The 484,847-nt window shown below is 37.1% G+C and overlaps 3 protein-coding genes across 22 annotated transcripts; all 3 read left to right on the plus strand.

Moving 5' to 3' along the window:
- The first annotated feature begins 138,077 nt into the window (after positions 1-138,077).
- Positions 138,078-382,197, plus strand: ptprfa (protein tyrosine phosphatase receptor type Fa). Of its 14 annotated transcripts, XM_051896608.1 has the most exons (37): positions 138,078-138,426; positions 176,182-176,254; positions 177,660-177,759; positions 223,762-223,933; positions 246,406-246,551; positions 251,098-251,239; positions 280,447-280,635; positions 287,852-287,869; positions 292,487-292,597; positions 297,947-297,958; positions 303,692-303,961; positions 306,790-307,371; positions 310,209-310,345; positions 311,232-311,376; positions 315,696-316,001; positions 322,568-322,761; positions 338,350-338,467; positions 339,910-340,491; positions 344,078-344,175; positions 344,268-344,524; positions 346,828-346,909; positions 348,406-348,621; positions 353,092-353,249; positions 354,209-354,321; positions 358,510-358,542; positions 359,115-359,212; positions 363,707-363,830; positions 364,560-364,735; positions 367,135-367,254; positions 368,678-368,832; positions 368,926-369,211; positions 372,286-372,464; positions 376,478-376,604; positions 377,927-378,052; positions 378,183-378,337; positions 379,720-379,855; positions 380,683-382,197. In XM_051896608.1, the coding sequence occupies exons 4-37, from the start codon at positions 223,843-223,845 to the stop codon at positions 380,749-380,751; spliced, it is 5,751 nt and encodes a 1,916-aa protein (XP_051752568.1). In that variant the 5' UTR covers positions 138,078-138,426; positions 176,182-176,254; positions 177,660-177,759; positions 223,762-223,842; the 3' UTR covers positions 380,752-382,197. The 14 variants fall into 14 exon arrangements, with proteins under 14 accessions (XP_051752568.1, XP_051752566.1, XP_051752569.1 ...); XM_051896606.1 differs by lacking the exons at positions 176,182-176,254; positions 177,660-177,759; XM_051896607.1 differs by lacking the exons at positions 138,078-138,426; positions 176,182-176,254; positions 177,660-177,759 and adding an exon at positions 193,412-193,634.
- A 1,346-nt stretch (positions 382,198-383,543) lies between these two features.
- On the plus strand, positions 383,544-407,394 carry kdm4aa (lysine (K)-specific demethylase 4A, genome duplicate a). 2 transcript variants are annotated; one of them, XM_051896888.1, is made up of 22 exons: positions 383,544-383,703; positions 385,441-385,600; positions 385,715-385,890; positions 386,704-386,818; positions 386,943-387,136; positions 387,755-387,804; positions 387,895-387,998; positions 388,083-388,220; positions 388,652-389,076; positions 391,529-391,701; positions 391,781-393,597; positions 397,610-397,700; positions 400,728-400,909; positions 401,028-401,223; positions 401,956-402,032; positions 402,551-402,606; positions 402,969-403,077; positions 403,339-403,527; positions 404,024-404,194; positions 404,917-405,036; positions 405,117-405,209; positions 405,990-407,394. In XM_051896888.1, the coding sequence occupies exons 2-22, from the start codon at positions 385,454-385,456 to the stop codon at positions 406,125-406,127; spliced, it is 4,761 nt and encodes a 1,586-aa protein (XP_051752848.1). In that variant the 5' UTR covers positions 383,544-383,703; positions 385,441-385,453; the 3' UTR covers positions 406,128-407,394. The 2 variants fall into 2 exon arrangements, with proteins under 2 accessions (XP_051752848.1, XP_051752846.1); XM_051896886.1 differs by having other exon boundaries at positions 383,545-383,703; positions 391,526-391,701.
- A 19,841-nt stretch (positions 407,395-427,235) lies between these two features.
- On the plus strand, positions 427,236-477,445 carry st3gal3a (ST3 beta-galactoside alpha-2,3-sialyltransferase 3a). 6 transcript variants are annotated; one of them, XM_051896966.1, is made up of 13 exons: positions 427,236-427,459; positions 435,088-435,236; positions 438,251-438,298; positions 441,733-441,798; positions 442,344-442,386; positions 446,490-446,582; positions 457,266-457,360; positions 460,635-460,698; positions 460,921-461,016; positions 461,295-461,481; positions 470,898-471,044; positions 473,538-473,684; positions 476,026-477,445. In XM_051896966.1, the coding sequence occupies exons 2-13, from the start codon at positions 435,119-435,121 to the stop codon at positions 476,113-476,115; spliced, it is 1,194 nt and encodes a 397-aa protein (XP_051752926.1). In that variant the 5' UTR covers positions 427,236-427,459; positions 435,088-435,118; the 3' UTR covers positions 476,116-477,445. The 6 variants fall into 6 exon arrangements, with proteins under 6 accessions (XP_051752926.1, XP_051752931.1, XP_051752932.1 ...); XM_051896969.1 differs by lacking the exon at positions 427,236-427,459 and adding an exon at positions 431,682-431,704; XM_051896970.1 differs by lacking the exon at positions 427,236-427,459 and adding an exon at positions 433,809-433,965.
- Positions 477,446-484,847: the final 7,402 nt, after the last annotated feature.

Genomic DNA, 484,847 nt, shown 5'->3' on the forward strand with positions numbered 1-484,847 from the left:
GCTGAATTTTCAGCATTATATTATATTATATTGTATTATATTATATTATTGGTCAGTAGCTGTGTTTTATTCATGATAAAACACGGCTATGACCGCTTCACCCAACGGTTCTGTGTATCACTACACAACACCCTTAGCAACTACTCTTAGCAGCTGTTTGTTATCAATTGATATTGTTCATTGACGTTTACTGTATTATGTAGAAGAGTATTTTGAGAAGGAGATCGATTGAGCGAGTTTATTACCTGAATTCAGATTTAGCATTTTCCTTCAGGTCCTATGTTCATAATAAAAAATCTGTTTAAATGTCCGCTGCAATATCTTGTCCTTTTAACAGTTAAGGGGTTTTCCTGTAACTGACAGCGCTAGTCAAAGAACTTGTCAGTTGCGTCTTGTTCCGTGTTCACAACAATTCAGTCTTCTCAATATAAAAGTCTTTGCTACTGACTGACACACTCATAAAGACAGTTTTTTGCCACAATCTAATGGCGTAATAATGTAACTTCTGTTGCTGTTCATGGTCAGGGACTATTTTTTCCAGCGGAAGGAATGCTTTTAGTGATTTTACTTCATGAAAGTTGCATTGATACATATTTTTTGGCTTTAACATTTGTATTGTGTGGTAACCGTTTTATAAAAGGCTAGTGCTGTATAAGTCACGGCTGAAGGGGTTGCAACGCCAATACAGCACAGCCTCTCGTACCTTATTGCTTACATATTATATTTATTATATATATAATAAATTATCATCATAATATTATCATCAATTATCATCATAAATTATCATCATAAATTATAATAAATTATTATCATCTTGGAAGTAATATTGTTATTTAGCATTTGTTAATCTGATTTTCTGTGAAAATGTCAACTTTTGGCAGTCTGATCAAATAATGAATGAAAATAATTAACTCCAGTCCAGTTATTATTATCTATGTTGAAAACAGGTGTGCTGCTTCATATTTTTGTAGAAAACTTTTTTCAAGATTCTTTGATGAATAGAACGTTCAAAACATTTATTTGAAGTAGAAATTTTAACATTTTAAATGTCTTTACTGTCACTTTTGATTCATTTAATGTCCTTGCTAAATAAAAGTATTGCTTTCTTAAAAAAAAAAAAAAGCTATATTTACTTTTTGCTCATTGTTAGTTCATGTTAGCTAATGTTAACAAATAATGAGACCTTATTAATCATTTAAACAGTAACACCTTACTGTAAGTAAATTAACATAAGTAGAGATGCTTGAATTAATAAACATTACTGATGTTTGTCAGTGTTCTTAATGAAAGTTCAAGCATTATCCAGATAAGTATAAGCAGAGCAAATTAGCTCCAGAAATAAGTGAATAAGTGTTTATACTGTGTGTGGCCAGGCTCGAGCTGGAGTTGATGTCAGATCGGCTGACTCATCCGTTCTGTTTTTGGACAGATGGAGGAGTAAACATAGCATGAAGGTATGGAGAACCTTCAAGCCCATGACCACAAGCCTCCGTTTCCTAAACTGCATCCTGCTATAGACCTGCTGATAAAACCAGCACATCCTTGGCGCTGTCACAGGTGGGCTGTTTACCGTGACACCAGTCCCTTTCTGGAAACCCTGTTTCCTCATTAGGAATTCTGAAACTGTCACTTTAGCTGCACTATGGTCCATATGGAATGACTGTAAAGTGTCATACTCCACTTTTAACTATCTGCTGCATTGGCAGTTCTTAAAGGTACAGTTGTTTTTATCTCTCTATAAGCAGGGCCACAGGTGGTGAAAATTGCTCCTCATAAGGAAAGTCTGTTCAAAATTGCTCCTCGTAAGGAAAGTCTGTTCTGTGAGTGGCAGATGGTACGAGTTTGCCTAGTTAAGCCTGCAAATCAGGAGAATCAGTAGAGGAGCCATTAATAAGACATAAATTGAGCATCATTTTGGGCAGACTGCATTTTCGATCCATTTCCTCTTGTTATAATGAAGCCATCATTTCTGCAGGTTTCAAAAGTCAACAAACTTGTTCTCTGCTTTGAGTATCTGTTAGCATATGGTGTGTGATAAAACATTTACGCACATATCATGATTTAAATATCATGGTGTTGCCTTAACTGTAGTATCACACTCTGTGCAGTCGGCTTTGAAGTGTCATAAGATACAAGTCGTGTTACATGCAGAAAGCTTTGGGAAACCGGCTGACTGACAACTTGAATGAATGATAAGACAGTTGTGGGCTACATTTCCTCATTAGGAATCACTCATCTGGCGGGCGGCCTGTGCAGATTTTTTTCTACTGTTCATGACCCCTGATGTGTCAGGCCTCATCTTTGTTATTTGCCTAGCAGGGTGAACTGAATTCCATCATGGGCAATGCTCAGCATGATAGTTAAAAGATCTTGATGAGCTGTTTAGGTGATTTGAAGATACTGTTTGATTGTGGTACAAAAGCAAGATGAGGACAGACAGACATTGATGCATCAGTCATCATCCTGAAATGTCATTTCAGCATATTTGGTATTTATCAGGTATTTGTTGGAAACTGGACCAGGATTGTTGTTTGGAGAAGAATGGTAACACTTTATAATAACTGCACACTATGAAGCATTAGTTAAGCATTAGTAAACAGTCAATTCATCATTTATAAAGCATTAATAGACATTAATAAGCAGTTTATAAATACACCTATAAATGCTTTGTTCTTGATTTATAAGCATATCTATAATGTGTTTAATAATTGTATTTTCATACTTTATTAATGATCAATTTATCATTTCTAAATAAAGTATTACATTATTTACAAACCAGTTATTTAGGAGTTGTCAGTGGTTCATAAGACCATTTATAAAGTGTAAGTAAATGATTAATAAACTATTTAAACATACATTTATACATCTTATTATTTAGACATATAGTAATAGTTACTCAGTGTGTTAATACATGCTTTATTAATACATATTCCTACTGTAATTCATGATTAATTCAGGTAGTTATAAAACATTTAGTAGTTGTCAAGTTAACTATTTTTGTGAGCTCATCTAAAGTGAGCACTATTCATGCCTCGTAAAGCTTTACAAAGAAGATTTACAAACTGGTTTGTAAATAATGTAATACTTAATTTAGAAATGATAAATTAATAAATAAATCATTAATAAAGTATGAAAATACATCTATTAAACACATTATAGACATGCTTATAAATCAAGAACAAAGCATTTATAGGTGTATTTATAAACTGCTTACTAATGTCTATTAATGTTTTATAAATGATGAACTAACTATTTACTAATGCTTAACTAATGCTTCATAGCGTGAGTTATTCTAAAGTGTTACCAAATATTCTAATAATAATATAAATCTAGGTCCAGTTCAAATATGAAAGTGTAGTGATGATGTGAAAGACCTGTATCATATTTCAAGTTACAAAGTTTACTACAAGACTCCAAAATGTCCTGTCCAGAGTTTGGAATATCTACGCCAAGGGGAGTGTCCTGTTGTTTGTCAGGGATTTTATAATGAATATAAAAAATATTTTGATATAAATATTGGATATGAAAATAGAGCATTGTTCAATCAATTATACTGTATGTAGTTTGATAAAGGTTTGCAAATACATAAGACTCACATCACTGAAATGTGTGTTGAATACTCAAGGTAGGGCTGCTCAATTATGGTAAAAATCAAGATTATTTTGGTCAATATTGAAATCACAATTATTTAACACGATTATTGGTGGGAGATATGATCAAAGTCTTATTTTTAATGATATGAGTAATTTTAAATATCAGTGAAATCTCAAAATCATTAATACATTGATAGTCAGCAATACAATAAGAACAAAGAAACAAATTACAAACAAAACGGGCAAATAAATGGAACAGAACAAAAATACAAATTAAATAAACAGTTCTTTAGGTTTTTCACAAATCTAACAGTGGTATTCAGATTAGTATGCTAATTACAAAAGTTATTCATCAAGAACAGAGTGATTTTATCTTTGTTTTTTGTTGTTTGATTAACATTAAAGGTACAATAGGTGATTCTCTACAGAAACATTTTTTTTTTTTGTTATACTGGTTGAAAGTCTCCTCATATCCTGATAGCAATCACTGTGCTAAACAGTCTAAATGTATTTTTATAAATATATATCATCTGTGGAAGATATAAACATAAAATGTTCATCCAATCATTATATTCGGTCCGAATGAAATAAGATGTCCTACCTGCCTGTCAGTGTATGTTTTTACATACCCTCGCGCACCCTGATCGCGCAGACATCATACGTCATCAGCGTGTTTCATGCTATGAAGAGTTTATACAGACAGACCGGAGCACCACAAACAAAAAGCAGCCATCTTTTACAGTTCCTCCAAAACAACGAGCTTATGTTGCGTTCACGCCATAACTCCCGTAATTAAGAGATGGCAACCCGCGATGTTCTAACCAGAGCTGTTCACGTCCTCAGACTCGGAATTATGCGTTTTCATGTCAACAGTATCAACACTGAAATTAATCTTTAGCAGTCAGGTACAAAGTTGTTTACGTGCATTATTATTTGTAATGTCATGTGCTTTGAGACATGAGGTACACTACCGTTCAAAAGTTTGGGATCGGTAAGATTTTTAATGTTTTTAAAAGAAGTTTTGTCTGCTCACCAAGGCTGCATTTATTTAATTAAAAATACAGTAAAAACAGTAATATCGTGAAATATTATTACAATTTAAAATCAGCATATTAGAATGATTTCTGAAGGATCATGTAACACTGAAGACTGGAGTAATGATGCTGAAAATTCAGCTTTGCCATCACAGGAATAAATTACTTTGTAAAATATAATTCAAATAGAAAACAGTTATTTTAAATTGTAATAATATTTCACAATATTACTGTTTTTACTGTATTTTTAATTAAATAAATGCAGCCTTGGTGAGCAGATGAAACTTCTTTTAAAAAAATTAAAAATCTTACCGATCCCAAACTTTTTTTGCCGTCTCTTGTGACGCTTTGCCGAGAGTAGCTGTGTGTGTGTGTACCTTAATGTGTTTTGGAGGAGGTGTGGCTTTGGAGACGCTCTGAAGGGAGGGTGGGATCTTATGATTCGAAAACTAGCTCGCTATTTGCTAGCCTCTCCGAAAATGTCCTGTTGCACCTTTAATTACTGCAGTATGTTTATTAGGCTGCTGTCACTTTTAAGAGATGCACGGATCCAATATACTGTTACACATGCGTTTTTTTCTCAACTCAACTGTTTACATTAATTTAAGACATACCCGACTGTGTTTATGTGGATACTCACCAAAACGGCATTTCAACATTTTTACATTTTTGTGTGTAGGCTATTTGACCGTTTAGGCGTGTATCCGAAGCCCACAGTATACTTCGCTTATCCGCGTTCTGCTCCGTCTCCGAGTGAGTACACAGAAAGCCGCCTTGGGAACAGTATGTCTTTTGCGGCATAACGTGCTTTTAATAACTGTTGGCTTAGGGAGGAACGAAAGTGCACCGCTGGGAAGCAAAGGAAGGTGCGCTGGATGGAATGCGGCAGCGGCACAATAATCGTTTTACCTCGATTATCTTCTTTTTATAATCGTTGGAAACCAAAATTGAAATCGAAAAATCAATTATGATTAATCGCACAGCCCTAACTCAAGGTGTATACTTTATACATTTAATGAGATGCTGTTAAATATTAGGTACTGTCTTAAAATGGATGCTCTTCAATCTTGGATACACTAGGGTTTAGAGTTATGATGGATCTAAATTGTTTTCTGGACCTTCTCAATTACCCTTCCATGACCCATCAACCAATCGATTCTTCGCTGAATTAATTGACCATTGGGGTGAAGTGTGTTATTTATGTCACAACCTCAATAGATGACACAGTAGGATATTCAGGGGCATCATGACTCTGACAATCTGAATGTGGATCTGGACTTCAGGTCATTCTAGCTATGCAGCACCTTCTGAATTAATTTTGTAACTTTTAAAACGGTTACATATATGTGTGTTGTAATTTTAAGTAAGTATTTCGGTAACACTTCACAGTAAGGTTCATTTGTTAACATTAGTTAATGTATTAAGTAACATGAACTAACCATCAGCAATACATTTGTTACTGTATTTACTAATCTTCGTTAATGTTAGTTAATGAAAATACAGTTCCCTTTCAGTCGGTCACGTTTGACGTTCGTCAGTAGTGACCGGCGAATTGATATCCCTATTCGTCGGTCACTACTGACGTACGTCTCCGTTCCCTCCTTCAGGGAACGAGGGTTACATACATAACCGAGACGTTGTTCATTGTTTGTTCATGTTAGTTCACAGTGCATTAACTAATGTTAACAAGATTTTAATAATGTATTAGTAAATTTTAAAATTAACATTAACAAAGATTAATAAATGCTGTATAAGTGCAGTTCATTATTAGTTCATGTTAACTAATGTAGTTAACTAATGAACCTTATTGTAAAGTGTTACCAGTATTTCTATGGAGGATTTCAGAAATCTGCTCTGGTGAAGCTCAGGCATTTCAGCTTTACTAATTATTATGTGATTATTTACACAGTGGTGGGAAATAGAAAAAACTTTGCTGTTTTTATAGACCATGAAGTAAATGAGCATTATGTTTTATTTGTTGTATGAAATAGCATAATATTTGGTTTGCCTTAATTTTTTTCTGGTGGTTTTGGATATGATATGTACCCATAATTAGACAGATATTAATATAAAAGCTAACATTTTGTTGTATTCAAAATAAATTAACAATAGTGTCCATTACACTACACTCACTACACTTAGTATAAATATTACTATGATTAAGGGGAAAATATTACACAGCATAAGTTGTGTAAATTATTATTTTGCATTACATGTAATTTTGCAGGATGAAATCTAAATCTTAATTTAGCTACAAAATATAATGTACTAGACATGTATTTCTTCATTTCCACATATAGATCCACACAAAACAGTGAAGAAATGATTTACAATTCAGTCCTATACTGTAAAAAAATATTTTTAAATATAAAATTATTTTTTTACATATGTAAATAAACATTACTGGACTACGTTTTACAAAAAAATACTGTCCCACTCACTGGGACATAACAATGTTCTTAGTTTTTTTTTTTTATTATTGTGATGAAAGAAAACAAACTACTTGATTTCCATCTTTAAATACAGTGAGTTTAATAAAATATTCTGCACAGAAGAAATTACCCTTAACCATTCTGTTCATTATGGTGGCATCCATTGATTCTGTTTGCCTGTAAAGTCCAGTTTATCATATTGTCTCTCATAACCTCTGCGTTCCTGATTGCTCTGCTGCATGTCAACAATGAGACCCAGTCAATGTTCCGTCCCTCTTCTGAGGTTACTCTCAAATCCTCATACAATTCATCACATGATTCCGTATTGAGACAACAGATCGATTCCTTTTTAAATGGAGGCAGGGCTGAACTTTAGATTTATCCACTGCTTCCCTGTGAAACGGGGAGTTTATTGTTATAGAAATGGATTAGCAGCCATAGCAATCTCGAATCAGGAGATAGGCTAACAGATTTGCTCCCTCATAAAGTATAGATGAGAATGTTTAGAAAATGCACATTGTTAATCCATAACTTCACTTTGCTGATTAGCTCCTTTGCTGATTATTATGGATCCAGGCTGACCCAGTATAACCTGTGCAGCCTGTATAAACAGATAAACTAGTGTAGTATAACTAGCTTTTGCTTACATGAATATTAGGCTTTTTTTTTTTTTTTTAATATATATATATATATATATATATATAAAAAAATACTAAAGTGAACTTTTTGACTTTTTAAAGGGTTAGTTCAACTAAAATTTAAAATGTCATTTGTTACTCACCCTCATGTCGTTCTACACCCATTTTTTTTTTTTTTTTTTTTTTGGCACACAAATAGTATTCTTATCGCTTTATAATATTAAGGTAGAACCACTGTACTCACATGAACTGTTTTAAATATGTCTTTAGTACTTTTCTGGATCTTGAGAGGTTCAGTGACATTGCTGGCAATAGAAGCCTCACTGAGCTATTTGATTTCATCAAAAATATCTTAATTTGTGTTCCGAAGATGAACGATTACATATTACATATATTGGATCCGTGCATCTCTTACAGTGGAACAACATGAGGGTGAGTAATTAATGACAGAATTTTCATTTTTGGGTAAACTAACCCTTTAATGCTATATGAGAATATTGAGATTGACCAATCAGAATCAAGTATTCCTGTTTAATTCCTGCGAGTGGAGTTTGCAGGACATCAGTCAAGATATGTTATGATTGTACTTTCAAAACCGTTGCATATTATAAATGTTTACTCACCAGCTGAGCTTCTTTTGTAAGCGTATATTGTAAATGCTTTCATTTATACACACTTAGAGGCTCGTTGAATTTACTGACTGTATAAGCAGCAGTATGCCACAGATGCTGTAACCAGATATTAAGATGAAAATAACTCAGAATATTCTGTTAAAGCTGAATGAGGTAAAATAAGCCTATGGCGCTATTTCGCCCTCATCATTTACATGGCTGTACAGATTTCTCTTTCAAGCAGCTCATTGCTGGTGAATTATGAGTCTGGTTATTCACGGTCAGAAAAGGCTGAAAGAGAAGTCCTTTTCTGTAATTTACCTGAGAAAATGTAATTGTCAGAAAATGTCACATGTAATGCCAGTGAATACTCTATCAGCGCTGTGAGTGCCACGTCTGTCCGCCACTATTTAAATGCAAATCAAACTCTAAGATGAAGGAATAACTGGAAATGTTCAAGCACTTAGCAACTTCAGAAACAGGTTAATTCTTTGATTGGTCACAGAACTCAAGTTAAAGCAATGTCAAAGTTGTGGCCAAGTGGTGTCTGTTCACATTTCCCAGAGGAGATGCTGTTAGTTTGATTGATAGATGTATGAATCATGTTGCTTTTTTTCTCTGGGTCTAGCTGATGATATAAAATGTAGTAATACTGTAAATATGAATTTTATTTGGCATTTAAGACTTCTAAAAATTGTCAATAGTCTCAATAGTTAAAGCTCATAAGGGATAGATTACTAGTGTCTGATTTAAAGTCAATATGAAACTCAGTTGGCATCTAATTTTTCAAAGTATTGATTTTTTTTATTTTTTATTTATTTATTTTTATTTGCAAACCACAAACAAATGTGAAGTAAGAAAACTGGGTCAGTTTTTGAAAACAGATTATTTTCTGTAAATCAGTTCAAATGGTCTGTTACAGTGAATCAGATCTTGAATGATTTGTTTTTATTATCACTCAAACGTTCACTTAATTGCTCACGTGGCATTTTCCATGTTTTAGTAAACATAGATGTAGATAACTATTGTTTATTTTTTATATCATTTTAATAGTGCATATACATAGAAAATATTTAGTGTAAAAGTATGTTGAAAATACTAGATTTTAAACATTTAAATCTACTTTAATACAATAGCTACAGTATGTTTCCATCCATCTATTTTTATGTGCATTTTGGGATATTGCATAGAAAAAAGCACTGGATAGAAATGGCAAGATGCGCATAAATTCTTAAAATGCACATAAAGAACTTCTGCTCTCAATTGAGGCTGATACATTTTTTATCCGATAAGAAGACATGCACTAAACTACGATGGAAACACATTAACCAAATTAAAGAGGTGGTATAATGCCATTTTTACAAGATGTAAAATAAGTATCTGATGTCCCCAGAGTGTGGTTGTGAAGTTTTAGCTCAAAATACCCCACAGATAATTTTTTATAGCATGTTAAATGTGTTACTTTTGTGTGTCCCTTTAAATGCAAATGAGTTGCTGCTGCTAAGCAGAGGGCGGAGTTTCAAGAGCTCCTGTTAGCCATATACTGTAAAAAAAAAAAAAAAAAAAAAAGGTGTTATCACATAGTACTGTTAGCAGCGCCGATTACCTCACAAAGACTCACTGAAAATGTCAGAAACTTTTCAGCCTTTTATGTTCAAACCAAAGTCGGACAATGATGGAGAGACACAAGAAGAAATGACAACATGTAGAATGCAACAGGACGTTTCTGAATGGTTAGTTGCTTAATTTATGTAGCTGATGTGGGACATCTTAAAGTCATTGATTAGCATAATCTGTCATGATAATCTTTAAATCGTTCATGTGGGAACTGTCTACAGAGCCAGAGAATATATGCTGCATGAAGATAGAACAGGTATAGTTTAGTTTAATTACGGTTATAACTTATGTTGGCATCTTGCTTTTATGACATGCTATTGCATTTTTGTTACGTACTGTATTGCAATAACATGACCTCGCCCCTTTGTTGTGTGTTCTCGGGGGCAGGGTTTATGTAAATCTTGGGGTTTGTGATGTCACCAACCCGGGAAGAAGCTCGTTGTAGTCCCTACCAGATGTTTGTTGTAGTCCTTAAACAGAGAATTCTTTAAAAGAAAATATCTCCCTTTGCTTTGAACTTTGAGCATCGTAACTTTGCAGATGTTGTTTGTGCTCTAACCGCAACATTACACACTAACTAAAGTTAAATAAGTGAAATCATAATGAACCACCCCTTTAACAAAAGCTCACATTACTTTGCCTCTACAGAGGATGTGATTGGATAACTGAATTAACCAGTGGACCAATTGTATCGCACAGCATCTCAAATGTTCGTTTAATCATTCTGAAATGCCTGAGCCAAAGTCTGTCATCAGAATTATTTTGGTTTAATTCCCTCCCAGAAGAATCGCACATGATTGCATTCCTAAACACCAGAGTTTAGAGTTTATTACGTTTCATCATATGCACTCTGAGATGCAAGTCGTTTATGATGGAGGAAAAAAGAGACACAGTTTCTTCCCCAATTACAGCAACTTCCATTTTTATTAGATAATTTGCACCAATTTCCTAGGAAGTGACGATGGAAACGCTGCTTTAGATTTGGCATTTATCAAAAGGCTTAAAATATCAAGCTATATTTATTTTAGTTAAATTAACCCAACTGACCACATGTCCCTGATGTAGAGAAATCTATTAACTACAGAGTTAAACTATTTGCTTTTAAATCAAGGACTGCTGTGAGATGTGCCAATGAATTCCCTTGTTGATATGTGTGTCGACATGGGAACCTCTTATTAAAGCTCTCTTCCTTTACAATGTCGCCCATTATTTCACTGTCTACATCTGACAGCTCTACTGCTGCCCGCACAATAACCGGCAACCCAACCAATCACTGTTCAATTAAATGTTCTCGCTTCTCTTTGTGTTCCATAGTACTTGGAAAATTGAACACCACAAACAAATAGTTATTGTTCAGGACAAGCTGACCAAATTTAATTATACCTCACGGTGTCTTTGGCCAAATAAAGACAGTTTAATAAATATAAAGCTAAGTGTCTGTATTGCCTTTGTGTATGGCTTGATAATGGAACACCACCAGATGGAATTAAACATCCCTTTGTTGTTCGTGTTTAACTGGAATACTATCCTTTGTTTTAGCACTTCAGTTTGAGACATCTGTGTGTGTAGAGAAAAGAATGGGGACAACAAAGAAATGCACGGCAATAGAGGAATTTCCACTGGGGCCGCAGATCAAACGCTAGTGGGATCAAACTGCTGCACTGTGTGTTGAAATGGAGTCAAATCATTTCATCTTTCAGGCTTTCCTGATTCCCTCGTTTGTTTTACGATGCCTCACTATGAATGAGGGAGAATAGGGGACATATTTGGCGTTTACACATGGGCCTCCACATAACAGAGGATGCTTGTCCTCCTCATTGTGTTCAGTTTAGGGAATTGTGCTCATTCTTTAGGACTATTTCCCATGACTGAAAGATGTCAGTCGCTTAGTTGACGTGTATTAATTAATTAAAGGTACACTCTATAACTTTTGGCCCTCTAAAATAAACGAAACTGTATGCATTTTGCGGAAGAACATTGGTTTGGTTGTGCTTCAGCTCTGTGTGACTGCACAGATGAATATGGTTCTTTTTCATAACTAAATAGAGAGAGATATTATCCTACTGCTCATAAAACACTCACTACTAGACTTAAGAGATATAACCAGTTTAGATTGAAAGGATCTCAAGTTGACTAGCTGAAGACATTACTGTAGTTTTACCCATTAATAGACATGGTACTTCCTTGAAAATAAATTCCAGCACAGCACAACAACATCCACAATGAAATGACCCTTCACAATAGATAATGCTTTACAATGTTAGAGAGCTACATATAGCAATTTATCTGTTCAATAAAATACCATACTCAACTGTTGAGTAATAAAAACGGCATCTCTGCATCGCTTTTACACTATTTCAAATCCCTTCTTGTTTTATTACGACCTCTGTTTCGTTCTCTTTTTGCCAGCAGACTCTCCTCTGTTTGGCATTTGTTTAAAATGGGTGGTTCCCCCTTAGATTGGAGATTTAGCTGAGATTTAGCTGCTCCTCGGTGTGACAACTAACATAAGCTACTTAGCATATAGGCATCAAAGTAGCCGGGGCAAATTTTCTCTATTTACGGATATGACGAGACACGCACGTAAGGTGACCAGACGTCCCCGATTCAGTTCTCTTTGTGCCTGCATGGTCAAATACAGACACTGTTGTCAAAATGCCCATCATGTGGAGTATCTCACGTAAATACATTCGATTATGGCTTAAGTGAACGTATACAGCTCGGTGAAAACCGGATATGTGTCAGTAAATTCTAGCATTAGATTTTAAAGGGACATCAGCCTAAAATACCTGTCTGTGTCATTAATGTTAATCAAACAACAAAAGATGTTAAATAAATGTATACATGTTAAATAAACCTACTGTAGCCTACCTGAAAAACGTAGTTTATTTAATAGGTTGTCTGCACATGATGTCATTGCTGTGGCTTGAAATGCGGCTGGATTTTTCTATATAAGAATCGCTTTCACAAACTCAAAATTCCTATGTTTTGCGTTGTTTATGGTTGCTCAAATCGATCAAACCGAAAAACCACAAGGAGCTTTTATCATTTATGTAACTTATATTGTTTTTTAACTTTAAAAGTTATCGCCTTTTAATAGCATTTTGCGTCTGCTGATACTGAAATTAACATGCCTGCTTACCTTTTTTGTTTTTGACTTGGTTAAATATTCACATTCTTCATGATATCGTTTGCAGGGAAGAGAAGCTATTTTATTCCATTGCATGATCATTTGGTGTTTTCACTGAAGTTTTTTAGAATTTCGTTCACAATGTTGATCTGGTTACCATGAAAACAGTATCACGCACTGCTGCTTCAGCCATCATATGGTAGAAAATGTCCAAATAAAAAAAATGTGTTCAACAAGCTGACAGAAGTCGATCCATTTCTTTGTTGGAAGGGTGTAAATGTAACTATACATTAAAATATGTTTTAATGTTGTCTTTGTAAATATTCTTTTCCATATGGACACGGAGGAGAATTGGCAGGTCACATTCAGCAGACAGACACCGACACACTGTATTTTTTTGTATTTATTTCAACAAATGACAACCAAAATCAAACCCATAGAAGCTTGTGAACAGTATTGAAGTGGTTGTGTGTTATACTCATTCACAAGCCGAGTGAGAGTCATACTCGCAAATGTAATGTTAATTATTAAACCAAACAAAATACAAAACTTTCAAAAACACTCAGCAATGTGATTATTTTATTGAGTGATAGGCAGTGGGTTCAATCAGTGACAGTTTGTACCTGATGTCACCTGTTGGAGTTTGGGTTCCTTGCCGCTGTCGCCTTTGGCTTGCTTAGTTGGGGACACTTGACAATTGATATTCAACAGTGCTTTGCATCTGCCTGCATTGACACCATTGTTTAAGAGCTGCTGTGCAGACAAAATTATATACCAGTTATCACTGTAAAGCTGCTTTGACACAATCTGCATTGTAAAAAGCGCTATGTAAATAAAGGTGACTTGACTTGACATTATTAGATTTGCTATACGTCGTATTCCTGTCACCTCCTCAACCTGCTTCCCTTAGTGTTTTTACACGTAGACAAGGTGAAAATTGTATTACACCGTCCAGTTTTTTCTCTGAACGATGATGTGAGTTCCTATTGCAATTCTCGACTCAGCATGAATGACCTACAATGGCGACATTTTTCACAATCATGACAAAATCAAAAATACTGCTCTAAACTCACTAGCAGAAAGGCAGCACGATATAAACAAACCAGACTAGAACTCAACACCGCGTGACGGCAGCTTCACATTCTCTATATCTACCGCCTCGATGGCAGGCAAGTCTTTCAATTCAGTATACCATGAATACCATCAGCTCTGAGAAGCATACTATGTGGACAACTTGTGCAACTGGACTGATGACTTTATGAGAACTTTTTAGATGATCGATATGCTTAAGGATAGATGTAACAGCAATGTTCTGTTAAAGTTAAATGTCACTGTATTTTGCTGTAGTACATGCATTAGCTCAGGGTTAACAGCAGTTTGCAGGGGTATTTTGGGAAAATGGAATTTTTACTCCCTTTTCAGAGTGTCACACAAATTCAGTATTCAAACTGCTCTCTGAGGAGGAGGAAGAAGAAACACTTAGATTCAGTTGGCGACACATGAATTCAAGACGGCAGGACGCCTCCAGCTTTGCAGTTTTACATGCACATTGAAAGATTCACCGGATGCCAGGCAAAGAAAATTCACCATTTGGTGGGAAACATTAAAGAGAAGATCTGTTAGTGTAGTTGGGGGATAATGGTAAGAGAGCTGAAGTCAGCCGTGGCAGAGCTCCATGACTGCTTGAACGTCAGGTTGGCGCTGGGTTTCATCAGTACTGCTTTGTGACTTGGCCTGAAGAGTGTTTAACATTTTAGCTCATTAGCTCTGAGATACATGATTGAAACTGATAGCCTAGTGAGCTAAACACAGATAGCAAGATGCTGAGTTGAAGTGCTGAGTTTTATTCCAAGCTAAAATAAAAAATACTTGAACTCCTCAGTTACCGCCACCCACAGCGTGTTAAATTTACAAACACTTTCCTCATCTGTTCATGTTTAATGTGCTGTGATGACTATTATTGTGCTTGCAAATATAACACAAATCAATCATAGTCAGGGGAGATCTGATTGTAAAGTGCCTGAGCTTAGTAAAAACTCTAAAATATTATTATTATTATGTATTGGGGCTGTCAAGCGATTAAAATTTTTAATCGAATTAATCGCACATCAGATTTGTCTGAGAAATTACCCCCAAAAGATAATTTAATGTCATTATTGTGTTAAATGAGAAAAGCATCAAATAGAAATTACAAAAAGTAGCTTTAGAATGAAATATTACATTTGATTCAACATAGAATTTATTACACATAACCGTTTAGACTTTTAGGCTACCTTAATGACCATGAGGCTGAGTAAATGATGAAAGAATCTTCATTTTTGAACTGTACCATTAATGGGTTTTTTATTAATATGAAAATTATTATTATCATTATTATTTTATGAAATAATACTCTAAATAAGAAACGAAAATTGCCAGTAGGTGGTGGCGGTAAATGTCTAAATGAATAAGTCATAGACCCTTTTCACATTTCCACAATAGTGTTTTCACAACTTTTATAAATAGGAAAAAAATAGAGAGCGATTGATAACGGCAGTCAGCAGAGAGAAAGATGTCATTTTAACTGTCACTCCCATAGCTGCTGTTTTAGAAACACCCTCACAACAGCGTTAACTAAGTTTTTGTAATTTGATGCAAAGGTAATATAATACTAAGGATATTGTTATAAATGTACATATGTTTTTAAAAAAAAATGAAAATATAAAAAACTTTGCAGAATTTACGATATTGATGACCGTTAAAACGCGTCATCACAGTCCGTGAAAAGGGTCTATTAAGTCATTCATTCGTTCAAACGGCTGATACATACAGTAATGAAGTAAATGGCTCTCTTTATGAATGAGCCATTGAATCATTGATTCCCCTGATTCGTTTAAAACGCGTTTAAAACGCTGTTAAAACACGAAACAGTGCTGTGTTGCTCGGAGATACGCAACATTTCTGCTGTGGTTTTATAGGTAACGAAAACAGACAAGGCCTACTGTGTCTAAAATATACTAGGCCTACAATATTAACTTAACTGTTGTATAAAATCAATGTCACATTTGCACTCGTGCTATTCTGAACAAAAATAGCACTCGTGTGATATTGCGCTTATTACTCGTGTCGTGTGATTTGCTTAACTATATCGTATGATATAAATATGAGACAAAAACTCATACAGGGGCATTTTTGCCCTGATATCTTGAATTTTAGGGGCATATAACTGCATTCTATAGGCTCCATCATGCAGTGAGTTGTTGCCCTGCTTCATGTTCGTCACCATCAACAGTATGAAATGTCAGATGACGTACGTAGGTCTGGGCGGGTGTGTTAATAATTTTAACGCGTTATTTTTTCCGTGACTAATTACTTAAATTAACGTGTTAAATCGACAGCCCTATTATAAAATAAAATAAAATAAAATAAATAAAAATCCAGTGGACAAACAACTCAAGACATGACCAATATCCTTAAGACAGTACAGCTTCTTAAAGGATATGGCTAGGAACTATACTCTCATTCCGGCATAATATTCAAGGTACTTTGCTGCCGTACCATGGGTGCAGCAGGCGCAATGATATTACGCAGCGCCTGTGACCCCCTGATTGCACAGGGAGCGTGCCTTGCCACCATGGAGACATTTGTGAGAGACGCTGCGTAAAATATCATTCTGCCTGCTGCACCCATGGTACGGCAGCAAAGTTCCTTGATTATTACACTGAAATGAGAGTATAGTTCCTAGCCATATCGGCCTAGAAAATCGCAACTTTTCATTTTCTGTCGGTCTTAGTACACGATGTAACTACAGAAGGGTCAAGTTTTAAATAGGAAAAATATTTAAACTCTTTGGCCATTTTTGAGCGAGATGCTAATGGTCTAATCAGATTCAATGAACTATGCTAAGCTATGCTAAAAGTGATACCGCCAGACCCGGAGATCGGCTGAATGGATTCGAAAACGGTAAAACTCAACTGTTTAACTCTAGGGGAGTTGGAAAATAAGCCTATTTTCAAAAAAGTGGAGCGTTCCTTTAAAGGACAGCATGTCTATCCCTTACAGCGTTGTTTTCATTTGTGCAAATTAATTATGCTGTCTATCCAGACGAAGGTCCACTGCTGCTGTTTAAGCAACGCTGTCTAAAGTTCAACACATTCAGCATATCAGCACCTATTCTGTGTTCAGCTACTTGTAACTGATGAATGCAAGTGTGAACTATGATTGATTATGCAATAATATAGTGACACATATAGAAGTCTTAAAGGTACAGTAGCTTCCTGCTTAATTCTAAACTAAAATGGTCAAGAAAAACATTTTTACCTTTTTTGTGCAAGAAACATAAGTAGACTTCAGGCAAAAACTGTTATGAATGTGTATAAAATGACCCCTTTAATACTCTTTTCCTTGGGTTTTAGAAGCGCTACATTCTTCAGTGTACTTACAAATGACATATGAACCTCTTGTTTGAGTTCCTCTCTATATAATGGCGTTTTTGACACAGCACATAAATCTAGTCCGCCTCCTCTAACATTTGCACTGCTGCAGATATCTGATATGCGGATTAGTCTTATAAGAGATCCGCAGATGGAGACCTCTGCTGCCTTTTCTATCTGTGCTTATTTTTCTCAGTATTCAGAAAGCAATCTTCTACGTCTCGGCTTTAAATAACATCGCCGCTCCGAGCTTGTAGAGATGGCCCACGTTTTCTGATTTTTTTTTTTCCCCCTTAAAACTGATTTTCAGTGGTATCTTGGAGCACAGCCATGAAAGATTCATGAGTTTACATTTCCACGGATGAATTATGGATGACTTCTAATTATTTTTTACAGCATTTAATTAATTCATCTGCTCCACAGTGAACGGTCCAAATCAGATGCTAGTGCTGTAATAGAGAGCATTTGTTCTTGGGGGATTGGGTTTTAATGCAGACCCGCCATTGGTTCAGATGTTCTTATCTGGGACTCATGAGAGTGTCAATCCTTGGCGTCTTGTCCATGGTTATGAGTGTAAGTGAAGAACTTCTGCTTGCTCTTCTCATAGATGAGAGGTATCAGTGCTGGATGTGACTTTAGCGGTCAGCTCATATGGGTTGTTTTAATAGCCGCTCCACAGACTGTTTAAGGCAGTATTCAGACCGCAAGCTTTAGTGCTCAATTCTGATTTATTGCTCAAATACAATTTTTTTTTTTTTTGGCTGTTCACTTTATTTTTTAAATGTGGCTATCTGATTAGATTATGAACAGGTCACCTGAACTGACCCGCATGCACAAAAGAACAATAACAAAGACGGCACGCAGAACAGTCATTCGGCAGTAAACACGGAGGTCACCGAAGTCAGTGTTTACATCTTCATTTATAAGGTCATGTGCCGCGAAAGCCAGTGAATTTGTGTGCAGACGATTAGAAGAGTGCGGATGAGGATGAGGAGAAAGAGAGCAAAGTTTTTCTCGTGCAGTTTTTCCTCAAGTTTTGCTTGTATAGTGCTGTCACCATAATACTTCTAAGTATAACAGCTCACCGTCCCTCCACTGATTAACTTCGCTGCCATTTTCCATATTCTCCGAGTGACCAAAGTACTAACCGGTATGTAAAATCTTTGGAGTGACTCCTATCATCGCAGAATTTGATGAATGTCGATCTAGAGTGCATAAATGCAACGTAAATGCCACATTGCAAAACATCTGACTTGTATCGGATTTAGGACATCATATGGAAGTGGCTCAAATCAGAATAGAAAAGATCAGATTCCATGTGGTTTGTGCTGTTCACACTGTTATGAGGGGAAAAAAATAACAGATCCGAGTTGCATATGAGCAAAAAAAAAATTTGGGCCACTTTTGACTGCAATTTGAATGTTTTCACATTGATAATAATCAGAAATGATTCTTGAGCAGCAACTCAGCATATTAGAATGATTTCTGAAGGATCATGTGACATTGAAGACTGGAGTAATGATGCTGAAAATTCAGCTTTGATCACAGGGGTAAATTAATATAGAAAACACTTATTTTAAATTGTAATAATTAACAATATTGCTGCTTTTACTTTTATTTGATCAAATAAACACATCCTTAGTGTGTGCATAAGAACATTAAAAAAATCTTACTTTTGAGTAGTGTTGTGTTATTGTAATTGTTTATTTGTGTTTATTTGTACAGATCACATGCACACATGTGTTGAAGACAGTAAAATAAGAGACAAAGAGATCAGTTATCTGTATACTGGTTCCAACCTGAAAACAATGAAATGAGGAGAAATAGAGGATTATTACAAAAATGACAATAAACACCTTGTGCATTTTTCCCTTTAAAGTGTGCAGGTATATTGTGCTGCATGATTTCTGTTTGCTCATTTTGTGTGCGTGTGCCTAGGACATACAGTATGGTAATCTGTCATGTCCAGTTTATGCAGTCTATGGTCTATTTCTGTCTTCTGTATGTAGATAAATTGCACTAAACTCTCTGTAGTAGCTCTATATTACATTTTTGTCCTCTGGTTAAAATCGCAGGCGGTCCATGAACAGTTTGGGGTTCTGACAGGAGTTTACGGTTTGAAAAACAGAGCTGGGTGGACGAATTTAATTAGAACAAATAAAATGTTCACAAAATTGCTAAAGACACATTGACAAGGTTTGCGGTAGATTTGACACTAGTAGGAAGAATGACAATTTCTCTAGACATATGGCAATTAGTGCATGTGCTGTTGTATGGTGACAAATTGCATATAACTCTTTCACCACCATTGATGGAATTTTCCGTCATTTATTACACAACACTTCCTTGACATTGACAGAATTTTGTCTTCACTGTTATACGGCAGGGGGCTCTATTATGCATCTTCTGAAAGAGTACAGAGTCTCTGGATCAAAACACAGGCGAAGAAGCAGAAACAAGCGATACGCTCATGTAAGTGAATGCGATCATCAAACATTAAATGGCATATAAATCAAAACTGCCTAATGTTACCGGTAACACTTTACAATACGGGTGCACTAATATGCTTTAATTGATGCTTAACTAATGCACAGATAATCATGTTTTAATGTATGACTCATGAAGAACTAAACCATTAATTAGTGATTACTGCATCAGCAACTAATAAAGTTTCTATATGATTAATAGATCAAGTAATGTATGAATTGTTATTAATTAAATGTGTCATAATGTATTACTTCCTTACAGTTTTTTTCAATTGCTAACATACTTTTGTCCAATCTGTAGTTACATTTTCAAAACTCTAAACACATTTAGCAGAACATCCGTCTGTTGTTTTCACACAAAATGCAGTCTATTAACACGTTTCTAAAATGCTTACATTTCCTTTTCATATAAGCTTACCCCATACCAAAATAATGGATCTTTCTCATTTTATTTGCAAATGCTTAAACACAGCAAGTCAGAAATGAAGACCTAATGTTCCAATCTTTAAATATAGGATAAAACCTTTACTTTTGCAACAACAGCAGTACTGGAAAAGAACTGGAAAAAAATATAAAACAAATACTAAAACAATTGATAAGCATTTTTAATTCCAATCTCAGTTGGAGGCATAGTCAGGTGTTTCATTACATGGACACACAGTAAAATAGGACTCTTTGAATCAGATTTGTTCAGTGTGTATGAAGAACAAAGAGGAGCAGAGAGAAAATATTATCTGGGTAAGGGAGATGAATAGATGAAGGAGGAGAGGAGAAGTTGGATCAGGACAAGGGAGAAGAAGAGGTATGGGAGAGGAGTAAGAATGTGTGCTGGATTGTGCATCTCTATGGTTTTCCCCCTTACACATGTGGAACCTATGAAAGCTTATCTCTGCCATGAATAGAAAATAAAAAAAGGTAATTGTGGCTTTTTATCTCACAATTCTGACTTTTTTCCTCTCAATTCCTAGTTTATATCTCACAATTCTGAGAAAAAAAAGTGAGATGTAAACTCACAATTGCAAAATAAAAAATAATTTTAATAAAAAGTCACATTTACCTTTTATGCTTTATTCTGTGGTGGAAAAAAAGCTTCCATAATAACAAAAGACCATGTATATGGATTTGTTGTTGATCAATGGCAGCAATTTCATGTTTTCATTTCATTAAAAGCTTTATACTACAAAGATTTTACTACAACGATTCCACTACCACTGTTCCATATTTACAAAATATGTGGTCTGCACAGGGCACTAGCTACCCAGGGGACACCATCCCACCCTCTATGGGGGCAACATCAACACCACAAACCCACCCCCAGAAAGAGATTTCAACCAAGGGGGCAACTGAAGTTCTGCATAGGGGACTCATTTGACCAGTAGCTGCCCTGAGCAATTCTGTTACTTTCTTCTTCTCTTTTTCTACTGTACATTCTATAAAATAATGACTCACTTCTGTTGCCAAGAATGCACACATTCAACACTCAACCAAAAATGTAGAATGGCTTACATGCATTATACTTTTACTGCAATAAAAGGAAACTGAATTTTAAAAGCTATGGATTTCATATTTTCTGCAGGTAGAACTGAAACATGACAAGTAATGCAGTTTTCGTAACGCCATCAACTGTTAGTATTTTGACAGTCATTGCACTTTGATTGACTATATGTTCATGGTGGATAGAAAACTAGTGCTATGTTTTGACAGAACGACTCTATTTTGAATCAGGTTTGCTGTGTTTTGATAGAGTTAGTATGTGTTGAAAAAGGTTTTTAGCATTTTGAAATGTAGAGTTTGTGTTTATCTAACAAAATATGGTTTTGGGCAGAAAATTAACTATTTGGCTAATTGTGTGATGTAGGTGTGTTGCTGTGTTAAGAGTGTAGAAAAAGTACTTTAAGTATTGGTAAACGCTTGTTAGCAATTGAAAAAAAACTGTAATAACATATTTTATTAACTAATAGTGTAAGTTAATGTGCTAATTACCACAATGGTTTGAAGCCATGTACTTCAACTTCCAGTTGTCTGCTTTAATTAATCATTAACTAATGACTTGCAAATGTATCATTATGTTATGACTTTACTTGTTTAGGCACATGACTATTAACTAATTGTTAAAGGGATAGTTCACGCAAAAATGAAAATTTGATGTTTATCTGCTTACCCCCAGGGCATCCAAGATGTAGGTGACTTTGTTTCTTCAGTAGGACATCAATGTGTCATCACGAGCCGCAGGGTTTAATTTGGATTTGTCTGTCGTGTTTATTTGACTCTTATAGATGGAGTTCCCATTTACACGCATTATTTGACTGACAGACCGCGACGGTTGGAGTTAAAAATCATCATTTGTGTTCTACTGAAGAAACAAAGTCACCTACATCTTGGATGCCCTGGGGGTAAGCAGATAAACATCAAATTTTCATTTTTGGGTGAACTATCCCTTTAAGTAATATGTCATTATGGTTTTGACATCTACACTAAGCCATGGATTTCAATTTCCAACTATCTACAACCATGATTCCACTGTACCAGATGAACTACTGCATCCAGAACCTTGTTGTTCAGGGCACAGGAATGTGTCAGGTTAAGCTTGAGGTCTAGGATTCAAAGGTGGAACACTGAGAACATGTGGCCAGGCACTGCTATTTCGTAACACTGTGTCAAGACCGGACAAAGAGAATAGAACCCATTATAATCAGTGATAGTGATACTACACTGGATGCAGCACAACACAACGCAACACAACAAAACCTCACTTCTGTTATGAAGGACAAATGGACTTGCAATGGTCTGTCATGTCCAGTGTAAACAGCTGTTGCGGCATGAGTCGATAAGTGGTCGCATCCAGTTTAAACACAGTGCAACATCAATCTGTAGTTCAGATTCTGGTGTGCTGATATTCGTGTGCAGCCCAACTTACCCATCCTTCAAACACATTCTCTGTCACTACACTCACTGCATGTGCAACTGTCAAAATCCATTAATTACATATTACTTAACAATTAGTTAATAGTCATGTGCCTCAACAAGTAAAGTCATAACATGATATTTTCAAATCATTAGTTAATGATTAATTAAAGCAGACAACTGGAAGTTGAAGTACATGGCTTCAACCCATTGTGGTAGTTAACACATTAACTTACACTTTTAGTTAATAAAATATGTTATTAAGGAATTAATACATTATGACACATTTAATTAATAACAATTCATATATTACTATATATCTATTAATCATATAGAAACTTTATTAGTTGCTGATGCAGTAATCATTAATTAATGGTTTAGTTCTTCATGAGTCATACATTAAAACATGATTATCTGTGCATTAGTTAAGCATGAATTAATACATATTAGTGCACCCGTATTGTAAAATGTTACCAAATGAAATGTTGACCCATGAAGGGTTATAGGTTTGTGAAGCTTTAGGGGTCTTGATTGACTCGATCACCTCCATCTATGTTTTGATCATTGATCATCTCAATCCGATCCTGATGAAGTCTTTTTCTCAGCCTTTTGTTCAAAATGTTGCCCTTTTTTTAAAGAAACATACCCACATTCAAAAAATGCATGAAGCTAGAATAAAATTATTTTCGTACAACAAAATATTCTGGGGACCATGAAAGTTTTGTGAAAATGATTAAAAATGCTAATATGTTAACCTAATGATAGACTAGGCTGATTAACTGGCTGGTATTTGGCCATTTTAAGATATCAACTTGTACGTAACTGTGCCAGATAATTTCAAAAGGGACAAAAAACAGCCAATTATTCTGTACTGAATCTCATTGCATTTACTGATCTGTCATTAATTGATCAAAGTGACTGCAGTCCCATTTACTTCTTGTAGTAATTTCCCTTTTTGATTGATAAATTTCTCCTTAAAATGCTTCAGACATGATGTATATTCAGGGTGAAGTGGCATTGACTGCAGCATAACTGATGCAGAAATGAATAACATGATTTCACTCGAGCCACCGCATGTTTCATCTGTGTGGTTGCACTAATCAAATTAAGATCCAGGCCAGTATACTGAATGACATTGTAGCTGAGGTTATTACACCAGCAAGACTAGAGTCAATTACTCTGACAACAAATCATTGACATTCATGGGACCTGTGGCCGTTGTTATGCAGTGTGATAAATATTGATTGTGTAGTTTCACATCAGCAGAATATGAAATGAACTGAGAGATAAACGTCAGGTGAGCTTTACCAGATGCTACTGGATTCAATCCATATGGACGTCACAATACTGTTGTTCTGCGTTCACAGATACTACCCACACGTTTGACTGAAGTAATGATTAACAGCAGTGCCAAAATATCTATTTTTTTCAGTGAGAGAATATTTAGTTGGTGAGGGAGATTTTATTGCTCACAGGTTTTTCTTTCATATCTCAAGTAACTGAGGGATCTTTTGGTGCAGACCTGTTTCGTCTGGTTTTCTAAAGCGCTTGATAAGTTGGTCTGGGATTCATTCAGCTCAGATACAAGTGGAATAAAGTTGAGTCTCTTTTGTGTCTTTTATAGAAAAGAGGACTTGTTATTCAGTTCAGTAATTACACTGGAACAAAATTAAATGCAATACTCTCATGTTATTATCACTTTATTTATGACCTGTGGCAAACCAACCCATAGGTGTAGAACAGGGTGATTTTCATTCATTCATTCATTTATTCATTCATTCATTCATTCATTCATCTTGCTGTGGAATAGTGTTGATGAGAATTCAACTAAAAAGTTCAATTGACTAAATATGATTAGTAATTATAATAATTAATAATAGCAATAACAAATAACAGTATTTATTCACTTACTGTCACTCACTCAGTCACTCACTCACTGTGTCACTCAGTCACTCACTGAGTAAGTCACTCACACACACTCACTCACTGAGTAACTAGGGTTGCAAAATTCCGTGAATTTTCAAAGCTGTAAACTTTCCATGGGAATTAATGGGAATATATGGGAATTAACGGGAATTAATGGGAATAAACAGGAAATTTGCAAAATTGCAGGTTAGCCTATAACAGGGTACTTAAATGTAGTTGAAAAAAAAAACATCTTGCAGCATAATTTTGGTTAAAACAACCAGATTTAATGCAATTTCAGTTGAATTTTTCATTCATTGTTTTTTCATTCACACAGCACACTGCTTACTTCAGGGCTATTGAGGCCACACCCCCTGCATGCACTGTGCATTCCCCCAGTCCATAACATACACATTTGATCAAAAATACAGAAAAAAACAGTAATATTGTGAAATATAACCACAATTTAAAATAATGGTTTTCTTTTTTAAATTACATTAAAATATAATTTATTTCTGTGATGCAAAGCTGAATTTTCAGCATCATTACTCCAGTCTTCAGTGCCACATCCTTCAGAAGTTATTCTAATATGCTAATTTGATACTCAATTATCAATGTTGGAAACAGTTGTGCTGCTTAATATTTTTTATAACCTGTGATACTTTTTTCAGGATTCTTTGATGAATAAAAATTTAAAGAACAGCATTTATTTAAAATAGAAATCTTTTGTAACAATATACACTACCGGTCAAAATTTTGGGGTCATTTTTTCCTTTTTTTTTTTTTTTTTTTGAAAGAAATTAATACTTTTATTCAGCAAGGATGTGTAAAATTGATAAAAAGTGATATTAAAGTGATACTGTTAGAAAGGATTTCTATTTTGAATAAATGCTGTTCTTTTTAACTTTTTATTCATCAATGAATCTTGAAAAAAATATTACAGGTTCCAAAAAAATATTAAGCAACACAACTGTTTCCAACATTGACAATAACAGAGTATCAAATCAGCATATTAGAATGATTTCTGAAGGATCATGTGACACTGAAATAAATAACACATAATTGCTGCAATAAAAATATTTATTTTACATATTTACTAAATTAGAATTAATTGAATGCGAAAAGAATGTCATGTTATGACCAAACAAAATGTTTATATTTATGTTTGTTTATGATATATTTTATATAAATATTATACATTTATATAAATTTCCCAAAATTTCCAATTAATTCCCATAAATTCTCATAAATTCCTATAAATTCCACTAAATTCCCGTAAAAATTCCTGTTAAGTTTCCAAATTGGAATATTTCCAAAATTCCCCAGGTTAAGTTCCCGTGGAAAGTTTCCAGAGAGTTTCTGGAAATGTATCGGAAACTTTCCGCCCCTTTGCAACCCTATGAGTAACACACTCAGTCACTCACACACTCACTTAGTCTCTCACTCACACATTCATTCACTCACACACACACACACACACACACACACACACACACACACACACACACACACACACACACACACACACACACACACACTCACTCACTCACTCACTCACTCACTCAGTAATCTTCAACTTTGACCAAAATCTTTTTCACCCATCACACAGTTTATATTGTGAGTTTTGCTTCCATGAAATGTCATCTATTAGGAATATGTAAGCACAAAGAGTTCCTGTAATTAACGTCCTTAATGCATCCTCATATTCACACACTCCATAATTACTCTTTATTATTTCTCAGCAATTAAAGGTATTGTCATAGAGTGCACGCGAAGTGAGTGAGAGGATGTTTCATCAAACTGCATCACTGGCCTGTTAAATCACACTCAGCTTCTCCCACTTGTGTCACAGGGAGTAATGGGAGCAGCGTTTCAAAATCACATTGTATTATCTCTTCATTGGAAAAGAGTCATTACAGCGCACCACTGCCATTACCGCAAGCTCATTTAAACCACTTAGAGAAGCTCTGAAAGAACAAGATGTTTTAAGGGTCACCGGTGCTTTGTTCTGTTTGGTCATTGTGTCATATTGTCTGGCATGCCTGAGAGAGACAGGGATGATAAAAGTTTGATGATGGATGCCCTGTTTTTTTCCCGATCTAACCAATTCTAATCTGATTGGCTTGCTTTATGTCAATAAAGACACAGAGATTTTTAATCAATCTGCCTGAAAACCAAGATGTGTTTACAAGGTTGCATTACATGTTCTCAGGCACAATACAGACTGGATTAAAAGTCTAGGTACATGAGAGGTGGAAAATGGTGATGGAAAACCAATTTCTGTTTGTGATGCAATAAACCTTGGGTAACATTTTATTAATTTAATTTTGTATTTATTTAAAATTTTTTTTTCTTTTTTTTTTAAAATGTATTTTATCTTATTTCATGGTATTTTATATTATTTTATTTCATTTGTTTATAATATTATCAATAATACAGTAGTCAACATTTGAAGTGGATCAAAACCTTTCATCAAAATTGTCCTAAAACCTTCTTCTTTGGACAACTTAGTTCTTAGGACAACTTTGATGAACTTTTTTGACCACTTCAAATGTTGACTACTGTACATTATTATTATTATTAGTATTATTATTATTTTGTATTTTTTACTTTATTATACTATAATACTTTAATAATAATACTAATTATAATATCATAAATGAAGTAAATATAATACAATAAAGTAAATACAAACCCGATTCCAAAAAAGTTGGGACACTGTACAAATTGTGAATAAAAAGGAATGCAATGATGTGGAAGTTTCAAATTTCAATATTTTATTCAGAATACAACATAGATGACATAGATAAGGAAATGTATAATTTTAAGGGAAAAACAAGTTGATTTTAAATTTCCTGGCATCTACACATCTCAAAAAAGTTGGGACAAGGCCATGTTTACCACTGTGTGGCATCCCCTCTTCTTTTTATAACAGTCTGCAAACGTCTGGGGACTGAGGAGACAAGTTGCTCAAGTTTAGGAATAGGAATGTTGTCCCATTCTTGTGTAATACAGGCTTCTAGTTGCTCAACTGTCTTAGGTCTTCTTTGTCGCATCTTCCTCTTTATGATGCGCCAAATGTTTTCTATGGGTGAAAGATCTGGACTGCAGGCTGGCCATTTCAGTACCCGGATCCTTCTTCTAAGCAGCCATGATGTTGTAATTGATGTAGTATGTGGTCTGGCATTGTCATGTTGGAAAATGCAAGGTCTTCCCTGAAAGAGACGATGTCTGGATGGGAGCATATGATGTTCTAGAACTTGGATATACCTTTCAGCATTGATGGTGCCTTTCCAGATGTGTAAGCTGCCCATGCCACACGCACTTATGCAACCCCATACCATCAGAGATGCAGGCTTCTGAACTGAGCGCTGATAACAACTTGGGTTGTCCTTGTCCTCTTTAGTCCGGATGACATGGCGTCCCAGTTTTCCAAAAAGAACTTCAAATTTTGGTTCGTCTGACCACAGAACAGTTTTCCACTTTGCCACAGTCCATTTTAAATGAGCCTTGGCCCAGAGAAAATGCCTGCGCTTCTGGATCATGTTTAGACATGGCTTCTTTTTTGACCTATAGAGTTTTAGCCGGCAACGGCGAATGGCACGGTGGATTGTGTTCACCGACAATGTTTTCTGGAAGTATTCCTGAGCCCATGTTGTGATTTCCATTACAGTAGCATTCCTGTATGTGATGCAGTGCCGTCTAAGAGCCCGAAGATCACGGGCATCCAGTATGGTTTTCCGGCCTTGACCCTTACGCACAGAGATTGTTCCAGATTCTCTGAATCTTTGGATGATATTATGCACTGCAGATGATGATAACTTCAAACTCTTTGCATTTTTTCTCTGAGAAACTCCTTTCTGATATTGCTCCACTATTTTTCGCCGCAGCATTGGGGGAATTGGTGATCCTCTGCCCATCTTGACTTCTGAGAGACACTGCCACTCTGAGAGGCTTTTTTTATACCCAATCATGTTGCCAATTGACCTAATAAGTTGCAAATTGGTCCTCCAGCTGTTCCTTATATGTACATTTAACTTTTCCGGCCTCTTATTGCTACCTGTCCCAACTTTTTTGGAGTGTGTAGCTCTTATGAAATCCAAAATGAGCCAATATTTGGCATGACATTTCAAAATGTCTCACTTTCAACATTTGATATGTTATCTATATTCTATTGTGAATAAAATATAAGTTTATGAGATTTGTAAATTATTGCATTCCTTTTTTATTCACAGTTTGTACAGTGTCCCAACTTTTTTGGAATCGGGTTTGTACTTCATTACTTGATTTAGTTTTTTATATTTACATTATTGTTGTTATTATTATTATTATTATTATTATTAATTGCTTAATTTAATTGACTATTTTTATTTTTATTATTGTTGTTTATTTAATATAATAATCATAATCTGACACTGCAGATGAGTGGTTTAGGTATTGCTGGCTGGTTTTTGGTTGGCTAACGCTGTTGTTCTGTTGTTTGTGGTGTTAGTTTTGGTCAGTAGCAGACAGTGCCGTGTGAGCGGTTCACTCTGTTGTTTCCAGGTGTGAAGCCATCTTTGACCTCTCAGAACAGTCCATTAATCCTGATCTCTCTGTGTCTCTCTCTCTTTCTTTACCTTTCACTCTCCCTCTGAATCTCAAATGTTCTTTCTTTGTATCTCAGTGCTTCCATTTCATTCGGTGTTCAGTAGTCCGTCGTGGGTCACCGCTCCTTCCTAATGGCTGTTGCCTTGTGGGTCACACAAACAGTTCTGGTCCAACACCCCCAAAAATGCAACAAAACTCTATTCTTTCTCTCCACGTCTCACTCCAGTGTCTCTTTTAACCCATGGTCCTTGTGCTTGTATTTGAAGCTAAACTGGTCCACATTTTCAATATGCTATTTCTGAAACCACTCACTCGTTCATTTATTTACCATTCGATACATTTTGAATGACATATGTGTATATGAAGAAGTCAATTCAGACAGCTGTAAACACTTTTCGTGGTTCGTTTCCAGGTGTGAAGCGTTAATTTAATAAAAAAAATTTGATGCTTAAAACAGGATAAATTTACTTTGCATGCAATTTTAAGACTATATATACATCAGAACAGATCTTGCATTTAGTTGTTGTGAGCATAAATATTACTAAATTCATTGATTTTTTTTATTTATTTTTTTTTATGCTTAAAACAAGAAAATAAAATGCCAGTATTCCTAGTTTGTTTCAACAATATTTAGATTTTTTTCAGGTGAAAATGATTTTTTTCCAGATTTGCTAAGGACATTATCGGGGTTCTCTTTAAACAAGCTGAACAGTTCCAAATTGGGCAAGAGCAGTGTTGGCAGAAAAGACATTTATAAACCCAGAAACTCCCATCCCACAGCTTGATCTTGTGTGATTTCTTCTCATGTTTCTACTGAGCGCATGTTGGCTGAAACTGATCGATCGAGAGAGACGGATGTGAAATGTTTGTCAATATAATTTTTACACAGTGTCTGCGTCCATCATGTGGTTATAAACAGATTTCTGTTTGTGTCACACGTGTTATCCAAATGCATTTGATTATAAGGAATACTGCTTCCACAAACAGACAGACAGAGCTGGTGGGTTTAATTGATCCCAGAGGGAGGGTTCAGGTGCAAAATAGCAGCAACATCAAGTGCAAAGTGCACAAATACACAAGTTTACACAAACATAGTGCAAACACAACAAGTCGTGCAGATTTAATGCCTACATTTGAATTCCTGAACTGCTGTTGCCATGGGGTCCATGAGGAAATGATGTCAATGTGCCATTATTATCGCGGTTCTGTGAATGCATAGACTTGAGCAAGAGGTGTTTTACTGGGAAACATAGTCCCATTAGTGCTTCAGAGAACATCCCGCTGGAGTAAATGCATGATATTAAATGAATACTTTACTGAGAAATGAATGTTGTCATTATTTTCTTAACCTTATATGACTTTCTTCTGTGGTAAGAGCACCATTTTGGAGTAACATTCTTTTGAATGTGTGTGTTTTGGTTTTTTTTGGATCCGAAAGAAAGAACGTCATACAGGTTTGGAACAACATGGCAGTAAGTAAATGATGACAGAATTTTTTGAAGGGTGAATTATTTCTTTAAAGGGATAGTTTGCCCAAAAATCTAAAACTTTGCTGTTAATTTACTCATCCTCAGGCCATCCAAGATGTAGATGACTTTTTTTTTCTTCAGTAGACTAGTAAATAAGACTTTAGCTGAAACCGTAGACCTTGGTGATTGGTAAAATGCAAGTCAGTGGGTCCTGAGACCGTTCACGTCAGTCTGAAGTGTGAGCTTCCTGTCGCATAATGCGCGGGAGCTCAAACATCAAGAATCTGTGAAAAGTCAATCTTCCCGGTTGAGATCGCATGAGCGAACATAATCTTTATCTTTTAAATAGGTTGCAAGGGTTAGTTCGTTTCTAATTATTTACTGGTCATTCTGTGTCAGTTTAACCAGAGGTCCCCGGCTCAAATTTTTGATTTTGTTAATATTTTTTTTTGTAGGAAGACAAACATAAATAGTGATGAAAGCCAAAATATTAAATGTTAATATTAAAATATTAAATATTAGATGTATATTTACTGAGTAATCAACTATTTTGTAGAGGAGAGTCAAAATGACAATTTTCACCTGAGATTTGGAGCCAAATTACAGGGGGGTAAAAATGACTTGAGAAAGATGGCAGCATATTTATTTTATTCTTACACAGAGATTGGTTGGCCTATTAGTAAAATCTGTTGACTTTAGCAATCTTTGCTTCATTATATGCCAACAGTGACAGTTCAAAAATGGCAAAAAGCACTTATTGTGTTTTTTTTTGCCTTAAGTTTGCATTATACATAATGCATTATACAAGAAGTATTAAAGATATCTTAATATCCTTTTAGATTCTGGTTACAAACTTTCCTTTTGGGATCTTCATTTTAAATGCCCTCTGTGGTTCAATCTCAGAGATATGGGGATCTCAATGCAGCTCTATGAGTAAACTGGTAAATTGTATACATTTTCAGTGGTCAAAAACCAAATGTGGGTCACTTTGCATACAGCTGATACTTTTTTCTTTTAAAGCGGAATATCTGAAGTACAAATAATGTTAAAACTGGAAATGTATCTCCTTTTTTTCTATCAACCTGTCTGAGTGCCATAAATATTATTTTTCTAAAGTTGTCATGTCTATAACTCTAAAAGTATTCAAGATATCTTAATCCTATCTTCATTTTTAAGGCCCTATATAGTTCAGTCCCATAGATATTGGGAACCCAATGTGACTCCATGTCCAAATTGTTGAATTTTACCCATTTTCAATAGTCAAGAACCAAATGTACATAACTTTTTAAACAGCTGATAGTTATTGTGTTTAAAGAAGAATGTCTGAAGAACAAATAATACTGAAACTAGAAATGTATCTTGTTTCCCTCTATCAAAACAATTGAATACAACACACCTCTCTGAGTGCCAAAAACAAACATTTTTCCGAAGTTTACATGTCTTTAATTCAAGAAGTGTTAAAGATATCTTAATGTTATTTTAGATTCTTGTTCTTATGAAACATTTCTTTTGGAATCTTTAAATTTTAAGGCCCTATATGGTTAAATCCTGGAGATATTGGAATGTCAATGTGGTAACGTGTAGATACGATACTGTGTATTTGGACTCTTGGTAGCTTCAGAAGCTGTTAAAATTAACAAAATCCCATCTTCCAAATATCCCTAAAACTGACTCAAATATGGATTCTTATAAATACATTTTTGAGAGCAAGTTAATGTGCCTCAACTTGACCATTTTAGTGGATTTTGGTACTCAGAGAGTTATGTTCTTTTGATAGAGGGAAACTAGATACATTTCTACTTTAAATATTATTTATTCTTCAGACATTCCTCTTTAAATGCAATAAGTATCAGCTGTGTGCAAAGTGAACCACATTTGGTTTTTGATCACTGAAATTGGGTAAAATTCAACAATTTGAACATGGTGCTGCTTTGAGATCCCCATATCTATGGGACTGAACTATATAGGGCCATGAAAATGAAGATTTCAAAAGGAAAGTTTATTAAGAATGAGAATCTAGAAGGATATTAAGATATCTTGAATACTTTTAGAGTTACAGGCATGCAAACTTTTAAAAAATTAAAAAAATTTAACCCATCTCACAGAGTTAAAAAACATTGTTGATAGAAAACCATGATACATTTCTAGTTTCAGCATTATTTGTACTTCAGATATTCCTCTTTAAAAGAAAAAAGTATCAGCTGTATGCAAAGTGACCCACATTTGGTTTTTGACCACTGAAAATGTGTACAATTTACCAATTTATTCATGGAGCCACATTAACATGTCCATATCTCTGAGATTGAATCATTGAGGGCCTTTAAAATGAATCTAAAAGGATATTAAAATATCTTTAATACTTCTTGAGTTACAGACATGCAAACTTGAGGCAAAAAACACAAAAAGTGCTTTTTGTCATTTTTGAACTGTCATCGTTGGCATATAATGAAACAAAAATTGCTAAAGTCAACAGGTTTTACTAATAGACCAACCAATCTCTGTGTAAAAATCAAATAATGATGCTACCATCTTTCTTTTTACACCCCTGTAAATTGGCTCCAAATCTCAGGTGAAAATAGACATTTTGACCTCCTCTACAAAATAGTGGATTACTCAGTAAATATAGGCCGGTTTCACAGACAGGGCTTAGCCTAAGCCAGGATTAGGCCTTAGTTTAATTAGGATATTTAAGTAACTTTTATAAACATACACTTGAAAAAAACATTACTGTTGTGCATCTTGAGACAGAACAATGGCACTGACATATCTTAAAATATGAAAGTTGCTTTCAGTTAAAACAGCTCAAACATGCATTTTATTCTAGGACTAGCTTAAGCCTTGTCTGTGAAACCGGGGGATACACTAATGACATTTAATATTTTGGCTTTCATCACTATTTGTGTTTGAAAAAATATTAACAAAATCAAAAATTACAGCTGGGGAATTTTCCGAAATTTGGTCGATTTGACATGGAATGACCCTACTGTGTTTCCTTGGTTGTTTTGGTTACTGCTGTAAGTATTTTTTCATTGGTTTTCGTGGTTATTCATGGTTTCATTGATTTCACACAGCGGTTTCTTATTTTGATCATTAGTTTGCTCTGTATACACAGGTATCTGTTTTTTTTTTTTTTGTCTGGCGTTGTTTGTGTTTTGCGCATGCTGTTATGAGTGTATCAGATAATCTCTGTGTTATACCTTTGTTTTGTTTTATACATATTAAATTTAAAAGTGCTGCATTTAGATCTGCTTTACCTCATCTCATCTTCCTTGCCTAACCTGACCATGACAGGTATACATGGACAAGCTTTATTGAAATATCTTGGAGCTTATTATGCATGAACTCTTCTGCATATTTCCTTATGCGTATTACTGTTCAGACATGTGATACCACCACACAGCATTAGAAACTAGAGAATAGAATTATATAATGATTATCAATAGCACATTGAATGCACATTTCATCCACGTTCAGTTTCCTTATGCAGTGATTTGTGAGCAGTCTTTCTTTCAAGTGCAAACTCATCAAAGTGTCACGTTGAGTTCGAGCTGCTTCATGCTCGTCTGTCTGTTTTGCTGCTGCTCTACATGCAGCTATATTTAAAATGAGAAACTCTGTTTCCAGCTATTTTATTCTTATCTTTCAGCACAGATCATTCACTTTGAATTGTTAATTTGTTTTTTTTTTTCACTGCAGCGGAAGATTAAAATTGCCACAATAATCCTGTATAATTATGCATTTACATAAACCCACTTTAAGCTGTAAAAATAGAAGCCATCAGGCCCACTGCGCTGACACGCTGACAATGAGAGCGCAACCTGCAGCCAACACAGTTTACAGCTTCAGCGCTGCAATGCCAGTAAACACACAACCGCTGTGTGTGGGTGTTTATTATGATTCGGAGTCGCAGCTGAAGATGACACAGAGCGGCTTCGCTGTCTCTTTTTGGTGACATGCACAAGCGTACGCTCAGACAAAGTGCTTTGAGCTGCCATCTACTTCTCTGAAGCACATGTGCAGTGGCAGCTGAGTCACTCAACAGAGTCACAAATAGCCTTCACTGCCAATCTCTCACCCAAAGATCGCTCTGCACTGCTGTAAACAAAAGGTCAGAGGTCACACTGGCCAAGTACACGCTGCAGTTTATGAAAGTGACGTTTAAATGCATGTCCAAACGTCAGTCACTCTAACTTACGATGACTGAAGCAAGTAAAGATTAAGTTTATGTCATTTAACAATTATAAATACAAATAACTTGAAACTTTATATACAAAGCTAAATTATGTTTATGCTTATTAGCATCAACAGTTCATCTCAGTACTTTCCTCTGAACAAACCGTAATAAGCGTTACGGACGTGACCGTTACTGACGCTTCATATCAAATCCTTTGCTTCTTTATATTGCTGTGATCTGTTTCAGGCTTACCGCGTATCAGAACATATCCAATAATCGCAATAATCTTTGTGCTTTGTTAGTTTTAATATGAAAAAAAAAGGTCTCAACTTTCAAATTCGGTTGATTTTATAACAAAATTTAAACAATAGATGTCTCTCTTTAATAGGCTTAATATTAACGTCGTGTGACAGATTACGGCAGCACCTCAGTGTAAGCGGCAAATCAAGCGGATCAAGCACACATGAACTGATCTTCTCTTCCTCTTTGCCAGTTACAGAACGAAATATGAACATCAGAAGGTAGGCCTATAGGATACAATACAATTTACAGAAGAGCATTGTGTCTCATAGGACACTTCCCTTGGGATGTCGCGTTTTTTTACCTGTTGGTTAAAAATGAATAGCCTATTGATCATAATCCTGCGATCAAGCTTACAAAATAAAAATAATAAGATTGCAATTTTGACTTTGCTTTAATCTGCGCAAACTAGCCGAAAACTGTCAATCGGTTCACCTGACTGTGGGAGAAATCTGCGATTTTAAACTGCTATATGATAAACTTTAATATTTGTTATGTATTTTAGCAAACAGTTCTGTAAGAAGGAAAATCATGGTCTCTAAATTGACACGCTTGTCAACATGAGAAATAGGTCTAATCCATAACCTTTTGCAATACAGAGTATAAAGTTGTATAAAGTTTAGTATAAAGCTGATTATTTGTGCAGTCTTACCATACTGGTATCCCAGATATCAATATATGGTGGTTTAAATGTTTGCTTGAGGTCTCTGTGAAAGTTTTAAAGCAGTCTTTTGTGCCGCTTTCAGACCGGTCACGTTCGTAACGGAGAACTGTCACGTCTGTAACGTTGTTTTTTCCTCATAAATGCGAACACGAAAAATGAAATAAAATAATTATTTTATGTTCTGTGAAGAGCCAACCCTTCTTCATTCGGTGGGCAGTATTACTTTTGGTTTGCGCAGTTTAATTCACAGAATTCCTAAAAAATATGTTGTCACTCAAAACTTTGTGACTTTTTTTTGTCACATCCGTAACGCATGTATATTTCCCTCATCTAAAATATAAAACGATTGTATAGACTGACATTTTTCTAATATTCTTATGAATATGTAAACGTGTGGGTTGGATTCACACATCGATCTCCAGATACCAGAGGGAAATTCTAACATCACCCTATCACGCTATTTGGACCTGGTGCTGTGGATATGTGGTTCCACTTTCACGGTTGGGGAGGTCAGTGTCGATGAGATCCCACAGTGGCAATCCTCCCAATCTATTCCTCTCATGTACTTGATTCTCTCCATAAAACCAAGCCCCCTGCCAGAATTCAGCCAAGAGCCCGCTCCAGTGTTCACAGCAGTATGAACCTGTTCCATCTGTGCCAGTGAAACCCGCTCCAGTGTCAGCACCAGATTCCAGTCACAATCCCACACCAGCCTCAGGGTCCAGTCAAAAGCCTGTCCCAGCCCTGAAGTTCAGTTTTAAGTCCAGAATCTGCTTCCACCCATGAGCCTGCTCCAGAGTCTGGGCCAAAATCTCAGCTTCTTATTACCTCAGCCCAAAGGAGGAGGCATAGGAAGAAGAAATGGTCCTCTGCAGGTCCAACCTCTGACCATAGCCCAGTGTCTGTTCCATCCCCTGTCAACAGCCCAGTGTCTGTTCCAGCCCCTGACCTTAGCCCCCGAGCACAATGCAGACATGGCTTCAGTCCCTGAGTTTAATCCCATCCCAGAGTTCAGTCACAAGTACACTCTAGCCTTAGAATTCAGTAATGAGTCTGACCCCTGACCCAAGCCCAGTGATGGCTCCAGCCCCTAACCAGAGTCCAGTGCCCACTCTCATCCCAGAGCTCAGCCCAGTGCCCGCTCTCATCCTCGAGCTCAGCCCAGTGCTCGCTCTCTTCCCTAAGCTCAGTCCAGTGCTCGCTCTCTTCCCTAAGCTCAGCCCAGTGCTTGCTCTCTTCCCTGAGCTCAGCCCAGTGCCCGCTCTACTGTCAGAATCCTCAGCAAACATGGCCATCATGCCAGAACCCAGCCAGATTCTTCCAAGCCCAGAGGATTCAGAGACCCCTCTACCAATGATTGCTCTCCCTGTTATGGCGTTGGCCATAATGTGTGTTTGGGCTGCACACTGCTCTCCTACTCATATCGAAGTGGAGGTATTTGTCCCAGAATTTTTTTTGTTTGCCGACCAGGAAGGTCCAGGAAGGTCTTCCCTGAGTCTTCAGTCCTGTCTAGATGCGACCACAGAGTTTGATTGTAAGTCTCCTGTTTGTACAGAGGCGACCATGGAGGTCATTCCAAAGTTTCCAGTCTGTTCAGATGCGACGATGGAGATCATTGCCAAACCTTCTGTCTGTCTAGATGCACCCACGGAGGTCATTCTTGAGTTCCCTGTTTTCCCAGATACGACCAAAAGAGTCGTCCCAAAATTTGTTGTCTGACCTAATATGACTAAGAAGGTCACTCCCGAACAGTGTTGGGAGTAACACGTTACAAAAGTAATGCATTACAGTAACATATTACTTTTTGCTGTAATGCAGTAGTGTAAGGCATTACTAATGAATTTTCAGTAATATTTTACTCGGTACATGTTCAGTAACGCTTGCGTTACAACACACTTTTAGCCCAAAATTTAATTGTTCAAAAAACAAAACGAAACAAAAGAAAACAAAAAAACAGCAAGACCGTGAGACATTAAAGGATTAGTCCACTTTCTAATAAAAATGTCCTAATAATTTACTCACCCCCATGTCATTCAAGATGTCCATGTCCTTCTTTCTTCAGTCGAAAAGAAATTAAGGTTTTTGATGGAAACTTTCCAGGATTATTCTCCTTATAGTGGATTTCAATTGGCCCCAAACAGTTGAAGGTTAAAATTACAGTTTCAGTGCAGCTTCAAAGGGCTTTACATGATCCGAGACAAGGAATAAGGGTCTTATCTAGTGAAACGATCTGTCATTTTCTTTAAAAAATGAAAATGTATATGCTTTATAGACAATTGATCGCATCACAAGTGCTTCCACCAGACCGCGATTCCATATTCTTCAAAAAGCTTACGCTGAATGTCCTACACCTTCCCTTTTAAACTTACGGAAAAAACAGAACTAGCGCCACGTTCGTTCCGTAAGTTGAATAGGGAAGGTGTAGGACATTCAGCGTAAGCTTTTTGAAGAATACGACCGATCATTTCGCTAGATAAAGCCCCTTGAAGCTGCACTGAAACTGTAGTTTTGACCTTCAACCATTTGGGGCCAATTGAAGTCCACTATAAGGACATGGACATCTTGGATGACATGGGGGTGAGTAAATTATCAGGAAATTTTTATTAGAAAGTGGACTTTAACGAATGAAAAATGCTGCAAGTAAGTTCTATTACCTGTTCGTGGTCAGTCCATAGCCGCGTGTGGTGTCCAAGTTTGTAAATAAAGACTAAATGACAGCTTCTGATATATTTGTTTAGCGATTTATTTCATTCATCTCCCTCTCGCTGGTGTGTAACTTTGTATTGTGTGACATAGTCCAGTGAAGGCGTGTTTAGGGCGGGTTTTACAGGAGTGCCGCAAGGCTACTTGCCCGACAGTGGAAACGCTGCATGATTTCGGCCTATGTGCTCGCGCTGGCCAGTGGAAGAGCGGCTAATGGGTGAAGATGGCAGAAGTAGACTGTACATTCGCGAGATGGACGTATACGTATTACTTAGAGTTTGTCAGATAATGGCTTTATACCTCTACCATACTTTTAACAGACTTGGATAGTTTGTGATTCTCTCTGTCATCCTTTCTTGCATTGTCTTGAGCCTTCACTTTGCCAATTATAAACTATATTGTTAGTAGCCTGGATAGCCCACAGTCATTATGCTACATCATATCGCTCTCTACTGGATGTAAAATACTCTGCAGTACCTTTTGTCATTTTAGAATGTTAAGTTCTACTTCTGTAGTTATTTTGGTGCAAGTAACTCAAAAGTAATACAGGAGTAATGTAACGCTTTACAATTCTGAGACAGTAATATTGTAAGGTAAAGAATTACTTTTAAATAACAGTAACAAGTAATCTATAATGTATTACAGTTTGGAAGTAACTTGCACAACACTGCTCCCAAATTTACTGTTTGCCCTGATGTAGCCACGGAGGCTAATCTATATTCCTTCATCGCAGCCACAGAGGTCGTTTCCGAGTTTATTGTCAGCCTTAATTCAACCACGGAGATGGTCCTTAAATTTCCTGTCTGTCCTGATGTGACCATGAAGGTTAACCCCAAGTTTTCTGTCGTCCCCAACACGACAGCAGAGGTCGCGCCTACACTGCCTGTTTGCCTCGACATGACCACAGATGTCATTTATGAACTGCTTGTCAGTTCTGAGATGACTACAGAGATCAACCAGAGACACCTTGCCGGTCTCATTATGACCATTGCTAATCGCTCTGAGTTCTGTGTTCCAGTTCCTCCAGATCTGCTGCGGTGGTCTTCTGCTCCATTGTGGGGACCTTCAGGTACATCTGCGCTGTTATGGTGGTTTTCTGCTCCACCGTGGGGGTCTTCATTACCATCTGCACTGCTGTGGTGGTCATATGCTCTGCCATAGAGGTCTTCAGTATCATCAGAACTGCTGTGGAGGTCTTCTGCTCTGCCATCGTTGTCTTCAGTACTGTCTGCACTGCTGTGGTGGTCATCTGCTCCGCCATGGAGGTCTTCAGTATCGTCAGCACTGCTGTGGAGGTCTTCTGCTCTGCCATCGGGGTCTTCCCTCCTTCTCATGGACTCGGATGTGCATCATTGCTTACGTTGCATGAGTGCCCACTACTGGCAGAACTCATGCATAAGGTTTAAATGGAATGCACTAAGCTCTTGATCACTTGGAATTCACTATGGCTGATTTTTTTTATTTAAACCCCTTTTTTACTTATGAATTTGTTTAATGCACCATTTTTAGAGAAAATATATAAAATCCTATAGGTATATGAGCTGTTGGAGAAAAATAAAATTACACACACACACACACACAAAATATCAATAGTATAAACTTTAACTGTGAACATAAGGTAGCTACAAGTATTATGTCAATGTATTATGTATTATGTACAATTTAATCTCAACATAATTAATATATTATACACTATTATGCAATTTAATTCTTATGCAATTTAATTAATATACCATACGCTTCAGTTAAGCACGATCTGCTGTGACGTCACAATCAATTTGAATTGTGGAATATAGAATTGCTTGAAGTGTACATCAGAGTAGACTCGCTCCCTCGGTCAAAATCAAGGGGACGAGTGTCTGTCCAGATAAACTTCCCTTGTCCACTTCAACAAAGTGGAACCCATTTCAAAATGGCGGCGAGAATTCCCTCGAGGGGAAGTGTTTAAGGAAGTGCATGTCTAAAAGTGGAGTGGAATGCAGCCTTTGTCTTTTGCATTATCATCGTGTCATCCTCTTCTGTTATTGTGACAATAAGGTGCATTACAAAGCATAATTAATCATGTCAAGTCAAGTCACCTTTATTTATATAGCGCTTTTTACAGTGCAGATTGTGTCAAAGCAGCTTTACAGTGATAACTGGTATATAATTTTGGCTGCACAGCAGCTCTTAAAGAAAATGGTGTCAGTGTCCATCTTAAATAAATTCAGTACTGGAGTAAACAGTGATGTCATCATCCAGCTCAGTTCAGTTCGCATACAATGGTGTCAATGCAGGCAGATCAAAACACTGTTGAATATCTAATGTCAAGTGTCCCCAACTAAGCAAGCCAAAGGCGACAGCGGCAAGGAACCCAAACTCCAACAGGTGACATCAGGTGGCAAACAGGTGTTAAAAATGGAGAAAAAAAACCTTGGGAGAAACCAGGCTTAGTCGGGGGGCCAGTTCTAATCTGGCGAACAGTGCTTTGTTATGATTCAGGCAGCTATCATAACTTCGATGGGATCGCAACAGTCAAAGTATTTATTCCAGTTCCATCCAGTTGAAGATTGTATTTATCACGGTGGTACAGACGGTTTGTTGAGGAACTGTGCCACTGGCTGTCGTGTCGATGAAGCCTTCACAGTGGATGATCTAGTTGACTCAATCTCTGATGACACTTCAGGGCTGCGTTGTGGTCATGTCAAGGCGCAGGTCCTCGATCTCACCTGAATACGGTCTGGATCCGGCTGACTACGGTAAACCTCGGGATAAACAGAGAGACTAATATTAGCGTAGATGCCATTCTTCTTCTGACGAGTACTTCTGGTGTTATAGGAAGTGTTCCCAGGTTCCGGCTGACCTAATGTATGCAGCCTAACAATCCTTTAACGGATTTGAGAATATAAATTGATAATGTGTTATGTGTATGCCAGGTTAAAGAGATGCGTTTTTAGTCTAGATTTAAACTGACAGAGTGTGTCTGCTTCCCGAACAATGCTAGGAAGATTGTTCCAGAGTTTAGGTGCCAAATAGGAGAAGGATCTACCGCCTGCTGTTGATTTCGATATTCTAGGTATTATCAACTGGCCTGAATTCTGAGATCGCAATAGACGTGAAGGATTATAATGCATTAAGAGTTCAGGTACTGGGGAGCTAAACCATTTAATGCTTTGTAAGTAATTAGCAAGATTTTAAAATCTATATGATGTTTAACAGGAAGCCAATGCAGTGTTGACAGAACTGGGCTAAAATAGTCATACTTCCTAGTTCTAGTAAGAACTCTAGCTGCTGCATTTTGTACGAGCTGCAGTTTATTTATCAAGCAAGCGGAACAACCACCCAGTAGAGCGTTACAGTAATCTAGCCTTGAGGTCATGAACGCATGAACTAACTGTTCTGCATTTTTCATTGAGAGCATATGTCGTAGTTTAGATATATTTTTAAGATGGAAGAATGCGGTTTTACAGATGCTAGAAACATGGCCTTCAAATGAAAGATTGGTATCAAAGAGCACACCCAGGTTCCTAACTGACGACGAAGACTTAACAGAGCAGCCATCAAGTGTTAGACAGTATTCTAGGTTATTACGTGAAGAAGTTTTTGGTCCAAAAATTAGAATTTCTGTTTTTTCTGAATTTAGTAGTAGGAAATTACTGGTCATCCAATTTTTTATATCAGCCATGCATTCCGTTAATTTTGTGATTAATGCATTAATAATACTTTTATAATGCATTATAAAGGCTTTAAGTGTTACCACTTAAAACCATATTATGAGATATCATTACAATTTACACATCCTTCAGAAATAATTCTAATATGCTGATTTGGTGGTCAAGAAACATTTATATTATTGAGCTTTGCTTCACAATATTTTTGTAGAAACTGTGATACATTTTTTTCCAGCTTTCTGTGATGAAATGAAATAGCATTTATTTGACAATGGATTTTATTTGGTATTCAAATCATATAAATATATTTTCTGTCTGTTTGGATCAATTTAATGCATCCTAGCTGGATGATAGTAACAAATTTATTTAAAAACAAATTACTGACCCCAAACTTTTGAATGGTATTTTATATAAAATTATCAAAATAAAAATACAATCCATTAACATATTTGTAAATGGATTGTAATTGGTTTGCTTTGGGCTCCAAAGTGGATCATTCTGTTCTGGACACTCAATTTAATGTCAATTTGGTTGTTACTGCTGTTTTTCTGGAGTGTATTTGTTTTTTTTACAGAATGGGAACCATGGGCAAAATAGCTGCTGCAGTTTCTGTAGGTCAGAAGGAATATTTACATCCGCCATGGATTATACGTTCAAAATGATGGAACATATTTTCTTGATATATTCTTACTTTGGTATCATATATGACATTCTAATAAAGAAGTGAATGCTTAGGCCTGTATATTAAATTCTACCTACTCATGTTTAGAGTTTCTGGTCCGGATGAACTTGTCCGGTGTCATTTCATCCCAACTTAATGAGTCTGTTTGCGTTTTCATCATCTGGCTGCAGTGATAAGCTGAAAATCCCTGTCGTTCCACACACCCTCTCTCATCTCTGAACTCTCAGATTTCTGCCTCTTATCACGGCTCCACTGAGGCATACGGATTCGCCCCACAGGTAAAGATTTCACACGCAGGTTAGGACTCATCTCAAAATCCACAGAGATGGAGCTGCAGATATGGCCGCCATGTCGTACAGCCGCTTTTGGCGGTGGAAATGGGACACTGTGGAGAGGAATGTTAATTTCAGTTCAGCCCAAACATCTGCATTAGGCATCAAATTTTCTTTGCATTTTTTGTTTGTTTTTTTGTTTAGGATATGATAAAAAAATATGTTGTACATGGATTCTCTCAGTATTAGATCTGTTACCATGTCAATAGCTCTTAAAGTTTGTGTACTTAAATGCAGTTGAGAGGTGTGGTTTTTTTTTTTTTTTTTTAAGAATAAATTGTATTTTTCTGTAATATTCATATCTCTAAGTGTTATTGATTCAAGGTAATGCAACATCAAATGCTATAAATTCAAGGTAACATTAAAAATCAGATACTTTAAAGAGCAAATACATTACATTAAGTCATTTAGCAGAAGCTTTTATTCAAAGTGAATTACAAATGAGGAGCATCAGAAGCAGTTTATTATAAAAGACAACAACATTTGCCATTTGCATTCTTTTTGGGTGTGTTCACACTAGTTCGGTTCCCTTGGTTCTTTTGGTCTGGACCAAAAAAAGAAAATGATACATTTAGTCCCGGTTCGATTAGCATTCACATTGGCTGTATACGAAATTGCATACTCTCTTGAGTAGGTACTTATATTGATGCAGCCACTGCCATTTTTAAGAACAAACCTAAAGATACAAAACAGAAAAGCGTCTTTTATGATGAATAATTTGCGACTGAACTTAAGCATAAAACAGCATAAGACAATGCTGTGAGCTGGCCTAAATGAGCTCGTTGTATTTCTGCTTACAGATATGATGGTATTTTTACCAGCAGAGAAATCACAAAGAGCTTATAAAATGTACAAAGGAGTCAAAATGGCGGTAGGAATTCCTTCATAACACAGGAACAAAGATCTGCAGCAAGAAGACGCGTTTCTGACACCTGTACCAAGCTGTAATGGGCAATGTAACTCTGATAACGAGAAAAATCTGGTATGCTTGAGCATTTGTTCCTTTTTAGGATCGCATCTTGTGACATCACATCCTGTTTTTGGTTTGTTTAGGTGTCTTTGGTCTGTGTTGCGTTCATATTTCAGTCAAACTGCACCAGAGTTTGTTTGGAAGTGGTCTGAGACCCACCTTTTCAGGGGTTTCTGTTGGCTTGTTTTGTGCGCACCAGGGTAGCGTTCACATTCGGATGAACCACACTATTTCTTTTTAATCCAACCAAACCTGCCAAGTGTAAACACACCTTTTGTCTACTTTTCTTATCTGCTCCAGTGGAAGCTAGAGAAGCGGAAGATATAGTTGCTCCATATGCTTTGTAAGTGTGTAACTGTCAGTGTGCTTTGTGTATATTTGTTTTTTGGTTGTATTTAACTTAGAACTTTCCTATTATAGTAATAGACAAATACATCAGCCAGGCTGCTGCCCTACGTTCTTTTCATTCAGTATTCTGTTTAACTTTGAAGTACTTTAGAAATCCATCAGGATTGTAGAAAGTGAGTTGTGAATGGTGTTTAATTTTGAATTTAAAGGGTTAGTTCACCCAAAAATGAAAATTCTGTCATTATTTACTCACCCTCATGTCGTTCCAAACCTGCAAGACTTTCGTTCATCTTCGGGACACAAATGAAGATCTTTTTTATGAAATCTGAGAGCTTTCTGTCCCTCCATAGACAGCTACGCAACTGACACTTTGACACTTCAAAAAGTTCATAAAAAGATCATAAAACTAATCCATATGAATTGAGCGGTTTAATCAAATTTCTGAAGAGACACAATCGCTTTATACACTATATTGTCAAATATATTGGGATGCCTGCCTTTACATGCACATGAACTTTAATGACATCTAATTCTTATTCCGTAGGGTTTAATATGGTGTTGGCCCACCCTTTGCAGCTATAACAGCTTCAACTCTTCTGGGAAGGCTTTCCACAAGGTTTAGTAGTGTGTTTATGGGAATTTTTGACCATTCTTCTAGAAGCACATTTGTGAGGTCAGGCACTGATGTTGGATGAGAAGGCCTGGCTCGCAGTCTCCTCTCTAATTCATCCCAAAGGTGTTCTATTGGGTTGAGGTTGCAGGCCAGTCAAGTTCCTCCACACCAAACTCGCTCATCCATGTCTTTGTGGACCTTGCTTTGTGCACTGGTGTGCAGTCATGTTGGAACAGGAAGGGGCCATCCCCAACTGTTCCCACAAAGTTGGGAGCATGAAATTGTCCAAAATGTCTTGGTATGCTGAAGCATTAAGAGTTCCTTTCGCTGAAACTAAGGGGCCAAGCCTAACCCCTGAAAAACAACCCCACACCATAATCCCCCCTCCACCAAACTTTACACTTGGCACAATGCAGTCAGGCAAGTACCGTTCTCCTGACAACCATCAAACCCAGACTCGTCCATTGGATTGCCAGACAGAGAAGCGTGGTTCGTCACTCCAGAGAACACGTCTCCACTGCTCTAGAGTCCAGTGGCGGTGTTCTTTACACCACTGCATCCAACGCTTTGCATTGCACTTGATGATGTAAGGCTTGGATGCAGCTGCTCGGCCATGGAAACCCATTCCATGAAGCTCTCTATGCACTGTTCTTGAGCTAATCTGAAGGCTACACAAAGTTTGGAGGTCTGTAGCTGTTGACTCTGCAGAAAGTTGGTGACTTCTGCGCACTTTTCGCCTCAGCATGCACTGACCCCGCTCTGTGATTTTACGTGGCCTACCACTTTGTGGCTGAGTTGCTGTTGTTCCCAATTGCTTCCACTTTGTTATAATACCACTAACAGTTGACCGTGGAATATTTAGTAGTGATGAAATTTCACGAATGGACTTCTTTCTCAGGTGGCAACCTATCACGGTACCACGCTTGAGTTCACTGAGCTCCTGAGAGCGACCCATTCTTTCACAAATGTTTGTAGAAGCAGTCTGCATGCCTAGGTGCTTGATTTTATACACCTGTGGCCATGGAAGTGAATGGAACACCTGAATTCAATGATTTGGAGGGGTGTCCCGATACGTTTTTCTCCAAAGCGACTTACAAATGAGAATAGTAGAAGCAATCAAATCAGCATGAGTACAACAGTATGTAAGTGCCGTGTAAAGTCACAGTTTCATCGGTAAAGTGCTTGTAGCAAGGTTTTTTTTTTTTTTTTTTTTTTAAATATATACGCACATAGATGGAGAAAGAGAATAGAAAATCAAAAAAAAAAAGTAAAATAAAAAGTGCTAATATTGCTGGGTCAAGTGTTGACGAAAAAGATATGTCTTTAGCAGTTTTTTGAAAATGGCTAAAGACTCAGCTGCTCGGATAGAGCGTGGTAGGTCATTCCACCAACCAGGAACAGACCAGGAGAAGGTCCGTGAGAGTGATTTTGTGCCCCTTTTGGATGGCACCACAAGGCACTGTTCACTTGCAGAACGCAAGCTTCTCGAGGGCGCGTAAGTCTGAAGTAGTGAGTTTAGGTATAGTGGTGCAGAGCCAGTGGTTGTTCTGTAGGCAAACATTAGAGTCTTGAACTGGATGCGAGCAGCTATTGGCAGCCAGTGCAAACTGATGAAGAGAGGTGTGACATGCGCTCTCTTCGGTTCATTAAAGACCAGTCTTGCTGCAGCATTCTGGATCAGTTGTAGAGTCTTGACAGTGCATGCTGGAAGGCCTGCCAAGAGAGCATTACAATAGTCCAGTCTGGATAGAACAAGAGCTTGGACAAGAATTTGTGTGAAATTCTCCGATAGGAAGGGTCTGATCTTCCTAATGTTGTACAGGGCAAATCTGCAGGACCGGGCCGTTGTAGCAATATGATCTGTGAAGCTTAAACAATCATCCATCACCACTCCAAGGTTCCTGGCCGTCCTGGAAGGAGTTATGGTTGACGACCCAAGTTGAATGGAAAGGTTGTGATGAAGTTATGGGTTGGCACCAACCACAAGCAGTTCCGTTTTTGCAAGGTTGAGTTGAAGGTGGTGGTCCTTCATCCAGGCAGAAATGGCTGTCAGGCAGGCTGCGATGCGACCAGCAACCGTCGGATCATCTGGTTGGAATGAGAGGTAGAGTTGTGTGTCATCAGCATAACAGTGATAGGAAAAACCATGTTCCTGAATGACAGATCCTAGAAATGACATGTAGATGGAGAAGAGAAGTGGTCCAAGCACTGAGCCCTGAGGTACCCCAGTAGCAAGATGCGACTTGGACACCTCACCTCTCCAAAATACCCTGAAGGACCTACCTGAGAGGTAAGACTCGAACCACTGGAGTGCGGCTTCAGTAACTGAGAGCAGGGCAGTCTCAGTTGAGTGGCCACTCTTGAAGCCAGACTGGTTGTTGTCAAGGAGGTTGTTCTGTGTGAGATAAGTAGACAGTTGGTTGAACACAACTCTCTCAAGTGTCTTCGCAATGAATGGAAGAAGGGATACCGGTCTATAGTTTTCTCAAAATGTGCTGGATTCAGAGTGGGTTTTTTAAGCAGTGGTGTAATCCTAGCCTGCTTAAAAGCTGTGCTAAGTGTACCAGTGTGAAGAGTTGAATTGATCATGTGAGTGAGTGCAGGTACAATTGAGGAGGAGATGGCCTGAAGAAGATGAGTGGGGATAGGGTCAAGCAGACAGGTAGTAGGGTGATTGGAAAGGATGAGTTTGGAAACATCTGCCTCAGAGAGCATAGAGAAGGAGGGGAGAATTTGTGTGTTTTCCATTAAGATGTTATTGTCAGTATGTGGTGTGGAGAATTGGCTGCTGATGGTTGTTATTTTATGTGTGAAGAATGTGGCAAAGTCATCAGCTGTAGGAGCTGATGTGGGAGGGAGGGGAGGAGGGCAAAGAAGAGAAGAGAAAGTTTTGAAAAGTGTGCGGGAATCAGTAGAATTGTTAATTTTATTGTGATAGTATGTGACATTTGTAGAAAAAGAAGAAAGGAGTGACTGATAGAAGCTAAGATCAGTAGGATCTTTAGATTTGCGCCACTTCCTCTCTGCAGCCCTGAGTCTAGACCGATGCTCACAGAGAACATCGGATAGCCAGGGGGAAAAGGGGTCTAAGGAGGCTGGTCTGGATGAGAGGGGGCAGAAGTCATCTAAGCAAGATGTTAGCATGGTGCAAAGAGTGTCAGTAGCATTGTTAGTGTCCAATGATGAGAACTGTTTAGGGGGAGGAAGTGTGAATGAGACCAAAGAGGATAGGTGGGAGGGTGAGAGCGAGCATAGGTTTCACCGAAAAGTAACGTGGTGGAGTGTGTGTTGAGTTAGGGGTCAGGTTGAGATTAAAAGTGATGAGGAAATGGTCTGAGGTGTGTAGTGGAGTAACCAGTGTATTATCAGTGGAGCAGCATGTGTGTATATGAGGTCCAATTGGTTACCTGATTTGTGGGTAGCTGTAGTAGACACTCTCTTGAGATCAAACGAGGCAAGCAGAGTGTGGAAGTCAGTAGCCTGAGGTTTGTCTAGATGGATGTTGAAATCTCCAAGTACTAGCAGAGGAGTACCATCCTCAGGGAAGGATGAGAGTAACACATCTAACTCCTCCAAGAAGTTACCTAGCTGACCTGGGGGATGATAAAGCACTACAACATGGATTTTAGCAGGGTAGGTGATAGTAATTGCATGTGATTCAAATGAGCTGTAGTCACAGAGAGCTGGTAAAGGATTGAACTTCCATTCATTGCACATAAGCAGACCAGCTGGTAAAGGATTGCACTTCCATTCATTGGACATAAGCAGACCAGTACCACCACCCCTCCCAATCTGGCGTGGGGTGTGAGAAAAAGTGAAATTAGAGGAGAGGGCTGCCGGTGTGGCAGTGTCCTCTGGTTTGATCCATGTCTCAGTCAGAGCCATGAGATGGAGACCTGAATGAGTAGCAATAGATGTAATGAAGTCTGCTTTGTTTACAGCAGACTGACAATTCCAGAGACCAATAGAAATTGAAAGTAATGTACTAGATGACATGGGTAAAATACGCAGGTTGTTATGATTGCACTGCCTCCAACGTGTGGCACGTGATTTACGAGTGATAGTAAGAGTGGGAATTTGGAAGCACATATCTAAAACAGGTCGCAAGATAGACAGACAAGAACAGAAAAGAGCAATACTCAAGTGCCTGGTCGGTGTCCTTGCTCGGTGGAGTCGCGCAAGTAGAGTCGCTGGTCTTTACACTCTTCAGTCTTCACACGATGAGGGCTTCACGCGAGAGCTGCCGCGGTATATTACACAGTTTTATACCCACTTGATAAAACGTTAATTAGTTCAGCAGGCCACGCCTTACAGACTCGAAACGAGAACAAACGCGACTTGCCACATGAATACAGTAAACAAACTTCCTAGCAACCACACAGCACTAAAATCAAACTAGAAATAACACAAAAACACTTACAGTATGTAGATCCTCCTGTTGCTTGACTGCTTCTCTCTAATAAATGCTAAATTATAGCTGTTTAAGTACTATAAGCTGGCTTTGGCCACGCCTTACTGACTCAGAGCGAAACGAGAACAAACAGGCTTTTATTCACATAAACATTTTTCAACACACATTAGTTGTGGTAAACTGAAGCTCAAACATGTTTGCTTGATGTGTGCGAGAACCAATGAGCCAATGAACCAATTCATTCTCGTGTGTTATGCAGCACATTTGAGCTTCCTCAAGAGGTTTGTTCTCGCATGTCAAGCAGGTTCGGTTGAGCTTCTGTTCATGTTCGCTGATTAATGTTTATATGTGAGTGACATGAGGGTGAGTAATTAATGACAAAATTATCATTTTTGGGTGAACTAACCCTTTAAGAAGGCACAGAAATGCATTTTCTGTAGTTAAACAAGAATCTGGAACAAAAAATACATTCACCCCAGACCGCCACTGAGCAAATGTTGACAGTTTGCATTACAATTGAAGTGGACGCATGGGAAAGAAATTAAGCAATGTAAATGACATTATGGCAAACACTGTAACCACAGAAGCCTTACTTTATGTGTAAAGTTAGTGTGTGTGTGCGTGCACATTTTTGTGATTTATGAGGATACAAATTTGTATAATGACATGGGTTTTACACTGGTATTATGACGTAAACATGAAATATGAGGACATTTCATGAGTCGTGTAGGGGGATAGAATGTACAGTTTGTACAGTATAAAAACCTTTACGCCTATGGAATGTCCTCACTAAGACAGCAAAACAAACCTGTGTGTGTGTGTGTGTGTGTCTGTGTGTGCGTTTGCTCTTTTTTGTTGAGCGTCTATGCTATAGTGTATAATATGCTGTTTAGTGTATGTGTGATGTGGCTTTTCATTTGTGGTCAGTTAATTTATGTTTCCATCATTTTGCAGATGATTTCAATAATTTATTGACAGACACATCTGTTTGAGGGTGATCTGTGCATGCGTGGATATATGCACACTCACGTACACATTTTTTTCTTTTTTCTTTTTTTGAGTATTACAGGCTTTCTTTTTCACAGAGATGAACTTTATCCTCAGATCAGTGAAGCTGAGATCAATCAATATTGGATTCAATCTTTTTGTCAACTTGTTTTCTTTCAATTAGGACAGGTTTTGTATTTATTTTTGAAACTGATTGATCGTAGGCCTCACTGATCTGAGGATAAAGTTCATCTCTGAAAAAGAATGTACATGAACGTGTGTGTGTGTGTGTGTGTGTGTGTGTGTGTGTGTGTGTGTGTGTGTGTGTGTGTGTGTGTGTGGTTGCACTGCCTAAAATCAGTGTACAGAAATTTTTGTGGTGTGGCTGTTCATTTTCATTTTGACATTTTGTAATAATTTTGTAGTTTAGAGAATTGGAGAACATGTAGTCTGTACATATCAGAGAATGAAACATAATTTTGAACTCTACTGCTTGGCACTGTTAAATTTGTTTGCATTTTAATTCAATAAATTTAGCTACCTGTCATTAAAATTCCAATTCAAGCCCCTGTGGAATGTGTCCAATTCAATTCAAACTCCACTCATGAATTGAAATTCTGAAGGGAAAATACAAGTCTTCTCTTTTCCATGATCATCTCTCACATGGAGGTCTTCGGGCTTCCTAATCTGACTCTGTGAGTAGATAAACAGCTTTCAATATGTCTCTCTGTAGCCTACAGGAAGCCTGATGTGACCTGATGTGGTGTGAGTGAGTGCCGTGCCTGTAGGATGTCAAGTCTCTTTGGAGAGGGGCAGAGAGCCACAGGCGTCCTCTATTCTCTGTGAGTGTGTGTGTCTGTACGTGTGATGGCCACATTGTTAAAAATGTCCTCACAAATATAGTGAAACCAAACATTTACAGTGGTCTACCATGCATAAAAGAATCAGCCAAATCCTAGTGTTGCTTTCAATCTAATCGTGTCATCAGGTTTGTGTGTGGGTTTAGGGATGGGGTTATAGTAAATATTGTCTTAGCATGAAAGCTGTTGCATCTATGAGAGGTCCTCGCTATTATAGCATCAGCAAAGGTGACATTTGGAATAATCTCTTCCATATAATGGGTGCAGGGACTGTCAAGCTCCAGAAAGGACAAAAAAGTACAATGAGAGTATATAACAGTAGTTAGTGTGACTCATGCTCTATATTCACTGAAAATATTGCTCCGTTTTAGCTCTCAAATCAAATAGGGCACCTTTGGACATGTCAGATCAGGTTTGATGTCATTGTAATTTCTAACTCTTCCTTTATACATTTTTTTTTTTTTTTGTTGCCATTTCATGTAGTTCCTAAGAACATCCCATTAACCATGGTAAAATCACCATAACACAGCCTCTTGTGGCTTGATTTTATCCATGGGGAATTGATTGGATGTTTGGATGGTTGTGGTTTGCTATTGGTGGACCTCGTGTGAGTGACAGGTTGCCCCGCCCTTGTCATCAGAGAAGAGAAGAGATGTCACTGCAAGATGGAGGGGAAGTTATTTTGATTCAAGATTACGAGGCACATGAATTTTATAAAAAAATAATGATGTGCACGGAGGAATCATGTATAATAAATACTACAATATTTGTACAATTTTGATGGTAACACTTTACAATAAGGTCTCATTTGTTAACATTAGTTAATGTATTAACTAACATGAACTAATGAGCAATACATTTGTTACAGTATTTAATTATTTTTTTTAATTATAATAAAAATATTGTTCATTGTTTGCTCAACATTAATTAATGTTAACAAATACAACTTTTGATTTTAACAATATATTAGTAAATGTTGAAATGAGCATTAACTATTAAATTAGATTAATAAATGCTGTAAAACACTTGTTCATTCTTAGTTCATGTTAACTAAAGTAGTTAACTAATGAAATCTTATTGTAAAGTGTTAAAATTTTGATTTCATGGTGACTAAGTATTTGACTTTTTATACAAAGCTAAACAGGCAATATTTGTGAAAAAAACCCAAACAAAAGACATTTAAAAAAAAAAAAAAAAAAACTATTCTAATGATATGATGTAGAATTAATCTATGTGCATTGATTGTAACACATTTAAAAAAATCCTAAAACATGACATTAGTGTAAAGGTGATGATACACAGGGTAACTTTTTGAGCAGTGTTGCCGGGTGATGTTGCTTGGGCACTTTCCCATTGAGAATGGGCAACAAATTTTGATCTAAAGTATCCAGTTAAAAATGTGTTGCCCATTCTCAATGGGAAAGTGCCCAAGCAACATCGCTCAGCAACATTGCTTAAAAAGTTGCCTCATATATCATCACCTTTACATCAATTTAACAGGTAACTAACGCTGAGTTTATAGTCTTGTGATCCAATCGACTGCACATTCTTACAGCATATTGCTGCTGTTGATAAAATGGAGTGAAATGAAAGAGATTTTCATTGAGATGACTGCTCACTGAGGACCAATTTATGGCCATCTGTTCAGGGTGTTTGTTTAATTGGTTCAGGGATTACTTCATTGTTTAACTGGCTGATTATTTCTAAAGGATTTCACATACTACCCCATGTAAGTAATGTTAATAATTAATACATTTAATCTATTCAAAAGTACTGTATTCATATTCCTCAGACGGTCAAAATTTTTTGTTCTCCACACATTTCTGCAATTAATTACGGTTTAACTTTAGGTGCGTTCATGCCACGTCTTAATTACCATAGATACGAGATTACGACTTGTACCAAGCGTTCAAATCCTTGTAGAACTCGTAATTACAACTTGTAAACTGGGAATTCTCTGAGAGCCACTTGACCGCTGCAGATTTATTTTGGCATTGATAGTGTTGCCATAGAAATGCCTGATTCTGAGTCCAAGTACTTGAACAGCTTCGAGTAGAAAGTCACATGGCGTGAACACAGCATTTATACTAAGAAACCCAACAGAAAAAAAATCCAAATTTAAATGTATTGATCCAAATTTATAGAACTCAGAATTCAAAATGTAACTAACAGTGTAACTAACTTGGAATTATAGGTGAAAGTCAAAGGTCAGATCACTCATGACTGATGGAGTTTGACATCATATACCCCAAAAGGTTGAACGGTAGCTTTTAAAGATCTGTCCACTGTAGTCGTCATGCTTCAGATGGTCGCCTCTCCCTTTTTACATCATGATGATCAGATCTGAAGAGATGTTTTTGTTATCCACCCTCCACCTGTTCATAGAAGAGCTGGTTGTAGTTTGGTAACTGCGTGACCTGATTATCTTGCAGAAAGAGTGCAAGGAACATATGGGTGTGTGAGAGAACAGCTGTGAAGAGCAAACATTCACTCACAATGACCTCTATAAGAACCTCTAGTGGACAATTTCCAATCCACAGACACTGTGCATGTGCACAAAATTATTTTCAGTAGTAAATGATACATGTGTAGTTTCCTATGTGTTCAGTATTGCATGGTGAAAGTGTAGAGAAAAGTCTTCTCTCTGTCTTCTGTCCATCATGAGTGGTTTGGCCAAATAAATGAATATTTAGCATACACTTCCTTTAGATTGCCGCTGCCATAGTGATGAAATAGACCACAGTTCATCCTCCAATGAGAACTCTTTTATCTGACTGACACTTGTCGAAACAAATGACATCAGCACCGATTCTGCGTGTGCGTTTATCTATGGACACGTGCTTCAAATCTCTGTTGGCATTTGCCTGTTATTTCTGACCTTCTGTTAAAAGATTAATTAGCTCTGTCATATCCTGTCTATATGTGAAAGGTAAATGTCAGCATGTTCCTTTCAAACTTAAATGTTCTAAACAAATGTCAGTGTCACGATATCTGCATCCCAAATGATAAACTGCTCTGCTCATTAATTTTATTTCGATAGAACTTCAAATGTTTTTTCATTCATTTTCAGAAATGTACATAACATCTACTTGGCTTTGCATATAGCATCTTCAGAGGAGCATGGTGATTTTTTTTTTTATTGTTACATTACTGTTTAAAAGTTTGGGTTTAATGTTTTTGAAATAAGTCTCTTCTGCTCATCAAGGCTGGATTTATTGGATCCAAAATTCAGTAAAAACAGAAATATTGTCAAATCTTATTACAGTTTAAAATAACTGTTTTCTATTGTAATATATTGTAAAATGTAATTTGTTCCTGTGATCAAGGCTGAATTTTCAGCATCCTTACTCCAGTTTTCAGTGCCACATGATCCTTCAGAAATCATTCTAATATGCTGATTTGCTGCTTAAGAAATATTTATTTTTATTATCAATGTTGAAAATAGTTGTGCTTCTTAATGTTTTTGTGGAAACTGCTACATTTTTTTCATGATTCTTTGATGAATAGAAAGTTAAAAGAAAAGCATTTAAAAGTGACTAGTTCTTTCTTAAAACTAGCCTGGAAACTATGCATGTCATGTTTGTCTCTTCAGTAAGAAAGCATATGCCAGAAATTGAGTACAGTTATACTCTCCATTTAGCATTCAAACAAACCTCTTCAGCACTCACCTTTCGTCAAGAGTCACTCTTTACCTTCACACCTGCATGACAGATGCTCTACACTCGATATCTCTATGGGTCTCTTGTATAAAAGCTGCTATAATATCTGTTTCTGCATTAGTTTTATGGTAGCTTAAAGGATTAGTTCACTTTAAAATGAAAATTACCCCATGATTTACTCACCCTCAAGCCATCCTAGATCCACTTTCTTCTTTCAGACAAATACGATCAGAGTTATATTAATAATCACCCTGATGCTCCAAAGCTTTATAATGGCAGTGCTCTGAAACCACCTTGTTACTCTCTTAAAGATGTAAAACGGATGATAGCGCAACATTTAAGTGAGATATAACTGTTGCGGTGTGTGAAGATGGCAGAGACAACCAAAAACAATGTGCTGCTAACATTAAGGTCGTTTTTATTAGGAGGACTGTAATGAGGTTACAACAAAAGAAAATTATTAGGAATATAACAAGAAACAAAACAAGAGTGTCACCAAATTAATAAAATAATCTAAACAAAATCCCCATAACTACAACCCGAATTCCAGAAATGTTGGAACGTTTTTTTAAATTTGAATAGAATGAAAACTGAAAGACTTTCAAATCACATGAGCCAATATTTTATTCACAATAGAACATAGATACCATAACAAATGCTTAAAATTTTACTATTTTATGCACAAAATGAGCTCATTTCAAATTTGATGCCTGCTACAGGTCTCAAAATAGTTGGGACGGGGGCATGTTTACCATGTTTTCAAAACAGTGTGAAGACATCTGGGCATCGAGGTTATGAGTTTCTGGAGTTTTGGTGTTGAAATTTGGTCCCATTCTTGCCTGATACAGATTTCCAGCTGCTGAAGAGTTCGTGGTTGTCTTTGACATATTTTTCTCTATAGGTGAAAGATCTGCACTGCAGGCAGGCTAATTCAGCACCCGGACTCTTCTATGACAAAACCATGCTGTTGTAATAGCTGCAGTATGTGGTTTTGCATTGTCCTGCTGAAATACACAAGGCCTTCCCTGAAATAGACGTTGTCTGGAGGGGAGCATATGTTGCTCTAAAACCTTTATATACCTTTCAGCATTCATAGTGCCTTCCAAAACATGCAAGCTGCCCATACCGTATGCACTTAATGCACCCCCATACCATCAGAGATGCTGGCTTTTGAACCGAACACTGATAACACGCTGGAAGGTCTCCCTCCTCTTTAGCCCAGAGGACATGGTGTCTGTGATTTCCAACAAGAATGTCAAATTTGGACTCGTCTGACCATAGAACACTTTTCCATTTTGAAACAGTCCATTTTAAATGAGCCTTGGCCCACAGGATACGATGGCACTTCTGGACCATGTTCACATATGGCTTCCTTTTTGCATGATAGAGCTTTAGTTGGCATCTGCAGATGGTACGGCGGATTGTGTTTACCGACAGTGGTTTCTGGAAGTATTCCTGGGCCCATTTAGTAATGTCATTGACACAATCATGCCAATGAGTGATGCAGTGTCGTCTGAGGACCCGAAGGAGGAACATTGTTTTTAAAGTATTCCACAATCTTTGTACACACTCTTTCACAGATTGGAGAGCCTCTGCCTATCTTTACTTCTGAGAGACTCTGCCTTTCTAAGACATCCCTTTTATAGCTAATCATGTTATAGACCTGATATCAATTAACTTAATTAGTTGCTAGATGTTCTCCCAGCTGAATCTTTTCAAAATTTCTTGCTTTTTCAGTCATTTGATGCCCCCGTGCCAACTTTTTTGAGACCTGTAGCAGGCATCAAATTTGAAATGAGCTCATTTAGTGGATAAAAGTGTAAAATATCTCCCTTTAAACATTTGTAATGTTATCTATGTTCTATTGTGAATAAAATATTGGCTCATGTGATTTGAAAGTCTTTTAGTTTTCATTTTATTCAAATAAAAAAAAAAACACCCCAACATTTCCTGAATTCTGGTTGAATTAACCCAACCTCTAAAATTGCCTACCAGAAAGAAAAATGCAGAAACAAAACAGAAATCTTCAGCGTATACAATGCCCTAAATAAACTACGCTGACTAAAAATGAAAATACAATTAGTGGCGATCACCCTTCACCTAACTAACACAAAAGAATACTACTTATTGTTACAAAGGTACTTAGGTCAACAACCAGAAAAGTTATAAACTGTTGACTTATAAGCTCAGCAACCAGTAGGATTGTACAAAACAATGAGACAACTACTATTAACCAAAGAATTTAAATTCCTACAGAGTGGTTAGTTACGACACACCGTGTTTGTCTCTGATTATCAGCGTGTAGCAAGAACATCACACACACACACCTGCACTTAATACGGGACTTGAATACTAGTGCTGAAACAGTGCATTCTCTTAACAAGAACTAATAGTGCAGTAATACATCAGCACAACAACAAATAAACCCAAAGATGTGTTGACTCGGAAACCATCGAACAAACATTATAATGCAATCATAGCTAGCTATGGACTTTTCGGCTCGATTTTGGAATTGGTCTGCTCACTGCTCATTGTCAGCGGATTGGTCAAACATTGGCCATGACGTCGAGCGTCGTGACCTCACAGATATGATTGACAGTCGTATAGTCCAATGATCACAACCTAAGAGGAATTTAAAGAAACAAAGCACAAAAAAGAAAGAGAGAAAAAAAAAACACAAAATACAAAACACACGTGGAAAGTAAACACACCTGTTTGAAGCTCGAAAAAAAGTGCATCCATCCATCATAAACGTACTCCACACGGCTCCGGGGGGTTAATAAAGGCCTTCTAAAGTGAAGCGATGCGTTTATGTAAGAAAAATATCCATATTTAACATGTTAAGTAAAATAACTAGCTTCCACCAGATCACCAAAAGTATAACGCCTGTTTAAGTCCACGTCATGCAAACAAGAAACTATGCTTCTAACCACAGGTTGAGAGCTGTCATTCCAACCACACAACTTTGCGATGCTGTTTGCGAACATTTATTGAAACTATAGTTTCAATAACCGACTTGTTGAACTATGGTGACGATGAAGGAACTTGCGACCATAGTAGGCTAACAATACTTTTGGGAAACGCACCCAAGATTTAAGCTGTGGAATTCAGCCCAGACAAATTAAGGCAGCAACAAATGAAAACAAGAACACATTTGTAATAAAAGGTGTGAGCAACAGCTTATTGGTTACCTGTGCAGATGAAAAGCACAGTATCACCCAAGCACCAGATGAAAAGGCCTGAGCGGAATGATTGGATTTCCTTCAAACCAAGAAAATGTTTTCCGAAGCTCCAGTGGCTCTGTCAGACTCCAGATGCCGACCACAGCCCAGAGATTAGTGAGCTACAAAGGGAAAGCTGGCTGAGGGAGGACCTAAAACCATGTGAGGAGCAGAGCCTGGCCTGGAGAGGGATGAGGGAGCTCCATTTTGGATAAGAGTGAAGAGAGAGAGTAAAGCTGAGTGATCTTCCACCCCGCAGCGCTCAGAGATACGGCCACACTCGCGCGCTCACACTAAGCTCTACAACCTGTAGTGTGTCCTGAGATATCCGTACACCCGCTAAACAACCTGATTCCAGCCACTGATCAGTAGATGGGACATGTGGACTATCCGATTGCCATCTGATTATGCTTCAAACATATATACTGTATAGTCTTTACATTGTTCATAATGTTCTCAATAACAAGGTTAAATCAGTTACCATTCATTAGTGTATTAGGTATCATGAACTAAAAATGAATAAGTTTTTATTAATCTGGGTTAATGTTAAGTTCTACATAAACACATTTTTAGCATTTTAAGTTGAATACATTTCAATAAAATAACAGTTGATGTATTTTGACAGAACATTAATTAACAAAAAACAATAGTATATTTGTAAATTAAAGGGTTAGTTCACCCAAAAAATGAAAATTCTGTCATTAATTACTCACCCTCATGTCGTTCCACACCCGTAAGACCTTCGTTCATCTTTGGAACACAAATTAAGATATTTTTGATAAAATCCGATGGTTCAGTGAGGCCTGCATTGCCAGCAAGATAATTAACACTTTCAATGCCCAGAAAGCTACTAAAGACATGTTTAAAACAGTGCATGTGACTACAGTGGTTCAACTTTAATGTTATGAAGCGACAAGAATACTTTTTTTGCTCCAGAAAAACAAAATAATGATTTTTTTCAACAATATCTAGTGATGGGCAATTTCAAAACACTGCTTCATGAAGCTTCGAAGCTTTATGAATCTTTTGTTTTGAATCAGTGGTTCGGAGCGTGTATCAAACTGCCAAAGTCACGCCCCCCAGTGGTGAACCATTGAAATTTTGAAACACTCATTTACTGAAATCACATGACTTTGGCAGTTTCGTACACGCTCCGAACCACTGATTCAAAACAAAAGATTCGTAAAGCTTCAAATCTGTGGTCTGTCCATTCTTGGCCGTCCTGCAATGTGAACCAGATTTTATGCTGATTCTCAAAAGTCTGTACAACACTAGACACTGCTGCAATAGTGGTTTGTTTCTGCCAGGCTTCAAATGTGGTATGAAAATTTGGAATATGTAGGACATGGTCAGGATGAAGACCACACACACACACACACACACACACACACACACACACACACACACACACACACACACACTTTTGAGTAGCAGACAGTCATCTGTTTATCTTTGTAGGTGTTGTAGAGCTAATATGATGCATTAGTCCAGCAGCGAAAACTCTGCCGTGTGGCATGTCAGAGAGAGACACATCAATATATGATTTATGGTCTCATTACTGGCAGCAAATGGGACTTGGAGATGACACACTCTGGAAAGCTGCTGCTCAGATAAACACACGTTAGGAAGGAGATGGTGAAGACAGGTGGCTCTGTTCTCCACTGCTCTGTAGGAGGAAGGAAGGTCATTCTTAATAGATCCTTTGATTTCGGGTTACTTTGAAAACTTGGATACTTTGAGGGAAACTTAGGATGAAATTAGGTGGGGAAATTGTTATTTTTGTGGACACAGCCTGAGTAAATGATCTGAATAATTTAACATTTAAGCTTGATTTCAGAGCCCGAAAGGTCAGAAATTACTGCTTGATTCTTGATTCTGACATCATATTCTATAACTAGGGTCCAAAATTTAAGGGTTAGTTCAACCAAAAATGAAAATTCTTTAATTACTAATTAAATTAATTAACTTTAATTAATTAGTCATTAATTACTCATCCTCATGTTGTTTCACACCCGTAAGACCTTTGTTCATCTTCAGAACACAAATTAAGATATTTTTGATCAAATCTGATGGCTCAGTGAGGCCTCCATTGACATAAAGATAATTAACACTTTCAAATGCCCAGAAATGTACTAAAGACATATTTAAAACAAATACTATTTGTGCACCAAAAAAAACAAAATAATGACTTTATTCAACAATATCTAGTGATGGGCAATTTCAAAACACTGCTTCATGAAGTTCCGAAGCTTTACGAATCTTTTGTTTTGAATCAGTGGTTCAAAGCGTGTATCAAACTGCCAAAGTCACGTGATTTCAGTAAACAAGGCTTCGTTACGTCATAAGTGTTGCGAAACATTTAGAAATTTCAATGGTTCACCACTGAGGGTGATGATCTCTGTGAACTGGTGATGGGCAGAGCAAGGCTTCATGAAACACTGAAACAGTTGAAGCAAATGAGCCGAATTGTGTCAAGGCTTCGAAACAATCCGACACCCGTCTCCACGGTGACACTGGTCACTTGCACGTGTTGATCTGAAATAACCTTGACAATGATTCAGACAAGTGTTGACAAATTATAACGTACATGTGGTTTAGCCAAACAAGGAAGTGTGTGAGGGAGTGGATAGTGTTCTCGACTGGGTTGAATCCTGATCAGAACAGTGTTTTACTATAAAAACTGCAAAAAAACACCTTTTACAAACCCATTACAAATGTTTTATTGAAAGTAAAATCTATAAATCATATAATAAGATTGAATATCAAGTGTATGTATAAAATGCCTTCTTTTATCAATTTTCAGGGGTTGTTTTATTTGTTCTATGGATGGCTCAGCTAAACAGGAAAATAAGAGACTATTAACTACTATTATTCTTTTTAATTATAGGCCTACTAATGTCTAATTAAAACATCTACAAATGTATAAAACTGATCAGAGATCAGGTAAAACCTATAGACTTGATTCATGGGTTCAAAGAAATCATCGCCCCACAGTGGTGAACCATTGAAATTTTGAAACGTCTTTCGAAATTTTCAAAACACTTATGACGTAACAAAGCCTTGTTTACTTAAATCACATGACTTTGTCAGTTTGATTCACGCTCCGAACCACTAATTCAAAACAAAAGCTTCGAAGCTTCATGAAGCAGTGTTTTGAAATCACCTATCACTAGAAATTGTTGAACAAAGTCGTTATTTTGGGGGGGTTTTTGGCGCACAAAAAATATTCTCGTCGCTTCATAACATTAAGGTTGAACCACTGCATTCACATGAACTGTTTTAAATATGTCTTTTGTAGCTTTCTAGGCATCTGAAAGTGTAAATTATCTTGCTGTCAATGGAGGCCTCACTGAGCCATCAGATTTGATCAAAAATATCTTAATTTATGTTCCGAAAATGAACGAAGGTCTTACGGGTTTGGAACGACATGAGGGTGAGTAATTAATGACAGAATTTTCATTTTTGGGTGAACTGACCCTTTAACACTCAACAGGCACCAAATGCACCAAAATTGGAAAGATTGTAGTTGGAGTAATGTATGTATTCTATCAAATATCTGTATATATCTTTGGAGTTCAATAATAGCTGACGTGTTACTCTCTGACTGTGTCAGTCCTGCTATGAAGCGCCGTCAGCCATGATTACTTTCTTGACGGTTAAATCAGTCTTGGTTTGTTAAAGTGAAATGTGCCTCGGGAATCATCAAATTGAATGTAATTAGCTGAACAGCACATTAATTGCTCAACACTTTTGGACAGTACCCTTCCCATTATTTTCAGTTTATGATGGTCACAGTTACTGCAGAGGTGCTGTAAACTTTTTTCTCTGATTACACAATACATTTTACATTTTGAAGGCATTTACTTCTGTTCTGACATAGGAGGCTATATAAATATAGATAGCTGCCTGTAGATGTCCGAACAGAAGTACACGTCATTAAAATGTAATGATTTTTATTCAAGTTGTTTAAAATTCAAAACACTGAATCAATGAACAATGAAATCAGTATGGGGAATCATTTATTTAATAGTCTTATTATAAGCACTAGTCTTATTATAAACTCCAAAACTCCATGTCTTGTATGGATAGTTCACCCAAAATACAGTCTGTCATCATTTACTGACCATCATGTCATTCCAAACCTGTATGAATTTGTATCTTCTGTGGATCACAAAAGCAGAAGCTAATTAAATGGGGCAGATGTTAAATTTGGAAAGCACCAGTATCAGTAAAAGTATCTGTACCACTATTTAAAAGTTGTTCATACAACAGTCTACTGAAGTCTTGTGAGAGAAACAGAGAGAACTGTTGATGCATGAGAAAGAAGTGTGTGAACTTTCTGCTAAACATCTTTTGTGATCCATAGAAGAAAGTCAAACTTGTTTGGAATGACACAAGTGTGAGTAAATGATGAAAGAATTAAAATTTTGTGGTGAATCATTCTTTTAAATATGAGAGGGAGAAAGATGTACAAACTCTCGCATGAGACAGAGAGGCATTTAAACAGTAATCTGAGGAAAGACAAGAGACTTTTATGTACGCTGGCACATCGAAACACAGTGCCCTGTTTGTCTCTCTTCGCTGCCATAGCAACCATGTCAAAAACACACCGTCTCTGTAGAAGCTGAATGAACCACAGAGAGTCCAGAGTGTGAAGGAGGTTTTGAAGGGTTTCTCGTGCAACCTTCTTGCCAAACTGTGTATTGTGGTTATTGTTCTGGCACTACAAGATTTAACCTCATGGGGCTCATATCATTTTTTTTCTTGAACTCTTTATTTCCAAAAGATCGTGTTTGAAGCAATGAAAGGGACTGAAAGAGAGTTTATATTAAAAACAGCTCATTTTTACGGTTGCATTAACATATGGCCACCCATATTTAAATCACCCACACCTATTGGGTGATCAGAAATTTGACCCACCCACTCACAATGAGGTAATAAAAAGGAAGTGTGATAGATACTATATATACTATATACAGTGGGTACGGAAAGTATTCAGACCCCCTTAAATTTTTCACTCTTTGTTATATTGCAGTCATTTGCTAAAATCATTTAAGTTCTTTTTTTTTTCCTCATTAATGTACACACAGCACCCCATATTGACAGAAAAACACAGAATTGTTGACATTTTTGCAGATTTATTAAAAAAGAAAAACTGAAATATCACATGGTCCTAAGTATTCAGACCCTTTGCTCAGTATTTAGTAGAAGCACCCTTTTGATCTAATACAGCCATGAGTCTTTTTGGGAAAGATGCAACAAGTTTTTCACACCTGGATTTGGGGATCCTCTGCCATTCCTCCTTGCAGATCATCTCCAGTTCTGTCAGGTTGGATGGTAAACATTGGTGGACAGCCATTTTTAGGTCTCTCCAGAGATGCTCAATTGGGTTTAAGTCAGGGCTCTGGCTGGGCCATTCAAGAACAGTCACAGAGTTGTTGTGAAGCCACTCCTTCGTTATTTTAGCTGTGTGCTTAGGGTCATTGTCTTGTTGGAAGGTAAACCTTCGGCCCAGTCTGAGGTCCTGAGCACTCTGGAGAAGGTTTTCGTCCAGGATATCCCTGTACTTGGCCGCATTCATCTTTCCCTCGATTGCAACCAGTCGTCCTGTCCCTGCAGCTGAAAAACACCCCCACAGCATGATGCTGCCACCACCATGCTTCACTGTTGGGACTGTATTGGACAGGTGATGAGCAGTGCCTGGTTTTCTCCACACATACCGCTTAGAATTAAGGCCAAAAAGTTCTATCTTGGTCTCATCAGACCAGAGAATCTTATTTCTCACCATCTTGGAGTCCTCCATGCGGGCTTTCATGTGTCTTGCACTGAGGAGAGGCTTCCGTCGGGCCACTCTGCCATAAAGCCCCGACTGGTGGAGGGCTGCAGTGATGGTTGACTTTCTACAACTTTCTCCCATCTCCCGACTGCATCTCTGGAGCTCAGCCACAGTGATCTTTGGGTTCTTCTTTACCTCTCTCACCAAGGCTCTTCTCCCCTGATAGCTCAGTTTGGCCGGACGGCCAGCTCTAGGAAGGGTTCTGGTCGTCCCAAACGTCTTCCATTTAAGGATTATGGAGGCCACTGTGCTCTTAGGAACCTTAAGTGCAGCAGAAATGTTTTGTAACCTTGGCCAGATCTGTGCCTTGCCACAATTCTGTCTCTGAGCTCTTCAGGCAGTTCCTTTGACCTCATGATTCTCATTTGCTCTGACATGCACTGTGAGCTGTAAGGTCTTATATAGACAGGTGTGTGGCTTTCCTAATCAAGTCCAATCAGTATAATCAAACACAGCTGGACTCAAATGAAGGTGTAGAACCATCTCAAGGATGATCAGAAGAAATGGACAGCACCTGAGTTAAATATATGAGTGTCACAGCAAAGGGTCTGAATACTTAGGACCATGTGATATTTCAGTTTTTCTTTTTTAATAAATCTGCAAAAATGTCAACAATTCTGTGTTTTTCTGTCAATATGGGGTGATGTGTGTACATTAATGAGGAAAAAAAATGAACTTAAATGATTTTAGCAAATGACTGCAATATAACAAAGAGTGAAAAATTTAAGGGGGTCTGAATACTTTCCGTACCCACTGTATATACTAGACATGAATGAGAATTAATGAGTTAATTCAACTGTGCAGAATTTAAAAGAAAAAAACTTTAATTGGAATAAATTGTAAAAGACATCCAGTATTTCCACTGAAAAGATGTATAGGAATATTTCCAACCCAGGCTAACTGGAAAAATATAACACTGTACTACCTACACTACACCCTACCTAAACAGATTGTGTTAAAGGATTAGTTCATTTTACCCAAGCCATCCTAGATGTATACCCAGATAGCATGTAATCATTGAAACAATGTTGATTCAGTGTTGATGTGTCAACGCTAATTGCATTGAATTAACATTACAAAATGATGTTGCTTCAGTATCACTCTTGCACCCTCAGTTAATGTTGAAGCAATGTTGAGATTTCAACCACAAATCAATGGTAATATTATTGATTCAACATTATAAAGTGATATTTTTTTCAACATCACTTTTGCACCCTCAGTTAATGTTGAGATTTCAACCAAAAATCAATGGTAATATTATTGATTCAACATTATAAAGTGATATTTTTTTCAACATCACTTTTGCACCCTCAGTTAATGTTGAAACAATGTTGAGATTTCAACAATAAATCAATGATAATATCATTGAATCAACATTATGAGGTGATGTTGGTTCAATATCATGGTTGCACCCGCATTTAATGTTGAAACAATGGTGAACAAAAAATCTACGGTAATGCTATTGAATCAACATTACACTATGATTGATTCTACATCAGTGATATTGAAATGAACATAAATAATCAATGGTACTATTGTTGAATCAATGTTACACTATGGTGTTGATTCTACATCACTGCAGTTGAATCGATATTGAAATTAACAAAAATAATCAATGGTAATGTCAGTGAATCAACATTACACTGTGGTGTTGATTCTACATCACTGCTGTTGAATCAATATTGAAATTAACAAAAATAATCATTAGTAATATTGTATGATCAATGTTAACGTGATGTTGATTGAACTGAAATGTCAACATAAAATAATGTTCTGAACAACATTAATATTTCAGCTACACTTCAATGGTACGTCAACAAATTTCTGACCATTTCAAAGTTTTGGGAAAACCTTTTAAAACATAAATGACACCTTTTCAGCAATTGAGTCATTTTATTTTATTTGACAGTTTAACGCAATTATTGACAAAGAGATAGAAAATTGAATTCTTTAAGAGTGGGGTAAAAAGGACAAAATCATTTTAACCTTTAAAAATAACATTACTTTCAAAAGTCTTATGTCATCAAGTGGTCCAATGGCTCAAGTTTTCAAAATCTGGCTTGCATCAGACTACTGCCTCTTTCCTTTGGGTTCTCTGAAATCTGAAAAAGAAAGCATGATGTTACTTAAGAGCAAGTCAAATCAGTTGTCATACATAGTCACATTCAACAATATTAATATGCTAAACACTATATAATTCACTTTTTATGAATTGCTAAACACTGAATATTCTAACTATATTTATAATACTGTTAAATTATGTATATTTAATCTATTTATCAACACTTCAATTACACTATGGGAATGTGTCCAATCTTTCCACCCAGGTTTATCTCTAGCCCTAATTAAACACACCTGATGCAGCTAATTAAGGTCATTAGGATCAATGAAAACTTCCAGGCAGGTGTGTTGGAGCTAAATTTCTCATGAAAAGGAATAAACACCTCTGAACAATGGCCATTACATAAATCTCAGTTCATTTTCTGTGAAACTACATAGCATTCAAGTAACAAGTTTATCTTGTATAATAAAAGAGCTTAGGTTTTCTTTTAATGAAAATTTCTTTAAAGCTGCAGATTCGCCTTATGTAGACCTTAATCTGTTAAAATATCACAAAATAGACATGTCATCCACTTTCTCAAACACAAGGTGTAGTTTTTCTTTTATTTGTTTTATTTATTTTTTATTGTGTTTCAGTGGAAACAGGCTAAACAGAATGGAGATTAGTTGCATTCCTCAAATTTAATACAGATTCAGGAATATGAATGAACCTGATTAAGCAGTAATGAGGGAACAGGAGATAAGCTACAGGATAGCATCAAGTCCCAGCTCAGGTGATAATCCTATAGACTACAACTCAATGTATTATCAATGTCACACTTATCAAGAGGGTGCTCTTTTTTTAACTGTCCATCCTCATCTGCCTTCATTCCTATTAAAGGAAAGAAGTGAAGGTGCTCTGCAAGCATTGAGTAATATATGTAATGCATGGGCTCTGTGTAAAGTATGATGTTTTTGCTCACGTTCATGTCACTTGCACTAATAAATAAATATATCCTAATAAATATTACTAAAGCAAGAGGCATGCACTATTTAAGAATTTAGAAAATGGATGGTTTATTCAAACACTTTAATAACTTTTTAAAATAAATATATCTTATTAGATTCAGAAACAATAAATGAAATGCAAATAGCAAGCACAAAAAACAAACAAACAAAAGAACATAGAAATAATAAGATACACCATTGTTTGAAACCCAGAGAAATCAGGTGGTTCAACAAACACTAGTATATAGGACACACCTGTGTTTTCTCTCGAATGAAGAGGAATTGATTAGACTATAGTAGTGCACATGCAAAACCAAAATGGGTGTAATGGGTGTACCAATCAGTGGCCAATTTCAAACTACAATGGATCTTTTTCAACCATTTTTCAACAGACTTGCTAAAATTATGAAGGCCCACCCCAAACCAAGCCCCCAGTGGATTAGAGCAAATTGGGTAAAAGCCCATTGTGGTTTAAAAACGCCCCACTGATTGAGAAACACCCATTAGTGTTCTGAAGAGACACACAACTGCATGATCTTGTGGACATCAACTACAAATCACTGTTAGTTCAATGTCACTGTCTCCACCCATGTGTGCTGTCGGCTTTCAGCAAAATTTCAATGCTGATCCAACATATATTTAACAGTGAAATGTCAATCTCAACCAAAATGATGGTTTGGATTAAAACTCAACATTGTATCAATGTCACCATGCTATCTGGGTATGCATTTCTTCTTTCAGATTAACACAATCTGAGTTATATTAATAAATATTCTGACGCATCTAAGCTTTATAATGGCAGTGAACGGGACCAACGAGTATAAAGCTCAAGAAAGTACATCCATCCAAAGCAAAACGTACTCCACACAGCTCCTTCTGAAGCGAAGTGATGCATTTGTGTAAGAAAAATATCCATATTTAACAAGTTATAAAGTAAAATATCTAGCTTCCACCACACTGCCTTCTGTATTCAACTTAGGAAGAAAGTGTAATGCCTCTCACAGTTCAAAATGCTTACGCTACGTCCTACGCCTTCCATAAACAACTGCTTTCCAGGCGGTCTGGTAGAAGCTAGATATTTTACTTTATAACTTGTTAAATATGGATATTTTTCCTACACAAAGGCATTGCTTCCCTTCAGAAGGCCTTTATTACCAGGCTTGAAGAAAAAAAGATGACTAAGGGTGATTTCACACCTGCCTCATTTAGTTCAGTTGAATCGCACTAGAGTTCGTTTGGGCAAATGTGAATACAGCAATTGCACTCGGGTGCGCACCAAAAGTGGACCAAACAAGTGTACTGAGACCTCCATACAGAGGTGGTCTTGGGACACTTTCAAATGAACTCTGGAGTGGTACCAACAAACCAAACGATATCATAATTCATAACGGGAAATGTGTTATATAAAAAGCAGTAGTGTCTGATTCTGTGAGTGTGCACACTAGTTGCCGTAGTTGAAAACCAAAGAGTGCCTCTTCATCTTAAAATGTTGTGTAATTGCGCTTCTCCGTGCAAGAATGCTGTCCCGACGAAGCCTTGATTCCTGCTTTATCTGCATTATAACATTTATATATGGTCTCGACAGTGCTGGGAGATCCAGAGAGAGTGCATTTGAATTTGCTGCAGTATTAATACGAATGTAGTATATAATTTAACAGCGGAAATGACAGCTACATTCGTATAGTGTTTGCGTGTGTTTTGACAGTTACCAAGTTATCAATCATTTTGATGGATGATGCTGAGAAAACTCTGACCAATAAGAGGACAGTTGTACTGGCATGTGACTTGCATAAACATATTTTGGTATGCTTTGAAAGGTTGCCTTGTGAAAGCGAACCGAGCCAAGAAGAAAATGCAACATTGTAACAAATTTAGTCCCTGTTTCGGAACAAAACAAATGATCCATAGGTGTGAAAACACCTTAACTTTTAAGAGTAGTCTAAGAAGTTTTTGCAACAAACTTGTAAGAAGCGCTTTTCAAAATGGTCTCCTTTAAAGTTTTAGAAGAGATCTCAATAACATCAAACACTGTGCTCAGACTTTTCTCCTCAGCTAGAGACTCCAGTGGTCTAACATTTGTCTTCTCTGAAGTTTTAAAAGAGACCTCAGTAACATCTCACGCTGTGCTCAGATTTTTCTCCTTAGCTAGAGACTCTAAAGCTCTCACATTTGTCTCCTTTTAAAGTTTAGATGAGATCTTAACAACTTTACAAAGTGTGCACCAATAAAGTAAAAAAAAAAAAAAAAAAAAACAGTCCATAATTTCAGCGTTTAAGCCTATATTAAGAGTGAAAATATGCAGAAATAAGGTTAATGTTACTCTTAATTGTTGATACAATAAGAAAGCAGTAGAGTTTATGTGCATAGGGCACATCATTTCTTAATGGAAATAGTAATGTACCAGATGCTGTTATCAGGAAAATTGTTACAGGAAAGGTAACCCTGGAGCTTTCTTTGCTGAAAGGCACATTAAATGGCTTATGACCGAATCCTTGACTAATTTGATTATTAATATATCTTATATGATAGAAATGCTTGAGTTCACATTGAGACATTTGACTTGGTATTCACAGGTATTTGGAGACAAATGTGAGAGCGGCAAAGTCTTTATAGCTAAGGAGAAAAGTCTGAGCACAGTCTGTGAAGTTATTGAGATCTCTCATGAAACTTCAGAAAAGACAAATGTGAGAGATCCCATCTCTCTAAGGAGAAAAATCTGAGCACAGTGTGTGATGTTGTTGAGTTCTCTTCTGAATCTTTAGAGACCAGAGTGAGATCACCAGTGTCTCTACCTAAGGAGAAAAATATGAGCACAGTGTGTGATGTTATTGAGACCTCTTTTAGACTTTAGAGGAGACAAATGTGAGAGCTCCAGAGTCTCTAGGTAAGGAGAAAAATCTGAGCACAGTGTGTGATGTTGTTGAGATCTCTTGTGAATATTTAGAGGAAACAAATGTGAGAATCTCTCAGGAGACAAGTGTGAGAAGCAGGAGACTCAAGCAAAAGTCTCCATTTGATGTTTAAGTAACCTCATTTGTCTAGGAGAAACATTTGAGATGTTAAAGAGATATCACTTTTGATTTTTCATTCATATGGGACTTTCCAAAACAAAGCCAGAATATGGCCTTTAAATGAATATTCTGGCATTTGTAGCATAATGTTGATTAATACAAAATAATAATTTTGACAATGGCTTTGTTTTCTTTAAAAAAAAACAATGATCAAGGTTATGGTGAGGCACTCACCATAGCAATAGGAAGATAGTTTTTGGAAGATAAAAGAAAAGCAATGTGAAGCGTATTATTTTATCAAACGCTTACAATAATGTTTCTGTTAAAACCTGTGTATTTAAGATGAAATGCTGTTTAAAACATTTTTTATGGTTTTAGGGTTTTAGATGTTACAACCCGAATTCCGGAAATGTTGGGACGTTTTTTAAATTTGAATAAAAATGAAAACTAAAAGACTTTCAAATCACATGAGCCAATATTTTATTCACAATAGTACATAGATAACATAACAAATGTTTAAACTGAGAAATTTTACAATTTTATGCACAAAATGAGCTCATTTCAAATTTGATGCCTGCATAGTTGGGACGGGGACATGTTTACCATAGTGTAACATCTCCTCTTCTTTTCAAAACAGTTTGAAGACATCTGGGCATCGAGGTTATGAGTTTCTGGAGTTTTGGTGTTGGAATTTGGTCCCATTCTTGCCTGATATGGGTTTCAAGCTGCTGAAGAGTTTGTGGTCGTCTTTGACTTATTTTTCTGTATAGGTGAAAGATCTGCACTGCAGGCAGGCCAATTTAGCACCCGGACTCTTCTATGACGAAGCCATGCTGTTGTAATAGCTGCAGTATGTGGTTTTGCATTGTCCTGCTGAAATACACAAGGCCTTCCCTGAAATAGACGTCGTCTGGAGGGGAGCATATGTTGCTCTAAAATCTTTATATACCTTTCAGCATTCATAGTGCCTTCCAAAACATGCAAGCTGCCCATACCGTATGCACTTATGCACCCCCATACCATCAGAGATGCAGGCTTTTGAACTGAACGCTGATAACATGCTGGAAGGTCTCCCTCCTCTTTAGCCCGGAAGACACAGCGTCCATGATTTCCAACAAGAATGTCAAATTTGGACTCGTCTGACCATAGAACACTTTTCCACTTTGAAACAGTCCATTTTAAATGAGCCTTGGCCCACAGGACACGACGGCGCTTCTGGACCATGTTCACATATGGCTTCCTTTTTGCATGATAGAGCTTTAGTTGGCATCTGCAGATGGCATGGCGGATTGTGTTTACCGACACAATCATGCCGATGAGTGATGCAGTGTCGCCTGAGGGCCTGAAGACAATGGGCATTCAACAAAGTCTTCGGCCTTGTCCCTTATGCACAGAGATTTCTCCAGTTTCTCTGAATCTTTTGATGATGTTATGCACTGTAGATGATGAGATTTGCAAAGCCTTTGCAGTTTGGCGTAGAGGAAAATTGTTTTGTTCTGATATCAATTATCTTAATTAGTTGCTAGATGTTCTCCCATCTGAATCTTTTCAAAATGTCTTGCTTTGTCAGCCATTTGTTGCCACCGTGCCAACTTTTTTGAGACCTGTAGCAGGCATCAAATTTGAAATGAGCTCATTTAGTGGATAAAAGTGTATAATTTCTCTGTTTAAACATTTGTTATGTTATCTATGTTCTATTTTGAATAAAATATTGGCTCATGTGATTTAAATGTCTTTTAGTTTTCGTTTTATTCAAATTTAAAAACACATATTAACAATACCAGACTGCCAATAACAGATTGCCCTCATTCACTTCCATTGTAAGTGTATCACTGTAACCCATCAGTTTTTTTTTTTTTTTGTGATAATCAACATTAAGTGCTTTCAGTTGGGCTTTGCATGTATTGAAGCCAAAAATATTCATGTAATCTGAATAATGTGCATGCAAACGTGATCAGTGTGTATGAAATGGGTTGTGCTGTTCTGTTTCTTCACCAAGCACAGATAGTGACGGAAGGCATTCCCATGACTTAGATAACAGGGTAAAAACAATCTTTCAAAGAGTCTGGGATCCAGAGCTAGTGTGAACTTGGCTCTCCAGTAGTCAGATTGTGGCAGCTCCCTGATTCAAAGTGACTGGCGATGGAGACGGCCCAGAATCCTATTGGGCAGAGCAGCCTACACATTAATTAACTGGGCTGGCCAGTCTAATGCAGTCGGTCGCACATACCCTGCCAATCTGGCTCATTTTTGCTTTATTCGATTCCAAAAAATGAATCCCTGCTCTTGTTCTCATCAAAATAAGCCATTTTGCATTAATTACTGCAGAGTTGATTTCGCTCTGTGAGAACACAGGTTGTTCACGGGTGGCTTTTGTTCATTTTCAGACTTGTTGATAGATGTTGAGCCATTAGATCAGCCATTGGACTAGAAGTAGTTTAGTGTCACGCTAAAGGTCATATTCCCCTTCAGCTCTTCTGGCCGATCATTCTCAACATCCAACCTCTACCAACATGTGAGAAAACGAACAACACTGTGAAAAACCTTGTGCTTTCACACAAAGCACAGTCAGCTCATGTTGTTCCAAACTGGTATGACTTTTCTTCAGTGGAATATAGAAGATGAATTGCCTGTTCATTTCTATATAATGAAAGTGAATGAAGACTGGAGCTGTCAATCAAACACCAACAAGCATGACATGATTAGCTAGTCTGTATTTGAAAAAAAAAAAAAACTATGGTAGCTGACTCTAGAAACTGTCATCTTTAAGTAATTCATCTGAAAACATAATCTCACTATGAAGATTTCATGGGCTGTATCTCTGCGCAAGTTAAGGCAATCTTTGCTTTTTGGTTACAGTTACAGTAAGGGTGCATATGTCAGACAGCACATCTTACCTTTCTTTATAGTCAGTGGCTATTTGCACTAAGCGCAAAAAATGATAGATGCTATTTACACTGTGTAAATAGCAATTAGAAGTGAAAATAACATATTTTCTTAGTGATAGATGCTATTTACACTAAGTGAAAATAGCAATATATTCTATTTATACCAAGTGACAATAGCAGCATTTTCTTAGTGACATGCTATTTAAACTAGGTGAAAATAGCGATAGATTCTATCATGTAAAAGAATCAGTTCTTTGCAATAAGAGTAAATAGTAATTAGATGCTATCTATACTTTATATTGGCAGATGCTATTTGCACCTCAGTATTTTTGTACATTAAAAGGATGCAATAATATCATAGAGTGTAATTGATTATATGTATTAAAATGATTAAATGGATGCTGCCTTATTGGGAGAATAAAAACCCTCCCTACACCTTCCCCTACCTAATAAACACTTTTAATTTTATTAAACACTCGTTCACAGTTTATTTCCACTTTTAGAACATTATTTTCATTTTTATTGAAAATACATGCGAGCTCGGCAGAAGGCGAATTTAAACCCGCGTCGATCGCGTTAAAAGCCAAGTTTACGAGCCTTACTCGCTACTGCTGCTGCACCACTGAAGACGTTGAATTTTATGCCTCTTTTTTTTTAAAACTTGAGTGACAGACATTGGTGGGCGGAGCTAGTGTAAATAGCATTTAGCCAACAAGGGACGCTATTTGCACTTAGTATAAATAGACACTCCGTTATTTTTATATAGCACTTTATACAATACAGATTGTTTCAAAGCAGCTCTACAGTGATAAACAGTGAAGTAATGATCAATGATTCAAACAGAATTCAATTCTTCTGTTGTTCAGTTGAAATCAGTTCAGTGTTGATTCTGTTTGGTTCAGTAACTGTGTAAAGTTCATCAATTATGAAATGAGTTCAATTCAGCTATAACACAGCTCTGGAGAAAACAGTGATGTCATCGTCCAGCTCAGTTCAGCTCTCATCTGATAGCGTCAGTAGTACATTCAAGTCAATAATATTGCTGAATATTAAGTGTCCCCAACTAAGCAAGCCAAAAGACAACAGTGGCAAGGAACCCAAATTACATCAGGTGACAGAAACTAAGAAAAAAACCACATGAACATTTGTACATCTCTTAAAGTGCACATATCATGAGATATGTCAAAATTTCCCTGATCTTTGTTGCATCACTTCCAATATGTTTTCCGGGGGTCTTTCTTTAACTTAAAACATCGAGTATAAGAGTGTTCAGCGTTGTTTTGAAGTAAAATTGAGACTATAGTTTAGCAGCTCGGATTTCCACGTCTGTTCAGCTTCTTAGCATCACGTGACCCCCATTTCCTTGATCTTTGAGTGTATGAAAACATACCAAAACTTTTAGAACTCAAAACTTTCTGCAGATTCCTTTTGAAGAATCCCAATGTTAGAAACCAGGGACTCAAGTTTATTTTTAATAATTTACATAATAATTTCTGTCTGAACAGTTTGAGCAGCATATTTCAAAGCAAAACCACTGGAATAACTCTTCTTCTTAAGTATGGTAAACATAGTCATTGTAAGTCTTAAATGTAAAGCACGTCAAGGTGAAAAATGGCCATATGAAATATTGACACTAATAACTTTGCTAACATTGTAAGAGGACCCTCAGGGAAAAAAATAACTAAAAATGCATGAGATTACCCTTTTAAAATGCTCTGTAATTATGATATTACTGATAGATTATTGCTAGAGAGGAGAAGCGAAGCACTGAAATAAGTATAACTGGTCATTTCTTATGCATAAATGTGTGTCCCATCAAATATAGTCACTCTCACATGCAAGTGATTTTTTGAATGGTGGAAGTGCTGAGGTTTCCTCTAAAGGAAATTGCATAGTTTAAGATTCTTAAATGTAGTGTGTTGTGAATGAAATAATTCAGATCATTTTTGGTTTGAATTAATGTGAGTTAATAGAAGACTGTGATGATTTTTGCTCTCCTACAGTGGCAATTTTAGGTGGAAGGGGGCATCAAATTACAGCCCTCTGAAATGCATGTATTATGTATGAGGAAATGTACAAAAATCAAACTATTTCTGTTTGATTAGATGAATGAGAGGTTTGGAAACCTGATTGACATGCTGTGTTCTGTCTGTTAATCGTGTCGACAAAAACACAGCTGTTATCATAATTTCTGATTATGAAATCATTTTTATCATTTTATTTATTTTTATTATTTATTTATATTTATATTCTCTAATACACGTTGGCAACAAGTATTGGCACCCCTAGACATTCTTACGATTAAAATATATAACATGATTAGTTTTCTGTCGATGAATGTATCCAAAAAGTTGCTCACCTGTCTAATAAAAACACATAACATATTAAAGCATCTTTGGTGTTTCCATGGTTTCTACAAAATAAAACCAGAAATAGAGGGTAACGCGGGTATGATGTCATTGATCACGCATGATCACGATCTGTGTCCTGGTTAAAATTTCTTATTTCTCCGAAATTAAAAATTCTTGAAAACATTTAGGATAATATAAGTACACAAGTCAACAAAATATATAACATTGTTCTAGTGATTTTTGGATATATTAATCCAAAAATCTTACATATTGTGCCTTTAATCATCCATCACTATGAGTAAAACCAAAGAATATTTGGTTTAAAGATTGTTGAGCTTCACAAAATAGAAAGTGGCTGTAAGAAAATATCTAAAGTATTGAATTTCAACCATCATGGCAATAATTAAGAAGTTCCAATCAACAGAAAATGTTACGAATCTGCATGGAAGAGGACTTCTGTCTATATTGTCTTTAAGCCTGAGTAAATGACCACAAATTATCTCTTTTTTTTGGTCAACTCTTCCTTTAAGATGCACCTTCAGTTGATTTTATGCTCAGGCACATCTTGACACTGGTGGCTTGTAGCATGTCTCAAGTACCTGCTCAAAGAGTAAACGTTCTCTTTTGTCTCGGAGCTTTAGATTGTGTTCAGTGTTTTTCTGTCCAGATATGCGCTGTGCTGGCAGGCAGTGATGAGAGAGGCCACTCGACAGACAGAGGCTTCAAAGAACTATGCCATGCTGCATAGGGCACTATGGGAATGTCTGTCTGAGAGAGGACATTGTAAACATGAGAGGCCTTTAGAAAGATGAAATGCATTGTTTTGCCTTGAAATGAAAGTGCTGCTTTAGACAGTAAGGACACATAATGCTTTGAGACCACGATTTGGCAGACAGAACAAAATAAAGTAACTTTGCCCTTTAGTTTTGTGTGTTAATCGTAAGCGTGAGGCAGTCACTTTGGGCTGTGAATTGCATTGCTTTATTATGTTTATAAGAAATTGTGTAGATTTGATACTTTTGTTTCTGATTTTGGAGAAGAGCCAGGATACAGTGAATCATGCAGTCCAGTTTTATTTAACTAAATATTGTCCCAGAACACATTTTGTCACGTTCATAGTGGAAGTTTCAATGCTTTTATATTCTTGTTTCATTTCCCTTCTGCAAAAGAATAGTGTCATTAATGTTAAAGTCTATAAATATTCAACTGCTTTATGTCAATGTATGCATCTTGACAATTTAGTTATCGAATATAGAATAGAATAATCACAGAGAGATCAAATAACAGAATCCCAGTGAAAAAGATACATCTAAATTAAGTAAGGAATAACTGACGACAGGGGTGTTGAATTATTATAAAATAATGCATACCGAGATGGTAATGCGTCGTGGCTGGTACACCTCAGGTGTGCATTATTTTCTAATAATTCAATGGCCCGGAGTCAATTATTCCGCTTATACTACGGTTACCACACCTCAAGACAGTGATCAGATGTTGTATTTCAAGATATTTGTCAGGTTTTTGTCCTTAAAACAATCTTGTGTGCGGGACTAATTTCTTACGCATCTCATCCTAAGTCTCCGTTACTAATTCCAAAACATCATTTTAGAGCTAGTAACAGATGCTTGAGCCATTGATAGCAGACTAATACAGTTAACACAGTTGAGAGAGAGAGAGAGAGAGAGAATAAGCATATGTAAATTAGCCTACCTGAATCTGTGTGTCTCTCAACAGTGTTCGGCAGCAGTGTCTCTATAAATAGCGAAACTGTAAGTTTATCTACCTCAAGAACTGCACCATTATTACCTCGCTGGTGAGAAATGTCAAGTAGCTTTTAAGTTGCTAAACTATTTTACTGATTAATTCATCAGAGCAGTGCGGACATTACGTTTTTGTGCCAGTGTGTGTCCGTGCTGTATGTGTGTACGTGTTCGTCAACCAATCAGATCTGAGCATTCAACCCCGTAGTATAAACTATATTATTCTATGAATTATTAACAGATATAAACATTCAGAAGTTTGGAGTAAGTAAGAAGTCTCTTCTGCTCACCAAGAATGTGTTTAATTGACCAAAAATGCAGTAATATTGTGAAATATTATTACAATTTAAAATGACTGTTTGCTTTATGAATATATTTTAAAATGTAATTTATTCCTGTGATCAAAGCTGAATTGTCAGCATCATTACTCCAGTCTTCAGTGTCACATGATCCTTCAGAAATCATTCTAATATGCTGATTTGCTGCTCAAGAAACATTTCTGATTATTATCAATGTTGAAAACAGTTGTGCTGCTTCATTTTATTGTAGAAACCATGGTACATTTTTTTTTTTCAGGATTCTTTATTGTTCAGAAGAACAGCATTTCAAAAGAACAAGTTAAAAAGAACAAAGAACATTTATTTGAAATAAAAATATTTTGTAACATAAATCTTTACTGTCACTTTTGATCAATTTAAAGAACCCCTGCTGAATAAAAATATTACTTTCTTTTAAAAAAAAATCTTAAAATCGTTATATCAATAGACAATTAATTCAGACTGAATGATTCCACTCAATCCATCATACAGTAGATTATGACAAATAACAGATGTTTGAAATGTACATCTAATTCATGGAATTTTTACATCATAACTCCATGAATTACAATATTTAAATAATAAAAACACTAGCAACAACAATGAATACAAATGGCATCATTTGATGAATTACTGCTGCCATGATTGCAAGAACATGTAAACAAACATCTATTTTAAATAAAAGCATTTACTGACTCTGTCCTGAGGGGAAACAAAAGCACTGTGTTAATTGAACCTAGCAAATAGTGCTAGTTTTCTGAATATGGCACATTCTGTAAGACTGATTTATATAAAAAGTGGTGTACATTTCAGTGCATGTAGTGGGATTGCTGGTGTAGTTTGTTGCACAAAAGGGGAGAGTTTGCGCTAAAGTCACAGAAAACTATTTTTTGAACATGTTTTTTGAACATAATCTGTTACAGAGGCTACATACTGTAATTAACCTTATTCTACATGGCATAGACAACAAAGTACTGCAAAGCAAAGGATGTATGACATATGAACTAATATTGAATTAAGCTGAACGATTGCTTTTTTTTTCATCAAATCATCATTCCATCTCCTGTAGTCTGAGCTGAGAGCTCAAAGTCGTCGTTAAGCACTGACCGCAACCCCAATTATCCTCCGTCACCAGGCTGTTGCCATCTTTAATTTTCTGTTCCCAGCATTGTTTCCATAACATCTATGGGCCGCAAGGCTGAGATATTGATGGCGGATTATAAAGACTGTGGCACTCAATTAATTTCTTGAAATGCCACAGTTTCTTCTGCCAGTCACTGATTGAGTCCAGCGTCTGGCTTCAGTGGATGCTGATTGGTCAACGGTGGAGTTGTTACAGAAACTTGTCAGGGTTGCACTGTCCGGTCTGCACATAAAGTGTGTTTGGAGGGGAATAACAGCTTACTGAACAATGCACATTATACATGGTATACTGCCTGCTGTTTATAATAAAGCAAGTGAGCATGTGAGTGGTGTCTATTTAACATCTAGGAAAAAACAATTGTTGATTTGCATTTTCAATGTCATTATTTGCTTAGACTGCCAAAAGCATTTTTGCACAAAATGGATAAAGAAAAATGCTAAAAATCATGTCAGTGTAATCACATTCATAATGCTGGAAATGGAAGGTCAAATCATTGTATTACTGAGAAATACTGTATTTCATGCAGTGTGCTCTGTTGTATATACACATTTTGCCAAATATAGCAGGTCACCTGGGTGTTGAATACATACACAAAGTTTGCATATTGTGCAAAGCATAAATATTGTGTGTTTTCTGTGAAAAAGAAGTGGTAAAAATAGTACTGAACGTTGAGACTAGTTGAGACTGAGACAACTCATACTCAATTTAAAATGACAGTTTATTCCTCAAACAAAGTAGCTAAATTTCAGTCAGTCTCACCTTTTTGAAAAACTAGTTGACTCTACACTACTAACAAATGCTAATTAAATGCATAGAAGTGATTGATATTTTTTAGACATTTTTATTTTCAATAAGGAGTAATTATTTTGCAAAAAAAATGGCATCAAACAATACAACTAATAAATAACTCTGAAAACACCATAATTTTAAGCAGTAAACAAAATGCAAAATCAAATGTTAGTGATTAAATTGCATGAAATGTCCAAATGAGCCTAAATTCAAAAGTATATTCAATGAGATTCGGGAGCTCCAGTGTTTCCAACAACAACCTAAATTACAGCTTATTCCTCAAACAAAGCTTCAGATTTCAGAAGACTTGGAACCTAGCAAACAAATCATGGACTACTTTTATAATGCTTTATTTCTTTTCTTTATTTTACAGCTTGACAGCTTGAGTTCACTGGTTCACTTTCATTGGGTGGAGATCTGCTCATCTGCTCCATTTTTCCTCTTTTGTGTTTCATAGGGGAAAATGTCAGAGAGGTTTGGAATGACATGAGAATGAGAAAATAATCACAGGTTCTTCTTTTTTAGGTGAGCTATTCTATAATAATTACATTGGGATTGTAATTATTAACCCTGGATTATGTTAACCCATGTGTGAAAAGCCTATTAGAGTAAATGGTGAGTGATTATTGGTGTATAGTCTACATTCTGATTGAATGAGCTGTGTTCACAGCTTTTGTAAAATACAGATGAACACACATATGGACTGCAAAAAAAATATTTTAATTCATAAGTTATTGTGTTGCTTGCCAATTGCAAAAAAAAAAAAAAATCAGTATACAGTTAAACTAATGATCTATAGGCCTACAGTACACTAGTGATCAAAAGTGACAGTAAAACATTACATTTTTTTTTACAAAACCAATGAATGCTGTTCTTTTGAATTTTCTATTTATCAAAGATTTTTGAATAAATGTAGCAGTTTCTACAAAAATCTGAAGCATCACAATTGTTTACAACTGATGATAAGCAGAAATGTTTCCTGATCAGCAAATCAGCATATTAGAATGATTTCTGAAGGATCATGTGACACTGAAGACTGGAGTAATGATGCTGAAAATTCAACTTTGGATCACAGAAATAAATTACATTTTAAAATATATTCAGAAAACATTTATTTTTGAGTGTTGCAGGTATGACGGTGTCTTCGCAGATTCGTTCTTCTCTCATGAAAATCGTAGTGAATCTCATTTCTCTCAGGTAAGTGTGCAAATATTACATCAGGACTGAGCAGATAGCAAGTGTATTTTTTTTTGTTTTTTGGACTAAATTTGAGCTTTTGTCCTAAATGTGTATCAGATGCAGATAAGGCTTGGGAATCTGTTTTGCTGTACACTTAGCGTTAACAACACTGTCATTTTTTGGGCCAGTGCACTCAATTACTCAATTTCTATGTCTTACCATGAAGAATTTTCATGGTTCTCGTGTAATGGCTCTCGTTTAGGGATGATCAGTTAGTCATGGTCGCGTCGCTTCCCTGGAGCACTGGGTCTAATGATCACTGTGTGTGTATTCATGGGCAACATCATCTATTAAACAGCCAATAGCGCTGCGCTTATGGTGCTGCTACTGTAATGTGATGATTTCAATTTAAAGGCATCTGAGTATAAAGTCAATCATTGCAGTAGGGCCTATTTGATTGAGACTGGCTAATGTAAATATACGTTGCTCCAGATTATCCGTTTTATATATTATCAGTCACAGTGTCTATACTACAAAACCATGATCAGTGGAGTCGTTTACATTGATAATATTTTAGCAGTCGTTTTGTGTGTCCTGTATTTTGTGCCGGCTGTTTAGCAACATAGTAATGTCCAAATTATTCTCTATTTTCATTAAGACATTAGTTAGTTTTTTGTTGTTGTTGTTTTTCTCGTGGGTGCTAGGTGAATTTAGGTTTTATTTGTGCAGTAAAATATATGGAAGCTTGTTTCCACCATGGAATAAAAAGGTTACACTGTATTTTGATTGTCCCCTTAAGACATTCTGTTGACTATAAGTAATGTTGCACCTATTTGTCAACTAACTCTCATTAGAGTATTAGTAAAGTATTAGTAGACTGTTAGGGGTAGGGTTAGTGTTAGTAGAATAAGGGGTTTGGGATAGTAGAATAAGTTGACATGTACTTGCAAAGTTATTTATAGTTAGTAGAATGTCTGTTGGAAGATCATTACAATAAAGTGTTTACAGATATTAAGCAGACAGTCTACTAATACTCTAATGAGAGTTAGTTGCCATGTACGTGCAACGTTAATTATTGTCAGCAGAATGTCTAAAGGGGACCATCAAAATACAGTTATCGTGTGTGGAGGAGGAGATCTAGCCCGGGCTGAATGGCACTGGTTTACACATACATACTCATTCCATACTCATTCCCTTTTCCCCCTCCATGGCTTCTGTACCGGCAGGTGCCACTTGATGCTGCCTCAAGGCTCTACACTGCTTTCCGCACACCCTCTGGACTATTCCAGTTCACTGTCCTCCCTTTTGGCCTGCATGGGGCACCTGCCACATTCCAGCATCTAATGGACCAAGTCCTGCAAGGCTGTGAGAAGTGAGTAGCCACTTACCTGGACAACATGATCATCTATAGTTACACCTATTCAGATCTCCTCAAACACCTGGAAGAGACACTGGAAAGGATACAGAGTGCAGGATTAACCTTAAACACAGGGAAATGTCGATGGTCACAGCAAGAAACTTCTTATCTAAGATACGTATATTCTGGGCAATGGTCAGCTCAAACCACAAGTCAGCAAGGTAGAGGCAATCCAGCACATTTGAAGGAGGAGGTGAGGTCATTCCTGGGGCTGATTGGCTGGTATCGGAGGTTCATCCATGAGTTTGCTACACTGGCTACTCCACTGACAGAACTGCTGACTAAGGCCGTGAAGAATCCATTGCCATGGACAGAGGAATGTAAAGCAGCCTTCCAAAACCTCAAGAACCGACTGTGTTCACGCTCCGTCCTGCAGAGTCCGAATTTCTCCAGGTGATTCTTGGTTCAGGTAGACGCTTCAGCCACGGGAGTAGGAGCTGTCCTGGCCCAGGGTCGTCCAGGGAGAAAAGGCTTGTGGTATTCCTGAGCCGAAAGTTACTACCAAGAGAACAAAGATAATCAACAATTGAAAAATACCTGGAAATCAAGTGGGCCCTAGAGAGCCTCGTTACTATTTGTTTGGAAGAGAGTTTGACTTGGAAACGGACCACCGGGCCCTCAGCTGAATCAACACCATGAAGGACCACAATGCAAGGGTCACCCGGTGGTACCTGTCCCTACAACCCTTCCAATTCCAAGTGCGGCACAACCCTGGGAAGAGGAATATTGTGGCAGACTACCTGTCTCATGTAACGCCAGGAAAAAGAGGAGTTGATGTGGAGGAGGAGATCTAGCCCTGGCTGAACGGCATTGGTTTACACATACATACACGCTGCTTATTCCCTTTTCCCCCCTCTGTGGCTGCTGTAGTGGTGGGTGCACACGCTACTTTACAGCACATAGACATTAATCACGCCATTAAAAACTCCTTTCCCTCCCACTCCTAAAAACTCATAGACATTAAAAACTCCTTTCCCTCCCGTATATCTAACACATTATTCACACTTGCATACATACCTTACACTTACATTATACCTAAATTACATTGAAATGTAATTTAGGTATAATGTATAAATGTATGTTTTACCTGTGTTATGTGTGATTTTTGTCTTGGGTCGGAGGAAGCGGTGGCGAACCAGAGCACTGCCGGAGACGGTCTTTTATGTTAAAAGCCGCACTCTTCCGGTCTCACGAGTCACCTGCAAGGGGACCGTGTGAGGTCATGTGACCATTATAAAAGGAGCTTTTGCTACAATGTTATTTGTCTCTAGGTAGGCCGGACAAGTAAGCGTGCAACTGTAGTGCTGTGAAAAACCCTTTATTGCTGGAGTGTATATGTTGGATACGTAAATATATTTATAAATAGATATCTATATCTATATCTATATCTATACATATATATATATATATATATATATAAATATATGAATATATATATCTTTTTTTTTTATTTTGTAAATATTGCACACCTGTGGATTACCAAAGCCACACTGTAAATAAACATCTTGCACCAGAGTGCATTTTTGAGTTGCGCCATTTTTTCCCCCTACATCACGGACACTTGCCACGTCCTAGAAGTCTGCTGAAAAGCGACTTCTTCACACCATGACTTTTCTCAGAATTGTAAGTTATAAACTTGTACTTGTGAGATATTAAGTCAGAATTGCAAGACAATTTCAGAATTGAGATAAAAAGTGTGTTTTACTCTAACAAAGTACTGTTAAAACTGATAAAACTGGCAAATTTTACAGTGCAACAGTGACATCTTTTTTGTCTTTCCATACTTTGCTCTTCTAATTTACTTTTTAAAGACTTATTCTTAATTTTCATTGTTTTGTGAAGATGTTGCTGTCATTGTTCGCTTAGTGAACACATGGATTTAACTTAAGACTGCTCACAGTTCATAAAAAGACATTGTTATAACAGGTGTTTAATTACTCTGTTCAGTCAAATTCAATTATAGTCTATTCAATTTCTTTCTGCCTAAAATGTCATCAGGAATATTATTTGTACTTTGTAGTGTGATTGTGTTGTGCCCCTCTTGCACCAAGCATTTTTTTCTTCTTAAAATGTTACACCAAAAGACAGGAATAGTACAAATATGTTAAAAATAGTGTACACTTGCATGAGGAGAAGACTTCTAAACCTTGCTTTGCTTCCAAAATCTTTGGTGAGGCTATGCTTGTAGAGCCTGAGGTCTTGTTCGGCATAAAAGGATACAGTAATATGAACAATAAAATGTAGAAATTCATTTTTCTTCACTGTTTGGCTCTTTTGCATCACTTGCCATTGAATGAGAAATGGCATATACTTCTGGTTAGTTAAATAACATGTAATAGTGAGCCATTTGAGACTACTCTTCTAAAATTCATATACTAGACAGTAGAGTATGTACTTCAAGTGCATAGTGCATAGTACATCATTTGTGACTAATGTGTTACATTTTTTGTATTGGGGAGAAATCATGCAGTAACCACAAAATGCTGAAGGTACACAGCTAAATATTAGTTTTTTGGTCTTTAAAGTTTGTGAATTGTTTAGTTAAATGAGTATAGTTGCACACAGCCAGAAAGGTCAAGACAAAATGGTTTGATGCTAACTTTTTCAGATAATAGTCAAGCGTATCTGGTAGTTTTAAATTGTGTCCCTGATGCTTTAGTAATAGGACAACCAAGTATACAGTGTTCGTGGGAAGTGCCAGTAATTTGTCAAGCAATAAAGTGAAGTTCTGCCCAACTCTGCTCTTACCTCTCCAGTGAAGCAGTGCAGATTCTGACGCTCTGTAATGTAAGGCAATTACCTGTCGCTTTCGCTCTGCTTCACTGTTCGGAGGCGGCACTCTGATGATGAAGTGGGAGGATATCACAGCAAAGGCTTTTGATGTCTCATTCATTTAGATCACTTATCCTGGATAGTCGTACAATCCTAAAGATTCAAGTCAGCATAAAATGCCGTTCGAAACCCATTTACTTCTGTAATCTGATCTGATATATTTCAAAGTTAAACGGGATACTCAATGAGAAAAATTTAGGAAAAGAATTGATTGGAATATTGCCTTCCAACCTGGGCTGCGTTTCCCAAAAGCATTGTGAGCTAAGTTGATCGCAGAGGGTGGCAGTGGTTCTACCATTACTTAGGCTTATGATGCTTTTGGGAAACGCAGCCCTGGTTAGTTTTGGCATAGTTTGCCTTCATCCACATTTATGAAGGCAAAAACAACTGAAGACTTAATGCTGCAAGGCCATGTTTGATCCAGCATGTTCAGTGACAGTATAATGCAAGTTTTGATAACTGTCAGAAAAGATCGAATAGAATCTGTCCTTGACCATGGAAACAATGTAGAGTTTGATCCCTCAATGCCTGTGCATTTCAGAGATGAGTTATTAGCTTTAATTATTCATGTATTCGTATACTCTAATCTTCATTTCACTTGGTGGCCCATATTAGCCTCTTACAAATAAAAACATCTTCTACCTGCCCACTCAGATATGACTTTTATGAATGTATTAAAAAATGTAGTCTAAAGCCTGTTTTAAACTGCATGTATAACAGCTGCGGCTCATCTGTAATGAATGAATTGTAAATGTGCTTAGCATTCAGCAACAAATATTTTTCTGATTTTCCAGACTATTTTAAGTCGTAAAGTGAGCGGGATATATTAAAATTTAACATATGGCTTCAGCAGGCATGATTTATGATACTAAGTGGGGCAGCGGGTGCCTGAGCCCTCCCCAGCTCTACAGCACCCCACAGTTTTTCAATGTAAATCTGTGGTGAAAAATGGAACTGCAGTGCTCTCAAATTGAGAGCCATTGGACCCTATTTTAATGATCTAAGCGCATGGTCTTAAGCACATGGCACAGGTGCACTTAGGGCATGTCCGAATCCACTTTTGCTAGTTTAACGGCGGAAAAAAGTGGTAGGCGCACCAGGCGCATGGTCCAAAAGGGTTGTACCTAGTCTCTTAATGAGTAATGGGTGTGTTTTGGGCATAATGTGCAATAAACCAATCAGCCAATTAGCCAATTTCATTCATCATTACTGCAAATAGGTAATTCTGATACATGCAATGACTATCCATTATGACATGTAGGCATTTTTATCTTTATGTACACAATAATAATCTTTTACATTGTAACGACTGAGACAAATCAGACACAATTATTTGTTATATTTAACAAATAATTGTTTAAAACTCACTCTGGGGTCTGTCCCCATCCCCCGAGAAGACCAGTCTGTGCAAGTACCTCATGGGCACCATCAGATAAGACTTTTATGATCCGAAACTATGCAGAACTCTGCATCCAAAAGTCTTTGTGAGTCAAGTTACAGGGAAGGCACAAAACCTGTAGAAACAGACTCTCCTGCATTCATTTATAGATGAACTGATCTATAAGTGAACATGCACCCCAGCCATTGTGTGTATTATTATTACTGTTTTGTGCAGCATCTTTTGTATGGTATTTTGTGATAAGAACCAATGGTTAACGTAAACTAACCTATACCAAGTTTGGTGCCTATGAGTTTGTATTTTGAAGATTTAAATGCTCGTTTATATGATATGTCGATACCTGTGCAACATTATTACAAGAGTCTTTAACAGTTTCTTCTCCATCTGTAACCAATCCAGTTACATGCACACAATCTGCTCAAGACAAAGATCGTAAACTTTCCTGTTGGAAGCTCAAGTATGATTGGTCCACTGACCCAGAGGAGGAATGGCCAGCAGCATAGGTCAACCCTCAGGGGTGTAACTTCTCCCGGAGCTTAAAAGCCAGCGCACAATGCTCCTCCCTCTCTCTTGCTTCTTGGATGGACTGAAGAGACCCCCTGCTGGGCAGCCTCTTCAGGCCAAGGCCTGTGGGCCTGCAAGGCCCGTAGTCCTAAACCTGCACCCCAGCCATGTGCTCATCTAGAAGAGTAAAAGAACTCTTTCCTACTAAGTCAAACTAACCGCGAGTTAGTTCAGCACCATCAGAGTTCAGCACCATCAGACTGAACTCTTAGGACTTCCTACGGCAACAGTATATCTGGATGATCTTCAAAAGGCTGAGGCCTAATGCAAGTATCATACAATATACTAAATTGCTGCTAGTTAGTTAAGTTGTGAACCTCCTTTGTTACCAAAGGAGCTTTGTAATGAATACTGATGATTCTTTCCTGGTTTTTTGGCTTCTCCATAGCTCCATTTCCTGTCCCACTTCTGGTTCAACTCTATCATTGCTCATTTTACCTATGTATGTGTGACTTGTGTATGTATATGTTCGTTAGTTTAGTTATGTGTTCGTGATTTAGTTAATAAAACTTGTGCACAATACATATTTGGTCCTCTGCTAATAAATTGCCTCTTAAATGATTTAGATTTTGCTACCAGCTCTAAGTGCTGTAAATGCTAAACAAGAATTATTTTTATATGGCCATGAAAAATACCCTTCTCTTAGAATTAATTAATAATCAATACTGAGTGTTCACAGAATGAAACTGATCGATTAATTGTAATTTTAATGTAGCTACATCAAGTTAATCTGATTAACTGATTCAAATATTCATAATTAATCATAATTAATAATCATAATAAGTTATGAATAATTATTAATATTTCCCCTTTGAGCTAATATTGCTACAACATTGTAATCCTTTTTTTAATATTTGGCATGTTTGTGTGCTGCTGCGCGTCCCTGTGTGTAACAAGCAGAGTGCATATTACTAACGCGCTCTTTAAATAACAAAAAAAATACTGCGCCATTGACTTTAGACCAGGTTTTTGTTGGTCAATGGCGCAGTCGTTTTCAGTTGCTTCAAAATAGCAACACGCCAACAATGCACCTGAACACACCTCGTTTTCAGACCAGCACGACCATGGGCGAACAGATGGACATGAGTGCATTTGCTATATAAATATCGTGGGCGCTGGACGTGAAAATGATAACTCCGTCAGGCTGAAATTAGCAAAAAAACACTTGAGTCGCGCCTGGCGTCGCATTGCGCCGGGTGTATGATAGGGCCCATTGAGGCAGATTTCAGACTGCCCCGCTTATTTTCACGTTACCTTGCGTAAACCTCACTCCAGACCAAGACGATATCAGTCTGCTTCAGCTATGTGTTTATTAGCAAAAAAACACTTGAGTTGTGTTTGATTTATGTTTGTTCTGAGAATAGACATGACTTTCTTTTCCTCACCAGAATTCCCCCACATCTTGTAATATTATAAAACATCATTCGAAGACAATAAATACTAAGGAAATTCTAAGATAGCGTTCTATGCGTGTGTTGTGTGTAGCTACTTAAAGCCTGTCAATCAACATTAGAGTGCCACCCTCAGGCTGAATAATGCAAGGACACTAGACCCCTGCCAGAAGTGTGTCTGCATGTGTTAAGTGGTTTGAATATAAATCTGCCCTACCAAAATTTACGGTCAAGCTCTACTCTACTTTTGGAAAAGAACTAGAACAGGTGATGTTGAGTGCCATATTTGTTCACTTTATTGTAATTAAAACAGATAAAAAAATAAAATTATGAAGAGTCAAATTTTAGCTGGTTAGCAGATGTAATAAGTACACCATCTGAACACAAAGCATACGACCTTTCAAAAGTAACTGTCTTTTTCTGATTAATAATTTCTGTTTGTCTGCAGATCTAGTGTGATCGGTCACATGACATTTACAGTTATGTGCATTTTTCATAGGTACTGTGTAATTTCATTACTAATCCAAGGTGAAGTATGACCAGTGTAAAAGCTGTAAGAAGATTACATTCACCTCAGTTTAAAGTGTTTTGAGTGGGTTAATTCAGGTAGTACTGCTGAATCTAAAGCTCTTCGATACAGATTCTGTAATATTAGATTTGCACAGAGTGAGAACATGATCAGTGTATTTTCATGCTGTTCTCTTTCACATTCTCTCTGCCTGCATGTGTTTGTCTGTGTGGGAATTGAGAGGTTTAAAGGGGACAGGGATCAAAGCATTGAATCAGAGTGGGTTTGTTCATGATAAGAAATTATTTGAAGTATGCAGAAATGCATTATGGGAATTGTATTAGTAATATATGCAAATGCACCACCAAACGCCCACCATCAGTTAATGCTTTCACTACTTCAGACTCTGTCTTTCTTTTCTTTTCTTTTCTTTTCTTTTCTTTTCTTTTCTTTTCCTTTGTTCCTTTATTTTAAATGAGGAAAGTATTACATATGAGTCATTTATAATAAAATAATATTTTTGCAGTTATACAAATTATAAAATATATTTATATTTTACCAACTTGATTATGTCAGTCGGTTTATGGCAGTGGGTGGTCCATGCTGGGGCTTTTTTGGTGCAGTTTTTGTTTTTGCAGCTTCTCTGATTGGTGGATCCTGCTTCAGGATTATGGATAGTGTAGTTCTTCACTGAAAACCTCCTAATTACACACAGTTTTTACTCTGTTTTTACTTATGACTTCTTTCTTTCTTTCTTTCTTTCTTTCTTTATGCCATTCATTTGTTCATTCTAACTATCTATCATCTGTTCTGTCCATCCATCCATCCATCCATCCATCCATCCTCTGTCTGTCTGTCTGTCTCATCCATCCATCCATCCATCCATCCATCCGTCTGTCTGTCCATTGTTTGTTCTGTCTCCATCCACCCATCCATCCATCCATCCATCCATCTGTCTGTCCATAGTTTGTTCTGTCTCCATCCATCCATCCATCCATCCGTCTGTCTGTCCATAGTTTGTTCTGTCTCCATCCATCCATTCATCCATCCATCATCCATTGTTTGTTCTGTCTGTCTCCATCCATCCATCCTCTCTCTGTCTCCATCCATCCATTCATCCATCCACCATCCATTGTTTGTTCTGTCTGTCTCCATCCATCCATCCATCCATCCATCCATCCATCCGTCTGTCTGTCCATAGTTTGTTCTGTCTCCATCCATCCATCCATTCATTGTTTGTTCTGTCTGTCTGTCTCCATCCATCCTTCTATCTGCCTGTCTGTCCATAGTTTGTTCTGTCTCCATCCATCCATCCATCCATCCATTGTTTGTTCTGTCTGTCTCCATCCATCCATCCATCCTTCCATCCGTCCGTCTGTCCATAGTTTGTTCTGTCTCCATCCATCCATCCATCCATCCATCCATCCTTTGTTTGTTCTGTCTGTCTGTCTGTCTGTCTCCATCCATCCATCCATCCATCCATCCATCCATCCATCCTCTCTCTGTCTCCATCCATCCATCCATCCATCCATCCATCCTTCCATCCATCCATCCATCCTTCCATCCGTCTGTCTGTCCATAGTTTGTTCTGTCTCCATCCATCCATCCATCCATCTTCCATCTGTCTGTCTGTCCATTGTTTGTTCTGTCTGTCTCCATCCATCCATCCTTCCATCCGTCCGTCTGTCCATAGTTTGTTCTGTCTCCATCCATCCATTCATCCATCCATCATCCATTGTTTGTTCTGTCTGTCTCCATCCATCCATCCTCTCTCTGTCTCCATCCATCCATTCATCCATCCACCATCCATTGTTTGTTCTGTCTGTCTCCATCCATCCATCCATCCATCCATCCATCCATCCATCCGTCTGTCTGTCCATAGTTTGTTCTGTCTCCATCCATCCATCCATTCATTGTTTGTTCTGTCTGTCTGTCTCCATCCATCCTTCTATCTGCCTGTCTGTCCATAGTTTGTTCTGTCTCCATCCATCCATCCATCCATCCATCCATCCATTGTTTGTTCTGTCTGTCTCCATCCATCCATCCATCCTTCCATCCGTCCGTCTGTCCATAGTTTGTTCTGTCTCCATCCATCCATCCATCCATCCTTTGTTTGTTCTGTCTGTCTGTCTGTCTGTCTCCATCCATCCATCCATCCATCCATCCTCTCTCTGTCTCCATCCATCCATCCATCCATCCTTCCATCCATCCATCCATCCATCCTTCCATCCGTCTGTCTGTCCATAGTTTGTTCTGTCTCCATCCATCCATCCATCCATCTTCCATCTGTCTGTCTGTCCATTGTTTGTTCTGTCTGTCTCCATCCATCCATCCTTCCATCCGTCCGTCTGTCCATAGTTTGTTCTGTCTCCATCCATCCATCCATCCATCCATCCACTGTTTGTTCTGTCTGTCTCCATCCATCCATCCATCCATCCATCCTCTCTCTGTCTCCATCCATCCTTCCATCCGTCTGTCTGTCCATAGTTTGTTCTGTCTCCATCCATCCATCCATTCATCCATCCATCATCCATTGTTTGTTCTGTCTCTATCCATCCGTCCGTCCGTCTCTGTCTATAGTTTGTTCTGTCTCCATCCATCCATCCATCCTTTGTTTGTTCTGTCTGTCTCCATCCATCCTCCATCCATCCATCCATCCATCCATCCATCCTCTCTCTGTCTCCATCCATCCTTCCATCCGTCTGTCTGTCCATAGTTTGTTCTGTCTCCATCCATCCATCCATCCATCCGTCTGTCTGTCCATAGTTTGTTCTGTCTCCATCCATCCATCCATCGACCTGTCTATAGTTTATTCTGTCTCCATCCATCCATCCATTCATCCATCCATTGTTTGTTCTGTCTGTCTCCATCCATCCATCCGTCTGTCTGTCCATAGTTTGCTCTGTCTCCATCCATCCATCCATCCATTCATTGTTTGTTCTGTCTGTCTCCATCCATCCATCCATCCATCCATCCTTCCATCCGTCTGTCCAAAGTTTGTTGTCTCCATCCATCCATCCATCCATCCTGTCTGTCTGTCTCTATCCATCCATCCATCCATCCATCCATCCATCCATCCATCCATCCATCCGTCTATCTGTCTGTCCATTGTTTGTTCTGTCTCCATCCATCCATCTATCCATCCATCTGTCCATAGTTTGTTCTGTCTCCATCCATTCATCCATCCATCCATCATCCATTGTTTGTTCTGTTTGTCGCCATCCATCCATCCATCCAACCATCTGTCTGTCCATAGTTTGTTCTGTCTCCATCCATCCATCCATCCATCCACCATCCATTGTTTGTTATGTCTGTCTCCATCCATCCATCCATCCATCCATCTGTCTGTCCATAGTTTGTTCTGTCTCCATCCATCCATCCATCCATCCATCCATCCATCCATCCATCCACTGTTTGTTCTGTCTGTCTCCATCCATCCATCCATCCATCCATCCTCTCTCTGTCTCCATCCATCCATCCATCCATCCTTCCATCCGTCTGTCTGTCCATAGTTTGTTCTGTCTCCATCCATCCATCCATCCATCCATTCATCCATCCATCATCCATTGTTTGTTCTGTCTCTATCCATCCGTCCGTCCGTCTCTGTCCATAGTTTGTTCTGTCTCCATCCATCCATCCATCCATCCATTCATCCATCCATCATCCATTGTTTGCCATCTGTAATTGCCAAAAATGCATGATTGTGTATATGTAATTCAACGGGACACTGTATCTTGTGTGTAAAGACATATGAATTTAAGCAGCAGATTTTCTCCTGCTCTGAATCACGCCCTCCGTGACCTCAGGGCACCATGAGTGGCCAATGAAAGCGTTTCAGGGGACAGAGTTTATGTGTGAAATGCCACCCTTAGTTGTATCACTGGCAGAATACATTCCCTCACCTGTCTGTTTCTTGGCACACCAGGTAGTGACCCTCAGTTCTGCCTTGAACACTCAATAACAGCCCTACTGCAAACAGCCTTAACAATATTTTGGGATCACTCAGGGCTGATTGGCCCACAATTTCTTCCAATCTTGTGTGATTGGAGCCATTTCTTCTGCAGAATCAGCATGCCTCTGTGTTTTCCCAGCAATTTTGTCCCCTACATCTGGCCTGCAGTGCCCTGGGTGGACATCTTAATGTTGTCCAGACATGCCAACAGTGGGACCTGGTGAGTATTTAGTATTTTAGTAACATTAAGACAACAAAGTGTTGAATTAGCTCTGGTGTTTCCAAAAAGATCTGTTTAAATCCCCTCTGACAGATAGTTCCGTGTAGATCGGCTCTGACAGACAACAAAGTGTTGAGTTAGCCTTGGTGGTTCCAGGAAGATTTATCTGCAAGGGTACTGTTAAACGCACAGTTACCTGACAAATATTTTGACTTAAGCTCTTCCATCCAGATAAGGCTATTCTCTGCTTTTATTGTTATTTTTATTTTTTTTATGCATTCCATTTATATTTATTCGTATGTATTTGTTTCTGTTTCATGTAAAGCACTTTGAATTACCATTGTGTATGAAATATTGTGTGCTACAGTATATAAATAAACTTGCCTTGCCTAGTTGGTGAGAAAATGCTTTATCTGGTTAAATAGATGGATAATTCTTTGGACTAATTATTATTCAATTAAAGGAATAGTTTCTCATGTCATTCAAAACTTGTTTGCTGTTATTTATTTTGCGGAAAACAAAAAGAGTTATTTAAACAACTAATAAGCGTTCCACAGTACCACCCGCAGTACACATACATTTTAAAAGAGACCAAAACCATGCATATACTCCAAATTCAAGAACAGCATACTATTTACTTTGGGTATGCCTTTTTTAGGTGTTTTAGGCACTTTAAAAAAAAAAAAAAAAATTATTGACAGTCATACTCCATTAAAAAAAAATCCTCAAAAGCACCAAGAAAGTCCTGTGGGAAAAAATGGCACCACAAATGAACAAAACTGTCTCACAAATTCATGATGAGAGGACAAAAAATGCCCTTACACAATTAAACAATCTATTATGACACAGTTTTATTCAGCTCACGCTCACTGAGTTCTGCACTCTCACAAATTCTATCATCATAAACAGTTTGAATAAGCATTTTGTTTTTCATGCTACAAAGATAAATGTGAAGTCTTGATTTTCTAATCTAATGCATAAGAAGCTAAAAAACTAATTCATAAGATACATTTAATAGGGCTATTATAAAAATTCTCTATAAAGGTCAAAAATGCCCCTGGAAATCAATTCCAGGGAGCAAAAATCGCCCCTTAAAAGTGCAGATTTCTGAGAAACACTGTTGATATTTGATATCAGTTCAAACAAACACACCCTCCCTTCATAGTTCCGCGCCCAAATGCACGAACACACAATGCAAGAGTGGATGTCTCTTTATCATACCTGAAGTGAAGCAAAAAAATGCTTCTCGAAAAATAAAGCAAAGATGAATGAACGACAAGGAAGAACAAAATAATGAACATGAAGTACACAAGAGTATAACATAAAGTACTGTACACAAGCAAAGGTTGGTTGTTAGGCCGCGTTTACACTGCATGGTTCAAGTGACCCAATACCGATTTTTTTTCCTCCCACGTGGCACAGATCGGATATGAGCCATGACCATGTAAGCAGGAACAAAAAGCGCATGGATTCCGATATGCACAGATCGGTTTCAGGCCTCATTCATATGTGGAAATAAATCAGATATGAATTGGATACATGCATTTGCGCATGCCGTGTAATGCTGGGTACACACAAAAAGATTTTTGAAAACTTATAAGATTTTCAAAATGTGGGAGACCACAAACATGAGGACAAAAAAATCCTAGATTTAACCGTTTTGCTCCTAAGGTGTGTGGTGTCACACCACACACGGACAGATTTTCAACCAGAGTCCCGACTGTGAAGAAGGGAAATCTCGCAAAATCTCTCAAGACTTCAGAGTAAACATGACGGATGTTAGGCAGGAAGTAATTGCGTTGTATCGTGCTGTTGCCACAAATCGACAAGCTGATCCTCCTTCTCTGCTGTCCAAATCCGTTTAAAGGGTTAGTTCACCCAAAAATGAAAATAATGTAATTTATTCCTCACCCTCATGCCGTTCCACACCCGTAAGACCTTCGTTCATCTTCGGAACACAAATTAAGATATTTTTGTTGAAATCCGATGGCTCAGTGAGGCCTGCATAGGCAGCAATGACATTTCCTCTCTCAAGATCTATAAATGTACTAAAAACATATTTAAATCAGTTCATGTGAGTACAGTGGTTCAATATTAATATTATAAAGCGACGAGAATATTTTTGGTGCGTCAAAAAAAAAAAAAAAAGACTTATATAGTGATGGCCGATTTCAAATAACTTCTTCATGAAGTTTCGGAGCGTTATGAATCTTTTGTGTCAAATCAGCAATACAAAAGTCGTTATAAGTCGTTATTTTGGTTTTTTTGATGCACAAAATCGGAATTGATCATCAAGACCTGCAGTGTAAATGCGGCCTAAAGTCTCCAGCAGCACACCAGCTCCAGACAAACAATGACACTCAAATCTGTCCAGTTACTACAGTTAACATTACAACAACAGCATATCTTGGTTCTGTTAAACATAGCAAAACCAATTTTACTCACGTATAGAGCAGAAACGACGCAACCTTTTCTGACCTTTTCTCTTTTGTAATGTCTCTCAGCCATCTATCTTTCTTTAAATCTCACTCTTGCTCACTCTCTCTCCTCCCCCATCATGAGTGGACACGCCCCCAACTGCTGATTGGCTACAAGTGTGTTGTGCTGCTCCACTTTCAGCAGCGTTTCTCAGAAATCGCTTACTGCACCTTTAAAGTGAGTGCGATTTGAGAGATAAGGACAATAATATCACTGAAAAATGACTTAAATTTCAGCTGTCAAATCACTTCAGAACAGGGCTAGAAATAAACTTTTCTATTACAGTATCTCACAAAAGTGAGTACACCCCTCACATTTCAGCAACCATTTTAGTATATCTTCACAAGGGACAATACTATAGAAATGAAACTTGGATATATTTTAGTCAATGTGCTGCTTGTATAGCAGTATAGATTTACTGTCCTCTGAAAATAACTTAACATACAGCCATTATTGTTAAAATAGCTGGCAACAAAAGTGAGTACACCCTAAGTGATAACAGTTGTATGTTGTTTAACCATGCAAAGCCACATGTCCTATTCATCATGTTCATGTTTTTGTCTGCTTGACAGGACCATACAAATGTGTGGATCTTGTATTAGAGCAGTTAAAATTTGGTGCTTTGAGTAAAATTCTCTCATACTGATCACTGGATGTTCAACATGGCACCTCATGGCAAAAAACTCTCTGAGGATTTGAGAATTAAAATTGTTGCTCTCCACAAAGATGGCCTAGACTATAAGAAGATCGGTAACACCATGAAACTGAGTTACAGTACAGTGGCCAGGGTCATACAGAGGTTTTTCAAGACAGGTTCCACTCGGAACAGGCCAAAGAAGTTGAATCAAAGAAGTTGAGACCTTGTGCTGTGCGTCAAGTGCAGAACCTGGCTTCAAAAAACAGATGCATGAGTGCTGCCAGCATTGCTTTAGAGGTTGCATGAGTGGAAGGTCAGCTTGTCGGTGCTCAGACCATACGCCGCACACTGCAACAAGTCGGTTTGCATGGCTGTCGTCCCAGAAAGAAGCCTCTTCTGAAGCTGGCTCACAAGAAAGCCTGCAAACAGTTTGCTGAAGACAACCTGTCCAAGAGCATGAATTACTGGAACCATGTCCTGTGGTCTGACGAGACTAAGATAAACTTGTTTGACTCATATGGTGTCCAGCATGTGTGGTGACGCCCTGGTGAGAAGTACCAAGAAAACTGTGTCTTGCCTACAGTCAAGCATGGTGGTGGTGGTAGCATCATAGTCTGAGGCTGCATGAGTGCTGCTGGGACTGGGGAACTGCACTTCATTGAGGGAAACATGGATTCCAACATGTACTGTGACATTCTGAAGCAGAACACGATGCCCTCCCTTCAGAAACTGGGTCGAACGGCAGTTTTCCAACATGATAACGACCCCAAACACACCGCCAAGATGACAACTGCCTTGCTGAGGAAGCTGAAGGTGAAGGTGATGGAGTGGCTAAGTATGTCTCCAGACCTGAACCCTATTGAGCACCTGTGGGGCATCCTCAAGCGGAAGGTGGAGAAGCACCATGTGTCTAACATCCAGCAGCTCCGTGATGTCATTATGGAGAAGTGGAAGAGGATCCCAGCAACAACCTGTGCAGCTCTGGTGAATTCCATGCCCAGGAGGATTAAGGCAGTGCTAAATAACAATGGTGCTCACACAAAATATTGACACTTTGGAAACAGTTTTGACATGTTCACTTAGGGTGTTGCCAGTTATTTAGGCAATAATGTCTGTATGTTGAGTTATTTTCAGAGGACAGAAAATCTGTACTGCTATACAAGCTGCACATTGTCTACTCTAAAGTATATCCAATTTTCATTTGTATAGTATTGTCTCTTGAGAACATAAAATAAAATGGTTGCTGAAATGTGAGGGGTGTACTCACTTTTGTGAGATACTGTAACATTTAGACTCAAAAATTATGTGTTGAAGATTTGCACCAGGTTTGACATGATTGATTGGTTCCCAGATGTCAGAAATGTGGAATGGAAAATAAGATTTGTAAAGATTTGAGAGGTAAAGAAGTGGATAGACGCACTTTAGTGAGTGAGTGATAACTTTATGTGAAGAAGAGATTAGTCTTATGACTTCTGAAGAATTTGAATATCATGCACACATTGTATAGGCTACTTTTATGGTGTTTTTGGTGGTCCTTTTTGGAGCTTGAAATATATGTGAAAAGCGCTATACAAGTAAACTCGAAATGAATTGATCTGAAAACTGTGGTCTTATGGAAGAATCTGTGTGAAGATTCTTCAATTCTTCATCTCTTTTAACCAGAGTAAAAGATTATAAATCTGCATTCCCTGCACATATCAGACAAGACGTTTAACCTTAGTAAAACCTTATCCACAATGTTCTAATATCCTGGATCTTTAAGCCTGTTAGACTGGCTTAGAGCATTAGGCACAGTTATGTTACATCAATATCTAAATGTCAAGCAGGAGACTCCGCCGATCCCTACACAGGGGGATCTCAACACAGTGCCAGTGTTTGTCAAACCTACTGCTAATTCTCCACATGTGCGTGGAGAACAATATGCGTTTGACTTCATCTGATGCTTAGTCAACCCTGATAATGTAACATGGCTTATTTGTTGACCCAGCATCAGCTGAATTTAAAAACGGTGGGCTTCACTTCAGGAATGAAGACTTTGTAACCATAGAAACAGACATGTCACATGATTGCAGTTCCTGCGCTGTCAGTAAGGATTGTGTGGCGAGAGAAAGCTCCTCCACTGACAGCTCCTTATGAGCTCTACAGAATAACAATCCACATTCAACTTCACTTCAGAGTCTATCCAGTTGATTCATGAGTTTTCTTATTCCTGCATTGGATAATTATGAATGAATGCTTTAGTATAGCAATGCTTGGTCTTCCCTTTTAATTTTAGAAATTCAATAAATTGTATGTATTGATTTGTGAATATTTAGGCTAACTCTCTCTGGATGATTACTGAATATGATTATTTACTATAAGTAAGCAGTGTGATAGAAATGAATTTGAATTTTCCAAGCTATAAACTAATATCATTTAAATTAGTAGTTAAACCTTTCTGAAAAAATAGGACTAACAATACATAAGTGCATCAGTTTGCTCGTCTGAAAAGTTGCATGCGCTATACTACAATAAAATCAGCAATATAGAATTCTGTCACAATACATCACTATTAAAAGCTACTTTCATTTAGTTATTTTCTAACTTGTTTGGTAAGTTACTTAAAGTACATTCATTGCTATAATTTTTATTCTGTCTTGATTTAATGAGAAAAACTCAAGAATTAACTTGTTTTGTCATGTTAATGAATGCAAGACCGAAAAATAATAATGCATGGCCTCTGTGGGCTTCTACATTTTACCGCTGCACTTTCTTACAGCTCCGATTCCAAACTGACAATCAATAGATGGACTTTATCTCAAATGCTGCCTGCTACGAATTTCAGAAATCTTTTTTTTTTTTTTTTCTCACATTTTGAGTCTGCCTTAAGCACAGAATTGATTTTGGTCTGTGTAGGGTCGCACATGTGCACACTTTAAAGTGAACACTGGTTCCTCGAGGCCTGTGTAAGTGACAGAGCTAATGCAGTCATATAGACGGTCCCGAGGTCACATCTCTCTTTGAACATGCTTTGCATATTTTCAATTTGAATTAACAAAGCAGCTCCCGATGGAAATGACAAACCAAAAGCCTGCCCTCGTCACTCTGGTCTATAGATCTCACCGGTGACAAATGAATTTGGAGTCTTCTTGTCATTGTACTATTTGTACAGGGTTTTTTCTTCATGACAGTTGACAACCATGTCATAAAAAAAGACAAAAGGCAGACAAAAGAGTTTCAAATATTAATCTTTTAAATAATAAATACAATTTTAACTAACCACGTTCCTTAACAAAACAATAATAAAACATTATGCTTAAGGTTTATTTTATTTTATTTTATTTGTCATTATTTTATTTTATTTTAAATTTTACTTTTAATTTCAATCTCTGGATGGTTATACTAACCAGACAGTTTGTACTTTGTGCTTCCCAAACTATAGCTAAATTAATTTTTATTTCAACTCTTTTTAAAACATACATTATAGACCAGGTGTATTCAAGTCATTGTATTAATGAATTTTTAATGTATTTTGAATAAATAAGTTATGTGGGAATAACCTTAACGCCATGCCATTGACCTAAAAAAGTTTAGTCATTTAAAACCTTGATCTAGAATACATTAAAGTACATAGTAAAAAATATATATATTTTTTTTTCAAAGTTGTATATAAATCAAAGGTTATTGGAGTACATTTTACAAGAAAATGTTTAAGCCTATCTACTTCAAAATTTCACATTTAATTCAGTGTGTTACTTGTCATTTCTTTGTAATTATTTGTGAAATTTACTAGCAATTTAGTGAAAATTATTTAAAATTAAATCTTACAGCATTTTTTTTTTCACCTGACAAGCAACTGATAACATAATTGCATATCTTTTATTGCAAATAAATGCAGGTTCAGTTTGATTTGGTCACTGCAAAAAAACATGACATGACACACACACACACACACACACACACACACACACACACACACACACACACACACACACAAAAGATCTCAGACATTCCTTTGCAGATTGAAAATATCTCTATTTCTGAACTTAATTATGAGGAGAAACTCACAGCCTTCACATTCATGGCCGAGTTGTGTTGACTTTAACTGCTGGGAGAAACACAAAGCTGCTCACTTTCAAAAGTGAAGGAGAGAAAGAGAGAGAGAATGAATTACTGTCTTCCTCATTCAAGTTCAAAAGGTCTTCTACTGAAATCACAGCAAACAAACAAAGACTGAATGAATCCACATCAAACAAATAATCCGTAAGCATTTTGCCGTACAAATGCCTTCAGACTGGCCAGTTTAATATGAGGGGCTTCCCTCAGAGACCCCGCGGCCTCGTTCAGTAAACGCACAAGAATCCTTCCTCCTCCTCCTGACTGTGCAGTTATGAGATAACCAACGCCACAAACAACCACGGCAGTTTAGCCACGGGTCAGGGAGAAGCCGTCATTCAGTTTGGCAGGATGTTAAAATCCTCTCTTCCTCCTCTCTCTGCAGCTAAATGGCCTTTGAATGTATGTTGAGTGGCGCCTCACGGGATGGAGCGCTGTCATGCCGGGCCCGGACGAGCAAAATCTGGTTGGTAATCCTTCGATTTGGAGAGGCATTGCAGCCAATCGGATTTAGACCGTATTGCTTTGTTTAATGACGGGTGACGCGTCCGGTCTAAGCCAGGAGGTCAGGCCGGCAGGTGGTTGAACGAAGACAATAAGCCGCGGTCTTATCCTCGGCTAAGACCTGCCGTGCCTCTCCACTCTCATTGGCATTCAGGGAAAACCTTTGTCCATAGGGCGGATTGCTAACAGACAGCTTAGCCCATGTCAACAAATCCCAGTCCACCCGGGCCAAAAGAGCAGCGTGTTGATCTGTGTAAGGCACTAAAGCTGGACATGTTGTGCTATTGTTTTGACTGTCAGAGGGAAAGAGGATAAGATACGTACGATAACAGAATATGATCAAGCGTCAGCGACTCTCGGCACGGCCGTTCCTCTAGATTGAGACTGACCTTTTCAGTCTGTCATTGAGCAAAGACAACAAAGCCACACTGTTTCAACAGCCGTGAAGTTGTGTTTCCAGTTAGGCTGTCAATCAATTAAAGTTTTAATTTAAATAACTGCTGATTCATACATCAAATTAACTGCATTTATCAATATTTGCTAAGAAAATGAAGATAATTCAAAGACATTACAGTGGTGGCCGAATAACTGTAAAATTTGATTTGTTAATTTTACTTGAAAAGTGAAGAAAAATGTTGCCTTTATTAAGTAAATAAGCTAAAAGTGGTTAGACTTCAATTCCAATTTGACTGAATAAAATAAAATATCTTGTGGTCAGTGGGTTTTTAATGTTTAATGAGAATACTAAATAAATAAATAAATAAATAAAGTTATTAAAAAAATAATTAAATTAAAATAAATTATTTAAATAAAATTATTAATTGAATTAAAAAACTGTTTCTTTAGAGAAATTAAATAAATAAGCTTCACTTATTTAAAAAAAGTTAGAATAATAATAACTTCAGTACCCACTTAGTCAAATAAAATAATATCTTGTGGTCTCTAGTTCCCTTTCGAGGGAACTCGCACTGCGTTGGATTCCCCAAAGTGTCGTTACCGACGCAGTGTCTCGTTCCCTTTCTCAGGGAACAAGGGTTACAGTCGTAACCAGAGACATTCTCTCTACTTAACGTAATCCAAGAAACCAGTCAAGTTTGTGCCAACCCTGGGTTTTAGGCACCATTAAAGGATTAGTCCACTTTTAAATTAAAATTTCCTGAAAATTTCACCCCCATGTCATCTAAGATGTCCATGTCCTTCTTTCTTCAGTCGAAAAGAAATGAAGGTTTTTGAGGAAAACATTCCAGGATTTTTCTCCATATAACACCTGATGTACTCGTTACATCAGAAGAAGAATGGCATCTACGCTAATATTAGTCTTTCTGTTTATCCCGAGGTTCACCGTAGTCAACCGGATCTGGGCCGTATCCAGGTGAGACCAAGGACCTGCACCTTGACACGACCACAACGCAGCCCTGAAGTATCAGCAGAGATTGAGTCAACTAGATCATCCCCTGTGAAGGCCTCATCGACACGACAGCCACGACACAGTTCCTCAACAACCGTCCATACCGGCGTGATGAATACGATCCTCAATTGGATGGAACTGAAATAAATACTTTTAATGTTGCGATCCTATTGGACTTATGATAGCAACCTGAATTGTAACAAAGCACTGTTGGCCAGAGGAGAACTGGCACCCCGACTAAGCCTGGTTTCTCCCAAGGTTTTTTTCTCCATTTTAACACCAATTTGCCACTTGTCTGCCACCTGATGTCACCTGATGGAGTTTGGGTTCCTTGCCGCTGTCGCCTCTGGCTTGCTTAGTTGGGGACACTTGACTTGACATTTTGATATTCAACAGTGCTTTTGATCTGCCTGCATTGACACTATTCTTTAAGAGCTGCTGTGCAGTCAAACAATGTACCAGTTATCAATGTAAAGCTGCTTTGACACAATCTACATTGTAAAAAGCGCTATATAAATAAAGGTGACTTGACTTGACTTGAGTGGACTTCAATGGACACCAAACGGTTGAAGGTAAAAATTATAGTTTCAGTGCAGCTTCAAAGGGCTTTAAACAATACCAGACGAGGAATAAGGATCTTAGCGAAACGATCGGTCATTTTCTAAAAATTTTTTAAATGTATGCGCTTTATATGAACAAATGATCGCCTTCAAGTGGTTCCGCCAAAACCGCACTTCCGTATTCTTCAAAAAGCTTACACTGTATGTCCTACACCTTCCCTATTCAAAAACGGAACTGGTGCCGCGTTAGTTCCGTAAGTTGAATAGGGAAGGTGTAGGACATACAGCGTAAGCTTTTTGAAGAATACGGAAGTGCGGTTTTGGCGGAACCACTTGAAGGCGATCATTTGTTTATATAAAGCGCATACATTTAAAGTTTTTTTAGAAAATGACCGATCATTTTGCTAGATAAGACCCTTATTCCTCGTCTGGTATCGTTTAAAGCCCTTTGAAGCTCCACTGAAACTGTAATTTTTACCTTCAACCGTTTGGAGACCATTAAAGTCCACTATATGGAGAAAAATCCTGGAATGTTTTCCTCAAAAACCTTCATTTCTTTTCGACTGAAGAAAGAAATACATAAATATCTTGGATGACATGGGGGTGAGTAAATTATCATGAAATTTTAAGTGGAAAGTGAACTAATCCTTTAAAGTGGTTTGGCTTCTAGCAGTGTTTGTCATATTAACTTACGTTCCTCAGCTAACCTTTTAACCTCCCTGTTGTCTTATTTGAGCTAATCGGACCAATCAGCTGTGAGCAAAGTGACATGTCTGATGCAATATATACAGTAAATATATATCAGTAATATGTAATATAAATAAGATTTGGAATCGATAATGTTTTTAATATGACTACATGTGAGCTGTTCGAGTCTCTGTATACCTATACAGTCAAACCAAAAATTATTTAGACATTTTTGATATTTTTGATATATTTTTAGTGGGTGCAGGACATTAAAGTTCATTTATGTAAGTGAGGATAGCAAAATAAAGTAAACTGTGACATATTATACCCAATAACTCTTCATACAGTGGACTACCAGTAAAATTGATAAAAATTTGGAACCAAAAATTATTCAGACACTTTGACCTGACCATGTTTTGCTTAAGTGTTATCTGACATAATTAAGATCTTGTCATATTTTATTACCATTTTTTAAAACTATAGTGAATAAACTGTATTAATGAATGAAATGTTCAAGGTGTCTGAATAAATTTTGGTTTGACTTAACTCATTTGTATTTTGCAAGCCTGATTTGACAGAGAAAGTTGGTGATCCACATCATACCAACAGCCTGATTGGATTAGCCTGGTTTTGTCAACTCAAAACTAATCCCGTAACCCTGAGTTTGTTCAACTACCTTCATGGTACGGGTCCCTATTGTCTTGTTTGAGAACTATTTGTTGATTGTCATCACTGTTGATGGTTGTGTGTGCCTAGTAATAAGCAAATGGTTAACTAGTGAAAATGTGAAGAAATTATTTGGATTTATATATGGTTCTCTGGAATACTCAGTAAATGAAATATTTATTTAGTGTCATTCTACAAAAAAAAAAAAAAGCAATAATATTATTGTGCACTTTAATGACGCTGACCTGTATAATTTACCAAGTGATTTCATAGTTGTGTTTATGTCATTTCTCTGGTATTACTCTATGTTCTCACACAATATATATTTTTTAGCCCAAACCCATATTTTATTTCCATTTTAAAAGATTTATTTATTTATTTGATAAGTAGCCATGTAATAAGTGGGGAAATAGTCAGATGGTCATTATGGCAACATAAACCACCTTGCAGCAGTGGGTTTATTGTGTGTCTGAAAATGGTTCCTTTCTTATTACGGCCTCCAATGAACCTCAAATGACTCGCACATGACCTTGATCCACAGTACATTTCTAGCTGTTAATGATGTTTGTTTCTTGTATTTTTTTGTCTTTTATGAATAGACATGATCGTGAGGCTCACGTGTGCGTGTGGTTTGTAATTCCCTCATGTTAGTAGATCTGCTCTAAACACAGCTCTTTTCAGTCTTCACCAATCAGACGCGTCTTTTCCATTACCACACACTTCAAACTGGCTTGTCAAACTCTTTGATCCCAGATGTAAACAGACTGCATGATATGACTGCTAATTAGAGTTTCACCCTAGTTTACAAACCACTGAGACTGTTAGTGGTCTAACAACCAGCACCAAAAAAAGGAGAGGCAAACCTGGACTCGAGACACACAGTGCCTTGAGGTTATCCCATGATCTTGATTCTTTCTGTCATTTCATATTGATGATTTACCAAACTTCAACCTAAAAACACCTCATAAATCTCGAAGATTATTTCTTGAATCTTTCTTCTAAGAAAAATATCTCAAATTGTCAAATTGTACTGTAACAAAAAGTGAGTATGAACTCGCAAACGAGTTCTCATCTTGATCTGAGCTGCGGCCCACATTGATTTAACACTGTATACTCTTACTTTGTCAACAGTTTTCATATTTGTGTCTGTTATTTCTCGTAAGGGATTTTCAGTAGATATATATAAGAACAAGTTGATACTTAGAAGAAACATGACTGAGAACTTGAAGTTTCATGAAGTTTTCTGAGAAAAGCCTCTGGGAACTAGGCGTGATGTTTCAAGTATCATGTACATGTAGGCTACTTGTGCTCTCTACTCTGAAAGTAAAATATTATTTATATGTAAGAAAAAATATTGTCCAAGATGTACTCGAAAAATACTATGAGTGCTCCAGAAGGGCTTGCAAAATGCAAACGATTGTAAGTGGCTTTATCCTTACGAACGGGACAAAATTCACATCCAGGCACTTGCATAGATTTTAGTATTTAAAAAGCCTTTATTTGCAGGGCTACATATTAAAAACTTTTGTCTCTTTCATGAGGAAGGATCCACTTACAATCATGTGTATTTGTGTGTGTGTGTGTGTATATATATATATATATATTTACTGTCACTTTTGATCCATTTAATGAATCCTTGCTGAATAAAGTATTTTTTTTTTTTAATTTCTTTTAAAAAAATAAATAAATAAAAATTCTTACTGACCCCAAACTTTTGAATGGTAGTGTATAATGTTACAAAGGCTTTGTATATATACAGTCATGGTCAATCACCCTTGGTAAATATGATAAAAAGTGGCTGTGAAAATAAATTGACATTGTTTATCCTTTTGATTTTTCATTCAAAAAATTTGCAAAAACCTAACCTTTCATTGAAGCAAAACAATTGAAAGTGGGGGGAAAATCACATTATGGAATAAATGTTCCAAAATGTTCTCCAAAACAGGTTGGCCACAATTATTGGCATCCCTATAAATTCTTATGAGTAAAATTACTCTAAAGTATATTCCCATTCATATTTACATTTTTTAGCACACCAGTGACTAGGAACATGAAGTTGTTCAGCCATGACTTCCTGTTTAATGTAGTATAAATATGAGGAAACACAAAAGCCAAATTCCCTAAGTCATCCTTCACAATAAGTAGAACCAATAATTAAGAAGTTCCAGTCAACTAAAGATGTTACAAATCTGTCTGGAAGAGGACACGTCTATATTGTCTTAATGCACACCAAGGAGGAGAGATTGAGTGGCCAAAGACTCTCCAAGGATCACAGCAGAGATTAGTTGAGTCTTGGGATCAGAAAGCAAAAAAAAAAAAAAAAAAAAAAAAACCCTACATCACCACATGTTGTTTGGGAGGGTTTCAAAAAAAGGTTTGGGCTTGTAACCCAAAGGTTGCGGGTTCGAGTCTCAGTACCAGCAGGAAATGTAGGTGGGGAGAGTGAATAAACAGCGCTCTCTTCCACTCTCATTACCCAAAAGTGAAGTACTCTTGAACCTAACCAGCAATCGCTCCCTGGGCACCGCAGCAAAAATGGCAGCACACTATAATAAGAGCTTTTTGGCAACGAACACACTAGATGGCTTTGGTGCAAACAGGGATAAAAAGTACCCCATACAAAATATACCCCACAGTTAAATATTTTCTTCTGGATCTTTAATGTTGTGAGCCTATTTTTCTGCCGGAGGTCTTGGACATCTTGTTCGGAAATATGGCATCATGGATTCTATCAAATAACAACAGATAAAATAAATCAAACCTGACCGCCTTTGCTAGAAATCTTGTAATGGGCCGTGGTCGCTGGTTGGATCTTCCATCAGGACAGTGATCCAAAACAAACATCACTGAGCACAAAATGAAGCTTCTGCCATGGTCATCCCAGTCCCCTGACCTGAACACTATAGAAAATGAGTGGAGTGAACTGAAGAGGACAAGCACCAACATGGATCTGGGAATCTGAAGGATCTGGAGAGATTCTGTATGAAAGAATGGTCTCTGCTATCTTGTCAGGTGTTCTCCAAACTCATCAGGTATTATAGGAGAAAATTCAGAGCTGTTATCTTCGGAAAAGGTGGTTGCAAAATGTATTTAATAAAAGGGTGCCAATAATTGTGGCCAATGTGTATTGGATAAAAACATTTATTTCATAAAGAGATTTTCCCCACATTTTCAACTCTTTTACTTCAATGAAAGGTTAGATTTTTGTGAATTTTTTGAATAAAAGATCAAAAGGATAAACAATGCAGATTTATTTTTATAGGCTTCTTTGTTCATATTTACAAAGGGTGCCAATAATTCTGACCATGACTGTATATATATATATATATATATATATATATATATATATATATACTATTATAATATTTATTAATATTTTGAATTAGCTTTTTAAGTTCAAAGTTTGAGTAATTTTGTTATGTGCATTTTTCATAATATTTTAAAAATGTTTATACATTTTTCTGTCTACCTTTATTTTATTTCAGTTTCAGTTTTAGTAATTTTAGTATTTCAACATAATTAATTTAATTTATTTTATTTAATCGTCAAAGCAACAGTTCTTTTTTTTTAATTTTTTAATTTTCAATTTTTATCTTATTATTTAATTATTTTATTATTTATTATTATTATTATTCTCATTACCAAAAATGATTTGAATAGTTTTAGTTTTAGTGAGCAATAAGACAGCCATACTGTACTTGAGTACAAGTTGTGCTCAATGTTGTACTCAATGCCGCATGACAAAAAAAAAAAAAAAAAAAAAAAACTAAAGACTACTAGACACACTAGACTTTGAGCATGCGAACTTTCTATGGACACTGCAATGGTCGCAAAATGATGTGACATTCTGTGGTGTATTTTTTAAGAAAATAATTCAGCATATAATACATCAAAAACGTAAAAATATGCAATCTAGTCCACTTTACTGCAACACTGCAATCCTGCAGATTTTGAATTTAGCTAGACGGTCACACTGTGGCATTCTATTGGTCTAATCTTCTACTGGTAACATGTCTTCGTATGATATGATTTCGCAGGTCAGAGTTCAATAAACTTGAACTTTGGAATGCAGCAAAATTCAAAATTTATTCGCTTGAGCTCGGATTTCCTGTCTCCCACATTTGCATGCGTATGAATGGAAGTCAATGGAATGAAAAGTGTAGTGTGACACCCCCTTAAGCGACGTACCAAATGTCTTCTCACATGATGCTGTTGGTGTCTTTTACAATTTCTGAGAAATTTCAATCAAGGAATACGATCGACATGAATTCGACTCTTCGGGACCAAAACTTTGCGTATTTGAAATGCTCAATTTTAGAGATTTCTTTTTGGACTTATTTTTGTGATATGTGATAAGTGTCTGTTGTCTTTCCCAAATGAATCAAGAAGGCTTTTCGTAGACTGATCGTATGAGGATTTCTCTTTGATGGACAGCTTGACTGTGATGTACTGTACGAGGTTTGTGTGGGTCAGTAATGGCAACAATTAAATCTGGTTGTGTTCAGTCTGTTGACTCTAATGATCCCTTTATTTGGCTTCATTTAACTTCGGTGAATTGCTTGAAAAACTTTGCTCTTTAATAAGTCCTTAATCTATTTTTAGATTTTAATCTGTAAAAACATGAAAAGTTGGAAATGTTTAATAATTGAGGTATTGCGAGCATCTTTTACTGGATGCCAATGACAGAGAGCCTCCTTTGTGAGCATTATTGTGTGAGCGAGAGCTGGAGGAAAGGGTAAGTGATCTCTGCACACAGAGCTTGTCTCCAGTCTTTCTCTGCAGTCCCCTAAGTGAATGGGAGGAGGGGGGCTGTGTAACTCTGAAGCACATTTTGACAGATCATTTTTCAGGCATATGAAAGGCAGAACCCCGAGCGTAAAGGATGAGTCGGATATCGAACGGACCTGCGTCGCTAGAGAGAGTCTAATTCTGACGACCAGACGCAGCTCAGATGAGCTCTGTCTGTGCGTGCCTGAAAGCCACCGGGATCGAGCAACACACACACACACGCACGCACGCACACATACACACAGCATGGCAGCTTTATATGACAGCTCTGAATGCTTCAATAGCAGTGTCTGTGTGCTGCTGGTTCCGCTCGATGACTGCGTTGTCTTGGGCAGTTTTTCAAGAGTTAAACAGTTTTAAAATAAAGCAGTTACCCATGAGAGGCCATGTGTTCTTTGGCATAATATAGTTCATTAATAAAGTAATAATTCAGAATGTGCAATTACAGGTGTTTAATTGCGTTTTACATACAGTATAAACAAACTGTTAAAAAAACCTTACATTTTTGTTTCTTTAATAAATACTGTTTGCAATTAGATCCATGCTTCTCCTCTTCCCTGCAATGACTGGGACAAACATTAGTTAACTAAAAATACTAAAAAACATTTATCAATCTTAATGTCAATTTCAACATTTACTATTACATTATTAATGATTGATTATTTTTTAATAAAAGTATTTAATTAATGTTAAGAAAGATTAATACTGTAACAAATGTATTGCTAATTGTTATTTAATGTTACTACATTAGCTAATGTTAACTAATACCTTATTGTCAAGTGTTATCATAACATATAATATTTTTGGTAACTATTTTATTTTATTTTTTTTATTTTTCATTTCATATTTTACCTCAAAATCAATACTCTGCTTTAAAGGGGTCATGAACTGCATTGTTTTATTGTTTTATAATGTTTCCTTGGGTGCACTTATAATGTTAGTATGTTTTTTACATCAAAAATGGTCATAATTTAGAAATAAAAGGCATTTTCCTACCCTGATTTTAACCCTCTTATTTGAACGTTAAGGGGGTGTCTGCTGTGAGTCTTCAGTGTAAACGCCCACTGCTGTGATTGGCTAACATCTTTCCATTTGAAATAGCAAAGTATTACTCTCTCTTTTAGCAGATTTTTACTATTGCAGCTCTCAAGGTTAACTAATCGTGAAAAATGCTGCATTACATTTAGATCTATGGCATTATATTTAGATCGTGGCATGAAAGGCTGTAGTAATGAACACTGTAACCGATCACAGACATGTTGTTGAGTGCATTAAAGCAGTGATCTCATCATTGCAACTCAATTTCAACGAATGCTTTCATCGTCACTAACCGTGCAAACACGATATAACTAAGAGATTTGTTGAATAAAACTGGAGTTTTGGCATGTGTCCAGAACTCAGTCACTGATAAACTCGCGCTGTTTGTTCTTTGATCGCTTTCTTTATATAATTTAATCACCATTTAAATAACAGATTATTTTCATCCTACTGAGAAAAACATGAAGTTGATCGTTTAGTCACTGGTTTGATTTACTGACACATAGATAAAGAACATCTGACTTTACATGAATCATTACATATCAGATCAGGCATTAGAATTAACACATGTTGTTGCATTACTGTCGAGTCCATATCATAAAGGTCTGTTTGCAAAGCCTGCGCCGAAATGTGATTGATTTAGAATCCACATTGAAATACCGAATACTAATAAGCTCAACTGAGACATTCACATTGTTAAAAATAAACAACCATATTCCTAGCATAAGGATTCTTTGAAAGGTAATGTTTTTTTTGTCCTGTTGTATTGCTCTTCTCTCCTCCTTTTCTCACTAACACGCCAGTGGGCGGGGCTAATGTTGCAAAGATGAAGTAGGCATTGATTTCTTCTGCGGAGGCGGCGTTTCACCTATATATCATATATAGGCACATTCCAGGATCATTCGTTCGATGAGCCTGGTGTGAATAAAAGCTTTTATTGGACTAACAAGGAAGTTTTCAGTTCTGAAACTTATAGTATATTTTTATAGTACAATGACCTCTTATATATCAAAAGCTCAAGGAAAAGTTGATTTCTCAATTCATGTCACCTTTAAGAAAAAAAAAAAGAGTATTAAGACTTTTTGCATTGTGACATATTGTCTGACATTTTGCACTGTCACAAACGTCTTTTCTATAAAATGAACGTAAGTGTTAAGTAATTTGGTCTTGATTGAATTTGATGAAAAATGCTCATTGCATTAATGAAGATCTCTGACTTTTGATTGCAGTGATCTTGGCAAACCTGAACACAGTTTGAGACACTGTAGAGATCTTTTCTGAAACTCTAGAGGAGATGCATGTGAGATTACTGTGGTCTTCTCACGTTACATCTGGGAAGTAGAAGAACTCAGAAGACGCCTTCCATTTTCTCTCCATGCATTCTCAGTAAAATATAGGAGAAACAAATGAGATATTACAGAGATCTCATTGGTGATTTGTCCTTCCTGTGGGTGTTGATTGACAGAATTGTTGTCATTTCCTTACCCATAATAGTGGGTCCCAACTCTTTTCCACTCTGACCCCTGTGGCTGAATTATTAATCAAGCTTTACCAGCCGGCATCCAAAATCGATCAATCATTCCATCTGCCCAGAAAATCTCCAACTCTGGATGCATTATCTTAAACAAGCCATGCCCATAGTAAACCCATACTTGAAGGTCATAGGTTTAAATTGTTAGGGTGAAGTCAGGCACTTTAAAATCATTTTAAGTTGTGAATATATTGTAGCACTCTGAAGGTTTTCTCATATGCTGTATTTGTGCATAAGCACATGAACATCAAGGGCACTTGACAAACTCTTGCGCAGACAGATGTATAGAAGGATGCAATGCTCAGACAGCTCAGACAGGCTGCCGAGCCAAAAATGTGCGTGTTTGTTCGCCCACCTGCGTTGGTTTGTGTATGTGTGTGAGCTGATCAACTGGCGGCTGTAGCTTTGTAACTCTGCACAGCAGACTCGTGGATGACAAATAACTCCCCGGGAAGTCTTGGCAGCGTCTGGCCATATTTTTCTACGGGGTCACCTTGCTATGCTCGTGCAGTTTGCTCCTAACAGAGTGATAAATACAACAATTCATACATTGTATCTTAGAAGCGCTGAAAAGCTGCAGCTGTGAGTCCATTTATTTGGAAACTGTATCAGTTGAACTTTGAAATAGCTAGAAAAGATATACTGTAGTTTTGAAGCAGTTTTTTTGTATTAATACTTTGTGTTTTAAATATACTTTAAATATCAATTTTATTTTAATTTTAGCATTGGTTTGTTATTTTCATTGAATTTTTTATTGCAGGGACTCTCTGGAACTCTTAAAAATGAAGTCTGCTTTTTTCTATTTCAAAATGGTCTGTGGGGTGATAAACCTGAAAAGACTTTTTAAAACCCAAAATTGTGTTATTTTCTAGAACAAGTAAAAATAGGGGCTAAAATAGGCTAATCAGCTTATATTAACTTACAACAACAAAGTTCTCACAACAACAGACAGCAAGATTGTTTTTTTTTTGTTGTTGTTGTTGTTTTTTTTTTTTTGTGCCTCTATGTTGTAAAAAAGACATGGGTCATTAACTATAACTATAGCTGACTAAACCTAATTATAATTGCCATTTTTTTTTTACCATATTTATAGAAAGTGCCAGTTATAGTTAGTCTGCTATGGTTATTGTCAATCACTTGAGGACTTAAAAGATTAGATCACTTTAAAATGAAAATTACTCCAAGCTTTTCTCCCTCAAGCCATCCTAGGTGTATATCACTTTCTTCTTTCTGATGAACACAATCTGAGTTATATTAATAAACTTGCTGACGCATCCAAGCTTTATAATGGCAGTGAATGGGACCAACAAAAATGAAGCTCAAGAAAGTGCATCCATCCATCATAAATGTACTCCACACGGCTAATAAAGGCCTTCTGAAGCGAAGCGATGCATTTGTGTAAGAAAAATATCCATATTTAACAAGTTAGAAAGTGAAATATCTAGCTACCTTTCTTCGTAAGTTGAATACGGAAGGCGGTCTGGCGGAAGCTAGTTATTTTACTTTATAACTTGTTAAATATGGATAATTTTCTTATGCATTGCTTCGCTTCAGAAGGCCTTTATTAACCCCCGGAGCCGTCTGGAGTACGTTTATGATGGATAGATGCACTTTCTTGAGCTTCATTCTTGTTGGTCCTGTTCATTGCCATTATAAATCTTGGATGCGTCAGGACATTTAATAATATATCTCAGATTGTGTTCATCAGAAAGAAGCAAGTCATATACACCTAGGATGGCTTGTGGGTGAGCTTGGGGTAATTTTCATTTTAAAGTGAACTAATCCTTTAAGAGAACATAGATTTTGGTTAAACTGCATCATGTTTTAAGTGTAATTGTATTTATTTGCATTAATTATTTTTTGTTTTTGTTTTTTCTGTTTACAAAAATGTTAAATCAACAGTCTTTGTCTTCGTTTCATTAACCAGTCATAACCCTAATAGCAATCTGAGTTTTTTGTATTTCATTGCGTACTGTAGGTTTTTAAAAGCTATTATATGTAAATGATGTTTGGAGTGAAATAATTCTCTCAACTCCTCTTCTCTGGGTGTTCTGTTAATAATACACATCAGTCGTCTCCTGTTCTCTGATGACTTGTATTCATGGGGTGTGTATTTTATTCATGACTTTGTGTGTGTTTTATCTATTGTAATAATATTACTTTAGTTAAATGTTCTGAGTAAATAAAACTAAATGGGGGGACTAAACTAATCAGTTATATGTGAAAATCGTAACAAACAAAATTCCCATTTCCCACTGAGAGGGAAGACAAACTTTATTACTTTATTTAGAATTTTAATAAGATGGCAAGGTCACAGCAGTTCAGGCAGATGAAGATGGTGCTTTTAGTCTTTTCCAGTGGGAATCTGGTTAATGTTCCGCATCTAAACAAACCAGGAGAGGTATCAGTCAGTTTGTGTGTGTGTTGAATGTGAGTGAGTAGCAAATGCAAGCAGATATTACCAGTCATGTAAGGACTGCTTCTGTTTATTAAACATAAGTACAATCACCAGTAAAAACATCTAATAAAAAATGCATTTGCTTTAGCTCAAATAATATTGGTATATCTGATATGCATGCACATTCTCCAGTAACAATTGTCTCAAAGACCACCTGATGTCTTTTAATTGAAAGGCGGTGCAGCCAGAATGTTGAGTGTTGTGATTTCATCAATTTATTTTTCTACGATTGGCCTTTCATTTCCTCATCTGCTCCAGAAATCAAGCACTTTCATCTAAATAGACAGAGTTGCAGTCTCTTGTGTACTTGTGTTATTTACGGTGTTTGTAAAACTATGTTAATGGTAGCCTGTCAAGGTAAAAGCTACTCACAGTTGAATGTAGCCATATGAAAAAGTAGTGCACTACATTAAAAGTTATTTACAAAATGTAGCTGCCAACATTGAAGCTATAGGGTGATATGTTCGAATGCAGAATATGATTTTTTTAGCCGATTAATTGGATTGAAAGCAATTTGCTAAAATGAATTTGATTTCTCAAAGCTAATTGAGAGATACAAGCACTGTTGCTACTAAAACAATACATAAAAAGTCACGTAAAAAAAAAAAAGAAGTGATGTATCATTTGTCACACTATACACTACCAGTGCTGAGAAACTGAGAAAGTAATTAAAACCTCACTAATTCAGTGAAAAGACAGTTTATTTTTTTGTTTGTCTGCACTGCTTTGTTTAAAATAATCCTTTGTTATATCTGGATCCATGTGGCTTCTGTTCATTGGCAGAAATTTCAACAGATTTCTGCAAAAATTTCAATGTGCATTTAATCAACATTTTTGATTTTGTTTTACAAATTTTACCAAGTGCCAAACGTGTATACATATGCTATGGGGAAAAAGGTAAACTATTTTGAAAACAGTTGAACTATTGTTACACCACTGAAAAAATAAATGTAGTTAAAGAGATTTCCAAAAGAAAATGTCTAACCTTTCTGTCCTTACAAACTTACTTTCTTCTACAAAGCGCAAAAAACAAGATTTTCTGAAGAATGTTGGACCACATTGACTTTCATGGTATGGACATGATACAACTATAATACATAATTCAACAATAATACAAAAATGAACTCTGATGCGGTTCGACTGAAATATGAACACAACACCAAAGACACCTAAACGAACCAAAAAGTTGAAGTGATGTCACAAGATGCGACCCTAAAAGGACAGAATGCTCAAACAAACCTGTTTTTTCTCATCATAGTCACAATGTTGCTCATTACAGTACAGTACGTCAGAACCATGCCTTCTTGATTTTTATTTGTGTGTGTAAAAGAGGAATTCCTGGTGCTATTTTAACTCCTTTACACATTTTCAAAGCTCTTCCTGAGTTCTCATCTGGTAAAAATACCATCAAGTGTACGCACATACGATGAACGCATATAGCCCAACACACAGCATTGTTTTGGATGTTTGTTAAGTCCCTTCGCAAACTATGTGTCTTAAAAGCCGCTTTTTTGTTTTGTTTTGTATCTTTAGTTCTGCTGTTAAAAATGTGAACACTAGGCGAACCAGGACTAAATATATCAATTTCTTTTTTGGTCCGGACCAAATGAAGCAAGAAAACACATTGTTTTTCTCATATTTGACATTGTTGCAGCTCGTCTCTTCCCAGTCTGTTTAGTTCCTTTCTCTATGAAGCCCCTCGCAATGAGCTCTGATTGGTTGGCTGGACCAGTGTGTTGTGATTGGTCAAGCACTTTGAGCGTGTTTGGGAAATGTCCCGCCCCTTACCATAACAATGAGTTTAAGCTTCAAAGTTGTAAACTCTAACAATGTTAGTGTTTACACGTGAGTTTTGCTTTATCAATTAGAGCCAGAGTCAGATAATGAAAGCGTAGAATAACAATGCAACTCAACCAGGCCCCGCCCCTTTATTTTGCATATGCCTTGGGCAGGAATTATTCAAATGAGGAATATTGTGACATGTTCATTCCCAGAAGAAAACTCAAGACTACAATAGAACCGTTTCAGGGAGTTCAGAAACAGTGCACACTTATATAGAGAATAACTCCGTTTGGAGTGACTTTGTAACTTTGCAGACTTTTTTCATGCTCAAACAGCAACATTACACATGGAAGAAAGTTGAACATGTAAAAAAAAAAACATATAGGTCCTCTTTAATTAATCCCCTCCCATTGTCACTTAATATTCATGAACCTACAGCGTGCTGTCCCCTTATTTTAAAGGATCTCATCTTTGCGGTATAAAAATCCTAATTTCCTTATTCAAATCATATTGGAAAGACTGCAGAGTGCAAAGTCCAAGTGCAGAGTTTTTAATAGTGTTTGACCTCTGTGTCTGACCTCTGACAGTAGCTTACGTCTCATTATGCTTCTGTCTGTCCAGCTCTAATGGCCGCCCTCGACCTCGTCTCCTCTCAATGGAGGCGTCCATTAGACAGAGGCGGCACCTGCTCTCACTGCGAGCGATTGCCGGAGATGATATTTGAATGTGTTTTAGTTCCTGCTGCATGTTAGGTATGACAGGCAGATGGAATAACTCATCAGTGTGTGTTTGTGGCACTCGCTGACTTAATGCACCATATGTGGCTTATTTATTTAAGGGTTTTCTCGGCCAAGCAAGATGTCTCTCAATATTTTAATTACATAAATATATTACATTAACAGACCTTACGCAACACCATGGTGATGAGTAATGAGTTCAATGATAAATGGTACAGCTCATTTTTCATGTTTTTACAAATGTGAGGGTGATATTATAGTGCATTTGCTGCCAGTGCTGAGAATCTGCCAAAGTAATTAACACCTCGCTAATTCACTAAGTGAAAAGACAGTTTATTTGTTCGTTCATCTGCACTCAGATTAATTGCTTTGTCTCATTGATTTTTTTTATATAATCTTTTGTTATATCCAGGTCTTCATGGTATCTGAATGCCACAATGCTAGAGTGTTGTTTGCTGTTGCCAGGGTGTTGCTTTGTGGATGCTAAGTTGTTCTTTGTTGTTTTTAAAAGCTGTGTCTCATATTTGTCAGCCACATACGTCATCAAGGATGTCTGATTTCAGAAATGTAACCATTAAAAATTGATTGTTATTTCCTGTAAAGCGTAAATTGTAATTTCTTTATGACTTTGAAATGTAATGGTTACGCTACTGAAATGAGGCAGCCTCAATGACGTATTCAGCCAACAAATGTGACCTCTGGAGGACACAGCCTTCGAAACGAGACAGAGAGAGTGTTTCTGTATGGTTGCTAGGTCTTGGTGGTTGCTAAGGTATTGTGAGGAGTTGCTAGGTGGTTGGTACATTAACCATATTAGATTTGATGTATTAGATAGATATATGGATTTCTAAACAGAAATATAAAGGAAGTTCAAGTTATTCAGTAACTTCAGACATACAAAATACAGTACTATGTACAAGTTTAGGGTCAGTAAGATTTTTTTTAAAGAAATTTAATAAAGGATTCATTAAATTGATCACAAGTGACAGTAAATACTGTACATTTATAATGTTACAAAAGATTTATATTTAAAACAAATGTTGTTCCTTTGAACAAAATCCTGTTGATAATAATCAGAAATGTTTCTTGAGCATCAAATCAGCATATTAGAATGTTTTCTGAAGGATCATGTGACACTGAAGACTGGAGTAATGATGCTGAAAATTCAGCTTTGCATCACAGGAATAAATTACTTTTTTTATATATATTCACATAGAAAACAGTTATTTTTAATTTATTTTTCATATTTCACTACTGTATTTTCTAATCAAATAAATGGGTTACACTTTAGAATGGGGAACACATATTCGCTATTAACTACAACTTTTGCCTCAGTAAACTCCTAATTAACTGCTTATTAATAGTTAGCATGGTAGTTTTTGTAGTATTTAAGTTTAGGTATTGGTTGGATTAAGGGATGAAGAGTAAAGTCATGCAGAATAAGGCATTAATATGTGCTTTATAAGTACTAGTAAACAGCCAATATACTAGAAATATGCATGCTAGTTAAAAGTGAGAACTGAAGCCTAAAATAAAGTGTTACCAATAAATGCAGCCTTAGAGAGCAAAAGAAACTTTAAATAAAAAAAAAATAAAAAAATAAAAAAATCTTACCGACCCCAAACTTTTGAACAGTAGTGTACACAAAATGTGCACATAAAAACAAGCATAACATTTCTACTTAGAATTTTTATAAAATAAGACATGACATGAAAATAAGAAAAACATTTAAAGTCAGTGAATTGGCCTCATGGTAGCAGTTCGCACTCAAATTGATTTACGTCCTACTGAATGTGAGAGAAAACGAAAGAAAGATGACGGTACAGTACCTTTGTGGCTCTAAGAGGCCCATGATGATTGAATAAACAGAATGAGATTATTGATTAGAAAAAAAATCACTTCAAGACAATTCTGCCTACATGAAATCCATGAGCTGCTCTGAGTACAGTATATACTGTGTGCTTCAGCATAACCTGTAGTCTTGCATAATATTCTCAGCCTTTAAAAATAATGGTAAATATCAAGTTTAAGTTTATTGAGTACTTCATGTTATTTAATTGCAAATGCACTTAGTAATATGAGGCCTCCCTCACAAACTAATGTTTAGCTGCCGGTGAGAGTAAACGGTTGCCGGGCAGGTTTGTGCGGTCAGAGGTGCAGTACATTAAGCTCTTGACATTCTCTTTGAATGTCTTTAATAGACAGGCCGTGGAGAGCTGTACATTATCATAATCACATGCTTGGGCTGCACTTTAGTTGCTCAGGTAATTACCTAAGTAGATTACGTCTTTTTGAAAAAACTGTGCCAGTGTCTTTGGCAAGAGCTCTCCCAAATGTATGTTTTTGTGTTTCCTCGCTGGATTCTTGGTGACGGGTGTCTGCTGATTAAAATTGTGTGTGGGAGAGTTTGTAAGAAATCCATAAAATTGCACTTTTACATTTTCGGGAGAAAATATGAGTGGTGTTTGCCACATACTAGGGTGTTATTGGTGGTTTGCTTGGTGTTTTAAGTGTTTTTTGTTTTGTTTTTGTTTTTTTGTTTTTTTATGTAAAATGGTTGCTAGGGCATTGTGAGGGATTGCTAGGGCTTTGCTATGTGGTTGCTTGTTAGTCCTAGCAAAAATATCAGTCTGACCCTAGACCCCACTTTATTTCGATAGTCTTTTTTTCTACATGTCAACTAACTCTCATTAGAGCATTAGTAGGTTGATTGGGACACTTTTTCCAAGTCATCTCAAAGGCAAAAAGTGTCCCAATCACCCTGAATTCACCCTATGTATAGTCAGTTGAATGTCTGTTGGGGAGCATCAATATAAAGTGTTAACAGATATTAAGCAAACAGTCTACTAATACTCCAATAACTGTTGACATGTTGTTGCAAAATTACTTAATAAAGTTATCGTTTTTGCTTGCACATACCGCATTTGATGGCATTTTGGGAAGAATTCTCAGTGTGCTCAGATAAGACAGAGTAAATATTGTGTGTGGATCTGTTGTATCTCTTTTCTCTTTATCAAAACACAGACAAGAGCAAATCCTTGAAATGTCATTGCCTACGGCTGCAGCAACAATGTTATGAATTTAAGATATCTGGACATTATTCGGTTGTTGTCCTGTACATGTCACGGTCAAAGTAGAACTGAAAGAGAGAGAGTAAGTGCGTGATTTTTGCAGTATAAAGCAGCATGTCTTTGGCTAATAGACATACTGAAGACGGCAGTGATTCTTCAGAGAGTGGCATATTCCAATATTCCTTTTGTCATTTTGATAATGTCGGCCACTAGACGAAGCTTTTAGATGATGATTGTCCAATTATTCTGTGGAGATGGGATCAGCTTGCAATGAAGATATGATTGAGCTAAAATCAGGGTTTCTATTTGAATAATGTGAACGTTTATTCTGGCAGTATGAATTTGAACATCGAAAATGAATACATTCTCTTGACATGGAGGCCATTATTATCAATGGCAGCAGTCCAACATAGTGTTATTCTAGTGGCATTGAAATACTATTAGAGTTACTATGAATATTTTGAATCAGTTTTTATATTTTCCGTTTTCATTTTAATTATAGTTAAAGTTTTAGTAATTTTGTTGTGTTTTTGTCATTTTCATCAGTTTTTTTAAAATTCATCAGTTATTTTAGTACATTAGGTTAAACAAAATGAAAATGAGAAATGTTTCTTCTGCAACCAACTGAATTTTTTTTTTTTATATTTTATTTTCAGTTCATGTTTATTTTATTTCAAGTAATGTTTTTTTATGGTATTAGTTTTAGTTAACTATAATAACACTGGTCCAGCATGCTGTAAGTTATTGGAAGTTATGTCCCGCGCCACGGTGAGATTGGACCTGCCATGGAAACACGAGAAGCACAAGCCCCCTCGCATCTGCCTCGATGAATGTTTCCTGTCGGGAGACAACCGTCCAGCTCGTAGGAGCCTTCCATTTCTCCCAGATTTTCACACTGAGGTGTGGAGATCGTGGAGAAAGCCATATTCTGCTTGCATCCATCACACTCAGGCAAATAATATTGAGGGGATGCAGGAATATGGGTACGCGTTGATGCCTCTGATCAAAGAGATGCTGGCCAGCTATCTCACGATGGGTGAGGCATCCACATTGAAGGCTCCGTCTCTGCCTACTAAACCTTTGTGCATCATGGCAGAGCACATGTGGCAGCAGGTCAGGCTTTTCAGCACATCTGTTGAGACAGTGGTCGGGAAGTCTCAGGACCGGAGACAGGACCAGAAGGCCAGCACGGCCACCCTCGCCTCCATCGATGGTACTAGAACGCGGAGGAGGCGCAAGGCCAGAGGGAGAAGAAAAGATCTGAGGGAAGTGATCGAGCATAAACACGATCAGCGTTTCAAGGTCCCAGAGGCAAAATAACATCTGCCTCCTTAGTTTACTGAGTAGTATCCTCTCTTTGAGCCACATTCGTTAGAGAGAATTGTTTTTATTGAGGCCTCCGCTCTCTAGAACTCTCTTGGTTGTAGACTCTCTGTGAGCCTCCTAGCAAGATATCCGGAGTGTGAGGTGTTGTTAGACCTCCTCTCGATTAGAGAGTCGTTATGCTGAGGCCTCCACTCCTAGAGCTTAGCTATTATTTACTAAGTTGTCAGGCTATGAGCATCATCAGACCTCCTCTCATTAGAGAGAGTTGACTTTATTAGGCCTCCGCTCTCTAGCGCTCCATTGGGATATCGATTGTGAGTGGTAGGTTCTCTTCCTTGCAAGATGTCCTGAGTGTCGGGCATTGTTGGGTCTCCTTTTGATTTAGAGAATTGTCATACTGAGGCCTCAGCTCCTAGAGCTCGGCTAGGCAGTAGGGTAGTATGCTAGGTCGTAAGGCTCTCTTGGAGCCTCCATGGCTACTGACCTCAGTGCGAGTAGGCCTCCTCTCATTGTGAGAGTCGTTCTTTTTAGGCCTCCCTCTGCAGAGCTTCGTGGGCCAGCTCTCTGTGAGCCTCCTGGAAAGCTGGCCTTAGTACTTAGGCATAGTGAGGCTTCCTCTCTTTAGAGTCATCCTGTTGAGGCCTCTGTTCTTGAGAAGCTCCGCCTATGGTTGTCGCTGATGCACCTTATGGATGAGGACTCCTTGAGTCTTTTGACTTAGCTCAGCCAATAGGGCACTCATCCCTTCAGCATGGCAGCGTGGGTATTCTGTTCCCCATAGCGACCCCTAGGGGATGCAGCGCAAGTTCCCTTTCGAAAAGGAACGTCTCAGGTTACGCATATTACCAAGGTTCCCTGAGAATAGGGAATGAGACACTGAGTACCTTTGCCATGCTTTCAGTATTCCTGCACAGGTCTCCTTCAGATAAGAATTCACAGGTGCCCTTTTATAGTCACAGTTGCACCAGTGGTAATGTCATCGGCTGCCGCCTGCCAATGTCAAGTTTATTGTCGTGCTTAGACTCATGCTTCAGACACCAGTCATGCTGGAGGCATTCCCCCATAGCGACACCTTGGGGACGCAGCGTCTCATTTCCTATTCTCAGGGAGACTTTTTTTTCCCATTCTGTTACTCAAACATTCATTAAAGTGCCTTAAAACTAAATTCATCCTTACTTAAAAAAAATACACATTTACCAGATAATAGAGATAAGAAATTATTAGGGAGATAGCAATTTGCTTAACAGCAAAGGTCTAAAAAAAAATGAATTCAGCTTTTCATATTTATAAGATTTTTTTCAGAGAATATGTGGTGTTTGCTAAAGATGTGCTAAAAACACAGTCTTGCACAGATAAATACACATTTTTTGTGGGTGAAAACATAAAAAAAACATTTTTTGTTATTTAAAAAGAAATGGATTAATCAGAGCCCAGTAGTTAATGCATGCAGATTAGACATGTTGGCACTAATATGGGGACATGTTTTCGTACAAACATTTTGGCACAATGGCATGAAAAATGTGAATAGTTTATTTGGTAGATGTTTCTGGGAGAGAATTTCTTGAGGACTTCGAGCATGCTGTAGGGAAGCTTTTGAACAGGAGGAGAGGGAAGGTTCGCTCACTGGACATGCTCCATTGAGATATCTCGCCCCGTTGCCGCTCACGGCTCCAGCTCTCTCGCTCTCGCAGGGCGTATAATCTTAGAGAGACTTGCGCCATCGTTCTGTGTTCATGCAGTGAGTCAGAGCTCTGCGGCCATCTGTTAGTGTCGGTACCTTCAGAAACGTTCAAGTATGTCTAATATTAGCGTTTTTTTCCTCCTCTCGCCCAGTGCACATCCCATTGGAGGCAGTTTCCTGGGGGAGGCCATCTGTCTGTGTGGCTCTGGGTTTGGCCGGACATCGTAGGGGACGGTTGTCCAGCTCCTGTCTCAGCATTGCCACTGTGGAGATTGTGAAATCAGTGATACAAGTAAATGATTGTGGGCTTGTGACCTTGCCTGCTTCATTTCGTTATTGCAATATACGTTATATCATCTGATAAAGATAAAACTATATCTTCCAAAGGCCAAAAATAATATATGTGTGTGTTTATGTGTGTATTGCGATTTAAATGTAATTAGTAAGTTAAATAATAGTGATTATAATAATAACAATAATATAATAAATTTACACTTTTGTCAGCTGCAAACCTATGATGCGAATCTCCCGTTTCAGCACATCCCAAAGCTGCCCTATTGAATTGAGATCTGGTGACTGTGGGGGCCGTTTGAATAAAATGAACATTGTCATGTTCAAGAAAAGTAGATTGAGATGATTTGAGCTTTGTGACATTGATATCTGGCTGGAAGTAACCATCAGAAGATGGGTCCACTGTGATCATAAAGGGATGGATATGGTCAGCAACAATACTCAGGTAGGCTGTGGCATTTAAACGATGCTCAATTGGTACTAAGGGGCCCAAAGTGTGCCAAGAAAATATCCCCCACACCATTACACCACCAGCAGCCTGAACCGTTGACACAAGGCAGGATGGATCCATGCTTTCATGTTGTTTAGACCAAATTCTGACCCTACCATATGAAGGTCTCAGCAGAAATTGAAACTCATCAGACCAGGTAATGTTTTTACCATCTTCTATTGTCCAATTTTGGTGAGTCTGTGTGAATTGTAGCCTCAGTTTGCTGTTCTCAGCTGATAGAAGTGCTATATTTTCTGGATATTTTCTCTTTTTTGGACCATTCTCTTTAAAGAGAGATGGTTGTGCAGGAAAATCCCAGTAGATCAGCAGTTTCTTAAATACTCAGACCAGCCCATCTGGCTGTCACTTAAATCACCTTTCTTCTCCATTCTGATGCTCAGTTTGAACTTCAGCAGATCGTCTTTATCATGTCTACATGCCTAATGCATTGAGTTGCTGCCATGTGATTGGCTGATTTTGATATTTGCGTTAACAAGCAGTTGAACAGATGTACCTAATAAAATTGAGAGCGTGTGTGTGTGTGTGTGTATTTATTTATTTATTTATGGGCTATGTGGAATACTTGATTCTGATTGGTCAATCACGCCATCCAGCGGTATGTTATTCCCTGATAACAACCGCTAAAAACAGATAACACTGCAGTGCTATACGCTTGCTAGGAACGGTTTTCTCATGGAATTTTGGCATTTGGTGAGCTAATAAAATATTAATATGCAGTCAAATCAATATTTTGTGTACAGTTCATCTGGTATCACAGACTCGCTCTCGTTTCATACAAACGCAGCTGCTGCCATTTTGCGATTATTGTTTTGTTCACTGTAATGGAATATAAGATAACAAACAGGTACGATTTTAAATCAGTTTCATCTCAGATCAATATCACTTATTCCCATAATTATTTATTTGACGAAATTAATTATTTATTGGGCCGTGTAATATGTGGTATGACTGTACCATATTTAAATGTCCGTGTAGTTTGAATTTGCCGCTTGCTAGCAACTGACATTGCTCTCTCCGCGGAAGCTTTGCGTTTAAAGAGCTAATAAAATATTTAGACTCAGATCAATATTTTGTGTCTAATTTTTTACTTATGTGGCAAGTAGCCATGTAATAAGAGGGATAATGTACATTCAGCCGGTTGTTATCGCAGAATAAACCCCTTCAGGCTGACGCAAAGCAGAATAAGCCCTGTCGGGGTTTATTCTGTTATAACAACCGGCTGGATGTACATTATTCCTTACATATACACACATTAGTGATATATATTTCATTTTTAAATATCAACTAAATATATTTCATTTACATAATGAATTTGCTTATCTAATTAGATTAATCATGATGATTTTAATCTATTCATCAACATTTAACATTTAAGTGCATATTCTCTTAAAATCAAACTCAGACTACATCACTAACACATCTTGAGCTGTTTACTACTGATAAAGACATTCACACAGCAGGGAGTCTTTGCAGCCGGTGGCCTTATTGACATTGTTATTCGACAAGCCAAATTTGTTTGTGAGGAGATGCGAAACCTTACAAATAAGTGTAATTTGAGACTTGCTGGCAGACATGTGTCGGCTGCACACTGATCTCTGTGGATGAGTGAGTGGACGTAGAGCTGCATGTACTCATTAATGTGTGTGTCGTACAGTCAAGGATGAACATAAATAGCTGGCTGTCACTCATTGCACTAGCTTCCAATATTAAGAGAATTGTAACATTACAAAAACAATCATCTCTCTCCCTCTCTCTCTCTGTTGAATAGGCTACACCTGTCCGATTCAGATAGCAGGAGCTTTTATCATCCTAGCAATTTTTCCAGTGCAGAAAAGAATTGATAAAGTCAGCAATTTTGAGACCATGGTATGTGTGTTGTATGCACATACAAATTGAGGACAAGAGAAATATGTATTTCTCTCTCTCACTTGCTCTTTTTTTTTTTTTTATCTCTCTCAATACGAACCATCTCCATATCGAAAAGTCGAAAATTTAATTGTTTATGTTTGAAAATATTGCTGTCCAAGTCAATTTTCTTAACCTCATAGAAGTAACACATGGATTTTGATTAAAGCTGAATAAAGTCAACTTGAAAATCTGTTCGCAATCCATTTTACTACTTTAATTTGGTCCATGTCTGAGTCAAACAGGATCCTTCAGGAATTGATTGAATCGTAAAAAGTCTCTATGTAACAGGCAGCTGGAGGAAAGTGGTTGGAAAAGAGGAATTGGTGATATCAAATGAAAATTACTGTCAATTTTGATTTAATAGATTTTTTACTGTATCCTTGAGTCCTACAAAAGCAGAAATATATAACAGTATTCACAAAATACAGATAACAAGAGATGAACAAAGATTAAATTGCTTTTTTCTTCTTAAATTAACTTCTTAGATTATTCCTACTGAAACTTTAATGTTAAAATTTAATGTGAAATATATAATTTATGAAATTTGGAATAAAATTTATAAAAGATCTTGCTCAAAGTGCATGAAAGTTTGTTTTGCATATATTTATCTAAGTGAATCTGTGTTCAAACAATAAGGACTTTCCATGCACTTACTCTAAATTCATGTTTCAAATAACGCCAATCATTCATCTTTTGTCATATTTATTATGTTTCACAGGAACTGAATTTCATGCTTTTATACACATGGTCTGTAATGCAAAGAATAAACAATGGGAAATAACTACACAGAGATCATGATTTATTAATGACATTTTTTTTGCATATACCAAAAATGCATAAACATATACATTGAAATGTGCAAAAACATTTATTTTTTACCAACACATGGTTAATGTTTAATAATAGATTTCTGTAAATAATTCTGTAATAATAGGTTTCTGTAAATTTTACTAAATGTAAATTCAGTAAACAAGTTACTGAATGAGTGTTAATTGTTAATGTTATGTCTTTAACCGTTGCGCTCGCGTCTTTTGCAGCGTCTCTCTCGCATTCTAAAAATCCGGTGCTCAAGTTTAAAGACATTCAACTTTTAAAAAACATTTTGCTATCGGTTTCTTTTCTGGTTTGTGCTAGAAAACAGAAATACAGACAGCTGTCATATGTCAGCTCAAACAGCATGTTCTCCAGCATGAAGCAGCTAGTGAAGCATTTGGCTGCAGACAGACAGTATGTGCAACTGCAGAGCTTGACAGAAGCTTGTTTTCTTTTCACCTGTAATCATTCCCATCATCCAGCAGTAAAGGATCTCAGTTATCTCCAGAGCCTTGCACGAGTTATCCAATCTGGGGCCATTAGTGCAGAGCCCTGTGCTACACAGCTTTGCATTCAAGAGATTAAAAATTAACCAGTTTGATATCTTTTTTCTATCATGCATAGGTTTAGATAGAGGGCGAAAGAGAAACTCCCAGTGCTCAGCCACACAACATGACGTCAGAAACCCGATCGGCCCAGGGAACACTGGGCGAGAGAGTGAGAGCGAACGAGCGAGGATAAACGAGAAGTGCAGATAATTATGATTATTAACGAAGTCAGTGAGACAGAACCCATTTCTGAGGGCACACAGAAAATAGCTCAGGAAGAAAAGTCTGAGTGAAATGATGCATTAGTGAGAGTCTGACAGGAGAGAAAATGGCCCAAGTTTGATGTTATCATCAACAATAGGCTACAAATGACTCTTGAGCCAAATGAACACACACAAATGCTCATTGTCTTTCATTATACACCATCAAATGTAAACACAAGGAGGTACTTATACTTTATATGACCTTTAAATTAATTTTTTTGTGGTGTAACCTGAGGAAGTACATTTAGTTATATTAAATAATATATTTGACTTGACTAAAACCAGTTAATATAAATATCAACATATGAAAGACATTTTCAGGTTACCTGGAAGAAGATTTTTGCAACAGATATTATTAGACTAGAATTTCAAAGCAGCTTTACAGAAAATGCTTGTTTAATTGACTGCACTGCTAATGTGATTACTTCCAATAATCAGAGTAAGGACTTAATCGCAGTAAGATGTTTACATGACACGAGCAAACCTCTTCACTCCTGTTTACATGCAATTTTTTATTATTCTGATATTTCATTAATAATTGTGGTTATTTTTACCAAGTGTGTCCAACTGTGTCCCGCAGTACTACAAACCATGCCCCTACTAATTACACCCCCTACCTCAAGTTACGCCCCCCTACAATGAAACAGCCATTCAGGATGTCATCAGAGCCCCTCCCTCTGGAATCGCTGATGTCGTCACTAGTACTGCTCTTCTTCTACTTCATTTTCCTAACTTTTTAAGCTTCGCTATTGCCACCTAGTGATAAGGCATACCATTCGTATAACATAGATCACCAGACGCCGTAAATCATCCTGGGCTGCATTTCCTAAAAACATTGTAAGCCTAAGTTGATCGTAGAACCATTGCCACCAATGGTTTTTAGCTATAATCTGTATTAATTAAGTCTGTATAAATTTGATAGTATAATTTATGTTTTACTACTAGCTGTTATTTCATACTTCATTAAATTCAAAAGCAATAAAATGAAAACTAAGACTATTTTATTCACAATAGTACATAGATAACATAACAAATGTTTAAACTAAGAAATTTTACAATTTTATGCATAAAATGAGCTCATTTCAAATCTGATGCCTGCTACAGGTCTCAAAATAGTTGGGACGGGGGCATGTGTACCATGGTGTAGCGTCTCCTCTTCTTTTCAAAACAGTGTGAAGACGTCTGGGCATCGAGGTTATGAGTTTCTGGAGTTTTGGTGTTGAAATTTGGTCCCATTCTTGCCTGATATAGGTTTCCAGCTGCTGAAGAGTTTGTGGTCGTCTTTTACGTATTTTTCACTATAGGTGAAAGATCTGGACTGCAGGCAGGCCAATTCAGCACCCGGACTCTTCTACGACGAATGCTTTTGTAATAGCTGCAGTATGTGGTTTTGCATTGTCCTGCTGAAATACACAAGCCCTTCCCTGAAATAGACGTCGTCTGGAGGGAAGCATATGTTGCTCTAAAACCTTTATATACCTTTCAGCATTCATAGTGCCTTCCAAAACATGCAAGCTGCCCATACCGTATGCACTTATGCAGCCCCATACTATCAGAGATGCTGGCTTTTGAACTGAACACTGATAACACGCTGGAAGGTCTCCCTCCTCTTTAGGCCGGAGGATCCCGGAGTGTTGTGATTTCTGACAAGAATGTCAAATTTGGACTCGTCTGACCATGGAACACTTTACCCCTTTGAAACAGTCCATTTTAAATGAGCCTTGGCCCACAGGACACGACGGCACTTCTGGACCATGTTCACAAATGGGTTCCTTTTTGCATGATAGAGCTTTAGTTGGCATCTGCAGATGGCACGGCGGATTGTGTTTACCGACAGTGGTTTCTGGAAGTATTCCTGGACCCATTTAGTAATGTAATTGACACAATCATGCCGATGAGTGATGCAGTGTTGTCTGAGGGCCTGAAGACCACGGGCATCCAATAAAGGTCTTCGGCCTTGTCCCTTATGCACAGAGATTTCTCCAGTTTCTCTGAATCTTTTGATGATGTTATGCACTGTAGATGATGAGATTTGCAAAGCTTTTGCAATTTGATGTTGAGGAACATTGTTTTTAAAGTATTCCACAATCTTTTTACGCACTCTTTCACAGCTCTGCCCATCTTTACTTTTGAGAGACTCTGCCTCTCTAAGACATCCCTTTTATAGCTAATCATGTTACAGACCTGATATCAATTAACTTAATTAGTTGCTAGATGTTCTCCCAGCTGAATCTTTTCAAAATTCCTTGCTTTTTCAGCCATTTGTTGCCCCCGTGCCAACTTTTTTGAGACCTGTAGCAGGCATCAAATTTGAAATTAGCTCATTTAGTGAAATTAGTGGAAATTTCTCAGTTTAAACATTTGTTATGTTATCTATGTTCTATTGTGAATAAAATATTGGCTCATGTGATTTGAAAGTCTTTTAGTTTTCATTTTATTCAATTAAAAAAAAAACATCCCAACATTTTCGGTATTCGGGTTGTACTTCAAAAGATTATTTTAGACAATGACATCCACACTTGTTTCTTTGTTGGAGGCATAACTTGTTGTAGTAGGTGTACCTGTAACTTGCAGGAGTGTGGTTTGTAGTACTGCGGGACGCAGACAGACACTTCTAATTTTTACCGCCATTTTTCACATACCCAAATGCACAGCACAAATGATGAACTCACATACAGTAGATGTGTTACTGGCCACTGTTTTATTCCACTTGCATCAAATGCAAAACACATTTCTATGGCCATATAGATTTTTTCCGGTGATATGCCTAAAATGTCTTTATTTCAGTGTTTTCGACCATTAATATACTGCATTATATTCATGTCACACAACACTGTCAACATGAACTCAGTTTCTTCAGCACCCCAGATATGTGATGCCTTCTTCACTGCCATATTTAGGAATCTGCATCTGACAACAATTGCATTATGAGGGTGCATGTAAACGTATATGTTACAATCAGGAAGTATTATCAGACAGAGATGAGTGTGTCAAAGTAATGTCCATATGGCAGTAATATACATACAGCTATAAGATAATACATGTTATGTGGTTATTTAATGTCATGTATTCAGTTAAGCAGACATTATGTGTTAGGCAGCAATTAGAGCTTTTGCCCGTAATGATTACAATAATATCTGACAGTTTTGTATGTCAGTCCAAAGTTGGCATCACCTGGAGTCTTCGATGATCAAAGGCTATTTTTCTTTAAATTGTTTTGATTATTTTCATGAATACTATGAAACAATGACATCAGCATTATGTCATTATTGTCAGCATTCATTTGACATGAATTACGTCTTTCTGTTTCACAGTGTGTTATCACAACAATCATTTGTTGTTTAATGACAGAATGCATATAATATGTGAAAGATTGTAAGTAATGATAAAAACATACTTCTAGCCCTACAAGGTCAATGTGAATGTAATTATCCTAAATATAGCGTGACTTATTTGTTTGTCTAAATAACGGCAGGTAGAAGGAGTGTTTAGGAAACCCCTTTGGAAATTATTTATTATTTTTGCAAACCTGTTGGTGCAAAATGACATGCTGTAGCTTTAAGTGCATGAAACAGCATTGTGAGGACAGTCATTTTTCAATGACAAAGAAGACCAGAGGAGATTAATCGCTTTGGGACTCCTATTGCCGTGAAGAAACAGTGATTCCCAAGACATCAGCTATAAAATAATCAGAGAGTTGGATTTAGAGTGTGAGTAGTTAGTTTATGCCCTCCTATGGCATGTTTCATGCGAGGTGACAGAGTTGATTTCATTTATGGGGTGATGTGAGGTCTTGGGCACAGTGAGATCTTATTTTTAGTGGTGTGACACAGCATAGTCTATATTTAATCTGCATCTTAATTTCTGTATAAAAGAGACACAACATGTCATTCACACATCCTGAAATCCAGCTGTCAATCCCCACAGCTGTTTGAGTGAGGAGTTCAGAATGACTGATCCATGGGAGCTGTCATTTCATGAGCTGATGGGAAACTTCATGCTCAATCATCAGTATAATTACTGTCTGCCTTATTCCTCTTACATTCCTGCTCTCTCTCCCTCTCTCTCTTTGGGTGTTTAACATGTACAGTAGCCCAGAAAGTATTTAAGCCACTTAAAAACGTTTAAGCCACGCTTAAAGCATGACGTGAAATGTTCCTGTATAGCGCTAGCAGTGAAAAGGTTATGGTTTCGATTCTCAAGGAAAGCAAGAACTAATAAAATGCGTACCTTGAATGCAATAAAAGTTGCTTTAAATAAAAGCATCTGCCAAATTAATACTTGTAAATGTAATTTAAATAAAAATGGCACCTAATTTTACCCAAACTTTTGGTTGTACTGAGGAAGTGTACAATACGGTATGTACTGTATAGTCTACATCCTACAATTTTGTATCTCAGTTAAGATGGCCAATTATTGCCTGATTGTAACACTTTGTGTTTGTTGGTGTTTAGTGGAACATGTGGTTCCTCTCCTCTCCTAGGACACCTGTGTGAATCCACTGAAAATGACAAAAACACCAGGTGGTGAAGTTAGTTCCACTTGCTTTGATGTTTTTATATTCATATTATATTCATATTTATAAGTGTGGCTTGAGTGTCCAAATACTTATTTGGTCCGCTGTGTGTGATAAAGAATAGTTCAATATGTATTGTGACTATACACCGATCAGTCATAACATTATGACCACCTTCCTAATATTGTGTTGGTCCCACTTTTGCTGCCAAAACAGCACTGACCCGTCGAGGCATGGACTCCACTAGACCCCTGAAGGTGTGCTGTGGTATCTGGCACCAAGATGTTAGCAGCCGATCCTTTAAAGGGGACCTATTATGCAAAATTCACTTTTGCATGGTGTTTGGATATAAATGTGTGTTGGCGGTGTGTGTACGCAACCACCCTATAGTGATAAAAATTAGCCACAGGCCCCGCCCACGAATGTTGACAGACACTGCCATTTTAACATAGAACCACCCTGAGCGAGTTCACAGCGAGTTTACACAGTCTGCCATTGCTGCACTGACTAGAATGTCCCCAAGCGTTTTAGGTGTGCTGTAGCTGGATGGATTAATCCACATAGCTCTCTCAATTTACTCCCTAAATCTGAGCCGCTGAAGACGAGGTGGATTAATTTTGTTTTCGAAGAAAATGCTCCCTCAGCTCTACCGAAATTCGTTTATATCTGCACAAATCATTTCACACCGGACTGCATTGTGAACTAATGTCAATACAAAGGGACAATACGAAACAGAGGTTGTGCTAAAAATATGTTACTCAAGGATAGATCAGTACAAACTGTGCTTACAGTCTCCAGAGTGATACTGGATACGGCAGTAATGAAGGTGAGAGCACTTTATTACAGTTCATCGGAGTTGATTTACGGATATATAATATTTACCAGCTTAAGCACCACCCGAAAAGGCATAAGGTCTTTATATATTTGTGTACTGTTAGTTGTAACAAGTGTTTCTGTGTAATTCGCTGTGTATGTTGATGATAATGCAAGGGAGAGAGAGAGAGTTTATGGATAATATTTTAATGCACACTTGCACTGTTTTATTAAGCTCTTACAGTGATTTTCTAGAGTGAAAACAGACGCTCGATATACTGTGTGAAGTACAATAAATGTTATAAAACTCGTCGGTAAACAGGCTTGTTCTAATATAGTGGATAAAAACAAGAAGACAATATAAGTTATAACTGTAATTAAACTAAACTATACCTGTTCTATCTCCATGCAGCATATATTCGCAGTTTCTGACATTATAGTGCGTCCTGACTCCTTTTTGCTCACCCCCAAAAAGTGGCAAATTTAACATGCTATAAAAAATGATCTGTGGGGTATTTTGAGCTAAAACTTCACATACACACTCTGGGGACATCAGAGACTTATTTTACATCTTGTAAAAGGGGGCATAATAGGTCCCCTTTAAGTCCTGTAAGTTGGGAAGTGGCGCCTCCATGGATCGGACTTGTTTGTTTAGCACATCCCACAGATGCTCGATTGGATTGAAATCTGGGAAATTTGGAGGCCAAGTCAACACCTCAAACTCGTTGTTGTGCTTTTCAAACCATTCCTGAACCATTTTTGCTTTGTGGCAAGATGCATTATCCTGCTGAAAGAGACCACAGCCACCAGGGAATACTGTTTCCATGAAAGGGTGTACATGGTCTGCAACAATGCTTAGGTAGGTGGTGCGTGTCAACCCAAGGTTTCCCAGCAGAACATTGCATCACACTGCTTCCGCCGCCTTGCCTTCTTCCCATAGTGCATCCATAGATCACCACTGTTCCTTCCTTAAACTACTTTTGATAGATACTGACCACTGCAGACCAGGAACACCCCACAAGAGCTGCAGTTTTGGAGATGCTCTGACCCAGTCGTCTAGCCATCACAATTTGGTCAAACTTGCTCAAATCATTATGCTTGCCCATTTTTCCTGCTTCTAACACATCAACTTTGACAAAATGTTCACTTGCTGCCTAGTATATCCCACCCACTAACAGGTGCCATGATGAAGAGATAATCAGTGTTATTCACTTCACCTGTCAGTGGTCATAATGTTATACACCTGATCGGTGTATGTTTTGTATGTATTTTTTTTTTTTTTTTTTTAATGAAGAAAAGCTATGTCTCTTTTTTTAGAGCTCTGCTTTTTTAGTCAAAAAGATGTACCAGTATGATCAAATGCTGTGTTTGGTGTTTCACACCCGTATCACCATAAGAGTGCAGGCAGCCTGCAGAGATTTTCCCCATCAGTGATTTCTGAGTCTACAGCTGGCATTCTTTATCCACTGTTTCTTTGAATTTCAATTTAGCCTGAGCTAATTTTAAAAATTTGCAAAGGTTCAAGAAGCTTGTTTGCCTTGAAGCTCTGCCTCCTCTGTCCCTCTCTTACTCTTTCTGTCACTCTGTCATCAACACATAGAATCCTCCAAGAAAGCAACACAGCTTATTGGCTTGGGGTTTAAAATATTTTTGGATTGAATCTCATGTACCATTCACATTTATTATTATGATAAGAATAAATTTAATATAATACATTTTATTTTAATATTATAATAATTGCACTTCTCATACATTTTCTTTATTTCAGTAGAAAATGCTATAATGAAATGATTAAAATCATAATGGCAGTATAACAGATTATATTTAATAAATACATCACAATTTAAAAAATACTTCATTATTTTTCTGTATTAAAATTCTGTAGAATTTTGGGGTAAATGTTTGAATGAATTTCACGAAAATGTGTTCCAGTCACATTTATAATAATAATAATAATAATAGTTATTGTTGTTATGATTGTTATTATCATTATCAGTATTATAAAAATAACTACAATATTAAAATAGTTTTATTATTATAATAATGGCACTTCTCATAGTCTTTTGCTATATTTCAATAGAAAATACTGTAATGAAATTATTAAAAACCAACATAAAGGCAGTATAACATATTCTACCATGAATAAATACTTCACAATTTAAATAATATTTAAATCTGTTCTCTTTTGTATTAATGAGAATTTTGGGGGAAATGTTCTTAATCATCCTGAAAATGTCACAGTGCAAAAATATTTTTTTTTTTTTTTTTTTTTTTGTAAAGCAAAATATAATTTCTTATTGCTTTATTTTTTGAAATATGACCAGAACACTGTCACTGACAGGGTTTGGGAGATTCATTTCTTTAGCTGTCGCAGTTCTCAGTGTCTGTGCTTTATGTGATTTGCATATTAAATAAAAATGCTCCATTGGAAATAATTTTGTTTTTATATAACATTCATCAACCTCAGAACCTTAATACTGAGTCTGCCTTTATAGCCAGCGAGACTTCAAATTCAATTAAGCCATGAAAGAGCGGGTGGCCAATCCCCTTACTGATGCAGAGGCAGGACTTTGAAGACTCTTGAGCGCTAATGAAACTCTGGCAGTCCTGATGAGATTAGTGGGTGTGTTGCTGGCTTTAATTGAATTGTTGACCCCACCCATCCTCGTGTGCAGGTATAAAGTAATTGAGGAGCTTGATCTGGAGGTCAAAGGGCGCAGCAGGCTGTAAGAGTCAGATGCTGTCCCTAAGGGCTCATGAAGGATGACACCGAGCTGTTGCTGCATTGTTTGCCATCTGTACGGTGCGGTGAGCTCATAGCAGACCCTGACTAATCAGCCATATTAGAAAGAGGTCCTGACCCACCTGCTTTCAATCAGTGATGATACCTCTGTCTGCACAGACAACATAACCAGTGCAATCCAATTGACATGGTAGTAAGAGTACAAAGAAATAACATGCATAATCTAAACGCTATGAATTAATCCATTCAATTCAATTTGCACATAAACATATGGAAGCTCTGTGTTTTATAGTCCATCCTGCTAAATACAAAGGCCTTTCTCTAGTCATTGCCTTTGACAGGATGCACTTAAAAGACATGAAGTCAATGCAGTCACATCTCGCTTTACGCTGTGGTCTGATTGTTTGTGACATTTGGCTTGTGTTTTACAGGTTACGCATTACATGCATGTTCTCCAACACCTACATTTCCTTTCTGCAACTTTCACTCAGTGTTTGTTTTTGGGGTTTCTTGGTACTCATGTTATTGACAATGGCAACATTGAGGCTAAATAAGGGTGACTAAAATAGATGACAGTTAGAATAGCTTATGTCACAAGATTATGATTTCCAACAGGATCAATGGCACCTTACAATGCAAGAAAAGATTCACTGCTTGACAGGTCGTACAATATAAATAAGACAGTATTTACAGATGCATAGCATAATTATACTTAAACATACCATCATAGAGCTGACATATAGAATAAATGCCTGACGGTCAAGTGAGATTTCCTATATAGTATCTTGATAAATGTACTTGGATGTTAAAATGTTTTCCCAAAAACATCCACAGTAATGGCATTCTTCTCATGTCCCATTATCTGAACAATGTTACTGCCATTTACTTGACTGAGTTTGCTGAGTTTCTTTATATTGTTGTGGCATTTACATATTTAGATATTTGCTTATTTTTGAGCAGAGCAGCCAGGATGTTTATTTCATTATTTTGAGCTGGCCTATTTGTCTGTGCATCAGCCCACTCAGGGGAACTGAGCTGCTGGGAGATTCAGATGAGCCATTCAGTGTTTCGTTTTCCTGTGCCTTATCTCTTTCCCATGCGGAAGCCATGGATAAAAGATTTATGTCCTATAGGGCCTAAGCCAACCCCAACCCTCTCTGTATTTTGGTTGTTTTTGCCTTGAAACCAAAGGAAGGAAATCATTTTTATTGAATGAAGTATTAAAAATCAATCTGTAATATCACAGCTCACTGCCAAAAATATTATCCTTTGTACCAATCTGAATTGCTTGAGCGATTGTAAATTTCTGCTTATTTTGAAATGCTTGAGAGGCTGTTAATTTAAGAGGCAGTGCAGTGCAGTGCAGAAAAGAAATGTTTCCTCAATTGCTGAAAGTGGAGATCACGTGTGTGTGTGCATGGGAAACCGGATTGAAGCACTGATCATATTGTACATGCTAAAAGAGAATATGAGAAAATCCTATTTAAGGGCATGTGAATTCACATAAATCTTTATTAGTAAAATGAATTGTGTGATTGTAGATTAACTTAAGCCATTTGTCTTTAATAAACATATTCTAAATATGATTATGGGTGGGTCTGTACATTTTAATGAGTGATTGAATGACATAATCTGGTTTAAGTTCTATGCAAGACGTTATAGAAATCAATACGTCTTCTGGCACCCTGCATAAGGTCAAGAAATGGCATATGTTTGTAATATTACATCTCCATTTCCAAGGGTTGGAGTAATAAGTACTGTTGTAGCACAAGTGCTAAAATACTGAATACTATTAAATAAATGGGGTGATGGCAAATCTATTCTACATGATTATAAGATTGATTGTCTTTTTTGTGTGTGCATACATGTTGACGTATCAACTTATTTGGCCATATGTAGGAAAAGACACCGACTCTTTGTGATAATTTTCACAAATGGCATTAGAAACATTACCTAAATTATTAGTTATCATTATCTACCTTGACACTTTGATTCACACATGTCCATATACAGTATATTCATATTTTATTATATGACAGGTAGTTCTGGTCCTCAAATCTAATTGTTTTGATGTTCAAATGTTCTTGTTCAAGAATTTACAATGTCAGTAGCATTTCTATTGTAAAGAAGTGGCCAAATATTAAAGATTAAGTGGATATTTGATCATGCTGTAAAGTGTAACAACAATCACCAGGCCGTTGGCACCCTCTGCAGGCATTTGTTATAATAGGTAATGTACATAAGTTTATTGTTTACATTATGTATTTTAATAGTGTTGTTCAATAAAAGATTGCTTGCTTTTGATACTTTATTTGAAATGTAATTACTGTTGCCCGATTGTTATTATTTAGGTATGTTAAGTGTATTGTAAGTATTTAAAGTATTTTTTAAGTGTATTTTAAAGGATTTTGTTGACTTAGGTCTATTTTTATTACTACAAAAAATATTGTAGATTACTCAATTAATCATCAAAATAATTGACTGATTACTTGATTACCAAAATAATCATTAGTGGCAGCCCTAGATTAGTTAAAACATTTCAAAATGTTTTGCATTTAGCATTTTGTGACAATCAAATAAAATACTATTTTTCCAGTCACATATTTCGTCATTGAAGATTTCTTAAAAATAGTGTTAAAGTATCGTTCTCGTTCTCATTAATCCAAATATCGTGTATTGTCTTGTGAACTGTATCCCCACTAATAAAACAATTTCCCAACAACAAAATTGTGGCCAGTGAAAATGCTGAGTGGCTGGTAACTTTGGAAAACCACTAGCCACAGTGGCTAAACTTGAGCAAAAAATTTAATGTCAAGCCCTGACAACATGTATACATTTTTAGCGTGTCTATATTGCTTTTCCATATTTTTCGTCTCCGCCAATGAAAACCGTTCTAACAGAAGAAAAAACATCAAGCTTTACATGTCAGAAAGCAACATAGAGACTAAAAACAGAATACCTTAGCAAACACTTGTGAGGGTTTTTTTTTTTCTGAAAACGAGGACATGCCAGCAAACACAGCGCACAAAGCAGTTTGTCTTGACATGGCTCTCTTTTCCAGGTGGCATTGATGACACAGTTTCTTGGGATGCCCTAGAAAACGACGAAAAACATGAAATACACCCACACACGTATACTGTACAGGACGCTTCCGGTGTCCGGTGTGGAGAATGAAGTGCATCAGTGCGCGCTCGCGTGCGTGCGTGTGTGTTTGTGAGCGCGCGACAGACCGAGCGCAAATCTAGAGCTCGTGAGAGGAGCGCGAAACCTGTCCGCACAGTGCGTGAGGAGAAGAGAGCTCCACTATGAAAGCCGGTCCCGAAAATACTCTTATTATATGAAAACGGACCTTTTACAGGCAGAACACGTTCTTGGAGGATATATTATACTTGAATTTTCTTCTCTGTGCACGCGCAAGGTGTCTGTGAAGAAGAAAAATCGGGATTTGAGTCAGGGGCTGCTGAACTGAGGAGGATTTTATCCTGTTTTACTTCTGAGGAGAAAATAGTCTCGGCTGATGCCAAAGACAAGAGAAAATATTATAACGACACTAACCAATGAGGCACTGAATAGTAAGTTGAGTTTTTTTTAAGCATTTCTGTTACCGGTCAGATGTGTGCTAATGTTTTTTTGTTTTGTTTTTTTGGGAAGCCCAGTTGTTCGACCTGTCAGTTGTCAGGTGACATTCATTGGAACCTAATTCGGCTATTCTTTCTCTTTTTTTTCTCTCTCTCTCTCTCTCTTTTTTTTTTTTTTTGTTGGTTTATTTAGAGATGACGTTCGATTAATATTTGATTAATTAATATAACCTATAGTTTGAGATCTAAAGTCTTATGGCTTGTCAGTTTGGTTTTGTATAAATAAGCTCGTCTCATGGACCGATATCAGCACTTGGTTGCACTTGTCAGATCTTTAACTTTAAGATTTCGATATAGGCTATTATTATAAAAAAAGGTTCAAATCAGTTCGGAGACGTTGAATTGTGACCTATTATAATGCGTATCATCTAATGAAGCTTCTTTACAGTGTTGAGTAGGCTACGTAATACAAATGAAGTGATTATTCTGATTGATTGTACACATCGGATTACTATTATAGTTAATTATATGAAAGTGTAAAATGTGTAACATGTACACGGTAATGTAAAGTGTTGCCATGGCTTGTTATGTGATGAGCTGTCAGTTTGTGTAGTCTGGATGAGAGAAACTGGAGGAAATCCGAAGGCTGCAGCACTGAGTCATGGGCAGGTCCGCGCGCTCTTTCTCTCCGTCTCAAATAACATCTTCTGTTCAGTTCGCAAATGACAATATTTTCATGTCAAAGGCAGACAGTTTTTGAAGTATGATGATTATGTTAATACTAGTTTCAGTGGACTAATAATTTGGAGGGAAATGCATACCACAACCCTAATCCCTTGTGAGATATACTATAAAACAAACGTGTCTAAGTAGACACTGGAGACGTTACCATATTAAAATAACAAACGATAACTAATTATCGTCTACATGAGCTAAACTAGTTTAAACCCCCGTTTTGGCTGAAAAGAAATTTTCAGGATGGTGGGTTAGGTTTGCAGGGATTGTATTTATTATTTTACCCTATTTAGAGATTTTTAGGAGTGTTATTCACTTCGTTTGCCTCCTTATTTTTTGAATACTCACTTTTGAGGTATATATGATGATGCAGATTTAATTTTGTAGAGAGAGAGAGAAAGAGAAATATATATTCATGACTTAATGGCAGAAATTATCCTGTCTATTTTTTTTTTTCTGATAAGGTTTTTCTCCAGTGTTTTTGGCTTAAGGTTTGGCTCTAATATAATATGTACACATACCAATGGCATTAAAAAAAGAAAGGGGTTGTCTCATCATTAAGCAGATATCCATTTCAAAAAGGCAATTAATTGCCTTTATTATTATGATTCCGATATGAAAGATAACACTGTGCAGTTGTTACAAGCTATTTCTACCAGATTTGGATTTTGTGGATGTGTCCTAATCCAGTCATAGTGATTGAGTCATATTAAAACAATTAATTTAAATGTTAACATTTTTAGGTTACCTTACAAACTCTTTTTACAGTGATGTTTCCAGTTTACTTCACAAAAAGTAGACTTGTTCTACCAATCCAGCCTTTGTTATCTTTAATATGTATTTTAGGATTAAATAGGCCTTTTTTGGATTATTTGTCTCTTTAATGATGCCCATTCATTATCAGTGTTTATCATTGATGCGTGTCGGGCCTGGACATCTGTATCCATTTTGAACCTCTGGCCTAAGCCAATGATTTCTGACTCTGGGTGGAGATGTGGAGGCCTCCCTCCATATAAACGCAGAGAAAACACAGATTCAGCTAATTAGATGTTGGATAGCTGCTCTTGTACTCTATCCAGACAGCATCTCTCTCTCTTGCTCTCTCTCTTTTTGCAGCTCTGTCCATGCTCTTTTAGGCTCTCCATGCTGATAAACGATGTGTAATTTCAGTAATGAGTGGGAGTGTAAACATATGTGGAGAGAGGTAGCCCCCCCCACACACACATACCTTTATTTTATGATGTACCGCAGTTTCTCCACACCATGACAGAGTGATGCAGCAGGTAAACCACCTCACAGTAATGGCAAGTGCAGCTGCGCATTGAACATCTATCTCTCTAGTAACGAAGGTGTCTGAAATACGACTTGGATGACATATCGTGAGGTCAGTGTTCGTGCAGATTGAAAACATGAGTGATAGGGTTGGTGGCATACACATCTCACACTCTGTATTTCCTGAGAATCGCTTTGCATTTCACATGTCATAAGCTTGTAAACTGCATCATATGGAATATAACTGTTCATGAGGAAAGGACTAGAAGACCCTTAGCTCATCATATAGTGTGTAGATTGACCAATCTGCAGACCATTCGTGGTGCTCACATTTCATTCCATCCAGTGCACTATAACAGAGCGGCTAGGGTTTTCAATTACCCTTGCTTTTGTTTGTTGTTCGACCAGAGTCTGGACGGCAGTCCTTTTGTTTCATCCCAGCATAGATCAAGGGACAGACTCAATCGGTGGGACTTATAGACAAACACAATAGTCACATGCTGCTACAAAACAAGCAGAGGACTGCAATCTGTATGTCTGTTTCACAATGCACGCGCAAGTCTAACGTTACTGTAATTCAGCCATTAGGTATGCTACTGTACATGCACTAATTTTCGTCAGTTGGAATGAATCCAATCTGATTTCAGATTCTGAACGTTCTGTTAATATGAACCATAAACGTTCCAATCCGACTGACATAAAGTTTACATGTGCATTACATGTCTTCAAAACAAAACTTCAGAACTGCCACGTTCAGAACCGGAGAAAGCCACTGCGATAATGGAGCTACCACAGGTATAATTGTAGTTTTTACCTGGATGACATATCTAAAAAGAAGTTGACATTTATGTCAGAAGTGCTTTAGGCTTAAGATGTAAGACACATATTGTTCATATGTATGTTCATGTGTTCATGTTCACTCAGTTGAAAGGAAAAACTATGATAGACCTCTTGCAGTTCTCACAACTTAGATTAAGAAAAACATACAGACAGTTTGACAAGCTGGGTAGAGGCCAGTGCTACAGTACATTATAACAAAATTCACAGGAAACAAACTGGTTATGATAAAACCAGCCTGGTCTCATTGTTAATACGTAGGTATTAATACGTAACTTTCAAAGACACAAAACGTACATTTTTGTACGTTTAGAAAGGTGCTAAAACGTACAATATTGACGTAATTATGGCACTAAAACGTAAAAATACTTACGTTTTTACAGCGAAAAAACGTAAAATATTTACGAATCTTATCATGTCTTAAAGATATATGTATAATTTCCCTTTTATCGTTTTGTAGATAAATGTAAGATCCCTAAACCCCATCCCGAACCTAAACCTACCCATTTTATACAGAATGTTAAAAGAATAAAACATAATGGGCAGAAATGTGTAGGAAAATTACAATTTTAGTAAAAATATAACATTAAAACGATATTTTGAGCCACTAATCCTACACCTACCCCTAAACCTACCCATAACCATTTCTTTAAACTACCTACTGTTATAAATAAAAGAATGACAGACAAACAAGCGTAATCAGAATAATTAATTTTTTTGCGAAAATGTCAAAAGTGGTACCAAAAGTAGTTCAAATGATGATGAGTTCCACTCACAGTCCTCTCTGGCGGTAATAGTTTCTTATAGGGTACAGAGCAGAATGTAAGTTATTAATCCATGAAAATATGATAAATTCAGTTTCTCTCCGTGAAGGCGCGCACTCATTTCAAATGTCAATCCACTAAAACACGGCATGTCGCAATCTGTGACGAAGCAGGTGAGAACCAATGAGCGTTCGATATCAGTGCCGTAAACCATGTCGTAACGCTTCTCGATGGTGGCGCTACTTTCAAATTTGAATCATAACGAGCGCGAGCTTTGACTGTGACTGTCGCTGTTGCTGAGAATGAAGATGAAGATCGATGGATAAAGGGCTGAATTCGGATCTGTTCCTTACAAACATATGGATTCTAAAGATTTGGAGTACCGCGAACAAATAAAATGGATGTGATTTGTGAATTTATGTTGTGCTTCGGTGTATCTTATGGTTGTATTGTCAGTCACTGCATAGGAGAAAACGCCTTCTGTGTCTCACAGCAAACAAACTAAATATTACAAAATGGTTAAACAATTACAGAAAATTTATTCATAAGGTTTTAAATTGTAGTCTTGTTTAACATTATGCAATCCTCCGAAACGAGCAGCACAAGTCACGAACAGAAATGTTATTTCATATTAAGTAGATGAGTAAACTGCTTTCAATAAATTCGACTAAAAACAACATTAAATCATTAAAGCCACGATTTTAATATTAATACATGGGAATTCATATACATTCACACTTTACGTTACATGATTTACGTTTTTATTGCTGTTAATACGTAAGTATTTTTACGTTTTAGTCCTCTAAATACGTCAGTGTTGTACGTTTTTGTGTGTATGAAAACGTAAGTAAATGTACGTGTGGTAGAACCACACTTTACGTAAAAATACACACGTTTTCTCATGAGATCACGTTGGATAAAACACATCTCTATAATTTTAAACATTAGTGAGCTGTGAGTATAAGCTTTCACACTATAATCTGGGATAAAAATGTTTGATCACTTTTGTTATTATTTTTAATAGAAAACCTTTAACAAGACTTGAAGCGTAATCCTCATGCCTGAAGTGGTTGTAAATGTGACTTTAGATGGTCCTTGTGGACAAATGGACCTTTTTAGTTGAATTTAAGTGTTTCATTAAAGCTCCGTAATTACTTAGCAAATTCTATCCAAAATATATAGCACACAATAACTTTTAAGGTATTAGTGAAGAGTAACTATTCATTTTTTATTGGTTTTCTAAATTAAAGCATGTCTTGTGTACCCATTTGGCATTTGTTAGCTTACATACTGATGTTTTGAAACATCTGCTGTAATCAGCAGATTCCAAGATATTCATTTGTATAATATTTGCAAGAAAAATGATCTGCCTAAGTTCAATACGTTAATATACGGTTGAATGGAAATATAGTTACAATAGCCTACATTACTTTTGTTCAGTATTTAATTTTCATGACCATAATGTCTTTGTTTGAAATGGCTTCATTTTCAGCTATTTATCAAAACAGGCAGGTTTAAATTACTTGAGAAAAAAGGTAAATGAGATATCAGAACTTCAGGAAAGCAATGAGCCAAACGACACAAACACTTTTTGCATATATCACTTTCAGACCAGACTTATTTATTAGCTATTAGGGCGGCCTGTGATGAAGTTGTCTGTTTCTCACCCTTATCTGTGCATCTATTAAAGACTGTGAAGGCCCTAAATATGCATCAATACTAGTAGCATTAAGAAGTCGGTTAGAAGAAAAACAGCTGTTTAGCATTTACTGTGCTGAGTCACTATACTGAGATATTTGATGTTATATGAATGTTGACTTCTAATCATATTCAGTAGAACCATAGTAAGATTTCAGCATAAATAACAGTAAAATATTTTGTAATGTGAAGAAATAAAAAAGTATTCTTTCTTACAGAGCGATGTAAGCTAAACTAGCTAAAGTTATTCCCCCAAAGTTTTTTTCTCTGCAACTTTTTCAAATGAAACTTTTATCATAAGTTGAACAAAACTTCCATTAGGTTTTCTCATTAAATAACCATTAAGACTACTAAATTATACACAACCTCAGTTGAAGGTGAACATTTTGATATGGAACTTTTAACATAATATGATAATGTTGGTTATCAACAGAATGTTAAAACACAGGGGGTAGGATCTAGTTTTTGACATGCATGAAGAATGACCAGTACACCTTAGTTGTATCACTTTTTGAACAATTCAGCCTTAGTTAGTACTCTCATGTAGGTGGCCAGTGTTAATTTAGTTGACAAATAATTTTCGTTATCATTCGTCATATTGACATTTTTGTCAACGAATCCGTGCATTCGGACTTGACAGCAGTCTAATAAACCAGCTGTTGCTGTCCGTCATTAATGTTAATCAAACAACAAAAAAAGAAAATCACTCAATGCTCTTGACTGAATAATTTTAATAACTTTAAGGATTAATCTTTATTTAATTTATACAAATAAATATGTCTGATTGAAAGAATGAAGAATGTTGTATGCAAGTTATTATAAAGAATATCTATCTATCTATCTATCTATCTATCATTTTCAGCCTTGTGTAGTGCTTTGTAGAAACGGTATAGGCAGGGAAACGTATATTTTCTGTCTGCACTGTAAGAGCTGCTCACGCTCTGCATATCATTTGTTGTCATGAGATAGACTGACTGGTGAAAAACACTCTTCTGTCAGGCCCTACTGAACATCTCCCACAATGCCTCAGCAGACATATATCTTCTCTGCTGTTTCCTTTAATAAAGAACACTTCCCCTACATTCTCTCTCACTTTTTTAACAACTTTTCAGTGCATGTGCGGCAGAGAGAATCTGGTAAAAACTCTCTTTTAGACTAACAGCAGGTGTGCTAACAAGGCTGTTGGCACAATAGTGCAGGCATCTTTTTGTTCTAGCTCAGTGATGGTAAGATGAAACTCCTACAAAACATTTTATTTACTTAAATTGCTTTTGACTGTGCACTCATTTTTTACTTTAACTTTCACGATGACGTGTAGGCTAATGACCTGTACTGACCGCATATTTTATAAGATATTTGTCAATGACAATCAGGATCTGTTGCACACCAAATCCTCCACCATTGCCTTGTCAGTCATCTCTCTTCACTCTCGTCACGTGATAAGTGAAATCTGAATCCTGCTGCTCTGTGCTTTGACTCTGCAGCTCGTGCTGTATTGAGCAGAACAGACACTTTCAGTTTATAATTGTAGCATCCATTGTCCAACTGAATGAATTGGTTTTTATTTCTATAAAAAAAGCAAGACAACAGTGGGGCCGGTGTCGTGGTGGGCAAGTAATGTGATCATGTACAGGCAAACACAGAGTAACACCGGTAACACCGCCTACTGCAGCAAGCTTAGAGAGGAAACATCTTTTTTTTGTAGAATTGACAGTACAGCTAATTTTGCTTTTCTAGCAGCCATTCTCCAGAGATTTCACCCATTGCATTCTCAGCTTTGGCTTCTAGCTGATTGTAATCCTGGTTCAACAGGAAAAATAATTTCACTTTGATCTCTGGATGATGAGAGCTGCTATTACACTGACTTGTGCTGATTAAAGCTTTCTCGCAATGCATAATGGGAGTCAACATTTGTAAAAGCCAAGCGGATATGTGGGCTTTTGGTAAAGCCTTGTAGAAAACAAGACATCTTTAACGTCCTGTTGCATGTATCAGTAATAACTCCCAATTATAAGAGTTGCTGGTCTCCTCTGATAGGGAGCAGGAAGGAAAGCAGCAGGAAAAAAGAAAACAGTGCTAAATGCATTTTATAATCATGCATAGACCTATGAACTTTTTGTTGATGTCAAAGGCTGTGACCATTCAAACTGTATTTTACTGTACTGTATTGTGCGTGTGTGTACAGTATATCACCTCATATATCAACTAATGCATTTGTTCTGGTGCTTGAAAGGATCCTATTTGTGTGAACATATAGATAACACATAACTGCTACTTACCCTACTAAATGTCGCCTCCTCTGTATTATCTGTTAAAGACGCACAGCTGTGTCAGAAGCATTCAGTTTAACAGCAACCAAATAACTTTAGGCATATTGAATGCATCAATGTCATGTATCTGTGTTGACAGTTCCCTAACTGTGTTTTCTTAAAGGGAACGATTTTTAGATGGACCATCTTTTTATCCTGAATCCCAGGGCTGTTGATTAGATTGTCTGAGGCCAAATGAGTGTCGGATGACTTTCATTACAGTCATTAATCCATCAGTTGAGTTTCAACGAGGCTCTGACGTGTCACAAATTAGGATGGAGTGGAGTACAACTCTGGTTTGATGTTCTGATTGTTCATATTTGTAGGTACTCTGACCGATTCGAGAATACATGCGTGTATGAGTGTGTGTGTGTTTTATGAGCCGTGTCCTTTGAAGGCGATCTGCAAGTGACCAGCCACTCTGTCTTTTTATGGGAGTTTTATGGAGCCTCTCCCAGATGGTGGATAGATAGGTGTTAGATTGTGACTGCTATAATAGGCCACAGGACAAAGTGGTCCATCTCTGGCCTTGACACGCTCTGGGGATTGAAACTCAAGAGTGTATATATATCAAGCCACCGCTGGTTAATAAAATATTCCATCATATCTGTCAGCAGGAAAGCTTTTTGTGCTCAAGTCTGAAGTGCCCAAGGCTATCTATGAAGCACGGGGACTGATGAAGTCTTTGTTTCTTTAGATATGGTCATCTTAAATCATCAATTTACAGTGCTTACAGTAGCTTTTATATCCTTTCCAATAGCTATGAAGTAAACATAGACTTCCTGAAAGCTTTAAAAAAATATTTAATTGTGACATTTCTGCTTTTGTTTTCCTTTTGATTTTTAAGTCAGTTCATATGACATTTCTTTTTCTGGATAAAGAGCTGTGGAGCACACAAATAGATGCATTAAACTGTCAAAGGCATATTTTTAAGTCAAAACAATGATGTGTGCATGTATTGTGATCGTGTCTGTTAATGTTTTGTTCACGAGTTCACATATCCATAAAATTAAATAGAGTAAAGTTATGCGTATTTGGCGTGCTGTCCGGGGAGAGGGCTCTGAGCTCGGAATTTTGGCCCGAACCCAGAGTACTCCCCCCAGTGTGGTAAAAGTAGATAGAACTAGAAGTGAGGAGATGGGGTGGAGAGGGATGCTGATAAACTCTCAGATGAACAGAGGTAAGTCTGCTGAATTTATACCTCTTGACACTGGTTGAGTTGATTAACTGAATGCTCTCCACCTGTGCAAATTAGGTTAATAATCTGAACTTGCTCCTCCCGAACTTTGTTAATAAAACATCATATGTCAGAAGAGTTCACGAGTTCACGAGAATGAGACGAGATAAGATTTTTACACAGTATTTTTAAGAAATCCTCAATGATGAAATACATGACTAAAAAAATAGTCTGCAGGTGCATTTGAAATGTTTTAACTAATCATCTTGTAATGAATGTCATTTCAGTTCTACTTTCTTTGAATTATCATATGCAGTAAAAGACAACAATACTCAAGCACTGTAAAAGGTTTTGACACAAACTCAACTGACTGGCTTCTCTCCTGTACGATTTCATATGAGAACTTTCAACCTACTTACTGAACTCCTTTCCACAAATTGATCATAGAAAGAAAAACAGTATAAATAAAAATGAATAACACAGTTTTCTCTTAGTCTTAAGTGCAAACAAAAAGTACAACCATAATCAAAGTACTCTCTCAATATTCAAAGTGCAAATAGAGACCAAATTTTTCTTCCAAGCATGATACAGAGATAACAGATGATTACAAGTACACAGCCCAGCCTAAGATGGCTTTAATATTGGGAGATATTTGCATACATCAGGGAGCTGCTTTCAAAATGAGGGGTATTGAAATCACGATTAAATGCGCGCTCGCGTTTTACTTTCACTTTCGATTTCGTGATTGCGCGTACTCTGTGAATAGGGAGTGGCGGTGCTGAGCACACATTCTACAAGATAAGACATTTATTTTTGAAGCGACCACTATCCAACTGAATTAAATGGTTTTTATTTCTATAAAAATCAAAACGACAGTGGCGTAATGTAAACGTAGCGGTGGCATATTCTATCCTAATTTCACCCTCACACTCCATCATGGCAATATCGTAAAACAGATTTTCACCTCGACAAGAAATCTTGTCACATTTTAATCTTGCATCACACCCCTAGAAAGCAGTAACTGATAATTTCGAGACTCATGCAAACACTTCAGGGTTTTTTCTGGCTCAAAATGAGACAGGGGTGGTAAAATCCTTGGTCTGCCTAGGGGGGTCTAGGGGCATCCCCCGCAGAAGAAAATTTTGTACATTTTAAAGATAAATTCATTAATCTGGTGCACTTTGAGAGTTCAAAATAAAGAGCTCCAACCCATGTTCATTGTGCAAATTGAACAAAGAAAAAGTCTGTGCATTGACTTGTACCTGAATCCACTGTTAAAAATCAATCATCCACCCGCCAACCGGCCGATGATATTCTCTTATTTAGATATCTGCATCTGATCATCACATTACAATTATTCAAATTCTCAGTGTTAAGCATGATGATATGGTAACATATCACACTGAAGTAGGCTGCTTATAAATTAACAATTATTTAAAATAAAAGTTCTTCTTCGGCTAAATTACATTTCCTTAATAGCATAAACACAGGCTTTACTCCCTTCAAACTTAAATTGTCAGTGTTTCATTACATCATTGTTGGAAAACACTCTTATCAGAATAATTTCTTTTAGTTAAGCTTGTGTATATTTTTAGTTAAAACAGTTAAGTTATAAAGCAGTATCTCATGTAGGGTTTTTCCTTTGTGTTTTATAGTGACCACTATGGTGCTCTAGGCACATGTTTTCCTTGATTGGTTTTCCCTGAAGAGAAATACGTTCAGTTGAAAACGAAAGTAAAAGAGTTTAGTTGCGTCTTACCGTGAAATGACAGTTCTGTGTCTTTATTAAAATCAACACATTAATGATTTAGCTCTCATCCACCCGCAGTTAATTGGAATGTTATTTTTTATTACTTGTCCCAGCAGATTATCCGCAGTATCAGCGCATATAACCGCAATCCGCGCATCACTATCGAACGGTTCGAGAATGGACACAGGCCGGGAACCTGCAACAGAACCGTGTTGGTGGAAAGGGGGTATCTGAGCATGTGACTGCCTGTCTGAGTTTTGTCGACGGAGGCGGCACGAAATTTGACGGAGGCGGCCTCCTCGTAATTCTCTATGCAGGAAAAACCCTACACTTTATTATTGCATTGTCTGATTTATAGAATGATCTGATTTAGTTATCTCACACTCATGATGGATAGATAGAAGCAGGGTGTGTTTATGAACAATTTGTGCTATTTCGTGAACAAATCCCACAATGCACTCAGCCTGGTTATGTTTTAATTAATGTGAGTTTGTCGGCACTGAGAAATGAGGTCACCCCCTCCTCAACCCCTTTATCCCCTCATGTTCTGCAGAACCCTAAACCTGCACCGCAGGTGAACATTGATGAAAGAAGCGAATGATTCATGAGCTCACCTGCCTGCCTCCCCCTCTGAGACTCGGCCAACTGCAGGCATTATCAGTAGTAAATGGGTCTGAAAACGCTTCGGCCAGGACAGGTCGTTGATTTATTGGCCATGATGCTGCAAATAGTTAGTCGTGTTACCAGAGGGATATAAGCATTTTCATGGCCACAGTTCAAGTTTATTTCAGATATAAATTCTGTGAGACGTGGGAAGGAAAAAAGCCACGGTAAATTTATGACAAGAGAGATGTTGTTTGCAAGCAGCCAGCAGGAAGCGTTGCTTTAACAAACCAAGGACAAGGATGTACGACTGTTTTGTTCTTTTATCTTGCATTTTGTCAAGAGCTTTGTTAAAGATGTTTTCCTTGAGCAAGAAAACAAGAGCATTTGCTAGAGGACCTTAAAAATGACATGGGATGGAGTTAAAATTCTCAAAGTTCAGGAGTGATTCAAAACTTCTCAAAAGTGAGAAACATAATAGTTAAGCTTTCTAGAAAATAAATTGCATGCGCCTGCTGTTTTAATGCTATTCAGTGCTTTTTGGAACCCTGTTGTTTCCTGCACCATGGAGAACAATTAACATTTGAACTTGACAGACTGCAGGCATGTGAAGGAAGAACAATGGTAAAGGAGCTTTGGTGGCAGTGATCAGTGCGTTGTGAATGAAAACATCACTCCAGGTCTCTGGTCCTTCTCTTTCTCACTCTCCGCTTGCCAATGCTTAGAAACTGTGATCAATGTATGTAATTGATCTCCTGCACAGCTGGCTGGACAGGATCACATTTCCCTTCCACTTTACAGCATGTCTCAAGGGGAGGAAAACATTTACCTCACATTAGACATGGACACGATGATCCTGTTTACTGGCTGACTGAGCCTTTGTATTAATTATTTACCTCACATTGCGGAACAAATCATATTATCAGAGAGAAAATGCTCAGGACTGTGCTGTGTTTTCAGGAGAATCAATTCATAGATCGACATTATCCACTATATTGTGTATACATTTGTGTCCAAGAAGTTGACCTTGAAATTAGGGATGTGCAAGACTAGTATTCGACTAGTCTATTAAACTATACTGCTGCTGCTAGTTGACTAGTTGGATATACTAGCCGTTTACATTTTTTTGCACATTTAATGTTTTGCTTTATATTTAAATTAGGCTACATTTAAATTAGTCATGTTAATGTTACATTTTAAAATTAATTATATATTATTTTGAAAAGTATATCTGGAGCGGAAAACAAAATCATTTAATTTTACCTCCGATTAAGCTTGCTTATAGGCTTGTTATACTACCGGTTATGAGGGACAATAATTTTATATTGGATTAAAGGAGAAACATTATGAATGAAACTTACTTGAACAGTTGCTATATCAACAACCTAACGAAGAGAATACGCTTAAATAATGTATAGTTGTCAGTACGTCAAGGTTTTCTTGTGATTTTGCCACCCGTCATGTGTACAGATACTGTTCATACACGAGAGGCACGTTCAAACCCGGACACGCAAGTGGTTGTTGTGGTAACGAACAACAATACCTTAAGCGCTGACTTATGTGGACTAACTTTTATTTAAGGAAATTTATTTATAACAGGCTGTTAGGTTAATGAAATTTGTCGTTGCGCACATCCCTACTTGAAATGTCCAGCTTTTTGATTTTGCATGTTGCGATGTTCTTCCTTACCTTTTGCAGATTTGGTAGCCAATTTTCCATAATTCTTACTCTGTGCTTCTTATATCTATAAATGTAGTATTCACAGTTTTTCCAAGACTAGGTGTTTGACAGATCTTGATATGTTATATAATGTAATATATTACAACACTTGTGTTTTATAAATATATAATTATAAAACGGATAGTTCCAGCTCTTGATTCTAATTGGTTGAGCCACGTTCAAAGCCGTTGTAAAATTCCCGAAAATATACAGCTGACAGCATTACATAAGTATCGCTGCACCACTGAATGTGTATGTTTTAGCAACCACTCTTAGCAACGTAAACATATGTTTGTTCTCTGTTGATTTTGTTCATTGAAGCTTACTGCATTATGTAGAAGAGTATTGTGAGAGAGATATTGAGTGACCGAGTGTATTACACATTTTCCTTCAGGTCAGTCCTATGATCATAATAAAAAATCTGTTTGAACGTCTGCTGCGATCTTGTACTTTTTACATTTAATGAGTTTTCCCGTGCCCTGCTGACACTGACAGCGCTAGTCAAAGCATTTGTCATTTGCATCTTGTTCCATGTTCACAACAAGTTTCAATATAAAAGTCTTTGCGACTGAGTGACTCACTCATAAAGACAATCTTTGCCGCAATCTAGAGGCGTAATAAATGTAACTTCTGTTGCTGTTCACAGTCAGGGACTATTTTTTCCAGCGGAAGGAAGGCTTTAGTGATTTTACTTCATGAAAGTTGCATTGATACATATTTTTTGTCTTTAATATTTGCATTGTGTGTTAACCATTTTATAAACTGTTGTTAGGCACGATGCAGAGCACTTCTTGGGGCCTATTGCTTTAATATATACTTAAATACTTTTATAAAAAGTTGAATATTTATTGAAAATATCAAATTTTGACATTTTGGGGTATTTTTAAACGTAAAGCAACTTTCAGCCAGTTTCCATAATAAGTCAGATCTGAGCCTTATGCAAACCTCTTTTTTAAATCTCTCACCACAGTTTTGAATACTGGGTAAGACTAATCCCTCTGTTTTACAGTGTAACGAAGGGCTGTCATTCATTGACCATACATACAAACACACCACAGGATAAATACTTAAAGGAACAGAGCATCTTATTGGATGTGTCACAGTTAGTACAGTTCCTTCAACAAATACATTGTTGACTGAGTCCTGTGGTTAAAGTTAAATGCTTGTGTGTGAGTGGATCCTTTTGGGCCCTCTCTGTAAGTACTGTCTTTAGCTCAAAGTAATTTGTAGTGTGACACCGAAACCGATCATTGTCACCAGAGACACATCACAGAGAGCCTCAATGAAGCCTAACTTTGATAAATTGCAGATTCTTTTGGACCTTGACAGTTTAAACAACATCCTATATTGTTTGAGAATAAACACATTTACAACACATGGACCATTTTTTGCCTTGGCTAATGAAACCAATGAATCTTCGATTCCCAAAGAATGCATAAACTGATAAAATGCATAGCTTGAATGCAGTGCAAGTTGCTTTGGATGAAAACAGTAAGTGCATTTAAAAGTAACTACTAGTTGAGTTCCTTTAGCTCATTTGGAGAAGCAAGGTGCTAGCAACGGCAAGCTTTTAGGTTTGATTCCCACAATCAGATAAAAATTGAATGCATAAATGAAATTGAATGTGATGTAAGTTGATTTGAACAAAATCATTGGTCAAATGTGCGAATGTAGCTATAAAGCTTTTGGTGATCTGGCATACTGTGTAGCACCATTGTTTTGTTGTTGTTGTTGTTGTTGTTTTGAAACCTTTTTATTGTAAATTAAAGATGTCCATCACTCAACATAGCAATTGTTTTTCAATTTCGCATTGCTATTCAGACGAAATCTCATGCACAGACTGTCGTAAATGTCCGACCAATAAAATACAGGACAATTTAGGACACAAACTCAGACCAGCAATATATCCCAGCTCCAGTCTTTTGGTATTTGTTGCTTCTGTTTTTGTTGTGCACGTACCTCCACTCTGTGCTTCTACTTTGCATAGACTGTAAGCCAATATGTATCTCCTCCCTGAGGTTTACTTCCTAAATTCGATCAACAAGCTGTCTGTTTTCTTTCTTTATAAAATTTGGTGATACTTGACAAAAATGTCAGAGCATTCGTAATAGATTGGTTGATGCCAACTTGGTAGAAAAGCACCTACTTCAATTCTGAGCTATTTAGTCACTGCGGAGAGGAGAGAGATGTCATATTTCATCTCTGATTGGACAGGCATGACTCTGAGTCACCTGTATAACATGACACCCTCTGGCTCACTTAACCAAAAACATCAGTTATACACCATCACCTCTGTAAAGATGTCATTATCTATTCACAGGTCATAATTTCAAGCATCCGGAGTGTCGATGTTAAGTCACGTCCAGTCAGTGTTTAAGTGTTGTACCAATCACAGACATGCTTTAGGCTGAGTTTTCCACTCCGTGCTCGTGAGGGGAAGTGGCCTGCTGTGTCTGGCCCCACTCAGCTTCAATGCAATCTGCTACCGCTGTGGGCGGTGTGCCCGTACGCTGACGGAACTGCTTCTGTTATCAAAAGGAGGCTCCAGTCTTGTGAGATGAGTGGTTTTGCTCTTTGCAGTGTTCTTCATTTGGGTCCTCTTGTCCTTCATTTTGTACAAAATGTTATAATGTAACACAAATGTTTTGTTTAGAAGTGCAAACAAAATTACAGCAAGGAGAAACGCATGAGATTTGTTACCAAATGTATGTTGTAACATGTCGGTCCATGTGCTGCTGCCCCCCACTGGTTCATATCCTGAGTGACTGTGAGTGCCAGTGATGTGTGTGTGTTCCTGCAACTCAATGTGTAATACAACATGAGAGAAGAAAACAAGAGACAAGAAGAAAAAGAAATAGAAGCACCATTATACCATAACATTCATGAGTTCATGCCTGAGTGCTCACTGATTTTGCAGGAAGTCCTTGGTTGTTTGAATCAGCTGACAGGTTAAAAGAAACACCTCGGGTGTTCATGTTAAATGACTTTAGCATTAACCCATGCCAGGATCATTTTTTTTTAATGGCAGCACCATTAAACATTATGCCATTTAACTTTTTTTGAGAGCATTAATTTAGAATAATTAATAAAAATTAGTACCTATATATTGTTTTTGTATGGAGTCTTTTTGGCTATAGAAGGGCTGGGTATTGACACATTTCATTATGTGATTCAGATTCACAAGCTCTTGATTTGATTCTGATCTTGATTTGATTCAGTATTGTTTCATTTGGATATATATCAGGTACAGTACGTACATTTTGATTCAGGAAAATAAATCCTTCTTAACTAATGTTCAACTCTACAACCCTGTCACTTGCTACACTACTGTAATATTAAAGGTTAAAATGAACAAGCTATTAAAAGTGCAAACTATTAAATGTAATCGCTGTTTATTTGTGTGTGTGTGTGTGTGTGTGTATATATATATATATATATATATATACAGTGGGTACGGAAAGTATTCAGACCCCCTTAAATTTTTCACTCTTTGTTATATTGCAACCATTTGCTAAAATCATTTAAGTTCATTTTTTTTTCCTCATTAATGTACACACAGCACCCCATATTGACAGAAAAACACAGAATTGTTGACATTTTTGCAGATTTATTAAAAAAGAAAAACTGAAATATCACATGGTCCTAAGTATTCAGACCCTTTGCTCAGTATTTAGTAGAAGCACCCTTTTGATCTAATACAGCCATGAGTCTTTTTGGGAAAGATGCAACAAGTTTTACACACCTGGATTTGGGGATCCTCTGCCATTCCTCCTTGCAGATCCTCTCCAGTTCTGTCAGGTTGGATGGTAAACGTTGGTGGACAGCCATTTTTAGGTCTCTCCAGAGATGCTCAATTGGGTTTAAGTCAGGGCTCTGGCTGGGCCATTCAAGAACAGTCACAGAGTTGTTGTGAAGCCACTCCTTCGTTATTTTAGCTGTGTGCTTAGGGTCATTGTCTTGTTGGAAGGTAAACCTTCATCCCAGTCTGAGGTCCTGAGCACTCTGGAGAAGGTTTTCGTCCAGGATATCCCTGTACTTGGCCGCATTCATATTTCCCTCGATTGCAACCAGTCGTCCTGTCCCTGCAGCTGAAAAACACCCCCACAGCATGATGCTGCCACCACCATGCTTCACTGTTGGGACTGTATTGGACAGGTGATGAGCAGTGCCTGGTTTTCTCCACACATACCGCTTAGAATTAAGGCCAAAAAGTTCTATCTTGGTCTCATCAGACCAGAGAATCTTATTTCTCACCATCTTGGAGTCCTTCAGGTGTTTTTTCATGTGTCTTGCACTGAGGAGAGGCTTCCGTCAGGCCACTCTGCCATAAAGCCCCGACTGGTGGAGGGCTGCAGTGATGGTTGACTTTCTACAACTTTCTCCCATCTCCCGACTGCATCTCTGGAGCTCAGCCACAGTGATCTTTGGGTTCTTCTTTACCTCTCTCACCAAGGCTCTTCTCCTCCGATAGCTCAGTTTGGCCGGACGGCCAGCTCTAGGAAGGGTTCTGATCCTCCTAAACGTCTTCCATTTAAGGATTATGGAGGCCACTGTGCTCTTAGGAACCTTAAGTGCAGCAGAAATTTTTTTGTAACCTTGGCCAGATCTGTGCCTTGCCACAATTCTGTCTCTGAGCTCTTCAGGCAGTTCCTTTGACCTCATGATTCTCATTTGCTCTGACATGCACTGTGAGCTGTAAGGTCTTATATAGACAGGTGTGTGGCTTTCCTAATCAAGTCCAATCAGTATAATCAAACACAGCTGGACTCAAATGAAGGTGTAGAACCATCTCAAGGATGATCAGAAGAAATGGACAGCACCTGAGTTAAATATATGGGTGTCACAGCAAAGGGTCTGAATACTTAGGACAATGTGATATTTCAGTTTTTCTTTTTTAATAAATCTGCAAAAATGTCAACAATTCTGTGTTTTTCTGTCAATATGGGGTGCTGTGTGTACATTAATGAGGGGAAAAAAATGAACTTAAATGATTTTAGCAAATGGCTGCAATATAACAAAGAGTGAAAAATTTAAGGGGGTCTGAATACTTTCCGTACCCACTGTGTATATATATGTATATATATATATATATATATATATATAAAATATTTAAACTGCACATTTATGTCAACTTTAGTCATACTTCATTGCTGAAATAAAAACACTTAAAATGTGGCTGTCATAAAACCTTGTTTACAATACAGATTTATTCAAACATGCGTTAAATAAGACATCGCTGTCAGGTCAAGTAAAAATATAATGAATTAGTTATGAGCTATGATTTATTTATTTATTTATTGCATGGTTGAAACACTGATTGAGCGATTACAATAGGCATGGTACATTTCAGTAAGTTGTACTGTATCTTCCAACATATCTTCTGATGTTCATTCATATTTATTTTGTGCTGCAACTAGTAGTAAAGAGGAGAGATGAATCTATTATTCATAAAAACTGGTACTTGACATACAGTACAGATCCAGCAATCTCTATAAAATAATTCAGAAAAGTCTAGAATCAATGGAAAGGTCATGGAAAAGCCATGAAGGTTCACTATGTGGGAAAAGTTTTGATGTAAGGCTTTGTTGGCCTTACACTTTGTGACGTATGTCTTTGAGAGAGAGATTCAGTCATCAATGCCAGCAGCATGACCACAGGACAGCCCATATTCTCTCTTGACTTAATTTTCAACACATCAGTGCGCGTTGAACACAGTTTGCCTCTAGGCCTCTGAACAGAATGAAGGACGGCTGAATGTTATATTTCTTTTAATCTGCTTTTAAGATGCTCTTCGTTGAGTCTCCAAAGCCACAGGGCTTCAGTGTTCTCCTTCACTCACTGTTTGCAATGCCTCACAGTGATTCTTTTTATTAATTAAACATTCTGGTAAACAAACCCATAAAATGGCCATTAGACATTTCCAAGAGAGCATCTGTTGACTATTTACAGTTAACCTTAGCTGCTGTAAAAACCTTGATTTAATTTGTTCTTTGCTGAGTAGCCATCCACAGTAGTGTTTTATCTAAGAGAAGTGGTGTGTGCCTTGAGATGAAAGAACAGAAACTTCCGCTTGAACCCTGCTGTTAATGAGTTAGCATGTAGCTTGGCAACCTCTGGCCATGAGCTCTCCTTAGGCTGATTTGGTGAAGTTTGAATATTGACGTTTTATTAAGCATAAGATAAGAAATCATAAACAACCATTGCCTTTCCCCCTTATGTGCCAGGAGGTCCAGTGGCCAGGTTAATTCTCTCTCTCTCTTTCTCATACTCGCTGCAATAGCTGTTAGCTTATGTTTTCCTGGAATTCTTCCGTGACATGTGCACGCTGGTTGATGTGTTGAGAAACGAGAGGGTAATGCTGTCCGCCACATGTGCAGTCATATTTTATTTCGCACTAGAGTTTCCTCGTGCCTTGCTGAATTTCATCACCTCTCAGACTCGCACCTGCTGATGATAGCCCACATAAAAGCAATGGCAGGACATGGAAAGCATACAAATAGTCAAACAGAACACCAGTCTTTTAACACTGCATCTACTTTTACCAAAACTAAGTATTTTAATGAGTGTGTTTATAATAGTGGCTGACGAGAGGCAATTTAGATAAGCGTGAACATGTCACTTGTCTTTAACGAGGAGTGGGTCACGGTGTGGAACTGCATGTTCGTAATCATTTCATGTTTGTCAGCTAAAGATTATTTGATAGTAAAATCAACTGATTGCACACCATTTTTAAAACACAAAATAATTAGTTTGACTACTCGGTTTTCTTTCCCTTGATGTTGTTTCCTTATGGATATCAAAATTCAGGTGGTATAAGAGGGCTTGTTCAGAATAGCATCGCCATTCTCCTATTTCTGCAGTGCTGTAAATATTTTATAAATTCTGTATGCATGGAATAACTGATCACCTACTACATCTTGCCCAAATGTGCAGTATACAACAGAGCATGCTGAATGCAAAACTGCACCTCACAATCAAATGTGCATAACTTGACCTTGCTTTACTTCCAGTGTGATGTTAGTAAAATCAGCCACTTTTCATCATCGCAATTTTGCTTAACTCCTTATTTGATCAGACTGCCACGTTTAACATGATTTAACACAAAATTTAATAAAAAAATAACTTTTTATTTTTAAAATGACTCCGAAATACACAATAAATGCAATGAGATAATGTGACAATGTGTCATATAAGTACTATTTTTAAACAACATTAGACAGTTTACAGCAGGGCTATTCAATTGGCGGCCCCTTGGCCAAATCCGGTCCGCCAATCATCTCCATCCAGCCCGAGGGCACCCCAACCTCCCTCCTCCTCTTTTCCTGGCGGTGCGGCTATATTTGGTTAGATACGTGGCCACAGTGGCCCCTGGAGCTGTACGGCTATACGCACTGTACGTATCATGCACGCTCCTCAGACTGACCTGAGAAACTTTTCCGTGCGAATATTTCAGCAGTTATTATGTGTGTCCCGTATTTCTGTTTCGTGAACCATTTATGAATTATTTATGAATCATTTATGAATTAATCATTCTTTTGGCTCGAATCTTTCTTTTCTGTGAATTGGCCAAACGCACTTGCATAAATGTCTGAAATGATTCAGATTCGTTCGGACCGCTCTGTCACTGAATCATCTGAAGTAGTTTCTCAGTCAGCAACAACAAATACAGAACAAATAGCGCTGTTTTCAAGTGTTTCACTAGTTTACTTTGAACTAACACAGCACGTCCAGTAGATAACGGAACGAAAGCTTAAAGGAGCTGCGTTTATTCCCGGTCCCGTATACCATTATTAAACAGCGTTGGGACATCTAGTTTCAATTTTAACACACATATTTTGTTTCAATTTAACACACACCTCTTGGTTACAAACCACAAATCACTCGATGATTAAACTAGATTTAAATCAGATAAAACAGCCTCAACTTTCCCAGTAAGACTGATGTGGAGAAACATTGTGCCATGAACGAAGTTTAAATCCCAAAGACTTTAAATCCCAAAATCACCACCCTTACAAACATTTACCATGAATGTACTGTAGTAATTTACCATGGTTTGGGCAGAAATGTGGAATATTTATATTGAATACTCACTGTCAGAATATTTTCATTTAAGCCTATAAGAATTTATTAAGTAAGAACCTTAATTTATTAAGTAAGAACCTTTTGATTTGATAATGCGGCCCTCAAATGAAGCTAATTGAATAGCCCTGGTATACAGTAAATACATTATAGGAGCCGGTGTCTGAGTGTGATGAGACTCAATGTCATCCGTGAGTTTGTTGACATGACCAGGGGCATAGACATCATTTCATAAGTAAGGGGGACAGAAATGTCAAGTGTAATACTGTTTTTTTCTGACCTTTGTCTAATTGACAAGTTTTATTTTTTTCTTATCTCTTGCTTTTAATAGCTAAGAAATCAAATACACTGCTGAACAATAACCAGTAAATGTAATTCTAATTTCTAATGTAATTTTAGGATTGGTTTGTACTACAAACACGTTTGCATTATGTCATCATGGATTTAGGTAAAAAAAAAAAAAAAAAAAAAAATGTTATAGTGTGTATTTTAAAGCCACTCGAACACTTGATGAGGCGTTTTAATCACAGGCCAAAAAAATTATTTTATAGTTTCTGTACTGTAATGAAGGCTATGCCTTTGCCTATGCATTATTCATATACTTTATTGTTGTGAAAATACCCAGAGATGGCTTGAAAAACACTCATAAACCATATATTGTGTTTATTGTCTTCATGTTTAATCAGTCAAAACGTTCCTGCTTTTTACTCAGCTATAGCTGGAGACCTTTGTCCATAAAAGGGATTTTATGGAACGTCATAAGTTATTACATCTATGAGTCCGTTTTAGACTTTCTGTGAGAGAGCGCCCTCCAGTTTCGAGTATGAATGAAACAGACATTTCATAAAGGTGATGATACATGGGGCAACTTTTTGAACAATGTTGCCAGACAATGTTGCCAGACAATGTTGCCGAGCGATGTTGCTTGGGCACTTTACCATTGAGAATGGGCAACAAATTTCGATCTAAAGTATCCAGATATTTTTTGCCCATTCTCAGTGGGAAAGTGCCCAAGCAACATCGCTCAAAAAGTTGCCCCGTGTATCATCACCTTAACAGTGTTTAGTGCATCATAACTCTTATATTGCCTCGTTTTTGATAAGAATAAAAATGTCAGGTCATGCATATATTAGCTTGTCTCTTTGAAATTATTTCTAGATTTATTAACATTGGCCCATGAAAAACTTGACATGTGTCCCGTGTCCCCCATATGACTTTGTATCTCGATCTGTTTTCTGCAAACTTAGATCTTTGGTTGGTGGTATTTATAATTAGAGAAGTATCTACTCTCATTCTCATTCTTTTTTTTTTTCCAATTTTATCATAAATTTGTACATAGTCATGCATATAAGATGAGTCATAAATATTTTGGTCCATTTTCCAGGAAGAAACAGACTGTAAATTATAAATGTGTATATCTGTTAAAAGTTTGTTTTGTCAACTTTTAGGAGTGCACTAGCATTTTAGATGACCTCAAAACTGACGGACATGAGGTAAATTCAATTACAATGTAAATATCACTATGCCCCGAAGGAAACTCTAAATGTTCTTTTGAATCAAAAGGTCACCTTGATAATGTAGCTGCAATTTTTATTTTTTATTTTAAATTTAAGGGTTTTTTTTTATCTGTTAAGACTGTTGTAGCAAAACAATGTTTAGTCATGTTTAAGCCATGTTTAATTAGAAGGAGAAGCTTTGAGATTCATGTAGTGTGTGTATTGATGGGGCAAGAGCATTTATTAGAGTGAAGCACAGGGTGGAGAAGCTTACGACATCTTTCAAGGACAGCTGGAGGAAGGGGATGCTGGAATATGTAGGTTCGATACTCTCCTGCTGCTTGACTGGGAGTATTTCCCCTGTGTGGAGGGGGAACGTGATTGAGCGACTCCGGGGGCTGACGAACATATTAAGACCCCCATTAGTCCATGAGACAGATGGTCCGTATCTCACAACTCCACAGTCGCCATCTCCCATTTGTTTAATCCACAAAATAATTTCTTTAATGACAAAAGTCTTGTCAGAGATGCAGTTTACAGGTGCATTACAGATACAGCAGCCTTCGTAAGAGCCTCTGCTGACTTTACACCCACATGAATCTGATGCTGGCTGCTTTGGCCTTGATCAGGCTTTTACTCTGTTGATCGGTAGCCCTTGGACTGAACTGCGGCATCCAACTGTGTGTGTTTCACTTTGTGGTACTGAGTGTGTAGAAGCTTTCCCATGTGTCAGCAACAGTTTAGAGCGTGTACGCACCAGAGTAAGAGTGTCAAATACACTGAATAAGTCTAATCTGGCCTGTGATTTGTGTTTATTTCTTATATTGGTTTAGCTAAAGCAGGAGAGATAAACTATTTAATTTTTTTTTTTTTTTTTTTTGCACATTGTAAGTGTGAAAGTGTATTTTAATCACACGCTGCTTTCAGTGCATATGCACAAATTCAAGCTTTTCAGAATCTGTGGATGTGTAGGTGACAACTGTATTAATTTTAAAAATTAATAATTATATATTTTGTAATTATTCATTTTAAAAATTAAGCATTATATTTTTTTTATAATTATTAAAAAAGTGCATTCTACATTTTCCTACCTTTTTATTTTTTTTTATTATTACTATTTTTTTAAAACCAGAGCAGAAAGTTTGAATGTCAGAGACATGACCAGGTGGGTGGTGCAGGTGTGTTGTGTGTGTGTGATCTGTTGCGTGGTTGGTGCGTATGTGTAGGCAATGTTTTTAGTCCCACTCACCCTTCATCTCAATTTCCTGCTTGTTTTCACAATATCTCTGTTAGTTTCTATCAGAACATATTAAAAATATCTTTGTTTGAAGAAAAGTATTATGGGTTTGGAATGACATAAAGGTGAGTAAATGATGACAGAATTTTCATTTCATCTGTTCATAGGGATATTTCACTTTAAAATGGAAAGTCTGTCAGATTTATTCACCCTTGTGCAGATTTGTAATATAAATTTATTTATCAAGCACAATAAAACAACAGTAGTTGATCATTGTGCTGAACAATATCAGTTAAAAAACTAGAATACATACATCAGTATGGCAGTAAAACACAACACAAACACATGTAATTGATGTTTAGACTAGCCCCATTTGACTCAGAGATTATAAGCCTTCTCGAAGAGATAGGTTTTTAGTTTTGCTGTAAAAAGTGATTCTATCAAGATTATTCTGATAGAAAGTGGTAGGCTGTTCCACAATATGATGCCGGCTATGGCAAATGCCCTGTCACCCATTTTCTTCAGCCTGGATCTAAGGACCAATAAGAGTTTCTGATCAGATGACCTTAAAGGATTAGTTCACTTTCAAATGAAAATTACCCCAAGCTTACTCACCCTCAAGCCATCCTAGGTGTATATGACATTCTTCTTCCTGATGAACACAGTCGGAGATATATTAATAAATATCCTGACGCAATCGAGCTTTATAATGGCAGTGAACAGGGGTCACGAGTATGAAGCTGAAGAAAGTGCGTCCATCCATCCACATCCATTCATCACAAACGTCCTCCAAACGGCTCCGGGGGGTTAATAAAGGCCATATTTAAACAATATCCCTATTTAACAAGTTATGAAGTAAAATATCTAGCTTTCACCAGACCGCCTTCCATATTCATCTTATAAAAAAACTGAGCTGGCATCGCGTCAGTTAAGCTTTTTCCGTAAGTTGAATAGAGAAGGCGTAGGATGTAACAAAAGCGTTTTGAACTGAGAGAGTTTAACACTTTATTCGTAAGTTGAATACGGAAGGCGGTCTGGCGGAAGCTAGATATTTTACTTCATAACTTGTTAAATATGGATATTTTTTTTACACAAATGCATCGCTTTGCTTCAGAAGGCCTTTATTAACCCCCCGGAGCCATGTAAAGTATGTTTATGATAGATGGATGTGGATGGATGCATTTTCTTCAGCTCCTACTCGTTGGTATCGCTCACTGCCATTATAAAGCTTGGAAGCGTCAGGATATTTATTAATATATCTCAGATTGTGTTCATCAGAAAGAAGAAAGTCATATACACCTAGGATGGCTTGAGGGTGAGTAAAGCTTGGGCTAATTTTCATTTGCAAGTGAACTAATCCTTTAAACATCTAGCTCAGTGGTTCTCAAACTGAGGTGCGCAAGGTGAGGTGACAAGAGGGGGTACGTGAGCAAAATGCTGAGTTTTGCCATTCGTTTAATTTTACCCTACCTTAAAATAACATTAAAACTGAGCATGTATTTCTAACAGGCAAAATGTCGTGACATCCAGTCTTTTGTGGTCAAAACTGATTGCATCCATACAAGCAGCGTGCAAATATGTTGCGTGCAGAGTGTGCTGCTTTAGCAAATTGCGCTACTGCCATTCTCGACAATGTACCTTTGTAAAAGTGGGGTTTTAGCATGAATCAAATAATGTCATCAACCATAAGAAAAAAAAGGATGCTTGCACACTTACTGAACAAATAGCCTATAAACACAGGCTGTGCATAGAGATTGATTTAAGACTCAAACTCTCTTCAATATAAAAACCCTGTTCTTGTTTTTAATGTTGATAATATATTATACGAGCAAGAATGCAATTTTCCCCCAAATATCCACTCGATTGCAAATGTGAATGTTAATTTATTAATTGCAAATGTAAATTTTTCAAAAAAAAAAAAAAAAAAAAAGTAATATTAAGTGATAAACTTTTTAAATGGAGTATTGTCAGTGTTGTTTGCTCAATTTTGCAATGAAATAATAGTTCCAACGAAAGCCTCAGAAGAACTGCAACAGTTGCGCGGTGGTGTTTCGTGAATGAATCTGCGGCTCTGAATGAATCGTAAGAGTAAATTATTCAATGACCCATTCATAAATGCAGCCTCTTGCTTCGTTACTGAATGAATGAATGAATGAATGTATGACTCGATGACTCACTCACTAAGACAGTGACTTACTGCCACCTACTGGTGGTTTTAGTTTAATATTTAAAAGTATCACTTCGTTTTTACCATCATTGCATATTTCTCTATTGAACATTTAAATATTTTTTTATTTAAAACATTATTTATTTTAAAAAGGTATTTATAAAGGCATGTATAATTCTTTTGAACTCAGAAAATATAAAAAGACTCTTAACCTTGTCAAGGAGTCGTAACTGAAAAAAACTGATTTAACTACTGCATTTACCTGCTTATCAAACACAACACCCAATTTTATAACAGAGGGATTAACATATGAGGCCAGGCTCCCCAAAACTTGATTTGTGCTGCCAGAAACAGCTAGAGGTCCAAACACAATTGCCTCAGTCTTCCTCTCATTAAGATTTAGGAAATTTAGGAACATCCATGCTTTAATATCCGACAAAGCACTCAAACCATGGTTTTGTTTAAAAACATAACATCATGATGGGTTGAGCAAATAATGACATCATTTTAATTTTTGGCTGAACTATTCCTTTAAGAAAACACGTGGACATAGGGCTGCACAATTAATCGTATTTTAATTGCGATAATGATATCTGCTTCTCTCGATTGATTACAAATAATCATCACGATACTGGCCCGCTCATTATTTATCCTGAAAACGTGTTTTTTCTTTGGGATATGCTTGTGGTTGCCAGATGCAAAGAGCTTAAATCCCCCAAATAGAGCTTTCCCTTAAAAAGATATACCGTTGTTTTACTTAATCTGTACAATCTGGCAACTCTGTGCACGTGCTCCCTCTAAATGCAGAAGAAGCGCTGATGATCTGAAAACAATCATGTGCGCTGGAGTTTAACAATCTCCACAGCGAAATTCTGCATCACTGAAAGTGTCATACAGCCAGTCTTTGTTTCTTCACAAGCCACTTGTACTATTTGTGTGACTAAATCTGCCATGATCAGACCTTCAGCGATGAATTCCAACAAATGCAACATGGATCTCCACCTTACTGTTTGCAGAATGCACTTTTGCAACCTATGTGACAATTCAAACGGGAAAATGAACATAGTTTGGAATTATACATATATATATATATATATATATGTATATCAAAGAGCATCGTTCTTTGCTTTATAAATTTGCAGGGCAATCTGAATCTGTGGTTTGTCTCATTTGCAAACGAATTGTGTAAAAATCTAATGTGAATACAGATTACAAAGCGTTCAACAAAACCATGTGTTTTGTATTGATTTACCATCTAACGAAGTTATCATAGTTGGTTAAATGAAGTCGGTGTGCCACCTACAGGCTTTTTGGGTGAAGTGTAGGTTGGTAAAGAACGTGCAAAATGGCCATAACTACATTACCCTTTTTGATAGAATAATCGTGATTAATAATCGTGATTATAATTTTGAGCAAAATAATCATGATTATCAGTTTAACCATTATCGTGCAGCCCTACGTGGACATTTATATATTCAACAATTAGCATGCTGCTGAACTGGGTCTGTTTCCGTGAGCTGCATGTTAAACATACACCAGTCTGTTCACATGAAGCATGAAATGAGAAACGTCTTTCTGCAGAGCACCACTCTATAGGAATCCAACTCTGCCCTCGGGTCTAAAGGAACCTGAGCATGTCATTCCATCGGTGTATAATGCAGATCATTCAGCTTCTCGAGACTGATGGAGACAGGCCGTGAGGTTTGGCTGGAGATTAGGTCCTGGGAGGATACTAAAGCCCATGATGTACTTAGATCTCCTCTAATTCTGCAACATGTCAAATTTCCTCTTTCCATCAACATTTTGAACAGAGAAAGGGGTCTTTGTTACGTCTCAGGAGAGTCACAAAGTTAAAGGACATTGACCCCCATGCATGTGCATGTGCACACCTATGTTTAGTTAGGTGGTGATGGGGTGCGTGTAATGAGTCTGTACCGTGTGCGGATCTCTTCTCTTTGTACTGTATTACAGTGCAGGTGTAACATGGCTGTTCTTGGCTGTACTCTCCTCACGTCAGGACATTATTAATGTGAGAGATGGATCCGCACGGAGCAGGATAAACTGGAGGAGACGAGCTCCTGTAAGCAGAGAGCAAAGTCCTCCACCACACACGCACAAAAAGAAACCATTTTTATAAAGTTAAATTTCAGATAAAATAGGAAATGTATCTGAATCAAGCCCATTCTTTGTCCCTATTTCAAGTTAACTTCTTGTATAGATAGAACTGGCAGTCGTGCTGTTGTACTATAGGCCTCACACAACCATGTTACACTTTTAAAGGGTTAGTTCACCCAAAAATGAAATTTCTGTCATTAACCCCTTAATGGTCGAGGATCGTCGATGGCCCCAGATTATCTTCCTCATTCTGATCTCCATGATAAACATAGCCAAACAAACGTTTACACATGAAACAAGAAGCTAATAAACGCACAATTACGATGGTATATGGTTTGTGTGTGTTTTTCATGCGATTTGGTGTATTTTCATATGAATAAAGAATGTTTACAACATACATGCAAAGCAGGTGTAGCGATTAGCTGCATATAAAATGCTAAATATAACATGTCAACACCATTATATGACTAAAATCCACATTAGATCGCAATCGGAAGTAAATACAAACGCTCGCTGGTTGAGTTTTGAGTTAAAGTGTGATATTAATCTTTTAAATTGTTTTATGTAGCTTGATGCTAATTGTGGCTCAAATGCCCCTGTCATGCCAGGAGCTATATTCTATTTCACAATCTATTTCACATAAGGTCCCAAGAATATGCTTTTTTGTTTGTTTGTTTGCTAGAAAGACTTCAGATAATAGGTGGATTAATGTAAAGTGGGATGAATGTGGTGTTGATGGGCAAGCCATAATGCCAGAATAGGCTATAATGGCTGAATACAAACAAAAGAATAACTATAAAAGAATAATAAAGATTAAGTCTCATTCATGACAGGCATGTGAAAGGTTCATTGAGTGAAAACAATAAAGCATGAATTGAGCAGTTAGTAGACTGGTTAGAAGGCTGCAAGTATGTATTTACAGGGCAATAACAGTGATTAGCATCTAATCAGCCTACTCTAAAAACTCACGACATGGTCTTACAATATGCTTCGTAAAATGCATAGTTTTAGAGATATCATCCTCAGATTTGAAATGAAGCATGACCACACTTGTGGCTTCACTTTAATTGTGGTTATAAGTTGTTATACTACATTCATATAATATTTTTATACATTAAAATATATATTCTTAATTTTTTTTTTTTTATGTTTGAGCTTATATATCTCTATATTAATAACAGTCTGAGTCTTGAACTGTAAACTCTCAAGTGTTGTCTTTCTAAATATATGTTGATTATGTGTCTATTCAGAATGATGTATGAGCAGCAACCTTTTTATTTTGTCATTAATATGTCAGTAATATGTCATTTATGCCCCACTTGCCAAAATGTTGTTCCAAACCTGTAAGACCTTCGCTTATCTTTATTATCTTAATTAAGATATTTTTGATGAAATCCAGGTTTTTTTTTTATCCCCCATAGAAAGCAACACAATTACCGTCATTCAGGGTCCAGAAAAGTAATAAAGACATTGTTAAAATAGTCAACGCCACTACAGTGGTTCAACCTCAATGTCGACTATTTTCACATCGACTATTTTAACAATGTCTTTATTACTTACTAATTATATAGCTTTCTATGGGGGATAAAAACCTTTTGGATTTCATCAAAAATGTCTTAATTTGTGTTCCGAAGATGAGCGAAGGTCTTATGGGTCTGGAACGACATGAGGGTGAGTAATTAATGACAGAAATTTCATTTTTGGGTGAACTAACCCTTTAAAGTCAACTAACCCTGGCATCTATGGTTCCATGAAGAACCTTTCTGTTCCACAAAAGGTTCTTTGTGGTGGAATGGATTTTTCAAAATGAAAGGTTCTTTATAAATAAATGGCGTTACTAACGGCATTACTTTTTTCAGTAACAAGTAATCAAACTAATTACTTTTTCTCTCGTTACAATGCCATTACCGTTACTGACAAAAAAAAAAAAAAAAAGCCAAGCTTTCTATAGATATTTTTCTCATGTCTGTGAGGCTTGCAGCCTATACGCTCAGTTTCGGTTCATTTAGCCTATAAGACGCGCTCTATTTCACGTGCAAGTGATCGCGCCGGCACCTCCATTATATTATCTGCTATATTTGCTTCTTATTTATTAAATCCAGGCAATTGGTTGATGAAACATTGATTAAAATTAAGATAAAATTTTTACAAAACGAAATTTACTTTAAAGAAAGGTTTTCTACAAAACAAAACTTAATGAAGTGGTCAAAATCACTCCATTATGAAGTGGACCCACTCCATGTCTCCCAATATATTGCACATCTTATGATGCATCTTACTCATGCTGTTCACTTTTCATAATCAAATAGATGAATTTAAAACATAACATAGGACTATTTAAACATAAATATGAAACTACGCTTTCTTTAATGGCTACCAACACATAGTACAGTACAGAGAAATTTCATGTCGTGAGCAAGAGCGGATCATGAGTCACGAGTCAGATCAAGAATAATTTCTTTTTAGACTTATATTTAATATTAGGGGCGTCCAAGTTATTTGACATATTTGAATTTTTTTATTTTATTTTATTTTTTAAATTAACGCAATAGTTACTTTCCCTGTTAATTAGTTACTTTTATAATGATGTAACTCAGTTGCTAACTCAGTTACTATTTGTGAGAAGTAACTAGTAACTATAACTAATTACTTTTTTTAAAGTAACGTGCCCAACACTGGTGACAAGTCTAAATTATTGTCAGTGGTAATCAAAACCATGTTATAAATGCATAGTCATTGTAAAAAAAAACATATATTTGGTGAAGTAATCTAAAATTTTGAACATTAAAAAACAAATAAGATCTCTTCAATGTCTTGATTGTTGGATCGTGATATCTTCTGCTTCTCAAAATTTTCTCCTGAGAACAACACCCCAGTAAATTGTGTGTCAATTGTATTAAAACATTTATATCACTATTAGTGTTTAAAGTCCCCTTATAAATTCTGAAGAATTATCTGCAATCAAATGATCTACATCTGAATTATCTGCATCCAAGCCAAAGCTATGAAAGAGCAACCTCTGAGCGATAATACTGTTCTCTGGGATGCCACAGAGAGTGAAAGCTGTGTGCATATTCACGTGTGTGTGTATGCCCATAAATGTGTGTTGCTGTTAAGTGCACATTGTCCCTGTGGCTCCAGCCAGACATTAGAAGTGAAATGCATTGTGTCGGTGTTGGACTGGACAGTGTGGAGATGAAAGAGGATTGGGCAAGGCATGTGAGGCCTGTTATTACAGCTAATTGGCCATGCTGTTTGCCGGAGGGCTCGCCACAGTTTGACACGTTAGATGATAGGCTTCCTGCATGCCCTCCGCTAGACTGAAGGAAGACTCTGAGTCTGTCCCTGTCCCACTTCCCTCAATCCTGTCCACACCCTGTCCTCATTCTCCTATTCACTGGCTTCTTGTCTGCTCCGGGTCTGTTATAATGACAGCCCTTGTGTTATTGTTGGAGAGACGTGTTATTTGATCGCAGTGAGAGTGTTGACAGGCCATTAGTCAGGCAGGCTCAAGGTGTAAAGTTCATTTCCCACCCCAGACGAACATGTAGGTAAGAGATGCTTGAGTTGTGTGTGGCATCACTACGATACACACGTCTCTAAGAATATGGGAGAGATGAGAGATGGATAACCAGCATACAGATGGAAGACCATGTCATTCCTCACAGAGAAAAAAAATGTATTATAAAAAGTGCCATTTGTAACACTTAATATGAACAAAGCCATTTGTAATAAGATGTATTATTTATTTATATGTCAAAAAAAACAAAACAAAAACAAAAACAAATGTGAGTTGCAATACTCACCGCCATGATTCTAGGATGTTGTGGGTTGCAAGCGTTACCGTAACTATTGTATAAAATAAGCATTAATTTAATTTAGGTGTATTTGCTCTCATTTGCAGTAATTGTAAATGGTAAACTGTATTAACTTACACATCTGTTCAAAATTTTGGGGTCAGTAGTTTTTTTTTGTTTTGTTTTTTTGTTTTATTCAAGGATGCATTGGATCAAAAGTGACAGTAAAGACATTTATAATGTTGCAAAGAATTTCTATTTCAAATAAATGCTGTTCTTTTTTGAACTTTTTATTAATCAAAAAATCCTGAAAAAATGTACCATGGTTTCCACTGTTTTCAACATAGATAATAATCAGAAATATTTCTTGAGCAGCAAATCAGCATATTAGAATGATTTCTGAAGGATCATGTGACACTAAAGACTGGAGTAATGATGCTGAAAATTCAATCGCAATTAGCAGCGAAAGAGAACTCATTTCAGTATATGCGCGAGCTCTCTATGAGAGACGCACGCACATTATATGCTGCTCATAGAGCGTGTGTGAGAACTGAACAATGTTTTTTTCAGCCCAATTGGGCTTGAAAGGTTAAACACACATACCTACGTGTCAAAGTGACATGTATTTGCAAGTAAACAGAGTCATTTATTTATTAAGTCAACATAAACAGTTGAAAAAGAACTGAGAAATTGAGAAAGAACAGCGCACGAGTATAATGGATCTGTGCAGCCAGTCTTAAAGTGACAGCATCCAAATTTACCTGCTGTCATTATTAATGCTAATCAAACAACAAAAAAAGAGAGAAAATCTCTCACTGCTCGGCTGAATCACTTTTGTAACTTTAATAAGAATAAATGTATATTTAATTTAATACTATGCATTGTTTTTTATACATTTGATTATTTTATGTAGTATTTTTTATTTCTAGTGCTTGAGGTTTATCAGGTAGGTGTATTTCATTTGTGTCTTTGCTCTATTGTAGTTTGTTTTCTTTGCTCTTTCTTTATCACTGTTTAATTGTCTTCAGTAAGCTTGAGGGATTTTTTTAGGCTAGTATTAGTTTTTTAAATGATATTGAAAATGGTAAAAAGAATTATGAAATTTTAGTGATATCAAAATCAGGGCCACTGCTGGCCAAATGGGTGCCCTAAGCAGAACTGTATTGTTGTGCCCCCCAATCCCCTCCACAAACGCATTACCTTAAAATATATATATTATTATTGTCACGATCACCGTCTGTTCCTGTCAGTTCCTGGACTCCATTTCCCATAATCTTCCCTGCCAATCACATGCACACTCCACACCAATCACCAATTGCCACACACACCTGTAGATCATTACCTGGACTATAAAAGACTTACACACACACCACCTCATTGCGAAGTCTTGTTAACCTGTGTTGCAATTCTGAGCGTTTGTTATCCTGTCTGCCTTTCTGTTCCCGTTACTGCCTGTTACCCGTGATCGACCCGTTGCTGCCTGCCTTTGATCCTTGCCTGGTATTCTGTTCTGTGAGTGATATCTGCCTGTCCTGACCATTGCCTGTATCCTGACTACAATTCTGCCTGTCCCTGCTGTTCCTGTTTGCCCCTGCTTTGACCCTGCCTGTACGACCACGTTCTTTTATAATAAAGCTTGCAAATGGATCCCTGCCTGAGTCTCGCTACGTTACAATTATTATTATTATTTTTTTTTTTTTTTGTGGTTATAAAAATAGACCTAAGTGAACAACAGTCTTTAAAATGACTTAAAATATATAGGCTATATAATAACAATGAGGCAGTAATAAATGTTTCAATGAAAGTAACAAGAGCAAGTTATTTTATGTTTTTTTAACAACACTGTCAAAATACATAATGTAAACAACTTTGTTTTTGTGCATTATGCATTATATCAAATGCCTGCAGAGGGTGCCAGCGGCTAGTTGATTGTTGTTGTTACACTTCTTGCTATTGTTACAGCATTATCAAATCCTTTTTTAATATTGGCCAAACAACATTTAATTCAAATGTCCACTTAATCTTTAATATTTGGCCACATCTTTATGATATAAATGCTGCAGTCACTGTAATTTCTTCAACAAGAACATGTTATCAAAACATGCAGAGTCAGAGCGAGGGTTTGAACTTTTATTCTAAAACCGCGGTGAACATTTAGAAACATGTATACTCCTATGTTACCGTAGGTTTATATATGATAGCACCAGTTGTGTGCGGTGGTGTTTTAAAATGAGGAGGCAAAGTCCTCATTTATGTCCCTGTTACACAATTTTAAGTTAACATTACATAAAAAGAGAGACCAAATACAATTCTATTTTGTTATTTTTACACTATGTAATGCTCTATTTATTAAAACCAAGTATAAATTTCATCAAGTTAGTGTTTTTACTAATTTTTACATTTATTCCAAAATAATAACTAAAGGCAGTAACAATTTAAAGTCGGCATGAAACGGAAGTTGCGATTGTCTTTGCTTCTCTACTGTGATGTCTATCCGAATGAAACGGCATCTGAAATGAGAGGGCGGGACTTGATTTCGTCCTTCGGGAATTGATTGGATCGTTGGAAGTTGGGCGTTGCTAACAAAATGGAGGCAGATATAAATGACTCACTCCGAGCACCCTCACGTTACTGTAAGAACTTTATTTATTGAGGATGACGAGGAAGGTTAACGGCACTAAACAGCGAGAGAGCACGTGCGAGACGTGCGAGACGCTCCGGTCGCTTGCTCTGCTCCAGTGGACACGCAGCCTGACTGACTGAGCGATTCCTCAGGTTCCTTTCCATGTTTGAGGGTACTGTACACCCCAATGACTGGCATCAGCGGTGGTTAATGCATTAATCTCTATAAAGTGAAGCTTACCCCAGCGACAGCATTTATCCCATACGTCACTGGATCTGCTGGCAATTCCAGATAGCTCCACCCTCGCGCCATAGCATGTGACAGGAAGAGACGATGAGTCATTTTGAAGGGGGAGGGGAGGTTAATGTTTTTGATTAAAGATTATGAGGGCACATGAATTTTAAAAAAATAATGAAGTGCACGGATAAATTATTGATAATAAATACTAAATATTCCATAAAAAAATAAGAATTGTCAATTTTGATTTAATGCCGACTTTAAACAATATTTTAAATTGTTACTATTTTCAGTAGTCATCAAGCTTGTACACACTGGTCACTCACTCACAGACACAAAGATGTACCTTTTAATTTCACCACGCTGATTGCTCACTTAGTTTACACTAAGTCATATATGCATTACATATACAGTGGGTACGGAAAGTATTCAGACCCCCTTAAATTTTTCACTCTTTGTTATATTGCAGCCATTTGTTAAAATCATTTAAGTTCATTTTTTCCTCATTAATGTACACACAGCACCCCATATTGACAGAAAAACACAGAATTGTTGACATTTTTACAGATTTATTAAAAAAGAAAAACTGAAATATCACATGGTCCTAAGTATTCAGACCCTTTGCTGTGACACTCATATATTTAACTCAGGTGCTGTCCATTTCTTCTGATCATCCTTGAGATGGTTCTACACCTTTATTTGAGTCCAGCTGTGTTTGATTATACTGATTGGACTTGATTAGGAAAGCCACACACCTGTCTATATAAGACCTTACAGCTCACAGTGCATGTCAGAGCAAATGAGAATCATGAGGTCAGAGGAACTGCCTGAAGAGCTCAGAGACAGAATTGTGGCAAGGCACAGATCTGGCCAAGGTTACAAAAAAATTTCTGCTGCACTTAAGGTTCCTAAGAGCACAGTGGCCTCCATAATCCTTAAATGGAAGACGTTTGGGACGACCAGAACCCTTCCTAGAGCTGGCCGTCCAGCCAAACTGAGCTATCAGGGGAGAAGAGCCTTGGTGAGAGAGGTAAAGAAGAACCCAAAGATCACTGTGGCTGAGCTCCAGAGATGCAGTCGGGAGATGGGAGAAAGTTGTAGAAAGTCAACCATCACCGCATGGAGGACTCCAAGATGGTGAGAAATAAGATTCTCTGGTCTGATGAGACCAAGATAGAACTTTTTGGCCTTAATTCTAAGCGGTATGTGTGGAGAAAACCAGGCACTGCTCATCACCTGTCCAATACAGTCCCAACAGTGAAGCATGGTGGTGGCAGCATCATGCTGTGGGGGTGTTTTTCAGCTGCAGGGACAGGACGACTGGTTGCAATCGAGGGAAAGATGAATGCGGCCAAGTACAGGGATATCCTGGACGAAAACCTTCTCCAGAGTGCTCAGGACCTCAGACTGGGCCGAAGGTTTACCTTCCAACAAGACAATGACCCTAAGCACACAGCTAAAATAACGAAGGAGTGGCTTCACAACAACTCTGTGACTGTTCTTGAATGGCCCAGCCAGAGCCCTGACTTAAACCCAATTGAGCATCTCTGGAGAGACCTAAAAATGGCTGTCCACCAACATTTACCATCCAACCTGACAGAACTGGAGAGGATCTGCAAGGAGGAATGGCAGAGGATCCCCAAATCCAGGTGTGAAAAACTTGTTGCATCTTTCTCAAAAAGACTCATGGCTGTATTAGATCAAAAGGGTGCTTCTACTAAATACTGAGCAAAGGGTCTGAATACTTAGGACCATGTGATATTTCAGTTTTTCTTTTTTAATAAATCTGCAAAAATGTCAACAATTCTGTGTTTTTCTGTCAATATGGGGAGCTGTGTGTACATTAATGAGGAAAAAAAATGAACTTAAATGATTTTAGCAAATGGCTGCAATATAACAGAGTGAAACATTTAAGGGGGTCTGAATACTTTCTGTACCCACTGTAGATATCAGCATTGGCCAATGAAACACACATGTAAGTCAATAACCAGTTGCTTGGGTTTTCTGAGTAGTTGCCAAGTGGTTGCTTGTTGGCAAAAAAAGTGAAAAGATTTCTCTTTCAATTCTTTGTTGTTCTGGTCTCTTCAATGTACTGTTTGCCAGCTGAACATTATAAATCCAGTCGCTTAGAAATGTTGGCTGCACAATTTGAGGCGTCGCTCATGTTAGTGGCAAAAAAGCTGTGGGCCACACAGTTTAATACTGGGGCTGGTGATTTGTTTATATATCACTAATGAGCCACTCAGCTTGCTGAAGAATTACAGTAAATCAGCTACTAAAATGACAACCACAAAGTCAAAAAACAGGGTCACTGAGCCACTGACATGCAGCACAGTCCTTGACAGCCCAAGGTCAGTGTTTATGAGGCCACACACAACAAATATTAGACAAATACATGAGATCAAATGCATTTTAATGACTTGCTCAGTGTGTATGATGAATGTAGTAATCCATACAAATTACAGTTTAAAGATTATCTATAATTGCTTGGGCCTGATACATATTATATCATTGGGAAGATGCATATTGAATGTGTAATTCCATTTATCTGAGTGGTAAATGGTGAATGGAAATGAGGAAAATATGTGTTTCCTGTTCCTGCACGATTGAAATCTCACCCTGGTCAATTCTGAACAAATCCTTGCAGCTTGCAGCGTGTAATAAAGCCCAGACCATCCGCAAAGAAGAAACTTTATCTCACCACAGAGAAAATAATCACAGTTTTCTCTGTGTATATAATTGAGGGCAGCCCTTGAAAGACAATAGAAGAGATTGAAGTGGCCTGGTTAATTGTCTGTGGGTTTGTGCACCGTGTCTTGACTCTAAAGCAGAGATTCCTTGCTGCTGTCCTGGGGACTAGAGTTGAATTAGCCAGGAAAATATGACTCTCAGATTATTCACATTACAAGCTACAGTAGTTCATGGCAAATGAGAGTCAATATTATACGTGGAGTTGTTCTGGTGCACAGGAATTGTGTTATTGGTTGCTCTTTCATATCTCTCATTTCATTTAAGCATTAACTTCCATAGGAGAAACACAGTATGTGAACGGTATAGCTCAGAAAATTTGTTCTTGGTAAAATTGGGTGAGAAATGCTTAAGGTTATATTGAGATCTCTGACTTTTAATTGCAGGCTTTTGGTATCTTGGCGCAGCTGAGCACATTTCGACATTTCGAGGTTATTTGGATCTTATTCATGGGACCAAGTAAGCAAGTCTCCATTTGCTTACCATTAATATCTTTGTTGTCTAAGAGAAACAATTGATATCTCATTTGTGGTATTTTTTTTTCTATGGGACTACAGCTGTTTGTGTTTCTTTTTTTAAAAGAACATAAAAATGATTACATTCAAAAGGGATCTGCACGCTGGAAATGTTACAAAAATACTTCTTTTAAATAGATCTTGACTGATTTATTGGTCTGCCAATTTTATCAGCCGATATGCCGCAGATATGCCACCGATATGAACATTTTTGGCACACACTTGCACCGTGGTTAATCTTAAATCTGATGACGCATCTATAATATGGTTTGTTGAAAATAGCTGAAAATAAAAACAGACAGACATAGTTCAGCTAATGTACGTTTCAATGAATATGCATTCTGACTCCCCAATACGTTTCAACAACGATGATCAAAAAGCGTGGACAAAATAGTCACTCTTTGTAAACTTGGTTCACTGCGAGTGCCGTATACTTGAATATAAGCAGTCAATTATCCCATCATCACCTGGGTGTTGATAGTGCGTGAGCGCATGTGAGACATGAACAGCACATGTTGCTGTCTGTGTTTAAACTCTTATTTTATATTTGATTATTTTATTCATTTCCTGTACCTGAAAACTACTGTTAGAATCCTTAAATACCTGCTGTTGCTTGTAGTTTGATTATTTGTTCTTATTTTCTTTATTTTTATTTGACAGTTGTCCTATTTTCCCTGAACGTAGCACATACCAAACCATATCGAAACCGTGACCCTAGAACTGTGATAAAAACCGAACCATGAGTAATTTGAACCGTTGCACCCCTATAATATACACATAAAGAATATCGGCCAATATATCAATATCAGACTTTTTTACTCCCTAATATCAATATCGGCTCCCAAAAACTCATGACAGCCAAAGAGGGAAGAAGCATTTTTGTAAGACATTTTCAGCATCTCTTTATATGGACTTGGTCAAAGCACCAGAAGTAGCTGAATGAGCGTGTAGATTATTTTGTGCTAGTATGATTATGAAATCAAACTGCTCACCGTGATCAACAGAAAATCTCAGTTGCTTGAATGGTGACCTGTATTTATGAACAAAAATGTCAAATCCTTTTACACCTCTGTAGCCCACAAACATGTTCATCTGGAAACAAACTTGATTCGAGACAGTGCACATTGAAAAATCTTATAAACACACACAAACGCCCAAATAGCACAGGTGCTTTGAGTTATACGAATCAAATGCTGCATTAAATCCATTCAGCTCCATATAAATGAGAGGTCTCTTTTTTTAGTTATTAGCTTAATGACATTGAGATCTTTAACAGACACAGAATTGTGTTTAATTGAGATATTCAGAAAAAATAAGTGAATCATGCATTAACGTTTTCTCTCTCTCAGTCTTGCTCTGGTGGCAATCAAGCTAGATGGACCTGCTGACAGCTCCAACTGTGTCAACATTACAGGATCAAAAACCCTGTCGACCTTTCAGCCTAGACAGGTGTGCGAGTCTATGTAAACTCTGACATTGTTATGTGAATAAGTTGAGTTGCAGAGCATGCATTTAGAGATCCTGACAGTTTTTCAGTGGGCGTGTGTGTGTGGTTCAGGACTTAAGGCAAAACATTTTTAGGAACACAAAAAATTAGGAGCACAGTCAAAAATTTAGGAGCACTTTGTGATCGATAACTGACATTAACTTTCCCTTTACAGAGCGATTATTTGTCCCTTTAAATTAAGTTTCAGGGGCATTTTTACATTATAAGAGCATTTTTTTTTCTAATTTTATTAAATGTATGCATCATATTTAGTCAATTTCTTAAACTAAGATTAAAAATGTATTTTCAAATGTTAATTTAAACAATAAATTCAGTTAGAACAGTAAGACCCAATCAAACTGTTACCAATTAAAAGAAATCATCAAAAAATCCATCTTTGCACTGCAGAAGTGGCACAGAAGCTCCATCTGAAGTGGTATTTAGACACATTTACATTGACTGTTTAATGCAGCTCATTGGTAAATAATGTGGAATGAATGTTCTAGATATAATTTTTGAATTTAGAAATATGTAAAAATGTTACTTTAAAAGTTTGATATTTTAAGTATAAACAGTCTATGTAAAGTGTAAATATGAAAATAAACCGCCAGTAGGTGGCGGCAAGGGCAAGTCAATGTGCAAGTCATTCGAAGATTCATTCGAAATCACCGTTGCTTTAACATGCGCAACAGTTCTGGTGTGGCTTTGTTTGAAACTATTTTCACGAAATAGAGCAAAAAGAGACAGTATTGTGGCTAAAATGTGAAGTCACTTAATATCAACTTGTTTATTGGACTTCAATAAGATCAGTAAGTATCACATTTGCAATCATGCCACTGTGACCATGGCACCGCCCCCCACCATCGTTTTGATTTTTTATAGTAATAAAAATCATTTAGTTCAGTTGGAGAACAGACACTACAGTTAAAAACTGAACGCGTCTGCTCATTTCAGCATGAGCCGAACAAGAGTCGCAGCACAGATCAGCAGCAGGAGTCAGATTTCACCTCATTTCATCCATTTAGCCTCACTTTTCTGACTAACAAGACGATGGATGAAGATATAAGCATTCAAAACTTACAGTCTCTCACTTCCGCTAAAATGAATCATGGATTTTCAAGACATCACATCGCACTTCAGCTTCTTATCAAATCTTCTGTCCAATCAAATGCTCTCTAGAATCTGAAGTCCCACCCCCTCCTACACTATCAACAGACACTGAAGCTGCGGCTGAAATCGGTCATTTGTTCACACATTTACTAGTTTCTACATGGTAAAGTGCACATAGTGCACTATATATTCCATATATTCCATTGACGTGAATGAAGTCTGTTTTCACGTTAGTATAACGTAAACCGATGCAGCGCGAGCACAGTCTGCTATGGCCCAGGGACACGAGAGCACAGAGCGGATCATATCCGCGAGTCGGCTCAGACCACGAAAGGTATCGGACCCATTTAAATTCTGCACAGAATGCTATATTTTAAAGTGATATAGAGGAGATTAGGAGGATAAACGGTTAGATATTAAAAGGAAACAGAGGTTTTACTGAGTTTAACGGCTCTGGCCAAGCTGTGATATAAACGAAACGCTATTGGCTATTTTTAAAAAGGGGCAGGGCTGTTTCAGTTGAAATTACGGAAACATATTGAATAATGCTGCGCGTTCCAAGACACTTCAGCGGGCCTTTAAAATAAGTAATATGCGCACGGGCATTCATAACGGTGCGGTGTTTTTTTTTATTAATTTTTGGAGGCATTTTTGCCCCAAGCCCCCATTAATTTCCGACCTTGCTTATGATCATCAAATGTAGCATTTTCAGTTAATTTGGCTGAAACAACATGAGACGGTCTGGTAACTGCGTATCACGTTTACGGTACGCACGTCTTTTGCACTTTCTCTGATGACTGAAGCAAAATCTTTGAATAAAGGCATGAAAAGTAGCTGATTGCAGTACAAAACATAATTGTTGTTCAACGTAGATGCATGTAGGGAGTTGTACTTTTTATTCTGATTGTATCATAGATCTATTCATGAGAATCAGTCGGGTCACTCACACCGGTGCGCCTAAATATTTTTTTCAGTTGCACGCGGCTATTTTCAGTCGCAAATGCGACCAAAATGGTCACAGTGTAGAGCTCTGTAAGGTTGTCCTACGTTGTCCTTGTGGGGACATTTTTTGGTCCCCATGAAGAAAACAGCTTATAAATCTTATAAATAAGTGATGTTTTTTGAAAATGCAGTAAAAATGCAGAAAGTTTTCTGTGATGGGTAGGTTTAGGGGTAGGGGATAGAACATACAGTTTATATAGTAATAATAATACAAAAAAACAAACCAAAAAAAAAAAAAAAAAACTGTGTGTGTGTGTGAATGGGAAAAGGCCATATGAAAGTGACAGTTTCTTTATGTCTAAGGAGTATTGTTAAAGGTGTTTCTTAAAACCCTGTTAACTGTGGTAAAGTGCATGGATCCTTGGTTTTATAATATGAGGAAACGGTAATCTTCAAAAACAATTACAATTATTATTAATAATATTAAGTTCATTTTTTTAGTATTGTACTGACTGTTTGAAGTAAATTGGAGTGTTGTTTACCTGTGCAAAACTCTTTGTTTCTAGAGTGTTGCCAGGGCAGTTAAAGGGTTAGTTCACCCAAAAATGAAAGTAATGTCATTTATTACTCACCCTCATGCCGTTCCACACACGTAAGACCTTCGTTAATCTTCGGAATGCAAATTAAGATATTTTTGTTGAAATATGATGGCTCACTGCGTCCTGCATAGCCAACAATGACATTTCCTCTCTCAAGATCCATTAATGTACTAAAAACATATTTAAATCAGTTCATGTGAGTACAGTGGTTCAATATTAATATTATAAAGCGACGAGAATATTTTTGGCGTGCCAAAACAACAAAATAACGACTTATATAGTGATGGCCGATTTCAAAACACTGCTTCAGGAAGTTTTGGAGCATAATGAATCAGCGTGTCGAATCAGTGTATCGAATCAGCGGTTCGGAGCGCCAAAGTCACGTGATTTCAGCAGTTTGGCGATTTGACACGCGATCTGAATCATGATTCGACACGCTGATTCATAACGCTCCAAAGCTTCCTGAAGCAGTGTTTTGAAATCGGCCATCACTGTATAAGTCATTATTTTGTTTTGTTTTTTTGGCGCACCAAAAATATTCTCGTCGCTTTATAATATTAATATTGAACCACTGTACTCACATGAATTGATTTAAATATGTTTTTAGTACATTAATGGATCTTGAGAGAGGAAATGTCATTGCTGGCTATGGAGGCCTCACTGAGCCATTGGATTTCAACAAAAATATCTTAATTTGTGTTCCGAAGAAGAACGAAGGTCTTACGGGTGTGGAACGACATGAGGGTGAGTAATAAATGACATTATTTTCATTTTTGGGTGAACTAACCCTTTAAAAAGATGTTAGAGAGAGTGGGTGGTCGAAGGAGTTCACCCACCCTCAAGTCTTTGTGATATTTTGGTCTAATATGAGTCTGTCTTTCAGTCTGAGAGAATTATTTTTTTTTTTACCCTTTTGTCATCTGCCAGATGAAAATTATAAGTCTGGTCACTTAGAAAAGAAAGTGCACACCTCTCCTCAACAAGCTGTAAAATAGCCAATTTTGCACACATCTTTGAGGGCCTGACCTCACATATCGAAGTTCTGTAATAATTCACTTGCAATGAATGAAGTTGCAAAACCGTAATACCTCTTGGATGTAAGTGGCTAGACGCATAAAAATCTAAACGAAGATGTCTACATTAAAAGTGCCTGTATGCCACAGAATTTGCATAGCATGCTCATGTCAGATATTTTTAATTCCTCTGCAGTAGGAAAGGTATAGAAGAAGAATTTCTACTGGTTGACATACACTACCAATTTTTTATAGAAATTAATACTTTATATATTAAAAATATATCAAAAGTGACTGCAAAGACATGTAATGATACAAAAAAAATTCTATTGCAAATAAATGTTGTTCTTTTGAACTTTCTGTTCATCAAAGAATCCTGAGAAAATGTATCACGGTTTCCACTAGGGCTGTCACAATCATGACATTTGGCTAATGATTAATTGTTTAAGAAATAATTGCGATTATGACAATTAATTGTCTGTTTTAGGGCTTTGTCATACATTTTTTGTGTGCTTTGTCACAAATTATTGTGATTAATGGAATCCTTTCTAAGTTGTCACTTTGCAGTGTAAATTAATACAGTTAACACCTTTAAATATACATTAGTTATAAAATTCTGTAAATAACTGAAACAATCACAGCTGGCCAATCACAGAGAAGGTCATAAATGTAACACACACACACACACACACACACACACACAAATATATATATTGTCATTGTTGTCATGCACAATCTCTCTCTCTCTCTCTCTCTCTCTCTCTCTCTCTCTCTCTCTCTCTCTCACTAATTCATTCAAATAAATGCAATTTTACCACAGTGCTTTATCTCTGTGTCTGATCTGAAGTGGGCAGAAAGCTAGACCTAATGACCCATAAACAAAACAACTTACGAAAATTAACTGTTATTTTTACCCATCCAGTCAGCTTTAACTTGTCAATGCTGGCAAATGATCAATATTGTTACTCCCTGTACGCAGAGTATGAATTCTTCTGCATACCAACTACCACTATGGGCGCCATCTGAAAAATTTACATTTATTATAATATATTCAAATAGAAAACAGTTATTATTTTAAATTGTAATAATATTTTACAATAGTACTGTTTTTACTGTATTTTTAATCAAACAGATGTAGCCGTGGTGAACATAAGTGACTTCTTTCAAAAAACATTTTAAAAATCTTACCAAAACCAAACTTTTGAATAGCAGTATATTTCTGCCACCACACGGTATGTACAATGTTTTACACTGACTTTAAATCTGTATTATTCAATCAGATTTCTAAACAGTCTATTTTACAGGTAAAAGTGCTCAGTTTTTCAGAGAGTTCTCTATCTATTAATGCCTAATGCTGAAGTATAGGACATGTGTTCTAGGTGGCCTTTTTTTTTTTGGCTTGTCATTTAACTTTTATCTAAAGCAACTTACAGTGCACAACGTGCTGCTGCATTCCCCCTGGAGCAATCTTGATTAAGTGTCTTGCTCAAGGGCACAGTACTGATAGGGGAGCTTTGTATCTTTCCACTTTTTATGGGTCTGCCTACCTGGGCTGTATTGTGTTGGCAGTGCAAAATGTTAACCACCACCACCTTTTCTGTGTTATGACACCACACATCCTCACTGTAATGCCTTTCTTTTTACTCACCCTCCAGAGGTGGCCCCCTTAGAAAAATATAGCTGTGTTTTTCAATTCCTTTCACTTGAAATATAAAACAAGAGGCAGACATGACTCTTCACCACCCTGATGAGTGGTATCTCTGTAAGCTGACATCAATAGACCCTCATTCCCTCCAGTGGTGTAAATAAGGAGAGCTTTAAGGACAGGCCTGTGCATGCAGGCTGGGAATGAGTGGGCCTGAAACCTGAGTCTGGGGATGCTCACAGGCCACCTATAGTGTGGAGTCTGGATGCTGCGGGGTTCTTCTCCCCTATCAGAGTTTATAATCTTCCTCTGCACTACCTGGGAGTGTGAAGAACATGTGAATTAGCATGAATTAATGGGTTTGGGAAGAAAAAGACTTCCTAATCTTCAGTGAGGCCTGTGCTGCAGATTCTGCTGTTATATTATCACTGCACCAGGGATTGTGTGAGCAGCATCACAGCTGGTTTAGACAAACTACACTATAAGAAAATCTCAACTCAATATAATTCTTTTTTGCATGCTTTTTTGAGTTTTACTTGCTTCAAAAATTTGAGAGAAATTTATTTTGTCAGTTCAAATACAATTAACAAATCAATTGGATAAACAGTGTAAATTAAGTTTAGTTTACTAAAATCAAAAAAGATGTTTTACAGTGTAGTTTATGTATATTTAGCTATGATTTAGTTACACATATATAGTCTCACATGCAGTGTTCTCCATGATGTGGCTTGTCTTACGAATATGTCGACCTGTGCATCTGTATTATTGAAAAAAAAATCACAGCTTTTTCTGCATTTTATGACCATTAATTCATCAAACCAATTCAAGAAATATATAACAGTCAGTAACAGTTTACAGATATCATAGAAATGAATGGAAAATTTTGTAAATGAATCCTACATGTTGCCAACTTTCCTGCATCTTCATTAATAAATCAGCTATTGTTTTTATGCCAAACTTAGTATGCACTCCAAACTCCTACATATGCAAGTAGCTTACTCCTTGTGTATTATGCCTTTTTGAGCTAACCACATCATCTCTCTGTGGCTGTTTTAACCTTGTTTTGGAGGTTTGTGAAGATGTCTGTCTTTGAGGACTGTGGCTTGAGGTTGTGGTTGAATTTAAATGATACTTTAGCTTTTAATGTAATTATTAGATTACAGTCAGTCTACCTGTTTCCTTTTATGACTTGCCACATTGTATACAGGGTCCAACATGAACTTCTGCCTTGCCTACCAGTGAGAAATGAATTAAGGATATTTACCAGCCATAAATAGCTATTTCTTACCAGCCATAAAACTGTATTTGCATTAGTTTTATTAAAAGTATATTTTTGGCCCTTGGGAGTTGTCCTTACCTTAGGTGATAGATGACATTAGATATTGCTTTAATCTCTGCCTCATATGATATGTGCCAGATTAGAGACGTTATATGTAAATATAAAGATTTTCTGTCATAACTTTTTTTTTTCTGCTTTACTGCAATGAATATTTCACATATACAGAGCCAGGATAATATAAACTAAACTAAACTAAACTAAACGAATTCCGGGTTCAGACTGCACAATATTTTTGTCTGTTACTATAGTCACTGTGTCAGATTATGCAATTTTGACTCCTAAATTCTTCTTGAGTCATGGACAAGAAACATGTCAGACTACACTTTTCTTCCCAACCAGTCATCGCTTGCCGTCTTTAATGACATGTTTGATGTCACCGAGAAAGCGGAACTAGCGACTGACTTCCGGAAACAAGAGTGTAAACAAACAATGGCTACCGAAGTGGCGTTTTAGTTTACTGCTAATTCCAGTTCTCACCGGAGTTCGCACCTCCGCTATCGTTCTCCACAATTTATCTTTTTTCACTCTGTGGTGGTCCAGGAAACATCATAAAGGCAGGAGTGTTGTTGCCAAAGCTCCACAAACCTTTCCTCCATAATTCCACCTAACAGCACCAATACCATTGTCTTTCTTTCATTGTGTTTCTATGTTTGAAAGCTGTGTACGGAAGAGCTTCTTTTCTCCTATTGGTCAATGTCACAGATGTGACGGAACCTATCGTAGAGGGCCAAAACATGCATTAAACATGCTGGTCTTTCTGTCAGGACGTCGTGAAGCATCGCAGACGCTGTGTCGGTTGTCGTCCACTATGACACACTACACAAGATAAAACGATTGATTCTTGCGCCCTGACGCCCATTGTCATTTACAAATCATTATGAATCACCGCGACACCCTACGTCAAGTGGATTGTGCAAAATCACACTGATATCGTGTAGTTTGAACCCGACATAAAGGTAAAAGTTGCTAGAGGATTTGCAAGTCATGACAGATATTTTCTTTAGGGTGTGAAATATGAAGAACGGCAATCAAACATGCTTCTATGTCTGCATTCTGCGTTCAAATGTGATGACATTCAAAGACTTTACAAAATCCTTGAATAGGTTATAGGAAATGGCCCTTGCATACTCTTAAACTGGATACCACAATACTTCCACTAAGATGTGCACTTTCATTAATGAAGAAAGCATTGCTATTTTGTCAAGCACAGATGCCAGAGGTGGTCAGGCTTAGATCGCTCATCCTAAGACAGTGGTTCCCAAACTTTTTAGAGAGGAGTACCCCCTGAGGCATTTAACATCCTTCTGCGTACCCACTCTTTTCCACTTAGACTGCAGTCACACCTTTTCCATAAGGGACACCTTTTTCATTTGCATCCTTAAATTGATTTTCCAGTGCATTTTTACCTTTATAAATACCTTTATGAAATAAATTAAGTTTAAAAAAAAAAGTTAAATAGAGAAGTATGCAATGATGGTAAAAACGAAGTGATACTTTTAAAAACTAAACGAAAACCGCCAGTAGGTGGCGGTAAGTCACTGTCTTAATGAGTGAGTCATTGAGTCATTCATTCAGTAATGAAGCAAGCGGCTGTATGAATGAGTCATTGAATCAATGACTCTTACGATTCGTTCAAAGCCGCAGATTTGTTCACGAAACACTGCTGTGTGTTGCTTGGACACCAAATACTTTATATACAGTCTTAAAGGGACTTTGTTGGAGATGAACAACAGTTCTGCTGTTATTTTGTTGCAAAATAGAGCAAACAATACTTACAGGACTGTGTTTAAAATGTACATCACTTAACATTACCTTTCTGTTTGTTGAACTGTTGTATAAAATCAATGTCACCTTCGCGATTGTGTGGATATCAGGAAAAAAATGCATTATTGCTTGGATAATATATTACCAACAATAAAAACAAGAACTCACACAGGGTATGCTTTTGTATCGAAGAGACTTTGAGTCATAAATCGATTTCAATGCACAGTCTGTATATAGGCTATTTGTTCTTTAAAGTGCTAAATCTCCACTTTTACATTGTCAAAAACGTAGTAATTTAGCGTGATCTGCTAAGGCAGCAGACTATGCACGCAACCTATCATATGCACACTGCTTGTGTGGATGCAGTCAGTTTTTTTGACCGCAAAAGATGACGTAGGTTTGATTGGATGTTATGTATTTATGGCATTTTGTCTGCTAGAAATACATGCTTGGTTTTAATGTTATTTTAAGGTAGGACAGAATGAGATGAACGGCAAAACTCAGCATTTTATTTGCATACTCCCTCTGTCACCTCACATACCCCAGTTTGGGAACCACTGCCCTAAGACAAGTGTCATGTGACTGAACAAATGCGACAGAGCACAGACAGCACACCGGATGACCAGCAGCTCTGTAATTACCCCAGTTTGTGCTGGGTGAGAGAGAGTATGCAATTAGGACAAGGGAAATCTTAATGCATTGTGTGTCGTCTAATGGCACTTCCTCTCTGTGCTTTGCATGGGCATAAATCAAGCGAATCTGTTGCTCTGACACAGTGGGGTGTGCCGTCCTTCACATTGATTAACATTATGAATTCATGCCACTGTGTCTGTCTGCTACAGCCTCTGGCCCTGGGGAGCGGAGCAGTATATCAGAACAGATGTGAACTCACCCCACTGTCACCCTATATCTTGCAGAGACAAGATCCCTTTTGTTTATGTCACTGAGGGCCTGTGCTTTTACATTCTGTATGTTAAACTGAAATTTCTTATAGTAGATTACTATGGAAATGGGATGAGCCATCAGTGTCTGTATGTTCGACATCCCCTGTGCTTTCATTTTCCAGAAATCCTAGTGTAAATAAATGATTTGTCTGACAATCATATTTTTGAAAGCTAACCTCACAGAGCATTACAGTGTTGTCAGACATAGGTAAATGTGACTGGAGGTAGAAATGAATGTGTTCTCTGACATATTGAGCACAGCTCTTCTTGTTAATTAAAACTGCTTGAATGTTTAAACTGACAGGACCTAAAACACGTGAAAATGATAAACTTTCGCTCTGTGATGGTTAAATGTTGCAATTAATCCAAGAATCACATGCGTTTCGAGCAATGCACTGGTCAGTAGAGATCACGTATTAACTATACAGTCCCTATCACACATGCTGCCATGTGACTATCGCAGATGTGCACATTACGATATTGATCCTAAAACGATATATCGGGCATCCCTTAGTGCATCTCAAATAGTGCAGAAAAAAAAGATTACTTAATTATTTTGCGCTGGGACAACATGAATAATATTTGTTGCATTAACTGAAACTACAACACGAATTCCAGAAATGTTGGGACGTTTTTTAAATTTGAATAAAATGAAAACTAAAAGACTTTTTATTTTATTCACAATAGAACATAGATAACATAATAAATGTTTAAACAGAAATTTTACAATTTTATACACAAAATGAGCTTATTTCAAATTTGATGCCTGCTACAGGTCTCAAAATAGTTGGGACGGGGGCATGTTTACCATGTTGTAGCATCTCCTCTTCTTTTCAAAACAGTTTGAAGATGTCTGGGCATCAAGGTTATGAGTTTCTGGAGTTTTGGTGTTGGAATTTGGTCCCATTCTTGCCTGATATGGGTTTCCAGCTGCTGAAGAGTTCGTGGTCGTCTTTCGTTTAATGATGCGCCAAATGTTCTCTATAGGTGAAAGATCTGGACTGCAGGCAGGCCAATTCAGCACCCGGACTCTTCTACGACAAAGCCATGCTGTTGTAATAGCTGCAGTATGTGGTTTTGCATTGTCCTGCTGAAATACACAAGGCCTTCCCTGAAATAGATGTTGTCTGGAGGGAAGCATATGTTGCTCTAAAACCTTTATATACCTTTCAGCATTCATAGTGCCTTCCAAAACATGCAAGCTGATCATACCATATGTACTTATGCACCCCCATACCATCAGAGATGCTGGCTTTTGAACTGAATGCTGATAACACGCTGGAAGGTCTCCCTCCTCTTTAGCCCGGAGGACACGGCGTCCGTGATTTCCAACAAGAACTGCAAGGACTGGTCTGACATAGAACACTTTTGCACTTTGAAATAGTCCATTTTAAATAAGCCTTGGCCCACAGGACACGACGGGGCTTCTGGACCATGTTCACATATGGCTTCCTTTTTGCATGATAGAGCTTTAGTTGGCATCTGCAGATGGCACTGCGGATTGTGTTTACCAACAGTGGTTTCTGGAAGTATTCCTGGGCCCATTTAGTAATGTCGTTGACACAATTGCGCCGATGAGTGATGCAATGTCGTCTGACGGGCATCCAATAAAGGTCTTCGGCCAGCTCCTCTGAATCTTTTGATGATGTTATGCACTGTAGATGATGAGATTTGCAAAGCCTTTGCAATTTTACGTGAGAAACATTGTTTTTAAAGTATTCCACAATCTTTTTACACACTCTTTCACAGATTGGAGAGCCTCTGCCCATCTTTACTTCTGAGAGACTCTGCCTCTCTATGTTACAGACCTGATATCAGTTAACTTAATTAGTTGCTAGATGTTCTCCTAGCTGAATCTTTTCAAAATGTCTTGCTTTTTGCAACTTTTTTGAAATTTCAAATTTAAAAAACGTCCCAACATTTCCGGAATTCGGGTTGTACATTGGTAGATTTTTAGTTCCCAGCATTACATATTTAAGTGGACTGAACATAATGAAATTAATTTGTGATACATGTAGCCAGGATAAACATTGTTTCATTTAGTTATCTTATAACACAGGTAACTATATTTCCACACTTTCTACATTTGTGTCAGGGTTGCATTTACTGATTGTTGCGTCCTAGAAAAACAGAGAAAAAGTTATGTAATATCTCAAGTGTCTGTAAACACAATTGTCTCGCAGCCCCAGAGGCCCTTTAGGCAGGATTTGTTGATGTATTTGTCACTTTGATATGACTGCCAATTTAGACAACCAGATTACCCCATGGTTTGGGTCATTCTCATGAACGCAATCCTTCTCAGCGTGAGGATTACAGAGAAGACACTTGCGGATCAAGAGAATGAAACAGCATTAATTTTCTAATTCGAAAAAGAGTCTGTCAGAATTTAGCAAGCATGAAAACTGGTGGATTATAGCCAGAGACTTTGCACCACTGCAATAGTGCCATCACAGGGCTTGCATGTGTGAGATTTCCTGGCTTGTTCATCTGGTGTGATTCATTGCCACATTATTCCAAGCAAGACTTGCTTACATGCACATTACATGACATGAGACCTACATTACCAATTAGCAAGCTAATTTACCCACAGCAAAGTAGCTTTACAAGTCTGATGTGCTGGAAGGAAATTCTTATATCACCATTTTCCAGTACATGCCAACCATGCTTGAATGAAAAGAAGCAGCTGTAGCTCAGTTGTCCCATTTTTTCCCAAGGATTTGCACACATTGAATCACATTTTGCTAACAGCAGGTGCTTTTGTCCTCTCAGATGACAGTCCTTTAGATTGAAAGCTTAAGCTAGAATGAAGAGAAGATGAGAGCAGTGTTACAAGCATCTTCCTTGAACTCATGTGTGCATGTGTGAGGTTTGAAGTGAAACTCAAGCCTGTGCATTTGTAGAATTATGTGACATAGTGACAATACCATTCAAAAAAACAAGAATCGTGGCTTCAGTTTCGGTTTATGCATTACGTTACTTGTGCCTATTCTCGATGAATGTGTGAGTGTGTGTGTGATTCAATGCACTGCCCTGAAACTGTGTAGAGTGTCTCATTTCATAGATTGCATTTTCTTTTAAGTTGTAGTCTACATTTGAATTTATGTTACACATGTGACACTCACAAGCACATACACACACAGGGTCCAGAATTAGCTTCTTTGTTTGTTTTTTTTGTCTTCTTTTTTTTGCCACACCTGCTAGGTAATATAAGAAAATAACTCATGAATACTGCTCATGAAACTGTTATTTCCTTCTTAAATAAAATAGTAATTTTTTCAAAAATAGATGCATGCATAATCTATAAGTCACTTTTTTACATTTCTAAATCTACATTTCTGTTGTTGGCAGTAAATAGCGCAATCAATTTTGAACACTTGCAGCATCACATACACTCTTACGAAAAAGTAAATACATAAATAAACATATGAAAATATCACTTAGTTTGTAAATGAATTACCTACAAAAAATATCAGTTTCCTTACTGTGACAGTTGCTGAAGTTTTCTAAGAATCACTCACATCACTTTGGTGTGATCAGTAATGGCAAAGGTCAGACTATCAATCTTATATTGCTATTATGCTTATTTTATATATAATCCATGCACTTCCTAAAAAGTTACCGGCCGATTTAATGAAGCCAGAATGTACTTGCATTTGGCGCTTGGCGAGTGTTCATTTTGGACCTGCTCACACAGATTCAGCCACATGCTCATTGCTCACTGACTGTACTGCTGAATGCTGTGAATGGTGGGTGGCAGCTGGTGAAAACAGATTAACACTTTATCTTTATTTAGTAACATTTCATTCAGATATTATATGTATTTCCTTTATTTGGAAAAATATACCTTAGAAGCTTGCTTTAATGAAAACTGAATGTATGCAGAGACCAGAAATCTGTGCTTTTGAGGGTGATGTAGTCTTATTTTTCTGCAGGTTATTTTTTTCCCCTGGCATTAGCTTTCCTGCTTTGAAGAGCCCTTCCATCAACCAGAAGTTTAATGAAAAATGATACATCTGTAATTTAATTCTGCCTCATTTTTCTTAGTCAAAACACATTAATTAATAGTCCAAGCACTGTAGCTAGAATACCCAGCAGTCCTGTTCAGGAGTAATTGGTTTCTGTAGGGAAACATGTATGTTTGACAGGTGGTTCAGGGGTTTGAGCGTTAGAGCTGCGAGATGCAGCACTCAATATGCTGTCATTGTACATTATTTAGAAATCTAAGTGTTCTAGTGGTGAGCTTTTGAACAGAGCTACACTTATGTGAAAAAGAATCCTCTTTTAATACTTGATACTATTTCAAGTGTGCACACACACACATTTGCACACTGACATGCTAACTAGCTCCAACTATTCTATAATTGCATTAAGTAAGGAATAATTGACCAATAATTGGGTGTGCATTATTTTCTAAGAATTCAACAGCCCGGAGTCAATTATTTCGCTTATACTACGGTTACCACACCTCAAGACACTGTTCCGATGTTGTGTTTCAAGACATTTGTCAGGTTTTTGTCCTTAAAACACTTGTGTGGACTAATTTCTTACGCATCTCATCCCAAGCCTCTGTTGCTAATTCCAAAACGTCATTTCAGAAGTCAAGCATATAGCATTAGTTCTGGCAGGTCACGTTAGTCAAGCTCGCATTAGCTGACACTCAGCTGATTCACATTGACCTATAGAAATAAGACGCCTATCACCACATTCGTATATATATGGTCCATTCAGTATTATCAGCAGCTTTAGCACATTGCTCAGGAGCTTATTACCCTCCTCTGTCCCCAGCTCCTCCTTTGTCCAGTCAGGACTTGCCCTTCTGATATTTCTTTTGATCAAACTAATTTCTTCAATTATGTTGTTACAATAATTATTGCCATTAAGAAAATTAACGATATTGCAATACTTGGTTCTGTTCTGTTTACCCTAAGGGGGGTTATCGCTGCACTCCCTGCTGTTATCCATGCTAGGCTGCATGGATGGACAGGGAGTTTTTGCCCAGAACAGAACCATACCGCCAATCCAAACTGTATGCTAACTACCAGTCATCTTTGACGATAGTGATCCTGACAGAAATAGTAATGGTGGCTTGAGCCTTGATAGCAGAATAATACAGTTGATACAGTTATTAAAGTGAGAGAGAGAATAAGCAATATATGAATCTGATCTGTGCGTCTCTAACGGCAGCAGTGTCTCTACTAATAGCAAAACTGTAAGTTTATCTCAAGAACCGCACAGTTATTACCTCGCCGGTGAGTCATGTATCTTAAGTTGCTAAACTATTTTACTGATCAATTCGTCAATCAGTCAACCAATCAGATTCGAGCATTCAATAGCCCCATAGTATAAAATCAAACAAAAGGTTTCTTAGTGTTCATTATGTGCATTGAAGCAAAAATTGTGTTTGGTTTTAAATGCAAGTTTTCTCTAATTGCTCATGTGAGGACTTCTTTTTCACAAAATAAAATACCGCTTTATTGTATTGTTTAATATTTTCTTCATTGTGAAGATTATATATCATCATTTGGTAACTGTGGCAAGATCTGTAGGAGAACAGCTAGTGAACTCAATTGAAAGCTGTGGAGTTGTCACGTTTTGAAATAATGACTCTGAATGTGCAATCTAGCATCTATTTGCTACCACACAAAAGCATTTTCCAGTTGTTTAGCTGATATATTGAATCAGAATAAAAGGAAATGTATTCCTTTATGCACATTAGTGGCAAATTTACCTGGTGGGGATTTCAATTTCATCTGTACTTGTTAATCATGAATCTTATTTGTGTCAATGCTAATGTTTGGATGTTTAAGTATATTTTTCTAAGTCTTGTTTTCCAAGTCTAGTTCTTTACTCTAAGCCACAAATTGTGTTACATTTTACATCCTTTTGTTGGTTTTATTAGTGTTATCTTTACGACAGTTCGCAGGTCAGACAAACAACTCTGGCTGTGTTTAGAATCAGTCAGCATGTTCTACTTAAAGAGTTCTTTATCTCAACAACAACTTTTCTGCCAGCCAGTCTGTCTGTCTACCTACTTTATAAAAAACAAGCCAACCCATTTCAGTGTCCCTATACTGCCCTCAGTTACCTGTTGGTCTGCTGCCAGGTAAGAACAGGAGGGGCAGCCTCATTTACCTGTGCAAAATCAAACAATAGCCCACTTCTCTGATTGGCTAGAGAGACAAAGCCCCTCCCTCAGCTCTTGTTGTAATTCAACACCTGACAGATTTTGCTTGTGCCTGAATTAGTCTTGTTCACACAGTCTCAGAAACCGTGTGTCTGTCCCCAGAGACACTCGTGCTTCTGTCCCAGCTAAGAGCTCAGACAGAGTAACGCCGCCTGCGCAGTGCCTGATATATGGATTAGACACTTGCTGTACACTTGCAGTAGCCTTCCTCTTCAGGACTGGGGTTTGGATCCACTAGTATTCCAGGGATTTCCTAAACTCATAGACTAATTTCCTTTGGATGGTTTTCTTCACATGGGTAAGTGGTGCACATGCATTGGATTTCTGCTAATAGTAATAGTGATAGTGTGCATGATCTGCTTGGCTCAACCTTTACTTTTCATAATAATATTCCATCATTTGCACTTAAATGAGGGTCTTATTAGTGGTGCAGTCTCTCTCATCTCCTCTGTGCACCTTCCTTTGCTGTTGTACACAAACACACTGGGGGCTTAGGAGAAACCATTAGCAGATTCACAGCTGTCCTGTGGCGACTGATTTTCTCAGTCTTAAATGTAAATCTCTCTGTTCAATCTACTTGAGCATAATATCCACCTCAGACGCTACTTTTTCTGAGGGTGTTATGTAAGTTTTTTTTAATTAGTCTGGTTGAATGTATAATTTAGATTGAATTATGGGGATATTGTAAAATTACACCCTGTGTTTCCTGGAAATATTTTACAGAGAGTATGTGAACTGGTGCAGTTTGTAATGTACAAAAATGGTGAACTTGTTAACTTCAGTGGAGTCCAAAAGTCAGACTAGTGAAAGTGCTTCTATGTTGCTTTCTAATTATCTAATTTGGTGTATAAGGTAATTTTGTATTTTAATACAAAATCACTGCAAGCAAGTTGGCATGGACAAAACCTGATGATCATGTTCTCCAGCATGATTTGAGAAAGTGACAATAGGCATCTTGAAATCTCACTTCTTCACCTGATCAGTGACACAAATGTATTTGATTAGTGACCTGCAGTATAAATGGATTAATTTAGGCCTACATCATAACTTTTCTTAACTTGCCACTAGTCATATGATGTTCTTCATCAGTGGCCAGTTGAACAGTTACAACAAATACAAATAACTTTATACAAACATTAATTTTGATTATATACAGTTATACAGGCATTTAGTGTAGACCGCTTTGTTGATTATAATGGGAGAGATGATTTATCACATCGCACTATACCGCACATGTCCAGTAAAGCTGTAATTTTTTTTCTTTTCCCTATGCAGTGCACTTATATAGTCCATATATAAATGGCATTCACTATAGTGAATAATGAGTGAATGAGCAATCTGGCACACAAAAGCGGTGCCAAAGCGTACACGTAACCGATCTTTTCTATTTTTTTGACAGAAGCAAACCCGCAGGCTTGTTTGTTGTTGTCACCTAGGATACAATTGTACGTTTTCATTTGTGTGAGACCTGTAATAAGTCATGTGGATAAATATATATTACACTACTTTATAATAATTTATAAGAAAACAACAGGATAACAGGTAAAAGGCGAAACCAAAAAACAATTTGTGGGCCGAATAAACTACGTATGAAACGTATGAAACAATCTCACGGGCCAATAGTTTGAGACCCCTTCTTTAAAGTGAATTTACTTATATATATTATGAAACAGGGCCATATAGATTGAACTGGGGAACTTTTCCTCTGCCATGATTGAATGGTGTTATCAAAAGTGTCTTTTTGGAGAGAAGTCAGCGGGAACTAGGCTGTCTGTCTCACTTTGTTCAGCGGGGAAGGCAGTCTTGTCCCCAGGGAGTGATTCTATTTCACACATAGAGGCTTACGTCTTTCAAGCATACCATTGTCTCGTCTAATCCCACAGTCCTGCCCTGCTGCAATGCCATCCATTCAGTTGCCGCCAGCATATCGGTCTCTCTCTCTCACTTGCTTCCTCACTTTTTGCTCTTTCTCAGTGGCTTGCATGTTACTACATGGACCACCAACAGGCTGCTCTCGTTCATAATGACTGAGAAGGAGACATTCAAGAGAGGTGGGACAACACGAAGACATCAGTACTGAGAGACAGTTTGTGGCTTTGTTTAGTCCCCACTTGGAACAATAAAAACAGTAGTTAGGGATCTTGACCTCGCTGGCCTTTTGAACACAATCTGTGACCACTCTCGTCCCTCCGGAGGTTCGACCGACCCAGTTGAGTGGTGTGTTTTACGATTCATTCAAGTGTCTGTTTATAGGGGGATGTTCATCATGTCCCATGTCAGTCAGGTCGGCTGCACAGGAGTTAAGGGGGGTTGTCGCTAATGTGGTGTTGTTTGCTGTGTGGATCTTTGTTGTTTGACCTGTCATGGTGCTCTTGCACATGATGATTAAATGATTGTTGTGATATTCCCTGGTCATTGGGTTGCTGTGGCTCAAGTAGTTGTTGGTTTAAAAGCCCAAATGAGCAAGTTAAGGTTAAACCATTTTCCCTTCACTCTTATAGGGATAGTAAAGGGATAATCTTTTTCTTATATGGAACATAAAGAAGATATTTTGAAAATGTCTTTTTTTTTTTTTGTAATTTATTTTTTTACTGAGATTCAACATTAGATAAACATTTACCACTTGTATTTCAGATACTGTGTTTGCCATAATAGAATTAATCAGAAATTTGCATATAGAAAAAAAAAAAAGAAAGAAAAAAAAGAAAAGCTATGTACAAAGGGAGAGATCTTTCTGTAGATCATGATTTGTGAAATAAAATCAGGCCAATGGGGTGTTATGTAGTTACCACATTTTTCCCATTGCAGTGTAAATTGTTCCAGTTCATGGTTAACAAATGCTGTTATCCTTTCCATTTTGTAAATGTCCTTTGCAATTTCCATGCATTTAGAGTTGGGCTCTCCTGTGACAACCATTTCCTGGCAAAAGTCTTTTTACCAGCTTCCAACAATATTTTCATTAATATTTATCTCTTTTCCACCATTTCAGAGGTATATATGCAAATTATAAGGTTTTACTTTCTAGGGCCATTACACATTTAAAAATATCTTAGAGGGCAATGTGTATCCCTCTCCAAAAATCTTTGATAAAAAAATATGGTAATTACTTGCATTGATGTTTTGTTTTTTATAATCTATACACTGAAAGTCAGTGGATTTTTTTTTTTTATATTCATGTCAAAAAGGTTCAAAGAAGAAATAAATGCATACAGGTTGGGAACAACATGAGGATGGGTAAATTATTTTTCCTTTAACAATAAGCTTTTACTTAAAATCTTAAAGTTCATGTCCTGTTTTTTTGTCAGCTACCATTTTATACATAAGTGCTTTTTAAGAACTTAAATTCCCATGTTTTTTTTGTTGTTTTTGTTTTGTTTTTTTACAAACCATCTACATTCAGGTGATTCAAAGAACCCCTGATGCTTCAATTGTCCTGTTTCAATCTATATTTATATCCATTACGGTGATTTGAAGAACCTATAAACATCAAAATGTTTAAAGAACCAAATTCAACCCTATAAAAGAGTTTGGAAAGAAAGTTCTTTACCAAAGGCTCTGCAAAAGTTATTTTACTTTTTAGTGTTCAAGACACTTGACCTCAGATTGCACCATGGAATTCTCTTTGTAGCAAGTTGTTTTGGATAAAAAAAATCTAAATGAAGAAAAGCTTATTGTTTCATGAATACCTCCCCTACATGTCATTGGAGGATGGACATAACAGATACAGAGTCCAGGGGGTTTCCTCTGAACGTTTCATCTCACTTGGATGTGAATGAAACCACTGTCAGCAGTGGCGACAGTAATTTGTTTGGCTTATAAAGACTGCATTTGCTGTTTATTGCTCTCTTTGATGGAAAATTCAAAGTCCCTCCATCATGAACCTCTGAAGAGGAGTTCAAAATAAACCCATTTTAATTAGCATTTGAATTTCTGTTCGTTGTGACTTACAGTGCCATCCACTGAAACTGTTATTTCTGTTATCGCAGCCACAGTGTGTCGAGCGAAAGGCGGTAAGCATTTAACAGCATTATTCTGGGCTGCTATTTTCAGTTTGTTGCTTTAAAAGCGGCGATACAATCTTGAAAATCAACCATCTGTCCTTCCTTTGAAAACTTCAAAAGCAGATGTGTGAATCTGCAAACTTTCATCTTCTTTGACCTGAGAACTTTGATTGGTGAGCAGCTCTGTACTTTTCCCCCTTATGAAATAGGATACATCTGTAGTAATTACAGAGCTTGCAAAGCACCACTGTAGCGTTATTCCTCAAACATTCAGATTAACCCTGAGCATTAAACTTTTCAATTAATTCAGCTTGAACATCTTAGTGTACAGACTCCATTCAGACTTTGTAGATAATTAGATCTATTTTTTATTTTTGTAAATTCTATGCTGGGGTGGATGGCACATGATGTGTACGCTAACATTTGTGTATTGACAACATCAAGACTGTACTGTAGGTTTAATGTTTAAGGAAAAGTGTATATTTTAGGTCTTGTAACTGGTCATCAAGTTTTTCACCCTTTTTAATCTTTTCCCCTTCACCTACTTCATTTTATTTAGGTTTCATGCAGTGTGACGTGACGTGCCTATTTAAACATACAAAAATTCCATGTAAGCCCCAATTAGCATGACATCATAATCAGGGCTCGACATTGTCCGCTTCTCTCGGGACAAATGGTTTTTTTTGAAGGAGCAAGTGAAAGAGAATTTTACTTGCCCGACCGGACAAGTAGCCTGATTAAAATGTCAATACCAAAAAATAAAATAAAATATCACCAAAACACAAGAATGATTCTGATAGTGGATAATAATATATATAATGTACTAGAGGTTTAACAATACATCAATATAGATTGATACATTGATTATATGTCTAACGATTATATGTCTAGGCTATATTTATATATTTAAAAGGCACCTTATTTTCACACTCTCCATATTTTCACGCAACGTCAATCTATATGCATTTTGTCCAAGGCGTGCATTCTGGTTTAAACTACCTTTCAGAGCTTGCGAAAGACACTTGGGACAGTTGATGGAGTCGTCACTGTCCGATTGGGTGCTGAATCTGCACCAAAGTTTATCATTTGCTCGTGTTTTAAGCATTGCAGAAAGACACAAAAGAGCAGTGTGCACACACATCTCAGACAGCGCACAAATGCATAAAAGGACTTCATCTTGAGTTTATTGCTGTTTCTAAATCATGTTACTTTCTACCAGGTGTCTGTTAGATCACAACACTGGAGAAGAGAGCACTATGAGTCATTCCTCACGCGCACAGTAACTGAAGTTTAAAACTGTTAAAAGAAATAAACTGTTGCATAGGAGCGCTGCGCGCTGTGACTCCATGTTGCTTCAAGAGCATCATTCTGCACACGGGATGTGCATAAGCGCATATTATAATACTTTTGCGCAATGGGGGGGCGGTGGAAGCCCCTTATAAAGGTAAAAATAAAAAAATGCCCTCTGGGTAAATATCACAAATATGCAGATTTAAATATGTCAAAGCTGATAGAACAATGATGAAAATATTACTTAAGAGTAAATTATATTTACAACACAAAAATTCTATTTTTTTTCTGGACATGCAACTTTTTTACTCAGACAAGTGAAGTATAGCATGTCAGCTTTCTGAAAGTATTTCATGTCAACTAGCTACTCAGATTTTAGATTTATTGTATGTAAATCTAAAATTTATTTGCATTGATGATAGAATGCTCATCATTCAAAATATTTGCATACTGAATTCTGATTGGTCTTTTTCTGTATGACTAATAAATTGTGATTTGTCTTATACTGTAGCTTTCTTGCTTCTATTCAACCATTTATAGTCTAGTTTACATTGCAAAGATGGTGTTGCGTTTTGTATTCTCAGGAGTGTCATGACAACAGCAATGCTGCTCTGATGTGGCAATTCCCACAGAACCAAAGATTATAATCTAAACTTACCTAAACTTTAACACTAGTCTTTTGGAGCCTCGTGGAAATGCAAATGTAGTTGCAATGTAAAGAAACACAAATACTCTTGCCAACATATCTAAATGTTATGCAGTTTTATGTTTTTCTAAACTTTCATTGTATAGTGTGTCACAGATGTCTGGCATCTGCGGCGGAGAACCCGAGGGACTCTTGCTTACTGCTTTGTGTGTGTGTGTCCGAGTGTATCCTCCACTGCTCTGACACAAGTCTACACTCGTCCTTGAGTATCTTCGGAAAGGATTCTGACAGTAGCGTTGCTTAGAGACCGTCTCTGTGTGTTCTCCGTTCACTATAAAGCCCAAAACTCGAGGATTAGAGGACAAGAAAGGTGTATGAATGCCATTTGTAGACAATAAGAAACCCAGTCAGTAACTCTTTAAAACTTTGTACAATAAAACGTACAGCATAATGGGTTTTGGTGCTTTGGTTTTACAACAGGTGTCCCACTGCTCTGAAAGCTCCTTTCTCCACATGGAAGGTGTCATTCATATCCATGTCATGGCCCCTTTGTGTTACATGACCTTTTTTGACACACCCTGGGAGCATGCAAAATTAGCACTGGATTTAATGCATTTGCGAAAGATTTGAAGTTCTCAGCTGTTGTCACAGGAAGTGACATGGAATGATCTACAGCTTGTTTTTCACCTCTGGGTTTGTTTGCATGAACGACTGGCTGGAAGTACAGAGCAGCGAGTCATTTATTAGGCGGTCATGTTCTACATTTACAAGCTTGTCTGTACCCGTCAAAAGCACTTGAGGAAATAATACGATTCTTATCCATATTCATTCTCTGACTCATCCACCACTGGCTGACCACCGGCAAACACAAATCAGTTTTCAGATAAGTCGTTTTTCTTCCCCATCATTAGATATCTTCCTAGCCGCTGGTGGTCCCCTGCTTTCTCTTCACATACACACACCAACTATATATGCACAGCGGTGGATCCAGATTAAACATAGTCTCTCTCCAGTGGGCCACATGCTGGGACTATCACCCCACTGCTTTCTTCATCAACACACGGAGCTGTGCACGCTGAATAACGGCATCTATGACTGCTTCCCTCCTACTTTTAATGAACACAACTGTGTGGAAAACATGTGAAACTGTTATATTTAGCCACTGTGACATTTCACTTATTTATCAATGCATTTTAAGTTCTTATATATTGTTTCACACTGTTTGAGGTGCATAATCATATATTCTGTGTTGGAGTATGGCACTGTAAAAAAAAAAAAAAAAAAAAAAGTCTTTTAAATGTGTGTCTTTTACCTTGTATCGGAACAGCTTTAAAAAAGATTTACACGATGAGCAAAACTGCATAAGATATTCAGGCTTTCCCCTACTTGTTTCTCTCACGATTTCCTGTGTTTAGTGTTCTTGGACTATTATTTTGATATTTTGTCTTTTGCCTGTGTTCCGTTCCTGTGATTTAGTTCCTGTTTATCTTAGTTTCTATAGCTACCCTTGTTGGTCACCATGGCAACTAATCACTTTCTCCTGTTCCTTGTTAGCCCTGTAAAATTTTCAGACATATTCTCTGCTTGTTTTAAGCCTTCAAACATAAAATTAGAGGGGAAATAAGTCTGTCAAGGAAACCAGATTAAATATTTTTATGCAGTTTTTGCTCGTAAATGTATCTTGTTCTAGAGATGTTTAGGTTATTTTTTACTGCAAAAAAGATTAAAATAATTATTAAGAATATAATTTACAGTCTGAAATTTATATCTATAATGACACACTTTGCATTGATATGTAAAAGTGTGGCATTAAAGCAGCGGTTACAAGGAAGTAAAATGGACTGAATTTTTTTTCCACATTTAATGATAATAAGAATAATTGGTTACATTTATATAGCGCTTTTCTCGGCACTCGAATCGCTTTACACATGAAAGGGGAAATCTCCTCAACCACCACCTATATGCAGCATTCACCTGGATGATGCGACGGTAGCCATATTGTGCCAGAACGTCCATCACACACCAGCCTATTGGTGGAGTGTAGACACTATAGGGATGATTAGGAGGCCATGATGATGGACAGAGGCCAATGGGCAGATTTGGCCAGGATGCTGGGGTTAAACCCCTATTCTTTTTTGAAGGACATCCTGGGATTTTAAATGGCCACAGAGAGTCAGGACCTCAGTTTAACATCTCATCTGAAGAATAGTGCTTTTTGACAATATAGTGTCCCTATCACTATACTGCGGTGTTAGGACCCTGCAAACACCTCTTCTAGCAGCTACCTAGTTTTCCCAGGAGGTCTCCCATCCAGGTACTGACCAGGCTCAACCCTGCTTAGCTTCAGTGGGCAACCAGTCTTGGGCTACAGGGTGATATGGCTACATTGTGATTTGGTTATTATAGCTAAAATGCCACATTTATCCCTCGTGTTTAGATGAGAAAATAGGGCATTGAACTTCAAGTAAATCAAAGTAACTAAATCAAGTAAAATATTCATAAAATATTTGCGTCGCAGGTGTTATGAACAATGTTAGGTTTACACCTGAATCTTTCAATTAGTTCTGCTGATACAGTGACAGATAACAAAGCCTTTATTCATGCCATAATCCTCTTTGTTTTTGAAATGGAAAAATGAGAGAAACTCAAACAGATGCATATCACTGGGAAATAATAAACGTGTGTCCCTGTAAAAGGTCGGATTATTCAAATTATAACTATACACAACTCTGTTTTTGACTCCATGAGGCTGATTCATCTCAGGTGTCAGATTAGTTCTGAAGGATTTGATATTTTCTTCACATTTAATTCAATTCCAGACACTGTGATTTTTAAATTTTTTTTCAGTGTTATTGATCAGGAGGTTGATGTCGGAACCAGATCCGTAATCGAATTAATGATAGAGTTAGTGATCAATACTGTCAGACTGAAACCACGCTCCGGGAGAGTATTTGAAGGGCAGATCCTGTCGAGACACTGCAGAGGGCTTCTCGTGGAAAGTAGATCAGTGTTTATCTGTCTGGTGGCATTGATTAACCGTTCATATGATGGTTACATGTTTTCAAATACTGTATGAGATACAAGACAGTCTTGATAGAGGTAGAACACAGAGATAACATAAATGTGTTTGTGCAATATGATGTTTTTCCTTAACACTAAAGAAAGAAAAATAGCAAATAATATCTCTTTAATATTTTAGTTGATTTTCAGGGCAAATGGTTCAGCGTTGCTTAACCCTTTAAAACCGGATGGAGTGCCCGCGCTCCCATTTGCGTGTCTCTCTTTAAGAGCCAATAAAAACTGAACCCATACAGGTAGCACAAAAATTCTTTTTGCATACAAAACCAGAGACTTTACACGTTCAGATCAAGCCTCCTACATGCTTCTGTTGTGTTGTTTTCACCCTCTAATGAGTCTGAGTATTATGCGTTTACAACAAAAACAGCACAGCCGCTAACTGAATACAAATTTGTAGATTTCACGCGCTCATAACTTCATGAAAAATGCACAGATCATAGAAAATGGCACATCATTATTTAAAGCAGATTCTCACGATTAAAATGTACCCAAAATCAACATAATATATTGCGTGGATCACAAGATATTACTCATGGAATGATGTAACATACTTGGCTAAAAACATGTCTCATCTTTCCGGTATGCAGTGTGTATCCAATGTTCCCGTAACCATCCGTGTTCGTTTTCCAATGTGGAATAACACAATAGATATCATTTTAAAGCTTGGAAACTCAGCTTTTTAATGCAACTAACCATTTTGATAAACTCCTAACTAGCGGCGAAAACGTTAATAACACTTTATTCAACTATACTTTATGCTATCACCACAAAATTTGAACCAGATGCAGCTCACATGTAGGAGAGCATCACCAAAAAAGATTTTTTCTCTGATCTTATTGCCTTCCTGAGTTATTCCATGTCAAATAAAAAAAATTATATATATTTTTTCTTTTATCAGCAGTTTCTCAGCATGAAAATGTCCAAATGTAATGTAATTTATATTTTCTAAAAATTTAAAAAGTGTTCTATCAAACAATACCTACCTTTTGACTCTCCTTGCTAAAGTTTTGCAGTTATGAGTCTTTGCTTTTGTGTATATCACTCAGAGAAAAAAAAAAAAAAAAAAAAAACTCTAAAAAAGCCTTCAGGTCTTATAGGGTTAACCCTCTGAAGCCATTTTTAATAATAATAAAAAATAATATAATAAAAAATATAAAAAATAATAAATAAATAAAGTTTGAAAATTTTACAGTTTATTGAAACTTTAGACAAAAAAAACCTGAGGTATGATATTTTGAAACTTACATTTTAAGATGATTTTTCTAAAACATGAGAGGTAATCAAGTAAACCTAACTTGCTTCATTAAATTTTCATCTTAAATGTGTCAAGTAAATGTTCATCTTGAAATATTACTAACAAAATAACATTTATACATTTTACTTTATATAAATCATTAAAGATTTCACCTGAAGAGGGTCATTTTTACTGTTATACTAAAAGTCCTTTTTCTTGCTAAAAAAAAGTATAAACTATGAGTCATTTTTCTCTTGTGAGAATTTTGGGAGAAACAGCTGAGATCAAGTTGATAAAAGAAAACATAAGTAAAAAATCATGCAAGTCTCCTGAGCTATAAAATGTAACTCTGATAAATTAGATTTGCATGTCTTGGCATATATTTATTTGCTAAAGAAACATACTGTACACATACTGTTTTCATCAATTATTTTTGACAGTGCTTGCTTTTTTTTTTTTTTTTTCACATCACATGCTTCTCTCTATATGAGCTCATTTCTCACATTTTTCTCCACATCCATGATGCTGCTGTGTTCTGCTCACAGTCTCATATCATTCATCTTATGAATGACCCAACTGACTAGCTCAGTTCCATCTCCTTTTCTCCTTACCCTAGCTCACAGGGATTAGAGCTTCATTCCCACATTCCACATCAGCCATGTTGAGAGGCTCATCAGAGCAGCGCTGTGTTGCTCTTCAGCATGCTATCAATCTGCTCCTCCTCCTCTCTGGGATAATCCGCTCGCTCAATGGACCAACCGGAGCGGCCAGACACAAACCAACAGGCTGTGAGGAGTCATCTTCTTCTAACGGAGTCCATTAAAAGATTTGTGTTCTCCTGAAACACTGCAGTCAACATTTGTTGCTCCTGCTAAAAAAAAAAAGCAGCATAGCTGGTCGCCATGTTGTGTTTCGGATGCTTGTTCCCTAGTTTCTTAACTAGCTTTACCAGTAAGACCCAAGAAATATCAAGCTGAGCTTCAAATGAATATACTGTATAGTCTTTCAGAAGGGATATTCTTGATAAGAGTGATACCTTAAAGAGTTTGGCTTATTGAGGAGAGAGATTGTATAAGTTTTAAGTTATAAGTAACTTTTCTGGCCATATTTAGAATCATTCTGGAATATCATGCAGACTTACAAGGTAAGCAACCACATAGAAGTCTGCTAAAACAAACAACAGCATAGCAAGCACATATCAAACACTCAACAAACTGTAGTATCATTTTTGTTTTTTATTCATATTTCATTTTGTCTTTTTGCCTTTTGACAAAAAAAAAAAAAAATCCTTTAAATGTAGGCAATATTTTGTCATATCATTGTCATTCGTTTTAGATTATTTAACTTTGACTAAAATTACACCTATTTTTAGTCAACAAAAATATCATTTTAGTTGACAAGAACAAATAAGTGCAAAATTAAATCATTTAGCCATGTTTTAGTTCATTGTTATGGAAAAGCATATTTACAACTCGACTTAGACATTCAGAGTTCACTTGTGCATTTACATCATTTTTTGCAGATTTAAGTGATATTACGTTATGTACGCATATGTTTAGGATGCATTTGGGTGAGTTATTTAGCCTGATAGTAGAGTTTCAGTTTACTGGTGTTCATTTGTATCAGCCCCCGACATTATTGACTATGATTGGATAATTTGAGACGCTCATATTTTTTCTAGATTTTTCTTCTTTCGTCTTTCAAAAAAACTGTTAGTGAATTGTAAATATCTTGCTGTGCTATTTTTTTCTGTTATAGTTTTGTGAACTGTGCTTTAAATACATATATCATTTAATTATTGGTGCACTTTTTCTTCATCTCGACATCACAGAAACTCTTTGTTCATTAACATTTTCGTCAGTAATTTCTCTGATGAGATACTTTGCACAGAGGGTTTTGCACAGGCAAGCACAAAATGTAGTTTTATTCATGACCTTGCTTGTATGACATTTATTTTTACTGTTCCTATAACTTCTCTCTATTCCAAGAAACACGCAATAAGTTCTGGCTGCCAAGGCAGAAGAACATGTTATCTTTCAATCGGATTACTAATGAACCATTTTTCAGAATTAAATATTTCCCCCTTTGCTCTCTCTTTCTCTCCTCCGCTCATATGATAAGGCGTCCTCTCATTTAGTACAGTGATAACTCACTGAGGCATGTTAACCGCATCCCTGAGCACTTCTTTAATTGACTAACTTTTTAGTATCTCTCTCTCGTTCTCAAGTTATTTAACATTCATTTCACTCACGGAAAAGCGAGAGCTGCCAGTATATCTCTCAGAGACAGACCCTCAACATCAAATCACACACACACACACACACAACACAGAGCTCGGTAACAAAACTCCCTCTAGTGCAGACACAATGTGCATCAACAGCACTTTGCCTCTGTCAGTCTTGAATTATGTATTTTGTTTGATTTTCCCACAGCGACGACTGCGCACATGCATGAGGGTGAGAGAGTGAGATGCTATAGATCTTGATTTCAGTGACACTCTCATCAGAACACACATGCTCACATAAACGCTCTTGTCAATAGTGAGATGTTAATGTGAGCAATGTGAGCGAGAGAGCCATCCTGGTAATTAATTCCAATTCAAGGCCTAAATGCTTTGAGGAGAGATAACTGTGTGCCGCCATATTGTAGAGCGTTAAGATCGCTGCCTCTCCACTGCCTGCATATTGCACTGCTGAAAGAAGTGAAGACGACAAGAAAATGTACAGAGAAAAAAGCTCTTTTAAAAAAGCAAGTGAGCTGCTCTGCTGTCTTGTGTCTGCACAGATGCTTTCTAAAGGGAATTTCACAATGACGATGAATTGTAGCAACAAAACCAAGTCATTCCTTATCAGTGAGAATCTGTGATTTACAGTGATGCAACAAAGCTGGGCAACTTTATGCACTACTTACAGCACAGAGATGAAGAATGAAATATTTTAGTTAAACTATCATTTAAAAGTTTGGGGTCTGTAAGATTTTGGAATGTTTTTGAAATATATCTGTTATGTTCACCAAGGCTGCATTTATTTGATCAAAGATACAGAAAAAACAGTAATGTTATGAAATATTTATTATTACAATTTAAACTAACTGTTTTCTCTTTTAATATATTGTAAAATATAATTTATTCCTGTGATCAAAGCTGAATTTTCAGCACCATTACTCCAGTCTTCAGTGTCACATGATCCTTCAGAAATTATTCTAATTTGCTGATTTACTTCACATGAAACATTTCTTATTATTATCAATATTAAAAACAGTTGTGCTGCTTCATATTTCTGGGGAAACCCTGATGCAAAATACTGTCTTTTTTGATCAATTTAATGCAACAGTATCAACCGTATCAACACCGAAATTAATCTGCAGCAGTCAGGTACAAGCTCTCTAAGTTATGTTCATTATTATTGTAATGTTATGTGCTTTGAGACACGAGGTAGTTTAACGTCATCTCTTGTGATGTTTTGCTGAGAGCAGCTGTGTGTGTGCGTATGCATGTGTTTGGAGGAGGCGTGGCTTTGGACGGCGATTCGTAGGGAGTGTGGGATCTCATGCTTTCGATGCTAATGTTAGCATTTTACCAGATCTACTGCACCTTTAATATAATATTAAAATGATGTTTTCATTAAATGTTTTCTTTACATTTTTCCCCTTTAGATTAAATAAAATTTTCTGTTTCAAAAAGAAAAATTGCAACAAGCTGGAAATTTTACAGCTATAATGTAACTCCATGAATTTATAAACACGATGCAAAAGATTAGCGATTGCCTTGTACTGTATTTGTCTTTTTACTAGGGCTGCCCCCTAATAGTCGACTAACCGTTAGTCGACTAGAAGAGGCTTGGTTGAGCAAGATTTTATTAGTTGGTTAGTCGCAGAAAAAAAAAAATCTCCACAATAAGTGGCGAAGTCACACAGTCCGTGAAGAACAGATTGTTCATGGCAGGAAATCCAAACATTCGCATATCATTCATCATTCATCGACCTCAAATATGGCTTATCACTTGAAACATGTAAGTAGTAGCAACTTTACAAGTCCGCTCGCTCTAATGTTAGCCTAGTCCTAGATAAATGTGCGCTATTATTTGACGCATATCCAAATGTGTGGAGAGCACGCGACATGGAGGCGCCGGTGCGATCACTTTTGCATTTTAAAATACTCCGTCATTTTAGTCATACGAATAAAAGAAATGCAAACTGTAAAGGATCTACTTTTATTTCTGTAAACTCACAATAAGAGCAAAACATTGTGCATTTGTAAAATAATGAAAACAATCAGGATGCGCTTCAGCCATCTCGGTCTCAGTGAAATTGAGCACAAAATGAACTGAAACTCAGCGTATACTTGCTTCACAAACACGAGAAATGTATCTATAGTAAGCTTCAAATGTCTACTTTTAAACGAACCAATTTAAATGGAAAATATACTATTCTCAGATTATGTAATCCGTATGAAACATGCATATAGGCGCGTCCACTACTGCGGAGATGACGAGTCAGCATCGTTGTGCAGCCGAAAACACAGAAAACAATAAATTATTAAAAGTTTAGACAGTCGCCTTCTGTTTTTTTTTCACGACACACTCATAATCATTACTTTTGCCGGTGCGCTGTGGAGAGCTTTATGCTTGCGTTTGAGCGCTGATTAGGCTATGTTTTATATATATATAGGCAATTAAAAACTGGTTATTACGATTTATGGCTTATTAATATAAACGCCCGATTAGTCAACTAATGGCTTAAATGAATGACTACTAGTCGAATAGAAAAATATTTAGTCGGGGGCAGCTCTACTTTTTACTGATGCTTTTAAGACTATCACAAGTCATTTCTGTCACATCTGTGTTCGCCAGTTAGTGAACATTATCTTGGTGACAAATTAGCTGAGTTTCTATATTGCAGAGCCCCAATTATGAAATATAAGTGGGGCCTATATGCAGTTGACATTTTTAATCGTGAGAAATGCATTCTTGGCTTACATTCTCTGTAAAATATGCATGCAATGTTGCTTTGGAATTTGGCCATAATTTTAATTTTGCCGCCTATCGTTTTTGAACAACTTGGGCTTTTGATGCCTTTCAAGGTTTTCATAGTTTTGAAAAAAAGAGAAAAGATTTCTCACCCTGCTGTCTTCCTTATTAAAGCCTAGAGCTCTCTCATGGGTCCCCATCTCTCTGAGGAGGGACCTGCTATGGCCACTGACCACATTGTTATAATAGACAGATTTATGTGCTTGAGGGACTCGTAAAGCTACTCCCTTTTTCCTCCCATGAGTCACATCACACCATACTATTATAATCCAGCTGGCAGATAGAAACACTTTCGCTCTCTTTGTCTCTCTGTAAACGCACTCGTGCATAAGAGGAAATACAGGTGCATTTTAACTGAGTGTGAGACAACATCATGGACAACCCGTCAGCCATCACCTTTTACTCCTGTTATACTACACTTCCAGCTCTAATGGTGATAGATGTGGCACTCTTGTGTGCTCATGCATTATAACGAGTAGCAGGTGGTGTGTTTATTCCCCAGGAAGTGTGTCGGTGAGCGTGCATTTGACTGATATCCTGTACATCAAATGAATCAGATATGAGCATGAGAGTGCACTGGGCAGGTCACGACAACAAACCCTCCCTGGACACACATTCGGGGTCAGACAGGTGAGCAAATAGCCAGTACTCTGTGAGGTCAGATACCTGGAGAGGTTAATTACTGTTGTGTCCCGAGGCTGAACATTAACCCAAGTCACCCACGGGCCACGACATTTACACTAGTGCCAACACGAATGGCTAAATCCTCTGAGGTCATGCGATCACTCACTCAAAAGGTCATAACGGGTGTCACTGTCACAGCTTCTCAAGCACAAAGTGCCTATTCCCAAATGTTAGTGTCAGGGTATTGATTGGTGGCAGACGGTATCATTTAATTGGTTGACGACACTCTCTCTGGCCCTCAGCATTTAATCACATGCGGTGCATTTATGAGACGCTTCTGAAACCCCAATTAATCAAAACACAGCAATCAATGAGCAGCAGTGTGTGTGAATCTTAAACCAGTTACTTTAGGAGCAACTCCCCCAATTGCTGCGTGACAAAAAAAACACGTTTTTAAAGATTTAATGCTTGTTTCACCATTTTAGGCGTCTGTTATTTGACAAAAGCCTTCTAGCATTTTTGACATTGATTCTTTCTGTAAGGAGAGATAAACTGTTAGTAATTGCTCATTGTGTTCGTTTTGGTGAATGTGATTTCACCAAGTACAACATGTTCCTGGATCAACATCTTTGTTGATCCTGGAACAACATTCCAATCAACCAGTCAGATTTGAGGGACAAGTTTACAGTTTGTCACATTTTGGCTTACAACCATGGTTAGGTGCTTTTACATCAGTGTTATTCACCTACCATTTCCCTCTGATTTTAGGAAAAGTTATAGATAGGATTAAGTTTAGGGGTAGGAATAAGGTTAGGACTTAATTTTCGGGCAAGAATGTTGATCAACAAATTGATCTAGGAACATGTCTTACTTGGCAAAATCATGGCGACCATTGGTTTTCCAATACATAATCAAAATGTGCATGCAATTACAACAATTTGAAATTTTAAAAAAATGATTTGAGTGTTGTTGAGTATTTGAACAAACTCCAAACACTAAATATTAAACTTTGGCATGACTTGTCCTGCAGCGTTATCAGATTTTCAACGATTGGATGATAAAACAGGTGAAACATTGAAGATGCACATTGAAGGAGAAACCTGAGTCATATCTAGAGATTAGAAGATCACAGAGACTTGAGGGTTCAGGATCTTTTCCCACAACACAGGAACAGTGACGACTCGTGGGTTTTAAAATAGAGGCACACTAAATTCTAGTGGTCTGGAGATCCCCTGCCTAGGATTATTAGTCGTAGTAGTAGTAGTAGTAGTAGTAGTAGTATTAGCGTAACTCATTTAAATTGGCTTTTTGATCACTTATAGACAGAAAATTTAAAGAAAATGACACATACAGCAAGATATTGCAAATATAATTTCACTCACCTAGCCTATCACTTGAAGCAAACATCCATCCCTCCTTAAATGTTTTTGTTAAAAGAGCGCGTTGGGCCGTTTGTGAAGCTGGATGCTGTACTTCCAACTTAGCCATGGAGTCTTCCTTCATTTTTAATTTGTAGAATGTTTGAATGATAGCTTGGTAAATTTGTTGGTGATCAAATATTCAATATCGCTACTCTCCATAATTAAGATATTTGGTACATTATCAGCACAGCGGTAGCAGTTCAAACTGATATCACGTTATTCATGTAATTTACGTCTCTACGATGATTGGTTGATATACCAAGGGAGGCTTGGCTCCCCTGCGATGTATTTTTTCTCAACACTCTTAAGTGCTAAATGTAAAACACTCGATGGCAAATTTTTTACCAACTGAGGCACAAGATAGAGCCCGGCTCTGGATGTGCTCCCCCTCCCTTTCTCTATCCCCTGCAGTTGTTGTAATGACATCGGCAGATCCGGCACGTTCGTGAAAGAACAGCGGTGCTTTCGATTTCAGTAACATGTTATGGTGTTACAGTGGTGAAGTTACAAACAAAAAATACACATTCTGAGACATGAAATGAAACGAATAACTGGGAATTTTATTAACATTAAATCACCCTTCTCCCATTTTCTCCTCAAAATTTTAGGTAGGCTGTGCCTCCCCTGACAAGCCGCTACTGCACAGGAAAAAAACACACATAGCAGCCACACAGAATACCCTAATGACTGCAAAAATCTAGTACAAAATCTAGTTTTAAGTAGTTTAACCTATGAATGCAAAAAATGAATTTCATGAAATATTTGTTCCTTGCTCAGTAGTACTGCTGAAAATGTCATATTTATGTCATATGAATGGTATTGATAACTGAAGTACCGTATTACTCCAAATATAAGACGACCCTGATTATAAGACGACCCCCCCCCCCCCTTTTTTTTATTTTTTTATTTTAAGATGTACCTTTTTTTAAAGGCCAAATCTTGTATTTCATAAAGAAAATTTTTACAAAGAAAATGCTTTTATTTGAAATAAATTTTCATATAGCATATTTTTCATTTTAATTTTCACATTTAAAAACAAACACTTTTTGGCATACCATAAAAATATCCAGTAACCCATCTGAATTATATAACAATTAGGCTATCCATCTCATAGTAAAAACCATGTAACCTGCCAAAATTTCATTAACAGTAGAAGTGAAATCTTATTGTATGTTTTGCAATCTGGGTACCGTCTTCCGTTTTAAAACCACATACAGGGGAAGTTTGGTCCTGTCAGCGAGGCATGCAAACATAACAGTCACACGGCTCTTAGACGGTAAGCTTTTCTTTGACTGTTAGCCTTTCAAGACTGTCTTTTTGCACTCGCAATCTTTTAACATTACACTCTGACACACTGTATCTCTTGGCACGCTTGTTTTACACGTATTTGACGCCAACTATTGTTGCGGGTGTATTATTGACATGTAAAAGTCTAGACCCTGAATATAAGATGAACCCATTTTTTCAGATGTATTTCTAAGAAAAACCATCATCATTTATTGGGATCAATATGGTATATCAATACTAAGAAAGTTGTACTGTTTGGAATGACATGAGGGAGAGTAAATAATGACAGAATTGACATTATCAGGGTGAACAGTCCTTTTTCCAGTTTTATAAAGACTGCTTACTCTTTCCTGTTGTTGCTGTCGGTCTGTTCCAGCGTAAACATCAACCACAGCTGATAATATAATATAAAGTCATATTTGTCTTGTGTTGGTCTCATGATCCGTTAAGCAGCAAAAATCAGCGGTGCTGGAATAAGACTCGTGGGGTGAGTATAGATCTGGATGGTTGATCGTAATTTATGTAATTGCCAGAATCGCAGGTTCAGTTGCGAAGAGTCTGGCGGCAGAATGTGCAGTTCATCACATCCTGGCATCTGGGGCGCTTTTGACCGGGCGCACTGAAGCGCTGGGTCACCCATGGCTAATCATTAACTCATTATTGTGTATCAGGCTGTAGATCAGCTTTAACTCCAGTGCATTTAGAGCTCTGACAGTTTTATGGAGGCTTCGGAATACGTCTGTACAGAGCAATAAAACACTCCGACTCAGGAATCCTGGAATGTTGTGGGAATGTGACGGCATGAATAGACTGTGGTCTTTCTGGCTCGTGTTCAGTGATTCAGACTTCCCAGCACCCTGATTCCTGAAATGCCCAATCACGCTAATCGCTCGAGGTGTTCTGCTCTACTGGGTCATCTATTCTTCTTTGTAGGCTTCAATAGCTATGCTACATCCTTCACTAACCTTTGATTGATTTCTGATTAATTTTTAAACCCTGCTCGTGTTCCTGAACCTAATGGCAATTTCATGATCCACTTGTATGACATCATATTGTATACGTGTTCAATTGACTTTAAGACAAGAAGTCAGCTTCTCAGAAAGTGTAAAGAGCAGAAATCATTGCTCATAAACCTTTTAAACAAAAACTGACATACATGCCAAGCACTTTCAACAGATCCAGGAACAATTTCTCTTCCAAACACTTCTCTCCTCTTCCACCTTTTCACCTCAATTTGTGATGTCCTGACTTGCCCTTTAGACAAGACCATTAGTGAAGATCATGTACAATGGCCTCAAAAATATTTGCACTCTTAAGCCACACTTAAAGTCAACATGAAATCGAAATTAGGTCTTTTTACTATCTTAATCTATGTTCCTGTTCTTATTGGGAGTGCACGGTATTTGTAATCATTCATCAAAATGTAATAACTCGCCTCTGAATCTATTTTCCTTTTTGCCTGATGTAACCTTGAGTTTTTCATCTCATCCACTCATATAGAAACAACTTGATCCAGTCAATTGCTGGGGTCGTATTCACATCTTAATGCTAAAAGTAGCTCCTAAATTTAGGAGAAACTCTTATAAATAATTGGTCGTGTCAGTCGTAAATTTAGGACTCCTAAATTTTTGCTCTAAGAGAATTTCACAAAGCATTTTTGCGGTTAAACCTGCTCCTAAATCAGTGAAAAGTTAGGAGTAGTCAAGAGGACTCCTAAGTCACTAAGACCAAATCATAAATGATCCTAAATTGTTGCCGGCAATCCGCCTCAGCAGAGTGAGGAGTCGGGGTGGCAGAGGGATGCAGAAAACTGTCGAGGTAACAGGTTAGTTGGCTGTGTATATAGGCCTCCTCTCGAGCTGATAAGATACACCGTTTAAACGTGCTCCTCCCAAACTTTGTTTATAAAACATAATTTGTTGCTTGATTTCTGCAGTCTCCCGAGATGCAGACATGTAAGAGGCTGACAATTAGCTGAACATATGCTTGTTTAATTAGTGACACTTAGCCTACATTTTAAAATGTTTATTTGAATATGGTAACATGATATCTCGTTCTACAATATTTCTATGATTAAATCACTGACAGAGACCCCTCCCCCATCAGCCAATCACTGTGGGCATAGTTAGTAAGCGTGTTGACATAGCAATGAGGTCAGCCCCGCCCTTTCTCTTAGCTTAAGACTTCTCTCTATTCCTTAGTCAAAGTTGGTCTCAGCAGCTTTGTGAATAGGTTTTAAGAGAAAACTCTTAGCTAAGAACTTTTACTGCAATTTAGGAGAACTCTTAGTGGTAACATAAAATGTTTTGTGAATACAGCCCCTGATGGATATAATCAATTCCTATCCTACTTTTTTTTTCTCTTATTGAATATTCATGTTTTCCTTGCAAGTAATTATAGAATTAAGTGGATTGCAAGCTTGTGCTGCATGTTGATAATGAAATGTATCAATTTCATTGCATAAATAACAAAATATTAACCAAAACATGCATTTATTTTGATAATAGTGAACACACTTTTTAAGCAAAAAAAAACTTTGTTAGTTTGTTAGTTTTTAAATTATAATGTTGCAGATTTTATGTAATGCAATGATATTTACAAATGCATTTGGCAAATGCTTTTATCCAAAGCAACTTACATTGCATTTAATGTATACATTTAATCAGTTCATGCATTCCCTGGGAATCAAACCCATGACCTTGGCGTTGCTAGTGTCATGCTCTTCTTGCATTGCAAGTGAGATGTAATTGTCTGAACTCAGTGCTATAAAAATTCAGCAATAAACCTGCGATGCACTCATCCTGCTCTGCTCATATAATATAACAACCCCAGTTGCAGATGACTTAAACCTCAACCACAGAGCACAGGAGGATTTCTCCTCTCAAATCGCTCTGTGTGGTCTGCATCTCTGCTGCTGCTGCATTTATCACAAGCTCCCACAATCTCTTTATCTGTCGTTTTCACCCTGTCATTATATGCAGCACAGTTCCATCTCTTTCCTTCCCTTATTAGTGTAATCACACCATTAACTTCGCTGTTGATACTTTGCACTGGGGGCCAAAGTTATTTCGTAAATCTTTTATGGCCGCGCCACAGGATGCTGCAATAGTGTGTCCTGAGGGGCTCATCTCTTCTCTCTTGTTAGATTTTTATCTTTAACTCACATACTCATACACACTTTCAGCGCTCCCCCCCCCTCTCTCTCTCTCTCTCTCTCTCTCTCTCTCTCTCTCTCTCTCTCTCTCTCTCTCACCACTAATAATTAGTTGCTGGGGTGATAAAAGTCCTTTTTTCCCAGATACCCCTCTGGCCACATAATCCTGTAAGTGCCACACACCACAGTGCTTCCCTCAAACAAAGATTAAAAAAATGTTATCATGCAGCACGCTGGGCTCTGTATGTAGAAAGAAAGTTAAAAGCTTCTGCAACACCCTAAGGAACGACTGCAGCAACCATAGAGATCACGGTTGTGAATCAGTCCAAGGTCAAGATCTATCTCCTTGCTTTGTGTTATTGATTTTTAAGTGGGTATTGCCTTGTCGTGCCATCCTGAGTTGTGTGTGTAAATGGCTTGTAAGGAGATGAGTTTTTGAGTTTTTAAGTGTCGAATTGAATTCAGACTGATAACTGAGGAACAGTGAACGTTATATAGGGCCATGTGAATATCTTTATATTTTTCAGCCTTTTGGCAATTCTCCATTTATATCTTTATGTATTTACGCTGAAGTGGCTTAAAAGGGTGCTTTTTCAGTCAGAGGAATCATCGGAATCATGTCAGTGAAAAGTCTATTTAAAATAGTCATGGCATCTTTTCAACACTGTTTTCACTAAATGAACAAAGCCAAAATTATATTGAATCATTTTCCTTTGATTTGATGCACCAATTTAACTATACATTGTAATGAACAGCAATATTTAACTACATGTATTTTATTTTTCAAAAATGTAATTAATGGAAATGGACATCTTTGCTTGATGACACAACACAAGTTTTTAAATCAAATTATTTTGGAAGAGACAGTATTAACTGATTCACTGATTCACGAATCAAACTTACTGACTGAATGGCCAGATAAAAAAAACAACAACAACAAAAAACAAGTATGATTTAATTGACTATGTTTGCTATGTTGCTTAATCTCCAGTAAAATCATTGCAAATATATTTTGAATATTTAATATATATCACCCACCTCTTATACCTGCTCACACTGTGTCTGGATTTTTTGTAAACAAACTTTTCCTGGGCGTTATGATTTTGAAACCTTGTGTTTGGATTTGATATGCATTACTGTGTGTGTGTTCATGTTAAAAAGTAAAAGGAATAGTGAACGTGCTCTAGGCGCCTTAATTTCCCTCAGTTTTCTCTGTTGAGACAATGAGCCTCCAATTTCTGCCTTTACTCCGATATTTACGGCCTCAGATCCGTTTCCCTCTCCTCAAATTCCTGCCGCAGCACAAATCTCCCTCAGCCTCTCCACAAATCTCCTAACATCGCACGGCACTTGAAAGCCACAAATCTCGCAGGATTGCGTAGCTGCAGGGCGACCGGTGGAGCCGAGCGTTGCACCTGGCTGCCAGTGATGAGCTCTATCACTCTACATGAATGAGAATACCTCTTCCTGTCTGTCTGTGCATGCCATCAGCTAGAAGATGAAAGCTAGACCCTTAAAGACATGCACACCCTTGACATATAGGATAGCTTGATGCCACATATACACAATCGGGCATGAGTTTGGACACACTGAATTTATATTTCTCATCTAAAAAAACTTTTGATCTAAAGACTTCTGCTTAATGTTTGAAATTAGTTTTGTGAGCAAACAAGTTGCACTGATGCATAATTACTTTATAAATATATTAAAATAGATTATATATTATATAAAATATTATTATTAACAACAACAGCAATAATAATAATAATAATTAATATTAATTATTGTATATTTGGAAAGAAAATTATGCATGAGTAAAAAAAAAATATTTTTATTATTATTATTGGAACTTTTTATTATTTTATTTTACTTTTATGTTATTTTTATTTTGTTTAAGAGCATACATGTAAATGCCTTAAATAGTGTTGATAAGATGCACCTTCTAAAGAAAGTTTTCATTTGTATCTCATGTTTTGGACTACATAATTCACATGTTGTATTTCATAGTTTTCATGACTTTTACTGTTATTCCAAAATGTGGAAAATATAGTCATAGTAAGGAATGAGGTGTGATAACTGGTAGTGTATATCCAGAATTAAGTGAGACACAGATGCCTCATTAGCATTGCTGATGAAAGACTAAACTAAAGATCCACAAGTCTTGGCACTTCTTGTCCTTAATGAAATTTGGATGCACTGTTTGTAAAACCGAGCTGGTGTCTATGACTCACTCTGCGTCTCCTTCCCATGGGGAGTGGGCGGATAACAGGGGAGATAAGAGAGTGCTGGCCCTTGAGGGTGCTCCTCCTGCAGGATGAAAATTTCATCCTTTCCCCTTCACACCCCCAGAGTCTGCTGGGAGAAGATATCATTCCTTCTCTGCTCCTTTCTTTCTGCCTGCTGCTGTAAACACAGCTGACTTGGTCCTGCATCAGAACCAGAGAAAAAGAAAGGCTTTGCTTCTATAAACCCTGGTGAACTGCTGATGTTGCTAAGCTAGCAACCTGACACTGTAATAATCATGAAAAATGAAGCTCACATTAACATTTGGGTGAAATAGTAAATTTGAATAAGATGGAATTATTTTCATTGTGACTATGCAGTACTGAATAACATAATTTTGTAATTTCACCCAAATTACTTAATTTTGTAGATGTAATTTCCCTTGATCTTTGATTCAGATTTAAAAATTGTAATCACTATCTGAGGAATCTGGGATTGCCTTACCTGCAAAGAGATACAGATGATGCTAAATTTTGGCCAAAATTAAATCTTAAGCAGCATTATTCGCTACCTTCTGTTGTAAACAGCCTAGAAAAGTGCATATGATGCCTACTTCACTAGGGTTTGGAACAGAGCCATTATGCCAACATCAAAAGTTCTCCAGTGTTGTATGTTTATGAAGCATCATTTCGATGTTTGATGTTCCTTTAAAGCAGCGGTTCCCAAATGTATACCCCTGGGGGTACGTGAAGTGACAGAGGGGGTACACGAACAAAATGTTGAGTTTTGCCGTTCATTTCATTCTACCCCACTTTAAAATAACATTTAAACTGAGCATGTATTTATAACAGGCAAAGTGCCATCTCAGTTTATTTAAATTTTCATAAGAATCTTGACATTTGAATTATAACCCATTTTCAGGGCTAAAAATGATATGAATAGATAATAGTGGCACTCTTTGTAACAATATTGATGTGATTAAATAAACAGCATGACAAACAAGCTCTCAGAACTGCCGCCCTCTTCCCTTATTTGCCTGATTTCATTCACTTAATTGAATATCCGGCAAGAAATAGTCTTTTTAAATGGCACTGCTGTTTAGGAAAGTACATATGCATCAGACTGATGAACTTAAGTGCAGCTCTTTATTAATATTCAAAGAGCATTGATTTTCTAAGTGTATCTCAGATATTACCGCTGCTCTGGCCCGTGTTGAAGGGTTTTCTGTCAAGGCACAGGAAACGTCTAGCAACGAATTTCTCCTCTGGGATTATAATAGATTATCCATCAATCCAGGAGTAATAAAGCAAGTGCTCTTTTGAGCTATTAGACTACCAAACACTTCTGCAAATAAGTAACAACATGTTGGGACTGGAATTACAGCAGATGAAAATGCTGCATTTATGTGCAGTTATGTTAGAGGATGTTCAGTGCAACTGGCAAACAACCCTCCCAAAACACTTTCTTATAGAGGAAAAAAAAAGTTTTTCTTCTGTTAATTAAGATATTTTGAATATTTGCAATATATTTGAGGTGATTTTTCTGTCAATAAAATTAAGCAACATTGTAAGTTGTTTTAATGCATTTTATTAGAACAAAACAAAAAAATGGCTAACCGCACACTGAATCCCAAAAAGACTGAAGTCTAGAAAAATACAAAATTTATTTTATCAATTGCATGGTGCAATAAAGTGCAAAGTGCAAGTGAGTTAAAAACAGAGGAGCATGAGCAGACGTTTCAGCAGATTGCCATCCTCAGTGCTCAAAATGCAACAATCACCCTCTTTCTAGAAAGACAAGCAATTCAAAGCCATCAGCTGAATCCAATTATCACAATCATCAATTAACACCAATAACAATCAATTATCACAAGTGTCACTGCAAGAGAGTCTGAAAAGTAACAAACATAACACAAACTATATGAAATATACATTTAAAGTAATGAAAATAACAATAATAATGTTACAAAAAATTACAAAAAACTAGAAAGTTCAAGTTCTTCATTCATGCCATCAGGAAATAAAGATTTAAGTTCAAAAATCCAAAATGCCTCCCTTTGCAACAATTTCTTGTCTCTATCTCCGCCTCTTCTATGAGGTAAAATCCTCTTGATGCCCAGGAACTTCATGTCAGACAAAGAATGTTTAGCAAGATTGAAGTGACAATAAATAGATGTATCATCCTGTCTACGAATTGCACTTCACTGTATGCACTGTATGTTCAATCATTCTAGTGCGTAAAGCACATGTGGTTTTACCAACATATAACAGAGAACATGGACAAATGATAATATAAATCACATATGTACTCTTGCAAGTTATCAATTGTTTGATCTTATATGTTTTTTGTGTGCAAGGATGTACAAATGATTGACATTTGACATATTTTGTGCAAGAAGTACACCTGTAGCATGGAAAATTACCCTGGGCATCAACTAGGGTTGTCCCTTAGACTAGAACTCCTAGAAGAAACAAAGAGTGGTGGATCATTAAATACATTCAATAACTGAGGATCACTTTGAATGATGTGCCAGTGACTCTTAATAATCCTCCTGATATCATTACTCAATGGACTAAATGTGGATTTAAAAACGCATGAATAGCTTTTCTTGCTTTTAATTGCGATCAAGTTACTTTCTTCCCGTTCTTGTAAACTGTGCAGTATCAAGCCACTTATTGGGATACCCACGTGATTTAAAATCTGTATATAGATTCTGGGCTTTAACATCAAAATCCTCCTTCCTAGAGCAAACACGATGAAGTCTTAAACATTGACTATAGGGTAACCCACGTTTTAAAGGAGTTGGATGTGCACTAGTAGCATGAAGGAGATTGTTCTTAGCTGTATCTTTTCTATAAAGAGAATTTTATTAGGCCATGCATGTTATTAGTCATTAATTTAACGTCTCACAATTTATTAGTCATTAATTTAACATCTCACAATTTGCAAGTATGAGGGCATAAAGAAAAAAATGTATAGTGTCTCCGTTGTCTCTAAACCTAAATAGCAAAAATGCCATTTGAGTTGGTAAGTTTAATTCATTTCTGAGATTCAATTTAAATGAATTGTTTCAGTGAGTGAGTTGATTCAAAATTCAGTGACTCATATCTCACAAAATTTATATACCAATCACATTCAACTCGTGAGTTTAGACCATAGCGAGGACTTCTCTCCATCCTGAAGTTGTGATGCTTTTGAATCAGTCCGTCCCTACTATTCAGTTCCTGTGCAGTCATGTCCTGTCCACATGAGGAGTGATTCCTGAGAGAAATGAACTCACCTTTGACCCTTCATTTAAACAAGCTTGTCATCATGGAGAGTCTAGCTGGCTGCTCGTATCATTTGTCTTTCAGCAAAGGAGACTCGGGTCTTTAGAAATGCACGCTGCGTTCAGTCCACGCTTTGTTTTCCCAGCGTGCTCTTCCTGCAGGAATGTTCAGGAGAGCCTGCAGGTTGGGCACGCCGGAGACGGTTGGCTGGCTCAATTGTAGCATCCACTCATAAGCACAGTCTGTGTTTTCTTTGGAAAGGCAGAGACGATGGGGTGCAGAACGGGGAGCAGCCTGCTGTAATTACAGTGTGTGCTGAAGCAGAGAGACTCGTGTGTGCCGAGCGTCACAGTGTTTGTGTGAGTGTGTTTGCTGTGTGCATGTCCCTAAATGCTCGCAGTTTAATGCAGTGTCGGTGAGTCTGTCAGCTCAGCGGTTCTGTTCCAGACTCATGATTTCCATAATAAGAGGGAGAAATGGCATGCTCGGAGACGGAGAGACGTTTCCGTCTGCTCAGCCTGCAGGAATGTGGAAGCGCACCTTCAGCTCCCGATCAAACGGTGTTTGAGGGTGGAAGCTGTTTGCCGAGCGCCAGCGGCTCCAAACTTTCCTGCTGTGGTGGCGGAGTAATTAGTGCTAGTCTATGGGCGTCTCTCTCTGTGGCGTTTCCATGATTATTTTCTCTGTGGCAGAGTGGGTGTGTTGGATAGCAGATGTCTGCTTTGTGTGAGCATGATTAATTAGCCCGGGTTCGGCCAATTACATGATGAGCGCTTCTGGTTAATAAATGAATGCATCATCTTAATCATGAGTGAGTGAGAGTGTGCATGGGGTGGCTTCATTGGAAAGACACACGAGAGCCCTCACCACACAGGCTATTAACACACACAAACCCCTAGACACACACTCACAGTGTGAACCTGGCACCATGCATGTGTCCTCCAAAGGCTAGAGGTGTCTGTGGTCGTTGAAACGCTCTCCCGGGACTTGTTGCGGCTGAAGCTCATTTACTTCTGTTTCAAACCACTTTATTAAATTAACACAGTGACATCATTCATTGTGTGCATGATGTCACTGTGTTAAAGCAATAGCTCAGCCCAAAATTAAAATGGCTCAATCTGTGCTGTCACTGCTGTATCCTTATGACAATAGTGAAATAAATCATATTAGTTATGAATGCGTGCACAGTCTGTGTCGAATGTTTTGCAGTAAAACATTGTGTGCCACCAGTGCTATTTTAGTATTATTTACATACCTGTTGCTTTATAGAATTTAATACTATTTTGAATAAGCTTTTACTGTTTTTTTTTTTTTTTTTTTTTTTTTTTCGTTTTAGACATTTTGTTAAGTGATTTTGTCAATTATTTTGCTTTTTTAATATTTCTATTTAGCTTTCACTTGGCTTTCAGTTTTAGTACTAATTTTTAGTTTTAGTACTTAAGTATATTCAGTTACATATCTAGTTTTCATATATTTTTTTTATGTTTAAGTTTTACATCTAATATTTATTTTATATTTTAGCAAAATAAGTTATGTGTTGTGAATTTGCAGCCTGTGTTGAATGTTAATGCATTTAAAAGCAAAAAATAATGACAAGAAAGGTTTTTTTATGAGTTTTCCTCGCAGGTTGCAGACAAAAACAAACATAAAGAGTTGATTAGTGTAATATGATTCTTGAACAAATGATTCTTATGAACCAGTTCTATTTAGTAAATCAGAAACATACAGCACAACCTGTGTAGATTCCAGAGTGAATTACTCTCATGAATGAGCAGTTATTGAATCAGCATCTCTCAATTCTGAAGTTTTGTCTTCCTGACAATAGCCAGGTTTCCATCTAAGGATTTTATTGCGAAAAAGGTTTAGCGCTTCAAAATGTTGAGCGATATAGCTGATGGAAATGCCATTTGTCGATAAAATTTCTCAAATGTCGACACAATCTTTTTCCATTTATCTTTAGCACATAAATTCTATGTTGATACTTCAAATGTGGCAAAAATTGGTTTGGAAACACTTTTTGTCGAGAAAAAGGGCTTTAACGCAAATAAATGTGGTGTCACATGACAGAATTAGCCTATGCATGCAGCATCCACGTTCGTGGTGTTGCTCCCGTTAAAGCACCATTTCTCTGTAGTTCAAAGGTGTATCACAAGGATGAGGAAAATAGGGTCTTGAAAATCTCTGCAGCTCAACAAAAGTAAGCGAAAAAAGAAAGATGAAATAAAATACAGAAATGTTACTTCTGTATCTGAATAAATAAAAGTACTGTCATAAAATTTTAAGTCTATTTCGATTTCATGATCAGAAGCGATTCTAGGCTACAAGACAAATCAAAATCACAAACATGACACTTTTTTATAATTTTATAAGTGCAATTTATTAATATAGAATTTTATCTCAAATAAATTAGGAAAATAAAGTGGTTGACTGCAAAAGCTCTAATAGAATTTTCGAAATGTTATGTGACAATAAGCCTCAGTTTAGCTAAGCAGACCATTTAAAAAAGGTTAAATACACAAATAAAATGTTTTAGGTCACAGCTGCATCTGCTGCATTTTTTTTAGAGATGATGTCATCACGCACACCATTTTATATGTAAAAGGATGGAAACAGCCTCGAGATAGCAAATTTAGCAAATATTTTTACACCCATATTTGCTTTGTCGATAACAAAACATCGCAAAAACTGCATGGAAACTTGGCAAATGTGTCGTTAAAGATGCTCAATTGGAATTTTGGAAATTCTATGCTTCTGTACAAGCTCTCAAATCTGATTTTCTTTTTCACATATTTACACTGCTGTGTCACATCACTTTCAGTAAATAATGACATAAATATTTGGCCCTGTTCCTCACAAAAGACTATTGTATAACTTCAGAAGACTGACCTCATATGAAATACCTTGCTCTTGTAGTGCTAATAATGATGTCGTGTTTGAACATTTAAAGATTGCATACATTACCATGATGCTTTCTGATGTCATTCTTCCATTGCTTTAATTTGTGGTAAGATCATACTGAATTATGGGAATGTGATGTAATGCTCTTGGAATGCTAATAATGAGGTAATGTCTTAGCATGTGGTGATGTCATGTTTGAGGATTTGAATTGCTTCAAATGTGCTGTTTGCATTGCAACTTTCTAATGTCACTCTCCTTCATGTCACCCGTCAGGTCTCACTAAATGGTAGCGTGAGCGTATAGTCATCCAGCAGGAGTTTAGGGATCGCCTGCGGTGAGTGCCATCCGAAAATCATGGTGCCACATACCCAACAGGCCTCTCCTCGCGGCAGTGCCACATCCCTCCTGCTGCTGCTCTGCCTGGCAGTGCCAATCCATGCAGACAGTGAGTATCCCACTTTAAAATGCACACAGCACTTTTTCTACCGTTTCATGACTGTTACTGTATATCTATGTGTCTCTACATCTATGATCTTAAAAATGAAGTGTGTAAGAGTGGGAATATCATGCTGTTTAAAAAACAAACACAACCTTTCCTAAAGTGGCTGTTATTTTACATCACAGTCTCTGCGAAAAAAACGGTTGTCAAGTCTTATTTTCTTTCAAACACATTTAGGGAATTCTGGTTAGTTCGATAAGCAAAACCTGGCAAGAATGAGGTGGGGAAATATGGAAGTCACAGGGATTTGAGGAATAGAGTGAATGCAATCACCGTCGTGTTGTTTTTGCAACAACGTACGAGGGAGGATCTTTCAAATTCACATCGATCTTCTTTGTCTCGAGGGACCCACACAGGTCTTAATGAACATGACATGCTTCGCATCACATTTATGCAGCTTTTAAAGTGCAAGTTAATAAGTCCAAAAATATAAGAGCATTTTTTTGTTGAAATTTTTGCTGTCATTATTGAAAGATTTAGGTCCTCAAGCATTAGAGTCCCTGGAGAAAGATTCCAGCAAAGCATTTTTGCTAAATCAAATAGCTGTGTTTACTCCAGCCTTAGATCAGAATTGATAATAGTGTGTTTGTGCAGCAGAATGAGAGTCACCGGCCTTACGTCATGTAGTCCCTGAACCCTGAGGCCAATAAAAACAATAAGAGCACCAAAGTCTGGTCACTTATTATCAGCGCTGATCTTTATGGTGGCAGTAATACCAGCAGCATTAATCATTTACTTACCGCTACCATTCCCAAACTAGGACTCACCTTAAATGGAATTATAGTTGTGTACCTTGAGAAAATATTTACGTCTACCATTCTTCTGGAAGGCTAGCCAAGTTAAATATACTGTGATATTAAATATACTGTGATTATACTAATGATAAATATACTATCTTTTTTCCAGCAAGGTTTAGTCAGCTGTTGGCTATGGTCTTTTATTAGGGCCCGAGCACCGATGGTGTGAGGGACCCATTTGTAATTGCTCGGCCAATTATTCTCCTTCTCCGAAATGAATCACATTTTTGAGGGCCTAAACATGCTCGAAAACTCATGAAACTTTGCACACGCATCAGAAGTGGTGAAAATTTACATCTGATATCGGTTTCAGAATTAGGTGTGACAAAATGGCTCAATAGCGCCACCTACAAAATTTAAATTAAGCGCCCTTCGCGCTACGTTTCATGTACAGTTATGAAATTCAGTAGACACAAGTAACAGCCCAATACCTACAAAAAAGGCCTTTGGTTCAAAATCTGTAAACCCAACAGGAAGTGAGATATTTTGAATTTTCTCTGCAAAATTTTGGCAGTTTTTGCCATTTCCACACTTTGTACTTTAACAAACCCCTCCTAGAGCTTTAATCAGATCAACATCATATTTGGTTAGTCTAATCTAAAGGCCTTTGCGACGTTAAATTGCGAAGATCTTGAGTTTTCACTAAAGGGCATGTCCGTGGCGTTCTGACAAAGTTTAATGTTTCGCCATGAAACAGGAAGTTGTTGTAACCCGGGCATCCAATGTTCAATCTGCCCCAAACTTCACATGTTTTATTAGAGTCCTGGCCTGAAGACATCTACATGGTAATATTTAGTTACAGTCATAGCGCCACCTGCAGGCAACAGGAAAAGCATGTTTTACACTGTGATTAACTCCTCATAGAGATTTAACCAGATCAAAATCATATTTGGTCAGTCTAATCTTAAGACCTTAATGAAGATCTAGAGTTTTTGCTGAAGCGTGTGTTCGTGGTGGCCTGACAAAGTCTGATGTTTCGCTATGAAAGAGGAAGCTGTTGTAATTCAGGCATACAATGTCCGATGTGCCCCAAACTTCACATGTGTGATAAGAGTCCTGGCCTGAAGACATCTATATGCCAATATTCAGTTAGTCATAGCGCCACCTGCTGGCAACAGGAAATGCCATGCTTTACACTGTAATTTGCTCCCAGAAACACATTTAAACATGCCATAAAGTGCCAAACATACTAGAAACACGTTAAATCATGCAACACTTGGCTAAGTGCTAATGTATGCGATTAACGCCACGAAACAGGAAGTTGTTGTAACTCAGGCATACAATGTCCGATCTGCTCCAATCTTCAAATGTTTGATAATAGTCCTGGCCTGAAGACATCAACATGGCAATATTCAGTTATGGTCAAAGCACCACCTGTTGGCAGAAGGAAGTGTGGCACTTTGAAATGACTTGGCCATAATTCTCCTGTATTTACTCACTTACATGCATGTCGCCCACTGTTCACTGTTTTCCTAAGGCCAACAGGTGGCGGTGAGCCCGGGTGCGAGGTCCATTTCATCACTGCTTGCAGCTTTAATTCAGATTGTTCTAGAATAGATAGTGTGAATAAACAGCCATTGTGGCCAAGTAGATCCAAAATGTCTAATGTAGGAAGTAAAATACAGTTAAACGGTTAGTTCACCAAAAAATGAAATTTCTGTCAATAAGTACTCACCCTCATGTCGTTCCAAAACCGTAAGACCTTCGTTCATCTTCAGAACACAAATTAATAAATTTTTGATGAAATCCGAGAGGTTACCACATTTAAGGTCCAGAAAAGTAGTAAAGACATCATTAAAATAGTTAACATGACTACAGTGGTTTAACCTTAATGTTACTTTTTGTGTGCAAAAACAAAACAAAAATCACAACTTTATTCAACAATTTCTTCTCTATCCTGTCATTCTCCTACGTAGTTTACGTTGAAGACATATTGCAGAGCTTCCAGGTTCTACGTCAGAACACAGACTCATTTTTGAGTGATGTTTCAAGCAAATTGTCGAATCAAGTTTTTGAAACCAATTCATTGAAACTGATTTGCGGAATCAAACATCAAAACACTGTTGCCACTTTTGTGACTTCATTTTAAATCAGATATGCATATATATGCCGAACACCAGTACGCGCTAGAGTTAAAATCAATGTAATGCTTGATATAATTTTAGATTGGCATTGTAAAATTCATTATATTCCCCATCAGTATTTGTGACTCAAGGAATGCCATTATGGATGCAGTGGGAGATGTTTAATGAGCAATGTTGAAAGGCCTGTAGATTGGGAATATGGCAAATGTTCCTGAATTTGCCCTCTGCTCCCCTTTGCTCTTCACGCTGATGGAGCCCTGTGCACTCATGCAGGGGTGAGAAAAGCCTTTAGCATGTTTTTCAGCTGAACGCACCGTTTTTCTCACTCTTCTAATCTCTCTGGCTCTCACGGTCTCTCTCTCCTCTCAGTGTGAAGTCCTTCCATCAGCACCAGCTTGTGTTCACATTATGATCTGCTCAACAGACTTTTGTTTTTCTCCACTCACACTTTTCCTTTCGAGTCTCCTCACAGACTTGTGTAGGATGTAGTCTTGAAGACTATAAGCACAGAGTACAAAATCACCATGATTTATTTATGAGAGCAAACATGATGCAACTTTAGCATGCGGCTTCAGCAGCGGCGGGACTTATAGACCTTCTCGTCTTCTGATTGATGCTGTGTTGCAGAGCTGCTGTTGTGCTATTTCTAATATGATATTAACGTCAATGGTCGCTGAGGAAAAGTCCTTGCAAAGGAAACCACCTTTCACGTTCACACAAACATCCCAGCTAACAAAAATATGTTCTTACAATGTTTTGCTAACATTCCTATTAAGTTATGAAAACGTTATTTCTGAATGTTTTTTTAAACATTGAAAACATTCCATTCTGTCAAATGTTATAAAAAAATGTTATTAAAATGTTCAAAACACAGCAAACAGATGGCCAGTCCATCACCGATGCTTGAGTATCGCTAATTTAGCGATACTGCATGTCTTTGAACTGTGGTGGAAACACACACTGACACACAGAGAACCTACTAACTCCTGGCTCAGCCAGGACTTGAACCAGGGACCTTCTGGGTGTGAGGTGATAGTGCTACCCATTGAGCCACTGAGTTAAAAATAAAAACAGATACAATTAATTTCTTAAAGCAACATGTATGGATTTCAAAGTAACGTAAATACCAAATGTGCGTTAAGACACATGTTTCCAGAGTGTTTTAATTTTTCCGGAGTATTAAGTATACAAAAATAACAGATATGACTTTACTTTAAGATTCACATTTTACTGTAGTAGTAAACTAAACTGTGTTAGTCTCTGGGAAGTACACAGTCCAAAACATGGAATCATAAAGAGCAAAGCTTATGTTTTCTAAACCAAAAACACAACCCCACCAAGTTAAACAAGGGAAAAAAGAACACAAACTCAAACATACAACTAGACAGCACACAAGTCAAATCTAACAAGACATGGAAAACAACACTATAGAAAGAGAAAACACAACAAAATTGTGTTCTGTGTATATGAAGTGTTTCATATGGAGTTTCAAACATTGTCATTGTACAGTGATGCTTCAGGCTGAAGAGAGACCTTAGAGTGTATTATTTTTTTTTAAAAATCTGGATATTTTGAATGTTTAAAAACTGGATTTTTCTCTCAACATTATGGGAACATCAGTCAAGTAAAAATAACATCATAAGAACGTTCCAACAATGTTGTTCTAAGAATGTTTCCTTTCAACGTTACGAAAATATTTTTTTACTATGAAAACATTATAAGACTGTTCCTGAAACATTATTTCAGGAAAGTTTTTTCTAACATTTACATAACTTTTACATAATGTTAGTGAAAGTTATGGAAACGTTCCCTGTTAGCTGGGATGCAGCTAATTAACTCTTTCCCTGCCAGCGTTTTTGAAAATTTTCACTAAATTTTCATAGCCCCCAGAATATTTTGTTGTATGAATATCTGAACATGCAATACATCAAAATAAAGAACAGAGTCTCTACTTAGCATGAAAATTTTATTCTAGCTTCAAGCATTCTTTTTTTTTATCAACACAGAATATAGGTAATTTTCATAAAAAAAGCAACATTTTGAGCAAAAAGCTGAGAAAATCGTGTTTTTATCAAACACTACATCAGAATCATATTCAGTACGATGATCAAAGCATAGATGCAGTAGATTGTAGAACTCCCCCAAAGCTTGCACAGTCCTATACCACTTCCTGGATCGACATTTTAGTCAGTAACATTAGGCAGTTTTCATTTATATGTTGTTTTTGTTGATGATCACATGAGATGAGATCGGTCGTTTCTGCGTCTCCCTCGTCTGTGTTTTCATTCAGGAGATTCTGTACTCGTTCAGAAGATGCGTAATAGTGCCCCTGAGTGTATAACAGTGAAAACATGGAAACCTGGAAAATTCCATGTTTGGCAGGGAAGCGTTTTCTCATAATTAACGGAAAATTCTGTGTTTGGTGGGGAAAGAGTTAAAGGAAAGATGAAGCTACCCACTCATTTTCTTTCTGTTTCTCCCAATCCCTTCATCTATCCCTTAGTAAAGTGATACATGGACACAGTTTTTCACAGGTTAGTTCACCCAAAATTGAAAATTCTTTAATTAATTACTCACCCTCATGTCGTTCCAAACCCGTAAGACCTTTGTTCATTTTTGGAACACAAATTAAGATATTTTTGATGAAATCTGAGAGCTCTCTGACTCCTCCATAGACAGCAATTTAACCACCACTTTCAAGGCCCAGAAAGGTACTAAAGATATTGTTAAAATAGTCGACGTGACTGCAGTAGTTCAACCTTTATTTTATGAAGTGACGAGAATACTTTTTGTGCACAAAAACAAAACAAAAATAACTTTATTCAACAATCTCTTCTCTTCCATGTCAGTCTCCCACGCAGTTGACGTAGTGAACGTGTTTACGTCCAAACGTCAGCTCAGTATTGTGTAACTGATGACAGAATTTTCATTTTTGGGTGGACTAACCCTTTAATGTTAAAGTCAAAATAGTTTGCCTGCAGATTCTTCTTCCATGTTGTCAGGCACACTGCGCTACTCGCAAGATGCTCTCATGCATCTTTATTGGTTCAAATCCTGCAAGGGATGATTCATGAGCTATCGCCATTGAGCAGGACACTTATCCTAAGGTTACTCCAGAGGGACTGAACTTGAAATAAGCGAACAAGAAGTCACTTTGAATAAAAGCATCCATCAGATTAGTAATTAGGAGACCCCTCACCCCACACCTGAGTCTGGCCTGACCTGAGCTGAGAGACTCATTGGAGTCACGATACAAACACTCACAGCTGAACTGGCCAAAGATCCGCTTCAAACAAGATTGATTATTCAAATCAGTTTAGATTCAATTAAGAAGCGCTTTGTCTGAATGAACGCATTAGTGGCGCTCCAGTGCTAGAGGGGTTAAAAAGGTCTGTGTAACAAGATTTCACTAAATCTATTTAGATTCCAGGCTGTGTGTTTGTTTAAAGAGAGCTTAGGGGTTAGACAACAACCCATTTTTAACTGTCTTCCGTGTATTGGTGTCCGCTTTAATGACGCAGATGTGAATGGATTTTCTAGGTAAATTGTGATAGTCCTCCCATCTCCATCTCTCCCTTTCACACACATATCAATTTGAGTGCACCATATGAAGTCAAATATTGTGATATGAGGGTGAGAACGAAGCTAAAGAAAAATTCTGGAAAATTCTTTTGCTTTTAGTCAGTGATGTACGGAGCCCCGGACATGACATGCAGGAAAAAAATAGTAGGCTAAATCGTGCACATGATTTACTATTTCATTCCCTTGATTTATAAATCATGCTCATGACTTAGTAAATCAAGGGAACGAATTAGTAAATCGTGCGCACGATTTAGTAAATTGAGGGAATGAAATAGTAAATCGTGCGCACGATTAAATTTTTTTTCTTGCATGTCATGTGCGGGGCTCCGTAGTGATGTGATACTCTTTTTTTGTGAGAGTGACACAAAAAAAGTTTTTTTTTTTTTTTTTTTTTTCAAATGTACTCTTTGTATTTATGTTGGACTTATAAGGTTTTGAAAAATGTTATGCCATTTTTAAGAAAAGTTTTAATTTCATGACTCGTGTCGTAACCATCAGGTGAAAAATAATTCAATTTTCAGGGTAAACAGTACATACTATATCATGAATTATTAATTTATACATTTTTAGGGAGCTACACCACATGACATTTCATTTAAAAAATAAATTAGAAAAAAAATCTGAAATCAAATACTTAATAAATATTTATTGTATGTATAAATTGCATTATATGTATTTATTGGTATACCATGTGACAATTTTAAGTCATTGAATAAAAATATGGTTTTGTGATGAAAAAAGTAAAAAATCAACATGAATGCAAATATTGTATTTCTAAGAACTTGAAACCTGCGTCTTAAACTAGATGTTTAAAAATATCTATATATTTTTCCTTTTCATTGTGGCCATCCTTCTTAGCCATTGAAGTCTTTAAGTGTGCAGAATATACTCTAGAATAGAAAGTAATCCGAGGAGCTTGACTGTGTTGAATGGGAGTTTATTGTATGTTATAAGCAGGTAGATACAGTGACTGTAGACTGAACAGACAGACTGTATCTGTTACAGCACTTGTAGAGCTCAGCTTTGCTGTCCTAATGGATAAGAGTGTTTCTGTCAATAGAAGGATGAGAACATCTACACAAACACAGCAGGAGACACTGACTGAGTCAGTCTTAAAATCCATCGGCAGTAACACTGCACATCCTGGAGGCCAGAAGTACAACTGTGTGCCACAGCAAGCCTTTTTGAAGAGAGAGAGAGGTAGTGTTCAAATTGAAGACCCCATTAGAGTTAAGGGAGCTAAAATACACAAGATGATCAGTCTGCATTAATGCACCACAAGAATTATTGCCCTATGGTGTGATGTTGCAAAAGGCTTTATCGAAGGTGACACGGCAAATGATGGTCATCATCTGATAAAGGTACAATTTTATTTATGAGTGTTCATAAATTGCTGAAAATTGAATAACTGTAATTATCTCTGTATTCACCTTTGTTCTGCTGATCAGTCTCATTACAAAATACTGGTAGAGATGTCAAAAGTACCTGTATGTTCAAACCAAGTCAATACTAAAACAATAAAAAATGTTACAATACAGTATCAGTAGTACACAGTACAGACTCCGATATACGAGTGTCACCGCATACTAAATATATGCCAGTGATGACAAAAAATATTGGTGTTCATTCTTTGTGATAATTATAGTCCAGAAAGGGAAAAAAGTTTTGCTTCCTGATAATAATTTGATAATAATTATATCAATATTGACAGTCATATCTAACTTGTTTTATATTATTATTGTTTTATAACTTTTAAGTATTCATAAAATACTCATTTTAAATGCTTCTTAATACTTATTAATTTTTAAAATAGTATTTTTTAATTTTAAAAAATATTTAATTTTTTAATATTTAAAAAATACTTTTTATAACTATAATTATTATACATTTATATCAATAACTTTTTTTAAATATTATTATTTGTATTAATATAGTGTAGTTTTCAAAATGGTGTCAAGAAATGTTATATTAACAGACTGCTGTTTTGGTACAACCCTACAAGAACACTGGAGAGATGAATATGGTATACAGCATGTGTGTATATACTCTCTGACACTTATTTTCAGTGCAGTGTCTCTGGACTCCTGATCGCTTTCACGCTCAACTATGTCTGAGCTTGAAAGCCTGAGTGTGATTTTCCTCCCCTCTGTCCTCTCTACCTGTTCACTGAGCGCACACCCACCCACACACACTGACCCAGGAACATACAGTTCTGACAGACACACGCATATTCATGTAAGAGATCGACAGAGTATATAGGTGCATTAAAAATGGATTTATAAGAGTAGAGGTGATAATTATATTTTTGTCATATTATACCAAAAAAGAAATGACAGACCATGAGGAGTTGCAGAGAATTTTCCACAAGCTCATTTGGATTTTTCCTTTCTGTCCAGATCTTGTGGTGCATGAATGCACACTGATCAGCTTGTGTACTTAACCAACACTAAATAAACCTGTAAATGAAGGTAACCAAAGAGACACTGTAAACACAGAGACTGTTTCCAGGATATGAGTCTGTGTGAACTTGACTTCATACATCCAATAAAATTCACTAGACGAATAAATGACAAAAAAATCCCAAATTCAGTATCTCAGAAAATTAGAATATTGTGAAAAGGTTCAACTTTGAAGACACCTGGTGCCACACTCTAATCAGCTAATTAACTCAAAACACCTGCAAAGGCCTTTAAATGGTCTCTCAGTCTAGTTCTGTAGGCTACACAATCATGGGGAAGACTGCTGACTTGACAGTTGTCCAAAAGACGACCATTGACACCTTGCACAAGGAGGGCAAGACACAGAAGGTCATTGCAAAAGAGGCTGGCTGTTCACAGAGCTCTGTGTCCAAGCACATAAATAGAGAGGCGAAGGGAAGGAAAAGATGTGGTAGAAAAAAGTGTACAAGCAATAGGGATAACCGCACCCTGGAGAGGATTGTGAAACAAAACCCATTCAAAAATGTGGGGGAGATTCACAAAGAGTGGACTGCAGCTGGAGTCAGTGCTTCAAGAACCACTACGCACAGACGTATGCAAGACATGGGTTTCAGCTGTCGTGTCAAGCCACTCTTGAACAACAGACAGCGTCAGAAGCGTCTCGCCTGGGCTAAAGACAAAAAGGACTGGACTGCTGCTGAGTGGTCCAAAGTTATGTTCTCTGATGAAAGTAAATTTTGCATTTCCTTTGGAAATCAAGGTCCCAGAGTCTGGAGGAAGAGAGGAGAGGCACACAATCCACATTGCTTGAGGTCCAGTGTAAAGTTTCCACGGTCAGTGATGGTTTGGGGTGCCATGTCATCTGCTGGTGTTGGTCCACTGTGTTTTCTGAGGTCCAAGGTCAACGTAGCCGTATACCAGGAAGTTTTAGAGCACTTCATGCTTCCTGCTGCTGACCAACTTTATGGAGATGCAGATTTCATTTTCCAACAGGACTTGGCACCTGCACACAGTGCCAAAGCTACCAGTACCTGGTTTAAGGACCATGGTATCCCTGTTCTTAATTGGCCAGCAAACTCACCTGACCTTAACCCCATAGAAAATCTATGGGGTATTGTGAAGAGGAAGATGCGATATGCCAGACCCAACAATGCAGAAGAGCTGAAGGCCACTATCAGAGCAACCTGGGCTCTAATAACACCTGAGCAGTGCCACAGACTGATCGACTCCATGCCACGCCGCATTGCTGCAGTAATTCAGGCAAAAGGAGCCCCAACTAAGTAATGAGTGCTGTACATGCTCATACTTTTCATGTTCATACTTTTCAGTTGGCCAAGATTTCTAAAAATACTTTCTTTGTATTGGTCATTAGTAATATTCTAATTTTCTGAGATACTGAATTTGGGATTTTCCTTAGTTGTCAGTTATAATCATCAAAATTAAAAGAAATAAACATTTGAAATATATCAGTCTGTGTGTAATGAATGAATATAATATACAAGTTTCACTTTTTGAATGGAATTAGTGAAATAAATCAACTTTTTGATGATATTCTAATCATATGACCAGCACCTGTAGACTCAAGTGTCTCAAGTAACTCAAGTGTCCATATACATTTGAGAGAGCACTGTACAATGTATACTGTTCACTATTATTTTTAAAATAGTGCATGAGACTGTGCAGTATGCAATGACACATGCATCATGTGAGGTCATGTGTTGCATTATTTGGCATTTGTATTCCAATTTTGTGTAAAATGTCTTTTTAACTTTTAAAGCACAATTCTGGGATGTATTATCTCATGCATTGCACTTTGGTTGCATACTTTCAACCAACCTTTGCATACATATTTGCATATTGTGTACAATATCCTGTACAAATTACATACTTCAGTTCTAGAATTACAAATGTATTTATCCTACTAATAAAATGATTTGTTTAGTATCCTGAGCTAAATGAATGATCTGTTACCCAGGGGCCTGTTTCATGAACATTTGAGTCCATTTTATGAGCTTTTTGCTCTCCACATTGTTATCATTCAAGAGAAAAATGAATAGTGCAGTGCTGTGGAAGAGTATCTTCCTTTCCACAGCCATTTTAAAAATTTGTGCACTTCTGCTGCTGATGAAACCTCTGCGGCCCTATCTTTGTGTTTGTGTGTGTGATTCCTCTCGATGTGCATGACTGATCCGGTGTTGCTGCACCGTTAATGAGAGCTTTTCAATCCAAAAGCAGTGACTTTGTTTGAAACTTTTGTCGTTTGTCATTGTAAAATGCAGCTCCCCTCCACTCACACAGCATTTGACTATCTGGCTGTCTGCCTAGGTACCATTAAACCCTGGTTATCTGAGCCCAAATGAGAGAAAGGTCCTGTAGGACAAGAGCAGGGTGTTGAATGACAATGACACTGCTGCCATGATTGACTCTGTGTGTGTGTGTGTGTGTGTGTGTGTGTGTGTGTGTGTGTGTGGGCTTCTCGGTCTCTATTCCATCATGACATTTTATCCCTACTGCCTGTATACTGCTTCTAGCAGTGTTTACGGCACTGTATCCTAAATCACAGCCAATGGTCCGACATAGACTTCATTACATACAGCACTGCAGTTTTAGGAAGCAAGTTTATGGTTACAGTGGCTTTAAAAAATATTCAGTTTTGCATTTTTAGTGGAGATTGTGAATTTTAATTTGAGCTAATAATCACCTAGCAACCATCCAAAATATCATAGCAACTAGGTTATATTGAATGTTTTGTCACGATACAATCTGACATCGGTACTCTTAGCCATAGATAGCCATGGATAACTCAAAAACATTCAAAGATTTGATAAAGATTTGATTTGATTCAGGGCTTGTAATCGATAAATCAATACTGCAATAGTATGTGCCTGTTTTACACTACCGGTTACATTTTATTAACTCACAAATGTGACCAAAATATAACATAAGCATTTAATTGAACTCTTTGTAATTTGCAAATCCTGCAAATCCTGCCAAAATCTGCCAGTCTTCTGTGCTCTCTAAAATTTGCAAATCTAGTATTCTTATTAGGTCATATGCGACAAAATGAGGTACTCCATATATACACACACACACACACACACACACACATATATATATATATATATATATATATATATAGGGATTTTCCCTATATAGAACATTTTCCCACCGGTTAATCGACATGTGACAACACCGGTAATACCGGTGTCACCGGGGGGCGGGGCCTCTACCTCTCTCTTTTTTTTTTTTTAAACAGCTTATGGGGCCGTTCACATATCACGTCTAAAAACACGTGGAAAGCGCGCCACGTCGCTTTATCCTTGTTTCCAAAGTGCTTGCCCTCCCATGGCGTCTGTCATTGCTATGCAACCATGAACTGCGCTCTTCGCGACGAGGAATGTTTTTGACATGAAAAATAAAAAAACCCGCCCTGTACAGCTATGATCAGCTGTTCGGCTGAGCTTTCAATGTTTTGTAACGGAAAAGCCAACTTTCACTTTCAAATTAATGGCAATTGCTTGAATGGTGGGTTACTCTTACTGAAAAACACTCGACAAAACGGACATTTTGGCATAATTTGTGTGTGTTATGGTTCGTTAAGGGCAGAAGAGAACTCCATACTGGTGCGCGCGGTGTGTGTGTGTGTGTGTGTGTGTCACATAGGCAGGACATTCACAGACAGTGCGTTCTCTTTTGCCTTGTCGCGCTTGAATGGTTTAAAAGCATTAGCATGAATAAGAGCTTGATCATATAACGCAGAAAACGGATACTACGTTAATTGCATTAAATGCAAATATTTTTAACGCGTTAAAGTGAAAAAAAAAAATTAACCTCGGTGCCGTGGTGGGCAAGTGATTGAACACCGGTAACACCGACTACCGTAGCAAGCCTAATATATTTATATATATATATATATATATATATATATATATATATAATTGCCAAAAGTTTTGGGACGCCTGCCTTTATTTGCACATGAACTTTAATGACATCCCATTCTTAATCCGTAGGGTTTAATATGGTGTTGGCCCACCCTTTGCAGCCATAACAGCCTCAACTCTTCTGGGAAGGCTTTCCACAAGGTGTAGGAGTGTGTTTATGGGAATTTTTGACCATTCTTCTAGAAGTGCATTTGTGAGGTCAGGCTCTAATTCATCCCAAAGGTGTTCTATCGGGTTGAGGTCAGGACTCTGTGCAGGCCAGTCCCAAACTCACTCATCCATGTCTTTACGGACCTTGCTTTGTGCACTGGTGCGCAGTCATGTTGGAACAGGAAGGGACCATCCCCAAACTGTTCCCACAAAGTTGGGAGCATGAAATTGTCCAAAATGTCTTGGTATGCTGAAGCATTAAGAGTTCCTTTCACTGGAACTAAGGGTCCAAGCCCAAACCCTGAAAAACACCATAATCCCCCCTCCACCAAACTTTACACTTGGCACAATGCAGTCAGGCAAGTACCGTTCTCCTGGCAACCACCAAACCCAGACTCGTCCATCAGATTGCCAGACAGAGAAGCATGATTCGTCACTCCAGAGAACACGTCTCCACTGCTCTAGAGTCCAGTGGCGGCGTGCTTTACACCACTGCATCTGACGCTTTGCATTGCACTTGGTGATGTAAGGCTTGGATGCAGCTGCTCGGCCATGGAAACCCATTCCATGAAGCTCTCTACACACTGTTCTTGAGCTAATCTGAAGGCTACACAAAGTTTGGAGGTCTGTAGCTATTGACTCTGCAGAAAGTTGGTGACTTCTGCGCACTGTGTGCCTCAGCATGCACTGACCCCGCTCTGTGATTTTATGTGGCCTACCACTTCGTGGCTGAGTTACTGTTGTTCCCAATTGCTTCCACTTTGTTATGATACCACTAACAGTTGATCGTAGAATATTTAGCAGTGAGGAAATTTCATGAATGGACTTATTGCACAGGTGGCAACCTATCATGGTACCACGCTTGAATTCACTGAGCTCCTGAAAGCGACCCATTCTTTCACAAATTTTTGTAGGAGCAGTCTGCATGCCTAGGTCCCTGATTTTATACACCTGTGGCCATGGAAGTGATTGGAACACCTGAATTCAGTGATTTGGAGGGGTGTCCCAATACTTTTGGCAATATAGTGTGTGTGTGTGTATATATATATATATATATATATATATGTATACAGGCAGGTAGGACATTGTATCATTGCATTCAGGATGTGAAGAGAGTTTCAACTAGAATAGCAAAAAGTGTTTATGAAAAAAATTGCTGATGCCCTACCTTTTAAAACGGTTTATTTCACAGATTTATTTTTAATTCATTTTGAAATTATTTATTTCTAATTTATTAAATATTAAGTAAAATATAGAGGGCACCCTGCTCTCTAAGATATCGGCATCAGCCATAAAAAAATCGAGCGCTAATATCGATGTATCATTATACCCCTACTAGCAACCTCTATAGCATCGTGGTCTCAACGATTGCAGGGGCAAGATGTAAAAATCTAGTTTCTGTAATTTTCTGCATGTTCAGAAGGTTTTCTCTGTCTTTTGGTGCACACAAAGATGTTTTATCCCAAATTCGGCACTTTGAAAGCATGCAAAGCGTGGTTAAAAGCTCTCACGGGAAGAGGACGCACATCTAAGAGGCAACCTGCTTTGATTTAGTCATCATTCATTTAGTCTCAGTAAAATAAAGAAATAGAAATAGAAAAGATCTTTGGGATTTGGTTGCTTTGAGACAGTAATGTGTACTTTATTTTATTTGAACTTCAGTGACAAACTTTAAATCCATTTATAGCAAACTTTCCTCATATGATTAGTTCCTGAAATCAGACTACCAAGACCCAATTGTTCAATTTCTTTTAAATAACTCCTGCTGTCTTGAAAGGCAATTAAATTGTCATCAGAAAGCTCATTTTCTGATTCATACTTCTCAGAGCGATGAACGAGTTTATTAGTCGTGCCAGAGCCTCAAACGTGAGACGGTGTGCTGATTGCGGCCGTATAATCAGTTTCAGAGTTTCTCTGCTCATGTAGGCGTTTCACTCACCATTTATTGAACGATCTTTACAATGATCGCACAAGGCCGCACAAAACCACCCCCGCTAACTCACCTCAATGATAGAGAGAGAGAGAGAGAGAGAGAGAGGAATTGGTCATGGTGTTGATAATGGGGGCACCATTCTCCCTCTCTATTGCTATTTAGACAGAGCCATTACTGTAATGCACCACCCAATGGGGAATAAAAGAGAAGCAATTTCTTTTTCTTTATCTCACTCCTCTCCTCTCTTCTCCTGAATAATAAAAAGGACAGGCATTCAAGCTGGAGTCTCACTAACTCGGTTTGAGAGTTTAGTGTCCTTCTCACCTTACTACTGCCAAAACAACTTGTAAATTAGATTATAAGGCTTTTTTATAAATGCTGGCTTTCACTTTAAAGACCAGCTTGACCAACTGGATCATTCAGGGCAAATGCTCAACCCAAAATCAAAATGGACCCTCTTTGCTTTCTTAATGCATGTTCCTAAAATTATTTTTCAAAGTTGTAGATAAAACAAACATTATTGGAGTACGTTTTACAAGAAAATACTATTTCAGTCTTTCTACTGCAGAACTTCACTTTTAAATAAATGTGCAATGGACCATTTCTTTGTAATTATTTGTAAAAATTTACTAGCGATTTCTGAGTGAAAATGGTTAATCCTACAACATTTTTTTCAGTGTAGTCTTATACTGAAAGATTTATCCTTGCACTATTTAAAAAAATAACCTGTTTAGTGTAAGCTGTGACCACTGGAAACACAGGAGTTTATGTTGACTTGTATGTTCTTCCTATTACACAGTTTTATGAACAGTAACAGTAAAAAGAGTTCATCTTGTCTGAACAAACATGTCGTCTAGGTGTTGAGCATTTTAACACGTCCTCTGTTCAGATTCTTTTTCGCAGACATGAAGAGAGAGCGCAACTGGAGGTAAGCCATGCATCCATAATTAATGAGAATAAATGGCTGGGCTGCTGTGTCTTGATCGATGTTGAGATGCTTGATGTTTAGGGACAGAGGGCAGGAGGCTGACTTCCTGGATGCTGTCAGTTTATTTCACTTCATGCAGGTTCCATACGGGCAGATCTGTAAGGGAGGTGGAGTGCTTATCGGCATTATGCTGTGTAACAGGAAATTTATCTGATTCTTGGTCTGCTGTTATTGTGTATTTTGTGTTTTGCCTTGCTGTCAGATCTTGTGGGCTGTCAGATGGAGAAATCGCAGCTCTTAAATTAGCACCTAATATTAAGTTGCAAACAGTGTTTCTCACAACTGATCCTGCCTGACATGCAGAATAAACACAAGAACCACGGCACGGCTGATCATCTGGTTTCAGAGCTGTTGATGCTTATTAATCCTGTGATCTGTCAGCGGGCAGATTAACGCTGTCCTCCCTCCAGGCGAGGGGATTTGGGTGGCATGTTTGTGGTCGGCTGCTTGGCCTGTGCACTGCAAACATGCAGGCCTGTTATACATACTTAACATACATTCTTAGATGATTCTTAAAGGTTAGTACACCCCAAAATGAAAATTCTGACATTAATTACTCACCCTCATGTTGTTCCAAACCCGTAAGACTTTCGTTCATCTTTGGAACGCATATGAAGATCTTTTTAATGAAATCTGAGAGCTTTCTGTCCCTCCATAGACAGCTAACCCAACTGGAAATTTGACGCTTCAAAAAGTTCATAAAGAGATTGGAAAACTAATCCATATGAATTGAGTGGTTTAGTCCAAATTTTCTGAAGAGACTCGATCGCTTTTTGCGATTGAAATTCTGCTTATGTTCATTGATCAATGTTTATATCTGAGTAAAAGCCTAAATTAAATCGGTAACACTTCACAATAAGGTTTTATTAGGTAACATTAGTTAACTAATTTAGTTAGTTCTACTAAAGCATTTATTAAACCTCTCGCACCCCTCCCTTTCGAAGAAGCTACGGTGGCCGTCTGGCCGACACAACACAAAGATGTTGTCATCTGAAACAGCAGACAGTAGCCTGTGTGAAGCAATGAGGTTTCTTCTTACTTCTAACAAAGAACGGTCTTTGCTTCTAATAAACCAGACGACTACTACTACTACTACTACTACTACTTTGTGCGTATTCAAAGTAGTGACGATGCAAGCTGCCTCTAAAAACACGAACGATTTAGAAGAAGAACAACACAGTGACTAAACGCGCTCTGTAGAGTGTTTGTCTGTTTAGGGCTGCTTTTTAAACATTCTGGCGCATAATGGCGACTTGACATTGAGGGGGGACCCGCGGTGTATGAGATAAAAATGGCTCATTCTAAGGTAATAAAAACATAACGGTTCATTACACAAGGTCTTTATGCACCACTGAAAACATAGTTATGTATATTATATTGCATTTCTGACAATAGATCCTCCCAAATTTTATACATTACACCTTTAATTTTAACATTTACTCGTACATTATTAAAATCAAACGTTGTATTTGTTAACATTAGTTAATGCACTGTGGACTAACATGAACTAAGAATGAACGACTGTATTTTTATTAACTAACATTAACAAAGATTAATAAATACTGTAACAAATGTTATTGTTCATTGCTCATTGTTAGTTCATGTTAGTTAATACATTAACTAATGTTAACAAATGAGACCTTATTGTAACGTGTTACCATTAAATCTGCTAATCATAAAAAGCGATAGAGTCTCTTCAGAAAATTTGGACTAAACCGTTCAATTCATATGAATTAGTTTTCCGATCTCTTTATGAACTTTTTGAAGCGTCAATGTTCCAATTGCATTGGCTGTCTATGGAGGGACAGAAAGCTCTCAGATTTCATCAAAAAGATCTTCTTTTGCATTCCGAAGATGAACGAAAGTCTTACAGGTTTGGAACGACATGAGGGTGAGTAATGACATAATTTTCATTTTTGGATGAACTAACCCTTTAAATTAGCGAAATTTTAGCTACTTGAAAAATGAAACGTGTTTCAGCTATGCCATCAGATTCTGAAATAAATATAAAACATCCAATTATGCTCTGTTGATTTATGCCACTGTGTGTGTGATAAGTGGAGAAAAATTTGAATTAGACTTGGACTTAAGGCCCATTCACACCAAAAAATGAAAACTATAAGGATAACTATAAGGATATCTATATTAGCGTTTACATCAGTGGATGATACCGTTCTTCTGATTGGCTGTCATTGTTTTTATCATTCATCAGTGTAATGATGGGTCAACAGAATGGGGATCCATTTGCAGCTTTTATTAAGAATAGTATACACACAGGTAAGCGCAGAGGCAGAGACGTAAACGGGGACAGGCAATGGTCGAGGCAGGCGGCAGACAGACGGTATCAGGAAGCAGGCAGAGATCAGGGCAGGCGGCAAACAAACACAGTCCAGTAAGCAGGCAAGGATCAAGGCAGGCAGCAGAGAATCACAAGAGGTAAACAGTCCAAACGGCAACAGTATAACAATCCACAGAAAACGCTTAGAACTGATCACCGGGGCAAATCAAGACTTCGCCGTGAGTGCGTGTGTGTGTGTGGCTTAAATAGTGTGGGTGTGATGGGGTGCAGGTGTGTGCGTAATCAGTCCCAGGAATGAGGGCCTATGGGAAACGTAGTCCGAATGGGAAATGGAGTCCAGGAACTGACAGGAACAGACTGTGATCGTGACAATCAGCTGGAAAAAAGATTTTCTGAAAGTGATTCTAATGATATTATACCTCTGTGACGTTATCTTTATAGTTGTGGTGTGGACTATGCTGCTGCTTTTCATTTAGAATGATTTTAAGAACTATATCTTTATCTTTAAAGTTATAGTTGTCGTTCTCTGTGTAAACAGGCCTTTAATCTTGAAAATTAATGACATTTCTGATCTTCAGACTGTCACCATGCTGCTCTCCTGTCATTAGTCATTTCTATCTTAAACTAAAATTTCATGGATAAACTCAGTTCTCTGTATTGTATTTTTATATACAAAAATCCACATAAAATTAAAATATATGTTTTTTTTTATATTGTTATAAAATTGTATATTTTTAAATAAATATATTATATTTTTATTTTTTATTTCATTTTGTTTTTATTCTCAGGATAAAGTACTGTAATTATAAAGGTTAGATTTTTCTCAGTTTTGCACTCTTTGTTTTATACGTTATACGACATTGAAATGAAGAGAAAAATTATAGAGAATCGGGATGAAAAATTCATCATTTCGTTGATTTTTAGTGTAGCAGTACCCAAAGGAGGCGAAAGCTACTTTCAAATATCTGCCATTAAATCAAATCTATTATTATTCAGGTAGGTAACTATACATTTAACAGTTTAACTAACTGTAACTTGCTTAGCAAGATTGTTTTATTGTTGCACCCTGACAGTAATTAAGCTGAAATAAAAAACTGTCCATAGAAGATATTTAGGCCAGTGCTTGCTATATGTTGCACACTTTGTGACATAGTTGAGAATGCAACTTGTATTTGTGTTGCATTATAAATTGTTGTTTGAAGCATTTGGAAGTCACTGCAAATCATGCTTGTGTACCTTGAAGTGTTGCATTGACATGCTGTACTTGCATACAGTATGTTTAGGGCCTTAAGGGGTTAAGCAGGTTCAGTGTCAGAAAACATTTCTTGCAAAGAGGCTAATGTGGTCTCTGCTGTCTCTGCTGCTTTGATCCAGTTGCATTAGGTTTTGTCCATATACAAATATGTATGCTGGTGTTTTTTGAGTCTTTTTTAAGCCCTATTTTAAGCATTTTATGATTAAATCATGAGACTGTAATGATGTATTAATACAGCAACAGACCAAAGCTTCTGTTGTCATGACTAGAAATGTCTTGCATCATGCATGAGCTTTTTGTTTTTTTGTTTTATAATCATGCATGAACTCCTGTTTACATGAGATTTTTCTTCATAGTTGTTTCTTCAGATAAATTGTCTAGTTGAAAAGTTCATGCAAATTTAGGTTACAGTCCATAATGGAGAAAATAGGGAAAGATGGGATTAAGCTGGGATGCTGGGATGGAAGTAGTGTTGTTTATACACCAATGATCGGCAGATTACATGAAAAGAAACCTCAGTGTCCTGTGTTTTGGTAAGGCAGAGTGAGGGCAGAAACCTTGGGAGCCAGATTGCTTTGCACTGCCTCAAGAACACACATGAAAGTCAACACAGTAAATATTGCAGGAGGCCAGCATGCTAGCAGGCACAGAGAGCCTTGTGTGACTGTGAATCTGTGATGCCTGTCTTGTGTGACACGCATCCAGGGTCGGAGGTCATCAGGCAGGATGACTGTCTGATAAATCAGTCATGAGATGAAGTTTGACCTCAGGTGTTTCAGGGGAGTCTGATGTTTATACCGAATCAATCATCTTGAGGTGTGAATAAGACTGTGTTTCGTTTGTAAGTCATCACGCTCCATCAGTGTAAGTATGTGTGTGTGTGTGCGTCCACAGAAGTTATATATATATATATATATATATATATATATATATATGTGTATATGGTCATGGACGGCCAAGGCTCATTGATGCACGTGGGGAGCGAAGGCTGGCCCGTGTGGTCCGATCCAACAGACAAGCCACTGTAGCTCAAATTGCTCAAGAAGTTAATGATGGTTCTGATAGAAAGGTGTCAGAATACACAGTGCATCGCAGTTTGTTGCGTATGGGGCTGCATAGCCGCAGACCAGTCAGGGTGCCCATGCTGACCCCTGTCCACTGTGGAAAGCGCCAACAGTGGACACATGAGCATCAGAACTGGACCACGGAGCAATGGAAGAAAGTGGCCTGGTCTGATGAATCATGTTTTCTTTTACATCATGTGGATGGCCTGGTGCATGAGTGTTGTTTACCTGGGAACATATGGCACCAGGATGCACTATGGGAAGAAGGCAAGCTGGCGGAGGCAGTGTGATGCTTTGGGCAATGTTCTGCTGGGAAACCTTGGGTCCTGCCATCCATGTGGATGTTACTCTGACACATACCACCTACTTAAGCATTGTTGCAGACCATGTACACCCTTTCATGGAAACAGTATTCCCTGGTGGCTGTAGAATCTTTCAGCAGGATAATATGCCCTGCCACAAAGCAAAAATGGTTTAGGAATGGTTTGAGGAGCACAGCAACGAGTTTGATGTGTTGACTTGGCCTCCAAATTCCCCAGATCTCAGTCCAATCGAGCATCTGTGGGATATGCTGAACAAACAAGTCCGATCCATGGAGGTCCCACCTCACAACTTACAGGACTTAAAGGATCTGCTGCTAACATCTTGGTGCCAGATACTACAGCACTCCTTGAGGGGTCTAGTGGAGTCCTTGCCTCGACGGGTCAGGGCTGTTTTGACAGCAAATTGGGACTAACACAATATTAGGAAGTTAGTCATAATGTTATGCCTGATCGGTGTGTGTGTGTGTGTGTGTGTGATTCATATATATATATATATATATATATATATATATTTCCTATATAATGGATGGATGGATGGATGGATGTGAAATTTTTTGCTCAAAGGACCTTGAACTCTGCATTTGTTTGGTGTGCGGATTCCCCTTTTCTACTTATTTTGGATTTGGAAAGTTGCCATAAACCTCATGTGAAATCATAGAATCTGTTGGCAGGCTACTTTCTGAACATGTTGCATCAGACGAGGGTGACCATAATGACATCAATTCTGCTGACATCAGTGCCATGAAGCGAGAGACAGCGAGAGAATTAGAGAAAGAGAAAATGACAAGGTCCCCTGGTCAGAAACTGGTACCAAGACACTTCCTGCCATTGAAAAGATGAAGACATTGAGGGCGGCAGTTTGCATTATGCATCTGTAGCCAGAGACAGAGGTAAACAAAGCAGGCAGCACACGTTATGATATATCTGTTGTTCCCTGCGGTGCGCTGGATGGCTGGAATCCTTAATTACGTTGCCGTCAGCTCTCTGCTCCTCTACAGGCACGCTTTCATGGGGGGATGGCAGTGGACGGGGAGCTCAATTTGTTTGGGTTGCCATGGCTCGTATTCTGTCAGAGCATTTAATTATGCTTTTGATACATCCTCAGAGATGAAGCTCTCATGGCTTATAAACAGTTTATTGTTATCTCATGTACAGCCAAGCAGGGAGCTTAGGCAATAGGGGAAATAGAATTCCCTCATATTGCCCATATATATTGTTTTTCACCATGAGGGACGTGACCCAGTGCACATGGAGGAACATTACTTGTACTGTCCTGGAGGTCTAGCTCAAGGCAGGGTTTAGACACTGCTAAAAGATCTGCTTTTGTTCCAATGCTTCCAGCAAGGACAGCTTTATTGCTCAGTGATTGCTCCTTCATAGCTCAGGAGACTTAAAGGAATAGATCACCCAAGAATGTCATTCCAAACACATACTATTTGTGACACACAGTGTTATTTTAGTCTCATTGAGATTTGGTATCTTGGCAAAACTGAGTTTATCTAATTGCTGACTAGGACAGTAAATTGGCATTTTATTTTAATGTTTCTCTCTCTTTCTCTCGCAGGCATGCCCAGTTTCATTAAGACTCCTGAAGATCAGACAGGGATTTCAGGAGGGGTGGCGTCCTTTGTGTGCCAGGCGGTTGGGGAGCCCAAACCACGAATCACCTGGATGAAGAAGGGCAAGAAAGTCAGCTCACAGCGCTTTGAGGTGGGTTTGAAATAATGAGATGTGCTTTGTTTGTGCCTGTGCTCTGATCAGATGTGATGTTGAGCATCATATGGGAAATCTACCTGCTTTCTGCCAGCTGTACTTTTACCAGTACATTAAATCAGATGCAACAAAGGTCTTACCATTTTTTCTCACCAGTGGCTTCAAGGCATCCCATATTATACAGCAGCACTCTTTGATTAAGATCATGTGTGAGAGGTTTTCAGCTTTTATCATGACCTGCTCTGGGCTCTGGAGTACAACAGGGAAGTGTTGAGTGTTTCTTTAAGTTCATACAGCAGTGCTGATACTGTATCTGTACAGCAGATATTATGACCGACACAAGTGTCACATAGATATAATGTGCAGTGAGAGCTCAAATTATGTAAGTAGTCTGCAAGTACTGCAGGGTTGATCCCAGGTTCTTAATTAGACAGCAAGGCCAAAAATGCTGACGACAAAAAAGAGAAATGCAGCACTTCTTTTTGGACTGGAAAATTAAAGGTGCTGTATGAGAGAGATTAAATTCTGCCAAACGTATCTACTCAGTTAAACTGCCCCCATTAATTCAACCACTCTCAAAAACCTGTCTTCCAAAACATGTCAGAAAACTCACACACAATGATTAGTTTTCTCATTGGCTAAGAAAGTGTGGGCTCTTTCTTTCCTATTTCACGAATACTGTAAGACAGGACATCTATGTTAGTGACATTTGTCAGATGTCGTAGACATTTTATGTGTTATTCGAAACATATAGTTTACATCAACTTGAATAATTGGAATTGTAAATTAATTTTAAAAACATGGTAAATTACACTACTCTTAAAAAGTTTTGGTATGGTAATGTTTTTTTTTTTTAAAGAAATTAATACTTTTATTCAGCAAGAATGCATTAAAGTGATCAAAAATGACAGAAAATACATTTATAATGTTACAAAAGATTTATATTTAAAATCAGTGCTGTTCTTTTGAACTTTCTATTCATCAAAAAATCCTGAAAGAAAGTGTCATGATTTCCACAAGAATATTAAGTAACACAACTGTTTTCAACATCGATAATAGTAAGAAATGTTTCTTGTGCAGCAAATCATCATATTAGAATGATTTCTGAAGGATCATGTGACACTGAAGACTGGAGTAATGATGCTGAAAATTCAGCTTTGATCACAAGAATAAATTTCATTTTAAAATATATTCAAATAGTGAACAGTTATTTAAATTGCAGTAATATTTCACAATATGGTAGTTTTTACTGTATTTTCGGTCAAATGAATTCAGCCTTGCTGAGCAGAAGAGGCTTCTTTCAAAAACATTAAAGACATTGCAGTAGAAAGATGTGATTATTTATTGTCTTGGGTTTATTTAATTTCCTTTATTGTTATTTTTGTCTTTTGCTGTTGCAGTTGAGACTGCAAACTCAGAACTAAGCTAAAATATACTTCATTTGACTATTATATACAGTTTTCAGTAGTGGTGTTTAACTATAACCATTGTCTCTGTGACCAAGACACTTACTCCAGGTGGATTGTACCTGTGATAACTGCACTGCAAAACTGATCACATCTTTATAATGCAGAGCATGTTGTATTCTGGGCCAAAACAGGCCAAAGAGAGGCTCATCTGGACCTGATGCTACTGCAGATGAGTCTATTGTGGCCTCTATTTGGCCCCAGCCAGTCAGATGTGACATTTTTGGAGGAGTGAGCAGAGGAGGTCTGACAGGTCACCCTGCTCTCCGGCCAATAGTAGAGAGCTCATCCCTCACTGTCCTGGCACTGATATAGTCTTTGCCTCAGCTGGCAGATTCAGCAGCAGTACAGTTGGCAGTACAGGTGGCACAGGTCTGATGTGTCTGCTGTGGACACTTTAGGGTGACCAGATCTTGGACGGTCATCTGTCCTGCTGGTCTGCCTAAAACATTTTCTGCCGTGGCTAATATACTATATGATTCTGTTCCAAATCCTAGTGAGCTGCCAACATAAGCAGCATTCATAATCATCTTTATTTAATGAATTCATAATAATAATTATAATGATAATTAATTGTAATTAAAGGGGTCCTTGATTATGATTTCACTTTTTTAACTTTAGTTAGTGTGTAATGTTGCTATTTGAGCATAAACAATGTCTGCAAAGTTACAAAGCTCAAAGTTCAATGCAAAGGAAGATATTTTCTTTTACAGAAATCGCTTTTTAAGGACTATAACAAATGGCTGGTAGGGACTACAATGAGCTTCTTCCTGGGTTGGTGACATCAAGAACCCCAAAATTTACATAAACCCTGCCCCCGAGAACATGCAACAAAGGGGGTGAGGCCATGTTGGGCTGCTTTAGAGAAAAGGAAGAGTGTTGTTGCCATGCCGTCATTTCATGCCGGACTGCTTCACAAACGAGGGTCAATTCAATGTTGAATTTGCACAAAAGATTAACATGACGGCACATGCTAGTCCATGAGTTGAATCAACTCCACAGCAACTACATAAATTTATCCACTAACCATTAAGAAATGACCAGTTGCATTCTAAAAGTAACTTCTTCTTGAGTCTCTCCATCATTGTCCGACTCCGGTTTGAACAATGTAAGGCTGAACACCATTACTGACAATCATCATTTTGGCTGCGTGAGATTCTCCAGCTTTGTTGTTGTTGTGCAACCGAAGCGTAAGCTGTTAAAGCCCCTCCCTTTTCTGGAAAGGGGGCCACGAGCAGCAGCTCATTTGCATTTAAAGGGACACACACAAAAACGGCGTGTTCTTGCTCACACCGAAATAGGGGCAAATTTGACAAGCTATAATAAATGATCTGAGGGGTATTTTGAGCTGAAACTTCACAGACACATTCTGGGGACACCAGAGACACCAGATATCATTATTATTAATATCATAAATATTAAGTGTATAAAAATTAAGTGCAGTGGCTGATATACTTTATAACTGTTCCAAAATCTAGTAAGCCGCCAATATAAGAAGCATGCATAACCATCTTTAATAAATAATCAGTCTTAATACTTTAATTCTAGAAAGCTCAGTATTTATGTTGTTGCTATGTTGTTGTATGCTTATTAGGGTATCACAACATGCTAACTACTGAAATCAATTATGAAGAAGTATTTGCTAGGTTTAGCCTATGTAGAATATTCTAGATCAGTCCCATTTGAGGTTTCAGTTGAGAGCAAGGCAGCTCACTATGTTTTGGAACAGAGCCATAGAGATCGCTGGCACGTGCAGCATGCAAGTGGACTAAACCATTTATTTTAACTAAGCTGAAAAAATGGCTCAGAAATAATTATAATTATGACGCCACAACAATGAGAAAATTAACAGCTCATGTTTACGCATCAGTGCCCATTCAGTATTTAGCAATTTTGCCCGTCCTGAGCAAGAAGCACTCGTCATTATATAATAATATTTTTAGAAGTCTTTACAGTAACAAAAACAAAAAAGTCAGGCAGCGTGGAAAATGATCATGACAAACTGTGTATGTTTTTGAACCTTAAATAAAATTAAAAAAGAGAAAAAAAATTATACTACAGAAGTTCTATTGTGAAAGCTCAGAAGCTTAAACTGAAGTATTTCATTTGAGGGAATGTTGCGTTTGTTTTTAACATCAGTATAGACAGCACAGGGCACCAGCAGGGGAGCTCAGGTTGATCTCAATTTGGCAGTCAACCTAAAAACAGAGAGGCTGACGGCAACGCAGGCATGAGGGCTGCCTGAGACGACCCTCCTCACACTGTCAACAGAGTTGATTGAGCGTGAACGAGACGGGGTCTGACAGCACCGGCATCTCACTTGCTTTAACTCTCTGTGTCTCATACACCCATTGCAGTGAATTTACACTGTACGTGAGCTGATCTCTTTGTATGTTTCACATCGCTTTCATATAAGAGTGAGTGAGTTTGTTACCATCTAGATTTATCACTTTTTGGAACTCAAGACATTTTGGCTGGTTATTGCTATTTCTGTCATGATTTTGATCATAAGCGCAAAGAAATAACACTAACAAAAATGACAGTTTTATCATCATTTACCAACCCCATGTTATTTCAACCCTGAATTTGTTTTTATCTTCCATGGACCACAAAATGAGAATGTTTTCATCCATGCAAGAAAAGTGGATGGTAATTTATACTGTCAAGCTTCAAAATGACAAAACTTCACCATAAAAGTAATCCATGCGACACATGCAATGTATAATACAAGTATATTATACATTATACATCTACAAGTGTATTATACAAGCCATTCATTAACTTGCAGTAAATTTATTTATTTATGCATTTATTTTTTATTTTTTAGTTTAACTATTACTGTAACTGGTATATATTCTAAGAAATATCATTTATACAGAAACAAACTGGACCTTTGGAAGAGTGTGCATATTCATGCAGATTCATACATTTAACCTTGCAATGTCATTTAGACAACTGAGTGTCAGTGTGTTTATGCATGCAGATCAGTGGACATCTCTGATTGTCTATTTGAAGAACAACATTTGATTTTTGATGCTGGAAATATCTAATATCATCTGTATGTCTGTGTGTGTCAGGTTGTAGAGTTTGATGATGGCTCAGGCTCTGTGCTACGGATCCAGCCATTACGGACACATCGAGATGAGGCCATTTATGAGTGCACAGCTACCAACAGCGTTGGAGAAATTAACACTAGCGCTAAACTTACTGTTTTAGAAGGTAAGAATACATTCTCTCCCTTTCTTTCTCTCTCTCAAACAGCATATTACTGTCCTAGCACTTCATGAAGATGTCCAACTGCAGTTATTTTATCTCAATTCATTGCATGTGTTGTGCAATTAGGAATGGTGCATATGTGAAATTAAAATAACGCTGGCTGTAGACTTGGTTCCTCTCACACTCAGTTTCACTCAGATAATTACCATTCTGAGAACATGGCAAACAGGAATTGAGCTTAAGTTAGATTCAGCAGGTGGTCTGACTGACCGGAGCTGGGGCAGGGCGGGTCATGCAAAGAGCTTTTCATGCTAGTTTCCTTTTAACTTTGAGGTTCCACATGTAATCACTGTTAGCCTTGGCAAATATTCACTTTGTTTAATGAAGTTACCCTTGCACAGTAACACAGCGGGAAGATCTGATTAAAGTCAACATCAAAACTGATGCTGTTTACTTTCTTAATACACATTCCTGCTCTTATTGCACATTATTCATCAACGCATGTTATTCCAAAGAAGAAAAACTAATAACTTGCAACCTCCAAAACAACATTCCTTTTCGTCTGATGTCACCTAGGAGATGCTCTGGAGAATGAACTTGAACTTTAGCCTCCACTTCGGGGTCAAACAGCCCCCACAATCAACTGCAAACTCGCATTCAGCTCTGATTCTGATTTGAAACACCCACTTTATACCATCCAATCTAGTTAAATAATCTGTTTCCCATGAAAATATTCCTCCATTATGGAAATAAAATATTTTTAAATGCCATTTCATGTTGACTTTGAGGAAGACAGAGAAAGAGGTAGATATGGAGAGGAAGATTATTGGCTATATATTGTGGTGGGGATTTTTTAGTGACAGTTTTTCCTGCAGGTTAAATCATTACACCAGTAGGTAGCGACAAGTGACTGAGTCAATTAATCATTTATTCATCCGATTTGTTCAAAACATAAATGAATCAAGTGACTGGCTGCATCAAAAATGGCATACTTATTATATAGTAGGCGAGCAACAGTATGTGAAGAATAGCATGTCCGAATTCACAGTACCCGGGCGACTTACTACCAGTGAGGTTCTTAGGTGTGTATCTGATAGACACTGACTATCCCATGAGGCCAGGGGAGAGAATTTGTGAGTGGCAGTGAGTGACACAACTGACGCTGGTGGGTTACATTGCAGTGACAACATAATGGATGTAGTATGTCCAGATTATAATACATGTTTTTTTTGTTGTTGTTTTTTAACAGTTGCAAAGTAATGATTTAAGCAAAAGAAATACCTACTCATGCGATTTTGGATGCAGCCACTGTCTTTATGAGTGAGTCATTTGAATCATTCACTCAACTGATTCATTCAAAACACTGGTTCCTTTAGAAATCATGAGTGAGTCATTTTATCTGATTCATTCAAAACACTCATTCATTCAGGAATGAATCAAGTGACTCTTTTTATGAGCAAGTTATTTGAATCATTCACTCAACTGATTCATTCAAAACGCTCATTCATTCAGCAATTAATCAAGTGACTCTCTTTATGAGTGAGTGTAATGAAGGGTCGGCAGAGTGGGGATCCATTTGCAGCTTTTATTAGAATAATCACCAATGCAGACAGGGGCAAGGGCAAAGACATAAACAGGGACAGGCAATGGTCAAGGCAGGCGGCAGACAAACGGTGTCGGGTCACAGGCAGAGATCAGGGCAGGCAGCAAGCAAACACAGTCCAGTACACAGGCAAGGATCAGGGCAGGCGGCAGAGAATCTCAGAGAATAAACTGTCCAACGGCAACAGAGTAAACAGTCCACAAGAAAACGCTCAGTAATGATCGCCGGGGCAAATCAAGACTTCGCGATGAGTGTGTGTGAGTGTGTGGCTTAAATAGTGTGAGTGTGATGAGGTGCAGGTGTGTGCGCAATCAGTCCCAGGAATGAGGGCCTATGGGAAACGTAGTCCGAATGGGAAACAGTCAGTATTCAGGTGATGGCTCCCTCCGGTGGTGCGGAGAAGGAGGCGCGGGAGCCACATTCGTGACAGAGAGAGTCATTGAATTGTTCATTTAACTAATTTGTTAAAAAATGCTGATTCCTTCAGGAATGACTCAAGTTATGTTCTTTATGAGTGAGTCATTGAATCATTCATTTAACTAATTTGTTCAAAAATGCTGATTCTTTCAGGAATGAGTCATTGAATCATTTACTCATCTGATTTGTTCAAAACACTGATTCATTCAGGAACAAAACACCACCTACTATGTGTTGCCAGTTAATCTTGTTTGGAACTATTTCCAATGTCAGTGCAAAAATGGACTGGCATTAATGTGTATTACATCTAAGTAACTCAATATTAACTTCTTGTTTATTGAACTGTCGCATAAAAGCAAAACTACACTGTTGGTCTGAATATGAACTGCTGTTGTTATCTGTGGTCTTGTGCCTACGACCTAATCTGGGCTGATACTCAAAACAAGCAGTCTTGTCTTGTGATATTGCTTAAATATATTTTCCCAAAAAACTCCTCAAAATGTTTCTTGTCTTCTTCTCACATGCTGACTGAGGGAAATGGTAAAAAGTTCAGCCAGACCAGGCATTTTGTTCTCAGTGGTTTGTTATTCTGCTGATGGTTATGAAGCTTATCAGTCCTCCATCTCAAAGGACTGTGAGGGGAAGCAACACACACACTCTCTTCCACAGGATTGGAACATGTGCAGCGTTCTGATAGCTGCCTCTGTTCTCGGTAAGCCTTGCTGTGGTTCCTCTGCTCAAAGCAAAGAGTTGTGTGTGTATGTGTGTTTGTGTTTAAAGATTCAAGTTCATTTCAGGGCACATTTGTGTAGATTACCTGTGCCTGCAGCTCTGATAGAGTGATTTTTCCATGCCTGGCCTTCTGACCCTGCGGTAGATTACAGCACACACACACACACACACAGATAGAGGCGATATGTGTTATGTGAGCGTGCTGTACACTTCAGCTGGATTCATGTTCAAACATGAGGAATATGGAGGTGCTGATAATACATGGTGATAAATCTCAGTCCAAACTTTGTTCTTAGACAAAGAGCCAATGTGGCTGCTTGCTTTAGTCCACGGTTACAGCTCACTGAAATTCAACATCCTCTTGCAAAGGTGGTTCTAGTCATAGCACGGCACCACGGGGCACAAATTTAGGGTGTTTGTCTTTTGTAATATATCTGTGCACTAATCTGGGGAATTCAGTTAGAGGGAGGAAAATTGTGGGTTTATATGATGCTAACTGTGTTTGAAACTGGGCCACGCTCTCTCATGCTTTCAATCCAAAGTGTTGTTAAATGTGCGTTCTGAGCCACGAATCAGCAGGTGGGATGAACCTGTGCAGGAATTGGGTTTGTAGGTTAGGTGTTTTGTCTGTGATCTCATTATATTTAGAGCAACATTTCTCACGTCCTTTGGTATATATCAGTGTTCTTGTCCACAGACTAGCAGATTTTCTTGGCTGGTTATTACTAAAACAGTTTTCTCAAATTTGAGCGGTGTTTATTGACAATTACACAGTGGAACACATGGTACTAATCAAGCATGAAGATTAAGCACAACATGACAATAAGAATAAATCAGCACTAATTATGTTGCTTCTGTTGAGGGTTTATTCATTTACGTTTTACTGTTTAGCCAAGTTGTGCAATCAAGTCTTCTCTTCTTTGAGCCAGTTCTGTTTGTATCTCATCTCCTCTTTCTCTCATTTTGTTTGTTTTCTCATCTCATCTTGTCTTGTCTTATCTCTACTCTTTTTCCTGTTATATCAATCTTTTCATCTTGTCTAATTTCATCTCATCCCTGCTCATTTGTTCTTATCTTTCTCTTCTATTCTTGTTCTGTTTCTCTTCTCTTGTTGAATTATCTTTTCTCTACTCCTTTCTTTTCTGAGCCTGTTCCTTTGACATTTAATCTCATCTGGTTTCATCTTGTCTCATTTAATCTCTCATTTCATCTAATTTCTTCTCTTATTTTCTCTTCTCTTCTTTGAGTCTGTTCTGTTTATGTATCATCTCATCTTTACTTGTTTGTTTGTTCTTGTCTTTCTCATCTTTTCTCGTGTTGTTTATTTTCACTTCTCTTCTGTCACACATGGTGACTCAACCTTTTTTTTTTTTTTTTTTTTTTATGGTCCTGTTCTTGCTGCTATAACTAATGATTTCACCTAAAAGCCCAAAAAGAGAAATGATCAGCATCTAAAATTTGAGCTCAAGAAGTACAAGGCCTTTTCAAGATCTCCTGAAAATACAGCATGCTCCACCATCCAGGAATGGAAAAATTCCTCTAGGTATCTTTTCCCAGAATGACAGGAAGTGTCAACTGGAGTGACATAAAATTGCAACTTATAAGTGACATAAATGTAAAACCCGTACACAGACGTCTCCCCTGACAGAAAGCCAATATATAGCATCGCTTTCTTTGCATGCAAATAGATGAGGTGATTCAGGCAGGTAATTTTATCCCATAGACATTTGCAAATGTATTTTTCCCACAAAAGTAATTTCTTATCGGCAAACATGTTCTGCAGACAGACACCATATGTTTATTTCTCCCCTCTGCTCGCCGGCTTACATCTTGAAGCTGTTAGAAAGGTCTTTCCAAAGACCAGCTAATGCGTATAACAGGGCAGTGGGCAGAAATTACAACATGCCATTTCCATCCTGGCATTTCACACACACAGAGTTGCTGATCCATGACATAGGTTTAGTTTCCAGTGGTTGGCAGGGGCCCAGTCCCCCACTGAGCTGAGTTAGATTTTAGCAAAATATCAATTACTCAGCTCTCCATCAGTCGTGTACTGCAGCAGGGTAAACACACACCTCCTTCCTCAGCATCACTGGGCTACCTGCCATATACACCTGCAGGAGACATTTAACACTACGAGCAGCTAAATTCACCATCAGATCACTGCATATGTGTGTGTGCGTGTGTGAGCATACTGACGGAGGTTTGTTAAAAGATGTCTATCTATCTATCGTTCTATTGTTCTATCATTCTATCTGTCATTCTATCTGTTGTTTTGTGTCTTTCTAACTATCTATCATTCTAAAATGTTTAAAGCAAGTAGTAAAATACAGTAAAAGTCATGTTTTACAATATATTTATTATTTAATATTTTTTCTTTGTATCTGCTTCTATATAACAATATGTGGTAATAAAAATTGGGTTTGTTGGTTAAAACTCACCGCTTGAAATCACTGTTGTTGAATCCACACTACAGAGCAAAAAAAAACCTTTTAGTACCGACGTCACAATTACGTCACAACATTAGCTGGAGGCAAAACAAAGGGAAAACTGGAGGCGGACAATACAAACCGGCACATAGTCGCGGCTACATAAGGAGCTTAAAATGTCATCTTGTTGTGTTGTTGGGTGCCAGAATCAACGGAGTACAGGCTCCAATTTGAAATTTTATCACATACCTGCTGCCACTGCCAGACAATAAAAACAAAACGATGACAGTTGTGGTTAAACGCAATAAAATCAACGGACTGGACAGAAACGATCAAAAATGCTTGTGTTTGCAGCACACACTTCATATCATTTAAGGTTAAATAAACTATTGTCTTTTGTTGGTATGGATTATGGTTTGGTTACGTGTCTAAAGATTTCTCATGTATGCCCACCTAATTAGAAACCGGAAATTTCGGACAGTGAGTGATCTTACATATTCAGATATAATTGCTAACAAAACAAAACAAGCTAACAAAACTTGCTAGCTAGCGTTAATGAAGTGGTCAGAGGAATCGTTCTGCCACCACCTAATCTCCGCCCCCAAAAAACGTCACAATGTTTACTAACTGAAAAGGGGTCTATAAGCCCACTGCTGCAGAGAAAGAAAGAGCCAGATGAGGAGAACAGACAGAAGGTGCACCTGATGCTGCAGGGAAGAGTGGGTGACTGATGTCTGTGATCAGAATGTGCAGCGCAATGAAATATGAATGACGAAGAACACTCACCAGCTCTGTTTGAGGAGGACCTACAGAGTCTTAATCACATGCTCGCATGCATAAACACACATGCACATGCTGCTGTTGCACTTAGTGAAGAATATGCATAAATGATCAGCATTACATTTGAATGAGCGCAGCTAAAAACAGCCCTTCATATATCTCTTTATCTGCTTCTCTTGTTCTCTTTCCAGCTGGTTACAACTGTTAAATTACTGGGTGGTACCGTGGTATCTGTTTCTGATATGGTAATTTTATATTTAGGGCCAGATTTACTAAAGGTTGCGCCAGGGCAAACCCTCTTTTGCCATCAAAAAATTACTGATTTACTAAAGACACGCAGTGAGAAATTCGCGCTGAAGAGGCATGGACGTGGTTATTTTTGAGGCTGAACTTATTGCATATGCATTTGTAGGAGTTTCCCTTTCAGACGTAACATTTATGGGAGGAGAGTATTTAAATGAATCATGCAAGGTGATTTACTAAGATTTGCACTCGTCAATTTACTGGTGTTTGCGCCCAAAAAAGCCCGTCTTAAACCATACGCTAACCGGCAGATTGTGTTGGTCATTATGGAAATGATCCGGCTGCGTCTGTGTTCTATAATTTGCGCGTCGTCACATGCAAATCTTTCCACTCCTATCGGCGCTTTTTTGGAATTGCGCTCTCACGCTAATTTGCCCTGTTTAGTAAATCTGGACTACCGTGAGACAGCATGACTATATCATATACTGTTGTAATCCAACGCAGTAAAAGGCATTTTTAAAAAGTCATTACAGACATGTAACTCAAGCTGTTATGGCTCATTAATTCAGTTGTTTATTTGTTAATGTTTTCTTTGAAGTTCAGAATGTCACGGTAACCTTCGTTTGCGTTCTCATTAAACTGCCGTACTGAATCTGTGTCTTCCGAGCCTCTGTAATCTCTCTGTTAGTGTGGATGTTGTTTGATCAAGATGAGAGGCACAGAAATATAGAATGCTTGAAATCTTTTCCTCTAAGCATTTTGATTCTCTTCTCCACCTTAAATTGATCTGAGACTAGCTGTTGAATAATTGACACTGGAGGAGATACAACAGAGGAACACGTCTCATTTCAATTGATGTTGGGACTAAATATACAGGGAAATGTGTGCCGTAGCTCAGAGATAGCTTTTTTTTTCTCTACACATATCATGTATTATTGAAATGAAAGAGTTTGCACATTAGAATTTGCTTTTGATGAAGAGCTATGCATGCTCTTTCAATCAGTCTTCCTCAGAAACATCACGTCTAAAGCTGCATCAAAGCATGAACTTTCCAACTGAATGACTTTCTTTTTCTGTAAAACACAAAAGAAGATATTTTTCAAAATACCCAGGTTCCTCATAAGAAATAAAGTCATACAGGTTTGAAACAATGACAAAATAGAATATGTGAAAGAGATGCAGATATTATTAAGATATTTATGATTAATCATTATGTTTTGTAATGGATTTCCTTATGGCAGTGACGACTGGCCCTGAATTTAATTCATTTTTTATTGGATCATAAATTCTAGTTAAAATCTCATTGCTTGTGAACATGGCATGCTTCTTAAATGGTTACCAATTTAATATGTCTTGTTAAGCTGTGAGACTTACGACAGACATTAATGATGGTGAATTGAATCCGCGTTATAGGCATATGTGTGTCTGTGACTGGTTTTCTTCATCAGGTTTCAGGCCGTCAAAGCACTTGACCCCTGAGAAGGCATTTCAGTCGTATTTACATTGGTCAGTAATTTCAAATGCTCAGTGTTAAGCATCATCAGCCACGGTCATAAATGAAGAAAGAGCTTCAATTTGGCTTAATTTCCCTAAGGATGTGCGCGGTATGACCTCATATCACAGACCACGGCTCAGCTGTCTTGCACTCAAAGCGACGGTGTCACTGAATGCTGAAAGAGATCCTTCGAAACCCTCCAGACTTCTTTTCACAGAAGATACTGCTTTCCTACAAACATGTACTGTGTCATGTATGTTCAGACCCTCAGGCCAGAGCATTATGAAATTCACAAAAACATGTTCTGGTCATATTAAATCCCACAATCAAAATAAAAAAACAAATATATTTTTTCAAAAAGGAAATTAGGCTTATCATTGGACAATTACAATTATTGGTAACACTTTACAATAAGGTTTCATTAGGTAACATTAGTTAATGTATTAACTAACATGAACAAATAAACCATTTGTTACAGTATTTATTAATCTTTGTTAATGTTAGTTAATACAAATACAGTCGTTCATCTTCTCTTCTCAGTTCTGTCATGAAACTCTAGATGGTGCAGGCTGATTGGTTCTTAGTGTAAACTGATGATATTCTCAGTGTTAACTACTTGGCACAAGCTGATTGGTTCATGTTGCATCTGCAACCAATGAGATTGCTGTTCACAACATTTAAATGGCTTGTTAGCATTCACTATAGCAGTTTGCAGCGCACTTTCAGAGTTCTTCTGAAACCCTCCACCTTCCCCAGCTCCAACTGTATAGATCTGCAATGGGTAATTTATATATATGCCATTTGTACATAAGCAATATGTCTTACATACGTAGAGCAGCGTATCAGCGTATGTATTAGCAGTAGCAAGTTCCTGTACTTGCTCTGCAGCAGCAGCAGCAATAATCAACAGCAGCAGATCTATTCCGCCAAGACCAAATACATTAACATTGTCATTTCCATTACCATGCTAAAAATCTTCTGAGTTGTCATAATAGAACTAATGTTAACAAACACAACTTTTGATTTTAATAATGTATTAGTAAATATTGAGATTAACATTAATTTAGATGAATAAATGCTGTAGAATAATTGTTCATTCTTAATTCATGTTAACTAAACCAGTTAACTAATGTTAACTAATGAAACCTTATTCTAAAGTGTTACCCAATTATTTGTGACTATATTCATGACTATATTTTTTGCCCAAATTCTCAATGCACTCATTTTTTTTTTCTCAATAGTTCTCATTATTTACTTAAAAAAATACTGTAATACAATGATTTTTTTTAATGTGTATAAAGGCCATACAACAAATAATACCAGTTAACTATAAATTCTTCACTTCAACTTCAATATATGTTTTGCAACATTGTCTTTTGATTTTGGGATTAAATGTGACCCAGACATGTTCTTGACAGGTTTTGTGAAATTCCCGACCCATAAGATGTAATTTTGAACTCAGCTCCATGTTCTGCTCTGATTATTTTCTGTGAAGTAAATGTTTATGCTGAAGGTGAAAAGGATGCTGGTTCATGGGTATTTACAAATCCTGTGTGTCTTGCTCTTAGTCGTTGGTATCTTTTATTCTAGGTCATTCTGCATGGCTGGATGGTATATTGTCATGATCATCCTTTGCTCTTCTGGAACCCTTGTTTCAGTCTAATAATAAAGTAGAAATGGAAGTTCAAAGAAACCGAGATATGAAAGCAGTACAAGACTGAGAGGGCATTGGTTCATTTCTTTTCTAGCTTAGCGACACAGCAGTGTGTGAAGTAACCACAACAGGAGCAATAATTTGCCCTGCTGGGGTGGAATCGGTCTGGCAGAGAAGCACTTTATTACGGAGGCAGTTAGCCATGTATTTGTTCAATTGTTAAACTGTATAACTGAGATGGAATAGACTAGAAATGGACCGTTCGGAATGTCCTGACCACTTGACCGGTAAACTAACTACCTCATTACCTTCAGTGAGATATAAACAGCGAAAAGTCTAACATGTTAAATGAATTACTGTAGTAGCACAGCGAATAATATCTGCATTCTGATGAACCACACATTTCCAAGACATTGTATCTGCTGTATCTTAACAAAAGCTAAGCTTTTTTCTATTTTTTTTTTTTTTTGAATATATATTCATGTATATATTCAATATATATATACATGAATATATGAAGACTTCAGATGCAAAAGCCTCTAAGTTCCATCTGAAATTTTCTTCTAAAATGAGCATTTTTATCAAGCTCGTATGTTTATGTTCAGTTATTTCACTTTAATGGCAATGAAAATTACCTATTAATTGCCATTAAAGTGAAATTACTGAACCTAAACATACAAGCTTGATAAAAATGCTCATTTTAGAAGAAAATTTCAGATGGCACTTAGAGGCTTTTGCATCTGAAGTCTTCATATATTCATGTATATATTCAGTTCATGTACATATTATTTATTTATTCATCTTGTACAGTTTGTATGGATGTTTTGGATTTCTGAAAACCTTGTTAATGTCAAAACCTGCAATAAATAATAAAATAAATAAAAAGCTTATTCTTTAGAATTCCTTAGAAAGCTTTAAAGCTTTCCACTTCATTGGTGCGGCTGTCATTCGCACCTTGTGCATGTTTGTTTATTAAATATTCTGCCTCTATTTCACACATTTAAATCCCCCAAATCAGCACAGAAATGTGACTTTAAGTAACTCTTTAGTTTTGCACTGAGAATATTAAGAATTTCTTAGTACGAGAAACCTATGTGCCTTTAAAAATGTGTTAATGGCTGAAATATGAGATGGCAATTAAACCGTTGTGCATGTAGAATGTAATTTCCGCATGCCAGAAAAGAATGTCTGTTTCAGAGGCGCCAGTTAGGTGCCATGGTGGAGTCCTGACCTCTGACCTGTCTGCGTCTACTGTTCAGTAGATTAAAACAGAGAAATCCAAACCTTGAGCTGAATCCATGTGCATTTCAACATCAGAAACCTCAAGAATCATCAGAATCCACAAGACCTATTGTCTTATTCACTTACTGTCAGGCAAGAGTCCACAAGAAACAGAAAGTCACTAGACTGGGGGATCTGTAGGTGTTTAAATTATTGATGTCTGTGATTTACACACACGCACACATTATATATAGGGTAAATACTATATACACACTACAATAATTATTTTTACTTTTACATACCGTTCAAAAGTTTGAGGTCAGTAAGATTATTTTAATGTTTTAAATCTTGTCTTCTAAGTCTCTTCTGCTCACCATAACTGCATTTAATGAACAAAAACACAGTAAAAACTGTAATATTGTGAAATTATATTACCATTTAAAATAACTGTTTTTTTTGTTTTTTTTTGTTTTTTTGTTTTTTGTGAATATATTTTAAAATGTAATTCATTCCTGTGATGTAAAGTTGGATTTGGATTCAGCATCATTACTCCAGTCTTCAGTGTCACATGATCCTTCAGAAATCATTTTAATATGCTGATACCTGATTATTATCAATGTCGACAATAGTTTTGAGGAGACTGTGGGAACTGGGCCTTAAATCTGTTGGCAGTCACTAAAAAAAAAAAAAAAAACTCTCTTCAGTGTATTTGATTACCTGGTTACTGTAGGGAGATACTGTTACTGCAGCAACTGTAAAAACACATCAAGGCTTTCATACATTTATTACACGCTACAGCACTGCACACTGATCATGAGCACAAAGTGAAGGTAACTCTATAGGATTCCTTTGAAATTCCACAGGCTTTTTCACTGACTTATGTCTTAGTGGTGTACTCTGCTAATTTGCAATGTAGAGAGAGTGTTAACCATAGCCTCGGGTACACGGAGACACTCGCAGAACAAGTGTACTGGGTAACATTAGGTGTTATATAAGGAGCAAAGGAGAAGCATGCAGCTAAGCATGCTGGGTAGTTAGCGCTGCACGTCACCTCTAAACCTCATCATTAGACTGTGTGTTGCCGTCAGCCCTGAGGCTTTCTTTATCTCTCTCTCTCTCTCTTTCTCTCTCATTGCTCGATCCTTTCTGCTCTTCTGCGCTCTGTTCAAGGATGCATACCTGCAGACGTGCTTCGTCTCGCTCTGTTATTAACCGGTTACATAAAAAAATAACATTCTGGCAAAATATTTTTCTACAGCTAATACTCTGCAACAGTTTATGAAAGTGGGAAGGAAGAAGAATCTGTGTTTACTTTCGTTGCTGATGTTAAGCTGCTTTAAGAGCGATGTGATTATATTTCTTTCTTGATTATCCTTTCTAATGGATGTGGCATATTTTTCAAGGTGTATTTTAAGTATTGGCCGATCTGTATTTGTGCAGTTATATAACCTGTTTAATGGGTATGCGATTTTGTCCTGTTTCAAGGCGTGCCACAGGAGATCCAATGTGTTTGGAGTTTCAGACACATTTGTATGCTGCAGCTATTAGCCAAGAGAAACTGCAGTTTATCTTACAGCAAACAGGCCATGCACACACACACACACACACACAAAACTCTGCAGGGATGCCGGAGCCTGATAAAGAAGTAATTAAAGCTGCTGGATTTCTTATTTCAATAATAACAACTTATTTACCAGATTTTTTTTTTTTTTTCTTTTCCCTGACATTGAAAAGTATTTGTTCATTTATTATTGTAGTTTGTTTATCGATGCCCTAATTTGTGTCAAGGAACTGTTGTGTCTTGTTTTGAATTTCCCCAGACAGACTAAGAAAATTCTTGAGATGGCATCTCTGCTTTTCTTTCAGGTCAGCAAAATGTCCCATTCCCAAACCAAGACAATAACATCACATGCATTGTAAAAAATAATTGTAGCAATTTGCTATCACAACTTAAAATCTAGTGTTAGATTAACTTTACTGGATTTAACTTCAGATAACTCAAATATCCAAATTGTCATTTAATATAACTTCACATTTCATGTTGACTAAACTTAAAATTTTAAGTCAACACAATAACTTTTTAACATTGAAACAAATTTGTTTTACAGTGTGGGCAAAACATGGCTATGGAATTGAAACTCGCCTTCAGCAGATGAGGGTAATTTTGCTCATTAGTTGACTTTGTAAGATATCTCAAATTGACATTTGACAAGAAATGTTGCAAAGACAGGCGCTTGAAGAAAAATTTGATTATTTCTTGAAGAGCAGATGAAACAAAAGCTGTCAGTGTGCCTGATGTCTGATTGGCTGTTTGCTCAGATGTTCACTTTGTTCTCCTGCACACTGCTTTTCTTAACATGCATTTTGAGCGCAAATGTCTATTTGCTTTATTTTTACGTAAAATAGTGACAAATATAGAGGGTAACTTTAGGGTCTAACTTTACTTGATATCAATCAAGTCCATGTGTGCTTTTTATGCAAAGTTCACCTCCTTGGACAACAAGACACAGTAAAACATCCATTTCTGTCAGTTTTACATCAGCAAAAGGAACACTGTTGTGTTTTCTTGCTACTTGTGAAATCCTATCATTGCCACTGTAACGATAGACAAAACATGATAAAAACTTGCAGCTCGACAATTGAAAGCCGGCTCATATGCACACCGTCATTCATCTTGAAATCATATGATTCGATTTGCATCTTCCGATTGGTTTTTCTGTGGACATATTTCTGAATGGGCTGAAGCTGGGATTTAGCGGATTTGAAGTGAAAGTATTTGATGAACTTTTCTTATGTGCAGAGAGCATCCTCTCTCTTTCTCTCTCTCTCTTTCTATATATATATGTATATATATATATATTTATACACACACACACACCTACTATTATAGTAATGAATGCAACTTTCACGCTTCATATTACAGGTAGACCCCCCTGTGTCACTTTTTAACGCACAGGATACCACTTTACCATCATATTTCAATGTGCAGGGTACTCCATTGCTTTCAATGAGAAAACTTTGCCATCATACACAGACGCGATGGGCATGGGAATTTTATCATCATGATGAAATTATACATTAGGGTATAATTTTGCCACTATGACATATGTGTTGGAATGTGCTTTTCAAATTAATCAGTTAGAATAATTTTATTTACATTTATTTTTTATTTACACTATTTAGACATTTATGAGCACATAAGCCAGCCCCAGTCCTAAACCTACTCATTTGTGTATTATATCATATAAAACACAGTATATAACTGGTAGATGCAACTACAATCACCATTTATTCAAAAAGTACAAATATTCCAAGTGTTCCGAGGCCAAACAAATCATTTGTGTGCGGAATAGGGATGCAGCGATTAACCGATTTCGCAATTAACCGCGATTTAAAACGTCACGGTTAATTAATCGTAAAGGCTCTGCTACACTGCCTGTTTCTGTTGTATAGAACTGTTGCAACTTGCACAAAAATGAAAACAAAGTTACACTAACGGTGCGCCAGCTTAAAGTGTCGTGCTTATCAGAGACATGGAGGTTACTACTCCACACACTAGGCTATGGCAGAGGGAACAAACAGTGAAGATTTATTTCCACCAAAGAACCCCACCACCGTTTTTAACAGTTTTGTAATTTTCACAAACATTTCATGACCCCTACAATATTTTGTTGTATGAATATCTGAACATGCAGTATATCAAAAGAAAGAACAGAACCTCTGCTTTTAAACAAAAAAACATTTTTTCACCATGTTTCCAAGTCCTCAGGTCCAAAAGAAATGTAAAAGGAATGCACAAACTGAAAACACTAAATAATTTTGTGATTATTTCCATTTGTTATTTTCAAAAGAGAAATACTGACATGGATGTTTATGGTCACCTTTAATTCCAAAGGGAGAGATGGACTTTTGTTTGTCTTTATAATTATTTTTGTGCTGTATTATTAGGTATTCTGTTGCAGAAGGCAGCAATAAATAAACTTTAAAGAGTGTTTATGTGATTTTATACATTAGTAGTATTGTGAAATTAATGAATGCATAATAATCATGATAATCGTGAAACCGTGATTATTCCTCAGACTATAATTGTACCAACAAAATCTATAATCGTTGCATCCGTAGTGCGGAACAGACCCAAAAAAATTACATATTTGTACAAATATTGTAGTCTCTCAGTTAACATAAGATCACAAAAGATGGCATGCATAATAATTATACAAAAAGGGTTTGAGATTAAGTATAGCATGTCAAACTGCAGGACACTGCTGAAACTATTCTTTTACAAATAACTGTCTATTGCACTTTAAACAAATAGGGTACATTTTGTTGACAATACTTTTTTTGAAAAGGGAATCCCTTAATCCCCCTTTTTTGTCAGGAGAACAATTAAATAAGTGATATAAACTTTTATTTAACATAGCATGAACAGTAGCTGCTGTAGACACCCATCATTATGTTTTTTTGTAATTTTATAAATTATTTCATTTGAATGTTTATTTAATGTTCTTTGCTAGAAAAGAGACACATGATCTCCTGACATTTTCTGAAGGTTAAGCTCATTAAAAAAAGGAAAAGAGCTTCAGAAGCTTTTTACCCTATTCGTAAAAAAAAAAAAAAATGCCCAATGATGTAATATAAATTACAGATATGGACAGACAAACACAGTCCCCTCTATTCCTCCAGTGCTGTGACTCCAGTCACAAACAGCACCAACCACCAGCCTCAGATGGAGTCTGCTGACTTCTGCAAACCTCCTGGGAAGATGCTTCAAAGAGCCAGCTTCAAACAGCAGCTATTAAAGGCTTATTAGTTACTGAGATACTGTGTGTGTGTGAGCGTGTGTTGCTGTGTGTGTGTGTGTTTATGTGTGAGACAGATAGTTGAGGGGAAGGAATTAACAATGCAAATAAATTCTGCTAGCTAATTATCCTTGATGAAATGGAAAGAAGGTCAGCGCATCGGTGATGGCAGGATTGACAGAAGCAATTTAGAGGGGCAAGGAGAGCAGGACGAGGCCACGCCCTCTGACATCACTCTCTCTAGACGCCTACATCACTGTCACTGCCACTTGTGCTGGTTTCCTTTATGATGTGCTGTTAGACAGCAGACAGTGAGCTTCTGCTCGGCTGAATCTGGAACATGCTTCCTTCAAGTCCTTTGTACACCCTAATCCTTAACAGTGGCAAGTGATTTGAATCTCATCTCCACATGAACATATGCACAGTAATGATGATTCACTTACAAATTGTTTATTTTTTCATATGAAAAAACCCAACTATTTTTATATGCTAAAGTTTTCCCTTTTTTCAGTGACAAAATATAGATTGCTACTGTATATAAATGTTGTTTATGGTTCTTGCTTATAGTTGAGTGGTTAACTAAAGACTTATTTCACTAAAAAAGAACATATACATGCTTCCGGGGAATTTTTGAGTTTTGACTCTTTCAAATCAGTCTGATTTTTTTAGTTTTGATCCAGTTCATTGAACATAATGATTCACTAAAACGAATCAAATATCCCAAAGCTAAAGCCAGTGTTTTTTGTATCATTGATATACTATCATAGTTTTTGTGACTTTTTTTTTTTTTTTTTTAATTAGATTTTATTTTGAGATTTTCTGTTTTCATTTTCATTTTCATTTTAGATAAAATTTTAGTAAAGTTTTTTTGTCATTTTTAATAAAAATATTTTTTATAAAGTTTTAGTTTTTAGTTTATTTAGTTTTAGTTATTTAGCCCGTAGTTATTTACAACAAGCTTAATTCTTTATATATATTTTATTTCAGTTAATGTTTATTTTACTTGGTCAAGAAAATGGTTAACGATTTTTTTTTTTTTTTTTTTGGTTAACAATAATAATCCTAGCTGAAGCACAAACACATTTCTGTATCTTTTTTTTATAGTTTAGCAGTTCTGAATTTGCTTTTAGAAATTCAGTTTAGTCTGTGTGATGTAGACGTTCTGACAGTGAGTCATATGACCTGTTCTTTCAAAAGAACCGGCTCAGAAGAATCAAACGCTCATGAATCACTGATCATGCTGTATGTTTGTTTTTGCATGTATCCACAGAAGACATGTTGTCTTTATTCTCTTTGTAGTTCGCAGAATATTTTTATGTAATCACATTAGATTTAAATGAAAGCTCACAACTTGGAGAAAAGAAATAATACATTTTTTAGTGGTGCTGTAGATTCAGTGCAGACCGGTGTGAGACCTTGCTCCATTTAATATATGCCAGATCTGTCCTTCTCGTGAATCCCTACTTACCCCCATCACCTCTGTTTCCTCTCTTCTCCTCCGCTCATCCCCATGCAATCTGTTTTTATCTGCCAGCAGGAAGATTTTATTAAAAGCATTCAATTTCCCCAAGGGGGATCATGACTGCTCCTTGATTAAAGAGGAGATGAGAGGCTGCACAAGGAAATGTCAGCCGAACGAGGGGAAGAGAGAGGAGTGTTCTGTTTGTTTTGGTCTGTCTCTTCCTCCCAGGTGGAGAAGAGTTCATGTAGTGTTAATTAAAACAGCAGTAGCTAGAGGATGTGATCCGGACCCGGGTCCGGTCCGGTGGGGATCAGGGCCTTGATGAGGCGTGCATGTCCTACCTGAAAAACACTGCTTAGGGACGATAACAGTATTATTTAACAAGGGGCAGGAGGTTCGTCCTCCCTGAAGAAATGAAATCTCCACCGTTTAATATTGCTTCTGTTCGGGGTCTAGTTGTTAAACTCTATAAGAGCTTTGTATGGTGATCTAAAGACTCGTAATGCATTTTTAGCTTTACTTGGATAAAGTGTAGATGTGCTTTGTAAGTTTATATAACAAAAATAAAGTCATGAGGTTGTGCATTACAATGTTATTTTCAAGTTAAACTAAATAAAAAATTAGAAATGTTTTGCTTACAGGACAGAAGGGATAGATGTGAAAATAGAGGAACTTTTATATCATCCAATTGTATTTTTTTTATGACAATGCAATAAGTTCTTAAATCTGTTTTTTTTTTTTTTTTTTTTTTTTTGTCAATGCAGTTATTTATTTGAGTTTTTTTCTTCCTTTCGTTTTTTTGACAGTGTTATTGCATCAAAACATCACAGCATCATAGATGTGCTAATTGTGCTATTTTCAGTTTCTCTGTCAAAAAAATCAACACACTGTGATTGTTTTCCTCATACTTTTGTTTTGGTTGAGTAATGTACAAAATATTACACATTTGTTTTGCTACATGAATTTTGGAGAAAAAACCTTTAGGCATGGATAAATTGATAAAATTATCACTGAGATAAAATGTTTTATCTCAGGCAGCAAAACTTTTGGTGTCTCAAATCCATGTTGTTTATAATCACACAATAAATCTGATTTTTACATCCTAATGTGATTTGAAATCCTATTAAGATTAGTGTTTGTTTGTTTGTTTGTTTGGTTTTTTTTTTTTTTTTTGGGGGGGGGGGGGATGAATTTCGGTATGAATGGTCATATTGAATTTTTACAGCTGTGTCTAAGCTCATTTATACTCTTGTGAGGCATCATATTGAATGAACTACATATTGAAAGCTGACTCAGACTCAGCATGAAGCATATGCATGATACTGTCCTGTCTTTCCTCAATCACAGCTGCTCTTTTATATTTTTGGGTGTCTTGCTGACATTTACATCATTACTATGCCAACCATTTTACTGTACACACAATATACATATATCTAAACAAAACATTTGATTCCATCTAGGGCTGTCACTAATGATTATTTTGGTAATCGAGTAATCGTCTGACAATTACTCGAGTAATCGAACGCCCTCCCCTCCCCCGCGAGCGCTGGCACTGAGCCAGAGACGGATCCACTCAGTGCTGCCATTTATCACAACTATTCAATGTTTTCAACCACATGATGTTTATTTTAGGTTTCAGATATTTAAATACACATAAGTACTAGTAACAATACATTTAGAGTTTGTAAAATATACACTGAGGTCTAAGGAAGCTGCAATAATAATCCTTTCCATTATAATTAGACGACGCATTATATTCATATCAGATACATATTACATACTGTGAGTAAGGCAAAAAACTATAAAGTTTACCCTGTTCTTCTCCCAATTCACCGGACGCTTAAGTTACATGCATTTGTGTATTTCGAAAGAAGTGGATGAATTTACGTGTTGTAAATCCGACAGATCTATTCTCTGAACCGCGGCATAAACAAACATGGCGGCGCCCATCGCGCATATAGCTCAACTACTAATGCGATCACTATAAAGTTGCTCACACAACAAAACACATTCACTTACACATTTGGCTTAAAATAAATATATAACACAATAATAATTGATTCAAGTAAAGTATCAAAAGCAATTAATCATATGGTTTTATTAAACAAAACTGTCAAAATACATAATGTATTGTATTGTACAACTAATGTTCTTTATGTATTATAACAAATGCCTGCAGAGGGCGCCTGACGATTGTTTTTACACTTTACAACGCGATCTAATCCTTGTTTAATATTGGCTTACAAAATTTATCTCAAATGTCCAATTAATCTTTAATATTTGGCCTTTTCTTTACATCAGAAATGCTACAACCACTGTAATCTCTTGAACAAGAACATGTGGACTTAAACGAGGGCTTAAACTTTTATTTTAAAATCGCGACGAGCAGTTAGCACATTTCACCAAGTAGAAACATACTGTATAATGTATTCTCCTGCGTTTGTTAGAGTTTATAGATGACTTAACTTACAAATCTGATTAAATGTTGCACATTGCGTTTCCAGATGAACGTTAAAAGCAATCCAAACTCACAGCATATGCAGAGATGGAGTTTGAGACACGCCACTCATGTAAATGATAACAGTTCATGTGGAGCTGCATTTACTGTGAACGGAGCCGCTCTGAGACACACGTAGATAACCTACACGCATGTAAATAATTACAGCTCATATATATACATATTAAACCTGCAGCACATACATTTATTTAATTGATTCTCAGCCTTTGTAAATTCACAATAGCATTATGCTTTATTATGATTTTTAAATGGGTTTAATATTGTGCAGCCTTAGTAAATGGTCTAATAATGCGTTTCATGGATTCTCGTCTGTGGAAAGCACCACTTCCGGTATTTTACCGGTTACTCAACAGGGGCAAATTGAAATTGAGGATTTTTAAAAATCTAATATTCGAATTTAATCAAGGAATCGTTACAGCCCTAATTCCATCACTTGCAAAATGACAGTGTGACAGCCAGTTATAAAGATCAAACCATCACTCTTATATGTAATCCTAATGGTATTTTATGAACTAACAGTAACCAATTTTTACTCATATTTGGCCCTTGGGGGTTGTTCATTTTGGTGCGTGTGAATAAGTCAAGTACCAGGACTTAAGCAGGATTAGCATGTGTATTCTGGATCATGTGCACCAGCATTGTTGCATGTCTGAAGCATTCGCTCGCAGCCACGACCTGTGAAAACTTCCAAAGCTGTAAACGATCTGCAAGACCACCTGTCAGTCCAGACCTAGAGTACGTGTACATGTGTGATTGTAAGAGGAGACAGACTCTCTGCAGCTGAACAGCATTGTGGGTGAGGAATTCTCACTCAGTGCGTTTACATGCACCCTCATAATGCGATTTATAATATGATTTTGGCAATATTGCGATTAAACTTTACCTCATGTAAACGCAATACTTAGATCAAACAAAAGCGATTAAGCTCATAGTCCTAGTAAGCATAAACGCATTAAACTAGGTGGTGTACACCAATTTTTTAATCGCAATAAACAGGCATGTAAACACCTTAATTGCATTATTACCGCTCTGACCAAAGTGCGTATGTGCTTGGACGTACACGGATGCCGTGTGCTGTTCACACAACTTCATGAATGAACTCTGTGACATTATTCTGAAGTTTTCTTTTCTCCAAATCGCTAAACTCGGTCAACACAACTCGTTGCACAGTCTCTGCTCCGTATCTTCATCCAGATGGCACGAAGAACACGACAGCAGCGTAGGCAAACCCGGCATTGCGATGTTCATCATGGCACCTTATATTATCTAGTACATCCATAAAAATTTATTTTGAATTTGATGTGCGTAGATTGAAATAATGGCTGGTAACATGCATACTGTATGCCTATCTGAGTGTGTTATAACCATACTTATTAGCGAATAATCACAGTAATAAAAATTGCATATAAACTGGAGTGAAGAGTTCGGCTCGTGTCATGTAAACATCTTACTGCGATTAAGACCTTATTCTGATTATGAGAAATAATCGCATTATTGGTGCACATGTAAACGTAGTCACTGAGTGCGTTTACATGCACGTTTTTAAGCCGATTATGCTTAATAAGCCGACAATGAATGTGGTCATGTAAACACGGTAACCTGTTTTCTTTTATCGTAGTAAGGTCATAAACGGCTTAAGCATAAACCAGTCGGAACAGATAGTTTTTTGCCTCTTACCCTGATTTCACGCAAAATGTAAACGCATTAACCTGCTTTCTGTCAGCTGTATTGAAGTGCGCATGTGTGATACATGACAGAAACGCATCCTTAGTGCAGATTTAAAGGCATCTAGACAGAGCGAGCATTTGCAGGAAAGGAAGAAGGAAATATCATAACCGCAGACTGTAAAACTGTAAAAATGTGTTCTCATCTCTCGTGCAGCAGAAGTAGAAGTGGTTCAGTCAAAAGCTGCATCTGTAACTGCATGAGAGAATAATATATGAGCCATAAGTTTCTTGCTGACATGTTGCAAGCTTTATTTAACATCACAACTGACATAACATATGGAATACTCAGTGCCAGATATGCAAATTATTATTTTTGACATCACTACAGGGAAATAACCCGATTTATTAGTAAAGTCATGTAAACGTGGTTTACTTGCTTGGTCAGTTTACTGGTTTGCATGTAAACAGGGAAAACTGGTTATTTCAAAAAGCTGATATTTGTGAGTTATCAGCTTACTGGTGTGCATGTAAACGTGCTCACTGTGTGTGAACTGTTGTTGTAGTTCAGATTCTGAAACATGGATATGCCTGTTCAAATATACCCAGAGGAGCATTTTATTGTTCAGGGATTGATCTTTCATTGCTCAAGAGACTTAATGGACTTCATATTTATGATTTATTTAAATACCATCTCAGATGTCTCTCATAAAATCCCTAAAAATAAATACAAATCAGTAGTTGTCATACAGATATATATAGAGCTATAAAATGAATATGGATAGCAGCTCCGAGCTCATATTGAAAATCTCTGACATTTAATTGCAGACTTGGTACCTGGGAAAATCTGAGCAGTTTGAGAAATTGTTTAAATTGCTTATACTAAGGTTATAGATTTGAACAAACCTTCTAACTTTATCCCACACCAGAGAAAAAACAAATTATAGTTTAAAAAATAATAATAATAATAATTATACTAATAATATAGAAGGTTTCATACACACAAATACAAAATATCATCATGGTAACAACACTAAATAATGTAATGAACATTGATTTAACAACATAGGATGTAACATAAATCCCTAATGCTAATGTATATATATGTTAAGGAAAACTAAGAAGAAACATTGTTTCAATTAAAATCTATCAAATATGAGCTGTCACAGAGAGAATTCTTTATTTTTTTTTTTTACTGCAAATTATATGATTTGCTCTTTTTCACTTCCAAAACTGTATAACATAACAAAATGTTAACTTTAAAATGTTATATTTTGCTGTAAAATTACATGAAATGTCCCAGTAGATATATTACAGTTTTTCACTGTATAGAGTAAGGGAACTTGCCAGTAACCAATTATTTACTATAGCATTTTTACAGTCTTTTACCGTAAAAAAAAATATATATATATATTGATTCTGTGCAGTATTTAGTCCAGGAATTCACAACCTAGTAACACTAGACAATATCCTCGGGGCCTAATGTCACATTGTCTCATGTCTTTTAAATTCAGCAAAGCCCAGCAGCATGAGACACTCTCACCGACACTCGCAACCCATAAAGATCCTTCTGTCTTCCCCTGAGCAAACCCTTCCCTCTGTCTGTCTGTGTTTCAGGTGAATGTGACTCTTTTTTCATTCGCCTCCAGAAATGTCTGAGAATCCAGCAGGTATACTGAGCCAAACACCTCGTCACAGTAACACTCAGAGAACAAAAAGCCCCAGTGCGGAGGCGTCTTGTCCCCACACACACACCAGAGCTGGGCGGACAGGTCATCGTGACATGTCTGACTGAATGGGCCACTTCATTATGCTTCAGTCACACACCTGACCTGCAATGCAAAGGCAGGCTGGGTAGTGCGACAGATTTCTGTCTGCATTTTATACAGTCTATGTCTGGGTGGTATGACTGTACTTAGTGCGTGGCAGTGTAAATGCGTAAGAGATTCAGCTACATACTACAGTTCAAAAGTTAGGAATTATTAATGTTTTTGAAAGAAGTATATAATTCTCGTTAAAGCTGCATTTATTTGATTAAAAATACAGTAAAGACAGTAATAGTGGGAAATATTATTACAATTTAAAATAGCTGTTGCATATTTGAATATGTTTTAAATTGTAATTTATTCCTGTAATCAAAGCTGAATTTTCAGCATCATTACTCCAGTCTTCAGTGTCACATGATCCTTCAGAAATTATTCTAATATGCTGATTTGCTGCTCAAGAAACATTTCTGATTATTATCAATGTTGACAGCTGCTTCATATTTTTGTGGAAACCGTGATATTTTTTTCAAGATTCTTTAATGAATAGAAATTTAAAAAGAACAGCATTTGTGAAACAGAAATATTTGTAACATTATAATTGTCTTTACTGTCACTTTTTTGTCAAATTAATACATCCAGTATTTATTTGTTTAAAAAAAAGAAAGAAATGATTCATTATTAATAATTGATGATACTATTTGATCACACCACCCATCCCTAAAGACTTTAAAATGTGCTTGAGACTTTACAGTCTGTCTAAAAACAATGTTGAATCCTTAATTGTCAGTTTAGCTCTTAAGAAGTGCAGTCATGTGTTTGCACTTGGCAACACCAATATGTACTGACACACTGCTCATCGTCTGTTTTACAGAGCGTAATATGTTCAGTCTGGGTGTTTTTGATAATCTCCCTGAGGTGATGAACTTATCAGGTAAGACAGGGATGGAAACAGACAGGGAGAATGTTGTCTTTCATTTTATTTCCTCCAGCGGGCGAGGACGGGTCACCCCCGATCCCCCTGATGTGTTTTCCTGGGGGTTGCCATGGCAATAAGTTTCCATGCACATGCAGAAATGCGGCGACGGTTTGCGAGAGAGACGGTGAGGCATGTTGGGACGGCGTCATCTCCGTGGCTAATTCTTTCTGACTGACAGGCTGTCAGTTCTGCTGTGATTACAGCATTCAGGGATTACAGGGTGGAGGGAGTAATCCACAAATTCCACCGAATAATTGTGGCAGTGTTGGGGTCATGTAATATGGCGTAATATTTCCCCCTGACTAATTTGTCAGAGGTGAGCCAGCCTTGTTTCAAGCTCCTTGCATGCTTTAATTAAATACCTTGGTGTTAAATTACTGTGGGAAAATCTGCATGTATGATGCATGCTGACGTCATTGCTGTGAGCTGGTCAAAAACGCAGCCGTGCTGTCGGTGTGGCTATTCACGTCACCCTGTTATTGGAGAATTAATAAGGGTGATTGAGTTTCAAGGGTTTTCCTTTATTATTTGTTTTCTTTCTCTTTCAAGTGCACAAATGGAGGTATGTTTTCTTCAGCCATCAGATTCAACAAAAGGCTTGAAACAAGTCTTCGGGTTGGATACGAAAAGTCTCCAGAGAGTGTGACGTTTAACAACCATTCTGTGTGAAGTTTATGCAACAAAATAAACTCAAACTGACGTGTAAAACCCAGATTCAAAAGCAACTTCTTTTTAGTTCTTCAGTGCATTTTGTTTTTGGAGCACTTTGGACGATGTTGGCACAGACTACACATTTGCATTGCTGCAGGGCCTGAAACGTATTTATTTTTAAGGCAAGCAAAAAAAAAAAAAAAAGAAGAAGAAGAAAAAAAAAAAAAGATTGACACTGAAGGAGGGACCTGAGCCTTAACTAGGGGACCAGGATATCAGAGACTAGGGGGTGCATTACTGTTTTGAATTGCGGCTTTAAGCAACCACCCACAACACCCTAGCAACCTCATAACACTAAACTAAACAACACTGAGAACCCTGGCAATCAACCAGAATGCCCTGACATTGTAGCACTGGGTTTTGTATTAGACAAACACCTCTCACATTTTCTCACAACAAAACAAACAAAAAATTATTTACGGTTCTCATTTTAGTTAGAAACAAAATAAATGTCAATAATCTAGTCAAAGCAATAATGCTTTGCAATAAAGCATTAATGGAGTAACATTCTAAAGAAAACTTAATATTTAATGAAAAATGTTTTTTGACGTTGACTAAAATAATTCTTTGTCATATTTCTGGAATGAGAGCCACTCATTCCAGAAATGATCTGGAATCTCATTTGAGGGAGAATTTGAGGGAAAAAAATTGCACTTATATTGAAATCTCTGATTTTTGTTTTTTCAACAGTTATATTGGTAATACTTTATTTCAATGGTCCACTTTAGACATTAAACTAACTATAAGTAACTTTGCAACTACATGTCAACTTACTATCATCAGCGTATTAGACTGTCTGCTTAAAGGGTTAGTTCACCCAAAAATGAAAATTCTGTCAGTAATTACTCACCCTCATGTTGTTCCAAACCTGTATAACCTTCGTTCATCTTCGGAACACAAATTAAGATATTTTTGATGAAATCCGAGAGCTCTCTGACTCCTCCATAGACGGCAATTTAATTACCACTATCAAGGCCAGAAAGGTACTAAAGACGTTGTTAAAATAGTCCATGTGAATACAGTGGTTCAACCTTAATTTTATGAAGCAACGAGAATATGTTCAGTGCTTCCAGGTTCTACGTCAGAACAGAGACTCAGTATTGGCCAGCTCCTGCATCAGCATCACACGCATGCATTGTGCTGCTCACATGAACAGCGTCTGCCAATACTGAGTCGGCATTCGGACATAAACATGGAAGTGCTGAGCGTAATCAGCATAGGAGTATGACACAGAAGAGATGAAATTGTTGCATAAAGTCATTATTTTTGTTTTTGCGCACACAAATTATTCTCATCGCTTCATAAAATTAAGGTTGAACCACTGCAGTCACGTTGACTATTTTAATGTATTTATTACTATTTTGATGTATTTAGTACCTTTCTGGCCTTTGAAAGTGGTCATTTAATTGCTGTCAATGGAGGAGTCAGATACCTCTCGGATTTCATCAAAATATATTAATTTGTGTCCCGAAGATGAACGAAGGTCTTATGGGTTTTGAACGACATGAGGGTGAGTAATTAATGACAATGAGACAATGAGAGTTAGTTGACATGTAGTTGCAGAGTTACTTAAAGTTAGTAGAGTGTCTAAAGTGGACCATCAAAGTAAAGTGTAACCGTTATATTTTATTTCAGCTTTATTTACATAAATGAATACAATTTTAATAGTTTTAGAATTAGTTATCGATAACAGCACAGACTTTGGCATCCTTGTAAATCTGAACACCCTGTTGAGATCTCTTTTGCAAATTTAGAGGAGACATACTTGAGATTACTGGGGTGTTTTTTTTCAGGAGCAACATCTGAGGATTAGGAGACTTCCTCAGAAGTCTTTATTTGCTACATTTAATTGCATTGCTGGCAAGGAGAAAGAGTTGAGATATTAAAGAGATCTCATTTGTGATTTTTTTCTTAACCACTACACCACACATGATACAATAGTGCACAATAGTATCTGTCTCAAACCCTCCTTCCCCCGTGGCAGTGACCTGGAATGGACGATTCTTTTAGAACCTGAAGGTGTATCTCACTGCAGCTGGTGTTGGTTTATTCCCACTGGGGTCTATTACCAAACCTGCGTGTCTCACAAAGGCCTGTGGTGCATAATTGCGACCCTACAGTGACCTTACCAAGTCTTTCCTACAATGCACCTTCTCAACAGAAAACAAGCACAGCAGGACGAGGTGTTCCTCAGGCACATGTTCTCACACACAGCGAGCTCTCCAGGCAGTCTCCCTCACCTAATTTATGCATATTCTCTCAGTGCAGGGCTCATGCTAAGCTCTTTATGAAGGCTTTCCCAACTTTTCCTCCTATTGTCTCTCAGAGAAACTCTCCAGCTGTAGTGTAGCATAAAAGAACATTCCTGTGAGAAAACTAAACTTTAGCGCTTCAGTGACGCCGTAATTTAACCACTGAGGAGTCCGGTTTCGTCATTGTGTTTGCAAAGGAAAACCCATAAACAGTGTTTAACTGTTTCAGTGCCAAAATGGAATGTGAGATGTTGAATATTTTATTTTTATCTATTTATTTGTTTGTATATTTATTTATTTTATTTATTTATTTTCAAATCATGACTGGGATTTGAACCCCAAAAAATCTTAATTAGTTTTTTGTCTTGTTTTCCAGTAAATATCTTAACATCCTTAAAACATTAGATGTTAAGACTTGTTAAGAAAAGTGTTGTTGTTTTTTATAATTAACGTAGGAAAATTTTATGAGATTTATAAAACTAGCAACTGTTTGCCAATTAGGGGTAAGAAGAAAAAACTTAATTCAAGATGTTTTCTTTGTTTTCTTTCTTTATCTTACACAAATCTTGTTTTAAGGACATTTAGATATTTTAGTAGAAAACAAAAATACTGATTAAAAAAAATGAATGAAAGCTGAAAGATAAAATGTCATGCTTTGCTGCCAGTAGAAAAAGTTGCACTTTTTATAAGTGTTCACACTTGTTCTCTTTAAAGAATCAAGGTCAGACTTCTTTTAGATGATGCAATGAAAAGAATTAAGTGAAAAAGAATCCAGATCCTCTTCAATTCACATTGTATATGCAATGGTAAAGCAAATCAAACTCAGAGCAGCTCCCAAGATTGAGTTTAAGTGGAGCGTTAAATCAAGTTCACATCAAATCGCCATTTTTGATAACCACACTATACCATATCACAGTTTTGATGTTATCTCTATTAATTGAGCAGCCCTTGTGTGTTGGTAAAGCTTAATTAGCGTATGAAGGGAGAACAGTTAGAACATTTAGTCCCGTATGTTTCCTGTCTGCACCTGCTGTTCTTAATGATGTTGATTTGCATGAAGTAGTTTTATCCTCCATTATCTGCTAGCAGTGAGAGTGTGGTGACCGCAGGATGCTGTTTGGTTTTTCTCTGATTGTGCTTATCCACTCCCCATTTCCCATTTCAAATATGCATAGAAACACTCAAAGCACATTATGTAAACTTCTGTGCTGTTTCTTTCACTTACCTCTCAACCACATATCAGAGAAACAGGGCTCTCTGCCTCATAGACCCTGTTTACATCTGGTAGTGACATCCATCTCAAGTAATTGAAATCACAAGTGGGAAGCACTAAATGCGAGTGTAAATGGTGTATTGAAGACACATTTTGATCGGATCAATCAAGCCTCTTTCAGAGGTGGTCACATTGTATTGTGTTGTGTAAACGCTAATGTGCTCTGATGCATCCTGGACAACAGAGATAAATTGTTGAAAAGTGACAGTAAAGACATTAAAGTATCCCGAAAAATGTATCACGGTTTAAAATATGAAGCAGCACAACTGTTTTCAACATTGATAATAATCAGAATTGTTTCTTGAGCAGCTAATCAGCATATTAGAATGATTTCTGAAGGATCATGTGACACTGAAGACTGGAGTAATGATGCTAAAAATTCAACTTTGATCACAGGAATTAATTACATAAAATGTATTTCAAAGAAAATAGTTATTTTAAATCATAATATTTCACAATATTGCTGTTTTTACTGTATTTATGATAAAATAAATGGTGAGCAGAAGAGACTTTTTTTTTTTTTTACTGACTCCAAATATATATATATATATCAAAATATCATCTTTTGTGTTCAACAGAAGAAAAAAGTCATGAAGGTTTGGAACAACATGAGGGTAATTTTATGGGATGATAGACGTAGTTGCTACGACTAACAACATATTAAGTGATGTATGTAATCAGAGACTCTCCGCTTGATGAAATGCATTTGAAATGCATAATAATACCAGGTGTAAACAGTAGTGCCAAAGAGGCATGTGAACATAACATTTAATTCTACCATTGCATTTTAGTAGTAATGATGCCTAATTTAGAAATGCCAACATTAGACTTCCTGTAGTCAAACTGTGGGTCAGGCAGAGCCAGACGTTCAGTGAGGTGTCACTGTAGCCGGAGGGAAATCACCCCTATCACCCTCATATATCCATGACCAGAAACACCACGGGCAGATTAGTCACGCCTCGGCCCGCTCGTATTTACATTAGTAGTGGATTTCACACCGTGATCTCTACTTCACCTCTGTGTCTTACAGTCACGCATTTCAGCTGCTACAGACCGCTCGCCCCGGGTGGTCCTGCAATCGAAACATTCGTAAGAGCTGTGCTTTAGAAAAACGAGCCGTGCCACTTTTCCAACCGAAAAAGCACAGCTTATCGTGCAATTCTGTCATGTGTGCTGACGCCTCTTTTTTTGTCGTTTTGTGTGTGTGTTTTCCAGAGGACCAGATCCCTCACGGCTTCCCAACCATAGACATGGGTCCACAGCTGAAGGTGGTGGAGCGAACACGCACTGCCACCATGCTTTGTGCCGCCAGCGGGAACCCCGACCCAGAGATATCCTGGTTCAAAGACTTCCTGCCTGTCGACATTAACAGCAGCAATGGACGAATCAAACAACTCCGTTCAGGTAAAAAAAACAAAACAAAAAAAAACCTGTAAGCACACAAAAGCCGAAAAAGCTTGAAGAATGAACTATAATGAGTGCACTCGCTATTTGCAAAGATGATGATTGCATACATTGAAGCCGGCGTTCCCTGCTGAACATGAATATTTTTTTCTAACCTCCTCTTTTTTAACCTCGACAACAAAGATAAAAGACCACAACAGTGAGCTAACAGTTTTTTTTTTTCCCACAACATATTTTCCCAATCATTTTCTCCATAAGGATTTCAGAAAATTCTTCAATAAAGAGTTCTAAGCCTTGAACCAAACCAGCTCCCAGATGAATCACATTGATGAAACACTTGAAAGTATTTGAACATTTTTTTAAAACAGACTGTGCACTTATTTCATGAGGGATTTATGAAATTGAATCAGAAATGACAATAGAAAATTATTGCCTGTACACTACTGTTCAAAAGTTTAGGGTCTGTAAGATTTTTTTAAAAATAAATGAATGTTTCTTGAGCAGTAAATCAGTATATTAGAATGATTTCTGGAGGATCATGTGACACTGAAGACTGGAGTAATGATGCTGAAAATTCAGCTTTGATCACAGGAATAAATTACATTTTAAAATATATTCAAATATAAAACAGTTATTTTAAATATTAATAATATTTCACAATATTAGTGTTTTGACTGTATTTTTTTGTCTAATAAATGCAGCCTTGGTGAGCTGAAGAGACTTATTTCAATACGTGACCCTACACTTTTGAAAGCTTGTGTAAGTCATTGAATAAAAGTATAAAATACCTCATGGTTGACGTTTATTGCAAAACATTCAAGATGACCCGTAAGATCTTTGTTCACACAAATTAAGCTATTTTTGATGAAATCCGAGAGCTCTCTGACTCCTCAATAAACAGCAATTTAACCACCACTTTCAAGTTCCAGAAGGTACTAAAGACATCGTTAAAATAGTCGACGTGACTGCAGTGGTTCAACTTTAACTTTATGAAGCGATGAGAATACTTTTTGTGTGCAAAACAAAACAAATATAATGATTTTATTCAACAATATCTTCTATTCTGTGTCATTCTCCTACGCTTTTTACGTCCAGTGCCTCCAGGTTCTACGTCAGAACCTCAGAGCTCATAGTAGATCTGTCAGGAAATGTTTGCATTCACTAAATCTCTGTGGAGGGAATGAATGGGATCTTTACTTCTGGAATCCTACTATTGCACTTTATAGCAGCTAAGGCAGTGCATCTGTATGACAAGTGACATTTCAGATAAAATGAGCCTCCGGTTACATTACATGTCTTAAAGTAAACGGAAACAAACAGGAAGACAGACTGGCTCACAGTTATTATTCATATAACCCTCCGGTTAGGACACACAAACATGATTAACATGACAGCACAGTGATTTGTTTTGATTAGAATCGTCGGCCCCTGTCAACAATCATTTCCTGCGTCAATCGTCAAACAGCTCCGTATTTGTCATATTATTCCCACTCGGCCAATCCATCTCGCAGCTACCAGACAATCACATAATTTATTTGTTTGGATACAGTCCATTATTTGATCCTGAGATTAGCTTTGCTCTCTAGCCATTAGCGTGAAGGCCTTTTTCCATTAACGAATGCTAATGAAACAATTTTTCAGTTCGTGACCTTTACAGAATGGCTATGAACAAATAGGAAAAACACTCATGATTCAATACCTGCCTCTTCAAACGGAACCTTAATCTCACAGGAACATGTCATTGTGTACGAGTAATTACCACCAACCCCTCCAAAGCAGGTGATTCTTCCCTGGACATCAATCAACAATCTGTTTACAATGCAAACTGGGTGATAAGCAGGCAGGGAGGCAGAATCTGATAAAGAGAGATGGGAAAGAGAGGATGAGAGTGTTTTTGGATTGTAATCCTGCTACACTCAATGTAAACACTCACAGGTAGACTATATGTCAGGAGTCAAGCCTCTTACACATGTGAGCCGAAGCACATTCAGATATTAGTGTAGTTAAACCTCACTATTACTATGGACCCTTTTCACATTTCCAGGGTTCTTAAAAGCAGAAGTCATCATAGGTGGGTAAACTTCTATAGAGGTGAACGAAAATTACAACAAATATAATTTTTGCATTCCCATTTTCTTCCAATGGCAAAAGAAAAAATCCATTCATTAGCATTTCTATGACTTTAAAATGCCCCTATTATGCCTTTTTAAATGTTCCTAATATTGTTTTGGGAGTCTCCTACAACAGGTTTACATGCATGCAAGGTCAAAAACACTTTCTTTTTGTCATAATATACACTTAATTTCACCTCAGTTCTCAATGATTGGTAAACGATTCGTTAGAAGCAGTTCAAAGAATCAGTCTCTCTAAACCCCTCCTTTCCATGAGCCTACACTGCTCTGATTGGTCAGATGGCCCAGTCCTTTGTTATTGGTCTACTGCACGCACCACGCGCCCATTGCCATAACTGAATGACAGCTATCAGTTCGCAAGACATTGTATACAATGTATTGACAGAAAAGATAGCATCGATTTTACTGTATCAATTCGAGCCCAAGTCCAACTATGAAACGTCTGAAGTAGTCGATCAACCAGAAACTGATTCGCAATCACGACTGGAGTATGACGATTCTATATGGTAAGTGTCACCTTAGTTTGCATTATTATTAAAGGGAACCCCTGGTGTTAAGACTTGTATGGCTTAATATAACGTAAATGATGTCTCTTACTGAAATATGTAGTAAAAAACCCATGAAAGATTTACGTTATTTAAAAAATCCATTACATATTTGGACCGATTTGGACAATGGGCGGTGCCATTTTGTTTGCGTTCTATGTCGATGACGTCAAATGGTTGCACTCTGAACAGCTATTACATTACTCTATGGCTATTTTTACCACAACACAACTCGGAATATAATATACGATGCCACATTGCGCAGCTTTTGGTTGTAATTTTCAGTCGATGAGCCAAGAGAAGGGATGCAATTGCTTTACTAGCAATAAGAAGATAAAAGAATGGGACGTTGTGAAGAATGTGGACGAATAAAACTTCCTAAAGATCACGTCTTTGTTCTCTTTAGCCCTGATGACTTTGAGGCTTTTAGTAGACCACAGCTGAAAGAGCTTACAGTTGCCGATGGATATAAGTGTATGCTTTAACCAAATGCCGCGCCTGTTGTGGAGACTGATGAAGGTAAGCCTATAACACATCTGGATTGAGACAGATTGCCTCAAAGCTCGCATGCGCCGTGATGCACGAGATATCTGTGATCGCATAAACAGCCACAGAGACATTGCACAGCTTCTTGAATAGCCACAGAGACATTGCACAGCTTCGATGTTATCATCCTCACTAATTTTGCGCTCTGGCTCAAATTGAAAAGGCTGATCGTGTTTTAAAAGGAACCCCATGGATATTAAGACCTGTAGCCTATACTAGATTACCGTTGCCCCAAAGTCACTTCACCGAAAGCAACAAATATGAGCTGCATTTTATTGATCATCAGCAAATTTTAAAATTAAGACCGCAATCGGAGAGAGCACTGCAACAGCACTGGTAAGATCATTTAGTCTCATTACTTTTAATGAAGATGATTGTGTTTTGAGCGCCTGCGACTTTTCAGTTTGATTTGCAGCAGTTTGCGCATTGTCTTGCTAAATAGAAAATCAGCTGCTCATCTGCGGTGATGCGTGCTGCAGTAGCGCTGTCATATCTGGCTATAACATTATTTAACCTATAACACGCTCTCACACGTTTATTTTTTAGTATTTTTGGGAGGAGTTAAATTTACATATATGGTTTCAACAACCAGATGCTTTTAGACCTGTTCAGTTTTGACTGGAATATGTCCCAGACCACCTCCTGAAGTGGTTTGAGTGATCGGATTTAAATCCGTCTCAAGTGCGTTTCCTGGTGCGTTTCCTGGTTCCTAGACCTGGTGTTTTCACGAACGGACAGCTGTCCGATCAGAGAAAACGCATGAAGTGACCAAGTGTAAACAGGCCCAAAGACGTGGTTCTTTAGGAAATTTTATTCGTCCACATTCTCCACACTGTCCCATTTTTTTCTCCTCTTATTGCCAGTAAAGCAGTAGAGACTTACATCCCTTCTCTTGGCTCATCGACTGAAAATTACAACCAAAAGCTGCACAATGTGGCATCGTATATTATATTCCGAGTTGTGTTGCGGTAAAAATAGCAATAGAGTAATGTAAGAAGCTGACAGAGTGCAACCATTTGACGTCATCGACATAGAATGCAAACAAAATGGCGCCGCCCATTGTCCAAATATGTTATGAATTTTTTAAATAACATAAATCTTTCATGGGTTTTGTGTTACATATTTCAGTAAGAGACATCATTTACGTTATATTAAGCCATACAAGTCTTAACACCAGGGGTTCCCTTTAAGACGTGATAGCAGCATCACTGTTATATTTTATGTAGGTGCACCAGTGGGAACTGTATCAGAATACCAAGTGAAGCTGAAAACCTCTAACATGAGATAAACATTTAGGCCAGATGTGTACACAGACTTTTTCGTCATAACTATTAACAAAGTAAAAAATGGCTATATCATTGTTTGACATATATTTTTGACATATTACAATACAGATAGAACTCCACTCTACTGTAATAATAAAAACACAGAGGAAAAAAACAGTTTGTTTTGTATGTTGTAAACTCCCACGTTAGCCGAGCACAAAGTGAATAGCTGATAATGCATTACACAAAGAAAAGTCATGCTTCATCCTTGATCATTACTTCAAGTAATAAGACAGACAAGCTGCATTAATCGACACATTTTTTAGACAATATTGGACCCACTGAATAGCAGAACTACAGAAATGTGAGTTAGCAGGAGACATACAGACTAGGGTGTACGTTACACAACATAACATACAAAACAAAGAATTTTGAACGATCGCTAGAAAATATAAACATCAATTATTAATCATACTTAAAGGTTGAGATTCAGAGGAGCAAGCTGGTCCAAATAAACTGGGCATTGATCCATATTTTAAGACCAAGCATTTTGTGAATCCTGCATTAAACTCACAGAAGTTTGAGAAGCAGTTGTCAGTAAAATGACGGGAACACAACAAAAGATTGTACTGCTGTGGTATTGTTGAAAAAAAATTTTTCCCTGGCATCTGCACGCACAATAAGTGGGCGGGCAATATGCTAATGTTTCGTCGAAACGGCTTGGGATTCATTTTACAAATGACTTGTTTAATTGAATCAGAGTTGACTCTTACTTTTGAGAGACAATAACTTTATATACAGTGCACTTTCAGATTTAAAACTTTGCAGGATGTTTTCATTCACTTAGAGCTATGTTACACACTACATGAAAGGTAATTTTCAAAAATCCATAATAGGGGCACTTTAAAATTGTTTCTACACTATTTTTTTTCAAGTGTAGTTTTCTGTAATTTAATGCCAGGTAATGAAACACAAAATATATATATAATAAAAAAAAAAATAAAAAAAAGTACATCACAGTCTGTCAAAATAGTTCATTGCTCAATCAAACCTTTAACCATAAGTATTAATTTCAGCTGTTAATTTTCTGCATCATTTGTGCTATAGACACACATGAAGCTTCAAACTGAGCATCTTCTTGAGTTGTGCAATTACTTTTATTAGCACATTTTTATTTTATAGACACATTTATTATCAAATATTTTTATCTGGCAGATGATAAAAAGGTAAAAATCCACTAGTCATTTGTTACTGATTTTTAACCACTACGTCAGACTAAGCTCTCAGGCAGAGGTGATTTATGATGATTGGTGTTCAGATCTTTATGAACAGAGATGTGTCAGGCTGATTATTGATTTCTCCTCAGTAAGATAATGGATGTCCAGCGTAGCTGCTGTTTAAAGTCTTAAATCCAGCCAGGATTGATAGCGACTGTCTCTCGACTGCCAGCGAATGGAGAACTCTTACTTCTAACTGCTCTTTAAGGGAAAAAATTAACACATACTTGAGTTTTCTCCCTCTAGCCATAGTGAAGATATAGTAAAGTCCTACTATTCTTCATTATGCTCATGCTACACTGCAGACTCTGCCCAAAGTCCTTCATCCTGTCAGCAGGATTTTGGACATCCTGGGCTTTCTGAGGGTCCCAGTGTACGCCAGGCTCTCTGTAAACTGCTGATGGCTTTGGACCACAATCCACACAGTTTACAGGGGCTTCCTTGTGTCTCTGACCCCCCTCCTGAATCTGCACTGTTTTCACATGGTGGAGTGGTTGATTTATGATCCGGATTGACAAGAATCTGCATCATAGTCAACAGACAACGCTTTTTTCAAAGTTAAAAAAAGTCACTTTCTCTTTTGAAAATAATAAGACTCAAGGGTCAGTCAATGCAATGAGATTGAACTCTCACTTTGCACTCTCAAAAAGGTTTTCTTCTGTATTGCATCAGACAACTGTATTTATTCAGCACAGCTGTGGTCGGATCCAAAGGCCAAAGTTGTGCTGGAGGTAGAATGTGCATCACTGTAAAAATAGCAGAAGACCCTTGTGCAGAGAGAGTTGAAATTATTACTGGCTCAGCCGTCACAAGAATGAGTCATTTAAAGGCCAACACATACTCTACACAAGTACATGAACTCAGAGACTTTAAGCTAAACAAGCTTGATTTATCACATGGTGCTTGAAAATATGTCAAAATGCAATTCATTTCAAACTACAAGCTTTATATGTGGAGCTTTATTTGCAGATATTAGTGTGAACTCTTCTTTTATGGACAGTTTCCTTTTCTAAGTACGCTACTGTCATGTTTTGCTGTGCAGTTTAGTTTAAATTAATCAAAGTTTCACCATGATTATAGCCAGCTACCTTAATAATAACATTTATTTTGATTGCACAGACAATTAGCACAGTAACTCCCTTCAGTACTGGAGGAGAAACTTAAGAACGAACATCATGTGTGTACAATGGGACAAAGCTCTTTTGTGTGCTTGCGTAGAGTATGTTTCTGGCCTAAAGCAGCAAATGTAAACTACGTAATGTGAATTAACACACACTGAGAACAGAAGAGTCAAAATCTTCTGGGAAGATTGTATAAGCCGCTACTTAAATAAGAAATCTTTTTCTCCTGTTCATCTTTCTCTCCTCTTCTCTCTTTAGCTCTTGCTCTCTCTCTCTCTTTCACACTAACACTTCTCTTTAATCTTATTTGCATTCATATTACCTCACCAGGTGGTACACCAATCAGAGGTAAGAATGCTGAAAACAGAAAATATCCAAGTGCGTCATCTTTCGATTCCGTTTTCACCTCAAAGTGTCCCCCCTCCATCACCCTGTCCCCATTCTGGAGTCTTTTTCTCTTTGTCTTCCTCCTCGTCTTCAATCCAGCCTCGTCTCTGTGCATGAACCTCTGCTCGTCTGTCTCACTAATGGACGTCTGATTCAGCCTAATTGAAAAGAATACATCAGTATGTTTAAAGACATGTTTCAAAACACCAGAAACCATGCAGTTGTTTTCTCTACAAAGATGCATCCAATTATTTGTATATCTTTATGGGTGAATCTCACAAAACCTGTCAAGAACATGTTCACCATATCTCACCACCAAATCTGAAGATATTTCATTTTGCATAAATTAAATGAAATCTGTTTTGGCATTAAGAATCTTGCATTGAGACATTATTTTAATGATAATTTAATGCATTCTCCCCCAAATGTTATTGTAAAATTATTTCTATATTAATATATTCATACAAATTTTATACTAATAATTTATTTTATTATGTAAATGCAAGATATTAATATTAACATTAATATTAATAAATTAGTATTTGTTGCACTGCTGATTTAAATATATATATATATATATATATATATATATATATATATATATATATATACAGTATACTATTACAGTAGGGAGTATCATTATTGAGTAACAGAAATGACAGAAAAAAAAACTAAATTAACGTGTCCGAATACATTAAAGTAATGAGAATTTGGGAGAAATGTGCTTAACTGTCAATTTCATCTGAACTGACCTTTATTCAAAGATGTAGGCCTGTTCTGATGGCAGACAGTCTGTCTGATCAATAACTCAGCAGAGCTGCAGAGCGGTTTGAGAAATTGTTAGATACCTTGACAACATCTCATTCCCCACAGCAGAAAAACTTAATGTCATTAACATAATGACAGTTTGTATTAACCAAGCACCTCTCGTCTCCAGGCTTTTAGCAGGAGAGTCCAGAATGGCCAAACTGAGGGATAGAAAAGCTCACTGTTGACAGGACTGATGTAAAAGAAAAGAATGCAAAATTTGACTGTAACTCTGAGCTGATCGCTTCAGAGGGAATGTCAGGGCGAGAAAGTGAGATTAGACTGAGAGGGCAGAATGACCTCTTTTAAAATCAGTCGGATACTAGCACTTCAGATGTAATAAGTGATAGAAAAGCCTGCTTTTCTGACGACTAGAGGTAAAAGAGACAGTAGCTCTGTTCCACACGCTGTTGAGCTGCATTTATAAATATAGGAAAAAACATAAATAACAATAAAAGTTAATATTTTAATTCTTTTTCATTTCTAGATATACGCAGAAAACATTTTAGCGCTATTTCAACTAAATTAACAGCAAAGCACATGCATTGGGTGTGTAATTGATGCTTTATCTGTGTTTTTTTATTATTCTTCTGCTGCTATAAACAATTATGGGTAACACTTTAGAATACTGATCCTTCATTAATGAATAACTACACAGGAACAAATGAGTAATGCATTATTAACACTCTAGTAGCTACTATTAACTATTAAGAAACTCTGATTAATGAATTAGTAAGTAATAGTGCTCAGTTGAAGGTGGTAGTTCACTATTAGCTAATCAGTAACTACTATTTTTTTTATACCTCCCAGAGAACTACTAAGAACTATTATATACAGGTTCATAATTAATGTGAATAATGCATAATGTTTAATTAATTCTAAAGTAAAGGTCATGGTAACCCACTAGTAATGACTGAAGTATTACCAAATCCTTCAGTAGGAATTACTAATTATTTGGATCAGTATTCTAAAGTGAAAAACATAATAACTCTCTAGTAACTACTGAAGTCATTGTAAACGTTTGAGGTTTTTGTAAAGTATTGGATAGTAATAACTCAAGAGTTACTACATAATTCTAAAGGAACTACTACTTATTTGGATCAGTATTCTAAAGTGAAGATCATGGTAACCCACTAGTAATTATTTAAGTGTTATCAAATACATCAGAAGGAATTACTGTACAAAAATGTACAAAAACCTCAAAAGTTTACAATGACTTCAGTAGTTACTAGAGCGTTAACATGTTTTTCACTTTTTTAGAATACTGATCCAAATAATTAGTATTTCCTTCTGAAGGATTTGGTAATACTTCAGTCATTACTAGTGGGTTACCATGATCTTCACTTTAGAATTAATTATACATTATGCATCATTCATGTTAATTATGAACCTGTATGTAGTAGTTCTTAGTAGTTCTCTGGGAGGTATGAAAAAAACAGTAGTTACTGATTAGCTAATACTGAACTACCACATTCAACTGAGAATTATTGCTTACTAATTCATTAATCAGAGTTTCTTGTTAGTTAATAGGAGTTACTAGAGTGTTAATAATGCATTACTCATTTGTTCCTGTGTAGATATTCATTAATTAAGCATCAGTATTCTAAAGTGTTACCCAATTATGTAGTTTTTGGTGGCGTTTACATTTATGCATTTGGCAGATGCTTTTATCCCAAGCGACTTAGATTGCATTCAAGCTATACTTTTTATCAGTTTATTTAACATCAAGGTCAAACTCATGACCTTGATGTTGTTAGCGCCATGCTTTACTGTTTGAGCTACAGTCACTCGAGGTCTCTTCATATTTATATATATGTAAGGCCAGCTAGTAGTTGCTGTGCGAGTAAAGCTCACTCCTCTGATCTCAAGAGATGCTCTAGCGACTGACGCTAGAGGTTGCAGCCTTTAGCCTCCTCAATAGAGCATCCGACTCCCACGCCGAGACCCGGGTTTGAGGCCCGCGCAGAGCGAGGCGAGTAGGACCTGGGTAAAGGGGTGACATTGGTGCCGTGAACCGGATGGGAGTGAGGTTTAGGAGGTGAGTGTAACAGAGGCCAGCTAGTAGTCGCTGTGCGAGTAAACCTCACTCCTCTGATCTCAAGAGATGCTCTAGCGACTGACGCTAGGGGTTGCAGCCTTTAGCCTCCTCGTTAGAGCGTCCGACTCCCACGCCGAGACCCGGGTTCGAGGCCCGCGCAGGCAAGTAGGACCTGGGTAGAGGGGTTACATACATATATAGTAAATATTTTGAATTAAATTTTAGTGTTATATTTTCTTTTTTTCATTTTAATTTTAGTTAATTTTCTTTTTTCATTTTTATGAAATGTGTTTTTTTCGTGTGTTTTTTTTGTTTTGTTTTTTTTTAAATATGTATATATAGATTTTATTATATATATATATATATATATATACATATTTTAGATTTTCTAGTAAACAGACATTAAGGCCCATTCACACCAGGAACAATAACTATAAACATAACTATAATAATAACTATATTAGTGTCCACACCAGCAAACAATATCATTCTGTTTATTCTGAGTGCACACTGCAGAATAAACAGAACTGCCACTTTAAATGCTCAAGCTCTTTGAAGTCTGGTGGATTCTGATTGGCTGTCAATGTTTTTTCATTCTGAAATCATTCTGAAAGTGATTCCAGTGATATTGTTTCTCTGTGCTGTTATTGTTATAGTTGTGGTGTGGACTCTGCTATTCTTTTACATTAAAAATGATTTTTAGAACTGTATCTTTATCGTTACGGTTATCGTCCTTTAGGCAGCGAGGCAGCTCACTGGGGTTTGGAACAGATCTAATGTGTGTGTATGTGTTTATGTGTGCTATAAGTGTTTTAAAGGGTCATTTGTTAGTATAATGCACTCATGGAGCGAGGTTAATGCTCAGTATCATAATGAGGTCTCATACACTCACAGTCTTTGGATTCTGTTTCTATTGTTAACGCACACATTTAAACCCATCCCATAATGCATTTCAGGACTACTTCTGAAATACACTGACAACATTTTTAGTTTTCTCGGTGTGCTTCCATCATCCACAGATTGCATGATGTATGTCACATCACGCAAGTGAACAGCACCACCATACTAAAAAACCTAATAAGCTAATTATTTCCTTTTCTTTGTCAGAACAAAATGTCAATGAAATGTTTGTGTTAATTTATGTGTGTTATTATGGTGAAAGAATGCTGAAGCCAGGTAAGTGGCCGAATGAGATGGAGATAATGAGCTGCGAGAACTTTATCTGTCATGATATTGCTGGCAGAAAAAAACAAAAAAAAAAAAACAAGCTTTTAGTTTTAGTCCACCTGGACTTTCTTTTGCTTGGATGCATTGAGAATAAACTGACAGTAATTGCAGTGGCTGTATTATGTCTTAATAGATCCATTCTTCAAGAGCACGGCTTTGTCTTGTCTAGCAGAATAGCAGAGCTTATGTACAGTGACGGTTATAGCTGGCGTAGCCTGCAGGTCTTTTTACTTGCCACAATGAAAAAATAACTCAGTTTGCTTTAGATTTATTGAATTATGGATTGAAAGATGTTGCTCTTTTCTTTCAGTATTTAGAGAGACGAGAAAGGTCATATGCCAGCCGAGTGTTAGTCAATGAAGTCTGTACGTATTGTTTAGGTAGAAAAAAATGTTCTTTTCCTCAGGCCACCCTCGTTTAAAGCGTTGGGGGTTTTGATTGTTTGTGAGTGAGTGTGTGAGAGAGCATTTATGTCGGGTTTGTGATTGCTTATGTTGTATTTGCAGGGGCGCTGCAGATCGAGAACAGCGAGGAGTCGGACCAGGGCAAGTATGAGTGTGTGGCAGTGAACAGCGCAGGAACACGCTACTCCGCTCCTGCCAACCTCTACGTCAGAGGTAAGATCTTCAACCAAATCCAAAACCCCATCCCGTTTCATCTCGATCTGCTCTCCATACAGGCTTTACCACTGCCAGAACAGGACCTGTCCCTCAAAAACTCACATTTCTCTTTTATCACCCATTTGTCTTAATAGAAACTGGGTTCTGCAGCGGAGAACTTCTCCATTGTTTTTCAGACATATTTCCACACATATTTTATTTATTATAAATAGTAATGCACAGTTAAAGGCGTCCTATTGTGAAGTCTTTACAAAGTCTTGATTTTGTTTTTAGGGTGTACTAGAATATGTTTTTATGCTTGATTGATCAAAAACACATTATTTTTCCACATATTTTACATTATTACAGCTACTGTCTCCCCAATCTGGCTTGAACACACCGTTTATTTCTGGTTTCGATGAAGCCCCTCCTTCTGAAATACGAAATGTGCTCTGATTGGTTAGCTGATTAGCTGACATATCTGATGAGTGTGTGAACACAATGGCCAATCAGAGGTGTTTACGAACCTGCTCAACAGCATTCAAAGCGTCGCGTTTTAAAAATTTCAGTACTGGCTTGGTACCGAAGTTGGTACTTTTGACAACACTATTTCACAGGACGTTTCAGAGTGGTATGTTTTTTGTCATTTTCTTATAGATTATAGATCTGATGTTATCCACCATTTAATCATATTTTTCGGAAAACTGTGGTCACAAAACCATGGATAATTTTCCTAAGGGGCGGTGAACAGTCTTATAAAAGCAAAAGCTTACAAAAGCTACAGTAAACACTACATCAATACTATAATGTTAGTTAGCAGGCTAGCGGAGGCAAAGCTTTACCCTTTGTTTACATTATAGCTTTTGTATATAGCCTGCATTGTGCTCTCTTAGGTTCTAGAAGCTGTCCTCCGTAAAATGTGCAGCACACAGACAAACATTGGGGTTATAATGTTCAGGAACAGTGTTAAAAAATCAATTGTAACCACTCTAAGTTCATCCGCCTTAGGACAAACTTTTTCCAGGGTGGAAAAAACAACAACTCTTCATCTTCAACCAGGACTCACCCCCTTTTTTTGCAAATTCCGTGGGCTGAGATTATTTAAATGAGTAACATTGTGACTTCACAAAATCCGGAAAAAACACATTGTAGTCCAAATGAGCCGTTCGTTGTAGTTCTTGAAAAGTAAATTCTGTTAAAAAAAATATCTCCCTTTGGAGTGGACTTTGCGCTTTGTAAACGTACAGATTTTTTTTATGCTCAAACAGCAACGTTACAGACTAACTAAAGTTATTAGTTATTAAAAAGCATATTAGGACACCTTTAACAGTATTTGCCTTGCTGGTAACACTTTACAATCACCGGGGCAGTCGTGGCCTAATGGTTAGTGAGTCCGATTGGTAACCCAGAGGTTGCTGGTTCGAGTCTAACCCCCAATTGCTCCCCGGGCGCCACAGCATAAGGGCTGCCCACTGCTCTGGGTGTGTATCACGGTTTGCAGTGTGTGTGTGTGTGTGTGTGTGTTCACTACTTACTACTCTGCTCCTAATGTGTGTGCACTAACTTGGATGGGTTAAATGCAGAGGACAAATTCCGATTATGGGTTACCGTACTTAACCTTCACGTGTCACTTAACAATGAGGTTCATTAGCTAACTACATTAGTTAACATGAACAAAGAATGAACTGCATTTATTAATCATTGTTAATGCTAATTTCAACATTTACTAATACTAACAAACAATGAACAACTGTATTTTAGTAAATACAGTAACAAATGTATTGCTCATGGTTAGTTCATGTTAGTTAATACATTAACTAATGTTTAACTAATGAACCTTATTGTAAAGTGTTACCATTTTGCTAAAACCTTTTACACACAAAGGCAATTTTGAGCAAATAAATCTTCGATTCAGTGGATCATTGAATTTTAAATCTATTAATTGAAATGGAAAGAACTGATTCACTTGAAATGAATCAAACTTCCCAACTCCTTTACTGTGTATTTTTTTTTTTTCACTTTTTTCTTTCCCCAGGTTTGTTTATATTTTCATTATTTTTGTCCATTAGCGATCTTTGCAACATTTGTTTAGTATTAAATTGATTCTTGCAGAATATTTTTGATAACTGTGCAGACCACATCAAGTGTTAGTTGTAAAGAGGTCAGCCTTCCATAAGAGATCATTTACATATAAAAGTCTTAAAGTTACAGTAGCAAAAACAGCCTATTTAAATTAGATAAAGTATCCTCTAATGCTGCTGGTCATGAAGGTTGAAAATGGTGTAAGTGTTTTCAGGGCATCAACGAAAGGACCGTGTTGAGACTTGCAGCTAAATTGGGGAATCCCACTGTGGAAATTCCCTCATTAATGTTGAGATCTATTACAGCAGGTTCAGAGATCACTAAAACCTTGTTTCAAAGAAAAAACCTTTTATTTAACTCCCACTTTTGCCTGGCAAGTGCTTACAGACCACTTCAAATTCAGACCTTTAAATATGGTGATACGTTGCTCTTTGATAGTGTGTTTTGAATTTTGCGTATGTGTGTGTGTGCTTTCAATATGAAAGCAGGGGAAATGAGAACTAGAGACAAATCTTTGTCCATAAATTCTCCTGGTCTTCTTCCTCAAGCCCTCGACCAATCAGAGAGAAACTCATATAAATGATGCATCGTGAAGATCATATCATGTGAATTCTCTCCGGAGCCCTTTGATCTTTACACAGACCACACACACTCTCAGGACGTGCCGTTTGATGAATGACATTTAATATATATGTATGAGTATCTGATGCTTTATGGTGAGAGAGAGAGATGTTCTCATTTTGTTAGCCCATGAATTTTTCAATGGTAGTGTCATACATTTATTGCTTTTCTGTTCAAGGATTTACTATTGATGTGTCTTCATAGTTAACTATGTGTATATGTTTATATATCTTACACTCTTATTCTATAACTAATGAGTAGGGCTGGACGATATAGCCCTTAAAAAATATTTGCAATATTTTAATATTGTATTATAATACTTTATATATCTATATCTATATATCAATATCTAAGTACTTGCTTAAACAATATCTAAGTACTTGCTTAAAAGGATGTTTTGTTTTGTTTTCGTTTTTTTTTTCATTGAGAGTAATCATCAGTTTAACCAAACAGTCATTACAAGTAAATTCAAAATGCTTAAAGCAAGAAGTAAAGTACAGTAAAAATGTTAAAGTTAAAAAATAATTAAGAAATGTTTTCACTAAATGAATGAGAAGAATATTTAATCAGTTTTATTTATGTATTTTATTTTATTCTATTTATTATAAATAGTAATATACATTAAACAGTATTTGCCTAGGTATATATTTTTACTCAAATGTTTTAAAGCATATAAATTGCCACACAGGCACTTCAATGAACATTTTGATCTAACGAATCAATGAATCATTTAATCTATTCATTGAAATGGACAATTTGAAAGAACTGATTCACTTTCCAACTATTTTTGAATGAGTAATGCTACAAAGCCAATTTCATATTGCCAACAAAATAATATTGCATATATTGTAAATATTCATTATATCACCCAGCTCTACTAATGATGATATTTTCTGTATGCTGTGATGTGGTTTTGTTCTTGTTTATAGTCTAACTAACTAGAGTCTCTCTACAGGTGTGTAAACTTCACTGACACACACGTACATCTAACAGATCTCTTCTGAACGCTGTGTGTGGGCCTGTGTGTGTTTGTTAAGTGCACTTCCTCACCCTCTCTCTTTTGCTCTAATTTCTCTGTCTTTTTTCTTTGGGTTCAACTGCAGTGAGTAGGTGTTTACACCTTTTTATCACTGTATAAGAGAGTGATCATTCCATAAGTGCTTATCCTTTCATGTGAAAGATGTGTGTGTATTCACTCTCATTCCCATGTGCCTTATCACACTGAGACACTCAAGCACTGTTGAGGGTCCTGCATCATGCTTCTTCTGTGTTTGTTTGTTTCTTTGTTTGTGTGTGTGCGTGTGTGTGTGTGTTTGTGCCTTTGTAAATATGGGAGGTTTAGGCAGAACAATGTAGGCAAATATCTAAGCATTCTTAAATCAAGATACATTTACTTGAGAAGCAAAATGACAGACTATGTGATAATTTGGTCTGTTACAATAGTCACTGTCAGAATTTGCGATTTTGACTCCAAAATGTTTTGAGTCGTGGACAAGAAACATGTCAGACTACACGTTGGTCCCGACCAATCATCGCTTGCCGTCTTTACGAGCGCAAAAAAACAATGGCTACCAAAGCGACGTGTTAGCTTCCAGTACTCACCAGGTTGCTGAAGCACCTCCGCTATCGTTCGCCAGCATTTATCGTTTTTCACTTTGTGGTGGTAGTTCCTTAGAGAAAACATCATAAAGGCAGGAGTATTATTGCTGAAGCTCCACAAACCTTTCCTCCATTGCATACTAGCAGCACCAATATCATCGTCTCTTTCGTTGTGTTTCTATGTTTGAAAGCTGTGTATGGAAGAGCTTCTGTTCTCCTATTAGTCAACGTCACAAATGTGACGGAACCCATCGTGGAAGACCGACAAAAAATTAAACATGCTAGTCTCTCTGTCAGGATGTTGTGAAGCGTCACAGATGCGGCATCGGTTGCCGTCCACTATGACACACTATAAAAGATAAAAACTCAATTCAAAGGGAAAAGTTTATTTTTCTGACTCCACTGGCAGAAATTTGTTCTCTTTTTAAGCATAAACTCACTTTAATTTTTATACTTTTTCCAGAAAGCAAGACATTTTTCTTCTCAAGTAAATATGTCTTGATTTAAGAATTTTTAACATAATTGTGATGAAAAACAAGACAAAAATTCTAAGAAAATACTTTTTTTGCGATCGAAAGATTGCAGATATGTTACTTAATTCATTTTGTGTGCACACAGGTGTACGTAAAACAATTCATAACAAAGTGGTAGTTTTTTTATTCTAAAAATGCCAAATGTTTTCTTGTAGGGTAGAGTTTGGGTTAGCCTATAGTAATTATAATTTGTTACTGAGGTTAGTTACCACCACACTAATGAAAGAACGCATGTTAAGTATACGCTTGCAATGCATCAACATTCAAATCTGACCTATGTTATACATAAACTGTCATAAAATACACCTTGATTTATATTACAAGAAATCTAGAAATGAATGGATGCACGAGTGTGTTTTGGTGCTGTTATTGTCTCCATGTTCTCATCTCTCTTTTATGGATAAGCAGAATATTTGCCTGTTTTACTCTCTCTGTTTCTCCTTGTCTTCCTCCTGCTCTCTTCTCTTTTGTTTCCCTTCCTCCATCTTCATCGCACCCTGCCATCCAAAATCAATCCACTCCTCACTCTCAGACCAGCGGGAAGGTGCGTTCTTTTCACTATCTCTCCTCCTACGCAGAGGGTCGGTGGATGGGAGGCGTCGTGCGTCCCCCTGCTGGCAGCTCCTGCCCTGTCGTGTACCAGTCTCTCTGGAGCTCTGCTCTACCTGAATCTCTGACACTGTCCCCTCCCTTCCAAACCCATGCATGCTTCTGGCTGCAACACATTTCAGCTTGGTCTTTTTCTTTATGTTGCATGTGTCAGAACTGTGGATGTTTTGTTGTTTTTAGACATTTGTGGTGTAAAAAAAAGCCCTATAGCAACTTCGGGGATCTTTTAGGCTGTTTTCACACTTCAATTGCTCGGTCTGAACCTGAGATCGATGCATTGTGTTTTTTGGCTCCAAACCGTGGTTCTTTTGTTTAAAAAATGGAAACCAATGTTCAGCTTTTCAGTCATGCTTTTGTTTTGTTTTTTTGCCAGATTACATTCATGCCAATTGCAAATTGTACTGAAGTCCGTACGAAATATCCATCTGGCTGTTTTTTTAATTAAGTCAGATTTTTTTTTTTTTTTTTGTAGTTTGATTTGCTTTGTATTATTTGGCTTTGAACAGCAGTACTGATTACTAGCGGCAACAGTTTATCACTATATCAGAGTAATGACCCTTTACATTTGTACTCGTGTTTTTGTTTCTTTGGTTTTAACTACTAATGCACAGAATGACACTTGTGTCTAATGTCTGCTGTGGTTGCATCGCAAAAGATGGGAACAGTTGAAGTGTGAAAACAACTCTTGAGTCATGTGGATTTCTTTGTGGATTGGTTCGTAATTAAGTATTTTTGTGTACTTGTTTACAGAAGTTTTTCTTGTGTGCACGCTCATGAATTGTAGGCGTTTTGTACAGCGTAATCTAGTATGTTTGCGAAACCAGAGGATAGCAGCTTTATTCTTTCTAAATGAACAGGGTGATTTGCTGTTGTTCAAAGCGTGAACTCAGAGGTCAAAGAACAATCGGAGGAATCCACCCTTAGCTTAGCGGATCAGACCTGTTTATATACCAGTTCAAATTTCAAAGATTCAATCCCCTGTCTTCTCTGCTCTTTTCCATTTTCAGAGGGCCTGCTCTGTTACGCCAGTGAACTGCCAGAAAGCCTTTTGAGTTCTCAAGTATTTAAGCTGGCTAAAGCAGCTTTCATTGTTTATTTTGGAATCAGCCATTTGGTGAGGACTTCCGATGTGGAGAACAATACAAACAGACAGCAAATAAGATGGCAGAAAAGCAAAAGAGGTTTTCCTCTCAGCATTGTTTGTTTAAAAGCGAGTCATTATCCTTCCAAAAAACCCAAAGTGGTTGAACCCGAGATTTCTGTACATTATCACAGAAATAAGTTTCATTTAGACAAGAACATTGAATGACATTGACAAATTAGCTTTTTCGCTTTGAAGTATGGAAACTTGAGGAAAATAAAAACAACACTGTCGAAGAATGTTGGTCTTCCAGGACTTACAGCACTGAAAAATTTGTTTCATTTAACACAAGAAAGAGTTACAGCTGGACATAAAAGAACCTCTAAGGTATCTGCAGAACTCCCATTTTTTTATTTTGGATTAATCTCGCATCTGGGTCATATTTCACATCCAAAATCCAAAATATACATACATACATCATTTTAAAAAATTGCATTTAAAAAAAATGCCATTATAGTCATTATTGATTGATTGATTGATTGATTGATAATTTCTTGACAATTAAACACATTTTCGACATCTCCCAAAAGTCACACAATTGTTCTGCATACAATAAACTCAAAAAGTACCATGTTGTATTACATTTGTAATTATTTTGTGATTGTTTTTGTGCGCTTAATTGACATGAAAATGTCACAATGCAAAAAAATAAATAACATTAATTATGGATTTTTTTTAATGTTTTTTGGAAACCATCTAGGTACTATACTATTGCTTTAAAAGTCCAGAAACCAGTACACTCATCTGAAGAGCCTTATTTAACATCAAGAATTTTCAAATAACCATATAGCCACCAATTGTTCTTGATAAGGAGGTTCTGGTTGGGTTAACATCTCCCAGGTTCTGGCAGCCATTTCTAGGTCACTCCAATCTCTCTGCTAACGTTCTCTTCAGGTCTTCAATTGTGTTAACGCATGCTTCACTTTATGTGGCCTTGGGCGAGATATCTTCAGCTCTGTTGTTCCGCAGTCTGCCTCATTGACACCTGCAGAGCACAAATGAGACATTCCAACATAAATAATCCCCGTCTTAGTTTTGAACTCTCTTGTCAGTTATACGAAACATTCATGTATCTGTTCAGTAAGTTCACCCAAGATTTGTCACACAAGTCAATATGGAATAAACTGAGAAAATTTGCTGCCCATAAATATTACTTACTGTCCAGGAAACTATTTTGCATTATTTTAGATAAATTATATTTCAAAATGATCTGATCTCCTCTCTTTAAAGAATCAAAACATCAAACAGTGTTTTCTATCTATCTATCTATCTATCTATCTATCTATCTATCTATCTATCTATCTGTCTATCTGTTTATCTATATTCTTTTTTGTAGATGTACTTATATCAGTATATGTTGTAGTTTCTAATAAAGCTAGCCAAATGGTGGTTGAACAAAAAACGACTCTCAATTGGCATTCGGTGACTGTTCATTTTGGACCCTGAGTTCACGTTTCTCTTTTGGCTTGTTCATTCTCCAGTATTTGTATAGGACTTTTATTTTGAGTTGGTTGAGTCTGTAAAGCACAGCTTTGATGCTGATTAGAGACTGATTCTCCTAATCCACCTCAGACCAGAAGATTTACAACAAGTTGACAGTCCAGAAATCGGTTCAAATGTAGTGATGTCCATCCCTGACAGCAGAAACATTGGCAGGATCAGGAGTTTGCTTGTTGTGGAATCCCTCTCTGATCACAGCTTGTTACAGAGGGTTATCCAGTCGTGTATTTTTTTTTCTATTGATCAGACAAAGCTAAAATTGGATTCTTTGCACTATTTTGTACATTCTTTGATGCATTTGTTTGGGTTATTTTTTTTATTTGTTGGTGTTTTAGTCTATAGGTCACACATGCATGCTCTGTTGATTGTCGCTGATGTGTACTTTTTTGCTTCATGCTTGCATGGCCATTGATGTGCTTTGGAGTGTGTGTGTGTGTGTGTGTGTGTGTGTGTGTGTGTGTGTGTGTGTGTGTGTGTGTGTGTGTGTGCGCGTGAAATTGCTTGTGCACTGAATAAAGCCCAGCTACCTCCCTCTCCTTCAATCGCCTCCCCATTAAAGCAAAGCAGCTCCGCAAATCTGCTCTCTCTCTCTCTCTTCAAATTGCATGTATGTGTTTGTCTGCATGTCTAACTGCAAGCTTTTTATTGCTCTGTTAACACCCCCAGCAATACTACTCACAAGATCAGTGACTAATATTAGTTCCGCCTATTCTCTAACCTCACCTCGGCCACTGGCATCGCTCACGCCGGTCTGTTTTACTAGCCAGCAGAGACTTCTCAAACTTTCTTAACAACCTCTAACTGAGAGAAACTCTTGCCATCATGTCGTGATCATCCCTCATGTCCATGGGTAACATCATCCTCTCTATGTACAGTGACTAACGTGGATTAATGTGATGTCTCTCTTACACTCTTACACCTGCAGGCATTCCTGCTCAACTAACAAACTTAACTCAGTCTCAAATGTCCAAACTCTGCGCTCATCTCTCAAAGATGACGATCATTCCGGCCGCCCCTGGTCACGGCCAGTACAGATCAGACACCATAAGCACAATTTGCTCAGTGTTTACCTGACTTGAGTCACTAGATTTTGCAATAAATATTGATTTACTGTTCCTGAACTTCAGCAATATGTTCAAATTTCACAAACAGAGAAAAGTTATATGGTTAAGAAACAAAGCATCATAACCAAGCACTTTTTGTCTTATCTAACCACTGTTATGCAAGACGTTTATCAGTTCTTCAATTAGTTTTCATTTTGTTGCATTGCATAATATAGCTCCACTTACAGTGGAATCTAATTGGTTGAAAGTCTCACTCTACACATTTGATTGGCTGTGGGGTTTTTTTTTTCTTACTGCACATATTATTTTACTTTCAGCAAGGACAGATTTGTCACATCGCACCTGGTTTGGACACGGTGTTATGGGTAGTTTGAGTTTGCAGTATTTTCTTGTATATATAAGACATCTCACCTGATAATGTAAAAAATTAATACTGCACCCTAGTAAAGCACTTAAAATGTGTGTGCGAGAAAGAGATGTCTGGAGTTTATTGTTGGATTTTGGGTGGTAGCTAGTTCTCTGCTTTCCAGAAATTGCATTCAAGTCAAATAAATACTGAGCATTTGTAATCTTTCAGCCCCATACTTTCCTCATTTATCCGCAATAATTTCCTGTGTCTGGAAATGAGCAGGTAATGACAAGGAAATGAACAGGTAATGTTCAGATTTGGAAGTGAGTTGGAGTCTCTCAAAAGTGAGACTTGTTTATCCTTGAAATATAAGCAGATGTCTGGCCGCAGAGCTCCCTGTTAAACTCAGCTGCCATCTGCAAACTATTTCACTTTATATACGGAGAGACATTATAAAAGATCGGTTTATTAGCAATCTCTCGGTGGACACTCTCAGACGGCTGCTTCCATGAAGTCTACAGAAAATGCTACTCTTTTATGGGAGTTCTGCAAATACACCGAGTGTATCTTCAGTGGACAGGAGGGTTTGGCTTTGGCTGTACACCAACTAAATGTGTGTAAAGGGTCACAATCTTCTGCTGTCAATTTTCTTAATCCAAATTAGATGCATTTCTTTGCAAAAAAAAATAAATAAATAAAAATAAATTAAATAAATAAAGTTTATTGTATTACTTCTGAGCTTTGTTGTGCCATCATTTAAATACACAAATGAGGCATTTGCAAATATTTATTTTTACAAGAAAGAATTTCCAAAATGAACATTATCTTAAAAAAAAGATTTGTAAGTTAAAACAAAGCTATAAATATAATTGTCTGTTACGATGAATGTGTAGAAATTTATAAATGACTGAATTCTGTAGAAAATTCAGTGAAATCTATAGTATATCTATGAAATGATAAAGGAAATGTGCGCAGCACTGCTAAGCTCAGTCAAATTGATGAAAAAGTCTAAAGTTCAAATTTGAGATGTGACATTCGCCTGTCTGCATCTCTTTGAGGTCCTGATCTGTCTGTCAGTCCAAGATAGTGTGACAGGGACCTGCAATGTAGAAAAAAAGCATTGCACACCTCAGTGATACTGGTCGTAAGAAATGATTTTGTGACCAGTTTTGCTTGAGGTTGCTCTTTGTCTGCATTTGTACTGTGTATTTATGATGCAAAGAGAGATATTACATTGAGTTAATTTAGTGGCATAACAGTAAATAGCTTGCCAGCACTTTGAAAGAAATTAAATTTGATGAGAAAATAAGGAGACTCAACTATAGAGCCACAAAATCCTTGAGATGCATTTACTGTCAAAAACAGACTCTTATATGGTGAATGTTTAGAATAGTAAGGCTCTCAGCTCTATCTATCTATGATTTAGCTTGGCATTTGTCCTTCAGATTAATCAGTCAGAGAGCTAATTAATATTTTATATCGCTCATATTTTCAAATAAAGACTCTGTATCCAAAAGGTCAGTGGTATATATCCAGAGCCATGCCTGAAACATATATTCTCTGCCTTCCTGTATCTGCATTCTGCTTATAACATCATCTGCGCTCCTCCAACAGTACGGCGAGTTCCGCCACGTTTCTCAATCCCGCCCACCAATCACGAAGTGATGCCGGGCGGCAGTGTTAACCTCACCTGCGTGGCGGTGGGCGCTCCCATGCCCTACGTCAAGTGGATGAAGGGTGAACAGGAACTAACCAAAGAGGAGGAGATGCCTATTGGCCGAAATGTGCTGGAGCTCACCAACATCCGCCAGTCGGCTAACTACACCTGTGTGGCTATATCCTCCCTGGGCATGATCGACACCACAGCTCAGATCACGGTCAAAGGTAAGAGATGTTTAGCCTCAGGATCTACTTCATCCTTACCCCACAAAGGACAAATGTATTGGAGTAAACATTTTCATTTGCTTTTCAAAAACATTTATTTTCAAATAAAGTAGTAATATTCCTAAAAATCTTTGCTTGGTAACATTAATTCAAAGAAATAAATTGCCTTTTTTAATCATTGTCCCCAAGTGATCCATACAGCTAGCACTGATATCAGTTGTGTACTTAAAGTTTGTGATTATCTGTGATTATCTAGACGGTAATAAACAAAGCTTCTCTAATCAGATTGGAGGCTGGGCCCTGTAATGTTGAGAGTGAAATCTCATCAATAACACACTCATGGGGATTCCCACCGACCCAGACAGACAGCGCATGCAATCACCTCATCAATGTTTCATCAGAACTGAAATGTGATGAGCGATGCTCTCTCCTTCTTTTTTCCGCCTTGACAGAGTGAACAAAATCTCTGCGCTCCCAGTGATCATTAAGGATTATTTTAGGGCTGTCGCGCGATAATGAATCTATTCGAAACATTTAATTGTCCTAAATTTATCATGTTAAACACTTGCGTGAAAGAGCGCATTCTCAGTACTACTGTTCTGTGAAATTCAGAAAGAGGAAACTCAACTGCACTCTGTGTCATTGTATGTCGTTGTTACTTACTCTTAAGGGTTTAAAGTCATTTTGATGTGTGTGGAATGTTTAATAAAACTCAATATACTTGGTTAAATATCTCTGAAATTTATAGCATTGACTGTAGAGCGGAACAAGCTGTAAGCTGTCAGTCAGTAACTTGTGTGCGCGTGATGCGCAGCGGTCGCGCTAATGGTTTATAAGAGCTGTGTGCTTTCATTGACTTGAGCAGTTAAATTCTCACACTTTAATAGTATTTATAACTCCTAACTTAATAAAACAAGCTGTGTTACTATGAGGAATGATTAACTCAAAATGTAGATCTGTATGCAGGTACGAGGTACTTTATCTGAACGAATACATACACATTTCTCGCTTTTGCTCACGTGTCAGCGATTACCCCTTGCCATAGGTTGCCAACCCCTGTGCTAGAATCATAACAGCCGGACAGTACAGGCAAGCACAATTTTAATGAGCATATATTCTTACAAAATATACTGTGTTACTGTACTGAGTCTTCTGAACTCTTCATTAGTCAGTGAAACAGCAAACATTTATTGGTGTACCTAGGGAAGTGTTTAAAATAAAGAATTTAGAGCAGCAGTCAAAGAGAATTTGAGCTTGATTCAGGCAAATGGAGTCGAGTTACAACATTAGCATTGATTAAAGCAGAGTGAATCATTTCTACAGTGTTGAGTTTATCTGGCATTACAGTGGGTATTTCTCACTGCTCTGCTGAGCTCTGCCGTTTGCCGTCATGCATTATCATATTAGCTGAGGTTAATATCATGTGTTTTGGGATTTCTTGGTCTATAGCAGCTACGGTGATTTAAGCCACAGGTTTTTCTATCCTTTTGCATACTGCTGCTGCTTATTCAAGGTGATCTGTTTGGATTCTGACAGCTGTCCAATCGCATATTGCACAAAAGTCGATTTCAGAAGCTGTTTTATGAAAATGCAGGCATTTTCTCGCCTGTGGAAATAGGATGAGCTGACCAACCAGTCTATGATACCGACACAGAATAATCATAATACTAGTGTTTAACAAAGCACATTTTTCTACGTTTTATGTCAAATGCCAGGTCATTACCACATATCTACCCTGAGAAATGTCACATATTTGCATTAATTTGCCATATGTTAGCATTTCAGAACATGTGGTTTAGTAGCAGAAACACTGAGAAGACATTTAAAATTCAAGGACTTGCATTGCACAGTTGATTTTTATCATCTAACATTTGATGCACATTTCAGCATTATTTCAGTTACAAAAAAACATTTTTAATAGTTTTAGTTTTACAGAGTTAACAATAACAACACTGATTTGAACAATATCATTATATTCTATTTTATTATTTACTGTAGTACCTATAGGTTTAGTGTTTTTGCAGACATGACCTGTGACCTGTAGCTGTCAGATAGGAGCTGTCTATGATATCTGTGCTGTTGATCTGTGTAGCTGTTATGAAATTGTTTTTGACAAAATAACCAATTAAAAATAAATTGGCTTGAAAACTCTCCTGACAACTCCATAACATTAAAACAGTGAAGCTCTATATAATATAAGATAGTGACTGACTAAATTATTTAAAGTGTATTCTTTATTGTGTTATGATCTTGCATTATTTTTCATTATTTACAGTTATGTTTGTACTGTGATGATGATAATGATGATTAACAACTATAATTGTTCAGATTAGCATTTGACATTAATTAACAGCACACTGTGTATTTTCAATAAAAATCCCATTGAAAATCAATTCTGGGGCAAATAATGCTACTTAATTGAACAAAAGTATGTGTTTCTGTAGTGTTTGTGGTATAATAGATTCTAATTTGCTGTTAAAATATTGAGCCTGTATTGGGCCTGAATTCACCTTAATTAATTAAAGAAAACACATCACACGGCCATTTTTGGGTCACTCTAGATCAGGGGTGCAAAACTCCTGTGAGGCCACAGCCCTGCAGAGTTTAGCTTCAGCCTTAATTAAATGCACCCGATCCAGCTAATTAAGTCCTTCAGGCTTATTTAAAAAAATTACGGGTATGTGTGTTAGAACTAAACTTTGCAAGGCTGTGGCCTTCCAGTAACTGAGTTTTGCACCCCTGCTCTAGACGTTCATCCACATTTGTCTGTTTGTCTATATTATTCCTATATTGTCAAGGAACTAAATATGTTTGTTTGTCATTCTCAGCTCTGCCTCGCCCCCCAACCTCTCTGATCGTTACGGAAACTACCGCCACCAGTGTGACTCTAACATGGGATTCCGGCAACCCCGAACCCGTATCGTACTATGTGATTCAGTACCGGGCCAAAGTCTCGGACAACGGTTTCCAGGAAGTGGACGGAGTTGCGTCCACACGCTACAGCATCGGTGGGTTGAGTCCTTACTCTGAGTATGAATTCCGTGTCATGGCGGTCAATAACATCGGCCGCGGGCCGCCCAGCGGGTCGGTAGAGACACGAACCAGTGAACAGGCCCCCTCGTCTCCTCCCCTGCGTGTTCAGGCCCGGATGCTGAGCGCCACGACCATGCTGGTGCAGTGGGAACCTCCCGAAGAGCCCAACGGACAGATACGAGGATATCGAGTGTACTATACGTCCGACCTGCATTTCCCACTCAGCACATGGCAGAAACACAACACAGAGGACAGCAGCCTGACCACTATCTCCGGCCTGGTACCTGACATCACGTACGGCCTCCGCGTGCTGGCGTTCACCTCCGTGGGAGACGGCCCACCCTCGGACATACTGCAGGTTAAAACACAGCAAGGAGGTGAGACGTGTGCTTATATAATACATTCAGGGCTTCAGCAGTGGCATGTAACGCAGTTTATAATATATATCATATATAAAATTATATAATATATACATTTTTCAGTTGCGATTAAAAAAGTTGTAATTTAAAAAGGCATCTGAAATAATGAACTAAGTGCAATGCAGTGTTGTCAAAAATATCGATTTTTCAATACATATCGATACTGAAATATCTGAAACGCTTCCAATACCAGCTGCGCTTTCTCTCTCTTATCTCTCCAACAGCAAGTTGACACACAAACCCATCTCCTCTCATTCACTCGTTTCATTTGCTTCAGATGAATATTGTTGGTGTTACAGGGCTTAAATTGTGGCGTGGGATTGTGTGTATTGCACATAATTTTACTCATTCTGCAGGTTTTGTGCTCACACCCAAAGTGTGCACACATAAAGCCGCCTCTCAGTATTAGAGTATTAGTATTAGTTCTTTTTTGCTGCTTATTGTGCATAAACAGTCAAATACACACAAAATAATTTCTTGGCAAGTATTCACGTAAACACAGTCAGTTATGTTTTAAGTAAACTTAAATAGTTGAAAAAGAAAACGCATGTGTAACAGTATAATGGATCCGTGTGTATGAGATATTAAAAATATCTATATGGCAGTTTTTCACCATGGTATCAATGTCAAAATTGTGGCAAGTGAAAATGCTGAGTGGCTAGTAACTTCAGAAAACCACTAGCCACAGTGGCTGGTGAGCAAAAAAGTTAATGTCCAGCCCTAAATACATTGTATTAATTTTTTGCTACAGGGGTTCGATGACCTCAGATTTTTTAAAGTTGACTGTTATGTAATTAAAGTCCAGTCGACATCAACTAATCGACATCAACACAGCTGCAGCATAACAGCTTATTTTTATCAGTTCTTTTGTCTATGGGTCGTTATATTTCTCACAGATTTCTGCTTGTTCTGAATCAGATAGTGATAAAGTAGCACAGTAAGATTACATTTATTTGGATGCATTAGTGAGAGAGCGATTGCATGTGTGAATTAATCCTGCCTGTGCAGCATCTTTCTACTAATAGTGAAGCTGTGGGTTTTAGTTACTTCAAAAACAGAAAGGAATATATGCTAGAACTTTTCAGTTTTAAGCTATTTTATTGATAAATCACAGAATAGTGTTGACAGTAATTTTCTGCACTCCTGAATGTTTCTGTGTGCACGCGAGCTGCATGTTATGTACTGTCTGTATGTGTGTGTGTGTGTTACAATGTAGCAGCGCATTAGTTTAGAGCAGCCATTAACTTACCTGTACAATAAACTGCATACATGCATTCACCCGATCATTATTGAGTATCCAGATGGTATAAACAAACATAACTTGTGAAGCATGCATTTATTTGTCATTTTAACCAATGGAAACGGAGCATAAAAGTGTACTTCACAATTTTTTATCCTGTGCCCCTCTATAGGACAGCATTAGTATTACAGCCAAAGTAAATCTATAGGATTATTTTGGAGTTTTGCTCATAATTTATACGAAAACTGTAAACTCTGGTCAGTTAGAAAAGATATAGTACATTAAGTCAGAACAGTATGAAGGTCTTCTGCAAGGTGGCCATGTTGTTGGTGTCAAAATCACATGATCAAGCTTAGAACATGGCATGGCAGAGCATTAAAGTCATTAAAAGCATAAAAGCATTAATAGTCGACTAGTCTGTGCAACCCCTAGTATGTGCTGAGAAAAGACTCCAAATGAAGATAATTCGAAGGCACAACAAAAGATGGCTTCAAAAGTCAATATGTAAGGGATAATGTACACTCTTTAAAGAAAAGGTTCTATATAGAAACTTAAAGGGATCTGTGAGGCATATCATATACAGAACCTTTTTAGGGACTCCCATCATGGGATCATTTTATGGATTTAGTTTTGATTATTTTATTTTTATTTTAATTCATTTTTATTAATTTTTTTAATTAAACAGCCCGTAAACATACTTTATCACTAAAAAAAAAAATAGTAACCCATGAAATATGGAAGTATTATGCAATCATTTAAAGCATTTCTCCTTATTTAGAACCTTTAGGGCATGAAGGTATATTTTGTTGTTGTTGTTTTTTTTAAATTGAGTCAAGAACCCTATAGGGTTCTATATAGAATCCCATTGAACCTTTTTCTAAGATTGTACATCCATCCGGTTGATCCATCCGAGTGATGTACATTCTCCTGCTTATTGCATGGGTACTTGCCACATAAGTAAATAATTAGATACAAAAAATTAATCGCAAAGCATCCCCAATTAAAACAGTTCCTAGCAAGCAGCTTGGAAGAATCAATCGAAGAATCAATCAAATGGATATTTAAGGAATAATAGTTATTGCACAGCTTTTCACCACATAAATAATGACAGGGAGATGAAATATTGATTTGAGCAGAAACCCTTTTAAAATCTTACCTGTTTATAATCTTATAATCCAGTACAGTGTACAAAACAATCATTCTAGCAACAAGATGAACACTTGAACAATATTACTGTATATGCCTACTATTAATGCTGAAGTCCTCCAGTTTCATTTTACAGTAAATATAGTCAATAAGATGGCACCAGATGGCTCAAGATGGCACCAGCTGTGTTTGAATGAAATGAGAGAGAGCGGTGTGATATGAGAGACATGGCCTTAGATAGCCGGATGAGTGTCATGATACAGCGTTGCTATTGACATTGGTCATTATTGGGGAATATCTGACCTCGGAATGTTGCGATTCTCCAATCAGAATCAAGCATTTCAGAGAGCTGCTTAATATATTGTGTGATTTAAGTGTTTAGTAAGACAAACTACATCTCTGACTGCAGTGCCGGCCCAGCCCACCGGTTTTGAAGCAGAGGCAGAGCTCGACACTCGAATCATGCTGTCGTGGCTGTGGCCCGTCCAGGATCAGATCACCAAATATGAGCTCACATACTGGGAGGCTGACTCTGACAACAACAAGGTACAAGGCAGAACACAGCTAAAATCATTGATTCTGTGTGTGTTTGGCTACAGTGGGTTCAGAATGGCATTGCTAGTAAACTGAACGTAATATCTTTGCAGTATGTACACAGAATGCCAATTTTCTGGAAATCATTCCTGGATGACTTACTGTATACATTGTAAAGTATACAACATGAGCACACTGTGTGGTCTGCTGTATCCTATAATAAGTGCAATCATTTTTGAACAAATCGGATATCAGCTATGTTTTTAAGATCTTTTTTTTTTTGTTATGAACTGACAAAAATAATTATAGAAATAAAATATTTATTTTCACAAAAAAACTGCTTAAATATGCAGTCACTATATTGATCTTATGACAACATGTTAGCAGTGTTGTTTTACTATTATTTATTACTATTTTAAATTAGCTTTTATTTTTATGTTATATCCTTTTTTATTTTAATTTGTTTTAGTAACTGTTGTGTATTTATAATTTTTAGTACTTTTTCATATATTTCTGTTTACTGTTTTATATTTATATCAGTTTTAGTTTGAATAATTATTAATTGAATAATTATATCAGTTTTAGTTTGAATAATTTTAGTACTTGTTTAGTTGACAAGTTAAAAAAAAAAATTACGTTTTGCATCTAATATTTATATTTTATTAACTTATTTAAACTTTATTTCAATTACCAGCATTTTTATAGTTTTAGTTTTAGTTAACAATGCCAACAACACTGCAGTTTAATGCATACTACGTAGTGTTTCACATATTTTTTTAAATAGCAGCCACTATACAATGTACACTGTGCAGTATGCTGTTAGCAGTACACTAATATTGCATTCTGAACATAGCCTATTTGTGCATCTCACACTCTCTTTATCTTTTATCCATCCCAGCACCACATCACCTTCAACCCAGCTGGTTCATATGCTGTTGAAGGCCTGAAGCCAGACACACTCTACAAGTTCTCACTGGCCGCGCGCTCTGAAATGGGGCTCGGGGTGTACACACAGCCTGTAGAGGCCCGGACGGCCCAGTCCAGTAAGTGCCTAACTCAAAAGTGCCTAATCATCTCAAAGTTTGACCATTCTTTAGCAACTCAATACTAGCCTAGTCATGGCCTAGTCATGTTTTTTTTTTTTTTTTAACCACCCCAACATTCCATATGTTTTCATTTGTGTTTTGTTAACCATACAGCACCATATCACTTGCTTTTATGAAACATTATTATATATATAACAATTTAGTGTAAGTGTTTACAAACAAAATGCAAAGACTTGACTATCAAAAGCACAAAAATATTGTTGAAATATTTTAAACAATGTGTTTGGTATTATGTAAAGTACATTGGTATACAGAATACACAACAGTTTTTGGTTCAAGACACCTTGTCTAACATTATAAGTGGATTCGGGGGGAAAAATTAAATGTTGCAAAAGTATAGATTAAAATATGTCACCTTTAACATGTACTAAAATGTTACTATTCAGTATAATATTATTTATCTCTTCCTCTCGCCATACAAAAAACCCTGTGTTTTCCAGAGCAGAGCAGTGCTGGCATTCGTTTCATACATATTTTAACTGCATCAAACCAGTTTTTGAGTGTCAAAAGCTCAGAAAGTTCTGGTTTCTGGTTCAGGGTCCATTTAGAGCTGCAGTGACCGTGGAGTGTGACACACGCTGATTGTGTGTGCTCTCTGTGGCGTCAGAATGACGCAGGCGATACAGCTTAATCTCTGTCCTCATCTTCCTCCGTCTCGAGAGATATGGACTAAAGCTGAGATATTTATGACAGCTCCTCAAAGAGATCTCCTGGTATTCAGAGCTATTTGTTAGACATGTCAGCTTTGAAAGGTTTGATCTTGGTTCCCATAGAAACAATGGCTTTTTCTTTCCGTCTCTGAGTCCGTTTTTTTTTTTTTTTTTTTGTCCTGGTGTCTCTGAGTCACTGTCCTCAAAGACCTGAGAGCTGAGACACCAAAATCCCTCTGTCTCTCACTCCCTTTATCTCTCTAATTCTGTACCAGATCCTAGTGAGCTGTCTCACTGCCTACATAGGCAGCTACCTTCTAAGGTTTGGTTCACAAAGAACGCAGGTTAGTGGAAGGGGGGAAAAAAACAAGGTCTAAAGAAACATTTTTTAAAAGTTGAACTTCTTTTAACTTGAGCGCGTTGTTTTAGAACACCATGTCATGTGTGGGATGCTGCAAAAGATGCAAGATGTGAGGGCAGTGGTCAAACACATCCGTCTAGCACTTGTTTACATAGAAAAACAATGGAAAAGTAGCGCAGTGGAGAAGAAAAACACTTCATGTGTGAACAGCCCCTAAGGGAGCATGCTGACCCAACTTTAATGGAAGTGACTCAGTTAAAACACTTTACATGTGTTTGAAGAATGTTTTGAAGAATGTTCAAAGTCTAGTCAAATCAAATTATATTTATTTATATAGTGCTTTATACAATACAGATTGTTTCAAAGCAGCTTCACATTAAGCAGGACAATAACTGTTAATGTTGTAAAAGTCATTAATTATGAAAGAAATTCGATTTCAGCTGCAAGGCAGAAGATAATATTGTCAAAATTATTAATAATTGAAAAATATAATATAACATCATTTAAAAAATGATGTGCATGTATAGATTATTAATAATAAACACTGTGTTGTATATAAAATATACATTTTAAAATATACATTTTTAAAAGGAATAAATCATCCAAAAATGAAAATCGTTTCAAACTCACTGGGTTTGACCTTTCACACCTCTTAAAACACCTTTCTTCTCACTTCAGTCTCTCTCATTGCCAACTGCTCCTTTTAATAATTTTTTTTTTTTTTTTTTTTTTTTTGCATTGTTCTTTGCTTTCTGTCTTTCTTTTTTCTCCTCAGTGACCGGTGTCTCCCTTCTGTCTTTTTTGTTTCTTCACTTTTCTCTCTTCCTGTTGTATTTAATTCACACTTTCTTCTGCTGCAGGTGAGAAATAAACTCTCTCTTTCTGTTTCCTCACACTTCATTCTCTCTCAAACCGTGTGATCATTTTCTCATTTCCTTGTATTTATTCTTTTTCTCACAATTTTTTTTCTTCTCAACTCCCTCTCTCTCATCTCTGTTGTTTTTCTCAGTCTCTCCCAGTTTAATCTTGTTTTCTCACCTATTTCTCATACCTTTTCCCACACTTTCTTAGTCTTTGTCCTTTCTCTCTTCATTTTCTCTCCTGGTTTCCTTTCTCCACAGGTGATGACCGTCTTCTCTGATTCACACTCACAAATGTGTTTCTTGTTCTTCTGTGTGTAGTAAAACCTTCTCCTATTTTATTTAGTTTTTTCTTCAGAAGACATTTTTGCCTGCTCTGCTGAACAAAACACAGGAGCAAAATCGTTACCATATCTTCATAGTGCTGGATACATACATACACCATCTCTTTTATCATTTCAGAAAAGCCAATATGTTATGTCTGCTGCTGCTTCAATCAGAATCAAGTATTCCAGAGAGCCGTGTAATAATAATGTTACTGTATATTGTTTTAGTTTGCCTTGTTCTCAGGACAGGATAGGCAGGGATTTTCAAGTGATTTAAAAAAATAAATAAATCGATACAGCATCTCAGAAATCGGACAGACCATCAATCACATCAATTACATGTCTAGCCAAAGACAGTGTGTGAATGTATCTGTTATCTCTGTCATATTTACACAGACACAACACACACACACAAAATAGAAGTGAGCCATCAATCTCTGCTTTCACTTCCAAAACCCAGTGTTTAGACTATAATATGTGCAGACATTTTTGCAAACATGTGTAAAGCAGTGATTCTCAACCAGATGGACTTCAAACAGGTTCCAGACTGTGCTTTGTATTAAAACTAGTGCTGTCAATCGATTAAAAAAATTAACTCGATTAATCACACATTTTTTTCTGTGATTAAGTTTTTATATGTTTTTAATACAGTTAATCTCCAAATTAAAACAACATAAAGAAACAACATAAAGACAGTATATTTTAAATACTTGTTTATTGGCATCTTTTTATGAATGAAGGCCAGTATCACTGATACTAATACAGCTACTGATGTCTCGATGAAATTTATTTTTTTCCCCCAATTTTAAACATGAATTATAGCCATTCAACATTACAGTGTAATTGAAAGCTATAATTTTTTTAACATTTATTAGGCTTCAAAAATATAACAACTTTTAATTTAAGTGAACTTAGAACAATCCTCACATAAAACCATAATAAATGTCATATTTAGGCTACCTGTGCCCTTCCTACCTGTCTAACAGATATATACTGCATGATTTATAGCCTAAATTAAATATAGATTAATCATTATTAAAGCTACAAAAGTTCTTTAGTTAAGAGCAGCGAGTAATTTTCACTGTTACCTTTGTTCTTTCGTTATCTTCAATGGCTTTGGTTGCTGTCCCTTTAAGAGCTGCCGCTGCTGCACATGACGTGAATCTTACACGCATCCCACTTCATCACAACTCATTACTTTCGTTTAAGACTTTATTTAACTCATTCAAGGCTGCTCTTATGATGACACTCGACAAAATGGACATTTTCTGGCATTATTGTGTGTGTAATTGTTTGTTCAAGTGCGACAGAGAACTCGATTCTGGCGCGCCGTCCATGCGCACGATACTGGCGCGCATCTTTCTGTGTCGTGTGTGTGACAGGACATTCACAGACAGCGCGTTCCCTTTTCTTTGATCATATTGTAATGCTAGCCAAAGGATGACAGATAAAACGGATGCTGCGTTAATTGCGTTAAATATAATTAGTGCGTTAAACTGGAAAAAATTAATCGCATGCGTTAGTGCATTAACGTTGACAGCACTAATTAAAACAGAATAAAATAGATGAATTGGGATCACTGTCATGGATTTTTTTTATGAAAGAAATCAGAATAATGTATGTAATGTGTGCAAATCTTAAAGATTTGTGTATACTACACTTTTTTTCAACTTTAATTAAATCAGTAGCTTTAATCATATTAATGATAGTGCTAAATGATATCCAGTATAATATGAGTTGATAAAGAGATACCTGATCTAATGTGGCTGTGGGCTAAAACAGTTGGAAATCACTGCTGTTCTTTACAGTCCAGTGGCCAGTTGCATAAACTGCTTAGACTAGTGAGTCATCGAATATTTTTCTTTAAGGCTGGTCATAACCTTTTTTAAATTCAGTTACATAATAAGCAAGATTGGTCTAATTGGTCTAATTAATAATGCCTGAAGTAGATTTCTCTTTGGTAAACTGCTAGTTGGACAGACTAGTTCTTAAGACACAGTCTTAACATAGTGGCTGTGTTAACTAGCCCCAGCTCATGTGTTCCTGCACCCCTTTCCAGCCCCGTCCGCCCCCCCACAGGAAGTGCACCTGATCAGTCTCAGCTCCACCAGCATCAAGGTGAGTTGGGCGGCTCCCCCAGCCGCCAGTCGTCACGGCAACATCGTCAGATACTCTCTGGCCTATCAGGCGGTGTCGGGCGAGGACCAGCAGCGTCATGAGGTCAAGGACATCCCAGCGGATGTGTCCAGCTATGTGCTGGAGGGGCTGGAGAAATGGACGGAGTATGTGGTGTGGGTGAAAGCGCACACCGACGTTGGGCCAGGCCCGGAGAGCGGCAGCACCCGCGTCAGAACCAGAGAGGATGGTAATGCTCGGCTCACGGGTGATCTGCTCAGATCTGCTCTCCGCACCTTCTAACTATTACCGCTGAGTCACCAAACTCACCAGCACTAACTCTGCTTCGGGTTACCTGACTGAACGGCATGAATCAATGCCTCCCTGTGTGATTCTCTTTCTTTCTTCTATTACGCTGGAGTTCATGCCTGCTGTTCCTTGCTCTTCTGTTATTAATGTGTGGCTCACGAGACAAGAGAACAGGAGCTGGTCTCTCTGTCTCTATAGTGGAGTGAAAGTTCAGGACAACACTGATATTTTGTTTTGTGAGTCAGTCTTTGTTGTGCGATAAAAAGACTCATGAAGGGAATGAGTGGGCGAATGGAGAGTTTCGGTGGGGATCACACGGCTCATTGGGATGCTCCCACACAGCAACACATTCTTTTTTAGGGAAGGTTCTTATAGCTGTTGCTGAAACAAATATTATTATTACTGTTACTCACCATTCAAAAGTTTGCTATTTTTTAATGTTAGGGTTGCTCACCAAGGTTGCATTTATGTGATCAAAAATACAGTAAAACCAGTAATATTGTGAAATATTATTACAATTTAAAATAACTGTTTTCTATGTGAACATATTGTAAAATGTAATTTATTCCTGTGAATTTTCAGCAAAATTAATCGTCTCCAGATCCATCAGAAATCATTTTAATATGCTGATTTGCTGTTCAAGAAACATTTCTGATTTATTATAAATGTTGAAAACAATTTTGATGCTTCATATTTTTGTGGAAACCGTGATACATTTTTTCCAGGATTCTTTGATGAATGGAAAGTTCAAATGGAAACAGAGAAATCTTTTGTAGCATTATAAATTTATTTACTGTCACTTTTGATCAATTTAAAGGGTTAGTTCACCCAAAAATGAAAATTCTGTCATTAATTACTTATATTCATTAAAAAAGTAATCCTTGTGACTCCAGTGGTTTAACCTCAGTTTTATCAAGCGGCGAGTCAACACAACACTCATGCGGCGGTGTTCTTGTGAACATGCGTTGGAGATTAATATTATGTAAATAAATTTGTAAATTATGTTTTTTGTTTTGCGCAAACAAAGCACTCGTGTCGCTTAAAATTGAGGCTAAACCACTGGAGTCACATGGATTACTTTAATGATGTCTTTACTATTTTTCTGGGCCTTGAAAGTGTTAGTTGCGTAGGCTGTCAATGGAGGGACAGAAAGCTCTCAGATATCATTAAAAAGATCTTAATTTGTGTTCAGAAGATGAACAAACATTTTATGGGTTTGGAACGACATGAAGGTGAGTAATTAATGACAGAATTTTCATTTTTGGTTGAACTAACACTTTAATGCATCCTTGCTGAACAAAACTATTAATTTCTTTAAGAAAAAAAATCTTATTGACAGATAGTGTGATCATTTGAAGGATAGTGTACATTGAAGAAGAGACCGAAACTGTATTTAGAGACACAAAAATTAGATTTGAGCCAGTGAGTAACCACTTTGCAACCTTTACTACCTTGAACACCCTTGCAACCACTTAGTAATGCCCACAACACCCTAACATTTTAGCAGTGGGTTTTGCATGAGCAAGCACCACTTACATTTTCTTCATGAAATGTAAAAATGCAGTTACATCATACTCTGAGTGTGTGTTTATGTGTGTGTGCCAGCCTACATGTGGGGCTTGTTTAATGCTGCACATTTCTGTCTCCTATGGGCTCAGCAGTTTGATTGACAGGTGAATGCCGGAAGTACATGTCCCTTGTCTGTTAAGCCTGTCAATCTAACAGTACACTCTCTTTCTGATATCCTATCTCTTCTATTCTTTCTCTGTATTCATCTTTTTCCTGGAGGCAATGTTTTATGAGTGGTTGCTTCCAGTGCTGCTTGCAGTGGTGGTAAAGGAACATGTTTCTCTCCTCTCTCCTTTAAGCAACTGCTGTTCTTTCCATTTCATTTTAACCCATCACATGCAGCCCTCGAGAAATCGGTCCCTTTGATTTGTTACAGGATCAACCCTCATTTCTTTCATCTTTTCCTACATCATCCCAGGACACTTACGACATTAATGTTGTGTGCTACTACTTTTTAAGAGTCATTTATGTTCTTCAGTCAGAAAAATCAAACCACATCAAACCTTTTTTTGTTCCTAGGTGGTTGCTAGGGTGTTTTTAGTGTGTTGCTATATGTTCAAAAGTTTGGCATCGGTCAGATTTTTAAGGTAAACAGTAATGTAACTTTGTGCAAGCCCATATTGCACCTAAATATAAGCAATAGTAATAGTGATTCTTAGCTTAGCAAGCAAAACTCTGAACACTAAATATTCGTGTAGGCCTGAGGCCTGTTTTAAAGTTGATGCACTAAACTTGGAAGATGTTGAACCTTATATACGTTATTCAGTTTCATTTCAGGTTCTTTTGGAGGGTTATTAATCAGGCCAAAATGAGATAAATCAAGCTATTGAGTTTTCTCTTGCATATTCTGGGGAGAATAATGTGCTGTGGTGGCTGATAAGGCTTTAACGGCACTGACAGAAAGTGAAAAAAGGAGACTGCAGGTGCAGCCATTGATAAATTAGCTGTGCTTTTTATCTGTAAACTTTTCCATCGGTTCTTCTTGCCTTTTCCGCCCATTCAGAGAAGCTCGCTGACATCCATATTCATCAAGAGGGAATGTTGCAACGAGATCGTTCGTTAGCGAATCCTGAACAGAGTGGTTTTTTACGTTTTCTAACTTGTGTATTCTCATAAATCAAAGGTTTGAGACTTTCTGAGCTTGATTCACCAGAGCTTGTCTTTTATGCAGGAAAGCAAAGTAAATGGATAGTTTGTGCAAGTTTACGGCACACAGAGTCTGAATGCATCAGGAAAGCAGAGCTGTATTTCTCATTAGAAACTCTCACAGAAATGTATTACCTTATAAAAACACCCCATGTGTTGTTCTGTGTGCTGCATATTAGCAGATTGTGATTAGATGCAGTCTGTGATGCGTGAAGCAGGTCTCAGTAGACCATATCCTGTTTTCACCCTTCCTGCATGAGGCTGGGCTGAGAACCCTTATGGGCTGTTCCGTGGTCTCAGGTGATCTCTGATCTTTATCATATTATGGATCCGTCGCTCTTCCAGCCAGCACATGTGTAATTTCCCTGTGATATTACCTTCATGCCTGGAACTCTGGGTGATGTGCTTTAAGAGCTCGAGTGGAGTGAAGTGGCTGTGAACACAGAGCGTAGTGTGAACCCGTCCCGTCTGTTTCCATGGAGATGTGGGGTGAGAACGAGAAAACGAGCGAGTGAAAGTTGAGAGAGCATGAGACAGCGGAGTCAAACATCAGGATGGAGCAGAAGCAGCTGGAAGATTTGAGGAGCAAAGTCCGCGCTTTCAACCCTCAAAGGAATGTTATGCGTTCAATACGGGTAAAGCTCTATTGACAGCTCTTGTGGCATATCGATTACCACAGAAAATAATTTGTCCCTTAATCCCTTAGAAATTATAATTAATAAAACACTTACAAAGTTAGTACGCAGACAAAAATATTAAAATTAGAACTGCACAATTATTCAAAAATAATAATCTACGTCAGTGGTTTTCAACTGGGGGGGCGGGACCCACTAGAGGACCGCAAGGTGGTTTAAAATTAGTTTAAATAACACAAAACAAGGATTAAAATAAGCTAAAACAGCTAAAAAATCAAGATGTAAGCTGAAATCAAATAAAAGTCATATAAAATATTTTATCATAATATTTTATCATTATTAGGTATATTTTTTATTTATATATTTTTATATGTATATATTTATTATATTTATATTTTTTATTGGGTAGAAATTTCTGCTTGTGAGAAAAAAAAAAAAAAAAAAAACATTGTAATTTCAAACTAGAAAAGTCTAAACCATGAAGAGCATTACTGGGATTCTGGAATCTAATTATGTAAAATATGTATAATTATTTTTAAATTATTCAGTCTTACACATGTCATGTGATAGCTACCTGGATTTTCTGTTTATGAGTAAAAAAAATAGTAATAAAAAAAACATTGTAATTACAAACTAGAAAAGTCATATTAATTTATTGGTAATAAAAAGTATAAACCACAAGAGCATTATTGGGATTCTAGAATTTAATTATGTAAATGATTTATAATTATTTTATTTAATTATCTTAATATATTGCTACTATGCAAATAAAAAGTTTGAAAACTAAATATTTAAATATTGTCTTTGACAACAGGGGGCCTTGGAGTTAAAAAGGTTAAGAACCACTGATCTACATAATAATAATAATAATGAGGAAAATAATTGACAATTTTTGTAGTAATTGTGCATCTCTAATTAAAATAAACACTGTTTAAAGTCCTCCTGTGGTGAAAATCAAGTTTTTTAATGTTATTTAGATGTCTATGTGGTGTTTTTAATATGCTTTAATACAAACCATGTGCAAATTCATAAGTCAACACTATTGCTGAGTATTTTCTCCTTAAAACTGCAGTGAAAAAAAGACTGGTGTTTCTGATGTCACAAACTACCTTGTAACCAATCACGTCAATGTGCCGGCAGGCTTTAGCATATCATTAACCATGATCACTCTGAAGCAGGAGAGTCTCTAGAGAATATATCCCAGTATATTTTTCTGCTGGTATAAAAAAAAAACAGGTAGATTTGGCAATATAGCGGCTGTATGTATGATGTATATAACGATGTTATGATGAACCAGATGCCTTTCTCCACTGACGTTAAGGTGTTCAAAGCATTTCTAATGATACTGATTGTTAGAAGGGCAGCTGTCTGACTCACGAGCGGGAACATGGTTTGTGTAACATTAGCAACACGTTATTAGCTGTTTGATAACATAGTCAAGCAAAAGGCTAATCATATTAGTTACCATTATGTGTCAGACATTGTAAAAAGCGATACCATTGTGCAGCGTTTACCTCAGTAAGTTGACCGAGTGGATCTCTTGAGCTCGTGCGAGTGAGTGGAGATGGGGCTAATTAGCATATTCATATATCCGCGTATCATAAATGAGGCAAGGGTGTAGAGTTACATTCAAGCTATTTTAAGGCATGACGAATTTTTTTTGAACGTACATGTTTGTATGAGTGTGAGAGGATCAAATGCTGACATTGTCTGTGTAAAGTTATATCTAACCTTTATTCTTCGATGAACACATGAAGCCAGTTAACCAGGTAATTATCACATGACAAATGCAAGACTGAACAATTCATTCTGCTACACCAGTCTAGTTTACTCCCATTGTAAGATCAAAACTGTAATCTCTTTTTTGTCTGTGGTAGAAGATATTACACTACAAAGGGTGTCGATTGAGCTGAAGTCGATTGAAGTTGTATTAAACTCTCACAAACATGCTGTTAAAATTGAAACCACAGGGTGAACGTGTCAATGTTTCGTTACAGGTCACACATCTGCTGAGGAACACTGTAGTTTTGCTATCTGTTTTCAGGCATTGACTTATTTCCCCTCTGAAGGTCAAGGCTGAATTCCAGCGAGCGCCAAGCACATTTATACAGTTAAATGACTCCAATTAAGCGCAGCCTATTTTGCTGACGTTCAGCACTTGAGCCTCATAGATCTTCTGCGCTCTGAGCTGTTACTTCTGGGATGGGAGAGGGTGTTCTCTATCTGGTTATTAATCTCTTAATGCTGCGCTTTTTAACCTTCACTCCTGTCTTCCCTCCCTTCGCTGCCTCCTCTATTGACTATCAATTGACTGTCATTAACATCTACTGAACTGCTGCTCTCTTGCACTCATGTCAGATTGGTATTCAGCCCAAACTCCAGGGGGAGCTGAGCTGGCTTCCTCCACGAGACGTGTGTGAGAAGCGTTATGTGGGTTTGGTAAAGCCTGTCTCCCAGGCTCCTCGATGCAATGCATTTGTACTTCTAAAGTGTATGCCAAAGGAATAGTTTCCTTAAAATGAACATTTAGTCTTCATTTTCTCACCCTCATGTCATTTCAAACACTGAATCTTTACATGCAATGAAAGTTTATGTATTAAGTCAAGCTCAAAAATAAACAAAAAGCTGTTATATTAGCCTATATGGTTTGGGATGCATTCATTATTGGAGTGTGAACATTCTTCAAAGCATCTCCTCTGTGTTTCACATACACTGAGAAAAATTTGGTATAGATATAATTTTCACTCAGAAATTGCTATTAAATTTCCCAAACAATTATAAAGAAATGGCAAGTAACACTGAATTAAACATTAAATGTTCTAAAACATACTCCAATTACCTTATTTACAACTTCAAAAAATAATTTTTACAGTGTTTATTTGAGGGGGAAAAAACAGTCATACAAGTTTGGAGCAACTTGAGGGTGAGTGAATGAAGCCATAATTCTCATTTTTTTGTGTGAACTATCCTTTTAATTTTTGCAGGCTGTTGTGAAATGTAATGTCTAAAGTGAATTATGGAGGGTAGATAATAGAACTTAAAAGCTGTTAAAAAATGTGTTGGCTGTAGCCTGGGAGCAGGTTTGTACCTTTCACCGACCCATGTGTGTTGTGAGTGTGTGATTAAGCATTAAACGTGACTTCTCTACCTCCCACAGTGCCTGGCGCCCCTCCACGCAAGGTTGAGGTGGACAACGTGAACTCCACGGCCCTGCGGGTGTCGTGGAAACCTCCTCTGCAGCAGAAGCAGCATGGACAGATCCGCGGGTATCAGGTGGTTTACTCCCGGCTGGAGAACGGAGAGCCACGCGGGCAGCCCATCATACTGGACGTCGCCCTGCCTGAGGCGCAGGTACTGAAATATCACATGCAAAATTGCACAATATGCAACCAAGTCACATTGTATATGGATGCCCAAGTTTTTACTAAAACCTAATCATTGTCAAGATTTAATTCGGTACACTTACACTCTAAAAAGAACTCCAGGGGACCTGTAACACAACTTAAAGGGTTAATTCACCCAAAAATGAAAATTCTGTCATTATTTACTCACCCGTATGTCATTCCACACCCGTAAGACCTTCGTTCATCTTTGGAACACAAATTAAGATATTTTTTATGAAATCCGATGGCTCAGTGAGGCCTCCATTGCCAGCAAGATAATTAACACTTTCAATGCCCAGAAAGCTACTAAAGACATATTTAAAACTGTTCATGTGACTACAGTTTTTCAACCTTAATGTTATGAAGCAACGAGAATACTTTTTTGTGCACCTAAAAAACAAAATAACGACTTTATTCAACAATATCTAGTGATGGGCGATTCAAAACACTGCTTCATGAAGCTTCAAAGCTTTACGAATCTTTTGTTTCGAATCAGTGGTTCGGAGTGTGTATCAAACTGCCAAAGTCACATCCCCCAGTGGTGAACCATTGAAATTTCGAAACACTTTTAAATATGTCTTTAGTAGCTTTCTGGGCATTGAAAGTATTAATTGTCTTGATGGCAATGCAGGCCTGACTGAGCCATCGGATTTTATAAAAAATATCTTAATTTGTGTTCTGAAGATGAACGAAGGTCTTACGGGTGTGGAACGACATGAGGGTGAGTAATTAATGACAGAATTTTCATTTTTGGGTAAACTAACCCTTTAAATATATGAATGATTGCAAGTACACAATTCTAATTTATTGATTTAATTGAACATTTTAAGTTGTGGAATTTTGGGATCAACCGGATCACCAAATTTTAAAGCATGTAATTTGATACATAATATGTTGGTTGGTTTGTAATAGTCATCTCGATCAGACAAAAGTGAAGTCAGAGAACAAGTGGGAAGTGTTTTATTCATAAGAGTGTAATTCCAGCTTGCATAGGGATGATCTGAACTCACCGAGTGGTATTCAAATGAAGTATATATTAATATATATATATTTGAGAGAAATTCATTTTTGATGAAATGGATCAGGAGCTGTAGTGGTGCTCTAATCCTTACTGAGTATTCATGGGAGAGTGCAGCGGGCCGTGGAGAGCTGCTATAGGGGGAGACGTGAGCATCAGGAGGATTGTTATTCGGCGTTTAGCTTGCAGCAGCACGCCGACTCCAGGTATCTGCCTCTCAGTGAGCCTACTGGAGTGTGTGTGTGTGTGTGTGTGTGTGTGTGTGTGTGTGTGTGTATACGTGACAGGGAATTACATAGCATGCATGACTTGCAGCATGCGGAATGCTAAGAGACCTGTGCCTCGTGAATGTCAAAACTCAAGGAACAGAACGAGATGCTCAGTCAAACTACAGAAAAGTTCAGATGCGCCCTCAAAGGATCTGCCTCGTTCCTGTTGGCTGCCCTCGCTGGTGCGTTCGCTTCTGCTGGAGACTGTTCCACACGTTCATTTTGGTTTTTCTTTTTCCCTTCCAGCAGATAAAACTCGCAACTCTTTTTCCATTCATCAGCTGCATTCCTGTCTTATCTGTATGGATACGAGGGGTCTTGAGCAAGTTTCTCGAAACTTTGCACATTTGTTTTTATTATCAGATGTACACTTTCACTCAAGCAAACTTAAAGTCATTAGTCATTATACATGGACATCTATTTGTCACACTAACTTGACAGTTTGCATAAATACATATACATTTACACATCAATCACAGATCAGAAACGTCTTATTGTATGTTGACTGATTCTCTCTCCATCAGTTCAGATTTAGATTACTATTAGATTAGTATGCTTTACTTTTTTGGTGGAAAATGCTGTACTTTTGCTGCCAAAACAGTGAGAAATTAGTAAAATATAATTAGTAAAATTACAATAGTAGTAATTAGAAGAAATTAACATACGTTTTTATTCGCATTTTTTTTTTTTATTGTTTTACCCATATCAAAAAAAATATATAGCGATATATATATATATATAGCGACGAGAATACTTTTTGTGTGCAAAAACAAAACAAAAATAACAACTTTATTCAACAATATCTTCTCTTCTTTGTTATTCTCATACGTTGTCCAGCGCTTCCAGGTTCTACATCAGAACGGTGACCCGTTATTGACCGGCTCCTGCGTCAGCATCACACGCATGTGTCGTGTTGCTCACGTGATCAGCTTTGGCCAATACTAAGCCAGCATTCGGACGTAAACACGGAAGCCTTCACTGTGCTTACTGCGACAAATACGTAAGGATAATGACAGAGAAGAGATTCTTGAATAAATCATTTTTTTTTTGTTTTTGCTCACAAAAAGTATTCACGTCGCTTCATAACATTAAGGTTGAACCACTGCAGTCACGTCGACTGTTTTAACGATGTCTTTAGTACCTTTCTGGACCTTGAAAGTGGCGGTTAAATTGCTGTCTATGGACGAGTCATGTACCTCTCGGATTTCATCAAAAATATCTTAATTTGTGTTCTGAAGATGAACAAAGATCTTACGGGTTTGGAACAACATGAGGGTGAGTACTTAATGACAGAATTTTCATTTTTGGGTGAACTAACCCTTTAAGATGACATTTTGGAGTTTTATTTTCGAAGAGTCTGCAGGTTCAAAAGTGAAACATTGTGGAAAAATTAAGGTAAGATAAAATAACAGTGCAGAGTACAACTGAGTAAAAACAACAATCAGCAAAGTTGACATAAAAGACATAATTTACAAGGGGAAAAAAAAGAATCAAACAATAGTTATTGTAAGTAAAGATGATGAAATCACCATCATGATCTTTGTCTGTGTTGATGGTTCTTCTTTTTTGTTCCTGGCATTGTGTAATGAAGGCCAGCTGGGCGCTGGAGCGTTTTCACATTAGAATCGATAAGCAGCAGTTCGTTTGCTTGTTCTCTGTTCAGGAATGCCAAATGGAGCATGTTCTGTCCTATTTGGGCCACAGGGAGTGGGGGAAGAGATGAACGGAGATGAGATGAGTTTGGGCTGAGGCCGGCTCACTCATACATCACATCCACGTGTGATGGATTGAATCTGTGCGGCGTGTGCTGAATCATTTTGAGTGGCCCGTTCTGTCAGTCTCAGAGGCTGATGACTGCTCTCTCTCGCCACCCAAGCGTTTGCCCATGCCCATGTTTATGACTGCCATGTCCTTGTCTGAAAAATATGAATTGGCTCTCGGCTGTCCGTCCTGATGAAGTCTGTCCAGCAGTTATGCTCTTTTCTCTTCACATACTTCAAAAACAGAAGTGAAACTGCACATATTATGCTTTGGTCCCTCTTTAATAGCTGGTCTTTTTGCCTGCTCTCCCTTCACCAATTAAAAAAAACGAATAGAATGATGTGAAACTTTAAGACGTCATGGGTATATACACTGCTACATAAAGCCTTGATTAGCTGCTGCCTCCCAGGGCTTTATGGGAGTTTATATGGCTCTAACATAGTCAAAAAAAAAAGTCCCACAAACAGCTCTTGTTTTATCAAGAATCATTTGTGGCTGTGTCATTTCTTGAGTTGGCTAAAGCTGTTTGGAGATTAAAAACCAAAAAAGTTACAGATTTTTTGATCATTGTGTGGGCTCAGTGTTGTTATTAACTAAAACTATTAATTGAAATAAAGCTGAAATAAAATAAAATATAAATATTAGATGAAACTTAAGAAATTTAAAAGAAAATTATGCATTTGCAACTAACCTAAATTAAAGAAGTTGAAATACTGAAATTACTAAAACTGAAATGTAAAAAATGTACTGAAAAGTACATTATAGTATATATAAAAAAGCAAACTCATAAAAATGACAAAAGCACATAAAAATCACTAAAACTAAAAATGTAAATAATACTAAAATAACAAGTAGCTTTTGTGAACCTAGTGGCTAATGGTGGAACTACAGGGGGATCATCATGAGATAATAATAGAAATAGATGCTAATAAATTAAAATGAACTGAAATATTAAAAAGTTTTTTTTTTTTTTTTTTTTTTAAAAGTCAACATGAATTGGTCTCCATTTACTTTCTTAGTGTGCATTTCTGGCCTTACTGCGAACAATTTTTCAGTGCACTTTATTCCTTTTTATTCCTTTTTTTTTCTTTTTTTTTTGCATTTCCCTCTGAAATAATTATTCAGCTGATCCGTTTTCACTATCCAGTCAGTTAATTACACATGCATTTCTTTTTTTTTACCTACAGTATGTCTTGTTGCATACGGTTTCATTTAGATAGCCATCACATCGCAGACATAAAATGGGTTGTGAATCCTTTTTCATGTTGACTCTACAGTAAAATGTGTAATACTTTACTCTGATCTTTAATAAAACAAGAGTTATCAAATGTATTATGTAAAATATGCCTATTTGGTGAGAGGTTACGACATTACTTGATATCTCAGAGGATGTTTATAGTAAATATTTTAAAGGTTTAGCTGAGAAAAAGGTCATGAACCCCTGAACTAGAGAATAAAACTTACTTTATGAAAGGTTTAAAGGTTTTCCTGCCATATCAGACTTTTTGGCTCTAATAGTTCACAGTATATCTTGCTCCCTGTTTGGTTTTTAGACAGGTCTGATGGGTAACTGTGCATTACTTTTTGTCTTAAGTGTCCTTTGGAAGATGCTCATGTCAGATTTGATTCCTCCTGAAGGAACTTCTCTTTGGATTGAGTTTTAGACAGGAGCTGTTTGGTACAATACGGTGGGCGGATGGTTTTTGTTTTCATACCTGAGGACCTCGATGATCCCCTGTGTGTGTGTAAGAGAGAGAGGAGAGCTGTGAAGCATGAGGCACGTCTCATCAGATAAGACATACCGTCAAAGTCTGATCTATGTCTCCTTCAGCACAGGAGAGGGTGTGCGCGGTGACCCGGTCACTGTGAGGGAGGGAGAGAGAGAGAGATGAGGAGACTGAGATAAACACTGCCAAACATAGAGGGTCTCAGTGTAGGTGCAGAGGAGCAATCTTTGGTAAACAGGACTATCTTTTCCACGCAGTGCAGCGTAATAGCCTTTATTTGCTGAATAAAGGAATGGGGCATGGTGGGCAGTGTTTTTTACAGGGATTATCTCTGTGTGTGTGTGTGTGTGTGTGTGTGTGTGTGTGTGTGTGTGTGTGTGTGTGTGTGTGTGCACAGTAAAGAAAAATCACAAAAATAAGATCTGTTAATGCTATCTTAGATAACAATAATATGAAATAGAGTCTAAATGGAGCATTTTTTCTGATTTTTCTTCTACCAAACCCTGAAAAATCATCACCCGTCACCCTGAAATCAAGATTTCTATAAAATAGAGAATATACATGTTTCTAGTTATTCTCCACTCTAAAATATTTGAAAGATGACATAAAAAAGTGCAAAATCAGAGCTAGACACTGCCTTACAATGTTTGGGGTTGGTAAGATATGAAAAAAAAATCTCTTATGCTCACCAAGGATGCATTTATTTGATCAGTAACAGTAGTAGTAGTAGTAGTAGTAGTTGTGTGCAGGATGAGTGCATGCATATTTTAAATTAATACACTCATGTGAACTGTAAATAGGATATTCAGCAAAGGATATTCAGCATTTCACGGTTTAAAGTGTCAAGTGATCAAAGTTACACAGCAGCTCTCATTTAGTATTTAATGAGGGGACTGTAACATGTTTAATTCCATCCAGAGCCTGTGCTTCATTTACCCCCTGCAGAACAAAGCCAGAGCCACTTAACCAGTTGAAGCATAGCATCCTCCGGCACTGAGGTCTCACATGCTCATAACTAACCAAGATGCTTTATGTGGTTGCATCATTTGTTCTTAATGCAAGATTTAGCTCGTAGTTCATAAACTAATGCTTAATATGATGTCTGCGTTTATTGATACATTGAGAAACCTTGTTGAAAAGCATTCGGTGTAGCGTAAATGTACAGTATGGTTCACGTTTCCAACGCTTTTCCACATATAATTGTCATTGGTATTTTCCAGCAACATTTATAAATAATCATAAAATATAATTAATAGTATAAATATCTAAATATTAATAGAAGAATATTCTGAAAGTGAATGATAAATTAAATCAGGGGAATAAATAAATAAATTCTAACACAAATTTGAAAATGTATTGTGTGTGTGTGTGTGTGTGTGTGTGTGTGTGTGTGTGTGTGTGTGTGTGTGTGTGTGTATTGCCATGCACAAGTACACACTTTGTCATGAAACTGCTCTGAGACATGAAGGTTGAGGATCCAAACACAGTTTTTATTAGAAGGGTAATGAAGAGGGAGACACGAAACCAGGGAGAATGCTCAGAAATGCAGTACAAACACATACAAGACTTAGCAAAGAATGACTGAATTGATCAGGCTTATAAAGGGTGAGTTAACAAGGTTAATGACACACAGCTGACAGTAATCAGGGACTATGAGACTGAGCAGTGGGCTCTGGGAAATGTAGTCCATGTGTGAATATCAATGAACAAGAGGGGAGTGCCCTCTGGGGGACAACCAGGGAACTCTGGCTGGTGATCGTTGCATTTATTTTTCCTGATATTGTCAAAAATCTGAATTTTAATTTTAGATACAATCAGGGAGGACAATGATCTTGTAATGATGCATCTAGTCTGGGTTTTTTGTGTATGTGTGTGTGTAAAGTGTGCAACAGAAAACTGAGTCTTTGTATGTGCGCTGAGTGCCGACCTTCTGTCTCGTAGTGTGCGTTTGGCATTAGCCTAAGCAAACCAGCTCTCTGGAATCCAACCGTGATGAAATATGAGAGAGAGAGAGTGGTGGCATCAGGTCATGCTAATGGAAGCTTTTATCAGCTCAAAATGAAGGGTGAGACTCAAACAGAAAATGACCCTCAATGTGTGCTGACTGATATAACAATTTAACAGCACAAATAGATGGCGTGGTGTCATATTTCATCATTTTTCTCATATTTGCCCAAGTCTGAAAAGCAGTCATGTAGCATCTTGTCCACTAGTGAGGAATGTCTGATAAGACATTACTCTGTTCTCTCGGCTCTTATTGTGAAGAGGCATCAGTGTCAAAGCCAAATTACTACTCATCTTCATCACAAGAGAGAGAAAAAAGCACTCAAACTCCAGACCTGTGGCAGCTGAAGGCACTTTCCACAAATATGATATACTTTGGTGTCTCATGACATTTGTAAAACCATTAGAGGCACAAACTGCATTTTCTTTTGTATTATCTAACATATTATTACCAGAGAGAAGTAGATTGTTTTAAAGCCCTCTGGATGCATGATTCTCTCTAGTACAAAAAATAACATATATAACATTTCTTTAAATTGGCACACACAAGAAATGACATTATTTGGACTCTTTCTACAACATAGCAGGAAGTAAATAATCAGTTTTTAAAATTTTCTGAACCATTCAACCCTGTTAACCATGTTATTGTAAGATTTCTTTTTATATGGTTTCTAATATAGAAATGTAATTTCTATTCTATTTATAAACTTATGTTGATTACAGATTTTTTTTTTCAGTTTATGCAAAAGTTATGTTTGATTTAGGCTAAATTTGTAACAATGTTGTCATTGTTAAAGGGTTTGTTCACCCCAAAATGAAAATTATGTCATTAACTACTCACCCTCATGTCCTTCCAAACTCATAAGACTTTTGTTCATCTTCAGAACACAAATTAAGACTGAGAGACGTCTGTCTCTCCATTGACTGCCTTTGCAACGAACACTTCAAAAAGATCATAAAGAGATCGGAAAACGAATCCATATGAATCAAGCAGTTTAGTCCAAATTTTCTGAAGAAACTCAATCGCTTTTTATGATGAAAAGCTTAAATTTAGGCTTTTACTCTCATGTAAACATTGATCAGCGAACATAAGCAGAAGCTCAACCGAACATGAACAACGTGCAAGATCAAACCTCTTCCGTGCTGCATAACCAGTGAGGTTCATTCTTGAGTGTTACGCAGCACGTTTAAGCTACCGGAAGAGGTTTGTTATTGTGCGTCATTCAGGTTCGGTTGAGCTTCTGCTTATGTTCGCCGATCAATGTTTACATGTGAGTAAGCCTTAAGCCTAAATTAAATCTTTTCATCATATAAAGTGATCGAGTCTCTTCAGAAAATTTGGACTAAACCCCTTGATTCATATGGATTAGTTTACCGGTCTCTTTATGAACTTTTCGTTGCAAAGGCAGTCAATGGAGAGACAGACGTCTCTCAGATTTCATCAAAAAGATCTTCATTTGTGTTCCAAAGATGAACGAAAGTCTTACGAGTTTAGAACGACATGAGGGTGAGTAATTAGTGAGATAATTTTCATTTTGGGGTGAACTAACCCCTATATATATATATATATATATATATATTTCAGCATGCATAGTAACATGTTAATTGGAAGATAATTTAAAAGTAAGTAAACTCACCCACTTGATATCACCGTTTTGTCATGTCAAACTTGAAATGATTTGAAAACATCATATGTGAGGGTTTTTAGTGAGCAGTTAAATTAATTAAAGGTTTATCTCTGTATCTGTGGCCATCATGACACCTGCAGTGTTTACTAAACTTTGATGACTGAGGATCCGAAAATAAGTTGACTATTTAAAAGTACAGCTGAACATTAGTTAACAAATAAAACATGCATGAAATATAAAATCTGTTACTGCATTCTTATAGTTATTATTTTGGAATAAATGTAAAAATGATGAGAAATATAGGCTACTTCTTTTTAATAAATGGAACAATAATAACATTGTTAATGTAAAAATACAAAATAGAATTGATTTGGTGGTTGTTGTTTTCTTGATAGTGTAACTGTGTAAGTAATGTTTATTTAACCTGAAAAATGTGTCAACGTGAAGTGTAACTGCATGGAACATGAATTTATATATATATTTTTAAAAAATCACTAAAAAAAACATTAGGACCTTGCCTCCTCATTTCAGAACACCAGTGCATGCCACTGCTTCAAGGGTTTATAGAGATTCAGAAGTATACAGTCAGGAACGACCCAAAATCACTGGCTTTCATAGACAATAAATGATGTCTAGATACAATAATACAGTTGTCCAAAGTCCGTCTCTGTGAGACTATAAAATGTAGTGCAGACCTGAAGACTTACATTTGTGTTTGATAGAGTGAGCAGTCTGTCCCGTCCCCATTGAATCACTTCTTCTGTCTTGCTTTAGCTTTCTCATCTCTCTGTCTGTCTCTCTTTATTTGTTTATATTCACTGTTTTATGATTAAAGCGCTTTCGAAGGGTCTGGAGGCGCCGTGTATTTTATTTGCTGTTAGTCAGCAAGGTTATGGAGCGGAATATAAATCCCTCCATCAGTGGTGAGATGGCAGCGCTTCATGTGCATCTGGGGGAAGACAAAGCGTTCACTGAATATGCAGCTGCCATATTAAGAGGAGAAATCACCCTGCTGCCCTGAAACGTGTGTAGGAAGTGAGGCTTTGACTGGAAGATGGCAGGTTCTTTGAGCCGTGTGTGTGTGTTTGTGTGTGTGAGGGGAATAAGTGGGAAAATGTAATCCATGAGCAAGGTGCTGAATAAGCAGATATCCTCTAACCTCTGAAGGTGAAACTTAATCTCTACTTACTGACAGAGGGGCTAAATCATCAGGTACAGCACGAGTGTGTGTGCGTGTGTGTGTGTTACAATCTGTACAACCATTTACCCTCTTCAGTACCCAATTTCTCTGTCACACACACACAGTCCTTTACATGGTACAATAATGGTTTTGCATGGCAATGTGTGTGAGTGTGTGTGTATATATATATATATATATATATATATATATATATACACACACACGACCATGCAAAACCATTAACGGTAAGATTTTTAAAATATTCTCGAAAGAAATCTCTTCTGCTAACAAAGGCTCAATTTACTTGCTCAATAATATAGTAAAGCAGTAATAGTTTGAAATATTATTGTAATTTAAAATAACTCTTTTCTATTGTAATATATTTTCAAATGTAATTTATTCCTGTGATCAAAGCTGAATTTTCAGCATCATTACTCCAGTCTTCAGTGTCACATGATCCTTCTAATATGAAGCATTCTAATATGCTGATTTGCTGCTCAAGAAACATTTATGATTATTATCATAATGTTTTTGTGGAAATCGTGATCCATTTTCCAACAGGATTCTTTGATGAATAGAATAAAAAAAACAGCTTTTATTTGAAATAGAAATCTTTTGTTAGATTATATGTCTTTACTGTCACTATTGATCAATTGAATGCATCCTTGCTGAATAAAAGTATTATTTCTTTCACAGAAAATACATTATACACACACACACACACACACACACACACACAAAAGTTTGGGATGTAGCTAAATATTCAAGATTGGAGATGACCAAAGGTACATTTTAAGAAACAGTCATGTCTCTCTAAATGCCTGTGTAGTTTACAAATCTTGTTCAAATCTTTATAAGACATTTAAATGTTTTGTTTTGTTTTGTTAACAGCAACCTGTTAGTTTTTCATGAACTAAAAAGTCTGACCACAAACTCAACACACATACTGATTCATTATTCTGTTTGCTGGCATTGACATTGAGACTGATGCATTATTACCTGAATAACAATGAACATTGATTTCAGATTTATCCACCCCTAAACAATGGATGGTCGATGTACATGTCGATCTGATGACTCTTAGTAAATTGGTGGTTCTTGGCTAGAATAAGCTGCAACATCTACCAACCCCACAAAATAAACTGTGTGTGTATATCAGTGGGGCGCAGAGGACTCATGGACTACGTGAGTAACTGCAGTGTGTTCTGGGATGTGGCCATACGGCAGGAATACGCCTTCATCTGTCTCCTGAAATACAGCTTGTGTGTTTTGATTGTAGACTGGAGACTAACACCTCCTTCATTCTCTTCCACTATCTCTCTCTTGCTCTGTTCAAGTGCTTTCAGCCATAGTCTTTTGGATTGGTGCTCTTCCATTGGGGGAATGGATTAACATCTTTATGAAATTTCACAAAGAAATGGTTTTGTCACTAAATCTTTTAGATTTATCTTCCCTCATCTCTCTAAAGATAAGAGCCTGAACCCTGAAGATGCTGTATTTATACTACACAACTCAAAAGCACTGCTGCTGTCTGTCTAATGCTCTTATTCTCTTATCCATCGGGAGCTTTGTTTTTTCATTGAATAAAGTCATTGATTTTACCTGAAGCTCTGCTTTTTTTAGCTGAGGGAACTCTGGATTAATAACTGTGGGCCTCAGCAGGGAAAAATAATTCTAAATGCAAATTATAAAATGCATGTTTACGCAACATTTGTACTAAATCTAGACTGTCTGTCTGTGTCTTAGTGGTGAGGATTTTTCAGTGACTCTTTCTGCAGGTTGCATCATTGCACCAGCAGGTGGCAACAAGTGACTGTCTGTATGAGTGAATCAACTGAATCATTCATTCAACCAATTCGTACAAAAACTCTGATTCATTTAGTAACGAACATGTGCCGTATGTTTATTGCAACATGCCCTCCAACCAATACGCCCATATAGGTAATTTGTCACTTCCCTGAAATACAACCCATAGGAGCGTTTACTAAAGTTGCGCCCCTATCGACAACAGGACACTTTCATTTTAATGCATTGTACCTTTTTATCTGCATCATATTTTGGGTTTCGCATAGCTCAATTGGTAGAGCATTGCAATATACAACAATATGCAATCATGTGATCATGCGATCATGGGTTTGATCCCAGGGAACACATGTGCTCAAAGTGTTTATGCACTATAAATCACTAAGGGTATAGGTTTAGGGTTGGGGTAGGTGTAGTCGTTAATAAAAAAAAAAATGGAAATAGGACAAATGGCGGGTAAGGGACTGTGTAAAAAGCATTTAAAAAAGCATTGCATTTAAATGAACACGCATTTTCGACGGTCATACGTCATTTCATGACGACAGACGTAACACGACACTGTCATTATTTTTACGCCAGATAGAGGGCGCATGACTTTAAAACATAAATATAGGTCATAATAAGGTGCTTGAAAAAATGATCTATAGGGTCATTTTTTGGAGGAGGACAGTCTCGTTTATTGAATTGTTATATAAGAGCAATACAACATTTCACAATCTTGCTGTTTTATTCCACATGCTGTGATTCTGCATTCTTGTTTGTGTGATATTGTTTAAATATTTTGTTTAAACAGACTTTGGATCAGTTTTCAAAAGAGAGAAGAAAACTTCCCATATCTTTTGTTGTTGACATCCCATATACTACATTAAACAAGTAGTGATGTCGTAATTATTTACCGTATGTTTAAATAAATCTGTCATGAAAACAAGTTTTTTTGACAGCCACCACGAATTGGAGTAGAAACATAATTATATAATCAGAAAGTTGATATAAAAAGTAATGACTTGATTTGTGTCTCTTGATCAATCAATTGAAAATAATAACATCTAAAACATTTCACAGGCTAGATATGGCTCTTTTGTGCAGAACACAAAGGAAGATATTTTTAATAAAATCTGAGAGATTTCTGTTCCTCAATTGAAAGTCTATTCACCCCAATCTATGATGCTTCAAAATGTCATTGGTTCTTCCGTGAACAAATTTTCATGCATTATGTACGTTCACTGACCAGTTCAGTGTTTATATGTTCATCATATAAAGCAATCATGTCTCTTCAGAAGACTAAACTGCTTTATATATATATATATATATATATATATATATATATATTCATTTTACAATCTCTTGATGAGTTTACGAGTTTATAGAGCAAATAGACTTTCAGTGGAGGTACAGAAATCTCTCAGATTTCATTAAAAGATCTTCATTTGTATTCTGAATATTAACAGAAGTCATACAGTTTTCGAACAACATGAGAGTGAGTAAATGATGAGAGAATTTTCATTTTCGGGTGAACTAACCTTTTAAAATGCGTTGGTGAGAAGCTGTGGGACTCTGCGAGAGCACCAGCTTGTCTCCTGATGCTGGCAGCCTGCATCCCTCTTCCTGTGCCCTACATATTTATAGAGGTTCATGTTCAACTGTCATGTGCAGCTATGCCCTGTTAAACCTCTCTGTCTGTATGTGGGTCTCTCTGTGCCTCCCTTGTGCAGCCCTTTCCATCCCTCCATCTCTCTGTTTCCTTTTCTTCTTTATTAATGAGTCGTGACAGTGATATCACTCTAAACAGATAAAGAGGCGTCTCTCTCAATGGTGGTCGACTCTAGTAAACTCTGTGTTGCCACAGGCAGCCTATCCATCATGCCTTAATGTGAAATGTTGAAGTCTTCCCACTTTTCAGGACCCAATGACTCTCCCAAACACATGCCAGAGATAAGACAGACTACTCAAAACAAGAAAATAAAGCAAGAGAGAGGGACCCCTGCCACGCTGCAGCTTTTAACTAGCATTTAAATGCTTTAGATGATTCACATGTTCACATTTTCTTCTGATCTCCTGCAAGAGAGTCTGGAATTGTACGGCTAGCTGTGAAGTAATAATTAAAGTCAATGTGAAACTCTGTTTGCAACCTGCCTTATTTTTTTTCTGCACGGTGATATATTTCCAAGAGAAACTTGATTTTCCAATGAGAGAAAGTAAGATACAATTTTATCCATCTGGATCGTGAAAAGTGTGAATTACATGTATTAAAGGATTAGTTCACTTCTGAATGAAAATTTCCTGATAATTTACTCCCCCCTATGTCATCCAAGATGTTCATGTCTTTCTTTCTTCAGTTGAAAATTAAAGGTATTAAAGAAATTAAGGTTTTTGAGGAAAACATTCCAGGATTCTTCTCCATATAGTGGACCTCAGTGGGGTTCACCGGGTGGAAGGTCCAAATTGCAGTTTCAAAGGGCTTTACGCGATCCCAGGCGAAGAATAAGGGTCTTGTCTAGCGAAACAATCGGTAATTTTTTTTTTTTTTTTTTAAATAAAATTGTATATACTTTTTAACCACAAATGCTTGTCTTGCACTGCTCTGCAATACGCCACGCATTACATTGAAAGATCACGCGTGACATAGGCGGAAGTACCACGGTAGGGCAAAAAACTTCTAATCATCAAATTTTCTCCTCCACCTTCAAAATCATCCAATATCGTTGTTTTACCTTTTTTTTGTAAAGGCCGTTTGTCTTAATCTTTGCATGTTCGCTTTGTAGACAACTGTACTTCCCCCTACGTCACCCATGACCTTTGTAACGTGATTACGTCATGCGAGCGAATCGCAGAGTTAGTGCAAGACAAGCATTTGTGGTTAAAGAGTATATAAATTTATATTTTTTTTAGAAAATGACTAATCGTTTCGCTAGACAAGACCCTTATTCCTCGTCTGGGATCGTGTAGAGCCCTTTGAAGCTGCACTGAAACTGCAATTTGGACATTCCACCCAGTGAACCCCACTGAAGTCCACTATATGGAGAAAAATCCTGGAATATTTTCCTCAAAAACTTGAATTTCTTTTCAGTATGTTACATTTTTTACTTGTACCAATTTTTTTTTTTTTTTTTTTTGTGATACTAAAGTTCCCATGAAAATGCAGACTGCAATATGTCACACGTCTATATTCAATAGGAAGAAACTTTAAAGCGTTTTGGCAGCTGATTTGCGGCCTCCTGCTGTTCTTCCAGACAAACAGCCTCCCCACACATGCATGGAAACAAAATCCTTGCATCAGTTTTGGTTGAGATGACTATCTTTAGACACTCTGGTGGGTTTTTTTGTGCTTGTTTTATCAAATGTACCAGCTCAAGTCAGAGAAAACTAGATCTACAAGAATAGTGCTGGCAAACAGGCAGAACTGGTTGTGAAACGAATAAACTAGAATTATGACCTTCCAAAAATGATCTAGATCTCAGGGAATAAAAACAGATTCACATTAGGCACCAGCCACATCACACATTCATGATGCTGTAATAATTTAGGCTTTAAAGGCACTTCCACAGGCTCCTTCAGCCCTGCAGTGAATGAATGCAAAGGATAGAAGAGCCTTTTATGCTTCAAAAATCCTGCATTGATTCTAATTGAAATCAGCTGGAAACATTCACTTTGCATGCAGAACGGGTGCGGTACGAAGAACAGGATTTGTCCATGATACTTGAGTTATAAAGACACAAAAAGAGCAGTTCAATTCTGAAAGCATCTTACAGCTTATTGACCACAAGAAAACATATATATATCTTCATTTAAACCACAGACAAAGAAAAACTCAACATTGTCTGGCTATAAAAACATAATGTGACTGATAGGAAACTGAGAAGCACCTTGACCAGGTAGACTCAAAATTGAGACAAAGCTGCATTTCAAGAGTGAATGCTTAAAGTTTAATGAAAACCTTGAAATGCACTTCAACAGTATTAAACAGACTTGTCAGAAATGTGACAGCACACTGAACGATGAAAAAGGACCAACCGCACAGTATGTCTCTGCTTGCCATCAATTAACTGTCTCTCTCTCTCTCTCTCTCTCTCTCTCTCTCTCTCTCTCTCTCTCTCTCTCTCTCTCTCTCTCTCTCTCTCTCTCTCTCTCTCTCTCTCTCTCTCTATCTCTCTCTGTTTCTCTCTCAGGAGGCCATCATCACTGGCCTGCTGGCTGAAACGACATATTCTGTTACTGTGGCGGCATACACCACTAAAGGAGACGGAGCACGGAGCAAAGCCAAAGTAGTGACCACAACTGGGGCAGGTGAGACTGTGTGTTTTATTCGAGTTACAGCTTTTAGTATTTAGTAGTTTCAGAGGTAAAAAGTTACACCACAAACCTCCAGGCCACGATGGCCTCACAGTGACCTCCACTATCGCTATAGCACCCATTTCATCATCTGAACAATCTGGCTGAGGTACTGTAGATTAAATAGAAGGGGAAATTTATTTGCATCATTTTTTTTTCTAGGGTAAGAGAGGATTTTTCCATGTAGTGCCCCTTACAAAATGAATCAGGGTGACTATACTTTACACCAAAAATGGGCTGTGCAATATTGGTTGAAAAAAAAAATTGGTATTGATCATCAATCATTTATCTGTGATATATATTGCTATATGAATAAATAAAGGAATTTTTACCTGATGAATTGAATTGCTATATTTGCAAAGAATTAATCATTCTAGAATGATTGGAGTGATTTTGTTGGGGAGTGCATCTGCACAGAAAATAAAAATTATTTCAAAATGCTGAAAAAAATGACTTTTTTGACATTTGAACCATCCTTTTAGGGTTGAACAATTTGGGAAAAGTTTGCATATTCACACTTTGGTGTACTGTTTACAACAACCAACTCAAACCTCTTTCAGTAACCATAAGTGAATGAATAAAGAAAAATCTCTTTTTCATAGGTCATATTCCCACCGTTTTTAATATAATATAATATAATATGATTTTTAATCTTATTATTATTAAATCAAAATATTAAATAAAATAAGAAATATATTACTATTAGTGTAAAATAAAAAAAAAAACTGAATGAAAATAATAATTTATTTTATAGTACAACTATATAATTTCTATAAAAAACTATATTATAATTTCTTCATTTCAAACGTTAAACCATCCAACTTTTATTTTGGTGATTTGCCGGCATAAATACATGCATTGCTAGAACTAACTAAAAATAAAAGTCAATATATATATATTTTTTGGTTCCAAATTTTTATCAATTTTACTGGTAGTCCACTGTATGAAGGGGTAGTCCACTGTATTTTTGGGTATAATATGTCACAGTTTACTTTATTTTGTAATTATCCTCACTTACATAAATGAAATATAGTGTCCTGTACCCACTAGTAAAAATATATCAAAAAATATCAAAAATGTCTGAATAATTTTTGGTTTGACTGTATATATATATATATATATATATATATATATATATATTATATACATCTCTATATATATATATACATCTCAGAGTGGCTTGATTCAGAGTAAATTAACAAAACCAATCTGAGACACTGAAACACCGTCATATCGCAATATCTTTGCGATCTTATTTAATATCTTATTTTTTTTTCTCATGCAGCCCTACACCTAAATACCTTAGTTACTGAAATAAAACTGTGTATATAAATAAAACCATGACTGACAAAATGACAAATAATCTGAAGGATATCTTGCATCTCTGTCACTGGTAGTTCCAGGCAAGCCCACCATGATCATTAGCACCACCATTGGGAACACAGCTCTGATCCAGTGGCAGCCCCCTAAAGAGATGGTGGGCGAACTGATGGGCTACAGACTCCGCTACAAGCGTGAAGAGGAGGAGACCTACACCACCCGTGACTTCAGACGCACCGATGACCACTTCACCGTCACCGGCCTGCACAAGGGCGCCACCTACATTTTCAAGCTCTGCGCCAAGAACCGCGCAGGAAACGGAGAGGAGTACAGCAAAGAGATCAGCACCCCAGATGACGTCCCCAGCAGCTACCCACAAAACCTCAGAGTGGTGGGCCTGACGACCACCACTACCAAACTGGCCTGGGAACCCCCGCCTCTGCCCGAGAGGAATGGGAAAATCGTACGCTACGTGGTGGTGTACCGTGACATCAACAGCCATCAGAACCAGACCAACGGTACCGCAGAGACGCAAATGACCATCCACGGTCTTCAGCCGGACACCACCTATGATATCCGAGTGAGAGCGTTCACGGGGAAAGGAGGGGGTCCGATAAGCCCCAGTATTCAAAGCAGAACCATGTCTACCTCCATGCCTGGTGAGTTTTTTTTTTTTTTTTTTTTTATTAAGAGCTATATTATCATTTTTTGAACATCAGCGTTCGTCCACCAATGGAGATTTCTTGGATACTACCTGAATAAAAAAAAATAATAAAATATATTTTATTTCAGTTAATGTTCATTTTTAATTTCAAGCAATGAAAAGGTGTTTTATGGTTTTAGTTTTAGTGAGCACTAGCTCTAGAGGGTTTTTTTTTTTTTTTTTTTCAGGAGAAAAATCTGAGATGCAGTAGATTTAAGAAAAAAAAATCTCCTTGCTGTTTGGAACACGAACATTAAAGTGATCTCATTTGTGGTTTTTCTTTGCTAATGGTTTGGTCCAATGAGATTCCACTGTGGGAGGAGCTACCCAGGGCAGTGTGATAAAATAGAGCCAAGCGGCTGAAAAAATGCCTTGTCGCATGATGCTGTGGACAGTCACAGCTGTTGGGACAAAATCTTGAAGTTTGATTCAGTGCTTTCAAATACTGATGGATAATGACAGTTCCCACCAAAAAAGATTTTCCACTCACTATTCAGTTTCTGTCGAAAATGTGTTACATTATGGAAGTAAAGTGTTTTGTGATTGTCATATTATGTTCTTTGTTTTGCAAATAACTTTGTAAATAGATCTAGACAGTCATCACGCTGCCACCTCACATTTCTCTATTTGTCAGTTTGTCTCATACACACATTCATTGAAAAACTCTCACACAGAGCAGATGGTTGGAGACGTATGGCTTGTGCTTGTTGCAGTCACTGCAAAACTCCACATACGGCTCATCGTATGCTAGAAACATTAAAGGGATACTTCACCCTCATGTATGACTTTCTTTCTTCCATGGAGCATATGGACTACCTTTGTGTTATTTTTGGAGCTCAACAACATCCGTTCCCAATCGCTTCATTTGCTTTTGTGCTCCAGAATATTGTAATACAAATTTTGAACTAGGCTTGTCATGATTATTAATAAATTGTCAGATCATTCTTCTTCTCCTAAATGAATCGCATTTTTGAAGGCCTAAACATGCTCGAAAACTCATGAAACTTTGCACACGCGTCAGAAGTGGTGAAAATTTACATCTGATATGGGTTTCTGAATTAGGTGTGGCAAAATGGCTCGATAGCACCACCTACAAAATTTCAATTGAGCGCCTTTCACGCTACGTTTCACGTACAGTTATGAAATTCGGTAGACATATGTAACAGCCCAATACCTACAAAAAAGTCCCTGGGTGCAAAATCTGTAAACCCAACAGGAAGTGAGATATTTTGAATTTTCTCTGCAAAATTTTTGCAGTTTTTGCCATTTCCAGACGTACTTTAACAAACACCCCTACTAGAGCTTTAATCAGATTAAGGTCATATTTGGTCTGTCTAATCTAAAGGCATTTGTGACTTTAAATTGCGAAGATCTAGAGTTTTCGCTGAAGGGCGTGTCCGTGGCGTCCTGACAAAGTTCGATGGTTTGCCATTAAACAGGAAGTTGTTGTAACTCAGGCGTGCAGTGTCCGATCTGCCCTAAACTTCACATGTTTGATAAGAGTCCTGGCCTAAAGACATCTACATGCCAATATTCAGTTACAGTCTTAGCACCACCTGCTGGCAACAGGAACTTACATGTTTTACACTGATTAACTCCTCGTAGAGATTTAACCAGATCAAAATCATATTTGGTCAGTCTAATCTTAAGGCCTTAGAGATGTTAAATTGCAAAGATCTTGAGTTTTCGATGAAGAGCATGTCTGTGGCGGCCTGACAAAGTCTGATGTTTCGCCATGAAAGAGGAAGCTGTTGTAACTCAGGCATACAATGTCCGATCTGCCCCAAACTTCACATGTGTGATAAGAGTCCTGCCCTGAAGACATCTATATGCCAATATTTAGTTAGTCATAGCGCCACCTGCTGGGAACAGGAAATGGCATGCTTTGCACTGTAATTCACTCCCAGAAACACTTTTGTATATGCCATGAAGTACCAAACATGCTAGAAACACGTTAAATCATGTAACACTTGGCTAAGTGCTAATGTATGCGATTAATGCCACGAAACAGGAAGTTGTTGTAACTCAGGCATACAATGTTCGATCTGCTCCAAACTTCACATGTTTGATAATAGTCCTGGCCTGAAGACATCTACATGGCAATATTCAGTAATAGTCAAAGCGCCACCTGCTGACAGCAGGAACTGTGGTGCATCAAAATGACTTTGCCATATTTCTCCTCTATTTATCCGCTTAAATGAATATCGCCCACTGTTCAGTTTTCCTAAGGCCACCGGGTGGCGGTAAGCCCGGGTGCGAGGGCCCTTTCATCGCTGCTTGCAGCTTTAATTTTTATTGTTATTTAACATTTCTGTCATGCCAAACATTCTTGGTCCTTAAAGGGTCAGTTCACCCAAAAATTAAAATTCTGTCATTAATTACTCACCCTCATGTCGTTCTACACCCGTAAGACCTTCGTTCATCTTCGGAACACAAATTAAGATATTTTTGATAAAATCTGATGGCTCAGTGAGGCCTCCATTGCCAGCAAGATAATGAACAGTTTCAATGCCCAGAAAGCTACTAAAGACGTATTTAAAACAGTTCATGTGACTACAGTGGTTCAACCTTAATGAAATGAGAATACTTTTTGTGCACCAAAAAACAAAATAACGACTTTATTCAACAATATCTAGTGATGGGCGATTTCAAAACAATGCTTCATGAAGCTTCGAAGCTTTACGAATCTTTTGTTTCGAATCAGTGGTTCGAAGCGTGTATCAAACTGCCAAAGTCACATGATTTCAGTAAACGAGGCTTCATTACGTCATAAGTGTTTTGAAATTTCAGTGGTTCACCACTGGGGGGCGTGACTTTGGCAGTTTGATACACGCTCCGAACCACTGATTCGAAACAAAAGATTTGTAAAGCTTCGAAGTTGTTTCTGCATTAATTTGGAGAGTAACTGTGAAATTATTACAATATAAAAATATTAAAAACTCCAATGTTTTTAATCACGATTAATCTCGATTAATTACAGAAAAAAAATGTGGAATTTTTTTTTTTTAATCAATTGACAGCACTAATTATATTATATTTACAGCATTAAAGAAAAATAGATTAGACCTATTTAGTCATGTTTCCCAGTAAAATATAAAAATATATATAATTATTAGGCTTACTGTACATTATAAGTGACACGAGCAAAACAGACAATTAAATCATTCACTGAAAATATTTGTGTGACAATTAATCATCATCACAAAATATAATGACAGGATATTAATTTTTGGTGAACTATCCCTTTAAATTTGTCTGCTGAGATGGCGTCTCTTTCATTTCTCCGCATTCTGACTTCTCAGCTTCCCTATAGCATAAACCACATGCAGAGAGCAGATAGTAGGCTTTGATTTTTGATGTGCGGTTTGAGATGAAGGTGTTAAGATGTTATCATGAACAGCTGTCTCAAACCGCATGTTAATCAGCACAGTGTCTTTCCTCAGTGATGCAGTTCCTCTGCCAATCACTGAGCTGGTCTGGAAAGAGATGGGCTGAGGAATCTGTGACATGCAGTAACTCTTTTATTCTCACCTCCTCTACAGAGTTCACTAAAAACTTTGGTGTGAAAGCTGTGATGAAGACATCTGTCCTGCTCACATGGGAGGTACCAGAAACCTACAAGTCCCAAGTGCCTTTCAAGGTGCCTTTTCCCTGTCATTCCGCAGTAGAAAATGCAGTGTAAAATGAGTCTCATTGTGTGATTGAGTTAACCTGTGCTCCCCCTGCTGCCAGATCCTGTATAACCAGCAGAGCGTTGAGGTGCAGGGCGACCTGAAGAGGAAGTTGATCACACGGCTGCAGCCGGACACCGATTACTCCTTTGTGCTGATGAGCCGAGGGAACAGCGCCGGTGGACTGCAGCAGCAGGTCTCCATCCGCACCGCCCCAGACCTGTTTACTACCAAACCGACCCACCATAAACAAGACCCAGAGGAGGGCGGCAAACTCACCATCACACTGCCCAAAGTGCACAACAGCGCCCTCGTCAGGTCAGTCAAAGAAATGCCGTAATAAAAATCGTCATTGAATCTTGTGCAGCCATCAACACTTCTGTGGTCATGATAGTGTAAGATATTGACAAAAAAATCTTGATAGTAATATATTTCTTTTATTGATTTGTTTCATTTTTGTTAATATTAATAAAATAAAATTATTTTTTTGAAAGACAATTATTATTATTATGTAGTCATATAGAATGGGGAAAAAAACAGGTTTTCATTTTTTATCACATGTCTGAGGGAAGAGTAGCTGAGTTTTAGTACAGTATGTGACATTACTAGGCTATGAATACATAAATAAATTTATGAAATGAAGAAAAGCACTTTGTTCAACTGAAATACATTACAACTCTGCACTCCGACCACTCTGCACAGTTTCAACACATATAGCGTTTATTTTTCTCTAGTACTATTATCAACATGATACATCCATTGTAGCTGCAGGAACAGTGCGCTGATGATGATTGATAGGTATTTTACCTGTAATTAAATCTGCAAAAGAAATTCTGCTGCGGTCGAGATTAGTGATTTCCCAGGTTTCCATTTCATCGTGTCACTGAGTTGCTTGTATCCACAGCAGTTTTTTTAGCTTCTTTTTTCACTTTTTTGTTGTTTTTGCTTCATTACATATGCCAAAAAAAAGAAACTTTTATATATGTTTTTCTTTATAAAAAATATCCAAATATTGTGGAAATGTCTCTTCATTTTCCCCCAGTGGGAATAAATGGGTTACTATGGAAACCAGCATTTGTTTTCCCCTTGCAAAATGATGCCCTCTGTTAAAAAAACACATGGATAACTAATCTATGTTAGCAATGATCAGTAAAAGCAGAGTTCTTACACGATGTGCATCACATATGAGCTACATTAGACTAGATGAGCTGCTTTGGCTATCATCAGAGAAAAAAAGAATAAAAAAGTAATGTTTACTTTTGCATTGAATGACATTTGACACCAAAGTAAAAGCAACCATGATCATTTCTGCCTGCAGTCTACAGCACTCAATCACAGTGCTTTTATTCCTCACTGTTTATCTTAAAACAACCCAAAGAGGATGTGTGTTGGCTCTCAAGGAAATGTTTGCTGGAGTCTCAGAGTTCAGCCAGTGCACATATGCAAGAATCCTGTTCCTCTTTTGGCAAATATTGGAGCGTTGTGCTTTAGCAAGACTCAGGCCAAGGTTAATACTCATACACTTCCCATCCCTGCTCAGAGGAGTCATCTCACATGGGTTTAGTTCACTGCAGCGGGCTAGATTTGCCGTAATGCAGTGCAGTCTGAGCTGGCTGAACGCTGAATATACCCACGCTGCCCGCAGGATCGTTTCTGACCAAAGACAGCTCAGAAGTCCTTTAATTAGAAATTACCAGACATACTTTCTCATCAAAGCCAAAGCGAGATTGTTAGAGGCAGTTACATCAGACATTATAGACATCACACATATCAAACAATGCTCTTGCTCAGTCCTGGCATGAGAGCGTGGGAATTACTCAGCCGTTAATCATGGGATTTAAGTGTTTGTTTTAGTCATTGAATGATCCACAGGCTGCACAGCTGTCACAAAATTATTTAGAAATGCAATCAGTGGTGTAATGCCACCGTTTCATCACACTCACAAACACACTAGGGTTGTGACGGTGAGGAAATTTTCCCACCGGTTAATCGACGTGTGACAACACCGGTAATATCACTGGGGGTTGAGGGTGGAGTCTTTTTGCACCTCGCTTTTAAATCACTAATTTGAAAATGAAAGTAAAATGTGCACGGCTGCATGGGCATTCATAACGGTGCAGAGAAAAGCGAGCGTTTTCAATTAATTCCTATGGAAGTTGAACTTCAATAGGAATGAACTGAAAATGCTCCATGGCAGTAGATACGTATCGTTATGAATACCCGTGTGGCCATACGCATTTTATTTTCGCTTTCAAATTAGTGCCAGTTTGCCACGGCAATTGCTTGAATGGTGGGTTCATTATTATTCTTAATGAAAAACACAACAACTAGAAAAACACAACTAGTCCTTTGCAGGTTCCCTGTTAGCACTGGGTTTAAATAGGCGCTTTTACAGATTTTAAAAAATTGAAAAGGACAGTGGGGGGTGGTGATGTAGGGACTGTGGGGGGTGGTGTCGCGGTGGTCAAGTGATGTAACCAGTGTTGCAGCTGAACACCGAACACCGTCATCACTGACTATTGCAGCAAGCCTACACTGAACCTGATAGATAGATAGATAGATAGATAGATAGATAGATAGGGAATTTTGACTATAATGACATGTGTATGTTTTCCTCTTAGGTGCTTTTATATAGTGGTGGTACCAGTAACTACATCAACTCTACGCCGCTGGGAAAACCCAGAGGATATGGATCTGGATGAGGTGAGTGTGTGTTTGTGATGATCACATACAAATAACATAAACATAATATATCTCACAATCTGTTACCTTATTCATGTTACCAGTCATACATGAGGTCTGTGATATATGTTTATTTTTTTCTATGTTCCACAGTATGTTAGTATTTGTTGTTCCACTTGTTATTTTTCACCTCTTTTTACCTTCTCGGTTTTTCTGCATCTCTGCTGCAGCTGTTGAGACACACAGGCACTTCGTTGGCTCTTAAAAAGCTTCTCTTGGCATTTTTGCTTTTTTGTTATTACTACTGAGCATTCGAGCTCCGACACGGTTCTGCTTTCTCATGCGTTTGCTTGCTCTCAATAAACTATCGTCTGCAAAATAGGCAAAACTTTTCAGGTGCTGCCTACTGAATATCAAAACGTAGCGGCGCTGTAAAAATCACACTGGTGTCACCAGTGTTTTGAAACGGCCTGTTTTCACACAGCCATTCTCCCCTGAGTTGCCCCTTATTTATGAGCGTTGCCAAGTCAAATGAGAGGTGTATTATTGTATCCCGTGTTGTGCTGGTGTTTATCACTGCACTGATATTATACCCGCTGTCCCGCTGCAGTCCTCATTCTCTCTGCCGCTAGACCCCATTTGTTCAGCTGCAATCCTGTGGCCTTGGATTTGATTCAGTCTCGACCAAATGTGCTTTACTAAAGAAGCAGCAGTCTGTTGGTTATTATGTTATTGGAGAGAAAGAAAAAAGAGAAAGAGTTAGGGATGGAGAAACCGAGGAAGTGGTCTATAGAGAGACAGATGAAGCACTTGGAGACAGTGTGTATGTCATTTTGAATTAATGATGCCTCTGACTGAAGCACCTGAGGCTGATACCTGACCTCTGACCTCTGGGTCACAGTCCAGCTGTTTCATGGACTAAAAGTGACAATCAGAATAGACCTAAAGTAGTGCTGGCCAATATATATATATATACACTACTGTTCAAAAGTTTGGGGTTGGTAAGATTTTTTCATATTTTTGAAAAGTCTCTTTTGCTCACCAGAGCTACATTTATTTGATAATTTATTTGCTTTTTTAGTGGAAACAGTGATACTTTTTCAGGATTCTTTGATGAATAAAAAGTTCAAAAGAACAGCATTTATTTGAAATAGAAATCTTTTGTAACATTATACATGTCTGTCGCTTGATTAAATGAATGCATACTTGCTAAAAAATTTTGAACGCTGGTGTACATGTGTGTATAACTATTTTGCAATTATTTAAAAATTAAGCTAATGTGATTTTTATTTAGTGCTTTTAATTTAATCTATTTGAATCATTTTAGTATCATTCTTATTTCTGTTCATTTAGTGAGAAACTAACATCATCTAGCCCTAAAACTTGTATAAGAGGGTATATGAACATTCATGTCAGTGGTTTTATGCATGTGTGTGTTTTTTCCCCAGTGCATTGTCATCGTTCGTTTGTCATTTTACTAATGTGTTTCATGTGATGTGTTCTTTGTGATTTATCAGCTTTTGGGGAGTAATGGAGACTCAGATGTAAATAAGAGGAGAAGGAGACAAACTCAGGACTTCCTGCGGCCTTACATCGCTGCCAAGTTGGACTATCTTCCAGAAACCTTTGTGTTAGGAGACGAGAAAACTTACAATGGCTTCTATAACAAACCTCTACCTGGACAGCAGCAGTACCGCACGTTTATACTGGCAGCACTGAAAGACCGGGACTCAGTGAGTCACACACATACACACACACAATGTTTGTTTCACTATATTAGTGAGGACATTGCTTAGACTTCCATTGATTTGATATCTGGTTAATACTATTTTCTATCGCCTAGCCCAACCCCAACCCCTAAACCTACCTACAGAAACGTGCAAAACACTAGATTTAAATAAAAACACGTTTTGGCCGATTTATAAGCCTTTTTAACTAGTGAGGACCAATAAAATGTCCTCACTAGTTGGTTGTCATAATATTTCACAATATAAGTGAGGACATTTGGCCCTCACAATTATAGCCAAACCTGTACACACACACACACACACATGTGAGCCCTGTGGCCAGTTGCATAAACACAGTCATTATGTTAAGAACTAGTCTGACCAACTAGCAGTTAAGATAAAGAGAATGAGAGGGGAGGTGAAATAAAGAGGAGAGAAGAAAAAAAGAGGAGAGGATCTTGTGAAAGGACAGTCTGTGGTGGGCTGGCAAACAGACTAGCGAGTGTGAAATTGGATGAAAGAGGTCGACTGCAAAACTACCGCAGCACTTAAAGAAAAACAGATTAGAGGAGGAGGAGATGAAAGAAAGGAAGGAGAAAGAGACATCACATGAAGGACTGCGGCAGATCAGCAGAGAGTGTGACGACAGAATAGAGAGAGAGAGAGATGGTATCATTAATGCTGGAGAGACCTGAGCGTTACAGATGAAGAGATGGAGGAGAGGTGAAAGAGAAATGAAAACACACACACACACACATGAATATTCATCAGTAAATAGTGGTTGGAGTCAGTCAGAGATGCATTACTCACGCTGTGGGATGTGCTTCCGTCTGAGGTAGTGCCGATTAAATTGATCACTATGAAAGTTTCCCACTGACAGATTCCCACAGGGCTTTTAGACACTCTCTCACTCCACTGTTATGCAAATGCTCAAAAGATTCTCAGAATCCTGTTGCAGAGAAACAGAGGTGATGATGATAGCAGCCCAGCAGATCTACGGCCCTGTGATTTTTTGCGATGCAGGATATTTGGAATTGCGGAATTCAGTCAAAGGTAGAGTAGGCAATTACGGAGAGGCTAGCAATAGCAAGCTAGCTTCGAAAGTATGAGATCCCACCCTCCCTTCAAAGCGTCTCAAAAGCCACTCCTTCAAAACACATGAACACGCACAGCAGAATCTGTACGAGAGACGGCGTTAAATTACCTCATGTCTCAAAGCGCATAACATTACAATAATAATGAATGTAAATGACTTACAGAGCTCTGACTTGTACCACCTGACTGCTGCAGATTCATTTTGGTGTTGATAGTATTGACATAGAAATGCATAAATCTGAGTCTGAGGGTATGAACAGCTCCAGGTAGAACATCAAGGGTTGCCTTCTCGTAATTATAGTTACAAAATAGCTTGAACGCAGCATAAGCTTGTTGTTTTGGTTCCGGGGGAACTGTAAAAGGTGGTAGCTGTTTATTTGTGGCACTCAGTGACTGTTTGTCTACGTCTCTGCATAGCGTTACAGAACGCTCTGATGACGTGTGATGTGTGCGCAAGTTGGGGTATGGAAATGCATATGTTGACAGTCGGACCAAATGCAATAATTCAAGGAATATTTTTTGGTCATGAGACTTCCACAGAAGATATATGTACATTTTTTAATATTTAGACCACTTCTATTATTGATTGCTCTCAGGATGTTTCAACGCAGTATAACAAAAATTGTTTTTAAAACAAATTGCTTACCCTACTTTTAAAGCGTAACTAGTGTCTGCTAGTGTCTGTGAATATTTAACCAGTAAAGACTGCTGTTTAAATATAAAGTCTGCATTATGCGTGTCTAAAGAGGATGCTATATTTAATTTGACACAATCAAAAACAGTTCAATTTGTTGTACTGTTTTGTTTATGGATGTCAATCATTTAGCCAATCATTTCCCAATCATTTTTTTTTTAATTTCTACTTTGACAAGAAAAAAACAAATGAGATCAGTTTCATTTCTCTAGTTTCTCATCTTAAATTAAATGGAGAATCTCACGTGCATTCTAGAATTTCAGAAGAGATCTTTATGTCTCAGTCTGTGTTCAGATTGGTCTATAGCTAAAAAATAGAAATTTCTACAACTGTCAAGTTCTATGACTAAATGGTCTGAGCTGCTATCTGCATTTCTTTTTACAGCTCTACATTCTTACTGTATCTCAACTATTGACTCATTTTCATCTGTTTAAAAAAAAATTAATGCAAAAGTAACTACAAAGAAATAAAAATCTCCTTTGAGTATTCCTCACAGCCTTGTCGAGTTAGATATAACAGTTTTTCAGAAATATCAATGGAGGTATTTATATTGAGAAAACTCACCTGGTACCTCTGAGTTTGTGAATAAATGTTGGTTCAAAAATGAAATTTCTATCATCATTTACTAATTGTCACGGTGTGTGGCTGATATGAAGCGCACAACACTAACAGGAGAATAACTAGGAGAAAAACACAACCAGAAGGCGCGTCCTCGCACTGTAGAAAGCCTAACCATGGTGGGATGGTGGGTGCCCTGGAGTTGTGGTAGGAGATGGGTAGGTGACCAGGGCAGGCTAGGGATCCTGTAGGGTGGTGCCGGCAGGCTAGGGATCCTCCAGGGCGGTGCCTGGCAGTGCAGGTGACCAGGGAGGAGCCGGCTGTTCAGGGAGCCGGGGGGATCGACCTCTGTGGGGGGGACGTATAGCCCACCCAAACCCCCAGAAATCATCTGTCAGTGGGGTCAGAAATAAAAGTAATTCATAAGGGAATCAAGAGACTTTTTCTTAGCAGGCAGAGCAACCTGTCACACACATGAGATTGACCAATGGCAAACCACAACCATCTAACCATCCAGTCAATTCCCAATGGAAAAAATCAAGTCCCACCCTAAATTTTTTATTCTTCGAGAAGCCGTTTCATTCGGATATACATCACAATAGGAAAAAAAAGACTACCACAACATCCGTTTCATGCCGACTTTAAGGATTTTTAGATATTTGTAATTGAAAACAAGACAGTACTAAGTACAAAAATCATTTTTTTGCTGTTTGACTTTCTTCTGCAGAACATAAAAGAAGACATTTTGAGAAATGTCTATATGTAAATGATGACACAATCTTCATTTTTGGTTGAACGTTTCCTTTAAGAGTTCAGACTCCTCTGAGTCTCTGTGTTGATGCTGCGCTGCTGTAAATGTGTTCTGGGCAGCGATGGCTTCTGTGGTACCTGGTGTCACTTCCGGAGGGAATGCAGGTGGTGTAGCACTGATGGGATTTGCTTGATGATGCGTATCCTCCGGTTCTCAGTGGGATGGAAGAGGTTACCCCTCCCTCAGCCCTTTCTCTCACTCTCACTCTCCCTCTATCTTCCTGTTTCCATCCCTCTTTCTCCCGCGCTCCCTGCTGTGATGTCTAAAAGGTGTTACTAAGACGATTAGTTGCCAGCGTTTGTGTAAAAGGAGGCTGACTTCTGTGTTACTTTGAAGAGTTGAAAGCTTTCAAAGCTTTCTCAAACACCCTTCAATAGTTTTTCTAAAAAATCTTTTGATAGTTTATATGTGGTCACTAAACATCATTAAATATCACATTAAGGCCCAGCTGTACTGTAGAATACACCACTGAATAGATGACAGTGTTGACACACCTCTCGGCTCCTAAAACCTAAAAACACATCTATTTTACCTACCAAATTCAGCCTTTAACATTTTTATAGGATGTGGCATAGATTACAGCAACACCAAAAATAAAATCTATAACAAAATGTTTGCTTGATCTCTATCTGGAAACACATCCTATGAAGCCTGTATGATGCATTATAATGGTATTCATTGTGGCATTTTAAGTATTCTCTTTTGCTCTAAAAGCATATGCTTAAATGTTTGAAATTAGTTTTATAGACATACTGTATATAATTATAGAGGCATGTATACTTTATATATCACTAAATGGTTTTTCAAAGTTGTAAATAAAACAATGATTATTATAGTACATTTTACAAGAAAATACTATTTCAGTCCTTCTACTTCACAATTTTACATTTATTTAAATGTGTTAATTTGCCGTTTCTTTGCACTTCGTTGTGGAATTTAAAAGCTATTTCTGAGTGAAAATTGTTTCTTCAAAAAATTTTTTTCAGTGATATGTTCTTTACAAATAGTTTCTTTACAAAACTATTATTTATTTATTTATTTTTTTTAAACTGTATTTTATTTATTTATTTATGCTTGAATAGATGAGTTTTCATTCATTTAAACTGGGATTCATGGGATTCAAATAACAATTAATTAAATCATAATGTAAAATTGAAAATTTTTCAAATAAAAACATTTATTTAAATACACTTTTAAAACACTTACTAAACATAAAAAAAAAAAAAAAAAAAAAATCATAATAAAGAATAAGTAGCTGTGCCTAAACTTTTGATCTTTTAAGTATTTCCTTTCTCCTTCTTTCTTTCTGTCTCATAAGATGTTCACAGTGAGTCCTTACTCTGATCCCATGATGGTGAAGCTCCACAGCGGGATGTCCCGTCACGTTGAGGACCCAGAGATGCTGTGGGTTATGGGACCAGTGCTGGCCGTCGTCCTCATCATCATCATCGTCATTGCCATCCTGCTCTTCAAGAGGTACGGAAGCCACCTGCTTTTTTATACAGAAGTACAATTACTTTACTGGTGCATTTCCAAGAAAAATGCAATCAGTCATCCTGCGCTGAGATCAGAAGCGTATTCTTCACATTCTGCTTAAGTGACCATATTTTCTTTTTCGCCATGCGTAGCAAACACAGTGAGTTTACTGTACTTCCTCCTGTCAGGTATAAATAGCCGGTCTCTCAAAGAAACGTTGCTGACTCACTGTAAGAGTAGAAAATTGAAAAGTCAAGAAATCTTATTTCAGTATGACAGTCAGCAATTTAAGTGTTTTTTCTTAGGACACTCTTTTCCTGGATACTTTCACAGAACTTTAATGATTAAATAATAGTCATTTATTTTTTTGAACTAGACTGCAGAAGTGATATTTTCCCTCACGCAATAGAAAAAGTCATGATAGCACACCTACCAAAATCTGATGTTCCCAAGTTACAGATAAAAACGTACCCTTCTTCTCAATTATAGCCAAATCCAGTCGGTCTTATTGAACAATGTAAGAGAATCAAATGCCCAGGGTTTAAGTTAGATGTCTATTGAGTGAAAAGAAAACTCATTTTGCAAATGTCAGCTAGAATCGGAGCTCATTAGTAGCAATGGCATTTCCACATTTCTGACAAATTCACCCTACACACGCCGTCTGTGCAGTTTTCTTCCTGTGACATTTTCTCTTTTTTCCCTTCTGCTTTTCCATCTCTTTCTGTGGGATGCAGCAAACAGGAGAGGTGGGTATCGAGCGGTTCTCTTTGATCCAATAATAAATGCTAGTTTGTGTTTGGTGTTTAATGAGAGGCAATCTGAGAGTTTAATTGAGCTCAGATTAGTGCTGATGTTCTCCTAACAGATACTAACACAGGAAATATCTTGCATATTTACACATCCACATGATCACGGTGTGTACGTACGCTCATGTTTGATGTCATTTCCTTGCTGCACAGGAAGCGCTCCTCTCCCTCGGCTAAAGATGAGCACTCAGCTGGAGTTAAAGATCACTTGCTGGCCAATTCCTCTGACCCGGTGGAAATGAGGAGGCTCAACTACCAGACACAAGGTACATCACCACACTCATCATGAGGGAGACTTTACATGGACTTCTGTTGTTTTAATACCGAGCAAATGAGTTACAAACAGCTCATCACATTTACAAACACAAAAATGTGTGTTCTAAGGCATAGTGACTTTTCATGCCAACTGAGTAGTCATTCTTGAAAACAAAGCACATGAGATACTTTACGTGACTCACAAATTAATCCAATACACTTAAAAAATATCCTGTTAAATTTGCAGGAAAAAACAGCAGATGTGATTGCCAGAAATTCATAGTAAAACATCAGTGACAATGTTTCCAGTATTACAGGATGGCATACTGGTGCCTGCATTTTTACAACTTACAATTGTAAATTTTATTAAGTGATATGAAAAATGAAAAAAGAAAATACAAACATAAAAACTAATTCAAAATATTTAAAACAATTATAATAGGATTTCAATGATACTAAAACAACACTAGACTGTGGACAGGATCGTTCACAACATAAGGGTAACACACATGACACTAAAATAATGACATTAAGACATTCAGTAAACAGACATTCAGTAAATAATAGAAAATGTAACAAAACACCCTAATGTGCATTACTGATAACAAAAATAAATGAAACAAAAGTATTTAAATAAATTATAATCATATATCCTGTGTCATGCAGGGACTTCTGCTAATGTCCTTTTACTGTTTTTCACTGTAAATTATACCAAAAACTGATGTTTTTACTTGCAAACCCATATTTTTTTTTTCAGTATTTTACTGTCAAATTACATAAGTTAAAGGCACAATATGTACGATTTTTGGATTACAATATCAAAAAAACACTAGAACAGTGTTATATATTTTATTGACTTGTGTACTTATATTATTCCAAATGTTTCCAAGAATGTTTAAATCCAGAGAAATAAGCAATTTTAACCAGGACACGCACGTGTCCATGCGTCGCCTATCAATGACATCATACCCATGTTATCCTCGATTTTCTTATTTTGTAATACATTAGCTCATCCATAAATATGATTTCTGCCCGAGCCCTGTCGGATTCTTTTCCATCGGCTGTAGACGTGAAGACAACACCTCCCATGATTCTGTGAAATAAAGGCATCTTCAAGCTACGCCTTTGTTTTGAATAGGCAACCTCTAGAGGTGAAAACTACATAGTGTGCTTTTAATACTGTTTTTTACCATAGTGGGTTAGGTAACTTGCAGTTTATAGTCTTTTTCTGTAAAAATTACATTTTTACAGTGTAGAGTTTCTTGTTAGCCGAGTTCTAAGCTAACATACTCCATAAAGCATTAGGCAATACAGCACCCACAAAAATAGTCAAATACTATTAAATGAATTTTTAACTATTTCATGCATACTTTTCTGTGCTGACTGTACTATCATTGAAAATTTTGTCTATCATGTTATATGTTGAAATCCTTTAAGGATGCATGCAGTACTGCCTCAGAACCAGGTTGGAAAGCAGCATTATTATACTATCCACCTTTTGGAACGGCAAACTTTAAAATGCTTTCTAGATTTTGCAACAGAGGTAAAGTTTCTTTTCAAAACAAATCAGTTTGGGTTTTTTTGGATGTAGACCTCAGAAAGAAAGACAGAAATGCTCCCTGGATTTATGAATGTGAGGTTCAGCTGGAGCTTCAGTGTGAAGACAAAACATTATTCACAGAGCTGCACTGTCAGGTGAAGGACACACACTGAGGAGCAGAACCTGCCAGCTAATCTCAAACACACACACACACACACACACACACACACTCATACACACAGTGGCATCAGATCATATTCCTTCATTCTGAGCTTTGAACTTGATGGAAAAATTAAGCAGGATGATTCCCAGGAGAAAATCTTTCTCTTTCTCACTTCTTCCCATCCATATTTTGCACTTCTTCCTCTGTCTTTTTCTGTTTTTTTTTCTTCTCCCTCTCAGGGGAAATTTCCGAATGCTCAGACATTTTGCTGACTTCAATAAGAATCTGCTTTTGCTTCAGTTGCAAAGTGACTCATGTTCTTATGTCAGATTGTTGGGCTGCAAGCGCACGCTCGACTGATGCATGATCTTTCTCATGGCGAAACTGGGAGAAATATTCATGTCAACTTCCCTGCCATAAAAATTGATTTTCCTTGCTTGCGAATCTTCAAATGAGGAACCGGGCTACTAGTGTTGTTGTTTATTTAGTTGTGAAAGTTCAGCATTTATGTTTCAAAAAGCTTTAGGACACTTTGAAAATGTAAAAATGGCTTACCTCACAGATAAAGAGTGTTTGTTGTGTAGCTACATGTTTGACGTTTCAGGCAAACTGTTTGAAAAGATATCCTTGACGTGCAAACTATATTCCAGCACCACACACATACTTTGGAAGGTGCTGTAAGAGTAAATAATGTGATACACAAGGTGCCATTTAAACATCCTGTTGTGTTGACATGCTGAAATCCAAACAGTTCTTGACTTCTGAACTGAGCGTTTTAATGCGAACTAAAGGAAAACAGTGCCTTTCAGACATTAGGTTGCAGAGCAACCTAATGCAGACATTAGGTATTCATTATTTGGAAGGTTGATGTGGCCCAGAGAAGATGAGCTGCTCCTGTAATAGTCCAAAGGGTCTCAGTGTCTCTATAGGATGACATAAAATAAACATTTACCCTATTTACACTACCGTTCAAGAGATAGTAAGGGTTAGTAAGATTTTTTAAAATGAAATTAATACTTTAATTCAGCAAAGATGCATTAAATTGATCAAAAGTGATAGTAAAGACATTTAAATGTTACAAAATATTTCTATTTCAAATGCTGTTCTTCTGAACTTTCTATTCATCAAAGAATCCTTTAAAAAAATCAATTTCCACAAAAATATGAAGCAGCACAACTGCAGCAAATCAGCATATTAGAATGATTTCTGAAGGATCATGTGACACTGAAGACTGGAGTAATGATGCTGAAATACAGACATAAATTTCATTTTAAGATATATGCACATAGAAAACAGTTAGTTCACCCAAAAATGAAAATTCTGTCATTTATTACTCACCCTCATGGCGTTCCACATTCGTGAGACCTTCGCTCATCTTCGGAACACAAATGAAGATCTTTCTGATGAAGTCTGAGAAGTTTCTGTCCCTCCATAGAGATCCAACACAACTACCACTTTCAAGGTCCAGAGAGGTAGGAATGACATCATTAAAGTACTCCATGTTACTCAATTTTAAGTTTAACCTCAATTTTATGAGGCGACGCGAGTGCTTTGTTTGCACAAAAAAACATAATTTACCACTTTACTTACAAAAATATTGATCTGCAACACACGTTCATGAGAGCATCACGACACATGCATTTTGTGTTCATGTGAGAGCTGACATTGTTGCATGAACACGTTTTGGATAATACTACTTTTTTAAATAATGTGGTACTTTTTTTTTTTGCACAAACAAAGCACTCATGTTGCTTCATAAAACTGGGTTTAAGCCACTGCAGTCACATGGAGTACTTTAATAATGTCCTTCCTACCTTTCTGGACCTTGGAGTGTTAGTTGCAATGAATCTCTATGGAGGGACAGAAACCTCTTAGACTTCATCAAAAAGATCTTAATTTGTGTTCTGAAGATGAACATAGGGTCTTACGAATGTGGAACGACACAAAGGTGAGTAATAAATGACAGAATTTTCATTTTTGGGTGACATAACCCTTTAAATTATAATAATATTTCACATTATTACTGTTTTTACTGTATTTTTGATCAAGTAAATTCAGCCTTGGTGAGCAATTTCTTTCAAAAACATTACAAAAATCTTACCGACCCCAAACTTTTGAATGGTGGTCTAGAAATATCTTATGTATGATTTACATTTCATTTACTTTTGAAACTACTTTTCTGCTGATGTAACCAAATTGAATGGAAGGGAAAAAATAATAGGCCTATTAACCAGTAATTTCTCAGCCAGCTTCTTATAATCCAATCAAAATGCCCCACCCTATATTATTTACACTAAATATTCAGTTTCACTCAGAAATTTGTCATATTACAGAAGTTAAATATGTTGGGGAAGCCATTTCATGTCTTTTGCTCATCATTGGTGTCTCTCTTGCTCTATCTGTACATCCTCTGTCTCCTTTCCTCTTTCTCTCCTCTCTTCCTCTCACTTCTGTCAGTGACATATATCACAGTCCCTCCTCATCTTTTTTCTGCAGGTTCCAGTGCCTTCAGCTGCCCCAGCACTTCAAGTTAGTTTTGCTCTTTCGTTCCTGTGTGAACTTTCACTTCCTTCATTTTAAATGCTCCTCCCACCTGTCCATCGAATCCAAAACCACGCCCCCTCCACCACTCTGGCTGCTCTCAGATAAAGCGTACCCATCTCTCACGTCCTCTCCACAGGCCGTCCGTCTCAAACACGGGAAAACAGTCAGTGTTTTTTAATGTGTGTTCAGGTTGTAGTCCTTCTGTGTAAAAAGCAGATGTCATTTACATGCCATTTTGATTGTAGAGGACAGCTTACGCCACCTTGCTATTGACCCAGATGCAGTTCATGTCAGCCAATGAGCATGTCCGTTCACTGCTTACATCACTGCCGCTAGCCTAAGCACATAGCATGGTGCTAGAAGCTTTGTGCTTTCTCCTTTGCCTTCTATTTCTCTCATGCTTTGGGTTGTTTCCATGTGCGCCCGTTTTCTCATCTTCCAAAAGCCTAAAAACTGTATGAACCTAAGTGTGTTTGTTCCCCACAGTTCAGCCAAGCAAAACAAAACAAGCCAATAGAAATCTCTACTATTAGTTCATCCTTTCTTTTTCCCTGTAGGAATGCGGGAACACCCTCCAGTTTCTGTCTGTGCTTTGGCTGACCACATTGAGCGGCTGAAAGCCAACGACGGCCTACGCTTCTCACAGGAATATGAGGTAACTCGTCCCAAGTCACGTCAGATGAGATATACTGAGGAGAATTGTCCTCCCTCTCTACCTTCTGTTAAAGCCACGAGGAATAATTGCTTGATGTCCTACAAACATCAGAAATTAACATACAATTGTCTGCTAAGATAAATCAGGACAATGAGAGGAGGAGAATGCATTCATTATGGATTACTTTTGCAGCTGGAAAACACTTGATCTGACCTACATCTGCATGTGTGGAACAATTAAATTGTAGGACAGGACACTGAAGAGCAGCGTGAAGTAGTTTTAGATGCAGGTTCCTCACTAACACCTGTGTTTCCAACTAACAGTGAGGACATGATGATTGTGTGACATTTGAAGCAGATCAGTCTCAGAACTGTTTAGTGTTCCTAAGTGGAGCTCAAAAAACAGTTCTGCAGTAGCATACGCATTTAATCATGCCATTCATATCACTAACCATTCTAAAGTTGTTTTTTGAAAGAAATGAATACTTTTATTCAGCAAGGATGCATTAAATTGATCAAACAGTAAAGACTGTTACATCATCAGTGATGATGCTGAAAATTCAGCTTTGATCACAGGAATAAATTACATTTTAAAATATATTCAAATAGAAAACACTTATTTTAAATTGTAATAATATTTCACAATATTACTGTGAATATTACTCAAACTTCTCTATATTAACAGTCATCCCTCCACCAATTTAACTTCACTATAATTTCTATAAGTAATTTGCTAAGTCTGAGAAGGGAAGCTTGAGTCCCTCCATTGCTAGTTTGGCCAGATGATTGGTCATTGGGTTCACTTTGGAGAAAAACAAAAGTCCCTTTCAAGGAAAGTCTGTTCACTCGGCAGGCCATATTTCCAACATCTCCGGGCAGCTATTTCAGGCATCCAAAACAAAGTCCTATCTATTTGGATGGGGAAATCCTGAAATCTCAAAAACTGCTCGCCATGCTCACATTTAAATTTCAAATCAACAACAAAATCTGACACAAACTGTCTCATAAATGTTGTTTCTTAAGGTCCATTCACACCAAGGACTATAATGATAATGATAAAGATATAGTTCTAAACATCGTTCTAAATGTAAAAGAATAGCAGTGTCCACACCACAACTATAACGATAACAGCACAGAGAAATTATATCATTGTAATCACTTTCAGAATGATTTTTTCCTTCTGATGAACAATAAAAACATTGGCAGCCAATCAGAATCCATCTCGCTTTAAAGAGCTCAAGCATGTAAAGCGGCAGATGGCAAAACTGCAGCATGTGTTTATAATAAACATTGTGCGCTAGTGTGGATGCTAATATAGTTATCGTTATTCTTATCTTTATCGATAATATAATTATCTTTCTTGGGGTGAAGTGTAAACAGACCTTTATGCTCTAATAGCGCACACCTCAGGACACTGTCTGTTTTTATAGCAACTAGAGCTTCAAATGTGTATTTTTTTTAGTGGACTGATGCACCACAACTCTCAGAAGTTGGGTAAAGCCGGCCAAGAAGATTGAAACTGCTCATTTTGAGTCAGATCTTGGTGTTTTTGCTTGCAGAATGGATCAGACAGCCAGCGAACGGCCTGTGGGCGGTCTGTCTGATGCTGTGACTACTCCATCACAGACAAACAGCTAAAATGTTCACTTTACAATCTCAGAAAGATTATAAACATGAACATCTCTTGTTCAGCAAGTACTGCTGCATTACTCAAATGTGCTGAAATGACATTATGAACTCGTGCATCTACAGAACACTACAACTTACACGTGCACAAACACACCAGCCCTCACACACACACACACACACACACACACGTCACATCAGCATCTCAGGCAGTACCCAGATCGCCAGAGCTTGAAATTAAAGCTGGGAAACGACTCTATTAGGAGTGTAGTGAGTGTGAGAGTCACCTGCTTTATTAGACGGCTAATCCTGCAGAGTGTGTGCGCGTGTGTGTGTGTGTGTGTGTGTGTGTGTGTGTGTGTGTGTGTGTGTGTGTGTGTGTGTGTGTGTTTGGGGGAAGGGGCAGGACTATGCTGCCTGCTTGAGTTGTTATTGTATGGTGAGCGGCTCTTCTGAGCACTTAAACAATCAAGACCTTAATATAGACATCAAATACTGAGGGAGCAACAGTGATCTAATCAGACGCCAAATGACTCACATTAAACTCCAATACAAAAGAAGCTGACGGGATAAACAGATGAAAAGGGAATTGTGTGGCTGTAGGTAAATAAAAAGAAAGTGATAGATCAGGTGCAAGCCCATCATCTGTGGGAATGCCTTCACCAAGTTCAACATGCATTTTTTTGATATACACTACTGTTTAAAAGTTTGGAGTTGTTTTTTTTTTTTAAAGAAATGAATATGTTTATTCTGCAAGTACACATTTAACTGACCAAAAATGACAGTTAAGACATTTATAATGTTATAAAAAAAATTGTATTTCAAATAAATGCTACTCTTTTTAACTTTAATTCAATTAATCACAGTTTCCACAAAAATACTAAGCAGCGCAATATATATATATATATATATATTTTTTTTTTTTTTTTTTTTTTTTTTTTAAATACTGTTTTTATCCTTGTTTTATAATAGAGAGCAACCACAGAACAGGGCAGAGTTAACACACAAGGATATCACAATCTCCCATCATACATATGCCTGTGTTAAAGGAATATCATTGCGCCTGCTGCACCCATGGTACGGCAGCAAAGTTCCTTGATTATTACGCCGGAATGAGAGTATAGTTCCTAGCCATATCGGCCTAGAAAATTGCAACTTTTCATTTTCCGTCGGTCTTAGTACACGATGTAACTACAGAAGGGTCAAGTTTTAAATAGGAAAAATATCTAAACTCTTTGGTCATTTTTGAGCGAGATGCTAACGGACTAATCAGATTCAATGAACTATGCTAAGCTATGCTAAAAGTGGTACCGCCAGACCCGGAGATCGGCTGAATGGATTAGAAAACGGTAAAACTCAACTGTTTAACTCTAGGAGAGTTGGAAAATGAGCCTATTTTCAAAAAAAGTGGAGTGTTCCTTTAAAGCCTGTATGTTATGTGTCAGTGTGAGAAACAGGAGACTTCACTAAACAGACTATTGAATAAGACATGTGTTCCTTCTCAACATTGCTATATGACATGTATAGCCACTCATACAGTAGATAGAGATGAGAGAGAAGACTTCACTATGCAGTATAACAGAAAAAAAGACTATTAAATGCTATTAAAATTACCCAGAGGAACAATGTTTTGCACAGATGCTGCTTTTGAATTACTCAGGAGAGATGATATACAGTAGGACTGATTTTTCTGATATAAATATACATTTATGCTATGCAGTCTAGAGAGATGTCTAGAGAGCACACAAACAGACAGAGCTAGTCACACAATTAGCTGTGACTGTGTTGCATTGTGCAGAATTTTGGCCTTCAGTGTGGAATTGGGAATCTAATTATGTCAAGTTAGAACACAATGTTAAGGTGGTGTGAAATTATGAACTAATAATGAAAAATGAAAAATGCTTCTAAATCATTTATTAATCTTAGTTAATTTTAATTTCAACATTTACTAATACATGATTAAAATCAAAAGTTGACCTGAGGTAACATGAGCTAACAATGAACTAAATACTTTAACAATGTACTGAATGAACTGAACTTTGATGTATTATCCATTATTAGTTAATGCATTATCATTATAAAGTGTTGTAAATTGTTACCAAAAAATCGTATCGACCCCAAATTTTTGATCATAAGTGTATGGTGGATATGTTTTGTTTATAATAACTGAAGTGCTGGTTCTTCTGCTAGAAATCCACCACCTCAGAGCTGCAGAAATGTGATGCAGAGAGACTAGAGAACAGACGTCTAAACCTCACCCGACTGACCCTGTATCTCATCACTATGGTAACAGCAGGGTAGGATTAGGCAGGGCTCTAAAGTGCCAGGGCGATTCCGGCTGCCGTGATCACGCAGGAAACAATGGGCAGGTCAAGGTGGAGATTTGCAGAGTTGTGGTGCATCTGCTAGATTTTGCACTGCAGGTGAAAATAGAAATTCAGTTGTCAGAGTCATCATGAAATCAGAATTGACCCTGGTTATGAATGATTCATTGGTGCTCATTATTCCATGCCTTTGTAAACTTTCATCAAAATGCAATGAAACTTGTTCCAACCTCTCTTGTTTTAGCTGATGTCACCAAACCATCTTATTTTTAAAACCCTTCCCTCTAGTGACCTGTCATGTATTTCCAGTCAATTCCCTGGTAAAATTGTTATACTGTTTCCCTATTTCTTTTCTCACTGAATATCCTGAATAAGTTATGTTACCACAAATAGGTTTTCATGAATCAACATGTCATTGTTTGGATTAACCAATGGCACAAGTTTAGGGGATGGGGGGGGGGGTCTTTTTCTTCATTTATTCTCTCAATGCTAATGGTCTAGATTTCTAACTAACCTTGTTCATGTTTTGTCCTTCTGTCCTGCAGTCTATTGACCCTGGCCAGCAGTTCACCTGGGAGAACTCCAACCTAGAGGTCAACAAGCCCAAGAACCGCTATGCAAACGTCATCGCTTATGATCACTCTAGAGTCGTGCTGACTCCCGTTGATGGTAAATCGAAAACCCACTTATTTTATACTACTAGTCAAAAGTTTGGTGTCATTAACATTCTTTAATGTTTTTGAAACAAGTCTCTTCTACTCACTTGCAAGACTGCATTTATTTGATCAAAAATAAAATTTTAGATTTGAATGTATTTTAAAATGTAATTTATTCCTGTGATGGCACAGCTGATTTTTCAGGATCATTACTCCAGTCTTCAGTGTCAAATGATCTTTCAGAAATAATTTCTTATTATTTCTTAACATTATCAATGTTGAAAACAGTTTTTGCTGCTTGTGGAAACCGTGATGCATTTTTTCAGAATTCTTTTGTGAATAGAACTCACTTCTGATTAATTGAATACGTCCTTGCTGAGTGAAATTATTATTTCTTTCAAAAAAATCTAACCCCAAACATTTGAAAAGCAGTGTATGTAGCTTGACATCTCAAAATAAAGAGAGATTCAGCAATGATGAGTTCTGCACAGAATCTACACCTACTGAATATTGTGAAAGGCCTTCAAGTTCTAAATCATGTCTGTTTATTAAATATTTTGGATAATGTCAGAGTACTCTCAATGCTGTTTAACATTTCAAATCATAAATAGAAAATAGAACCTGTAAAAAAACAAATTCATTGTGCGCATTCCAAGTGAGCCTACCAAGGACATGTTTTGTACAATGTATGTTCAGTTAGCAGCATTTAAATGTGTGTTAACACTGCACTGCTGAACCGCAGGTGTACCGGGAAGTGATTACATCAATGGCAACTACATTGACGGCTACCGCAAGCAGAACGCCTACATCGCCACTCAAGGTCCTTTGCCTGAGACACTCAGTGACTTCTGGAGGATGGTGTGGGAGCAGAGGACCAACACTATCGTCATGATGACCAGACTGGAGGAGAAGAGCAGGGTGAGATTTCACTCGTGAACTCGTGTTGTCTGGTTCCTGCCCAAGAGTGAGAGAAATGCTGGTGTTTTGTGATGGCGAGAGATGCAGATGGCATGTGAATTGTTCTCAAGGTTTTTCAGAAGACAGTATTGGGCTTTATATGGAAATAGATAAACTTTCTATAGAGAAACATTTTTAAAGTAGGAACTTATAGCGACTATTAATCACAATAATGACTATATATATATATATATACAGCACTGGAAAAAAATAAGAGATCACTGCAAAATTTGCAGTTTCTCAGGATTTATTAATTATATGTGTCTGTTTGAGTAAAATGAACATATTTTATTTATTCTACAAACTACTGACCACATTTCTTCCAAATTTCAAATAAAAATATTGTCATTTGGAGCATTTATTTGCAGAAAACAACAACTGGTCAAAATAAGCCACTCCTAGTGAAAAAATTCAAGCAGCTTGGCTTTATTATGGTGACCCTCTTGCTTACATTCCAGAGGTTTTCAGTGAGGTTCAGGTCTGGAGATCGTGATGGCCATGACAGGGTCTTGATCTGGTGGTCCTCCATCCATACATCCACACCTTGATTGGCCTGGCTGTGTGGATTGGAGCATTGTCCTGCAGGAAAAGAACAATCCTTCGAGCTGAGGAACATTATCAGAGCAGAAGGAAGCATGTTTTCTTTCAGGATAACCTTGTATGTGGCTTGAGTCACACATCCTTCACAAAGAGAGATCTTCCTGATTCTGATCTTCTTTGATGAGTCCAGTTTTCAGCTTTGTCCAACACCTGGTCATCTAATGGTTAGACAGAGACCTGGAAAGGCTTACAACCCACAATCTCTCACACCCACTGTGTAATCTGGTGGAGGATTGGTGATGATCTGGTGGTTCTTCAGTAGGGCTAGAATCGGGCAGATACGTCTTTGCGAAGAATGCATAACTCAAGCCACGTACAAGATTATCCTGAAAGAAAACATGCTGCCTTCTGCTCTGACAATGTTCCCCAACCCGGAATTGTCATCATTTGTTCATCCTCATGTTGCTCCAAATCTGTATGACTTTTTTCTGCTGGGGAACACAAAGGAAGATATTTTGAGAAATGTCTCATTATTTTTTTTATTTTTTTGTTCATATAATGAAAGTCCAATGTTGTTTTAAATGTCAACAATTTTCATTGTACAGATAAAAATATTTAAAAACAGAAGAATAAGAGTCATACAGGTTTGGAATGCCATGAGGTTGAGTAAACGGTGACCGATTCATTTTTGTGTTCCTGTCTCTTGAGGATGTCAAAAACAACCTCGTAAACACATGCAAACATGTGGCCTTTCCGAGAATGATATAGAAAAGTAAGTGACCATAAGTGTCCTCATAGGTCTATTGAACAGGAAGTGATGTGTGTGCATGTGTGCTTGTGAGAGAGGGAGGCGTTACATGTTCCCTCACCTGCCGTGTGGCCAGATGGTCATTTTGTTTTTCCTCCACATGGTCAGTCTCAAAATACATGCACATGAATGTGATCTAATGAAAGTTTTTTAATAGAATTATGTACCTCATGTTTTGCCATATTTAATATAATCTGCAATATAATATCGATCGATTAAGTTCACTGAAATTTAGTTCCATACAATGTTTTATATATATATATATATATATATAAAATAAGCCTTGGTATTATGTGCTGTCAATAACAGACTTGTCCTACTCTATATAGAAAACGAATGTGATTGTACGTCCAGAAACCTCCTGCTGTGCTCTGTTATACTTTAATGTGCATCCTGAAACATAACAGGATTGTATTCATTTCACAATATGAAATGGCTTTATACCTTCTAAACTCCCTTTTAAGGTTTGAAGAAGGAGACATCAGGGACGTCCTCAACAAGGAAAATAAAATATGACATTTTGACACAAAGAAAAAAGACAAAAAAATGAATATTACATTTTTTAGTTCTTTTTAAAAATGCTAAAAGTTTTATGGGGGGTTAGGTTTGTCAGCAGTATTTATTAATTAGCTTGAACAAGTGCACAGATTGTACCTGTTCTTCGTTTAGGACGAACAGCAGTGTTTACCGAAGCCCAGATGGGTCACGCTAATGCATCTCAACCCCAGCCATACCGGTCATTACTAACACTGCCCTCTGTGCTCGGTGTGTGTGTGCATGCACACAGTATGTGACCCGTGTGCGTTATCAGAGCCTGAGGTTCAGCCACAGTTCTGGACACTCTGTGGTGCGTGATGCCCCCATCTGCCCAAGCAGTGCCAGAGAGAGACCCTCAGGCCACACAGCCCTGCATTAGCTTCAGCTGTCCTCCTCTCACCCGTCTGCTGTGGTCTTTAAAGCAGAAGAACAGTGTGAGTCCTTGTGTGATGCTTGTGTGTGTTTGTGATTGTAGGTGAAGTGCGATCAGTACTGGCCGAGCCGTGGAACAGAAACATACGGCATGATTCAAGTGTCCATGTTGGATACAGTGGAATTGGCCACCTACAGCGTCAGAACCTTCGCTCTCTATAAGGTCTGTTTGTGTTTATAGATAATTAACCATTTCTTTTGTTGTTGTTTTTTTATCACTTTTTGAATTTTTTCAAGTGACAAATAATTTGAAAACTATATACTCAAAATAACTAGTTTTAGATGTTCATTTTGATTTAAATTTGAAGCACAGTTAGATACGCTGCATTAACACAAATGAATGAAACTTTTCTGCTCATTAATTCTAGAAATGTCTTTCTGTGATGTGGAGGCATCACACAGCAGAACTGAATAAATGAACCTGGAAATAGTTCCACAAAAACATCCAAATTTAATTAGTAGTATGAGACTAAACTCCCTCTTGGTAACTTAGAGTCTGCTAGGATAAACCATTTTCAAAAGATTATCTAAATAGAAAAGGATTTTATGACAAATTGTATAGGCTTTAAGATTTGTATAGTGATTAAAAAAATACTGTATTATATTTACTTTATTAACATTGTTCATTTTTAATAGGTTTCTCTGTTTCACAGTTTATGATGAAGCAAGTTACACCACAAGGCATTTTACCCATATTAATTTTTTGAGAGAAGATTGCTGTAAATGGTTACATGAATGAATGAATGATGCATGATTTGTACAATGAATGATTTGTACATGGGTTCAAATTGTGCACTTTTGTAGCATTTCCCCCTTTTTTCCCCATATAAGTCCACTTGTACTGTTAGTCAAGGTTTCCTGGGGAAGAAATCAGTTGTAACTTAGTTTGCCATGGCCAATTTTGCGTCCTCCCTCAGATTCTTACTATTAAACAAGCTGATTAGCAACTGCAACATTAAGACATATTTTGATTAGCTAACCTCCATGTACTAGCATAGTTCATCAGAACAGGCCAGATGAATACTAAATAGGTGCTGATATGAAAATGTAGGCAGTCGTAAGTTAATTCATTAGTTAATTAAATATATAAAAGTTACGTAACATATATACAGTCAAACCAAAAATTATTCAAACATTTTTTATATTTTTGATATATTTTTACTAGTGGGTGCAGGACACTATGGTTTATTTATGTAAGTGAGGATAGCAAAATAAAGTAAACTGTGACATATTATACCCAAAAATTCTTCATACAGTGGACTACCAGTAAAATTGATAAAAAATATAGAACCAAAAATTATTCAGACACTTTGACCTGACCATGTTTTGCTTAAGTGTTATCTGACATAATTAAGATTAATTTTTTCTGACACAGTTTAACTCTGAGATCTTGTCATATTTTATTACCATTTTTTTTAAACTATAGTGAATAAACTGTATTAATGAATGAAATGTTCAAGGTGTCTGAATAAATTTATAATATATATATATATATAAATAATAATAATATAAACATACTATTTTATTTAAAACAGCAAGTAAAATCCTTTTTTTTATCATATGTCTCCTTGAATCTGTTCCAACAGAATGGATCCAGTGAGAAACGGGAAGTTCGGCAGTTCCAGTTCATGGCCTGGCCGGATCACGGTGTTCCCGAATACCCTACACCAATTTTAGCCTTTCTACGCAGGGTCAAGGCTTGCAACCCACCTGACGCCGGACCCATGGTGGTTCACTGCAGGTAGACTATGATCTCCGCTCACATATCTGTAAGTGTGCACGTGCATCTGTGAATTCAGTCTAAATATGATATTTCCCTGTTTTTCCATGGAAGCGCTGGCGTGGGTCGGACAGGCTGTTTTATCGTAATAGAGGCCATGCTTGAGCGGATGAAGCACGAGCAGTCGGTGGATATCTATGGTCACGTGACCTGCATGCGCGCTCAGAGGAACTACATGGTGCAGACGGAAGATCAGTATATCTTCATCCACGAGGCCCTCCTGGAGGCCGCCACCTGTGGGAACACGGAGGTCCCTGCGCGGAGCCTGTACACACACATCCAGAAACTCACTCAGGTGTCGCCCGGAGACACCGTCACCGCCATGGAACTGGAGTTTAAGGTCAGAAACACACATGGACACACATATTCTCATACATCTCCCTAACCTGGCATGACACAACAGGGTTCCAGTGTCAGTTCTTCTCTCTTCACTGAAAGCAAAACACTGCATGAAGGCACAAAATCACAGCCAGTCATAACAGATTTAATGTTTAGGATACAGCTGTATGGAACTGAATTTTGGATCAATGACCGACACAATGCCTTGTGAATCTAAGTGCAAGAAGTTTAAACTTAAAGGGTTAGTTCACTCAAAAATGAAAATTCTGTCATTAATTACTCACCCTCAAGTCGTTCCACACCCGTAAGACCTTCGTTCATCTTCGGAACACAAATTATGATATTTTTGATGAAATCCGATGGCTCAGTGAGGCCTCCATTGCCAACAAGGCAATTAACACTTTCAATGCTCAGAAAGCTACTAAAGACATATTTAAAACAGTTCATGTGACTACAGTGGTTCAACTTTAATGTTATGAAGCGACGAGAATACCTTTTATGCGCCAAAAAAAAAAAAAAAACGACTTTATTCAACAATATCTAGTGATGGCCAATTTCAAAATACAGCTTCATGAAGCTTCAAAGCTTTATGAATCTTTTGTTTCAAAAATATCTTAATTTGTGTTCTGAAGATGAATGAAGGTCTTACGGTGGAACAACATGAGGGTGAGTAATTAATTGCAGAATTTTTGGGTGAACTAACCCTTTAAGTGTTAAAATTACTAACTGGAAATAAAAACTAAAACTGAAAATAAGAACTGAAATAATAATAAAAAAATTAATAGTAATGTTTAAAACTAATCAAAATTAACTAAAATTTCAAATGAAAACTGAAAATTTAAAAATAAAAGCTAATTAAAAATATTAAACACTATAATAGTATATAAATAATACTAAAATAACACTAATTGGGAATTCAAAAGCAAGTTTTATTCAAAAACATTTCTGATTTTGTTAACGGAACAGGAATAATGACGAAGAATCTAAAAGTGAATTTGTAAAATCCTTATGATTCTCATGTCTGTTGGTAACGCATTTTCTGCATTGGCATTGCATTGGAAAGTCAACAAAAAAACCCGCTGTAGTCAGAGAAAAGCCATGCACATTGAAATTCTTTGCAGAAACATCCTTACCAAAGCAAAGGTGCACGTTTTAATTACTCAAATAATGCATTCGGAGCTGATGGAGAAGCTGACAGCCTGTATCTGTGACTGGTGAGTTATAGCTGCTGCATGCATTGCTGCAAAAGCTCCTGCACGTTCGGGCTTTAACAGCTGTCCTCAGAGACGCTTCACAGCCCGAATGATGAGACTCAGCGACGTTTTACTTGCAGGATCATTGTAGATGCGTTGAGGATGTAATCAGGTTTTAAATGCTTGATGTTGTGAAGAATCACATGATCCAGAAGGGCTAGTGCAGTGGGAGCTGTGTGCAGACACATTTAGCATTCCCTGCACAACATGAATGACTTTAATGGGCTGTTTTTTCCCATGATGCTTCCTGGTGACATGCTGAGATTCAAAGAGCATGTATCATTTTAAGTTTGAGAACAAAGCCACTTAAAACATTCATTCTCTTTTAAAGAAAGACATCAAATGTTGACAGTGGAAAACTGCTTTTGAGTTCAAATCATTTCTGTTGTAATCGACATTAGTCCACAAAAACTTGATCTTAACTTCTAAACCCAGAGCACTCCTTTTTTTTATTAATTAATGGCCAATGCTGATTCTAATATCTAAAACAGATTATAACACATTGTAATGATGCCAAATAAGATGTTCGGGGTCGGTAAGATTTATTTAATGTTTTTGAAAGTTTCTTATGCTCACCAAGGCTGCATTTATTTTAGGGCTGCCCTCGACTACAGATTTTTTTGGTCGACTAGTAGTCGTTCATTTTAAGAGAGTAGTCGATTAATTGCACGTTTATTAATAAACCATATAAATCATAATAAAGAGCCTTTAATGCCTATTAGCCTAATCAGCATTCAAGCTTGCCATATCGCACCTGCAGAATGATTATGAATGTGTCTGGGAAAAACAGTAAGGAGATTGCTCTAACATTGTAATAATTAATTGATCAACTAGTGTTTTCTTTTTTTTCGGCTGCAGTGATGAAGTTGACGATGCTGACTCATCATCTCCGCAGTAGTGGACATGCCTATGTGCATATTTCACACATAAACTGAGAATATTTGTTTTCCATTTGAATTTGGTCATTTAAGAGTAGACATTTCGCTTTCTATATATATATTTTTCATGTCTGTGAGGCAAGTTTATATGGAGTTTTGATTCTTTCTTTTTTCCTTTTTTTTGTGCACTCAAATTTACAGAGAGAGACGGCATTATTCCATTATTTTACAAAAGCATAACGTTTTGTTATTGTGAGTGCACACAAATAAAAGACTCTTCATAGATTCAAAAGATATATTACTCTTATCTTTATGACCAAAAATGACAGAGTATTTTAAGTGCAAGTGATCGCACCGGCACCTCCATGTTAGCTGTTATGCAGTAAGTGCGCTACTATTCAGCTTTCACACTCCACACAAACACTTGGAATAGCCCACATTTTTCTAGGTTAACATTAAAGTGCCATGTAAAGTTGCTACTTACATGTTTCAGGTCGATGAATGATTGGATGAGCATTTGGATGTCCTGCCCGATGTACTGTAATTACCACACAGACAATCGGCCCATCACAGACTGCGTGACTTCGCCACTTCCTGTGGATTTTTTTTTCTGTGACTAATAAAAATTTTGGTCGACTAAGCAAGAAATCATTCTAATATGCTGATTTGCTGCTCAAGAAACATTTCTGATTATTATCAATGTTGAAAACAGTTGTGCTGCTTCATTTTTTATTTTTTAATTAATAGAAAGTTCAAAAGAACAGCATTTATTTGAAATAGATATATTTTGTAACATTATAAATGTCTTTACTGTTACTTTTGGTCAATTTAATGCATTCCGCCAAAAAAAGTACCCTCCCCAAACTTTTGAACAGTAATGTGTATCGGTCTATTTCACAATTTCAGAGCAATATGAATGTGTTCTGTGTCTTTTCTCACTGCAGAAACTGGCCAACTCTAAAGCACACACCTCCAGATTCATCAGCGCTAGTCTGCCATGCAACAAATTCAAGAACCGACTGGTCAACATCATGCCCTTCGAGTCCAGCCGTGTGTGTCTGCAGCCAATCAGGGGGGTGGAGGGGTCCGACTACATTAACGCCAGCTTCATCGATGGATACAGGTACGTGTGTGTGAGAATCAGGGTTGTGCAATTATAATTCAGTAAATTCCTCTTCCTGTCATTTTTAAATTTAAACTCATTTCAAAGTCATTTTAATTCAAACTCACACTCCTGAATTGAAAGTGAGCCAGATCTTAAATTCAGAATTTTGCCCAAAGTCATGAACAGAGATCTGAGAACCAATTGAGAGCAACTCTGACTCAGGCTCTGGAGAAATCAGATAAAACATGGCGTGTTCTTCTGAAGCGATGCTGCTTCCATTCATGCTCTCCGTCACTGTCCCCGGTCTCTTTGACTCTTGCTGGATGTGACAGCACAGAGTCATGGCCCATCTAGGAAGTCTGCGTCTGCATGTCTACTGCTTTTGTGCTGCTAGTTGTCAGGACAAATTGTTCTTATTGGCAGGACTGTCCATAACTGGAGCGCTATCAGCACTGGGGAATCAGCACGGCCCTGCGGCCACGAGCTGACAGTTGATGAACACAGTTCAGCGAACAAATAAAAGGATTATCCGTCATGAGGAGTCCGGTCTCCATGCAGCGCTCAATCTATCACAGACACACACACACACACACACACACACACACACGCACACAGATAAACGTTCAGCAGACTGCAGTGGGTTGAATAATTCCCAGTGGTTCTGTATTAGGTGTTCTGTATTTATATGGATTTCTGTATTTTCTGAAATATGACCCACATGAATTGCGAAGGCTGTGATTTAATTATATAAATATATAGTCTGATGTGTTGTGTGTTTTAGAGTGAAGTAGGACACTGTGTACATTTACACACGAGCAGCTCATGATTCAGTGTTTTCAGTGTCTCGGAGTGGCTCGCTTCGCAGTAAATGCTGCCACACACAAACTCCATCTCTGTCAACGCTGTTGAGTTTGGGTCGCATATAACATGCATTTGAAAATGTAACATGGACCAGCCATCTTCCCAAATATGTAAAGAGAAGCGCTTATAAATCTGTTTTTAAGCTTTAAGATCTCCCTGCATTTTTATTGCAAAATAATAGTTTTTATAGACATAAATATTAGTACTGTAAATTATTGAAAAGTATTCTGTAAAATAAAATTATTATTATTAATAATAATAAGAAGAAGAAATTGTCATTTATTTTACAGTGCAGTTTTATTACTGCACTAGTAATATTTTTTTATTGATTTTTTTAATTTTTATAATTTAAATAATAATACAATTATTAATAATAATATAATTAAATAATAATACAATTATTATTATTATTATTAGTCATTAAAAGTGGTGGTTGGGGGACAGGTTTTCCTTCTTTTTTGGTCTTTACCTGATCTCATGGTTCTGTCATCATTTACTCATCCTCATGCCACTGTAAAACCCATATTTCTTTTTCTTTCTTCTATGGATCAAAAAATTAGATGTTTAGCAGAATGCTGACAATGCTGCTAATTACACAGTTTAGCGCTCATACAAGTATGACCACAGAATGCTGCAGCTGACAAATCACAGTGAAGTATTCCAGAAAGTGTAATAATAGTATACATACTAAACACATGCTTATTTTTTAAGCAATAAATATGCATATCATTTCTTCTTGCAGTACAGTCTGTTCAGTGGATTGTGCAGTAAAAATACTTAATTAAAGAGTTTCCTGTGAATTAAATACTGGAAAAGTGGATATTACCTAAGATAGTACAATCTACTCAATAGACCATACAGTCTCATATGCGTCATATAAAATATCTGTGACTATAATCCTTGGGATGCATTGATTCATTGCAAGCAAATGTTTGCAGCAAATATCAGTGCTCAATAGGAATAATCCTTTAATAACATCCAGAATCAAATGTGAAGTACTTCCTTTGCTGCTGAGGGGTCATGTGAGGTGGAGGGATGGAGGTGTGTCAAGAATCTGGGCTCATTATTGGCCCTTAATCAAATTAACGGCCAATCAAAGAACTCCCACTGCATCTGCCGCCGTACTGAAGTGTAAACAATGTAATTGGCAGTAATCGTGTTTGTAATGAAGGACAGAGGGAGAAGGGCTTTCACATGCTTTTAGCTTGATGAGCGTGTGTGTGGGTTTGTGTGATGGGTGGGGGGCAGCAATTTCGCTTCCTGTCATTTAGTGAACAAATGAGGCTCTATCACACCTGTGAGATGTGTGTGTGTGTGTGGCTCCCTCTTTCTCTGTCTCTCTCTCAGCCCTGAAGAGGCTTCCCTTCAGCATATGTTGGATGAATGTGGTTTTCTCCCAGCATTCCCTATGTGAAGACGCGTTCACTCATTAAGTGATTTGCAGTGACCAAAACGAGCTGATGTCAGCAAGAGTCCACAGCTGTGATCAATGTGGGCGTGTCTAGCGATGCTACATTTTATATATGCAAATATGCAGTGATGTGATGCTCCAACCAATGGGAGTAAAGACAGTGGATCGTTGTAAGATACTGTAGTCCAGTGTCAGCAAGACAGAGAAGTTCATGTTACTGTGAGCGATTTCACTGTCCTTTATGACTTGTTTTTCCCACATTGATATATGATTTTTATGTAAGATATATCCACAATGATATCACCTCACTGTGATATAAAAATAGATCAAAAACTTCATCAAGACAAACTTTGAGAAAGTCTGGATAAAAAGTTTTAAGTAGTTGTAAAAGCTTGAAGATCAGAGAGACAGACAGAGAAAAACATGAAAGATAGACATTCTTGGTGGTTACTAGGTTGTTTATTGGGTGTTGCTATGTGGTTGGTAGGGTGTTCTAATGGTTGCAATGTGGTTGCCAGGGTATTCTGGCCGGTTGTTAGGGGGTTGCTAAGGTGTTCTGGGTGGTTGCCAGGATGTTGCAAGATGGTTGACTTTTCAATCCAACATAATTATGTATATAAAACTGTGTCAGTATTCGGTGTGAGTTTGATTCAGGCCTTGATTAATCAAACTCAAAAAAAATGGATGATATTGTGTAGTTGCTATGCAATTGCTAGAGTGTTCTGGGTGCTTTCTAGGTTGGTCATTGCTATGTGGTTTGTATTCTGGGTGGTTGCTAGGTTGTGTTGGGTGGTTGCTAAGAGGTTGCTAGGGTGTTGCTATGTGGTTACTAGGGTATTCGTGGTGGTATATAGGTTGTTTCTAGGGTGTTGCTGTGTGGTTGGTATGGTGTTCTGGTGGTTGCAATGTGGTTGCCAGGGTATTCTGGGTGGTTATTAGGGGGTTGCTAAGGTGTCCTTGGTGGTTGCAAGACGGTTTTTATGTATGTAAAACCGTGTCAGTATTCTGTGTGAGTTTGATTCAGGCTTTGATCATCTAGTTGATGAAATGATGCATTATACATCTACTGCAAGGTATACAAACACCTTCCCCTCTAGAATATGTAGAGTAAAAAAAAAAGGGAAAAAAAGACATTTACCACCAATATGCCCAGTTAGTAATTCAGCAGCAGGAACACTCACTATGACCAACAGTACAGCCACTCAGAGACCTGCGGTGATAAAATCACTGTATGAGAAAAAGGCTGCAGAAGGTGGATTAGACATTTCCTCCACTTGTTCGAGCACAGCAGAGATGCATTTGCTCAGTTTATCTCAAAAAACCTTTAGCAGAGACCCGGGGATCTCACAGCAGGACATCCAAATGAGCTCTGGAAGCATCCGCTAGCATCCCCACGCTGCCGAACGTGACACAGTTTGAGTGATCTGGAGCTCTGCTGCCTTCACAACACAATCACGTCTCTCTGCCTGTCTTCCACATCCAGCATCTTTCTCACCTGTCTCACACACTCTCATTCGTTCTCTGTTCATTGTTTCCTCTCTCTTGCTGCAACTTTATCTCATCCTCTGTCTGTCTTATGCATTTCTGATCACAGTCACAGAGCCGCAGCGCCTCCTGCTGTTAGATTAGAGGAATCACTCCTCCCTCAATCTAGTCAAGTCACTACAGGAGCTGTATAATGCATGGAGAGAGCTGTTTGTTAACTTTCTGTGTTGATTCTTGTGTTTTTAAACTGTATCGTCATGTGTTGTTCCTGCAGGCAGCAGAAGGCGTATATCGCCACACAAGGTCCGCTGTCTGAAACCACAGAGGACTTCTGGAGGATGCTGTGGGAGCATAACTCCACCATTGTGGTGATGCTGACGAAGCTCAGAGAGATGGGACGGGTGAGTTGTGATAGATTCTCACATTCCTGCACACATCAATGAACCAAGTCAATGTGAGGTGCTCTTTGCAGCCCATTATACTTCTGTGATGTGATTCAGAGTGAAACAAGGCACTTGACTGAATCCATTGGGAATTGATTGGGTTGTGAAACTTTAAGCCAGTCAACTGTCGACTTTAAGCCAGGGCTGTTATCATTAACCAAAACTAAAACTAAAATAAACTAAATAAACAAACTAAAACTTACTAAAAACTATATCGATGTAAAAAAAATTTTTTTATAGTATTCAAAACATTAACAAAAACTAGAATAGTACTAAGATAACACTGCTTTAAGGCAGCACAACTCAAAACAACTCAATTTATTTAGATAGTGTCAAAAACTTTTGATTGATTTTGCTTACATTTTAACCTCTGATTCTGTGACACCTTGCAACACTTTTGCATTTTAGCAGCAAAACGTGACGTTTATTGAAATATGAAGAGATAGTTACTCATGAAGTAGCTTTGTATCTGTGTGATTGTGCATTAGTCTATTCACGGTCATGGAAATATGTGTATGTGCAGCTTCAGTTTGCAAAAGATTTACATGAATCTGTTTTCTTATTCATTTAACAGTCCCATCAGAATTTGTTTTTTTCTTTTTAATTTTGCATCCCAAAATGACTAAATTTGCTGCAGCTTTTCTCAAAAATTGCTGTGATATTTGCAACATTTTTTGTGTTGTTTTGCAATAAAAACCTAACAATAATCATTATGTAGTTATGCTACTAGTATTGGTTACAGTAAAAGTACAGTTACTGTAAAATATTTTGTACCTAATTACTGAAATCAGTTATGGTCCGGCAGTTAAACAACCACCTCAGGTTAATGTTTTTGTGGAAAAATTGTGGAAATATGCAAAAATTCAAGCTGCCACAAATGCCGCGGGGATCTATTATATTTGCATTAATTCTTGCAATTGTAACTTTGCAAAATCCTCTGGAGGGACTGATTTAAGTGTAGCAGATAATAACAACAACAAAATAAACATGCAATGTGCAATGTGCAATGTTCATTTGAGGAAAAGCTGAATACTTTGCTGCAATTAATACAAAAAAAAATACTGTTATTCTTGAATGGCTAATGAAATGGTAATGATGCTGGAAATCAGCTAGTTGTATGCTGGCCTCAAGCTGTCGTTCTGTGCATTACATCAAAGCGACAAAAGGCAAGAAATTTAAAAATTAAAAAAATTAAAAAAAAATAAATAAAAAGCTTTGGGGTTTGGACAAAGCAATTATGTGTAAACCGCTCTCATAACTGTGTGTGTTCTGCTCCACAGGAGAAGTGTCATCAGTACTGGCCTGCAGAGAGATCTGCGCGCTACCAGTACTTCGTTGTGGATCCCATGGCTGAATACAACATGCCGCAGTACATCTTACGAGAGTTTAAAGTCACAGATGCCAGGGTAAGTTTAGCAGACGTGACCGCATGACTTCAGCTATGCTGTGTCTTTAAAATACACTCTTACAACTCTCTCTCTCTCTCTCTCTCTCTCTCTCTCTCTCTCTCTCTCTCTCTCTCTCTCTCTTTCTCAGGATGGCCAGTCTAGGACGATCCGCCAGTTTCAGTTCACCGATTGGCCAGAACAAGGCGTGCCAAAGACAGGAGAGGGCTTTATTGATTTCATTGGCCAAGTCCACAAAACCAAGGAGCAGTTTGGACAGGACGGACCAATTACTGTTCACTGCAGGTGAGAAGCAGAACAATCGAGCGCAGTAGACCATGCAGTGTGTGTGTTTGTACTTTGTAGTAGTGCTGCTTGATAAATTAAATATTCAAATATAAAGTAATGTCCAAAATGTTGTAAATCTAAGTCAAAACTTTACTGGATGTATCTAAGAACTTACTTTGTATCTGTACAGGGGTCAATAAGATTTTTTCTTTTTGAAAGAAATTAATACTTTTATTCAGCAAGGATGCATTAAAGGGATAGTTCACCCAAAAATGAAAATTATCCCATGATTTACTCACCCTCAAGCCATCCTAGGTGTATATGACTATCTTCTTTCAGATGAACACAATCGGAGATATATTTAAAAATATCCTTAGTTTTCCAAGGTTTATAATAGTTGCAAATAGGGGGCTGCATTTTGAAGCCAAAAATAATGCATCCATCCATAAAAAAGTAATCCATACATTCCTACATTTTTGTAGGAAAAATATCCATATTTAAAACTTCATAAATTTAAATAACTAGCTTCCGGCGGACGACCGTACGCAGAATGCGCAAGTCGACTTGCGCCAAATGAGTAATCCTCTGACGCGATGTATGACGCAGGATGTAGGAGTATCGTAAGCTTAGACGCCTCTCGTGGTTCAAACATAGGGCTGTGCAACAAATGTAAGCTCCTCTTCTCTTATATCGAAAATCCTCTAACATTTCTCTTTAAAAATTATCATTTTAGACTTATAATCCGTGACCGGTGATTTGTTTTGCTCTATCCTCTGCGCCTCCGCGTTCGTCATTACGTTGTGCATCAGGTCAAAGGATACTCTTCCGCCGCAAATCGACTTGCACATTCTGCTTACGGTCGTCCACCGGAGGCTAGTTAATTGAGTTATTTATAAAGTTTTAAATATGGATATTTTTCTAACAGAAACACATCGCTTCAGAAGCCCTTTACTAACCCACTGGAGTCGTATGGATTATTACTTTTTTTATGGATGGATGCATTATTTTTGTCTTCACAATGCGGCCCCCCATTCACAACCATTATAAACCTTGGAGGACTAAGGATATGTTTAAATATATCTCCAATTGTGTTCGTCTGAAAGAAGAAAGTCATATGCACCTAGGATGGCTTGAGGGTGAGTAAGTAATGGGATAATTTTCATTTTTGGGTGACCTATCCCTTTAAATTGATGACAGTAAAAGCATATATAATGTTACAAAAGATTTCTATTTCCACAAAAATATTTTCAACATTGATAATAATCAGAAATGTTTCTTGAGCAGCAAATCAGCATACTTCTTTCAAAAACATAAAAAAATCTTACTGACCCCAAACCTTAGATGTTGTATATGTGTGCTGAACTGCTGTCTCTCTCTCCTTCTCTCTCTCTCTGTCTCAGTGCTGGTGTCGGCAGAACAGGAGTCTTCATCACTTTAAGTATTGTTTTGGAGCGGATGAGGTATGAAGGTGTGGTGGACATGTTCCAGACCATAAAAACGCTCCGCACGCAGAGACCTGCCATGGTACAGACAGAGGTAAGCTCACACAAACCTCACTCTCTCGTGTAAAAGAAATAGTTCAACTGAAAATGTAAAAGTTCTCATGTTGCTGCAAATCAGTGAGGAATGAGGGTGAGAACATGAAGGCAGAATTTTCATTTTTAGGTAAAGCATTAGCTCATGCTCTTCAGGGTGTTTTAGTCTGTGCTGCAGACTAAAAGAGGACCTATTATGCCCTTTCTCGAAGTCTTGATTTTGCTTTGAGGCTCTACTAGAACAGGTTTTCATGCCTGAATGTTCAAAAACACATTTTTTTTTTTTCACATATTTGACATTGTTGCAGCACCTAACCTATCTTCCTAGTCTGTCAGTAACGCTCTTGCTAAATTCGGAATCGTATACTAACATTACTATTTTTGCCATAGAAAGATATATGCTAAGAGTAGTATGAAGGAGGGGTCCTTCCCAAAAGCGCGACATGCTCTGATTGGTCAGCTGGAAGAGTGTGTTGTGATTGGTTAACTGCTTCAAGCGTGTTTGGGAAATGTCCTGCCCCTTACCATAACCAAGAGTTTCAACACACTACTAACTAACTCAACCAGGCCCCGCCCCTTTTGCCGTATGGGAATTATTTAAATGAGGAATATTGTGAAATGTTCCTTCCCAGAAGAAAACTCAAGACTACAGTGGAGGCGTTTCAGGGAGTTCACAAACAAAGCGCATGGATATAGAGAATGTTGGAGCGACTTTGTGTTTTGTAACTTTTTTCATGCTCAAACAGCAATATTACACACTAAAGAAAGATGTACATGTAAAAAAAGCAGAACAGGACCCCTTTAATGGTGTGTGTCCCATCTGTACAGGACCAGTACCAGCTGTGCTACAGAGCAGCTCTGGAGTACCTTGGCAGCTTCGATCACTATGCAACGTAACCACTCCCAGAATGCCTCAGAACGCCACCTTCGGAAAGCTGCCACTTCCTTCTGAGCCATAGTCATCCTACCTATTCAGTCACCACAGCTGGAGGGAGAAAGAGAGACTGACAAACAGACAGAGAGAAAAGGAATATCAGAAGAGAGGAAACATCACAGGTCGTCTGCAGTCCTGTTCCTCTCTCTGAAAACAGCAACAAAAGCTTCATTCTGGTCTCTAATGCACAGCTCCTGTCTCTGTATTACCTTACTGCTTTATTATTATGACTATTTTCACATTGATCATCATCATTGGCCATTGTTTTTTATTGTTATTATTATCATTATTATTATTGTATCATCAGTACGATTGGTATATCTGCCAGAAAATACAATATTTGTATCATTTATGCTGATCATTGCGTATCTAAGGGGTTCTTTTTATTCTTATTTTTTCTTATATTATTATTATTATTATTATTATTATTATTATTCATTTGTAATTTTTCATATATGTTGTTCAATTATTTTTAGCACATGTGGACATGTATTTTCACATGACCAGGTTACTAATATTGTAAGAGGAGCATTCAGAGCTGCTGATGATTTTTACTTTTTATCATTATTATATTTTAATGATCTACTTTTATTTGGTGGGAAAAGGGGAACTTTTATAAATAAAAAAAACAACCTTTTCACCTCCTGATACTTTATAAAACAGTATAATCAAATATAAAAGAAATTAAATGCTTACATCTGAGTTAGTGACCTTGATGAACCTGCTGTCGTTAAGGACACTGACTAAACTAATGAAACGAAAGAACACATTCAGACTCGTTCTGCTCTGAATAGCAGTAAACGGTCGTATTCTGGAAACCCTTCCATTCTAAAGGCCTATAGAGTGAAAGAAAGACAAGAAAATGGTGTTCTTGCTGCCACTGCAAAGTCCTTGTTCCATGGCCGGTCAGCTGAGGTCAAAGGTCAGCTTGTTCTGAACGGCCAGGCCTTGACCCGACAGACCTGCACACACATGTACAGCCGTCATGTACCTCCAGTAGAACCTCTGCCATCCATCATTCGCTCAGACTAGCAGCTGAAGCGGGAAAATCTCCGGCAAAAAACAGACGACTCGCCTCACCGGCTGAGGCTGGGAATCCAAAACCTCCTGAACTCTCCACATGTGGTATTAACGGCCATCTGATCATTTATCACTGTGGCTCGTAAAGACAAATCTCCCGTAACGTCACGACAGCATCATTGGACTGAAAATATGTGCATACTCAAGTGTTTCTTTCCTCCTATGGCCTGAGCACACAGTAAGATGAAAAATGTGGACATGGGAAGAATTCATTTGACTTTGTGTTCACATAGAGGCAAAAACAGCATTCAATCTGTTGTACAGGCAGTCTGTTTTCTATTTGTTAATAAAAAGGAGAGAAATATGTGTTAATAAAATGCTTAATTGGGTTTTGTACATGTTTATTGCGAGGCTTTGCTGTATCCTGGTTCCTTCAGCACATTTCCAGGGGAACAGATGGCTGGTCCCTCTCCAGTGTGTTTGTTTTCCTTGCCAGAAAGCCAGATCTCCGCCGCCAAAGCTAGTCAGCCCACCGGCCATTGCAGTTTAATGTGAAGGCATGTGGACTGGATTCTGCCTGTTCTACATGATTCATTAGTTGTGGAACACCTGGAGACATTAGTCCTCCTCCCAAAACCCAGCTACCGGACAGGAAAGTTTGCTAATTGTATTAAAAACTAATTATTTCACTAATTAGACAGGGGAAAAAATGCCTATTTGGTCTAAGTTGTTGTTAGACAAGGTCAGAGTTGTTGTTTCCCATTGTAGGTACTAATTAACATATAATTACACCTAATTACCAGTAGACAATAATCAATGTCTTTGTTTATTGCTGGAGCATCAAAAATAATTTAATTGACTAGTTGTCCAAAGGTTAAAATAGTTATAGTCATTTCAAATTTATTTTAGATATTGTAGATGCAAGGTGCAGTACACAGAGGTATGTTTCTTCATGCACAAGTAATATAAATTATCTATTGAATTAATATATTTGTATCTCTACGGCTCTATGAGAAGAGTGAAATAATGTCTATAATTCATGTAATCTATATATTCACATTGGCAGTATGGCTCTATAAAGATCTAGGGTGTGGTTTATACACACAAGTCTATAGCTATATTTGTACAATATATCACATCTAAATTGCATATGGATTTAACCTAACCTATATATTCTGTGGGAGTATAAACTAATTTATGTTTGCATCCATATGACTCAAATAATATAACATTCATATACCGTATAGGCTACTCACTCATATGACTCTATGATGCATATGTACAGACTATATGAGCTTTATATAAGTTGAAATATTATGTATAAACTATTTATAAACACTATAGGACAGTAGGTACATCATGTTATCTGTACAATCTAAATTTTCACATCTATGTAACTTTATATGAGATGCATGGATAGCGTCTATAGTCCCACAGGGTTACATGATGTATACAAACAATATATAAAATAAATATCTATAAGGTTCTGTGTTGGATATATAGAGATCTCATAGGACTTAAATAGAGTGTGTTATACATTAATCTACTGTATAAATTTATTTATTCTATAGCTATCTATATGGCCCCATGATCCATATTATATATTATATGGCCCCATATCAGATGTGGAGTGAATCCCTATATCCCTATCTATAATCTATATTATACCTACAAATTTTTCGTATTATCTAATGGCCCCGTAGGGTCCATGTGCAGTGCGTTGATTAGGGGCCGCGCGCAGGGGAACGCCTTCTTCCATCTTTGTAAACAGTGTGCGCGCATGCGCAGTCGCGCTGCACTCTAATGGAGGACATGTCTGAACAGTAAGCGTCTTTTTCTGCGCTGTTTTTCTGAGTTTGCGCCCTCAACATCCCTCAGCTGAGCCCGCGACACCCGTGAGTAAACTCCTCTCGTCCTCTCCTGACACATATGATCGGGTTTTTATGTGTGTGGTGTAATTTCATGTGTGTTTTAGTGCGTGAATGTCGGTGTTTACAGTAGTTAGCCACCAGGCTCATCAAAGTTTGGAGCGGATCAATAATTCATGTAATAACACAGTTATACACTTAAAAAGGCCTTTAATTACACTGTGTAAATGGATATGAGCATGTGTGTGTTGAGCTGAAGCGGCGTGTTTCTGTGACAGGAGTAAGTTTGTGTTCATTTGAGCGGCTTTAGCCGTCAGTGTGTATTTGTTGTTGTTTTTTGCTGTGAGTTTAAGAGATTTCGGGGTCAGAACTTTAAATGGTCCTGAGCAGAACCGGATGATGAGATCCTGACAGATTCATAGTGTAATGTTTTCTGATTAAACTTTCTGAATGATCATATATTATGCGTTTATCTGGCTAATGTCAGCTAGCATGCTAGTGAGAGTTTACATGTGCTTTAACATTTATAATCATAACAGTTATTAAACTCTACAGTGGGTAAATGTTTTTATTATATACCGTGAGCTTGAATAGAAGAGTTTAGTTATGTATTTATGTGTAAAAAAAAAAATGCATGTAGTTTTTCATATAATGTTGATTTAAATTAAACAATTCATTAAGTTTATTTCTGTCAGTAAAGTGCATGTTGTCAACTGTCAAAAGTTGTTTTATTTTAGTTGTTCCAGTTTAAATCAATATGAACTTAATTAATATTGTCTTATTAACTGCTGTTTTATTGTTGTTTTTCTAAATAATTGTTTTTAGTTTAGTTTAGTCGATCCAACAAGTTGGAATATTTACACTTTTTCTGTTCTTATTATTGGTTATAAGTATAATTAAATATAAATAGTAATATTTAAAAAATATATATATATTTATTAATATAATTAAATAAAAACATATTTTATAATTATTTTATAGATTTATTTATATTTTTAGATTTTTAATTAAACATGAAATATAGTTTTTGAAATTGAGCTTTTTATTATTTAAATGAATATTTATTTTTAAATGATGTAAAGTGATAGTTCACCCAAAAATGAAAATTATGTAACTATTCAGTAGCCGTCAGGTTGTTCCAAACCTGTATACATTTCTTTGTTCTGCTGAACACGAAGGAAGATATTTTGAAGGAAGTTTGTAACCAAGCCGCTTTGGGGCACCATTGACTTCCATAGTAGGAAAAAAAAAATACTATGGAAGTCAATGGTGCCCCAGAATTGTTCAGTTTCCCACATTCTTCAAAATATATTCCTCTGTGTTCAACAGACCAAAGAAATTTATACAGGTTTGGAACAACCTGAGGGTTAGTAAATGATGACAAAATTGTAATTTTTGGGTGAACTATCCCTTTAAACTTTGACTTGTATATTATATTTTTATTTCTCTTTTCCTTATTATGCCGATATTCTGAATTGCTGTAAGTTATCATGAATATATTACTACCTTGACCACTAGTAGTAGTAATAGTAGAGGTGGTGATTTACTTGTGGAGTTTAGTAGTTGGTCAGGTGATGTCTTCTGGAGCAAGACACTTGTTAGGAGAAAAATGTAATGTAATGTAATGTAAATGTAAGTTTTACCCACCAGTGTTTCTGTGGTGTAGTTGTTGCATGACTTTAAAAAAAAAAAAAATAGAATGTCATGTTATGGATTTTGTTGACGAAAATTTTTGTTGCTGAATTCTTCATGTTTTTCTTACAGTCCAAGTGACAGAATGGCTTCGGACTCTGTCTCTCAAAGCTCCCAGAGTCCTGCCATCAGGATCATGACCTTTCATCCCACAAAAGAGGAGTTCAAAGACTTCAACAGATACATTGCATATATGGAGTCGCAGGGGGCTCACAGAGCCGGGATGGCAAAGGTTAGCCGCTCTTTGTTGAATAAGATTTTCATTCAGCTCAAATTGCTGCGAGAGATTCTTTTCGTGCTGTGGATGGAAGTTTGCACTGCTCATTGCTGTGTTTGTCTGTTGCAGGTGGTGCCACCAAAGGATTGGAAGCCTCGGCGCACATATGATGACATTGATGATCTGGTGATTCCCGCCCCTATTCAACAGGTGGTCACTGGCCAATCAGGTCTCTTCACTCAGTACAACATCCAGAAGAAGCCAATGACAGTCCGCGAGTTCCGCAAAACAGCCAACACAGACAAGTGAGCAGAAAATGCTGATACATTTAGATGCAATTGAATCCTAATGCCCAAAGAATTCTTTAAAGACTTTAACAAATGTTCCTGATGTTATCATACAGGATTAATCAGTGCACATTATTTTCTAAAGTAATAACATTCTCCACCGATGATGTGACTTTTTCTTTTTTGTCTGGGGTCAGTAAGATTTTTCACCATTCCATTTATTTGATCAAAAATAAAAACTGTAATATTGTGAAATATTATTACAATTTAAAATAACCGTTTCTAATTGAATATTTATTTTAGAATGGAATTTATTCCTGTGATCTGCATTACTCCAGTCTTCAGTGTCACATGATCCTTCAGAAATCATTCTAATATGATTTGCTGCTCAAGAAACATTTCTGATTACTTTCATCAACAGTTGTGCTGCTCGTTTTTTCAGGATTGTTTGATGACTAGAAACGTTAAAAGAACAGCATTTATTTGAAAATAGAATTTTTTTTGTAACATTATAAATGTCTTTACTGTCACTTTAGATCATTTTAATACATCCTTGCTGAATAAAAGTATTAATCTTTCAAAACAACAACAAAAAAAGTACTGACCCCAAACTTTTGAAAGGTAGTGTAAGTCGGATTGAACAGAGAAACATTTGAAAAGCCTACTTTTCAAATCTTGAGGCATAAAAACATATCCTGCCCAACATTATTGTGCACAGTATATTGTTTTTTTACTCTGTGAGATACGTCACAGAAAAAATGCATTGAGAATGTCATATCATGTTGACTTCATGTCACTGTTTAATAAAATGATTCTCCTACTCGACTGCAGGTTCTGTAATCCCAGATATGCTGATTTTGATGAACTGGAGAGAAAATTCTGGAAGAATTTAACATTCAATCCACCATTATATGGAGCAGATGTCAGTGGAACCCTCTATGATCCAGTGAGTAATCTGCCCTTTTCGTTAATGAAATATTCTTCACTACTATATTTCAGTTACAACCCCTGAACACAGTATCATAATAGTGCTATACAATGATTACAAATATATATGTGACTGTATACAGGACGTGACGGAGTGGAATATTGGTCATCTCAACACTATTTTGGACACCGTGGAGAGAGAGAGTGGAATCACAATCAAAGGAGTAAACACTCCATATCTTTATTTCGGGATGTGGAAGAGTACATTCGCTTGGCACACAGAGGACATGGATCTCTACAGCATTAACTACCTTCACTTTGGAGAACCCAAATCCTGGTACTGTCACAGCTTGTGTGTAATATGTGCATTTACAGATAGGAATCAAAGGGAATGTAGCATTTGTTCATATACACTACCATTCAAAAAAAAATGTTTTTAAGATTTTATAAAAGAAATCATTGCTTTTTTATTTTTATTAAAGACATTTTTAACATTCTATTTCAGATCAATGCTGTTCTTTTGAACTTTCGATTCATCAAAAAAACCTGAAAAAATAAATGTTTCATGGTTTCCACAAAAATATGAAGCAGCACAACTGTTTTCAACATTGATAATAATCAGAAATGTTTCTTGAGCAGCAAATCAGCATATTAGAATGATTTCTGAAGGATCATGTGACACTGAAGACTGGAGTAATGATGCTGAAAATTCAGCTTTGATCACATTAATAAATTACATTTTAAAACATATTCAAATAGAAAACAGTTATGTTAAATTGTAACAATATTTCACAATATTACTGTTTTTACTGTATTTTTGATCAAATAAATGCAGCCTTGGTGAGCAGAAAAGACTTCTTTTATAAACAATAAAGCTTACAGACCCTAATAATATTCATACTGTCCTAAAGAGATATCAAATGCATTATTACCAAAGCATTATTATCTTCTGCAGGTACGTTGTGCCTCCAGAGCATGGGAAAAGATTGGAGCGTCTTGCTAAAGGTACAGTGGTCTTTTGAAAACATATTATTAGTTCCTCCTCTTCTTCAGCAGCTCATTAACTCAAGACCCTTCTCATTTTCATTCATGCAGGATTTTTTCCTGGAAGCGCCCAAAGTTGTGAAGCCTTCTTGCGACACAAAATGACTTTAATTTCACCGTCAATTCTGAGGAAGTATGGAATACCCTTTGAGAAGGTTAGTTACCTTGTTTTTATCATCTTATCATGTCATTCTTTATTTTAATCTCATGATTTGACTTCTTTCTGCTTAATTCATTAGGTCACACAGGAAGCAGGTCAGTTCATTGTGACCTTCCCATATGGATATCACACTGGGTTTAACCATGGCTTCAACTGTGCAGAATCCACCAACTTCGCCACCCAGCGCTGGATAGATTATGGCAAACTGGCAACATTAGTATGTTATTTTAACCTCAGTTTTGATTTAGTTTTTGGATCTTAAAGGGATAGTTCACCCAAAAATGAAAATTTCGTCATCATTTACTCACCCTCAAGTTGTTCCAAACCTGTATAAATTTCTTTGTTCTGCTGTACATGAAGGAAGATATTTGGAAGAATGTTTGTAACCAAGCAGATCTCGCCCCCCATTGAATACCATATTAGGAAAAAAAAATACTATGGTAGTCAATGGGGGGAGGCGAGATCTGCTGGGTAACAAACATTCTTCCAAATATCTTCCTTTGTGTTCAGCAGAACAAAGAAATTTATACAGGTTTGGAACAACTTGAGGGTGAGTATATGACAAAATTTTTATTTTTGGGTCAACTATCCCTTTGAGAATAGTACCGCACGTATGTTTTTGTTTGCTGATGTGTGTCTCTTTCTCAGTGTTCCTGCCGGAAGGACATGGTGAAGATATCCATGGATGTGTTTGTTCGCAAGTTCCAACCAGAACGTTATAAACTTTGGAAAGCAGGAAAGGACAATGCGCCCATTGACCACTCAAAGCCCACACCAGAGGTGTCAGAGCTCCTGACAGACGGAAAGACGGAGAACGAGAAGGGAGAGCTCAGCGATAGCAACAAAGCAGATATGCAGGAGGAGAGAGGAGAAGCAGAGACTGGAGAGGAGAAGAAAGCTAACATGGATGGTGGAGAGGAAGACAGCGCAGAAACATTGTCTGGAAAGGAGGTGAAAAGAGAAACAGATGGTGGAAAGGAGAAAACAGAAGCAGAGAAAGGAGAGCTGGAGGTAGAGGAGAAAAAGCCTGTTGGTGATGAAGAACCGAGCAGCACATCAGAGCAAATCAACAGGTGTGTAGAAAGAAAGAAATGTATTTGCACAGCAGCACACGTGTGCAAATACATTTTCACACGTGTGTATAGTGACAGCTGAGGTATGACACACAGCAAAGTGATATTATTCACATTGCATCATCATGATGGTAAATGCCTTATTGTTTTTATATAATTGTTACAAAATAACACAATGAAAATATTAAGAACACAAATTTGTTATTGTTAACTAAAAGTAAATTAAAAAAGTAAAATTGCTTTTCTTAATTTAAATAAAGTTAAAAAAAAAACAGATGAAAACAAACTTTAAAAAGTTTGGCAAATAACTGCTTTGGCAACTAACAGAAATAAATAAGTTTAAGGATTAAAATTACTAAAACTGAAATAAAACGTATTAAAAACTAAATAGAAATTAAAAAACTAAAAAAAACAAAAACAAATAAAAAGTACAAAAACACAACCTAAATTAATATTTAAATGAACTGAAAATATAATGCATGTTCAGTTTATGATAGACTCCACACACTTGAGTCTGTCAACAACAGGACAAATGGAAGAGCGAAAGTTCTCTTTGACACGTCCAGTTTAAACAGCTAATTTGCGCCTCTGTACAGACTTCAGAAGGATACCAGTATCGGAAACAAGTAGATGGTTTATTTTAATGCCGTCCCGGATCCCGTTGAAGGATTATGTTTGTTCTGAGTTCTGTAAATGAGGCAGAGTGTAATGGAAAGTTTGCGAAGAAACTTTTGTTGAAAGATGTAGCAGCCAACTGTATTGGATCTGTCAGCAGCTGCATCACCGCCCCTTTAAAAACGGGTCATTTCAGACAGAGGCTCAGAATGAAGGTTGAAAATAATTTTTCCGCATATATATTTGTTTTTTTGTGTGTGTGTGCAAAAACTTTATTAACATTATGAGTGAACCTCAAGGAACATATTAAAATAATTTAAAAAAAATCCATATCATGACGCCTTTAGGGATGCACCGATCCACGTTTTTCGCTTCCGATACCGATTCCGATACCTGGGATTCAGTATCGGCCGATAGCGATACCAATCCGATATTCAAGTAATAATAAAAAAAGTGCTGAATTACCTAATAAACTGTATCCCTCATTGTGTGGAAGAAACTGGGATCATTCTTTTGTGCAAGGCATCAGGCTTGACTTAAACATTACTTTCCTAACTTTGTAAAACAAAATAACAAACAGACACAAATGTAGTGAATTATTTATTAAATAATTGTGCATCAGTGCAACAACTGTAAATAAACCAATAGCTTCACTAGCTTGGTAGACATTCAAAATAAACAGGAGTCCAGCTGATTCCTTCATTCATGACTCATGGCTTGTTTTTCATGAATGTTTGAGTCATATAACATAAACTAAATATATTTATATATAAATATAGGCTATACTATAAAATTAAAAGACATTTCTTTTAAATTTATAGCAGAGTTTTTTTTTTAATGATATATAGGACAGAACAAAAAATGCTAACAATCTTTCATTGTGCAAAAGTATTATAATATGAACGGCTCCCATACAGAGCGGCACAAAGCGCTTATGCGCATCCCGTGTGCAGAATGATGCGCTTGAAGCAACATGGAGTCACAGCACGCAGCGGCAGCGCGCCGCATTGAAAAATTCAAAGCACAAAGTGAAGATATATTGATGCGTGTTGTATTACCGGTATCGTTGTCTACAGATGAAGTATAATAATAGGAACATTGATTCATCTTGGAGAGAGTTTCATTGTGTTGACTAACGTAACCAAACGTGACACGCAGTTTGAATGCTGAATTGAGAATGACTGACAGCCGCAGCGGAGGGAGACATTTACGTGAACTGTAATTTAACGACTTAAATATTCATCTGTACCTCAAATTAAACTATGGAATGGCTTCAGAACACTTGGAATATAGTGCACGAAAACTTTATGGTGCTTTTTAATGTTTTTGTGCCTTTTGTGGAGCTTAACAATAACACAGAATAGTACACGCACAATATCGGATTTGGATCGCACCCATCCGGCCAATACCCGATCCGGCAAAAATGGCAGTATCGGAGCTGATACCCCATCTGAGTATCGGATCAGTGCATCCCTAGACGCCTTTAATGAATACTATAATAGTAGGCCTATATAAATAATACTCAAATAGCACTGCTATGAAGTAAACACTGTTGAAGGATATGCTAGAAGATATGGTGCCTTATTAGAAAACTACACAATAATTAGAATTTCAACCTACTAAAGTTGAAATACAAAGTTTAATTCAAAACGTCTGTTACATTTCGGAAACTAGTTGTAAATACACTATGAAAATGTTTTTTTTTTTTATCATTATGGTATAACAAGAATTTCTCCCAGTTCTACTGAGGGTGACATCACAGTGGGGATGGTTCATGAATTAAAAAAAAAAAAAAAAAGTATATTGATCTCTGATCTCCCTTCTCTTCATACAGCAGCAGTCCAAAGCAGAACGTGGGGCAGAAGCGGCTCAGACCCAGCACTGTCAACAAAGCAAAAGAAGATGACAATCAAGTGAAAGTAGAAGAGGAGGAAGTTGAGAAAAAGAAAGCCAAACTCAGCCAGACTGAGACAGGTGACGAGAAAGAGCAATCCATCTCCGCTGACCCAGGTAGAGCCTCATATACAGCATATGATACTGGGCGATGCTATAATAAAAATACTAAAACGACCAATGTGTGTTTCTGTAGGTGATGTTAAAGCTGAGGAGACCATGGAGACAGACACGCCTCCTCCACAGCAGCAAGAGAATCAAGCCCCTCCTTACATGGAGGCGGAGCTCTCACCATCAAACCCCACCTCCAGCAGTGACATCACAACGCAGCAAAGAGATGACATCACTCTCTCTGAACCCAGCGATGTCACCTCATCCTCACAATCCACAAACAGCATCGGTGATGATGTGGCTCCGAGCAGTGATGCCTCTCAGTCTGGACATGTCACTCAAAGCTGTGATGTCCAAAGCAAGCCCGATGACATCACTCCAAACAGTGAGCTGACAACTGAGCTCACTGATGCTCAGCCAAGTGACGTCACACCCCATTCCTGTTCCAATGACATCTCTCCCGCTGATGTCACGCCCCTCGTATCTGTAACCAGCAGTATCTCCTCTCAGCACAGCATTAACTCCGCCCCCGCCTGTGATGTCACCACAGAACCCAGCAACAGCACAATAAGCACCATCAGCCATAGTCCGTGTGAGCCTGGCATTAACTCCGCCCCCACCTGTGATGTCCAATCAGAACCCAGCAACAGCACTATAAACACCATCAGCCCTATTCCTTTTGAGTCTGGAATTAACTCCACCCCCACCCGTGATGTCCAATCAGAACCCAGCAACAGCACTATAAACACCATCAGCCCTATTCCATGTGGGTCTGGCATTAACTTCACCCCCACCTGTGATGTCCAATCAGAACCCAGCAACAGCATTATAAACACCATCAGCCCTATTCCATGTGAGTCTGGCATTAACTCTGACCCCACCTGTGATGTCCAATCAGAACCCAGCAACAGCATTATAAACACCATCAGCCCTATTCCATGTGAGTCTGGCATTAACTCTGACCCCACCTGTGATGTCCAATCAGAACCTAGCAACAGCATTATAAACACCATCAGCCCTATTCCTTTTGAGTCTGGAATTAACTCCACCCCCACCCGTGATGTCCAATCAGAACCCAGCAACAGCACTATAAACACCATCCGCCCTATTCCATGTGGGTCTGGCATTAACTTCACCCCCACCTGTGATGTCCAATCAGAACCCAGCAACAGCATTATAAACACCATCAGCCCTATTCCATGTGAGTCTGGCATTAACTCTGCCCCCACCTGTGATGTCCAATCAGAACCCAGCAACAGCACAATAAACACCATCAGCCCTATTCCATGTGAGTCTGGCATTAACTCCGCCCCCACCTGTGATGTCCAATCAGAAATCAGCAGCAGCTTTATAAACACCATCAGCCCTAGTCCATGTGAGCCTGGCATTAACTCCACCCCCACCAGTGATGTCCAATCAGAACCCAGCAACAGCACAATAAACACCATCAGCCCTATTCCATGTGAGTCTGGCATTAACTCCGCCCCCACCTGTGATGTCCAATCAGAAATCAGCAGCAGCTTTATAAACACCATCAGCCCTAGTCCATGTGAGCCTGGCATTAACTCTGCCCCCACCTGTGATGTCCAATCAGAACCCAGCAACAGCCCTCAACACGAGCCCTGCATTAACTCCGCCCTCACATATGATGTTATCACAGAATCCAGCAGCAGCACCATCAATCCTAAGCTTGCAGAATCGTGGTGTAGCTCTGCGTCAGTGGGCAGTAGTCCAGTGTGTCTGCCCGCAGTCCAGCACATCTTCCAGAGAACGCTGAGCCCAGCAGAGGTGCTACACGTCCACAGCTATGCTAAGGGAGATTACAGCGATCCCGAGCCACGCAGTCGGCATGAGAGATACAGAGACAGCGACTCTGATAGTGATTCGCAAGAGGACAGTAAGGTACGTACAATGCCGTCTGTCTCTGTTGTTTAGGCACTTGATTCATTAAAGGGATTGACTGCTGCGATGATGTAATTTTTTAGACCAACCCAGAAGTTAGCGTCACCCTGGTAGTGTTGTCAAAAGTACCGACTTCGATACCAAGTCGATACTGAAATTTTAAAAATGTGACGCTTTGAGCACTGGTGAGTCGATTTGCAAACACCTCTGATTGGCCATTGTGTTCACACGCTCAACATATACATTATGTCTGTGATTGGCTAAAAAGATGATCAACGCACAGGAGCGTTTGAAAGCACACAGAGGTCTTTGAGTTTGAAAGCGTTTTGAAAGCAGGTGCGCTTGAAAATAGGCGTCTATCAGCGGACCGTTCCATTAATAGATGCCTGCTAAACTCTCCCGTGTGTATCTGTGTAAGCGCTCAGTGAAGAGCGTCATTGATGTCAATTTACAATTTACAAAAACAAAATATGTTTTTGAAGTGTTGATCATTGTAGCCAATTACAGACATATCTGATGAGCACGTGAACAAAATGGCCAATCAGAGATGTTTACAAATATGCTCAACAACTCTCAAAGCGTCACATTTTTAAAATTTCACTACCGACTTGGTATCGAAGTCGGTACTTTTGACAACACTACACCCTGGTTCCTTTAACAAGAAACCAATAGGGTTTTCCATTGGCTTTTGGATTTTTGCAGGAAATAACAAAAGTGAACAACAAAAGTGTTTGATTCTTAAATGTTCCGTTCATCATGATAACCTTCACAGATGAATACAACTTTTATGAATTTTGAAGCCTAAATACAATCGGAAGTAGACATGTGCCGATATTCAGTAAAACCATTTATCACGATAATGAATATGCGCAATATTGTTATTGCAGACATTTCAAAATACCGTGAATAATTATTTATGAATTATTCAAATTTTAATAATACATTTTAAGAATACTTTCCCCATCAACCGTATAAAATGCACAAAACCGCTGTATTCTGCGTCAAAGGGACACACGCACTCAGATGTAAACAAGCCCAATGTGCACGAGAAGCACATGGTGGAACGAGTGAAGGAGACGCGCAGCGCGCTGAATAAAAGTGAACATTCACTCTCTGACAGCAGAGGGTGCTGATGGAACAGCAGAAATGCAGCGGTTACCCCGGAAAACCAGTAAACAAAGCAGCTGCTACTGAACAGTATTTAAAATGCTTTAAACAGCCATTCAGTTTTTGTAAATCGAAATGTTGTTCATCACAGCACCAAATACTTAATACTCAAATACTTAATAGGCTATTTATTAACTTAAACATTTTTATATTTTGATCTGGACTACAACATGCCCTATAATGATTGAAAATGTTCTGATTATTTGTTATTGTTCAGTAAAACTTAGTGACATAAGGCTTCATTAGTTAGCATGTGAATTCATTATTACCAAACTGAAAATGAAAAATACTTATAAAGCATTTATTAATCTTAGTTAATGTTAATTTCTTTGTTAATGTTTAATAACATTACTAACATCAAAAGTTGTAACTATAATTTAATTGACCTGAGCTAAAACTAACAGTGATCAGTTGTATCTTTTAACTAACATTAACAAAAAAATAATACCTTCTGTACCTTCAATATCGTGATAATACTAGGGCCCTATGATTCATAAAAATGGAATTTAGTATATAACGTGAAATGTCACGGAATTTGTCAAATTTTTGATTAATGAATAAAAAGCAGGTCAGTACACTTAAATCAAATCGCGATATAGACAAGTGTCCGTGAATATTAGACCGCAAATAGACTATAATATTAAATATGTATCCTGCATGTCTGTGTGCCTCTGAAATGAATGACACGGAATCGCGGTTTCATTTACCTCACACACATGCGCGAAAGCACACGCACTGAAGCGAACTCACTATTTGAGGAAATGAACGCACGAAATTCATCTCCAGAGCCGCTCTGAAAGTCACTTCATCAGCATTTAACCGCTTCGTTTGAGAAAACTATCATCATGAACACAGAGAAACTCAAAGCTCGGCAACCCGTCAAAATAAAAGTTTGATTTAACTTGACAGAAACATATTGGTGTTGTACAGTAGAATTTAGATAATTAATTTAATAATAAATTATTAAAAACTATCTTTTAAAGGAATAACCTCAATTTTTCTTCCATGTTTTAATTTTAACAGTAAAGCTCTGTTGTGCAGCACATTGTTTGACAAAAAAGTTGAATTTCATGATTAAAAGATAAATTAAATGGTATGCATTTTTGATTGCCAGAAAAATTAAAATACAGAACAGAATTTCTGAGAAAAAAAAAAAACATTTCATAAAAATACTTTATTTTTATTAATAAATTTTGTTGTTTTTAAGAATTAAATTATTTAGACATGCTTTTTGATTATTAAAATGTAATTAAACCATTAAAATGGAATCCAGAAAAGTTAAAACAGAAAACAGAATTTGGTAAAAATTTAATTTGGGGAAAGAATAAAACGGATATCATAGGACCCTAAAAAATGTCATTTTTTGTTAAACTTTTAATAAATTGTTGGTAAATTGGACAAGTTTCATTATTTCCATTAATTAGACATGCTTTTTGATTACTAAAATTTAATTTAACCATTGAAATGGAGTCCAAAAAAAAAAAAAAAACTGAAAAAAACGGAATCCAGAAAAATTAAAACGGAAAAAACGGAATTTGGGAAAAAATAAAACGGATTTCATAGGGCCCTATAATACCGTATACCATGATTAAAGCTTCAGCAATTATCGCAACATGAAAATTTGATACGTTACATGCCTAATCGGTAGAAGTAAAAAGTTAGAGTTAGGCTATAAACGAACTACACCATGGTCACATGACTTCAACGTCACCACCATTAATCTTCAGACAACTCTTTGTCTTTATTTAAAACTAAAAAGTTTGAGTTAGAAAGTTTGAGTAAGAATAGTTTGCAAGAGCACAATTATAAACACAACAAAGCTGTAAAAACGAACATGTGAATAGATGAGTGTCACAGACAACCTCTCATTTAGCCTCTTTTTTCAAGACAAGCAAAAAGATCACAAATGGGGTATTACTGATGCATTTTATGTTACAGAATAAAATGTGAAAATATCTTGAGGTTATGTTAACCACAGACCTTATTTCAGGGATTTAACCAAAAACCCATTGACTTTGGGAACTTGAAATTCAAAAATTCTAACTTGCTTCTCAGTTTTAGGACTCATTCCTGCATCATTCTATAATGCAAATCAGTTAGCAGTGAAAAAACACCCACAAAAGTACTACTGAACATAGTTCTTCTTCTTTACTCCCTGAGCACTAGATTGTAGAGGATGTGGTATATTACCTCATGCTAGGAAACAATACTGGTTCTGTACAGCATCACTTCGCTACCGCAGTCGCAGCTGTTTAAAATGATGACACTGCACACTACTACTTCACCTCTGGATATGTGCCTTATGCTTACAGTGCTCTTCCTCATCCGATGAATAACTGCTGTCATCAATTAAAACATGCACAAACATCTCTCTTAATAAAAGTCAGAGTACCACCTGCTTTCATGATTAGAAGTAGAGTGACGGTGTTGTTATTTTTTTTTTTAGCGTGACGTTAATTGCTCCAGGCAATATAATAAAATAATTTACATGGAAAGGAAAGCCTAATTTACATGGAAAGGAAAGTTGAAAAGAATGAAAAGAATGACAATAATTTAAATGCTCAAATGCATTTCAGTGCATTTATCTGTGGAGATTATGCAGGTTTATGTGCTTAGTGTAATTATTGTATCCAAAAACAAACTTTGTTCTGAATTATTATTTTTACATTTTTATGCTATAAAATTAAATTAAATTAATTAAAAGCTATAGTTTTTTTTTTTCACATTTAATTTGACTGGTATTTCTGTCACAAAATCACAAACGCCCTGCTGTTCCATCATGAATCACTAGGGGGTTTGCGAGCTCTGCTGTGCATAATGAGTGTGAGTCTGTGTCGTCCTGTAGAAAGAAGATGAACGTCCAGTGGAAGCTCAGCACAGACTTCCCAGACTCCCAAGGCACCATCCTCTGATGAAGGACAGCATCAGTGATGAAGGTCAGTGTGCACGTGTACATTATTGAAGTACTAAAATTACTAAAACCAAAACTCAGACAGAAAAATTAAAAGTTAAATAAAAATTAAAAAAACATAATATCTATAAATTGATTAATTCGATTCGATTCTGCATTTTAATATGCATTCATAGGGTTATTGAAATGCTTCCCTCAATGTGTCTTAGTCAGGGTAAGAATAACACAGCAACCTTCAGGAGGTCAGCGAGTAAGGGCAAAAACAAACAAACAAAAAACCTTTTGTCCATTGTTAATGTTAGTTCATGTTAGTTCTTAATGATCCTACATAACTTTTTTAATAACCTATAAAAATTGGCATTTGTGGAAATTTACATAAGCCAAAACTTTAAAAGGGCTTTAAAAGTATTGTTGGGCCTAGTTCATAGTTAACTATAGTGGAGAATAGTGTTAAAGGCTACACAACCTTATTAAAATGTTCCAGGTACATTAAACATACTAATGCTTACATGGAGAGACTACCCTAGAATAACATGCTCTTTCCCAAATAATCCTAAACTAACCTTTCTTCACGGAATAGTAAGAAAAGCCCTCTTTGTTCTCTTTATACGGAACATATTTCTAATGATGATTCTGAAAGAAAACACGCTGGGTTTCTGCTGTTGCTATAGTAACGAACGTGCATCTGATTGATCAGAAAGAAGATAGTCATATACATCTAGGATGGCTTGAGGGTGAGTAAAGCTTGGAGTAATTTTCATTTGAAAGTGAACTAATCCTTTAATGGGCCATTCCTGGTTCACCCGATTCCTTGAAAATGTGGATTCATTCAGAAACTAAACACTGCTGTATGTTGCTCGGGTGATATTTCCCTTGGCAAAAATGAGCAAAAACAGACAATATGGTGTCTAAAATATAATACAATATTAACTTTGTATTTATTAATCTGTTGTATAAAATCAGTATCACATTTGTGATAATCATTACCCATGTTTCACACGATATATATGAGACATATATATAAATATGAGACAAACTCATACAGGGGCATTTTTGCCCCAATATCTTGAATTTTAGGGCCATTCTAACTGCATTCTATAGGCTATGTCATGCAGTGAGTTGTTTCCCTACAACTGTACAGGTGCTGGTCATATAATTAGAATATCATCAAAAAGTTGATTTATTTCACTAATTCCATTCAAAAAGTGAAACTTGTATATTATATTCATTCATTACACACAGACTGATATATTTCAAATGTTTATTTCTTTTAATTTTGATGATTATAACTGACAACTAAGGAAAATCCCAAATTCAGTATCTCAGAAAATTAGAATATTACTTAAGACCAATACAAAGAAAGGATTTTTAGAAATCTTGGCCAACTGAAAAGTATGAACATGAAAAGTATGAGCATGTACATCACTCAATACTTAGTTGGGGCTCCTTTTGCCTGAATTACTGCAGCAATGCGGCGTGGCATGGAGTCGATCAGTCTGTGGCACTGCTCAGGTGTTATAAGAGCCCAGGTTGCTCTGATAGTGGCCTTCAGCTCTTCTGCATTGTTGGGTCTGGCATAACGCATCTTCCTCTTCACAATACCCCATAGATTTTCTAGGGGGTTAAGGTCAGGCGAGTTTGCTGGCCAATTAAGAACAGGGATACCATGGTCCTTAAACCAGGTACTGGTAGCTTTGGCACTGTGTGCAGGTGCCAAGTCCTGTTGGAAAATGAAATCTGCATCTCCATAAAGTTGGTCAGCAGCAGGAAGCATGAAGTGCTCTAAAACTTCCTGGTATACGGCTGCGTTGACCTTGGACCTCAGAAAACACACTGGACCAACACCAGCAGATGACATGGCACCCCAAACCATCACTGACTGTGGAAACTTTACACTGGACTTCAAGCAACGTGGATTGTGTGCCTCTCCTCTCTCCCTCCAGACTCTGGGACCCTGATTGCCAAAGGAAATGCAAAATTTACTTTCATCAGAGAACATAACTTTGGACCACTCAGCAGCAGTCCAGTCCTTTTTGTCTTTAGCCCAGGCAAGACGCTTCTGACGCTGTCTGTTGTTCAAGAGTGGCTGAAACCCATGTCTTGCATACGTCTGTGCGTAGTGGTTCTTGAAGCACTGACTCCAGCTGCAGTCCACTCTTTGTGAATCTCCCCCACATTTTTGAATGGGTTTTGTTTCACAATCCTCTACAGGGTGCGGTTATCCCTATTGCTTGTACACTTTTTTTTCTACCACATCTTTTCCTTCCCTTCACCTCTCTATTAATGTGCTTGGACACAGAGCTCTGAATACTGAATTTGGGATTTTCCTTAGTTGTCAGTTATAATCATCAAAATTAAAAGAAATAAACATTTGAAATGTATCAGTCTGTGTGTAATGAATGAATATAATATACAAGTTTCACTTTTTGAATGGAATTAGTGAAATAAATCAACTTTTTGATGATATTCTAATTATATGACCAGCACCTGTATGAAACATAAGATGACCTATGTAGGTCTGGAGTGGGGGCATTAAATGTGTCAGTCACTTTAACGTGTTATTTTTTTTAATTATTATTATTAATTAAATTAATGCGTTAAATCAACAGCTCTAATTAAAACAAAACATGTTAGTAACGAGTTCCACGTGTGCAGTTAAATGCGGAAGCAGCTGTGCATAGATTCCCACACTATTTTATTATTAATTAGTTTCAGTCTGAAGTGTTTGAAGTGTGTAATTTCTACGCACTAGCACCACTAGACAGAATGACAAATATTTGCACATTGTGCAAATCGACAGACCTACCCTAAGCTCATGACACCACTAGTTGAGTCATGGTTTCTATGTCAGGCTGATCAAACTGAGCAATGTTGAAATGTTCCACAGAGTCACAGTGTTGGACTCTTCAGGAAGTCACCATAAGAATGCTTTACAGACTGTTGTCACTGCACATTTAACTTTGACAGAAAGTATTTTAACAACGGAAAAGTTACTAAATGCATAAAAGCATCTGCTGAATGAAGAATGTTGTGATTGTGTGTGCATGTGCAGAGCTGCAGGATCAGGCTGCATCAGAGGAGGACGGACTGGACGGGGAGGCCTGGGCACGACCTTTGACCCAGCTGTGGCAGAACAGACCCTATAATCCAGAAAGAGAGAGAGAGTACAACAGAGAGATGGGTCTGCTGCCTCCGTACTGCGCTGTGTGCATGCTCTTCCAGGCACATCAACGGGTATGTCAGCCTGTTTCAGACATCTGTTTTTATTTCCTTCCTCTCACTGGAGTGTAACAGATGTCTGACACTTCCTGTGCTTTCCTGTACAACATCTTGTTTATGTGTTTGTGTTCAGTCTGAAGGGGGCGAGAGTGAGCCGGCCGTGGTGCTGCCTGGGGGTCAGAAAAGGACCAAGCCTCTGATTCCAGAAAGATGTTTCACCACCACCACAGAGGACAGCGCAGATATCCAGCCGTCCACACCCCACCTGGAGGAGGACGGTACCAGCCTGCTCATCAGCTGCTCCCTGTGCAGTGTCCGTGTGCACACCAGTGAGTACTGGCCTGTCACAATACTGGATAGTTCCCCATTTTATACAGTACCATTCAAAAGTTTGGAGTCATTAAGATTTTTTTAAAAGAAATTAATACTTTTATTCAGCAAGGATGCATTAAATTGATCAGAAGTGACAGTAAAGACATTTATAATGTTACCAAAAGAGTTCTATTTCAAATAACTGCTCTATTACTGTTTTCAACATTAATAATAATCAGAAATGTTTCTTGAGCACCAAAATAGCATATTAGAATGATTTCTGATGGATCATGTGACACTGAAGTCTGGAGTAATGATGCTAAAAATTCAGCTTTGATCACAGGAATAAATTACATTTTAAAATATATTCATAGAAATAGAAAACTCTTATTTTAAATTGTAAAAATATTTCTCTATATTACTGTATTTTTGATCAAATAAATGCAGCCTTGATGAGCAGAAGAGAAAACATTAAAAAATCTTGCCGACCCCAAACTTTTGAATGATGGTATAGTTTGTCTGGTTATAACATGGATTTTAATGTAATTTCTTTCAGTTATGATGCCTTAAATTAAGATTTTCTAAATAAAAAATATAGACTATTAGGGAACAAGTGTCCAGCATACATGTGAACTTTTTCAGTACTGTTTGAAATCCCAGGATGCACCATGGACAAATAAGTGGTCTCATCATAGATTTGAACATACTGTGTCAGGAAAAGTCTTTTTAGTTTGTGCTGTTTGTTCTAGGTTGTTATGGTGTGGCCCCTCTGAGAATTTCCAAAGACTGGAAATGTGCCCGCTGTAAAGCCAGCGCCTTCGCTGAGGTACACATAAACACTTTTACATATAGTGGCCCAAAAATGTTTGGACACATAAAGAAATAGTTCACCCAGAAATTCTATCCTTATTGTTGTTAAAAACCTGTTTAACTTTCTTCGAAGTTTTCCCCTATAAGATTTTGTGCTTTTCCATAAAGTGAAAGCAGACAGTCAGACAGCAGACAGACCAAAAAGAACAAAAATACAAGTAACATACAGGAACGCCAGTTTGAAATATGTATATGAAATATTGTAAATATTGTATATGTATATGAAATAAGAATACAACACCTAGTATTCTTTTTGTGAAAATGTTTTACTTGAACAGTGTATTTTTCTTTAAAATGAATGACACTTGCTTTGATGTTTCTGTAATACAGTGATATTCATACATTTAAGTGTCCAAATACTTCTTGGGCCACTGTACACCTGCATTAAACACATAATGATCTTTCATCTCTCCATTCAATGACAAGTAGGATGTGTTGTATGTCAATGATGTTTGAATCTGTGATTCTTGACAGAGTTGCTGTCTATGTTCGTTGAGAGGAGGAGCATTACACAGAGCCAATAATGGCAAGTAAGTAAAATGAAAGTCCATTAGAGGGCAGGACTGAGGAAACACATAGCCAATGACCCTTACATTAGCTGTGTTTTTGTGGATTTTGTGTGCTTTAGACCAACAAGAACCTTTTTGTTTCCATGTAACCTCGCTTATTACACAATACTGGTTTGAGATTTTTTTTTGACATTATTATTCATATTATTTCACCCCCACCCCCCAAAAGTTGTAACATTTTTGCAGTAATCAGTGGGAATAAAAATACAAAACCATCACTGAAAATAATGGTAATTACACAAGGGGTTTTGTGAGATTCATCGTGCTTTTTTCTTCAGCATCTGTTAATGTTGTATAAACCTGACATTTGTCTCCATGCGCAGATGGGTTCACGTCCTGTGTGCGGTGGCAGTGCTAGAAGCTCGCTTTGTGAACATCACTGAACGATCGCCCGTGGATCTCAGCGGCATTCCCTTACAGAGATTCAAACTGGTGAGTTTTTGCATTTAAAGGGCCACCCTTTAGCAACATTTCACTTCTCGACATGGCTCTACACCAAACCTCCATTAATCAACAACCTGACGTGTCTTAAATGCAAGAGTGCAGTTAATGCAAGAGAACAACACATTTTGCCGCAGTTTGTAACTTTAGGATGTTGACTTTATTTATATCTGCACTTGGGGCCTTTCGTCCTGACTCACTTCCTCTAGTCTAAGCTGACTTCCTGTGAGCTTTTATTGTGTCTGCTTATAGAAATGCTACTACTGCAAACGGCGGATGAAGAAAACGTCAGGCTGTTGTGTGCAGTGTTCTCACGGTCGCTGCCCCACCTCATACCATCCCACCTGCGCACAGGCTGCGGGCGTCATCATGCACCCAGACAACTGGCCCTTTGTCGTCTACGTCACCTGTTGCCGCCACAAAGGGCCTGTACAATCAGAGGTATTGAGCTCTGAAACACTGAGGTTCTGCAATTTCACACATGAATGCACTATAATTAGATGTGGCTGCTACAGATGGACCAAAAGTCACTTCCTATTTCTTGTTTCTTTTTTTAGACATTTTTAAGCAAGGCGTAAGTGTTCAAATACTTTTTAGGGACACTATAGACAGAATATGTCCACAAACCATAATTAAAAAATAATACATTTATGACAGTGGTCATTTGCATAATGTGCACCCAAACTCCACCCACCATTGCTTTGATAATTTGCCCCTGATATAAATAGTATATTACTTTTATTGTGAAAAGCATCTACCCTTCTATCCACTAAGTGACCATCATTTATGTTGATGCCATGATCGGTCATTTAAAACAAATTCCAGAAGAATTTAAATGGAATAAAATGGAATTTGGAGGAAAAATAATACGGAATTTGGGAAGAAATAAAACAGATTTCATAGGGCCCTACCTCTGATGTCTGTTTCTCCTTTGCAGCGTAATAAAGCAGCCATGCGAGAGCTCAGCGTGGGTCAGAAGGTCATCTGCAAGCACAAAAACGGACGCTACTACCAGTGTGAAGTCATACAGCTGACAAAAGAGACATTTTATGAGGTCAACTTTGACGATGGCTCCTTCAGTGATAACCTTTTCCCAGAGGACATTGTGGTAAGGGACAAGACATGCATTTTTAACTACATTTACCAATTAATAATTCATGAAAAACATGGAAGTATCAGGGAATATTTTATATTTTGAATATTTAGTTTTGCAGGCCTGGAAAAGTCATATTAATAATATCTTAGAAGTTATTGAATGATTAAATTAATCTTGAAAGTTTTAACTAGCGATTAACTTTTGGGTCAGTAAGATTTTTAAATGTTTTTGGAAGAAGTCTCTTCTGTTCACCAAGGCTGCATTTATTTGATCAAAAATACAGTAAAATTGTGAAATATTATTACAGTTTAAAATAACCATTTTCTATGTGAACATATTGTAAAATGTAATTTATTCCTGTGATTCAAAGCTGAATTTTCAGCATCATTACTCCACACTTCAGTGTCACATGATCCTTCAGAAATCATTCTACTATGCTGATTTGCGGCTCAAGAAACATTTCTGATTATTATCAATGTTGAAAACAATCGGGCTCTTTGAAACTCTTTGAAATAGAAATCTTTTGTAACATTATAAATGTCTTTACTGTTATTTTTGGTCAATTTAATGCATCCTTTCTGAATAAAAATATTCTTTCTTTCCCAAAAACAAAACAAAAAAAACATTGCTGACATTACTGACTCTAAACTTTTAAACCGTAGTGTATGTTTTGTCCAATTATGACTACAATATTTTATATTGTATAAATATTGTATATTAATGGTTTTGTGTAGAACCGAGACTGTGCTCAGCTGGGTCCGCCACCACAGGGTGAAGTGGTTCAGGTCCGATGGACGGATGGTCTTGTCTATGGAGCCAAATTCGTGGCAGCTCATGTCATTCAGATGTACCAGGTAAATGTCTCAGAGAAGAGTTCAAGCAGAGGTTCCCGTGTCTGCGTTTAGCCGTTTAGTAAATTACTGCTTCTCTTCAGGTGGAGTTTGAGGACGGATCGCAGCTGACAACTAAAAGAGATGACGTCTACACCCTAGATGAAGAGCTGCCCAAGAGGGTCAAATCTCGTCTGGTGAGCTCCATATTTTAAATATTTTAAAAATACCCAAATAAAAATAAAAAATAGTGACGTGACGATAGTACTTCATAGTCGTTGAGCTTATAGTTCAAAATCAGCAATAATTCATAATCTTCTGCATATAGAGTTCAACAGTCGGGTTCCGGAAGTAAAAACTCTATTCATTTTCTCCATAAGGAAATTGATTTTTAACGATAAACCTTTAAAGTCAGACCAACTGTGAGCTACGAGGTTGATAATCGATGGAATATGCTTCTCTTGAAGCCATCAGTCTGCATTATTTCCACTTATTTTTAAAGTAAGTGTGTTTATTAGCTGAATTTTTGGTGGAAAACTACATTACCCATGACGCTGTACAGAAAATACCACCAATCAAAGAGTTGCGGTGAGCAAATGTAATCGAAACAATCTCGCTATGCTATCAAAATACTTTTGTGTGTATGTCATATAGTGTTTATATTTCTCCATAGTTTTTAATTTGTTTATGCTGTTCGCAATGCTTCATGGGATTGTAGTTCTTTCCCCTCATTAAAGCCATCAAGGCTTTTTTTCTGATTTTCAAATACTTGTTTGCTTCAAATCAAATTTTGTAATGTGATTCAGCTCGTAGCTGGTTGGTTTGGTTCATGGCTTATAACTATTTAATTAAGACTCTTTTTTTTTTTTTTTTTTTTTTTGAAATCACTATGGAAAAAAATAATTAAAAAAAATAAATAAACGCAGCTGAAAAAGTGTGCAGGCACTAATATTGATTTTCGTGTGTGTGTGATTCAGTCTAAGGCCTCAGACATGCGTTTTGACGGGATGTTTGGAGAGAAGAAGGTTCAGGAGAGCAAAAGACAGCGAGTGATCAACTCCAGGTACAGAGGTGACTACATCGAACCCGTCATCTACCGAGCCATCATGGAGTAGCCATCGACGACACGGCCTTCACCTAAAACCACCAGCACTCTTCCAGCGGACTCTAGCACACCCTGCCAATATCAGCCGTGTTCAGTTTGCAGGTGTCGGACACCTGGATGGGTTTAACCACTCACCCATCTATTCTGATATCATCTGGAGTCGAGGCAGGGCGTTTCACAGTGTCTTTCTCAGAATGCAGCTTTGTCATTGGGTGTGGTGATGTCCTTTTAACCTCAGCGCTGTGAAACTGTGCCACACACACTCTAAAAATAAAAACACTTCAGCATGAACATCCTGTTCATGAAGTCGCTCTAAATCACATTCAATTTCATAAAAAATATCTAATTTTATCAAATTGCATTAATTTATTTGACTCAATTCAGGGTGCTGTTTCTACCCGTATTTTACCTAACGGAGGTGCCATTGCATTTTATGAACGCGGATCTCCTTTTTTTAAGATCTACACTGTCATAAATTGTGCAGTTGAGATCCTGAATATTGTACATTATTTGGAACATAATGAATTCAGCGTGTCTTTGAGGGTCATTTTGTACAAGCCTATTTATTACCTGGTGCTTTACGAAAGTAACTTGCAATATACGTGTGAGTTTCAGTGCTGTCGAAGTTCAATGCCAATGGGTGTGTTCTGTTTTTGGAAGGAGGATTGTGAAAAATAGATAGCGAAATGCCAAGGATCTCACTTTCTCAACTGTTCAGAGCCCTGCCTTGCACTCTGGTTCAATACACTTTCATTTAGACGTTTCTTTTAATGTAGCTTACTGCTGTCAACATTTTATCAAAAGCCCCACGGTTTTAATAAGCTATTTTTGCACTTCTCAGCTGTACTTTTATGAATTGTCATTTTTGTCCTTGCAGTAGCCAAGCTCTAGAGACAGAAATGCACTTATGAAAGCTGAGAAGGCCCTTGTTTGAGCCGACAGCATTAGGAGAAAGTAAGGTTGTTGCAGTTCTTAAGTTGTTCGATAGATAGGGCTAATCTTCACTATAAAAAAAAGAAAATTATAAGATTTTTTTCTATCAAGAAGCCTATTTTATTGCTATGTTTTATGATACATGTTTAATGTTCATGTGAGATAGAGTTGTATGTAGTTAATTTAAAAAAATCTTGAGCTTTCGCTACGTTTCTTCTGCCTCTTGTTTTGCTTTCAAACATGAGCCTCGTTCTCACTGCACTTCTGAATGCAGAGGCTCTAGGACTTCCATACATGTATTTTGTAAAAATCATTAATGTGCATCAGTAAAAGATGTGAGCTGACATGGTTCTTATACTGAAGTGTCTTTTTTTGTTTTACTTGCATTGCAAAACTAACTTTTTAACACAGTATTTTTTTAGATGCAGGCATACTGTATGTGGCATAAACCATACCTGCAAATCTCCGTTCTGACATTGAAATAGCATTATATTTTTTTCAAAACTTGTTTTATTTAACCTTTTAAGTTGTTTAAATCATAGTTTTATGGTTATTTTGTTACTATAGACATTGGTGTTGTTTCATAACAATGTTGCTCCCAACATATAGTTCTATTTTAATATCAGAATTTTCCGGAACTATTTTAACTGCTGATTCCAATAAATTTTTAGAAGAAAAATTCCCCATCCGTCACCTTTTTCGCCGGTCTGGAGTTTGCAGGTATGATACACATGCAGCTATGTAAACTGTAAATAACATTTATTGTATTTTATTTTTACTGTTAATATATGAAGAATATGGCCTGAAGAAGTAAAAAAAAAAAAAAAAATGTTAATGTCAGACTCTGACAAGCATAGTTGGATTTGTTTGAAAACTTTTGAGTTTCAGCTGTAAGTTTTTATTAAAACTGATATTCAGAACAGGTGAAAAGATTTTTTGTGTACAATTCTGAATAAAAAACATTTAATGTATTTATAATAAAGTATAAATCCCATTAAAGGGATAAACAGTAAAAAAATAAATACAAATAAAAAGAAATTTAAACATTGTTAGAAAAAGCATTGCTTACTTGAAATTTACTATAAAAATGAAGTGACAACCTTTCAGTCATTTGGAGACAACAGTGTGGTGTCTGATAATAAAAAATATATATATTAAAACATCTGATCTATTTGTAATAGTACATTAAAGGGATAATGTATCAGATTTTTTTTTTTTTTAAATCTGTTAAATTTATAAATTAAAAAAGCAGTGACAAACGTTCAGTCATTAGGAGATGACAGTTTATGTAAGCAATAATGGCTGAAGGGCAATGCCTGCAACCCTTTCAGCCATGACTTATTCACAATACAGCACTAGCCTCGAGTACCTTATTGCTTTTAAAACGGTTACCACACAATACAAACATTAAAGCCAAAAATAGGTATGCAACTTTCATGAAGTAAAATCACTAAAAGCCTTCCTTCCGCCGGAAGAAAAAAAAAAGCCCCTGACGTGAACAGCAACAGAAGTTACATTATTACGCCATTAGATGGCGGCAAAGACTGTCTTTATGAGTGTGTCAGTCAGTAGCGAAGACTTTTACATTGAAAAGACTGAACTGTTGTGAACACGGAACAAGACGCAACTGACAAATGCTTTGACTAGGGCTGTCAGTCACGGGAAAACCCCTTAACTGTTAAAAGGACAAGATAATACATCGGGCATTTAAACAGATTTTTAATTATGAACATAGGACTGACCTGAAGGATAACGCTAAATCTGAATGCAGGTAATAAACTCGTTCAATCGATCTCTTTCTCACAATACTCTTCTAGTTCTACACAGTAAGCTTCAATGAACAATATCAGAACAAACATATGTTTACGTTGCTAAGAGTGGTGGTGGTAAAATCCGCGTTTTTGGTGGGGTCCCCCTAGCATTCCGGGGACTAAATATCATGTTATTTGGGGTCGTTTCAACCCGCGGCAACAGTATAAAAGTAGCCAAATTCCGCGGGAAAACCGCGGACTTTGCAACACTGGGGAACGTTGATCCTGGAGGGCCATAGAGCACCTCAGGGATGACGTGTTTTTGTAGGCAAAACCCGGAAGCGAGTTAGCATTTTAGGACTTCCGGTTCCATCGCCCCGAAGTCAATAGGTTTTTTTTAATGGGTTTTTGCTAAATCGCCTGAAATAAGGTCTGTGGTTAACAGCCTCTAAATATTTTCACGTTTTGATCTATGACATTAAATACACCAATTATAACACGCTTGTGATTTTTTAAAACCTTTATTGTGTCTTAAAAACGGCGGTTGCTAACAAATTGCTAAAAGGGACTACTTCCTTTGGTGGGGACTTTAGACGTCATCATGACAAACAGGACATTTGGACAGCATTTCTCATGAAAAAGTGGATAAGTATTCATACACAGCGCAGATCATAATCAGCGAGCATGTTTTTAAATAAAGTTGTTTTCTAAATAAAGTTTGAGGAAGCTTGTAGTGATGGGCAGATCGAGGCTTCGTGAAACACTGAAGCAGTTGAAGCAAACGTGCCGTAATGTGTCGAGGCTTCGAAACAATCTGACACCCGTCTCCACGGTGACCCCTAGTGGTCAGAACAGTGTAAATGCAACAAAACTTAGGCCAAACATGCATAAAAACACCTTTTACAAATGTATTGCAAAAGTTTTATTGAAAGTAAAATCTATCAAATGCAATTAACTAATCATCTAATAAGATTAAATATAGAATGTCTGTATAATATGTGTTCTTTTATCAATTTTCAGGACTTGTTTCTCTGTTCCATGGCTCAAGCTATACAGGACAATAAGAGATTATAACTACCATTATTCATTTTAATTATTCTAATATCTAATTAAAACATCTACAAATGTATAAAACCATAGGGTAAAGCCCATAGACACTTGTTCAATAGTTCTCAGTGAATCTGCATGATTCATGGGTTCACTTTATCATCGCCCTCTACCGGTGAACCATTTAAACATTTAGAACTGTTTTGAAACGTTTCGAAACAGTGATGACGTAATGAAGCATCATTTACTAAAATCTTAGACTTTGGCAGTTTGATACACGCTCCGAATCACTGATTCGAAACAAAAGATTCATAAAGATTCGGAGCTTCATGAAGCAGTGTTTCGAAATCGGCCATCACTAGAACTTTGGTGGTGGTGACGTTGATCCGCGACCATGGTGTGCTGTAGTCCGTTTATAGCCTACTGTTAGCTTTTTATATCTAACGACTTTATTTAGGCTTCAAAATCTATACATGTTGTGTTAACTTGTAAAGATTATCTTGATAGACAAAACGTGTAAGTGTCATAACCCTTTGTTAAACACAGAGCTTATTTTTTTGTCTATGGGAAAAATGCATTGGCTTTTGATCGAGGGAACCCGTGCGCCGCTAACTTCCGGATTGGCCTACAAAAACACGTCATCCCTGAGGTACTCTATTGTCCTACAGAGTTTAGCTCCCACCCTGAAAAAAAAAGAAAAAAAAAAACACTCACCTGCCTGTAACTTTAGTAATCCTGAAGATCTTGATTAGCTTCAGGTGTGTTTAGGGTTAGAGCTAAACTTTGCAGGACAATGGCCCTCCAGGATCAACATTCCCCACCCCTGCTTTAATTAGTCACAATTTTACAGACAGTTACCAATTAATTTTTTTTCAGCCATCAACTAAAGGTATTTACACTGCAAAGGTGGAACAAAAGCTGCATCTGACAATGCATTTCTTTATTTACACATAGGCCTACTGTTTGGGATGGGAGGATTTTTTTTTTTTTTTTAATCTTTTGCGTTCCCTCGCAAAACCTGTTGTGAGCTCAGACAAACACATTTCCTGTTTAATGTCCCGCTGGCAGTGTTTCAGTCAGCTCCGTGTGTTAACAATGAAGCGGTCAGTTTGAACTTGGACTCAAATATAAAGAAATGCGGTCAGTGCTTAACTCAAGTATTAGTAAAGCTGGCAATATATTCACAGATTCGAATTTCCTGGATCAATAACTCGTGAGCAAAACGTTGTTAAAACACAAATGACAGCTATTTCCAATCATAGTAACGCAGACAACGAGCTACAGCTTTATAATGTAAATTGGTCTCGCAGGCCGAAGGGACCATCTGAAAAGTGCTAAATCCGAAAAGCGTTACTACAAAAATAGTCATTAACTTCAATGTTACACACTGTAGTATAACCAAATTAAGTTAACACACACTGCTGTCCTGCTGGTTATACTACAACACTTAGTCTAGGAAGTAATAGCACATAAAGGCCTTCTTTACACAAATGTTGGTATGCAGCTTACATACTAGTTGCAGCCAGCTTTTGCATGATAATTTATGGAGTTAATATTGTGCCATAATTAAACAAACAGATACAGCATTTTGCAAACAAACACGATCTGCTTTGCAAAGGAAAACTCGACTCGCAAACAAACAAAGTGATGTGCAAATACAAATGTCAGTTTGAGCGAAAACGCAGAGGAGTAACAAATACATGTATTGTTTTACAAACATAAATAAATGAGCCTACATCATATTTCACAAATAAATACAAACGTGTATGATGGAATATTATGGGTCAATTTATGCTAGTCTCCCGAGAGAAGCCCCGAAACATGCGTTTATAATAATAAAAATAATAAACTTAGTTTTATAGCGCCTTTAAAAGTTGCATCTGAAAGCGCTTTACAAGAACATACAAATAAAATACAATGGAATAGGGGAAATAAAAGATAGAAACATACATCAAAACACATTTAAAGACATACATAGTTATCTATAAAACAAAATAATCACGTATAGAAAATAAGTTCACAAGGAGTTTACAGCTGATGAAAATGAGCGGTGAACAGGTGAGTTGGGCGTTTATCTGCAAAATGCAACAGCAGCAATCTTGATAACATCACTCAGCTCGCTCTGGCTACTCCGGTTATCTCTGTATGTATAACCGCCAGCAGCATGTTATACAAAACATGTTATAAAACACCAATCTGCCTTTTTTCATTTTTATTTTAACATATTAATAATAGACACACAAATTGTAATTGTAAACATTAAGGTTTTTTTTAATGTTTTGAAAGTTGTCTCTTAATCTCACCAAGGCTGTATTTATTTGATCAAAAATACAGTACACTTAAGTAAAAACAGTAATACTGTGAAATATTGCAATTTAAAGTAACTGGTTTCTGTTGTATATTTCAAAATATAATTTCTTCCTGTAATCAAAGCTGAATTTTCAGCATCACTACTCCAGGCTTCAGTGGTGAATGATCCTGTTCATTTCCATCAGCTGAAAACTTCTTGTAAACTTTTTTTCAGGCTAGCCTATATGTGATATATACATATGAGGGGCCGTACAAGCCATAATTCATTCTGGCATTCTCACACACATACATTCTCCTTTCACATACATAAATTTCTACTCTCACACACATACATTCTCCTTTCACATACATAAATTTCTACTCTCACACACATACATTCTCCTTTCACATACATACATTTCTACTCTCACACACATACATTCTCCTTTCACATACATACATTCTCCTTTCACATACATAAATTTCTACTCTCACACACATACATTCTCCTTTCACATACATACATTCTCCTTTCACATACATAAATTTCTACTCTCACACACATACATTCTATTTCACGTACATACATTCTCCTTTCACATACATACATTCTTCTTTCACATACATACATTTCTACTCTCACACACATACATTCTCCTTTCACATACATACATTTCTACTCTCACACACTTACATTCTCCTTTCACATACATACATTTCTACTCTCACACACTTACATTCTCCTTTCACATACATAAATTTCTACTCTCACACACATACATTCTCCTTTCACATACATAAATTTCTACTCTCACACACATACATTCTATTTCACATACAGTGGGTACGGAAAGTATTTAGACCCCCTTAAATTTTTCACTCTTTGTTATATTGCAGCCATTTGCTAAAATCATTTAAGTTCATTTTTTTCCCTCATTAATGTACACACAGCACCCCATATTGACAGAAAAACACAGAATTGTTGACATTTTTGCAGATTTATTAAAAAAGAAAAACTGAAATATCACATGGTCCTAAGTATTCAGACCCTTTGCTCAGTATTTAGTAGAAGCACCCTTTTGATCTAATACAGCCATGAGTCTTTTTGGGAAAGATGCAACTAGTTTTTCACACCTGGATTTGGGGATCCTCTGCCATTCCTCCTTGCAGATCATCTCCAGTTCTGTCTGGTTGGATGGTAAACATTGGTGGACAGCCATTTTTAGGTCTCTCCAGAGATGCTCAATTGGGTTTAAGTCAGGGCTCTGGCTGGGCCATTCAAGAACAGTCACGGAGTTGTTGTGAAGCCACTCCTTCGTTATTTTAGCTGTGTGCTTAGGGTCATTGTCTTGTTGGAAGGTAAACCTTCGGCCCAGTCTGAGGTCCTGAGCACTCTGGAGAAGGTTTTTGTCCAGGATATCCCTGTACTTGGCCGCATTCATCTTTCCCTCGATTACAACCAGTCGTCCTGTCCCTGCAGCTGAAAAACACCCCCACAGCATGATGCTGCCACCACCATGCTTCACTGTTGGGACTGTATTGGACAGGTGATGAGCAGTGCCTGGTTTTCTCCACACATACCGCTTAGAATTAAGGCCAAAAAGTTCTATCTTGGTCTCATCAGACCAGAGAATCTTATTTCTCACAATCTTGGAGTCCTTCAGGTGTTTTTTCATGTGTCTTGCACTGAGGAGAGGCTTCCGTCGGGCCACTCTGCCATAAAGCCCCGACTGGTGGAGGGCTGCAGTGATGGTTGACTTTCTACAACTTTCTCCCATCTCCCGACTGCATCTCTGGAGCTCAGCCACAGTGATCTTTGGGTTCTTCTTTACCTCTCTCACCAAGGCTCTTCTCCCCCGATAGCTCAGTTTGGCCGGACGGCCAGCTCTAGGAAGGGTTCTGGTCGTCCCAAACGTCTTCCATTTAAGGATTATGGAGGCCACTGTGCTCTTAGGAACCTTAAGTGCAGCAGAAATTTTTTTGTAACCTTGGCCAGATCTGTGCCTTGCCACAATTCTGTCTCTGAGCTCTTCAGGCAGTTCCTTTGACCTCATGATTCTCATTTGCTCTGACATGCACTGTGAGCTGTAAGGTCTTATATAGACAGGTGTGTGGCTTTCCTAATCAAGTCCAATCAGTATAATCAAACACAGCTGGACTCAAATGAAGGTGTAGAACCATCTCAAGGATGATCAGAAGAAATGGACAGCACCTGAGTTAAATATATGAGTGTCACAGCAAAGGGTCTGAATACTTAGGACCATGTGATATTTCAGTTTTTCTTTTTTAATAAATCTGCAAAAATGTCAACAATTCTGTGTTTTTCTGTCAATATGGAGTGCTGTGTGTACATTAATGAGGGAAAAAAAATTAACTTAAATGATTTTAGCAAATGGCTGCAATATAACAAAGAGTGAAAAATTTAAGGGGGTCTGAATACTTTCCGTACCCACTGTACGTACATTCTCCTTTCACATACATACATTTCTACTCTCACACACATACATTCTCCTTTCACATACATACATTTCTACTCTCACACACATACATTCTCCTTTCACATACATACATTTCTACTCTCACACACATACATTCTCCTTTCACATACATACATTCTCCTTTCACATACATACATTTCTACTCTCACACACTTACATTCTCCTTTCACATACATACATTTCTACTCTCACACACATACATTCTCCTTTCACACACATACATTCTCCTTTCACATACATAAATTTCTACTCTCACACACATACATTCTATTTCACACACATACATTCTCCTTTCACATACATACATTTCTACTCTCACACACATACATTCTCCTTTCACATACATACATTCTCCTTTCACATACATACATTTCTACTCTCACACACATGCATTTTCCTTTCACATACATAAATTTCTACTCTCACATACATACATTTCTACTCTCACACACATACATTCTTCTTTCACATACATAAATTTCTACTCTCACACACATACATTCTTCTTTCACATACATAAATTTCTACTCTCACATACATACATTCTCCTTTCACATACATACATTTCTACTCTCACATACATACATTCTCCTTTCACATACATACATTTCTACTCTCACACACATACATTCTCCTTTCACATACATTTCTACTCTCACACACTTACATTCTCCTTTCACATACATACATTTCTACTCTCACATACATACATTTCTACTCTCACACATATGTATGTGTGTGAGAGGAGAATATATATGTATGTGAAAAGAGAATGTATGTGTGTGAGAGTAGAATATATATGTATGTAAAAGGAAAATTGGGTTGTATCTCGTTGTCTACGTTGATTGGAACTAGCTGCATTAGTGTTTTAACAACGTTTATTGATCCGGGAAGTTCGAATCTGTGAATATATTGCCATTTTTCTGAACACCTTGAGTTAAGCACTGACCGCATTATTAACGTCCGGAGCTGACTGAAACACTGCCACCCAGCCGGACATTAAACAGGAAGTGTTTGTCCGAGCTCAAACAGGTTTTGCAAGGGAACGCTATCTTTTGCGAGAGAACGCAAACGTTTTGAAAAAAAAAAATTTCCCTCCCATCCCAATTGTTTTCCACCACCACGTCCCTTTAGGGCAGAGGTGTCCAGACTCGGTCCTGGAGGGCCAATGTTCTGCAGAGTTTTGCTCCAACCAGCTCTAAAACACTTGCCTGTAAGTTTCTAGTATGCCTAGTTAGACCTTGATTAGTCGGTTCAGGTGTGTTTAATTAGGGTTGGAGCTAAACTTTGCACAGGGTTCCCACGCGCCTTGAAAGTACTTGGATTTCAGACACATGAATTCGAGGCCTGGAAAGTACTTGAAAACAAATATTGGTCCTGGAAAGTGCTTGAATTAAATTTGAAATAAATTTTGTGAAAATTATAACATGCTCCTCTTAGTCCTAGTATATTTGTTTTGGAATATTATTTTACAATCAGTTTCCGAGTGTTTTCCATTGTAGTACTTCCCCTTGCTTTGTTATTAGGCGGGGTTTGGACATTTGAGCAGCTGTGATACTCGCTGTGTCTGAAATGAACATTCTTATAGGTGTTTGCAATTTTGATCGTGGATGATTAAAAGGTCTTCACGATCTGCTTTTGAAGAAATATTGTTGTATCGTGCTATAATGCTTTCTGTCAGTTGCAGTCCTGGTGCTTCTGTCTCAACATACTGTGTAGTACAAAGCGATATAGCCCACATTCGCATAACATGTTAACACTGCAGTAGAGTTATACTCACGGAACACTGCAGTTATTCACAATCACAAAAGTTTATTATTTTCATGAGTTTTAAAGCATTTCCAATTAAACATTTTATCTGTGTGCTGGTCTGGCGTGTGGCATGTGCTTTTCTGAGCAATACACCCGAAGCGCGCACTCTCCAAAAGCCTGTCAAACGCTGCATTCGCTGGACAAAGTTATTATTCTGCTGATACTGTCAATACACACAAGGTTTACACCATTGGTTAAGTGTAAAGTTAAAGTAAACAGTTGAGAGAAAATTGAAGGCGTGTCAATAGCATTCAGACAACAGGACAGACAATAAATGCTGCGACTTGTCCTTAAAGGGATAGTTCACCCAAAAATAAAAAATTCTGTCTTTATTTATTCACTCTAAAGTTGTTCCAAACCTGTATTAATTTCTGTCTTGTGCTGAACACAAAAGAACATATTTTGAAGAATGTGGGTAACCAAACATTTGCTAGTACCCACTGACATCCATAGTATTTTCTTTTCTACTATGGAACTCACTGGGGACCAGCAACTGTTTGGTTACCCACGTTCTTCAAAAATGTTCAGAAGAAATTTATTCGGGTTTTAAACAACTCCTACAGTGAGTAAATAATGACAGAATTTACTTCTTTCTTTTTTTTTTAAATTTCTTTAATACAGTAGCTTTAACAAGAAACTCATAAATTAGTATTTTTATCTTCATCCACTTTATCTAAAAGTCTGTCATTCTTTTTTTCTTTTATATTTTGTTACCTTGTATGGCTACTTTTGTAATATATAGGGAAATTAGTTTGACAGTACTGCTCAGTTACCAACATGAAAAAACCAACATGAAAAAGATTTGTGATCAAATCATGAATCGTGATATTTTTGCCATAACGCCCACCCCTACTTATTAATAAGAATATTATGCATACTATGTAGAGTTAGTTTTCCCCAAAAAATAATTACTATGGTAGTCAATGGGGGGGCGAGATCTGTTTGGTTACTGACATTCTTCCAAATATCTTTCTTTGTGTTCAGCAGAACAATGAAATTCAAACAGGTTTGGAACAACTTGAGGGTGAGTAAATGATGACAGAATTTTCATTTTTGGGTGAACTATCCCTTTAAAAAGTCAGAATTGCGTGATTATAAAGCCACAATTGTGTCTTATAAAGTGAGAATTGTGATATATAAATTGCAATTCTGATATTTGTTTCTCAGAAGTGCTCATTTATATCTCTCAATTCTGACTTTCTTTTCTCAGAATTGCAAGCTTATATCTATAATATATTGTATATATTCTGACTTGAAGCCACAATTACAATCCATATAATCCTTTTTTTCACTCAATTGCAAAATTAATTTTTACAATATTCTCTCTATATTATAATGTTTTTACTCAAGTAATGATTCATAAAACATGAAAACCAAAACTAGTGTGGAATAATTGTTAACATTAGGGATAAGAAAGCGGTTTAAATATATTTCCAAAATGAATGTACAAATGATTCTGTACCTCTTCCGGGTTAAAATGGATGCAAATGCAATAGGAGGAATAAAATGTACTGTAAGAGGTCTTTCATGATGCTCCTTATGTGATGTGAATTTGATAGGTGCTTGATATAAAATAAACGGTGCTTTAAAAAGTCCTTGAAAGTCCTTGAATCTGGTGTTCATGAAAGAGTGGGAACCCTGTCTGCAGGACAGTGGCCCTCCAGGACCAAGCTGGGACACCCCTGCTTTAGGGGCTTCGTATTATAGGGTGAAGCTGCAATATCATGACAAAATCATTATGGTTGATTATTGCTCTTGAAATTGTAATGATGATTATTAAGTCAACAAAGTTTTTGGGATTAGAAAAAAAAAAAAACGTAACATTGGTTATTTCAGTAGCATGAAAAAGAAAATGGTTATTCAAACTGGGAATATAGCCATTACATTAAGAAAGTGATCAAAGAACACCAAAGCGGTCCATGACTTCAGTCTAATATGAGTTATGCACTTTAGCATAAAGTCCCCGCACCATTCACGTCACTCTCAAAGGAGTTCAAACTTTCATCATTTAGATGTAATGTGAAGATTCATCAGTCTGTCATTGGTGTTTTAGTCATTTTAACTCTTTGGTGTTTTGTTTTGCAGAAATCGGGATCCTCATCAAGTGGATCCTCAAAAAGAGTATGTAGAAAAGCTGTTGCTTTGATCTTTATGTTTAATAGGCTATGTCTAATAAGTCCCTTTAGAAAAGTTTTTAATCAAATATTTGATACTTATAGTTATTTTTGCACTTTTGCTTGTTTTCCATTTTGGTATCTAATTTATTTCTAACGTACAGAACATTAGCGACTGGCTCCTGCAGTCCATGACAGATAAATGTTCACTCTGTTTTATAATGTTACACTATTTTTGATCAAACTGTCAGGAAATGCCGCTTGCTTGTTGCGAGACAAAGGTTTTAAATAATATTTTCATTTTATATGGACTACTGTACGATTTTAAATTATATTTTCTGTACGAATAGACCACATTCACTGTATAATTAATGCAACAAAACTCTTATTAATTCCCTCACGCTCCAGACCTTTGTGTTCATTTTAAATGGGTTTCCGTTCATGTCTCTCTGTGTGTTAATGTTTATTTCAGCAGCAGATTGGTGATTCTTCACTAGTTTCACTGGATCAGCTTTTAAAGGTGTTGAAATAAGTAAGAAATACTCTCTGCTGCAGTGTACTGAACTTCAGTGTTTGTGTCACAAGTGTCATAAAGAAGACAAAACATTTTTTGTGCAGAATATCAAAACACATTGTCGAGTGAAGTTGAAACTGAGCAGAAATCACACAACAACACACAAGCAGCTTCTACCAGGAGGTTTGTGTGTCTCTGGGCTCTTCAGCATATCAGTGTTAAACATTAAAACATGTAAATGAGTGTGAAACAGACTGAGAATCTGGCTGAGGCAAATGTATCAGAGAAGGACAAAATCAAAGCTGTGATGTACCAGTCCAGTCTGTGCTGTTATTCCAGCAGGTGAGTGTTCACACATTGACAGAGTTTAAAGTTGATATATGAGATTTGTGACAGATGCTCATGATTCTGACGTTTATCAGTGATGCGATGAAGCTGCTTGGACTGCTTCCATCAAACTTCAACTTCAAAATCACATTTAAAAACTGCCTAACCAGTGGGGTAATTGGGCTTGAGCTCTTTTGCCTATCAGTCTGCTTATTTGCTCAGAGTTTGAATGTCATTCATGAATTCACAGGACAAAGTTTTGCTCCTCGAAAACACATACGGAAATGCGCAGGGATTCCTTGTAGTTTCCTGGTGGAAGTGGATGATCCTGACAGAAAGGGAGTCATGATGGACCGCAGTGGGAAATACATTGTTTCCATTATGGATGCGTGAGTATACTGTACACTGGTTTTGATGCATGTTCTAGTGTTAGCTAAAATCTCACAGTCGCCATCATTGTGTCTGTTTGTGCTTGATCTGTTCAGTGAGGCCTATGCTATTGGGAAGAAATGACCTTCTCGGCCAAGAATGAGCCTTCATCCTCATCCTCACCAGTGTCTGATCTGTAAGGATCTGCTGACTAATGCTGTGATGATTCCCTGCTGCAGGAGCAGCTACTGTGATAAATGTGAGTGTCTGTTTAAGCAAACATCAGTCAGAAACAGGGCTGTTTTTGACAAAAACCAACACCATCTTTTGGTATCAGGTGTCAGAATGTGTTTGCTGGAGTCTGATGGACATGTTTGTCCCACCTGCAGACAGTCAGATGTTTCTCCTGATGCTTTGACCCCTAACACTGTTTTGCGTGTAGAACCAGCACGCTATTAGAACCATAGATATTTATGGTTAGAACGCCTCGCAGAGAACGCGGCTGGCGCTCGTGCACCTTATAGTGAATGCGGTCGCGTGTCTGTAGAAGTGCTGAAATAGACACGTCGAGTGAGCGGTGCTTTGCATAGTTACTTACTCATAGAAATAATCTTAGACAAGCTGTCTGAGACTATTGCTTGCTCTATCAGTATGGTTGCATGTTTTTATTCTCTTTTTATCTTTCTGGTTGTTGTTTATGTATCATTTTATAGTAATAAAACAATTTGTAGTCCTTCTGGATGCTAATTAGTACTATTTATAATAATAATAATAATAATTTTTGTTCTCAGAAATAACTGGTGATGTCTAACCCATCTTTCAAATCTGCAATTGATCTGATGTGAACAGGTGCTGCTGGTGTAATGGTGTGGAGGATATTTTGGATATGGATAATGGATATTTTCTTGGCACACTTTGGGCCCTTTAGTACCAATTGAACATCATTTAAACACCACAGCCTACCTGAGTATTGATGCTGACCATGTCCATCCCTTTATGACCGCAGTGTACCATCTTCTGATGGCTACTTCCAGCAGGATAATGCACTATGTCACAAAGCTCAAATCATCTCAAACTGGTTTCTTGAACATGACAATGAGTTCAGTAGACTCAAATGGCCTCCAGTCACCAGATCTCAGTCCAGTAGAGCGCCTTTGGGATGTGCTGGAACTGGAGTTTTGTGGCATTGATAGACAGTGGCTTTTGTACAATGTTGAAAAACATTAGCAGTTGAGAAGTTTTAAATAAAATTTTGTAAAATGAAATTGTTTCATAGAAGAAGAAAAAAAGATTTAAAAAAGAAAATGTTGCATGCAAGAGTATAGGAACCACTTGCAGAATCTGTGAAAATGTGAATAATTTTAACAAAATAAGAGATCATACAAAATGTATGTTATTTTTTTTTATTTAGTACTGTCCTGAGTAAGATATTTTACATAAAAGATGTTTACAATGCAAGTCCCTCAATTGTCCTCAGTGTAAAAAGATGGATATCAAAATCAGACAGTCACTGCTGGAAAGGGTTCAAATATACAAAAATCCTTGAAAACTGAAGAATCTGCAGGACCTGGGGGATTTTTCTGACAAACATTGGGCAGTTTAACTGCTCAGAACAAACAAGGGACTCATGAACAACCATCACAAAACATAATAATAAAAAAAAAAAAAGTCATAGATCATCCGGCTAACTGCACACAGTATTAGGAACCAAGGGTTCCCAAACTTTTGAACGGGGTTATTTTAACAAATTCAGCTATTTTTTTTGGTCTTGTGGACTATAATGTAAACATCTTTTATGTAAAAATATCTTACTCAGGACAGTACTAAATGAAAAATAACATGCATTTTGTATGATCTCTCTTATTTTGTTAAAATTATTCACATTTTCACAGATTCTGCAAGTGGTTCCCATACTTTTTCATGCAACTGTAATTCGTTGCTGTGACCCAGAAGAATGACCCTACTCTGTCTAGCTGTCCAAAATGCTTCTAAAAAGAGAAGAGAGAAATTTACACATCACCAGAGTGAATTTTAGGAGCATTAATGACGGTCTGGGATGGGTGGAGTGCTTTCTAGTGTGTGAAAGAGTGGTTTAAACATCAGTTATTATAAATAACACACAATAGCATCCAGATGGACTACACATCGTTTTATTAATATAACTGATGCATAAACAATGATCAGAACGATAAAAAGAAAAACTACTGATAGAGCAAGCAATAATTTCGGACAGTTTGTCTAAGATTATTTTTATGAGTATGTAACCTGTTGTAATTAAACACCGCTCACTCAACGCGTCTGTTTCAGCACAGAGACGCCGCCGTGCTCACAATAAGGTGCACAAGCGCCAGGTGTGTTCTCTGTGAGATGCCCTAACCATAAATATTTATTCTAATAACATACTGGTTCTATCACTGACGGACACGCATAATCTTCAGGAACACTGACATTTCTCTGTTCTTGCTCTACCTCATCTGCCAGTATGTGCCTTGCTCTTTATAACTCTGTTTCCAACACCTTTGTTAACAGAGTACGTGCAAATAAGACACAAACAACTGTGTAATCTTTCCCATACATCCAGTCGCTCTGACTGGCACACTTTTATTAAACAAAATAAGCACGTGTAATCGTTCAATCAATGATTAGGTCACATGACATGCACTCGGCACTGAGATTGAATGTCTGTCACAGAGAGGGAAAAAAAAAAAAAAAAAAAAAACAAAGCTGGGAAAATAAGATACAAATATAAATGAATACAAATGAGAGCATAATACTTAATAAATCTTAACACCCCCACTTGCTCGAACATTTGTCATTTCATCATTTTAATATAAGTACACAATTCATACACCGAACATAAACAAATAAAATTTCATTAACTTAAGCTTTGTTGCTGGTTTTGTTAGTACATCTGCAACCATATCATCAGTTGGACAGTACTCAAGACTAATTCTGCCTTCATTTATCACCGATCTTACAAAATGGTAATTAATGTCTATTAAATGCACAGGATTTTTTTTGCTAAAGCTATAGCACCCTGATTGTCTTCATAGACTCTAGACTCATACTTCATACCATCAATGTTTTTTTGGGTACAAACTCAACTAGTCTATTTCTCTGTATTTTCTTGCTAGTAGGGTAGTAGATCATGTATGCTGGACTATTCTTGTCGTAACCAACAAAAATACCTTTTTCACACCTTGAGTCCAACTTTCCTTTGTCATGTCTGTAAGCATAACATGCTAATCTGAATTTCTGCATTCTAGAAATGTTAGGTTGTTTGCCTGTTAACATGAAGTAAGCTGTCTGTTTAGTGCGATTGTTGAAACATCGGTTTCTCACTACAGCAGCTGTCTGGACTGCATAGGTCCACAACATTTTTGGTAATCCACTTTCTATTAGCATGCACCTAGCCATGTCAAATTAGGTTCTCCAGTTTCATTCAGCTGTGCCGTTTTGGTGTGGAGAGTATGGTGCTGAGGTTTCATGTCTGATACCGCTTCTACTTAATAATGCTTGGTACTCTCTTCCTGTGAACTCTGTACCATTGTCAGACCTGATGCACTTAACCTTTCCATATGGAGCCATATCAACAAAGAATTTTTCTGTGGCTGTCACTGTATCACTCTTATTTTTCAAGAAATATACAAACACAGCACTAGAATAATCATCTGTGAAAGATAACGCATACCTATGACCATCTCTGGACACTGGGTCTATAGGCCCGGTTAAATCGGTATGTACCATTTCTAGAGGTGCTTTGGCTCTTGCATCTGGCCCTCTGTTCCTAGTTTGAACAAATTTTCCTTGTGTGCAAATTTCACAAAGTGGGATAGTTTTATCACCTCTACTCTTAATTTCCATACCATCAACAACCTTCTCTAGTTTAATTATATCTTCATAATTGCAATGACCTAATATCTCATGCCACGTCTGCAAGTCATAACACTTCTTACATTGGTCACCACATTCATTGTCTATTGTGTGCAAATAGTACAGTTTGTTGTGCACGGGTATGGGGAATTTGGTACCGTCTCTATGTAGCAGAACGTTCTTCCCTTCTCTGAAGATCACCGTTGCTCCGTTCGAGGTGGCTGCCTTCACAGAGAAGATGTCTTGAGGATATGTTGGGATGTATAGTGCGTTTCGTAGCATTGCTTTGAAGCGTCGTCCTCTGCTGTCAATCAAACATACTTCCGCGTCTCCTCTGTGTTTGGCGACCCCGTTGCACCGAGTGCCATCAGCCAATTCCACGCAGTGTGTGCTGCCCTGGAAACTGCTGTCAAACCTCTGGAACTTCGCGATGTCCGTGATGATGTGTGAAGTTGCACCCGCATCCACCATTAGGCCTCTCCTCCTGACATCATGACCCCACATCTCAGCGTCGCTTGCCCGAAAAGCATACTCCTTGTCACCAGTCTCCTCGGACACTTTTCTTACGTTGTCTCTGTGCTTTCTCCGTCTGCAGGTTGCATCGCGGTGAGTGGTACTTTTACACTGACTGCACCACTGTTTACGTTGGCATGCCCTTGCTTTGTGGCCTTTTGCCCCACACCTGTAACAGACAATGTCAATACTTGCAGCCCCAAAATCAGTTGAAGCGGATTTCGTTCCAGACTGTGCTCTTGCTTTCATTACGTTGTCCCCGGATGCAGTTGTTCGCATATTTTCAATGTCCTCATAACTTCGGAGCCTTGTCTTAAATTCGGCAAAAGTCATTTTATCATCGGTCTGAGTAACATGAATAGAAAATGGCTTAAATGTCTCTGGAAGTCCTTTCAGAACCATTGTTATTAAAAGTCCGTCACTCAGATTCTCACCTGCATTTCTCAAAGCAGTGATTGCAGTCTCAGCTCTGATGACATATTCCGTAACACTCTCACTGGGCGACTTCTGCAGTGAAGTTAGCTCTGTGTACAAACTTATCACCCGGGGCTTCCCCTTGCCAGCATAATATTCACGCAGAATCTTCAGCGCCTCTCGCCCGTCGTCTGCTGCTTCTGTCATGACCAACGATAAACTTTTATCATCCAGAAACTGTATAAGCTCCACGTAGGCTTCGGCGTTTTTCGCTGTATCTTCCTCATCTTCGGTTCATTTAAAATAGTCTCTTTCAATCCTTGTAAACAAAGGTGGCCCAAAAGTTTCGTCTCCCATAACCCATAATTCTTTTCATCTCCGTCGAAGACAAGTCTTGACCAGCGGCTTGTTGTGGTCGCTTCCTTTTCCCTTCTACTCATGTTGTAAGTAGGTCTTGTCTCGGGTTAAACTCAGGTGCACGCAGTAACCATTGCGACCTTCACGCCCTTTCACTATATTACGTTATCTGGGCCCATAACCTGCTAACAGAGTACGTGCAAATAAGACACAAACAACTGTGTACTCTTTCCCATACATCCAGTCGCTCTGACTGTCACACTTTTATTAAACAAAATAAGCACGTGTAATCGTTCAATCAATGATTAGGTCACATGACATGCACTCGGCACTGTGATTGGAATGTCTGTCACAGAGAAAAAAAACAAAGCTGGGAAAATAAGATACAAATATAAATTAATACAAATGAATACAAATGAGAGTATAATACTTAATAAATCTTAACAACCTGGCTCCGCCTTGATGCAATGATTGACAGGGCGGGGACATGATCAGCTCGAAATGTCTTTGCCATTTTGCATATTACATTTCAAATTGAATATTGCTACAAATATGCTTCCATAGGCTTTGAACTTTCACTTACAAACTCTACTATTATTTCTGTTATAGCCTACTAATATTAGTAGTTCCCATATGACAAACTACACTGATCTATGAACGATGACCTAATGTTAGTTTAGGCCACAAGAAATCCATTTTGCAACTTAAATCTCTTTTGCATCAGAACGAAACTTGCCTTCTAAATAAATGAATAGACCTTTTGTCGATAATGAACAGGCCTTAAATAAGGGCGTCACTTCACAAAGAGACAGCAACATTTATTTCAAAATAGTATTGGCAGGCTTCCATTCGAAACCCTTCTTGTTTCTCAACTGTTGTGGCTTTATAATCATCGTGGCAATAAATATTCACAACTGATGAAATATCTGACCTCTGATACCATGCAGTATTATTACGCATTTAATTGACTATTACTACAGTTTAAAGGGCAGCTTTGAAAAGAGCATTATATACATGGAAATGTGCACTTCATTTCACAATAACACAATGCATTGTCTGTCCTCACGTATCTCTGAGCAAAGAAAGCAAAATTAAACCAAACAATTTTGTGTGTATTACTGTATTAAAGTCAATTTAGGGAAAAAAAGCATCTTCTAAATTGCATTGCAATTGCATTCATCTTCTAAATGCTATGAAATTTTAAAAAATTAAATAATAAAACAAACATGTTTCCCTATATCTAATCTTACATACATAACAAAGATATTTTTGTCGCTGTGCTTCACGAGCTTCAGTAAAGCTTCACCCCTGGATATAATTTTATAATGCTATATGTGTGTGCCTCCCAGATAAATGCATGTTTTAAGTGTTTGATACTACGAAGTGTATTTCATAGAGATTTCCTGTTGACATATACAGTACAAGGTAGGTTGAGCTTTTAGGCTGCTGTATTGTGAAAACTTCAGGAAACACATTTAACCCGTGGTAAACAATTATGAGGCAAGAAAGACTAAAGATCTCATGTGCATGTCCATTGAGAGTGACTTCTCTGGAAGTTGGACTGACATCATAAACGGCTTTTCCACCTGAAAAGGCTGTAGAAAATATTTGTATTATTTTGTGTGCATATTTTAATAAGACACAAAGTATGTAGACCTACAAATATGTGAGTAGATTGATTTTGTTTTATTTTTAGGCAATCAGAAAATTCAAGAGATTGATTGATTGTTGCTACATGGTCATCACCATTGTGTGAACACGGATGTCCACAAGACAGATTAACAACAAGAATTAAAAACAATCCACTTCTGTGTTAATAGCCCAATAAAACTAAGTGATTCATAATGATATAAAAAGGACTGTGGCATACCGATAGTGTCAAATGATGAGCTATGTATGGAAACCCATTTCTGCTATATAAGGGGGAAAAATGGGTAAATCATAGCGTAATTATGACATTGTAAGTCATAATTATAGGAGAAAAGTAGAAATCATGACTTAAAAAGTCATAATTATGACATAAAAACTCGAAATTGGCATACTAAGCCAAAATTATTACTAAAAAGTCATTATGTGATCTAAATCCAAATTATGATCCTTTAATCTCCTTAAATCTTCATTTCCACTATTTATCTCATAAATATGACAGTAGGCTATGTGATAATTTATGATTTCCCAAAGCAAACTTTTTTTTTCTTATGTTTCTACGAAAATGACAGTAGAAACCGGCTTCCATCTGCGCTGAGTGTGATAACATGTAAGTATCATGTTTTTTTGGACCTGTATGGTGTGTTCAAGCCAATAGCTGTTCAGGCCCCACAGAAGGGACCCTCCTCCTCCTCCCTTATGGCGTGAACTCTTGTTTGTTTCTCTTCATTTTCACTGCTCTCACCCTGAGAACCGAGCTGATAAATGCAGCCGAGAGATAAAAGAAATGTTTTTTCCGTTCCTCCAGAAGAGCCGTAGAGACCGACGAGTGAGACAGCGGTGTGTTTATGGACATGTTTCCATTATCGCTCCGTTTCTGTGAGGTAGGAGTTAGCCAGCCTTTCTCAACACACACGCTAAATGTTTTATCTACTATTTGTATACTAGATGTTTCTTATTAGGACTGCGCGAAACCGTGTTATTGTGTAATTCATATGTGTTTAACGAGAGTTGTTGGGAATAATAGGTAATGAGTCTTTGGTGGTTGAGGTTAGCAGCGGCTAATGCGCTAACCGGATGTGTCTGTTACCGTTATAGCACCCTAGAGAAGGTTGAGGGTCGCTGTGCGGTTTCCATTGGTTACGTCTGATTCAGTCTGACTGTTAAAATTGTTTTTTTAACGATCTCTAGTTTTTAAAATAGTGTGTTTTGGAGTTTGAAGCAATGAACTGAGTATACTAACAAAATGACCCAAAAAGTATTTTGGTAATGCAGTGTTTTAGCATTGTTGGACTATGTATTTGTAAATACGTCATGATAATGACACGTATTCTTTGAAGTATGCCACGTAAATAACGTGGTGTTTTATTATGTTAGTTAGGTGTCAGAAAAGTTCGTTATTTTATGTTATACAAAATATATTTTAAAATGTAAAAATATACAATGTTTTATATATGTGTGTGTGTGTGTATATATATATATATATATATATATATATATATATATAATGTATGTATGTATGTGTGTGTATATATTTATATATATATATATATATATATATATATATATATATATACTTATATTTATAAAAAATATATTTATAATAGAATATATTTGTAGGCCTATAATATATATTTTATTATAATTAAAAAACAAAATGTATTATATTATTTTATTATATAATATTTTATATTATAATTATTATAAAATATATATTATATAATTTATGTAATTATACAATGTAATAAAATACAAAAATGATCAATGATCATAATAGTCCCAGGGTTTTTTTGTTTTTGTTTTTTCCGTTTTTTACTAGGGATACCCGGTATCTCATACAATCACTGTGCCATATTGCTACATTACTGTTTTTTGATGATAGTCACTGAAAACATTATTCTGTTAGGAGCTATGTGTCAAATAAGATCCAGTTTTTATTTTATATGATATAAATTTATATATATTATAACATGTAATAATATATTTAAAATGATATTTTATTATAATTATTATATTATATATGAAAATTCCCATGTGGATCCTTTTAGGATTGGTTTTAAATTATGCTAAAAGTCCCAGTTGTAGTAATTTACTAGGGATACCTAGTACAGCTTGCTAAAGTACTTTTTTGTAAGTCACAAAATAAACTGAATTTTGTGGTGGCAAAAGTTGGTCTTTTTCTCTGAAGAAACTTCTTGAGTCAGGAGTTCCAGGTGCCAAAAGAATAGACTTTATTGGTGGAGACAACAACGCCAAGACGCCAGCTGATCAATCTCAGTCAAAACACTTATTTTTATAGTCTCTTACACCTTTGCTCCCAAAGGTTGTTCAACCATTGGCAATTTGTTAGGTCATCTTTAATTAACCTATCCTCTTCTTGTTCTCCACAATTTTCTCTTTTCTTGGATCCATTTCCAATAGTGGTGAGCCGTCACCTGGTTTATCGTGAAATAAAAACTCTATTTAATGCTTGATTTACAGTGTAATTTGCATGGTTGCTCTTGATATACGGATCTTCATATTAAAAACTTGATGTACAATAGTGGATAGGTGTTTTGCTCAGAGCTGCTAAAGTGAGTGAAGTGTAACATTACCTAAGGTAACCTAACTGGTTTTATTCAAGTCAAAAATATGACAGATAGACAGCATGGTTAGAGCAGGTAAAAACAGTGTCATGCAGCTTTCAGAATCATTCAAAATAAGTCAACAAAATAATTGAAAAGGGTCAGAACAATAGTGGACTATAGTAACTAGGGTGGTTTGGTACAACCTGTGAAAAACTGTTCCAGTGGGTGTATACGTAGGGTGACCACCCGTCCCGAATATATATATATATATATATATATATATATATATTCATCTCTGAAATAATACCACAGTAAGAAATATAATAAAAACTGACTGGCATTTAAAAATCTATTTGTGCAGCCGTCATATACTAGCTGTGAAGGAATTTCATCTCACATACTGGATGAGAACCTCAAGAGCTGCTCAAAGCTGCCCGAACTGATGATTTAAAGCATGTAATCATCCATCCTGATGTTAAATATTTCCAACGAACATGCGCCGAATGGTCGATCACCTACAGAAAAAACATTAGACATTCTCCATTCATTTTAACCAATAAAAAATTGATTGCGACTTTCTTCTCACATTAATAGTTAATTTAATGCGGGTTCTATGCTGTTATTATAATGAAAAATGTTGAACGCGCATTATTGTAACACGACCGCATCAAATGTGCGAGCAGGAATCTCTCCGCTCACAGGCGGATTCCCTTCTCGCACAAAACTGGACGCGTGCGCGCTCTCGCTCAGATATTACATGTGCGTTGTCCTCCTGCATGTGCAGCCGTGAATCTAGAATTGTCTTCTCTCCAGGATTTAAAATTGACATTACAGTGTGGGCACCCACCGCCAGAAACATTAGTCGGCGCAAATGCCAAGTTTGCCAACAAATGTAAATCAATATTTACATAGCGTAGTAGTTGTAAATGTATCTGTCTCACACGTGTCCCGCATTGTCCCGCAAAATCATATCTACTGTCCTGCAACAGATCAATAGCCAGGTGGTCACCCTAGTATACGTGAATATTCATGATATTTCCCCTGTTGTGGACGTGGCCTTGAAGCAACGCGCAGACGAATGGAACTGAAAATATTAGTGCTCAAATCTAACTTGTTTAGTGGATTATTTCGAAACGGTAATGAAGATTCAATGTTAAGCATTAACTGCAACAGTTGACCTTTTCCAAACTATGAATATATTGTGTAATATGATAAATCATCTGTGCTGTTTTGCCTGATTGATTACAGACATTCGGATTTAGGTAAGGACACAGCAGAGCAAACAATGAGCGAATAACCTATTCTAATCTGGGATAGTACAGTTTATTACTTGTGCCCTATTAAAATGTTTATAAGCTAGCCTGTTGTGAGTCATCCTTAATTTCTTGTTTATTTCGCATATAGCCAGTGTTTCTGTTAACTACATGAACTACCTGAGGAGAATGTTTTATTAATCTTGTAGTCATCATAAACATTGCAATTTGTACTTTATTATATAATACAGTGCATAAACCTTTAAAGCATTGTTCTGATGGCCCAGTCTTTCTTATATAGGCCAGCAGTTACCTCAAGAATATTATTCTATTATTTTCCAGAAGCTTTTGTGATGCATATCATCATCATGTAAAGTTACTGTCTGTTTTAGACTGGATGTGAGTGCTGAAGTCACTGGTAGCTCTGGCAGTGTGTGATTTGGACATACATGGACTGGAGGCTGTTCTCATTGAGTGCCAAGGCCCTGTTTTAATCATCTCAGACATTCACTTAACTTTGCTTTGATAGAGTTGATGAAAAGCATACAACTGTAAAAACAATCCAAATAAAACACTAAAAGATGACATATTTAATTTGTTTACACGCACGTCACTGTTCTCTGATGTTGGTTAATGTGAACATGAAAGTGTGTTGTTGAATTATTGAAATATTAACTTTATTAATCTCAGGGGGACTTCAAGTAAATATTTTAGGTCAACAGAGTTTGGCTGAGAAAAACATTTGGGAATCCCTGCCCTACAATGTTGAAGATCAGAAATGGTTTAATTGTATATATACTTGTAAAATGAGAAGAAAAACTTTTGAATAATATTTTCAAATCTTAAACACGATTAACACAGCATTATGGATTATTAAATTTTGGATGATTTCACTTACCATTATAAAACACATGACATGAAAGTAGGTTGTTTTTCAGTGCAACGTATGGTCAAAGTGTGTGTGTGTGAGAGAAATATTTAGTAATATATTATTTATTAGTAGTAATTTCTCTAAACAGGTATTTTACTCTTAACTAAATACAACCTGTTTTTGTTAATGAAAACAGGATGTGCTCTTTTGAGGGTCCATGTTAAAGGGATAGTTCATTAAAAATAAAAATTCTGATGCCCTCATCTTATTTCAAAGGTTGTATGATTTAATTTTTTCGTGGGACATATTTTGAAAAATGTATCAGTGTATTTTTCATACAGTGGAAGTCAGTGGGCACCAAAATTAGTTCTACTGTTCCCAATGTTCTTCAGAATATCTTCTTCACAGAAGAAAAGAAAACATACTGGTTTCGAACGGGTGAGTAAATGATGACAAAATGTTCATTTTTGGATTGACTATACCTTTAACCTATTATAATCGATTAGTACTTGGAGACTAGTGATTCCCAAATAGGTGTGGAAAGATTTTGATGTTGCTTTGTTAAAGCTTAAAAAAAAATAAATAAATTGTGACAGATACAAGTAAATGTGCAATTGTGTTACTTTAATTACAATTTTACATAATATCCAGTATAATATGAGAAAACAGGAAAAATGTGTAGTTAGGTGTTGATAAAGGAAGTTTGAGCCTTACTGACATGGCTGTGGAGGCTGGAAACACTGGCTAAATAAATTAAGAGTTACACAAATACTCAGACCAGGCTAGCTTATATACATTTTATTAGGGCACAGATATACAGTAAAACCTCCAGTGTTAAATGAACACTGTTAGTGTTAAATTAACATTGCCAGTGTTTATATAATCCACACCGGATTCAGTGGCGTAACTTTGTTTTTAAAAGTGGGTGGGACAGGAATGTGTGTGTATCATTACAATAATAAATGCACAAAATTTATTGACGTAGACCTCATGTTTAATATGATTGTTTCGTCCTTACATCTACTATAATATATGGTTAGTGTCGAAAGTATTTACATTAGTCAGTAAATACTCAAATCCGCATCAAGTACTAGATTGTCCTGATGGACTAGAGGTAGAATTTCTGTTCAGCATGCCAGAGGTTCTGGGTTCTAATTCGCCTTCGTGTTATTTATTTTATTTTTTTCTCATTAAAACCAAAGATGTTCATCAGTGATTGTTTATCAAGAGACACGTTTATGTGCAGTTTGTGATTTCACCGGAACGAATAGAGTCTGCGGCCGCAACATCGATAGATTGAAGCGCTCGTCCGTGTAAAGACTGCGCACTGTGCACGAGCGTAAAGAGAAAACTGTTGCGCCACTGATAACAGCGGCAACGAGCACTCAACGTGATTTCAAAAACGACACATCCCAGGGCCAGATCGCCTATTATTTAATACAAACGAACGAATTGTTAATAAACTAGAGATGTTTCTTTTGTATTAGTATACATCCGTGCCGCGAGATGTTTCAAAAAGTGGTGGGGACAATATCGACCCTGGCAAAAAGTCCCACCCGTCCCACCCGCAAATTACGCCTATAACCGGATTATATAAACACTGGGTGACACTGGAAGTGTTAATTTAACACTGGATGTTTTGTTGTATACATAGAAGTTTATTTCAGTCATTGTTGTTAACTCTCTGCTGTACTGTTGTCACCGAACGGCAAAAAGGTATAGTACAGGCTACTAACCAATATATTCAAATTAAATAAAAAACCTCACAAATGAAATTTAAAAAAAAGATAAAGACTTCAAATTGTAATAAACTGTGCTAGCCTAGACGAGCATGGGTTATTCGCTGATTGTTTGCTCTGCTGTGTCTGTAATCAATCAGGCAAAACAGCACAGACGATTTATCATATTACACAATATATTCATAGTTTTGAAAATGTCAACTGTTTTCAGTTAATGCTTAACATTGAAACTTCATTAGCGTTTCGAAATAATCCATTAAACGAGTTCGATTTGAGCACTAATATTTTCAGTTCCATTCGTCTGCGCGTTGTCTCAATGCCACGCCCACAACAGGGGAAATATCATGAATATTCACGTATGTATACTCCACCCACTGGAACAGTTTTTCACAGGAACTGAATATTACACAACACCGGCCCGTTCCCGAGACGGGCCGACCGACCCGCCCCCTTTAGTTACTGTTGCTATGTATATCCAACAAGCCATGGCGCTCTCACGCCGCACATCAGCTCTGTCAGAGTGAAAAATACATTGGAGCAAAGAGGACACTGACAATGCGTCGACAGAAGAGAAATTTAAACAATAAATACCGTTTTGTGGCTCTTTAATGTGCCTTGACAGATTGCTTTAGCGCCTCAGTTCAAGCAACCCGTAACACACCATTTTTCAAATTCAAGTCCACGACGTTAATCTAACTGCTTGTCGGACATAAATGTGGATACGGCGTTATGATTGGTTAGATCGCCTGTCAATCAAACTCAGTCAAAAACAAGCACGTCATCACAGAGAGCGCGCAATACGAGCAAATTGACAGTAAAAGTTAGAAAAAAGGAAAGGCGGTGGAGAAAAGGTTTGAGAAAGCAAAAGAAGGCTCTTAAGTCCGACGCTGCCAACTGCCTAAAATTACCTTTTCAAAGGGTTTAAATTCGGCTGCTGCAGCGGAGTACACTGCTGTAGAGGTAAGAAAAAAAACCAGAAAATACAGCTAGCTCAAGTCATTTTCATGCAATTCACGCTACTTTGCTCCAGTGTTTTTTGTTGTTGTTGTTGTTGTTGTTGTTTTTGTTGTATTAAACAGTTGTAAGCGTAGCATACAACCCCCGTATATTTTAAAATGTCGTTGCTTCGTGATAATTGGTCACAAGTGTTAGCTAGCCTGTTACGGAATTACATGACTGAAATATCAGCAGATAAGGTGGGATTTAGGGTGACTGCTGTACGCTACTTGCAATATAGTCAAAAACACGTCAAAAACGTATAGCAACCCAGGTGAAAAAAAAGTACACTTCCATAATGTACTTAAAGTGCTCTATTTTTGCGCACTGATTTTGTACTTAATAGATTGTTCTTAATTTTGTACCTCCATAGTATTTTTTAAATAAAATTCTTCTTTAGTAGGCTACTTCTTAAGATAATCTTAAGAATATCTAAATGTACTCAACTGTGCTATTTTGAGACACCATGAATTAGAACTAAAATGTGCTTTTAATATACTATCTCTGTATTTGTAGTGTTATGGGTTCAAGTGTACTACAAGTGGTAACTAAATGGTGTCTCAAAATAGCACAGTTGAGTACACTAAGATGTTCTTAACATTATCTTAAGAAGTACTAAAGAAGAATTTTTAGTATATTAAAGTACAAAATTAGTGTATGAAAATAGAGCACTTTAAGTACATTATAGAAGTGTACTTTTTTTCACCTGGGAATACGTGTGTCCGTGGGTGTGGCTACAGTGCCAGGGCTGAACTTTTGTCCCAGTCCGCCCCTGCTGGGCTGTGATTTGTCAGAAGCATCGTGTGCTAAGTTGATCATAAAGACCAAGTGAGCATGCTTCATTTCACATTCAGGCCTGTCATTGCATGTTGTGAAGGTTTGGACGCACCCACATTAAAGTAATACCTCTCTGTCATTTCTGTCCTTTGATGAACTCTTCGGTTGTGTTTCATAATGTCTTTCTATTTGTTTTAAACCATTTTAGGTTTTATAATGTCATGAAATGAAAGACCAAACTTTTCAAGTTCACATTTGTCTTGCGAAAGGTCCACAATTTGCCAAAGCGGTCCATGCTTGTGTTTTCAGGTGACTCAGACCAGATGAAGCCTCGAGTGAGATGATCAGGATGAAGTTCACACGGAGCTTTATGTTTTTAATCTGTCCCATCATGGTGCTGATATTCCTCTACTATTCTTCTGGCAGACTTCACCTACGGACCTCAGTGCAGAAATCTCGTGAGTATAAATGTTGTCATTTTTTCTTTTTTGGTGAACTATAAAGCATCATCATGCACCTGCCTGGATGTTTCTAGTAGTCATGAACACCTTGATTAGCTGGTTAGATGTGTTAAATCTGGCTTGCAGTCCATCAGGAACTGCATGCCTTTAGGTTAATTAAAATGAGTGTCCGAGTACGAGTGGTTACAGCATGGATCCTTACTTTCATGAGTGGATCTTGATACAGTTCAGCAATTCTAGTTAGTCATATGGCTGAATCCCCTTATGTGTGTTTGGTGTCATTTAGAGTAAATGTTTGACAATGCATGGGGATCTCTGAAAATGCTTTTGTGTGATGTTTTTCTGAGGTTGTTTTCATAATGCCACTAGCTTTTTCATTTCTCGGAACTGTGAAATGTCATAAACTTTTACTTCTCTAGATTGGGTAGTTTTGTCATGTCTGGGTTTCCCCCATATGTCATGCCTAAAATTAACTCAGTTTAGGAACTCTTCTCACACATTATTTTGCTTAGTCTTCCTGTTTGGCATCAAATCACTGGTGAAGTCATTATCTTAAACTAATAAGATCCTGAAAAATAAAATATTTTGCTCTGATGGCCAGAGGAGGGAGCTAAAGACCCCATCATCACTGACCATATTCACCTCCTGGAATCAGTCAAAAAATAGCCAGCAAGCCAAAAAATGGTCAGCTTTGAAGGCAAAATGATACACAAACTGATTATCGCTGACATGCTTAATATTACCCAGCACGTGTGTTTGTTTAGAAAGAAGATCATCTGTTTTTGAATCTTCAAATATTTTGTATTTCACAAAGGCACCTTGTAGATTTGCAGCTGTTAACTGTTTTGTAAATCTGTGTGGGAAACGGCTTTGTCCCACCACAGATTTTAGGTGCCACAGTGTAGTTTCACAAGCTTAATGCAGCACTACCATGATCAAATGTCACAGTGTAAAAATAGAATCTTTGGTATCGGATGTCATCTCTACCTCACAATTCAAATGACATGAGTAAGAGAATTCATTATATAACTAATGGAATTCATATAACTAAAATAAAGTCCTGTAATTATATTGAGATTTAACAGCAAAGTACACTACCATCCATTTTGGGGTTTGTAAGAATTATTGACACTTTACAATAAGGTTCATTAGTTAAACATTAGTTAATGTATTAACTAACATGAACTAACCATGAGCAATACATTTGTTACTGTATTTACTAATCTTCGTTAAGTTGGTTAATGAAAATACAGTTGTTCGTTATTTGTTCATGTTCGTTCACAGTGCATTAACTAATGTTAACAAGATTTTAATAATGTATTAGTAAATGTTGAAATTTACATTAACAAAGATTAATAAATGCTGTATAAGTGCAGTTCATTATTAGTTCATGTTAACTAATGTAGTTAACTAATGTTAATTAATAAACCTTATTGTAAAGTGTTGCTGAATTATTTGACATTATTTATTTAAAATAAGTCTTCTATTTTAATTTTTTTTTTTTCTCCAGTCTTCAGTGTCACATGATCCTTCAGAAATCATTCTGATATGCTGATTTGATGCTCAAGAAACATTTCTTATCATTATCAATGTTGGAAACAGTTTTTGTGCAAGAACAGGAAACCAGATTTTGCATGTTCCTCATCCGGGTGTAGTGTGTTTTTCTGAAAATATTCTTGCTTCCCTTCCAAGTCCACCTGGCAGAAACACTTGACTGTACATTAGAATTGAATTTGGCCTTGCTGTTAGCCTGTTTATTTTTCTGGTTATTATTCTGGATGTTTGGCTCAAGGCTCAACTTTCAAACTGTTTTATTAGATTACATGGAGTCTAACAGATAAAACTGTTATGTAGTCTGTCAATCACCTACTCTGCAGATCAATTGTTTGAACACATTTATGATTATTACTATTTTCCATATTTTAGAATAATAATCAAATAAAAACTTCTTTATATTTGAGCTGCTTCTTTGTCCTTTGACATTCCTGGGATGCGTTTTGGTCAATTGTGGACGAGGGAGACACATACCCGTTTTCACCTGGTATTTTAATCTGTCTCTTTTTTCCACTTTCAACCACTTCTGTCCTGATCTCTTTGAGCGTGACCAGCCAAACGCTGTGAAATGGTGAGAGAACATTGTGCTTAGTAGGTTTTTTGTCTTCAAACCAAACTTGGGTCTTCAGCTGACAAAGTTTGAATCCCGTCTGGCTAGCGCACTTCCCATAATGTTTACGCGTTAGTCAGTAGGTGGAGAGTAGGCGGTCTTTTGTGGCTGTTCGAACACATTCGACCACATGAGCGTTTACACTACAAAAGCAATCCAGTCAAATGCGTTTTCAACTACCTCTGGAAATGGTCGAAAGTGGACAAGTTCAAAACTTTTTACACCCCGTTTACACCTGTATTTAGCGTCGTCCACTTGTGAACCGATTGACCAAAATGCATACTAATACCTGGTGGAAACAGGTCCTGAGGTTCATGAGGTTTTTTTTGAGGAGTTCACATGTCTGATCCAACTCATCAATTTCAGCTGTTGTCCTTACTTTTTTTTTTTTTTTTGTATAGAAATGCTTTTAAGCACAATTTATGTGTCTACAAATCAGACGCTTGTGTTATGTATCATAGATTAAGTATAAATCATGTTACAGCTAAATTGGTTTATTAGTAAATTTGTGAATTTAAATGTATGCACTTTGCATTTTCATAGTTTCATAGTAACTTTTGTTTGTTGTCCAGTTTCTCTCATTTATGGACTGATGAATACGTATTGCACTTTTTGTAGGCCTGTTTGTCTGGTTTAGTTGCATTATACATTGTGAGTGTCATCCGTTGTTTGAACTGCTAACCTGTGTGTCGGATGTTGAGTGAAGTCATGGCCCAGATCTGCTGTCATCACTCTAGTCCGGGTGCTCCTGTTGAATACTGTTTACAGAGACAAAAGCATCTGATCACACTCAAACAGAGATGATAACATGCCTTCTGTATGCTGAACTCACACTCTTTTGTTTCAGAGGTTCGTTTGGATAGTTTACACTCCGTGGGACGTGTAGTAGCTTCAGGTAGAGGTTCACCCTATACAATACCCTACATTAATGTTGGGAGATTGAGTTTACTCTGTATAATTGCATTATGAGGAAGACCGGGATTAGTTGTCACAAGATGTATAAAACTTTTTGAATGGTTGTGTGTGTGTATATACATATTGTATATATTTTTATTAGGGCTGGGTATTGACACAGATTTCACTATTCAATTTTGATTCACAAGCTTTTGATTCAATATCAATTAATCTGGATATATATCAAGTACATTATATGTCAAATTTTCTCAAGGAAAAATAATCTCTCAACTAATTCTGTAAACTATACAGGGAGTCAGCTAGTACATTACTATAATATTGAAGGTTCAAATTAACTGATTTATTTACAAATATTTAAATTACACAATAGGAAGTTTTTATAATAATAAAGTTATAATACTAACTTTATAATTAAATAATTATGTTTCTACTCCAGTTCGTTTTTTGAAATATAAACATTTTAATGGTGGCTGTCATAAAAACTTGACTTATTCAAACATATCTTGAAGAACAGTAAAAATAAAAAAATGAATATGTAATATGGTGCATATATTTAGCAAAATGCTCCTCTCTAAAGTTAATTTTAAGTTAAATCTGACTACAATGCGTTTATGGTTATTGAATTACTTTTCTGAGGTAAATGTAACGTTACATGACACATTGTTTACAAGGTGTTTTATTGACGTCTTTCCGCGGTTGAAACACTGAGTGATTATATGACACATGATATGGACTTCAGCAAGTTGTACTGTATCTTTCAACATACCTTCTGATGTTCATTCAGGTTTATTCCATGCTGTAACTAGTAATAAAGCTAAAGAGACGATCGGTTCACGTGTGCTTCACTTGAACTAAGGCACTACAGCGATCTGTCACGCCACATTAAAGCGCTCCAAATGGAGAAAAGTCTGGGACTTTGTTTCAAATCAAAAGTAACAAAGCTCAAAGCTTATTGTAATTTACTTAATGGGAGGCGCGGTAGAGTGGGAAAACACACTAAAAGATAGATTCTTGGAATTTATTAATTAATATTGGTTTATCAAAATGAGAATCAATTAAAATCGAGAAATCAATATTTTTTTTTACCCAGCCCTAATTTTTATATACACATAATAAGTGTTAATTAATAATTAAATTGCACATTCAATCTCCCAACATTATGAATCTTCTCCATTGCTTTTACTTGAGGAGAATCCCCGATGCTAATTCAATACAAAGACATCCGTCGTGCTTCTGTCTGACTGTATGATGAAGTTAATGAAGATTTTTCTGCTTTGCAGATTTTTTTTTTTGCCAGATCAAGCAATGGTGAAAAACCCTTTTGAAAGTCATAGAACTGGAATGTTTCTGTTCTGTAATAAACATTAATCTATTAATATGGGGTAAATACTAGTATTACAACGTTTACCCATATTAAAAATCTAATAAAGATTCCAGTAATGATATTACTACAACTAATAATGTTGAAAGAAGGATAATGTACTGGTAATGATTAAATCATGATAACGTCATTAACAAAGGTATGTTTCCTGTAAGATACAACTTAAGGTCTATCAACAATATCTGTGACCTGCAAATACTTTCTTGTTGTTTATAAAAACAAAAGTGTTCACAGTAGTACAAGTATAAACATTTAAAATATACAGCAATTGCATTTTTTCAAAGGCATAGCCATTAGATGTGTCAGCATGTCACAGATGCTGTCTGTAGAGCTTAAGCTGCATTTGACCCAGAATATTTCTTCAGTTACGCAATGATAACAGGTTGCAGGTAGCTGACAGAAGCACTGTGATCTTTGTAAGGCTCCCTGTGCAGTGATTTCTGCTGTGAACTAACACCTGCTGCAGCTCCTGCGACCTCTAATGCAACACTGCTGCTACTGCAAGCACACTAATGCAGCGCTCAGATGGCACGTTTGGACGAGTGTCCTGTGCATTTACTTGCCCCAGAAACCCTGAACTCTCCATTGACTCTTTCTTTCTAAGGTTATTTTATCAAAAAATGGTCTTGACTTGTTTTTTCAGGGTTCTCTTCTTATGTTTATGTTTCCTTTTGTTCTATCCTTCTATTTTAAACTCTCAACATGATGATGTCACGTCACTGTTCTTCATGGGTTATCAAACATTGATTAGTTGGTTCAGTGAACTGTGCAGTTTAATGTTGCTTGTCCGCAACACCACTAATTGTTGATCTTGTGCTTGATAGCAGTCATTCCTCCTTTTCTAAACTTTAAACTTTATAAACATGATTTTTAATCTTTTTTCATTTTATCAGCTTACACAAGCTCATAAAAATGTTCATTAGTTCTGTTTGCATGTCATTCTTATCATTCTGTTGTCAAATATTGTTGTATAATGAAGCTAATTGACTTACATCACTGTGCTAGTTTCATATTCCTCATATTTTCCATGCTCTTTTTATTTTCACACATTAAATTTCAACACCTATTAATATTTCATGTCTTTTTTTTAATGATAGTCTGACTCTACATAGTTTCATTTAAGGCTTGTGAAGTGTTCGGCCAGAAACATACTTAAAGGGATAGTTAACCAAAAAATGAAAATTACCCCATAATTTACTCGCCCTCAAGCCATCATAGGTGTATATGACTTTATTCTTTCAGCCAAACACAATCAGTGTTATATTAAAAAACATCCTAGCTCGTCCAAGCTTTATAATGGCAGTGATTGAAGGTTGAGATTTTGTCCAAAGTCCAAAAAAGTGCTTCCATCAATCATAAAACGCCATGTGGCTCCAGGGGGTTAATAAAGGCCTTCTGAAGTGAATCGATGCGTTTGTGTAAAACAAATATTTTTATTGAAAACTTTCTAAAGTAAAATAATGAGCTTCCAGCACGACAGCCATATGCGTTCAACTTACATCTAAAAAGCGTTCAGTTCCGTTACGTAGTACACAATGACATGCCGTACTATGCTATGTCCTATGTTATAACACGTTGTACATCATGGCGTAGCGTAGAACATCATGGCATTGTGTACTACGTCGCAGAAGTTAACGTTTAGACGCAAGTCAAATGCGTATGGCTGTTGCGCCGGAAGCTCACATTATTTTACTTTATAAAGTCTTACACAAATGCATCGATTTGCTTCAGAAGGCCTTTATTAACCCCCCGGAGCCGTGTGGAGTACGTTTTATAATCGATGAACTTCAAAATCTCATTCTCCAATCACTCCCATCAAGCTTGGAAGAGCCAGGATATTTTTAATACAACTCTGATTGTGTTTGGCTGAAAGAAGAAAGTCATATACACCTAGGATGGCTTGAGGGTGAGTAAATTATGGGGTAATTTTCATTTTTGGGTGAACCATCCCTTTAATACCAGTGCATTTCAAGTGCACGTTCCTGGTGTAGTTACTTAATTCATAGTTTTTAAGTGACGTCACACCCTTATAGGAATGACCACCTGGATGGGAAAACAGGGCTTTCCTTCATTCATTGCTCACCAGTCATTTTTACCAGGTTTGTACTAAGTACTAACAAAGTAAGACACTGATGTTAAAAGAACAAATTCTATAAATAAACATTGACTATGTGCTATCTAATCAAGATTCTTTTCAAACTATTGCTCTACTAAAGCGGGAATGCTATGCGTATTTGCATTGTGTAACCAGTTGTTCTCTGCAGTGTTTGCATTTACGTTTTTGCGTAGATTATGTTTCAGCATTTTGCTTCCTGGCTATTCAGAGTAAATGCAGATAGGCATTGAATGCAGTTTAGCTAAAGATCCATATTAAATTTTGTGCTTAATTGTTTGTTTTTGTGCTACTACTAACTGTTACACATGTACTGCCTATGTTGGGCTATAAAGAGTAAGCAGCCTCTCACTTTTCTTTGTGTTTAACTACTAGAATAATCTCTCCCTTTCTTTAACAGCAGATATTCTTTTCTGCCAAAATATTTCCATCCCTTCCTGTTGGCACATTGACATTAACACACTGCATCTCTCTCTCTTTCTCTTGCAGGGTCATAAACTCTGTTGATTTATTGTATTTCTCTCTCTTTAGAGTACGACAAGCAGGGATTCCTTACCAAGTTTGACAGAAAACTGTAAGTATCACCTTGATCGTGTGGGTTCTATATAAGGTTCTGATCCAAAACCTAGTGAGTTTTCTACGTAGGCAGCATTGTAACGCACACACCTAACGAGAAAGGTTGTTAATAAAATTATTCTGCCTTTTAAAATGCATTGTTTTCAGGCAAATTTTAAGACAGCATCACATATTTTGCAAAGAAGGCAATCCCAGAAATTCTACTGAAACAGAAAATCCATTGGTTTTACATATAATTTATTAAATACCAAAAAGCGATGGAAAAAAATGTTCAGTCTAATTTAAATGGACTACTTCTGAACATGTTCAATCAATGTTGGATTTAGAAAATCATTCCATTGCATGCGCATAAATGCTCTTTGATTTTATGTTTCATATAGTTGTAACACTTTACAATAGGGTTTCATTAGTTAACATCGAAATTAAGAATTAAGAATGAACAATAAAGCTTGATAGCGTCAGGGTGTTTATTAATATAACTCTGATTGTATTTGTCTGAAAGAAGAAAGTCATATACACCTAGGATGGCTTGAGGGTGAGTAAATCATGGGGTAATTTTCATTTTAAAGTGAACTAATCCTTTAACAAATGAGACCTTATTGTAAAGTGTTACCCACATAATCATCTATGGAGGTCAGGTTACAGAGTAATGACAAGTAATACAAGCCTATGTGTTTTAACATACAGTGGAATTCATGAAGATGCGCTATTTTTGTGTGACACACAGAATTGTTGTCTGAAGAGTGTTCCAAATGTTCCATTTCAGTTAGGATGTTGTCTTAAGGCCAATTCATACCGCACAGACAGACACCAACAAACACAGACAATCAAGTTGGCTGTTGGATTTAGAATTTTATGAAAGATAATGTTCATGTTCACATTGCCTCTATAGACACCGACAAACTTTGAGTCAGATTGTCTTTACAAGTCTTTTTTTCCACCTGAAAAGAGGGCGTACAAAACGAAAGAAGTTGTGGGTGAAGCCGAGGTAGCTGCGGCGTACTTGAATTTAAGCCGGGTGCACACTGTGCGATTTATAATAGTCCTTTACGATTGTTGCTTGTCAGACTGTACGAACATGATCCTCTTGTCACACTGTGGGATCTCAGCTGTCATTTATGTCAGACTGTACGACAGTCAAGACGCGTTAAAAACGGATGCGTGCATGAAAACTTGTCTGGAGTTTTACATCATCAACCCATACACGTTCGGTGACTGTGAGCTGCATTACATGCGGGACTGAAATGGTGGCTAACAAACAAATCTCTAACGTTAATTTTGATCACGGCTTGTCTTGAGAAACGAAGACAATATGATGTTTGTCGTAGGAGAAGTCACACTGCAGGACTGTGCGCCAAATCTTCTGACACTGCCAGAATTTCTTCTGAGGTAAAATTTGATCACAACGGTCATTAATTGGCTGTCGGTGAACATGTCAAACTAGCGATCAAAGACTGCAGATTTTTACCTAGGATTATTGGAATCTTTTAGGATTCTCAAAATTTGTCTCAGACGACCAAATCGTGGCCAAAATCTCACAGTGTGCACCCGCCTTTATGCAAAGAACTGCAGTTGATCTGGACAAACTGTTTCATTAGAAAGATTAAATACTCCAGCTTTGATATATGTTCACTGTTTATGATAAAATTAAGTTGCAGTGACAGTAGTTTCTTAATTTTTGTCAGGAGTGCAAAATAATCAATTGGTAACTTGATATTTTGAAATGCATTCATATTCAGTCACGTCTGCTGTGGTTTATTTGTGTTCACACAGCTGCACCGAACATCGCCCGTTAGGGCTTTTAGTCCAAAAGTGCATACTTGGAGAAATATTGATATATTTAAACAAGCTAGTTTAACATTTATTAGACAGAATCATCATTTCTGTTCGTTATCCACTGATTTATGCGTTCTGATGACCATTGGCGGCTTCCTGCGCTGTCTATGTTTTCACTTCCCAGAGAATTGTTTCTACACATGAAACATGAAGCTAAATGCACGATTGAAATAGTATATGATTTTACGTGTGATTTTTCATGAGGTTTGGGGTATTTTCATATCAATAAAGGAAGTTTACTTTAGAGTAGCCTACATCAGAGATTGTTGGCGTTTGTTGGTAAATCATATCATACTGCTTAGACATTCCAAGACCCAACAAACGCAGATTGAACATGTTCAGTCGGGTGAAAACAAACCCCGACCAACACCAACAAACGCTGTCAGGGGTAACACATTGATCCGACAAATTCCGACGAACATGTCTGTCGGTGTTTGTTGGCGTCTGTTTGTGCGGTGTGAATTGGCCTTTAGAAAGCAGCTGACTATGTAGGGCAAAGATGCTCACTAGTTTTTGTAACAGAGCTTCAATGTATGCATTTATGTGTGATTTCACTTTGGCCTGTACTGTCCAGCAATTTGTCTCCCTTAATAACTTGGCTTGTTGTTTATTTGAGCTTTACTATGGAAGGATAATTAATGGCGCCCTAAAGCATTTCTAAAGAATGATGTCTTGGCTCTCACCCAGCGTTGTCTGATTTAACAGTCCTGATTGTATCTGTATGGGAGGTCCGTTTACCCGAAATAAAACATGGCTCAACCTCTCTTATTACCATTAACGCCCACCTGTATAAATGGCACTGTCAACAGGTCATCTTTATATGTCCAGCACTCACAGTATTGATGTAAACCTACTAGAAAGTTTCCATTTGCCGGCCTGTGAATTAGTGGGTTTATATTGCCGCTTATATAAAATAAACTACTCATCAAACAGGTTGTCATCTCATTGAGCAGGCTTTATCGTTGTACATCCCCCTTACAGCTGCTTTTCCTTCTCTCCAGACACCAAAGCATATAGCAAGATTCGTCTCAGAGCTCATGGATGTTAATCTGACGAATATGAAGTTGAATTATTACCAGGCAAATTAATTATCTTCAAATAAATGTGGTCTGGAGCATTTTAAATGACTTCCCCTGATTTATTAGAAATTAAGTGTTATGTTCATTTAACTTGCAACCATCTTTGGAGCAAAATTTATATTGTGCATTATTTATATTTCACAAAATTACTTGGCTTTGATAACTAGGATCATTTAAGTTGAGTTTTAAAGGTACACTACTGTTCAAAAGTCTTGGGTCGGTAAGATTTTTTATGTTTTTGAAAAATTCTTCTGCTCACCAGGGCTGCATTTATTTGATCAAAAATACAGTAAAAACAGAAATATTGTGAAATATTTTTACAATTTAAATTAACTGTTCTATTTGAATATATTGTAAAATGACATTTTTACATCATTTTACACAATAATTTTCAGCATCATTACTCCAGTGTTTAGTGTCACATGGTCCTTCAGAAATCATATTAATATGCTGATTTGAAACATTTCTTATTATTATCAATGTTGAAAACAGTCATGCTGCTTCATATTTTTTTGTGGAAACTGTAATAGATTTTTTCATGATTTTTTGATGAATATAAAGTCTTTAATGTAATGCACCCTTGCTGAATACAATTTCTTTAAAAAATATAAATAAAAAAATCTTAAGGCCCTAAACTTTTGAATAGTACTGTAAGTAGTACCTCTTTTTTTTTTCTTTTTTTTTTTGGAGTTGGGCAGCACAACCCTCCTGTCACTTTGGATATTATGAAGGCCACAAAAATATTTGGACACTTAAATCATGCATTTACTGTGAAGAAAGACAGTACAAGGTCAAGCACATGTCACAAAAGGAAGTTTGTTAGATTTAAAGTGGCAAAGCAATGAACATGGTGTTGAAAATGAAGACACAAAGTATCATGAAACTCTGAACCATTCATAGTAAATGTGATTAACTACACATGTGGTTACACTGCTAAAACATTTGTGTGAACAAAATCCTTCACACATACATCCACCACAAGACCAGTTGGTCTTGTGCACCATTTCTTTCTAGTTGCCACTTCCCATGACATTTTGTTATGCAATGATACTTGCACATTTTAAGGTTGAGTGAGGGGTCCAAATATTTTTGCCATATGCCTGACCCTAAAGGTTCATGGATTTGCAGTTTTGTCCTCTCATCATGTCTTTTGCATTCAAATTGTTCTTCTGTCATTGGTTCACAGGCCCCTGGAGCTGCAGTATAAATATGGTAACCTCAGTAAAGGAGAGTGTAAACCGGGATTTACAGAGGCCAAGATGACATTAATCTATCCAAAGTAAGCTGATCTCACCATACATTGTGAAATACAGGAAGTTCACAATATCAGATTTATAAATACACATGCAGAAAAGCACCTCATTATTCTGCTATTTACAAAATAATTAAGATTTAGATGAATAACTTTGACATTAAAATCCAGTACATGAAAGTAAAAAGAGTCCATTTTGATTTCATGTTGGCCTTTCTGAGACATTGCACGGTTCTGCACCAGCAGTGCTGGTTATTGTTGCAGATAAACTAGCTTGACCTGATGAAATCTTCTTAAAAGAGGGTAAAAAAAAAAACACCTCTTAAACTGGTAACCACCAATGCAATAGTTTTAACAGGTTTTAACCAGCCTTGCAGGTTTACTTGTTTTTCAGGAGTGAGAACAAAGAAAGACATTTGTCACAGTTTTGTTGGCTTCGTAAGACTTAGCCTGTCCTTTCCTTTTCTAAGAATCATGCATTACTGCGTGTGTGTGTAGTTTCTCTTAAACCCATTATACAGTGAAGATGTTTTACCACGAAATGCTCTTGGGAGGAGCTCAGAGTGGCATAAAAAAAAAAAAATTCTTTTACCTTTTTAATAATTTACCGTCTGACAAGATTCCCCACAGTGAATGCTCTTTATCCTTTGTGTGTTGATTTAAGGAATGTTTCAAAAATGCGACCACAGATCTTTTTTTGGGTCTGTTGTGCTCTTCTGGGCTCCCAGTGCGTGAGAGAGATGTGCTTCTGATGCACACGAATGACACGCAAAGGTTTCGTTTAGCCGCAAGAATATATAAACCACAGTTTATGGATCATCAGAATCCTTTCAGGATTCATCACTGTGGGCTGCATCTACACATTTGAGTTTGTGTAAGCTCCTTTGGGAGATTTTAATGTGCTGTTATAAAGTTGGATTTGAGAGCAGAAGAACTAGGTGTCAGAACCTGAAAGGAAATGTTTGAGTTTGCTGTTGGTTCTGCAATTAGAGTCTGAATCCAGTCTGAATTGACCTTATTTGCTTTCTGGTCCAGGTCATGATTTTTAGAACCATTTTTTGATTTGTGACATTTTCATGGAACATTTTCTATAATGTGCCTGGACATTTTACAAAAAAAAAAATGTTTTTTGTAATTCTCATTTAATAGGGTTCAACGGGGCTTAAGGCAAAAAATGTGCTTTTCACTACTCAAAGTGTATGATTGCAAAAAAAAAAATATATATATATATATATGTTTGTATTGAACATTGATGGAGCAACAGATTTTGTGTGAATATCATAAAAGTGGGTCATTTTGTTTAAAAATCTAATAAATGTAGGAGGTGGTGAGGGGGGCCTCAGCACGGGGCAAAGGGCACACAGTATTGATACCAATATTTCAGCTAAAATAATATGTTTTTAATAATGTTTAGGTTAATACTTGTTCAAAAGAATCACTTTAGCAAAGTTTGTACTATTTTCTGTTTATTTTGATAAATAATTCATTTTTGTTCAATAAGTATACTGTCATTAAAATGTTAATATAAAACAAATACAGAAATAAATGTATTTTAAAAAGTAAATATTCTGAAAGCATTGAAGGAGATCCCATATTATTTAATATAGATTTACAGTAGTAACAATAAATTATATTTTATTATATGATATGATTAAAATCATATTTTTAAATATGATTGTTTCATTAAAAATATATAATATCTCTAATGTGGATACTCAATCCAATTTGATATATGATATTTACCATCTGAATCAAAGCAATGTCATATCAACAAATGGAAAAGTCAGCCAGCTGTTTATTATCATGTTAATTATTGTGCCTTTTGCCCCAAATACCATACTTTTACATATTCTTCCGTTATTGAAAAACGGTTGCCTTAATTACCTTGAACAAAACTGAAAATCATTAAGAAGACCTTTGTCTGAAAATATAAAGATTAATTTAATCGATTCTCATTTGCTATTTAAATCAACAACGAACTTGAACTTGAAACGTTTTTGTGCTATCTAGTGGTTTAGAGAGGAAAATAAAATCAAAGGCGCCTTTTGGCCCATTGTACCCTACCATCATTTTTACACAGTTGTATTCTTTTTCTTATTTACAGTTATTGTAATGCATACCTGCAAACTAGTCGCTTTTCAGCTTCTAGTCGCTTTTTCAGCGAAACTCGCCGTTTTGAATCAAATGTCATTTATGTGAATCATGTAGATCCGAAGAATGAGTTTGCAGGTGCAATAAACCTCACAAAAATGGGCTACTTTCCCATAGACTGGAGTGAGACCATAAACGTCTCTCGAGCTGTCGTGATCTTTTTTTGGCGCTCTGTGGTGTGACTGACACATAGCTGTAGCGCTTCAGTTCAAACAGAGGCAGAGCGCACGTGAACCGATCATCTCTTCCGCTTTACTACACGAAATAAACATGAGTGGATGTAGGATGAATGAATACCGAAGGTATGTTGAAAGATTCAGTACAACTTACTGAAATCCGTATCATGTCATATGTAACCTTAATCGATCAATCATTGTTTCAACCGCGGAAAAGCGCCAATAAAACAGCTTGTAAAAATGTTACATTTTCGATAACATTTACCTCAGAAAAGCTGTTCAATGTCAAAAAACTAGTTAGTCGGCCACAAAAATGAACTTAGAGAGGAGCATTTTGATATATATCCATTGTGACTATAGGCCATTGCATATTCATGTACTTAACATGTGCTTCAATACTGAATGTATAAAACTGTTTTATGACAGCTACCATTTAAATGTTTAGGCCGATATTAAAAACGAGTAGAAATATAATTGTCATTAAAAAATTATTATAATGTTATTATAAAAACTTTTTTATGTGTAATGTATATGTAAGTAGCTTACAAATCAATTAATTTTAACCTTTAATATTACAATGATGTACCATTTTTTGAAGCAAGTGTTGTTTTTTCCATTTATTTTCTTGTGGGAGTGCACCAGAATGCTTAGTTTATATGTTAAAATCACAAAAAATATGCCCCCAGACCCCCCTACTACTATTTATTTGGTAAACATGTCACCTTTTTCACCACTTTGGAGTTTGCAGGTATGTATATGTAACAACACTATGACAATGAGATCCTATTAGTTAACATTATAGTTAATGCATTAACTAACATTAATCAATGAGCAATATGTTTGTTGGTATTTATTAATCTTTGTTACTGTTCATAAAAATGCAACTGTATTGTTATTTCATGTTAGCTCAGGTCAGGTCATTAAATAATATTAAGTACTAACAGATACAACTTTTGATTTTAATAATATAAACATTAATTGAGTATTGTGAAACAAAGAAGAAAATGTTCAGAGGCCACTCTTTCATAGCTCAGGGGACGTTTATTAGTTCTCATTTATATTTAACTTCAGCATATAACTTTGATACCTGATATCAGATGTTTTCTGTTGATGCCCTTTGGAGAGGTGAAAATAGAAATAAATGAGTCAATAGTTAACATACAGTAAATAAATTAACATGCATACAAAATGAAAGTGGATAGCAGCTCAGATCAGTTGTTCTTGTGAGAATTTCATGAGAAATGCTTGAGTTGATATTGAGATCTCTGACTTTTGATTGCAGACTTTGTTAGCTTAGCAGATCTGAACGCAGTTTAGTTTTTGTGAAACTGTTTTTGGCAACAGTCCATAAGAAACAGGGCTCGAGCATTTCACTCACATTTGTGGCTAAAAATAGATGTGTGCGAACTGTAAAATGTATTTAGGAGCACGTATGCAAATAAAAGTCCTTGCTGGTCCTTAAGTCAATTCATGAGTTAATGTCATTAAAATTTTTATTTATATTTAATGGTATAACAAACATCTTAATGGTCATTTTAAGAGGTCTTAAATTTGGAGATGGAAAAACGGGAATCGCGATATGGCTTAATGCGATTATTAAACTTCAAAAGTATGATTTCATTAATTAAATATGAGTGCTGCATGTTTCAGAGTAGAAACACAGCACTTGTTGCATGTTCTACATGCTCACAATCAAATTCTGTCATTAATTACTCACCCTCATTTCATTTCAAACCCGTTAAACCACTGTAGTCACATGGACTATTTTAACGATGTCTTTACTACTTTTCTGGGCCTTGAATGTGGTAATTAAATTTCTGTCTATGGAGGGGTCAGAGAGCTCTCAGATTTCATAAAAAATTTCTTAATTTGTATTCTGAAGATGAACAAAGGTCTTATGGGTTTGGTACGACATGAGGGTGAGTAATAAATGACATAATTTTCATTTTTGGGTGAACTAACCCTTTAAGGACAAACACATTATTTGATACATTTTCATTGTGCTTTTAAAGTTTTCAACTTGTTTTCAAGTAAATGTCAAACCCTGAAGGAACACTTTCTGTCTGCTTTGTTTTATGTAGTGAGCATGTCAAAACTACATCTAAATTAATTGAAACACCTGCTGAAACCTTCATTCTCAAAATATGTGAAAATATGGCCCTTTAAAAATTGGTGTTATTATGACATGAATAGTTTAGGAGTCATGTATGCGCTAATCCTGATACTTATAAAGGGTTCACAAACTTTTCTCACAAGTGGACATGTTTGGAAGTTAGAGCCGGTGAGGAACAGCGGGAGTGTGTGTCACCTTCACTTAAACTGCTGGGATGTGAAGAAGCGCAGAGTATTGTGGTCATGGGAACTTGAAAACAGAGGACCACCTGTGTCATTAGTACATTACACCAGGGGTCAGGCAGCTGTGAACAACATGACGGAAGTGTTCAGGTGTTGTTTTGTCAGCCAGTGAAATGTTCAGCGTAGTTTGGGTTGTGGATAGTTGTATCAGGTGCATGTTGGGTGGATGATGAAACAGAAATCTGGACGTTTCTCCATTAAATGCAGCTTTGCCAGGAGGTATTTGTGGCTGGAAAGGGAGATCAGCAGTATAAATGATTAGGGGCTTTCACACCGGAGGAACCTTTTCATAGTTCCTAGAACTACTTGCTGAAGGATTTTTCCATGTTCGCACCATCATAGGAGATTTCGTCTCTCAGTCGCGTAAATTATGCTTTTACATTCCATCTCCGTTATCATGAAACCCGCGACGCACAACAAACATAGCTCCGATCACGGCATTCTCCATGCACCGGTTTTAGTGTTTGTAAATGCTGCGCTTAAAGACACCGCTGTCGGCTGCTTTAGAGTTCCTATTGCCAGTGCAAATGCAACCAGGAACATGGCCCGGGGGAGAAATTAGTTCTCGGGGAAACGCCCTGGTGGCTAGTTCTTAGAACTAAGTTCCTAGAACTAAGTTCCTAGAACTACATTGTGCCCCTATTGTTTGTATAACATGTTAGGTTTTGGTGCTACATAGCACAGAACAATAAAGCCATTTCTTTTTGTAAAGAATTGCTCAAGACCTGTTATAGTCTGATGGTCTCATGACAGGGCTCAACGCTAAGGATTTTTTCTACTGGCCCGGTCGGGCAAGTGGTTCAAATTTTTTCTTGCTTTTACTTGATATTAAGTTCTTGTTCATTAAACTGTACGCTGTATAACATCAATATCACATTTGTATTCGTGCTGATATTTGGAGAAAAACGGCGCTCTTTGTTTAATATTGGTTAACTATATTAAATTATATAAATATGAAAGATATACAGGGTCATTTTTGCCCCTTATCTTGAATTCTGATGCATTCTAAATGCATTTTAATAGACTAAATCACGCAGTGAATGCGTACACTCTAAATATACACGCGCACTAGTCTAACCTACTAACGTTAGACTACGTCACGTAGTGCATGCGTGCACTCAATGAGTGTGTTTTTGTTTGGTTTTTGTAAAGTGAGGGACATGGTCGATAATTTCAGATCGTTAAATCAACAATTACGATATCATAGATGATATATATCACACACCCTACAGCACTGGCCCGATCAGGCAAGTGACAGTTCCATCAACTGTCCCGAGCGTCGTTCACACTGACCCCGGGCCATCGGGCAGTCCTTATTGTCAAGCCCTGCATGATATTTTTTTTCTTATTCCTTATATACACCGATCAGGCATAACATTATGACCACCTTCCTAATATTGTGTTGGTCCCCCTTTTGCTGCCAAAACAGCCCTGACCCATAGAGGCATGGACTCCATTAGACCCCTGAAGGTGTGCTGCGGTATCTGGCACCAAGATGTTAGCAGCAGATCCTTTAAGTCCTGCAAATTACGAGGTGGGGCCTCCATGGATCGGACTTGTTTGTTCAGCACATCCCACAGATGCTCGATTGGACTGAGATCTGGGAAATTTGGAGGCCAAGTCAACACCTTAAACTCGTCGTTGTTGTGATCCTCAAACCATTCCTGAACCAATTTTGCTTTGTGGCTGGGAGCATTATCCTGCTGAAAGAGGCCACAGCCACCAGGGAATACCATTTCCATGAAAGGGTGTACATGGTCTGCAACAATGCTTAGGTAGGTGGTACGTGTCAAAGTAACATCCACATGGATGGCAGGACCCAAGGTTTCCCAGCAGAACATTGCCCAAAGCATCATACTGCCTCCACCAGCTTGCCTTCTTCCCATAGTGCATCCTGGTGCCATGTGTTCCCCAGGTAAGAGACGCACATGTACCCGGCCATCCACGTGGTGGATAGGGGTCAGCATGGGCACCCTGACTGGTCTGCGGCTATGCAGCCCCATACACTACAAACTGCAATGCACTGTGTATTCTGACACCAACTTTTTGAGCAATTTGAGCTACAGTAGCTCGTCTGTTGGATCGGATCTCATGGGCCAGCCTTCGCTCCCCATGTGCATCAATGAGCCTTGGCCACCCATGACCCTGTCGCCAGTTCACCACTGTTCCTTCCTTGGACCGCTTTTGATAGATACTGACCACTGCAGACCGGGAACACCCCACAAGACATTTTTCCTGCTTCTAACACACAAACTTTGAGGACAAAATGTTCACTTGCTACCTAATATATCCCACCCACTAACATGTGCCGAGATAATCAGTGTTATTCACTTCACCTTTTAGTGGACACCTGATCGGTGTATTCTTTTCTTATATTTTGTATATATTAGGGAAATATAATATTGCTTAAGTAGCCTATCTAGCTTTTGAAGATCACATTAATCATAGGGCCTGTTTACACCTGGTCACTTTGTGTGTTTTAACTAATCGGATAGCTGTCTGATTTGTTAAAATGGTTCCATTTCCACTAAGCTACATAAATGTGTCACCGCAAAACGAATATAAATCCGATCTTCAATTCTCACGCTATCTGCAAATTTATAGTTCACGTCAACGAAAGCAACATAAATGAGCTGCGTTTTATTTATCATCAACTAACATTAAGATCAAAGCAATAGGAGTGCAGCTTACTTTCAGTTTCATTTGCGGCAGCTTGTGTGTTGGCTTGCTGAAAAGATACTCAGCTACTCATCTCCGGTGATGCATGTTGCAGTAGCGCTGTCATATCTGGCTATAACATTTAGCCTATAATGCACTCTCATACATTCATTTTTTTTTTTACATTTTGAGAGGAGTAAATTTACATATGTGGCTTCAACAAGCAGATGCAGACACCAATTTTGTCTGCAATATATCTGGTTGTTGAAACCGTTGAAACCACATACTGTATGTAAATTTGACTCCTTCCAAAATAGTAAAAAAATAAATGTGTGAGAGCTGACATGTTACACCTAGATATGACCAAGATACTGCAACACACATCTCCGCAGATGACTAGCTGAGTATCTCTTCATCAAGGTGATGTGCAAACTGCCACAAATTAAACTGATAGTTTGCCATCACAGACACTCAAAACACAATCATCTTTATTAAAACTAATGAGACTAAAGGATCTTAAAATAGAAATATTAAACGTTTAGCTACTTGCATCTTGCCACTTATTCTTTCACTGCTAAAACTAAAGTGTTGTGTTGGAATTTGCACTCGTCTTCTGTGAACAGTAAAGCCTGCCTTCTTTGATTTGATTGGCCATATCAGTCATTTTGACATTGACAAGCTTTGTTAGACTGCTGAAGAAAACCAGCCTAAACTTTACTTTTAACACTTTTTGTCATCCTAATAACAAACAGAGCGGTGTGTAATGGACAGCACAGCAGCTTCAAGAATATCAAATATTGGGGGGGACAGTTTGCCCATTTCTAATTTTTGGGGGGGACTTGTCCTCCTCAATGTCTATGGTGGTTACGGCCCTCATGCAAATGAAACTGTTCAAAAAAACAACTCATCAATCTCTGTGAGTCAAGTTTCTTTTCTTTTAAACTCATTTGCATTAAATATAATTAAATGTAGATCATTTCAAATGCATGCTGCTTTATATCCATTTCAAAAATAATGTTATTGGGTGTTGGTTGGATGTTATTGGAAGTAATGGTTTCTGTTCACAATTTCAGTGCATCCGTTGTTTTTGAGCAAAAAATACTGTTCTAATTGTAAAAAATAAATTATGCCATTACATAGTTGTATATTTAAAGGTACACTATGTAACTTTTGGCGCTCTAGCGGTTAAACAAAATTGCATGTGTCTTGCAGATGAAGAACTTCTCTCTGTTTATGTATATGACAAGTCATGCAGGTACTGGGCTCCTTCGCTGTCGTCCCGTCTAACATAGCCAGAATATAAACACTTATTATAGGCATACCATAGTGATCCAGGTTAAGACAAAAACACTGTTTGGAAGATAGATTCATGATGTACTCACTCATACAAACCCGATTCCAACAAAGTTGGGACACTGTACAAATTGTGAATAAAAAAGGAATGCAATGATGTGGAAGTTTAAAATTTCAATATTTTTTTCAGAATACAACATAGATGACATCAAATGTTTAAACTGAGAAAATGTATCATTTTAAGGGACAAATAAGTTGATTTTAAATTTCATGGCATCAACACATCTCAAAAAAGTTGGGACAAGGCCATGTTTACCACTGTGTGGCATCCCCTCTTCTTTTTATAACAGTCTGCAAACGTCTGGGGATTGAGGAGACAAGTTGCTCCAGTTTAGGAATAGGAATGTTGTCCCATTCTTGTCTAATACAGGCTTCTAGTTGCTCAACTGTCTTAGATCTTCTTTGTCGCATCTTCCTCTTTATGATGCGCCAAATGTTTTCTATGGGTGAAAGATCTGGACTGCAGGCTGGCCATTTCAGTACCCGGATCCTTCTTCTACGCAGCCATGATGTTGTAATTGATGCAGTATGTGGTCTGGTATTGTCATGTTGGAAAATGCAAGGTCTTCCCTGAAAGAGACGATGTCTGGATGGGAACATATGTTGTTCTAGAACTTGGATATACCTTTCAGCATTGATGGTGCCTTTCCAGATGTGTAAGCTGCCCATGGTACACGCACTCATGCAACCCCATACCATCAGAGATGCAGGCTTCTGAACTGAGTGCTGATAACAACTTGGGTTGTCCTTGTCCTCTTTAGTCTGGATGACATGGCGTCCCAGTTTTCCAAAAAGAACTTCAAATTTGATTCGTCTGACCACAGAACAGTTTTCCACTTTGCCACAGTCCATTTTAAATGAGCCTTGGCCCAGAGAAAACGCCTGTGCTTCTGGATCATGTTTAGATATGGCTTTTAGCCGGCAACGGCGAATGGCACGGTGGATTGTGTTCACCGACAATGTTTTCTGGAAGTATTCCTGAGCCCATGTTGTGATTTCCATTACAGTAGCATTCCTGTATGTGATGCAGTGCCGTCTAAGGGCCCGAAGATCACGGGCATCCAGTATGGTTTTCCGGCCTTGACCCTTACGCACAGAGATTGTTCCAGATTCTCTGAATCTTTGGATGATATTATGCACTGTAGATGATGATAACTTCAAACTCTTTCCAATTTTTCTCTGAGAAACTCCTTTCTGATATTGCTCCACTATTTTTTGCCGCAGCATTAGGGGAATTGGTGATCCTCTGCCCATCTTGACTTCTGAGAGACACTGCCACTCTGAGAGGCTCTTTTTATACCCAATCATGTTGCCAATTGACCTAATAAGTTGCAAATTGGTCCTCCAGCTGTTCCTTATATGTACATTTAACTTTTCCGGCCTCTTATTGCTACCTGTCCCAACTGTTTTGGAATGTGTAGCTCTCATGAAATCCAAAATGAGCCAATATTTGGCATGACATTTCAAAATGTGTCACTTTCAACATTTGATATGTTATCTATATTCTATTGTGAATAAAATATAAGTTTATGAGATTTGTAAATTATTGCATTCCTTTTTTATTCACAATTTGTACAGTGTCCCAACTTTTTTGGAATCGGGTTTGTATAATTTTTGTAAATTTTGAACAAGAAAAGTTACATAGTGTGCTTTTAAAAGATATTGCCCCTTAAATAACTTCTTGTATATTGTGTATAACTACTTTTTCAGAAGTGTAGCCTGACTGTAGTCTAACGTCTGTAGATGATGAGTATCTTGGCGAGCTCAGCTCCTTATAAGTCTCTCTGCTTGTTTTAAGAAAAGGTCAGGTTTAGGCTGGACATTCCAGGGCTCATCTCTTACGAACTGATAAACACACTGGTAGCCAGTGGATTATGGGTAATGCGAACCGCATAATCCTATCAAATATTCCACCGGTTATCAAGGTATCGCACCCCTTTTCTCATGTGGGCTGTGCAGTGATTAGTGTGCTTGTTTTAACTTGTTTTCTCTCTTTGTTTTTTATTTATTCTTTTAGGTTTTCAAAACCAGCTCCCATGTTTCTTGATCCGAATTTTAAGCGGCTATCAAAAATCAGCAGTTACCCACCTCCTTTTGGAGTAAAAACACAAGGTATTTCTTTCATTCTGTGTTGCTTCAGATCAGTTTTTATGATAAGGGTTATGACTATGATCCTTCATTTATTGGGATGTCTTTTACAGTTCTGCTGTTCATCATTGTTCTGAACTTGAAGCCATTTATTATTTTATAGTTTATTATACCACCTGTGGGCTATTTAAAGGGTTAGTTCACCCAAAAACAATTCAATTTCTGCCATTAAGTACTCAACCTGTAAGTCATTCGTTCATCTTTGGAACACAAATTAAGATATTTTTGATTAAATTGGAGTTTCTGAATCACACATAGGCAGCAATGTCATTGCACCTTTTGAGGTCCAGAAAGGTAGTAAAGACATCGCTAAAATAGTCAACGTGACTACAGTGGTTCAACTTTAATGTTATGAAGTGACGAGAATACGTTTTGTGTTCAAAAACAAAACAAAAATAACGACTTTATTTAACAATTTCTTCTCTTCTATGTCAGTCTCCTACGCTGTTGACTGTAGTAAATGCAGTGTAGCACTTCCGTGTTCTACATCAGAACGCCGAATCATTACTGGCCAGCTCCTGCGTCAGTATCACGCGAACAAACACGGAAGCACTGCACTGCATGATCAGCGTAGGAGACTTACAGGGAAGAGAAAAAATTGTTGAATAAAGTCATTATTGTTCTTTATCATTATGTTAAAAGAAATAAATGACATTTTAAAATACATTCAAATAGAGAACAGTTGTAATACTGTATTTCAAAATATTACTGTTTTTAATGTATTTCTAAATATATATATATATATATATATATTTATATATGCAGTCTTGGTGAGCAAAGCATTAAAAAGTCTTAATTATTCTCAACTTTTGACTGTTAGTGTATGTTCAGTCAAGATGAATTCATGTAGATTTACCAAAAAAAGTCTGTATTTTCGTGTAGATTAACATTTGCGTGAGACTTACAGTACAAATGAGAAAAAAAAAATTAGGTAGATGTTAAACTAATGTCCACTTTACTAGTCATCATGGGTTCATGCAGGTAAGGTGGAAGCCATTTTCTCATGACATCTATTCAATCACATCTTTAGTGGTTCCTTCACCCGGTGAGCTTTCATACATTTAAACCAGAAACCTTTCCACTCACCTTCATTCGTCTCTGCTCTTGAGGGGTTGTGTGTAATTACCTTCCAGCCTTATTAAATCACAAATGTGCACGTTAAGTGATGAGTTTTCATCGGACTCAGTTTAGCTGCTTTGGCAGATGGTGTGGGATGTTAAGAACAGAACTGTCGGCATCTCTGCATCCAACCTGCTGACATTTCTCAAGCTGTGCCTTTCAGCAGAAACACTTATGCATGAATTACATGTGTGTATGGGAATTACTGCTGCCTAATGTGCTCTAATGTGATGTTGAGATGAAAACGCACTTAAAATACTGCTTTTGAACAGATAGTATGGCTAGTAGTAGATAAATAGTATGGCTTTTTAAGGAAAGATGTATTATTACTTTTTCAAGTGATCTAGCTTACGTTTTTTTGGCAGGCAGACTAATAAAATGGACAAAAAGTGATGCAGTTTTTTTTTGTTGTGGACTTTACATTCAAATCCTGTTCTATTATCTTTAGCATAAAGAGCTCGTTTCCCAGTGGAAAGCCTTTTGGTTTTACTAAAAATAACACAATGGATTGTGTAGAGGATAAATGGCTTTCTAAACTTAGGGTTTTTTCTCATTCCTGAGGGTGCTTGAGGATATGATGCAGGTTCTTTCCCAGGAGGCTACAGCATTGTTCATGGTAGCGTGAGACTGTGATGCTTTAGAAATGTCCCTTTTAATGTAATTCGACATTTACACATAGATCATTCACGTAGATCATCAACCCTAAATAGCATGTACGACTAGAGTAAGATTGTCTTAACCCTTGGGCTGTGTTGAAAACACTTTAACACCTTTGGTGTTCCTGGTCAAAATGACCGGCCTTTTAAAAATTGTAAATCACTTGTTATGCTGTATTATAACCAAATATTGGATTCGATTTTTTTTTTTTTTTTTTTTTTTTTTTTTTTTTTTTGTCAACTTGTTTTCTTTCAGTTAGCACAGGTTTTGTTTCTTTTTTGAACTGATTGATCTTAGGCCTCATTGATCTGAGTGATCTGACCTCAGTTTGTGAGTGGAATATACATTATTTGTGGATAAATTTGTCATAAAAATATGAAAAAAAAAAAAAAAAAATGCACTGTACATCAAAAATTTTGGGGGAAAAAATGCACTGTTTATCACACTAGTGTGCTTTAATGATTAACCAGGAAGTTTGTTTTGAAATACTTTTATTTTATACAAAATGGAAGAAAGTCACATCAAAAATGACCAGCCTACACAATAAAAAAAAAAAGAAGCTTATATTCTCTCATTACGTTATATTATCACAAAATATTGGATTCAGTCTTTTTGTCAACTTGTTTTCTGTCAATTAATACAGGTTTTGAACACCACAAGTGTGACTTTATGCCATTTTGTACAAGAAAAAAAGCATTTCAAAACAACCTGGTTGAACATTAAAGCACACTAGTGTGATAAATTGTACAATTTTTTTTATTCAATATTGCCAAAATTACCCACAAATAATGCTTTTTTGGTCAGAAATTGAGGTGCAGAAGCTCAGATAAAGGAGACCTACGATCAATCAGATCCAAAAAGTAATACAAAACCTGTGCCAAGTGAAAGAAAACTTGACAAAAAGTTCAAAATCCAATATTTGGTAGTTGAGTAGTGGTAGTGGTATTTGATAGTATGGAGTAATGAGAGATTTATAAGCAATTTTTTTGTAGGCTGGTCATTTTTGACCAGGAACACCACAAGTGTTTGGTGGTTAGGTGGGGGAAGTGTTAGGTGTAGGGGGGAAACCCAAAAAAATTACAAATAGGCTATTCTCAAAAAAAAAAAAAAAAAAAAATTGGGGAAGTAGTTATACCCTGGGTGAGTAAAGTTTTAGTCCAATGCGATAATGTTAACTAGGGTTAAATAATACTACATAAACATAGTATGCAAAAGGTGCTCAGTAAGAAGGAATGGGAGTATGACTAATATTGAATTATTATGCATAGTTTTAATGGACAATATGTCTCAATACACTGTAGTTTGCAAACAGCTCATCACGCCACAAATTGAGCAACTTTCCAGTAATCTTCAGCATGGATATGTCACAAAATATTTCTGTTGAAAGGAGGTTCAGACCTCTAATGCATTTTCTATAGTTTTTCTCTCTAAATGAGTAAATAATTGTTTTCTCTGTCCACAGAAAAGATCATCGATCATATTTTATTAGCTACAAAGAGCTATTCGCTGGGTTCAAAACTTGACAGGTAGTTAACGTCCACATAAACACCAAAACACAACAGCATTCACTCCTTTTCTTTTACAAGAACTATCCATCAAACACATCATTTGTGTATTACATGATAAACCATATCTTATATATTAAAACTTTTTCATGCTTTCAGCTTATATATTAAAAATTGTCATGCTTTCAGCTTGTAATGCTGTACAGTTGATCAGTAATCACGTTTTATATTTTTCTCCTGCAGTCTTAGTTGTAAGAAGTGTATTATTATTGGCAACGGAGGCATTCTCTACAATAAGTCCTTGGGCTCCAGAATTGATCAATATGATGTTGTTGTACGGTAAGTTAATATAAAAAAATAATTTTTTCCTTCTTTTTTTTTTTGATAATAAAAGCAGAGTTCAACCAGCATTCTCCAAATTCACCACTTGATATTTGGCAGATTAACAGAAAGAAGTTGTTGTTTCAGAAGGGTAAAAAGTTATTACATTTGATGAGTATTTATGAAAATAAGCATTAACATTCAGTAATGTTCATTTATGAGTCTAGCACATTAATCACAGGAACACAAATAGAGACCGTTTGGATTTCATGTTGATATTTGTCCTCTGGGTTCAGACTAAACGAGGCTCCAGTCGCCGGTTTCGAGAAGGACGTGGGCTCGAAGACCACTATGCGCATCACCTACCCTGAAGGAGCCATCCAGAAACCAGAGCGCTACGAGAAGAGCTCACTTTTTGTTGTCTCTGCCTTTAAACCCATGGACTTCAAATGGCTGCGTCACATGGTGTTCAAGGACAAGCTTGTAAGACATGCACAAATATGATCACTCATACAGTACATGATAAACAAGCTCACAAAAATTTGCGTTCACATTTTTTTTATTTATTAAATGTATTCATCAAATATTGTGACTAATTTGATTTTATTTGCATTTATATTCTCAGTATTCTTAGTTCCATTTATAACATGTTTAAATCTATTCCACAGTTTTTCCTTTAAAATCAGCTTAGAAAAACTAAAAAAAAAAGTCTGCTGATTTAAAAAAATAAAAAACAGTATTTTAAAAGATGATTATTAGATGTGAACAGGCAATACATGTACCAGTAGGGGGCAGCATAGTGTGTGCTCTGTACACTAATATTAAATATGAGTGACAGTGACAATAAGAATTTTGTTGTATTGCTGGCCCAGTTGTTTTTTACTTTCCCTGCCAAGATTCTCACTGGCCCCACCAAAAAAGACTTAGCATTTTTTATTTTTAGCTACATATTTTGAAACATTTAAAATTAAAAAACACTTTTTTGTTGTTGTTGTTGTTCACATAGTTTTTTATTACCAAAAAAAAAAAAAGGAAATTATACAGCTGTAATGTAACCATAAATATTAAGCACTTCTGCTGGAACAAAGCAATGACATACAAAGCAGTTTTTTGTTGGTTTCGAACACATTCTTGCTGATGGTTTCGAAACTACACAGTTATCTTTGCAGTTTTGCTCTGTGTTAGGCAGATAAACAACATTATTTTGGTGACAAATCAGCAGAATTTGTCATAGCAATGTTACAATGTAAGGAAGAAGGCTGGATTTACAAGATCGATAAATGTAAAATTCCCAAGGCAGTGCTGAATCTAAGTCGAAAGCAGACCACTCCTGAAACTCAGTTTATGAAATGTGGAGCAGAGGTTTATCACCACAGGTACATATGATTGGCATTTGGTGAGTAGAGCCGGATGAAGCTTTGTGCTTCCTGCCTCTTTGATATGCAGCTGTGTGAGGCTGATGTCTTTGTGAGACGGCCAGTGTAGCGTTTCCTCAGGTGACTGACGGGAACTCAATGATGTGCTTAATTGTGTGGTCTGGGCTGCAGAATGGGCACCTTATCTCCTGGGTTTGTGTTCAGTCAAGCAGCTCTTTCTCTGCGTTATCTCCAGAATGCTAATAAAAATGGCGCACACATCTGGTCTCTCTTCTGCTAGAGGACCTTATCCTATGATAAAAGCTGACTCTAGTTCACTCAGCTCAAGGACATTTCCGCATTATTTGGATCCGCAGGTCACAGAACTGTAATAAAAGTCACTGACGTGTAGCTAGTCATACGGTGAGGAGTTGCTTGTAATATTTCTTTTGCCACACTTTTAGCACAGGCTATTTTTCAGTGAATCTCTCTCCCCCTCTGTCTCTCCTTCTTTTTTTTATGCTGAAACTTAACAAAATTTGTTAAGCCATCTTTGCAATCCAGTGCTTTTGGTTTTGAATCACATTTTGACTCAATGGTTTTGAAGTGATTGTGGGAGATCTGTTCTGTGTCTGACTGTATCCTGATAGGGTTAGTGGCTGAGATTTGTTGATGTGTTTTTAGAAAGTCTCCATACAGCACCTTTTCCCATGGGCAGCAGCTTGACTTACTCGTTCTCTTTCTAAAAAAACAGATAACATGCCTTCTATATCCTACTCCATTAGAATTCCCACTGCCAGCCGAAAAGCCATTAGAGAGAGAATTGTAGTTTCCGAGAAGAGCAAGAAATGAATCTCTTAAACATGGCATTGTGAGTGTTCTTTTGTGAAAGGGGTCCTGAAAAGAATTAATATGGCTTAAATTAAAAAAAAAATAAAAAAGATCTAAAAGTCTAAAAAAGTCTTTCTTGTCATGTGTAGAGGTCCTAAAAATGGTGGCATTCTGGCAGATATGAGAGTCTTTTAATAAGGCAGCTCTGAGATAAAGATGCAGTATCTCATGAATGTAAATGAAACGCAACTTTTGCTTTTGTCAGTAAGTGCATGCTTTGTTTTTCTGATATCTTTCTGGAAGAATCTGTAATTAACTGTGATATACACTACTGTTTGTTAAAAAATACAGTAAAACAGTAATATTGTGAAATATAAATACAATTCAAAATAACTTTTCTATTTGAATATATTTTAGAATGTAATTTATTCCTGTGATCAAAGCTGAATTTTCAGCATCATTACTCCAGTCTTCAGTGTGACATGATCCTTCAGAAATCATTCTAATATGCTAATTTAAAACATTTCTTATTATTATCAATGTTGAAAAGGTTGTGTTGCTTCATATTTTTGTGGAAATTGTGACACATTTTTCAGGAATCTTTGATGAATAGAAAGTTCAAAAGAACAGCATTTATTTGAAATAGAAATCTCTTGGAATTTGTTTTTGTTTTTTTTACTGGCACAGGTGATCATTTTAATGCGGTCTTGCTGAAAAAAAGAAAAAAAAATGTTTAAAAATTTAAGTCTTTTTAAAAATTGTACTGACCACTGCGTTAAAAAGGGTTTAAATTACTATTTTTACGCTGTAAATGTATACAGCTGTAGACTAAATATTCATAATTTATGGTGGTACTTTTTATGCAAGGAATATACTACAGTAATTATGATATTTTAGTGGAAACTATTTACCATATTACATTTTGGGGTATTTAGTGAAAAAACATTGAACTCTATTTTTATTGTATTTTAGTGTTTACAAAATTTGTTTTTTATTCTTTAATTTGCATTAAAAAGTCTTTTTATGTTTCATTCTTTTAAATGTGCAGCTACTCTGCGAGTGAAGATAGATTGTTTCATGCCATAGCGTGCGTTTTAAGTAGATCCATTACCTTTTACTGCCAAAACAGTGATTTACTGAACAAACTGAACAATAAATGAACCAATTTAAGACGAATTTATGTGTAATTTTGCATAATGATAAACAGACTTAAACCGAAAACTTCACGGCTAAGACCAGTGAAATAAATTCTTCAGATAATTGTTTTCAGTTTAAATGTCTCTTCCACTTTTAGAGCATTATCTGTTACTGACCCGTCCAAGTGAAGCATTCATTCACGTCCTACTGCATGCTACAATCACGGCTCTAATTTACACATGAAATTGAGCGGAACGTGTTAATTCGGTGAAGGTTTTGAAGTGTGCAGACTGTCTTGTAAATATTCTTCCGTTCAAAACATTCAGTCAGGAATACTGATGAGGATAATTGAGGGGTCAGAGATGAAGTAGATGTTTTTCATTTGTGTGTGTTTATTGGCTGTAATCTTAGCTTGTGTTTCTTTGACTTGAATCTCTGTTGATTTGGAATTAAATTGCAGCTATGTCTTCTGAAAGCAAAAGAACGGCCAAGATATCTTGTCGTAAATGATGCATCAAAACAGCTAAATCATCTGTAGTCTTTGCATGGCCTTTTTAGACTAATGCCACCATATGTGAGATGTTAGCCCAGCCAAAGATCTGCTAAGGAGGTTTTGGTTGTGTCAGCTGTCATAGTTGTGGACGGGTAGTAGTAGCTGTCCTTTTGCTTTTGTCTCCTCTTTGAAATCAGCTTCAAACATGGCCATACAGAAAAGTAAACATGAGCAGGTGGACAAGGGGTCAAAAAACTAGCTGCTGTTGTTTCCACTGTTAGTGCAATGAGTCACGTCGAGCTGCTTTGGATGAAGAGAAGAGAAGAGAAGTACCATTTAAAGAACATTTCATGAGAAGATTAAAAAAGTAAAAATAGAGAAGAAAAGATTGAATTTGCAAATATAAGATTTAATTTGACCTAAGATGATTTGATGTGACTCAAATTTAAAAACAGTCAAGAGAGTTTGAGATCATTTGAGAACATTTAGGAAGAATAGATTTGATTTCACACGAGAAGAGAAGGAACATTTCACAAGAAGATTAAGAGAAAGATTGAATTTGAAAGATAAGATTTAATTGTACTAAGATGACTTCATGTGACTCAAATTTGAGAACATTCAAGAGGGTTTGAGATCATTTGAGAACTTAGAAGAATAATATATTAGGGAACTTGATTTGACTCAAGAATAGAAGAGAAGGAACATTGTGAGAAGATTTCAGAAGTTTAAATAATGACTGAATTTGAAAACCTAAGATTCAATTTGACTAAGATGACTTGATGTGATCCCAATTTAAGAACATTAAAGAAGGTTTAAGATCATTTGAGAACATTTAAGAAGAATAGATTAGAGAAAAATTGAGATTTGATTTGACTCAAACAAAAGGAACATTGCAAGAACATTTCATAAGTTTAAAAAAGATTGCGTTTGAAAAGACACAGTTTAATGTGACTAAGATGACTTGACGTGACTCAAATTTGAGAACATTTAAGAATGTTTGAGATCATTTGAGAACGTTTAAGAAGAACAGATTAGAGAAAATTTGAGATTTGATTTGACTTGAGAAGAGACAGAATATTTCACTAGATGATTAAGAGAAAGACTGAATTTGAAAGATAAGATTTATTTGGACTAAGATGACTTGATGTGAGTCAAATTTGAGAACATTCAAAGTTTGAGATAATTTAAGAAGATTTGATTCAACTCAAGAAGATCTAATGTGACTGTAATGTTTGATTCGACATGCAAAATTTGAATACTCATTAGTGGATCCTTCTTTTCTGAGGACATAATATAACTTCCAAACCCTGGTGAGCTCTTCTATTCTGTTATCCAAAGCTTTACTAAACATGCTGCCTAGGAAGGCAGCTCACTAGGGAACAGAGCTCATGTCTATGAATCATTAGATGCCTTGTATGACATGTTCAGCTTACACACTGCGGCACAATGGTGTTTATGAGTGTCAAGTGTCTTCAGAGTCTGGTGATTCAGACATGAGGAGACAGAGGGTTGGGGGTCAAGGTCAGGGTCAGTGCCCTCTACCACTCCACAGACTGCTGCAGAAAGCCACAGTGGTTTATGAATGCCACAGTGTGTGTCAGCCCACTGGAAACTGATGGTTTCTGTGATAAAGTCTGCTACTCGCACCTCCAGAGTTCCAGTGCGTCTGAGAGCGGCCATTGTAGTGTATGAGCCGTAATGGCTTCCACGGCCCCTCTGAAGAGCAGGGAAACACAGCGCCCACTCCACGCCCACAGGTTACAGGCCAGCATCATCACTCAAAAATGTGTCAGGAGCTCTTTTAACCAAAGAAAGGGAAGTTTGGAGCTAAAAAACTAAGGGTTTTGAGAATTACCCATCAGGGAAAGTATGTGAGTGTGTGGATAACTGAGCATGTGTACATCCGATATGACTGAAAGTAATGACTTGTGATTCAGTTCAGTCTGTGACCGAATTGTTACATTGATTCAGCACAGTCTTTTTAGATTCATTTAAAAATGTATATATTTGAGCTTTTTTTCACAAGCTCCCGTTCAAGATGCTTACGCAGAAACACATCCTCATGTGCGTTTGCCCTCAGGATTGGTTTGCAGCGATCGACCTGAAGGACACGTCATGTCATGTCATGTCTCAGTCTTACCTCGACACAGACCTTTTCTACGTTTTGCTTTTGAGGGTCGAGCATATCAGTTCAAGGTCCTCCCCTCTGGGCTGTCCCTGTCTCCCTGCATCTTTACCAAAGTCACGGAGGCTGCCCTTAACCCGCTCAGGGGTACCCCGCTCGCATCTTGAACTATCTCGATGACTGGCTCGTTCTGGCCCAGTCTCGGGATCAGTTATGTGAACACGGGGACCTGGTGCTCAGACACCTCAGCCATCTGGGGCTTCGGGTCAACTTGGAAAAGAGCAAGCTCTCCCTCATGCAGCGCATCTCTTTTCTTGATGTGGGGTTAGAATCAGTCAATATGACGGCGTGTCTCACCAGCGAGCACACACAGTCGGTGTTGAACTGCCTGAATAAGTTCAGGCGGAAGACAGCAGTTCCACTGAAGCAAATTCCGAGGCTTCTGGGGCATACGGTTCATAAAGGAACAGCAGCTACAAGCCTTCCCAAGTAAACCCTGTCCCTTCCATCCCTTTTGGTATGGAGGACTAGCCTCCTCGGGCTTACACGGGGTGCTGGATAGGTTACAACTGTGTGAGGGCAGTTGCCAAAACAGCACGCTACAGCTTGCCAGCATCTGCGTCTCCGACACTCGTAACACAGTTCAGTGGCTGTAGCGCTTTCCATAGGGACCCCATTACGTCAGTCTAACGTAATGTCGAACTTAACTGACTGAATTGGAATGTCTAAGTAACCCCTGTTTCCTGAAGAAGAGAACAGAGAAATTACATCCCACCTGCCACAGCCCTGAACTACTGCTGAATGGCCGGGATCCTGTCTTGGCTCCTCAGCAAAACATGAATGAAGTGAGTAATGCCGGTCATATTTATACCCGTATGTCCGAGTAGGTGTGCAAATCTCACTGGCCAATGTTCATTGGCTCATTTAGTTACCACTTGGAGGTGATTGGGCTCCCAAGCGAGACCCCATTACATCAGTCGGACGTCACAGGGTTGCATTAGTAATCTAGACATTTTAAAGTTTTAACGATAACTAACATATATATTTTTATTTCATTAACCACATTGAAAATGCTAGAAAGAGACATTATGACAATTTAATTATTTCAATTAAAGCATACTCTAGATAAATTCATTCTTTATTGATTTGTTTATTCACTATATTATTTATTCAAGTTAGTTAAGTAGTTGGTTAACCAGTTATTATTGCAGATTTATTTGTTTGTTTTGTGATAATGGCCAGCTAACTGTATATTTATCCTTTATATAAGATTCATACATTCATTTATTAAATTATTCATTCAGTTAACCAGTTACTATTACAGATGTAGTTGTTTTTTTTTTGTTGTTTTTTTTTTTTTTGTATTGTGAAAATGAGCAGCAAACTGTACATTTATACCTTACACAAGGTATAAACTAAATAAAATAATCCATTTTATTTAGTTATGTAGATAACCAGTCATTATTACAGATTAAATGTTTAATTATTTAGAGACAGTGACAGGCTAACTGTACGTTTATCCCTTATATGTGATTTTACAATAAGACCTAAAATAACCTGTATTTTTATTTTATGACTAAATTGGGAAGAAAAATATATATTTTAAAGAAGTACATTTTATCATTAACTGGGATTGCGTTAAACACTCAACTTTTTTAAATACATTTAAGACTTTTTAAAAAAATATTGTATAATTTTGAGTAATACTTCAGGAACTAAGTTTGCTGAAAATATATATGTGTATATATATATATATATATATATATATATATACACACGTGTACACATGTATATGTGTGTGTGTGTGTGTATATATATATATATATATATATATATAATTTTGCATTAGACCACTAAGCTCTCAAACTAGGTCTGTACATTCAGCAGCAGCAGTGCAGAAAACACTGAGGTCAGATTAGTTTTCCGTTTGTTGCTACGGCAGTGTTGAGTGACCGTGTCTGTGATACAGCACAATGAGCCATTTGGACGGCACTATCAGGCGAACACACATCAGCTCAGAGTTTGTAATCATTAGTCAGCTCTTTTTTTTTTCTTCTTTTTTTTTTACCTGCAGGTCTGTTTCAAACAGCTCGGTGACAGGTATCAGAGAAACTCTGCGTACAAAGGCCTTGTGCAATGTAGGAGGTGGATCCTGCCACGGGGTGATTGATACAGGGTCTTCCTTGCCTTTGTGGCTTTGTTTGCGCTTCTTGTTTTTCATGGGGCTTTTAAATGGCCCCTCTCCTCTCCACTGCAGGGTATTGTGTTCATCTCTCTCTGCCTGAGCCACGTCACATTTTCCACCTGTGTGTTTATGACTCTTGGCCTGTGAGTCTGAACCGTTGCCCGATTCACCTGTGCTTGAGCGCTCTCTGAATGTTTGCCACTTTATCTAGAATTTTACTGTGGCAAGGCAGAAAAACAGATTTTTACCTGCACCTGCTTTCTGCATTCTTAGTAATGCTGGTCAGACTTAAACATTTCAGACTTTTACATCATGACTTATTACTGTAGTGCTGAATTCTGAATGTTATTGATATTTTTTATGGTTAAGAAATTAATGCAAAGTTTGGTACAAAAATGCTTTGAAATAGCATTGCTTGTGAACACTACCACTTAAAAGTTTGGGGTCAATAAGTTTTAATATTTAATTCAGCAAGGATGCAATAAATTAATCAAAAGTGAGAGCAAAGACATTTATAATGTTACAAAAGATTTTTATTTCAAATAAATGCTGTTCTTATGAACTTTCTATTTAACAAAAAGTACTGAAGAAAATATACCACCGTTTACACAAAAATATTAAGCAGCAACTGTTCACAACATTGATGATAATAATAAATGTTTGTTTTGTTTTTTGAGCAGCAAATCAGCATATAAGAGTAATTTCTGAAGGATCGTGTGACACTGAAGACTGGAGTAATGATGCTGAAAATTCAGCTTTGATCACAGGAATTACATTTTTAACAATTCAGATACAAAAGAGATATTTTAACTTAATATTTCACAATATTACTGTTTTTACTGTATTTTTGATCAAATAAATGTAGCCTTGGTGAGCGAAGAGACTTTCAAAACAATTTAAAACATCTTACTGACTCCAAACTTTTGAATGGTAGTGTAGAAACAAATCACAAAATCTTTGTAAATACAATGGATTCATTCAATATCTACTACATAGCGAATGGCACAAAGTTGATTGGTGTAGATGGTTGTAAGAGAGGAGTTTGTGCACATCTTAAATGAGGCTGATGGCGACTGATAGTTGTGTACGTGTTATGCCATGCCACACGTTGTTTGTATTACACCTTGTATCACATGCTTTGTGACAAACCAGAAAACCACAAGGCTCCCTGGGTCAAAGCACTTGTAGTTTTTGTGTAGTTATGTGTCCCTCTGTAAAGCCTGTCCTTTCCTTGAAAAGAAAACAAGCTTTGTGCAAGACGTAATTACACTGTGTGTTTATTTGTGGTACCATGACTTTCAGGAGTGGGATCCCGTTTGATGAAATCCCACCGGAGTTGTTACTCAAGAATGTCAAGTGTAGTTATGGCTTCTAACAGTCACACTCTACCAGGTGTGTCCATAAGGTCCTTGATATTGGCCGCAGGTGAAGTGGGCGTCCCACGAGGAGAGCGAGAGGTCTGTGTTCGGGCACGCTCTTGGCTCGAATGCAGCGTCACCCTTTTTATTCTGAATATCAAAGCGAGCGGCATATTTACTCAGCTGAAAGCGTTATTCAGCAGCCGCGAGTGACTATTCTGTGTCATTTTTACTTAAGGCCTTTCTGGAGTTATAATAGCGTATTCACAGAGCAGGAGTCAAGGGAGTGTTTGAAAAGAAAAGCTGCTTCTGCTCACCATCAGAGAAGTCACGCAGGTTTATTCATTGCATTTGTTTCAAGTGTTCATTCAGCAATGTGTCTTCTGATGTGTGTTGTGTTCTTGATGTCTTCCAGCGGAGTATGGAGGGATTCTGGAAGTCCGTGGCACGTTTCGTTCCCAGAGATCCAGAAGACATGCGGATCCTGAACCCGTATTTCATCCAGGAAGCGGCCTTCAGATTCATCGGGCTTCCACATAACAAAGGCCTCATGGGAAGAGGGGTGAGGAGCAAACACAATAATCATTAAAGCAGTCAGTTTATGAGAAATCCAGCAGTCATTGCTATTAAAGCTAGGACAATAGCAAGCTAGCTTTGAAAGCAAAAGATCTCGCCTTCCCTTCAGATCGTTCTCCAAAGCCACGCCTCCTCAAAAACACATAAACGCGCACAGCCTGAGCAGAGTCTGCAAAGTGTCATGAGAGATGGCGTTAAATTAAGGCATAATATGTAACATTTTTTTTTTTTTTTTTATTAAAATATCCAAAACCACTAAAAAATATATTTTGTTGACTTGTGTACTTATATTATCCCAAATGTTTCCATCAATGTTTAATCCAGAGAAATCAGCTAATATAACCAGTGTAATTGTGTCACCAAATTTGTCAATTTTCAAGTTTTACTTCCGTAGAAACCAAGGAAACACCAAAGACGCTTTTAATATGTTATCCCCCGGTTTCACAGACAAAACTTAAGCCTAGTCCCAGACTAAAATGCATGTTTGAGCTGTTTTAACTGAAAGCAACTTGCGCTAACATACCTTAAAATATGTCCGTGCCATTGTTTTGTCTCAAGATGAACACCAGTAATGTTTTTTTTCTAAGGCACATTGATAAAAGCTACTTAAATGCCCTAATTAAACTAAGGTCTAATCCTGGCTTAATCTGTTTGGGAAACCAGACCTATGTTTTTTATTAAACGTGAGCAACTGTTTGGACACCTTTATTGATAGAAAACTAATCATTGTTAAATAGGTCAATACCATTAGTCTTATTGTTTGAATCTCTTGTTTTCTTGATTTACCGCGAGTAACGTGTTTGCACCATGCATCGGAGACAACACTATTCTGTCAAGTGGCTGTACTTGTTTTAACAGTAATACAGCATTTTCTCCAGCATACAATGTTTTAAAATGAATTGCATGCCATTTAGCAAAAAGTCATCCAGCTTTTATTAATGATATTCTAAAATCGATCTAGCTTACTCCGATGTGCAACAAGTGTCTCATACCAGCAGAGTAACATTATAACATAACTTTCAACACACTTCAACGTATTTTTAGTATGATTATTTTGACTAATTAAAACAAAATAAAGTGACCCGTATGAGTAGTAATTCTTGTGGCTGAAATAAAATAATGTATATTTAAGTGATCAAACGTAACTAACAAAGTTCAGAGAAGAAGGAGGTGGACACTTTAATCATAAAATAAACATAAGCAACAAAATGAATGGAGTGACCGACTGCGGCATATAAGCATAATAAAACAGCAACAAAAAATGTCCAAGGCTCTCGGCTCCATTCTGTAGCTGGTCATCATTATTTTTGACTATATAAACCCTGCCTGATCCAGAGTCTGTTTGCCCTCTGCTGCCATGGAGACAAGTGTTTGAGGGGCTCTAGCTGTGATGCGTTTCCTGTTATCAGCATGCAGGCGGAGTGTCTGGAGCAGGATTAGCCTAGAGAGTGTCTCACTGTGGTGATAAGGCTTTCACCATGAGACTCGTATCCCCGATGGATCAGGTGGTGACTGGATGATCCCTCTCTGCTGATAAACACACAGACACACACATCTCCTGCTCTCTCTGTCTCTGATAAAGTCAGTCACACGCTGTATTATCTGCACTGAAGTGTGTGAGCAGTGCACTCGACAGTAGCATCCAGTTCATCCATTGTCTATTCAGTGTTGCACTTCCATCTTGAGTCATGCATTTCATCGTACTGTATATTATGAATTATAATGTATAGTAATAAATTAAAACTTGATTGTTTCATTACTAATAGAAAATCACTACTTGAGTATAAATGTTTGATGTTTTTCCCTGTTTACTTTTTGCAGTTAAATACTTTTACTCTGATGCATTAATTTTGCATAAACTATATATTTACAAGTTATCCACCTTATTTTGCAACATGGAAGTAAGCTATTTTCTGTGAACGTGCAAGACTTCCAATTCATGAGCTGCATTAGGTAAATAACTAGAAGAATAACAAAGTGCTAAAATAAAACTTATTTTTACTACAAACCAGTGTGTTATAATTATGATAATACATTAAAATAATATGGTAAGAAATACCAGTTTGCAATATCCGGAATTGCCCGGAAGCCAGACATTCAATTTCCAAATAGCCGCACCTGTTCTTAAATTATAAATAAGGTGGATAGTGATGACCTATTCGCGAATTAATCATTTTTATTTGTGCGATTCTTTTCAGTGAATCAGTGAAATTGGTTCATAAATTAGTCTGAATGATTCATTTACAAAATGAATTCTCTGAAACATTCACTCATACACCTACTCATTCAGTTGATCATTTTTGATGTAATTTCAGTTCTATCTCAAAAACCTCTATTTTTCTTAATGAATCTTTAGTCATTTTCTATAAAGGTATCTTTGCCTACATACACAAGTACCTGTATGACTACTGGGTACTTTATACGCAGTCACTGAACACTAATTAACATGTAATACTAATAAGTGTTTTATTTTCTCCAGAATATTCCCACACTGGGGACTGTTGCAATCACAATGGCCCTCCATAACTGCGATGAGGTGGCGGTGGCTGGATTCGGATATGACATGAATTCACCTCATGCACCTCTGCACTATTACGAGAAGCTCAAGATGTCTGCAATCAAAGAGGTAACGGCACCACACTGACTTGATCTTAATGATTTCTGCCTTACTCTGTTCCAAAACTAGCCGCTTCACTAATCGTATTAAAGAGCAATATTTGGAACTGGTATTTAGGAAAAATTTTACCTTTCAACCCCGTTATTAGATGTTATGGAATATTTGATAAGAAAAAAAAAAAAAAAGAGGAATTCACTGCTTTCCCCTCAGATGTTTGTCACTTCCAGGGGCATTTTTAGCTTGAACCCTGGTTAATTTCTGTCCCCTGTCTTATCATAGTTAACAGAAATGTCCTAGTTTTGGCATCTAAGAAGAGTAGAATATAAAAGTAAATGTGGCTGATCGATGGTCTTTGGGAATATCCCGTCCGTTGAGTCACATCCACAAACAGTCACATGACCTCACGGCTGAAGGTGCTCTCTGTTCCAGGAACATGCAGAAACCCGAGAGGTCAGAGTAATGAGCCAGCATTGGCAACTCTAGCTTACCAAGCAACTCAGAAAGTGGAGTAGTCAGATACTACAGGATACTAACCAGCGATCAACAATAAGGATTTCTGCTAGTCCAGGCCAGTAGTTTTACTTGCCCCACAACAAAAGAATCATCAGTTTTTACTGATGGCAACATATTTTTATATTTTATGTTTTTGCTAAAAAAATATATGCCAGCAGTCATGTCATTCTCTATAGGGCACAGCTGATTGGTTCCTGCTGTATCAGTAGCCAGTGAGCTCACTGCTCAACCTTCAAATACTTGGTCAGCATTGCTGTAACATTTGCATCGCGCTTTCAGAAACCCTCCACCTTCCCCAGCTCCACCTGTATAGATCTGTTATGGGTAATTCATGTACGCTATATTGTACAGCAGCAGCATGTCTTACTTCCTCACAGCAGTGTGTTGTGTATGTACTGGTAGTAGCCAGTCCCATACTTGTTCTGCAGCAGCAGCAATAACCAACAGCAGCAGGAGCGTAGCAGATCCATTCCACCAAGACCAAACATTCTGCTGTATTATAACTTAATCATTAAATTCATAGACACTTTTGCCAGACAATGATGGCATATGACTGTTTGCCAGGTATATATATAATATATATAATAAATAACTTTCACTCAATCCATATTACGCACTAATGGACATATTTATATAAAATAATATTTATTGAACAACAAATAAACACAATTGTACAGTTTAGTCAAACGTAAATCACTAGTGTGCCCGTGACGGTTGTCAAGTGTGCCGTGGATAATTACCAAATGCCAAAAAATAAATAACATAAATGCCACACCTCGTATCTCTATATTTCCTAATTTTTGTTTTATTTTTATTTAAAAAAAAAACAAACAAAAAAAAAAAAAAACAATGATATAGGTCACCTTTACGCCTGTATGTGGGTTTTACAAATATTTAACGAATGAAAAGGATTTTAAAAAGCTTGTGACAAAACCTAGTAACTCCATTGGATCCTCAAACTGTCAATCAAACCTCATAAATCCGCCCCACCTCTTGAATGAAGTGCTGCACGCAGTTTGGACATCTCGTCTGTGCAATGCAAAGGTAAATAAAGATCTGATGTTTGGAGAAAAAAAAAATTGTAAAGCGTTTTCTTTGCTCAAAAAACATTAAGTCTATAAAGGGTAATATTTTATGTATTTGAAGAGCGGAGAAGAGTCTTCGTCTGATATGTCCCGTCTAGCTGTAGCCAATATGCTATGCTATATAAAGGATGTAAGTTAATTATTATCAAATTTAACATAGCACAATTCGTGCTATTCGAACAAGTAATAGATTAATAAGACCAAAGATTGCCCGTTTTATGTATTCAAAATGAATTATGTCTCATGTTTAACCATGTTTTGCCAGCGGCAAATCCCTGAAGCACTGGCCGAGATGAAGCTGTTCTCGGTGGGTACACAAGCACTGAACAGCCGCTGACGCCCTGGAGCTCGCATCTCCGAAAACGTCTAATAAATTGTAAAATAGGCTCTATGATTAAATATGAGTCCCATATTTCAGGTCTAAACAACTACATTCTCGTCTAAAAAACTATTAAAACTAACAGTTTGTGTTACAACAAGTAGTATTCGCAAAAATTACAGTGTATTTGCTCGGCTGCCATGACGGTCACTTCAAGCGGAGTGATACAAACGGTGAATAGGTAGGACATGTACATGTTTACTGGAGATGGACCATCCAAACTGCTTTTGTGGCTTGTGAAAACAAAAGCAAACCTGCATGTGCAGATGTCATGGCTCTTTTGTGCGCAGCATGTGACAAACTTTTGATGACTCCATTGATGTTTACTCCATTGTGCTCTTTCTGTTTCTCTTTTTCTCTCACACACGCCCAGTCATGGACACACAACATATCCAAAGAGAAGGAGTTTCTCCGGAAGCTGGTGATGGGGGGCGTTATTAAGGACCTGACCAATGGGATCTGACATTACATCCGCATCATACAGCTGATAGTTAGTATTCACCATATCAAAGTGGTGACAGCCATCCCAGCTGATGGACTCTCATTAATGTGAGCCGTCACAGGTACAATCGCATGATGCCGCCGGAGGAAGTGACCTCACCTCATATGCTGGACGGTATCCATGGCAACCTCACCTCAATCATGGTAATGCTTGTTTTAGGATGCCACGTAGGCCAGAGTCCGTCCCTACGCGCCATAGCGCCTGACAAAGACTGGAGACATGCTGCTTTCTTGTTTTTTACTCTACAGCAGCTGTTGTGAACTGGATTCAGTATTTATTTTAGACAGTATTTTAATCACCGTCATTAAGATGCTTTATTTTCTAAGCCAAGTCAGCTTTAATGTTTTAATACTGTTCTCTTAAATCTCAGGCTATGCACAACAGCACAGTGCACAACCACACACAACAGATGATTGTCACTAATGACTTTCTGCTGCTCTTCTGACATGTGCCATTAAAGGATTAGTTCACTTTCAAATGAAAATTACCCCAAGCTTTACTCACTCTCAAAGCCATCCTAGGTGTATAAGACTTTCTTCTTTCTAATGAACACAATCGGAGATATATTAATAAATATCCTGATGCATCTGGGCTTTATAATGGCAGTGAGCAGGATCAATGAGTATGAGCTGAAGAAAGTGCCTCCATCCACGTCCATCTATCATAAACGTACTTCACACGGCTCCGGGGGGTTAATAAAGTCCTTCTGAAGAGAAGCGATGTGGTTGTGTAAAAAAAAAAAATATTGATATTTAACAAGTTATGAAGTAAAATATCTAGCTTCAGCCAGACCGCCTTCCGTATTCCGTAACTGCCGACACCAGTTGGTGTCGGCTTCTGGCTGAAGCTAGATATTTTACTTCATAACTTGTTAAACAGGTTTTTTTTTTTTTTTTTTTTTTTTTTTTTACACAAATGCATCGCTTTGCTTCAGAAGGACTTTATTAAACCCCCTATCCCCCCGAGCAGTGTGAAGTACTTTTTATGATGGATGGATGTGGATGGAGGCACGTTCTTCAGCTCATACTCGTTGGTATCGCCATTATAAAGCTTGGATGCATCAGGATATTTATTAATATATCTCTGATTGTGTTCATCAGAAAGAAGAATGTCATATACACCTAGGATGGCTTGAGGGTGAATAAAGCTTGGGGTAATTTTCATTTGAAAGTGAACTAATCCTTTAAACAAATCAGCATCCACTTGTTCCTGTACCTTCCACATGTATATCCATCTCCGTGTGTAACCAGATCATGAGACCAGGCAAATTAAAGTATTATCAAGCTTTATACATTCAGTCTGAAAAGGGGTTTTCATTTGAATTGTTGACTGTGTCATAACGCATGAGAATTGTATGGTATTGCATACATTTGTAGAGTACGAAATTACAGTAGTCAGTCAAATGTCATGATCCTCGATACCAATCATGATACAACCTATAAAATAAATATTTTAATAATTAAATTTAAAAGAATGTCATGTAGCATTCAAGTATTTCTCAGTAAGTTTAATTTTATTTCACGTACTAGAGTGCAACAGATAGGTTCATTTTTAACAGACCTACTGTGAGCTACAAGGTTGTTAAAGCTGTCAGCCTGAATTATTTCAACTTATTTTTTTAAATAATCACGTTTAACAGTGGAATTCCTGGTGAAAACTAACATAACATCTTTTTAACATTTATTTATATACCACTTTATACAATACAAATTGTTTCAAAGCAGCTTCACATTAATAAACAAAAGAAAATAAGTGTTAATATTGTGAAATTCATGTTACAAAAATTAAATTTCAGCTATAAAGCAGCTCTGTAGAAGACAATAGTGTCATTATTCAGTTCAGCGTCATTATCCCGCTCAATACCATTCAAAAAGTAAATTTGATTATCGAATTTGCATTGCACTATCATGGAGATGTAGTTCTTTCCCTCATTAAAGCTGTTGTGTTCTTAGTCTTGTACCTTTGTTTTTGTGTGAATTTATTATTATTTTTATTTTATTTATTTATTTATGTTTTCAAATCCAAGTTTGTAATGTTGTGATTCACCCCATAGCTGGTTCGGTTAGTTTGGTTCATGGCTTTATAACTCTTTAACAAAGACACTTTTTTAAAATCCTTATATGAACAATGAATGAAAAAAAAAAAAAAGAAAAAATGAAAGAAACGTTTTAACCAAGGCTGCTGAAAAGGTGGACCGGCACTGTTGCACTCTATTAGTCATCTTGGACATACTGAAAAGGCGAGCCCTGCCATGATTGTACTATCCCAGCTAACAAAAATATATTCTAAGAACATTTTGCTAACATTTCCATGAAATGTTATTTCTGAATGTTCTCTGAACACTCAAAACGTCCAGTTTTTTTTAAATGTTTTATAAAATGTTTCTTGGTTCTTTTATCATTCTTCAAACATTATGGGAATGTTTCTTTTTAAACAAGTAGTAACATTTAAAAAATGTTAGACGAACGTCCAACTAAACCATTCCATGAATGATATATAAATAATGTTTTTGTGCTGATGTTTTTAAGAACATTATTAAAGACCAGATAACTTTGAACAAACATTCTATTAATGTTACTGGAAGAATGTTTGTTCATAACTTTGAGAGAACCTTGCCAGAACATTGGCCAAAGTTCTGAGAATGTTCCCTGTTAGCTAGGATATATCTTGGTTTGCTGCTCAACCAATCAGATTGGAGAAGCAGATATAACTACATAACAGTCTATTACTCATGTAAACACATTTGTCATTGACTTATGTTCATTCTACTGTTACATGATTGGAAAACATCAGCACATGTTTATGGACAGCTCATGTTTAGCATTTAAACTTCCACCTGATCCACCTGCCCCATTTTTTCAAACAAACAGTTGGATGTTTATGTGTGTGGCGGAAGCAAACACTATGGCTGCTTGTCTCATGACTCACGGTGCATGGAGGGGTTTTTCAGGATCCTTGTGCCAAAAGGTTAATGAAAGTATTGGGAATTTTTTAAGGGTCCTTTCTGTCAGACGCCATTCCTGTAAATCCTTCTGTTTGGTTTCCGAGATCAGTGCTGTTCCCGTCTCCCGACACCCACCCAGACGATCTGAAAGCAGAATATACCTCCTTTCCTTTTTTGTGTGTGTCAGTCTTCCTCTGGCATGAAGTTCTGCTCAAGGCTATTGAGAATCATGTAGCGACATATCAGAATGTGATTATAGTTATTCATGTGTGGTTCATCAGATGTGGGGCTGGTGGGTAATGGCTTGTCTACTGTGTGTTTACTGTTCATTCTGTGTTCACCTGCTGGTTTTGTTTCTGTCAGGCTGTATGTATTTAACTGAGGCTTTGAATCTAAAAACACTTGGACAGAAACATCCAAACTCAGAATCCTATGTTTAGTAACCATAACTTCACTTAGGAAATAGAACTTTTCAAGAATTAAGATAGGAAGTTTATGTAATACAGCCAGGATTGAACCTGCAACCTAGTTACCGAAGATTACTTTAGGTCAGTTGCAGAAATTAGCTTTTGTGTTTAGAGGCAGCATTGGCTGTCTGGATTTGATTTTCAATTTTTTTTTTCTCTTTACATTTTTTTAAAGGGTATATTTATTTTATTTTTATAACTAACACAAAAGTTCATCCTGTAATGTAGAGTATTTTTAATCAGTTATCTTTTATAAATTCTGTATATGAATAATTGCATTATTAGAATTTGTTAACTCTTATCCATATAATTGAAACTCATGTTTTATGAGTAATTTACTCTACCGATCATAAGTTTGGTGCTGCTTAGATTTTTTTTTTTTTTTTTTGTTTTTGAAAGAAATCTCTCTGGACTGCATTTATTTGATCCAAAATACAGTCAATACAGTAACATTGTGAAATATTATTAGAATAGTTTTCTCTTGTAATATATTTAAAATGTAATTTATTCCTGTGATCAAAGCTGATTTTTCAGCATTATTATTCCAGCCTTCAGTGTCACATGATCCTTCAGAAATCATTCTAATATGTTGATTTGACAGAAAGAAACATCATTGAAACACAATATTATCAATGATGAAAACAGTTTCATATTTTCACTGTTTTTTCAGGATTCTTTGATGAAGAGAAAAGTTCAAAAGAACAGCATTTATTTGAAATAGAAATCTTTTGTAACATTATAAATGTCTTTACTGTCTCTTTTGATCAATGTATTATTTTCTTAGAAAAAATTTTATTTATTTATTTATTTTGCAAAACTTTTGAATGGTGGTGCATGTCAGAAAAAGAAAAAAATTCCAGAGTCATTTTTTATTCCAGAATCATTTTTGCCCACGCGTTTTGAAATTTAAGTACATTACTTTGACTTTTGGTGGCATTTTTCTGCTGGTTTAGTGTAGAACAAAAAAAAAGGGTAATGAAATCCTGTGTTAAAAGACTTTTAAAGGATTAGTTCACTTTCAAATTAAAATTAGCCCAATCTTTACTCACCCTCAAGCCATCCTAGGTGTATATGACTTTCTTCTTTCTGATAAACTCTTGACACATTCCAAGCTTTATAATGGCATATACTCCACATTGCTCCGGGGGGGTTAAAGGCATTCTGAAGCAAAGCGATGTAAAAAAAAAAAAAAAAAAAAAAAAATCCATGTTTAACAAGTTATGAAGTAAAATAACTAGCTTCTGCCAGACGCTGTCCATATTCAACGTACGTAGAAAGTGTAAATCTCTTGCAGTTCATAAAGCTTACGCTACATCCTACGCCTTCCCTATTCAACTTACGGAAAAAGTGTAACTGACACGACGCCAGTTTACACTTTCTTCGTAACTTGAATACGGAAGGTGGTCTGGCGGAAGCTAGATATTTTACTTCATAACTTCTTAAATATGGATTACACAAACGCATCGCTTTGTTTCAGAAGGCATTTATTAACCCCCCCCGAGCCGCATGAAGTATGTTTATGATGGATGGATGTGGATGGAAGCACTTTCAGCAGCTCATACTCGTGGGTCCCGTTCACTGCCATTATAAAGCTCAGATGCGTCAGGATATTTGTTAAAATATTTGCAAAAGTGTTTGTCAGAAAGAAGAAACTCATATACATCTAGAATGGCTTAAGGGTGAGTAAAGCTTGGGGTATTTTTCATTTAAAAGTGAACTAATCCTTTAATAGCAAATTCAGATGGATTCTAGTGAATTACAGCTTGTAGTTTTGAGGCTACTGTCTTTGAAATGAAGCAACCCAAAGTACTCCCTAAAATCCTGAAGCGTTCTTTGAACACTCCTTCAGTCCTTGAGATTCTTTCAAGCTTGTAACATTTTGATTGATACACTGACCAGGGTACCGGATACTTCATAGCTGAATGTACACTGGAAAAAGTCCTGTTAAATTTACAGTAAAGAACTGGCAGCTGTAGCCAGAAATCCACTGTAAAAACAGCACTTTTTAATGTTTATGTTATTAATGAACATTGTTAAGGGTTACCAGATGTTTTTTAATTGCCATGTTAACAGTGAAATCTGGAATGTAAATCTTTCAAACAGGCATTTAAACATGGATTCTGCGGCTATGTGACGTTCAGGGCCACGCTTCTAAGATGCCATGTTCCTCGTGGCCTTGCCTTCAACCTGTGTCGCGTCTCTCTGCTGCGCTCAAACATTTAATGTGCTTGCAGTTCAGTAAATAGCACACAGATTTAGAAAGTAGTGTGAGATCACAGACAGTTGAGCTATGGACACAACAGGCAGGTGTCTCCTATTTAAAGACAATCCTTGACCTGTTCATACGCCTCCGGACGGAGGGTGCAGTGAGGGGGAGGCAGGTTTCAGAGCTGAAGAAGTGAATGGAGGGCTGGAATTGGCTCTGACAGGTGTGTCCGTCCATGTAGGTGGGCCTTCGTGACACGGCTGCGATGGAGAGGTCACATCCTGACAGCTTCACACTCCACAGAGCAGAGTTGAGCAGGTTTTGGTTACATGAGTATTTTACATGTGAAGTTTGACTGAAGGCCAGTGTGTGCTGTTTTTTTGAGCTCTGCCTGTGAAGAATCACTCTGCTTTGGCTTTATTCTTTCCGACAGGTCATCGACTCTCACCCTGTCTTTTAAAACTTGACCAGAAAACACACCTACGGCAGCTTTCGTAGGGTCAAATGGAGCATTTTAATGCCCTCTCGCTCGATGAGAGTTTAAGCGACACAAAGAGTTTGGATGTGGATTTTGTTTCCTAGAGAAGTTTTTATTGTTTTTATATTTTGAAGAATGTCGGTAACCAAACAGTTGATGGACCCCATCCACAACTTGGGGAGTGAAGGCTGGCCCGTGTGGTCCGATCCAACAGACGAGCTACTGTGGCTCAAATTGCGCAAGAAGTTAATGCTGGTTGATAGAAAGGGTCAGAATAAACAGTGCATCGCAGTTTGTTGCGTATGGGGCTGCATAGCCACAGACCAGTCAGGGTGCCACCGCCGAAAGCACCAACAGTGGGCACATGAGCATCAGAACTGGACCACGGAGCAATGGAAGAAAGTGGCCTCGTCTGATGAATCACGTTTTCTTTTACATCACGTGGATGGCTGGTTGCGTGTGCGTCTCTTACCTGGGGAACACATGGCACCAGGATGCACTATGAAAAGAAGGCAAGCCGGCGGAGGCAGTGTGATGCTTTGGGCAATGTTCTGCTGGGAAACCTTTGGTCCTGCCATCCATGTGGATGTTACTTTGAAACGTACCACCTACCTAAGCATTGTTGCAGACCATGTACACCCTTTCATGGAAACAGTATTCCCTGGTGGCTGTGGCCTCTTTCAGCAGGATAATGCACCCTGCCACAAAGCAAAAATGGTTCAGGAATGATTTGAGGAGCACAACAACGAGTTTGAGGTGTTGACTTGGCCTCCAAATCCCCCAGATCTCAAGATCTTCAAAAATGAATTTGAGTGAGCTCATGTCACTCAAATTCAATTAAGTTCATTTTCAGGGCTCACGTCCTGTACCAATCCTTGTGTTTGGTGATCACATGCATCTTAATAGTGTTTAATTGTCTCAGAATGTTCCCTGTAAAACTACATCGTGCCACTAACTTGTACCTCGAGAGAGGGAAGGATCTGATCTGGAAGATGTGAGAAGATAAAGGTAGAGTTTGAGGCCCTTCTGGGAAGCCAAGCATGTGTGTGTTTACCTCAGCGTCAAGCATCCTCTCTATGTGCTGGTACATTCTCTGGCTGGAGGCACTAAATATAAACTCCAGCTTTGTTTGCTATATCGTGTTAGTTTACATTTTGTCTTAAAGAGGTCAGCTTGTGCTGTTTTCCAATGTGAATGTCTATTCCTTGAATATTTCACTTTCTAATGGTGGTTTACAGTCTGTATGTTTTTGTAATAATCTCAACCTCACATTTCATTCACAGCCTGTGATGAACTAGATTTTTTTGATTTGTGGTTTTATTACCATAATTAGTGGTGTTTGCTCATATTTTGACACGCTACTGTTAAAAAGTTTGGGGTTGGTAAGAATTTTTAATGTTATGGAAGTCTCTTCCAGGGCTTAAAAACGAACAAAAAATTCAATCGTTTCACTCCGAGCAGAATCGATAATTTTAACGTTTCTGTTCCAGAGTTCCTTCTGTATTATTAACGTTCCGAAACCGGTTTGTTTAGAAAAAATAACGGTTAATAACGTTATTTTTTACCTTTTTTTTGTTTGTATGTAGCCTACTTAATAATAATAATAGGCCTAATACGTACAACATTTTATTTATTAAAAAACAAAGAGAGTATTTGCCGTCATAGCCAATAAGGCCTACAATTATCTTTTATAACAAGATTCTGTCCAAATGTAGCTAACCCTATTAAACGAAAGGAAAAACGATCAACGGTTTATAAAGTATTTTTCAAGATATTTTAAAATGTTTGCTGCATGGTTAAAAATACCGACGCTATTCCTGAGAGGAAAAATATGCCCATTTTATTTTACCATAAAACATCTAAAGTTAACAGCCTATTCAGGCTATATACGTCAAGCCAAAACGAATTTAAAACAAATTATCTTTTCGTTTTTAACGTCATTCCAGCTTCTATTGCTATATTCAAGTCGAGAAACAGGTTTACTTATTAGAAATAAAATGCTAAACGATTTAATTTAAAGTGAATCTGAAGCCTACCTTTCTCATTCGGCACTGTTTCCATTTTCGAGACGAATGCTAATCTATTATTTATTATGTAGCTAGCTTTAGCTTTGTACTTCACTCGCAAGTATCGACATCATTCACATAACAGCACAGTCAGGCGGTGGTCACGGGATTGTATTACAGAATTGAATTGAGCAGTGTAACGTTTTACATGTTTGGTTGATTGTATTTTATTTTAATTATTTAACAGGCTGCGATATCAAGTAAGCAATGCAAGAATTTGTGTGTGCGCGCGTGAGGCGCCGGCGCGACCACTGGATTTTTTTTCCTCTTCTAAAAGACAGTAAACTGTAGGCTACTCCGTAATTTACGGTCATACAGGTAAAAGCAAGACATAATTCATACATTTACAAAAGACACTTAAATAACGAAAACAAGCAGAATGTCTGTTTCCTTTCCTAGATCTTTGGAGTGCACCACAATGAACTACTTTCGTTTTGTTAATTTGTTAGACCTAATTATATAGTTAAATATCGCGTAGCCTATAGGCCTAAATATTCCCTTTTATTGTATATACGTTATGTAGGCCTATAGT

The sequence above is a fragment of the Ctenopharyngodon idella genome, chromosome 6, assembly GCF_019924925.1.
Source record: "Ctenopharyngodon idella isolate HZGC_01 chromosome 6, HZGC01, whole genome shotgun sequence".
Classification (NCBI taxonomy): Eukaryota; Metazoa; Chordata; class Actinopteri; order Cypriniformes; family Xenocyprididae; genus Ctenopharyngodon; species Ctenopharyngodon idella.

Coding starts and splice junctions, on each gene's coding strand:
- ptprfa (XM_051896608.1), top strand. CDS start 223,843: ATGGTGCCACATACCCAACAGGCCTCTCCTCGCGGCAGTGCCACATCC. Junction 340,492..344,077: donor CATGTCTACCTCCATGCCTG/GTGAGTTTTTTT, acceptor CCTCCTCTACAG/AGTTCACTAAAAACTTTGGT. Junction 372,465..376,477: donor AGCTTCATCGATGGATACAG/GTACGTGTGTGT, acceptor TTGTTCCTGCAG/GCAGCAGAAGGCGTATATCG.
- kdm4aa (XM_051896886.1), top strand. CDS start 385,454: ATGGCTTCGGACTCTGTCTCTCAAAGCTCCCAGAGTCCTGCCATCAGG. Junction 397,701..400,727: donor GGACAGCATCAGTGATGAAG/GTCAGTGTGCAC, acceptor GTGCATGTGCAG/AGCTGCAGGATCAGGCTGCA. Junction 404,195..404,916: donor TTTTCCCAGAGGACATTGTG/GTAAGGGACAAG, acceptor GGTTTTGTGTAG/AACCGAGACTGTGCTCAGCT.
- st3gal3a (XM_051896966.1), top strand. CDS start 435,119: ATGATCAGGATGAAGTTCACACGGAGCTTTATGTTTTTAATCTGTCCC. Junction 435,237..438,250: donor GACCTCAGTGCAGAAATCTC/GTGAGTATAAAT, acceptor CTTTTGTTTCAG/AGGTTCGTTTGGATAGTTTA. Junction 461,017..461,294: donor CAATATGATGTTGTTGTACG/GTAAGTTAATAT, acceptor CTCTGGGTTCAG/ACTAAACGAGGCTCCAGTCG.